The 572,581-nt window shown below is 44.2% G+C and overlaps 24 protein-coding genes across 48 annotated transcripts; 16 read left to right on the top strand and 8 right to left on the bottom strand.

Annotated features, from left to right (window-relative positions):
- The first annotated feature begins 5,860 nt into the window (after window positions 1–5,860).
- On the top strand, window positions 5,861–16,042 carry bace2 (beta-secretase 2). Its single transcript, XM_037473667.2, has 9 exons — window positions 5,861–6,653; window positions 9,834–9,922; window positions 10,240–10,456; window positions 12,127–12,258; window positions 12,788–12,922; window positions 13,120–13,221; window positions 13,563–13,712; window positions 13,797–13,965; window positions 14,623–16,042. The coding sequence occupies exons 1-9, from the start codon at window positions 6,369–6,371 to the stop codon at window positions 14,859–14,861; spliced, it is 1,518 nt and encodes a 505-aa protein (XP_037329564.2). The 5' UTR covers window positions 5,861–6,368; the 3' UTR covers window positions 14,862–16,042.
- Window positions 16,043–16,132: 90 nt separating this feature from the next.
- LOC119194453 (transmembrane protease serine 2-like) lies at window positions 16,133–21,282 on the bottom strand. Its single transcript, XM_037448597.2, has 13 exons — window positions 21,268–21,282; window positions 20,885–21,023; window positions 20,363–20,455; window positions 20,156–20,269; window positions 19,774–19,903; window positions 19,558–19,668; window positions 19,424–19,467; window positions 18,834–18,996; window positions 18,564–18,736; window positions 17,901–17,996; window positions 17,422–17,564; window positions 16,603–16,755; window positions 16,133–16,289 (listed from the first exon to the last, which is right to left on the bottom strand). The coding sequence occupies exons 1-13, from the start codon at window positions 21,280–21,282 to the stop codon at window positions 16,272–16,274; spliced, it is 1,392 nt and encodes a 463-aa protein (XP_037304494.2). The 3' UTR covers window positions 16,133–16,271.
- Window positions 21,283–21,692: 410 nt separating this feature from the next.
- atm (ATM serine/threonine kinase) lies at window positions 21,693–41,662 on the bottom strand. Its single transcript, XM_037468877.2, has 63 exons — window positions 41,412–41,662; window positions 41,200–41,314; window positions 40,928–41,046; window positions 40,529–40,674; window positions 40,251–40,415; window positions 39,985–40,150; window positions 39,611–39,849; window positions 39,335–39,504; window positions 39,019–39,197; window positions 38,565–38,936; window positions 38,252–38,455; window positions 37,852–37,953; window positions 37,511–37,745; window positions 37,297–37,428; window positions 37,049–37,174; window positions 36,869–36,958; window positions 36,598–36,778; window positions 36,238–36,431; window positions 36,085–36,164; window positions 35,823–35,978; window positions 35,314–35,389; window positions 35,076–35,218; window positions 34,867–34,984; window positions 34,593–34,763; window positions 34,328–34,503; window positions 33,956–34,199; window positions 33,560–33,675; window positions 33,313–33,439; window positions 33,023–33,222; window positions 32,756–32,930; window positions 32,398–32,556; window positions 32,103–32,235; window positions 31,907–32,002; window positions 31,643–31,814; window positions 31,407–31,548; window positions 31,137–31,313; window positions 30,806–30,983; window positions 30,599–30,704; window positions 30,357–30,515; window positions 30,049–30,157; window positions 29,692–29,780; window positions 29,474–29,576; window positions 29,249–29,397; window positions 28,958–29,062; window positions 28,754–28,873; window positions 28,365–28,599; window positions 28,114–28,284; window positions 27,772–27,891; window positions 27,381–27,598; window positions 26,654–26,858; window positions 26,442–26,567; window positions 26,142–26,282; window positions 25,887–26,025; window positions 25,616–25,698; window positions 25,071–25,211; window positions 24,357–24,473; window positions 24,071–24,220; window positions 23,815–23,974; window positions 23,490–23,576; window positions 23,181–23,295; window positions 22,862–22,925; window positions 22,625–22,767; window positions 21,693–22,525 (listed from the first exon to the last, which is right to left on the bottom strand). Exons 2-63 carry the CDS (start codon window positions 41,269–41,271, stop codon window positions 22,345–22,347), a joined length of 9,267 nt encoding a protein of 3,088 aa, XP_037324774.2. The 5' UTR covers window positions 41,272–41,314; window positions 41,412–41,662; the 3' UTR covers window positions 21,693–22,344.
- A 155-nt stretch (window positions 41,663–41,817) lies between these two features.
- Window positions 41,818–50,577, top strand: npat (nuclear protein, ataxia-telangiectasia locus). Of its 4 annotated transcripts, none has more exons than XM_037471783.2 (18): window positions 41,819–42,151; window positions 42,404–42,522; window positions 42,624–42,684; window positions 42,779–42,851; window positions 42,978–43,018; window positions 43,359–43,604; window positions 43,825–43,900; window positions 44,070–44,193; window positions 44,516–44,607; window positions 44,756–44,837; window positions 44,967–45,063; window positions 45,180–45,290; window positions 45,643–46,911; window positions 47,147–47,247; window positions 47,638–47,731; window positions 47,815–47,835; window positions 47,932–49,199; window positions 49,943–50,577. In XM_037471783.2, the coding sequence occupies exons 1-18, from the start codon at window positions 42,115–42,117 to the stop codon at window positions 50,021–50,023; spliced, it is 3,993 nt and encodes a 1,330-aa protein (XP_037327680.2). In that variant the 5' UTR covers window positions 41,819–42,114; the 3' UTR covers window positions 50,024–50,577. The 4 variants fall into 4 exon arrangements, with proteins under 4 accessions (XP_037326843.2, XP_037327680.2, XP_037328499.2 ...); XM_037472602.2 differs by having other exon boundaries at window positions 47,935–49,199; XM_037470946.2 differs by having other exon boundaries at window positions 41,818–42,151; window positions 44,519–44,607; window positions 47,815–49,199.
- Window positions 50,578–51,127: 550 nt separating this feature from the next.
- Window positions 51,128–61,317, top strand: vmp1 (vacuole membrane protein 1). Its single transcript, XM_037475863.2, has 12 exons — window positions 51,128–51,284; window positions 51,714–51,816; window positions 52,108–52,240; window positions 52,362–52,452; window positions 52,889–52,999; window positions 55,519–55,686; window positions 55,910–56,041; window positions 57,114–57,194; window positions 57,333–57,449; window positions 58,369–58,430; window positions 59,677–59,776; window positions 60,280–61,317. Exons 2-12 carry the CDS (start codon window positions 51,744–51,746, stop codon window positions 60,421–60,423), a joined length of 1,212 nt encoding a protein of 403 aa, XP_037331760.2. The 5' UTR covers window positions 51,128–51,284; window positions 51,714–51,743; the 3' UTR covers window positions 60,424–61,317.
- On the bottom strand, window positions 61,226–64,860 carry tubd1 (tubulin, delta 1). 2 transcript variants are annotated; one of them, XM_037474660.2, is made up of 8 exons: window positions 64,534–64,860; window positions 64,258–64,405; window positions 63,389–63,605; window positions 63,053–63,284; window positions 62,803–62,967; window positions 62,593–62,721; window positions 62,282–62,465; window positions 61,226–62,192 (listed from the first exon to the last, which is right to left on the bottom strand). In XM_037474660.2, the coding sequence occupies exons 1-8, from the start codon at window positions 64,682–64,684 to the stop codon at window positions 62,087–62,089; spliced, it is 1,332 nt and encodes a 443-aa protein (XP_037330557.2). In that variant the 5' UTR covers window positions 64,685–64,860; the 3' UTR covers window positions 61,226–62,086. The 2 variants fall into 2 exon arrangements, with proteins under 2 accessions (XP_037330557.2, XP_037329716.2); XM_037473819.2 differs by having other exon boundaries at window positions 62,593–62,967.
- A 397-nt stretch (window positions 64,861–65,257) lies between these two features.
- On the top strand, window positions 65,258–71,375 carry rps6kb1b (ribosomal protein S6 kinase b, polypeptide 1b). The gene is made up of 15 exons (XM_037447757.2): window positions 65,258–65,443; window positions 66,753–66,796; window positions 66,900–67,020; window positions 67,174–67,242; window positions 68,535–68,682; window positions 68,752–68,809; window positions 68,902–69,002; window positions 69,155–69,245; window positions 69,334–69,424; window positions 69,533–69,640; window positions 69,748–69,810; window positions 69,914–69,991; window positions 70,163–70,270; window positions 70,440–70,552; window positions 70,736–71,375. Exons 1-15 carry the CDS (start codon window positions 65,375–65,377, stop codon window positions 70,971–70,973), a joined length of 1,500 nt encoding a protein of 499 aa, XP_037303654.2. The 5' UTR covers window positions 65,258–65,374; the 3' UTR covers window positions 70,974–71,375.
- Window positions 71,376–73,174: 1,799 nt separating this feature from the next.
- On the bottom strand, window positions 73,175–81,310 carry slc33a1 (solute carrier family 33 member 1). Of its 5 annotated transcripts, none has more exons than XM_062561100.1 (10): window positions 77,184–77,320; window positions 76,912–77,071; window positions 75,953–76,404; window positions 75,704–75,857; window positions 75,409–75,604; window positions 75,118–75,317; window positions 74,800–74,984; window positions 74,594–74,711; window positions 73,793–74,008; window positions 73,175–73,696 (listed from the first exon to the last, which is right to left on the bottom strand). In XM_062561100.1, the coding sequence occupies exons 3-10, from the start codon at window positions 76,360–76,362 to the stop codon at window positions 73,529–73,531; spliced, it is 1,647 nt and encodes a 548-aa protein (XP_062417084.1). In that variant the 5' UTR covers window positions 76,363–76,404; window positions 76,912–77,071; window positions 77,184–77,320; the 3' UTR covers window positions 73,175–73,528. The 5 variants fall into 5 exon arrangements, with proteins under 5 accessions (XP_062417084.1, XP_062417083.1, XP_037347090.2 ...); XM_062561099.1 differs by having other exon boundaries at window positions 77,153–77,294; XM_037491193.2 differs by lacking the exons at window positions 76,912–77,071; window positions 77,184–77,320 and adding an exon at window positions 81,179–81,310.
- On the top strand, window positions 79,727–89,377 carry gmps (guanine monophosphate synthase). 3 transcript variants are annotated; one of them, XM_037490481.2, is made up of 16 exons: window positions 79,727–79,993; window positions 81,219–81,388; window positions 81,510–81,624; window positions 81,913–82,010; window positions 82,310–82,413; window positions 82,691–82,884; window positions 83,638–83,803; window positions 84,002–84,153; window positions 84,294–84,467; window positions 84,717–84,822; window positions 84,956–85,071; window positions 85,759–85,884; window positions 86,665–86,780; window positions 86,858–86,988; window positions 87,413–87,585; window positions 87,721–89,377. In XM_037490481.2, the coding sequence occupies exons 1-16, from the start codon at window positions 79,967–79,969 to the stop codon at window positions 87,820–87,822; spliced, it is 2,070 nt and encodes a 689-aa protein (XP_037346378.2). In that variant the 5' UTR covers window positions 79,727–79,966; the 3' UTR covers window positions 87,823–89,377. The 3 variants fall into 3 exon arrangements, with proteins under 3 accessions (XP_037346378.2, XP_037346467.2, XP_037346301.2); XM_037490570.2 differs by lacking the exon at window positions 79,727–79,993 and adding an exon at window positions 80,150–80,428; XM_037490404.2 differs by lacking the exon at window positions 79,727–79,993 and adding an exon at window positions 80,452–80,800.
- Window positions 89,378–90,565: 1,188 nt separating this feature from the next.
- Window positions 90,566–95,776, top strand: LOC119194316 (vomeronasal type-2 receptor 1). The gene is made up of 14 exons (XM_037448584.2): window positions 90,566–90,657; window positions 91,028–91,319; window positions 91,405–91,647; window positions 91,762–91,953; window positions 92,068–92,193; window positions 92,335–92,519; window positions 92,612–92,732; window positions 92,823–93,050; window positions 93,169–93,292; window positions 93,534–93,694; window positions 93,817–94,012; window positions 94,090–94,340; window positions 94,430–94,629; window positions 94,713–95,776. Exons 1-14 carry the CDS (start codon window positions 90,581–90,583, stop codon window positions 95,032–95,034), a joined length of 2,718 nt encoding a protein of 905 aa, XP_037304481.2. The 5' UTR covers window positions 90,566–90,580; the 3' UTR covers window positions 95,035–95,776.
- A 9,162-nt stretch (window positions 95,777–104,938) lies between these two features.
- On the top strand, window positions 104,939–155,008 carry kcnab1a (potassium voltage-gated channel subfamily A regulatory beta subunit 1a). 3 transcript variants are annotated; one of them, XM_037463866.2, is made up of 14 exons: window positions 104,939–105,555; window positions 138,390–138,433; window positions 142,803–142,840; window positions 144,892–144,971; window positions 145,711–145,755; window positions 146,388–146,432; window positions 147,454–147,497; window positions 147,608–147,694; window positions 148,798–148,883; window positions 150,067–150,187; window positions 150,483–150,577; window positions 151,094–151,214; window positions 151,685–151,773; window positions 151,859–155,008. In XM_037463866.2, exons 1-14 carry the CDS (start codon window positions 105,281–105,283, stop codon window positions 151,946–151,948), a joined length of 1,260 nt encoding a protein of 419 aa, XP_037319763.2. In that variant the 5' UTR covers window positions 104,939–105,280; the 3' UTR covers window positions 151,949–155,008. The 3 variants fall into 3 exon arrangements, with proteins under 3 accessions (XP_037319763.2, XP_037319772.2, XP_037319791.2); XM_037463875.2 differs by lacking the exon at window positions 104,939–105,555 and adding an exon at window positions 117,219–117,924; XM_037463894.2 differs by lacking the exon at window positions 104,939–105,555 and adding an exon at window positions 135,042–135,241.
- A 127-nt stretch (window positions 155,009–155,135) lies between these two features.
- On the bottom strand, window positions 155,136–156,892 carry ssr3 (signal sequence receptor, gamma). Its single transcript, XM_037463907.2, has 5 exons — window positions 156,661–156,892; window positions 156,096–156,222; window positions 155,886–155,984; window positions 155,648–155,779; window positions 155,136–155,432 (listed from the first exon to the last, which is right to left on the bottom strand). Exons 1-5 carry the CDS (start codon window positions 156,791–156,793, stop codon window positions 155,366–155,368), a joined length of 558 nt encoding a protein of 185 aa, XP_037319804.1. The 5' UTR covers window positions 156,794–156,892; the 3' UTR covers window positions 155,136–155,365.
- Window positions 156,893–177,498: 20,606 nt separating this feature from the next.
- tiparp (TCDD-inducible poly(ADP-ribose) polymerase) lies at window positions 177,499–194,222 on the top strand. Its single transcript, XM_037467978.2, has 7 exons — window positions 177,499–177,831; window positions 178,888–179,938; window positions 187,347–187,554; window positions 187,925–188,112; window positions 190,723–191,022; window positions 192,093–192,350; window positions 193,189–194,222. Exons 2-7 carry the CDS (start codon window positions 178,914–178,916, stop codon window positions 193,376–193,378), a joined length of 2,169 nt encoding a protein of 722 aa, XP_037323875.2. The 5' UTR covers window positions 177,499–177,831; window positions 178,888–178,913; the 3' UTR covers window positions 193,379–194,222.
- A 19,927-nt stretch (window positions 194,223–214,149) lies between these two features.
- On the top strand, window positions 214,150–272,601 carry lekr1 (leucine, glutamate and lysine rich 1). Its single transcript, XM_062561101.1, has 9 exons — window positions 214,150–214,242; window positions 216,969–217,071; window positions 241,303–241,369; window positions 254,720–254,778; window positions 256,239–256,409; window positions 256,778–256,826; window positions 264,540–264,617; window positions 264,850–265,053; window positions 268,834–272,601. The coding sequence occupies exons 5-9, from the start codon at window positions 256,303–256,305 to the stop codon at window positions 269,164–269,166; spliced, it is 771 nt and encodes a 256-aa protein (XP_062417085.1). The 5' UTR covers window positions 214,150–214,242; window positions 216,969–217,071; window positions 241,303–241,369; window positions 254,720–254,778; window positions 256,239–256,302; the 3' UTR covers window positions 269,167–272,601.
- Window positions 272,602–274,025: 1,424 nt separating this feature from the next.
- On the top strand, window positions 274,026–283,489 carry ccnl1a (cyclin L1a). 4 transcript variants are annotated; one of them, XM_037465065.2, is made up of 10 exons: window positions 274,357–274,727; window positions 274,960–275,034; window positions 275,722–275,831; window positions 277,584–277,704; window positions 277,886–277,950; window positions 280,275–280,374; window positions 280,476–280,580; window positions 281,117–281,370; window positions 281,476–281,574; window positions 281,692–283,489. In XM_037465065.2, the coding sequence occupies exons 1-10, from the start codon at window positions 274,488–274,490 to the stop codon at window positions 282,155–282,157; spliced, it is 1,635 nt and encodes a 544-aa protein (XP_037320962.1). In that variant the 5' UTR covers window positions 274,357–274,487; the 3' UTR covers window positions 282,158–283,489. The 4 variants fall into 4 exon arrangements, 3 of the variants coding, with proteins under 3 accessions (XP_037320975.1, XP_062417087.1, XP_037320962.1); XM_062561103.1 differs by lacking the exons at window positions 280,476–280,580; window positions 281,117–281,370; window positions 281,476–281,574; window positions 281,692–283,489 and adding an exon at window positions 278,420–278,433 and having other exon boundaries at window positions 274,029–274,727; XR_005119913.2 differs by lacking the exons at window positions 281,117–281,370; window positions 281,476–281,574; window positions 281,692–283,489 and having other exon boundaries at window positions 274,038–274,727; window positions 278,420–280,374; window positions 280,476–280,525.
- Window positions 283,490–283,663: 174 nt separating this feature from the next.
- On the bottom strand, window positions 283,664–331,701 carry veph1 (ventricular zone expressed PH domain-containing 1). 2 transcript variants are annotated; one of them, XM_062561104.1, is made up of 16 exons: window positions 331,517–331,701; window positions 324,405–324,870; window positions 324,014–324,232; window positions 321,807–321,981; window positions 305,881–306,044; window positions 304,779–304,988; window positions 300,551–300,771; window positions 299,448–299,666; window positions 299,019–299,234; window positions 298,845–298,984; window positions 297,916–298,055; window positions 297,598–297,732; window positions 293,003–293,120; window positions 287,848–287,984; window positions 286,366–286,419; window positions 283,664–285,206 (listed from the first exon to the last, which is right to left on the bottom strand). In XM_062561104.1, the coding sequence occupies exons 2-16, from the start codon at window positions 324,540–324,542 to the stop codon at window positions 285,024–285,026; spliced, it is 2,469 nt and encodes an 822-aa protein (XP_062417088.1). In that variant the 5' UTR covers window positions 324,543–324,870; window positions 331,517–331,701; the 3' UTR covers window positions 283,664–285,023. The 2 variants fall into 2 exon arrangements, with proteins under 2 accessions (XP_062417088.1, XP_037320951.1); XM_037465054.2 differs by lacking the exons at window positions 283,664–285,206; window positions 286,366–286,419; window positions 287,848–287,984; ... (3 more) ...; window positions 298,845–298,984; window positions 299,019–299,234 and having other exon boundaries at window positions 299,528–299,666; window positions 304,823–304,988.
- Window positions 311,570–317,932, top strand: ptx3a (pentraxin 3, long a). 2 transcript variants are annotated; one of them, XM_037465094.2, is made up of 5 exons: window positions 311,570–311,681; window positions 311,765–311,913; window positions 313,974–314,133; window positions 314,310–314,740; window positions 316,421–317,932. In XM_037465094.2, exons 2-5 carry the CDS (start codon window positions 311,772–311,774, stop codon window positions 317,059–317,061), a joined length of 1,374 nt encoding a protein of 457 aa, XP_037320991.2. In that variant the 5' UTR covers window positions 311,570–311,681; window positions 311,765–311,771; the 3' UTR covers window positions 317,062–317,932. The 2 variants fall into 2 exon arrangements, with proteins under 2 accessions (XP_037320991.2, XP_062417086.1); XM_062561102.1 differs by having other exon boundaries at window positions 311,570–311,913; window positions 316,421–317,931.
- Window positions 331,702–332,954: 1,253 nt separating the features above from the next.
- On the top strand, window positions 332,955–338,235 carry LOC119218990 (lysosomal amino acid transporter 1 homolog). 2 transcript variants are annotated; one of them, XM_037473837.2, is made up of 8 exons: window positions 332,955–333,137; window positions 333,371–333,760; window positions 333,880–334,009; window positions 334,226–334,313; window positions 334,629–334,738; window positions 334,930–335,031; window positions 335,765–335,950; window positions 336,115–338,235. In XM_037473837.2, the coding sequence occupies exons 2-8, from the start codon at window positions 333,558–333,560 to the stop codon at window positions 336,229–336,231; spliced, it is 936 nt and encodes a 311-aa protein (XP_037329734.2). In that variant the 5' UTR covers window positions 332,955–333,137; window positions 333,371–333,557; the 3' UTR covers window positions 336,232–338,235. The 2 variants fall into 2 exon arrangements, with proteins under 2 accessions (XP_037329734.2, XP_062417089.1); XM_062561105.1 differs by having other exon boundaries at window positions 333,439–333,760.
- Window positions 338,236–338,959: 724 nt separating this feature from the next.
- golim4a (golgi integral membrane protein 4a) lies at window positions 338,960–351,432 on the top strand. The gene is made up of 16 exons (XM_037466662.2): window positions 338,960–339,388; window positions 343,770–343,844; window positions 344,206–344,255; window positions 344,411–344,464; window positions 344,559–344,709; window positions 345,312–345,394; window positions 345,535–345,618; window positions 346,676–346,879; window positions 346,971–347,249; window positions 347,676–347,941; window positions 348,246–348,322; window positions 348,434–348,495; window positions 348,916–349,140; window positions 349,261–349,329; window positions 349,417–349,515; window positions 350,228–351,432. The coding sequence occupies exons 1-16, from the start codon at window positions 339,202–339,204 to the stop codon at window positions 350,381–350,383; spliced, it is 2,121 nt and encodes a 706-aa protein (XP_037322559.2). The 5' UTR covers window positions 338,960–339,201; the 3' UTR covers window positions 350,384–351,432.
- A 2,646-nt stretch (window positions 351,433–354,078) lies between these two features.
- Window positions 354,079–355,937, bottom strand: LOC119216059 (uncharacterized). Its single transcript, XM_062561635.1, has 6 exons — window positions 355,926–355,937; window positions 355,746–355,839; window positions 355,365–355,498; window positions 354,847–354,989; window positions 354,442–354,639; window positions 354,079–354,334 (listed from the first exon to the last, which is right to left on the bottom strand). Exons 1-6 carry the CDS (start codon window positions 355,935–355,937, stop codon window positions 354,217–354,219), a joined length of 699 nt encoding a protein of 232 aa, XP_062417619.1. The 3' UTR covers window positions 354,079–354,216.
- Window positions 355,938–359,477: 3,540 nt separating this feature from the next.
- serpini1 (serpin peptidase inhibitor, clade I (neuroserpin), member 1) lies at window positions 359,478–372,911 on the bottom strand. Its single transcript, XM_037462607.2, has 9 exons — window positions 372,756–372,911; window positions 364,893–365,181; window positions 364,536–364,766; window positions 364,098–364,292; window positions 362,727–362,931; window positions 361,919–362,016; window positions 360,817–360,903; window positions 360,551–360,640; window positions 359,478–360,381 (listed from the first exon to the last, which is right to left on the bottom strand). Exons 2-9 carry the CDS (start codon window positions 365,158–365,160, stop codon window positions 360,305–360,307), a joined length of 1,251 nt encoding a protein of 416 aa, XP_037318504.1. The 5' UTR covers window positions 365,161–365,181; window positions 372,756–372,911; the 3' UTR covers window positions 359,478–360,304.
- A 501-nt stretch (window positions 372,912–373,412) lies between these two features.
- pdcd10a (programmed cell death 10a) lies at window positions 373,413–381,242 on the top strand. Of its 3 annotated transcripts, none has more exons than XM_037462639.2 (8): window positions 373,413–373,771; window positions 375,807–375,992; window positions 377,529–377,582; window positions 377,704–377,821; window positions 378,304–378,430; window positions 379,275–379,353; window positions 379,445–379,527; window positions 379,921–381,242. In XM_037462639.2, exons 2-8 carry the CDS (start codon window positions 375,903–375,905, stop codon window positions 380,000–380,002), a joined length of 633 nt encoding a protein of 210 aa, XP_037318536.2. In that variant the 5' UTR covers window positions 373,413–373,771; window positions 375,807–375,902; the 3' UTR covers window positions 380,003–381,242. The 3 variants fall into 3 exon arrangements, with proteins under 3 accessions (XP_037318536.2, XP_037318517.2, XP_037318527.2); XM_037462620.2 differs by lacking the exon at window positions 373,413–373,771 and adding an exon at window positions 373,913–373,932; XM_037462630.2 differs by lacking the exon at window positions 373,413–373,771 and adding an exon at window positions 375,601–375,619.
- Window positions 381,243–382,258: 1,016 nt separating this feature from the next.
- Window positions 382,259–391,004, top strand: LOC119222533 (uncharacterized). 4 transcript variants are annotated; one of them, XR_009955908.1, is made up of 5 exons: window positions 382,259–382,480; window positions 382,754–384,016; window positions 384,193–386,808; window positions 386,901–387,068; window positions 390,369–391,004. XR_009955908.1 is itself a non-coding variant. In XM_062561106.1 (3 exons), exons 1-3 carry the CDS (start codon window positions 383,936–383,938, stop codon window positions 390,579–390,581), a joined length of 918 nt encoding a protein of 305 aa, XP_062417090.1. In that variant the 3' UTR covers window positions 390,582–391,004. The 4 variants fall into 4 exon arrangements, 1 of the variants encoding a protein (XP_062417090.1); XR_005120798.2 differs by having other exon boundaries at window positions 382,754–382,829; window positions 383,921–384,016; window positions 384,193–387,068; XR_009955907.1 differs by having other exon boundaries at window positions 384,193–387,068.
- Window positions 391,005–418,122: 27,118 nt separating this feature from the next.
- Window positions 418,123–458,004, top strand: zbbx (zinc finger, B-box domain containing). 2 transcript variants are annotated; one of them, XM_037478194.2, is made up of 21 exons: window positions 418,123–418,327; window positions 419,377–419,510; window positions 420,011–420,124; window positions 427,605–427,689; window positions 428,102–428,153; window positions 428,430–428,527; window positions 431,191–431,286; window positions 435,626–435,763; window positions 437,453–437,654; window positions 439,104–439,263; window positions 441,758–441,858; window positions 445,062–445,183; window positions 445,379–445,428; window positions 445,575–445,765; window positions 446,089–446,895; window positions 447,773–447,978; window positions 450,118–450,286; window positions 452,802–452,972; window positions 454,722–454,862; window positions 454,983–455,061; window positions 457,573–458,004. In XM_037478194.2, exons 2-21 carry the CDS (start codon window positions 419,446–419,448, stop codon window positions 457,838–457,840), a joined length of 3,315 nt encoding a protein of 1,104 aa, XP_037334091.2. In that variant the 5' UTR covers window positions 418,123–418,327; window positions 419,377–419,445; the 3' UTR covers window positions 457,841–458,004. The 2 variants fall into 2 exon arrangements, with proteins under 2 accessions (XP_037334091.2, XP_037334101.2); XM_037478204.2 differs by having other exon boundaries at window positions 452,823–452,972.
- Window positions 458,005–572,581: the final 114,577 nt, after the last annotated feature.

Genomic DNA, 572,581 nt, shown 5'->3' on the forward strand with positions numbered 1-572,581 from the left:
AGTGGCAGAAATATGGAAGTGAGGATGGCGAGCTGAGCGAGTGATGGAGAAGAGGGGGATAGAGAAGGACGCGGCGGCGAGGGGAAGCAGTGAAGGTGGAAGCACAAGGAGGGAGAGAAAAGGGAGGGTCTTCGTGATTTGTACTCTGGCTGCATATGCGCCTGGTCTCCATCTCCTCCTTTCTCTGCTGAAAACTGGAAAAATCAATACACCCACAGTCTAGAGTATCCCCACATGAACTGGATCATTAAAAATATATAATCAAACCCCCCCCCCCCCTCCCCAGCGTCATTTTTCATCACTATTACCGTCGTCACGTTTCTGAACAGGTGAGGATATCGGTTTATTACAACACGGCTGTAACATTGTAATAACCCAATCGATGGCCTTCTAATTATTCCAGAGGCTCGGTTAATCAGCGGGGCTGAAGCGTTCCTTCAGCCTTGGCTCCCCGACCGGCACACAAGCCGCTTGTTATCAAACGCACACAACTCAAGTGAGGCTGTTGCAACAAGAATATCTGACTTCTCCGCTTCGCAACTCAATCCAACTCAGGGTCGCAGTGTTGCCTAGTAACGATGGCACACCACTGACCTTATCTGTGTGGTCATAAAAATGTATGAAGAAGCCCCCCTCCTCGCCACCCCCACCACCACCACCGCCCTCCGCCGCCGCCACCTCCCGCGCGCCTTCAAACACCTCCCTGTCTTCCTTCAGTCCTTTCCTTCAACCACCCTCCCAGCACTTATCCCCCCCCCCCCCCCTCCCCTCCTCTTTTTTGAGAAGCATCTATCCGAGAGGCAAGGGCCCCCTCCCACCCTCTGCCAGGGCAGCTCTGCACCGCCGCGCTGGCGCACACACCCTCCTCTCAGAGTACATGCACGAAGAACACAACAGATACATCACCAGTGGGTGGGTGGGCAGTGGGAGGCTGGGAGGATGCAAATTGCATGCTATGAAACAGACAGATAGCTGCAAGAACAGAGTTGACACAGTCAAGCGCAAAGGAGACTCGGCAAGGTGAGTCGGCGCACCGGCCCTTGGTGAGAAACTCACTCCAGAGTGGACGCCGTTAGGAGGAAAGGAAACATGGCGCGCGGCGTGAGGGGAAAAATTGCTCTTGTTCGCGTGAGCGAAAGCGACAGAAACACAGTGAGCCTACATCTGCAAACGAGCGTCACAAACGGGCTGCCTCTGTGAAAGCAATTTGCTTGTGAGAGATGGTATGTATCTGATCTCTATCCACTCGCTAGTCCTGAGGGCCACGTTCGGCTTTTGTAATTGGATATCACCTTGGAGATGCCCATCCTAATGAGGACACACACTCCAGGTGTTGCACCTGATCTAACCTCCGAGAGTCACGGTGGGAGTGTGACACGCACCGTGTACACACACACAAACACACATCTGCTCCATCCGGCTGGATTCCCACCGCAAAATGTGATTTATTCAACTCTGTTTGGTAAATGCGTAGCTAATACTTTTTGTTATTTCCAAAACGAAGAAACTCGAGGGAGGGATTGAAACTCACGACATTGGCTGCACAGAAACAACTGTTTGGGTGAATAATTATAGCAGCGGCTGCATTAAACCAATCCCAGCACATTGTGCTCTAACCATGTTGACAAATGGCAGCTTAACGCTGAGCCTGCCAAAGCACCGCCCTCACCGCCCACCACTGAAAAGCCACATCTGCTCCGTGGGCACCCCACGTTCATCAGGTGGTGGGGGGGGGGGGGGGGGGGGGGGGGGGGTGGGGTTCCGTGGCATTTGAGCAAAGGCAGATGCCACGCGTTCGTGTACGTAAGCGCATGGAGTAACTCGGGAGACCGGTCGGGGGGGAATGAGTAGCGAGCGCCTCGAGGCGAGGAGCAGAAGGGGGGGGGGGGGGGGTTGAAAGGGCCTCTGACTCCCGACTAGACACTAGCCTCCATGACTCATCTGCATGTCAGTGATGTTTTTTCCTATGAATGAACAAACCGATACAGATACACAGCGGAGAGGCATTTTGCTACCACCGCGGAGGGGGAGAGCGTGGTGTGAATAGCCCGCGAGACTTGCATGAGCCATCCGTAGTCACACTGCCGCCTGTCTAAGCAGTGAGACTTGCCATAGAGTTACTAGTAATTGATCTAAAAGAAGGAAAAAAAAAAAAAAAAAAAGGAAAATAAATCAAGTGCACCGGCCTTTTATATGGCTGGAAAACATGAAGTGTGGTAGCAGGGAGCGAGCAGTGATGTACTCACGCACCTGTTGTCTGGAACGTCCCTCTCATCTTATCGAGGCGCTCCTCATTTGAGGCTGCTCTCCTGCAGCAGCAGCTGGGAGTTTGCACTCCTTGTTAAGGAGGCTGACAGTTGTGGCAGAGCGGGAGACAGGGAAGGAGCTTGTTAGGAAGAACGGGTTCACTTTATGTCAATCCCTGCGATGCGGGGAAATGAGAGACAAAAACGGACAAATAATGAACAGGAGATATTCTTTCAAACGAGAGTAAACTGAAAATCATCATTCGCTTTAGTCAGAATACATTTCTACAGCACGGGACATAATATCAAGTTGAATATTTGAATGGAGTGAGCTAAAAGCTAATTGACTCCAGCCACTGTGCTAATAAAACCACATGGGAGAATGGATATTAGAGATTTGCCTCAGAAACATGTGGCCGGCCTGCTCACAGTGACGTGCCCCTCCGTAATCCCGATCTGCCTCTGTAATTACTCTGCGTCCTATATCACAGGGACATGCAAACAGATTCAACAAATCTCTGCTCAGCAATGCAGACTTACAGTTATTAGGGCTGTTGGTGGGGCTGCTTATCACAAATCTGTGTGACGCCATAGAACACCGAGAGCTGGCAATACGGCCAATTCAAGACTTCATAAGGCATCTATGGTAATCATAGCTCTGGTGTAATATACATTCTAATGTGTTCTAATGTAAATTGTAGAGTTAATAAGAAGAATAAATGTGCAGTAAATAAAAGGCTTTGCTTAGCAAAAGTAACGGCCAACATGGCCTGGTCGAGACGTGACAAACTTGTAATGTCTGCAGTTCATTTTTTTGTAGAAATCAAATGAATAATATAAAGTAAATATAAGGCTAGAGGGTTTTCTTAGCTTTGCATGAGGGGGTAGTTGGTTAGTTTAGCTAGCGCAAAGAACGTAAAATGGCTAACTGGTGACCTGGATTTGTCAAATTAAAAGTAAAACCACAACCTGTCTTTTTGTTTTAGTACAAATCAAATAAATGAGAGATTGCGTGTTAATTATTGAGCTTTCTGGGGTACATTTTGTTACTTACATGACTAATTGTTTGGACTTTAGCCTTTGAGTTAGAGTTTGGTGCTCTAGCAGATAATTTATTAATTTATGTGGCTTCCACATATAAATAAGCATTACTTATTTAAAAGAAATTTAAATTGGTTTCTTTTAGGCAGTTGTTGCCTTATTTGGTTTTTAGCATCTTTGGTCATTTTTCCTGTTATCTATTTGTTTTCCTTCTGATTGCTGATTGCATAATGTTCCCTTTCAAACACAATTTGCAGATTCACTCACCTTATGCATTTAAAGTAATTCTGAGATAACTAGTTGATTGACAGAAAAAGTATTGCAGATCATTTAAATAATCTATTATTCATAAGTAATTTATCAGAAGAAAATGAAACGCAGTTTTCTGGAAACGCTGTTTTCTGTCATTCTGTTTTATATAATTGCATATTGAATATATTTGATGGTAGGACTGTTAGTTACACAATACAAGACATTTTAACATGCTAAAAGTTAAGTGTAACAAAATATATGACTTGTGTTAAACCAGTGAAATAATTTAGGGTGGGATATTGTGTCAATGATTGTCAATTCTTATTTAAACTGATTTAAAACAGAAATTGCATTTGTAAAAGTGCAATTAGCAGCTTCAACACAAACTGCTGGTGATACACAAACCAGTTCTAATCAGTATTTGTAACAATACGTGACGACAAAAACAACAGTCGGATCCATCTGGCGTTGCATCTGTGATTACAGGTGGAGCTGCCGGTGCACACGAGATCCTTCCCGAGTGCTCTCGTTCTCTCCCTCATCAGCTGTAATGATCTGAGCTGTGAGGATTAAGTACCGATGTCCCAGTAAAGGCGCTTTGCACTTCCAAATGAAGGAACACTGGCTCTCCTAAGCTGCCTAATTTGCTCACAAGCAGAAGATGCTACAACACCCTCAGATTGGATTAAAAGCCCAGGGATGGTGTGGGGTGCCTTGTTGTGGCCAGCAGAGGAACTGCAGGACCTGCATGGACACGTGACAAAGACTACTCATAATAATAATAAAAACATGCTAGCCCAAGGACGTATAACGCACATGATCTGCCACCGGATTCACTGTGTTTCATGTATAGTAACGACAAGTAAGCAACGCATTCCTGCTTCTCACTGTTTCTATGCTCTCAGGCTTAGGAAATATCACAGGGAGGAAGAAACGATCCTTAAATGGGTTGAGGGTATTTTGTCACATTCTTTCCCCATATTATTGAGGTTATTGTAACTACGGCGATTAACTTCCATGAAGGAGTGAAACAGAGCTCCGGGATGAGGGGAACATGTGACACCGTAGCTGTGGACTCAGGAGGAATTCTGAGTGAGACAGTGGTTGTCTGTGTGTGAAACAGGCAGCGTGGAGAAGGCCCGTGACATTGATCTTGCCTTCCCACTGGGATCGTTTCCCCTTTCTCTGCATTGTTGATGCAGCAAATGAGATTAAAAAAAGATAACAGAAAAATGAGTTATTCATTTAGAAAATCAAATGCAGGAAATACCACAAAATGAAGAAGAATAGCCAGTATTATTCCTCTTAGTGTAGTGGAACACGGAGCAGCGGTTTGGGTACGGAGTGAACTAGAAGCACTGGGGAAAAGTCATGTGACTTCCGTTGGCATTATTTGTGGCTACTTAATCGTATGTGAACTAAGTGATGTAACAATTTTATTGGTCAGGTCACTATATTGGAGTAAATTGTGGGCTTTTAAACCCTGCTGCATCGTTTTTTTTGTTAATAATATAAGTGTGCATGTCATCTCAATTAGCTCTCGTGTGAGTGTGTGAAGTTAACTGAGCATTTTGAGACTTTAAAGGAACCGTATACAGCAAGGGTTTTATAACTGAATGGGCTTCAACAAACCGTAACTGTAAATATCATCATGATGGGTTTATGTGAATCAGGGTTGGGAAATCTTATTTGACTTTAATTTGCATGTCTAGGGATTGTCTGTAAAGTTCCAAAACTCAAAAAAGCACAACAGTTATATAAATGGGAAGAAAAATAGCAATATGCACAAAGTGATATATGAATTGAACTGTTGCATTAACACCTGTATTGTACACAGTTAGAGATGAAATACTGGGCAGTTTTTAAATAGTCACAGCATTTCAAATTAATTTGAAAGATGTATTAAAGGTTCACTGTTACATAAATCCTGTGGCGTAAAATAAGCATGAAGGAGTTTCCTTTCCTGTGACTGAACACATTTAAAATAGCCTTACCATAACAAGACAATCAAGGGCTGTGTGCGAAGGATGGACAATCAGATTAGCGCTGTAAATGAAGACACATTAAGCGAAGCAAAAACTGTGGAAACAATAGGTCTAATTCTGGTGACACTGTTATAAGCGGAGACACGCTGCTCAAGTGTTAAAAACAATCGGCTCGGTGACTTCACGTCAATTCAAGGTGTAGAGGGAGGTAGTTCCGACCCGCTGGGGGGGATAAAATCTCTCACCTCGCACCCAGGAAGTGTTGAAAACAGCAGCATCAAGACGGTGGAATGAAGAAGGAAAGTTTAAATTAGTTTGAATTCAAAATAAGAGCACAAAACAGATAGCTGGAGCAATGACACAATACAAACATGAAGCATCTTAGATTAAATGCAAAATGTTGACGTAACATACAAGGGGCGCATTTATTGGCTCATCATCTCTCCTGATACGGTCAGGTAAAAACCGACCGGGGTGCTTTAGTTTGAAATGTTTTCAAAACCGGAAACCACCTGTTCTGCTGCTGCTAGCTTGATGTAGTTCTCAAACTTTCGCCGATATGGTAGCGAAACGTCTCAAAGTCGGGGCTCGACCGCAGCGTAAAAGTTGATTATATCGCCCGTCGTGCCGCGCGAGCATGTGCGCGCGTCTGACTCCTTCCTGACAGGCGGCGAGGAGCGTGTCCGGGACGCCCGTTGCCGCCGCGGAGGCGTTTCCATGGTGGCCGAACTGAAAACTCACGGAGCGGAACTTTTGAGCCAGTGACGCCTCGCGTCTTTCCGCCACAGCGCCGCTTGAGTTGACCGAGGGGTTAGAGGCGGTTAGAGACAAAAGTGCCACCGCCATGGCCCGCGCCGCCGCTTCCGTGTGTGCTCTGGTTTTCAGCGTGTGCCTCGGCGTGTCACGGTGTTACTTCGCCGTGCCGCTGAAGATCTCCACCGGGAGCTACAACGTCTCCTCGGACGCCGCTGTGACCCGGCGGGTGGTGCTAACGGCTGATGGAGACGGCCTCTCCTTGGCCTCGGATCCCAGCGGCGCCGTCAACTTTCTGGACATGGTGAATAACTTGCAAGGGGACCATGGAAGAGGCTACTACATAGAAATGTCCATCGGTACACCTGGTCAGAAGGTAACGTTCTCACGAACACCCTTATTGGTTTGATGTTTTTTCCTTTTTTTTTGATTGACACCTGCTTTTCCTTTTTTTTGCCAGGCGGTTTCAGATTTTATCAGACTACGACTTACGTTTTTAAAACTGAATTCACCGCTTTTTGTTTGATACACCTTCCTTCTTTTATTAACTTTCATTCTGATTACTCATGGTCATGTGTTCTACTAAGACACGTACGTGTGTGTGTGTGTGTGTGTGTGCGCTTGTGTTTGCACAATGTGATCCATCCAAGCGGGCTAAGGCTAACTACTGATGCGATATTTGATATTTCCATAGCCACAATGACAGTTTTATAGAATTTCTTTTTTAAATTTTATTTAACAAATGACTTCTTCGTAGATGAGGGCATATTTGTGCTATCACGTGAGCCCGGGCCTGGGAACATGCTGGTCGGGCTGTGGGGGGCTTAAGCTTCCTTTTGGGTCTGAAGGTGAACTAAATCCCCTCTCACATGCACTCACATGATGCTGCCTGTGAGGACCACTCTCTCCCTCACCGAGCAGCTGATGGGGATTATGAGGCTCCCCAGGAGCAGGGAGCAGCTCCACAGTTGTACACAACAGCAAGAGCCCCCCAGGTGCATTTGCTGCTTAGTGTCTTTTGGTTGCAATGAAGTAGGCCTGTGTAATGTGTCGTTTTCATACTGCTTGTTATGCAAAGTGCCTAACGAGATCATCTTAATGATTAAGTGGAACTAAATTGCCCCCGAAAGAGTCGGCGGGCGGGGAATTCTCCAGTCACTATTAAAAATACATGAGCTATCAGGGTGTTGTAGGTTTAAGGCCGGGCTCTGCCATTGCGTTGTAAGACGATGGGTTTGAAATGGAGCTTAATCCAAAGGTGAGTTATCTCATTAAGGGACTTGACCTGTTGTTCCCGGGCATATCAAGTTAAACAGATCAGAGATCTTGACACTCGTGGGTGTGCACGGCTCAGATCCCTCCGGCTCACAGAGGCTTATCGCGGCTACCTGCCATGTCGCTGCCCCGTGTCCACCTCTGAGGACAGTACGGTCACTTTTGTTTAAAGCAACGCTGTTATTCCTGTGCAACATCCTCGACCTGCACAGAGAGCAACTGGTAAGCTACGCGTTCACGCTTGGTGTTTTATTCATGTAAAACCCATCATATCAATTTGTCGAGCCCGGGGAGCTCAATCCCCGTTGGTCGAGGTTGGTGACGCGGTGCGGCGAAACGTCCTGTAGCCCAACACTACCGAGTCAGAGCACCGACAGGAGTCCGACTCAATAACGATGTGATTACGGGGCCGCGGCGGTTAACGGGGCTGTATTCAAATGAGCCAGTGGCGTGGCACATCTGTCAGCGTGCGGCACAGCCAGGCGGCGGTGTCTGATGCTGAGCCTCACATCTGCTAATTGGTACAAACAGGTAGCAGATGCACATCACCGCCGCCGAGTCACTGCCAATTAGACAGCGAGCGCTCAACTGCAGCCCCGCCGCCGCGGCAGGGGTGGAGTTTTTTTTTTTTTTTCTTCCCCGGGGCTGAGCAGCTGAGCTGGGGGAGGACAGTGTGAGCAGGAAGGATACTCGCCGTGGGAACAAGGAAATACCCTCCCTCACCCCACAAAGGTTTCCGTATTCTCCAATCTGGCCCGTTTGGCAGGTTGCGGCCTTGTGCCCCCGGGCTGATGCCGTCTGCACGCGGGCAGTGGGTGTTTTGGATGGCACAGCCACACTGATGGGGGCCTTCTCCAACGAGGGGGAACTGATAAGCCTGACTCCCACCAGACGGGCCAGCCAGGGCTTCCTGTGGCCCGACTGAACCGGCCCGTAGCGCATTGTTTGATAATGACTTCATGCACAACTGAGGAGGATTGTGGGATGTTAAAATATGTGAACTTTAATACTTTTAGCGTCCGAGGAAACATGATGCGTGATAATGATGAACATGCTCCAGTTAGACATGGTTTAGGTGCGATTAGGCTTGAGGAACTAAGCTTGAGGAAGTGGATTTCTTCACGCAATTGTTTTGAAATCCTTGTTCCTTGCCTGTCAATCATTTACATATAAAACAACAAACCTTTTCTTCTGGTCTTTCTAGAACAAAGGCAGGCAAACTGAGGCCCTGTGCCAACTCATCCGCCTGCTAACTCTTTCCCAGCGGGCTGAATTCTTGTGTAATCCATATTTTTCATTGACTGTGTCTTGTGACATCACTGAGAAGCTACTGTATAGACCTGTCTGTTGTTGGGCATCGGCCTCATGACCCCGTCATGGTGAGTGCTCGCTGGTGAGTGTTGCCGTGGCCACCACGCCGTACTGGAGGTGACAGAAGTCTGCAAGCTAATTAGCTCCTGCTCGTTGACTTGATGCCTGGAAGACGAGATTATGTCAGCCGCTGCTAGCTGGACTCCGCTGTGGGCCACTAAAACACCCCCCCCCCCCCCCCCCGGATAGGTAGTAGGTATCAGTAGGGCTGCACGGTGTACCGGTACAACATCTCCTTACGGTATGGATTTCTCACATTCATGCCGCTGTTACGCCATAACGAGTGACGTTGCTCTTATGCAGGCGGCAGATTGTACTTTCACACGTCATCGTTGAGCGCCATACTGTGCAGCCCTAATGCCCAGTACCATAGTGATGTGTATTTACTATACATACAATCAAATACAGCTGTGAACGGCACTCTTTGTGACAGTCAAAACTAATCAGCCGCCACAAAACACTGACTGAAACGTTCACTGCTCAACAGCATTGGGGAAAAAACACATTTGGGTTGCTTTCATTTTCCATGATCCATTCAGACTCATAAATGACAACGAGCACTGAAGTACCTCCTTTTTGAACTCATCCTACCTAACAGAATTATTTTAATTTTTTGGGGCCATTTGTGTCATTTCTTCCTTTCTTCCTTTTATTCTCTCCTCACTATTTCCAAATACATTTTCTTATAATGTTTGGTTTTTATTTACTATATTTAGCTTTTCTTGCTGTTCTCCCTCCATGTCCTCTGTTCATTGTCTGCTTTTTCCTCCTCTAATTACGCCTATTACCAACTCTTTAATGCCTTAGCGGCATTGTAAAAGTCTTCTCATCGGTGTGTCCTTAGAGCTTACTCTGTGGGTGGGGTTGGCCTGAAACAATGTTTAAAGAAACTGTCCCTTGTGTATTTCAGGTGAACATCCTGGTGGATACAGGAAGTAGTAACTTCGCCGTGGCTGCAGCTCCACACCCGTTTATTACTCACTACTTCGACGCTGCGCTGTGAGTGCCTGCAAAATGTTGTCAATATTCATGGTGGAAATAATAGAAGCAGAAAAAATAGGGATTATTTGCTCGGCTGTATTCAAATTTGAGCCAACAATTTGGTCCAAACGTTTATTTATGAGATGTTGGTCAATTATTTGTACATGCAATGGAAGAGTGTGCTGAAAATAAAATTAATCAACGACATGATCTCTGTAACCTCTCTCTGACTGGCATCTTTTTATTACTGCCGTAGATGTAAATTAGCTTTTGAGCTACCTGCCGCAGGCCTTTCTAACTGTTCACACTTCCTCTCCTTCTCCCCCTGTGTTTAGCTCCGGTACATACCAGCCTTCTGGCCGGACTGTGGCTGTCAGGTACACTCAGGGCAACTGGGAAGGGGAACTGGGCACTGACCGGGTCTCCATTCCCAATGGCCCAAATGGGACCTTCACCATCAACATCGCTGCCATCTTGTCCTCTGAGGGCTTCTTCCTTCCAGGGGTCAACTGGCAAGGCATCCTGGGACTGGCCTATCCCATGCTGGCAAGGGTGAGGGAGAGAGAAACTCTTAAGTTTTAAACGTTATACTTGTTGGGATGATAGTTTAAGTCGGCCATGTTTAAAAAATGTTGTTGACAGGGGCCATAATTCTTAATAATATCTGCAGTCCCAAAAGAATACAGTTAACATAAAACGGCTAAAATAGGCGTTTGCTCTCTCTGTGGAATGATGTTTGAGTCCAAACTGCATTGAGTGCAGAAGAGAAACGGTGCTTGTATGGGTCCACCCTCTAGACTTCCTCCCAGGACAGGGGCTTTCCTGTTCCTCTTCCATCACAAGCTCCTTGGTTTTGCTGGTGTTGAGCTTTGGGTGGTTGCCGTTGCACCATGTGATGATGCTCTCTATTGGTCCTCTGTACTCCTCCATAACAATACTCTCTAAGTGAAGATGGCACGCTTCTCACAGTATTGTGAATACCTCCATTTTGCCCCAAAATACCCTTGCATTAGTTTATTGGCATGGACTTGCATCCATATGACTGCAGCCTGACCGGTTGGTGGAGGCAGACAACTGTGGGGTAGTATTTCTTTTATGTTATGTGTTTTCTGTTATAACAGAAAATATATGGTATTGCTTTTATATAAACTTCATAGAATGATGGCAAAAAATAAATCTGTTTTTGTTAAGTTAATCAAGCCGTACTAGGTGACTTCCTGCTGTTGTGCGTGTCTTTCACAGCATTGAATTACTTTGAGATCTCATCTGGGTGTAGTCATGGACATTTCACGTGACAGCAGAAACATTTCCTGCTTGTGATTTTTTTCCGCAGCCGGAGGGGGGGGGGGGGGGGGGGCTTTTGCTTGATTAAAACAACAAAAAAAAACTCAAGCATTACCCTGTGGTAGCAGATCAGTGATTTAACTGTCATTAACGGACTTGCAACATTCATTTCTTTGGATAAAAACTACATGTGATAATCACATCCTCAGATTGCTTGGCTTTTTTTCACTGTATATACCTGAGGTTTAGAGACTCGGTCTCCCCTCAAACAAAGTGGTAAAACAGTAAGTACCCGGATCTAGGATGTGTGTAATCCTTGTTTCATAACTAGCATAATATATTTTTTTACTTTCATCCTCTGAAACCGTTTCTTTGATGCGTTGATGCGACAAAGAGGACACCAATGACGCTCGTTCATTCCGTGCCGACTGCAGCAACTTTTGGGATGAAAGTGATTGAGGGACCGATACGCGAACACTGACCACTTTGTGCGGCTGAGTCGACTTGCCGGAAGGCGGTTTGGTCATGCGTGACATGGAAGCGCAGCACCGCGATGAAAACCTTTCTGACAGGAGAGAAACACCCTTTAGTCAGGGGGCACAACTCCTCGACTAAAGTTCTGTAAAGCTACCTAATGAGGGCGAGAAAGTCGTCTCCGATCTCACCGGGTTGTGTTCCTGTCTTTTTATGATGGCAACTTTTTGATTCCTGTAAATTAGTCTTAAACTGCCTCAGTGTTATTGTTTCCTAAATACTTCGTTTCCCCACTTAATCATGTCTGGATTTCTAGATAATTGTTTTAAGCTCAGCTGCATATCTCTTTAATTCACACACATTAAACACACACTAAATTAGACGGGGTGTCTGTGTTCAACATATTCTCAGTCAGCCTGGAGGATCGTACTCTAACGATTACTCATCTCCTGTCTCTCCATCAGCCCGACTCGTCCGTGGTGCCCTTCTTCAACTCTTTAGTGCAACAGCTGGGAATTCCCGACATCTTCTCCCTCCAGATGTGCGGTGCTGGAATTTCCGCCAGCAGCGCGGCGGACCCCCCTGGAGGCAGCCTCGTGAGTAGTCAGGAGGGGCCCAGTGTGATCCAAAGCACTTACTCAAAAAGGTTTTGCTTGGAAGAGACCTTTGACCTAAAGCGGTCTTCTGACCCGTTTTTTGACTTGGCAACACGCCTCTAAATGTGCGTATTTTCAATGCAGTTGGTGTCTGTGTCCATTATGTGCTTCACTCACAGAGGACCAGGATGTAGCATATGGGCACTCAGGCACACACACACACACACACATCTTTCACTACTGGATCAGACATGGCAGCCAAGTGCAGTCTGGAAACCTAATAGCTGGTATCCTCCTCGTCAATGTGGGTTCTCCACTGGAGGCCCGGGCTGGTTAGAGTGGAGCCAATTAAGCTAAAATAGCATCCTGCTGAGAGCTGGTCTGTCACTGGTATACAAACGCCCTCGGGCCTCTCTCGCTGCATCACGTGACCCCCCGACACATACAGGGAGATGAGATGGTTGTGTGTGTGTTTCTTTATGTATTCTCGCCATTTGGAGGGTTCATACAAACTTTTTTTCTTCCTTAGATCATGGGGGGGGCCGAACCAACTCTGTATCGGGGATCCGTGTGGTACACCCCCATAGTAGAGGAGTGGTACTTCCAGGTGGAGGTTTTGAAGCTGGAGGTTGGGGAGCAGAATTTGAACCTGGACTGCAGAGAGGTAGGCGTCATGCTAAGCTACATCACACGTCTGAAGCAGAAAGGCAATTTGATGACACGCTCGCTTTTTGAAATGAACTATTCTGAGTTGATTGTATCACGGTTACAACAAGGAAGTGAAGTGTTTTCCATTCTTTAGTTTGCCTGTTGAATTTAGAATGACCCCACTGCACTTCACTCTTTCTCATTGTCCTTCAGTACAACATGGACAAAGCGATCGTTGACAGCGGGACGACGCTGCTGCGTCTTCCCGTCAACGTCTTCAACGCGGTGGTGGAAGCCATCACACGCAGCTCTCTGGTAAGCTCCCCCCCCCCCTCCCCCCTCCCCCTTCCAGACGGTGATGAAACAAGTTGTCAGAGCAAAGTGATGCAGGGGAGGATAGCGCACACTTGCTGCTAGAGAGTGGGGTGGCTGTGAGATGGATCTATATATATTTATGTATATATATGCATGAATTTTTGGTTTTTCTTTACAAATTCTAAACTGTATACAGTACTCTGTTTAAATGCATGTAGCCACATCATGGCAGATTAAGCCCAAGTGGGGAAAAAGAAAACCTCTTTTGATGCTGCACTTGTGATTCCGTGTGTTTTTTCCCTTTCCGCCGGCCTTTGTCTATTTCTCTTTGTTCTACTCAGATCCAAGACTTCTCTTCGGGGTTCTGGGATGGCAGCAAGCTCGCGTGTTGGATGAAGGGAGAAACCCCCTGGAGGTTTTTCCCCAAGCTGTCCATCTACCTCAGGGCCACCAACACCAGCCAGTCCTTCCGCATCACCATCCTGCCGAAGGTACCCGATAAACATAACGCCTCTGCTGCATCGACACTGATCACCGGTCCTCTTCGGCCTCTTAATCTGTCTGCCGTGTCACAGCTGTACATTCAGCCAATCACGGACGTGGACGGCACGCTGGACTGCTTCCGCTTTGGGCTGTCTTCGTCAGCGAACGGCCTGGTCATCGGCGCCACTGTTATGGAAGGCTTCTACGTGGTGTTCGACCGCGCCCAGCGGAGACTCGGCTTCGCCCTCAGCAGCTGTGCAGGTGAGTCACCCAAGGGGGCAAAAAGGGTGTGAAACGTATCCCATTATCAGAACATTCAAGGTTCCAATAATTCATGTCATTACGTGACGTGGTACAAAGTACATATCTACGTGCTATTTACTTTTACCAAAGACAAAGAATCATAGTCCAGAAGTCTGTAATGTGCCTCTATTGACTTGAGAACTGACGGAAGGGCAGACAATAAAGTACAAAATAATATTAGCAAATATTATAAGATATAATATTAAACATCATTTGTAGGGTTCACTGACCAAAACCCAGAGGACTTTGTGGTCGTCAGAAGCTGATCCCTTAATAGTAGTACTTTCCTGTCGTACCACAAATATTGGGCAGGGCCTCCAACTTGCATCTTAAAACGGAACGTAGGTGATTTTTCTAGTACAAAGGTCACCTTTTGTTCAGCAGGGTTGCCAACTCTAATCTCCAAGAACCTAAACAGAACTTTTCTTATCGTCGTCCATTAATGACTTGGCCATGTACAAAAGTATAAAAGAATTAACCTCAAAATGCTTCAATGGTGCTGTTTTAAGAGACTGGTCTCTACGCTCTTGGTAAAAGGCTCAAGATGTCATTCTTTGGGCTGGTTAATAGTTATTAATAGGTTTTGTGTCTGAGGCGTGTGCTGTATCTGTGCAGTGAGCGGTGGGGAGGCCCTTTCAGAGATCGCGGGGCCCTTCTCGGCAGCAGACGTGGCGGCCAACTGCTCTTGGGGCCCGCCGAAGGAGCCCTTCATGTGGATGGTCTCCTACGCCCTGATGGCGGTCTGCGCCATGGTCCTCATCATGCTGCTGCTCCTGCTGGTCCTGCCCTGCCGCAGAAACCGCTCCGGGGAGATCACCGACGAGTCCTCCCTGGTCCGCCACCGCATCAAGTGACTGAGGGGAAGAGGAGGGGCGGCGGCGGCTGCGGCGCGCGGCGGGCGGAGCCCATCCGCGGCGGCGCAGAAAGGGGTGGGGCTCGGCCTGCACCAAACGACGGCGGCGGCGGCGGCGGCGGCGGCGCGCGCCTCCGGGTGTCTGACGGACTCCAGTGGGAACTCGAAGGCTTGGTCCACGGACATCGACACAGACCGATCCAACACCTCGTGACAGGAACACAGCCGGCGGCTCTTTGCGCTCTGTATGCTGTGTGCTGATGTATCACAAGAGCTGAGGCTGGACTTCCTTCCACACCCTCACACGGCAGCAGGTGGGGAGGACATGAACCTCAACAACATCAGGACAAACGTGCTCAAGGACCGGTGGTGCTTTCTTGAACAATTTAAAAGTTACAGAATTTCATTTCTGAAGAAATACGACCTCTTAAGATACGTCTTCACCGTCTGGTTTTATATTTTACAAACTAATCAGCAAGTGAATGTTTCTGCCTTCTTTATATTTTCATCACCAGATCTCGATGGAGGGAAACTGATGCCTGCGTAATGTCGAAGTCAATGGGAGAAGCTGCTTTAACAATCACTGGAGGTTCAACGCGTTTACGGAGCCTGCAGTGCCAGCTCACTGCTAACACTAAATAATCCACAGTATCAGCACTTTGAGGCTCACTGCTGAATTGCACTTTGTTTCTTAAGTCAATCAAAAGTGTATCATAAATCTCAAGATCAATATTTCTCAATCTTTTATGCAATCTGTCGTATTAATCTAATCTTACTAATTGTATATGTCTAAGTTTGAATTTAATTATCTTTGATGGGATTGTGTTATTCCAAATGTTTGCTTTTTAGACACTAGATTTTCAAGGGGTACCAATTTATACTTCACACGTGACCCGTTGGAAGCTCATTCTGTGCACTACTGTTGGTTTTCTTGTGGGCCACTTAAAGTTGTCAAGCATTGTGTTACAGTCTCATCGTACAGAGCATCGCTGTTTCAAGCCGCACAAATGTGTCACTTTGCCAAAAGTTAAAAAAAATTAAAGATACACTTGAAACTTTGTCGCTTATTTAAAAGTGCATTTCCTTTTGTGCCAAAACCGTACTGATGTTGTAAATAAAATAACTTGGTACCAAATCAAAGATGTTAATCATTTGAAATGAATAAAGGTGTTTTGGTGAAAGGTCTCAAACAAGCTGCATGGCACTGACTGGTTTATAGTTGACATAGCTTAAATGTCACTAACTAAATTAAACTCTTCCGCCATATTTAATATAAGACTTTAATGCATGAAATAACACAAATCGTGATAATTAGAACAGATTATTGATTTGAGCTTCTTATGTGAACCTGAGCATCAACAGTCCATTTAAAAGATTGTAAACAGCATCTCGGGCTGTTGGTCTTCGGTCCTCAGTCATCTTGATGCTTCTGTAAAGACAAAACAGGTTTTGTTGTTTCATGACCGTGGGCCTTAATTGAGATTAATTGCTCGGTCCGCTACAAAAATCTCAGCTTATGTTAAAGCTCCGCTGTGTAAGTTTTATCACTTCACTCCCAGCAGGAGTCAGCTGGTATTACTTGCAGCACCAGACAGATAAACCGTCTTACTGCATCTGGTCTTCCAAGCAGATTACACCGAATGCTCCGAAATGATCCACACGGCACATGGAAATCCACTCTGCATTGATTACAATCTGATTCCGTCTTAACTGCCTCTACGAGCCCGGTCTTTGGTTCTTACCCTCATCTGATGGTAGATCCAGTCCAGAAAATAGGTGACGTTGCCGTAGACTTCGGGTTTGTTCTGCTCGGTGCAGCGTCCCCCCCAGATACTGTCCCCTACGAGCCACCATACTCCGTCCTTCAGGGACACCAGGGGGCCGCCGCTGTCAGTCTGAGGACGAGCTCGGCACAATTTGGATGAATTCACACACACGTAACACTTATCAAGACTCCCTGATTGAAGATTTTTAAAAGCGTTACAACGGCCTCCACGAAATTCAAACCACTTTTCTTGCAATATGAGACAAATTTAAGGTCTTTCAAGGACGTGTGAGGGCCACACATAAAACATGGTGTCATGGTCAGCTGCCACCTCAAGGATCTAACTTTAAATTCATTGTTGACTGGACTGTATGAGTGTTTTGTTGTGAGTCCCAAAGTGGAACTGTTTATCTAAAGCTTTCATCGTATACAGCACATAATGCGGGCCTTGTTGGACGAGGCCTCGGAGCAAGTTGCATAAGGGCATGAAAGGGCTTTTTAAAGTGCAGGAACTGCTCAATTTGCACCAGAAAATATCTCATAAAGGGTGTCGTTTGTTGCTGCCTGTGTGAACTCATGGCTTTGAGCGCATTGTTCAATAGCATCACTTCTGTATTCAAACATCGGTTTTGCAGATAGTATCTAGACATGCAGTCACACTGCAGCCGTCTGATACTCCCTACAAAACAAAACTAATCTTGACATGTTTTAATACGTGTATCATTGTGTCTTTGTTTGTTAAAAAAAAAAAAAAACGTAAACATTAATGTCGGTTTCAAGCAGCGGCTTGTCTTACGTGGAACGTGCTGGCTCCCGCCTGCGTCTCTGCGGCACACAGCATGTCCCGCGATATCCGGCCCTCGTGAGCCAGGGAGTCGTTGCAGTCCGCCGAGCTGATGAGATAGACCCGGGCCTCCGTCAGGTGGAGGGAGCCAGAGTCTGAGCCAAATAACAGGACAGCTAAAAGAATGCAGTTCGTGTATAGTTTTACTGAAGTGCCGCACTTGATTTAATTTGCACTAAAATGATGCTGATCGCAACAAGCTGTGACATTAAAGACTAAATGTAACAATATGTTCCATTGGGCACAATGAGCTTGTTAACTTTTGGTCCATAAATACGAACGCGGTACTTCTATCTCTACACATTACAGTGACTTTTTACACCAGAGTAGTTCTTCCATCACGTCTATAATGAGTCGGTGTGACAGCGCTCCGGACTCTGCTGCCACCCGGTGGCCGACAACGTAACAGACCAAGTCGCGACGTGTCTCACCTCCATCCGGCGTGGGGTCGAATAGCGTGACCCAGCCTCTCTGAGGAGCACTGACGCCGACATTTGGGAGGCACACGGGTCTGATTTTACTGGAGGCTGCCAAACGAGAGGACATCCCATGACACAACAAACCCGCGACAGTATGAGCGCATCCTCACAAGTGATCGCACGGTCGAATAAAACGCGGTTCTAAAACTATGGAAGGAAATCTGTGTCATCGGGTATTGAAAGAAAAAGGTGATTGAATTTCTAGCACTGAATATTTATGCATTGAAATTATGTATCTGAATGTTTTTCAACGTTAAAATACTGCAAAAAAATTAACCGCAAAAAAATCAAGGTTAAAATATTCAGCCCAAAAAATTAAGCCGCAAAAACACCAACATCCGGGACACTAAGGAAGAGCAATCGATTCTAGATCAGGAGCGTGCGTCAAGCAAAAGGTGCGAGCACCCCGATACAACTTGGGCTTGTCGGCAGCATGGTGACCGGAATGTACAATAATTCAGATACATAATTTCAATGCATAAATATTCAGTGCTAGAAATTCAATCACCTTTTTCTTTCAATACCCGATGACACAGATTTACTTCCATATAAAACAGCTCAAACTTAAAAACCGAGCACAGTAACAGCTCTGCATCGTTGTGCGCGTTTATACACCTGCGAGGTCCAAATGTTCCGAGAGCTTCATCAGAGCGACGTCATTCCTGCGAGTGAGCCAGTCAAAGCCTTCGTGGGCTATGACGCGGCTCACGCGGTACGCGGGGTTGAACAGCGGGCCCAGTGGGTCCACGACCCCCGCGTACACCACCCAGTCGTCGGGGTTCGGGTCCCTGCAGGGGGGGGGGGGAGAGACACAGCAGGAGGGGGGTCGAGGGGGGTGAACGGGTCACACGTGCGCATTCAAGAAGCGCGATGAAAAGGCCTCACCTGGCCACACAGTGTGCCGCAGTGACTATCCAGTAGGGGGCGATGGCGGCTCCTCCGCAGCGGTGGGAGCCAGAAACCTGCAGGCTGACCTGCCAGGGCCAGGCCCCCGGGGGGGCCGCCTGGCCCCCGGAGGCCCTGCTGGAGTTCACCCTGCGCCCACAATCTAAAGGCCACAAAGGTGTGTTACAGAGGGAGGCTCAATTGTTGTAGATAAAAGCAGCGTAGAGAAAAACTGTGAAGGAGAGCAAACAGCGTATGAATCACTTCATTATAGTCTCTCCATTTGAACTCCTTTGAACTCATTGGACAACAAACTTTTATTGGTAATTGAAAGAAATAACAGTATCTTGAATGAAAGTCATGATTTTAACGCTACAGCTGAAGAGCCCAACAAATCATAAAGCTTTGCAAAAGTGCATTTAATTTGATTTATGGACACATGATGGAGGATAGAAGTGCAGAGAACACTTAATCAGGCAAATCATTTCTCCAAAAACGTGCATGTCTTAGCAAATCTGCCGCAGATAATTAACACAAAGGCAGAACCAATACTCCCCCAGCCTTCCTTACGCCTCATACTAACCACGTACCGGTACAACGCAATGTCACCGCACTGTTGTTGGGACACGTATTGCTGCAGAAGGCAAAAAAAAACAAAAAAAAACTTTTTAGGTGTGTTTAGGTGCACATTTACACGCACATTCACCTCCACCAGTTCACCGACCTGAGCACCAGCTGCTGCAGGATGGAGGCCTCGGGGTCAAAGCCCGACTTGGCCATCAAGTAGCCGTCGTCCAAAGCGCTCGTCTGTTGGCCCGATTTAAAATACGTGCCCCTGTGTAAAACGCACGCAAAGGGGGGGGGGGAAAGAACGCGTCATCAGTTACACGCAAACCACACACCCTTCACGCGTCGGGGCGCAGAGAGGAAGCACCTTTACCGGCTGTAGCCCACGAGCAGGCAGCTCGCCCTCCCCTGCCGCTCGGTCCAGCCGTGTGAACAAACCGGCCTCCAGGCTCCGCTCTGGGTGGAGTAGATCTGGAGCAGGAAGCCGGAGCCGTGCAGCCTCACTGGGCACAGTGAGCGGGAAGCAGGTGAGCGCACTCAGGTGACGTAGCAGACCACAGAGCGTCAACGTACTTATTCATCTTTCTCCTAAAGTTACCGTCAACACTATTGAGACCAACAATGGCCAATGTATAGATCTTAATCTTAAACTGCAGATGTAAAAACAACATTAAGGTGTTCCTGGTGAATGTGAGGCTTCGTGAATATGAAGGCGCTGAACAGATGCTTGGCCCCTGGAGGTTCTCTCTCTTTACCGCAGTGGGCTTCATCCCGGCCTGCGGGACAGTCCGTCACCCCGTCACACCACTGGGACCTCCACACACAGCTCCCGTCCGCGCACCGCATCCCGTGCACGCAGGACGAGGACACTGAGGGGGGGGGCGGAAAAAACGGACGAGAGTCAGGCTGCCGGTCGGCGCGAGAGAACCAACGTCAGCGGGCACCGAACCCCGGTTACTCACGGTAATAAGCGAGCAGGACCCCGGCCACCAGCAGGAGGAGCAGCAGGTAGATCACAGCCGTCAGGGTGGTCCTCACACACCTCTGTTTCACACCTGACAGGACGACAAACACACACACACACACACTGTGAGCCCTCTTACACACAGCTTCACCCACTCGCTAAATGGGTTTAATAAGGAATTTTTTAGCCCGATTTAATCTTAATGTTCCTCCGCTGTACAAAGAAATCTGTAAACAAAGTATTCTATTAAACTGAGAGTCACAGTTGAACAAGTACAATAAGTATCTATTTAGTACACAATAGAACAATGGCGGCCCTAATATAGAGGTAATGAGCCATGACCCCATTTATTCTATACCTCGACACGCCCAATACGATTTCTTTAGATATAGTTTTTTGTATTTGGTAGTAACATTAAACATCCAAATAAAAATGCATATAATACACCGTTCTTATTCCTTGGCACAAATGTGCCACCTTTATAATCTCGCTCACAGTATTGGACCAGAGACCTGCTTACTTCTGCATTTGGGGCGGATTTCGGGTGGAGGTTTCAAGGCCACGCGATGAACAAACTGAGGCTTCACATCGGAGCGGCTGAGCGGAGGAGGTTTCATCCTCTGACCTTCTCGGATGAAACCAGGACCCGAGTCCGGGAACTGTCAGTAGACCAGACGAGGGGGTAGGTGAAAAACTCAAGGCTGCGTGCACTGATAGTGAATTATGAATTCAAGAACAAAAAAAAGTCTAAAATGCATTATGTGCGCATGTGATTTTTAGAGCTTATTAAGTACAAAATCATATTCATTCACAATTTTAAACTCTATATTTTCATTACAGGCGTTTAGTATAAAATGTACTAAATATATACTTCAAACTGGTACAAATCAAATGAAAACTTACCAGATTATGGATCATTCTGTTTAACTAAAAAATGTTTTGCAATTATTTGTGAAAAATGTCCAACTGCAATATTCCAATCATCAAACCTTCAGGAAAATAATCTGCTGAAGTGTCCGCTCCCAAAGTTATTAAGGTGCAAGATAAGCTCCACTCTGGAGTTCTCACACCGCAGTGACACTTTGTTTTCACTGGTTCCACTTTAATACTCGCAGACACAATGAGGGCTGCTGCCACGTAGGTACGAACTTCACTACACCATTGTACCACATTAAGCCTCAGTATGGGAGTCAATGATTGATAATGTGTGTGTATATATATATATATATCAATAAATACACATTTGTTATCAGTTAAATAGAATTAACACAGACCATTTTTATTTGTTTTTTATTCATTTTATTATTTAGTGATACAGATGGTGACATCAGAAAATGTTCATAATAAAAAGTATACTGCAAAGATATCATACATTTCTGAATGCATTCAATTTAGCCCTTAAGCTTTACAGCACGTATTCATATATTCAGTAATCTAATAGTAAAAGAACTGAATTGGCAAACGAGACAACCGAAACCAACCCCTCCTGGACGAGCCTCATCATACGTTCACACGGTATGTGCAACGGCTAGTCTAGTCAAAAATATGACAACATTCACATTGCGCGGGTTAAAAAAAACAACAACAAAGAAATCCCTTTTAAATATTCATGTCAGACTGATCCCTTCCCTCGGTACAGCGATACAATTCATTGGTCTCTTTTAATTACCGTCACGATCTGCAGTAAAAAAGGTGATGATATGGTTTGTTTAGCAAGAATCAGTGCATGAAATCTGCCAAATTCAATTCCTGTTGTACAGTCAGCAAAACTTTAACAAAAGTAAATAAGAGTCATTTTTATATCCTCAAGCTCATTTGCATAGTGGCCTTTTTTATCCTTTAACAATAAACACAGAATTACCTTCCGCAGAGTTTTGCAAATCCAGATCACTTTCAGATAGTTTCATTTCCTGTCCCCCCCCCCCCCCGGCACAAGCAAGGACCATAGAAGAAGAAGAAAACGTCCAGCTGCTCTGGAGTCTACACCCAGGCCTGCCAGCCCGGGAAGAGTCTGCTGAGGTTTTTGGGGTCCATGGCTTGTTGGATGAGCAGGTTGACCTGCCCCCCCACGGTGAGCACCGTTCCCTCCTCCACCCCCTTCAGCTTCTCCTGCAGCCTCAGCAGCACCCGTTCCGCCACTTTGTTGAAGCTTTGACTGTCGCTGGAGGGGGGGGAGGAAGAGCACAAGGTCAAGGACGAATCGAGACTTGTACGTCAACGAGGGGGGGGGGGGGGACAGCTTCGGAACGCGGCGCCGCACCTGGGTTTGCGCTGGTTGTCCATGTCAACGCCCCCCATGGTGGAGCTGAGCGTGGCGTTGAGCTCCTGCTGCTCGTCGAGCTGCAGGTAGAAGGCCTTCAGCGGGTTCATGGTCCAGTCGAACAACGGGTCGTACAGCAGCACCTGTGTGCGGCACATGAACACACAAACACACAAACACCATGCTTGACACAAGTTCCTGGTGGTCTGAGAGTTTGTGCGTGTGCAGTGATCGCACCTCCACAATAGTCAGCAGAGCTTCTTGAGAGCTCCTCATCACCTCCATGGTCTTCTCACAACATCTGACCCGAAAAAAAAAGAAAAAAAAAGGTGAACGTGATTTGATTTTAGTGTTTATCAGGCTGTTGAAGGCGCCACTGATCACACCATTTTTAAAATGGAGCTGCAAGTATGTTTTTTAGACACGAGAAAAGAGAGAGTTGTGTTGTGGAAAATAGTTGAGTCTCAGCATTAAAGTTCAACTAAAACCTCACTAAAATGAATGTTTGATGATATCAGAAACAGCAGAATCTTCTCTCTCTCTCACTCCTCCTCACCTTCTGAAAACCCCCTCCACTCCAGTGATGCCCATACCGTCCACAATGTCTCTGGACAGTCTGAAGGGGACAGTCTCGGGGGTGGGGAGGATCTTGCCCTGCTCAAAGGCCACACCTGAACACACACACACACACACACACACACACACACACACACACACACACACACACACATTTATTCCCAATGTCGAGATGACTATGAATGTCTTCCGAGAGTAAAGGCGTGTGCATCTTATGGCATCGCTCCACGTCTGACACACAAGGCGGCTTCTCTCTGCATGAATTACAGCAGCCGGCAGTGATTTTTACCTAAATCGATGTGCACCAGCTCAGCAGTCTGCTCATCAACCAGGATGTTATGGATGTGTCTGTCCCCCAGGCCCACGATGTAGCCAACTGTGGGTACAAATCAGAAGAGTCGGCCATTCGGCGGTTGAATTCAAAGGGCTCTGCATGCAGTCCGTGAGTGACTCTCTACACACCATTGTTAGCCATAATCAAACCAGTCACTAACAGTATTGTTATGCCTGCGTCATAAGCTGTAACTTCTATTTATAGCACGGCCCCTTTTAAGAGGACCCGAGGCGTAACCTGCTATGGAGCTGAACACAAAGCCCCCGGGGACGGTCTGTACCTATAGAGGAGGTGGCCACACTGCGAGTGTAGGCCAGGCGCTTCTCCATCCACACCGCGGGGTCCAGGAAGCGCTCCATGCAGAAATACCTGAAGACCGGCCGGAAGTTCTTGCAGACCTCGGCGAAGCCCTGGAGCTTCTCATCAAACGACTGGCACTGCTGCAGACGCACGTTCAAACACAAAGTCACATCAGCCACCTGGGACAGCTGTGGTCCATCTGAAGCAAAATGGTGCAGAATGTCTCTGAGCAGTACCAGCATCCGTTTGCGGCAGGCTAAGCTGGTCAGGTCCTGAGGTCTGAAGCGTTTGTGGGCTCCTTTATTGGGATCCACTAGAAACTCGCCAATCGGCACCGTGCCCGAACACCACTCCAACACGCCGCTACGCTGCGAGAACGTCACCACCTGGTGGGGGGTGGGGGGGAGAAGAAAGGAGGTGGGTCACAAGGCGACGACGCAGAGATCCGACCTGCAACCCAAACCACTTCTCCTGATTTTTGCCCTCGGACACACCGGACCAAGCGGTAAAGAGAGGCCTCACCTTGTAGCGCCGGATGTTGAGTTTCCTCTTGCGGGTGTCGGCGTTGCGCTGCAGCAGCATGGAGCACATGCTGAAGACCTGCTGCATCACAGCGTCCTGCCGCAGGTCGTCCTGACCCTGTTCACAAGGAGAGGGCAAAGGTCACCGGAGGACGCGCCGTGGCCCTGAGAGCCTCTGCATAGCGACGGTAACTAAGGAATCCTTCTGTCAACACTAAGAAAGACTCGAGAGAGACGTTGAATAATTACACATGTGACAGGAACAATGAGCAAAGTCGCTTTGATGGAAAAGTACAATTTACTGAGGTTGACATTGGACAAAGGCTGCTCCGGCCACCATGACTCTCCAAGGCGTCTAAGTGGTGAATTATTGGCCTTTAAGTGGCTGACAAGTGTAACCACAAACACACACACACACACACACACAATGTCCTCATTACAAAAGCTGTCAGAGTAATACAACAAACGTCGTATTTGTCTTGGTACAAAACCAAATGAATCATTACACATGGAAACATAAATAATGTCATGGAAAATAACTGGAGTTAAAAGGGTGATCAGGTCCCCTGTGAAGGCCGCTCAGACTTCAATCACACATGGCAGCCGCTCCACCTTCAAAGGGAAGGGATTTGTGTAGTGAAGAACACACACACACACACACAGCCGACTCATGGCAGGGTGAGCTCCTCTCACAGGGAATCAAAGGCACACCTACTTTGACCAGCTGTCTCCTGCTCTTGCCGTCGGAGCCGACACAGTCGATGATTTTGGGCAGATTGACTCCTCCAACGAGGCGGTACTGTGGCTCGAAGGACCTGATGGTCACCAGGTCGTCATAGCGACAAGACGGATCCACCTATTTCAAAATGAAACACTTATATACCTTTAAATATACTTTCTTAAAAGCTGAATACTTAAATGTCTCCTTTATTAAATGTGGCGTGATACGTTCTGTGCTGTTGTCTAACATGTAGGACGGGTACAAAGTGATCAAATATTATCTATACCTATATATCTCTACCTGATGTGACAGCTCCGACACAACTTTCTAATTCTTTGTTTCAGATGAACATAAAATTCATTGTTTTTAGAGAAAGATATTTTTTTTATTTTAAAAAGTGACTGTCAATCAGGAAATCCATCCGGTTACTTATGTAATCAAATAAATACCATCATGCCTTTTAACTCCCTAAAATTTGACCGTCTTCTGAAATTTCATCTCACAAAAAATTAAATACAGATTGGTTGGTGATGTTTGACCTTGATCTCCATTGTGGGGATGGCGACCTCATGCAGGTTTTTGATGTGGGTGATGGGCTGATCAGCAGGGATGGGAATAGCCTCTGTAATGAAAAGATCAGTAAACAAACCTGTGAATATGTAATGCACACAGTTAGAGGTGAGGAAAACAAAAAGCGTAATTTCCCCAATTCCAAAAAAAACAAAAACAAACTAAAAGGCCATTTCCCCAGCATGTAGAAACGGGATGAATGTTGGAGGACAGCGTTAAACCCCTGTTGGTGTGACTCACTCTTCTCCGCCTTGTGCTTGCTGGCGTCCATATAAGCCAGAGTGATGTAGGCGTCGCACAGCTTCTCGACCCCTCGGATCATCTCGCCTCTCTCTCTCCGGAGCTCGCCGATGATCCGGCGGGCCACGTTGGAGCGCTCCTGCACCAGAAAACACTTCACTTGAGCGAGCACGATGAGTGGTCTTTATGTTTGGTCTTTGATACAACTCATGTCGGGTATTTTTCACGGGAGGAGAATCTACTGAAAAGTCTCACGAGGTCAAACGGCGAACGCTGCCGCGGAGCGCTCTTAGACAGTCGGCTCTTGCCGAAGTTCTCGTCCTTGTTGGCGTTCACCAGGGCGAGGATGATGAAGAGCGTGTGATGAGGGTGCTCCCGAGACGCTCGGCAGATCAGCTGCGAGGAGAGAGAAGTACCGACTCAGCAGCTATATATCATCCGTTACCTGCATTAGGTGTTTTACTTTAAGGAGAGTTGACTTTTTCCAATATCCGACTGTTTTGCACTTGGATAAAGTCATCGTTGATATGTATCTATCAGAAAAAGTTGCGTTACGCTGCTGAGGACGTCGTGGAAGCCGGTATCCTCGGTAACGCCAGTTGCCATCTTGGTTCCCATGCGAGCGGCCAGCTGGTACATGAGAGGCAGGAACTTGTAGGACGGGATCCGCTCCACGCCGGTCTGCATCACAAAAAAAACACGAGCGAAGCGTAAAGCACCGAGCGTCCGCCCCCCACAAATCCCGACGCGAGGGCGGCTTGGCGGACCTTCATCATGTCGTTGACGTCCTTGACGTCGGCGTTCTCCAGCCACAGCGACGCCAGGCGAAACACCCACGTGTCGTGCTCCCCTCCCTCCAGACACCGGATGTAATTCTCCACAGCTTTGCACAGGAAACGCTTCCTGTCGGTCTGCATGAGGGACAGGGACTGCTGGTCCAGCGCCAGCTCTTTGGTCACCTTCATGGTGTACCTGTGAAGGTCAGAGGCAGAGCCCGCCTACTCATTGATCCGCCTTAGTCTCACAATTCTCTCTTTCCTCGCCGACGCGTAACAAAAAAAACCCCTGAAGATTTAACCCTTGTGTGGTGTTTTCATTTTTGTTACTCAGCAGGTGTTGTGGGTCTGTTGGACCTGCTGCATTTTGGGGTTTTTAATTCAACACAATCAAACAATTTGTTTTATTCATCCCAATTAGAAGCAATAAAAACAGCAAATATGGTTAATATTTGCCCTTTAACTTTGTTATAACACATTTACAAATTAAAGTGCTACTCGTTTTTTTGTTGTTGATGTAATATAAATAGGGGGGGCTTGCGGTGTGCGGTAGATGAAAATTTTGTCTGATATGTGTTCTTTGCAGAAAATGAGCCAAGACCAATAAGTCTGAGTTTGAAAAAATAATTCTTTATATTATTTTTGTTGTGTTGACAAATGAAAGTTTAAAAAAAAAAAGTAAGGTAGAGAGCACACTGACACACACACACACACACACCTGTTGGAAGTCACTCCACGCTCCCTAATCAGGTCCACTTCTTCTTTGGTCTTCTCCTGCAGCGCCTGCTTGTTGTCAAACTCGGAGGAGTTCATGTATTTGTCGATGGACTGGCACTGAGCGTCAGAGAAGCGCGCCAGAGACAAGAAGGCCTCCGTCCGCTGACTCTGCAGCCTGGCGTCCTGATCCTCGGAAGCCTGCTCGATCGCCTGCACCGCCTGACGCAACAGGAGACACTTTTACAGCTTTTACAAAAAGACTTCAAAAAGGAGCATCACTACAAAGTGATCATTGTACACATACAAGATATTTTGGGACGTTTAGAAGTATTATTCTTTCATTGAAATACTGTCATACCACGAGGCAGTTTTTGTTTTTCGCTTCCTCTTACCCTCTCCAGGTAGTTCTTCAGGATTACTCCGGGACTTTCCAGGCAAGTCTCATCCAGCCAGCTGCCACACAGCCGGAGGCTCTCGGTGTAGAGCGGGACCAGGGCGGGATTCATGTCCACCTGCACAACGCAGAACAGTTCAATGGCTCTACGGACTTATTTAAGATGCGTGATGATGATGATGATGATGATGATGATAATCACACAGACCGCAATCATACTGTGTTGCAATTGTTGAGAAAAAGAATCTCATTGGACAGCGTAGTGACATTTAAGGATGTTCCACATTTATGTCTTAAGGTCTAAATATCAATATTCTTTTTGGGGGCGTGTAGGTCTGACCTTCTCCTCGAGGCCGTGTATCATCTTTCTCAGCAGTCCCAGGGCCAGTCCCTGCTCCCCTTTTGCCCAGAACACCTGGGCCTCTTCCAGTTGCCATGACAACACAGGGGATGACGCCCAGGACCCTCCGCCACCATTCTGCTTCATCTGGTACACTGCCTGCTCTGCGAGCTGGACAGGAATCGCAATCGGGTTTAAATTTAGTTAAAATGAAAGACACACACTCACACACACACACACACACACAATACCTGTGTATTCCCAGCGTTTCGAGCCAGCCGGCACAGCTCCATGAGGTGGTCAGTGAGCACAGAGCTGACGCACTGGGTGGTGTCGGGGTCACCCTCCCTGGCCATCAGGGCGTGGTGGGCCACGGTGCGGAGGGCCAGGATGGGCTCCACCAGAGCGAAGTCGCTGTCTGCGAGCAGCTCCGAGTGCTGCCGCCACTGTCTGCAGACCTCCCTCAGAGTCACGTCCGAGAAGGGCCTGGTGTTGAAAGTATAGTATGCGGTGTAAGGACAAATGGACATTTACATCTTCCCAGCCCAAGATGGCAGGTGAACAAGACCTCCACACGTAAAGCCTCAAGGCTCCTTGCTGCGTTAATGATCACGTGGTTACTAAAGTCTGCTCGTGGCACCTAGAAAAGAGCAGCTTGGCACTCTCCAGCTCCTTGATGCTCTGCAGGTTCCTGAGAGATGGGTACAGAGAGGACACGGCCTCCAGGCTTCCTCTGCACAGCTCCGCCACATCTGCACACCTGTGGAAACGCACGAGCACGCGGATAAGTGGACTGTTCACAACTAAATTGAGAGGCCGAACCTGAGATCTTATTAAATCATACCTGGCCTGTTTCAGAGTTTCGTCGAATAGGGAGAACTCTTTGTCCCTCAGCGCATGCAGGGAACAAAACACTGACTCGTGGAAGCCGGGCTTGGATTTCTCCCCCCTGGTACAGCAAATTAGAAAAAAGCTATTAAGGGAGAGATTGCCTCTGCTTCTCTGATGGGGGAGAGTTGTGTTTGGTGTAGCGGGCCCTATGCTACTAGCTGTGTGTGTGTGTGTGTGTGTGTGTGTGTGTGTGTGTGTGTGTGTGTGTGTGTGTGTGTGTGCCCACCCCCCTCCCTCGCCTCACCTGTCTGACAGCTCACAGTCCCACTGAGTGTTCCTCCATGCGGCCTGAAAGCGGAGCTCTCTCAGCTCGGACCCCCACTCCACCCCTTCGCTCTCCAGACCCCTCAGGTAGGTGGTGAGGATGTTGCTCAGGCCAAAGTTCTGCAGGCCCTGTTGGTACAAACATTGCAACTGAAGAGACGGCCCGACAGGCATCAAACACAGAGGATTTCCTTTGTTATTTCACCTGCACAATTCCCACTTGACGAGTGACCTCGGGCAGAGTAGTGTGGAGGTTGTAGGAGGTCAGGGCCTTCCCCCACATGGCCTCGTGCTCGTAGGTTCGAATCCTGAAAAAAGGTGTGTGACATGAGACCTTTGTAGTTCTGATGAGGCTTGAACACTGCAGGGAAAAGGGGATCATCTGGAAGGGATGCAGGTCTCATTGATCTGTTTACTGATTACCTTGTCAGTGGACTCGTAGTGGTCTCCCCGCCGCAGCCATACAGACTGTCAGGCTCTCCGATGCTGCGATACACCTCAATCAGCAGCTCCTGCAGAAGAGAGAGGGGGAAAAAATCCAGAATGACTTTATGGATCGCATACTATTTGACATCCACACTTACAATATAAGTTCGGTGCATTTGTCACCAGTTTGGGAGTTTTTGGTCATTAAACTGGACTCCCGTTAAGAAATAACCATTATAACTTCAACTGAATAAAGGGGTAATTTTGTCGAAACACAGCTGGAATAAATATGAATGAGCAATTGTTTTGCATTGTTGATCTAGAAAACACAAACGTGTTGATTGACAAACTGACCTGCAGACTGATATTGGTGTCTTCCATGCTCTTCTCAGTGAGGCTGGAGATGGAGAAGTTCTGGCTGTTCTCTTCAAAATTGATCTTACGTGTTGCTCTGGACTTGGTTCTGCACATTGGGTAGATGCATGGATCAAATTAAGGGATAATTTGATAAAACTGTCCAAACGCAAATTGAACTTTGTGTTATGTGCATTTAGTTCTTCAATGCTTCAAATTCAAATTGTTTAGAAATGTTGTTTAATTTAGAAAACGATTATATTATTCAATGTGTAAATCTCATCAACACGTGTTTAAAAGCTGCATACCGCCGACTCTCCTCCATGTCAACTTTGATCTTATCCACGTAGATCTCCGTGTACAGCAGAGCGGTGAAATGTGCCGAGCAGGACTGAGCCGCTTTGGCCACCTCCAGGTAGTTCAGCTCCAGCCAGAAGTTTGAGTCACTCACCGTGCCAAACGAGGTGCTGGAAGGAGAATTTCAGTCAATATGAGCCGGTCCAAGTCCCAGAACATCCAACACATGTTGTATTAGAATAACAGTGCAGACCTTCCGGCTTCCAGGGGTCTCTGTTGGTGCCTCAGATAGTCGATGGCGGCGAGCATCGTACGCAGAGAGTTCTTGTCGTACAGGCCATGACTGGCAGCGTCTGATTCTGGAAAAGAACAAAACATCAGGGATCAAAGCGCATCCAACAACGCACAAACTCCTGAATGTGAGCGCTGCAAAGAGACAGAGATCCTCTTGGTGACTCACCGGAGTCGGAGTTGAGAGGCGTGGCCGAGCGGCTGGCGGCCTGAGCGCTCCTGCAACAAAAGCTGAAGAAGTCCCGGATGCGGGAGGAGAGCAACTCCCTCCACAAGCCGCCACGGTCTTCCAGGAGGATGGAGTGGATGATGAGCGGCAGCAGCCGCTGGCAGCAGTCCACCCTCACCTGGAGGCGCATCGAGGAAATAAGGCTCTAAACTAGAACCGGCTGATGATGCCTCGAAAAGGCTCGGAACCACAAAAAAATATATACTTTAAGCGCATGGAACCACGTTCTAACTGCGTAGGTGGGTGGAGAAGAGTTCTGCTGTGTGCTCACCAGACACAGCGGCCGGGACAGCAGCAGCGCTTCACTGCGGACCCCTTCGGCGTCGAGCAGGGCGGTGCACAGGGCCTTCAGCCAGGCCTTGTGGCCGCCTGCCTGGGGAATCCAAAACTGCTGACTCACCAGCTTCTCCCTGGCCTGCACACTCGCCTCAGCGGTCAGAGCTGCCACCTGATTGAGGAAAGTCAGCAGATGGTAAAAGTGAACGAGATAATCGAGTTCAACTGTGAAATGGGGTTGATTCATATGTTAAACCCAACCCACCTTCTCCTTGGCCTTTCTAAAGGGGTTAAGGTAGGCCAGCAGGGGGTCTCTGTTGTCTTTGTGTTGCTCCCAGAAAGCGACTCCAGACCGAGTGGCGAGGATGCCCTTCACGCACCGAGCGGCCGCCTGCCTCACCTCAATGCTGGTGTAACAACCGCAGCACAAAACAAAGTAAAAAAACAAAACAACAGTCTCGTACAACAAGGTTTCACTACGGAGATCAAGGCTCCACGTACCGCTGTTGGGTGAGTGCGTCGTTCATGCAGTTCAGGACCACGTAGAGGCACTGCGACTCGGTGGAGTCGAAGAGGGACACGGCCTTTTCATACAGGGGGTCTCGGCCGTGAAGGAGGGCGATGGTGGAGAAATCCACGGGACCCAGTTCCCCCAGACAGCTGCCCGCCGCCTCTGCGGGAAGCGATTTGCGTTTTGACGCTCGTGTCATGTGTCCCGAACGAGGCGGAGACCACGGCACGGGGAGTTATTTAAAAACGTCATACCAAGAATGTCGGCTCCTTCCGGGTGGTTGGCTGCCAGCTTGCAGAGCTGCAGCAGGCCGAGGACCAGCCTCACCAGCACGCTGTCGGTGGGTTCCGCTACAGGAGGGACGGGGACGAGTGGGAGAAGAGGCGCACGAGACGTTTAGCGTTTATGGGCAGACCAGGTTTCCTCGGCTAACCGGCTTCAGCCTCGTACCGTGGCACTCTTTGAGCAGCTCTCTGATCTGGTGCTTGTTGTCATGCAGCTGCCTGGTCAGCTCCTTCAGCCCCTCCAGTCTGGTCAGAGGCAAGGAGTCGCAGGACGTCACGGACAGGAAGTGGGCAATCTCCTGTGAAAGAGAAACACGGATGAAGGATGAAGGTCAGCTGTGGGATTTACAATGATCTATTTTGTCATTTTCATTGGTAGCCATGAAATTTCCACCGTGTGAGTCACTGAGCAATCAGAGCTGCATCGTGCATCCACAATGACTGGTGTACATGATACATACCTCTCTCAGTTTGAAGCTCTCAGTGTTATATTTCAGCCTGTGCTGTACAGAGCGCAGCTCTCTGAATTCAGGGAGGTCAGGAAAAGGCTCCAAGCGGCTGATGGCTCCTTTTAACTTGTGTTGATTTTCTATCACTAGAAACCCTAACAGGCCGTTCACCTGGAGGAGCCAGAGAGGAGAGACAACGCCAGTTAGAATGTGACCAGTGAAAAATGTTTGTTTCTATATGTTTCTATAAATCCAGGAAACATTTATCAAGTATAAATGCATTTGTCTGGATGCCAAACAACAACCCAAATGTTCACATGTATCATCAAAACAGAAAACTCGTCTTGTGCATTGACACCCGGCCGCTTACCTGCCCCGAGACGGCCGACGGGCTCCTGGCCCGAGCGGTCAGAGTCGCGACGATGACCTGCAGGTGGCCGTCCAGAGCGTCGTCACAGAACTCCAAAGCTGCCCGGCACACGGAGGTCAACAGGTCGCAGCACAGCGAGAGGCTCCGGGTAGAAACCTCATCGCATTGAGCTGGTCTGAGGAAGAGGAAGAAAACCGGTGGGACTTTGTCCCGGGAAGACGGTGTAAATCCGTGTGATGCTGCGGGTGCTTTGTGTGCCGCCCAGACCTGCTGTTCAGATGGTGAATGAGCGTGTAGATGATGTCCCTGAGGACGAAGGCCCAGGCTCCCCCGAGGCCGTCCTTCACCTCGACGAGCAGCATGTTGACGAACAGGTGGTACATGAGCAGGATGCGATGGCGCTCGTAGCTGTTGGTCGTCTCGGCTGCTCTTTCACACACCGCCAGCAGAATCCTCTGGATGGAAATCTGCAGCACAAAGAGCAGGTGACTACCTCCTAACAATCACCCTTGGGTCAAATAATTTTGGTTGGCGAAACCATTGCTTGCACGGCTTACTGGAGTTTTTGACAGAATGGCTACCAAAGTCTTGTGGCTTGCACTGTTGCACTTGCTGAGGTATTCCAGTGTGGCTTTAATGACATTGGAGCTGAAGTATGGCGGGTTCGGTATGGGGTCCAGTTCCCTGAGCACAGGTAAAACACATACGTTGTCAAATGTACTTTGATTTAAAGAGAGACAAACAACTTTTACTAACATCCAGGGTGAATAAATAGAAAACCAGATGAATTTGAATAACTATTACCCTGTAAAGCGTGTCAGGTCTCCGGTGTTCCCTTCGGCTCCACTTCCTTCGTACAGAGTCATCAGCAGTTCAACCACTATGTCCGCCAGGTTACTGAGGATCAGCGTGTCAATTTGCTGCGGGCACATGCACAAACAATTTGCAATTTGATTAGGGGGGGGGGGGGGATCGAGCACACCCAGGGTAGGCTTCAATGTGAGCGACTTATTCAGACTGGAGTCAACTCCGAAAGAGTAACACACACGAGGCCCAATGGAAATACTTTGACGCATTACGGACACTCTGCGACCTGTTCTTCTGCACCGCAAATGTAACTCGCACTGACAACTGTGTATTCTAAAAGTGAAATCACTGTCCCGATGTGATCAAATTACAGAAGCGGGCGCATGCGTTTACCGGTTTGCCCAGACAGTGGTCGTCTTTCAGCAGGTCGTACACTTTGTGGGCCTTGTCTCTCCGCTCTGCGACCTGCGAATCCTGGCCCGACGAGGCAAAGTACGGCAGGATGTTGACCATGATCTTGGGGAAACAGTCGGCCAGCAACACCTTCCAGTCCTTGGCAAGATACCTGCCGATGGCCTTCACCTGCTCGAAGTCATCCAGGAAGACCAGGTGGGGGATTAACACCTGGTAGGAAGAGCTTCAAGGGGACAACAAGACAACAGGTGCGTTGGATTTTATCACTGTTTATTGTAAGATCATTGCACACGGGAGGGAAAACCACATGAAATGGAGTAGAAATAGAAATTCCTAAGAGAAGTTCCTCACTGATAGAAGTCTTTGACTGTGTTGTGGTCTAAGAGGGTGTAGGGGAAGGACCCGAGGGTGTAGCGGTCGTCGGACTGTCTCTGCGCCAGCCACTCGGCTACCAGGTAGTACAGGTGGGAGCTGACAAATGTCTTCACACTCCTGTAGCCCAGCGCTCTGGATACACTGCCCAGCATCTGGGACAAAAAGGACACAAGCGCTTCCTCTGAACTCGGCTCTTTCTGCGTCGTTGTTTAGGTTCCACTGTGCTGCAAAAAAAAGTTACCTTTTTGATGAGATGCTCCTCTATGTTGTTCTCTTTGTAGGACTGGAAGAGGGCAAACAGAGCCTGTTTTTCACAGACCGGGCTACAGCGCAGCACAACAGACAAGGTCTTCAACAGCGTGGCCTTGCGGTTGAAGGACTCGTCCTTCTGGTCTTCGGCTGAGCTGCTTCTCTGTGTGCGATCGCACGGACACAAGAGGCATGAATAGAAAGTCAGAAGGAGGGGGGGTGGGCGGGGGGGGGACCCTTAATGAACTATACCCCAGTGGTCTTACGGGGAGCTTCATTCCTTCCTGAGCCTTCAGGTAAATGCTCTCGAAGGCCGCCTGCTGCTGTTTGAGCGGCAGCATGTTCCTCTTGCCCGGAAGCTCCGCTCTCGTCTCCAGAAACAACCTACGGACGCATCGAGAGAGCGACGCTTTTCGGGAAGTGCGCTGTACGTCTTTCGCTGAAATGTATGCTGAAGACGTTGGCTGAAGCGTACCTCTCCACTGACATGGCTACCAGCGTGCGGACTTGGTGGTGGGCGTCTGCGAGGTGAGACGGGAGGATGACAGACACGGGCCGATGCTCCTCACCCTCAGGGCCTCTGATGCTTAAGACTGCCCAGTTACAACAAGGGTCAGCCTGCCACGGGGGGGGGGGGGGACAAAAAGGAGGATTCTTTGGCACATAGAATTTGACAAATGGGCTTTTGAACAAAAAAAACAAAAACAACTCACCTCCAGCAAAGCCACCAGACATCGGACTAAGGCGGCTCGCACAGCCGTCATGCCTTTCCCCGTTTGACCCAGGAAACTGAAACACATTTCGGCGATAGAGTCAGGGGTGCGTTCCAATACCTGTGCTGCCATACGATTTATTAAGCTACAAAAAAAAAGAGTTTGCGTTTCCCAATACAAAGCAAATCAAAGGACGTCCACATTTTTATTAACACCCTCAAACTTCTCGCTGTGGATTGTGACGGATATATGGGCTGGAGGGTCAAAGTTAACGCTGTGTGTCCCCTATGAATGCAAACTGCACGCAACACACAGTGCACACATTGTGAGGGCAGCTGCAGCAAGTAATGAAAGTAAAAAGAAGTAAAGTCATACAAAAATACACATTTCAGAAGAGACTTTGTTTTCCAAAAGCAGATTTTACACATGATCCTCCTTCTCCTTGCCACAGACAGGGGATTCCCTTTAAGACACGACCTCTGTTCAGCCTGTAAAAACATGCCGCTAACCAGAATCCAGACACCACTTGCAGCAGAGATCCCTGGACATGTTTCATCTCCTCCGACGTGTGGTGGGTGTTCCTCAGGCTCGCGATGGAGGGCAACAAACCGAGCAGCACAGCCGCACAGATCTCTTGGTCCTGACGGTGCAAAGAACACAGGTCCCTGTGGACACAGCAGCAGCATGTGAGAATAAAAAACTAAACTTTGCTGAATGGACGCATTCTAAAAAAGAAGACATTCATTCTGTGTGGCGGAAACATGGTCTTACGCCAGAGGGCGGAGCAGGGAATCGAACTCCTCCGGCGAGAGCGAGTCCTCGGCGGGAAGCTTCTTCAACAGGACGAGATACTGGAGGAGAAGCAGATATCAATGTTCAAAAACGCCACCTGCGCTGGTGGCCTCCGCAGCGACTGCCACCCACCATGTTCAGGTGCAGGGCTTTGCTGAAGTCCATCTGCTCCAGCAGCAGCAGCAGCCTGCGCCGCACCTCCTGTGGTTTGAAGAGCAGGCCGGGGACGCGCCGCACGGAGCCGCACTCGCACAGGAGCTCCAGGACCGCCAGGAGAGCCACGTCCTGCTGGGCCAGATGTTCGTCTGCAAGCAGACTTTTTGCACCTGGCGGAGATCAGGACCATGATTTGTTAACCACCTAGTTGGGTTTTGCTTTTTTTTAAATATAAATTTAGGCATTTTTGATCTTCGAGAGCCTCAATAGAAACTCCTTCTAATCCCACACGGACGTATAAACGAAGGCGCCCCCCCTCCCCCCCCGCCCTCTCACCTGGCCCACAGGAAGCCTCGCTGTTGTCTCCCTTTGCTCTGTGACTCCCATCGGCGCCGCTGATCTCGCCCTCGTCGAACAGGTCAATGTCGTCTCCTTGTTGAGTTCTGGTCACGTCCAAGTCATCGTCCACGTGGTCGTCTTCGTCCACAAAGCTGACCCTCCGGGAAACGTCGCTTAACTGAGGGGACGAGAGGCGGAGATGATTTCAGCGAGTCGATGCTTCACAAATCTTCTTGAAGGTGCTACGTGCTAAATATTTGCAACTGACCAACAGTTTGCAGATGTCAGCCAGTTCACTGAGGAGACTGGCCGGCAGAATCATCATGAACAGACGGGAGGAGACGGGACCAACGTTATCCTGCAGGAGAAAGGACAAAGACTTATCTGAATTATCTGCACAACGTTGTTCATGATTGAGGGGTATCGCAGGGCAGCAGACTTTTGTCACCTTGTTTTTCCTGCTGGCCGACTGCGTGCAGAGCTTCATGACAGATCTCAATGTGCCCATGGCTCCTTCCTCGGTCATCTTCACTCGCACGCTAGACACAAAGCCGGCGAAGTCTTGCGCCAGGGCCTGGGAACCGAAACACACACACACACCGACGACCTGTAATTCTTCTACGTTTCGACGTGGCGGTCTTGATTTTCCAATGGGCCGGGGATCATTAATGCGCTCGCAATGCATGCGATCGATACCCTGGCTTTAGTGTAGAGCGGCGAGCGGCAGGCCTCCTCCTCCGTCAGAAACCCAGCGGACACGTGGCCGGCCAACGCCCCGGTTAGCAGACTGAAACAGCGCACCAGGCACTCTGGGGGCGTGGAGTGAGACTGTGGAGGGGAGTGAAGAATTAATACCCGTCGTCACTGACCACACCGACACGTAAACACACCGGCGTTAAGTTCCACTCGCATCGGGAGAGTAGCAGTTGAGTAGGTTGTCGGCCACACAAAGCAGGGACTGCTCCAACCGCTCCCTGAGGCCAAAGACGGCAGCGAGTTGGCCGTCGGTCCGAGCCGCTGCCGCTGACTCGCCGCCGGCTGCCGCGGGAGGAGCCGGCGCGTTGAAGCTGAACTGCAAGTAGAGCCTCTCGATCTCCTCCAGGTTGTCTTTTGCTTTGGGCGTCGTTTTTTCTTGAGAGAAGGCACTTAAAAAAATATATAATAATAATAATAATGAAGGCTGAATTTCTTTCTACTGAATTGTGAGACTTTGTTCCACTCAGTGTGTCCAACCGGCATCCTTCTCCTCACCTCTCTACTCCTTCACTACCCAACAGACGCTTCAGGCCCGTTCTTGTGTCTTTCAAGGTCAGGGACACCAAGAGGGTCGCTATTAGGTTGCAAGGAAAGTCTCTGCAGACAAGATGAAAAGGAAGCAAACATTTACACACCATTATTTTAAAATGGGATGGATCCTCCTCAAAAAGTACAAACAAATGCAATAAAAAACAGGAAAGCCTAATCTGTGTTTGGAGCTCATATTTTCATATTCTGTAAATGCAGCACAAAGCGTTTTCCCCAGCGAACACAGATGTGTAACTTCAGCTTCCCACCATTAGTACATTAAAGCAACATAATCGCGTCCTTAAATAAGCGAGGATGAATGTACCTACAGTGAGTGCCACAAACCAACAGCCAGCACAGAACCGACCTGCAGATGATGGGGTGAGGTCTGGAGCGATCCTCCATCTCTTCGCTCTGATCGCTCATCAGCAGCCAGCCTATTAGGGTCTCCTTCAGGTCCGGTGCTGCAGAACCCTCCGCGAGCCCCCCGTAGTCCCTCTCTGAGCGCGAGATGATACTTTTAGGGGGAGGACAGTTCAGCAGGGCCTCGGCCAGACAGAGAGCAGCGGCCCTGTGGATAGAGAGAAACAAAGGGCTACTAAAAGCAACACACATTTTCAATATTAACAAAAATATTGCATATATATATATATACTATATATGGAATGGCGAAGACTCACTGGGACGGTTTACATGCTGATCCACAGAAGAGCTTCCAGAACTCTCTGTCCATATTGATGAGCCCCCCGTGGACAACAGACCTCAGCAGGTCCAGGCTGAGGGTCTCCGTCTGAGGTGAGCTGACCCCTCGCAGCGCCAGCGCCCACACGCGACCCCACAGCCGGGCCAGCTCGGCCCCGTGGACCCGGTCGCTTTCCGGGTGGCGGGCCTGGCAGCGGGCCAGCTCGCTCAGACTCCGCAGCACGTACGGCCCCCTCTCTCCCCGCCGCTGCTCTGCCAGCAGCTGGCACAGCGCCGACAGCAGCGGCACCAGCTCCTGGCCGGGTACCATGGACGGGTACTTGGAGGCGAGCACCGCGGTGATCTGTAGCCTGGGAGGAGAGAAGAAGTTTTAGAGAGTCATGTTATAAATAAAAACTCACCTGTGTTCATGGTGATATGATTCTTTCATACCACGGTATGACGTCAAAGTCATTCAGGTGAGGCTGCAGGTGGTCGCGCAAGACCTCCCAGCCCAGTTCAATGCGCCGTCGCTTGCTGGCTGAGCCGTGGGTGGGACTTCCCATCGGAGTGGCTCCGAGGGAGGCCTGGGTCACCTCCACGATGTGGGTGTCATTGTCATTACTGAACAGCTTCATGCAGGAAACACAAGATGAAGGAAATACAGTAAATAAAACAAAATGATATATATATATATATATATATATATATATGCTCGTTTCGCAATTTCAAGTCGCACGAACGGCTGCGTTGTGATAGTCTGTGTTACCTGGTGACAGATGTCAGCTGTGAGCTCAGTGAGATTGTCTTTGACGGCGATGTGCCGTGTTCCAGTGACGTACTTCCCCCTGCTGCCTATATGGCTGATTTCCCTGATTAAGGCTTGATACAGGTTGCACAGCAGACTCCGCCACCTCTTCCAGTCCTCGGCGTAAGCACCTGAAATATGAGAGAGCGGGCACCTAGTCAATGCTCGTTTGTTCAAAGCCATACTTGGCTTAGCAAGAAGCTAACATTTTTTAAGGACAAGGAACATTTGCTCTACCCGTGTCTTGTGTCTTGGCTCCTTTGGGGTGGTGGACACAAATCTGCAGGTTAAAGAAGTCCACAATCTCCTCTTTGAGAGCAGCACTGGGCCTCATATCCGCCCAGACATACAGTAGGGAAGGCAGAAGCTCCTCCCCCAGGCGACACACCCTCATGCGACAGTTCATGGCCACGGATCTCAAGAAGACGTTGAGCCCCGAGACAAGGTGCTCCAACACGGTCAGGTGCTTCTCCTGCCTGACGGAGGGTCACAGGACAACAAGGGCATCGACTCGTCTAGTCGCTTTACATTATGTTCGAAATGTGAATTTTCAAGACGTGGACAAAAGGGTCAATTTGAAACATGGATTCAATAAAATTAAAAAAACTCACCTGGCGTTTAGCAGGGCTTCAGAGAAGAAGGTGAACAGAGCGTCGTTGAATCCGTCCGTCTGCATGCAGCAGCCCTGCACCAGCGTGCGGATCACCCGGCTCACCAGCACGCGGTTGATGGACTTGGACGAAGCATTAAAAAATTCGCAGTACAAGTTCAAAAGATCTAAGGGTCACAAATTCAAACAAAAGGGATTCAGTACACTGACCCTAAACAAAGTTTGTATTACAATATCAGACACCGGTAGAAGGGATTTCCCACTGACCGTGCCACTGCTGCGGGGTGATGTCACACCAGTACTTGCGGACGGAGAGGATGTCCTTCACCAAGAGGCTGCTATAATCTTCTCCATGGGCGGAACAGCTGTACGAATTCTGCAGGACCTCCATCACGTGTTTCAGCATCTCGCTGCACTTGAGACGGGGTCCGCCTGCACGGAGCGACACGCTTCAACTGCAGCCCCAACAATAGGTTCAAGTGCTCACAATTTGGGCTGTTTTAGCTGGCAAAGTATTTAGGACCCGAAAAAGTCAGCGTTCTTACGTTTGTTTGCGTATCGAATGAAGTATTTCATCAAGCTGCACATTTCAGCCATTTTCTTCTTCCGTGTGGCGAGCGTGGTCGCCGTGACGTTGGATTTGCTCGATTGCATGCTTTCCGTCTCCTTCTGGAGGTAACGCTGCAAAAATCTGACATGGGCAAAAAACAAAACAAAAAAAACTCAATAGGGAGTGCTTATTGAACCTAATAAAAAAAAAACGTGAACAGTCTACATGTAGCATATTCAAATGATCCAGAGCAATTGTGCAAACACCTTATTTATTATGTTGCTCACTTTAATTTAGGCTCTCAGAAATCAGATGGTATTGATTTCAGAGTGATGCAAAGAAAAAAAAGAAAAAACTAAAATGAACAAATGTACAACAACCAATTCCGGATTACCTGAAAACGGTATCCCATGTGAGGGTTTTGGAGCCTTTCGCTTTAGGTCCGGAGGTACGATCCAACTCCTGTACCACTTCTGGACTTCGAAGGAGTCTCCTGAAGCGTTCAGCTTCTTTCTGGAAGCAGGAAGGGAGGATACAACCAACTAAAGTCTGGGATTTATACCACACTCACTGGTTTGACTTGGTTACAGAGAGGCTGACCAAAAAGCTCAGAACAACAAATCTCCTCTCAATGTTTAAATGTGGTTCATATGCAGGCGTCATTACCTTTCTCTCTGTGGCCTTGTCATTCTCCAGCCCCCTGCAGCAGACCAGCAGATCACTGAGAGCCAGACTCATTGTGCTTCACAGAGGACGAGGGCACAGCTTTCCTGCAGTTTACCTGCAGGGGCAGGATGTCGGTCAACATTGACAAACTACTAGCAGGAAGTATAACCACCTAACACTGGATCAAAATACAATAAATCAGCATAGATTACCTTAACTAGAGTAGCATCAGCTTCTTCAACAACACAACATTGCCAGAGCAGCTCGTTGTTGTTTTTGAGTCACAAACGTCCATTCAAACCTTCCCACTCTGTCCACTGACTTTTGGTGACTGCACGGTTTCCTCCTTCCTGAAACGGAGCCGTCACACATTTAGTGCATTTATTCACGTTGCTGCCTGAGCTCCTGATAACTTTCACTTTGCCATCCTGACGCACGTCGACGGACACACGCACGCACGCAAACAACGTAGAGGGAGGACTTCCCGCCCCAGCATCAGCAGCGAAGAGGGCGCGTCACTTCCTGGTCACGAGACCAAGTTCGTCCGGTGAGTTTGGAGGCAACGTTCATACAAACGTTCTATTTAACCGGGTGCAAATAAAAGGCTTTGAAAGTCATGACCGGCATTGCACGTATACATTTATACATAGCAGGGCGTGCTGACGTTTGACATTTTGGATTTTAACTACAACTCACAGCACTCCCATCGGGACATTAGGTCAGACACTTCCGGGTCACGTGGCTGAGTTCCCCGCCTTTTGAGAAAGCGACAGCATCCCCGGACGTCGCCTTCACAATAATACCGCTCACGGTTTTCGTTTCTTTTTTTAATGTTTTGAGTTTTGAGATTTTCCTGAACATGTAAGTTAGTTACCTAATTTACCCTTCACTCTTCACATCAACCGAGTGGCAGCCATGTTGCTCCCGTCCGATGTCGCCCGGCTGGTTTTGGGTAAGTAAGGTTAACCAGGTCTCCATTTGTCGTTGGGAGCAAAGCCGTAGCTGCACGTTAGCGTTAGCCAACAGTTATAAGGCTACCTAGTTAACGTCAACTGTAACGTTACACCAGTGGCTCAATGTGAAAGAGCGGTTTACCGCTAGCTAGCCGACAGCCACCAACCAACCAACGTGCAGTGCATTTGGGCTGATTTTAACTGTCATTAAACACACTCTCACTGCTTTGTTGGACGATGCCCTTCAACAGGGTATCTCCAAGAAGAGCGACTGTGCGCGACAACACAAGCCTTCATCCACGAGTGCCCGAACCTCAGAGAGTATGCAGAGCACTCCACGGAGGACGGCACTATTCCTGCTTGTGTTTTCGTAAGTGCGCCATTTGTCCCCGAGCAGACCTCTCCAGAGTAACGCAGTGATTGTAAAGGTTCATCTGTGGTGTCTTTTGTTTGTTTCCTTCCACCTCACAGTCCGTCTTTGGGAAAGGCCTGACAACCATTTTAAATGAGTATATAGCTGCCAAAACAAAAGGTGAGCGAGCGTATCTGTCGTTGTTACGCTTACGAAGAATGTGACGTTTTGTTTTGGGTCTTCTTTAACGTGTCGTGCTTATTTTTTTCAACAGAGTCTTGTCGTGAGGTTCCAGCTGTGATGACCTCGTTGTGGAAAAAGCTGGACTTTACACTCAACCAGATCAAGTAAGGTTTGACGTTTACATCATCCAGTTTTAAGTCTCCCCCTTAGTGATTTCTATTTTAAGATGACATTGAGTTGGATCTCCACTCCCAATGTTGTTCCATTATTCTTCTGTATGTTTTTAATAGGTCATTGCAGAACTCCCCAGCTATATCAGCAAATCAAAGAAGTAAGTGTGTTATTGTTTTTTCCATTAAAAAAAATGCTGTCTTTGCAGGCATAAAGTAAATTTTTATAATATTGTACACTGCAATGTTGCTCAAATATATTTGACTGTCATTAAGAGTTTTGTATTATGATTTCCACCTTTACAATATATATATTTGCAAAACGTTAAACACAAGCTATTTTAGTTTTAACCAGAATTGTGGTTCTATAATAAACGGGGGCATCTTTGTAGTGGTTGTTGTGGTCCGTGTTTCTTTATCTTCTATTTGCAGTCAGAAGGGTTTCGCCCAGGGTTTGTTTTTTTGGACCTTTTTTTGTTTACCGGTCTCTGTTCATTGCAGTACGTTCACGCCACGGAGCGGCAAACACGGCGAGACAGCGGGCCTTAGCTGGGGCTTCGGCTGGTGGAGAGGTCTGCTCCTCCGTTTCTGAGGCGAGCTCCGTCATCAACCCTGCAAACATCTCCCACAGCATGCTCGGCCACTCCACGCCCGTGAGCTACACCTCTGTGCACAGCCGGCCAGCTGCTCCCGGCAGTGGCACACACCAGCAGATCCTTGATGGCAGCCGATTACTCAATACGCCAAGTCAGTGTCAAGAAATAGGCAGTAATTTCTGTATTTTTGTTTTTTATTTACAATGCAGTTAAGGTGACTGTTTCAGTATTGTAGAGATCTAGAAACAAACATACATTTTAGTTTTCTTATCTAGTTTATGTCTTTTTGCATTTTGTCATGCTTTCAAGCTATCATTTAATCACAATTTTGTATTTCTTTGGTTTAATGTGACATTCTTTGTTCACCACAGGAGATTCACCAATACACATAATTGTTTCAGAACATCGGCTAAATCCAGGTCCAATGTCTCCTGGACGGCGGAAATGGTAATGGGATGATTATTGAAGTTATTGTTAACCCATCAATGACTTTGTTGAACCCACATTGGATGGATAATGGTGCTTTCTCAATTTAACTAACTAAAATGCAGATGTTGATTTTTTTTTTTTTTTTTTTTTTTATGGATTTTTATTTTCTTTTCTCTGCTGCCTTCAGGGACACCCCGAGGAAGAGAGGTGGGGCCCAGAGCGAGTCCACTACCACTAGCAGATGTGCCCCAGCTGTCAGTACTCCAAATGCAGAACCTCAACCTGAAGAGGCCGTCGATGGGAACTTTCCTGTAAGTAGATCTAACTGTTAGCTGTGTTGACTAAACAATGATCCTGATTCCGCTTCTGCAGCAAAATATGGCTAAATGGCCTTTTTGAGATTGATATCAGAAGTAAATGCCAGGATGCCTTAGACGGAGAGCAATAAAGCGCAATAAGGCTTTAAAACTGATATGTATATAGTAAAAAGCCGAAAGGAACAACAGTTTCTCAGATCAACAGTTTGAGGGCTCAGTATTCCCTCTGTCTTTTATAAAATCAATTTAAGTGATGATGTCATGGAATCAGTATTTTCTTGATTTTTAACTTCACAAAACATGGTACTTTCCACAGCAGCTCGTAATACAAAATGCACGGGACAAAATATTGGGAGACAGATCGTTACAAGAAAAGCTGGCTGAAAACATCAACAAAATCCTCGCCAAGTAAGTTTTCAGTTGGCATTTAATCACAGCGTTGGAATTGAGTTGTTGGGATGAATGGTTTAAGACTTTGTCCGTTGTGAAGTTGTGACACATCTGCAAGCATGAAACCACATTACCAACTTCCCTTCTTTTTCATTTGTACTATCAGTGAGCCAGTGCCCCAGACCACCAAGGCCCCTTCAAGCACAGTGGAGGCAGACCAGTCCATAGATGAAATCCTGGGTTTACAGGTCCCGAAAACTTATGTCTAATATAATATCATAACAGTAGGACTTCTTTGTGTTCACAAGCGTAGTGATCCCTTCATCACGTTGTGCTTATGTTACTGTGTGTCCTTACGTTATTTTCTTCCGATGCAGGGGGAAATCCACATGAGTAACGATGCCATCCATGACATTTTGGAGCAGACCGAGTCGGACCCAGCTTTTCACGCCCTCTTTGAGCTCTTTGATTACAGTAACCTGCTTTGATTTATTTTTGTTAACTTGGATAGACAGAACTTCTGAATCGCATCTTTTAGATTGTGTTATAAAGCCCAATGGAAAACACATTTTTACAATATGTATTTACAGATAAGACACGTTTTCCCGAAGCGGAGGTTGGAGACATCAGCTGTAGTCCAGAAGACGACGATCCTGCTGGACCTTTATCTACAGTCGCAGCCCTTCCGAGTGATGATCCAGGTATTCTTGCTATGTAACACAGTAATAAGCTCTCAGAAAGAAGGCACCAGATGTAACCTGTGATTATCGCCTGCATCTGGAATTTCTTTGAATAAAGTTTCAGAAGGAGAACAAAATGTTATGTTTGTAGAAAACAATGCAGATTTGTGAAAATTTGCCTGGAGAATGTTTGGGGTGAGAGAACTTTCACGACTTTAACGTAAAAGAGTTTTGAAGACCCAGCAAGTTTGACTGTCCCAGCTGGAACTTTGGATTTTTGTCAAAGGCTAAGGAGCATATGGATTTCTATTAAAAAAAAACACACACACACTCATGGGAACAAAGTAATCCTCACATATTTGTTATTTTTCAGCCCCTGCACTGCGAGAGGCTAAAGCTTCGGAAGCAACGCCAATGGCCGTTAAGACGAAAGCTGGACAAGAGCCTAGAACCAGAAAGGCCGCTGCCCCCACCTTGTTGAAGAAAGTGGTTCTGGGCCCCAGCAGCCGGGCATCTAGAATTGAAAACAGTTCCGCCAAGCTGTTGGTGAGCTGTGGGGAGCCTCGAGGCGTCTCGCCTGCTGCCGTGGACTCAAGCGGAAAAGAGAAAGCTTCGCTGTTCGATAACAGTGTTTTTGTAACGCCAATGGACATCGACGAACCGCTGAACACGCCCCCCCCTCCCGCGGACAGTGCGCCCATCGAGGAGGCCGCCACCAAGTCAGTCGCCCCTTTCCCCGGAGAATCGGCTGTTCTTCCCTCCGCCGCGTTCAACGGGCCGGAGGCGGCATCCAACCCCTCTGCTTTTCTGTTTCCTCTGCACGTCGAGCTGAACAACGCCCCGGCGCTGACCGCCGACCTGCCTCGCACGCCGCTTCCGAGCAGCGGAGGAGACGCTCAACCGGGGGCTTGTCTCTCCGCCGCGCCGGGATTGGCCTCTCGTACTTCTCCTCGTAGCAGTGGCACAGCCGTGCTGGCCTCGCCCTCGTCGGCGTCCACATCGGCCTCTACCTCCGCGACGCTAACGGCTACACCGGCCTCCTCCCTGCCCGTCTCGCCCTCGTCCTCTTTTGCCCCGGTCGGTGCGGCGGCTGATCCGCCACCCGCCAAACACCACGCCACTCCAAGCAAGGCCGCAGCATCCGGGGATATAGTTTCTCTTGAGATCATCATCAGCGACAACCAGGAGGAGGATTTGTCCACCACCGCGGCTTTGAATCGGGCGATTTCTAGCATTTCCGGAGACAAGATCCCCACCATCTATCTTTCCTCTCCTGCCAAGTCCTCCGGAGCTCCCGGCACGCCAAGGGCCAGCTCGGATGAGGCGGCACTGGCAGTGAGTGGCTTACAAAGCTCTGAGGTGTATGCCAGTCCTCTCGGCTCTAAGGCCGGAGCTCTGGTGGCGTCTCCGTTACCGGGGACCTCACAGGCCCAGCAGAACTTCCTAATTCAGCTCCCCCTGAGCGCTGCTAACGCTGCACTCCAAGCAGCCACTGCCAGCTATTTCCTGGTGACTGAACCCCCGACGACAGATGCTCAAAGCAGGCAGGTGTTGCTGTCGACAGGAGTCCCATTGGCACAGCCTGTGCCCGCCAACCAGTTTGGGGTGACCACACCACCTCGCTCTCGAGGCCCCTCCGCTGGTAAGAGACAACAGGCTCAGTTAATCTCTAGTAAGCTTTGGTTTGTCTTTTTTGTAAAATTATTTCTTTAAAACTTACTTTGAAGGGGAAACTTTTGCCCTTTTTAGGTATATTTGCACATGGGTTTCAGTTCAGAACAACTGATTACCTCTTGACAGAAAATTCCATGAACCCTAGTTGCAAGGTTAATTTTGATTCATGTTTTTGTTATTTGGTGTAATATTATTTTTTGCAGGACCAACTCTTATCTTACCATCGCCTGCGAAGCCCATGCTACTTCCTGTTTCTGTTATCGGGCCAAACACTCTGGGAAAGGTTCATGTGGTGTCAAATCAGGTAATATGACTATCTGCAGTTATCAAGTTGGTAGTCAAAAGGTGTTTCCATAACGATTTTACTGCAATAAGATGATTCCTAATCATTGTGAGGATAATTTACCTTTTGGTACCTTGGAGGAAATCCCTCTTTGACCAAAACTTTGATCTTAAGATCTATCACATTTCCATGATATTTACTTGGCAGATACAAGATTTATCCTTCCAAAATAAGAAACACTTAAATTGTTGAAGAGCGTTTGGCCTTTTTTCTCATGGCCACCATTGCACTTTAGTCCCACTACTGGGCAAACTTGCAAAAAACGTTGGTTCTTCAAATTGACTTAGACTTCTAATTTTGAACATTGCTTTTTTAGCAATGTCCACAATAATACAATTTCTCATTTTGCAGCTTGTTGCCATACCCAACCTAGTACCGTTACAGCAGTCCGGTCCTGGCAAACCAAAGTCTCCCACGATGGCAATCAAACGGTCTACATCTACCGGTGAGTCGCGAGTCAAATTAAAAGTAACCTAATCTCCTTTAACTGCTTAATGTGCCTTAATGCCTTATTTCTCTTAATTCCAGGTGCTGAACAACACCCGGTTGGTAAGTTGGTTACGGCTGTGCTGGCTGAAAACACAGGCCAGCAGGATACAGCAACAGGTCCAAGTCATAGGAGAATTCTATGTTTTGACTCTTCAGCAGAAGTTCAACCACAAACTCCTAAAACCACCAAACCTGCAGCTTCAAATGCATCTCTGCCACGCCGTGTCCAGCGAACTGAGAAAGATGGTAAAAAGATGGTGACTCGGAGTAAACCTGCTATCTTGGGTGGCAACAAGCCCAGGAGGAGAATAGAGCCGGTCAGATGCTCAACAGATACTCAGACTGGAGAAGGCTTCACAAAGGAGGGGGAGAAGTCCATTCCTCCTCCACAACAGCACCAGAAAGTTCCTCTTAAAAAGAGCCCTCGCAAACAAGATCATAGCGCCCAAAACGAAGATGCTCAAAGTGCAAGCGCCAGCAGGGATGATGCCGCGCAGCCCGAGACTTTGAAAAAGTCTAAATCTGGAAGGCGATCAAAATCTATAGACGGGATACACACCCATGATAAGGGGGGCGATGCAGCGAAAGCTAAGGAATCTGATACTTCGAAGTCGTTGTCCGCTGATTCTGCTCTGAAATCAGGAACTAGAAAGGAGAAAGAGGAGAGCAGCAGGAAAGAACCTGCAGAAAAGGCTGCTGGCAAATCCCGTGAGGGGCGTCCAGAAAAGAGGACGCCTCCTCAGGAGGCGCCCAATGTGATGGCTAACAAGGAAAACGAAATCAAAGGCAGCGTGCAAGAGCAGCAGCAGCAGCAGCAGCCGTCGGCACCTTCACCCGTGGTGTCAAGAGACTTCAGCCCTCCGGCTGTCACCCAGCCTGCGTCTAGCCCTCAGTCCAAGGCTACTAAAGCGCCCTCAAAGACCAGCTCGCTGGTCAAGCAGGCGGCGGAGATGCTGCACGACATCAACGGGCTCAACTCTCCGTCCTCCCCGGTCAAGAGGCCCGCGGCGGTCGGTCCGGACCACGGCGGGCTCCCCCGCACCCCGGGGCCCGGCCGCGGCCTAGAGGAGTCCGTGGACCGCGCCAGGACGCCTTCCCGGCAGAGGAGGGGCCGAGACGGGGAGGGGACCCCCAAGCACCTGATCCCTCCCAACACGCCGGACGTCCCCGGCTGCAGCCCGGCCAGCGAGGCCGGCAGCGAGAACAGCATTAACATGGCCGCCCACACGCTCATGATCCTGTCGCGTGCCGCCATCGCCAGGACGGGCACGCCGCTGAAGGACAGCCTGCGTCAGGAGGAGGCGGGGGAGAAATCGGCCACGAGCTCAAAGAGCTCTAAGAAGCGCAAACCGGCGTCTCCCACAGGCAGCCCGCCGCGTGCCAAGAAGGAGTCCAAACAATCTCCCAGCCAGAAGAGCGACCGGGTGAGTACAGCTCAAGGGTTTCTCTCGTGTTTTTGGGTTAATATCTGGAGCTACGTTCTGCTTCAACTGTATTCTGGTTTAGCTGTCGGGCTGCAAAGATCTCATTGTGTTTTTTTTCCTTTTACTTGTGATTTGATCGATAAATAAACTGTTAAGAGGTTGTTTTTTTTAAACTCTTCAAATTGCACATTGCACTTAAATTCAATTCTTATCAAATATGCTGCAAAAAATTCTCAATACAATCGCTTAAGCAATGATAATGAAGATCTGCTAAAACGACACAGTGATGGAAGTTGAGTGTAGGATTTCAACTGATCTAGTCCTAAAATGACCGTATGAGGGGGAGAACTCCTTTTTGAAGACACCGTTTTGGTGGATTGGAATCTCTTGAGCCTGTAGGTGTCACTGAGTCCTGTCATGTTTTGGCCCTCTGGAGTGGAATCATGGATGGATGGATTTCAGTAATCATTTCCTCTGGTGCCACCATCAAGCCAATTTCTACCATTAATTGTTCACCCCATTCATAAAAATAGTACCCGAGTTGTCTGTTTTTATCCATGCCTCCACGCATTTTGTGTGATGAGCAGCACTTCCACAGGGAGCCACTAGATGTTTTCTTGTTGATGGGATTTCCCCAGAAGAACTGCCTCTTGGTGTCCGTACCTTTCTATTAGATGGGGGATGTTGTTTTCCATCATTCTCGTGTAATTCTGTTCTTTTTGTGTTTTGTTTTCAATCTGCAGGAAAGGAAGAAACTTGTAGATTTCTTTCCTCATGACTTGGATGTGGATAAGTTCCTGTCTTCTCTCCACTATGATGAGTGAAACGGGACACAGGATCACTGCTGCCTCCTTCAGTTACTACCCAGGAATAGAACAAGCCATCTGCTCAATCGGTTCTTATTAGTAACCTTTGCCTGTGACCTTATAAGCCGCAGGTCTGTCTCCCTTCAGCCAACGAGGGACTTTGATTTGATTTGCTTCTATTGTGTATGATCAGCATACAATGTTGTTCCATGTAGCAGTAGGGTAACCATGGCTCTTTTTTCCTAATGCTTAACTCAAGTTTAAATTATTGTCTTGTATAAACAAACTGACTTGTTTTGGGGACTTTGGGCATGTTGAAATGGTGACTCAAAGCATTTTCTTGGTCAATATTTGACTCCGTTTTGATTTAATCCTCCTGGCTGGAAGGGATCTATGTAAAGATTGTGTTTTGTTTTTCATGTCCAGAGAAGTCTAGTTAGTTGAAGATTGAAAAGTAGTGTAAAATGATATCCACATGCAAAGACGGTAGAATGAGTTTTACAAAATGACTGTTCAAATTCCCATACTCGGGACTTTAATGTTTTAATAAAAAACAATATTTGTGTATCTTTTCCCAGTGTACACAGCATTCTTTGACGAGGACCAAATGTCATGAAGCTCAATAAATATACTATTAATGGAATAAAGATTATTAGCTGCATCGTTACAACCTTTGTGTGAGGACAAATGCCATTTACCCAAATTTACAGTTGGTCCTGACTTCTGATGGACAGGTGGACACTGAGGCTGATTAATATTACTAGGAACTGACTGAGGAGCAGTGCCAGATTTATCTGGTTTTAGACTATTCCTGCTGATGGCTCAAGGTTAAAATTAAGCCATTGCGAGTGTTGCAATAGTCTCACTTTGTTTGCAAATTTGTCATCCTCCGATTGGACCAACAAACACTGCGGAAATACGTTTTATGTAGAATTCCACAATAAAAGCACCCCCTTCATGAGGCATATCTTATCACTAAATGTAAAGGTAATGCACTGCTGTATTAGGCCACAACTTGTTTCCACCTTCATAAAACCGGTTATTACCCACATACCATGACAATATACTTGTTTGACAACTAATGTTTCACGCCTGAACATTACCACCGTTTTTACTTTAAAACGTCCAGCTTTTGTTTCCGGGTCCAGAGGAGAGGAAAGAGGTACGGCTGTCATATGACTTTAACAAAAATCGCTCTAGAGTCTCTCCATTTGGAGTAAATGTTGTCATCACTGTAGCAGCAGAACGACAAGAAACGCCTTTACAAATCTCAACACAAGTAAGGCGGCGACATATTGATTTTAAAACATTTTCTTTGATGTAGAAACTGCCTACGTCCCTAGCTTAGCCCTTAGCATGTTGGCTAACCGGTTAGCATGTGGCTGATTGTAATGTGCACGCATTTGGCATCACTTATTGTTACATAGTGACCCATTGAGTGACTACCATTGATCAAACCACACACGATATTGCGGTTAGGCAGTGTGTACCATTTTTTTCTCTTTTAGCTTGAAGGGTATTTTGTCTTTGTAATCCCATTTGCACCCCTGGAGTCGTGTTGACGCGATATTTGCATTGACAGTCTCTCTTTTTGAATCCGATAAGGATTCTGTGGAAGTTGTATTCCCTGTAAAGAGAAACGAAAGAACAGCGGGGAGGGGCGGCGGTTAAACGACAGACTCCAACTTCTTTCCCTCTTTCCTCCTAGACTTCCTGACCGGCTCATACCTCGACAGACATGGCAGCCAATGGGGCCAAATGTGAACAGAAACGTGCGGGAGCCAAAGACAAACAGAATGGCAAGGCCACAGGTTGGTGAACTTCCACGTTTAACTTTTTCACTGTGGAGAAGTTGGAGCTCATCTCTGGGGTGTCACTGACATGTCAAGCTTGTGTTATAATCTGTGATGACACATCACCACAATAAAAGTTCTATTGACAAAGGTCATTTCATAACTTCATAGCTTTTTTTTTTTTTTCAATGGCACGCGCGCGCGTGCGTGTCATGCATTTAGCAGAGACCGTTCCGCAGACCACAACAGTAGAAATGGAAGCAAGCCGTGCGGTATTTGAGGCTGATTGCAGTTGTGTTTTCTCCCCAGACTCTTCGGTTAGAGAGCGGCGGCAGAGAGATAAGGAGGACCGCCTGTCTCTGGTGGTCTGGAGGAGGCCCATCACCACGCTTCACTACTTCCTCCTGGAGACTCTTATCAAGCTAAAGGAGTGGACCGTTAAGTAAGAAGCACAACGGGTTTTTCCAGGATGTTCCTGTTTGTTTGTTTGTTTGTGAACCCCCTATTTTCTCTTCTTTGGATCTTGTTTTCTTAACATCTCGTTTCCTTTCCTTCCGGTTCAGGCTTTGGCAACGACGAGGCGCCGTGTTCTTAGTTCTGTTGTTATGTTCTCTGTTCTCCATCGCCTACTCTACCGAGGGAACGCACCAACAAGTGAGTGACGTCAATGTTAATGATCCATCGCCGTGTCACCGGCCTGTTTAAAGGTCAATAATAAGTGCCTCGCTGTCCACCTGAAAACGTTCTCGTAAAGAAGCTGTTGGGAAATAATGAGGTCTGAGCGGCTGTCGAGTGACCCTTGATCACACAGGCTGTTGGCTGGAAGTTCTGTTTACGAATTCCTCTGTGCCGTGGTCCGTTACCGTTCGGTTAAAAGCATCGTCACGCTTCAGCGTCAAATTCATCCTCTTAGATTTCTCACATTTATAATGATGAACTAATGTGTAGCTCAGAACCGCTCTTAAGTAAATCTTTGGGGATGTGGTAAAATCTAAGTGAACCTGTTTTAGAATTCTTAATGCCTGTAAATACGAGACATTTCCTGTTTTTCCTGCCTTCTGATCTGTTTTATTTACTGTCCACACTCAAGTATGTTCAGCACCTGGAGAAGAGGTTCCTATGGTGCGCCTACTGGGTAGGCCTTGGGATCCTGTCCTCAGTCGGCCTTGGAACTGGCCTGCACACCTTCCTCCTCTATCTGGTAAGATAACACTCTATGCCAGTTCAAGTGTGGGCAGCAGTTTTTCAAATGTACAAAACAGAGAGACGCATACAAAAAAATCCTATGAAATCAGAGATCAGGCTGCACTGAATCAAGAAAGTTCTGCTATCCCAGCAGCCGCCTCGCCGCTAGGGAAGCTGTGAAGGAATCTTCCAGTTTAAGACAAGCAGCATGGCAAAAGGCTAACAATCGCATCTCTAATCTAAATAAATAAATATGCCAACTGGAGCAAATGTTGAGGTAACGTCATTTGAACAAGGAGCATTAAATTGTAATGAATTTTAAAAGGGCCATTAGTGATACAATAATTTCCCCACATGTTGAGTACCAGTCAAAAAGTTTCTCCAAATTCTCAAATAAAATGTAACAAATATAAACATGGTGGCCAACATGTGTCCCATAAGGCTGTGAAATGATAATGTCTCTAAGGAGAAGCTGGTTACCATCATCATCTAATCCACTGTATTCAGGGTGTCCTGTGTACATTTACAGTAGCCAGATGCACATTGGATCTAATCCTCCTGGGTTCACCTGCTGGCTGGGCAGGTGTGTGCGTGCGTGTCCATTCCTGTAGTTGCCAGAGGATGGCGTCGCGCTCCACTTTCACTCCTTCAAACTAATTCCATTTTGTCACACTTCAACCTGGACTTCTACCAAAAGCCTTTTGTCTTTTCTTCTTTTTTATTTAGTTGCCTGACGTGCGGTCGCAGGATGACTTTATGACTGAGTCAGCACAAAGTGTGTCACTGGGTTGTGGTGAAGAAATGAGAACGTAGCGACGTAAAAACCAAAGTGCGTCGCAGTCTTCTTTAGGCCGACGGTGTGGGCCTGCTGAGTCAGATGTTTCCATGGTGATTAAATCATTGGAAAAGATATTTCTGTGACCTCCCCGTGTCAGAGACGCTGTGCACTCCTTCATTAATGCGTTCCATTGGACCATGTGTCTGTGCGATTGGGCTGGCTGTCCTTTGTTGTCTACAGTCTTAAGATACTTTAACAACGTAATGGCGGCTAAAGGTATGACCTCATCCTCTCTCCCTCCTCAGTGGGAGGAAGGTTTAGGGAGGTTTCTCTCTGAGGGTAAGCACCAGCTCCCCCCCCCCGTACAGAACAACCTAGCATCTGTTTAACCGCTTTCTTTTAAATGACCTTTTACTTTGGAATGGATGCTATCTTGAAAGCCATTTCTTGACATCAACTTTCCTTCGCCTCCCTCTTTAACGGCCTACTAGAGGCTTGTCTGATCTTGTGTTTTACTTAAGATGATATTCCACACACAAGGTTAAACAAAAATTCCCATTGGAGACATTGTGTCCAGGTGCTGGCACGTTACAGGAGAAAAGTATTTTGCTGGGTAATCCCATTCTTTTGAAATGAATGAGAATCTGAAGTGGGAGGGCTCCTTTTGGCCCGAGTCAGGACAGAAGAATGTGCTTGTTTTGAATAAAGATTTAAGTTGAAGTGAACTGATCAAAGATACGCCGGGCTTCCACGGCGTGTTCACGCGCCTGCAGCTTTAGAGAAGTGGTTCTGAGGAAGTTCAGGTCTCCGGGTCGAACCTGTTGGAGACGGGAGTATCGCATCCTTCATTGTGAAGCATTTTCTTTAGCCGTCACACACGTTAACCACACGATGTAAACCTCTGCTCATAAGAAGGCGGTTTCCTGTGTCACTGTTTACTAAAGCGTACCGCGTGCTAACGGCTCCTATCACTGCTGCCTAATCGCTGTTGATGTCAGGCATGGACGGGAAACCCCCAGAAAAAAACTCCCACCTGCACAGTTCCACTGAATTGACCTCGACCCTGAAGCATTAATACATAGCCGCATAGCGAGGATTAAGTCATCATGCTCATGGGAATGAAGATTCAATCACCGATATGATCTTATGATTCATAATTCTGTTTTTGGAGGTCATTGTTTCGTGTAAACCAAAGAATCCTCTTGTGCGCTTGACTCACCGGGGAGGAGGAGGAGGGAGAGGGGGGATTTCCAGTCAACGCAGATTAATTGTGAGCTGTCCATCTACTGACAGCGGGGCATAATGCAGGAGCTGTGAGGCGGTTGCAGGTGGGCCAGGTGGCTGAGCCTAAGCGCACGTCTTCACCATTCTAAAGCTGTCACTGAGACCCGGTCCGCTGCCGTCTTTGTCTGCGGCTCAGACGAGTCGGTTTAATCACACCACAGCACATCCACGTCTTCTCCAGGACTTGTGTTGGGCTGTGCAATATGGACTTATATCCGTGTTCAAGGGTCACCAGTTACTAAATACATTCACTCGGCGTTCAGTACACAGCTAAAACTGTTTAAGGAAATGATGTTGTGGTATTTCACCTTTCTCTATTGAGAGTATTCAACAATATGTTAATAATCATCATTTTAATACATATGAAAGTCTTAAAGTATGTTTACCTGAGTTGTGCAGATTGAGTGTGCCACATTTATGAAGAGGGTCCACGATTCATAACCCCCCCCCCCCCTCCTTCTGTCCCCTCTCAGGGTCCTCACATAGCATCGGTCACTCTGGCGGCATACGAGTGCAGCTCCACGGACTTCCCAGAGCCTCCGTACCCAGACCAGATAGTCTGTCCCCAAGGCGGAGGGGTGGAGGGAAGCATCTCCCTCTTCTCCATCATGTCCAAGGTCCGCCTGGAGGCCTGCATGTGGGTGAGTCGCAGACTGAGTAAATAAAGGAGACGCACGCTGAAATACAGCAAGAATGTTATCCGGTGGGGGGGGAGGAAGGGGCTGGCACTGTGACGGCCGGAAACAACACTCACCCTCATTGCAACATTCTGGTGGAAGGACTTGACGTGAATATGTGTCACTTCCACAAAACAAGCGTACGTTTTATGCTGACTTGGAGCATTTTGAATTGTGGCGGTTTTAGGGGGCGGGGACCGCCATCGGAGAGCTGCCTCCATACTTCATGGCCCGAGCGGCTCGTCAGTCGGGAGCGGATCCAGAGGATGAAGACTACGAGGAGTTTGAGGAGATGCTGGAGCAGGCGGAGGGCGCTCAGGTCCGTGTTACACACACACACACACACACGTCAATACGTTGACGATTTAACAAGCATCACCCACCTCCAGGTATGGATTTGAAGTTGCTAACGGTTACACCTTAACAGCAAATACCTCTGAATTAATCTGGTTTCGGTTGTCTTTGAATAGCTTACGTTTCCTCTACACACCCAATACAATGAGATCAAACCTGAGCTGATCATTTATAAGTGACCATGGAGTCACTGTCCAGTGATTGGTCTTACAGTGCCACGTGAAGCCCCCCCCCCCCCCCCCCTTGCGCTTCCCGTAAATCAGTGTGCTTGGTGGGTGAGTCAGCCTGAGCACCGCTCCCCCTTTAATTATCCCTCGGGTTTCTCCCCCCTCCCACAACCCCCTTCTCTTTTCACCGACCTCTAATTTGAATGACAGACAGTTGTCAGGAACCGAGCTCACATGACTGGGGACGGCTGAGATTAGATGCTGAGTCGGCAGCAGAAAAACAAGAGAAATGGCGCACGTCGCCTCATGAGCTTTTCTCTCGTTGCCGGCCCTCAGCTGAATGAACTAAAGAGCCCAACCTCGCGTCCCGTGGGCCCCCCCAGCGGGGACGCTTTCACCATGTCTCGGCATCCCACAGACAAATAGCTTATCTGTATTGTAAGTGCGGAGACCGAGATGCAAAATCAACATTGATGAGATGCTTTAGATGCTGATCTTGACAATGTGATCGTGCGCGATGGTGTAACTGCAGCGGATGAGGGTTGGAACGCACACACACAGGGCTGAAGAGCTGAAGCCACCAATCAACACGCTAAAACAAAATGTATATTTTATTTGGTACAGTGCTCAGAAATAGCTGGTGTTTGACCACAGTTCACTTAACAAGGCTCTCGGTTCTTGTCATCCGAACGCACACCAAGAAATGCAGCTTGCGTTTTCTTATCGCGCGAGTCAAAAGGCGACGCTTTTAGACAGCGTGTATTTAAAAATTGTGCTTTGTTTATGGTAGTCAAACCTATGAGACTTCCTCCCACTCCTATCGGACGCCTGTAACAAGCTTTAAATTGTCTTGTGTTCATTTATTTGCAGGATTTTGTCACAAGAGCCAAACTGGGAGTCCAGCATATGGTGCAGAAAGTTGGATTCTTTGGGATCTTGGCCTGCGCTTCGGTACGAATTTTTGTAATTTGCCTGCAGGCTTTATGCATGAATAATCTGTGTTTCCTCATTTCAGCATAAGGGAATTAACGTGTGACACGGGTAACTTCTCAGACTGTGGATCAGTATAATGTGTTGCATGTGTTTCAGATCCCCAACCCCCTCTTTGACCTGGCTGGAATAACCTGCGGCCATTTCATGGTTCCTTTCTGGACCTTCTTTGGAGCAACCCTTATTGGGAAAGCCATCGTCAAGATGCATATACAGGTCAGTTGGCCCAACCAAACGTTTTATACTTCAAGGTATCTCAGTTTTTTTTTTTTCCATTTTAACATAAAAACCGCACGGGCACACATGGCTTCAAATATGACTCATCCTTTGTTTCAGCTCATTGCGATTGTCCGTCCACATAATGTAATAATGCACGTCAAAGAATCCACTCATTAGAAAAATAGAAAGGGATATGCACTGCTGAGCGACTCACAATCCCCACAACCTCACAACGTGTGGGAGAAGCGGATGAAACGTGGAGCTGAGATCATCGGCCGCTGGCTGTGAGAAACCGGTTTACTCTTTCCCGCTCCGCTCCGCTCTGTTGGGGGATTCCTCGTTCTAGAAGAAATCCACGGGATCAAAAGCCCTGGGTTAATTATGGGTCCATTTGTTGAGTCTGCACGGGCGGTGACTAACGGGAGGCCCGTGTGAGCGGCACTAACCCGACCCGTCGCATGATGGCACCGGTCGGTGAGCCTTCAGACAAAGGCTGAGTGGACATGAGAGAAGTATATTAAACAGATGGTGACACGCTGTAGTGTAGTGTAGGGGGGGGGGGTGCTTTTTTAACCTTGAAGCTCTCGGGCATCACGTGTCATATCCTGTCTGATTGCGTCCAGGGGGGCATGTGTCACGCTGTCTAAAGCTCCCCCTCAACACCACACCACACAAACCCCCCTGCCAGGTTTGGCTTTTGTAATTAGTGTGTCTGTGGACAGTTGCAGATGTGGCCACAATTTCCCACAGCTGTGCCACTAAAATAAAAAGACTTGAAATATGTTTAATCTGTCGATAGATCAACGTTTTACATAAACATGATTTTATTTCAAGGAAACTCAAACACCTCCTATATTTTACAAGCATGTAATGCTTTTTTTTTTTTTACTAAACTCAACTTTTTGTTTTCTTACAGAAACTATTTGTCATCATCACCTTCAGCAAACACATAGTAGAGCAGATGGTGTCACTCATTGGGTAAGTGCGTGTGAGAAGGACCGTCGGGTCGTCTTTTGGTTGATTGGCGGCAACTCATTTGTAAACATTTTCAGATGCATTTTAACCGCTGATTGGAGTTCCTGTGCGAAATGCTTTTACTGCGGGGGTGTACACACACACACACACACACACACACACACACACGTAACCCTTAGCGGCATTGGTGCTCAGGCATGTGAGGTCCCATCTGAACATGTTGATCTGACTCACGCCGTTAAGCTTCGACTGAGACGTTGGCCCCGGTGAGTCTGGCATCGCAATCAGCGCCCAGAGAGAAAAATCCTTCTGATCGTTGAGCCGATTTCTGGGTTCAGATGCTAAAAATGACCATCAATGTAAGGGGGAAAAAAATGAATGGAGGACTTAATGATCTAATCTAAATGATTAGTAATATTAAAGATGATCTCTTTTGTTTACCATCGTAGTGGAAATTGCGATGGCCCCCGGTGACTCGCTATGAGTGCTCCAGCTTCCGTGCCGTACAGGACGTTTTGTTTTTGTGCTACCATGTGATTTGAAAGAGACGGCAGGACAGACGAATGAGTCAAACCAAAGATAGTTGGTTATTTTAAATGAGCAATTCCTGACTTTGACCCTTTGCCATTAGTTGTTGAGTCAATTGTTTGTCTTACATGAACAGCATCGAATCCATTTAATGGGAAGTCTGTATATGTGTATGTTTTATTTTCTTAGTAATCCCTCGAAAAGAGAAACCTCTTCAACTGCGCCGCCGCAGACCAAAATGTCAAACAATAGCTCATTTGCTTCTATATGACATGAAGTTGGTATCCATTATGGTCGGCCCCCTGGTGAGACAATCCACATTACCAAATAAGGACATGAGCACGCCCCGATTAGATATCTTTCCATGAGACGGCAGCAATGGTGGTAAAGGTGATGACATCATGTCGAGTCACTTCCTGATTTGTGGGGCTGACACGGGCTCCTATAGAGAGCTGAGGAGTATAAAAGGAGGGCTTAAGGGTTGCTGCTTCATTCCTCTCTGCTCCTACTCACAGTGGGAGGCAGAGGTGGTGGAAGCTCCAGGATGGGCCCCACAGGTGGTGCTCAGGGGAAAAGAGAAGACTTTATGAAGTGCTCTTAGAGGGAGCAAGTGTGTCTTAAGCTTCAACTTAAAGGAAGGGCCGTCTAAAGGGTAAGTTAACTGATGTTCTCCCCCCTGGTCTCTTGTCTCTCTTTTCTGTGTGGATGTATGCGCTGGCAGGTCTGTGCCCAGAGTGGGACCATCACTCCAGAAGCCCTTCAGCCAGTACCTGGAAGCACAGAGGAACAAGCTGCACCATGCTGGAGGAAGTGCACCAGCGGTAAGGGCAACAATTTTAAATGGGGACTTTACTAAATTTATACAAGACTAAAGATTTTGTTGTATTTATTTGCTGGATAAAAAAAAATCTTTGAGCCTTTTGTTGTGCTCTAAACTGAAAATCAGAGTTGGGCGCTTGTTTGAATAAAGCCCAACAGATTTTTTAAGGCCTTATTTCCCTTAATTGTACAACATATTTTTTTGTAAGGCTCCTTGAATGTTTTCTTTACAAGAAGTGACTAATTATCAGTGCTCTCTGGTGGACTAAGAAGTTTTTACTTTTACCTGCATTTCTGTCCTCGTATCTCCAACGTATGCTTTATTTGCCAGCTCTAGTTTGTGGTTTGACGGCTGGAGGACACACTCCAGCAGTCAAATACTGAAAATGAGTGAAATACAATTTTTCATCATGGATGTGAACAGTAGTCACAATACTTGTTTTCCCCATGAGCTGCTTTTAACAAAACAAAACGCAGTACCTGATCCCGACTTTTGGGTTTCCAGGATGAGAACTGGCTGTCGTGGGTGTTTGAGAAGGTGGTGCTGGTCATGGTCTGCTACTTCGTCACTTCCATCGTCAACTCCATGGCCCAGAGCTACGCCAAGCGCCTGCAGCAGCAGAGGCACTCGGAGGAGAAGACCAAGTGATGACGGGATGAGGCGAGGCAAACATCCAAGTGACTGTGTGTGTCTCAGCCACTTACTACTTAACACCGGACTCCCGCCTCCGGCCCCCCTCCCCCATCCATTCTCAAGAGGCCGACCACTCAAGAACCAGGCCCTATTTGTCGGTGTGTGTGTGCGCGCTTGCTCATGAAGGATAAATGTGCGGTTTAAAGTTTGTCCCTCTTCAGGTTTTGTAGTTCTTCCTCTCATCTCACGGTCTGATTGTGTGTGTATGTTGTGCGATTGGTTTTATTGCTTTTCTTAAAGTGTTTGTTTAAATTAACCCATTTATTGACCTCAGATGTAAAGCAGCAGTCAGGTTGCTGTGTAGGTGCAGTGCCCATCAGATGCTATGCCTTATGCAAGACGGGGAGGTCTCACTTCCCTTCGATATAGTTATCGACTTATTAACTTAATTTTTATTTAATTTTGTGACGTTTCCATATGGACAGATCATGACTCGTTTGTACAGTGTGCTGCCAACTGAACTGCTGTGGATGGTGTTTCTTTTCAGGGTTTCATTGTCATGTTTATGTCCTGTTTAACATCGAGACCAGATCAGTCTTTTTTTTTTTTTTTTTTTGGTCTCTGGAATCGTTCTTTTTGAAATGGTGGGGGGGAAAAAAAGAAGCAATATCAACTTAAAACAGTGTGGTATTGATGGTTAGCACATTGTGTAAATACCTTGATCTCTTTGACAGTATGCACAGATGTATTTCTATTCTAATGGTCTGTGTGGACATGCGTTAACTTGAACCAAAAGAAAAAGGTTATCATTTGTAAAGTGACATTTTACTCGGCTAACTAGATCCATTTCTATTCTGTACATTTAGGTTAAACCTTGGATCAGATCATATATAAAACATGTAAATCATTGCACTGGTTTTCCAAGTCTGAATCTTTTAGCTTTTAGTTGAAAGATTAATTTGTTTTAAAGTGTTGCTCCTCGTGACGTTTAAAAGCTTTCTTCCAGCCCTTGTGACAGAGCCACTGCCTAAATGTCTGAACTGGTCGTCTTTAAGGTAAGTGAACGGTTCAGCAGCTAATGGTTCTTGTTGGACTCCCGTTGGAAACCTACTGGGCGGATTCTGCTCCACTCCCTCCCATATTCTCACCAGCTCTCCCGTCCCGTCAGCTAGCTTATCAGACTGGTGTTGGCTGTTAAATCGCCATGGCAACAGCACTCTGTAAGCTGGCTGAAGTTATGGACCTTCTGCGTTGGGTTTGTTTCATCCCACGTCTGGAAATATTGTGATGAAAAAAAATATGAACAATAAAGTGAAAAGTAGCTCAAAGCTTTTCTTTGTTCCCATTAATTGTTCAATCACGACACTCGTATCTCCCCCAGCAGGTGGAAACGCTCAGTTGTGTCATTGTAGAGGTTAAGATTCTTCTGAACGCTTTTAAAAGCTCATCGTCCTTAGCATTAAAAGTCGAGTCCATCTCATGCATTATTTGACAGTGCAAAATTAATTAAAAGGTAATAAATTAGTTCCTACAAGAACGGCATTTGATACTTTGAAGCCAAGGAATGCATTTCAGTAAACCAACTAAAATTATTTTTACACGTACATATAAAAAGCAGCAACGTGCCACACAGTGGTTTTCCCTTTAGTCCAGCTGGTGCTGGTTAGTTTTCTCCCTTCTAGTGCAGTTGACTGTAGCTGGAGATGACTTGCTCCATAGACGTGAAGCTGTCTAGAAAGTCCTCCTCTGAGATCCCAAACTTCATGTATTGGTGGAGGTAGGCCCTTTAACAGAGGAAAGGGAAAAGGTGATTCAAGAGACCTTTTAATGCAAAAATGAAAATCAAATGTTCTGTCTATCTGGGTTGACTCACCTGGATGCAAACATGTTCCAGGCTTTCCCCACCATGTCATCCAGAGGTCGGAGCAGAGCCTGGCTGTTGCTGACCAGCGTTGCACATTTCTCATACTTATTAAAAGGCACAGGTGATTTCCACGAGCTGAAAGCATCTTCTGAGGAGAGCCAGGAGGTGTACAGGGCCGGGTCCTCAAAGCCCCCTGCGGAGGGTGCATAGGTTACGTCTCTGGTGTCGTGCAGAGCGCCAGGTCCCTCCAAAAATATCACCCTTTATTTGCCATTTTCGATTCATGCAGTAAAATAAAAATAAATGCATCTCAACCAGACCTGTCTCCGCGCTGTACACGTCTTTCCCTCTCAGTACGAGCAGGTTGGCCAGGGACCGGTTGAAGCCGGATCCCGGGAGACTCCCGGCCCACTCAGAACAAGCAGGTGGACGCACCTGCCAGTCGATACCTGAGACGGTGACAAAGGACAAACCCTCAGAAGTGTTGAATTTGAGAGTGAATTTAGGAGGTCCGAGAGGACGGAACTTGCCCTCCTCCATCTTGGCGTTGGAGATGAGCATCTGCCGCAGGTGTTTAAGCAGGCTCGGCCAGGTGAACGTGCTGTAGGCCATGGAGGAACTGGGCACCTGAGGGACGGTGCACACGCTGAGCAGCTTGTACTCCGGGTGGCACGAGAGGGCGCTCGCCAGCTCCCCTGAAGGGGACAACAAAAGGAGCGGACCGGTTGTTAAGGATGACCCAGAGGCGGGGGGGGGGAGGGGAGACAGACATATTCTCACCCAGTGGGTTTCTGCCGTAGACTCCCCGGGAGTCGGCGGTGAGCGCGGGCTGCAGGACGCTGGCCAGCTGGTGAGCGATCACGCGGTTGACGTCGCCGAAGGAGATGTGTTTGATGTTGAGCAGCCGGCCGCAGATCCTGTGCACCGTGTCGTTCTCGTGCACCAGGATGGCGTCCGACAGCTGGTAGAGGTGCGCCAGCGTCAGCACGGAGTTGTAGTTCTGGACAATCACCTGACGGGAGGGGTGAAAGTTTTTTTTAAATCACATTTGACTAGCATGTTGTTGTTGTTGTTGTTATCGTCATTAAAAATAAAAAAAAATAAAAAAAAAGGTACCTCGCCGGTCCCGTAGGGCCACGTGAGGTGGTTGAGGATGAAGGACTTGGGGTAGGTGTCTCGGAGACACTGGGTAACGTAAGTGCCGACGCCGGACCCCGTCCCCCCCGCCACACTCATCATGGCCATGAGGCCGGCCAACCGGTCGCAGCGCTCCACCTCTCGCCTCACCAGCTCCTCCACCGCGTCGCTGTGACGCGGCCCGTGGACGCAGAACCTGGTTGGACACATTTTTTACCCCCGACCCACAAAATATTTCAATATATTTGTGGCTGCAGGAAAAATGTTAACACTTGGTTACATTTTGTTTGTTTTTGAGCATGAGACAGTCCCAACTAAAACTTTTTTTTTTTTTTTTTTTTTTAAAGGTCCAAAATGAACATTGATGCTTCATTCTCACAAGTGAAACAATGAACCGATGAACAAGGGGGTGGACAGAAAATGAACCAGCAAATGTTTGGATAGTTAATCAATTCCTTCAGTCATTCTTTTAAGCAAAAGCGCCTTAATTGTGATTGTAGGAGCCCCGTATTGTTCCATATTAGTACACAGTTTATTATGATGGATGGAATGAGTTATTTTCATAGTGATGGTTTAATGCTTTTCTTTATATTAAATACTAAATGGACATAACTGTGACTGAACATTATGTGCATTTTTTATCATTTTTCTAACAGCTACAAGACAAAACAGAAAATGATTTGCAAATGAACCCATAATGGATCATATTTAGAATGACATTTAAAACCACTGAAAGTCGTCAGAGCCATTAAGGACGGGCATACTACTTGTAAACAGCCTTTGAGTTGGGTTTGCTTTGATGATGCGGTGAAGCAGAGCATTAGTTTCGACATGTTTTCAAACCATACCCGTTAGCCCAGTTGTTTCCAGAGCCCTGCTTCTGGCTGAAGTGTGACGCCTCTCCGTAGCGCCACACGCCGGACTTCGCAGCCCTGCTCACACTGTGGTTGATCACTTTGGGCTCCATGTCTACCAGGACCGCCCTGGCCACCAGCTCTGTTACTCAGACAGAGACACACACACACACACACACACACACACACACACACACGCCGGCGCGCGCTTGTTATTTATTCAGACGCTCGTGCCACCCGGAAGAGGAAAGGCCGCGGATCAGCTGTTACCTCCGCGGGTTGTTTGGTGGAAGAACCGCTCGCGGACCGCAGCGCTGAACGCTCTCTTCTGCCCCTCCTGGGCGTCGCTGCTGATGACGTCGAACAGCTCGGGACCCACCTGGTTACCGCACTGACCGAGCTGAACCGTTACGATGGACATCGTTACACCCGGGGGGGGGGGGGGGGCTTTCCGGGAGGATCGGGGTATCAGAACATAGAGTCAGTGAATGAACGGTTCCATGACGGAGTGCCCGGAGCTGACTGCATCTTTCCTGTTTAAGAAAGGCGCGCTCGTTCTGTCGTCGGCCACCACGAGAAGTTCTAAGAGGATTTCCGGCCGAAGCTATCAAAACTTTCAAAATAAAACTCCTGATCATGTGTAAAGTTGTTACAACTTGTTTGAACACCAACAAATATAGTAAATGTCTAATTAAAATATTTTGACGGCATCATAGACCCAAATAGTACATTCATGATTTTTTTATTGGCTTTATATTTATTGCCTGATTTGATTGGATTTCAGTTCATTCCATAGGTTCCTCTCAAATCTGAATTAATTAGATTAATGGGGTATCTTAACGTTTGTGTAAGTTGTGCTGTGAATGGCAATACAAATATCTAATGAGGTTATTTTATCCTTCATTTTAATGTGAAGAAAAAATTACTGATGTCGGTTTATGACCAAAAATAAAAGCGAGTCGCTAAGGGCACCGCCCCTTTCGTTGAGTGTTGCAGTGCGCATGCTCAGTGTAGTAGCCGGTTATGGCGGCGGTGTGTGTTTGTCCATGAGGTGGGGGGACGCCTGCTATTCTTGCGGTCTGTGACGGAGCCATCCGAGCGAAGCGCTGCCATGGCTGGTGTGTTTGACATTGATTTGGACCAGCCGGAGGAAAATGTCTCCGACGATGAGAACGAGGAGGTACTTTAACGGAAGATGTTGAACGCGTCTTGCGAGAGCTGTCACGGCACAAACTCTCCACGCAAAGTAGCTAGAGCAGCTAGCATGCTAGCCTGCTAGCCGCCACAGGCTCCCGCTGCCGGAGCTCTCAGGCCTTTTTTCCCCCGACAGGGAGAGCGGAGGCTAATGCTAGCTAGCTAGCCGCCGTTAGCCTGACCGCGAATCGTCACAGAGCTGTCACTTGTTCTGTTTTTATTCGATGGCAGCGATAGCTAAGCGGGGAGCTGCGTGTGGTGTCGACCCCGTCTCGTTTCAATAAAGCCCTTTGCTGTCATGTCAAGACTTGTGCGAGCAGAGCCTCACTTGGCCGAAGGTGCTGCAGTGATAAATGTGGCTCTCCGTGCAACAGTTTATTTTGGCAGGAGTGTTACAGAGTGGGACTGTATGGACATAAAACTGGTGCTTGTGTGTGTGTGTGTTTCCCTTCTCACCGAGACCAAAGTGCAGCAGCACAACACCAAAACTGAGTGAACACACAACTTAATACAACAATTGCATAAAGATGTTTATTACGAATAATCATTACATATTGTGTAAATAATGCTTGGTGCCATTGCCCATCTAGTATATTATTACAGCAACAACTTCATTGCATGCTATTAAAGTGTTATAACAGTCACTGAAGTGTTCGTGTAACTGAGTGTTAGCAACTATCTGCACACACATCAGGTCTGAAATATTCATTAAGATCAATAGATCTGCATTATGTTCATGTGCATTCTATTTATTTATTTATTTATGTATGTAATGTATATCACATTGTCACATCACAGCTCCTTTTAATGACACCTTTATAAACTTGTAGATATATTTAGCTAGTTGTCTATTATAAAAATCTAATGTAAGTTTATGACTCAATGACCTTTAAGCTATAAAATTACCAGAAATATGTCTTGCTGTTTACAGTCAACAGGATCCTATGTGATGTCATCAAATTCCTCTTTTTTCTTTAACCAAAACAAAGAATTAGTTCTCTGTTTGCCATCAGATTAAAATGACATGAAAACAGGTCAAAGCAGAAAAGAAGCTGGAACGAGACAATTAACATTTGTGTTGTATCATAGTATTAAAACAGACATTAAGCATTATATCGCACGGGGGAAAACTGAAACTCCCTTAAGACTGTAAATGCTCCTAAACAGTGAATGAATCAAAATGAAAAACTGAAGCAAGAAAATGTAGGTTTGGTCCATCCAATTTCTCATAAGAATCGAAAGCTTGATTCATTTGATTTCATGTTGTGTTTTTTTTTTTTACTTTTTTCCTACAGGTTCAAATCACTGATATCATGGACCAGTGCAGTGGATTTGAGTTGTAAGTTTTCACTCTTTCCCCCCCTCAGTCTTTGTGTTCTGTTCTTTTGCAATCGAATCGGTGAAAACATCTGAACAAAATGCACTGAATTGTGTCACTGCAGCAACATGGACGACTGTGAGAAGATTGAGATATCGGAGGACAACGTCAATCAGGGGACGGAGAACATCCGACCCGAGTGCTTTGAGCTGCTGCGGGTCCTGGGGAAAGGTGGCTATGGAAAGGTACTTGTTGTACCCCAGAGGCATCAAGCCTTGAGAAAGTACACACAACGCACACTTTGGACTGTTTGCCCTCTTGGAATGCCGGGTTTTGGATAACTCCACATTCCTTCAAGCATTTCCCTGAACATGCCGATCCTCTCCCCTTTTGTGCAGGTGTTTCAAGTACGAAAAGTTGTCGGAGCTGCGTCAGGCAAAATATTTGCCATGAAAGTTTTAAAAAAGGTACATTTTTCTGCTTAATTCAATACTACATAACTACAATTTGAGCACTGTGTCGCTGCTCTCAGTTTGTATCCTGGATTGCATGCTTTTTTTTTTTTTTTTTTTTACAAATAAACACTATTGCTTCTGTCTGCAAATAATGGCTGTCCTTGAAGCTGGTGGTGGGGTAAGATTTCACTGCTATCTGGTAGAAGGCCTGCTGCTGGTGCTGCTGCTGCTGCAGCCGTGCCACCTAAAAACACTCTGCCTCAGCCCATTAGATTCCGCTTGATGTTCACACAGCTTCCGCTTAGTTTGCTAAAATGACCCCCGGTGACACATGGGCTCATCAGCTTCAATGTGACAGGCTTTCCTGAGGGCTTGTAGATTTGGGGTAGAGACCAGCCCAGATGTGAAGTGTCTCAGAGAAAGACTTGGAATCCTGACTTGCACATCTCAGTTTTGCATTTTGGCATTCATCAGGTTTAAAGAGAGCTGCAGAACTGAACTATAGTTCTCAGCAAGTCGATCAAAACGTGACAAATGGCAACGTACAAATATATTTGTAGTATTTTTGTGAAGAAAAGAAGTTTGTAATCAAAGTGCCATGATGCTTTGATCAATGTAGATTTGTAGATGTAGATGTGTTTGTTGCGGGAAAAAACAAATGGAAGACAGTGCTTATTGAGGAATGATCTATTAATAACTGTCTTGATACCAATTATGTAATTTCTCCTTAAATGAGAACTTTGATTCCTTGCTGTTTGTGTGTTCACGGATAACTTAAGTCCTACTTTGAGGTTGAACTCTGATTCTTAGACGCTTGTTAACCGTTTATAGGACGTGTAATAGCTCATAGCACAGTAAAGTTACTTTCGGCTCTTTTTGATAGCCCTTTGAGGTGAGCAAAGGCCCAGTTTGGGAGAAGGAACGGACTTCAAACTCAGCGAGCATTGCATAATCCCTAATCGGTCTCATTCTAAGCTTTATCAGTCAGAAAGCTCGTCCTGCGACGTTTACAGGGGCCCGGCCCGGTCTCTGTTCAGCTTCTGTTGTGGTAGTTTTGACACCGGAAGCTGAGACAACATTGCTGCTGACAGGCGGCTCTTAGCAAACATAAACAGGAGCAGTGTGGAGAGCTGGAGGAATGAGTGGCCTCGTTATTCTCCAAAGGTTTTTAAATCACGGTTTTTATTGTGGAGCTTTAGTGTAGAGTCAAACGCGCACGCGGCTCCTTAGAAGATGAAAACATGGTTTCACCATTCTATAGAGGTGACTGATGTTTATGTATTCCCTCGGGGCGGGGGGCACAGGCCATGATTGTACGCAACGCCAAGGACACGGCCCATACGAAGGCAGAGAGGAACATCCTGGAGGAGGTGAAGCATCCCTTCATAGTCGACCTCATCTACGCCTTCCAGACAGGAGGGAAGCTGTATCTCATCCTGGAGTACCTGAGCGGTCAGTACGAGAAATACACACAATCTGCAGGATGACCCATGGGGCTTAAACATGTGTTGACCTGCGCAGGGGGAGAGCTCTTCATGCAGCTAGAGCGGGAGGGCATCTTCATGGAGGACACGGCCTGGTGAGTCCGGTTTGACCTCGTCTCACTTGCTGGGAAATCAGCAAATTATTGGCTCGAAGTTAGTTGTACTTATTTCATTCCTTTCTCGGTAGTTTCTACCTGGCAGAGATCTCCATGGCTCTGGGCCACCTGCACCAGAAGGGCATCATCTACAGAGACCTGAAGCCTGAGAACATCATGCTCAACAACCATGGTGTGTGTGTGTGTGTGTGTGTGTGTATTACATGAGACAATATTAACTCAAACCATTTCCTTCAATCAATATGCAAAAATCTAACGTAAAAGTAAAGAAACACCCGGTTGCGATCTAACAACCCTTAACGAGTGCCGTCCCCCCCCCCCCAGGGCACGTCAAGCTGACAGACTTCGGCCTGTGTAAAGAGTCGATTCACGACGGCACTGTCACCCACACCTTCTGCGGGACCATCGAGTACATGTAAGCGAAGCGCTCCTTCACTCGTAACCCCCCCCCCCCCCCCCCCTCCATGCGCTACTAAGACGAACGTGCCCCCGTGCCGTTGCAGGGCGCCTGAGATCCTGATGAGAAGCGGACACAACCGAGCGGTGGACTGGTGGAGTCTGGGCGCTCTGATGTACGACATGCTCACAGGGGCGGTCAGTAACACTTTCACAGCACTCAATACTATTGCACTTGTACTCTTTGGGACTGTTAGTGGTAACACCTTCCTTTCTCTCCCCCTTCCCCCCTCCCCCCCACCATAGCCACCGTTCACCGGTGAAAACCGCAAAAAGACCATTGATAAGATCCTGAAGTGTAAGCTCAGCCTCCCACCCTACCTCACACAAGAAGCAAGAGATCTCCTGAAACGGGTATCTCCTGTCTGCTTAACGCTCACACCACACGTGTTTATCCCAAAATAAGTGTCCACTTGCCGTACCCGTGTTGTTTTTTGACTCTCGACTGCCGGCTTGTACAGTTGTTGAAGAGAAACGCCTCCTCGCGGCTGGGAGCGGCGGCGGGAGACGCCGCGGAGGTGCAGGTGAGGAGGAGGATACACTGGGTGCTCACACACGCGGCCTGACGTCCCCCCCCGACCCAAGTTTCATGGTCCCTTGTTTGGGGTTTTTTCAAATGTCCCGCAGGCGCATCCCTTCTTTAAGCAGATCAACTGGGAGGATCTACTGGCTCGGAAAGTGGAGCCCCCCTTCAAACCTTCCCTGGTGAGTGCCTCTGGGGCGAGGGGCGCCCTCTGGAGCCCGTGTGGAAGTCACATGCTGTTCCAGTCCTTGGTGTCGTTACTCAACAGACACGCGCCCGTGTTACTGCGCCTCGTCACCTTTGTTTTCTCCTCCCCCTCTCTCCCTCCCTCCCTCCCTCCCTCCTCTGGGCAGCAATCAGCTGAAGACGTGAGTCAGTTTGACTCCAAGTTCACCAGTCAGACGCCGGTGGACAGCCCGGACGACTCGACGCTCAGTGAAAGTGCCAATCAGGCCTTCCTGGTAACTTTAGCTTTGACTCCTCTGTCCTGATTTACAATGACAAAGATCAGGGTCACTGTAAACTCCGATCAACATCAATAAAAATGAGAGAATTTCACTCAGACAGACAATAAACGTGTCACACCTGGCTCCGATGTGACTCCCTCCGTGTCTGTCTGTGTCTCTGCAGGGTTTCACATACGTCGCTCCGTCAGTCCTGGAAAACATCAAAGAAAGGTTTGCATTTGAGCCAAAGATCCGCTCACCTCGGCGCATCGCGGGTAGCCCTAGAACACCTCTCAGGTACGTCGGAAGGAAAACATCTAAATCAACCCCCCCGACACTCTGCTGCCCTATTTAGCAGCTTATTTTACACATAGGTCTTTGGCTTTTTGAGTCGTGCGTTAAGAAAACAGCGGACTTTGCTCCAGAAGCCCGTCTGGTCACATCTGTCCGCTTCCTCCGGGCTCCTCTTTGTCCTTTCAGCCCGGTCAAGTTCTCCAGCGGGGACTGCTGGGCCCGGAGCCCCCATGTCCCCGGCGCGGGACCCAGCGTCCTCCAGTCACCTCAGGACCAGGCCATGGAGCTGTCCAACCCGGAGCAGATGGACGTCACCACGAGCTCCGAGGCCTCGGCCCCCCTCCCCATCCGTCAGCCTCAGATGAAGCCGCAGGCCTACCCCAGCCTGGCCAAGCGGCCCGAGCACCTACGTATGAACCTATGACCCCGCCGCGCCTCTTTAGGGAACTCTACTCCTTGACTCTTTTTTTATTTTTTTGTTTTATTTTATTTTTTTAAGAAACAAAGCAAAAAGATACGGATGCCAGAGACGATTCAAATCCAAAACTCGCACACCGTCACGACCCGGGAGTTTGTGCGTGTGCCTGCGAGCCCGTTCTGCCCCTGACACCCCGTGACGGTCTCGTGAGCGTTTCCTTCCTCGTTGAACCGGACTCGTAGGACTGGGAGCCGAACGCAGCGTATGACACAGTATGCAAGCTACTCACTCCCAACATGCCGTCAGTCTGCTGTACGAGATGGCGTCCAAAGTGCTTTGTGCTATTTGAATGAAAGCCAGTGAGGCTAACTGCTTCTTCTCAGACAAAAAAAAAAAAAAAAAAAGAAAGCTTCCTGACTGTGAATGAAATGATAGATTAGGTTAATTATTGAAAACGAGCATTGTGAGCAGCGGACAAGCAGAGGTTCTGGTGTTAATGAACAGAGCTTCATGTTGTACGCAGTGGATGCATTAACTGTGCGACACATCAATGACGAATCAAAGAGCCAAAGTCAAAGATGACGACGATGTGAGCCGCACTTTGGTTATCTGCTCTGAAGGAGGGCTTCACACAGGAGGAGGAATCACTGGATCGGCTCCATCGCCACGGTGCTGCTTTGTGTGACGCCAGGAGACGCGATGGGAGTGATGTCATACTGGAGACCACGCCACCAGTTGATCTGGATCTGCAGTTGTGGGCTTTAAGGCTCAGACAACTTTGGGCAACATTTATAGCCTCTTACATCAGAGCACTTGTTTAAGAGGGACATTTTAGAAATCCCCAAAAGCAAGGAAAATTCAAATAAAATAAAATAAACAATTCAGATTGCATTGTGTCTTTTGTATGAAAGAAAAACCTCTGGAGACCTCAGAAGTGAAGAATGTAGTTTTTATTCATGTAGGATTTGTTTCAGATATCAACATTGCATTTTATGAATGTCAAATATCACACACGCTCAAATTCAACAGCAGAACGTTCTAGAGCATTGCTTCTAGCATATTTAAATGTCTTACTTTACCACCACCCTGTGCTATCCCGTCAACTTTCTGAAAAAAAAAACCCATCAGTGATCCTAAAAAAGTTCAGTTCAGGATCATGGGAGATGAATTAACAATTTTTTCAGCTAAAAAAAAGCACCTAAAAGCCAGTTTAGCTGATGAAATACATAAACAAATACAAATGTTGCTTAAATCAGTCAAACATGTTTTAAAATAAATAGAACCCTGATAATGGGAAAAGTGTTGTAATAACAGTGATATGCGGCTACAAACACATCAGGAAGGCCCAATGAACAAAGGCATGTAAGTTTTAACTGATGTCAGCGTAAGGGACTTCAGAAGCATCACTGGCCAAAGGACAACTGCTACCATAGTAACCTCAAGCGGTTTGACCTTTTCATGCAGCTCAAAGTCCAGCATCAAATTCTGCCAGATGAGTTAAAAATGAAGCTCCAAAAGGACAACGCTTCCATTTCTCTTGGAGGTGTTTCAATGCTGCCTTCGAAGAAAATACTATAACAATCAGTTCTAAGTAAATTATGAAAAAGAACCAGGTTTCTCTTCAATGCTGCTTGTTTCAAATGGTTTTGGGAGCGAGACGTTCACTGTATGAACATACTTCTCAGTCCCACTTGACTTGGCTTCATGTCATGTGACCTTACAAAAGAATGTGTGCGGATAATATTGCATCTATAAAAAAAGGCTGAAAAAAATATATATTTTTGGAATATACACTGATCAGATCTAGAGAAAGTTTGGAAAACAAAAAATGAATTGCTCCAGGAGAAAATGTTTTAATATTTCAGACATATTTTAGTCATTGATGACATCTGAGTTAATAATGTTTTTCATCAGGAATGTGTGCTCAGCATCATGGAGTATGTGTAAATAAAAAATCTGCCGTCTTTATATCTGTCATCTTTGAGTGTAATTTACCAAACAAAAGAAACACAAAACGAAGGCACAAATCACTTATAAGAAAAGATTTTCTTATATTTAAACAAGGATTTAAATAATCATTGGTTCAGATCGCAGTCTGAGATCGTCTTCACACTGGGTTTAACCAGCATCAGGACACTTCTTCATTTCTGGGTGTTTTCAGTCTTTTTCCTTGTTAACAAAGATTCAATGGTGAATGGCCCGGGACATTTTACTTCAAGAAATGATTTCCTGCTCATATTTGGGTCAATTGAACTTTTACTCCCCAAACAGGTGAAAACAAACATATTCTTTGAGCCAGCTCTTGTTTGGTTCAGCTGTTCCAAGCAGCAGAATATGGTTTCATGGGATAAAAATAAAAAAATAAAAGCTTCTCTAGTTCAGCTATTCTGACAGATTTCCTCCAGTCCCCAGGGGATCGTTACAGGTAACACGTGTAACAATGACATGGGTTTTTTTACCTCTACAGAGGCATGTGTGTGTGCGTGTTATCTTGACGCCGTAACTAGCGTAGGACGACACAGGAATAACAAAATGTCTGTCACTGATGGAGGCGCGCGTCATCACCGGCTCGCTCTGCACCTCCACGCAGCGGGCGTCTGATCCTGCAGGCGCCTCATCTTCTTCCCGAACCACACCCACCAGGCCAAACCGATCACGACGCACAGCACAGACTCCACGTAGTAGCCGTCGAGCGTGGTCACACAGACGCCGCCCTCCTTGGCGCACAGCTGGAGACGGGAGCGGGTGACAAAAAGGAGTCAAATGTATCAAGTCTCGGGTTAATGCCCCCCCCAGGTGCAGATTTGCCCTCGCTGCTTACTCACCCCCGCCTCCTCTGGAGAGCCACAGCTCTGCCCGGCGGCCCCCTGACACTCCTTCCAGGTCAGAGGGTCCACCATCCACAGCGCCAACGTGGAGGGCCAGTTGCCGCCCAGGTTGGTGACGGTGTTCAGCAGGGTCATGTAGGTGCCACCGATGAGGGGGTCGCTCACCTTGGCGTGGAAGGCCATGCAAGCCACGTACATACTGTACAACGCCACCTGGCGAGGAGACACAGCGAATATTTATACACAACAATTGACAAACTTAGGGGGATTTTTGATTCCTATCACGTGTGCTGTATTTTTTCTAATTGCTGTTTTAATCCTTTTCACCTTAAAGGTAAAAATCTACAACAAAGATGCAAGGATAATCTCTCTTACATCAATATATTCCTGTCCGTGATACTTTAAATGGTGTTGTTTTGCACAGTGACCTCTGCGGGCAGAGAGAGGAAATGAAAAAAGAACGCAACAATAGCCTGCCTTAATACATCATCATCATCATCATCATACGGGTCTACACATGTTTTGACAAACCTGTTAATAGATTTACAATTATACAATTTGTTTTTAATTGCCACAGTAATAAAGCTATTCTATCGGCACTATGTACACTGCCTGCCATTCTCACCACAGTTTAGCATGTCAGCGTGCTCAACAATAAACACAAAGTACAGATAGGGCTGATGGGAATGCCATTAGTTTAGCCGGTTATTGATTTTAAAATAAAGTATTCCAGCAAATTCCAATTCAAGAATTGTCCAAATAATTTTTGGCTCAGTGCAGCCAGTTTCCATCACAAACCTGATGTAGCGCGTAGCTGAGCAGCACTATGGCATAGTAGTAAAGCGGGAACCCTCCTTCATGTTTAACACTGGGCGTCCACCACACCAGCAGAGCGTAACCCAGTCCGATGAGCAACCTGCAGCCACAAACACCAACACTCAGTCAGCTTTTAGTTGGAGGAATGTGTTGCGTGCAACGGTTTGTGAGCTTGTGTGTGTTACGACCTAAAAGGGAAGGCCTTGTAGAAGACATCCAGAGGTCTGGGCCCTGCGGTGTATTTGCTGATGATCACGGGCAGCAGGATCTGCAGAGGCACCATGGGCACTGCCAGCAGCGCCAGCTGCTCCTTGGGAACCCCGGCCTCCACCAGCTTCAGGCCCGTCACTGCGTCTGCTGCTGAGAAGCCAATCTGAACCACAAAAGAGAAGACACAATAAACGCTTTTTTTTCCCCCACGTTGGATATTCATGTTCAGCAGCAAAACTTCCTTTTTGTCATGTTTCAAATGTAAACCAAAAATGTTCAATGCAACGCTGAAGTACTTTAGCAGTGAGAAGCAGGGAACAAAAGGTGAAGACTGTGGGCATCTTGATGATGGAGAACAGCAGCTTGTAGGTTTCCATGACACCCTGTGTTTCCTCAGGGGCTCTCTGCTTTCCTCTGCACTGCTCATTTTCTCTTTTCATAATGGCTACCAAAGTCGTGGAAACCAGGAACACGATTCCCCAAAAGAACAGGAACTCTGCAGCCGAAGAACAGAGGGCATTAGGAATCAAACTTAATTAGACTTGAAAACAACTGCTCTGCTCTAAAGTATTTCAAGAAAACGATACCCGACAAGGTGACGATGCCCGTGTCCTTGGGCTCTGCTCTGAGGTATTTGTTGCAGAAGTCTGCAGACTCCAGAGCCAGAAACAGCACATTCCCCAGGAAGTATCCAGCTGTCTGGCCCACAGAGTTGCACGTGGAAGCATATCCCACATTCGCTCTGGACAACATAGTCAGGGCCCAGCCATCCACAGCTATGTCCTTGGAAGCAAAGAAGATACAGGAATTGGAAACTAAAATCGAATTGAATGCATACATCCTCCCTGAATGTGTTTGTTTCTGAGTGTAAGAGCCGCCTACCTGTGTGGCTGCAAGGAAGGAAAGCATAAAGAAAACTGCAGTGAGGGTTACCACCTTCGGTCCTCCCTCACTTTGCATCAGGGAATTGACCGTCCCAGAAAGGTAGAGCATGAAGAGGCCCAGCAGGTACTGTGTGGGCACCATCCATGACTTTCTGAATAATCAGGTTTAAAAAAAAAAAAGTAAATCAGGAAGAATGAAAACATGACAAAAACACCAATATAGAAAGTGCGCATGTGTCCTTCTCACCTTCTGCCGAACCTGCTGTAGTAGAGCGCGTCCACCAGTGGCGCCCAGAGCAGTTTGAGGCTAAACGGCCAGAAGACAAAGCTGAAGAAGGCTTGGTCTTTGTAGCTGACGCTCTTGCTTTGTAAGATCAGAGGGATGCTACCAGCCAGTCCCAGAGGAATCCCTTGCAGCACGTATAAGAACAGAAGGAGCAAAACATTCCCCAATTCGCTACGGATCCCGGGTGGGACTGTGTGCGTCGTGTCCTCGCAGTAAAACACTTTGACGAGACCCTCGGCTTCCTCTTCTACCTCTGGGTCAGAGGAGCTCGTCCCTTCCCCGTCCATGACCCGGATGTTTCCGGGTAAGGTGGTGCGCGCCACTTTCCTCTGCCGCCCGTTCTTGTGCGTCGTTAACTCTGGGTGCTCCATGTTGGAGCTGTGGGTATCAAACCCGCTGCGCCCTCAGCCAATCTGCAGGGAAAAAGGACAAAAAGGGGGACTGTTTAAGCAGCAACACGTGCTGCATGTCTGCCATGAATATGTTCAATCATTCGAATCCACATTAAGATCGTGGTTGTTGTTGAACTGTATACTCCGCGATCTACAAGCAGGCACGTTTTGATTATGCGTGATCGAAGGCCATCAGAGGAACGGTTTTTACAGGGTTAACAGTGCGTGTACAGCTCTAATGACAGGATAAAAGAACGTGTACAGGAAGAAACCTGTGCAAGAGAAGAAGGGAAAAAAAGTGTCACGTCATTATTGCGGTGAAAAGAGAATGCTTACAAATAGATCCAGCATCATGCTGGTTAGAAATAAGACGTCACGCAGGTTATAGTATAGTACATAGTACATAGTACACAGTACACAGTACATAGTACACAGTACATAGTACAGCATAGAGTGGTGTCTGACACCATCAGTCTCAGACAGAAAGATATAAAAGCAATAAGGAGAAGATTCATTTACCAAACTTACGTTAACGTCGGCCCTGGAAAAACAGTCAAAGCAACAGTTTCTAGGACATATGAAGAAGAATAGAAAGTAAAGTGAAATCACCAAAGCAGTAACGTTGCATGAATTAATGTGTACCTGATGATGACAGCATGCCAAGCGTATAAAGCCAGATCCCGAATAACTGAACACAAACGGCGGAATAAATCAATGAGAATCTGATTTTAGTCTGTATTCATTCATTGGCCGACCTGCGGCGTCTTACCAGGAGGAAATAAACACAAGGAAATCACTACCGTTTCACTGCAAACAGGTTTTTTTTGCGTTGAAAGAAACCGAAGAACGCTCCTACGAGAAGATCCAGGAAGTGCGCCGTGTGCGCCGTCTAAATGTGTCCGGCGCCTACAGCTGACGTGTCATAGAGCACCTCCGAAAGGTTCCGCTGCATTGTCCATGTCAGTGTGTGTCATTTTAAAAACTCTCCCGTTTAATTCAGAACCATGATGCTCGAGCCTGAAATGCCTTTAGAAATATTCTCACAACTGAGTTGTCGCACCGGGACGCGTACGCAAACACATACACGCACACACACACATACACACACAAACACATACACGCACACACACATACACACACAAACACACACATACACGCGCACACATACACTTCATTGACTGGTAATTATCCTTTGGGGCATGATTAGCAAAGGCTGTATCAACACAGGTTTGGAAATATCACACCAATAATAACATTAGTTCCACAAAACGCCCAATTAAGAAACGTAATGTAAGTTAACAAAGTTGTGAAACTTTCAGGTAACTACATTGCCATGTTTTGTTGGATTCACATACAATTAAAACAAGGACATGTGATTTAATATAACACCAAGCAAACCAGTGAGCAAGAATCCTTCCAAGTTTTAGTATTGTCATCATCAACTATAAGAGCAGGAAAAATAATACTTTGATTAGTCTTTAATTGTGTTGCATAATGATTTGACAAGTACTACTCCCAGTATCACTTTAAAATAGACAACATGAATTAAAAGTGTTTATGTTAAATATTATTACTATTATGAGTAGTTACGCACAATTTTGTTTTGTTTTATTTTCTCAAAGAAGACACATTTCCTTAGAAAGATGTCTGAAAACCGATCCCAGAATCAGAAAAAAATAAAATCCCAGTCAAAGAGAAAAAAATTCACCTCTGACAAAAGATCTTTTGGGAAGGGTCATTATGGGTCCAGCCCACTTAAATTAGAGGAAATGGATAACGGCACGCTCTGCCTTGTGGGAATGGCATGTGACAACACAAATGCATGTGACAACAGTACTGAGAAGCTACCATTTTAAACCATGTGAGAAGATGTTAATTTACTACAATGGGCCCTGATATAAAACAGCAATGCACTCAGAACAGAGTATTTTATTGTTCGTACTTACGGAAAAAGAGAGTCTTGTAGAGCCTTGCCAAAACCTACATAGGTTTACTAAAGAGGAAGTACTGCTTTAATGGTTAGTGTTCTTTGTGCACTGGAGGGAAGATTATAGTTTGACTAGATTGATACCTACGAACCAAACAGAAAGGACTGTTATTCATGGCCATGGTAACAGTTGTAAAGTGTTAGTCAATATGTTTTCCACAGGATGGCGCTGACATCATCGCTTCTGGGTGTCAGCCCCCAGTGTGTCTCAATCCCTGATAATGTGTCTTTAAATATCCCATCACAGGCATCATTGTTTTTACCCCCAAACCTGGGATTCGAACAACAATGCACTTAATTCACAGCAACCATTTGGACTTGTCGTGGCAGGAAATGCACAAATGGAACAAATGCTCTGTTCCAGCAATCATTTGCCAAAACTAATAGTGTCAGAAGAAAGGGACTTTGGAAAGTGGCTTGTTTTACACTTGAACTTGTTTTTGCTTGCAACATTCCTGTTTTGCTTTTTCTGAAATAATCTTTATGTGGCAAAATTATGCACACGGCAACTACATTATTATTATCTAAATAAAGAAATAAATGTATATGACAAACACAAACGCCTTGTATGAACAATGAGCCTGAAGGTAACTTATCTTGTTTTTTAAAAAAAAGAGATTGTTAGAGGAAAGGCTGTGAAAGATACAGTAGAGTAGATGTGTTAAAGTACACAGGGTTCCTCTCACATACTTGTGGCCTCTGCCTGACAAGAATCTGAGTTATGAGGCTCTGGAGACTCGTTGTGCTTCTGGACTGTTTATGAACAATTTCTTCATCAGTGGACATGTTAAGTGATTGTACTCCAAAATATAAAAACATTTGTCCAATGTAAGATAGTGCCCCTTAATACTACCCATTTGTTTTTGGATATTGCTGGAAATGTTACAAATTTAGCATGACTGTTTTAAGATAATTTAAATTTGTAGGATTAACTACAGCTTAAATACTTATTTTTCCACATTTGTAATTCACTGGAATGGCCAAAAATAGATATTAGCATCTGTTCGTTTGTTTTTAAGTCTACAGATATTTTCCAGAAAATGTGCATGTCATGAATAATGTAGATTTTTATGAATAAAAAAAGTAATTATAGTGTGAGAGACACCTCACTGTTGCCTAGTCCTAAACCACAGTTCTGTCTTTTGTCCTTATTGTTCAAAAATATTTATTTTAATATCCTGGGGGAAGCCTTGCTATTAAACTGCCTCTCATTATTAAATACAAACGTTAAAAAAAGAGTTACCCAATTGCTAGTACTATTTTTAACATGTTCAGAGTGAAATCCTACAATTATGTCAGAGCCCTGCCCTCCTGGGGCCACTGTTCTTTAGCCTCATTTTTTTGGGCGGGTGGGTGAACTTCCCTCACGCTCCACACGCTGTGGAAGTTACTCCGAGCCGCAGAAGGAAGAGTACATGACAGCCTCAGCTCCAGCGAACCAGACCTGCTTTTGGAACAGTGGTCGGCGCGTGTAGTCAGGAGCTAACCAGTAGCTCTCTCTCTCTCTCTCTATCTCCCTCTCTTTCAGTCTCTCTCTCTAAGACCTGGGACACCGAGGCGAAGAGGACAGCTCATTCCACCACATGTCAGTCCCCCATGGCTCTGTGCAACGGAGACAGCAAGGTGAGTGGAGCGGGGGCGACCCGCGGCTTCGTTACTGTGTTGCCCGGTGTTGGGACCCTGATTGCCGGTGTAGTACCCCCCCCCTCCCTCTCCGCTTAATTACGGCCCGTGCGTACCTCCCGGGAGGGTAAAGGGAAAGTTAGAGAGCCTGCACCGATATCACCGGTCCCGGTGTGTGAGTTCGCTGGTGCCTGTTGCAGCGGGTAACATTTGACATGCTGCTCATGGCTGCTAGCCGCACATGGTTCTACCCCCACGGACGACGCTCAGACGTCTTTCAAATATTTAAGTTGTAGACGAGGCTTCCCGCTTCCCACGCTGGATCCCTCACGAGACGCGTCGCCTCCAAGCACCGCGTGTTTTTTTTAATTTTTTTTAGCATAGCTCTGCTAACTTAGCCAGTTGCTCGCAGGACGTGCTGCTAACAGGCTAATGGTGATTAACGTAACTACTGTTTATGCTACCCCGGGACCTAGCATGCTACACAGGCGTTTTTGTCTTTTTGGCTAGCTTTTCGACGGACACTCGGAATTAGTGGGAACAAATGTAACTACTAACAGAAAGCCACGCATTGTGACCGTTCTGGTTTTCATTTTGGGAAGTGACATTCAGCGTGTGACACTCTCTGACTGTTTCCCTCGGCGGCTGTCACGCACGCTTTATGCTAACGTTAGCTTCCCGGGTGCGCGTTGTTTTGAGAAACATTGACTGCGGAAGTGTTTCAACAAACACACGTGGGATAATGTTTCTCTTCTTGCACTTGTCGTTTTTCTGATGGAGATACATTTGTGGTCTGACATCTCTCTAGTTATTGTCAGTTTGTTCCCCAGACCTCCGATCTGCGCGTATTGACCATTCCGTGTAAAGTCGTGTCAAAGCGGAACGCTGTGCCGTTCATCCAGATTAGCCTTTTCGCTAACTTGTGGTTTTCATGTGATTCCTCTGATGGGCTGACTGGTAACACCACGTTTCGCCAGCGTGACTTGTCTGTGTTGAAAGCTCACATGTCCATAATTATGTTAGGCTTTATCGAGTCACATTTTCCACGAGGACGTCTGAAGTGAAGCACAATTAAGTCAAAGGAGGACCGGGGTCGCCTTAAAACCGACAAACCGTTGACGTTGAGGAAAGCATTAGGAAAAACCGTGTCTGTGTGCTTGACAAAACCGTGAATAAAATACTCACTCTTTTTTTTCTCCCCTTCTGATTTTGTGTGTCTCCACAGCTGGAGATCAACGCAGAGCAGAATGGGTCATGCGAGGGAGCGGTGGTGATCCTGGATGCTGGAGCCCAGTATGGCAAGGTGATCGACAGGCGGGTGCGAGAGATGTGCGTACGCTCTGAGATCCTCCCTTTAGATACCCCGGCCTTCGTCATCAAAGAACAGGGCTACAGGTGAGCACAAGAAGCATTTCAACCTGAATATGCTTCTTTTTAAAACATAGTTTTATTATAACATTATTCTGTCATTATGGAAGTATCTTATTATACATTTCGTCTCTGTTCCCCATCTTAGGGCGATCATCATTTCAGGAGGTCCTGCTTCTGTGTATGCCGAAGATGCCCCCCGGTTTGACCCGGCCATATTCACAATGGGAAAGCCTGTCCTTGGGATTTGCTATGGGATGCAGGTAACTTTGCACATGCATTCATACACAGTTCTCTGGTGGGAAGATTTCAGAGTGGTTATGCATTTGTTCCAGGAAGAATTTGCGTTACACACGTAAAGGCATAAAGATCTCGTTGCCCCGGGCTGCTGTTTAGCTTTTACGGCAACTGGTACTTTACCACCTTTGCTAAGGACACTTTAACACTGAGGGAGATGAGCGTGTTCAATTTTATTACCTTGCGTAGAAACTAAAATCAGTTGCTTTGCTTATGTGTGCAATTATTAACGTTGCTCTGTGTGTGTTTTACAGCTGATGAATAAAGTTTTTCTCGGCACAGTACACAAAAAGAGTGTACGGGAAGATGGAGTGTTCACTATTGGACTTGACAACACTTGTTCTCTCTTCAGGTACTATGTTTGATTTTGTCTTTTTAAAATGTCTTTATTTTAAAAAACATTACTATAACTTAAACACCTTTAACCTATCGAAGATGGTCTTTGTAATCATCCTGTCACTGAATAATAAAAATAAGGATTCACAAATTCCCATCTGGATCAGTCGGTAAACTTTAAATTGCCATCTTTTCTATTAAATAACAAAAGGTTGTGAGCTGCTATTTACTCCACTCAGATACATATTTCCCCCTGGTTCGTAACACCAATACACTGAAATAACAATGTGAGGGGACACGCTCTTTTGTTATCAGGGGTCTTCAGAAGGAGGAACTGGTCCTGCTGACCCACGGTGACAGTGTGGATAAAGTGGCCGATGGCTTTAAAGTGGTGGCCCAATCGGGGAGCATCATCGCCGGTGAGAAGCATGCAAAAAAAATGAGCTGCGACTCGTAATAAACATAATCTATAATTAGATTGTGATCAAAAACTCTCATGCATGTCCCAAATACACAAGCCTCAGGCAGTATACATGTATACACATCTCACACAGCCTCTGTGAAGAATGCTAAATCTTTTTCTGTCTTCTAACTTCTAAATCCTTCTTTTGTTTGAATTTATTTTTTAAAAGTGTAATTCAAAGATGATTAATAACAATGTTAATGTGCCTTTTTCACGTCTGATGTCTCCACCAGCGATTGCTAACGAACAGAAGAAGCTCTACGGGACACAGTTTCACCCCGAGGTCGACCTGACGGAGAGAGGCACAGAGATGCTGCGTAACTTCTTGTTTGAGATTGCAGCATGCACCAGTAATTTCACCGTACAGAACCGCCAACAGGACTGCATCAACGAAATCCAAAAAAAAGTAGACAAGTCTAAAGTGCTTGTGAGTAAAACTGCTCTTTCAGTTTCATGACTGTGTTCTTATCTGAAAAATGTCTAGGGCAGAGGGATGACTTTTAAAAATAAAGTAGGAACAGAAGAAATTGTATTTCCCAGCACATTTGAACTAATAATTTGACTGCAGTCAAACGCTGAGTTGCAGAGTGTGATATTTAATAGCAGCACAGGAAGTGGTGATGGCAGACGCAGCAGCAGCAGCAGCAGTGGTGGGAAGTAAAGTAGGACCAATTAAACTCTCAAATGAAACCCTATTTTATCTGAAAAGAGGTAGTCTACTTCCCGAGCGCCATAAAACTGGGCTTCATCTCAGGGGATTGTGAAGGCAATAAATTAGCGGTAGAAAATGCCTCAAGGTGCATAATTTATATTTAATAAGAAATACACGCTCCCTCTGTTTCTCGTTCTCAATCTAGTCTTTGAGGTACACGTTTCTACTTGGTACATAACTCTGTAGTAGTGGTTGTTGCAGTTAGTACTTAGCAAGACTCTCAATTTGGGTGTGCGTCATCAAGAGCTAGCAGTCGGCTCATCTAAATAAAGAAGTGTCAAAGCTGAAGTCATCTTTCTTTGATCCATTTGGTCTTGCGGCACAGCCTGCCGTAAGACCAAAGACGACCAATGCATTGAGATGGACCGAGTAGGAGGTCCTTCCTCCGCGGTCCAGCAGAGGTTGAAATGTGCCTGTTCAACTATGTGGCTGCAAAGCTGGTGACTGTTTTTTCAATGATTTATTCAGGTGTTGCTGAGTGGCGGCGTAGACTCAACAGTTTGCACTGCTCTCCTCAACAAAGCGCTTGACCGGGACCAGGTGATAGCAGTTCACATCGACAATGGCTTCATGAGGAAGAGAGAGAGTCAGAGTGTGGAGGAGGCCCTCACCAAGCTCGGCATCAAGCTCAAAGGTAGGGACAAGAGTCCCGGTGGTCTAAAGGAAGTCGGGCTGCGACGATGACTCTTTACACGTCAGCCGAGCGCATCCTTTAAACTCGTTCTTAGTTTATTTTGCCGTGCGATGGTATTTTACAGGCCACCTGATTTATTGGTTTAAAAAAAGTAATCGTCTCCTAATTAAAAAAAAAATATATATATATATTTTTTAGTGGTGAACGCAGCTCACACCTTCTACAACGGAACGACAACACTCCCCATCTCCGACGAGGACAGGACGCCACGGAAACGCATCAGCAAGACTCTGAATACGACCACCAACCCAGAAGAGAAAAGGAAAATCATCGGAGATACATTTGTCAATGTGAGTGTTGATAGATTGTTTCGTGAAAAGTGCCATTTGTTTTATGTATCACATTCGTATTTCAGCCTGCACTACATCCTGTACATCACATTTACTACTTCACTGGTGTAGCTGACATTTTGAATCCCGTTGCTTCACAGGTGGCAAACAAAGTAATCGGGGAGATGAATCTGAAGCCCGAAGAGGTTTTCCTGGCCCAGGGAACCTTGCGGCCTGATCTCATTGAGAGTGCCTCTCATCTGGCCAGCGGCAAGGCGGCTGTCATCAAAACGCATCACAACGACACCGAGCTCATCCGCAAACTCAGGGATGAGGTACTACACACATGCTCATTTTACTTTTTATTGCAACATGTATTTCTAAATCATCCATCATCCCATAAGCTTTCTTTCTTCAGTAGTTGTTCAGTAACTAGAAGAAGCACTGATTCGTCCTTATTAGCTGTTGACTTGTTTTTTTTGTTGTTGTTTTTTTACATTAACCCGTATCCATGCGACCACAAAGCATATACTTCACTCCCGTTCTGTTGTAATGCGGAGTCCACTTCTTTTCCATCCTCCCAGGGAAAAGTAATCGAGCCCCTGAAAGATTTCCATAAAGATGAGGTCAGAGCACTGGGGAGAGAGCTGGGCCTTCCCGAGGAGATCGTCTGCAGACATCCTTTCCCTGGCAAGTACATCAACGCATGGCAATGTTCACTCACTCATGTACTCGTCTATCTTAAATGAATGAAAGACTGAAAACCCTCTTCACTGCGCTTTATATTTTCTAAAAAGTGCCCCTCCCTGTTTTCTCTTTTTAGGTCCCGGTTTGTCTATCAGAGTTATTTGTGCAGAGGAGCCATACATCTGTAAGGACTTTGCAGAAACAAACAACATTCTCAAAATCATCACAGACTTCTCTGCAAGTGTCAAAAAGGTCAGAACAACACACATGAAATGTTTGTAATAACTAGTCATGTGACAAACATTAGAGGCAGTACACGGATCAAAGAACATCAAAGGTGGCTGGAAGATTGTCACTTCCAGTACATCCAGCGAGCCACCAAGTATAGCGGGGTATATTTGGTCATTAGAATGCTGTGGGGAAATAAACGGTGTGTTGACCCCTCAGCATGTCCCCTGCCGTTCTTGCCAACAATGTTAATTTGTCACGAGTACGACGAGCGAGCATTACAGAGGAAGCCCCTGGCCACAAACAACACATTTGCGGCCATTTATTCTGAGTTAATAATGTGCAGCCTCTGCTTGTTGGTTTGGCAAATTGCAACAGAGCAAAATATATATATATATTTTTTGATGCCATGCATTTCACTTAACGTTGCACTTCATAGTGGCTGTTAGCTGCTTTTCGTCGGCCACGTAAAACAGCTGTTCATTTGATAAATGGTTGAGGTTCAGTTGATCTACTTTAACCGTATCAATCAGCGTTTATGTGGCTCTATCGTTAAGATGATGGACAGCTTGCAATGCTGGAATTTAAAAAGTGTTCAACATGAGTCAAAAGCAGCAGCAGCAGCATAGATGGAACTTTCTTCGAGGTCTTCCAGTTTTATGTTCTGCTTTAAAATCTCCTGCTCTTCCCCCCCCCCCCTCCCCCTTCCAGCCCCACGCCTTGCTGCAGAGAGTCAAGTCGTGCATGTCGGACGAGGAGGAAGACAAACTCATGCAGATCACCAGCCTTCATTCACTCAATGCCTTCTTGCTGCCCATCAAAACTGTCGGCGTCCAGGTAAACTAGGCGGTCAATCACTTTGAGTCTGTGTGTTGTCTGTTCCTTGTCCCGCAAAATCTCGCATGGTGGCTTTACAAAGTACACACAGTCTACACAACGTGAATAATGTTTCCAGTGATGTGCAGCTCCATGGCTTCAACCTGCAGTCATGTTACAGTGGCTTCTCCAAAGGCCCTCTGCTCGTTTTAGGTTATGCAAACAGAGCTCATCTTATTTACATTCATGGGGAGGGATCACATGTCTGTGGAACTGCGGGGGAATGTTTCCGTCTGTGTCGCTGTGTTTTAACGACAGTTTAGTGGTTAACCAGCATCACTCCCACCCACACAACGCCTCTGTTGCTTTCTTCATTTCTTTTGCCAAGGCACCGTTCTGTAAATATTATGACATGTATTTATTTCTAAACTTCTGTCATGACACACAAAAAGCCAGTAATTCATACGGAAATATGGTCATGACCCCCCCCCCCCAAACATCCCAACCTTTCAGTCGCCCATGGGTGTTTGTGTGGGTGTGGCCTAGTACTACCTACAAATTTTAAACTCCCCTCTAACCTCAAAATGGGCCGCAGACGGGAGACAAACATGGGTGGGTTTTTTTGGAAGTGAAAACACTTTATTTATGAAAACGTCCCTGTTTTTTTTTAAAAGGGAAGTTTGAAAAGTGACGCACATGAAACATTCATTGCAGATTTGTCTTTTGTTTCTCTGACTTTCTAATAAGGCCTAGTTTTATGAATAACTTAATTATACACCCAGAATTCCTCTCCTGTCTCAGGGGGATTGCCGGTCCTACAGTTACGTGTGCGGTGTCACTAGTAAAGAGTCCCCACACTGGGAGTCTCTCATGTTCCTGGCTCGGCTCATCCCTCGCATGTGCCACACTGTCAACAGGTAACGCACGCCGCTGCGCTACGTGCTCGGAATATTCTATTGACACTCATCCAGTCGCTCACGTCTCCTTTTTCCAGAGTTGTGTACGTGTTCGGGTCTCACGTGAAGGAGCCGCCAACAGACATCACCCCGACCTTCCTGACCACAGGCGTTCTGGGGACACTCAGACAGGCGGACTTTGTAGCTCATGCTATCCTCAGAGAGTCTGGTGAGTGTGTACACACTGTCATGTTATTTCAGACATTTACATTTAGCAATATCTATTGAAGCACTACGGATTATATAGGGGGCGGTATATTGTTTGAGAAGCTTAAAGTAATTAAATGAATTTTTTTAGAAGCATTCAATCACAGGAGCATCTTAAGCATGTTGTGTCCTTGGAGCCATTCTCATACTAATATCTGTACTTTTTAAGAGTACTCTTCTGCATTCTTGCATTCACATGGGGAATTTACCGTTCCCCCAGAGCAAAATGCTGGTTCTTGTGATGTATCTGACATTTCATTTTGCATTCCGGATCTGGGATGGACAGGGATACTTCTAAAAAAAACAAACCAAAATGTATGTTTTTCAAATCAGTCTCTCAGAAAAAAAGTTTTATTGCAGCAATGAGAACATTTTCTCTCTTGCAGGCTACTCCGGTAAGATCAGCCAGATGCCGATCATCTTGACCCCGCTGCACTTTGACCGCGACCCTCTGCAGAAACAGCCATCGTGCCGGCGCTCCGTGGTGGTCCGCACCTTCATCACCAGCGATTTCATGACCGGCATCCCCGCCCAGCCCGGCAACCACATCCCGGAGGAGGTATACCGCCGCTTGAGCTCTCCACCTGGTCACCGCGTCGAGTTCAGCGTCCTGTTCAGGCATGGAATCGTCATTTTCCATTTTAGTTTCTTCTTTTGAGTGTCATTTCTTTCTTGTTGTTGTCCGTTTTCGCAGGTGGTGCTGAAGATGGTGACTGAGATCAAGAAGATCCCCGGCATCTCCAGAGTCATGTATGATCTGACCTCCAAACCACCTGGCACCACAGAGTGGGAATAAAACTCAACATGACGTCATGCCGATAGGACACACACACACACACACACACTCAACAGATATCAGAGATTGCTGGTGAATTCCTCCTTTTCTGTCCACCTCTCCCTCCTTCTGTCTCTTCAACATTCCCACGGAAGGCAGACCGTACTGTGACAGGCGCACATGCAAAGGCGCTGCTACTCTGCTCCTCCCTGGTCTTATTACTTTTTACAAATGGGATTGAATATCGTTGGGTATTAATAATATATTGTTGCTTTTGATCCACGTACATCAATGTCTTTCCTCTTTATGATGAAAAGGTCAATCCCTGCTTCAGATTTTTTTTTTTTTTAAAGATCACCCATTAAAGGCAAGTGGTGAAAAGCTGTGAAAAGTTTAATAAGTGGACATGTGTGTTGTGCCTCAGGTTGCATGATGGGAGGAAGGAAACATAAAAACAAAAAACGTGTCACCAACATCTGTTTTCTGCCTTTTTTGTCAAAAGGTTATCGTTTCACAGTTGTGGGTTGAAATATTCTTTATTTGTCCATTATAAGTTTCTGCCTTTTTTTTTTTTTCTTCTGCGCTGCCTGCTTTTAATATAAAAACCAAACGGGCAACTCATGTGACCAATCAATAACTTTTAAGCTTTTTGTTTTGCCAAAAGTAGAATGTGACGATGCATTGCAACATTTGTGGGGCTCCTCTCCTGACCGTCTCCTCTCTGGGCTTCGTTCTGAGCTGCCGGCTTGTTGCTGTGCCTGACGGCGGGTGGGGGGGGCGGCAGGAAACGCAGGAGAAGCTTCAGTGTGCTGATTGGTGGCAGGAGGCCAATACAACTTTGTACGTGCCCGCTCTGTTGTTGTTGTTGTTTTTTTTTGTTTAGCTCTCGATGTGACCCAACTTGGACTTCAATGTTTCCGGAAAAGAGGATGCAATACAGTTTCTCTTTATGCGGTGATATGTATGCTTTTAATGAACAATAAACAAGACGAGAGGATTAAATAATGACAAAATTATAAGTACCGTAGAGTTTATTGCCACATTGTGTAAAATGCAAATGTCTTCATATCCTTATTCGGCTGCTCTTTAGTTGTGCAGGGGCACATCTTTGCCCACTCTGTCACCCATAAAGACAGCCTTGGTGCAGAACTATGCGTCCAGTGGGAACTTCAGCATATTTAAGTTGTTCACTGTGTGGGGTCAAAGGTCAGGTAGACTCCTGCCATCTCTTAACAAGTGCACCGTGTCACAAAAAAGGCATTATCTGCTTGATTCATTGCCGTTGTCAAAACATGAAGCACCTCATCTGTAGTCCTGTCACTTCTTAGTGGTTACGGTGCTCAGGTTTAACTGAGATTTTAAAAGTGTATTGTAGCAGAGTCATTTCACTCAGACGCGGTGGTTGTCACGGTGCCAGAGTTTGTCCTTGTGCCTCTCGGTCTGTTTTCGTCCTACCTTGTAGAGGCATAAACTGCTAATACAAAATGAAAAGTTTTCTATTCTGGTCTTAACTGCTATTAGTGTCCCCCTGTTTGGTCTTTATTGGTGTGTATTTCTGTTGCGTATGTCCACATAGCTTGACGCACATGTTGGACGCACAATTTCACATTTGGATTTACTTGCAATATTGATACGGTTAAGTTATGCAATTTAATGTCTGTTTTTTGGGGGAGGGGGGGGGGTGTCTGAATATTTGTATTCAACAGTTCATTCTCCTTAGTAACGTGCCTCAAACCAAGCCACTGCATGCAGTTTCAACTCTGATGACATTTGTACGATGGGAAACTGAGCTTTAATAAAGATCTCCATGTTGAAATGTCTCACTTCTATATTGTGCAACTTAACTCTTGGCCTTTAGCTTTGTTTCTAATGATTTTGAGCAGTTACTCCACCTTACACATTATGTGTGCGTGATTTTTTACTAACTGTGAATCAACAACAGTTTTATTTGAGGTCCTTTTTCCCGGGCCTTTAAAAAAAGTCACCCTGCCTACGACATTCCCACCCGCCCTCCCGGTCATATTGTTGAGAGAAGTTGAGACTGGAGCTTATTTGTGTGCCGTCGGCCCTCGTTACCCGGCAGAGGGCCCCCGTGTGTGCCGGTGGTTCAGGTGTGCGTTTCTCCCCACTGACTGAAGGACAAGCGCAGGCAAGTCCAACCGCCCGTCAACACACACGCAGACCCACACACTCGGGACCGAGCCGCGATCCTGCAACAGCGGCCGCGCTTGTCAAGTTGTGCACAAGTAACAACACGCGGGCCGCCAATTAAACGAGTGGCCCGCGGCCGTTCAATCGGTTTCTCAGCAGCGAGACGTGTGTGTTTGTGCACGCGGTGCAGGGTCCAGTCCAAAAAAAACTCCCCCTAAGAAGCACTTTTTGATCCTAACATCCTTATTGACATCATAATGCTTTGGTAATAACTAAAATGATGATTTGTCCTTCTTGTCTATGTTTCAAATAAGGTTCACACCTCCTGATCCAGTGTCTTCCCCCCCCACCCCCCCTCCGGGAGTGAAGAGCATCTCCCTGGAGGCCAGACACCTGTCACACTTGGCCCTCCCCTCCCTCCCCCCCCCCCCCCCCCCCTGTCTGCCACAGCGTCGGCTCCCCCCCGGCTGCTTTCTGCGTTCCGCGTAGCATGGAAGTCGCTCTCTGCTTGCTTGGACTGTGTGCCCTTTTCTGCCCCCTCTCAGCCGAGCCCACGTGCAAGCTGAAGGCCAAGTTCAACCTGAGCGGCTACAAGGATGTAGTGAAGAAGAAGGTGGTGGTCGGGGGCATGTTTCCCGTTCACAGGCGCTTGGCCTCCGTCGATGGCAACACGTCAAGGGTGCCGGTGTCCTCGGGGTGTGAGGGGTGAGTGGAGCTGCTCGTTTTGTCTTTGGCTTTAATTGATGCTTGAAGAAATGACAGTCATTTTAGATAATGTCAAAGGCCTAATTAGGTGACAAGTGAGAAATAAATGGACTTGAGTATGTTTCAACCTTGTAGAGTGCGTATTTGAAAAGTCTTAACCTGAGGATTCTACAGTAGAAATCAAGAAAGAGCTTGGCGTGAGCACCTCTGGGGCCAATTAGCTTTAGTCACCCATCTTACCATGACAACTCAAGTAACAATAATGAGCAAGACTGTCCCTTTGTGGCTTATTTATTCATATTTACCAGTTTTTCTCAGATTTTGCACATGTGTGGTTCCGTTATCCAATCCCCATCCCATCATCCTCCAGCTTTAACTTCCGTACCTTCCGCTGGACCCAGACCATGCTGTTCGCCATCGACGAAATCAACCGGGCGCCGGACCTGCTGCCCAACACCGACCTGGGCTACGTCATCTACGACTCCTGCTTCACCATCTCCAAGGCGGTGGAGGGCACCCTCACCTACCTGACGGGCCAAGACGAGGCCGTGCCCAACTACCGCTGCGGGACGGGGGCGCCTCTGGCTGCTCTGGTGGGCGCCGGGGGCTCCGACCTGTCCATCGCCACGGCGAGGATACTTGGACTTTATCACTTCCCGCAGGTAGGCCCGGCTGTGTCGGAACGAGGAGGACGGGGGGACACGGAGAGGACAAGCCGTAACGTGTGTGTGTGTGTGTCCTCTTTAGGTCAGCTATTCGTCCACCTGCTCCGCCCTGGAAAGCAAGTTCCAGTTCCCCACCTTCCTGCGGACCATTCCCAACGACGTCCACCAGGCCGCGGCCATGGCCCAGCTGGTGCTGCACTTCGGCTGGACTTGGGTGGGCACCATAGCTGCCGATGACGACTACGGCAAGTACGGCATCAAAGCCTTCAAGGAGCAGGTGGAGGAAGCTGGTGTCTGCATCTCCTTCTCTGAGACCTTGCCCAAGGTAACGTGTCCTCAGTCAATGCCTCAGCCGCTCCGACGTCACGTCAATGTATGACACTTTATTTGTGTTGGAAAAATGAATATATTTATATACAGTTTTTTTTTTAAACTTCAGGTGAGTTCACCTGAGGACATGCAGCGTATTGCTAAAACTGTAGCGCAGGCCACGGCCAAGATCATTGTGGTCTTCTCGTCGGACGTGGACCTCAGTCCTCTCGTCCTAGAGCTGCTCCGGCACAACGTGACCGACCGCACCTGGATCGCCAGCGAGGCCTGGGTCACCTCCGCTCTCATCAACCAGGCCGGGGTGAGTGCGCTCGGGAGGGAGCTCGTTGGTTGGTTGGTTGGTTTTGGCCCGAACGGACGTGGAGCAGATGCTGCACAGCCTCTGAAGCTGACAGCGCGCGTGTCTTCTACCCAGGTGAACTCGGTGCTCGGCGGTACCCTGGGGTTTGGGGTCAAAAGGGCGGACATTCCGGGTCTTCAGCGCCACCTGCTGGACGTGGACCCCTACGCTAACGGGCTCACGGAGGAATTCTGGGAGACGGTGTGTGTGTGTGTATTAAGCTGTCAAATTGGCCCCCAGAGTCGCCGCACCAGACAAATTGAGGATAAACGTGCTGTGGAAGCTGTACAAGTCACACGCAGGTCTACAGAAGGTTTGTGACCCCGTGTCTTTTTCTTGTAGTTGTTTAACTGCACATTGGACTCCAGCAAAGCGGCGGTGCTGACCAAGCAGAGGGCCGTGGGGGCCAACGACACGCTGCCCAGGTCGGTGCGGGCGGCTCCCGACGGGCTGTGCACGGGCAGCGAGTCTGTGGGGCAGCTCGGTAACACCTACTCTGATGTTTCCCAGCTACGAATCACTTACAGGTGAGTTCTCACGGACAATTCCCACGATTACAAAAAGTGGCCCCAGGGTGATGATGATGATGCTGATGCTGCTGCTGCTGTCTCCCCCGCAGTGTGTACAAAGCTGTGTACGCTGTGGCCCACGCTTTGCACAACCTGGAGCACTGTGTGGACGGACAGGGGCCATTCGTGGGGAAGAGCTGCGCTGACATCACCCAGTTTGAGCCATGGCAGGTGAGCCTGCGAGAGAGAGAGAGAGGGAGAGAGCACCATTGTTTTCACGTGCGTGTGATGGAGACGCGGCTCCATCCTTCTCTCCCTTAGCTGATGTACTACGTGAAGAACGTGCGCTTCAAAGTGCCGCACACGGGCGAAGAGATCTACTTCACGGAAGGAGATGTGGAGGGTTTCTATGACATCATCAACTGGCAGGTCAAAAGCAACGGGGAGATGTCCTACGTCACCGTGGGAAGCTACAATGGCTCAGCAGCTCCAGAGGACAGGATGAAGATCACCAATGACTCCATCGTGTGGAACAATCAAGAGCTCGCGGTCAGCAGCATCGCTTTAATCCTCTCTCTTCTAGGTTAGGATAACGGTCACATGCGTGTGTGTGTGTCTCTATAAATCTGTGTGTGTGTGTGTGTGTGTGTGTGTGTGTGTGTTGCAGACTCCTCGGTCAGTGTGCAGTGAGAACTGCCAGCCGGGCACCAGGAAGGGAATCCGACAGGGAGAGCCAGTCTGCTGCTTCGACTGCATCCCGTGTGCTGATGGAGAGATCAGCAACTCGACCAGTCAGTATCCAGGGAGCCTTGTTGACATGACGGTGTCTCCCTGTCTGAACTTACACTGAAATATAGACCTTAGTGTATGAAGTCATTTCTAATTTAATCAAACAAACGTTGTCAAAGATATTCTAGACTAATGATAAAATACAAAGGTGTGCTGTGGCCACTGGTATCGACTGGGCCTCTTTTGGTTTTGAACTTCCGGGATCGATCCAGACTAAGCCGGCGGTTCCTCCCTCTCTGACAGATGCTCGTGCATGTATCGTGTGCAGCTATGAAGAGTGGTCCAACGAAGCTCACGATACCTGCGTCTCAAAAATCATCGAGTTCCTCGCCTTCGGCGAGCCGCTGGGCATCACTCTCATCGCCATCTCTGCCTTCGGAGCTCTGGCCACCATCGGTGTCGGGGTGAGTCTCACTCGAGGGAAGGAAAAAATGCCAAAAAGGAAAACCCTCCCAGTGAAGCCAACAGCTCCCACCCAGCCGGACCCTCAAACGTTGTGACCCCCCCCCCGTTGCTTCCTCTCCAGGTGGTGTTTGTTGCACACATCGGCACCCCTCTGGTGAAGGCCAATGATGCTCTGTTGAGTTTCTCCCTGCTCTTCTCGCTGGTGGTGACCTTCCTCTGCTCCATCGTCTTCCTCGGAAAACCCCAGCACTGGAGCTGCATGACCAGTCAGGTGGCCCTGGCTCTGGGCTTTGCCCTCTGCCTCTCCTCCATCATGGGTGAGTTTGTCGCTGCGTGTGTGGAGAAATGCAGACGAACACAGTCTGTCTATCCACTAGCTGCGTCTGTGATTCAGGCAAGACAGCGGTGCTGATGCTGAGGGCCCGGGCCCTGAAAGCGGAACGGACCAGAGCCAGAGCGGCGGCCAAAGCCGCCAAGTCGGCCGCTGCCGAAGCCGCGCAAGCAGCGGCCGACGGCGGCAGCCCCGACGTCATCGCCGCCAACGCCGCTCACCGCGCCGAGGCCAAAGACGGCGCTCTCTCTGAAGTTGACAGTCTCACCTGCGGCCACCAGAGGGCGATAGCTGCCGTGGCAACTTTGATACAGGTAGAGAGAACAAATTGAGCGCGTAAGCCTGCCAGGGCGTCGTTGCTTCTCACCTGATCCTGGGTGGTATCTGACGTTCTTGTACCCAGGCTGTGGCTTGCACGGTGTGGCTCGTCATCGTCCCGCCGCACCCCGTCGAAAACACCTCCACCCAGAACATAAAGATCATCCTGGAGTGCGACGAGGGCTCCGTGGTATTCATCTGTTGCATCTTCGCTTATGACATCCTGCTGGCTCTGCTGGCCTTCGTCTTCGCTTTCATAGCACGCAAGCTGGAGGACCACTTCGGGTAGGAAGCACGCGAGGGGAAAAGGGACCTCACGGCCGCCATTTAGCTGGAATTAAATCATATTTTCTTACTCTTTCTTCCAGCGAGGCCAAGTGCGTGACCTTCGGCATGCTCGTCTTCTTCATCGTGTGGATCTCCTTCGTGCCGGCGTACCTCAGCACGCGTGGCAAGTTCATGGTGGCCGTCCAGATCTTCGCCATCCTGGCCTCCAGCTTCGGCCTGCTGACCTGCATTTTCTTGCCCAAGTGTTACATTCTTTTGGTCAAACCCGAGCGCAACAGAGAGGAGATGATGAGGCCCCGCAGCAAAGCACGCGACGGCACCTCCACCGGCACCTCGGCCTCGCTCGCTACCAACGCCACTGAGGTCCACGCTACCACTGCATCCACCAATATTGATGATTAGTGGCATTAAGCATCAAAACAGAGCCACAGTACCTAAAACAATTCCCTGGTTCATTGGGCAAGTGGTCCAGCTGATGTTCCCTGGTCCTGTTAGTCACATATATTTAACTCCATCATGAACAGAATACAATTTATTTTATAAGTATAAACTTTACACAGTTGTGCAAAGCAAAGCATTAGGATGTAGTAGATCTGATTTCAAGAAGCAAAAACGATGAAGGAAAAATGCTCCCTCAGCGATTACTTGGTGTCTAAAGGAAAATGATTTAACAATACTGAGGTTTCCGGCTAATGTCAAACGCAGCATATTTTTTAACACATAATATAGACCTTACTTTCTTTTCCATGGTGTCTTTGAGTTATGCTAGAATCGATTCTTACTATGAAAATGTTGTTTCGGATATGTAGCAAGTTTATAATACAGTCAATATTTTATCTTAGATATTGTAGTGCTGCACTAATGCATTTGAAACAAGTTTCACAACTTCAAATAACACAAGATTCAGTTGATCTTCTCATTCAAATATTTGAATAACTCCCAGTTAGAATAATAACATGTGTTACGAACTGGTGTAACTTTCTTGGAATAATAAATGTCTTAAAATCTTAGACATTATTTTAGTTCCCTATATGTGTTTTTCTTGTTGAAGCAATAAGTAGATTTTATGCTCATTTTTTGGCACTACTGTTACTGACGGTGAAATATTTGTAATAATTCGGTCAATAAATTACTGTGAACTGAAGTGTAGTTATTCTCACGGTTAGGTAGCACTGCAGAGAAAACGTTTTGTTCTTTGATGGATGACACTGACTTTGGAGGAATCATTTATTACATTAACCGAATGTATTCTCATGGCTTTGTTATTTTGATTAGCAGTTTTCATGCAGGGGGGAGACATGATATTAAGACTTTTTCTGCTGTTTCCCACGGAGCTCAGAGGAGGACGAGAATATGAGAGGAAATACTAGCTCCAAGAAACTTAACTTTATAAATACTATTTAGTTGGAAATAAATGAATCCTGGAACGAGGGAGAAAAGCACACTCAACTTGAACTGAAATACATACGACCAACATGTGTTGACTGTCTCATACATTATGGTGAACTTGCACATCACAAAAAGCCAATGAAAAAAATGTAAAAAAATTCCACAACACATCATTTTGTTTTTTTGGTAAAATGAAAGTGCTGAACCCACGTCATGTGTGTTTGTGGTCTGGGATGCGGTTTTGTGTCAGTACAGGTCAATGTGCAAGCAAATCTCTTGCGTTTAAATGATCACACGCTAATGAGCACCAGCTGGGGGTTTCCTTCACCACCATCTGAGGAACGCTGGGCTCATAAATCAGCCTGCGTTGACTCCAGACCACCTCAGTGATGCGTAGTTCTCATCCACTTCACACGCCTGAAGGACTACGAGTCCCCCCCATCCCCCTCGGCCCCCGTGTGGTTGAAAGAGAACAAAGTGAGCGTGACACAAAGCTGATGCCTTTTTATTTCTGTTCCAAGTAAACCGCTTCACAGGCGCCGCGTGTGGAGCGAGTCTGCAGCATCCACAGATCTCCATCCAGCAGAGGGGGAGGCTGACGGATGCTGTGTGGAGAGGGCTTCTCACTCCGGTATGTCACACACAAGTTCAGCTGGGTTGAGATCTGTTGGACGTGAAGGGGGGGGGGGGGGGAGCCTACTTAGAGACTCCTAAGTAGGCTAATGGGCAGCAGGTGCTGAGACCTCAGGCCGACCTCACGCTCGGACACGCGCATGTGGATCAGGCTGTTGCTCTGTACATGTGGCTCTTTAATGAAGATGAACCTGTGCTTTATTAAGCATCAGTGTTTCATCATTTTTTTGTGTTTTTGTGTTTTGGGTAGTGGAGGGGCGCGGGCACTCTGATGGGTTGAGTGTACTGTATAACGTATATTTTATGTCTGTAAATCTGTATAATTGAAGTAAGATGGGTAAAAACTGCTTGGTTCCAAACGCTGTCACAGCTGGTTTGCTGTTAGTGGTAATTCATCATTTTTGAACCCAGTCCCGGTGGATGTTAAAATGATGATATCTTAGAACCCTGGTGCTTGTAGCCCATGATGAATCACTCCGTGTGTGGGTGCAGTCCTTGCAGATTTCCTCTGTTCCGTAGTGATAAATTTATTATAGTATACAAAATCCTCCATGAAATAAAATGGGTTTTTTTAGACTACTTTTAAATAAACCTCCTTGTTCTTGTCAGTACGAAAATATTTTAAATATAGGGACATGCTATATTTAATGCCAACTAAGAACCTGTTGAAGAAAGTTATCTTACATTTTGAGATAAAGGTATTACATTTTAAATCTGATTCCGGTATAATAAACCGGGAAAGGGCAGATAAAAGAAATGCACGTGTTAGATGTGTCAGATGCTGTGTGCGCACATTTAAAAGCTCACTAAGTCCTCACTTGGTAAATAAAGAGCAGTGTTCTCATTTTTAAAGCTGATCTCAGAAGGCAGAAACAATGCACAATGCACAGTGCAATCTAATACTACAGGGGAACAACTGCCCTGCCAGTGGTAATTAGACTCATCACACCGCATCTAGCATATTCACTCAAAGCGTTTTCCACGCGCGTGTGTATGTGTGTGTGTGTGTGTGTGCGCGCCTGTATCAGTTTGCGCTCAGGATAAACTACTTGAATGACGGATTTTATCCACGCTAGGATTTCTCTCCTGGTGACGAAGACATTGCAGAGGAGTCAGATTGGGTTCACTTTGTGTGACGAATGTCCTTGACGGGGCGACAGGTCGTCCGCACAACGAGCCTCGCAGAGGCCTCACGTGGTTTCATGCGCTGCGTATAACCCAGCCGAAAATCAACCCCAGACACAAACACTGGAAAGGGTTTAAACAGATGCTACTACTCGCAATGAACTGATCTCCAACACTGCAATGGAAGCAAAATCTCTGTCAGTGGACATATTTATAATTCAACGTATTTATTGTATCAACAAAGTGGCGGCTTCCAGTGACACGGTCATGAAGGACACTTTGTGACCCTGCTGTGTCCAGTGAGCTGCCGCGGTCTCATTACCTGCCTGAATAATAAACACGGACACTCCATCACTGATCTGCTCACTTAACCTCTGACGACACCGACCTCTGGGCCTCTGCTTGGATGTCCGGAGGATTCTCAGACCCCACAGCTGGACCAGACGTTCAGTGGACCAGGGCAAACGCGTTGGCTAAAACTGATTACATACGTTGGGGGGGGGGGGCGCAAGGTAGCTATTAACTCTTGATTTGCAGATGGATCAACCCTTTTGTTTGCACATTGGGACGCTAGCTGGGCTATAGGCTAGCAGCTCCTGTTTTGGGGATTTGGGTAAGTTTACACTGCAGAAACCCCAGCCTGGTTGGAAGGTAGAGTTACGTTAACTTAACATGCAGCTTTAGCCTCAGCCTTTGAGGCATTGTTCCATGTATGTAGCCAACAAGACCAAGGTTAAGCACCAGAGTTTAGGACTTAGGGGGATCTATAAGAAAGACCGGGAAATACTGGTAGCATATGTATATTTTTGTAAGGGTATAAAGGGTAATAATAAAAGGAGGCGTGAGTGGAGGGTAATTTGGTCGATTGCATATCTCAAACTCACTCCTCAATGTCATTGAATTCCAAAAAATGCTCCTTTTAGAGACCTTTTCACTTGAAGCCAGTCAGCGTTTTCTATGTTAGCCGATAATTATATCTCATTCAAATAATTCATTGTGTGAGTGAATCCATCTTTATTCTGTTAGTATCCTGCTCCCTTTGTGTGGAGTCAGGTGGTAACGGGTCACATCCTGCCCCACCTGACGTGAGCTCGCTATCCCCCTGCACCACACAAACAGAGATTGCATAGATGCATCACCTGGGTCCTTCCACCTAACTTCGGTTACTCCCCCCCCCTCTTTATGCAGCCTTGCAGTTTTGAGTCCCCCTCTCCCTGGTGCATTCATGCAAAAATAAAACCTGTTTGTGTATGCTGTACACATCTTTGACCACATAACGTTAAGAACCAAGAGTCTGCTGTGGTCCAGGGAGGAATCAAGAAAGACTTTAAACTTCCAACAGAGTGAAACCCCAAACCAAGCCCCTGTATGTTGAGTTCATTATATGTTAATGCTCGTCTGCAGTGCTGTTCCTTTCATACTCTCCTCCTAGATTAAACATGTATTTTGAGAAATACACTGTGTTGTTTTGGCAAAGTCGGAAATGGATACTAATGCCTAGATAGACAGACAGATGCTTATCTATCTTGCAGCCGCATATCTATTTCCACATCGTTGTTCCTGGAAAAGATTTCAATTTGTGTTTCTCCGTCTGGTGTCTTATGACACATCGGATGGTGTTAAGACTCTGAAATGGCCCAGCAGGAGTTTAAATATAGAGTTGTGACTAGTACCAGCCCTGCAGATAAAAAAAACGATGGCACTCTGATAAAACTAGTAATTTAGTTAATTATTTTGTTCGGACCTACCTAGACCTCATAAATATTATTCGCTCTTCTCAAATTATTTTTCAAATCGAGACTAGAAAACAGACCCTCTTGTTTTTGAAGTCCACCAAATTGTTTGTCTAACACAAAAATCTTTAGGGGGAGAATTTCCTAAAGCTCTGGGCCTTAGAAAGAGTTCAGGGGTTGTTTCTGTGCTAATAAGAAAGAATTGGCCACATGCCTCGAATGTATTATCATGTGGGATTCATCACTCAGCTCATCTGGGTAACAGAGACTTTTTCTACATGTATTGTATTTCTGTTTCTACGCTGTCCAGGGTTTGTGCGTCCCTGCGTGATGGTGTGTGTGCATTGTCGACACCCTGTTGGCATGTTTGGCTGCCTTCTTTTAGGCCAGGGCCGGCGGTGACGAGACAAGGAAGCCGGGATCCTGTTTCAGGCCGGATGAGGCTATAAGAGAGTAGAGAACACGCCGCACGGACCGAGAGGCCGAGAGAGACAGACCGAAACTCAGGACAAACAGAGAGGAAGGAGACTGGAGGGCGAATGTGCAGAGAAGCCTGGTGACAGTCGAACGAACCTGCAGCGACCCCCCCAAGAAAGAAGGACTTGGTAACCTCCACCTCCACCTCAACTCTGCCCTCGAGGGTAGGAGGGTAGGAGGGGGGGGGGCGGCACCCTTCGGGGCCATGCTAGCCGCGCGGAGCAGCGGAGGGGGCGTCGGCGGCGGGCACCCGCCGCACCACCCCCACCGCAAGCACTCGGTGGCCTCGCTCGGCGGGACGAAGGCCCAACGCAGCCAGGAGGCCAAGCGCGGCTCGGCGTCCGGGAGGCCGGGGGGGGCCCCGCACTGGCACAAGGCGGCGCTGATCAGAGAGATCGAGACCAGCTGGTACCTGAAAATGTTCGGGATGGGCCAAGAGGACACGGTGGCGCACAAGACCGGCATGCCCTACAGGTCAGATAAGTGTGTGTCTGTGTGTGTGTGTGTGTGTATGAGCATTGTGAGTCACAAAGACCTCCGGGGGCCCTCGGTCTCGCCACCTGATCTGGCCGCAATGCTGATTTGCTGGGAGCATCTGTCCCGCCGCATTGGGCCGTGTTGACGTCCTGTAACACCATGGTGACCAAACACACGCCTCTTGCCTGTGTGACTGACGCACAGGAGGCACCCATGGCCGCTGATCCCGTGTTCCCGTCTCCTTTTTTTCTCACGCATTGATATACACTTTCCAATTTTCCAGTATTCGGTACCCCGCCCTCCCCTCGCCACATCTTCCCCCTCATCGCTGGACTTTCCTTTTCTTGCTGCTGAAGGTCTAATCCCTCCGTGGCCCACTCCAATCATTGAAGCCTAAAGCCCTGCCTTCGCCTTTCCTCTTATCTCCCCTTCCCCACTTTTCTCTTTCGTCGATACTCCCCGCGGGTTTGGACTTTGGCTTCAATTTAGGAAAAACAAAGCAGAGATTATAGATTATTAAGAGCCAAGAGCGCTCCCAAATCCTTATGGATGCATTTATTTTGTTGAGCGACCCAGCAGAAGATTGTTCCAATTCTACTTGATTTTCTACAATCCAAACGTGTTTCGTTACGTTATTCCATTGGCCGACAGCTGGGAACACGCAACTATTTTTGTTGAGAAATCGAATCGCTCTGAACTTTAGTTCATGTCAGACTTCTGCCAGCTTCCATGTGTGATGCCTCTATCTAAAGCTTTTTTTGTATCTGACAATGCGTTTCTCATTGGACGATAAGGGTTGTCTTAAAAGTGATTGACTTCATGGAACAAAATGTCCGCTCTCTTAGTAACTCATCAGGTTATTTAAGGAACGGGTGTTACATAAGCCAGAGGAGCTTAGCTCCAAATGATATGTCATTTGTGTAAACACCATCACCACCTTTCACAAGTTCTTTTGGTTTTCGTAGCTCAACGTACTTGACCGTACATACATGGGTTTGTATGAACAGCAAACTGGTTCCATAGCGCACTAGCCAGCTAATGTGCTGGTTCAATTTAAAGTAAATCCCTACGCAGCAGCTAACCCAGTGTTATTTACAGTGTTTTTCACAAGCTCGTGCTTGTAGGTAAATCATCGTGACCAAGTGGGGAAAAGGCCCCAACTCTGTGAATAAGATCCAGCTGGATGAACACCAGGGGATCCAGCAATCAGTGCATGGAACCGTAGTGTTGACAGCTGGATATTTTAAAGTCAGTGTTGTTTCAATTGATTCCTGCTACTTCCCACCTCTCAAGCCCTTTCAAGCTGTCAGTGCTCCTTTTAGCCCGGTGTGTTGCTTCTAATGTCTTTTTTAAGAGTTGGCTTGGCAACTTGTTAGCAGTTGGAGCACATTTCCACGGTCCCTTATTTACAGGCCCGTAAAGACCCGATGACAGCCCCTCCTGGCTGAACGGACAGATTGACAGGTGCACGCGGAGTGTTGGGGTGTCAGTGTGTTTAATAGATATGTTTCCCAGGTGATGAGCTCAGTGGTAGATCAAATAAAAAGGACATCGCTGTGTAAGTGACAATAAGATTAGCACAACCGTCACACACTCTCACACACTCTCTCACACACACACACACACACACACACACACACACGGACAAAAACACATTATAAAATTCATCCCGTCTGGAGAATTGATCTGATCGGTTGGACGTCATGAGGACAACGGGGAGTCGGCCTTCTGCTTAAGAGACCGATGGTCTGTGAGCTGGAAAAGACGTGAGAATCAGATGAAACCCTCCAAACGTCCCCTTCTGGCAATGCGCCAACTCCTGGCTTTCTCACACACGCACACACACACACACACACACACACGCCAGCCAGCTCTCCACTTGGAACCCTGACGTGGATGCCAAACAGCACGCGATGGATGGATACACTCCCTCTCGTTTGAAACAGAACCTTTGCTACGAGTCTTAGCTCTCCAGTGATTCTGCATAAAAACTGGGCCAGTATGAAGAACACAATTCCTTTTATAAGACCTTTTCAAATATGCATTTTGCTTCCTCAATAGGGATAGCAATAGATAAAACATAAAAAATTATCAATGTTTGTAACAATGGGATTTAAGAATATAGGCCAACACACTGGTGTTAAACAGGAGCAGCATGATCCCTGAGGCGTGGAGACTCTTCACTGATATCATTATTGCTGCTATAGAGTCAAACGGCAAGAACTGCCTCATTCCAGCAAACCGCGCAGATATATTTTTGTCCACTGCAGATGGCTTGCGAGAAGTTACTAGTGACCACAAACTTTATGTATTTTTAACTCCTCCACACGGTGCACGATGCTGTTGTGTTTCCATCATGCTGGGCACCAGTAGATGATTATCAGACATTAGCGATTTCTGTGAAGGGATTCAGTCACTGGAAGGAGTGCATGTGGGGGTGGTGAGAGAAATATAAACGAGAGAGATGGCTAATTAGTCTCAGGGAGCATGTGGCTTATGTAAAAAGGTGCAACAGGTAAACAGATAAGGGAAGAGGACGTGAGAAAAAGGCACACGGGAGGGTAGTTTGTTACCCATAATGCAGGATTCCCATACTCACTGCCATGAAACCTCCCAAACGGACCTCTCTCTGCTCCCTCCCTCCCTCCCTTCATACTTTTTCTGGTATTCTTGTCAGTGACTCACCTGCACTTATGCTCAGCGGCTCACAGGAGATTGGGACTGTTCTCAGCACCTGAGGCCAAAATGAAAGAGGACAGAAAATGTCTTTTTGTGGTGGAGATAATATAATTCACCGTATATATGCATTCAATATGTGTGTGTGTGTGTGTGTGTGTGTGTGCATAACAGACTCCATGTGTATGTACGTGCATGCTTCTGGCAACTATAAATACGCAGTAAACACACACACACACACACACACACACAAGCTCAGCTGACATTTCTGCTGCCAGGCAGGATCAGTTTTTCCACCCATCCTGCAGGACAATGGACACAGCTGCCCCTCCGCCTCGCCTTCCCTGCCTCATTGTGCGCGTTGGGGTGTGTGTGCGCGTGCGCCCCGTGTTCACCATGAGAGTCTGGTGACGGTCAGTCCCTCCGTTCTACAAGCAATGATTGCATGCAGGATGTGGACAATAACAATGAGACTAATGAGTCCATGCAGGGACACTGAGCAGACTGCAGTACGCAGCTTGGAGTTTTAAGAGAGGTTTAAGAGACAAAGGACATTGATTTGTTTCGGTTCTGTTTGTGTCTGAATTGGCAACATTCAAACTACTCCATTTCAATGGAACATTTAGGCAACACAGCGACCCTTTATACGGTTACACCTGTATACTAGTCCCCGACTAGTGGTCTTTGTTCATATTTAATACCACCTCAGTCTCTCTGACTATTGCATGGTCAAATGGAAACAAGTTTAAAAGTATACAAATTACTTTTCATTGGCATTATATTTGTGCCGAGCAACACTAAAAGTAGAAAGAAAATGTGTCCATGGACACGCATATAGATTTCAATTGAGTGACTGTTCCTCAAATTGCCTTGAGGCTCGGCTGGCATGTGTATGTTGGACCGATCAATGTTGGGCTAGTTATTGAACACCTACAATGATTGTGTGTGTGTGTGTGTGTGTGTGTGTGTGTGTTTGTAGAACGAGTCACAGTGTGTGTCTAAACTCAAATTCCTGATGTGAAAGAATTGCATTCCTTATGATTCCCACCATCCACTGAAGGACTAGACATGATGTCATTGAGCACTCCCTTGAGGATGCCAGGGGTCAGAGATTGTGCGTGTGTGTATGTGGGAGAGAGAGAGAGAGAGAGAGAGAGCAGAAAAGAGAGGCGTCCTACACAGACTGTCTAAAGAGTGTGTTTATTTTAGGTGTTTGTTATGGGCCAAACTTCCGAGTGCACTTTGTTTGGAGAGAGGCAGGGGAGAAAGTACACGCAGGGTAATGAAAAGACAAAGGAAAACAGCTAGGACAAGGATGAAGTGTGAAAAACATAAACATGTGTGTATTTGTGCCGGTTAACAATGGGAGAAAAAAAGACAAAAGGAAATCAGGAGTAAGTGAAGGGCTTGTGACGGGGGGGAAGACTCAGAGACAAAGGAGGGATGATGTGGAAAATGAAAGAGGATAAATGGGAGTTGGAGAGAAAAATGGTAAAAGAAGGGAGGGAGAGAAACAGAGAGTGAGAGGGAGGGAGTGAGGGGGGGGGAGAGAGAGAGAGAGAGGGGGCGGGCGGGAAAAAATGTCCCAGATTCCCATGTCATTTAAGAGGGAGCAAACCAAACTGAGCTTATAATGTGACTGGCTGAGCAGGGGGCAAAGTGACAGCATGTGTGTGTGTTGTGTGACCGAGTGAGCAGAGGAGAGAGAGCAAAATATCTGTGACTCCATATCTGCATGTGTGTGTGTGTGTGTGTGTGTGTGTGTGTGAGTATAGACAACATATGTGGCACCGCAAAGAAGTGGGCACATGTAAAGAAAAAGGCTTTTTTCCCTTTGTGGACGTTCAGTCTGCAGAAAGACTCTTAAATACACTTTTTCTCTTTTCCAATGACGTTATTCCAAGTTGGATTTTCCTACTCTTCTTCTTCTTCTTTGCCTTCTCACCTTGGAGCTCCACCCGGAGAACAACCCTTGCTTTCCTCTGAGCTTTAATCCCACCCTCACATGAGTCCTCCGCTCCGTGTAGCGCTGCGTGGGCCAGGCGGCCCGCCCGCATTACTCTGAGCGTACATGTTTGTGGGACAGAATCACGGAAGAGCGAAGAGACTGAAGGAGAGGATCAAGTGAAGACGGGAACATGTACCTGTACAAGGCCACGTGCCCGGACATCCCCAACCCCAAGCAGAAGGGCTCCAGAGGTCACGGCGGGGTCCAGGCCCAAGGCCTCGGTCAGGGGACCCCCGGCAGGCCGACGTCCACGGGGGCGGGGACGCGACCCTGCGCTCCGCTGATGTTGTGGACGCCGAACAAATCCAAAAGTGCGGCGCATCTCAAACGGCTGGAGGAGTTCCTCAACTTTCACGCGCTGTCGCTGCAGGACGCCGTCAAGAGCCAGAGGGGCATGATCTACAGGTGAGCTCACGTGTGTGTGTGTGTGTGTGTGTGTGTGTGTGTGTGTGTGTGAGACTCTTTGAGGGACCGCCCGGGAGACCTTTGCGGCGGGACCCCCTTAGGGCTCGGAGGCCCACGGAGTTGGTTGCCCTAACGACCCCAACAGCATTTAGAGCTCAGAGGGATGGATGCTGTCCCTGTCCGCAGCTGTTACTTTATGTTCCTATTTTATTTATTTATTATTATTTCATCATCTTTTGTTCAAGAATGAACTTTCTCCATGTGACGAAGGAGGGATTTGTTGCACTGGAGAGTCGGAAGCCGGTCGGTTGTGTAGTTGTTGGATAGAAAAGGCTTATTGAGGGATACGTGTAAACCAGGAGCTTTAACAACGACTAACAATCACCTGACGCGTGGAAAGAAATGTTCACCCACCAACCGCTTCTTTGTTTCCACCAGTTAAAAGGTCATCATGTTGACTATTGGTCCTCGAACAGTCGCTCCCTGAGGGGAACACATTCACGCCAGTGTGTTGTTGCATGAGTTAGCGAGATGATACTTTCGCTGTGTTGTCTTTGACAAACTCACTCTTAAAATGAACAGAGAGTAAAAATGAGATTCGCTAACAAGTGTCTGCACTCATTTTGTAATGTGTCACTTGTCCCAGCACTTTGCACTGTGCACTCACTAATTCTTATTGTATTACTAATTGTTATTCGCTCTTTAGCTTCACGGTCCTTCTAAAACTCCCCCGAATGCTTTTAAACTTGGACCCGCGATTCAAAACAGGCAAATGTTTCTTTCGTGAAAGTCACGCATAGTTTCGAACACTGAATAGAACCAAAAATGATTTAATCAGCCTCCATATGACTCATGTTCAATGATGACTGAAGCCAATCCACTTGGTGTGTCGTGTGTGACGAAGCGCTCTGAGTGAGTGTGATTGAAACCAGAAAGCAGTCTAGCTCTCTGATGGGTCAGTGGCAGCTCACATGGCGACGTGCTGTTAAGAGTTTTCACCTCGGGACGTTGGCCCTGTTTGTGCGCGTTGGAATGTTTGTCCGTTGCCATGGTAACCTGATGAAACAGCCGGCCGGGGACCTCCGTTTCCAGGTCAGCGTGTGCATTGGTGGTCCAAGACCTGCGCCGGGCACTCCTTCCACACAGACGCACCCCGGCTCCAACAGGAGAGGAAATCTATTTCTGTTTGAGCGTGTGCCAACGGGGGCAAGAGGCTGAAAGACGTGTAGCGTGTCTGGGGACATCATCAAGGCTGTGGGAGCCTTTTCTAAACAAACCTTTTTTTTGGATTGTGATCCCTAACGACGCTCTATCCGAGGCTGTTCAGTCCAACAAAAAAACCTTAAAATTTGTCAAGTCAATTTTTTTGGGAGAAAACATCTTGTAACAACTTCAGTATATTTATTTGTGCCAGAAATAAACAATGCAGAGTTTGCAGGAGATGATCTTGTTTTAATTGCTCTTATGATATTTGTACCATTATGATGCAGCAACACTTGCTGGTTTAACGTTTCTGTACTTTTTGTGTTTTAATAATGCCATGTTTTCATTTCGGCAGTTAATATAAAGCTGAAAAATAAGAATGGTTTTCAACCAACCTTTACTGTAAACAAACCAAAAGCACAGTAAATCCCCTTTTAACCTAAATGGGAAATGCACTGTGCTGATTTTTTTTAATAACCGAATTAAAGCAGTAATCAATTTAATCAACCTAGTGACTAACATTGGATTGGATACAGAGCAAGGAGAAGCGACAGTGTGTGGCGGGGCATTTGGTGCACCAGAGGGGGGGGGGGCAGAAAGTACCACGCGATCAAATAATACTGTGCATTTGTAATCACTGAAGGAAGTGTGTTGTGTTCAAGTACAGGAACAGCGGGACTAGTTTGTCTCACTTTATATTCTCGGTGTAATTTGTGTCTGTCTGGGTCTAAGCGAGCTTTAACCAACGGAAACAGGAGAAGCACTGAGTAAAACTGTGCATTCAACCAGTGATTAACAGACCAGACACACACATAATCAGGCATAAAAAGACGTATGCAGATAAATGTGTCAATTGCTCATCCTTTATTCATCTTGGAAAACAAGTGAATATTTAACATGGGACATGGAATCCTCTCTGAATACTTAATTGGTCGGATGGCCACAGAAGTGTGTGTGTGTGTGTGTGAGTGTGTGTGTGCGCGCGTGCGTGTGGAGGCATGCATCCAATTTGATCTCCAGCACTTTAAACGCTCATGATGTCACTTTGATTGGTAGGAAATTCGTTACCCTGCTTTGGCTGTTTCAAATGGCAAAGCGCTATGGTTTGTCGCAGTGGATGATTCCCATTAGACTCAAAACGAAATGTGACCCTCTTTTTGGCTAATTACCTGCGGTGATTGGTTTTAGAGCCTTTTGTTATATTATAAAGGCTTTAAAACGAATGTGCCGGATTGGAATGGGCTTCACATTCTAGGATCATTAGACAACATTGATTTAGTACCAGTTACGTCATAATCAAGTACTTTAGAAATGGCTAAAGTAATCACATCACTTTGTTTTAAAAATATCCCCAAATTCCTCTGAGCAGGGATTTATTTAAATATACACTTGAGATTTTAAGGATTATTTTCCCTTTAAAATTATTTTAATTGATTTAAAAAGATTTACCTATTTGTTATAATAATAATATCACCTTCACAGTTTCCATCAAGTTTCTTTAAAGGGGAGAAAACAGCGCCCCGTCGAGTCCGTGTGGTGAAGGGTGGTATTGCATCCGTGCATATTTGGGATTAAAATGGTTAGTTGAGAATAGGACTTTAAATTAGAGAAAGGCTTTAAATTAGGTGCTCTTTAATCAATGTTGTTAGTCGATCATTTTGTGCCTGCTCTCTCTGCCGTTTATGCATTTCTTTAAATGTCACGACTCTTTGACCAGTTCAGTCCCTTGAGGACTATACTGTATATGTCGAACCCATATTTGGGACAGCAGTTTTGGTCCCCGTTACTCCTAACTGTTTCCGTGCTGTTCTTAACAATCCTGAAGCTGCTTGCTAAATGTGACAGAGGGCACCTCATCAGCACCCGCCAAAACACACGTCGCCACCTCATTAGTCGAGTAATCTGTGACACTATTAATCTACGCTCCACCTCGGAAAATGAACAGGACCTTTGCACGTATACCTGTAACACTCGGCCTGTCTCTGCACACTCTACATGCTCTATGCTCTACACGTGGTCAGATCTTTAGGGAAAAATAATAACAACATCCCCCCCCCCCCTGTTGTTGCAGAGAAATACATACAATGCTGCAGGCTGTGAAAGTAAAGGTTGACGACCCACCTCTCTCTGCCCTCGTTTGGCCTTCGTCTCTCTCCGCTCTGCTCTTTAAGTATCGCTGACTCCCTCATCCCCTTCTCCTGGTATGTGTCCATTATTGATGAGAGCTGATTAGCGGTTATTTAAGAGGCACGGCTGTCCTTGGGTCTCGCTGAGGTTGCCTGAGGACACTTGTCTCCAACACCGCTTCATGTAAATGGGAAAAGGATCCGCACACCCTCTACTTTAAATGTATTAGCTGATGTGCAAGTTGACCCCCCCCCCCCCCCCCGTACCCTCGGGGCTCCAAATACCACCGCTCATGATGCTAGACGGTGTGCGCGGTTCGTGCACGCGCGTTTGGCGAGAGGACGTGGACGGCTTTCGGCTCACCCACAGTACACCTTTCAAGATAAGAGCGGCACTTAGGAAACCTCATCAGCAGTGACGATGCACATGAGGCGTGATAGCGCGGGGGCGTGAAGGACCCCGAGAGAGGGAAGCAGAGACCCTTTTCCAACATGTCTATGCTGCATGTGGGTGGCTGAGTGAGTTGGTGTGCGTTATTCTCAGTGAGGAGACGCAGAATAAAAGCCTTTAGTGATGCAAAAAAAAAAGATCCAAAGAGAAAAGCCTGACAGATGCCCTGCCATGGGTTTGTCGGTGCTGGTTGGTGGCTTCGCCACTAGGGGGAGCCGTGGACCTGCTGTGGCAGTGCCCATGGACGTGAAGGTGCTGGGATACTGGTTTGTCTCTTTTTGTGTGTGAGTGTGCGCGAGAGAGAAATGACACTTGTCAACACCAGATTGAACCGCAGTGAGTGTCATCAGAAAATTCCACACAAATAGAAAACTGTAGCAATGATGTTTTATTGTTTCATATTTTTTTCCGGCTCAAGTTCATCACAAAGTAAAAGTCTGCTTGAGGGCAGTGAATCCGAGCGGCTTTAATCAATCGAGATCCTGTGTGCTCGCCAAGAGAAATGTCTGACCAAAGGCATACTGAAGTGCTTTAGGGGCTGCTGCAGTGCTCGAGTGGAATCAGTAATGTCGCCCACTGTGGATCGTAGACAGGTTGCAGAGAGACCATTTATAAACATTTACCTCTCTTTCTCTAAAATCTATTTCCTCCAGGCTTCTTTTCTTCCTGCTCTTTCGTCTGTGTCGTTTCATCTTTCATCACATTTAATTTCTCACTATATCGTTCAATCTTCCTCCCCTTGGTCCTGTCATTAGTGGCATCCCTCCATCTAGGCTTGTGCACAGTCATGCTCAGAATGGACACTCGCTTTGAGTGTGACCGTATATCTCTGCTTTACAGCACTGGGCTGATACACTGACGCAGGCAAAGTTTATGCTTCCTCCGGATCAGCACTTTCTGTGCGTGTGTGTGTGTGTGTCGGTGTAGGTGTCTTCACAGATATAGGTATAGAAAAGAGTGGAGCGTGAATGTTCGCCAGTTTGTGAGTGTGTGTGTGTGTGTGAACAAAAGAGAGCCTGTAGATGTGTGTCCTTGGGGTGCTGTGGTATCTTTTTGCAAGGAAAAGGTAACGTGCTGTGGTCTCCTCCAAGGCCAATTAGGGGAGAAGAGGTGAGGGGACGGGGGACGCAGAGCGGCGTATGAGAGGGTTCCATCAAAATGACAATTAAAGGGTATAGTGCAGATCCACCATAGACACACACACACACACACACACACGGTACTGCAGCATTTGTCACTGTTTAAACACTGCCAGGAAACGCCTCACCAACACATGCACAATACTCCGAGCATCGTGTGCAAATAGTGGCCGAGCGGCTTCATGAATCCAAATCCATCGCTGAGCGGTTCGGGGCTTTAGAGGCTTCAGTGCAGCAATGCAACGAAGATGCAGCGACCTGTGACCAAGGGACCGCATTCTTCTGTTTGTATGTATCATTTCATGACTATTTACACAACAATGTCAAAAGACGTATTGCACAAATTAGTTCTGGTTAAAACCAGACCAGACCTTTGTAGCTTTTAGATAGATTCCTAAAATGCTGTTTAATCACCATTTTGAGTTACTTTCATGCTGCTTTTTTATACTACTACTCCACTATACTAACTACAATCTACTCCAATCTACTCTCTTGCTTGTCTCTTGAGTAATTGAGTTCTTTGTCTCGCTTCCTCACAATATATAATATGATATATTACTTTTTATAGATTCAGAATAACACCACACAGTAAGCGATATTCCTGATGTAAATTGGATTTTGCTCAGTTTTGCTTCCTTTAGGGAATCCACTCGGGTGGAACGGGTAAATCTCCATACTAATGCATGTACTTTAGCTTTAGATTTTAAACTAAACGTTTTACTTACAAGATCTGAAACCGTTACCCCCCCCCCCCCCCCCCCCCCGAGGGAAGATTTCATTTCATGTGTGTGGACTAACAGACGAAAGCACCCCACACATCTACGGCACTCTCACCTCGGCCTCAAGCATCAACGCGTCGAAACCCTCTGTTTTCATTTTGCCTTTCAGTGACGAGCTTCAGTAAACCCAATGTGACCTCACGTGTCCATGGCAACGCAGCCATATTTAATTGTATGGCGCGTTACATCCAGTCGTTGTCTTTCTTTCTCTTAGCTTCGCGCATTGTAGAACATCAACAAAAGAATCAATCAGGACGCGAGAGGGAGGTCAAACTGTTTCTGGACGCAGTGAAAAGGAAGTTTGTGAAAGGTTAACAAATGTGGAATTGATCAAATCGAGCAGCCAGCCCTCAATTAGCAGAGATTTTGCAAATGCAACATGACATAAAAGAGAAAGAGTTGCTCCGTTTGTTGGTGTGATTCATTGATCTGAGCCTGTGTGAAATCACTCTTTTCTGCAGTATATATAGGTTTTGGGTACTTTTGTGGACACTTATTTTTTCTTTGGCTCTCTTCTTTGCTCTTTTTGTGCAAAATTCAATTGCAGACATTCCCTGTCAGCTCCGAGCAGTGATGGGAAATCCCTTGTGTGTAGATCATTGCACGCTAGCGCTCACAGACGCACACACATAAATCAGAGCACACCATCTTCCAATTTCTTCCTTGATCAACACTTCAGCAAAATGGAATAATAGGATTGATGTCCAAACCCGGAGAAGATTGTCCTCATTCGTGGTCAAACATTAAAAAACATTGGTCTTCCTTTTTAAGAGTTGGGATTTGAATCCTCAATCGTTGTTTCAGTCCTATAACACCGTCTCACTTTGGTGATTACGACACTCACTCAGGAGAGCCAAGTGGTTTGGCAGGATGGAAGAGCACTCCCTCATGTGACCACTTCACCTCCCCATTATCTCCAAGTGGTTTCATTTCTACACTTTTATGCTTTAAGTCACTTTGCCAATGAACATCCTCCACAAAGTGGGACAAGAGAGTCATTTTGCTAAGAGGGTTATCATTTAAATAAAGTTCTACTTGCAGAAGATTACTTTACAGAGTGTAATTGGCTTTGTAAGACAGAGGGCACGCTTCCTGACCATATATTATGCATGAAAGTCATGTTCATTTATGTAAATATAGGTTACTAGCTACTAATATGTGTAATTTGTGCCTAACAGCTGTAAGACAATTAGTGTTATTCATAATAACAAACCTGCATGGAGGGCTACTGAAGAGGTGTAAATAATTAGCATGTGCTCTCTTTACATAAATTGTTGACATTCCAAGATGAAATGAATGAATCAATAAAAGGACAAAAGTTAACTACCTATATCTGATTTCTTAGTAAATAAAGTAAAATGTTCAAGAAAGTGATGTAAATACAAAATAAAGCCAGTAATCAGATCATGAAACTAAAGCAGAGGGGGATGCGCATTAAACCAGACAGGAGTTTGATATTTAATCCCATTAACAAAATGAGATGAAGCAATCTACTCTCTTGCTTGTCTCTGGAGTTCTTTGTCTCGTTCCCTCACGCAGGTTTTAAATTGCTGATTCACGTCATTTGGGAGCATCGTTATTATGGCCAATGCTTGAAAAGTTAGCTTTCATTTGGCTGAGAATGAAGGTCAGGAAGCTACTGAACAGAATCACTGCTCTGACCTTTGCTTTGTATGCAGGTCTACTACGTTTGTGCAGGACGGAGACTCCCGTAGCCCCATTTAAATGGTTTCACAAACAGCGGATGACTTGTGTTAATTAGGTGTTTTTGCCTCTCATTGCATCGATTTCTGCAAAATAACTCAAGTCTCTGGAAAATGTCTATGCAGAAACACGCAGGCACCTCAAGGACATTCAGTAGAAGCACACTCACTGTATTTGGTACACAGCGTTAAGGGGCTTAATAGGTGGACTAACATATACAACCATCTGGCATGTTTTGTCTGACCCGGTGTTACTTTATTGCTGCTTCCCCACATGTAACGCCTCCACACGGTTACTATAGCAATGCCGTCCCGTAGACGCCGGTTTTCTCTCTCGTTCGTACCGCTCTTCACCATCAAGTGTCCATATCTGGAGACTCTCCAGCTGGCAGCCAGGCCGCTCTCTGCAACAAATAACTAATTGTGGTGCAGGTGGTGTAGGAGTATGTGCTTATTACGCGGTGGAATTCTGAGAGAAACCGTATTGTGTCATTCATTCAGGCAGAACACACGGATCCCTTGCAACACGTAATTACATCAGAGAGCCTGAATGGACACAGCGGCACCCGAGCCGCAGTGGGAGGAAGTTTTCTGACAATAATAAAGTCTCCTGACTATTGTTTGTATTAGTTATTCATTTTGTCATGTTAATCAAAAATCCTCAAGTCCTTGATGTATTTCCACAGCCGCCTTGCGGTGGACCGTCAAAGGAAATAGATGGTAATGACTAAAGGTTTATTAACAAAGGAGAATGAAGCCAGATAAAACTCCATTTGAAGGCTCAGAAGTCATTAAAATCACATCACGATTGATCTGCTTCCCCAGAAAAGCTCCCGGCTGAGCCGCAGTGGGGAGGCGGAGGAGGGGCTTGTCATTCGGCCCTTGATTGACACGAGGATGACCTCGGGGTAAAGAGTCCTCGCTGTAAAACGCTTATGGTTGTGCTGCTACTACACAGGAGGCCCTGCTAATGTCATCCGGCTGCATTCCCAGTCCAACACAAGCGCTTTCCCTCAGATGATTTCACACCTCAGTAACTGTCATTTGGCCACATGCTGATGTTTGTAGTGTAAATTTGCTACAATCCAATTTGAACCAATATTCTGCGCAACGATATTTTCAATGAATTCTGCAGGATCATTTGGGTGTAATTATAATAATTGCACAAGATATGAGGAGGCAGCAAGGTGTCTGCTTAAATATGTAGTAGAATAATATAACTGATGTATTTTACTGTATATAATATCACACAACCTCTAACATGCAAGCTGACTGTACCTGAAGCCTGAAGCTTTGCTGCTTCATGATGTCACCGTTTGTGCCGAGAACCACTGACTGCAGTGACAGGGCGCAATCCAAATGCTGCTTTTCTTGGTATTAATGTAAAATAGACTAATGAAGCTCTTTGACCCGCGGCTGCTTGGACTGGGAAACATTTCTTGATTATGTGACTGTGTGCGCGCTGGATGTCCCTGCAATGTCACTTTGAAATGACCGCGTTGTTCTTTATCCCCGAGCCTTTCCATGTTAGTATGTTTCCCCATCAAAAGGCCACATGAAACACACACTTAGAGCATATTTTGTGTGAGTGTGTTCTAGTTTATGAGGTTTCTGTGAGATATATATATATATATATATTCTCCCACTTTCCCCCTGAGTTGAGCACCTAATCTACTTTGTTATGCTTACTGTACAGATGTGTTAGTAATATGAGGACACAAACAAGCCCCCCCTCCGACACACACACACACACACACACACAGCTGCCACAAATGGTTAAGTCCACGACTCCATGAGTTTACAGTCACCCGGATGCTGATGCTGCCCTGTCAGCGTCACGGCCCTTGGGACAGAGCCTCGGACCAGGGCAGCACAATGAAGAATGAAGGAATTCAAACGACTAGTTTGACACAGCAGCCGCTCCGGTTTTCTTTTGTTGGCTTCAAATCCCAAACGTTGCCATATTTGTGCAATTTTAAGTATTTCTGAATACCTCTGCCAGGACATGACAACGTGATTAACACAATGTCGATCACTGTGACGGCGTTAAAGGTTGCCGATGCGGCCACATTTTAAAAAATTTGCCAGAATATGTCACAATGTCAGATGGCGTTACAGCTGGTTTGCATGAAATAAAACTGGTTTAAGCTCGTACTCCAGATCAGAACCACACAAATCCCACCGTGCTCTGTATCCTGTATACCCGTGGACGTTATTTGTGTCATAGAAATGATGTTCCCATCAGTGTCAGGTCGGGTCGGGCTGACCGGAGGTCAATCACCGCACACACATACATGGACACACACGCACAGATAGCTTTGGGCATCTCAGGGGGATTGATGTAGTGTGATGACTTTTGCTGACAAAACTCATTAGCCAGAATGAAAAAGAACAAACGCACACATGAAGACACACACACACACAGGTGCAAAAGTAGGACACAGTTGCTGCCCTACACTTAGTTGTGAGGATGTCATCACTTCTTGTGAGGCAGCTGGGAAAACAAAAACAAAAAAAAGATTAGGGTCTAAACATGAATTATTCTATTGATTTCTGCTGGAATGCTTTGATAAAACTTGCTTCAGTTTATAGTTTAGAAATACAATTCGTATAAGTCATCTTGACATCAAAAACACATTTGATGACCTTGATTTCAGGATAAAATATCCCTCATACAGACGCGTTGTAAGAGATGTTCTTTAAAAAGTGTTTACAGGAACATTCTGGCATTTCATCCAGTAACTCCAGTGCTTTGATGCTGATGGATGGAGACAGATGTGTTGCAAACACTCCGGGACAGAAGCACACTCTGTAACCACAGTCCTTTTTCACTCAGCTCTTCCGTGCTCCTCATTAGTGGAAAGAGGCTCTAAACCAGATCCAATTCCATATGGTTGGGAGTCTGCCGTTCCCCCCCCGAGGAGGGGGATGCCATCGATCTGGACTGAGCCCGCTGAACAGCGGCTTTGCTATTGTTCCAAATTGATCCGAGGCGGCTTACGTCTGTCAATGAGGTGGGAAAGGTCGGACAGGGAGGTCACAGGGGGGTGATATGAACAGCTCAGTCATTGGGGGCGTATCTAAAACAAACATGGTGTCTTACCATCTCGTGCACAACACTGTGTACACTGCATCCAGTCACATTCCTGCTCCTCGGAGGAAAGTTTTGTTTCATTGGTCGGAAAGTGTTCGGTTACGAAGGTGATCGCACTTTGTGCTGTTGAAAACTAATCAATGAGCAGTTTGAAACAATGAATATAATGAATCACCTCGACGGGCCCTCTTTAATTCACTTTACTCCAAATGACTTTCATTGAGCGATTGCTGTTTTAGACGAGGTCAGGAGCTCCAGTAATGGGTTCGGTGGCACGGATGGATTCATCATGTTTAGAGATGGCATGTGGCGGTTTCTTTTACCTGCGACACCTTCTTTCCTTTGTATTGATGACTGCAGCTGCGGCTAAATGGATGAATCTAAAGCACTTTGCATGCTTCCAATGCGTTTTCAGACCCTAGAGCTGAGTTGGAAAGTTTGATAACAATAGAACTGACCAAACCAATCAATGGCATTGTGCTCAAATGGTCCAAAAGTATTGAATGCCCTTTCAGAGTGTTATGTTCTGCCTCACATCGTGGACTGTGGTTGGGCTCACATTTTCTGTATTAGTGCTGGAGAGATATCAGATTTATTTAAGTTTCTTAATGTGGCAATATGCGCTACAGCTAATTCCTTGTTTTTGGCCTTTGTTTCTCCCACCTCAGTCCTGTTTTTTGAGAGAAGAACTTGATTTTTGCTATGTATGTTAACATGTATGTATGTTAACATTGGACATTCATCAGTTGTTAAATATGTAAAATATATCATGGCAATGTAGAGAACCACACACACACACAGAGACCCTGCAGCAACATGCTCTATTTACCTCCGTTTGACACCGCATGTAGAATTACTAGAAAGCACAAACACACACACACACACACACACACACACACACACACACACACACACACACACACACACACACACACACACACACACACACACAGTCGCCCATAGACACGTGGATGGGCAGTAATTGAACACCTAGACTCTCAATGCTCGATGGCAGAGGGATGGACTCCGCCAGGACCTGAGAGTGACTCCCCTCCTTGTTTCCTCCTTCCTCTCCGTCCTGTCTCCTTCTCTCCCCCCCCCCCCCCTCTCTCTCCCTCTCTCCCTCTCTCTCCCTCTCTCTCCATCTCTCTCCCTCTCTGGCGGACCAGGGAGCGCACAGCGCCCCGGCTGCGTCTCTTTCTCTCGCCCTGCACACTCTCCCCAGGTGCTCGGATTATAGTCAGAACCCCCCCCCCCCGCCCCCCTCCGAGCTCAGGAGCAGGGAAAGACCGCCGGTGGAAGAAATTAGGGATCGCTCAAGAATTTAGGAGTCTTTTGTTCCTCCCAAAGCTTTTGATGTGGTTGATCCGTTCCGCCGCCCCTCATCTTCAAGGAAAGACTTGGAATGAAATGACTTGATGTGAGAGAAGAAGGAGGGAAAAAAGGGGAAAAGAGGAAAAGCTTTTGCAGAACAAACGTGGTGCAAATGGGGACACGTCGTTTGGAATTGAGCAACTGAGGACTTCCCCGAGAAAAGAGGCGCGTAAGGAGCAGGAGGGGACTTCGCGGTCCCGCAGGACGAGACGCCGAATCCAGACATCTACAACCCTCCAGGCCTCCGTGTCCACTCTGTCCTCTCTGTCCCGTCCGCACTGAAGCTCAGCCATGCAGGTGTCCATCGCTTGCACGGACCACAACCTGAAGAGGGGCAATGGGGACCACAGCAAGCAGAGCGCCAGCAGCCCCAACGTTGTGAACCAAGCGCGCGCCAAGTTCCGCACCGTGGCCATCATCGCGCGCAGCTTCGGCTCCTTCGCTCCACGGCACATCTCCCTGAAGGAGTCCACGGGGAAGCACACGGGCATGAAGTACAGGTGTGTGTGTGTGTGTGTGTCAGAGAGTGTAGTTTGTTTGTTTGTGTAGCTACTTTATTTTTCTCCCCCCACATGTTCGTGCGTGCTGTCACGCGGCTCATATTTCTTTTGCCGTCCACTTCATCTGAGCTGCTATACATGGCCATTACGCTTTAATAATGCCGCTTAATATTTAATAGGAACACGCTTATCATTTTGAATGCGGCGTAGTTCTTTCTATGCCTTTCACAGTTGGAAAAAAAGTTTAAAAGATGGTTTAAAATCTAGGCACACTAGAAAGGCCCCTTTATTGACCTGTCAATAATGGATTATTGTAATAAACTTTTAGTGGAGTTGTAATCATAATAATAATGTAACATTGAAATGAGAAGGACATTTATTGGTATCTGACACTACTTACTTACTTACGTTGACCCCAGATAAACTTCATCAAAGAATATTTTAATATATGAACAGCGTTCAAATCTTTTTAATAATAACTCCCCGCAAGACTGAAAGCCACAAAAATCCCATTTTCTAACATGAAATCAGCCCTTGAGTGGCTCTCCTTGCTCTTGAGTCGCTCCTGCCAGCACCATCTGAGGCGCCCCCTGCCAGGCCTGGTGTGCTCACTTGACATGTCACCAACGACCCGCCGGGCACAAGCTCTGCTCTGTCGGCCATCACGTCTCCCTTCCTCCTCCCTCCTCACACTTATCTACGCTTTCTCCCGTATGCAAATACTTTCCTTTGAACAGAGCTGTTCTGCTTCGCTCCCACGCGCCTTGGTCGTCCGTGGTTTGGTGAGACAGGTCTGCAGCGTGGGCAGCGGGTCTGAGTCGGATTTGACCTCAGCGGTGCTTTTGCTCGGCTGATTTCTGCGTTTGACCCCCTCGCGGCTTCAGGCTGCCAGTCTTTCAGGACAGAATTCGGTGGCATTACTTTCTCTCCGAGCTCTGTTGGTCGCTGTGAGATCAAATTAGGCTGCGTGTTGTGTGCAGAAAAGAGACATTTTAGGGTGGTTTTAGGACTAATATTTGTAGCTGATGCTCTGATTAAAAGAGAATGCTTTTCATGCCCCTCATAGAGTTGAAATATAGAGAGAGCAGGGAACACAGTGAAAGGAACTGAATGTCACAAGAATGAAGACTGCAATACGTCTCCTGAAGTGAGTCAGTGGTAAAAGTCGAAATATTCTTTATGTTGCTCAGGCCACGCAGGAAGCTGGAAGTCCTGAACTCACTTTTAATACGGGGATCGCGTTACATATGCTGTAGTAGTCTAGACAATATGTAATGTAAGTGGGCCGAGATGCAGCTTGACCAGTAATGAGAGCTTGGCGACGGGTCAGCAGCGTGCGGGCCGTGGCTCTGTGCCACGTTGCACTGCGTTGGAAACAACAGCCAAAAAGGAGGGAGGGGAGAGGGGGGGGTGGGGGGGGGGCAGATGTTCCTTCTAACAAACAAAGGACTAGAAGAATCCCCAAAGATAGTTTTTAAGCGGTTCTCATGACGTAAAGACATGCTTGAAAGGTTTAAATGACACTCGATAGGGTTTATTGAGCGGTCCCAACACTGCCACAACACTACAGCGACTTCAGACACAGCTCTCAGGTGGTACTCAAGGCAAAAAAAACCCACATGAACTCAGGACATAGAGTTTTTTTATCTGTACTTTTCATAATAAAAGCATGGACATATTATTTTGCATTAATGTAATTTATTGGTCACACCCACAATGTGTTAAGGCCTTTTACTGTAAATGCACCCAAGTATCAGGCAGTATTAGCAGACTTAGAGGACAGCATATTTCATGTTAAATAGTAGATGCACACTCTACTTTGTATGATTTATGTCATCTTTGGGAAGTGGTTATTGGTAGTGTTTATTTAATATAATGTAGTGTTGACAATATTTTTTTCTTTTTCTATCCATATTCTCATTTTCTGAACCCAGAGTTGAACCCAACATTGACCGGTTGATTTAAATCCCCTTTTTGGAAAATGAATTAAAGTGTGTGAGCGTGGTTATAGCACTACTACCAAATGATACCGCACACGCACACACACACGCACTCCTCTACTCCCAGCTCCCTCTAAGGGATGTCGTGTCATCGGGGGCTATCTGTCGGTTTGTCATTAAAAGTTCAGCAGGCAGAGGAACGCGGGTGAAAATTGCCTCTGACAATAAATGAGGCCGGGCCAGTTTCTGCTTCAGCTCCAGGAATAATGAGAGGTAAGATGTAGGGAGAAGACAGGTGTGGATAGAAAGAGATGGAGAAAGATGGCAAGAGACAATACCTTTGTGTGCGTGTGTGTGTGTGTGTGTGTGTGTGTGTCTGCGGCGCTAATCACTCGGTGCTGCATTGTCTCCTTCTTTCTTTTGGACAGACATTACGGGATGAGACAGACCGTCTCGGCCCCCTCCTCCGTCACTCACCCTGTCGGTGTCTTTTTGTTTCAGGACGTGAACTCGCCATCTGCTCCGGCAGCGCGTTGTCAGTGAAAGCCTGATGAGCAAAGACAGCTCTCCTCGTGCGTGTGTGCGTGTGTGTGTGTGTACCGGTTTGTGTGCGCTTCTTCCAACCACGCGACGTCACATGAGGCCTCGTCTGTTTAACTCTTGAAACGTACCTTGTGTTTGTGAGGATAAATAGTTAAAGACAAGACGTGTCAAACTGCCGTCCAATGATTACAGAGGATTCTTAGACTTTAGAGTTTTAAAATGTTGTAACTTTTGTATCAGAGCGTCGGAGGTGACGCTCTCCTCTTCAACTTCGATGTTCAGTTTATATGCGTGTGCACAGTTTCTAAACTGCGTCAGTACTCACTTATTGACTGATGTGGAAAACTGTTTACTGGTGCCTTATGCCAGTTTGACTGAGCAGGAATCATTTAAATTTTAATGAGTTCTGACCACAGCAGAGCAGCAGAGTGCTTTGTGCATGGGGGGGAGGCGGTGAATGCATCGCTGTACATATGAATACGGTGACAACGTACTGGATTACGGCGGATTTATGTGCCCGCTCTCTGCTCATCCAGCAGTACAGCTCAAACAAAAGGCTGCTGGAATATCAAGTCTCCTGCCGTCAGTCAGAAAGAGCGCGGAGAGCTGCTTTCCATCGAGAACGATCTCCTACACTTGCAGACATGTGCATCAGTCAGTCCGACAGGTGAAGGGAGATGTATACACGGGACAGAGGGAGCGGATTTACAAGGCTCCTCGTGAAAGAAGTTCGACCCCCGCTGGTGCCACTCTTGTACAGACGGAGCCCCCTCAGGGTGCCCTTCACGGCTGCAAAAACGACCTGTGAATCGATCCCAGTTCCTAATTGCTTTTTTTTCAAATGAGGGAGAGGGGCGCCCAGGTTCCTCATAGGGCGGCTGCACCATTCACTAAGGATGAGTTTCCTCTTCATGAAGCGTTGGGAAGCATCAGATGCCCCGAGATATTAACTCTACAGTCACGATAAATATACACATATATATTTCTAACCTGTTTCAACGACCAATCACACAGTTTGTCAACATCTATTTTATCCACTGAGGTAAAGTTTTTACTCATTTCATTTGTTTTTATTGCAGCCAAAGACTGACCAACACTCGGTGTTGGTTTTGGCCAATTTACTGCCAGAAAAGAAACGTCTATCTGACTGAATTGTTTTTACCTGAAGGTTTAATTTTCATATGCATCAACAATAGTTTATATGATAAATTTTTCCACACAGTTTACGGTCCTCTGAACAAAAGTCAGTTTCGCTCCCTTTGTTCTTTCTGTTTAGTATTTATAAATTCCAGCACAGGTTTTTGAAGATGTAAAGTTAATTCTGGGCGATTCAGTGCTGTCTAAACACCTTTTCTGCCCTCTATCTTGTATTTAGAAAAAAATCGCATTGATTAAAGCCTCTCGGTACGTTGCTCTTCGATACCAAATCATGTGGGATGAGCAGTTTACTAATTCATCTCAGGCTGAACCCATGTTTACAGAACACGGCTGATCTGCACTATAGTGAAACAACACAGTACCTGAAAATGCGCACACACACACACATTTCTCAGAGTGTGAATGTTTGGGTTAAAATCTCACACACAATATTTTAACGGCTTACAGCAGTCAAGGCCAGAGACAAGTGACTGAAACGCACAAACACCAAGAGCCAAATATGAAAAAAAGCCAGTCGACAGAGACTCACAAGCCACCGTATGGTGTGAGGAAAAAAAAAAAAAATCTGTCAAAAGAAAGAGGAAATTGCTGATGACATTTCAACATGTGCTGAATTTAAAACAAGTGGAAGGCTTTGTGGATCCTTTTCCACGACTCACAAACACACAGTGACTTGGCAGAAGGAGGCGCTCAGCACAGTGGTGTTAAAGGACAGATTAGAGACTGCTGTTAAAGTGTCTGTGTGATGTGCCATCCAATGTGGGAGGTGTGAAGGTGCGTAGTGCATGTGACAGACCCACATGTTTTGTGTTTTAAGTGTTAGCATTGTGTGGAAAGCCGCTTTGTGCGCTTGTGCCAGAACAATTACAGCTTGTAATTATTTTCAAAAACAACAACAAATTCTTTGTATATTTATATCCTAGAACATTTGAGATGATGATATTTAGAATTTTTTGTGCCTGCTGGTCTTCCTCAAATCCACCACACAACAAATACCTCGAGCTGCCCTTATACCAACTCATTATATTTGCTTGTTGCCATGGTAATCATGTCCTTGGCTCTGTCATGCCACCGTTCAATATAGAAACACATTCAAGGAAGACTTAAAAGGCTATTTGCATTAACAGAACATATATTTATTTGCCTTTAGTATTGATTTAGCGCGCAGAGCAGGTGGTTATACTTTTCATTGTCAAGATTTATCTTAAGAAAGCAAACATTCACATTTCTGCTACCTACCCTTTTTAATCCTGTAGATTACAAACATCGGTGCTGTCAGCAACTTTGAGAGATAAGAGTAAAAGGAGCAGGAGGAAGGGAGCGTGTCCAATCCATGAGCGATAACACTTTAATTCCCTACAGAGGCCTGTCATACACTTACTAACGTGCGTACTATGTGTACCTGGGGACAGAAGAACCAGCAGTGCCTCTGTGTCTGTGGCTGTCAGCTGGTCTGGGAACAGTTGCTCTGCCCTTGGACGCCCGCAAAGACGTTGGTGGTAATATTCATTATAGCGACGGGTCTGCGGCCGGAACGAGTCTGTACCTTTTATCTTGCGAGCAATGGATAACAATGACTAACACCTCCCTGTGCGACGCGGAGTGAAATATTTCAACCTGTCGTTGAAGGAACATAATGACGCTGTCTGTCATTTTGCTCTGATTGGATCCCAGTAGCTCTGTACAGCTTTCTCTGGCTGAGGATAACGAGATGGTCCTCATTCGAATGCCTTCAGTGCTTTCTTCACTCACTTCAGCGGATTTATTTAGGAGTGTTTTCAGCCTCTCCGGCAGCATAGAGGAAAGAAAGAAAAATAGAAATTCAGCTCATTATTGATTTAACTCTTTACTGGTGTTTTTCTTTCTTCATCTTGATGAATGCGCAGTTTTCTAATCAAAAATAATTGTCCCTTCCTAAAGTCTCCCACCATCTTCTCCATCACAGAAACTCTTCAAACACACAGACTTCTCCAGCATTTATTCACTGGCTTTTAACACGTGTCATGGTTGCTTAGCTCTTCAATTAATTTGATCCACGGCTCGCCCATAAATCCCCCCCCCCCCAAAAAAAACCCATCATGAACAAAAGGCCTTTTGTCAGTGGATTAGCGCGTGAGGATGATCCGTTTGGTCGATCCGCCCCGCTCCTGACGTGAGGCCAGTTAAAGATTTACGGGCCCGCAGTGCACGGCGGGGGCCAAAGAGGCGGATAGTTTCACGACTCCCCGAGCAGGAGGGCCGCTGTCTGTCAATTCTCTGGGCACCAATCACGAGGCGTGCAGCGTCATCCGCGTGGTTTCCATCTGAACACCCCCCCCACGTCCCAGCTTGAGACTGCACGGCCCATCAGACAGACGTCTGTCTCCGCACCACCGGACGTCCTCCTTCACGCTCGATGTCCTGACAAAAGTGTGAACCGCAGTGCAACTGGTGCATCGTAGCTATCGCTGCAGCTGCTGCTCATAAATAACCTTCAGCAAGGAACACGCTCCTGTTATAATATTTTGTACGTGAGAAAGCATCTACGTCCTTGTTGCTTTTTTTTCAACCAGGAGGCGGTTATTTGAAGGCACCTCTGTGTGCGGCTGACTCTTCCCTCCTCGCTCCCTCCTCTCGTTCCGTCTCTCTTGTAAATTCAGGAATCCCGGGAAGAGTCGGGAGTCGTTTTCTTTCTGATCTCCCTGCTGAAACATGTTCTCGGTGTGTGTGGACTGGGAGGAATCCTTCATCACCAGGGCTCCCCCGAGGACTTCGGCGCGTTGTAATTTAACACAACTGCGCTTTGATCTCTGGCGTACCGCAACCGAAATATTAACATCCAGTTTGATGCAGATCTTACTGCCAGCTAATAATCTACATCCTCCACATCGCCGTTCGACAGGGCAGACGTTTCTGCTGACGACGTGAGGCGTTGCATGGAATCACTTTCAGGAGGATGTATAGAAATGTTTCAGATGGATGAAAAGAGGATAGAGAGATGAGAGAAGATGTGAGAAGTATAATTAATTGTGTTGTTTTTTTTTTATAGCAAATCCTCAGTTTCAGCAATCCGCTAACTATTTGTGCGCTTGAGTGTGTTTTTTTAATGCTCGCCTATGAGGGAATATGTGAGTGCTCAGCGTCTGTGTGAAGTAGGACGCACACTTCCCCCCCCCCTTGATGCCCCTCTTTCAATCCGCTGGGTTCTTCCGTCCTCCCACTCTTTCAGTCTCTGTTCTTCAGTTTCCTTTTTTTCATATTCATCTCCCTCCTTCTCCGAGGAGAGCAGAGGTGTGAAGCTCACAACCTTACACACACCTGTACGCACATACACACAACATGCACAACACAACAACACACGGAGCGCCATGGAAGGCCTCACTGTGAAGCGGCGCGGATCGATCTGTCATTTAAAGGAATAATCAAGCTACATTTATCATGTTAATTGAGTAATAGTTTGGCATATTATTTCTTTCTTTCTATATCTTTGGAGCTTGTACTTTTGCGTTTTGTATCTGACGTTGTCGTTTTAATTAGGGGCCGAAATCCATCCAGTGTGTGCACGCTGCAGTGAACATGTTGCATCTGCATAGTGTGGGTTCAGAGTGCGGTGTTTGTGTGTTTCCATATGAAGCCATATAATTGACTTTCGTCACCATGGAGATGTGAATCGGGGCAAAAGCTGCAGTTGTGTGGGTTTGTCTAATGTGTTTGTGCGATAGGACTTGGTGGAGGTTTTGTGGCTTCATTTCATGTTATTTCTCTTTGTGAAGACAATATGGTATATTAAAAAAACACATGCTTGTTTACTTTTAATTGTTTTTCTTTTTTTTCTATACATTCAGTTACTCCTCATTCTGGTGCTGCTAAAAGTCCGTATGTGTTGTGAGATCTCCTTAAAGCAGAGCTCTCAATTTGTGTACTTCTGTTTTCTCTCGCTCACTCACACACACACACAGACACTCGTGCATAATTGCTCCCTAACATACACAAAAAAATCATACCCTGTAAACACGCCCTGTAAACAAACACTTTAATGATATCCAGATCGATGGAAGGGTAAGAGTAAGCAAAGACGAATTAAAGGGAGATTGTGTGTGTGTGTGTGTGCGTGTGTGTGAGAACAAAGGCAGGACTTGATAGCGAGTGAGAAGTGACAAGATGAAGAGAGTGAAGATTGGATGGAGGTAAAAGAATAGATGGTGAGAGAATCCCTCTAATTCCTCAATCGTACTAAGATGAATTCATTCTCCCTCTCCCCCTTTTCACGTGTGTTTTTCATTTTGTTTTAACATCCAAGCTGAAACGGTAGAACCTTGAGGAGCCTCTAATGTTCACGGTACTAATCCTCATGTTATGCTCAGCACGAAGAGCATCATTATAAAGTACCTCTCGCCTCCAGGTCGAGTCCATTGCAGCTACTAATCGAAAAGGGAAACAGGGATATTCATGCAGTTAAGATTCATGCTGTTTGGGAGGAGAGCTTTACTGTGTTGATGTGCAATTCACGCAATGGTGGAAGCGGTGAAAAGGCAGACTCATAAGAACACCTGCAAGAGTGTGAAAACTCCTTAAAGTCATTACTGCAATTGAATAAAGGTTATATTTCTCGTCTCTTGGCTTACATCTGGTTTATTAGCTATCGCTTACTCGAGGCCCTTCCTCCCGTATACATCATGACCACTCATTTGTAAAAGTAAATACATTTTGAAAAGAAATGTAATCATTCAGTTTGGTTTATGAAATTTAAAAAAAGGAACAAACCTGTTATAGGAGTTACCTGTAAGACATTAGGTGAACTTAACTGGTTGTTAATGAATGTGTGTCTTTTTTCTGGGGTAGATGATAGAGAGAGAGAGAGAGAGAGAGAGAGGAACTTACGAAGTAATGAGGTCAAAAGAGACCCAATAGATACCTTAATGACTGCTTCGCCAGTCAGCAAATCAGTGAAGCAGCTGACGTTACTTAGAAAGCACTTCCTCGACTGAGCCCAATTACCACAATCACTCCTTTAGAATCCAATAAACAGCTGGCCAACACGAACCTACCGAGGGATTCATTAGCACATTACTGCAAATATTTCTGACCATGAAAGATATTCACCGACTGCCTGTTGTTAACCCTTAAAAACTCCCAGCCTGTGGAAAGCAGGTTAAATAATGAGCTTCAGCCATGAGATCCGCTGTGTAACGTCTCAGTAAAGACGAAGCCGTTCACCTGCTCAAATGTGAAACCTTAAAAAATGTAATACAAGAGAATTATGTGCAACAAAGATTCAGGACATTACTCCGTTTAGAAGACATGGTGAAGTTATATTGACGACAGTGGTCTAGTTGTAGAGAATTCCCCCGTTGGATCGTTCAAGACGTCATATTAACAACTGTCCCCTCTCTAAATGAAATATATAAATAACAATGTAAAGTGCGCTTTTAAATAAAAATCAAAGCAATTATGCTGAAACCAGTTGAATAAGCTGATGGACTAGCTTTTTTTTGCATATTTTCCACCAACACAAAACAGCAAAAACTGGACCTAAACAAGGTGAAGTAGAGCTTTAATAACCATAAATCACCATTGACAGAAGATATGATAAGATTAAATGTAACTTCGTTTATCCTGAGGGAATAAAGGAGTAAGGCTATAAAGGGTTTAAGGAGTGTCCCCATAGAAAAGCAACATCGTCCATGGTGTGAAGTCCAGACAAAGGTTACACTACACAGAATGTGTTGAAGGCAGAAATTCATCAGTGCATTCGCTCTGAGGAGATAATAGATATGACCTCAAGTGGCCACATCTAGGGAGGAGAGTGCTGAAATCATTTCCCCCCCATCCTCATTTCTGAGGTGCAGAAATCAAAGCACCAACCAATTCACCCCAATTCCCAGCAACCACAACCCCTTCACAGGGGATCATGACCTGCTGCGATGATGCAACCCGAAGGAGCTTCTGTGCTGATAATGGAGCGGATACGTGCAGGCACACGGGGTGAGACACCGTCTCGTCTTCCTTTTAACACGCGTCTTCTCGCCACCTCCCTTCTCACACGTGTGGAGCTAAAGAAAGGGTGCAAAATTGAAATGGAGCAATCTGGGACGGGTTCCAACAACGAGAGAGAGAGAGAGAGAGAGAGAGAGAGAGAGAGAGAGAGAGAGAGAGAGAGATGGAGATCTTGGTGACGAGCAGCAGGGAGCCATCGAGTGTGCTTATTTCACACTGGATGGACTAATTCAGAGCTCAGCTGGTGGACTGTTGAGAAGATACATGTGTCTTTTTGTTCGACTCTGCAGGAGAGTCACTCGTTCCAGACCTCCACAGTCCCACTGCTACCCCAATTTATTCATGGCTCGCTTCAGTATGAGCGCTTTTACACGCTGGTGCAGCATGTAGATGGTGTACCTGTCAGTAGTTGAACATTCGGGGGGATCCACACATCGCAAAGAGTCTATTGTCTGGATTTGTAAACCTAATTCTAGTTCAGCAAAAGGTCACCTGGTTACAGTTCACTCCAAGATTTTGTTTTATTGGCCTTTGTATCTCAAAGAGCTGGAGACATTTATGGATCCCTCGAGGGATTTACCCAGCAGGGGGATAGGAGGGGGCGAGGCACGGGCTGGATTTAGCTGCTGGGATGGCCGATGCTGCCTAAATGCAACAGGCAGGACTCTCAAATAGATCACACTAATATACATATTACAAATCTTGTCCCAGAGCTCCTCTTCAGACAAACAAACTAAATAAACAAAGAATACTTGATGCGGTGGCTTATATGTTCAAAGTGATGTGACGGTATTGGAAGAAAAAACTCAAAATAGAAAAAGCACTTTCCTTCCATGTGAACTCTGCCCCCTCCTCCTCTCTCCATCTCTACAGTCGGTTCTGATTCACAGAACCTTGATCCTAACAGGACATTTATTAAAATCCCTAAAGGGAAAAGCACTTATCTTGTTCAGTTTCATTTATTATAAGACAATACCGTGATAACAATTCTAACACACTTAACGCGAGTTAAGTTACCAAAGTAGTAACTTTATGCTGGTGATTCGGCCTTGTCTATTCCCTGGAGGAGCATTTTTATGGTCATCAGCAGTTTTATGGCCTTTATTAAACTGTTTCAATGTGTGCACTTGCATGGTGTGTGTGTGTGTGTGTGTGCGTGAGTGTGTTATTTGGAGCTCAGGCATGCACATGTGTGTGTGTGTGTATCAGTCTCTCTACCAATGTGAATGTGTGTGCGCACGCACGCGCGGCGCTCATCTGAGTCTACAAAGCAGTAATTTAGTGGAACCCGTTGGAGCGTTTCTGCTGTGCTGCTCCGTAGGATTTATTGATTGCGTCCCAAACAGCCCGGCTCCCCAACGTGCACTCTGATGGCCGGGATCCTGCTGGCTCTGACTTTTTGCTGCATCCCATGAGTACATTTAATCAAATCTCTGCACATGGCTGAATGTGTGCAGATCTCCTGCAGGTTGGAAGCAGGTATGATTGCTTGTAAAAAGGAAGCATTTGTCTCGCTGCTAATGCGTCTGTGTTCATTTTGTGTTCGTATATAAGTGTTGGTGCTGGGTTTGTGTGTGTGTGCGTTTATACGAATAGCAGTATCCCTCAGTGTGTTCTTTTGGATGTGTTGCCGTGTAGTCACATCTTTCCTGATGATGAAAAGCTCCTAAACGATATCACAGCCCATCAGATCTGATTCTACTTTAGCCAGGATGAACCTTCACAGTAAGCTGATTCCTTTGTGCAAACTGCTAAAGCGACAGCGTCAGTGTGTCTTTAAAACATGCTTCTCTAACGGCTGACACCCAGCAGACGAGGGAAGAGCTCAATAATTCCTTAGAAGCGTGGTCTCGTGGTCAGAAAGTCATTGCATTGTTTCGCTTTGATAGGCTGCATGAATTAGACCACTTGAATAGGGAGTCACACCAGGTGGTCCGATTGCGTCCCTCGGTAACAGTCTAAGATTCACTGACTATGAAGCAAAACCAAATGAAGTGGCATTATAACAATTTGGCTCGTGCACTAAAGAATTCCTGATCGACTTGAAACGTTACGAGTGTTTTGGGAACATTAAAATGTCACCACGGCTCTCATTCACTCATTTGTTGATGTATTCAGGCCATTTCCATTAAGGCTCCCATGCCAGGAACAAACACCAAGGTACTTTGTGTAATTATGTCACCCAAGGAACACTGTTTCTATGAATCTGTTTCTGAAAAGCGAGCGTGATGTGTTCACATGTGATCAAATATATATATAAATATAAAGTGCTTTTGCAGTTTACATTACACTACATTACATGTCATTTAGCTGAGGCTTTTATCCAAAGCGACTTACGTTGCATTTTTAACCCACGGTTTTTCAATTATTCGTTGAAAGATGCAAAAGCTCTCCGCTGAATTTATGTTTATGACCTAGTTCATGACATCAACTCAATATGATTTCTTGAGACCATGACAGGTGACGATAAAATGAATGCCTCTCTGTGTGTGTTAACGAGCCACATGTGTGACGTGTGTGTGTGTGTCCACACATCGATGTCCTTCATTGATTGAACTGAAGTTTTCATTAGAGTATTTGATGACCATCTAGGATTAGTTGACCACGTTGCAGCTTTTTGTGTTGCCCATTGATCTGTGAAGGCAACATTTTTAAAATTGAGTCATTGCAAAAAAGAAGAATTTGTGTGTTGCACCCCACGAGATATTGGGATTTAAACCTGAAATCTTTTAGTGTCAAGGCCGTTTAGAAACTGTCCTTCCTCGTCTGTCCTCCTTTTTTGGGAATTTTAATATAAAGAAGTCATCACTGTATATGGCCCAGCCTTCCTTCTGTATTAATGTCTTTGCCACATGCATCCTCTGGTAACTGTTAGTGGGCTGGACACATATTTATGTAGAACATGACCTTTTTCACACTTAATTAAAGCATTTCTCATTTGGTCGTGGGGAACTGAAAATAAATTGTATTAGAATCTAGTAATAGTGGATGTTGCATTGTTAACTTTAGTCCAATATCCAAATGATTCGTCTGTAATTATTAAGAAACCTTTCAAGTACAAAATCCAGAGCAAGCTTAACTTCAGCTAAAAAATAACTGTAAAACTAAGACTAAAGTAATACTAAATAGTTTTTTTTTGTTTTGCAGTTTGTCTTAAATTACATTACAGGTCCTCCCTTGGTAAATATGCAGGCCGCAGAGTGCTATTAATCCTTACTGAAGTTCTATGTGCAAGGTTGTGAAGTCGATGAAACGCTAATATATTACGCGTGAACACATCCATTTGTACTAAATTTTAAATGCACATCGCTCTATTACACACACATAGAGAAAAACACACTCCCAGTGGGTGATGTCAAATGGGAAGAATACATACAGGCTTATGGTTACACCTGTAAGAGGTGCAAGCAGTGAGTCTGCCCAGTCTATGAATCTCATTTAGTGCGTTTGTTGTGTTTTGCCTCGGGGCTTTCAGTCATGTAGGTTCACATCGGAGATTTCAGGGAATTGAAGCAGTGCTCTTCTTACACACTATAAAGGATGCATTGATGGTTTACCCTCTTCTACCCACAAAAATGTGTTTTTTTGTGCATTCTTTAATATTCTCATATTTAACTTCAACTGAATTCTTAACAACAGCTGTTGTCATAAACGAAAGCAGTCTGTGCAGGAACAAAAATAAGTGCCAGTTCTTGAGGAAAAAAAAGTTTCTTTCCTGGTCAGCATTTCCTCCACAATCTGTCCTTAGTTTGCACTTTAAGTTGCTGCAGCTCTCTGCTGTATTCTGCTCCTCAGGTATACAGTGTTTGGCAATTGTTTGAAATGCCTCAAATTCCAATCGGCATGCAGGAAATGGAAAGAAAATTGATTTGTGTGAGAGGCAAGTGGGGTGTTGTTTTCAAATTATGGATATGGTCTTGGCTGTGAAGCCACGATAACTAGTAAAAGGAAAAAATATCCTCGGACAAAAGATGGCACGATTGGCCTCCGGTTGGGAGAAAAGGATTCTGTCGTGTTGGAAACCATTTAGTCGCTAAACAGCGAGGCCACTTGACAACAAATAGATCAGAGACTTTGGCAGAGTGATTCAAACCTGAAATGTGAGGATCTCGTGCCCACGCAGCCGCTCCGAGCCACTGCAGGCACATACTGAATGGGTCTGTGCTGCTCGGCTCCGTCCTTCTGAACGTCCCACTCAACACAGCACATAATGACTGGGGAGGACACGTGCATGCATGGTTGCTTCTATGTGTCTTAAGAACGTGTTAAAACATCCACTCAGCCTCTCTGCACACATGTAGACATGTAGAAAGACGTCTCTACCTTGTCTCTGTGAGGATGAAGCTGGTTGTGGATAATTTGCATTTACTTTACTAAATTTCAAATTTGCCTCAGGGGAATAATCAAGAGGTGTGTGTGTGTGTGTGTGTGTGTGTGTGTGTGTGCGTGTGTGTGTAAAAATCCTGTTCTAATAAACCTGAAAGGAAGAAAGTAGCTGCCATGCAGAATAGTCTCCTTTGGCTGCCGTTGGAGTGGACAGTCTCTGTTGAATACGCCTGGAGTTGTGTCATTAATCTCTTTAAAAAGCTGAGTCACGACATTGGGGTTCAATTAAGCGATGCGCAGAGAAGCTCCTGCGAGCTTCAACCACGTGGACGCCATCAACCCCTCATCTGTAGTTCAGAAAACACCCTCCAGTGGAAGACTGAGAATACCAAACGGAAAACCAGTAAAACAAAAAGCTCTTGGTGACAAACTGTCTGCACTCTGAAACCCAAAGCGATTCTAACACATTTACATAGAACATCGATAGTGTGGAGGGTTTATTATCGATGAAAGAACTGTGTGTTGTGTTTGTGGGTCGTTTGGAAGGTAGAGGAAAGCCAAGCGTTTAAAGAAGGAGGTTGAATAAGCGCGTCATTCTGTGTACCTTTCTATTTCTGTCAAGAGGTTTGTTGATGATAGAAGGAGCTCTTGCTCTCTCACTCAAATGTATTAAAAGAGAGAGAAATTACACTTGAGTGAAACGACTGCTTGCTACGTGACGTAGTGGAAAAACGAGAGTCCACAGAGTCCACGCCTTCGCCTCCTGTGTGTTTGGCCGCTTGTGCTGTCGGTGCTGTTAGCATCGTTAGCTGCCAGCATCCACCGCGGGCGCGGCCATGTTGAGAGCCGTAGGGAGGCAATAGAAGTGCTTTCCAGTTTGGTTTGCAGCAGCATTTGTGCTTTTTAACTATCATGCAACAAAGCCAAGACTATCTTACAAAAATCATTGATTCCTTTTATCCGTATTTCTCTTCGTTTGTTCTATTTGCCACTGAAGGCAACTTCATCACTCATTTTTCAGCCCTAATTAAGTAATTGAGCCTTAATTGGTACATCATTAATCACTATAAACAGAAGAGTATTCGGATCACCACCTCGGTTGTTTTCCCGGGTTCCTTTTCTTCTCGTCTGTTCTTACAATTTTTCCATCAGACAGAAACAATTACATCAAAGCTTACACATCTTGCATGATTTTAAAGTTGGGAAATGTTATCGGATGTTACAGAATGTCCTAGTTTTTCATCTGAGTTGCATTGATGTGAGCAGTGTGATATAGTTGATATCTCAGCAGATTTGTGTGGGATTTTTTTTTTTTAATCAATCTTCGGCACTGTCTCCCTCTCTTAAGTAGTAATTTAATGGGATATGGAGAAATAATTAGTCTGCACATTATGATGTTTATCTGCAGATGGCTCCCTTTTTTCTCTAAAGTGAAGCCATGATCACGAAGACAAGATTTTATGCAAAAACAATATATTACTAGAACTTCCCGTGAAAGATTATGAATGTGTATATAACATTCTCTCCTAAGAATATAATAACCTTTCAAGTGTTGCATTGTCTCTTCTTCTGTACATCTCTACCACAAGCGCATACTTGGCCCATTTATTTCCTCTGGTAATGTAAACTCAGCAAAGATGTCAAGGAGTTGGATGATGATCTCAGGTCGAAAAGGAGAAACACAAGAAAACACAAGTCAGCAGCAGCTAGGAAACAAAAAGTAAAGGGGCCTTTTGACAAGTTGCCAAGTGAACTAACGCTCAGTTCAGGCCGCTTGCAATAGATTGTGATGAATGTAGGCCTACACAGTGGGCTGGTTGCACAGTGTTCATGTTTAATAGATGATTGCATGCAAGCGGGTTGGTCCGTGAGAGGAAGAGAGCGATGCAATGTTAATACATGCTATTTATTGATTTACGAGAGCGTTATCAGCTCTTTCTGTGCCTTTTTTACTGAGGTAATACTGGATTTGCCTCATGAGAGAAACACAGCCGGGAAACTATTGTTGTCTCCGTGAAGTGTGAAGTGCCAAATAGACTAGGTGTGTTTTTAGAAGCTGAGTGATTACTGTAACATTGTGGCCTACTTTGTCTGGAGCTCAGGTGGCCTTCCTGCTTGACACCCCCCCCACCCCCCCCCCCCCTCACCCCTCACCCCTCACCCTCTCTCATTGATACAAACACACACACACACACACACACACACACACACACACACACACACACACACACACACACACACACACACACACACACACTGCCTTATGTGGCTCATAACCCTTCTTTTGTATTGTAAACAGCAATTCCGATTTCAATTTCAAATTGTTCACAAAATTAAAAACAAATCCATAAAATCAATGAAGGAAAAGTACACATATAAAACGTGACAAATATTGACTGTATACTACGTGTATAGGGTGCCCAAGCAGGAAGTTACTTCTGTGTTGCGTTTATTACTTAATAGTAAAGGAAATAGAATCAATAAAATGTCCTTATAATACAATTGGAACCCAACCTTTAACTGTGTTAAATAAATAAGAAATATTGAAAGTTATTTGTTTAGTTGAAGAAATAAATTCCCTAATCACAGTTTTGTAAAGTGCCTTAATGAACAATATTAAATCTTCTTTTTTGTCACCTCAACTTTGAATTTGACTTCATCTTCTTCTTCTTCTTCTTCTTCCGATTATGCCCGACTCTCAAACTTCTTGTTCCACTCTTTTATATTCAGTAGTTTAAAATGCAAACTTGCAGAACAATTGTGTTTATCTTCCCCGAATACTGAGTAGCTTCCTGAGCCTGTGCAGGGGAGGAGGTGATGGGTACGTCAGTGAGATCTGTGGGGATGAATGTCGACATGCAGGAAGGAGAGAGAGGATAATATCTCCATGGTGTCTGGTAGTAGCAGCAGGGGGGTATTAGAGAAAGTCATTAGTGTCCATCATCAGGCTAATGAAGACATGTTTAAGTGGAGACCAATGGACTCATTGATGGAGAAGGCTTGTTGTGGGTTATCTGTGGGGGGGGGTTGTATTTCAATGAATATTTGATGGGTGAGGACGGCCTTGTTAGTGTGTGTGTGTGTGTGTGTGTGTTTAGTGGTGGGGCTTTTGGTTATTTATGTGTGCGGCTGTAAGTGTCTGCATATCTACGAAGAGTCATTTGAAAGGGGTTTCATATGAGGAGCACGATCAATTTCTCACTTCGTCTTCCATGCGGCGGGAAATCTCCTTTCCTTCTTTTCTGTGTCATGCCGGCTGTCTCACTACTTGTCCTTTTCACGGGCCATACTTTCATCTCTAAATCTGCGGCTGTGAAAGACGAATAAGGGGTGCGTGTTGAGGTTCAGCAATATCCGGGCCAACCATCAGTCAGGTACAGTTGTGGTTTTCGATATGAGTTGAAATTTACAGGCTCGTCCTCATTTCACCTGTTACACTGTGTTGTGGCATGCCCATGCTGAAAATATACACTCACCGGCCACTTTATTAGGTACCCCATGCTAGTAACGGGTTGGACCCCCTTTTGCCTTCAGAACTGCCTCAATTCTTCGTGGCATAGATTCAACAAGGTGCTGGAAGCATTCCTCAGGGAGTTTGGTCCATATTGACATGATGGCATCACACAGTTGCCGCAGATTTGTCGGCTGCACATCCATGATGCGAATCTCCCGTTCCACCACATCCCAAAGATGCTCTATTGGATTGAGATCTGGTGATTGTGGAGGCCATTTGAGTACAGCCAACTCATTGTCATGTTCAAGAAACCAGTCTGAGATGATTCCAGCTTTATGACATGGCGCATTATCCTGCTGAAAGTAGCCATCAGAAGTTGGGTACATTGTGGTCATAAAGGGATGGACATGGTCAGCAACAATACTCAGGTAGGCTGTGGCGTTGCAACGATGCTCAATTGGTACCAAGGGGCCCAAAGAGTGCCAAGAAAATATTCCCCACACCATGACACCACCACCACCAGCCTGAACCGTTGATACAAGGCAGGATGGATCCATGCTTTCATGTTGTAGACGCCAAATTCTGACCCTACCATCCGAATGTCGCAGCAGAAATCGAGACTCATCAGACCAGGCAACGTTTTTCCAATCTTCTATTGTCCAATTTCGATGAGCTTGTGCAAATTGTAGCCTCAGTTTCCTGTTCTTAGCTGAAAGGAGTGGCACCCGGTGTGGTCTTCTGCTGCTGTAGCCCATCTGCCTCAAAGTTGGACGTACTGTGCGTTCAGAGATGCTCTTATGCCCACCTTGGTTGTAACGGGTGGTTATTTGAGTCACTGTTGCCCTTCTATCAGCTCGAACCAGTCTGGCCATTCTCCTCTGACCTCTGGCATCAACAAGGCATTTCCGCCCACAGAACTGCCGCTCACTGGATGTTTTTTCTTTTTCGGACCATTCTCTGTAAACCCTAGAGATGGTTGTGCGTGAAAATCCCAGTAGATTAGCAGTTTCTGAAATACTCAGACCAGCCCTTCTGGCACCAACAATCATGCCACGTTCAAAGTCACTCAAATCACCTTTCTTCCCCATACTGATGCTCGGTTTGAACTGCAGGAGATTGTCTTGACAATGTCTACATGCCTAAATGCACTGAGTTGCCGCCATGTGATTGGCTGCTTAGAAATTAAGTGTTAACGAGCAGTTGGACAGGTGTACCTAATAAAGTGGCCGGTGAGTGTATTAACTCTATAACTACTATGTCTGATAGGACAATCTGTTATCTGTCAGGATTAAGATGGACCCCTGTGAGTGTTCTGGTGTGTAGAAATCAGTTTATAGGTCACTGGTGAGAAATAAATCGACATGACACACAAAAAAAACCTTTTGAATTTTGAGATTTCCCTTTACATGGCTTCTTCTTCCAGTGAGCAGAAGATGTTATAAATGCCCAGTAGCTACATGAAGTACAATTACTCCATTTGCAAATCGAAGTGCAAGGATTGAGGTTGTCGTATCACTCATCTCAATGTGCCGTTTTGCTTTGACGGGTCATTTGTCTTTGCTCCGCTCTGGCTCCTACCAAGTTTTTCTCTTCAGGCCTGAAATAGAGTTCCCCCGCATCGTGATCATTCATGGTTGCGGCCGGGGGCAGCGACATCATCATTAATCGCCTGCAGGGCATCCAATGACTGACTCAGCGCATCTAGTCCCCCCCTGATCTAAAGGCAGAAGATGGCCTATTGGCAGGCCAAAAAATCATCGGCATTTTATGTGCAACAAAAGCAACTTTAATGCAACCTTTCAAATTCATCTTTACACTTTCAGTCATGCAAAAAGTTTCAACGTGAATTTGACGCTGGGCTCTTGATGCTGTGAATGCAGAGCAAAATAAAGTCCTGTGACTTGTTGTTCAAGAGCACCTTGTATAAAGTGTTCAGTGTCCTTGGTGCAGACTTTGTAGGTCAAAGAAGGATCTAAGTATCTAAGAATCAATCTACTAAGGCTGTCTCCACTTTTATGCCCAATTAACTATTCTGATATTGTAGGATGTAGAGGTGTCAGTCCATGCCGAACTGAAGCGGTTTTGAAAGATGAGCAAAGATGACAGATTGCTGACAGCTGTGAATAACGTACTCATCAATCAGTGCACAGAACTGAGGCTGTGCATCAAATGCATGTTTTTAATTCAGCCATCGACAGACTTGAGATATGAGAATTTAAATAACTTAAATAACTCCTCTCTAAATATGATTCATTATCAACATATATATTCTGACCTGTGCCACCTGTTCTGTCAACAAGTGGATTAATGAGAGCAGTGGTTTACCTTTGCACCTGCTCAGAAGTGTGTGTCCGTGTGTGTGTCTCTGTGTGTCCTGTAGTATTAGTTTAGTCATTAGTCCACGGACGCTCCCACAGGAAATTGACATGACAGGACAATAACTCGTCCTCATGCTTGACTTGACAGTGGAACAGGACATTCTCTGCTGTAATACAGGAGTTAGTCAGGCATTTTCAAATGTGTTTATATGTTTTTGGAAAACTCTTTTTTTTACAAACCACAACTAAGACAAGGCGCTCAACCCCAAATTGCTACTGTGTATGAATAGGTATGAATGTTTTGCACTTTAAATGGGGCATCCATTTATTATGAATGCAGGTGAATGGCTGAATTACATGTAGTTTGTAGTGAAGCGCTTTGAGTGGTCGGAAGACTGGAAACGCAATAAGTGTCATTTTTACCATGAACAGGATAAAGTGCAAATACAGCTAATAAGATGCATCATTCTGTTATTGAATGTTTGTTCTCACGGCTGACTGGAGAGTGACATTAAAGGACACACACACACACACACACACTCACCTGTTTAAACGCATTGGGACGTTCACCCCAAGGTCTGTAAAAGTGAAGTTCAATTTCCTGTTGTGGAGGAATCCAAAGAGCTGTCAAGTGATTATTTGAAGAAAAGCATCATCCATCCTCTTGTTTTACAAGACTTCTCTTTACTAATCTTCTGTTCGGTTGAACTTATTATGTTTAATACAGTACATGTGCTTTTTCTGTTACAGGAACCTTGGGAAGTCAGGACTCAGAGTGTCTTGCTTAGGGCTCGGTGAGTAGACTTTTGGCCTCATTACCCACAATGCATTTCTCCCTCACTGACTACACCAACGACGACGACTAAACACACGACACGAAAATAAAAAAGACCCAATGGTCGAGTTTTGCTTTTAAATTTACACACTTTATGAAGCCACCTGGCGAAACTTGAATTATGACTGGTGACTGTGAACTGAACACATGTCAGCTCTCTGGTTGCAGTTTAATTAGGTGGTGTTACTTCTTTGTGGGTGTGTGTGTGTGTGTGTGTGTGTGTGCGTTGCCATGTCAATGCGGGTTGCAGCGTTAAAATGTGTTCACAGAATAGTTCACTTCTCGTATAAGTCAAACCCGCTGCGCTTCAGCTTCAATATATAGCATGAGAGTGGGTAGGAGACAACACACACACACACACACACAGACACACACAGCATACCTACTGTATATCTGTCACCATGGAGAGCTCTCAAATAACCCCTGAGCACTGTGTGTCTGTCTGTGTGTGTGTGTGTGTGTGTGTGTTTACTTGAAACAGGAAATGTATGTGATAGAATCCGGGATGATAAACGCTGATAAAAACATGGATACAGGGCCTGAAACTGTTTTTTTTGTTTTTGTTTGTTTGTTTCTTTAAAAAGAATCTGGTGAAATAAATGTAACTTGTTGAACACTGATGCTTTATATGATCATTTAGTATTGTAGTAATGTAGAAGTATAGCTAATGAGATTTCACGTTTCATTGATTGATCAGTTTTTTTTTTTTGAATCTTCAAAGATTCAGGTTGTGTCTTTGATTTTTGCTTTTTGTAGTGACGATGAGATCAAGTTTGTTAAGTTCAAGAAAAACGTCACAATAGAATCCCTGGCAGGGGAAGCTTTCTGGTGTCTCTCGCTCTCAGGGCCGGATCCGAGCCCCAGCTGGTCCCCGGTAGACTGAGGGGTCTGACTCAATATGGCGGAGCGTTCACGGTGCAGAGAAGGTCAGCATAATGCCAGGCGCCCGCCACACGCTGCGCCCAGGGCGCACGTAGCGCTGGCAGGGGAGAGCAGGAGGAGAGAGGAGGAGGAGGAGGAGGAGGAGAGAGGAGGATAGAGGAGGAGGAGGAGGAGGAGGAGGAGGAGGAAGAGGAGAGAGGGCAAAGAGCAGGATGCTAAACGGTGTTTCAATCAAGGAGCAGTGCCGAGATCAATAATGATGATGTGTGTGTGTGTGTGTGTGTGTGTGGCTTATGTGCTGATATTCTCACAATGGTATCGTCATTTTGCATAAAAACATCAGTGCAGGACCTATGCACCACGATGCCCCGGGGGTAAGACCGTCTCACTATGTTCACTTCACTTGATTGCATAATATTAAAAAGACACCTTTTTTAACAACATGCTGTTGTGTCAGATTCTATTCCCTTATTTTTCACTTCATACGAGGGACGATGCTGTTCCAGAACATTCGATGGAAACAGACCTTCGGCCAACTTGGAGCACTTTGGTTGCTGAATTCCAGCCGTAATGGGACTTAAGACCCAGGGCTGCTTTTAAAGCTTTGAATCTAAGCTTGAATCCAGAATGCGTTTTAGACAGAACACCCAAACGTTACGCAACAACACGGGAGCAGTGACCTCGATATGAGTGACCGGCTCACATCTGCTTCACTTTGTTGCTCAGACGAAAGTGATTTATTGCCACAGTATTTAACATGCAGACCTTATGTGCGCTCTTAAGCAAGGCAGTGATTAAATTAAAGCTATGTATGTAAGTGTGTCTACAAAGTATTAGTATTCTACACTCACTCATTCATTAGGGGGAGAGTGCAGGAGGGAGGGAGGGAGGCAGGAAGGGAGGGAGGAGGGTGAGATGTCAACACAAAAACATATTTTGAATAGAAAGAAATATGCGACTCATGCTCCGGGAGTTTTGCATCCGTCCTGAAAGCCTCCACCTCTTCAGCTCCGTCTGAACTCTCTCTCTCTCTCTCTCTCTCGGCCTCTCTGATCCTCTCTCAGTAAATATCTAAACTCTTCTTTGACTCCTTCCTTTAATGTTGGGACATTTTGCATTTGATGATATTTTATTATCAAGTCTTAGAAAGTAAAATAACAGTTGTTATGCAGTAACCTTAAATAATGCAATATAGTACTGTAGAGATATGTGCTGCTCCATCTTTTTCCTGTCAGCAGTTTTGAGAAAACAATACACACTGAACATCCATGTAGGTCAATTCATTATCAATTATTTGCACTCCACTAGCAATAAATAAAGAGAATTCAGAGTTCAATTTATTAACCTTCCACAGTTTCAATACCTGTCACTGGTTTATTGTAGCTTGATTTATTCATTTAGGATCAATTATAATGCCAGCGTAGCGGCTCGGTTAATTGATAATTGAAGGGAAAAGGAAATCATCGGGACCTCTCAGCAGAGCAAATCTGCTTCTGCAGATTTCCCTGTTTCTACGTTCCCTGATAAACGTCTGACCTCTTTGAGGTATGCATGGATACACAGACGCACTCACACACACACACACACACACACAAACACAGGTCCCAACGAGGCTTATTGGTTTGCAACATTTGAGCTCTGTTGGTTGAAATCACAAAGAGCATCGTACCTGATCAGTCCGGCTGTGACGATGGTGGTTGATCAGTGTAGTTCTGTAGATATATGACGAAAACATGACGCAACTAAATGCAAAAGCCTCGCTACAAATACTGAAGGCTTTTATCTCCGCTGACACTTCTCTCAGAAGTTGTTTTTGTGAGGCTGAACTTTGCGATGCTGTTTTTCAAAAGCCTTTCTTCTACTACCGTGTTCAACTGGGTGGAGGAAAAAACACAGAAACATTAGATTTTTGTGCTCCGTTACATAACAACGGGTTTTTGTTGTTTTGTGAACCCCGGGAAGGCCGCCGCTGCGCAGACAAGAGAGGAACAGATGTAGATACAACAGGACGGACGAAGGAATATAAGATGCAAGTCAAATAGAATAATCAAATAGAAACACAACTGAAAATAGTTGCAGAGGTGTGTGTGTGTGTGTGTGTCTCTCTATTCTCTACAAATATATACAGGGTCTGTTGAAAAAACATAAAGGGACGTGTCCTCTACTAGATGAGGTTTAGATGCGTTTCTGCACGACAAAACATATTGCAGATACTTTAATGTAAGTATGACGAGGCGTTCGGGCGCGTCAATGTTTTAGAACAAATAACACAGAAAATGATTTTAACAAAATGTGATTCAGGCTTTCTATCTGTACGATGATTAGCGGAAAAGTGCTGAAAAAGCGAGTTAAGGGGTCAGTTAAGTAGAAAAACCTGTCAGAGGAAGAAAATTGGGGCCAGTAAAGTGATTTGAAATGGAAAAAAAGTCAAACAACCTCCTGATTGTACCATTTATGTGGATGTTACGACCTCATCAGTTCCTTTGTCAGTAGCTTGAGTTTGAATATTAACTTGAACACCCTTCAGCTTTAGGACGAAGCCCTGCAAGGTTGTTTTCTATTGTCGCTTAGCAACAGCAAGTACCGCTTCAGACGCTTTCCATTAGCAGCTCCTTGAAAGGGAGAAAGAGGACTGTTTGTTGCAGGGTCTTAACTGCTGGGCTGTGACTTCAGACTCTCTGCACTGGAGATACATTCATGTCCCCAAACATGCAAACGCACACAGGCAAACGCATATTTGAGGTGCAATGGATGCTGAATGAGATTACCATGGTTACTGCTGTTAACAATGTTCAAAAAGAACTTGTCTCAACGAAGATCCCCATTGTTTCAGCCGCCTTAATCATTTCAAAACCACGCTGGAGCTGCGTGTTGAGAACAGCAGCTTCCTGCCTCCTGCTGAGTTGAGATGATATCAGCGTGCACCAATAGGTCCAATCTATCCGTAGAGTGCCTTCTGGGAGTTAAACCTCAGTGTATGGTTCAATGAGCTCCGTCATGCCAGGACATCCAAGTCTGAAGAAAGGAGGAGATGGTTGAATGAGGCGTCATTGTCGCCGGTCTCTGAGGTACGGCGATCGTTTTCTGACATTGGAGCCGAGGAGATCAACAGTGTCAGAGGGTGAACTGTCTGTTCATTTAGGGGGAAATTGTTGCTGAGTGAGAAGGATTAAATGGGGAGTTAAAACAGTAGGGAATCAACAAATAAATCGATATCTCATGAAAAAAAGACAACTCTTAATTAGCTATATATATATATATAAAATTATGGAGGTTTGCAGAGGACATGTTTTGACATGTTTTGACATACAGTACCAGTCAAAGGTTTGGATGCACTTTCTCATTCTTTGACAGGATGTCAAACTCACACACACACACACACACACACACACACACGCAAACACACAAATGTTTTCTAATGTTTAAATATCTTCTCTTCCATTCAGGTACATGGGTGACGTTTGGGGGACAGATAACAGATGAGGTACGATTGCTTTCCTTCATTTAGCTTATTTATTTACTCTTATTGGACTCCAGGTTAAGTGATTGATGGATTTGTTTTACTCTACCAGCAGTAATGCAATAAATAGGGTTGGTTGTATTATGTATATAAAGTGTGTCACTTCGCCATTATGGCGAGCCAGCATGCACAATACCAGGAAGCGTTAGAAGTTTCCTCCCGCCTCCCCCTGCGTTGATGCTACGCTAAGCTGATGACCCGCAGGCTGTGACTCAATGCGTGTCACGCAGACCCTTAAAAATAAACTCATGGAGAGGTGTATATTTGCAAGTGTGGCTCATCAAAGTGCCGCTGAGTTCGTCTGCCTTGTCTGGGCAGCAACACGTTCCCAGACAGAGCGCCCACAGGAGCGATGGTGGGCATTCCAAAAGGCCAAGAGTAGGATCCATACGTCATGAAGTGAATTGAAGAAAGTGTGTCTTGTGGATTTTGACTTTGATGCCGGGTGTGGGGGGGGGGGGAGGCGCCGCAGCAACACAATCATCCTCAGGCTGTGTGGGCAGTGCGGGGGAGGCTGCCGCGACCTGGATTTTAGGGTTGAGAGAGATGAAAAGATGTATTTTTTTCTCACTTCTATGTATGGAAATCAAACCTTTTGTGCCCCAGAATAAAACAAACAGCACCCGGAAGCCTGGCCATGTATTTCTGAAACTCATCTTGACTCAGTGTTTTTCTGAGGATGTGGGGGCAGAAGTTTGAGACGCGCTGTCTTCCTTTTTTACAACAAATTGAAGGCCATCACGGATTCAGCCAGAAGTGAGAAATCTGTGCAAGCGGCAGTGCTCCGCGATGGACACCATCATCCTGACCTTGTGAAGGTCACTTCAGGCGCTGCGTGCCAGTGGTCGACCTTCACACTAACCGGGCTCGTTGTGAACGAGCATTAAGCAGAGACCAATCTGTGCAGTAAACGGGACTCTCTGTGTGACTTGGAGCTCGTCTCTGTCTTGTTGTCTGTCTTCATGAAGCTGCCCCTCAGCATGTGCCCCCCCCTTGTCTAACCTCACCGGCGAAGCATTTATTACCCACCTTATTTTCTTCTTTCTTGCAGCACTTGATCTCTTTTTCTATTATCTCCCAACTTTTTCTTTTCCATCTTTTTTTTTCTTACCTCCGACCAACCTTCGCATTTATTAAAAAATCCTCCTCCAATTGCCACCTTGTGAAGGTGAGAGTTTCCTGTGTGTGTGTGTGCACTCCGCAGAGGGAACGTGCTGCTCATCTTCTGTTCGGGTCTTTATGTCCTTAACGGACCTCGGCCCTCTTGAAGCGGTGCATTAACGAGCTCTGGCTCTTCACTCTGTCTGTGCTGTCGAGGTATTCCTTTACCTTTCTGACCCGCTGCCTGTTCCACTGTCTCTGGAAGCTGTGGGTTAACGTCTGATAATGATGAGAATATTCTAGAGATCGAACAGGTTCTACTGAGACTATTATCAATTTACTTTCACTGACCCCACATGTTTTTTTGTTGTTAATTGGATCAAACCCTTTCCTCTACTATTGTTTAATTGCAACTAAATTCTGCACAGTTTTGATTGATTACAGTAGTTAGAGATAGTTAGAGATATTCTAATCAAACCAATTGCTGTCCTGTCCGAGACAGATTCTCAGTAAAGACGCGATCTAGCTCTTCTAGAAACAACACCTGCCGAAGCAGCAACACCCACACGTACTTAATGCAGACTCATAGGCAACAGCAGATAGACAGATTTCATGTAAACACACAAGCTTCTGTCAGCACAGCTTTAGGAACTCAACTCACGCACACCTCCACAGGGGGATGATGGCAGAATCACTTCAAGTCATCATGTCATTCAAAACGCACAACAGGGAAATGGGATAATGGGTGTAAGCGGCCTTTCTGCACATCGGCACTCACAGAGAGGAGGGAGGCGTGAAATGATTTTGAAAACATGACTTCATGTTTACATTCAAGAGGCTGATAATGGACTCTTCTCCTATTGGCCGATGTCTCAAAGCATTTCTGCTGGGGTGTGTTTCCGACCTCTTGCCAGGTTGCAGAGCAGCTGATGACCATTGCCTACGAGAATGGAGTCAACCTGTTTGACACAGCTGAGGTCTACGCAGGCGGCAGGTAAGTGTCCAACCAAACACACCCAGTCAGGATCGGTGTTTCAGACCCAATGGTTACCTCACTTGGACCGACTGCTGTTGTTGTGAGGTTAAATTCATATTATTTTATTGATCATAATGTTCTTTTGGCTCTTTGAAAGTTACTTTAGTCTGTGTAAAATATTATTATTATTCATGCAGGGTCTCAGGTTCTACTTTAGGATTAAATTAATGTTTTGGGATTATTTGCGTTAGAACAAAGCTCAGAAGTTTTTAAACTGGGAGCTTATTACTCTATATCTATTATTTATTTTAACGTCCCAACAAACACCTTTCCAAACTATCCTACTTTTAACAGGTTTTCATAATTGTTGCAGCATTCAACTAATTTAAATTACGCTAAATCCCCCTCACAATAAATGTGAGAATTGCCGAAATTAAATTCCAGTCAGTGGGATTAGAATTTTTCTATTACAGCTAAAACATCCACAAATAATGTGTGACACACTAGAACACATAACTAAAGAATAAAACTAATTCTGTCAAACATGGCGTTTGACATGATTTTTATTGCTGTTGTATAATAATTTACAATTATGTATTTTTTGTGTTTTTTCAACACACACGGGTTTGCCAACTTTTCAATGCACGGGAGAGATTAGTTTGATGACAGTAAATGGCAGGCTTTCAATTATGGAGCAAATGTTTAGGAATTTTAAACTGCTATCTAATAACACCGCCTTATAAATATTTCCTTGCAGAGCCGAAGTCATTCTAGGAAACATTATCAAGAAGAAATGCTGGAGGTAATGGCGACATACGTGTGTGCGATGGAGCTTCGTCCCTTTTGTTGTGAGAAATGATGATGTGCGTTCAGGTTGCAACAGGCAGCAAGAGAAATGTGTGGAATATTTTTTATTTTTCCGTTTGTATTTCTGCGCGCACACACAGAGACACACAAACATGCACACGTCCCATCGCTTTACAGCAGCACGACACGTACAAAGGCCTCAAGGCATTTTCAGTTTCCTCAAATCTCAAATATTCCCTCTTCTCAGTCTTCCGCTTATTCTATTATTGATCAGCTGCATAGGGAACAGAAAAAACAGACTTACAGAGTGCCAGATCTTTATGTCAATCATCGTTGTGCAGCTTACGCTGGGAGCAAACCAGCTGAAATCTATGAAGACTGGATAAAGCATGCATTGATATTTTAGTCTTTGACAAGCGGGAACAGACCGTACGACAGTGTCTTGTAGCACCAACGGGGTTTAAGATGCAGTGCAATTTGCACACAAAAGTGTTGTCATGAGTGACGTCTTATAAGTGAAGGAAAGAACACGGATAAAAGATAGTTTACTTTCTATTAATGTAATAGTCTACTCATTCTGTTGCATCTTTCTTCTGATTTTGACTATTTTTCTCCTCTTTTTCTCAGGCGGTCCAGTATTGTCATTACAACTAAACTCTACTGGGGAGGAAAGTAAGTAAGAAACTCTGATTTTCATGCAATGAAGGCAGATTGCGAGCTGTTGGTTGAGTTTTATTTCTTTAGAAAGTCTTGTTGCGATCAAAGTCTGACCAGAGAGAATTCCCCACTATGAAGCAGTGATCACACACATACAGAGTAATTTATGAATATAAAGAACATCAGCCAGTAAAACCAGAAGTCCATCAGAGGAATTGAATTTCATTGGCTGTCAAATCCATCGATAATCATTCACGTATGTTCCGATATATGACGTTAATAGTGTATGTCTATTTAATACTTGGCTTTGTTGAATACACTCATTGGTCATATAGGGTGCTCCACGGTCGCACTTTGTTGCTATGGAAAGCAGCATGTTGCTATGGAGACAGTCTCCGTATACAATGAAAGGAGTAATTTTTAAAAAAATCACAAACATTTTTTTAAATCAACATTATTTTGCAAAGGTACCTTTTTTGTTACATATGTCTTATCATATTCCCTGTGCCAACTCAAGAATAGTTCATGTTTTTCTCTGTAACAACACGAGCGTCTTCCCACCACAAGAACAATGCAAAAACAGTGCTTTGCTGAGTCAGCAGAAAGATGAGCCTCCCTTCATCTCTGGGAGGAAGGTTCCGTCCTTCACCTCCCAGGGAATGGTTGCATAACGCTGGCGAACAGTTGAATCCGCATTGACCCGTTTACATAAAACATCCCGATGCAAACTTTCTCGTGTCATGGCCCCTTGGCCGAGGGTCACACGGAGATTTAAAATGAGTTTCACTCAGCTTTGAAAGCGTGACGACTGATATTTAACAGTGGATTAAACACCACAGAGTTGGAATAGGATTTGACTCATGTGATGCCCCAGAAACGGCATTAAAAGCCGAGAACCAGGTGGTTCAGACGACCACTCATGCTGTCCAGTCTTCACATTGGTTGTTATGAAAGGCAACAATGGCCCAACGGGAATTAATGACTGAACGTTGAGTCACAGTTCAGCTTATTGACTGGTGTGTGTTTGTCCCATCAGAGCAGAGACAGAAAGAGGACTCTCCAGGAAACACATTATTGAAGGTAGACACACACACACACACACACACACACACACACACCTTAAAGACATGTTCTTCTCCACATGCTTCCTCACCCTCTGCTCCCCTGCGTTGCTTCTCTCTGTGTCTCAGGTCTAAAAGGCTCTCTACAAAGGATGCAGTTGGAGTACGTGGATGTAGTTTTCGCCAACCGCCCTGACAGCAACACTCCCATGGAGGGTGAGAGTTCTGTGTAGTTAATTATCAATTGGCATGCGTATTAGTAGAGAACGGGCTCCTCATTAGTCATTAGGTAATGAATTGCATTTTTGTATTCTACATGTAAAGCCCATTAACTGGTGGGTTTCCCTCAGCACTTATTAATTAGTGCTCACAACTAATCAATAAGGAATTTCCATATCAATTAGTTTTTTTACTTTTGCTTTTTTTCTTAGAATTGCAAGTGTTTGTATTTAAGCTGTTAATTTGGCACAGATATCTGGACTGTTAAAAAATTGGATAATTTTTGGGTCTCACGTTTGTGTATAAAGAAACGTCTCTATAGCGCCCTCTAGAAAAAAAGACCACACTAGGCCAGTTTCCACCCCCAATGTTCGATCAACTTGAAAGTTGGCACACAGGTCCTCCTCGACATGCTCTACATAAAAGTCAATCATGGTGTGCAAATGCACTTAATAAGATTTTCCACCTTTTTGAATTTTGTGAAAAACACATTTTTGGCAATTTCTCCTAAACGCTGAGTTTGATTGTCACGAAACCTTCGGTGGATCATTATTGGTTCCATGTGCCCTTGATATATCAGAATGGTGCTGATAACCCATTGTTTTGATGAGATATGGGCTAATTAACTTCACAAGGGGTGTTGCTCAATCTGGCAGATTTTTAACTTCCAAATGACTTGGCCTGCCCTCACCAAAATGATAGCATGTGTAAACACTGAAGCCCAAAACACACCCTAATTTCTTCACAATTTTTGAAGAATAGGGGGCGCTGTAATTAATGGTTGAAAAATGATGTGTAAACATTCCACACTGGTGCTGTTTTGCCAGGAGCCAGTTGGGCAGAGTGAGACACCAGAGTCGTTCCACAGTGGGATAACTGCAGTGAGCGCAGAGCGATGATGAATAACCTTAATGACGGATCCTAAATTTGAGTTGTTGTTGGCCCCGACTGCTGTTACATCATTAAAAAAAAGCGTCAGATGGTGCGTGATGTGAGAGGCTTGTGAGTCTTTTTAGTTGCGGTGTGTCATGAGCACTGTTATACAGGGAGCCGTTCACCCAACTGACCGCCGCTGTGTGGCCGTGTGTCCGTCTCTGCAGAGATCGTTCGGGCCATGACGTACGTGATCAACCAAGGAATGGCGATGTACTGGGGGACGTCTCGATGGACCGCCATGGAGATCATGGTAAGGCAATGGTCGTCATGACGACTGTCAGCAGTAAGCGGGGGTTCTAAACATATGAAGTGCATAATAACCTACTTCATTTTTGGGTTGCTGCGCTGCATTTTTAAAACTCCTCTCAGCTATTCAGAATAAATTAAGGAATGAAATGATTCCGATTCATGTTGCTTGGGGAGATTAGTTCTCATATTGATTGATTAGAATAACAGAAGATTTACCCTTTTTATGTTGATTCAGTGATTCTTAGGATGAAGTCCTAACACTGGTTATCATCATAAACCCTTCATAGCGGCTCATTATCTTGTACCACTCTGGACACGTTGCTTTTGCATCTTTGGTCGCTCTTCCTGTCAGAAGCAGTAATTCACAAAGCACCGGGTGAGCCTTAAGCCCAAAACAAAGATTTATGAAATAAGCACGTCTAAAAGGAGCCGACACCGGTTGTCTCCTCTCCTGTGTGTCTCTCTGCTTCCCCTCAGTGTGTCGACACTCCGTCTCTCTGTGATCACGGGGGGGGGGAAGAGCAGACAGCTTTGTAGAACACAAGCCCACAGGAAAGCTGTGTCGTTTATAGCATCGATAATCAAGGGCTGGGGGTGAACACATCTCCTCCCGTGCGTGCCGTGGCGGGTTTAAACTCCAGGGGAAGGTCCTGGGGTCGCTGCACCGACGGGCAACGTGTCATTTGTAGGTTGAGTGATGGCACCGCCGCTAAATAGCTTCCTCCCTCTTTTACTGCCCCCTCGTCGTGACATGCAGGATACCAAGAGAGGGGACAAGAGTGGGGAGTGTTTAAAGAAGCAGCAGCAGGCCTTACGTGTGTGTGTGTGTGTGTGTCTGTGGCAAGTGTTCTTCAAGGACACATGTAAATTGAGATAAGAAGGTATGGAGGGAACTTTGAATGCCTCGGAGGGTCGTGTTATGGAATATTGATTGGGTGACCTAATGCGAGCCCTTCATTTGAATTTGTACCACGCTCCCACAATCTGATGAACAGCCTCCCATCGCTGTCTGTGGCTACCAAACCTTTGATGTCTTCTACAATTATCTCTTTTATTCCCTCCCCCTCCCAAAAAACAATTGTTTTCTTGCAGATTACATTAGAGGAGCCTGCTGCAGTGAGTCATGATAACCATTCATTAATTCTCGCCTCTTTTTCTCTTTGCTCTCCTTATTTTATCTCTAGGAGGCCTATTCAGTTGCCAGACAGTTTAATCTGATCCCCCCTGTGTGCGAGCAGGCAGAGTATCATCTCTTCCAGAGGGAGAAAGTAGAAGTGCAATTACCTGAACTTTACCACAAGATAGGCAAGTATTATTTTGGTTGTGTACTATTGTGATCTCAAGTGAGCTCAAAGCTCCTGTCGGCCGCAACCTTCTTCTACTTTTGTTTCATAGATGAGTTGAATTAATGAAGTAATTCCACTGATGGATATTATTCTCTATACGTATCCGCTGCTCGTTCCTCCCTGAGTTTTAATTATTTCTTATCTTCTCATTCCTTTTCACATGTTCTCACGTTTTGTTTCACACACGTCTTCCCTTTCAACACACCCAACTAAAACTCCACCTGTTTCACTCCTTATGGTCTCCATGGTGACAGGAGTTGGAGCGATGACGTGGTCACCGTTGGCATGCGGTATCATCTCAGGAAAATATGAAAATGGCATTCCTGAATCTTCTAGGGCTTCCATGAAGGTACGCAAACTTAACTTGGTCAATATACAGTATATGCAGTAAGTCGTGTGCTGCCAGCAGTGTGTTAGCTTAGCTTAGCATAAAGACTAACAGTCTTCCCAAAGGTAAAACAGAAATACACCAACAAGCACCACGTAGACTCACTAATTAACATGCTACATCTCTTTTGTTTAATTAATACCGTTAACAAAGTTAAAAGCAATCAGACCCAACTTTCACGTATCCGCCCGAAACTGTGTCCCTGTGGCCCTGGTTTCAGATGAATATATGGTGTCATTTATGGAAACACATGAATGAACACGCTCATGTTTGTGGCACTGTTTGTGCAGTCGACCCTTTGATACCGAGTTCTCCGAGTTACTGACTGCTCAAAGCCTCAACCTTCTCTTTCATCCGCTACTTTACTTCTTCCTTTTTTACTCGCCCTATTTGATCTGCCTCCGTTTCATGTGTCTATCTCTCACATAACTTACCCTTCCCTTCCTCACTCTGTCACTCATCCCCCCCCCCCGCCAGTCATATCAATGGCTGAAGGAGAAAATAGTGAGCGAGGATGGAAGGAAGCAACAAGCCAAGCTGAAAGAGCTCAACCACATCGCAGAGAAGCTGGGCTGCACGCTGCCTCAGCTGGCCGTGGGTAAGACGTCCTGTTTGAACAGCAAGCAGTGTGGAAGCAGCCGGGAGCAGGGCTTTCAGAAAGGAACCTTTTTTAGCGTGAGACCAGACTCAACCCTTTTTTAATGGAAGCGTGTGTTTGGTTACTTGTTTGTGCCTCGGGGGGCTTCCTAACTCAAACAAACTGCAATGTCGATTGTGTTTTCAGCTGCATTGATGTGCACCCCGTAAAAATGTTGCATCTGCCTGGAAGGTAGAAGTAAATGTAATCAAACGTTTTAAACTCTGTGATGCACTTTAGAAAAAAGGCTGGCGGACATTTAAGGTTTGCAATTGGTAATAAATGGGATCCGACAAAGAGATACATTGCTGCCAATAAATGGCAAGACTAAAAGCTCAGTTTTATTTCTGTTCTTTTGAAAGACATTAATAATCAGCAGGGCGCCCCCAAGTGGGCTCTGTGGGAACATCAACCTCTGTTTTTTTCTCCAGCGTGGTGTCTTAGGAATGAAGGAGTGAGCTCAGTTCTTCTGGGAACATCCAACCCTGAGCAGCTCACTGAGAACCTCGGGGCCATACAGGTGGGAGCATGCACAAGCACACTGTGGTTTGGGTCTACTGCCCACTTCCCATCAGTTCAATTGATCCTCCTCCCTTTTTGCCCAGGTCCTTCCTAAGATGACGTCACAGGTGGTGTCTGAAGTCGACCACATCTTGGGCAACAGACCGTACAGTAAGAAGGACTACCGCTCTTAAGGCCGTTGGCCTTCCTGCTCGGCGACCTACTGAAGCATAGCGTTTCCTCGGACCTACCCTTCGATGTTTTAAGTCCGCGGTTCTCTCCTTGGGCCCCACTCGGCTACGCAACCCCCCCCCCCTCCCCCCTTCAGCCTGGAACAGACAGTCTCGCTGAGTCCGGCGTTGTCCTGCTCAGATCGGGTTCATCTCAGGTCCAGCCGAGAGACGCTTAACAAACTCAGCTTTTTGCAGCCTCAAAACGCTTTGAAAAAAAGTTCATCAAAGTGAGAGAGAAACCCCCCCCCCCCCCGCAACTAAGGCGTTATCTTTCAAGGCCGTTGCATTTAAATATATCTATGCAGAGCTTAATCTTACCCAAACCCATCTAGAGCACCACATTTCAGTTCAACCCCCTCCACAGGTCTCATTAAGACATTTACCAATGAGGAGGCAAAGGCATACAACAACAGCTTCTAAACACACACACACACACATTTTACACATTCACGTTTTGGGGTTTGAGAAGGACAGTATCATGAGGATGTACTATTTCAAGTGAGTGTCTTGCTCAAGGGCACCTTCATGGTAGTTGTTGAGTCAAAGCTTTTATTCACGAGAAATACTTTACCAACAAAACAGAAGGCGTTAACACACATTAGAGGTGGCTTGGGAGATGAAGATGCTTTTGTTGCAACACCAGCCAAATCAGCCAGTGTTTTCCTTCAATGGACCAGTAGTCCAGCGTCAGAATCAACATCAACATTTCATGAAATGTGAGGAGAACGATGACAGTCATCGTACCTCTTTAAAAGATCTTTGTGAATGAGGGCCTCAGCAAACCAGTCCCCTGTTAGCTTGAATTACCTTCAAACTACTTATCAAATGTACTAATATTTAGCATAGCACAGCAATAGTAAACAGTAGAAATGCTGCAAATCCTGAGTATGTTGTCCAACTGATGCATGTTCCTCCTGCTGATGTGTGGCCCTCGTTACTTTTCTACAAAGCACATGATGAGATAGAAAGGAGCTTTGCGCCGGTGAAGGATCATGGAGCATCAGTGGGCCCCTGTTAGTGGAGAGAGGGAAGCATGTTGCCCCCCTGTGGTGTCCTTTGGGAACTGCGGCTCAGCTCCAGTAGTTCGTAGAGAAGAAGATATGAAGTGGACATGGTTCCTCTCCGTTTGCATTCACGATGGAGACATTTGACTCCCTTTGTTGCCTGTGAACTGATCCCAAAATGCCTCAGAAACGTAGCAGAGAAGGAGTTCTAGCAAACCCATCTTATGAAAGAATGACCGACCTTCTGGCTGGTCATGATCATAATAACTTCTAGAATTGCTTGATAACGGCATAAAGAGACGTTTTTTGAATGTGGCAAAGATAAAAGTATTTATTCTAGAGTAGTTAACATATAGAAATTTATTTTGACATTTTTAGATATTTTTTGGAGATCTGTGGGGATGTTTCATGTACATAAAATCCAATGGAATACTTTGTAACATAAGCAAAACCAGGAAGAATCCTCTCATGCATATGAGGACTTTACAGTACTGTATGGCTACATAACGACATAGATATGATGTAAATAGTTACATTGCTGCTCCTCAGTGCACAGGATGCATTGTTTAAGTCACATCGTCACAGAACATATTTCTGGGTCCCGAAAGATATTTCAGAGGTTTTTAGGACTAACTTCTTTGTTTTTGCATCACAAAGTTAGATTTGGAAAATTCTGTATTAATTACATTATTTTAAGAAGAAAGTAAAATTCTGTTGAATGCTGTCTGACTCGGTGGCTCAGCTCTCACAGCTCATGTCGCCTTCATGGCGTTGTAGCAGTGAGCAGGTGTTTGGCCCGTTGGTATACTGTAAGAAGCGTGGCCCTGGTTAATGAACACACTTTCTTTTGAATATTTGCATTGTATTGTTTGCATTGGTACACAAAAAGAAGGATGAGCCGACCTCATCGTCGTAAACCCAACGACCAGCAATTTAAAAACAGCAAAAATCCAGAAAAGCATTTTTAATGGACCTGACTCTCTGGTTGATAATGTAAAATAGTAATTAGTAAACGTATTGTGTGCACTCGTGTGTCTGTTTAGTTTGGTTACAAGTCAACAAGCTGCCTTGAATGCGTTTGAATCAGTGACCATGTTGGACCTCGCGGCCTGCCGGTGTGTGTGTGTGGAGTCCCAGCAAGACAAAATCAGGGATGTCTTCCATTACAAGTTGTTAAAACGCCTTCCGGCTGCCCAAACAAAGTGAGAATAGAGCATAGACTCCTGTATTATCAGATTGCCTAATCTACACTCAGGTGGTAGGAGGTTTCTGTGTGTTTGCAGCCAGCTCGTAAGCAGGTGCAGCTCTTTCTAGTTCACAGGTCTTTGAATGCGGCGGCTTTGTCCTGCTGAGGCTCCATGAAACAAAGCGGCAGCAGATGGCGACCAACTGGCCTCTTACATCGACGTGTATTCAGACACAACCGCAAAAACGACAAAGAGCGCCCCCCGAGGCGGCAGCTGTGTGTAGAACGCAGCCGCTTTGAAACAACTGGAAAGTTTTAACCACTTAGTTCCCTCTCTTCATTCTCTGTTGCTGCTGCTTAGTGTACCTTTAAAATAAACCTTAAAGGCTTCTAGAAGAGTCAATCCTTGTCCGGTCTTTACTGGCTCAGAGGGAAACAAGCAATTCAACAGTCATTTGGGGGTTAATGAAATGTAATATAAATTGATGTAGGGAAACTGACTTTTTTCAGACGTGCTTGCGCAGGTCTCGTGGTCAAAATGGCACAAAGCAAAAAACATTCAAGCTGTGGCTGAACTCTGAGCTGCGACTCACATGACAAGTCCTGCAATGTGGCACAATCTTTCACCAAAGATTTACTTCTCTGGTTTGGAGACAACCAATTCCCCAATAAAATGGAAAAGAATCTGTTCTGCATATCACATTTTTCAACAGCATATTACCTTTTGTGGATAAAACTTGACATTGAGTTTGGGTGTTAATTCATGTGTATCATTTTCTTTTTTTTCTGTATATAGTCTATAATAAAAGTGATTATAAATTAAATGCATTACCAACGGAAACATCTGTGGCTCACTTTTGTTTAACAATACTTTTTAAGCAGGTTATGAAACATTGAATGTCCAAATCGTCTTCCTCAAGGGCTTTCAAGATTATTGCATAGCACACAAACACTGAGGGAAAGTACACCTGGTTGCTTTATTTGTTACAAAAAACAGAAGACTGACGTGGAGAAACAGCCCCCCTCCCCCCGAAAACATTTGATCATGAATTTCATGAAATTGAAATGTGATATTTCAGTTCTTTAAACCCCATTCTTAACTCAAGTGAAAAACAATAGTGTATACCCATCTTAAACCCACTTCCTCTCCTCTTCGCCAATCCCACCCCTCCAGCTTTTCTTCCGCTTTTACTTGGAGCCTGTGGACAGCAGAGCGATCAGTCCTGAGGAGGCGCTGATGGACAGAATGTAGTTGCTGGGGGAAAAATGGTTAAGGCAAAAACCTCAGAGCGCTAAATGACAACTCATTACAATCAGACGTGAAAGGAATTAGTTGGGAAATGTGCAACCACTGCGTGAAGTGAATGACAACAGAAAGCTTTACTGTCCTCATAACCAGCTCAAGAAAGATGTTTATAGCTCCCTATCGCCAATAAGCTGATGGCTCTGCATTGACATTGAAAAGGATACACAGACGGGTTGAAGTTTCTGAGCAAGAAGAAGGAGGCAACGATGACGAGCACCAGGAAGAGAGTGTTGTTGTAGAAGATGGAGAAGGTGGTGGCCTCGTAGTCGGCGACCTCATTCTTCTTCCACAGGATCCTAGACGGACAGAGAAGTTACTTTCGCGATCTTGTAAAAACACAGAACAGAAACCGTGTGTGTGCGAGATGCGCCGCAGATTCGCACTGAATCAACGGCTTCTCACCTCTCGTCTTTCTCCTTGCGGGACATCTTGCGGTTGTCCGCCTCGGACAACTTCCTCGTCACCTCCTTGGAAACGGCGTCCTCGCGTTTTTGGGCCACTCTGGGAGGCCGAGGGGAGAAGACAATGTGACCGAAGCACAAGTGAATCCCGGATGAAAGCAATCACCACTTGCAGGAAAGAGAAACAGACGTGTGGCTTCATGTTTCTTACTTGTGTTTGAGAACAAACTTGACGTTCTTGTAGGCGAAGGCCACCAGGTAGGTGCTGACCAGAGTCATCACAGCGTACAAGACCGCGGACTGCACAAGGTCCATGTGCCAAATCCTCCAAAACAGCCCTAGAAAAAATGGAGTCAATCAACATTTGAAATATGCAGTAGGCTGATAGAACACGTTATATTATAGCAGTTCTCTAATACATTGGAGATAGCGATCTCCTAGATGTTTTTTATCGCCGTTTTTTAAACAAATCATAATTACAAAGACTTAAGTTAGTAGTCTTTGTAATTATAATGTTATGCTAGATGTCATCTGATCATAATTCTAACCACACTGACACGGTTAGCCCTCACAGTAAGCTAACGTTACCTTTTACCAGTCGTTCTTATTGGTTTTCTCGTATTATTATGCTTTCCTGCCTTGAACGCGTTTGACTAAAATAGTTAATTCAAAGAGCGCTTGACGAGCATTAAATCATTTTTTTCCACTAAATAAATCCTGCGGTGGGGGAGTGTTAGCTATGCTAGTTAGCATCGGCTAGCCCCTCCAGTACTCACAGATGGGGATGGCAGAGACGATGAGTGCATTCCCGTAAAAGAGAGCGGTGGACTTCGCTGAAAGGTTTCTGCTGAAGTCCTGGAGGAGAAGATCTTCCTCTGACTGCTGCTTGTTGCTGCCTTTGGGAGCCATGTGTGCGTATTGACCGGTCTCAGGGTGCTCAGCTCGGGACACAAGAAGACTGACACGTCGGAGTATGAGAAGAAGAGGGACGCGTCAGCACAAACCCGGAAATACGCGGCCTTCCTTCGTCTTCTTCGTCTTCTTCTTCGTTACGGTCATCCGTTATGGCGCCCTCCACAGGAAGGCAAGGACACGGCACCTGTGACGCTCCATCGCTGAACAGTCAGTCCACTAAAATAAAACAGCGAATTTCCTTTTTTTGTTTTGTTCGGCTTTGTGGTCCTTGTTCTGCAGATTCATCTTTGTATGAGCGACGGGAAAGTCTAAATACAACTCCCTTGAATGCTTAGGCCCTAATTGCAATATATCTGCAATATATCTGTTTTTCATATGGCTGTACAGCCATATGAAAAATCCTATTTTGTGTTGGTTTGACGAGTAGACGTTTGACACAAACTACTGCAGCAGAGGTTCATGTGCTTGCAGGATTCACATTTCACCCACTAGAGGTCAACATCTACACGTGTACCTGTAGGTCCGCTCCCTTCAGCAGCGAGTGCACAATGAAATCAGCAGGTTGTACATCAAAAAAATTATAAACAATTATGAAGAAAATGGCCATGGCCCCATTGGATTTATAGTGCCGAAGGTTTTTTTTAGCATTTTGTGAAAAGCGTCGTCACAGTGTAGAAAGGTGGATGTCATTCAGGAGGAAGACATTTGAGTTACGGAAAATAAGCCAAAAGTTTAGGATGATTGGAGAGAATTGTTGTCGCCTAAAGGGACAAGTGACTATCTCTAAAAATAAAACAATAAAATGAAATCTCCATAAACAGTAATGAGACTTGTCTCCACCCAACAGGCCCACATGCCTGCTGTGAAACGTCTGCTTTTAAGTGCACACAGATATCCAAGCTGCTATTTAAAGCTCCTCCTCCACACATCCTCAGACAAACATGCCACACTCTGCACTCTGACCATGCAGATCCTCCATGACCCATTAGGGGAGCCTGGGCCCCCTCTCTTCCTTATCTCGTCCTCAAAGCCTATCACGTGCCCGCCGCCGGAGACATTTCAGGACCACGGAAAAAAAGCAGACGCATATTTTTGCCCTCTGCTGCCGCTGCAGTGCTTGACCGCCTGCTGTGCTGCTCTCTTTCTCTTTCTCTCTGTGCGTGACACTGAGTGCATGGGTTTATATGTGCGTGTGTGTGTTTCAACCCTCCCATTTCTTGTTGGCTGTTGATGGTCAGTATGTCTGTTTACCCCTGTGGTTATGTCTCTGGTACCACAAAAGACAAAGTAAGCTGGCACCAGAGAGAGAGAGAGAGAGAGAGAGATCATCAGCCTTTCCTGGCATCGTGTTGGCAGGCCTTTCGGCATCACCTCCTCCCCCCTCTCTCCTCCTTGTCTCCTTCCCGCACCCCTGAAGTGCACGTTTAATCCCAAAGCTCTATCCCCATTTAAAGACATGGACATCACGCAAACCAGCCTGTCTGCATTGCATTCCAACACACAAACACACACGCTGGCACATAGTGGAGGGCTGCAGGACGTTGTCCCTGGTGCTGCTATGTTTAATCTCACACGATTGTACCCTTAGGTACAGATCACTTATCATAGTGACAAATTATTTGTGAGTTATCTTATCTCACAAAGCTCAAAGCTAATCTATTGTAGGTCTACATCTCTAACGTCTCCATGAACACAACATTGTGTGCGTATGTGTGTGTGTGTGTGGTGTCTAGAGATAGCACTATTGAGCCATCGGCTTTCTTAGCACGTATCATTCATCAGAATGTTTCTGAGCTAAAGTTTCACAAACTCTCAGGCAAGAATCTGATGAAGTGAGCATGACAACGTTCGAAAAGTTGACTTAGGCAAAAGTGGTTACTGAATTAAGTCATTTTCCACAGTGTTGGATGTTATGAAAGTCCCCCGTCATTGCAAAAACAAAAAGTATGACTGAGCAGTCCTGTGGTCTCACAACATCCTGGCCTCTGATGGTCCAAAGAGGAACACCATTTATTCATCTTTTATCACTGACATGTGGTATGAGTCCTGAGTTGGAAGGCTCAGAGAGACATTTTATTATATTTTCTCCTTTTCCTAAAAAAACGTTGGTTTTCTTTCTTTTATATGAGGCAATCCACAACATAAAGCTCTATTATGTATACATAGTTACTTCTGCAGTGTATTTTTAAAATGTAAAATATGCACATTTTTAAAATTGTGTTTGTAGTGTATTGTCTTGTGTAAGTGTTAACAATAAACAGAAAACAAAATACATGAAGCTGAAACATAAAGTCATGCACAAACCAAGCTTACAATAGATTAATATAATGCTTTACTTTAAACAATAAGTCTACAGTTAGCGTTAAATTGCAAATTCAACGGCTTAAAACCAACAAATCTCAGAGTTAATTTAAACGGTGAGAAAAATGATTTTTTTGGTATTGCACAGGTTTTAAGCAGTATTTCCAAAACTGAAGATCTATCTCATGCTTTTCCCCTTTCCTTGGAGGATAATAATGGAAAATTATGTTCTGGATCTACTCATGGTTGTGTACCAATCTGGATATAATTTCATTTATACAACCTAATCACAACTTTAACACTTTAACTGTGAACCTGCAGTTCATAAAAAGTGTATTGTAACTTTTTGGTTCCCTAATTCCTAATTCCGTGATTAGGTGCAGTTCTGGTTACAAAAATCCAAGATGGCGACGACAAAAAACATGCTGCCTTGAAAGCTTGCAACTTCAGACTTCCAAACCGCTGTCTACAAACTAATGGATAAGATCATGGTGAATACATCCAAATCTTATACAAATGGGAAAGATGGAGGAAATGTGCAAGGGGACAGAGCCGTGAAATATATCCCTGAGTCATGGTGACAGGTGAATGGAGAGGCAGTAAAATGAACGGATTAGAGGAGAGGAGGCCAGACAGGCAGAAGCACCTACGTGACGGCGCCGGAGGCGCCGCGCAACAGTTTCAGGGTCTGGTGACATCTCTTGTGTCGTATCTTGAATTCGTCAAGGGAGGGATTGTGTTCCTCCAACGCTAATATGAACCCAGCACCTCCACCCCCGCCCTTTCCACATACATTTGCATCAAACGGTTGCGTGTGCTTCTCCAGCCCTGCCGTCTTCGTGTCCCGTGATTTATGATCCCCCTTCGGCTAACAGGCGCGGAGCAGAACGTGATGTGGTGGAGCTGGGGGGATGGAAGGATAAAGGTGATGGGTGGCGATCCCTCAGAGAGTTGAAGGGAAGAAAAGGAGTGAAATATTTGGTCTTTTCAAAGGATGCCAGACATGTGTTTACACTTTCTGCCCACTTTCACCATCAATAGTTTCCTCACCCTCGGGGGGGTTGTGCGCTTGCATGCTAGCCTGTGTGCGACCATGCGACGGTGTGTACGCGCGAGAGACAGTCGGCAAATTTAAACCTTTGATCTATTTCCACCTTCTTATTTCATCAATAGCGTTGAAACATGTGGAAACGATATATTGCGAGGTTGATATAATAGACAAATGATACACCTCTTTTTTTATTTGCTTGATTTTCTCTTTTGAATGTGACGTTTTAAAATATACTTCTTATCTGCATTACTTTTTCTTTTGTGACCAGACTTTTGAAGACCCTCGAAGCTCATTTCTGGAAAATTCTTATCGATAAAACAACAAGAACTTCAATCTGTTTCCCGAATGATGATGACTACGGCAGTGTTTGAGTTACGCTGGAGGTGTGGCGGTGTAGATAAACAACACTTATCAGGTCAGCTGGACCCGGGCGTTCAGATTCTTAACTATCTACGATGACACAGGCTCGGCTTCCCCCGGGCAGAGTTATGGTGACCCTCTGGGCAGAGCTCGGTCCCAAAACAAATGCTGCCGGGGCTCATTCCTTCACAGCATCAAACCCCACACTTCCTCCGTGTGTTCAAAGGAAAACAAATAGATAAGATTCTACAGCTCTGTGTACATGTGTGGATGCACGCAGAGTTCACTGGAGGGCTGTCGGATGTCAAAGCTGTTGAATGAATTAGGTTGGATCCAATGATGAGAACGCGGTGCACAGGTCATTGTGCGTGAGTGTGTGTGTGTGTGTGTGTGTTTAGTCAATATGCAGGCACTGGAAGGCTGGAAGATGTTGATATTTTGACAGGGTAGCGAAGCTGCTGTTGCATCTGCATGTGAAAGGTCACCACGGTGGGCTTTGGAGCACAGTGTGTGTGCCATCATGGAAATGTGTGTGTGTGTGTGTCTGTGCCTGCCAAAAGCAATGTGTTTAATGTAATCATCCGTTCTGTGTGAAAAGAGCAGAGCTGTAAACAAAGATGCTGGAAGTGTTGGGCATTGCACAAACAGAGTAGCAGGAGTCCGCCCCCCCCCCCCTCTCTGTCGCAAAAATACACCCGCACACATTCATTCACACACATTCATTCACACACATACATTCACACACATTCTTGCTTTGAAGAGGTTTATAGGAGTTATAGGATCAAACATTTGAACTAAGGAAGGATGACACTCTGCTAATTCTGTCTTCATTCGGACTTAAAGTTGTCATCAGTTGGATCGTTGTAGTCAATACAAAGATGTCTGACTTGGCCGTAAACACAGAAAAGTGCAAACCCATCAAAACTGAGAGCTGTCTTATTTTCGCTGTGTAATTGCTTATTTGGTCACAAGCTACAAAACAAAAAGTGTGGTCGCAAAAGAGGTATTTACACATCCAGAAGACACTAGAGTCCTGTCTGAGGTAAACAAACACATGTAAGATCCAAAAGACGTTAACTTTGAAATAATGTTCTCGGGGCGTGCTTGAGGACGTTGGTGAGAACGTTTGGCATTTGATCCGCCGTCGTGGAAGCAGCTCCGAAGGAGCCATGGCCAGAAATGTGTTGAGCGTCTGCCTGACGCAGCTGCGACCCGAGTCTGCTCTGTGTTCTGGTAAACCCGAGTACTTAAAGTAAGCCCGGTGGCTACGCGTCGCTCGTGACCCTCAATGCAGAACAATGCAGATTCCAGCCCGGCCATGTAAGCAATGACCAGCTGCTCACAGGTGATACACAGATAACGAGAGCTTAGCTAATTGTGTCCGCGGGTTTTGTTGATTTGTAAAAAAAGACAAAGAGTTCCCGAGGAAAGTATGTGCGGCGTGAGCCGAGCCAGGAGTTCAGCCTCTGTGCACCTCGTGTGAGAGCTTCATTCATGGCAGCAAGTCAAGCTTTTGTTGAGCTGGGAGTCAGATGTGCTCTTTTTGTGATGTCCGTGGATGACATATCAAGATGCCAGAGAGTCCTGGAAGGTGTCCAGTTTAATAACAACACAGTGGCATCCCTGGTGTTTGCGGATTACATCGTCCATTTTGCAATCTTTGAATGCCGCAGTATAACTATTTTTGATTAAATTGTGACAGAAAGGTCCCAGTCCGACGCTGCTCCGCCAACAACCGGGAGCAGGCGTTGAATGGGCCCCGTTACACCTCCAAAGATTAAGCATCCCGGAGAATTAAATGTTTACTAAGTGGCTGCGGCACAGCTGTGCGACTTCATACATCCCGCACATGTGTATACACTAACACATGCCTCTGTGAACATCCCCGGTGTGTTTGTTTGCGTCTTTGGATGTGAGCAACTCCCCATATGGGGAGCATGAGGGATCAGACGCTGTGGGTGGAGGACATGTGTGAGATAACAGAAGGAATTCTTCTTGGATATACTGCATGTCTGACCTACTCCACATTAAACCCCCGGGATCAAAGCTGAAGGGAGACTGTCTGGCTAAACTAAAGATAGCAGCGGTTTTTTTTTAAATAGCTGATAGATTTTTCCAAATTTGTTCATTGTTTGTTAACCCCCCCCCCCCCCCCCCCCCCTCCGTTTTATGTATCCTTTCTACCTCAGGCCTCATTTTTTATTAGGACAATTCATCAACTGTCACCCTCAGTGTTTGGCGGTGAGACCTACACACTGCAGGAAACGAGGAGTGACGTGTGTCATGAGAGGCCTTGGCTGTCAATGGTTGGTTTTCTGAACCTCAATGACAATATTTGTTTCACCTAATAAAACTTCAACCATAATGTGTGGTAAAAAATAGTAAAACAAAATGTATCACACCTGCCAGCTGCATGAGACTAGAAAACACATGCAGTGTGATGTGAGTAATCACTGTGTATCACTGAGAAAACATGGGTCCTTTATTATTTTACCCATGTATGTTTATTTTCTGCTATTAATTGCTGGACCACAGCGGGTTCACTCTTTATGCCCTAACTTTAGCTTAAACATTATAGGATTCAGAGAACAATGGTTTGACCTAGTTCCTGTTTTAAAATCCAATATTTCAAAGCCTAAAAACTTCAAAGGTATTATGAACAGGAGAAGGACATTTTAGATTATTTTACAGTTGAAGCATTTAATTGAAGAATCATATCTTGTGGACTTTTATGACAAAATCAATCTGAAGAAAAAACATCAGTAAATTACATCATTTTAAAGTGCTATGAGTCACATAGACTTAACAGATTATGTTGCTGAATTTAATCTATTTCACGTGGCCTATTCTTTTGTTCCAAAAAGATCATTAACCCCATTTCAAGTGTACTCTTTTTTAAGGAAGAAGGAAGTGTGATTCACATAATATTATTTGCTCTGCAGTAGCCTTTAACACGTTCCTGGATCTGTCTGTCCAATCAGTCAGGTCGAAGACATTCCCTCCAAATGACATCCAAAAAGTAACGAGTGAGGAGGCCACTGATCTGCATGATGCCCTGCGTGTGTGCATGTATGGAACATGCAAGTACTTTGTTTCCTGGTGTCACTTTGATCATACGTTCAAGGTGCGTGTGTGAGATAATGTCATATTCCCTGTGAGGGGTTGGCATGCTCGCATGAGAGAGTGTAAATGTGTGTGTGTGTGTGTGTGTGTGCCAGTGGCTGAGGTACGGGCCAAGGTCTTATGAGGAGATTGCCCTGCGTGCTCACATGTAGGGGGGAGAGAGGAATGAACGTGATAGTGAACGTGACGTTAAATAAGGAGTGGACGAGGTGAGCAGGACATGTGTGAGTGCCAGTGTGTGTGTGTGTGTGTGTGTGCGTGTGTGTGTGTGTTTACATGCGTGAACTGCTGTCCTAATGAAATGTGAAAGCCCTCCGAGTCACCTCTGCCCTCCCCCCCTGCTGTACTGAATCCCGTCGGGCCCTCTCTCTCCCCCGCAGTCTCTCACACACACATTCACTCTCTTATTCTCTCTTCCACACATAAAGAGACATGCGTGCACAGCTCGTGTTAACATAGAAGCGTTAGCGTGGGAGGAGGTCTTCTCTCTGCCGTCTCTTTCCTGTGAGGCGGGGCTCTCCCTCGGCATGCGAGTGCAGCTGGCAGTTCGGGAGCCTCCAGACACACACACACACACACATGCATGCATGCATGCAAGCAGACAGAGGCACGCTATACAGTAGGTCATGAAGCCGCTGGCGTGAAGGATAGACGGGTCTGACACCAGAATAGCAGTCTGCCTGACATGCCCTGGGAAGCATTATTAGGAAAACAATGGCGTGCTACAGTCTGTCTCTGAGTGTGTGTGTGTGTGTGTGGATAGGTGTGGTGAGCAATAATGCACGACATGCTACAGAATGTGTGTGACTGAAAGCGTGAACACCAAAAGACCTCCTTGCTGGTGTTTATGTATTAACTTTTTCCTTCTTACCCGCCAAAACCAAAAGAGAAGAGCAAGAAAGTGAGGAAGAGATTATTTGGTATATTCGTCTAGTAGTGAAATGTAATTTAGTGAGCATTTTATAATATATTATTTTGCAGGGTCACGGGTTATACTAACATTCATCCAACACTAAAGTGAAGTTGAGCATTTGACTTGAACTATTGCATTAATGGAGGTCTACATTCCACATTCTAACAGCCAAATTCATCATGTAGCCATGAGTTTGGCGAGGTCGCTTTCCTTGAAATGAAGTGAAACTGTTAAAGACAAATAAGGCCAACATTTTTGAATGAAAAATAGAGGAATGTTTGCCTATTTATGAATCTAGAACACTGCAAAGAAGAGCAAAGCTGCAAACCGTCTTCATGAGACATACAGTCTTTTCACACAATGTAATAGATTTTGCCGTAAAGATTAGAAATTGCCTTCAATGGATTTGTGTTAAACAGAGTCCTATGGACATATGAAAAATTCCACCAAGTTAAGAAACAAATGTTAATTTAAGAAGCAAAGACAGCAAGAGATGAGATCCTCCTTTTATTTTTAAAAGGTATACTCAAAATAAGTGTCATCAACCCAAAAACCCAATATGTTTATTTTGAGTTGAGACTTTGCTGTCTGGGCCAGTGAATTAATGAGAAAAATAAGTGGTGTGCCATGAATAGCAATGACTTTTTTATTTTAACAGCAAAGTGAGCGAGTGTGTGAAAAAAACAATGCAATAAAGAGAGCAAGAGTGAGTAATCAGTTTTTTACTATTTCTTGTTAAGTTCAAATGAACATCAGAGGGATTCCTGGCATGCCCCTGAAGTTCTGCGACATTGCCCTAAATTTAGCGAGTGACTAGCTGCGCTGGGCGGTGAGAGGATGCTGGTTCTTGATGATGTGATGTCGTGCAAAAGCGTGTATTTTTTACTGCAGTCGACTTATTCAGGTGCGACGACTCATTTTGTTCTCAAGAACACAGGTTCTGGCACTTGCTGGCTTGGTATGCCACACGTAGGCAGCACAGACACGTGGACACGCACACACACACACACACACACGCTGCATGCACCACCAGCTGTGATCCAGATGTGTCCGTGGTCCTCCAGTGAATCATACGACAAGACTTATCCGCTGCAGAAAGCCGGTAGCAAGCAGCACATTTTCCATATTACCACCTCCTCCCTCCCTCAGCGTTAACCCCCCCCCCGTCCTCCCCCGTCCTCCTGTCCGTAACTTCAGTTTCCCTCTCTCACATTTACTCCATTTTATCTGTCTGACTGTTTCACTGACTTTATCTATCCGCCGCTCTCTCGATTTCTCTGCTTTCAATCATGGTTATTAGATGGAAATTAGACCTGTCCGTCAAAGCTGAATCTGAAGCCGGCGTGCAGTAAGCTTAGCTTTGTGAATGGAAAAAGGAATTGACAGCTAACGTGTGTGTTATGGTGTTTATTCAAATCAGGAAAACAACAAGCTATGTGCAGTAAGTGCTGTTTGTTAGCCAGGTGCAGTGAACTTGTGGTGTCTTTTACCGGAAGCCGGCCGCCTCGTGATGACAAGAAGACTACAGGAAATCACAAGCATGAGGTATGAAAGGCCTGCACTTAACCCCCATTAGCATGACACATGCTCTTTTTTTCAGCTCAAATATCATATGTGGACAAAAATGAGAGGACTGAGGCTCTTCCTATCTAACTTTCAGCCACGCTAAGTGTGTTCCCGTTCCTTTATTTTGTGTGTCTGTGTTTAAGAGGGAGAGGCAGACATGTGGTATTTCCATGTGTAAGATACCGTCCAACTGGTCCACATTAGTACTGTGTATATTTTCTGGGAAGGCTGAATAGGCTCATACCCATGTTTTCACTACGGACTCCATAGTGCACGTAGTGTGTGTCTGTGTGTACGTTCATCCTTTACAGGAACCGAGTCACTCAGAAATGTATTCTCTCGACCACAATCTTTTCCTTCTGTCTCTCCCCCACAGAGTAGGTTTGTGAAAGCACAAGGCCAGGAGGTGGAGCTAAAGCCTTGATATTTCTCAATCAGGAACACAAATTAGTGTAGTGATATTAATAATTAAATGATAGCTGGCTTCCTGGACAGAAATTGTATCTTGTTTTGCTTCCTTTCAAGAGGAGGTTAGAGATCAGGGTTAGATAGCGAGCTGGTACGGGTTTTGAGTCTTGCTCAAGGCTACTTTAGCGGGGAGTGTGTTTATCCACAGAAGGTCATGAACTGTGGGTGCAGGACGAGTTGTTGTCCATTATACCCCCCCCACCCCCCCTGGGGGCCTGCACTTCCTGGACTTTGAGTCATAAAAGTAGATTCATCCTTAGCTTTTTTCTTCCTGCTATTCTACTCCCCTTCGATTCGATTCCGATCCCTCCTCTCCTCTCGTGCCACTCTGCCCTCTTGCCAGGAAATGAGGTGATTGACTCCATTTCAAACCATGCAGCGACACAAAGGCAACTGCCGTGCACCTGCTTCCTCTGCAGAACGTTTGAGGGATAAAGTTCGCCTTCAGTGTGAGTCAGTTGTCTTACAGCTCAGACACAAACAAGCCGCTGGGTTCGTGCATTAAAACAGCCACGTACACATAACCATTAGCTCACGTAAACCTCCTTTGCCCGTAGTTCATTTTGCTGACTTATTGCGCGAAGCCGTGGTTGCCATACAAGCAGGAACACATACGGAGGAGGTACAGAACAGTCCTTGTGTGCGTGTGCTTGGAGTACCGCGAAGACGGAGGGGAAGTAATAAATGAAAACTCCGTCCTGGCAACAAGCTGTTTTCCTGTCAACATTGCCGTTTCTCTGCATGAGGGTGTATGTGGGACCATTCTGCCTAAAGGGTTTTTTTCCAGTCAGGAAATGGTGGATTCTTCCTATCATCCTCCACCACTCCTTCGGTCAACATACTTGGAATCTTGACACCAGCCAACAGCCCTCCAGCTTGCTTTTACATAGTTATTTTTCTTTTTCTCTCTCAATTCGTCTGAGGCCTTTGAAAACGTGTCATTTGATGTGATGGATGGTCAGCGTGGGAGTAGCACAAGGAAACATAATATGACAGGATAAGTAGAATAAAGAGGTATCAAAGATCAGTGGGAGTGGGAGAGACAGACGAGACGGACAGAAGAGGAGATGATAACACAGTTTTGGAAGTAAACGAAGCTCAAAGCTGCACCAGCGAGTAATACCCACCAGATAATATCAGGCTTCTTTATAAGGGGATGAGAGCAGACCATTCTTTAAATTGAAAGAGTCAATTTTACTATTATATATCTCGTGTAAAGCGTTGACCTCGTGGCCTGGCACAGAAATGATTCCTTCTTTGAGTACACTAAATGTGACCCGGTAGGTGCGCTACCTGAGAGGCCAGTAAAACATCAAACTATTAGTTCCTACTCCAGAGATCATAACAGTACATTTGGTGATTATCAGGCCAGTAGTATTTGAGATAATTTACAGCAGATCAGAGGTCAATGAGTCAGAAAAAGGCCTTTGGGGACCAAAGATGCTTCATGTGATTCATTGCAATCTCGCTCCGAAACAGAGTTTTTGGCCGATGCAGGGATGGACAGGTCGAACAGACGATTGACACAGAAACCTCTTGACCCACTGATAGCACAGTCATGCTGATCAATATTAAGATCATCTAGAGAAACAAGGTGTCTGGGGGAGATAAAATGGCTCATGAGGTTAAAGTGGCATTCAACGTCCTCCCTCTAAACAGGATTAGACACGTTTCAAGCTAACATGTATCTGTAGGGTTAGTTGCAGTCACATGGTGAGCAGCATGGGGCTGATTTCACAGTTTAACGGATGCAACGACTCGAACATATAGAGTTGCCAGCGCAGCAGCCTTGACCACTTCCTTAAAAAAAAGGCATCTTTTATGTCCTCTTTTCTCTCCGTTTCCTGGGACCTCAAATATCTGTGGTTAAAACCTGCACGCCAGGGGCGGTACTGGTCGCCATGGCAATGATGGCACCACTCGGTCGAGTTCATTCCCAGGTCAATGGGCTTTACAGTGTCTTACACATGCGCAGTGATTGCTGACTTCAGGCCAGGAAGAGACTACTGACTCAAAAACTGGCTTTAGTTTTATGTCCTCATATTATATTTCTAATAAAGATATTACAACTGTATTTTGCCCCTTGGGCTGAAGGACAACATCAGAGTTAGTTTCAAATTCAAAAGCAATTAATAATAACAACAGGGTATCATCTCACGCTGACTGTAAGAAAGCCACACAACTCTCAGCCATATTAGACATTAAAGTACATCATTCAAATATTTGATTTAAAAACAAACTAGCTCCATCTGCATTTAAATGGGTCTTTTAATAAATCCTTGCACAACAAGCTTGTATAACATGTGTTGCAACCGACCAGAACAGGAGACGGAGGATGAAAACCAAAACCCCCCCTCAGCCACAACCCAAGCCCCCACCTTACAACCAACACTGACACACTCACACACATATCAAATGCACACGGGAGTGTCACTGCAAAAGATTAGTAACGTCCTCTTCTCCAGAAACTATCCGACTATCAGAAGTTTAGAGAGAGAGAGAGAGATGGTTCCCGAGGCTTGACCGGGTGAAACAGCTTGGGGTGGAGAAAGGAAAATAGCTGATCACACCGCTCCGACGGAATGTGACAGCCGCGTCATGCTCGGGTTAAGCTTGGGACGTCAGCTGATGAGGGAAAGGGAAAGGCAACACGCTGTCATGTGAACAGAAACTCAAAGAAATCATTAACTAGCCGTTGGACATGACTGGAAACACAGATTCCACTTCAAAACACACAGAAACCGGACAAACACAAGCACGGGGCCTTGATGGCGTGACTGAGTGAAGCTATAAAGGTGAGGTCGATAATGCCGCTGTGGCCACTGATAGTGCCCCGCAAATAATAACACTTATATTGAGCTTAACAAGGGGTAAAGTAGAAGATTTGGAGGAGGAGGATATGGAAGGTATCTGAGGCATTCTCCACTCCAAACCTGCTGGGCTGGTTTCTGGGTCATTAAAATTCCTCCTCTGCTTCTACTCTCTGAAGCCACGGTTTCTGCCCCAAGCGACATGCTGGCTCATGTCTACCTGCTCGGCCTCACCTTCTCTGCTGCAGCTTCAGTCTCTCTCTCTCTCTCTCTCTCTCTTATCGCCCCCATGCAGAGGCAGAGCACGCTGCCTTCCCCGTGAGTCAGGAAGACACATCTGTCCAGATGTTCCCCCGGCTGCCTTTTGTTTCCCTCTTCGTCACCCTCTCTTTATGGTCCACATCCACATGTGATTGCAATAATGTCTCCTTGACGGCACAGACATTAGTCGCCCCTCGTAGTTTGTTATTCTCCAGCTCGCCATCCTCTCCCCGGTGTGCGCTCGCTCTCTGCCCACCCGAGCGCGCGAGGCGGTATTCTCTGGGGTGTCACTTGGGCTCAGATCTGAGATGATGAAGCAAACAAAGTAAACGTCAAACCTGCCCAGACTCCTTACCGCTTGTTTAGGTATCCAGTGCCAACAACAAAACAGCCATGACCTGAAGGAAATATGTTCAGGCAACTGGAGTACCTAAGCACTTTTAAATGTCACCTACTCAACAGAAAGAACAACAAGTATTACAAAATCTGACATGAGATGCATGTTGACTTGGCAAATAGCTTCAGTACTTGATGCTAATTGTACATGATGATTGCAGCAATCTGTTTATGTAACGCAACGGAGGCTGCCATGATTACTTTGGCCAAAAGAGTTGATGATAATGATATTGTGCCGATATCTATAGAGCTGGTGCTGGATTATTTACACATCATCATCATGTGGCTATTTTAACTTGATATTAATATTTAATAGAATAGAATAGAATTGTATTAATATCAACACAGTAGTTCCATATGAGGCCTAAGTAAACTGCAAACATAAATGCGTCACCATGTGCATGTATACTAAGCGCTAGCTAACCTGACTGGACATAATGTATTGGAGTCACAGAAATAATTACGATGCCAATCCATTGATAAGAAATATTAGTAAGGTGACCGATGAGCCAAAGAGCAAAGAGTCTATCCTTCCATTAAACGACTACTGTGGGATTCAGTTCAACCCGTCAATTCAAAGAGCCTGTACCTTCCAGAATGTGAAATGAATATGTCTCATCAATTAAAATTAGGATTTGCTGGCCAACAAATGACCCACTTAACAGAGCGTCTAACAACAGCGTCTATCACACATGCCGCCTGTGTCTGCTAAAGACACAATACCTTCCCTTTGTATTTCGGCCTGTGTAATCCCGAAAAACTGCCCACTGCTCTTTGACGAATGGCAGGCACACAGGACCTGCTGACCCACAGCACACATGAACAACCGCACACAAGCTCACACTCCCTCCTGGGCTAATCTCCTACACTGCCCCCCCTCTAAGAGCCAGAGCATGCCTTTGATCAGCATACATTGTCAAGGCACACTGGGTGACCTGTGTGTGTGTGTGTGTGTGTGTGTGTGTGTGGGTGTGCGTGAGTGGGTGTGAGGCAGAGTGGCAGGAGTTTGGAGGGGGTGGGAGGTCCTAACCTGAAGTGCTGGATATTGTTGCGCTACTTCCTGCCCTCAAAGCCCTGACCCGGGGAAGCACGGCCAAAGAGCCTTTTGTTTAGCTGACCCTCAACCTCTCCTCTGCCCCTCCGCGTCTCCCTTTCCCCCATCTGTCTTTCTTCTTGACCTCTTTTCCCTCTCTCCTTGAACCTCATACACTAATGCCAAACTCTTGGAATAGATCATCAAAGAGACCACCTAACCACACGCTCAGACCACTACACTCACTCTCCCTTGCTCTATCTTACACACACACACACACACACAGTCACATGCATTCCTGTTATGTTGCCATAGCAGCAGAGATTTTTGATACCAAGCTTTGAACCTGTATGTTAGTAGGTCATTCTCACCTTTAGGGGTCTACTCAGACGGATGTGATCTGACACTGAGAGGGTTTCCTTCTAAAGGTTAATGTATGATTAGAAGCTTGGAAAGTCTTACGGAGAGGTACGATGCACTACTGAGACATTAATCTACAGAAATGGGAATGAACCAGTAAATGATCAGCAGTGTGGCGTCTGGGATGGTAACTGCAGTCATCTGTCTATCTGTTAATTAGTCCCCCAGTTTGCTGCAGGAGGAAATATCTTTGCAACTATTAGACGGATTTAGATTACAAACCAGCATGGTGGTCAAAGGATGAATCCTAAGGCCATGTTTATGCTCTAGCTTTTAAAGTAGCATCATCATCGGCTGAAAACCTTTGTTTATTTACTGCAAAAACAATGACATCAGCACCAGCTGTACTTCTTTTGTGCTCATGAAGAACTGTATGTATGCTAAACTAGGACGGTGGACAAATATACCTGCTAAACATCAGCCTTCGTCATGTTTTTGTTACCATGCTATTGTTAGCATTTAGCTCAAGGCACAACTATGCTTAAGTCTTGCTTAACCTGATGTAGTTATGAATGCTGCAGTGAAGACCAACTGCCATGTTTGCATCGTACTTCTTCCCTCCACAAAATGCTGGATTTGGTTAATTGCAGAAAAATGAACCCCATGCTCAACAAACTACTATACTTAATACTACAACAAACTTAATACTTTCATGTTTTGTTCAGCAAGATCATATTCACAAATTAACTATTTTTAATATTTTTGAAGCAAAGAAATTTAACCGAAAACCCCCAAAATCACATGGTGGACTGCATTTGCTAACCCTCATGCGCAAACATACATACGCTACATCTAGATGTGTTTTAGGATTCCTCTCATTTTACCAGCAGGCTTGCCAAAGGTCTATTTATTTCAGGTCATATAGTGTTGCCAGAGACAAAGGTATCTGGTTAGATCACAAGGAGAAGGAAGTCTGCGAGGGTTGTAACTCGGAACGAGACGATAATGAGGCCACGTGTTTGTGTCGGAAAACCTAAAACAATGGTCTGCAGACTACTACTAATGAGGGAAGGTTCAATAGACTTTGTACTGCCACTTTATACTGATGAGATCCTCATAACATGTTAGTACCACCAGCACCACAGAGCGTTCCCTACAACAGACCACTAGCATCCCATTCATTGCCTTTATTTAAGAATTCACCCTCTGTTCCTTTTGACAAATAATATGGAAGATTTTGCTTCTCGTGTACATATTTCTAACAGACTGTTTTCAGTTTGCTTTCTGGTGTTTTCGGTTTTGTTTGCATGTGCGCAGGTGTTACACAACGTACACAGCCGTTTCAACTATTTTAGTCACATGAAATAGTGATCACAATAAATACGTCTGGGTGTGTTCATGTATCAAAGCCGCACTGCAAAAACAAGTTATTCCTTCATAATTTGAGGAAAATTATGCAGAAAAGCGTATACAGGAGTTGGAATGGATTATGTACATTAGGTTTATCTACAGGTGCATGCCGGCTACAGGTGGCTCATCAGTGATGCTACCCATCTCTGTTTGCTTTTGAAGATTTTTTGGCAGTTTGTTGGCTGTCTGGATGGAACGCGGTTGGATTACAGTGAATCAATGATTAAAGGATTTTGATTGGATGCAACCGTGTTTTATTGTGTTGTCTACTTCTTTTGTTACAATGCCACCAGCCCGTGCGCATATCTCTTTCAATTTCCCATGTGGTGTATTCTCTCTTATAATATATAATATAATTACCTCTAATATATCATTATTCAATGGGTTTTCCCCAGTAACCATGTGGTTAGTTCATAATCTATTTTAATGGTGTTTCATCTGCAGCACAAAAGAATCACTTGTAAAGAAACGGCCTTGGCACAGCTCTAAGGTGGTATAAGATGTACACAGAACCAGTTTCAATCTGAAAGAATGGAACATGCTGTGTCACTGAGTCACAAAATAAAGCACCTGCTGTGGGCGTTGGAAGTTACACATATCTGGAACTTTAGTCATAAAAAGTCAATAGTCTCAGTAGTTAACTCACACTGCAATCTGTTTTATCACTGAAACCTGCCAGTGTTTAGATTGTGCTCCCAATAAATAAAATCTTTACATACGGCATCAAAATTCTCAATGGTTCTCGAATGCAGCTAAGAACAATAAGCAACCACATTTAGTTAAAGTACTGACATTGCCAAGTGAAATACTGAAAATGTGTTACATTCCTCTTGTGAATCCTACACAACACCAAAGGCGAATAAAATTCACGTGGAAGAGATGACTGGCCATAATGACAATAATTATACAACAAGACTTTCATCGTTGTTTATGGCACCCACGGGTTCCACAGCCCGTCCGACACCAATTACGTCAATAAAATGTTTTTTTTTGTCTGCGCGCTGTGAACCCATTTTCTGTGTAAAACAGGCGTGTCGAGGCTGAAGGCCCGTCACCAGTGTTAACTGATCTGCCTCCAGTATTTGTGTCATGTGAACAGATAACATTCAGCGGGTGGGGCTTGAAACGCGGCCCCTTAATCTGCCAATTAAAAAAAAAAAACCCACCCCGGATGACCTTTCATGTGCTTTTGTTTTGTCGAATACGTTTGCTGTTACTAATGTGAAGTTCCTGCTCCTGCGGCACCTTCCCGGCTGTTTTGACCTTTGACCCCCTTTTTAGGGAGCGAACCGAAACTCCCCCACTTGGATTGAAGCATCAGTACTACAGCGCTACATTGACAGTTTCTCCATTATTTTGTTCACCGACGGCCCTTCCCAGATGTACGGAAGGCCCGTCACGCTACTTGTTGTTTCATGCGTCGAGATCAGCCAGTGACTTTTGCGCCGCGCTAAAGTTGGCAGGCAAGTGTCTCTTTTATAGGGCGTCCTCTGAGACGAGTCAAAACTTGAACAATAGGACGTCGTTATGCATGTCAGCCAGGGAGGAATGCTGGAGATCCGCCGGTATGCAACCAGGCAATTACTCTCATGTACGTCAGCTCTCCCCCTGTCTTCAGCCGCAAGCCTGCAATTTCCCAATTACTAACCCTGGTTGGAGCTGCTTTGACAGCACTGCGTTACCCTGGTAGATGGTTGCAGACTTTTCTGTTCATCTCTGACCTCTTGAACCGCAGCCTGTGGCCTCTTCTATGGATAAATAAATACATCAAAAACAGAGATCTGCTTGGTGGCTTGTGGGTGGTTGAATGGTTTGCAGCTGTGGCACACCGAGTTTTCCCTTTTTCAGGTTTGTCGTTAAAGTTTAGGGGGTTAATGGGCAGAGGTGTTAAAGAGGGGTGGGTGCACGAATAGAGGGGAGATTAATAGGTAGATCCTTTCATCAATAAGATATTAGATGTGGTGTTTCCTCCATAGCGGCTCCCACAGGGATCCTTAGCGGGAAATGCGGGGGACTTCAATTTCCTGTTATTTCACTTTCTAGAACAATAGGAATAAATAAAAGACTGAGTGTCTCATCCGACTGTTGTTTCTCATCATGACAGAGACACACACCGTACACTAATGGGTTGAACATTTGATTGAGCTTTTGGATGTAGGCGTTCTTTCGAGAAACAATTCTACATATCTGTCGCTAAATCCTGTTGGAAGGGAATAATAGAGCACAGCTTGTGACCGTCACAGCAGGCTTACCTTTAAATCCCCTCCTCTGATGTCACAACACATGAACTCATAACACTATCCACAAAGAGCATGTAACATAATGTACCAGAATCCCTGATTTGTTTTAAATCTGACGTATCATGTCCACGGGTCGATTTGCATTTTGTGCTTTGAGACCAGCCCTTTCGAGAAAGCCTCTCTTTAGAAACTGTTGAGCAGGCTTGTCTGCACACAACGAAACTTGAGCCGGAAGGCAGCACAGCAGGTTCCTAAAACTACTTCTGGTAAAACAGGGAGGAGAGAGGAGCTGACTCAATGCGCTGACATTAAAAAGTTCACCTCCACATGGAAATGTGACCGATTAAGCGTCCACAACAGTCAGTTGGCCAGTAAAGAGCCAGCGGAGACACCAATAAATGAGAATATGACTCATTCTCTTTCTGATTTTGGTGTAATTACAATAACGTCTCAACAAGTCTCACGTGAAATGATCTGGTCCAAAATGTTTCCAATGTAGTTTCACCTCTTTACAAGACCTGTCATAAAAGGAGTAATAATCATCATAATCAGTATGTGAGGTAGCACGTAATGCACAAATGGACTCATATTTAAGGCGGATTATTACACGGCATTTCTAGGAATATAACCACTGAAACTCAAACATTTACAGTACATTTTAAGATATTTTTAACTTCACAAGCCTTTTCTACTTTTTACTACATGACATGTAGTTCATTTGTAGAGTAAGATTTTACTAACAGGAGATTTTCTTTTTACAAAATACAATATTTGATTTTTGGGGAGGAGCGCTTTGTGAAGTCAAATAGACTTGGTTGAGATGGTCTTAGGAAAAAGATACACGGAAACACAAAAGTCACAAGAAAAGCCCCAGGCGCTCACTCTTTGTGAAGAATTAAACGGCCTTTATTGAAATTTAATGCTAGACCTAAGAGCAAACTCTGACACGCTTTGGCATCAAACCTTCATCAGGGAGCCAGAGTTTGCGTCTGAGTTTTCTCGAAGGTCTAACATGTCATTACAATAAAAGCATTTCAAGACTTTAAAAACAGATGGACTTTGTTTTAAGTTAAACCACCAAGAGCACCAATTTACAAAAAACATTTTTAAATGATTAAAATAATCTTTCTTAAATGGCATCCTTTATAAGCAGTATCAAATTGTTTTATTAATGTCTAAGAAATCATTTATTTATGAATTTATCATAGCCCCAAATAGACGATTTGGGTTTTTCAGTTCACAAAACAATCCATTTGGTGGATGAGTAGTGCTTCTTAAGGATCCTCACAGAACTAATTTAAGTAGGTCCAAATTAGCAACCAGAAATAGAAGCTTGTCAAAACCAGACAGTGGGCCTCCAAACGGTGTTGCATTATTAATCTATCCAATCACTTCTACACGGCCATCATGGCGTCCATCCTCTGCTCCTCCATCACCGTGTGGTACGCTGCAGCCACAGCCAAGGACAAGGGAAGGCTGCAGCGTGTCATCCGCTCTGCAGAGAGGGTGATTGGCTGCAATCTGACGTCTCTTCAGGATTTGATCGCTTCCAGGACTCTGAAGCGAGCTAGAAAGATTGTTGCTGACCCCTCTCACCCTGGACATAAACAGGTTGTGTCCCTTCCGTCCTGGAACAGGCTGAGGTCCATCAGGACTAAGACCCCACCGCCACACTAACAGTTTCTCCCCGTCGGCAGTCGGGCTCATCAACAGAACCCGGGTCCCCCCCTGACTGACTCTCACTCGCTACATGCACACACACTTTGTCACTTTCACTTGTCATTTTCTGTTAGCTGGTGCACTTTATCTTTATTTTTATTTTTAATTATCTTTATTTCTTAACTTAACTAACCCCATAGCTTTAGCATACTAACCCATAGCATATATTTATTATATTTTTTTAATATCTAATTCTTGTACTACGTTGTTGTTATTGTCGTACTGTCTGCCGTCATGCACCAACCGCCCAGTCAAATTCCATGTATGTCTGACATATTATGGCAATAAACGATTCCTGATTCCTGATAAGATCCCATTTAATTGAGCTCAAAGTGAGAACCGGTTTGCGTTTTTTTTTACAGTGTATAACCACACACTAACAAAAGTTGTGAAAATAACCCCCGCAATATTATACAAAACAATTTGCTACCCAAAAAGTAAATGCATGGGTTTTACTTCTTGCTCGTTTGACTTTAAAGTTGTATAAAAAAATGACATTTCTTGTCTTTAATCCCTACTTCCGGGGCCCGGCGAAGACCCCAGAGCGAGGGGCGTGGGGGTTCACCGCAACCCCCATGCAGCGTCCCTCCGATTACCACCAGACACCCCCCCCCCTCCCCCTCCTCCTCTCCCGTCCCCTCTCTGAAGCGAAGCCCCGCCTGTGACCAGGTTACGGGGCGGGGCTTCGGCGCGCGGAGCCGGGAGGCAGGCAGAGCTCGCCACAGCTGTGCTTCGCCCTTTGTCGGTCTCTGCTCCTCGCCTGCGCCTTTCTTCTCTATCCGGTAAGCAGGATACAAAGAGAGGAGGGACGGACGGCATGAACTAGAGACACAGCACGAGAGCGACGGGGCTCAGCAGAGGGAAACACGAGGAAACCTAACCGGACTACAGTCCAGTCCACGCACGGATACTAAAAAAAAATAAAAATAATAATCCCCGGACCGGGTACGGAGCTCCGCCGATGTACGCACTGGATTTTACCCACCAAAGAGTGTCGAGACCAGGGGGAGAGATCGCGCAGGTACTGGTTTTTGTCTTCTCATTGTGCCGAGAGAAATATAGTTGGGGTTTCACTGTTACGACCTCCACCACCGTTTTTTTTTTACTGTTACGACCCCGGGCCCCGGCCCCCCCTCTGCAGTCCCGACTCCGGTCGTTTTTGTCTTTAAAAAAAAAAAAAAACGCGTTTAAGCTCCGCAGCCGGAGTCCGTCGAAGGAAGCGTCTGTTTGACGAGCTTTTGTTGAGACGAAGCTCCGGGCGGCTCGCCGTGTTTCTTTTGTCGGCGCTCCGCCGCAGTGCCTTGTGTGTGTGTGTGTGTGTCCGTGTCCGTGTGTGTGTGTGTCGACAGTAGCCTACGTGCAAAGTTGCTCACGCAGCGATGTGAAAGCGGCACGTAGACGGCAGCGGCCCCGTATCGGACTCCCGTGATCAAAATACTGCGTCCCGGGAGGCGCAGAGGCGGTTTGTCCCCCGCGGCGATCGTATCGCTGCGGCTCGGGGACGCAGCTGTAATTGCACGTATGACGTTAGTGAGAGCACGAAGTAAAAAATAAAATAAAAAAGCGAAATGTACACCCGGTCCGATTATATATTCTCATTTTTATTTTATTTTTAAATCGGTGACTCATTTTCTAAAATGATCCACCACTATTATGCAGTATATATAAATATAAATTGTTCCGTATCGTTTCCAAAACGAGATTCATTAGAGGCTGTAACAGTCAGTCATGGGTTTATAATGGTCTGTTTGAGCTGATCGTTGTTGGGACTCTCGCTGTGTTGTTCCTGTCGAGGAGTGTTTTAATTATTCCTGCGGGGTCATTATGAGATCAGGCCCGTCTGTAGTTGTGTGTCAGGGATGTTTAACAGGTTTCGTTTCAGCAAGATGAGATGAAACGAGGGTTTCCTTTCCCAGGAAGGAAAAGGTGACCCTACAGTCCTTCTTTTCCTTAACTGCCTATTAGCACTATTGATCACACTCCTTTCTGGATGACCTCAGTTTGGAAACTAAGATTACAGGATTATTGCTGTTATCTTCGATGACCACATCTTTCTCTTTCTTTTTTTTTCTCCCAGGACTGTCAGGGCTTTAGGAGGGCATCATGGATAAAACTTTGCACATTCTCCAGAAACCCACAGAGGTTGTAACGACTGGGATCTCCCTGGATATGAGTTTAAACATGGATGAAGGGGAAAATTTCCCAGAACAGCGGATAGTGAGTCTTCCGGACAAAATACCTTTGGTGAAACCTTATTTCAAAAAGAAGCAGAGGAAATTGGACACCAAATGCCTCCACCGGGCCCTGGAGGACCCCATACTGACCACCCTGCTGAGCACGGACGCGCTGGTGTCCGGCGACGGGGTCTTTGTTCCCCGGAACCCGCCGGGCAGGACTCCGGGCAACCTGTGCGCCGCCGCGGTGGTGGTGAAACAGAACCGCATCGGCCAAGTGTGTCTCAAACCCCCGGGCGCCGCCGGCAACGCCGTGGCCGTGGTGCCGGGGCTGATGGCCCGAGACGGGGACGTGGACATAGCCGATGCTGCCGCCGAGCTGGAGGAGACGGAGCGACGAGGGGAGCGGCCCAAAACCGCCGACCCCACCCCCGACGCCCGCTGCTTTCAGCCGAAAGCCGGCCTCAGGGCGGCCGGCAGCGCGGTGACAATGCCGGCCCCCGGCAGAGATGTACCTCCCACGGTCGCACCCCAGGCTCTTCACCAGGAGAGGGCCATCAAAAGCGACGACCTCCCGACCTCTGGGTCTAAAAACCCTCCAGTCAAAGACTGCGCCAGGGTCCCGGACCCCCTTCCCCTCCTCCTGCTGCCCGACAAAAGAGTGCTATTCCAGGACAAAAGTGAAGAGGCCTCCCTGGACCTGGTTTTTGAGCTGCTCACACAGCTCCAGTATCACACACACCAGTCGGACTCTGTGGACATTTGTGTGGATTTCCTCCAAGGACAGTGTGTGTACGGCAACGACTGCGCCCACCACCACACCGTGCTGCCCTACCACTGGCAGATCCGCCGGAGCGGCAACCAGACGTGGCAGAGCATAGCAGACGACTCCCAGGAACAGCTGGAGAGACTTTACTGCAACCCGGACAACGAGCAAGTCCGCCTCAAGTTTCAGTAAGTCGGCTGCATTTATTGGTTTTGTTGTGTGCACTGCGGGGCCCTCCGGTCACTGCGCAGGGGAGCAGCGACGCAGCGTTTCTGCTTTTGATCCGTGCATGTGGGCGACGTGGCGGTTTGGGCAGGAGGGGGGGGGGGGGGGGGTTAATTCACTTTCAATTCAATCAGCTCAAAAGAGGAACTGTGAACATAAGTCCATGCACTCATGGAAGCGCATCTGCTCCCGGCGCTTCTTGAGGAGAAGATTGAAATGCAGCGTATTGTCGCGTCGTAAGTACTGCTGATAAAGGGGGCCACATTGATTAGTTACATCGTCGTGCGTATGAATTAACAAACACTTGACTCTTGTGACATGGCAACAGCGGCGCAGTAAGCCGATAGGCTGCTTGTGAATGATAAGCACCTCTAGTCTGCCGCGGTGGAAACCGTAGAACTCGGCCCCCGAAGCTTCCTCTTTGGTTTCACCACCGGTGACAAACTGAAAGCTTCGACTTCACAGCTGTTCTGAAGATGTGTCTGTGGCGCACGGACTGCAGCCGAGTCAACGCGCCTGTTATTTTCGCTGTTCTCAGAGCGTGTTTGAAAGTGTGCATCGGTCCTTTTTTTATCCCCTGCGTGCGTGTGTTTTGGCCTTCACGTGTACCTGACATGCATCTTTTATTTGAACTGTCACATCGGCTTTTGGGCCCTCGTGTCGTCACCGCCCGCCGTATCCCAGCCCCCGATGTTGGTCATCCATTTTCTGGATTTTTAAAAAAAATTTGTTTTCCCCTGCTCCCAAACTGGCCCTGTGATTGGCCGGAGCTCCGTCCAAACTATGGCAGAAAGCTGTGAACTTCCCTGACCCCCGGTTGCCTTGTGCGGTCACTGACACAGACGCACTTGGCAGCTTCTCATCATCCCTCGGTCATAGACATGCACTCCGCTGCACACACACACACACGCACACTCTGCTTGGCACGCAGACGCTCACACGAATAGGCTGCATAGAGGAGCTCAGCGGCTTGCAGTGCTCACACGCACGCCTTTTAGCAGACACAGATAAACCCTTTTTTTTTTTTCTCACACACCCACATAGGCACACACACACACACACGCACACACAAATGCAAGAACTTGGCAAGCCCCAGTAGGGTGACATAAAGGAGCAGGCACCGCTTCCTGTATGCAGGCACATTCACACGGACACTCACGCACAAAGAGACTGTGCGCGTGGCCTCGGCTCACCTTGTTGCCTTATTGATGTTTGTATTCCAGTTTACTAAATCTACCCCCCCCCCCCCACCATTTTATAATTGATCAAAGTTGATGAACATCCAGCTAGATGATGATAGCAAACTGGTGTGTTTTTCCTATTTATTTATTTTTAGCACCTGACTGATTTTTTGCCCTCTGCAGTTTTGACTAAAGATTTAATGATTATTCCTCCAAATAACTTTTGATTGATTGTTCCGGCTACAGCGTTTTCTCAATAACCACTCGTTGAACTTGTGTTTGTTGGAAAATCACTATTCAGATCACTTTTGCATCAATTATAAAACAAATCCTCAACAGTTGAGAAGCTGTTAGCAAATAATGGCGTCCTTTTGGATTAATAAATCACCAAATTGAGCCGACTCGCTATTAGTAACGTCAGCAAACTAGTAGGTGGTCATTGTTTAAATAAATCACTCAATCAAACAACCACATACAAACTGGTTCACTAAATGTTCACTTTAAGTATGAACTAATGTGATCAGGAATTTGAACAGTCCTTCTTACATTATTATCTGAACCGGTTTAAAAGTGCGGTCCATGTAAAATACTCCATTACTCAGCATTATGCCACTATGCCCTCAACCCGGTCCACATCATCAGGTCTTTCTTGATTAACGGAGCCCTTTGAGCAGCCATGTGTGTTTATCTTTGTTTATGTCTGTGTTGATACTAGACACACACACACACACACACACACACCGGTTTGTATACAAAGATGTGTACGTGTCTGTGTGTTTGACTTGTTGACTTATGTTTTCAACTGAAACTCAATGCAAAATGCGTATTGCTCCACAAACGGGACACGCACCTGGTGGTGTCAAACCCGATTGTTCAGAGACCCGCTCAGTGTGTCCCTCCCTCAGAGTCAGACCACCTGGCTCAGACGACTAAAACTCTGAAACTAGATTTGACAGAATCATTTGAACGTGTTTTTTGTCTTTAACGTTACATGTAGAATTTATTTTAGGTTCTCGTGTGCAACATGTTGTTTGCTACTGGTTGGAATAGCACCCCGCCTGTTGGAGTTGTTTCTTTAGATTTTATATGATGCATTTTAAAAGTAAACCCGACTTCAGTGAATTCTGAGTTTACACTTTATTTCTCAATTCCAGACATGTGTCCAATTTTCCCCAGTAAGGGGAGTCGCTGTCGTTCACACGATGACTCTTCTTCATCATAACCCTGGTTGTTGCTGCTACTTGAGTTGCATTTCAACATATTTTTGTTTTAACCACCTACTGCGTACACCTCAAGAATGTGTTTCTGAAGTATTCCCAGCGCTGAGCCCAAAAACAGGTTTGACTGTGAGGCTGCTGGAGTGGAAACATGAGGCACAGAGGTCTGTTCACAACACAACAACACAACACCAGTTGATTCCTGGTTTAAAAAAAAGTGCTGTATTGTCCTAATCCAATGTTTATATACACCCCAGGCGAGGACTTAAAACAGGTTGCGGGGTGCCGGCCTCGGGTGCACGTGAACCCTCATGCGCCGGGGCCCATAAGATCAGATCGTGTGACGAGGGACAAACCGGAACGCCTGTGAACTGCTCCCATCGTTGTGATTGCTCACAATCAGTTTAGTCATTTACTTGTGTGTGTGTGTGGGCGTGGGCGTGTGTGTGTGCGCGAGTGCTCTTTTGATACTGTTCTTTAGAGACGCAGTCCAGCCTGTCTTTTCATGCACGCAATTACACACACACACACTCACACCGGGCGAAGGCATCACCGTGGTAACCACAGGCAAATGATAACATTTGTTAGCGATCTAAAGAGCAGCAGATGACTTAACAAGCTCCACTGTCGGTATGGCAACGCAGGCAAAGCAATTCTGCGTGTCTGCGTGTGATTATGTGCTGTGTGGCCGGTTGTGTGTGTGTGTGTGTGTGTGTGTGTGTGATCCATAGCACAGGTTAATCCCATCCATATGATAAGCAGGAATTGAGCTGCTAATCCGCCTTGTTGGTGAACTCAGCAGTAAGGAGGAACGTCGCAGTCATCGCTTCTAAAAGTTATCCCGTGATAATCTTCGGCCGTACACTTGCTCCTCAGCGGCTTTATGCTCCACCATGTGTGTGCGCAACGTACAGGGAAACCTGTAGTAGCACAAATCTCTAGACTTTTTCTTTTGAACATCACAAAGCACATCAATCTCAAATATGTGTGAATGATTGAGAGACTCTTGTAAGCCCCGTCATTGACTGCCATAAGGAGTTAAGGAGCGCTGAGGGCAGAGCGACCTGACCCGGTGGCGTGTGTGTGTGTGTGTGTGTGTGTCACGAATCAAAGAAAATCAAGAATGGTTGCGTCTGTGGGAGCTTGTTTGCGTGTGTGAAAAGAGGCGGCGTCAAGGTAATCAGACTGTGTGTGTGTGTGTGTGTGTGTGGGGCTATCACGTGTCAGACAGTTCATGCCATGAATCAGCCGGGCGAGGTCTGGGCCGCTCTGCCTCTCATTACGCAGAGTCTGCCTTCATACCTCCCATGTTTTTTTTGTTTTTTTTTTTATTTCCTCCCAGCCTCTTCCTCCTTTTTTCCTTACTGAATCTTTCATCCTGTACATGTCTTTGTCTCACACTTCTCTTACTCTCTCTTTGTTCCCCCTTTTCATTCCCCCACTGGTCCCAAGGCGTCCCTAAAGAGGTGTAAGAGATATGGAAATGTGCGCTTTGCCCGCTGCACAAGTGTGCCAGCGTGTCGCTTTTAATGTCGAACTCGTTTATTCACACATCGCTTCGCTGGCGCCTTTTTTTCTTCTTCTTCTTCTTCTTCTTTTTTTAAAGAGTCTTAAAAGGGGGCTTAAAGGACAGAGAGAGGACAACCTGAACTGTGGGCTTAATGATGCGCTCCAGGGGAGGACAGGTACACGCACTAAACAGGAACAATCCAGGACGTGCACGCCGGCGTACCTTTGTTCCTGTCGTCTTTGGGTTGTTGTTGAAGAGCCAAAAAGACGTGAAATGGAATGAAGCACATTTTTGAAGAGATAACTGGGAAGTGAAAAGCTTCGACATGAGGAAATAACACTCGTCCACGACGTCAGGGTTGTGTGAAGCGCCTTCGTCAGCGGTTTGGGTTGACTGACTGACTTATTATGGCGTGACTGGGGGTGTGTGTGTGTGTGTGTGCGTGTGTGTGTGTGTGTGCGTGTGTGTGTATACGCAAATGAGTGAGCTCGTGTGTTTGTTTTTTTTCTTGCCCGTTACGTTTACAAAGGCATGACTGCTGGTATGCGGGTCCCTGTGTGTGCAGCCGTGAGAACATTTGACGCGTGTGTGTGTGTGTAGGTGTAGGGAATTAACAGCCATTTTAACACTACCGTGAGTTTCCTTAAGCCTTATTCATCCATGGAAAGGTCCCGGTGAAAAACGTGTTCTGTTTTCTCCAGCAACACCCTGCTGCCACATCCAGCCCTGAGCCACTCGGCTGGGAACCGCCCGCACAGGAACACAGGCCGTTTGGTGCCTTTCCACCGCACGTCCTTGCTCAAGGGCCTTCTTCTGTCGCCTTTGGCACACAAGCACCCCTCCCTAGTCAGCAGTTGGTGTTTTCAGTTTGAAGGTCCAAGTGTTTTTCCTGTAAAACTAAAAACACGCTTTGCTTTCAATTTGCATTTTCTGTTGACTTTTGCGTGTGTGTGTGTGTCTGTGTGTGTGTGTGCTCTTCTTTTGCACGAGCTTGCAAACCGCCCGACATTCGGCCTCAAAGTGTTTGACCTTGCCACAGTGGGCGGGCCATGCGTCTCTTTCCAAACCTTTGATTGGCCTCCGCGTTGAGAGGCCCCCGAATCTCTGTGCACTTAATTTAACTGGTGGAATTTTATTTTTAGAACGGCACAAACCAGTCTGGGCGCGAGGGAGGGGAAAAGACGAGTGAACGGCTTTGACAAATCACTGACTGACCTTTCAGGAGAGCCGTCTTCTTTACCTCGAGATGCACAAAGAGACAGAGAGAGAGAGAGAGTCAGTGGGGTTGTAAATGCAACATTTAAGTTCACATAAACAAACCTGAAAGTGTGTCTGTGCAAAGTTCATCAGAAGTCCGTTTGAAGTTCACACACTCGCACGCACACACACACACACGCAGAGGCTTTTGTCGTCACAACATACTGCTGCGGGCAGAAACTGTTCTGTACCCGAGACGCAGAGACGGCGTGTGAGAGAGAAAAGGCCGCGTAGGTGCGCCTTTTCCTTTCCAGACATGAAATACAGCGAAACGGAAAGAAGGAGTGAAACAGGGAACCGAGCCGAGAGAGTTTGAGAAAAGAATTGAAGAGAACAGAGGGAAGGGTGTGCTGTTTTCACAGTTAATTTGTTCCTGTTACGTTTGTAGTGGATTGCCTTGCCTGCCCCATCACTGCCTCGTCGTGCAGCGCCAGCTTCCAGCACCCTTTCTCTTCTGCTTCTCTGTTCTTGCTCTTTCTTTTGATATTCAAATTTAATTCCTGCTTGAATTGAAACCGAAACTATTCTTTTTTTTTTTTTTTTCCTGGGGTTTCTAGGCTGCTTCAAACGCACTTCAGAGAGAAATAACTGGTAGACATCTGATTTGTCTTTCTGGTAAACCTGTGAGCTGACAGCGACTCGCTGCTCGGTTGCTGCTTTGTTTTAGGGACTGAATTCCTATTTCACTTCCTCTTGTGGGGATGCAGTCACAGCGTGACTAAGCAGAAACACACTGTAAATATTGTGTGTGTGTGTGATTAGTATTTTGGTTAGTGTATGGTCTTTTTTTTTAAATTGACTCAGCAGCTCTCAATATCTCCTTCCTGACCGAAAGTGTGTGTGTCTGTTTGTGTGCCTTCCTGTGCTCATGTGTGTGTGTGTGTGTGTGTGTGTGTGTGTGTGTGTGTGTGTGTAACTGCAGTGACCAGTAGATTTAATCATATACTTACTGTTATAATAAAATGTGGTTTCACTTCTGCGGGCTGTCGAACAATAACTCGGCAGGTCCACACATCCAGATTCTCTGTGTGGTTATCTATAATGTAATATGCGCTTTATTTAGAACAAACCCCAGGCGCACACAACCCCTGCTTTACACACACAAACATATTACACACGCACCTCCAGACAGACGCGCTGCACTCGCCGATGTCTAACCTTTGTCATGTCATCCGATTCGTTTCCCGGCATAAATCAATGAGGCCATTAGCATTGCCGCGCTACGTGCATCCTTTGTGTGTTGCAAAGCTTGCACGGTTGTGCGTGGTGGATGTGCGTCTGTGTGCGAGTGTGTGGATCTGCATCTCTGTCGAGCTTTCTTCCCAGGCGTAGCGTGCCAGTCTGTGATGCCCACATTTATGCAAGTGGTATGTCTGACCTAGAAAGGATTCGCCAGAGGCCTTACGGAGGACTAATGCAGCGAGACACACACACACACACACACACACACACACGCACAAAGGGGTTTGTGCCACGCTTGTCGAGACAGAGAGGGGTTAAGTGAGGTTTCGTTTCCATGATACGATCAGGCGATGTGTTTCGCATTACAAAATCATTGTCAAAGCTTTGTAGGAGAGCTCGACCTCCTGTCGAATAAGCTCACTCACTTCCTTGCCGAGAGTGAGACGAAAAAGACCGACGCGACTCTGCGTCCATATGAAGCCATAGCTTAGCATAAAGGCCGGAAACCGCTCCCCCTTTTTAGAGGCCCAAAGGCTCACATATGTAAACGTTATTGACAAAGCTAGACAAAGTCAGCCAAGCTTAATATATTCTACATAGACCTAAGGGAAGCGTCTTCTACAGACAGAGAACTAAGTCAATTCCCCCCATTTTTCCTTTTAACCACCACGCCACAAAGCCAAACTGCGGAAATGGCGCATTCCTTTGCAGTATCGCTTGAAATTAGAAAATGAACCATGTATGCGTGAATCATTACATAAGTGGGGTGTGTGTTTTCCGCTTGTGTCGTTGGTGTTTGTCTCCCTGCCGGCTAACGTGTGACATTCAAGTCGCGGAGCTCGCGCTGCGTGACTCACGCCGAGGGAGCGAGTTGAGGTCTGGTCGTCTTGCTCCGAGACGCTTTGGTTAAACCAAGGTTCCATGGAATTACTGTTCAGGTCACCGTGCCACAGCCACATGTTTCCTCCCCGCTCAAGTTTTCCCTCACTCACTGCGGTTTTTTTCCCACTTTTTGGCTTTCCAGGGGTCGCGTGTTCTCCCTCGACTTCGGGGCGATGCGAGTGTGTGACCTGGAATTTGACCGTGTCCGGCGACTGACCACTCCCGCCAGCCCTCTGCCGGCGCCCGCAACCACCCCCGCCCCCACCCCCAGCCCCAACCCCACCCCCAGCTGTCACACAGTGTGGAAGTACTACTGCAGAGACAACTTTGGCTGGAGGGAGTACTCCGAGGTAAGCCACTCAGTGTGATTTTGTGTGTGTGTGTGTGTGTGGGCTCCATTAGCATCCCCCCCCACCAATCGATCGACTAGCCTCAGTGATGGGATCAATCCAGGCGCATGCATGCATGCAGGCCCGAACCCCTCTTGTTATTTCAACACATCAGTAAAGAGTGACTGTATTTTTTTGTTTGTTATCAGTTTCATGATTATGTCGTTATTACCTCAGATTTCTGTTATCTGAACGCTGTCGCACACTTCACTGACATTTCCCTTCCTCGTTCCACTGGGGAATAGAAATGCAGAACAGCCAACTGTCTAAAATGATAAACATCATTGTAATCTCCACTTCGCCCTTCCTCTTCCTTCTCCGACCTACACAGCCGGTGGTGAAGCTCATCGAGGAGGCGAGCTCGAGGGGTCTCAAGGAGGTGCGCTTCATCACGCTCCAGAACCAGTACATCCTCAACATCAGGGAGGGCTTCCAGCAGAACGCCGTCTTCGGGTTCCGGCGTCAGATCAAGAAGCGGCCCACGTTCATGTCCTCCGTGATGCTCACACCCCACCTACAGTGAGTAAAAGACATTTAATATCTGCCAGACTAATTACATTCCCATGAGCCTCAGCTCTAATCCACTGTACAGCTGTGTGTTGGGATAATTAGCACAGCTCTAAACGTTATACCTGCTGAACAGCTGCCTTTTAGGCTGTAGAATCGTAGCCTTTGTTCCCGCCGATGAAGGACTAGCTCACCAACAAGGTAATGTGTTAATGTGGAAAGAGTATTGTTTCTGAAAAGGTCCATTAACCTCCTTGAAGGATAAAAATAATCCTCTGAAAAAAACATCCGGGTTTAACAGCTGGTTAAAAGCAAATGTCAGGACAGCCAGTCCTCAGTTGATCATTAAGTTCTCTCATCTCAACCTTGTTGGGGAACAGTTCGTATTTTGGAATATGAAGCAATTTAGTATGGGAACAAAGTCCCAATTTTTTTTCTTTTTTTACATTCACACGCACAAAGTTGCCTCGTAGGTATGTGATACTCTGTCTTCCTGTGGATCTATGTGTTCCGTAAGTGTCCCTGTTTGGAGACATACGGGCACACAGAGGTCAGTACACAATGCTAATGTCACACTCAGGGCTAAATACTCAAAATCCCCTGAACAACGCATTCACCTTTTAATCCTTTTCCAATAGCGCTGCACATTGCTCGCACTTAAAACCCATATTAGCGCTTGAGTTTTGGCAAATCAAGCACCGAGCACTGGACGGGACCAAAGCAGTATGAGGCAAAATAAATAATGAGGCAAATTAGAGACATCTGAGACGGAGGGTGGGGAGTGGCCAGAGAAAGAAAGAAATGAAAATGTAAATGCGTCTGATAACTAGTGAGAAAAAGGAGACGAATGAGATTCTAGAAATCTTCCACCGCTCAGCTCCCATTTTGTCTTTTTGGCAGTGAAGTGATGCGGCTGGCTTCACTCGCCTCCGTGATATTGCCGACACGAGTGAGACCAGATTGGAAACAAGTGGAGTCATCTCACCCCACTTGCAGAACGTTTTCACTTCCGCCGGCGGCGTCCCGGACGGGGCGGACCCGAGCACGGGCTGTTCCCGAGGGGCCCTCGAGATGGGGAGCGGGCGGAAGGGGGTAGGACGGAGGGATAGAGGGGGGGGGGGGGGGAGCGAGAGCGGTCCAAATGGTTTCCAGACCGGCCCGCGGAGTCGCTGAAAAGGAGTGTGAAATGTGACTGTGGGAAGCTTTTGGGAATGTTTGGACGGAAGGATTTGTTCTGGGGACGTTTTCGTCCGGTTGCTGTGCGTGGTGCGATGAATCACTCAAAGATGGGACCACGCGGGCACATCATGGGGAGTAAACGACATCGGCACCTGTTCTTTTTGGGGGGGGGGGGGGGGGGGGGGTTGTGTGTCAGGAACAATCTGTGCCTGGCTTAGAGGTTTTGGGTTTGCACTCTCCCTGGCTCCTTCCCTCGCGTCCTTTCCCTCCCTCCTCCTGTCCCTCTCCTCTCCTCTCCTCAGCTATCTGTCCCCAATCGTCCTCCTTCTCTAAACTCGACTCCCTGGCTCTCTTGTGATGCGCACCCTTTTTCATTTCCCGCTTGTTTGCGGCAGCAGCCTGTGCTGTGATCTCTTCAAAGCTCACAGGGCGAATAGAGAGACATTGATTGCGGGGGGGGGGGGGGGGGGGAGAAAGAGATCGAGGCCGGACAGACACGATAAGAGCGAAAGAGAGGAGAAAAAAAAGAAATGAGAAAATGTGTCGCCCTGCCTCGGAGAGTCTCGCTGATCAGTCTCTCGGCGACACGTGCACACTCTCTCAGGGCTGATAGGGCTAACAGCATTTACACTTGCAATGACTTGACAGCCAAACCACTGTTATTGACTGAAATGCCAGACACAATGGCTTTTTTTTTTTTTTTTTTTGTCGCCTTCATGACAGCTCGGCAATTGGCTTTTTTTTTTTCTTTTTTCCCCCTTCTTTTTCTTCTTGGTCCCTCTCCCATCGGCCTCGTTCCTGTCAGTCCCTCACCAGTCTGCCTCCCCGTTGTCTTGTTTGGTGTCTGCTGGGTTTCATTTTCACGCTGCCCTGCTGTTTTGTTTGGGCGGTGGGGGCTGACGGCTGCTGTGGAGCCGCTCCGCTCGGCATCACACAACGGTGTCATTGTTGACAGTTGGTGGAAAATGATTTTGGGAGCAAAGACGGTTCGGTTTCATCGCAGCAGCAGCAGCAGTTTTTTTTTTTTTTTTTTTAACGTTAGGGTGCAGCATCAGTGTGAAACAAGGGGGAAGGAAGCTGTAGGAAAGGAAATAGATGCAAGCTGACACACCACTCATAGTAGGAGGCAGCTAACATTTCAGCTGTTACCATCCTCAATTTATGAAATGTTAGTTGTGCTACCAGTGTGCTTACATATGCTTATATGTATATATATATTAGGTTTATTTATTTAGCTCGTTGCCACTATTGCGATCCCTCTTTCTGAAACCATTCATGCTATAATGGTATATAAGTGTTCATCATTTATCAGTTAGAGGTTGACCTTTGACTCCAGATCGCGATGCTCGCAAAAGTAATTAGACTCTAACAAGTAACAAGTACTCTAATACAGTAAATTCACCGTATTTACTCCTAACACCTTTCCTATCTCTTTCGCTGTAGGACTTTGGGCGCCCTCTCTTCATCGCCTCTCCCGTGTTCCTCTTCCTCGTCCCCCTTGTCCATGGACATCAGCGTGTCGCATCCCCTCTCGCCGACCACCACCAACCCACCCAGCCTTTTCCCGGAGACCTGGTTGCCCATGACGATGAGCCAGGACTTCCTGCAGGTGCCGGTGTCGCGTGAAGACCGCAGCTACCGGACAGTGTACAGCCTTTTCCACAAGACGGTGTCAGAGACCAAGTTCAGGATCCTCAAGATCCAGCGTGTGCAGAACCCCTTCCTCTGGGAGAAGTACAAGAGGTGAGCCACGTCTCATCGCTTCTGCTAATGTAACCTTGAAATGAAAAAAAAAGGAGGGGAGAGATAGTTTCATTCTGCATTTTTCCCTTTTTTAAACGCAGTGTGGTGCGAGTGACCCACATGCTTGTGATTGTGAAGATCGTATAACAACAAATGCGTATTTTCTGTTACATGCAGATTAGCTCTGTTGAACTCAAATCATATCTGATACAGATAGAGGAATGAGAACTGCAACCACAGCGTGGACAAAAACAATCGGAGTAGGGCGGGGGGGGGGGCGAGAAAACAAGTGGGGCAACTGGGACCAGCTGTGTGTGACCGGGGTGAGGTGATGTGTGTGTGAACACGGCGGACATGGAGATGATTGGTGATGATGGTGTCATGTCGCAGGCACAGTGGGCTAACCACTGCGGTTTAGAGTAGGACCGGCTCTATCAGCTGTGACAGTTATAACTCTCCCACACTGACTGTTACCACACGGTTTCACAATGACTGACTGTGTGTGTGCGCGTGTGTGTGTTTGTGCCCGTGTGTGTCAAAGTGATACCCCCCCCTCCCCACACACACACACACCTCTTTCCTCCTCCCACACTTGACAGGGAAGCAATTACTGCTTGTTTTGCATCTGTGTGTGTGTGTGTGGAGGGGGGGGGGGGGTAGTTGTCATTGTAAAATTGCATGGTGGGAAATTAAAGTATGTGCGTGCACGCCTGGATTCATCAAAGTGGGTCTGTGTCGAGCTAACGGCATCGGGGTCGCGGGAGGTCACGCCCGGGTCACAGCTTTTGTGGCTGGAGGCGCTTTCACCTCCGCATGCCTGATTGATCCGCTCGCAGCCAACGGTTTGTGTACGTGTGTGTGTGCGTGTGCGTGCGTGTGTGCAGCTCATGAAACAGATTAGGCGAATTTTCCTCCCCGGTTTAGAGAAAACAAAGCTGCGACCACAACTTTTTCGACTCGCCTTCTCTCACGGTGCATCCGCCTGGTCGAACAAAGAAGGAAGCATTTGGGGTATTTTCCAGTTGGGATCAACACATCTAACCCTGTCCGTCCCCTTTCCGCTCCAACAGGAAGAAGGAGTACATGTCGCGGCGCATGTCCGAGATGGACCGGCTGCTGAGCGAGCGCCACCTCTTCCACGGCACCTCGGCCGACGTGGTGGAGGGCATCTGCAAGCACAACTTCGACCCCCGGGTCTGCGGCAAGCACGCCACCATGTTCGGCCAGGGCTCCTACTTCGCCCGCAAGGCCGTCTACTCCCACAACTTCTCCAAGCGCTCGCCCAAAGGAGTCCACTGCATGTTCCTGGCCAAAGTCCTCACCGGCAGGTGTGTGTGTGTGTGTGTGTGTGTGTGTCTGGGGGCGCGGTTAACAAGTTGATACTGGGGAAACATTTTTTGTGTGTTTTGATTATGGGTGGGTCGTGTCTCATGTTGCAACTTCTTCACTGCAACACAATTACAGTGCTTTTCCAGGTTTTTTTTTTGTTTTAAATCATCGCACTTTATCGGAAAGATACAAAATCCTCTTACTTTTTATGTTGGTTGCGTACTTGAATGTCCCCATATGAGCTGTTTGAGGAGTATGTTCCCTGCAGCACATACCTCTGTAATAACAACAGCACTTTCTGAGGCTGTCACTGTCTGCGTTCACAATGAAAATTTACAAAACATATCAGCATTAATTTGGGTGATGGAAATCCAGAGGTTCTTTTCCATAAGCCAACATTAAGTCATGCAATGCGTCATGTGACTCCCATTCCTTTAAAATGCAAGTCAAATCCAGAGCCACACATGTAAAATAGCCAATTTGGCTGAAGCCATCGTACATCTCCAGTTTTGGTGAGCGAGGACGGTGAGCAAACGTACCCCCCCCCCCCCCGGATGTAGAGTAATATAGAAACTGGGTGAAGCTGCGTGGTTAACTCTTCTGTCTGAACCCGTCTCTATGCATCCACTTTGACATATTTTATTTTGAGAGAAACAATGATGGATTACTGGTCTTTAGAGTTTGACATTAGTATTGAAGAGGCAAAACATGCTTACAATGCACTGGTTCATTTCACATACTTTAAAAGGCATAAAGTCCATGCATGTGTGTGTGTATGTGTGTGTGGTCCAGACCACATTACCACCCATATTTATATTTTATTTGTTATATCTACAGGTTCACTGTAGGAAATCCCTCCATGAGGCGACCTCCACCCATCAACCTACGTGACCCCTCCAGTGACCTTTATGACTCCTGTGTTGACAACTGGGTGGACCCCCAGATCTATGTCATCTTCAACGATGACCAGAGCTACCCCTACTTTATCATTCACTACGAGGAGGTACCCAGCACTGTCGCCGTCTAAGCCCTGGATCAGACCTGGCTCCGCCTGTATTTGCAAACACTTACTCATAGTTTGTTAAAGTCTGTTAAGTTGCCACACGATGCGGCAAGTGAGAAAGTACGGTTCAGGCCAATGAAGGCCAATCTGCTGCTCTGAACCGGGTGAAACAGTCTTAGGAAACAATTTGCAAATACTGAGTGATTTAAATCTGCAGTCAGCTGGATCCAAACCAGACTGGACCGCAGAGGAGACAGTCTCGTCTAGACCGGATTAAACTGGACATGACTGGACTGGCGCAGGGCGACACCTGTTTCATCCGTTGTTCAAGAGGTGGATGACGACCGACATCGACAGCTGCGACCGCCACTGACGTGACCGGGCCCACAGCCCCCCCCCCCCCCCCTACCCCCCCCCGCTTTGTTATCCAGTAGGACCGGGAGCCGAGCGACGGCCACAGCACCATGTGGATCCACCGTGTTGATGCGGATGCAGGAGAAACCGAAGAACCCGACTCTCTCTCGATGGTTTTGACTTTGCTGGCGTGGCTGTACGTGAACTCGTTGCACGAGGGGGACGAGCGCCGTTAGCGTCCCGCCGCCTGCTTCGGATGACGCTGGCGGTATCGTTGTGAGGGGGCGGAGAGCGAACCGATTCGGACCGCCGCGAGTGTCGGACACGTTCTTTTTCTCTTTCAAGTTTTTTTATTTTATTTTGTGCTGCGTGTTTGAATCTTTTCATTTGAGTGCAGATGAATCTTGTGGCCTCTTCGAACAGACGAATAGACGCGAGTTTCGGTCGGCGCTTCTTGCCTTGGCGCCCACCACCAGTTACTTGCGGGGGGGGGGGGGGGGGGGATTGAAGAGTGTACAGTTTCACGCTGTAGCCCCTCCCCTTTCCCTCCATCCCCCCCCCCCCCCACCCCGTGAAACTCATCTCTCTCGGACCGCTCTCTCTCGCTCAGAGACAGTAGACATGTTTTAATGAGACAAAATGTACAGACGTTCTCTTTGTTTATATTTGAACTGTGTGCCTTTTGTTCATAAACAAATTTATTTATGTTAGTTTAATGTAACATTGATTAAATAAAGAATCTAAAAGAAAAAAAAGACCAATCTGTGTACTTGTGCTTTATTCAAATCATGTTGAGTGAGATTTATCTGTAATGAAAGTTCACATTCCTGTTGACGTTGGGACCGATCGGTATCATCTCAAGATGTGTGTGGAGCAGCACCAGACTTCCTTTCATTGGAAACTCATTTTAAGAATCCGTAAAAATATCTATTGCAGTTCTAGTTTCCTGCGCTAAGAGTGAGATGAGAAGCGTTAAACCAAACCTACACGATATTAAGACCGTCTGATTATTTGTTCTGGGTCCGGTGGCGTTAAAGTCAGAGAGGACTTTGCCTGTGCTCCGTCTGCCTCCCCCCCCCCCCCCCCCCCCCCTCACACACACACATCCCCGGCCCATGTGTACTATTTGAGCGCCATGTCTAATGCGGTCCAGAGGGGGGCTGGCGGAGGTAGCTGTCTATTTCCGCCCAGGGACGGCACACATGGTGCTCAGCAGAAGAACTCAACCCCCCACACACCCACCCCTCCTCCTCCTGCTCCTCCTGCTCCTCCTCCTCTGCAGCTCAATCTTTCACCTCATCTCTTTTCTTTCTGTCCCTAATCCTGTTGTCTCACCTTCCTCTCTCCCAATCAGGTGAATAGTTGGCAGGACGATTGGAGTCTCGGATAGTTCTCATAACCAGTGTGTGCAGTAAAATGTTCCTTTTGTATGTTCATTTTAAACTCAACTCAGCATCACATTGATTGACAGCCTATACACAAGTTTCTCTGTAATCCTCATCTGGGACTCCTAATCCGTCAGAACATCTTTTTGTGCAACCCTTTACTCCCATTTCCTCCCCTGAGCTGCTAGTGTCTCCCATTGGTGGCCCCTCCCCCCCCCCCCCCCCCCCCCCCCCCCCCCCACCGCCTCGGGTCACTGTGTCGTGTAAGACTGGCGTGCTGAGCTTTGCTTTCTGGCAGAGAGGGGGAGGAGGAGGGGGAGGAGGGAGGAGTTATTTTGCTCTCTTCGTGCCTCGGCGCTGAGCTGCGTGCCTGCCTGCTCTTCTCGTGTGCATGCTAGATCGCGCAGGTTGCCCTCTGTTTGCCCCCATCTCCCCCGTCTCCCCCCCCCTCCCCCTCCCCCTTCGCCTAGCTTCTCCCTCCTAATCTCTTTTACAGCCTTCCGTTCTCGTTCCACTTTTTTCAATCTCTTTTCCCAACCTGTCCAAACCAAACTCATCAGCTCTCAGCAGTTTAAAATCCTTTTGCCCTCAATGATTACCCCCCCCCCCCCTCCCCCCTCTGTCTCTGTCTCTGTGAGTCATGCAGCGGGCATTGGGTAGGTTTGTTTGCCTGACTGCCCTCCAGGAATTGCTGCTGGCACTCCGAGAGCACTACTTTGTAGACCTGCTGGCGGAGGTTGGAGGAGGAGGAGATGGTGAAGGAGGATGAGAGACGAGTGAAACCACGTCGAGGACCAGGCTGAGATCAAATTTAAAGTAATCAGAGTAGTCAGAGCGAAGATGAGATGGAAGAGAGAAGACTGTGTGTGTGTGTGTGTGTGTGTGTGTGTGTGTGTGTGTGTGTGTGTGTGTGTGTGTGTGTGTGTGTGTGTGTGTGTGTGTGTGTGTGTGTGTGTGTGTGTGTGTGTGTGTGCGCGCGTTAGAGAGAGAGAGAAAGATAAAGACATGCAGAGAGGGATGTATCGCCTTAATAAAAGCAACGACAGAACTTTGAATTATTCAAAGCAGATTATTCAAAGATTATTGTGTGTGTGTGTTTACTGCAGATGTCGCACCATCTAAAGTAAGACTGAAAGGAGACCAGACTTCTAAATCAGATTCAAAATCATTTTGGATGCATTTATAATTCATTTGGGTCTCATTGTGCATTAGGTTCAAAAGTGCAGCTAACGCACACACACATCAGTTCAAATCAAGCTTATTAAACTTTCCGACCTAAATTATTCAGCGTGTACAAAGGGGATTTCCTTTGTACAGAAATTAGACGGTTAAATACCAGCAGACTCATTGGTAACATGCAGTTTTGCAACGATTGAGCGTGTGAAGAAATGCCCTTGCTGATGTTTTTTTACTTAAGGGTTGTACTCGTCTTGTTGAGTTATTTTCACATCTAATACGAGAAGGTGTTACCAAGAAATACAGCAGAATATCACCTTTGGTAATCCGCTGCATCCTGAGGAACATGTTACTTCTCACAACTACCTGGCAAATGTGTTTTTCTGCAAAGAAAGGAACATTTTTGAGAACTTGTAAACTACTCTTTGAATGTGAAGCAATATTTAAACAAAAAACACACACAGGTTTTGAACTGCAGCCCCTAACCTTCTGACATAAGCCTTTTCATATTGCTCTAATATTTCCCTTACTCACACACACATGGCGGCGTGCAATGCAGACACGCATGCAGAAGCTTGCATATATGTCTTTGTTTTACAGACTCACACTTGCACATGTATCTGGAAATGTCTAAAGCTTTGGACTGTATTAACCCGATATCTTGTTCTTAGTCCCTCTCACGCATGCACAGATAAACCCACCGACATACAGTACATGCACATATGTATGCACAAAGATACACAGACACACACACTTCCTGCATTTAAGCCCCGGTCCATATTGCTCCAACGATGCCCAGCTGCAACCAATGAACATTCCAGTTACTGTTTTTTTCCCCCCTCCTTCCCTCTCTATCATTTCAAATTTAAGCTCTAAGCCTTTAAGAGAGCCAGCAGCCAAATATGGTCAGACTTGTGTCATGAACTTTGCGCGACCTGCTAAAGCGCCATAGAGATCGTGACCTTTAAGACCCCGCCTGAAGCTTGGCTTAGGCACCGTCCTGCACGCTCACGGAAAGAAGTCCGATGTGCGTGTGTGCACGCCGTTGTGAGTAGGTCCAAGGGAGAGTTCATGACCTGTGACTACCAAATATTTACATACATTTATATAAATATGAACAGCTGGTCCACTAGTGTGGTCAGAACAACTTGTCTCCTGTGGAGACCTTTCAATTTTCTGGGATCCATAATCTCCTGGGACCTGAAGTAGGCCTCCAATATGGACACCATCAGGAGGACGGCCCAGTTCAGGAAGCTCAACCTGCCTCAGGAGCTGCTGTTCCTGTTCCACTCCGCCATCATCCAGACCAAACAGGACTAGTCTACAGACTACAGCGGGTCCTCAGGTCTGCAGAGAGAATCGTTGGCTCCAGCCTGCCCTCCATCCTGGACCTGTGCACCTCCAGAGTCCCGGATAAAGGGGAAGGAAAGAGCCTTCACACCACCCACACACCCTTTGTACAACCTTTTCCAACTGCTCTGCTCTGGTAGGCGCTACAGAGAACACAACGCTGAGACCATCGCACACAGGAACAGCTTTTTTCCTTGAGCGGTCTCCCTTATGATGAGTATGTATGCGAAAGCTGACTCTTATATTTCTGACCTTTCAGGTTGTTTTATTGCTTTTGTCTTTTTTCCGTCATTTTATCGCTTCCCATTAATGCTGGAAGTTTTAGAAAACAGGACTGAAAAGTATATTAAATTATATTTGTTCTTTATTTTCTCATGATGCCTGGTAGGAAGGGTTTCCTTCATGTAGCTTATTGTTGTTGTGAATAGAGGATGGAAAGTTTCCAAAGGCCACATCTGTTTTTGTCACCTGTAACCAATAGAGGAACAGGTAATGCATGCTTATGCCAAGTATGTGTGGCTACCAATATGATACCAAAGATCCTCTGAGCTATGTCATAGTGACGCATCGAAGTACCAAACATGAGCAGCTCCAAAAAAGTCCACCTGCGTCCAAAAAAAAGTACTCATCCGTTTATTTGCCTGATCTGAGAAAAAAAGTACTCATCCGTTTATTTGCCTGATCTGAGTAGGTAAAAAATGAATCCATCTGTATCCATCTCTCTCTTTCCCTCTCTCTGGCTGAGCTCCACCAGTGCTGCTGTCATCTCCTGTTTATCTAATTGGGGTTCAGAGGACTTGAGTGCAGCAGGGAGGAGGTGAGGAGGAGGAGGAGGCAGAGGGACAAAGAGACTTCGGCAACAGGCCCATCAGGAGCCTTAACAGGCGGGAAGATTCCAAACAAAAGATCTAATTTGTTTGGTGTGCTGATCTGCACCGTCAGGGAGGGCGGAGGGCGTGTTAGACCTACCGACGGGTTGTTGTTGCCCAGGTTTACAGCCCTGGTAAGTCCACCAATAACATAGAGGCATGGCTCTGCAGCCTTCCCTGCAATACAATGTACACAAGGATTGAATAGAAAATGAAAAAAACATCACCTGGAGAATGTTATCGCTAATCTCTGGCTCCAAAGTTAATTCCGAATTTCCTGATCCTATGTGTAATGTGAGCATTGATAGTTTAAGTATATATCTGATACATTTGTTAGTTCTAATCCTTTCTATCTCTGCTGAGACCAGTGTGTACATGTCCCTGCAAGCGTTTCCTTCGTTAAGCAGAAGCATCGAGACTCTAAAGAACTCGCTACTTAGAAAGTAACCGGCTTGTTTTGCAACATGTCGTTGTCTCTCTGTGTGTGTGTGTGTGTGTGTGTGTTTCTGTCAAGGGAGACCACTTATCTGTTAAGCAGTATGCCGGATTCACTAAATATGCATTTGCTTAGTAGTAATTCATAACCGATGCTGGTGGGGTTCTGGGATGGCCCGTCAGAAAAAACACCATTTTGGAGTCATTTTGGAGCAACAACACATGAGCATACCAAAATCTTTGCGGCTTTATTCCGCTTCAGTCTGTCATGACCTGCCCCAACCAGCCGCTAATTGTTACCATGGCTAAAGAGCCCCATTTTTTAGTAACGTGTCTGTTGGGATCAGCTCCAGCCCTCCAAACACTAAGCAGGTACAGCTGATGGATCCATAGCAGTTTCATTTAGATGTAAAAATATCTCCTTGATACACATTCATATCATTGTGTCCCTGAATCAATGCAAGGCCGTGCAAGGGATCGGATGTACTGTACCGTACTGTGGATGAATACACTTTTCAGTTCAGCAGGAAAACGGGTTGAATTATTTAGGACTTTGATACATTTTTAACACATTTTGGAATATTAACCTGATCATTCCTAATCTGCATTAACTACTCTTTCTGATGTGATAGTTTGAGTGGGTCTCTGCCCTCAGGATGTGTCCCCGAGCGCTCCTCGAATGCCAAAGGTACTCGAAGCTGTGCAAAATCATACAGCACTGTCAAATTTGTGGCACAAATTAGTTTTGAATTGCATGTGTATTTCGCCGTATGCACTTGGCATGTGATTAAAGCGTAGAAGATAAAAATAACAGCAGCCCTTTCTCCACTGGAAGTAACTGCGTGAGAATCAGGTAGCAGGCAAAGCGTGTGTAATGTGTCCTTTCAAAGAAGAAAGCCAGCATAGATGGCTCCTAATCAAAGACTTATTCAGGAGCCGTCAGCGTACTCCCACAGGGCTGCGTGTGGCGGTGTGCACATTCATGTTCGCATCTCCGTGCATGTTCATGTTTCCACTACGCCTCTGCTTGGAGTTCAAAAGGTTAATTGTGCCATATGGAGCGTGCGTGCGTGCGTGCGTGCAGGCTCATGTATGCCAGTATGCACGCAAGCCAAGCTCGTCTGGGCCGAGTTCAAAAGGTCAGCCGTGCCACGGGGCTGTGGATCCCGCGTTAATAATTGAGGCTTAACAAGCACAGGTTAAAACATCATTATCCCCTATCTCAGTTAGTCAATGCTGAGACACGTGAGAAGAGTGCTTGTTTGTCCTAAATCAATTATTCACCAGTTCATGCACCCAATGGGAAGCCCATCTCCTTTCTCATTCCCCCGAAGGCTTCCGCTTTAGTCGTTGTTACAGGGAGCTTTTGTTCATTTTCTATAATCAGTTTTTCTTTGGGGGAGGGATAAACACACCTGCCCACTCAGCCATTAGTCACCAGCAGAAAAAAAGAACCCACCATCAATCTCCCCACATGTCTCTCTCAAAGAAGGTGTGATATTTCTCTTTGAATCACCAGGATGCAGATATACTCACCACTTAACACTTAACACTTATCTCCTGTGTTGCTGCTTTAACGCTGGGACATTTAACAGCAGGACAAGTCTGAGGGATTAACAACAGCAGTAAAGTGGGTCACAACATTTCATACTCCATCTAGTTTTCCTTTCAGGGGCATGAGTGTGGCTTTACATGTTTCACAATACAATGCGTGGATATCGTGTGTTTTGTGATGGCTGGATTATATCTAATAAATCACTTAGAACCATCTCATCTGACTGAAAGGCCTTTTGTCCCAAGCCCTGTTTTAAAGTCTCTTCCCACAAGAAGGACATTTTTGAATAGATTTTAAAATATCATCTCTCTCTCTCTCTCTCTCTCTCCCTCCGAGCCAGTTTCTAGACTACATTTCTATTTCTATTTATTTAAGTGGATATGATGTAAATTCTAGAATGTTTGCTTTGTTATATTTGATGTACAACTGGTATGACATTTATCATATCTCTAAAACTAACTTATTGGATTGGCTAAAAGCCCATTCCAGCTAAGATTTCTGATTACTTAGTTTAAAGTAGGCATTTATCAGTAAATATTGTCAATGTATTTATTCATTTATTTTCTGTGTGTTTGTCATTCATTTACTGACAGTATCCGGCTTGGATTACTAATTCTACAAATTAGTATGTAACTGAGATGCTCCTACTCAACCCATGAATGTGTCATTGTTATTATTATTATTATTATTATTATTATTATTATTATAGATCAGGACCCAACCCTGATTGTCATTTAAATGAACATTATGTTGCTGCTTCCAGTGTTGTAGTTTGTGTGTGTGTGTGTGTGGGGGGGGGGGGGGGGGGGGGGCAGTGCAAACAGCCTCACACAATCCAAATGTTCAGCACAGCTGGCAACACCTCAGCGCTGTGGCCCGCGCACCGTGCTAGCGCTCATTCCCATGGCAACATTATCAAAAGTTCAACAGCCATGAGGCAGCTGTCCTACGAGTGCCAGCGAAATGGCCATTCAAATGTGGATTTGAATAAATATGCTCATCCTATCCATTCAAATTGAAATGTGTGGATGCGTGTCGGGGAACACAGTGTGCAGGGAGGAACAGCATGCGACAGAACAGAGAAGTCTGGCCTCTCTGGGTGTTCAGTAAGCCTACATCTGGGGATTTAGAGTCAGGGAGGAGTGGAAGGAGGGAGGAGGCAGGAAGGGTGAGGGCCAGCAGGGGCTCATTTCCAGTGTATACAGGTGGAATTAATGGGAAGCAACAGGAAAAGGCTGAATGTGTGCACACCTCCCTGAGGCCTTGAGGATTATGGCTCGAGCACACACACACTCACACACACTCACACACACAGACTCACACAGAGGCTTTGCTCGCAGTACTCGCTCAGTCTTGCAAATCTCAACGTTACTCAGTCCCTCGGATGCTCATGCATGGGCAAACTGGTTTGTTCAGACACTTTTTATTGCTCCTCTCACACCCAGAACATTTTGATTCCCCTCCACTCCTTGTTTACTCAGGCGTATGTACACCTTTAAGAATTAGACCACTGGGTGACTCAATTCTAGCTGCTGCCAGGTAACAACTCACCCGTCCTTTTTTTACACTCTCCGTACTGCAGTGCTTCTAGTGGGCTGCGACTCCAAATATTTCTGGTCGCTCCCAACATGATAAATGAACTGGTGTGTCTTTTTCATCCATCCCAGTCAGCGATTGAGGCTAAATGTGCCTATTCTTGTACTCAAATGGAACAGAGGCTCCTCTGCTCCATGCAGGGACCACCGTGTCGACTCTGGCAGTTTTTATTTGAGCAGCATATTTTATTGCTAATAAAGTCTGTGTGGTTCAAGTTTCCTCAATCATTGGTTTAAAACAGCCTAGGATAGCTAGCCAAGGAATGTTACATGTGGAAGTACTGATTATTATTATTATTATTATTACTGTAAGATCGAGATAAGAGTCTGATTAAAGCATTTACATTGTTCACAATGAGCTAGTCAAAGCTAGGCACTTTATAAATAAATAGAATTGCATTGTTTTTTTGCATTGTTGTTAAATATAATTTGTAATCAATGGGATTGTACAATTATAAGGCTGGAGGCTGTTTTAGAATGTATTATTAAGTAATGCCAATAATCTGAATTAATCATTGTGAACATGCTGTAGCACGGAAGAATGTGATTTTGTTAATTTATTTCGAAGTAAACAGTATGTCACTTTGGTTTTGTCTATTTACAATAATTTCACACAAGATTATTGCATGTATTCCAAAGAGACCAAACATAATATTGTACACTTTTTTTTTGTTTCAAACCAATGTTTTCCAGGCTGCTTTCTCTCACTTTTACTTTTCAACCCCCCCATTTCTCCCCCTAATAAGTCGGGGGGGGGGGATGCAAGATGTTGACAAGCAGGAGGGAAACCCATCTTATCAAAAAACATTTCGTTCCCCATCATCCAGTGTGTAGGTGAAAAAGACAGCTCTTTGTGTCAGAAAGAAAATGTACTGGTGGTGCAGGGAGCAGTGTGCTGAGGGAAATGATAATGAGCAAATGGAAGAAAAAAGGAATAGCGTGGAATAAAGAGAGAGAGAAAAAAAAGTCACTGTTTCCTGTCCTGTAGGGAGTATGCTGGAGGAAGAGCGGGCGCCATTGTAGCAGTGGTGGCGGGCATGGTGTTTGAGATTCTGTGTGGCATGCGTACGTGCAGCGTGGTGTGTGAGGTGGGGACCAAAGAACAGGATGCACAGCCCTTGAGGAATGTGTACAGCCTGGTGGCACGTCTGTGAAAACCCATCCCCCCTCCCCCCCCACCCCCTTTGGTGCACCGCTCCGCTTTCCTTTCCTCGGCCTCCCCTCGGCTTGTTCTCCTGTCCCCTTCCCCTCCTCGTACGGGATAGCGGTCGCCGGCGAGATCTGTGCGCTGAGATAGTGAGGGAAATTAAAGGAGAGCGGGCGAGTATGAAAGAGGCTGGCGACGGGCAGAGGGGAGAGAAAGGGCCTTTGGGACGTTAAAAAAAAAGGTCAGAGAGATTGCCTTTGAAGGGAGAGTGATAGAAAGAGAGATGAGAGAGCCGCAGTGAGCGAGACTCGATCCCATTATCCCTTTTGAGTTCACGGAATTCTCCCGGTGCACCGGCGAAGGTTTCCTGCAGCGCGTCACATCTCGCTGCCCGCAGGGTGAGACGCGTCAGCCTGCGCGTCACGACTTCAAGGGTCGACCTGCTGACCTCTGTGTCACATGCCGCCGCCGCCTCTTCTCCGCCTGCGCACGGTGCAGAGTCCCTTGAAAGTGGAAAAGTCATTCAGAAGAGTCTTTCTGCTCGACTTCTAGTCGTAGCGTTTGCCTTACACCTGCACTTTCATCTCGTAACTCACTCTTGAGCCGGATCTTATATTTTTTTTTGACAAGCAGCCTTGGGCATGTTTCCTTCCCATTCACTGCCTCCCCCAATTTGCTCTCGCACCCGTTCCCACACAGCCCCCCCCCCCCCCCCCCCCCCACCCCCCGAAACAGCTGCTCTCCATTCGTCCTGATTATGCCGGGGAGCAGAGGACAACAGGCCATGTTACAGAAAAGCCCACGCTGCACTTTACCGCGCTGCATGCTGCTTAGCTCTGGCTGGCTAACTAGCCACAGCAGGCCTGCATTCCAGCCTTCTGCAGTCAGCGTGTGAACTGTGTACCATACTTTGGAATCGGGGGCCAGCGTGACTCACTTTTCGTGTTTCCATCAAACATGTATTCCTAGCTGAAGAACCGAGTTCCATCCACTGGCTGATGTAACTTGCGGCGGACTCAAGGTGAGACAGCACTAGATCTCACTGACGGGGGGACCTTAGTTCACAGAAAACAAGGGACCAGGTTTCCAATTCACATTTGGATTTATTTGAGCCACACTGGGTATAAACAAAGTGAGCTGTTCCCGGATCCATCTGCACTCTCCACATTGGGCTCTAGGTTTTGACGCGTCACTTTGGAGTACCACTCTTCCCATTTGGTGTGCTTCATGTACAAAAAATAAGTGTCTTGATGTTCGGACTCATTTCCTTCACTCCCTCGTCGAGAGGCCTCAATCAAATCCCCCCCGTCAGGTCATAACGACCTGTGGATGAATATATTTCTGAGTATTGATAATTTTAATATATAACTGATTGCATTATAAACGACATTAGAATCATTGAGAAAATAAAGTGTGACGATAGACTGCTGTCTAGGAAAGAAGGCCGGCTATAATCTGACAGCCTGGATCCCTCACTTGTCAGCGGTGCAGTTTAATAAATCTTTGTTGTTGTTGTTTTTTTTCTCCCGTAGCCTTGACAACAAGCCATGGGGCCGTCATGGTCCCCAATCATCTGATATTGTTTTAGCAGTCAAGATGTCCTGTCTGATTGAAGTGCGCGCGCGCATACACACACACACACACACACAGTTTCACATTGTGCTAAGGGGGGTTTATGGGATATTGGTGGGTCAGTGCGACAGCGTCTGGTTCTCTGAACCAGGGGGATGGAGAGAGAGAGAGAGAGAAATACCAGACCTCGAGGAACAGATCCGTGTATTCACTGGGGACACGTTACCAGTTCTGCTGTTGTTATTCCAAACGTCTTCAGTGGAGGTCGTGGGTGTTTCAGGTCGTTTTCACTGACTCAGTCATAAGCTGTTTGCACTTACTAACCAAGAGATGTTTACTGTCAAACACAGCTGCTCGATAAAGTAAAGATTGTGGGGTGTAATGGAAAGCAGCATGAAGGGCAGGGTGTGCATTTTTGTTACTGCATAGTATGTATTTTACATTATATTGTGGATAAGTAGTCAAATATGTTCATCAGTTCAGTCTCTGTAGAAATAATAACGGTATAGCCTCAGGTTTTACAGATAAAAGATACTGTCCATGTCCATGTGAGGCCTTTGTTTCCTTTTTTAGATTCAGTTTTTGCACACGACAGATAACACACCCTGGTTTCGCTCTATTGTCCTTTATTTTCTTTGACAAAGGAAGTTGCCCTTCAACCAGATGTACTCAATCAAACCCTGAAGACCACAAGGGGCATTAAAGCCCTGCGGTTACAATTCTGTGGCTGACCCTGACATGCGACTTCTTGAGGCTGTGGATCTTAAAGCAAGGCTGGAGATTGATGTTCTGTTGGTTTGTCCACAGACAAAAGAAAGATATAGAAACAACAAGTTCCATGGTGTTGCAGGAAACCAGGCTAGTTCTACCCTATTTACCGGACATATTGAAATCGTCCCAGATTGGTGTCACCGATGAGCGTAATTGCCGCAAATGTGATGTAGTCCTTTAAAATGATCCCATTAGTACTTTTATCCTAACCAAGAAATAAAATCTGGCCCCAAACCTGGACAACAGTGAGCCTGCAGTTCAACCACTCTCACAGATGAGACATATCGGCACGATCACATTTGCCGCTTGGCAGGTGAAGGCAGGTGGGAGAGCCGTGGGTGGCGTTCACTCGAGAGGTGAGATGAAAAAGCCCGGGACGAAGCCATTCTGCAACCTCCCTCTGTTCCGATTCCTGCTCCTGCGTTGGTGTGACTCCGCTCTCATCTCCGAGGGCAATCAAAAAGGGAAACGGCAGCCGGTTGTCAGGGCAACGCAGGAGCCCCCTCACACACACACACACACACAAACACATGATGCAGGTGATGTATTCTGCTGATAAGTGTGCCGCGAATACGTCACTGTGGTCTGTTTGTGGCGCTGGTGAGAGCTGGTAGGTTGGAGCGGAGGAGCCGCTCACGACTTCAGCTGATTAGTGGGGAACCTGAAGTTTACACAATGCTGCATTTTCCTTACGTTGCCCCCTCCTCTAAACCATGTCTTTGACAAACTGTTCTCTCTCTCTTTCCCTTTATCTCGTTCCCATGCGTCATTCACGTGTCATTCTCGCCCCGAGGGCCCTGAGATGTGATGGCTAGGGTGTACCCACGCTCACGTGCAAATGTGCGAAAAATAACGACCATGCAAAAAAAAGAATAAAGATTCAAAACAAATGCCTAATTAGTAGCTTGGGATTGAAATGGAGCCAAAACAACCACGGCCAATATGAAAAACATTTTTCAAGAGATACAGGGTGATACATTGTCTGGTTTGGAGGATGCGTTAATGTTCACTTTATGGGAGGAAGCACACATTACAGATTAAATGATCAAAGGATTGGACCACAGCCTAAAATAAATTAAGGATTCATTTACTAGATGTTCTACAAAGATTGAATGAAACAGGTACAGGCAGGAAAACACGGAGAAACAAAAGGCTGGACCTATTTGACTCCACCTATTTGCTTATAAGGAAAGCAATTTGTTCTTTCTCACACCTTGAAAGCTTTTTTTCTGACATATATTAAGAGTGGCATATGCCACCAAGGTAAAAAATAGACTAAACAATTTAACAACCAAACCCAAAATGGATAACGTTGTATTAGCGTGCGGCTATATCCCTGAACGCCCTCCAAGATCCTAATGAACTCTCCCGTGGTCTCTGCCATGTCAGATTTGGTCACTCTGCTTCTGTTTCTGCACAGAACAATCTTGATTAAGATACACACCCCTTCAACGGGCCGACCAACTCCTTATCTCACAGAGAGGAAGTCATCAATGCGGACACAAAGGGTGGGCCACTTGTCATGTTTGGGTTTTTGCAGTTTCCCACTATGGAAACTAGAATTTGACTTATTCTAATGGGAAGGAGGGGAGGGGGGGTGGTGACAATACTTGTGTTTCTTCGAGCATTACAACGTTGCAATGTAGAGGACCTTTTATCAGGCTTTACAATTTTTTGCTCAAATTATTGTTTGCAATGTGCACAACGTTTTACGTAACATTCAAGCAGGCCTGCCAGGAGACAGCTTAGGGAAAGTGCCATGGTAACCGCCAACCAGAACTTCTAAAGATCTCTCAATAGTCCTGCACATAACAGTCCATCTCAGTAACGGCAAGAAGGTAAACTTCTGTGGGTCCCAAGATGTGTGAAACTGAATGTTTCAGGTTATCACTTACAGTTCCTTTGGTGCTATTTATAAGTAGATGCAGTGAATGATAAACGATAAGTAGCACTCCAGGTTTTCCATCCAGTTTAACACATTTAGTTCTGTTAGAAGTGCTCCTGTTGTTTGCGCTGTTGGTGCGAGTCACTGGCTCTGCAGTCTCCATGTTCAGGGCTCTGTGGAGGAAATGGGTATTTTCTCCGAATTCCGTACTGAGCATATAAAACCTGGGTGGGTAGTTAAGTGGTTGTGGTGGCGGGCGTGGTTTCAGCTCGGCTGCAGGTGGGAGAGAGGGGGAGTGGCTCGGGGAACAGTGCCAGGTGAGAACGATTGATTTGATTGTGATTAATGATTGACATGTGTGTGTGTGCGTCTCCTCCCGACTTAAGAAGGCAGTAAGGCGAGCGAGCGGGGAGGGAGACCGACCGAGCGAGCGGCGTGTTCCAGTGGGCAGGAGCAAAACAATAAAAATAATAAAATATTGTAACCCACCACCCTGGTGTCGAGCGCCTGTGTCCGGAGCCATACCGACCCACACCCTACAGTGGTGCTCCTGGGTTGCACTCCTCGGGCCCTTCAGTAGGGGTGGTCCTCTGGATAGATAAACCTGGGAGGACAGCCCTGGATGATAGAGATCAGATTGAGATGACAAAATGGAGAGCAGCCAGAAACACGCACACACACATGCACACACACACACACACACACATATACAAAGTAATGAGCAGGAAATTAAAAAGGCATTCTGTAAAAAGAAAAAAAAAATTCTTCTTGTTTGTCTAGTGAGTGAAAACAGAAGTTCTTTGTTCCGTCAAACAAACACGTCAACTTCCCAGAACTTTCTGGTGAACCTGCAACAAATGTCGTTTTGATTATCTTTGGTGCATCTTTTACAGATGGAAATATTTTGTTAAAGCGGCTATGGCTCAGAAGTAGAGCGGGTCCTTCTCTAATCGGGAAGATTGGCGTCTAATCCCCGACCATTCCACTCCGCATGTTGGTCTCCTTTGGCAAGAAGCTGAACCCAGAAGTGCTCCCCAAGGCTTTGCCACATGTGTGTGTACGTGCCTTGATTTAGACCAAGCATGTCTCTGCATTCAGCGTATGATTACGTGCGTGAATAAGTGAATGTTGTCATTTAATGTATTGATTGATCGGACGACTAGATGATGGCAGTATTAACATAAATGCAAGTCCATTTACCATATATCTTGGGGTAGTTCTGTTTAGTAAAAGTAAACAAGGTACGACCATAATCCCGTAGCCCGCTAGATAAATCATGCAAGAGTAAAGAAACCTTGAGGACGGATTAATGTGAGGCCCAAATAAAAATTCACAGAAAGTGCACTTATTGAAAGTCGCTTTGGATAAAGGCATCAGCTAAATGACACGAAATGTAACAAAAAAAATATGTGCAGAAAATATGTCATTTCTATTATTTTTTTGTCCTGCACTTTTGAGAGCAATGGGCTTAGGACACCTTTCCAAATGTTTATGTGTTATTGCCAGTTAATAATGATTCAAGGACTACAACACAGAGAAACAATTCTGCTCTTTCCCGCAGGTCATCGAACATGAACGTGTTAGGGGTCTTGGTTTCGTGCACCAGTTTGCTTATTAAATCCAAGAAAGTGAAGTCGGGAACTTGTTTCTAGTCAGCAGGGTGGGAGGTTTTCCTGACTAGAAACATGGGGCAGGGGATAAGCATACTGTGTATTCTCCGTACTTAACTCCGCCCATCTTTCCATGTTTGTGTGGTGTGTGTTTGTGTGTGTGTGAGACCTGTGAGGGCCTTTATCCACGAGGTCATTGTCTCTGGGTCCAGACGGCTGCGACTCAGGTTCTCCGTGTGGCCTCACTAATCTCCCATAATTATGTCTCCCAGCCACCCCACTCCCAGTCACACACGTTTTCCCTTTCTTTCTCTCTTTTCCTCAGGAAACCAGAGTCTTGGCCACCTCAGGGTGGCTAGCAGTGCATGTGTGTGCGTGTGTGTGCTTGACACAGGGTTAGCCACTGCCTACACACAGCTCAAAGGACTTCCTTCACAAGTTCAGGGAGAAAAAAACCCGCCTCGCATACCTTAGTGTTATTTAGCATAAAGGGTTTCCACTGCGAGAGTCATCCGCTGCACGCATCACACTCATCACACTCATCACCCCGTCCTGCCACTGTGACGCATATCTTCCGTGTGCTTAATCAGCCGTCACGCCTCGGGCTGTGTGATGATGCAGAAAATGTGTGGGGATCCTAAATCCAGACTACTCGATAGGTTCATGGGGGTTCAATTAAGTGGGAAGTCCTCGTTATGAAACACTTTTTTTCGAGACTTGTTAAGATATGGACATTGTCTAATGGAAATGCAACAACATCAATAAATCAAAATAAAATAAGGCTAGAAAAAGTAGCACTTAGACAATCATACAGGTGGAAAACAAAGGCCCAGAAGTGATTTTGGAAAAGAAAACAGAAATGTATTCCCTAATCCTTACACATCCATCATGTTTTACCTCTAATAAAATTGCTTTGGATAATCTGACTAGATGTTTGGCTTGACTGATCATCTAGCTGCTCCGGTTTCTTGCCTTGGAAGACTATTTCTCAACAAATACTTTATAACAAAGTTATCATTCCCAATAAGAAAAATGTCCAGTCTTGAATGAATACGTTTTTTTTTTCCTGTGTTCCTCTTCTTCCCTTTTCTCCAATGTGTAGCCCTTTTTATATTATTGCACATTATCCTACCGCTTCTGCATAATAGTAAGAAATGATCATCATAATAAAAAATAATGACCATGGGTTCATTTGATGCTCAACAGCTGAGGCCGCAATTTCCATTCTTATTGTTTTCACAAAACACTCTTAAACCACTCCCTCCCTCTGCCCAGCAGGCGTGACTTGTTGTTGTTGTTGTGTTGTTATGTAAACACATAAAATGTTTAGCTCACAGATTCATTGTACAAAAAATAGTTACCCCCCCAAAGGGACCAAAACTAGGTATGCTCACATTTGTGTGTCACCTTTCCCTCAGTTGCAAGGCACAGAAAACAAAAGCTACAAACACACTGATGGCACCATAAAAGAAGAAGAACTGTTTCAATTCTCAGGCATAATGAAGAGCTTATTTTGGTTGGCACTCGTTTAAATTGTAGTGATATGTGCTTAAGGGAACTCTATCCAACCCGTATTAATTTATTCAGAGGGCAGGTTGGCCTAACAGGAAAAACCTGTTCCTTTCTAAAAGAATATTTGTGGGGCATTCAACCTGTGTGTCAGTGTGAGCGTGAACCCCGCTGAGCTCATTAAACTGTTAATATCGCTGTCTCCCTCGTCACAAAACCTCAAATCTCATGTGGTGTTCCATGCTCAATGGCTGCAATACACAGCCCGGCACACACACTTCACACACACAAAGCCTCACAAAGCTTCCCCGACTAAGTACGTGCCTGACTGCTTGCACACACACACACACACACACACACACAGACGTACACACACACGGCTGCAGCACAGCGCTCTTATTTAAACTGATGTGAGTGCTGTCACGACATCCGACTAGTCCTATTTGTTCCACAGAAGCCTTGGCGTGAGAGAGCAGGGTCACCCCACTGGCTCTCATGCAAATCCATTCAGCACGCACATGTGCACAAGCACACTCACAGACACACACACACACACACACGCACAAACGTAATGGTCCCGCAGATAAGCAAAAAGACAGAGAGACGGACAGGCAGGCAAGCAGGAAGAGGAGGAGAATGCCACGTGAAATAAGTGGGAAATGGCAGAATAATACCCATAGTCTAATTCTGGTTTGTTGGACTATTAGTGGCCCCGAATGGCAGCAAGAGATAACTGTAAAATAAAATAAAACCTTGGTGAAGGTGGAAGAGAGGTTAAGCCACTGATGGTGCGTTAAAAGGTCCAGTTCAAATGGGGAGATTAGTGGAAAAGATTTATTCCATTTAGTAATACAGAAGGATCAATTTCCCTTGTTTTTTGGCTCAGGAGATAAGACTTTGTTGGCCCTTGTTATATATAAAAAAATAAATAAAATGAAACCTGTGATTTCAATCTGAGGTAACTAGGGATCGAGGCTACAAGACATGGACGTGAAAATACAGATCTTAAGGCAACTTGTTTTGAGTGGTTTCATGTTATGTGGCCCTTATGTTATCTTATGCAATAACGTTGTTACATAAGAATCATTTTTTTTAAATGTATTAGGCATTCACAGACGCTGGTGACAAACAGGGCTGTTAGCATGGCATCCACAACGGGATCATTTTGTGGCACCAAGAAAAATACAGAAGAAAGCAGCTCACACCCAGCGAGTGCACTGAAAGCAATGGCTGGGTACGACTGTTTGGGGTAACTGGATGGGCCAGTGTAATAGTGCTTATGTCACAGTTATATCATGATGCAGAAAAATGTAAGCCCTTTTAACTCCACAGTGCGTGTGCCTGCTTTCTCCGTTTTGCCTGTCAGTCACAGTTGTGTGTGTGGGGTGCTGGTTACGGCATCTTGTGGGGATTTTAGTGGAGTTAAACCCGCATGGTTAGCCATCGGAAAGGCTTGCATAGCCTAGCCCAAATATGTCAAGCGTGACAAAATTAGTCATTTCATGGCCAAAAAAAAAAAGAATAGTGGGTCATATTCACCCCTCCTCTCCCTCTTAAATCTATGTGTGCACGCACAGACACACACACACACACGTTCGCCTTTCGCTCCTCCCCCCCCCCCCCTCTCTCTCTCTCTCTCTCCTACACACACACGCACGCGAGCACACACTCATGCTTCATTATGCACTTGCCCACACAGCATAGCGTGCCGGAAACAGACTCCATAGATGCCAAGTTCCTCGTCCCCACAGGCTCAGTGCCCCTAAAACACTGGATGCCCCTTCCAGAATTAGGTTAATTCGCTTTTGCCACAGAGAATGCCCAAAATACAGTCTAGTGGTCCCACAAACAATTATGACAGAGATTTAATTAGATAATTACGGGTGGGAGTTGGATTTCATCTCTCATCAATTATTAACCTGGCAGATTAATAAACAGACCTACTAAAGTGAATTAGAAAAATCATAAATACCAAGAAGGATAAAACCCAAAGCAACATAATGAGAATGCAATCAGATTATTCTTAAAGTAGGTTAGACGTTTCAAAAAGCAATTAATTTATGTCACAATGAGAGCTCTGATAAACTTATGTACAATACATCACAAAATGATTCTATTGTCCATTGTGGTCGGGCTCAGTACTGCTTTGTATATGAAGTGGCATTACAGTAAATGCCTGCCTACTGCCCTTTTTCCTCTGCCCTTATCGCAGGGGTATTTGAGGATATGACCTGTTTCAGAGAGGGGAGTGAGACAGAAAGAGGAGGGGGAGGGGCGGGGGGGCTTGTCTTCCCACTACCCTCTTTGGCACAGCAGAGTGCAAGCCTTGATTGTCTCTGCCTGAATTTATTTGTTCCCCTTTTGTCACGTTCCAATTTCTTTCTGCTGTGGAGGCAGATAAACAAGCACGGAAGGTAGGCTAGACTTGAGTGGGCGAGTCCAATTTGCATCAGAGCAACTGAGTCTGCACGACTCAATGACGGCTCCACAAATAGCACTTCACATGCATCACAAATTTAATCATAGCAAAGAGTTCTCTCTCCCTGTATGTGATGTTGGGTGAGTGATTAACCCAGATTAAGACGCAGGTTTGCTTTGGTCAGCCACAGAGAAATAAGGACAATTATGTCATAGAAAATGGCAAAAAATCACCATCTGAAGACATTTTCAAACCCTGCTGGCCCCGCGGGAATGTCTGGCCGTTATTTCAAATTACTTCTGAAGGCAATGGATTAATTGCACACAACCCAAACAGAGCATGGAGTGTGACCTATGCACGCAGGGAGAGCTCAGCTCATGTGACTTCAAGTCGCTGTCGGCCTGCAATTCCGACACATTGCTTACTCATTCTCTATTATTACAAACAAAATAATGATTTGTACTTTAAAGGCAAACTTTTTTATCACAAATTGTATTTGAGCCAGGTTTTATGCTTGCAGTCATGGGAAGGCCTTGACATTTTAGAAACTTTACTTGTAAAACCTACATGGAGTTACATCATAAATGGAGATGGTAAATATCAGTGTTTTCTTCTTGTCTCTCACTGAAATGACTACCCACATCTTATATGTCAACTATGTTGCCACTTGCCTGTTTATGTCAGTCTGGGCCCTTCTTGCATTGCTCTGTTGCCAGCGCATAAAAAGTGCTGAGCATTACCAACTGAGGCCGTTGTGGCGAGATGTAAATATAAGATGCTTCCTCACCAATAAAAATAGTTCAGTTCAGTTCAATTTTATTTATATAGCACGTTTAAAAACAACCTCGGTTGACCAAAGTGCTTAACAAGCTCCAAAAATAGGTATTCGGATGATTAAAATGGCTTTGTTGGGAGCCATACTGTCCTCTGATGAAAATATTTCAATATATATATATATATATATATATATATATATATATATATATATATATATATATATATATATTGTTAAATTACTCATATTAGATGTGATTGTTTGCCTATGCTCATATTAAATTCAATCGAATGCTTTTATTTTGTAAGGAAAATAGACTTCCTGTGCTTCATCCCGCTAACTTGATAGTTAACTAAACGTTCCGCCGTGCCACTACGTCGTATCCATAGCAACACCCAGTTACATTTCCCCTCAACAATGAACAAGTCAGCCAAACATTTTTAGTGTCGTTTTTTAAACTTCCCTGCGTGAGAGTCTATGGGTAGGTAAAGGTTTGTTCTGCTCACAAATCCACTCAAGTCTAATGAAAAAGCTTCGTTCGTGTGACTGCTGTGGTAAACGTTAGGTTACGTCAAGAGAGAGAGAGTCCGCACTGCTTTGTTTGACGTTACGTGTTAGCTACATTAACGCCAGCTAGCTATGCCAGTTTTGGGGGATTAGCATGATTTATATCAAGTGGTGTACGACCAACTTTATCTAATTTATCTATGAGGTCCTCTTTTATCAAACAAATACCCATTTCAATGCAGAGTTTATGATACAAAATGTTGACTGCGTCTAAACAAAACAGCATTTATGACACAATGCAAATGAAAAGGAACTTCCTTACGATGTGAAGCATGAGTATAACGTTACGTAACGTTACTTATTCAAATTCCTTGTAATAGCAATAGTCAAAAATGTACACACATTTTCTCCTTCAATTCAATGAGATTCAATGAGTCTGTCCAAACTTTCGACTGGTACTCTATATGTGATGTGTATGTATTGGAAATGTTGAAAAGGTTTTATTCTCTTTCTCCAGGGTTCAACAAAGTAGTTGTTCTTTATCTTCTTGTAGTTGTTAGATAACAAATTACTCAATGAGCTTGATAAAATCGAAATATTTCAACCCCATCTGCTTCCTATAGGATGGGGCGAGTTGGAGACATTCCTTCATCTTGTTTCTTCCCTTCCAGAGCTTTACTTTTTTTTTTTGTGCAACTGATCTATGCGCCCTTGTGAGTCTGTATGTCCATGCGTTTTTCCTCTCACGACTCAGCATGCGCCCATGCAGAACAGATGAGTTTACCAACAGCTTGCCTCTATCACATTAGACTGATTAATAGTTCAATCAGGGCTAAAATGGACAAAACATCACGTGGGAACAGTTGTCGTGCAAAACCACCTCTTTATATCAGCGTCTATCTAAACGGATAGGCCTGCTTAATGCTGTCACAGGGCGTTAGTAATTTATCCGTGTTGTGCGAGCCAGCGATTGAGGATCCCTGCCGTGTTTTAAATGCAGAGCCTGGAGATAGTAGGGGGGCATCAGGCGATGAGCATGCGTGAGCATGAAGCTCTTTGACAAGGCAGGGATTGTCTGCACTGGTGTGTGAGTGTGGAAGAGGCCGAGGGAGAACACGTGCTTGTTTACATGCTAGTTCTTGAATTATTGGATGGTGTGTGAAGTTAAACCTCCTTTGCATGCGTTCTTAGCTTGCCTGTGCATCTGTCTCTTCATTGTGCATGTGACCAAACCCTTGTGTGTTTGTCCTGCACATTGTCCTGCATGTTCTCTCACTCTATTTCCCCCGGATGGCCTGTGAGGGCATTTAAAGTCTGGCATGCAGACGTGCACAGGGAACCATCTATTAGAGAGACCTCTGGCCCCAAGTCTGCCAGAGGTATTTAATCTGAAGGCAAGTGTTGAGTTGGCGTGATGCTTGTCCCCTCACTAATGGTGATAGATAAAAGCCGGGGAGAGCGTGCGCTCACAGATAGACAGGCAGAAGACGGGTTAAGGCTTGCACTGTTCTCCTCCCGCGACCTCACTGGCCCCTATTGCGCAACATGGGAAGGCTGGACTTCCCTAAGATGCTGGGCAGAGCGCAGATTACACAAATATATGTTTTCTTGCCCAGTTTGACTGATTTTGTGGATAATTACCGCCCGTGAAGGTTGAACCAGTCCAGGCCACCTTCTGTGGTCCTGCAGTGGAAGACAGGCTAATAAATGGTGTGAAGTCAAAATACCCTCAGCTATAAAATGCCATGATCTACAGTCCATAAGCTTAACGCCATAAGCTTCACTGATTAATCTATTGTAAAGATTGTACGGTGAATGGGTTTACCGTGGTGGACATCACGCAAAGGGATTTGCCCTTTGCCCTAACCTCAGGGGCTAAGAGCTATTCATCAGTTTAAAGTTACCTCACACTTTTATCCTGTAATATTGGGAAGAACCAATTGTCTTCGGGTGGTTTTATTGAAGCGATTCTTGAGGTTGCTAGTGTTGGTCAATGTGTTGTGACTTGAAAAGCGGTAGATTTCATACAACAATCTGGTTAGTTAATTAGAGAAAAAATAGGTAATAATCTCACCAGAGGTTCAAGAACACAAAAAGAACATAGCTGTTCTTACCTATGAAACAAGATTGGGTTCCCCCTATAAAAGCTTATGAAATAAAAATAAAACGATTTTCTTTCTTAACTAACTTCAACAATCTATATGAAAAATATATTTTTCAAAACTTCTGTATCAAATACAACCTTCCGTAATTCAGAATTTGATGTGTGTTTCCTTAAAATAACACTTTCAAGAATTTCTATGATTTCAATTAAATCCTTGTAACTGACCACCTTTCAAATATCCAATTTCACATGGAAATGGGTCACAGTACAGAAGCTAAAGCTAAACCTAAATTCACCAATAGCAAGTTTGGTGAGAGATAAATGATCAATTAAACATTTTTAAACCAACCTATGCCAAACAGCTGATAGCTGTAGATCTTCATTGTGAATTGATATTTTTGTGCTGTTCGTCAAATCAAGGGATTTAATAATGTCTCAATGGATTGGATTTCATGATGTTTTGTTAGTATTTCTGACTAGTACGCCATGTATTGATAAAGTTAACAGCTGAATCAATTTTTGGTGCAGCACCATTGCCATTACACACAATACAATATTTCCAGTCTAGCTAATTCTGCTGTGATGCTTGTGTCCAGGAGACACGGAAAGGTCTATGTGGCGGAGAAAGAAGGAGAGAAGGAAATGAAAATGGTTCTCCAGTTTCCTCCAATCTACCCACTGCCTGAAGAGGTAAAGAAGGTAGGCAGTTCAAAAATGTTGCTTTTGAAAACATCTTGAAGGTACTTGCATATGTTTTATTTTAAGTTATATATGATCGCCAAGACTTTCTTCCCAGGGGAACATACATATAAAAAATCGCATTCAGCGTGCTGTTACCTTTCATGGCAGCATGTTAATGAAAGAATGATAAAAGACCATATTGACAAAACATATGTTGTTTAAAAAAAATAAAAAACAGGAACACAAATGTAATTGATCCGTCCTGATAATCAACACTGCTCTCTCTCTCTCTCTCTCTCTCTCTCTCTCTCTCTCTCTCTCTTAATATGCTGCAGTAATCCATATGATCTGATCAAGAAATGGGATGTCTCCTCATTTAATCTTCCATCTGCTTTAAGATATAGCACTTAAAAATTAACATGCCAATGATGGCGTGTTGTTTTTTATCTGTGTCACTGTCAGGTGGCAGTTACATATTCCCATATGATACACCATATGGTATCAATATAAATTAGTAGGGAATATTGCTGAAAAGTGAAGCATACATGGTCCACGTAACCACTTAAAGGAGCTTGATAAAAGAAACTATATCTCCTGATGACCATGTTTTCCAGATATTCTTCACTCATTTTTCACATGAAACTATTTTAAAAGGGTATTTTTATGTGCTTATACTAAAAAAACACGCACTAAGCAAAGTAATTGGACTAAGAAAATGTTTTGGTCAATCTTTGCAACAAGTTGTATGCCTTCCTGTTCTGAAGTTGAGAACATTTTCTTCCTTCACCCTGAACAAAGTTGTTTAATTTCTCATGCCTTGGGAAAACAAGCCAACATGGGATCATTTCCACTTACAACAGTACTTTTGTATACATCGTCTCCTCCACATTAGAGCTGCAGAATAAACAAACCGAGCAGCTGGCTGCTAGTGAGAGGGGTCTCTGTGATTGCTTTACGTGTAGCTCTGCAGAAGGCGGGGCAAACTGGACAATACTGTTCTGTCTTTCACAATATGTCCACTCTGTGTTTCTTGTGCTGTCAGACTGTGCTGTAGCAATGTCTGTTCCCAGCTCTCACTATTTATAGGGTACAATCAGTGATGCCAGGTTACTTAGTAACGTGTTACTCTAATGTGACCACCTTTTTTAGTAACGTGTTAGTATGTTCAAACCAGTAATCAGATTAAAGTTACTTGTCCAAGTCACTGTGCGTTCCTATTTTTGTCATTAATAGTAAAATATATATTTGATTTCTTGTGTCTCTGGGAGTGAAGCCACGGTCGTTGACGGCGCGTCTGTCTCCCGGCGGGCCGCACGCACTCCGGCGGCGGGCCGGATGTCTGTCCGCTGGTACGCGTGTGCGCATATACGGACGCATGTGCACACGCGCCCCGCTGTTATAATGGCAGGGGAAACACTGGCTTCATAGCACTTTGTTGCCACCAGCACAGAGTGCACCACGAACCTTGATATTTCCATCTTTAGCTGACAAATACCAAATACAATTTGGTCCTTTGTGACCAAGACAACACAGAGCAGCCTGCTCATAGAGGTAAGATCACTCAACGGATCAATGAGGCAGCTCTCTGGGCTCTGCACTCTCTTCATGTCTCTCTCAGTTCCCGTGTCTGTCGCTCTCGAGTAATTTCTAGAATCTCTCACTGAGGCCAGTAGATGGCTGTGAACAATACACCCCCTGGTATTTTTCCTTTTACATGTCCCTGTACTGTACAGACCAAATCCCCCCGGCCATCCCTGAACGTCTCCTACAAACACACACACACACACACACACACACACACACACACACAGTCCATTACCCCTTTTATCACGTTGGTCCATCTATCTCTCTGTCTCAAATGGGAATCCATTTTATTCATTGTTTTCTGCGGTGGCCATCCATCTCTCCCCCCAGTCTGTGTATGTGTGTGTGCCTCCGTTCCAGTGCTTCTATTTATGATTTGTCACAAGGGGCATGTGACAAGCAGGCATAGAGCAGAGGAAGAGAGAGATGGAATAACAAAGAGCGGGAGAGGGAGGGAGAGACTGACATTTTGATCATTACCCATCTGGTTCAGTCTCAGGATCTACTACACCCCCCCCGCCCCCCCTCTCCCGCCCCCTTTGTTTCCGCCCCCTGTCATCCACTCAGATTCCAATAGGTCCATAAAATAGAGGATGTTCTGGGCTTAGCCCCCCGCTGAGGACACTTCAGCACCATTTATTGGAGGAGGCTTAGGTGGCTGGTCCGAGTGGAGACCAAAAAAAACAACAGAGGCTGTGTGCGTTGCGAACCAAAGCCGTGGGCAGCACCGCGTGCACTAGTGGGAGGCAAAGAGGAGGCGGTGTACTAACAGACCCATTTAAGTGCTGTTAATCCTGGTGTGCTGGGAGAGGGCTGGCACCACGGTTTAATGGTGGGCTGCTGAGAAGGAGAGCGCTGCGGTTACACACAAACACCATGCCTCCCACCCACACACTCGGGCAGAGAAACACACATAGCCGCACTGAACTTTCTTGTTTGTTGTGTACACACACTCAGGGATGCTGCTCAGATACAGGTGCATGAATACACCTGCTCTGACATTACAGGACAGTGAAGTGATCGATGTTGAACAGGAAGAGAGAAAAACTCCTAATGTTGTGTTGGGTATGAATCCGTGATGCATATGCAGCATCTGGTGTGGCAGTCTGTCCATGACATCTCTCTTTGGTCCACTGCATCCTAGGGCAGGGCAGAAATAATCCTATTTATGCTGCCTTCTATCTGAACTGGAAAGTCACAATTACCAAGTCTGAAATATCAACTCGAATGAACCGTATTTCTGAAAATCAAACCATTGTTCAGCATTTCACATTGTAGATGCAATGTTGTGTCTTAGTTTATCTGTTGTTGCAGTGCATGTGAATGACATCATCTAAAAGGAAGCAAACGTTTTTCCACTGTCTTCTAGCCACCCACTGGCTCTGCTATTTTAGAGAGGCTCGTGGAGGGCAGCAAATGGTTTTATTTCATATCCGGTCTCATATTTCCGTGCAGCTAAATAAACCACTCTCTGACACAATTTTTAAAGTTTTGAGAGGAAGCTGAAACTAATCTGTATTATATTTTATTGTCAATAGGCTTCATCCTGTGTCTTGTAAATTCAGTCAAGCTTCCCGTCAGTCCTTGTCTGCATCTTTCTCACGGGCACATAATCACTCGTATTCAGGGAGCAGAGAGCGTCGCTCCTTCCATTCCATTAATTGCTTCTGTATTGGAAATCAACTGTAATCTGCTTCTCCAAGCAGGTGGTTGGACTAAAATAGCACTGCATTAGAAAGAGAAATGAAAGAGCTGCGTTGGCGTGTTGCTACAGGTACCTGTGAGAAAATGGAATATGATCCAAGAAGTCCAGTTTGATTGAAATCATCCAGTCATTTGAAAGTTTATCAGATAACACCTCTCTGGTTTATAATAAAGTGAGACAAGAAACCTATGATGCCAGAAATCATTATGTTCCTGTTGGAAGGAGAGTAAAAAAAGAAGAAACATCCTACCAGGATTTTGTGCTTGTAATTATTTCATTTGCCAACAGTACCCTGCTGGATGCTGTTGTATTGCTAGAAAATCCTGCCGTGCTAATTCAAGGACATAGCGCCATTGCTGGTTTGTACGCAGGATACTCCTTTGTCTGCAGGAAACACCAAAACTCAAACAACACTGTTTATTCCTTCCTCAATTTGCAGGATTTTTTCTAAGTGACACTTTTGCTCGCAGTGTTCTAGTCCAAATGTGGATGAGTTGTTTTCAGGGCTGCACGAGTACACGGCAGTCTTTCTATGCAGCAGCTGAGCACTTCTTGTTCTCTACAAGGCACTGAAACTACCTATTCACTTCTCAAGTGTCACAGTCTGAGGAGCTCAAACACACAGTGGAACAGGACAAGACGTTCACCCCCCGGGGAGAGGGAAGCACAGGGAGAAGAAGCAAGAAAAGCAAGCAGAGAGAGGCTCAGACAAGAGGCACAATACTCCCTGTTAACTTCTCAAATGTTGTGGTCTGTGAAGAGCTCCGAAACACAATGTAACGGGACAAGACGTTCGCTTTCGAGATAATTAGAGAGCGAGTGCAGCGCGAGGGAGGGAGGCAGAGAGAGAACAGCGAGTGTCTCTGTGCGTGTGCAGGAGAGAGATGTGACTTTCCTGTTTCATTTCCATCTATGGGGGATAGAATCAAGGGAGAGAATAGGACGAGAGCCCAAATGAAGACACACACACACACACACACACACACATATTGCTAAAGATGCACGTGCACGCACACCAGCTCTCTTTATTCTATTGATCGTCTCTTCTTCTTCTTCTTCTTTCCTCTGATAACACCAGACATTTACTTTACCAACACAACAGTAGATTTTAGACAAAACATTGATAGCTAAAAGGGGCCTTGTTTAGCTACCCCTCTCTACACCCGCTGCACGTCACGGCATGCATTCACTACCTGTCTGACTCTACTTTTCATTCATAATTGAGGTGCAGAGTTTTGTTAGCCGGTGTATTCACATTTCAGCCCGAGGTTGCCATCCATGCTGCAGTGTCTCAGCAACTTAGAGCTTCTCCTTGCGCCTCACTCCCTCTCCCTCCATGTGCAATTCTGCAGTGCACAGCTCTACGGAGCGACTGATGAAGGAGCACAGAGAGCACTGGATGTGTTAGGACCTGCAGTGCTGACAGGTTTTGCTGCCCGGCGGACTGCCGTCTATAGTGTGAACTACAGTTATAGCTATAGTGTAAACCTACAGTTGGAATCTGAGCTTCAGACTTTGTAGAGTGAGAACATTATTGTAACGTAATGGGAGAAAATGTGAGCCTCGAGGAGTTGATTTAATATCCACACAGTCTGCATTGAAAGCAGCACGGCAGCAGCAGCTTGAGACTTTTTGCATACCGCACATGTTTAGACACTGATTGCAGGTAACATGCGCGAGTTGGGTCTCAATGCAGGTAGAACTTTTCGGTTGCTGATTCTAATGTGGCCTTTAGACAACTGTGTAGGCGCATGAGGTGCATGGCTGGAACACCACGTGTGTAAAGAGGCTTTTGAAGGCTTTATTTGACTCGAGCTTCAGGGGGATGTTGGTGCATTGTGCAACAGGATATGAAGTAATGAACAAAAATGTGTAATTGAAACGAGGAATTTCCCTTCATCACAGTCAAACAATGAATGTGCCATTTCCTTTTGTTTTACAGTTAAAGTTTAACCGCCCCTTGACCCCTTAACACCAGTTATGTCGGATAAGGGACCTGTTGATGTGAGCAGCTGTGATCAGAACGCTCTGACCCACATTTCCCTCTGTGTGTTGATAGCACAGGTACAAATATATTTATTTTGTTTAGTTTTGTTTCCTAAAACTCTAAACTGTGTTTGACAATATGTTTCATCCGCCAGACTCCCTCCATCATTCCCTCTAAGAAGGAGGTAGTAAAAAGTAGTTCAGAATGTTTGAAGCAAACTAATATGGTGTGTGTGGTCAAGCTCGGGTGTATGAGGGAACCCTCACCTCGTTGGTGTTTGTTGTTGAATCTGTCTTTCTTTCCACATCGTACACATCTTCCTCTCTGGTTTACGGCGTTATCGTCCTGTAAAAGGCTTTCTGTTGCATCTGTATGAAATAGTTTTTCTAAATACGCTTGAGCTTAAGTCATTCTCCACCCACTCCCCTGTTATATAAAAAATGTAATCCCTCTCTTAGTACATCCTGAAGTTCCTTCAGTAGATCTACAAAGGCTCATTTTATTTGAGAAGAGATTGGAACCTTTTAAAACATTAATGGTAAGAGCAGAACAATTCTGCAAAGACATCAGAGCAGCAGCAGATTGTATTTATTTCATCTGCTTTGTATGGCAGTACAGTGTGTTCTTTTGGGTCACCTCACGGGAGACTCCGTTGTCGAAGTTACAACACTGAAAAGTTCTGGTTCTTCGTTTTTCTAAAACACGACACTCACATGATGACGGCGACAGAGAAGTATTTTGCAACTTCTCTCGCTGTTTCTCAATGTAAATGTGTAAATCAAAGTCCTGACTCGCCTCTTTTTCTAGTCTCTCCCTGCCTCCGACTGTTTACTGTCTATCCTCTTGCTCTTCTTCTCCCATCCATTTTTAATGTGAGCATTGCAAGACTTGTGGGAGGAAGGCTGAGAGTAGAGATGAGCTTCTCTTCTCTCTCCTCCCCCGTCTGTCAGAAGGCCGATGCATATTGGTCACACACATTCGTATCTCAGACGTGTTCCCTTTCTCCTTGTCTCCCTTCATTGTCTTCCTCACATATCCAAATGCGTTATTTCATCACAATACGAATTCAAAGAAAAGCAATACATTGTCTTATGTAACCATTACTCATTCCTTCTTTTCAGTCTGTTGTCTTAAATCTTGATGAAGAGAGAGGGAGAGATTAAGAGGGGCAGCGAGGCCATCAGGTGATTGCTGATCTGCATTAATGACTGACCGACAGCAGGGGGATTATTGTGCAATATTGTCACGGGTGTTGTCTGCAGCCTGGAAACACAAAGTGACGATATTGCACGATAATCCAAAGGTCATTGGAAGGTCGCTGTTGATGTTATCAAGCAGTTGTCATGCCAGCCACTGTGGGAGGTGATACATATTAATCAAATGTACAGACGGTCAATCTTGTTTGTTGCATCCACATTGTGGGGAAACTGTCCTCATCCTGTTTATGATGGTCACACCACTTAAAGAATGATCAAATAAACATTTAAACCGCCTTGCCCCAAAAAGGTGGCCTTCTGTGTTGTAAGGCTTGAGATAATAGCAAAGTCAAACGGAATAACTCCTTCTTAAGGGCCTGAAGCTTCTTTGCCCGATGGACTTAAGCACAGAGTTAAACACGGCGGGCGACGGCACTTGATTTTCTCTTGCTTAAGGGTTATATGAGGTTGGGCTTTTGCTCTGACACGCTGACTGTCATCTATCCAGACAGGATGTCATTCCACCTGGTTTGAGTGGAAAATGAAGAACAGCAAAGCAGGATAAATATTAAGATATGCGTGCTCTGTCAAACTGGATGACGGCGAACCCAGCGAGGCAGACAGACACGCACGCACACACACACACACACACTCACACACAGGTTTCAGCCAGTGTTACCTCCACTGGCCTCTCCTGGCTTACTGTGCCGTGCCATGTCGTGCCGAGCCGTGTGTTGTGATGCGTGGTCGAGTGGGGCTAACGGAAGCACATGTGTTGTCTGCTAACTCTGATTAATGTAACAGGCTACACTCCCCCTTCTCTCTCTGGCTCGTTCTTTTCCACTGGCCGCCCCGCTGTCCTGGCTTCACCTCTCACATGTACGTCTGCACTTAGTCTGTGAGTCAACGCCGTGCCCTGAGAGGCGAGGGAGTCGTTCAATTATAATAAGGCTCCTCTCTCGTTTTGCTGGTATAGCATATAGCGCTTTGGAGGCTATGAAGTAAACAGTGTGTAGCCTGGAATTGATTCAAACTTCTTCAAGTCTTCTACATTATCATTCAGCTGCTCAGGAGCCTTGGTAGCAGTATACATGGAGGAAACGTATGTTTCAGAGTTTACATTTATCATTTAGTGAATCATTTAGTTTGTATTTCAATGTTGTGTCATTTTTGTGAAACTTAAAATCAATCAAGATATGTCAACCATATTCCATATGGCCCTTTTGTTATTGTCATATTAGCAAGCTGTCTGTTTGTCAGTTTGTTCAGTTAGCTATCCAGTAGCGATTTATGGCAAATAAGGGAAAATATTAAGTAACATATTACACTATTACATTTTTTTATATAAAGAATTGTCATCTCTATGTATCGCTGTAGGAGCTAACAGCAAGTATAACAATATTTGTATATTTTCAGTATTATGAATTTTGTGTATTTTCAGTATTGCTCTTGCTGGTTAAATAAGGCGTCCTTTTCCAGATGTGTCGCAACCTTTAAGAAAATACCCAAAGACAAACCCCTTCACATACACCCAACAGAACAGAAGTCCAGTCTTCTGCCTGCTTCTCCTCAGGGTAGTTGTTTGTTGTTGTTGTGCCGTGCCGTGCCGTGCCGTGCCTCGCCGTGTGTTTGAGTGTTATGTGATGCGTGGCCCAGTGCTGGTCCAGGCAGCCATAGGTGATTCTTTCCCTACCACTGCCCTTTCCTCGCTTCCACGCAAAGGAGCGAGCGTGGGAGGCGGCCGCGAAGGCAAGGAAGTAGAGGGTAATGTAACGGAAAGACAGCCAGCCAGCCGGCACACATGCTGCCCTGGATTATACGGGGGGGGGGTATAAACCCTCGCTTTATTATACTCCCAAATTCTCATTACTACGCCTCCACCTTCCTGTACTTTGTTTGCTCTGCAGACTTTGACCTGAGTTAAATGACAGCGGCAGATCATTTCTGCTCTCTGCATTCGCGCACATGTCGCGTGTGAGCGATTGACTGTGGATTCCTCGACGCTCTGCTCTTTCATTCAGACACACACGCACACACACACACGGCACACACCAACACACACTTTGATTCATCCACTCAGCAGTGAAGCATGAGCCTGATCTGTCTGACCCCTCCCTCCCGTCGCTGCTACTCGTACACCTCTTGCCCCCTTTACCCCTGCCCCCCTCTTGCACTTCCCTCTATCCCTTGTGACCGCTACTACCCCTCCCTAATTCCCCCTCCACACACACCCAGTGACACACACACACACAGATACACAGACATAGAAACGTGTTTCTTCTCAAAGACACGCACACCGCTCTGCGGTCAAGGAAGTATTACAAACACACAACATTCTCACACACAGGCGCGAATCTACACTGAAGCCCGAGCTCATAAACACACACTTGTCATGTGATGTGCGGTGTGCCTAGGGGTCCAGATGAGCGGAATCCCAGTGTTGGCTCTCGCTACACTGAGCACCACAGGGGGTCTTTATCTTTGCAAAAATCAACAAGCAGCAGTCACGAAGCGCTGTCTCGGTCACACGCACAAACACGCGAGAATATGCGCCCGGGCATACGCACACATCGGCAACACAAAAGTCAAATAAATAAATAAATAAGAAATCGCACGCAGTGACAAAAGTTCACAGAAACGTTCTCATTTGGACAAGCAAAGATGGGAGCACAGCTGGACAATGTTTTCAGTGAGATACACACACTTCACAAGCTCTCACGCACTGTCCCAGTCCAAAGAAGACGACCATTTAGGTAAATTAGGGTAAAAAACAAGGGCAAGACCAACAACTTAATCCCTTACTAAACGCTTGCGTGATCTGTGTCTGTGATTTCACAGACAGAGAGAGAAGCCGAGCAGATGGAAAGGAGAAAGCACTTTCTAGATTAAAAGTGGGAGGCAGAAAGAATTAGAAGGAGAACGAGTTTAGAAGGATCCAAGTACGATGCGAGCAGCACTCCTGCCTTTGTTTGTTGTTTGTTTTCCTCTCTGAATCTGCCTCCCATCATCATATCACTTGATTAGACCTAAGCCTAATGCCTCTAATCCTTTTACCCCACCGTAGCATCTCTGAGCAGATATTAGTGTGCACCGATATCACTATTTCTGTGATTGAGCGTGGGCTGTAGTCTTCCTGCCTGCTGTCCAAAAGGACTCGAGGGTTTTTTTGGATGAGAGAAAATAAATAGTTTTTGTCTGTTTGTGAAAATCAGTTGGGGCCTACTGTCTACAATCATCTGATTGAGCCTGATTTGTATAGCCTGCAACATGTCCCTCCTTGAATAATAGTCTGCCTATCTTTTTAATGCAATTAAGAGCCAAACATTGGCTAGGCTTAAATATTGACTGACCTTTTGACCTTTAATCACCAGAAACTTGCAGCTACAGAAACCACAGAAATGTGATTTGAGGTCATTTTGAAATCCACAGAACCACTGAAAATGTAGGCTTTGTAAACAGGGAAGGTTGTAACACAAAGGAAAACAGTTAAACATCTTAACTCTTGTTCCCTCAGTGCCTGGCTGCGTGTTCAAGAAAAAAACTAATCAGACATAATCAAGCTCTTCTGGCTTCTCTCCTAATGTCTGCAATTTGTAACCTGCTGACATGAACGTAGCAGAAGAGAAGTTGGGAAAGGTCTTTGGCAGCGTGATGCCTGCCTCGTCTCTAGCCCCAGCACACGAGACAATGAGCGCAGACATTTCCACACAGACACACACACACACAGTCACAGTCACAGAGTTAAAAAGGCATCACGTAAATTAATTATGTTTCTCGTCCTGGCGAGAGACCAGCCACCCGTAGAGTCCCCCCCACCCCGTCGCCCCCTGCACCACTCCACCTCTCCTAAATGTTTTACGTCAGGCGTAGGGATAATAGCTCTATGTTTAATTGATGGAGCATGAAGGCAATGTGGCGATAACATGGGCTGTTGATGGGGTTGCGAGTCACAAATCCCAAACTCACACACACCGCGGTGTCGTACCTGTCAGAGGGGGAGGAGTCAGTGGCGCTCTGTGGTTATTGACTGAACAGTGAGACTAGTGTGTCACCCTGAGGCATTATGCACCGCCTGCATGGTTACATGCAGCATGTCGACTTTATAATGAACTCCTTTGTAATATATATATAAATTTAGAAACTCTACATAGATGATTAATTATTATTGCCAGATGAATGTGGCCCGAGTGAAAGCCGTGTTTGTCTTAATATTTTAAACCGCTTATGGCAACAGGCGAGGGGGCCGATGGAGTCAATCAAGAGGCAGAATGGAAGGGAGATAAGAGGGACACAAGGGGAGCCATGGACGCGTGATGTGCACTGGAGGACAAAGATGTTTTGTGTGTAGGAGAGAAGGATCTATCAGCTGCCAGCATTAAATGTTTAAAGGACAACAAGACAACCCGCCCCTCCTTGTTTCATTCCAAGCATCCTTCTCTTTCTTCCCCTCTCAGGTATTTTTGCCAGCATGTGTATAGTAGTTGTGCGTGTGTGTGTGTGTGTGTGTGAGAGAGCAAGCAAGCGTGTGGAGGGGTTGGTTTTGTGGTTTGAGTGCTAAGTGAACGCGTCAGGGCTGAGGGCAAAGGGTCTCCCCGAGGGGCCAAACTCAGTCACGGGAGCACACATCCACTGGTGGCACAGACCATCTGCCCTCAGGGCGTGTGTGTGTGTGTGTGTGTCAGTGTGCTTTGAGAGTGAGTGATTGTGTGAGTCTCCTCTCTGTTCCAAGATGCCTATGTGAGTAAACTAGCCTTTGTATGTGTCTGTCTACCACTGTTTCTTTTGTTTGTACTCGCGTACGTTTGCACTCGGTTCTGTGTGGGTTTAATTGTGTCTATTGTTTGTTGGCATGTACGGCTGTGTGTTGGTCTGTGATGGGCCCCTGTGTGGTTTCTGTTTTTGCTGGATTGTACAAGTTTGAGGAAGCCTGCCTCTTTATGTTTGTTTGTCCGTGCATGTGATTGCGTGTGTGTTAAGCCACAGCTAAAATACCACCCAGCCCTCGGGTCACTCTTGGCAACATTGTCTCTTGACTCGTCGTTCTTCGTCTTCATGACCACTTCAACAACGTGCTCACCCAAATTTACATGCACAAGCCTTTGGGGATCAGATTCAACCCCCAGTGACAAGCAAACACACACTTGGTAGTTTTAGCTGTGCCTGCAGGAACCATGAAGACATCTGCACAGTCAACACTAAAACCCCCTCAGCCCCAGTCCAAAATATTGCTCAGACTTGCACGAACTCTGGCTCTCTCTCTCTCTCACTCACACACACACACACACACACTCACACATATAGAAACTCACACAGCAAACAGATAACAGCCCATATTCCCCAGAGTGCATTCTGTGGCAACGCAATGTTAAACTCTGTGGTGCTGTGGAGATTTTGCCCCTCCTACACTTGTACACCACCTCTGCGAGAGAGGTTTATATTTCCCACATCTACCTAAATGATCGATATGTCCTGGGCCTTTTGTAAGATGTTTTAGCAAACATCGGTCTTGCGGGCATCATGACTGACAGCTGTGATTGACAGCTGCACTGAGTGAAGCGCCATAAGCTCGGGAGTTGTACGAGCAGGAGATGTAATTAAATTGTTCCCAAGCCATCACCAGGCTGTGTAATAGAACATGTGTTAATTGGATCTTAAATGTAGTTATTGTGTCATTCTATTCAAACAGCTACCAGGTTGCTACGCCAACGAGCTGCGGCTCGTTGCGTGATTGGCATTTAAAGTGTTGTTGTGTATTTTATCCAATGTCTCATCTAGCAATGTCGTTCTTTTAAAATCTCTCTCTTTTACCATTTAAAAAAAGGACACAAGGGAGGGAGAAGGAGATGGATAGAGATAGCAATAATTCTTTAAATGATCATTTCAAGGATAAGCATGAGCAGCTCTGTCCTTTTTCTTTAGCCTCTCAGCAATTGTTGTTGTTTTGGTTTAAGACAAAGAAGCTTTCAAACACTGTTTGGAAGTCACCTACAGAATTCAGCCTGTAGCTACAGCTTTTCCTTTTTGAATTGAATTTGAATTTGAATTGAATTTGTTTATTTATTTGAGCAGTACACATGGTGCTCAAAAGGAGTGGACTGAAGCAAGAGCATTTAAGAGCCCACCCCCAAGTACTTTTTAACACATGTATTTTCTTCAGTATTTCACATTTGAGCAGAAAGCTGATTAAAATATACACTATTGTACACTATTTGAATTGTCCGGATAAAGTAAACACTACAGGTTTCAATCTGCTTTTGCTTTGACCCTATGAATATTTAAATGTGTCTTTCTGTCTTTCTTACCCTCCTTGAAGGATGAGCGAGTGTGCTACCTCACACCATGCGAAAGGGGAAATATTTTGGGGTCAAAAAGCATTAGGTTTCACTCTGGTCGTGGAGTTATTTAGATTTTTTTTCACTTTAACAATAAGTGGCAATCATGTGACCTATGTTCCTTAACAGCAATAATGACCGGTGCCGTTTCCTGTTGTCTTCCCATCGATGTCAGCTCTGTTTCTTTTTTCCCTTTCGCCTTGTTTACATCATGTAGCAATCTATTTGGAGCCTTCTGACAAGGGAACTGTCAGCGTGTCATCCAAATATCAGCTGCCTCTCTGCCACGTATCATCATGAAGATGAAAGCTCGTGGATGTGAGCTTATCCCTCATAAGCCTGAAAGAAGTGACAACAGCTTGGAGAGAACACACTGACACGCACAGAAAAAGAAAGATCATTTTGGGAGATGCTTTTCTATCAGACAGCAGTAAAAACAATATCTGAAGGAGGATTAGAGTAGCTGTGTTCCTCTGCTTTGAGCTGCCGATGGATGAAAAGATATTTTTGACACGAGTGGTTGCAACAGATTGGGATGGATAATGGGGCCTGTAGTTGTCAGTCTAAATGCTTTTATAGACAGCTTTGATACTACCGTCGTAAAGGCCCCATACAAGACGCCATACAAAAGTAAGTGCTATTTCTAGACTCCTCATTCCACAATAAGAATCAAGGTATGGATGTATGGTTATTTAATTTAATATTTAGCACATTTAAGAAGAGTTGATGATTGTGAAGGTAATACATTATTTTACGCTAATCATTATGTCTCATATTAGAATATGCAATCATTCTCGCCTGAGGTATTCTATTCCAATTAGACTTCACACAGGATTGACAGTACATATTTTATGAGGTGATTTTTATTAATTTGCATGTGTCTTTACCATTCATTGAATCTTTTTTACACTATTAGTGGTTTGCGTTGTATTTATACAAGTTCATTTGCTAATATTTGAAAACAACTGGTGAGCCATTTCCATGAGGTTCATAGTACCAACAGTTTGATCACTTGAATAGTACTTGTATACCGCATATCACTCAGCTTCAGATCAGTCTGTTGTGCAGCAGTTAAACTTATCTTGTTCTCGTTTCCTTTTTCATTAATCAGCCAGCTAATGGCTTCGACCTTTCCTAAACAAGGTTTTCAAGAAAGGTCGAAGCTATTAGCTATTAGCTTTATTTTAAATTTGATGAAACCAATCCTTTTCAATCATCTTTTAACTATTACACATGAAGAGGGGTTTGAAAGGGGGTTGGGATGGGTTGTAAAAAAGGGAATTTAAAATAGTTCAACACACCAATCCAAATTTTGCAACAATTGAGTCAGAATCTGATGACAGCTTCAACGTTGTGTTCTTATGCTTTGTCTCATTTTACCCGACCATCTTTTTCTGGCATTACATTTCAGAGGTTTTGTCGGTTAAACGTTGTCTGTAGTTACATTTAAATGTTATATTACTATAATTTCCATAGAATTGTGTGTCTTTTACTCTCAGATGGAGCGATGTTAGATGGTGTGTCAGTACTGTGGTGTGAGCTACCTCATTTTTCACGAGTTCCATCATCTTCACACCCAAGTGCCTCAGTTGGAGGAAGAGCTCCAGGGACTGAGAGAGACCACCCAGAGAGAGAAGGCCCAGCGAGAGGCACTGCAGCAGGGCCGGGTGGGGTTGGAGAAGGCATCACACCTGGAAAAAGAGATAAGCACAGGAGAAGCTCTAGAAGAGCAGCACAAAGACGCAGAAAGAGCTCCGTGAGAAGACTTTGAACAAAAGCACAAGACGGAGCGTGAAAAGATAAAAGACGAGTATCAGAAAATCAGCGAAATAAAAAGTGAGACAACTTTGACGAGAGCTGGCAGGGCTACAGGTGAGAAGCAGAAAGAAGGGCTGGAGAGGAGGACTGAGGGGAGAGAGAAAGTTCTGAGTCACGCACTTCAAAAGGCCAATCAAAATACAGACAAGTTGAGAAAATATCGCCAACAGCTGGAGGAGAGGTGAGGTTTTTTTGTGTGTTTGTCTGTACTTCCTGTCCCCGGTTGTGAAATGCTCTTTAATGCCAGGCTTCATGTAGGCAATTACCCTGGGAGTCACACAAAAACACTCCCTCAGTCAAATCAGAGATGTATCCCACTCTCTCACACAGACCTTGCTGTTTAACTATATACTCTGCTGTAATCTGCAATTCCTAGAAAAGGAGAAGTAGGTATGTTGGCTTGCTAAAATGTTAAGTGGATTATTTGAGGCAACTTGTGCGGATTATATTGGATTTCCATGAAACGCACCGTTTTACAAGATATCTTTTATACGTCAGTTTACTGGAATCGTTTTGCTCAAGAACAAAAATACTCGCAGTACAATACTGCACAGTTTGGTAAACAGGGACTGATTATGGGAGGAAATAGTGTACTAGTGAACACAATGTTTGACAAACATCCTCTTCATATTATGAGAGAATTGTAAAATGTCTTTGTCGCTTCTGTTTAGTACAACCGCAACAACACAGAAAACAATGTCCAGAAATGATACATGAGGGGGCAGAGGTGTTAGGCCAAAGATAACCTTCTCTGTGTCATAGTGAAGCAAGACGGTACATGTTGTAGGTGGATGCAAATGTATTTTAGCTCCATGATGAGTGATAATAATAATACATTTTATTTGTATACCACTTTTCATAGTTCTCAAAGAGACTACATTAAAAATAATAAAATACAAAAAAGAAAGCTATAAACTAAAGACATAAAACAGCAGTTGTGCAAAGGAGGGTTTTGATTTGTAATTTAAATACGGAAAGGTCAGTGAAGTCAGAGTATAAAAACGCTTTAGGACTGAACAAAAGCTTTTGATCAAATATTTGTTCGCTAAGCCGTTATGGCCAAGCAGCTTGCCTTTTACACTACATTTCATGTCATTTAGCTGACGCTTTTATCCAAAGCGACTTCCATTGCATTATAACCCATGCGTTACATATTGCCTAGGGAGCAATTAGGGATTAGGTGTCTTTCTCAGGGACACTTGGACCTGGCACATGAAGCAGCTGGGATTTCAACTACCAACCTTGCGGCTCCCACACTACTCCACGCACCATCATTGCCCCTTTTGTAAACAGACCTCTATTTGTGGCCTCTCAGAATAGGAGCAGCCTGAGAGTGGTGATGGATGGCATCATGTGCGATGCCTTCCTGGTTGTAGAAGGATTTTTACCAGAGGCCCAGTAGGCAATGGCAGCTGTCACTGGTGATGTGATCAAAAGACCAGCCTCAGGTCAGACGAGGTGTTCAGTCATGTACACCTGTGAACTAATATAAAGACGCAGGCCACGGCACCTGCAGCTGGATACCACTGATATCATTTGATTACACATAGACTCAACATATGTATGTTGTGAAACATCAGCAGTCATAGTATTAGTACATATTATATAATGTCAACTCAATGTCTTATTTTATAAGAAGAACACTTGACCAATACAAAATAATCCCATGACACGGTAATAGGATGTTATATTATTAGAATTCATACAGTGTACAGCGAGGAGTAAAAAGGTATGTGAAGGATATTTTTTTTATAGGTTTTAGTAACCCCAAACGTAGTGAAAAGTGGTAACAGTAAATTGAGAAAACAACCGGAAGCAGACTCTGTAACATTTGGCATTGTGAATCAATAAGGTATGAAATGCCAGTTTTCGGGTATTTTAATAGGTTTCATATGTCTCAATCCTACACCAAGTGCCTCCTCTCTGATGGGTAGGAGGCACCTTGTCTTTCGATCGCTGTGAATTTCTTTTAGATTCTGTGTTTAACGGAACATTTTATTGGCTTATTGGTCTGCTATTTATACACACACACACACACACACACTCACATAATCCCCAGAATACATTGTGTGCCGTGCAGCTCTTTCCTTCCCATCATTTGTTGCTATTTCTCTTCTCCTACACATATTCCGTCAGATGAATGCAAGAAGTTCCATCAGCCTCGCTGGGGGCTGTACGCAGCTATTCTAGGATATATCCTAGATATTGTTAGCTCTGCACATTTAGCGACATGTGGTGTACACAAACACAGGTGCATGGAGGTGGTAAAAATCATCGTGTGTCACATCAGATTTAACCTGTTGGTGAAAAGCAGGAGACAATCAAAGGCCCGATTAAATTTATGGGAAAAAATGTATCATAAGCTTGAATGCCATGACTCATGTCCAAACATGGACAGAATTTCCTGTAGTCATGCACAACAATGACACCAATCTAAAGCTCTGGTCATACTAAACTTTGGCGCCCTAGGCCCTGGCTAAAGGGTTACCATAGTAACTATTCATCATCGCTGGTATAATCTATAAATTACCTGAGGGGACGAGGGGTTGATATGAGCAGCTAAATCACTCTCCATTTATTTCCAATCTGTCTGAAATGGGTCTGAAATGTATGCTGTATGTAGTGCCCTTGAAAAAAGTAATGAATCCATCATTAACCACCTAATAGACAATAATAGTCAATTATAAACTTAATCGTCATCATTTATTATCAGCTTTAAATTAATGTAGTGTAAAATGAGTTCAATCTATGACTAATGTTCACTATCTATTAAATATGGTGCACTGCATTTTGAGATTTGTTAGGGGAAAATAGAATACATGAATAAACAACACTTATTTTCCCATTGTGTCATATTTATGGCACAGTCATGATTATGATACAGAATGATCTTATTGCAGCCGCTGATGCCCACTTAATTAACTCTCTGATGACATCACGACCACAAAGAGCCTTTACATCTTGGCGCCACAAACTAATGACACACCTCTTCAGACTATACTTCGACTAAAAACACTTGCAAATTGTAGCACTTAAATTGTACTTTTAATGGCTGTTATCTATAACAAGTTGTAAATCTGCTTGTTTTTTTGCACTTTCTTGTTTCTTGTTCTTGAGTTTTTATCCCTATGGGTGAGACCCTTTGGATAAAAGCGTCAGATAAATGACATGTAATGTAACTGCTATCTGTCTCAAGGTCGAATTTGTAAAAGACAATGCACTAATGATATTAGAGCACAGGTCTGGCCCTATGTTTTATCTTTTGAGGGTAGAAGGTACATACATTGGTTTGTGAATCTAGTGAGGATTTGTTCATAGTGGATACTTTGCTTTAATTTCTGCGGTGGTTGTGTTTGCGGGCTACAGCCGGTACACTCAGATGGCTAGCTGGGGGTTTCAGGTCATCCGTATGTTGGTTTGTGTATGGTCGTCTTGTGGGCCAATCAACTGTCTGCTCTAATGTAAGCTGATTATCTCTCACAGAGACCGCCTCTTTATTGAGCCAAAAACACACGCAAACACACACGCCACGACCCGTTATGCTTTGGAGCCTTGGGGCCAAGCGTGGGTCAGGAGGTCAAAGGTTCGTTCAGATAATGATGCACGCCACATGGATGTGTGGAGGCCAGCATTGACTCACAGCCGTGGACTCTCTGCTCTTTTGTTCTTTTCTGTTTATTTATGTCGTTTTTGATTTTGCGTTTCTTTTACTTGCATTTTTTAATTCTATTTTTGGGTTTCCATTTATCTGTCGGCCATGCTTTTTATCATTTGCCTTTATCTCTCTGCATAGATCTCAGTCCTCATTTGCTTTCAAATATACAGTTGTTCTTATTTGAATATATCCATGTTATTATGACGTCAAGAACTCTTTTCTCTCTCTCTCTCTCTCTCTCTCTCTCTCTCTTTCTTTCTTTCTTTCTTTCTTTCTTTCGCTCACACCAGCAATTTGCCACACCTTTGCTGACACCTTCACCCACATGTGATAATGCACGGACTGAAAGAGAGAGAAAAGAAGATGGCACGCAAGTGGGAGTTAATGAGAATGTTCTGAATGGCTGACTACACAGCATGAGTGTGGCTCTGTTGTTACGTGAGATGCCTTAATGATTGACAGTCCTCCCTTTCTGAGAGACTTATTAGCGCTTTGTTTGGGAGATTATGTCATTACCAGAAAAGAAAAGGACAAGTTTTTTTTCAATCAGCGACGTCAAGGTTTCCAGCCAGCAGGATAGTTTTTTTTCTAATTCTGTTTTTCTGTCCGAATTTGCTGTTTAAATCCTGTGTTTGACAGGACGAGAGGAGTGGTTGCTGTGTGTGTGTGTGTGTGGGTGTGTGTGGGTGTGTGTGTGCACTGTGGTAGCTCGATAACAACACACTCTCAATACAAACCAAACCAGATTCAAATGTCACGTGTCACACAGTGTGTGTTTGTGACATGAGCTTTTTGGAGAGTGTTTGTGTGTGGGTGACAGGTGTGTGACAGAAGAAAGCAAGGTGAGAAGGTTAGTAATGCGGAGGGTGCAATTAAACCTGATCTTAAAATGTCACCTGCTAGAAAGGTTCAAACACAGATGAGCAGGAGATATGTTGATCCGCTGAAGAGAGCGAACGCAAAGGGAGGGCCAGGAGAGAGGGATGAGTTAAAGAGACATATTCACGTTAAATAAGAGTTTGCTGCTTTTTGTAAATGCTGTTTACGCCCACGTCCCAGCAGGCATTCTGACGTTAACGTAGGCTTCAACATGATGTCAGTGTGTCAAAATAGACGAGGGAGTCAATGGTCATCAATCAAAATAAGAACACTAGAGCTTAGCTAAATAAACACTATGCCCTCACATGTCATAAATGAGCTCATCGACATCACTATGAAATTATGAAGATTCATAAATAGGAACAATGGCAATTGTCCAAATTTTGAGTAAATACATAAATAATAGATGGAATGTGAAGGGAATACAAGTAATAAACACAAGCAGCGGGTAATAATGGGTTTTAAGCCAACAAAAGTTTGGCAGAGAGTCTAGGAGCTGTTTCGTAGTGTACAAGTGGGTCAGTCACATTTCATGTGTTCTACCTGCTTTATCTTTATCAGGATCCTGGCAGCAGCTTCTCAACAATGGCAATATTTTTCTTTTTGGATTAAAATGGGTAATCTAACTGCCTGGTGATGAAGGCATGCATCAGTCTTTTTTTTTTCTAGGTCAGCTGTAGACACGAGGGCTCTTTAGGTCAGAGTGTGTGACCACTCCCAGATTCCTGTGCAAAACACACCCTGTCTACACAGAACACCACCTCCAGCCCGTTTCGTGAACAAAGACGAGCTTTTTGAATCGACATAGCACTGTAATGCTGTTCCACTGGTGATGTGCTGCTCTTGCCACCCAACGATGCACCTGTTATTTCAAAGTGTCCGTTGCATCTGATCACCATTTCGTATCATATGCGGTTCACCTCGTTTTCTAGTTGTTGCTTCAGGCTGTGAACATTAATTAGGCTGCCACTCCAAACCGTTTTTGCCCTCTTAGCCAATAAAACATGATTACAGAGTTTAGTTACTCGTAAAACTTTAAAAAGCTAAATTTAAATCTATTTCCTTCAGAATTGATGAGTGGATTCTTTACTGGATTTGGCATTCAAATGTCCAGGGGTTAAACCCTGCTTTTCAATCCAAACGGTTACTCTGGATGAGGGTCTGTTTTTGGTTATACATCACTATTTTTGCTCGTTGTGTAAGTGTTCATGCGTGTAACTTCAATGGATATATGGCCACTCCTGTACTTGGCAGTTACACTTCATAGGATTTATTCTTCTCACACGCACACGGGCACACACACATACACACACACACACACACACACCTGACCTGGGGCTAGATTGTAACAGTGATAAGAAGACTTGCAGGTGTGGGAGAGAAGTAGACACAAATAGATGACAAATACAAAAGGCATCCATTTCTAAGAAGGTAGGGCTTTATGGCAAATCTGATTTATACGGTTTGATTTACTGTGTGGTTTTATTTTAATTTCTGGTTTCCATGAGCGACCGCGGAAACAATCCACAAATCACCACAGTCTTTCGCCATGTGTGTGTGTGGGATTTAGGTAATATGTAAAGTCTACTAGAGTTAAACAGCCGTTAAAGGCAGCATGTGAGGTATTTGCAGACATCCAACTCCAAGTTGACGTTACCACATCAAACAGGCCCACATTTCAGATGCACCAGAGGGGAACGCTTCCAAGCAGAGGATCTAATGATGGCTCAATATGACTGTGAAGCTCATGACAACAAGATAAACAAAAAAAAACATTATTAATGAGTGTGTCTAAAGAACAGACACAGACAGCCACACACACACACAATGGGACAGTTTTTTTGGTAATCAAAGCAGTAGCATAACAACCCAGCGATACAAATGACACAAACAGACATGTTGCATTTCTGAATTTGAATTCCAATTGACAAGCTGGAGCACATTTGTGTTCTCATATCTTTTGAGTTGATGCAGTCAGCCATAATATGATATTATTGGTACTGCTTGTACTTTGTGCACGTCGGTGTGCTGGTTTGATGATCATTGTTATGGCATCCCCAACATAGTAACCAGATAACCTTAAAGCAAAATATACTCACACAGGTGTCCCACTACACACACACACACACACACACGCAGAACACTTCCTTTTTTATTAGGATTATGGGATGTCCATGAGGTTTTGAGCGTTTTCATTGAAGCATTTGACATTTTTAACTTAGTAATATGAAAAACATTTGGAAGATGAACATACACAGTGAACAAGTGTGTGTTAATGGGTGTGTTTGTGTCTTTGGGTGTCGGAGTGTCACGTCTTATTTGTGCTAATTTATGGTTGCAGGAAAATGGCTTTAAGCTTTGACGTGTCTGCCATTTTGTAGATCAAAACCATCTTTTATCTTGCACTCACAGTGGGTGAACAGATGACACGGGTAATTACGGGTAATCTTTTATTACACACATCTAATGATGAGAGGAAATGCCAGCACAAACACACACTCTTATGATTATGCAAGTAAATTTACTGACTCATACGTTATCATTTACATAATAGAATAGTGTTTAACCGAGCAAGCCTCACTGACCCCAATCCCACTCCCTCTCAAGTCCCCCTCTGTCTGATATTTTTCATTTTATTATTACTTACTAATTTATTTTCTTATACATGTACACTTCCAAATTGTACTTTGTTAACTTTGAAAAGGTGTAGATGCTATATATGTTGATGTGAATGTATACTTTGTAGTCTAAACTAAGACTAAAAAAACTTAAAGAAAAGTAATAGAATAGAATAGAACGGTGGCTGAACAAATCGCACCACATTTGTTTTGGCTGTCTGTTTTTCAAAGCACCACCGAAAGAAAAATTTTGTTGTACAAATTGATACTCTTAAAGTAATCTGGTGAAACAACACAAGCAAAAAAACTATTACATTAAATTATAATCAGCCGTGAGTTTTAACACAGTACAAAAACCAGGACAAACAAGAATAATGTCACAGAACATTTTGTCCACAGCCATGGGCTGAAAATAAGCCCACTGGCTTTGTAATGTCGACCTTCGGTCCAAATCTCTAAAAATACGAAGGAGCACAAAACTGGTAAACCCTCTGACACATACACACGCCAGAAGAAGAACACATTTGACTCTGTAGGTCACGATAACACTGTGGCTGGCAGATCAGCGTTGTTGTTGTGAGAGCATGACTTTGCTTGCGTGTGTGTGTGTGTGTGTGTGTGTGCGTGCGTGCGTATGAAGCGCCCTGATGAGGCAGTTGATTCGGGCTGCTGGTAGGGGGTACTCTAATCCGGCACGCACTCACTGGCACTACACTACCTAGTTATTCCACTGACAGCCACTGCCCCGGGAACAAGAGCTCAAGCGCACGCACACAAGACACACATAGATTCACATACAAAATACACAAGAAATGTACACACAAGGACACCCCTCTCGGGGCAATGTTCTTTCTGATCTCGCTGTGGGACCGGTGGGGACAGATGGATGAACAGTGGGAGTCTGGGCTGCCATGTCTCAAAAAGCAAAGGCATGGACGCACAATTACACATATTTTACACACAGACACACAGCATCGCCCCGACTTGGTCAGAAAGTGGCACACACATAAACAGGCGGAAGTTGTTCTGTTTCAATCACATGCACACACACACATACACACGAGACCCACAGCCCACTCTCATTGAGAAGCATAGAGAAGGAATAGGACAACGTATTGAAATAACTTTATTACAATTGTCACATGGATGCAGGTTGAGTTTGGCATTTAGACACAATGGGCTGATGTAATGTGCCCAGGGCGCAGATTACAATCCTGCACCTCTGTTATATTTCACAAATCAGTGCGCAACAAAGACAGCACGACGAAAGCCCGCTTGTCTGTGCGTTGATGAGCATTCTTAACACAATACACCCACTTGGCAGAAGCCACTCCCGACGCGATGGTAATGGGTAGGGGAAGCCGCATCAGTTATTGGCAGAGAGGAAGCGCGACAATATGCACTCGGAAAGTTTAACCTCGTAACAAAAGCCAAATTATGTTTATTATGTTTCAGGATAGCTTTGCCTCACATCTTTTGTAGTTTTTCCAATAAGATGACCCCCCCGCCCCCTCCCACACCCCACCTGGCAGGACCACAGCATCTTAATCCAATAATACACAACTTGATTAACCTTTGTCGGTCTGGTTTTAGTCTCTAATTGTCTAGTCTGCCTCCTGTAATAGTTATATCATGTTTATTCCTCTCTCTGTCTGGCTGTCAGTGCTTATTTGCGGTCTTTTAGGAAAGAACAGGATGTGTTGACTCTGTGTCCGGGTCACACAATCTCACTGTTTATGTCTCTGGTTTGATTTGCTGGAATTCGCCTGTCAGATTTAATGGCTCCTGCCTGGAATCCATCCGGCTGATTAGGCAATGCCGACAATATCCGTCATTACAATATTTGGGTGTGGTCAGAAGCACGATCTTTTTCCTGTCTGTAAAATTCTTTTTGTCAATAAAGCAATTTTATGGACACATTGCGCTGCACTACTGGCCTGAGGGGGTGAAGTAGGGCAATTTGAACGAGGGATATTAGCGTGAATTAAGCGTGCTCCGGTGCTTTTTAGGTGTTGACTACTTTTGCAACTCAGAATATGACTGAATTTTTAACTTCATTCAGATTCCACGTCTCTACCTTCAAACTACTCTCAGAGTATGTTGCACTTTGGGAGTAATTCCCTTTCTATTTCACACTTCAATCCTTTGCTTTGATGCCATTTCTTACACTAATCATTCAAATTCAAATGATTTTTATTTTATGTATTGAATTATCTGAAACTAAAAAACAGGAGCAGGGAAGGCCTCCCTCTTTATATGAATTACCACTAAAATTTAAAATGTTTTCATCTCATTCCATTTCATTGCAATTATTCTCTGCTTTCCATCATTAAAGTTGCATCATCTATAAGCTCATTTAACCCAATTGGAGTGCAGTTCCATTACATTAGGCTTAGGTTACCCAATGAGTGAATATTGCTCACGGCTCTTGGCTCCTCATCCTCATTCTTCCCCTGTCTTCTTCTTCATCGACAGGATGGCAAAAGCGGCTTACGCAGAGACAGTTACTCGAAAAAGAGACACGGCAAGGTGAAATTCTCAGGTAAGGAAAGAACCAGAGTAAGAAGAGACAAAAAAAGCATACAGTGACATGACAAAGTGGGGGGTGGATGATGTCATAATGTATAGCCAAAAGAGGGTGAAAATAAATCACAAAAACAAAAGATGGAACAAAATAAAATGCATTCCCCTGATTGGACGTCAGCTCCGTGACCAAAGGCATGGCAGAAAGGCAGCAGCAGATGGGAAACAACTGTGTGAGATGATAGAGGGGAAAACAATAAAAAAGGAACGAACGTAAATTCAGTTGACCCAGCGGTTATTTCCTGGAAATAAAGAGATATTGAAAAAAAAACTTGATATGAGTAGAGGTGGAGTGAGTGGGAGGTAAGGAGAAAATGAGACGTCAGGAAAAATAAAGTTTTCTATTAGGCTGACATTGAAAGCTTCTAAATGAGTAAACCATGGGGTGATGAAACGCATGCGATCACTCTCCTGTTTATCACCATCTTAGCCTCATCCTCCTCGACAGATCTGGCTCATATGTGTTCCTCCATTTGCTGCTGTCAACCTCATGATTTATGTCATCTGACATTATAAAACTGGCTCTTGTGACAACCAGTGCCAGTGCTCTCTTCTACGCTGCACGTACGGACGCTCACACACGCACGCACACACACACACACACACACACTCACAGAAACACTCTGGCACCAGGGAAAGAGCTGGAAGTCTTTCCCCTCATCCCGTCTGGTCTTATCCTGTGTTCATTTTTGATCACCTTCAGCCACAAACCCTGAACTGGAACAACAACAACCACTCAACCCCGCTCAGTCCTCAGAAAACGTCACGTCGCTTTGCACGCAAGGGCCAACTTCATGGCATTTTTCAAGGCTTGTGTGTATTTCTCGGGGTGGGCGTGTAAATGTGCCCCCTGTGCTTGCAACGTATCTATGAGCCTCACGTGTGTAGGTGCACACCCACCTCTGTGTGTAGGTGTGCGTGTGTGTCAGTAAGAAAATGGGAAACTGTTCAGTGTGCCCTCGCCCACATGTTCCTTTTAAAAGTGTTCTTGGAAAAACAGAATGTTCTATTCCAGCACTCTAGTTTTCCACATCCACGCTTTGCATGGGTTTGTGTGTATATTTGTACGTATGTATCTGTGTGTGTGTGTGTGTGTGTGTGCGTGAGAGAGAACAACATTGTGAGCTGAACTAGTGATCTTTCAAGTGCTTTTTTGAAAGGATATGGTAGTTGCATCAGTCTTCCGTTTCAGTCAACTAATATCCTTTATTTACTACATTTAAATAGTTATTGAATAATGTTCAATAAGCTGGTTGATCTCACTGCATCATTTTGTCTACCATGTGGCTGTGAGTTCTGACTTGACAATATTTACAACAACAGCTCGGCAAAGCTTTTTGCAAGGAAGAATTTAAAAAACTTACAATATATCAAGGGTGTGTTTTCACAGGACACAGTGTGCTCTTTCTCAGAAATGCTCTGCTTAAAACCCACAGTTACACATATTTGCAGCAGGGAGCAGCAACCACAGAGAGATTGGCTCAAAGAGTTGCAGTTTGGGATTCTAACTGCAGTCTTTCTTAGCCACACCTTTGACGGCTAAAGTTGTCTTATTCACACACTTCTCATTTTGACGCCACTTGTTAACAGCTATTAACTGTACTGTCTAAATATTTACGTGACAACTCCCATAAAATGTTCAGACATTTTTGGCATCTCTTACAGCAATAAAGAACCGTCCATTTGTCGAGACCAAATGATGACATGCTCTGTTTGTGTGTCAGAGGGGCGTGTGTGCGGCAGCAGGAGGCCCCTCGAGCGACTCCGGCAGGGAACTCGCCGGGGTACGGGGTTTCCTCAGCCAGCTGATCGGGGCCTGGCAGGCCTTCCGATCTCAGATACTGCAGCACAGCACACAGGGGTTCTCAGGTAACACGTATACACTTTGACTCACACAGACCAACTGAAGCTTCACCTCTGAAGGAAGTATAAACAGACAGACATTTAGATGTAGAGCAAGAAAGGTGAGTGTATGTTAATTCATAGTCAGAGTGGACCAGATGGAGATATATTTCAATAAAGAGGGTTGAGCAAACACCTCTCGGCAGGAGTTAATATTAGTTTAAATGTTGTATGGACACTTCTAGGGCTGAGGGCAGCACCCACAGCATAGGATTGTAGTGTGTGTTTATGGGTGTAGGCCTGTGTAAAACCTCTAAACTGATGAAAACTGACCGTACATTTGAAAGAAAAAAGCAAGAGGGGCTGGGTGTGTGTGTGTGTGTGTGTGTGTTTATCGTTGACTGTAAATACCAGAAGGAGAGCTAACCTCCAGGTGACCTCATTGGTTGGGTCTTTCTGCACGTCTCTCTTTTCTGCATGTTCCAAACGGCTGCCAAGGGTGTGTGTGTGTACGTGTGTTTGTGTGTGTGTGTGTGTGTGTACGTGTGTTTGTGTGTGTGTGCGTGTGTGGGGGGGGGAGACGGAGGGAGGAATCAAGGGAGAATTTGATAGAGGAAGGGGAAGATAAATAAAAGCAGTCTGCTGTTGGTATTGATGCCGTGTGAATATGTGTTTGTTCAGTGACGTGAGCATGAGAGGCAGCTGCTGCACGAACCAACACATGCAATAAACACACCCAGGAATGCGCACACACACACGCACATGCACGCATGTAAGCAATACATGTAAACTCGCAAACTCAGAAACTTGAATTAAGGGTTGTGTTAAACTTTGTCTTATTGCACGCTATGCTGTGTTCTACATTTAGTTGTCTTGTATAGTGTGTATTGTCTCCCAAAATAACAGGTTGTAGCAAACAAAGACAAACAAATTGTAGACTATGATGTGAATTAAATAACGCTTTAAAGTTGTTGGGGTTTTTTTTAAAATGCTTTTGTAAGAACTAGACTAGATACGCACCGTTTTGTGGAGAGCATATAGTCAAAATATTGTAGCAAATCTTAAATTTCAAAAAGATGTTTGTTGGTTTCTTTGCTGCACCGTTGCTACGCCCTCTGATGTCTTTAGACCAGGTAGCTTACTTTTAAACTACTGGAACGAGAAAGTAAGCTGTGTCGTGTTCCTCCCACGCCTGGATAGTTTGCAGTGTTGCTGAGATTCCTAGCTACGCCAACATTAGCATTCAGCAGACAAGCGCAATGACTGTAAGGGTAAAGCCGGTCAGAGAGAGTAGGACCGGGTATTCCAGCGGGACATACTGTCTGTTCTCCAAACAGAGCCTTTTACCGTGCCCCTGACTTTTCATGGATGAAGTTGACCAATTTCTTATTTTATGGATGAATTCGGCACTCAAAGTCAAATGGTCGCACAACAAAAAGAAAGAATTTAGGTATTTTTTGCTGTATCCAGACTGTAAGCATTGTTTAATACTTTTTAGGGGGTGTCTTTGGCATCACTAGGTTGGGTTTGTCAGTTGGGTGATTTGTAAATTGAAGCTCACTCTGCTAGATACTTAAGATTTTTACTTTAAAAGTTGCCTTTAACAGTTTTATTCAGAAGCCAACACTCTGTGGAAATGAGCCAAATCATGTGTGAGAACCTTTTAGCCTCTTTGGACTGATTTGCAGGTCTCTACAAAGCACACACACCTTAGCCAGTCACCTGAATATAAGACTCCAGGCGGATATGGGCGTTAGCCCACAGTTTAACCGTGCTACCTGTTTGCCAAACAAGGAAAAGGGGAATGATGCTGAGAAACATAAAGGGGTTGCCTAATGGCAACAGACAAATGTGGAGAAGAAGAGGGTGGAAACTAGAGAACCCTCAAGGGGTGTGGAATTTTACAGCGAGCAAGGGGAAAAAATCACAGAGTGCAGATGTAGATGACAACATAATTTATCTGTGATCGTTTTGTGCAGATGTCGGCAGCTGGCTTACTAGATTTTAGGATGGGAGTTTTCAACCAACACTTTGGAAAAAGAGGATCGAGGTTTGACTGGGATATCGAAGTTGAGAGACAAGAATAAGTGTGTATAATGTTGTATGATCTGTGTGTGTTTTTGTATTTTACCCAACGCTGAACCGCAGCCATCTGCCAATACCCCGGGCTATCCTTGGACTATATGGTTTCCATATCCCTGTGTGTGTGTGTGTGTGTGTGTGTGTGTGTGTGTGTGTGTGTGTGTGTGTGTGTGTGTGTGTGTGTGTGTGTGTGTGTGTGTGTGTGTGTGTGTGTGTGTGTGTGTTGATAGTGACAGCAGCAATATGATGACATCAATTATGTTCTTAGTAAAGAGTTTCCCTTTCTATCTCCTCCCTGTGCAGCACTGTCCCCACGTCTGTCTGTACAGTAGCATGACAGCACTATGTCATACTACATGGCTAACAGACAAACAGTAGCATGACAGCACTATGTCATACTACATGGCTAACAAACTGTAGCATGACAGCACTATGTCATACACCAAAAACTATCCAGAGAGCTTTTACGTAAATGTTAAACGGTTTCTGCAACATTCATAAATCATCAAAAATATGTATTCGCTGCATTAGAAATAGATGTATTGTCTGACATTGAAGCATCAACTTCTTCTTCTTCTTTCTTAAGAGGTTCAGTATCGCAAACATTTTTGTGAGTCTCTTTTGTGTAATAAAAAAAATAGCAGCTAAACCACACACTAAGTGTTTTAATAGGTAACTGTAAAGGTGGTTGTAATTAGCGTCACATGGTCCTTGATGTTACACTTTAATTAATACTTTACACCTTATAAATGGCCTCTTGCACTGTTAAATACCAGCGTATCTGAAGGCACTGGGTGTGTCTGTGCTTTTGTTGGTTGAGGCGAAAGTATGTAACCAATTGTGACTGTGAGTGTTATTAAAGGGCAATTCTTTATGTAGAATTAATGCAGGACACAACCGTGACAATATTTCTCAGTTGTGTGTTACTGTGTTTCTCCCTTACCTCAAATCTATTCACAGTAATTTATTTTTCCAATGAATAACTAGTCAGTAATATAAAATCTCTTTTTCTAATTTAACAAAACTGTTGTGATGACAAAAAATAAAGCGTGTTTTTTTCACAGAGATTTTCACTTTCAGTATTACCAAAATGCATTTTTCTTGTAGATTGCACACCTTTCCTCATATTGTGTTAAGGCCCGAATGCACTAAAGCAATAAATTACTCACTTCATTTGAGGCAGATTGATTCCAAACCACGCTGTAAGCATCAGATTTTAAATGCTAACCCCACAAAGCCAGACAAATAGGGGAAATTTACGTTTACAAAACCTAGCTCTGTAAAAAATATAATGTTAGCAAACAAAAAGTGGTGTTGTTCATTGTGTTGGTCATTTGTCATAAATATCCGTGTCCTCTCATAATTCCAAACCTTCCCTGTTCTTAAAAGTGTTTGAGTTCAAATGATTTTGCGAGGACTGGTCACTATGTCAAAGGGACACGTGCTAGTGTTTTTAAAATAGCAGTATAGGTACTCGGTTTTCTGCTGTCTACTGGGATTGACGTTACAGTAGATTAAGTTACACTTTAATTGCACTATTTCAACAACCTGCCCACAAACAATACTTGAATTAAGTACTATTTACGTCCACGTGTTTCACTGTGTGTTGTGTGCGTGTAAGCACAGTGACACTAATAGAAGCAATGTGGAGAAAGTCAGTCAGATTGGGGTTTGCTTTTTATGACAGTCTTTCTCCTCCATCAAGTATTACCACCATTTCTATCTGTGTCTTTCTGCATGTGTTATTGTGTTTTTCTTATTATTATTGTGAGTTTTTCGGTGCCTCTCTGTGTGAGTGTGCGTGTGTTGCCTTACCCTGGCCAACCTTGTCATGTCACAGTGACCACTAAGCAATTATCGCTGTATTGCCGCTTTGAGAAGGACCTCCTACACTTCCCTCTTCCTGCAGAGAGACGAGGAGAGAGCAAGAGGGAGCGAGGCCAAGAGAGAAGAGATAAAAACAAAGCCATAGAAAGAGAGGAAAAAATAGATGAAGACTGGGAGGAGAGAGGTACTGAAGAGATGGATGAAGGGGAGAAAACAATGAGAGAGAGAGAGAGACGGACAGAGAGAGAGAAAAACCCAAAGAAAACACTCTGAGGAGGGAAAGTGTCACGCTGACATTGCTGTGTTTGAAAGCTGTCCAGAGTCACAGCCACTGTGCCTCGCGTTACGCTCAAACGGGCTCTCTCAATATACAGAAACGCACACTCACAGATGCAAACACATCATGCTTCTTTGACACACTTCACTAGCCGTGTGCGTAGTGAAGTCGTCCCGTCAGACACCCCCAAAGCCTTTGTCTTTTGGCTGTTTTGGGGGGCCATTTTTATTTATTGAACAGCAAGGACTCATCGTGCAGCACCCGCAGGACCACTATGACCGTAGGAGTGCTTGTAATCCGCTTGGTTATAGGCAGCATTGATGTGGAACATTAAAGATCCAACTCCCACCCGCATGTTATTTCAAATTAAGTTGTGTCACGACGTTCAGACGTTCCACAAAGTCACAATTGCTGGAATGAAAAGTGCTTGTGTTTCCCAATACCATTATTGATTAATCCATTAAAGCACCTGTCTTATTATCATTAGCTATTAGACACTGAAGAAAAGCAAACCTTGTAATTGATAATGAGTATTCAGACCTCCAATTTAATAAATAGTCAGTTAGAAAAGTAAGGCGAACACATATAACGATTGATTGAAAATGGTGCCACCATCCTCTTGATTGACCTCACAATTTAAAACACACTATGATGTCAATTAGTGTAGCTTAGTAGACCGATCATGAATTATATTTTAGAAGAAGTAGATGTTTACCGGTTAGCTCTGTTCCATTAATAAATATTTCAATGTTTTTTGTCCGATAGTAGGAATCAGTTAAAGATTTTATTTTGCTTTTATTTTTTAAGTATTCAAATTGTCATGTTTTTATAAAGCGGAAGGTGGTTTGTTAAACAGTTTCACATTAGTTAATTTTACTTTATAGAAGACCCATATCTTGACTTACATATCCTATATATAAAGTTATATGAAAAAACAGAAAAATGAGTTCTTCCCCACTCTGGCTTGGAGCTTAAGTGCTTTTCTCTTGCGTGATATCCACTGCTGCCTTGAGCTGCTAGCAGAACAACTCGGCCTAAATATTGCAGTTAAGCATTTCTTCCAGGTCTATTTTATTAATAAATGCATCCACCAGCTTAGAAGTTGCTAGGCGTATTTGAATGTGCAGCGAAAAAGGACACTCCAGATTTTCAGATTCCCGCACGTAACATTTAGCCATATAAAGCACGACAACATGCGCACTCAATGTCTTCTTATTTCAAATGTTGCCAATAATCTGTGTTAGTACTACCATATTGATGAAACGTTTATTTCTTAGCATATTGTATCATAACTGTCCAGGTGAATATGGACAGACAGTGGAGGGAGGAAACAGTAGCGATACAGCAGCTACTTTGTGTCAGACACACAACAACAAAGACTACCAGACTGTGGTGTACAGTTTCATGGTTTCCCTTGAACACTGACTCCCTTTTACTCCCTACTTCTCAAACTGTCCCCTCCTTCAGCTCCCCCCATCTATCTCCTTTTCAAATGCTTTTTTATGTCTCAATTTCCCACCGTGGTTTTCTTTTCAATCCGACTTTGTTTCTCACTCTTCCTCCTTACCTTTTGTTGGAGGTACTCTCACGTTTCTGTCTGGAATGTCTGTCGTTTTTTTTTTTTTGTTCCTCCTTCTCCAGTTCTAGCTTGGTTTCTCCTTCCAGTTGTCGCTCTCATAGATAGATTGATCTGGTGGAACAATATAATAGAAAACTCTTCCTCCTGTATCTGTCTTTCTCAGTCTGTAAATCATCCAATGACGAGCTTTGAGACAGTGTTCTAGCTAGCTTTTTAATCTGTGTGCGTGCATGTGTGTGTGTTTCAACAGTGCTCGGAGACGAGCTGAAGCATTCCAGTGGGGGGGTTACAGAAAATGAGAGAAGAGAAAGACCGCCTAACTCAGCAGCAAAAGCATGCACATGCACAGATGGGGACGCAGGTGGATTTTGGTATGTGGAATGTGCCGAGTGAAGAGAAGGTCACCGCAGGGCTTGGCTCCGTATAATTTTCCTCTACCAATCAGAACTTTGTGAACAGCCGCACTTGCACCGCCCAAACCAGGAAATGCTCACGTTCCGCCTACGGTGCCTGCTAAGCTGCAACAACAGAGGATTCAACTTGTATACGCTCACACAAAGGTCTAGTCAGGGCTTCTGAGAGAAATATGCCCCTGTGGCTTGTGAACATATGCTGATGACAAAGCAGTTGAAGCATTTTGTTGCTCTTTTGACATTTTGCGTTTTCCCTTACGTGAGCACACACAAACACACACTTTTTGACTCACAAATGTGTTAAACACAAGTGCATCTAAAGTTTTAGTTATAAATAAGGAAGCAGCATTTGTAAAGTTGTCTTCTAAGGCAAACTAATGGCCTAAAGGATGCAGTCCGTTAAAGGCCTTTTTTTTCTTCCCTCCAAAATCTCCAAATAGATAATTTATTCCATATTTGGTAATCCCCTGACATGAAGAACGATGGAGACTTTTGTGTTTGCACACATCCCTCATTCTGAGTTCTAGTGTTGTTTTTCATGCGTTAGAGCATGCTTTTTTATCTTGTTTTAGTGACTTTCATGATATTTGACTAATGAACTACTTCAAAAGTGCACACATAGACACACACACACACTCATACTGGCAAACACCCAAAGAAACACCCGGAAAAGTAGACAAAAACATAAATATCCTCCTACACACACAGGGAGTAAATGTTAAACGTTGCTGCTATCTGAATATCAGCACATTAAAGGACTACTTGACCTGACAGACTGCAGATGAAGCACTCTTTGCTCTCTAATGTGTCCTCCTTCTAACCTCATCAGTGTCTCTCTATCTCTCTCAAAGGTTTTTGGTCAGTAATATTAGTTTTTTGTCTTTTGAAATATTGCATCTCAGTGCCAAGTTATAGGAAAGACAATCTCATTCTAGGTGTAGATGAATGTCTACACACATGATTGTGTGATAAGATAAAAAGTTTAAGTTAATGCACCATTGTTTGTTTTTAAATCAATAAGGATTATCAAGATATCAAGATAATGTTACATTCTCTTAAAATAATAGTGATAACCACCAAGCAAGTTGGTTTGCTCTCCAAATATCTCACCAAACTGGTTCAAGAATAAAATCCATTTATATTACTCTCAAGAAATCTATAGTGAGCCTCTGTCTTGCCACACAATTGTACAGTACGCGCATCAGGTCAGAGACAGAGGATGGAGGGGGTGTTTGCAGTTGCACGCGACCCAGACAGACATGGACATATGTTTTAGGGAGAATCATCCCTGAGGCCGTGTTGCATAAGGAGGTGTGTGTGGAAGAGGAGAAGGCATGTGTACGCAAGGTCTGTGTGTGTGTGTGTGTGTGTGTGTGTGTGTGTGTGTGTGTGTGTGTGTGTGTGTGTGTGTGTGTGTGTGTGTGTGTGTGTGTGTGTGTGTGTGTGTGCTGTAGCACTGCATGCAAAATTTTACCTAAACTGTAGACAAATGTTTTTTCCAAATTTATAGAGAATACTAACAATAGTTAGGTCTACCATGTATCTTTAACTGTCATATTTCTGACAACAATTTCTAAATGGATATTTGTCCATAACTTATTGTAAGAGTAATGAGTAAAAAATGTTTTTCTTTGTGTGTTGACAGACGATGAGTCATCTTCCATGTTTGCTATCTGTGCGTATGTGTACCCGGGCATCATATCAGTTTCAGTGCTTCGCAGACGTGTGATGCTCACAGGAAAGCCAGGAACAAAAAGTACCAATTTGTTTGTGTTGCCATGACAACCGCCCCAACCCTTGACCCCTACCTCCATCAGCGCTCCACACCTGTTAGGTTTCTGTGACGCCAGCTGCATTGCCTTGGAAACTCACCGTACACATTTATTTTAGGGGCGGTCTGAAGACAATCCTTCTGATCCTACCGGGCAATCTGATCGGCATGCCAGTGACACACTCAAGGGCAGATTGTTTGTTGTGACTATTTACACACTTACACTCTCGTCAGGATCCTTTATCTTTACGTGGTCTTTAGTGCTGTTTGTCATGGTGGTATGATGATATGATCAGCTCACACGTCCACAGTGATGTGTAGTTACAGTATGCAGTTTCCCCTTTGGGCACTTTGACAGCGTTTGTGAAATAGGATCACAGTGAGCGTCATAACCCCCTCCTTTAACGTCTGGATGACACGTAAAGTATATCAAAGGTGTTTGGGAAGCTTCCTGCTGCATCTTGATTGGCAGGAGACGTTGAGCTCAGCCTTTCATCAGGCGATGAACACATGGATCATCCAACACAGAAAGCAGGCCCGGTTGAAAGGAAGGATTAGAGGGAAGAGAGGGACAGATGAAAGACAGGATGGATGCGCTGAGCAAGGGAGGACAGATGAAAGGGTGGTTGATGGAATGAGTGAAGGTCAAGAGAGAAAGAGCAAAGGATTGGTGGGATTGATGTGATACAGCTTGTTTTCACAAGGAAGATGCACGCGTTGTGCAAATGCTCCTATAAAAGTGTGTGCGCCGTGTGTTTCTGAGCCTGTGAGACTGTTGGCGGGGAAATAACTATTGATCCCAGGGTGTGTCCAAGACCTCATTTCCTACAAAATGTTGCTCTGACATTTTCCTGACCGGCAATCACACACTCTGACACTTCTCTTCCCTTCCGTCACCTCAGCCCCTTGTTTATCACATATTTGATCAAATCAACCACAGCCCTTCTTTCTTTCTCAGATAAACAACTCATTCCTCGGATTTCTCTCTCTCTCTCTCTCTCTCTCTCTCTCTCTCTTTCCCTCTGGTCTCTGTTATCATGTAAGCACATGCCGCACAATCAATTGTATTTTCCTGAAATGCAAAGAGGCTTTTCTCTCTCATGTGGTTGTTTGGTATTTTGGCGACTTGCCTCTGACCACAGTGGGTGGAGATATTCTGCAGGCTGTCATAAGTACACAACAATTTCAGTATTAAGATTTGCTATGATTTTTCCTGTTTGCTCATACTAGATCATAGTAAACTATGCTCAGTTTTCTTCACTTTCATTTGTATATTCTTATTCGGATAATGACCAGGAGGGCAGAGTGAAGATAATAGTTCTTATCCGTATCTGTCATCTATAACACCTATTTAGCTCTGTAGATGGCACGTGTGATCCATCTGGAGTCTGTTATTAGAGAAAAGCATGATGTCCACTGTGGTTTCCTGGTCTTATGAAATCAGATAACTTTTTCCCTCCTTCATCAAATAACTGACTGGTTATGGTTCACAATTCAACATAGTTTCTTACATTATAATGTGCAAACTATTACAAGAGGAGATGGTGGAGTCCTCAGGTCACATTGAACCTGATCCGCTAGATGTTTTATTACACAAAACCATCTGAGAACGTCATTATAAAGAGTTTGGAAAAGGCGCTTTCAAACAGTATGTGGCAAGTCATTGGATGAACTATGTGACGCCTGACGAAAAAAATATATTTTCCCTAAGGAGAAGCCTTCAGTGCCGTTCTATGTCTTTAAATGATGAGACACCATCCACTTCTGATGTTACTTATGCTATTGCAGCATCTGAGCAAACCCCATTAAGAGCCGCCATTGTTGTTAAGAACAAACTGTCCATGTTGTCTCTTACACACTCAATTCTCACGTGACCCTTTGACAGAGAATTCCATGCACGGAAAGATTTGACTCACAGGTCCATGGAAATCTATGATAATAAGCTGCGCCCGACATGCCCACTGATAATGTAGGAGTTAATCTCACCTATTTTCCACTGTTTACACATCATGGGGATAGCTACTCCCCCAGTGCACCGTGCACTTGACTGCACTTTGAACCCTGCACCTCACAGTAATAAAGAAAAGAAAAACACTCATCCCATTCATCTGTACTCACTTCTCACCTCAGAAACAGAAGACCAGCAGATAACGAACATTGGAAACAGCAGCTGGAAGTGGTGTGTGAACATAAAGACAGAAAGAGGGCTGGGACAGAGAAAGACGAGGGTTACAAACAGTACGCAGTAGCTACACAGGCAGAATGTAGGAGCACTCTGGGGCCTGCTGTAATTCACCAGTAACTGTGACAGCACGAGAGGAACCCAGGGTGAGTGAGCGAGAGAGAGAGAGATGAAATGCACATGGAGATGTGTGATGAGAGGTACAAAGAGAGGCTGACGACTGGTGCCAGACAGCTGTGAGTGTGTTACCCTCATTGTGATTGTGTGTGCATTTGTCTGTTTTTCTGTCTGCATGTGACTCAAATTTTGTTGAAAATACTGCTGTTATTATTTGAAAAAGTCAAACCAAATATGCTCTTAAGCAGCTCTCAGCTGCACAGTGTCTAATTTATTAATTTTACAAAAAAAGCAACCACCCTATTGTTGTCTGGTGTGATGCAGCTATGATAAATTATTGATAGTGATGAGCTGAAGCGGCTGCTGCACTGAATCCAAAATGCACAAATAATTCCACACAGTTGCCATAAATGTCCACTGTAGATTGGCAGTGAAAACAGGCTGTCTGCCTGTGAGCTCAGACGTGCGAGCCCTCTCGCTTTGTATCCTCATTGCGTGTAACTGCAAGGTCACAGGGCTAGACAGCCACACACACACACACACACACACACACACATTAACTGATCATGCCGCCAGAGAGGGGATTAGCCTGGGAAGCCGACAGGGTCGGGGGGGTTAGGGTAGTGTGTGGGTGTGCGTGTGTGTGTGTGTGTGTGTGCACGGACGTGGGAGTACCACATACTGTCATGGCACGCAGAATTAGAATTAAAACTGATTTCCAATTTACTTTTTCAAGAGCGAGGCAGCAGCTGCATATGGAGGACGAGTTGATTTAAATAAAAAAGCTCAAGCTCTGAGCATGTGTGAGGCTATTTTACAATCATTTCTAAAAAAACTTGTGGAAAGCTGCTCACTTTTAAAATGACAACCAAACGAGTCGTCATATCCAGGAGGTTTTCTTGAACTCTTGATGATCCCAGGGGGCGAAGGCAAAGTTAAGCTTCTTCCGCACGGAGATTGAAGCGTAGGAGTAGACAGAATAGGAGTTGTATGGATTTATTATCTTGCTCAAGTACTTTTCAATGACACTTGAAATGTTGAATCATTTCCTGGTTGGATATATTATTTTTCCACCTACCTAAGAAATTTAGCTGCAATTAAAGAGAATGACAGTTAAAGAGGGGAGGGTTATTTTATTTCCAGCTATGTGGGTGTACCATGGCTAGAAACGTTCGGAATCCACAACTGAATGTCCATGCCTTGCACTTTGTGTCCCTAGAAAGCAGAGGAGACAGAATGAGGAGAAGCAGAAAGACTACACACAGAACAACTACTTAAGTATGCAGTGCCCTCTTCTTGCTTTTATTCTGCAATTTTGCTTTACCATGTGATAAATACGTCTCCAACTTTCTCACAATCCCTGTGCCTATCCGCCTCATTGTCCTCCAAATCATCCACTTCCTCTGCTTCATTTCTCTTCCTCCATCTCCGTCTTCCGAGAGAGAAGTGGGGATAATAGTGTCAGCTGAGATCTGCTCTTGGGTCAGTCGAGGAGATCATAGGCTCCCCAAAGTACCAGTGACAATGCTTCGTGTGAGGACCGTGAAACAGATGGAAGCACTCCTTAGTTGGCGTAGAGTCATGTTTCTCTCTCTCTCACACACACGCACACACGCACATGGAGACATGCACATATTATAGATATGCAAAGACACTTCTATGGGACTCCATCCCACTAATACGCAGGCAGACATGTGCACACACCCAACACACAAATGGTGTATACACACACACACATAAACACACGGAGCCTCTCAGCTCTCCGTGCAGGCGGTAGATGTATGTTGGGTGTGTATTTCTTCACATGGTATCTGATGGTATTCTTTTTCTAAGCCATCGGCAGCCTGGTGTGTTCAATTACACTGTCAATGTATTTCCCTTCCCACACAGCGGTCTCTGATCTCACCCTCTGGCTCCTATACAGCTCAACACATGATAGCCGTCCACTGGGGGGGTGTAGGCTATTTCCGTAGGGATGTGAGGTTTGGGGGAGGAAAGGCGCTCCCTCCATTGCTCAGAGGAAACCTAACAGGAGACAACAATTTGCTAAATTATCCAAGATCGGAGACCATTGCTGCTTAGTATTGATGTGTATGTTGTCAATTAGCTTTGCTTTCTGAAGAGAAATCTATACACTATACACTATCTAGTAGTTGCGTGTAGTGAATATCGCCAGTTTCAATTGAAATGAGTTACAAGGACTTTTCATTAACTGATTATCATTTGTATTGTCAAGCTTTCCTTGGACTACAGAGGAAAGATTAGCTAAGAAAGCATGTCTTTGGGTGTCCATTACTGTCTTCTTTCTCTTTCCATCGATGTACCATAGAATGTTAGTGCATAAAGTCTTATTCCCAATAGGCCTACTGCTTTACTTGCCAAGGTTTACTGTCAGAACAGTACAAAAACTGTAACAACCTTATTAAACTGTGTTTACATATAGTACAGAAAAACAGAAGAGCGTTTGAATTTGGGGTTTGACCCAGCTTTGGTGTGTTTATGTGTCAACTGCCATGCTAAAAGTAGCCTGTTAAGATTACAGATTATCAGACTTGCTCTGACGCCTAAACTCACCTTTTGACCAGTCAGTATGGACCTACTGTCTGCCTGCAAGTGTGTGTGTGTGTGTGTGTGTGTGTGTATTGTATGGTTATTTAATATGCACAGACATAATGTAGATGAACATGTTTCCTCAGTGCAATGTGGGTTGGTGCTCATCCTCTGCATCTCTTCAACAGGTTAAAAGTGGAGTTGTGGGAGAAACACGAGAGGCGGTTGTCATGCCAACGCGGGTGTGACATCATGCCGGAGCAGCTGGCGTCACTCTGCGCAGCTGAAGAGGAAGTGACACGACTGAGGGAAGTTCTGGAGAAGGTCCAGCTGGAAACGAGACAGCTGAGGAGAGAAAGGTTATCTGTCCTGTTCCGCTCTGTTCCCTCTGCTCTCTACTCAGAGACTACCGTTTCACAGAGCAGCCTGTTCACAACAGGGAACGTCCACGAACCCATTTTTGATCCTTAATTAAGTGTATGAAAAGTAAACTCTAGTCAGACGCTTTCCATGAATTTAAATTTTTCCAAACTTCAAAATATGTTTAATATCATCATTTCTAGATGAGTGTCTCCCAACCTTAAATACGTTTGGTATAGCAACCCTCAAAAAGGAAAACTGCGAGGCGTCATCTTTCATGTGTCCCTTCATTACACATACATGCTCACTAACTCACAACAACAAACCATCCCTCCTCACCTTCTCTGACAATCCTTCTCTGTGACAGGTTCAACAGCTTCCCACGCCACCAGACCGTCACTGACGCCGTGAACCCAGTAAGCCCAATGGCCATTTATCTTATCTTGCACAACTTCTTCCACTGAACACGATAACACTCATAACAAAACAGATCAACAGTACATCCTACTCAGTCCGTTTCAATCACATGTTTAGTTTTTTTTTTTAACTGCTCATTGTGCTTTTGCTGTGTCTAAGCTGACCCGACATCTTCCCTGTGAGACTTTGATTCTTTGCGTCACATTTTCAACCGCAGTTTAGAATGTGTTGGCCATATGCAGCTCACTGGAAGCCAGCTTCTGTGCGTGGCTTCGCTTTGCTTCTTTTAAAAGTGACATCACTAATATATATTGCTTTCTGGGAAATGAACTTTAGACGTTTCTGAGAGCCCGCGGGGTGAGTACAGTGTGGCGTGTTTGTCCAGTTTCTTTTGTAAGGTGTTACCTCTCCCATGTGTATTATGCCTCATTTACTCCTATCACACTTTAAGTTGAAATGTTAAATTACAAATTACATTTTTCAATAGTTAAAATTGAACGAGTTTTTGAACAGTTTTTAGCTTGTTGAAACTACAGGTTTCAGATTATCAAATCGATACACCACACGTGGGTCTGCTAGTGATTGGGTTAAATTGATCTCATTGCACACTGAGTTCTCTTGGGAACTCTGTGACCTCTTTTGAACTTTGTGACCTCTTTTTTTTACTCATAACTGAGGCGGCGGGGGCTTGAAGTGTGCATTCCTTCACACCTGTGTCCTGCTCTAGTTACTTTGTGCACGGAACCTCTGATGTGTACCAAAGCTTTTCTTCTCCAAAAAGCTGTGTCGACCTTCCTGCTCCTCTGAGGGAGAGAAAGACTCCTGTCTGGGTTCAATCATTTGTGTATGTGAATGTCCTATACGTTAGTCTGTAATAAATACAAACGAGCTTAGGATACTTTTAATTTCTTTTGAACAACTAATTTCCACTACAGTAGATGTGTCATGAAGATCAACATAAAAACATATATAAACCATTTACATGTATATGTGTGTGTGTGTGTGTGTGTGTGTGTGTGTGTGTGTGTGTGTGTGTGTGTGTGTGTGTGTGTGTGTGTGTGTGTGTGTGTGTAAATTTCCTGCGTTAAGGGGCTGATGAATGATTGATTGTACTCACTTGTGCAAGTATTTAAACATGTGCACACAAGCACGCACATTCCATTCCATTTTCATTTGCCTTTGTTATAAAGTCAGGATTTGACCACTTCCACTGACCTCCAGTGGCCCATAAAAAAAAGCCCACGCCGCTCCCTTGAAGTCTTCCTCACACACTCACGCACAGATTTATACGACATTTATAGACTTTGTGCTCCTGTGCTTCCTCTTACCAAGGCTCCAAAAACAATCTCATCCAATTCCATCTTTTTCCTCTTCCAACCCGTAATCATTCATATTCGTACAAACACACTCTGACTCCACCCTGTGTGCATCGTTAAACCCTCCCCACATGTTTACAAATGGGGTAGATTGTTCTGTAGATTTAAACGACAGATGTCGCTTGTGTAATAGCCTTTTTGCTGGTTAATATGGGTTTATAAGACCTTAATACGGGTTCATGGTGAAAATTATGCTTTATGTCCCCTTCAAACCCACCACAATGTCTAATTTTGCTGTGAAGTCCATATAGAATGCAATACTGGGATGATTTATTCCACACTATGAATGGCCAATTATGAGAAAAATCGGTCATTCATAACTAATGTTTTTTTAAATCAAATTAGAGGCATTTGTGTAACAATAAACTCAAAACAGACCTAAATTAAACCAAAATTACTGCTACTGAAGAAAGTCTGTCACGTTATATTTCCTCCCCATTGTCTCTGTATTGGCTGCAGTTTTAAATTGTCTATTGTGGACCAAAGCCATTGTTGATGAAAACCAGTTGTCAACTGGCAGTAAAAAGAAAAGTTACCAACAGACAATGTCCCCCCAGGAGAAGAGTGCTGGGACCGTGGGTTGGGAATCAAAGACATACGAGTGCAAAGGGGATGATGGAAGGAATAGTGGGAGGAAAAAAAGAAGGATGGGTGTGGAGGAGAATAGTGAGATGCAGTGAAGGAGGAAGGGAAGGAAGGGAGGAGGCTGAGAGGGTTTTAAGTATTGAGGAAGGAGGGGTGGAGACCATGACGTGGTTGCAGTCGTTACTTCACACACTGTCGCATGCACGCAGCCCGGGTCACAGGGGCCGCAAATAATCCACAAACACATTTGAGGGGGGTTGAATATGGGGGGGTGGCAAAAAGGTGGAGGATTTAAAAATCAAGAGACGTCAGGAGGATCCATCTGTTAGATGTGAGAGGACTGGTTTCAAGTGCTTTCAAGCAACGGCTGTTTTCGTGACAGAAATGACGATCCCTTCTGTCTTCTCCCATAAAGAGAAGTGGTTCGGCTTTACACAATTAGGCTAATAAAAGACTTGAAAAAACTAATCGCAATGGCATTCCTCTATGATACCTCCTTCTGCTTTGTTTACCACTGTCTAACAGCTCTTTGCTCTCTCTCCTGTTTTTGTATTTTTTCCTCCCCGACTGAAAAGTATTCTATAATCTTTGTCTGGGTTTGTACTTTAATTGTGGCACCATTTGCTGTGCATTCATACGTCAAATCTTTACAAGGCAAGGAAGATTCTTGGCTTCTTATTCATCTTCATCATCATTTCAGGTGGAGAGTTTTATGTCCTTGAAAAAGAGGCTGTTTTAACATGATGTCTGGGAAGAGTCCTGTTGACCCCCGTTGTTGATTCATAAACAATAAAAAATATTTAAAATTTGCCATCGAGCTTTCCTGTAAGAATCGGATGCCATTCGGAGTAGAGTCAGCTTTTTGTGTGCGTGTGCAGACGCAGATTGTATCGGCATTAAGTGGAAAAATGGAATGTGCCTTTTGATGAGGTAGCAGCCGCTCACGCCGCACACACACCCACGCACTGCTCACACACACACACTCGTCTGTCCTTAAAAGCAGCCTGGCGTGTGAGTGAATGAGCGAGTGCTCCCAGATTTTCCCATCATTCCTCCCTGTAATCCCCCCAGACCTCCTTCCGAGGGCTGGATTTGCACGCTGCCGCTCCCCGGGGGGTCTCACACACGCATAGGACACGCACAGATGTGCACATGCAGGCTTAAAGTTGATTTTAAAACTTCTACCTTTGCAGGGGTCTGCTTTTTTTAATAATCAGGGAAGCAGAATTATAGATTACAGCGGGATACAAACACGCAGGCAGCTATGCATCTGCAGTTTGTTGTACATTAGCGAGTCTTCAGCTTCCTAAAGCATCAAATCCTCACTTTCAAAGGTTTTTCACCAGCTAAGAGCAACTGCAAAAAGATTATGCGCTTTGGACAAAAAGATTTTACACAAATTGTTATGATGTCAGTCGTGTAAAGTAGAAATGTCCCCATCCGATCCTAAATATATCTCTGCTGACCCCAAAACACCGAGAGTGTAGAGGTATGCACGCCACGTAACAATCCCAAACCTATCCATCAGTAATGTTTTCCTACTGGTGGAGGGTTTCATGATGCCTGTGGAATAGAAACAAGCTCCCTCTCCTGTCTGAGTCCCATTTTTAACAGCGTAGACACATTTAAATGAGCTGCTGCAGTCAGATCTTGGCATCAAACTTACAACTCTTGGGGAGTATTTATGCATGGCTGTCTGTCTGGGTCTGCATCCGTGTGTGTGTGTGTGTGTGTGTGTGTGTGTAGGTGTGCTTGTGCGCTTGTGTGTGTGGTGAGTAGGCTGATGTGATTAGCCAGAGCCAGTGGAGTGAATAATATTGTGTCTGCCCCGAGTAGGAAGAGATGGAATGTAGCTGCTCTCCATCATACAGCAGATCATCCACTCCACTCTTAGATATACACACAGTCAACTGTGCATGTACACACACACACACACAGACGCACACACAGCTGACACTTTTATTTCACAGATGGGCCTTCTTACTCACAGAAAGCACTATAACACAGTGGCTTTGTCACATTGGGATTTGCACTTATATTGAACTGTTCTCATGTCATCAGCCTTTTGCAGCCAACTCTAACTGAACAAATATTGTTAGTAAACATGCTGACTTAACTTATCTGTGGCTGGATTCAAATGCGTGCCGCTACACATCTTATCAGCATGACCAGCTGCCCAATTGACACATTTTGTTTGGATTTGGATCGGCAAATCAATGAAATCCCCCTTGCTATGTCAACTCTGTCTGACTTTCTTTTGCAGATGTTTCTTTTCCTTTATCATCTCCCTGTCTCTTTTCCCCTAGAGACTGCTGGGAGTGTTCTTGTTAAATATTCCTCATGTAACCAGACATGCTGAGAGGATCATCAAAAAAGACGCATGTGCAAATATTACCAGAGCCTTTGGATTGTGAGGATATGGATGTGATGTTGGCTTACTCATCTATTCGACTGCCAAAAGTGCTGCACTGTAAAAATGGTTAATGTGTGCGGCTTGTGTATGAGGGAGAGCAATATCTGACTATCTAATAAAAGGGGTTTGATTTAGAAGTTGATTGCATTTGGTTGCATTTGTTGTGGTGTTTCTCTTAAACTTGGTCTATTTGAAAGGATCTTTGTAAAAGCAGTAGATAATGGTGCAAGTGATTAGGAAGAGAATGAGTTATTTTGGCAATTACCATGGGTTCAGATGTTGCTTTTGCCGGATGCTACATTATCTTTTTTATTTTTTATTAGTTTTAATTCCACATTTATTTTAGAGGAAATTTACAGTCTAGAGTGTCGGATTTCGGGGGATTTACTGGCAGAGAGGGAATCTAATGTTCACCTATTTGTTTCTGTATTTTAAATCACTTCATGGTGTTTTGTCCTCATTGGATGAGCATTTGTTATAATGACATGTCGTAGGTAGCGGGTCCTTTGCCTTGTTGCCATCACAATGTTTCTAGAAGCCTGGAATGAACCAACCGATCGATGGCTTTGGAGGCATTGTAGGTATTCCATGCTCTTGGAATGGGAGAGGTGAACCCAAAGGAATTCAATGGGTTGCAATTGGCAACGGTAACAAGCTAAAAACCAATAGATTCCTTTATCTTTAGTTATAGGTACAGGCCCAATTTGTATTGCAAATCGAGACATCTGAGGGACCAAATGCTTCAATGGTTGCATGTTCATCTGTTTTCCGTATGTGTGTGTGTGTGTACAGGGAGATTTTGATAGAGTCCCATGGCAGAGCCCTGACCAAGATGGAAGAAGACTGCAGACAGCAAATTCACTTAAAGGTAATGCTTGAGACAAGGTGTAGGCTTGGGGTCCCTGCTGATGTGGGTTTTTCATTTATTGACAGGATCAGCTCTATAAAACCTCATCTTTTCCCAAAATGTCCCATTTGGCTTGTTTTTTAGAAGGTAAACGCAGGACGGCACACTATATTTAAATTGTCGTCTTACGCTCAGTGACTTTGGGGGAATCGGTTCCTGGCGGGCAGACATGTAGTTCCACTCTAAACAGATCCAAGCCTTTGTCACAGTTCAGAGGACTTTAACAGGGAGGATCCCGACGCACACAATGTGAATGAGATTATGAGGCTCCAAGACCACCACGTCTGTTGTGACACCAGATAAAGTCAAAACATGCGCACACAAACAGAAACACACAATCAATCTGTCTTTTATTAGTCAAACAGTGTATTAGTGTCAAATGCGATGTCTTCCTGTCTGACTGAGGTTCAGTTAAATGTCTCAACAAAGGACATTTATTTTTACAAATTCTTTCTATTTGTACAACATTCACATTGAACGGCGCTGTGGCTTTTCTTCGGATCAGGATTGGATTACTGGTTTTAAAAATTGAAGACTGTGATATTGGAGGTTGAGGACAATTTCTCCAGTTGTCAGATTACCTGTACATTACATTACATGTCATTTAGCTGACGCTTTCATCCAAAGTGACTTACAAAAAGTGCATTTCAACCATAAGGATACAAACTCAGACAAACAAAGTGCCAAATTACAACTTGCTATGGATAAGAGCCATTATAAGTACAATTTAAGTGCTACACTTTGTTAGTGTTTTTAGTCAAGAGTTGTGTCTTTAGTTTGCGGTGGAAGATATCACATTTTCACACACCAATCTGTCTTTATTTCTTCTTTCTCTAAAACAATCAGATGGAACCGATTGAATGTAATATTTGTAAATAGATTTGTGAGTATAGTTTTGCCTTTTTGATGGTTAATGGTCTTGCTTTAACACTGCATGACACCATTCACACCCATTCATACACTAATGACAGGACCTACCATACACAGTGGCACCTGCCCATCAGTAACTAACATTCACACACTGTAGTCACAGCTACAGGAGCAATGCTGGGGTTAAGTGTCTTGCCCGAGGACACATGGCTTACTCGCTCCCCCCTCACCCACAGTCGCCCACATAACACTCTTTGTTTTAGAAATGGTAACATTTGTCTTATTCACTATGAAACAGCAACGACCGATGACGAAACACCAGCCGGTTGTTTAAGTGGAGCAGGCGGCTTACACGTCATCGCACAGATATACACGTGGTAAAGCTTAATTAAATGTAACCAGCCAGCCTTTTGTTATTATTATCCCAGAAGAATAATGAGTATGTGAGTGAGCATGCACCTCTGTGTCTGTATATTGTGGTTTTGATTTACAGTAACAGTCAAACATTTTGACAGTGGGTTAAATTGATTCAGAAAATTGGTCCAAAGTTTTGACTGGTACTGTAATATTTTGTCATTTTAAATGTATATACTGTCAATGATACTTCAGCAAACTCACTGATCATTTTCCATTAACAACTTGGAGTAAATTCTAACATAAGTCAGCCCTTCAGTCAGCTTGCACTCTATGGGTGTAATGTTACAGTTTACACACACATGTTCATGCATGTTATTGTTCATTATGGGCTTCCTACCGTGTTCCTGGCTTTAAAGGATGTGATCACATTTTCAATACAAATAGCAGCTGTGTACATGCGCAGATACACACAATTGCACACACAAAAGGATATACACCCACAAGCCATCCTCACACGCACATTCACCGAGCTAAGAGGAAGTGGTGTTCTCTCATTTGATCTAGTGCACGCAATCTTAGTCTCTCATAGTCTCTCAAACCACAAGCATAATACACACGCACACACCGGATCAAATATTCACATTTTCACACACACCAATCTGTCTTTGTTTTCTCTCTGACAGTTTTTCTTTGTTCACACTTGAAGGCATAAACGCACACCGAGATAAACACACATGACCATGACCCTGAGCCCGTGGCGCTGACTCTCAGTTTGTCTGATCTTCTACAAAACAAGGTAGCCTCGGCTAATCCCGACTAAAAATATGTCACATGCAACTTTAGCCCCACTCTCACAGCCAAATCTGTCCCTCGTTATTGTAAAAAGAGTAATAATACAACCAACGTCTCTTATCAGACACAGTTTCAGCATGTAAGAGTGTTCCAAGCTTGTTAATAAACAACATGGCAAAGCATTGTGTGACAGTCCTTCTTCCTGTTTATATCGTAAAGAAAGCAGCACTTCCTTGTCACGTTTAGCCTTTGAATCAAAAACAGGCCTCAGGATGTCGGCTGGCCTGAACATATACAGTACTTTGGGTTTATTAAGTATCTTAATGTTGTCATTAAATGTGTGAGAAGTAACACACACACACACTCTTTAACTTGTGTGTCAATGTATCCTTTGTCTTTCTCTTTTTTTTAGCTGGTTGCAGCCCTGAAAGAGCACAGAACCCAGAATGCATTGCACCTGATGGAGCAGATGGAGATCCTGCACAGGGAGGTTTGTGTTTGTCTGTTTATTTTTCATCTGCGTCATTAATACGAAACTTGATCATGCACACACACTACAGAATAGTGACGCACACACACACACACACACATACACGCATGCAGGCAGACTGTGAATGACCCTGCGGTTGTACTGATGAAATAAAGAAAAGACCGAGTGAGGCATCAAATCTATGTAATTGTACATATCCACCAATTGGAATCTACTGTTTGTTCTTCTCTAGCTGGAGGAGAGAGAGCAGGTGCTACAAGGACTGCAAGACATGCAGGTGGGAAGCAGGGTGGAGGAGAGGAGGAGGAGGAGTGAGGAGGAGGAGGTGATACGTCAGGAGCTGCAGTGCTCCCAACACCAGGAGGCGCTGCAGCTGAGCCGATCTGAGGCTGAACTGCAGCTGGCGAATGAGAGGAATGCTGAATTTCAAGAAGAGGTACGTGCGTACGTCACTGTCTGTGCACGTCCGTCACTGCAGTGTTTCTCCATTGTCCTCACAAGAATGAGAGATACAGATTATTACTGTACATGTGAAACAAAAATGATTTCCCTTTAGTTCACAACACTCTACGGTTTCTCTTTCTTTTAACCAGAGTTGGATTCAATTTTTTACGTGTGTGTTTTTTTGAGTGAGGTCACAGCAAAAGGAAGTGAGTGAGCATGCTTACAGTCACATACACACACAACCACAATGCCACACAAGCTGATACTTGCATTATCCTGTCAAATTGAAATGAGACATTTCTAAGAAGGTCTAAAGGCGCAGGTTCCGAGAACAGTGCAAACAGGGTCCTTTCTCACATTACACGTAGGACCTTAATCCCTTTCTAGTGCAGTTTATCATTGTAGTGTCCTAAATCCACATTAAAACTGTCTGCCCAACACTGCATACATTTCAGTTGGGTGAGAGCAAATATTATGTAGAAAACTTCAATCCCAGTTGAATTGTAAATGTCAGGGCAAAGATCCCACTGAATAATTTGTTTTGCCTTTCATCCTCAACACTTGCTCGTATCACTTCTTCATCACCTGCTTTCCTTCTCGTCCGTCTCCCTCTTTCATTCGGCTCAGCTTCGTCGTGCTGCAGTCCGACAGCCCTGCAACAGCCAGCCCGCTGTCTCTTTAACCGCCTGCCTCTCAGAGCGCCTGTCCAGATCGGTTCAGCCGGTTCAAGGTGCCCCGATGCCAATTTCACAGCTGACATGCTCTTTTATGTCATTCATAGACCTTCAGCCCAGCAGCTCCTTCCCCCAGCCATCTTTTCTTCCTGTTCTTTCTCATCTAACTTAAAGGGGGCATTTTCACTCTGCTGTGTTTGTGGTTTTAGAGCAGATCAATCAGTATAATCAGTATAATCCCTTTAGATGACCTTTGATTTGTGTCTCTTTTTTCCTTTCTTTCTTTCTTAATGTCTTTCTTTCTTTCTAGCCTTTGAAGACTGTCCTTCAGTTCTGTCTCTAATGATCCTTCTCGGTTCTTATCTAGTTTCTAACCCTAGCTTCTATCATTTCTTTAGAATAGTTTATTGATCTTTGGATGTTTGGATGTGTGTGTTGGTTAGAGATAATGAGGGTTTTGATCATGACCTTGTGATATCTCTCTGTTGCCGAGATACTGTTGCAATGTTGAGGCATTCTCATCATTATGTGTTAGAGCATGTGAGTGACCTTTTAACCAGTCAATTTGAAAGATACATCACTGAAAAAGTCATTTCAAGACCCAACAACAGAAATTAGACCTGAAAGTCTGAAACAATGAACAAAAAAAGGAGAGAAAATAAAGTCAAATGCTGAACCTGACCTGATGTGGTTTCTAGTTTTATCCAGTAGATCAGCACCCATCACCTCAAATGCGCAACTTTGCGCAACTTTTATTTTACACTGCAGATAATAAAAAAGAAGTTGATATAATGCTTAACTTTGCACATGTTTTTAGTTTGTTTGAACTTGCTGTTGATCCAAACTGTCTAGCGCAAAACTATCTCTCAAAAAGTTCACGTAAAGTCTCAAACATGCACATCATTCAATGGCTAACACAGGACGTAGATACTAAAGTTTCTTTGTGTAATTGTGCACATGGACACACACAAGAACACACACTTAAACACACTGTGGTGGTCCCTCCCCTCCTCCCTCTGCTTTGTATTTTCAGTCGGCTCCTTCCCAAACGCTTTCACTTTGTCTTTCTTTCTTTATTTGGTCCCTCTCTCTCTCTTTCTCCGTCTGCCCCGTCCTGTCTGGTCTCCCTCCTCCTCCCCTCGCTGAATGCGGCCTGAATGCAGTTGGACCAGGACAAGAGGAAAAGGTCACTCTGTCTGGGGGAAAAGACGTCTGACCTGTAACCTCTCAATAACGGCACTGAGGTCACACTGCACAGCAAACACACACACACACACACACACACAGGTCCAGACGTGGTGTGGTTGTGTGTGTTGCGACTGGAATGTGGTTTACAGTGTTAGATTAAAAGCAGGGGCCCTGTGGGCATGCGTGTGACTTCCACCTAACAGGCCTGTAACCCTGCTCTCACTGGGAGCCCCTAATGATGGCTGTCTCTCCCCACCGCTATAGACTGGCATGCAAGACATCACACGCGGGATGTAACACATGCCGGCACATAAACAGACGGAGACTTAACACTAGAGGTCTTGCATACTTTTTGGGGAAGTGGCAAAACACATATGGGCAAACTGCCACTCTCACTCTCGCAGTAATTGCAGACAATGGCATAGATGAGAGATGCATAAAGGCACATATTAACACATGCACATGAGTTCAAAGGTTAGGAACACATATAAGTGAAAATATGATGTTAACACACACATTTACCAAATCTCTCTCATATTTGGGGATTCCCTTTGTTGTAGAGCTCTATGTCATCGCTTAGAGGAAAGCATCAATCTGTAGCTGTTTTACTCACGACTGGATGAATATGACTTAGTATACACTGTACAGGTTGTAAATGGATGTTTTTTATAACTTATATCTTGCAATGCATGGCTGTATGAATCTTTTTTTTGTGATTAGTGTTGTCACTGTCAGCCCAAGGAGTCATTGGATTGGAAGCTTAACATATCTGACAAAATGACACCTTCTTCCTCTTACAAATGGGAAGTGAAATGATAAAACCAGCTGATCCCCTGACACCTTTTGATCAATTCAATATATATTTTTTTTATTTGCAGAAAAGTTTATTAATGTTATGAATACTTCAGGTACTGTACCTACGTAATGATCTTTTAGCATTTTCGTAATGATCACTCGCTAAATGGCAGCTAGAGTGTGGTTTTGTGGTTTGTTGTATTTGTGTTTGTTAGCCAACCTCTTTAGGGATGCACACAACACAAGTCTGTTGTCAATCAGCAGATGGTCGAAATGACGTAAACCATTCAAATGGCACGTGTTTGCAATTATATGAGCCAGTGAGCAGTGTTTATTAACGTGCGCCATGCTGGCATGAAATGCATGTTTAGTGATGACAAAGCTATGAAGGGCCTTGCGAAAGCAGCAGTTTGTTATTTTTTAAACTTTGGCACAGGATTGAGCAGCTTTCCCATTGTCTGGCTGTCATATAACAAGAGCTGTGGTTGGTTTGAATCAGACCCTGACAGAGGCTTTATTTCTCCCAAGACCGGATTTGGAAAAGAATGTCATGGTTCATATGATTACCTCCCAGCAACACATGTATCTGGACGTGTGATTTTGGAAAGAAATGCAAATAAATTGTATATGTGAATATATTAGAATATATGTGATCTGTGGCTTGCTATGTCAGTGTGCTATTTTACTGGGGTGGTTATTTTATCTATGTGTTTTTTGCTTGTGCGGTTCTTGTTGACCTAGTCCTTTTTGTTTATTTCAGTGACAAAGAGCTGCTCAGAATTACCACCTCTAAATACAGCATCCAAGTTGTGCGTCTCTCATTATAAAGAGTGAATGAATGAGTGACATCTATCTTAAGGTATTAGCACGTAGTATTTACATTTATGTTAACGAACCAGTTGAACTTCAAAACAACTTTTAAATAAGTCTGTTTTGTAACACGTCCAGACTCCTGCTCTGTTCTTACTCACATACGCGAGTCTATATTGATTTAATCTGCGCACCTTCAGAACGAACGTGACTATGCCTAATTCCCCACGCTCATTCATTCCTGGCTTGAGACTCTGATACTGCACGCTTAAATACTACTCCCTGTCTCTCTTCCCACCCTCCAGGTGTTGTTACTCCAGGAGACAGTAAGAAGGGAATGTGAGGAGAGGGAGGAGCTGACTGCTGCTCTGTCTCACGCACAAGCGGAGCTTCTTGGCCTGCGATCCCCAGCGTCTCATCAGGGCTCCTCCGTGTCTCCCCCGAACCCCTCCAGGGAAAAAGCATCTCCATCTCCAAAGTCAAACCCGAGTAGCTCTCTCTGGCTCTTTGAACTCGCCAAACACACTGCGGGCCCTCGGCTCCCTTCTCAGACAAAGACAGAGACCAGGGGCCAGGTGGAGGAGGAGCAGGGAGGAGTGTGGAGTCTCGGAATGGAGAGGAAAAAAGGCGCGAGGTGACACTGCCCCGAAGTGAGCGAGGTCAAATGTAAGAGCAGTTTAGCAGCGGAGAGGAAGGAGAGACTGTAATAATTAGAAGGAAGGAACGGGTAGTATAGCGGTTCAGATAAAGTGTTTTTATATTATTTTAATGTCAACCATATCATTATCACTTTGATAGTAATAATTTAAACAAATATACCTATAATTGTCTACACTAAAACTCACGCACACTTTATGAACAAGACAAAACTACTACGTCCAGCACCAAACAGCAGTGAACTCCATGGACACACACTCTCTGACAAACAATGCACTTGTTTTCTCACAACCCAACTCACGCAGAGGATAAACACACAAACAGGCACACACATACACAAACAACCTGTTACAAGGGCAGGGCTGAAGGAGCCCCACAGCGTGTCCTTTTGCCACCCGTGCACACAAAGAGAAGGCAAACACAAAGGAAACTGTTAAGGCCAGCACCCCCCGACACACACGCAACGATTACCCAGCCCTCACCGATCAGGCTTTGTGTGTTATTGACATGATTCACTCTGTGCAAGGTCTTTCCAGCCCCCACATCCCTTCTCTTTTCCTTTCCTCCTACATTTGGGATGAATTGGCATGATGGCAGAAATGTGTGATGAGTGTGTGGCATGGAACTCATTTCCCTGCTTACTGGCACACATGGAAAGCTTTTTGCTTGACTTCCCCGTGTCCCTCTCTTCCAGCCCATCTGTGAAACAATGCACGTGCAAGTCGTTCACGCACAAAGGTGGAAGATAATGATTTTATCCTGCCAACGTTTCCTCTGTTGGCCAAAACACACACATATGGTTAATCTGCTTACGGTCTGGGTTGGTGGGGGAGAGGACGTTCTGAAAAATAAAACAATGAACATTCTGTTTCATTAAAAGGTCATTTTACACCTCCCCTTTTTTTGTCATGGTAGTTACATTTGAAAAAATGCCGAATACACACGACAAAGTGGTTCATGTGCTTTCCTGAAACGGACTGTCTTGAGTTCTGTTTATAAAAGTACGTTTTTTATTGGTTTGCATTTGATTTTTAACGAGATTTCCGAAGAACTCTTCCTCCACAATTAACACTCCCTAGCTGCCCCCTTTTAATCACAAACAGCAATATAGACTCCCTTCATTTGGCAATGTCCTTTTCTTTTGAGCTCTGCCACTGACTCTTTGTTGCCTTCCTGTGGCCTTGTGTGTGTTTACTCGTTACATGAGATTTTGCCATGTGTGTGCGAGTCTCCAGTGAGCGATTGTTTCCGTCCCAGCACCACCAACGCTCAGTTTCTTCAATCAATTATCTCACTGAAGGACATTGATTGCATGGTAATCATCCCAATGTGGCCTATGCGTCTGTGTCCATTTGTTACAAGCTAGTGAGTGTACTGTGTGGTTCGTTTTTTCAAAATAAGTGCCAGTTTTTATTTCCAGACTGATGATTCTTTCATTCGGATTGAGGAAAGTGAGTAAACCCTGTATTCATTTAACACAGTCAGTCAGGGAGCTTGACTATTCAGTCACTAAAGAGTCTCAACTCAAGTTTCATTTTCTGGTTTATTCCAAAATTTCTGCCTTGAACAAATGATCTTCATCAGATTTGCTTAGTTGTTGTTGATCTGTAAGTGTTGAAACTCTCCATTGATCTGAGCACTTAAGCACTAAAGTTGAGCTTGGCGGTTCATTCTCTTTGTCAACTTTAGTTTTGATTGAAATGAGGAAATATCTATTCCACAAATAACTAAGAAGAACAAACATTTTTTCCCGATATTTAGCCCATGACAATTTTAGATGCTCGTTGCAAAAGAATTCCTTTCCTTTCAGTTTCAATTGAAAGAGGAATAGAGGTTGTGTACCAGGCCCTTCACACTGTTGTGTGGCAAACAGTTTGACTTTTTAAGGGAGGAAAAGATAAGGAGGAATTAGTAACATTGATGGTGGTTGGATTTAGTTCCAGAGCTCTACAGGGTTGTTCACTGTCACACTGACATGGCTCCCTGGGTCACTCCAACAGAACAGAGCCATCGTTGATGTTACTATTTCCAACATTTTGTCTTTCTCTTGCTTTGACAAAATGTCTGCCTTGAAAAGGTTCCAGATTTGATCAGTTAAGAACTGCTCACATCCTTCATGAACATTTCCTCACACCGTGACCCGCATGTCTACTGTGTACTTTAAGAGATGACCTCTCCTTATGGCCCTCAGTGGCATAAACACACCGTCACTGCTTCTGCTCTCGATTCCACGATACACAGTGTTCTGACAACACACACTTTCTGTTTCCTTCCTCCCTCAAAACACAGGCACCTCCTCACTCACTCACTCACTCACCCACTAATATGTCTATTTGTAAACATTATGTTTATCTCCTTCGCTTTCCTTAATTTAGCATTCAACCACACTGACCCTGTTTCTAAACAGATTTTTTTTTAAATATTTTATTTATTTCTGATCCAGTCAAATTCCTGGTTTGTGTGTGTGTGTGTGTGTGTGTGTGCGCTTGAATAGCTCCTTGAAACGCTTTCTCCATCTCAATATGAATGCAGCAGACCCACAACATAAAGCCCCATTACGTTGACATTGGCTATTAAACATTCAAACGTAACCAGCTTTAACAAATGGCCAAACACACACAAACATTCATATGTTAACACACCAGGCATGCATTGCGCACACATTCGGGGTGTGATCTCCTCGCAGTAGTTATCATAGCAAGGCACGCATGCACACGTGTCCCTGGGGGATGTCTGCATGTTGCTCGTAAACACGCACGCCTCGGAGTGGCCTATGCATGACTAAGCCCTTGTTTGTCACTGGGCGGCCCTGAATGCATCGCTCCTCTCCGTTTCGGTCGTTCCCGGAATTCTACTGTCCCGTGAGCCCTCCCACAGTAATTACTGTCACCCGGGCAACCGGAGACATAAAAATGCTCAGCATTCTTGTCGTCGTGGTGACTGCGTAAGTGCGGCCTGAGGGGCTGGTTGTAGGTGTTGGTGAAGGACAGGGACAATGAGACCTCAGTCTCAGGCCTCTGCCACCTCCTGCAGTGTGTTAGGAAAAGCCAGGTGTGTGTGTGTGTGTGTGTGTGTGCGTGTGCGTGGGTCCTTTGCATGCCACGTAGAGCTTCAAACAGCTTATTAAAGCAGAGCCTTGTCCTGTGTTTGCGTGATTATGCCATTGATTACAATAGTTTTAGACTCACACGCACACAAACACACACATACATGTGTGGTATGTGTTGGATTAAACTTTTCCTGGAGCCTCGGGCAATGTTTTTTTGCTTTTTTGAAATGTTGATTTCATGCCTGTGGGAGTTGTGTATGTATGGACCCGGTATTCGCCGCACACAGCCTAACTGTGAAAAATGTCACCAGCTCTGCCTGTTGACCCATTAAAAAACCCAGAGCTCATGTTGCTGGAAAAACAAACAATGCCACAGCGTTGGTTTGTGTCTGTTTGTTGTAACTTTACTTTTAAAAGCCTCTATTTACAACTAGAACATCATTATACAAACCAGTTCAATGATAAAATACAACTGAGGTATAAAAGTAATTGTTTTGTTAACACAATTTTTTCCACGTAATTCAAATTCCTCCTAATTTAACACAGAAATAGTTTTACTTAAAGATATTAGAGTTAAAATAGTTGTACCTCTAACGCAAATTCAAATGAAACCCTCTTAGAGGGGTAGTTTCATAGTAGGCACTTACTAACTAACAAGGGGTCTCCAACCAAAAGGTTGCAAACCACTAATGGAACCAAATTAGTGAAGGTCTTAAAACTAGAGTTAAGTATTGAGATAAGGTAATAAGTTGTGATTCATCATTGTCTCCATTGTTTACTTTAGTGTTGCAAGATCCCTTACAAATTTGTAGCCATGCAAATGACAAAATACCAAATGTTTTGCAGTAAAACTTGAGTTTTAGGCGACTCTGCAGGCTGATTGATCTCTTTGCCAAAAAGAATGCTTGGTTGTAGATAAAACACTCAGAGACGCACACAACAGATCCTCAGTCAGCAGCTCAGGCCCACTAGTCAGTTGTCGGTAAAACATTGCAAAGTATGTACTACACCATCCGCTTGTTGGTGGTGGTGTCTCTACAAGGTCAGTAGATGTTCCTCATAAGACACGTGTTAAAAAACAGGAACACCATTTCCATGATGAGGTGCCCTGATTTTCATAAGCCTCAAACGGTGGGTATCTAGTTCTCTCTGCTGTCTGTCTTTAGGTACTGCAAGGCTTCAGGCTACACGATCCTCGAGGCAGAGCAGTGAGTGAACACAATGTTCCCAGCACTAACCCGTCACATGAGGCTGCGCCTTCTTTGGCAGGACAATTGCCAGAGAATTCAAATCAAGTTCAGACATCTGTCTTACTTCCTTTTATCCTACTCCAACCTGGGTTGCTGCTTTAAACAGTTAAACAGAACATGATGGATGATATTAGTGACATCCTTTAAACAGCGTGTATATTACGCATAAAAACAATTCATGTAATAAAAAAAAACGTATTTCTGCCGTGACCCATGTTTCTATTTATTGGCGGATGGATATGTTCCAGAGGTGAGAAGTCCGGACTTTCCCGTAAAGGACGTCACAGACACCGTTGGTCGTGAGTCGCTTCCTTCCGTTGCCTGTTGTCGGAAAACGCTCTTGATAACAACATTATCTAATGAGACGCTTGTATTTTATTATATGAAGTTATATTTTAGGAGCTAAATATACGGCCGTATATGCTTTAACTATTTTTTTTCTAAATTGAGTATTTGTGTAATAACAACGTATACCTGGTCGAGTGAGACATATTCATTTTTAATGTCTATATCTATTTTTTATATTTATAGATACCAAATCAAAGGGTCTGCATTTTTTATCCAAATTGTCACCGTTTCGATCAACAGTTGTTTTGCAAAACAAATCATTTCTAATAATTTGGCATCTAAAATACTTTTTGATACATGGAGCTTGTAAAAGAGAACTTTTGTATCTCGTTGACAATTTATTGCGCGATTAACTTTGTTTGAACTGTAACAGTGAAGATAAATAATTAGTAAATGGGGGACTAATTAAATTACTGTGAGATGTGTAATGCATGTTACATTCAAGTGAAAGTGAAAATGTTGAACAAAGTCGTGTGGTTTGTGTTCAATGGTTTATTATTGAGGGACTACTTTATCGGCGTGGATGTGCACAAACGTTTGCGTCCTAACAAGGCGGTGACGTCACCGCTTTGTCAGTCTCCCTGCACCGCGGTCGTTCCGTCGAGGCTGTACGAGCTTTTCCCGATAACTGATAATCGCTATTTTTCGGGTGAAGATGGCCGCAGGTCCCCTCTCTGAGTCCTCCAATGCATCGACAAACAACGATGGCATTCTCATCGGTGACAAAGTTTACTCTGAAGTGTACCTTACTATCGACAACTCGCTCATACCGGAGGAGAGGCTCTCTCCGACGCCGTCGATGGTGGACGGCCTCGACTTGAACACAGAGACCGACCTTCGCATTCTCGGGTGTGAACTTATTCAGTCGGCGGGCATTCTTCTCCGGTTACCGCAGGTAAATTTCGAATATAATGACTGTTTTTGTAGCATATAACGTTACGTTTTCGATTCACAACGAGTAGAGCTTTCGTTTCTAGCACAGCTAGGCCCGGTGTTAGCTGTTTGCTAATGTTAGCATTTTAACGTTGGCGTGGTGTAGTTAAAATGGCGGCTCTCCATTGTGCAAGGTTAGGCCTGCTTATACAAGACTTTCGAATCTCAATGGTCGGTCTATTTTATCTCGACAGGTGGCTATGGCAACTGGGCAAGTGCTGTTTCATCGCTTTTTCTATTCAAAGTCCTTCGTCAAGCACAGTTTTGAGGTAAGTCATCTTGGACATATGGTCCTTTTGTCAGGGCGCTGGTTGTACTCGTTAGCTTGTGACGTTAGCATAGCTTGCCGTTGCGGTTACGTTCGTGGCAGCCATATTGTCGACGTTCTACCAGCGTTTTTTGAACTGCTTCAAAAGAGACGTTACTCAATATCCGCATGAAAACAAATTAACGAAGTATAAAGATGACACCGTATGAAAACATTATCTATTTTGGATGACGTTAAATGATTTGTAACTCCTGAAAAAATTGCACATGTAAACTTGACGTTACGTAACATTAATCTGAGAGTCAATCTTAAAAGCTTCAAGTGGTCGTTGGTTGACCGGTCAATGTTACATCCTGCGTCTTCTCATTCTATAAATAACTTAAACTAAATTCATTGAATAATACCATCATTATTTCCACAAATACAATTTATTGTCTCTGTGATGTAACGTTACATCATCATGAAGCCAAAACAATAGATACACTATTTAATAATTTCCTTAAAGCTGTTCTTCCGTGATTTAATTCTTCCAAAGATATTGTAATACACACCACAGCATGAACAGGAATGGTAGAATTTGATTAGGTTGTTGAGAGCCATATAATGTTCAGGGTCTTTTATTTCTGGATGCGTGCCATAGGTTATTGAACTCTCTCTTCCAATCGTTTGTCAACTATCTTCTTCCCAGATTGTTGCTATGGCTTGTATCAACTTGGCCTCCAAGATTGAGGAAGCACCTAGACGAATAAGAGATGTCATAAATGTTTTTCACCATCTGAGACAGATCAGAGGCAAAAAGTAAGTATCCATACTGAATCCAGTCTTCTATCTTGTCAAACAATACATGTTGTTATACATGGATCATGCTACACTTGGATGTATCCAATATAATGTATCACCTGTTTTGCTGTGAAATTGCCCTTCTGTATATCCTTGTACTCTAAACTATTTTAAAACTTTTCAGTTTCCGCTTCACTTGTAGTTTCAGAAGTGTAATTGTCAACAAATAACGTCTGAGTTTGACACTACACTGAAATTATTACCTTGACATGCGCCCTAAAAAATGTGCACGCATTGTAAGACGAGGCACAACAGCTTTATTTGCGTGTGCCTTTGTCTACATAGAAATCTGTTCATGTCAATACCCTAGGCCTTGGCATTAACTTGGCTTCTTTTTTCCCTTGCAACCAACTAACAGCGACCAGCTACATTTACCAAAGCCTGGGTGATGTGGAATGGTACGTAAGATGAAGCAGTCGGCATGACAACCAGATGCAAGGGGGTCTCTCCTCCCCCAGGGCCACCCTACCCCTTCCTGTGGGAGACGCCCGTGGTCTGAACCCCTGTGGGGCACTGGGATCAGAGAAGACAGTTGGCCGAAGGTCCTTGGCCCCCGGGGCGGCTTGAGGACTCCTGTGGTTCAATCTTAAGCTTTGGTTATCTGTCCGTCAATCTGCGGCCCGTTGGGTAACGTAGTCCTCTTCACTGATTGCTCTTCACTGTGCATCTTGTTTGTGCTTTAAGAGTAAAACCCCATTCACCAACTTTTCGCCAACCCATGGCTTTTATAGAAATATCACCTTGTTTGCAGAATAATTACAGGATACTTGTAGACCACGCAGGTTATGTTCTTGTTCAGGGTCGGTGCATGCACTGTATCTTTAAAAGGGGGAAAAAAAGAAAAGGTATTTTTCGTAGTGACTTTGATTCAGCTGTAAAGGTAACCATGATGCACTTGTGGCAAGTTTTGTTTTAGATGTGGACTGGGATAGTTGGTCATGTTAAATAATGGATGTCGCACAGATCATTTTACCGTGCATGACAGTATTCACAATTATCTGTTAATTGACATCAAAATACTACATTTTGATTTGAACTTTGATAGTTGGTAAAGATACTGAATTATTCTGAATAATAATGTGGTTTAAGTTCTCTCTGTTCTGACAAATTTATTTTCTATTATATTAAATTTGTGTCATAAATAGCACACAATTATAGATCACAGTTTTAGAAAAGTCAAGTTGTGTTAATGAATTCTGCTTTTGTAAAACTGTATGTCTGCGTTAGTAGTGTTTAAAATAATTTGGTTATCCAGCACATATGTTGTAGGTTGATTTAGTGTTCTGTTTGTTTTCTTCTTTTGGATATGTGGCTATAATATAAGTCACGTGGTTTTTGGTTAGATTTTTTACTTTAGTTTTACTTTAATGTACAGTGCACAAGATTAGATGAGAAAACATTTGTGACTGTTACCTTAGTTTTTGAGTCGGTGATACTGCAATTTGAAAGATCGGAGGTGATATTTCTGTAAAAGCTATAAAAAATGGTGAATGGGGTAGAGGGCCATCTCCAAAATCCCATATGCTTTCACTAGAACCACAGGAGTCCTCAATCCCCAGCAAACTGTCAGGCATGCAAACAGTTACACCTGTTGCTTTGAGTTGGTTGAAAGGGAAAAAAAACTAGTAGTGCAAGACATCAAAAGGGCATTTTCCTTATTTATTTCCAAGGGGGGAAACATTATTTTATTTTGATTCCTTTATGAACTAGGACTCCAAGTTCATTGATACTTGATCAGAACTACATAAATACAAAAAACCAAGTCATCAAAGGAGAACGGCGGATCCTGAAGGAGCTGGGCTTCTGTGTGCATGTCAAGCATCCTCACAAGGTGAGTTTAAGCCACACTCTAACTATTTAAGTTGTACTGCAGTGTAGTTTGTTCTACCATGCAGGCAACCAGACAGGAAGCAGCGTTTAGAAACTAGTCCCAGTTCTTTGTGCAACATGATCAATGAAGACCCCGGGGGTGTTTCTGTGTTTTTAAAAGTACCGTTCTTTTATGATTCCAGATTATCGTCATGTACCTTCAAGTCCTTGAGTGTGAGAAGAACCAGACACTTGTCCAGACGGCCTGGTAAGTTCCCTCCAAGTTCTCCACAGTCCATTCCCACAGCAGCAACCTGTGTCATGTCTGCAAGAAGTGCCACCAGACCTGGGCTAAATATACAGTTGAACGAGTTTCAAATGTTCGAATCGCTTGAAGCACACTTTATTTATCTGCTAGGATCTTGGAACAATCCCATATATGGAAACGGCACCTGTCGGATAAGTGATTTTCAAGTGCCCCATGTGTTCTTAAGCACAAATTTTGAAAATTATTCAACAACCATTTCGCCCAGGTTTGACTGCGACGTTCCCTCACTCCATTTTTAACCCTTCCACCTTTTTTTCTTTTTCTTCTGATGGAGCAATTTTTGTTATTGCAACCCTGTTGCGTATCTCACTCTCTGCCCTTACATGGCTTTGCTGTAAAGTCTGTTTGATTTGCGGTGCTCATGGAACTTGGTTTAACTTTGTCCTTTCTCTCTACTCTTTGATTAAAGGGTAGTCCATGCTGGTAAGTCACATAAAGAACCTCTGAACTCTGCCTCCTCCAACCACATGACCTAAGGAAGCTCCCCCCATTGCCTGGCTGCCCCTCTCCAGACAGCCAATCCCAATGCCAAGATTCACTGAAGGGGGCGGGCGGGCCTTTCCCAACAGCCAACATCATCTTGTTTTCTCTTGGGTGTCCAAAAGGATTTGTATTTTTTTTGGTCTTGCTACAAAGGTTTTAACTGTAATACCCAGTTTTGCTAAGTAGCTACGTATACATTTATATTCTGACTTTTTTTCTAGTTTACTTGCATCTAGAAATGAAGTAAACTCGGGCACAACAGAATATATAAATTTTTTTTACCCTTTAACATTTTTTTGATATTTACAGTATTATACTGTGTCCTGTCCCCAACTTACTTGGTGTTCAGACATGTGTCTGTTTTACAGGCTGATCCGGTTCTCAGGTTTTGCCTCCACGGACCTGTCTCGCCCACGCAGCAGTCAGAATCCAGCGGCTGTGTGTTAACTATAGTGGCGTTAGTGCATGTCGTTTGATGAAGGCAGGCGAGACTGGAAGTAATCCCGGTGTGGCAACGTTGTTCATAAGTACTTGTGGAATCCTTCCAGAAGAGCAGTTCATATTATTTCAAATGGTGTAACCCAACTCCTGGTATTTGGAGATGTTTCACTGCTTTGCGATTAGTAGTACTTTTTTTGCTGGCTGCAGTTCTTTTTGACAATATGAATGGGATCAGTGTCGTATTAGGCAATAGGAGTTTAATCATTTTTCTGTTAACACTCGTTTTTGTTTTTTTTGTCTTTCGGACTTCTATGTTTCCTAAGAACATAGATGCTCACACCACCCTGTACTTCCCTGATTCACATCCTGGCCATTTTGTCTTTATTTTTATTTCCTCCAACTCTTCATGGCTAATCTATTTTATCCATCATCCCTGTTTACATCAGAGGTTCCACTAAACTGAAGTAGTGAGGCAATCTGATTTTTTTTTTTTTTTTTAATGGGGTTGCAGAGAGGAAATCGGTTATCCTACTTTTGTTATTAATTGAAGCCAGAGCAATTTTACTTTTACTTTAAAATTGGCTGCTATTTTACAGTTGAGTCCTAAAGGCAATGTGTATCACAAACCGTCAGAATATTAGACCTGCATCATTTGATCACGTCAACATGCCTCTGACTCCCAAACGCTATTTGTCATGCATGCCACCATACATGCTGCGCCTCCCTCAGATATGATTGAAACTACAAGTGCATTCTCAATGAATATGTTGAATCCGTATGTCTGCATGCTCCCCACCTCACACACGGCATGTGTCCTTATTGCAATTATCATTAGCCTTGATCTAGCTACTCAAAGGTCAGTGTGGTGAAATGGTGTTGGCAGGTCTTCAGTAGATTTCTTTCCCCCCATTTGTGTCTTCATGCTTTACCTGTTGCATACGGTAATCCCATGGATGCCCCAGAGAGAAATGGACAAAGTTAAATTTTACAGATTCCAATGCATATCGCGTGTTGCTTCTGTGTATTTTAATATGTATAACCTTTAATGCTGTTGGTGCCTCTATCGGTTTAATCCTTAAACTGTCTGTTAGAAGTTTGTGGGGATGCTTATTTACCCACAGAAAATATCTGGTAAAAAGAGAGGTTATTAAAGAAAAAAACCGACAATAGACAATTCATAAAGCCCTAATAAAACCGCAGTGGAGTCAGATTGTTGACAGACAGCAACATGCTGCCAAAACTGACGCATTTTTACAATCTGTTGGTATGGGTGAGATGTGGCTTTGTGTAGAGAAGATGCTATGTTTTTGTTTCTATTTGTTGTTTTTTGTCTTTAATAGGAACTACATGAATGATACCCTGCGGACAAATGTGTTTGTGAGATTCCAAGCGGAGACCATAGCGTGTGCCTGCATATTCCTCGCTGCTCGAGCCCTGCAGGTACGAGCTGGTGGTTCTCTAAAGGACCGTTTCACACTGCTGTGTTGTCAAATCATGTTTTTGGCACTAAATCTGGTTTACTCCAATCCTATGTCTCACAGATACCTCTACCATCCAGGCCTAATTGGTACCTGCTGTTTGGAGCCAGTGAGGATGAAGTTAAAGAGGTCTGCATCACCACCCTCAAGCTCTACACCAGGAAGAAGGTACGCTTCTTTTTTTTGGGGGGGAGGGGAGAAGACCGTATTAGTTTGACCTTGGATTATCATGGTAATGACTAACAATCAAATTCAACATTTTACTAAGTTTTGGGGACAACTGTAATTGACTATTCATAATTGGTAGCAGACTAAATGGACATCGTTACTTAGGGATTTACTTGGTTGGTGCATTAAGTTCAGGGATGTTGGTCAATTCCACAAATGATGGTCTTTCCTGCTGTGGTGGAAGTCTGATCATCACAGAAGCCAACTTCACTGCAGGGGCACGGTTGTCTGGCCTTTGCCAGGTATTATAACTGCAGCTAAAGACTAAACTGGTGATTGAAATAAAATTCGGACTTGACGGCATCAGCTATATTTTTGACACCTCCCTCGTGCTTCATACTGTCTATTAAGCTGTAAGCATCGGCATAGATTCCTCATTTTGTGTGACATAAAAAAATAATGTCACACACAATGTGTGTTATGTCACAACAAACCATTTAGGGAAACGCCCGCTGACATCGTGTTTCCTTCCTCAGCCTAACTACGACCAGATGGAGAAGGAGGTGGATCGGAGGAAAATGTTCTTGGCGGAGGCCAAGCTGAAAGCGAAAGGCCTGAATCCCGATGGCACCCCTGCTTTGTCCACACTCGGTGGCTTCTCTCCGGCTTCCAAACCGTGCTCGCCAAGCGTGGCAAAGGCAGAGGAGAAGTCCCCGAACCCCCAGACCCTCAAACCAGTTAAGAAGGAGCTAGAGAGCCGGACTCAGGTCAACAAGAGTCCACACAATGGGTAGGAAACAAACCCACACAATATCTGTAGTTTTGGAGTACGAGCTTATCCAACAGGAATTGTTGTTTTATATGTTCCTAATATTTGTATTTTTTTTTTTTTCAGCTTAAGGAAGGACATGAAGATTGGGAAGAACAGTAGGAGCAGAAGTCGATCTCGGTCTAGAACACGGTCCCGGTCTAGATCCCGCTCGCCTCGCAGACAGTAAGTTTCCTGAGAATATGTCCAGATTTAATTTAATGTCTTGTTTGTCTCTTTACTCTTATTTATGTTTCACTAGTGGAACGTATTCCTCATTTTCTTTTTTTTCTGCTTCCACAGTTACAACAGCAGACGCAGTCTCTCAGGGACGTACAGCTCGCGCTCACGCTCTCGCTCTCACAGTCGTAGTCCGTCACCTCGGCGACATCCGCCCTCCCCCCTCCTCCCCCACCTCAAGTCCAAGTCCAGCCACCACAGCAATAGCGACTCCAAGCCCAGCAGTCGCCACAGCAACAGTGCTGGCGGAACGGCTCACAAGAGGAAGCGCTCGCGTTCTCGCACGCGGTCCCGCACTCCGGTCAAAGTGGACCGGGAACGGGACCGAGAGAGGGAACGGGAGAGAGACAGAGAGCGCAGCTCCTTTGAGCTCACCACGAAGAAACACAAGCACGAGCGAGGAGGCGGTCACCGTGGAGACCGGCGAGAGAGGGAGCGGTCCTACGACAGGGACAGGGAGCGAGAGCGTGGCCACAAGAGCAAACACCACAGCAGTAGTGGCCACTCAGGACACCGCCACCGCCGCTAAGGACCCGTCCCCTCTCTTCCAACCCCCCACTCCCGTCCCCTCTTCCAATCCCCCTCTTCCAATCCCCCTCTTCCTCCCTCAACAGGCTGTCTCGAGGACTGATGGTCACTGAAGTATTTTCAGTATACTCAATATCAGAATAATTTTGACGTGTTCTCTGAGCGCAGTGTGCTAAATCAGTGCAGCTCCGAGTGTTTGCATTCGATGACGTCACGTCTTGCGAGTTCTTCTGAAGGTTGACTGAATGGTTGCACTTAAACAAATATCTGCAGCCTGTCAGAAGACATCGCTGACGTGTCCTCTGCCCATGTGGTTGGGGGAACATGCAAAGTTTGGTTCCATTTTGGGTATACTGGGCCTAATACCAACATAGTTGGGTTACTGGGTTTCTCATATGCATTCTAAAAATGACCATTTAAACTATATGCTTTACAGGAATTTTGATCCTCTTTTTTGCTGGCCTCAAAACGGTAAAAACAAATTTACTTATTTTTATTGAATTTCTTTTTTGTCATCGCTGGTATTTATGGAAACGATGTTGACTAAATCCTGCACATACCTTCTGCATGTACAATGTCTTAGTTATAAAATACTCATTGATTTGACTCATCGACGCAACAGCACACTTGTAGCTGATATTTGGCGGAGGTGGTTGATGTTGTGTTTCCGTGGACTGGCTGTGTGTGTGTGTGTCTGTCTGTGTCTGAGGAACCCGGGCTGCAGCCGTATCCACCAGCAGTAAGTGGACTATTTGTACGTTTACTCACCTTTTTCCACTGGTTGATGGAAGACACCAATGCAGCGCGACATCAGGCCCAGACCGGTTGTCCCGCCCTCTCCTGCTACAAGTTGCTCTTCCTTTTCCCTTGATACCTCCACCCTGCACACACCACAACCATCTCTCTAGCCTACCCTTGCGTTCTTAGTTTTACATGTAAAGTTATGGACTTTGGGAAAAACAAAACTTATTTACAGTGTAAAGATGGCTCGATATCTGCTGACAAAATGTGAACGCTTTGATTTATAAAAGCAAACCGCTCAGTGGAACATTGAATGAACAAATGTCAAGCGATCATTCAGGAAGATCAGTATGTTTGCAAATTAAGGGACAGATGGGGGAGTGGTATATTTTATTTTCCATCATTTTTTTTGACAAATGTATGTTGCTAAAGCAGTTTTGTACAGTTTCAATTATAGATTTTTTTTTTTTTTTTTACAGCAGGAGTTGCAGATTTGATTTGAAGCAGTTTATGGTTGTCAATTTGTTACACTGGTTTTTAGTCTGCACGTGTTCATGTCCAATTTTTATTCAATAATAAATGAGCTATGCCACTGAACTGGTCTTATTGAATAGGATTGTTGTAACAAAGAAACAGCCTGACAGTCTTCGTTGTACAAGGAGGGAAAACATTGATTTCGACGCATTGGTCCTACGTCTCTAATGCCTGTGCTGTGCAGGAATTTAATAACTTCAATGAAAACTAGAATTAAAATGTGACAGTCAATCAAACCCAGGAACTATAAAAGATTTATTGGAAAAAAGAAGTCAGTGTCAGACATGCAAACGGTGCAACAAGCAAATATACAATACTTTATATCCGGTTACTGACTCAAATACAGCATTTATTTGCAGTATTAGATTATAGTAAAAAAAAAAGGAAGGAAGACTGAAAGCAACATTCACTGATAAAGTAGCATTTTTAGACATTGAGGTTTTCCAACAGCATGTGTAAAAAATAAATATTAAACTTATGAAAAATCAAATGTACAATTAAATGGAATTCAACAGTTTAAAGCCCACAAATCTTTACACAATGTTAAATGTTTCTATACATTCATCAAATGTAGCATCTTCACGTATAGTTTGTGACGGTTGGTATTGGAGTATTGTCTCCATCCTCCCAACTCTAAAGATTGATTAAAGTAGTGAAAATAACAGGAGGAAAACTGATGGGAAGATGATACAGTATCCAGTTTATTCACACAGCTGCCTCCCAAAGTATTTCATTCAAAGAAAGCTGAGATTGACCCTTCCCTGAGGGAGGCCTGCTGTGAGATAAAAGACCGGTTTACATGATCCATTGCAGTTGTGAAGAATATCTGCACGATAGAATCTGACAGCCAATTAATTGCTTTCCATGAGACCAATGATTTAGGATCAAGAGACCGGGACGTTCATCTTTAGGTGTGTGTGTGTGGGTGGCTGTACTTAAGCCCTGCAGTGCTTTTAAGGAAAAAGGAAAATATATTTTGTCAAAAAACGTAATGGAATAAAAAGTAAAAAATTAAATATGTCGAATGTTTTGGAAAATATTTTAGATCAAACAATGTCATAGGAAAAAAATATTTAGTTGGAAAATGTCATGCAGAAAAAGGTTTTATGATTAAAAGATAAAAATACAAGGTCAAAAATATAATGGGAAAGAACAGAACTGACTACACAGCTCCTCTTTCTCACAATTCCTGCTTTCAAGGAGACTGTTTAGTTTCATTATTGCTCACAGTCCTGATGAGGTCTGTGCTGGATGTCTTTATTGTTAAATACTATTCTGGCTACTAAATGCATCTCAATCCTTGTGCACCATTAAACTCACAAATCCCAAGTTTCCAGAGATGCTGAATGATTCAGTTTGGTTTTAATTGAATACTTTATTTCTCTAGCAGTGCATGAAAAAATGTTTTCATTATGTTTTGAATTTTGAGTACACCACCCATTACAAATAGAACGTTGTGGTACTGGCAGTGGACGTTTTTGTCTCCAGCAAAAACTAAATCTTACTCCGTGTTTGCATATCTGTAGGGGTATGAATTTGTATGCACGGCTTGTATTACCAACACGTGTGGTGCGTGTCCTCGTCAGCGTACTCTACAGGTAGGTGGTGGCCTCCCTGTTCTCCCTCTCTCTGGCCTGAGCCACGGCCACGTTGATGCACTGCAGCCACTCCTCGGCATGTTTCTCATCCTGGGCCTTCAGCACATACGTCTTACTGTCTGTGAAGATCTCAAAGGCCCGGGGCAGGCCCCGATCACGGCGCTTCTTGGCCACCACCTATGAGGACAAGAGAAGCAAATGAGAAACTTGCACTGAAACATTCGTCTTCTGGAAAGTTTGCTGCTGTCATTTGCCTTTACTTCTATCTTAATATATTAATACATTGCAAGGTGACCAAATTACACACACACACCTACACACTATCTTCCCTCCGTGGCTTAGAGGTAATGCAGAGGTCTGGTGAGGAATACTTCATCTATTGTCTCTCTGCTTCCCTCTAGTGGTGATAGTTGTTTCTACAGCGTGTCTCTCTGCCTCCCTCTGGTGGGGATAGTTGTTTCTACAGCGTGTCTCTCTGCCTCCCTCTGGTGGGGATAGTTGTTTCTACAGCGTGTCTCTCTGCCTCCCTCTGGTGGGGATAGTCGTTTCTACAGTTACTGTCTCTCTGCCTCCCTCTGGTGGGGATAGTTGTCACTACAGTTACTGGCTCTCTGCCTCCCTCTGGTGGGGATAGTTGTCACTACAGTTACTGGCTCTCTGCCTCCCTCTGGTGGGGATAGTTGTCACTACAGTTACTGGCTCTCTGCCTCCCTCTGGTGGGGATAGTCGATACTACAGTTACTGGCTCTCTGCCTCCCTCTGGTGGGGATAGTCGATACTACAGTTACTGGCTCTCTGCCTCCCTCTGGTGGGGATAGTCGATACTACAGTTACTGGCTCTTTGCCTCCCTCTGGTGGGGATAGTCGATACTACAGTTACTGGCTCTTTGCCTCCCTCTGGTGGGGATAGTCGATACTACAGTTACTGGCTCTTTGCCTCCCTCTGGTGGGGATAGTCGATAATACAGTCATCCCGTTTTTGTTGCCTTTCCTTAGTTTTTTGTCTTATGTCCTCGCATCCCCCTTTTCTTTTCAATTCAAACTCACAGTCCATAGATTTTATTGTTTTAAATGCTATGGTTATTATTGTGTCAGAGGGGTTGTTGGTTGTAGATATGATTGATCTTGATTGGTAGGGTCATTCGATACTTTAAAGAATGTTTTTTGTGTTTATCATGTCAATTTGGTATTGGTGGTGATAGTAGGTTTACATCTTTTGTTCAAACCTTCACCTTCAACTCTTAGGGCCCAAAAATAAAAACAAAAAAAAATATGATTGGAAGATTGTAAGGTTTTAGAAGCAGCTTTTTTAGGGGACGCCAGTATAACTCCTCACCTTGACACTCTGCACTTTGCTCAGCTCAATCGGGATGTCATCCAGCTCATCTTTCTGTGGGGTGGACAAAACAGGACGGTAGTTAAAAAAATTTCAAACAACGTTTGTACCAGGTTGTCTGTAAATGTTCTAAATCATCCTGTAAATACATGTTGACTTTAAAAGAGAGGTTTTTATTATAAAAACCTCTCTTTTAAAGTCAACATGCACAGTCAACTCCGCCAAAACCCTCAAAAGTGGCTGAGTATATTTTCTAGCCACATTCAGGAACCCATATTTGAGATTAACAAATGTAAACAAACTACGATGCAAGACCTCAATGAAGCAAGTGGTGGGTCTTTTTCTCTTTTCCCCTTTTTCCTTTTCTCTTTTTCGTTATCCACAAATCAAATCACCGTGTACATAAATAACATGCTGGCTTCAGAGTAGGTGGACACACACTAATCAGTTAGCATTTAATCAACCTGTTGTAATAGTGTGAGGTACAAAACAAAGTCTCGACCCTCACAGTGTCGCTAATTAATTGTAGAGGAAACAACCCATTTTCTTGTTCTCAATCTCATTCCCTTTTTGGGTAAAAGGTCTTTCACAACACAGTTCTGCTGAAATGCCTCCAGAACAAAGATGCACTGAGCTCCAAGAACAAAGACTCAAAACCACAAAGAGGAGGAGAAGTGCAAAACCATCTGGAAAGGAGCACAATGACTCTTGTTCGAGTCATTCAAGAGAATATCCAGAGAACATCTTTGGTGTCATGCTTGCCTCTACCTTTTGGGAGCTGATTGTATAAACGTGTTTAAGTTTAGACCTGGTGGGTATGATAATTATTTCAATTATAATGAATTGTTTCACTCCTGTAGATAACTGCCATGAACCTGGATGCAAGCACCAACACGCAAGTAAAATTCCAAATAAATCAGATTTTCTCACGACTTGAGCTGCGTGAAAATATTTTTCTTCTTGCAGCTGGATAAAATCAAGCTTGACCAAATCTTTTAACAAACTGACCTGAACACATTGCTGGCCGCCTTGCTTTCGCCTGATGTTTTGATTAAACAAACTTTACCTTCTCATAGAAACACTCCAATCAGTGACGTTAGCATTACTTTGACCTTACGGGAAGGGAAGATGCTGCTGTGCGCTCTTCATTCAGAGTGATCCGTTCTTTCCCTCCCACTCCCCGTTTCGTACCTCCTGCTCTTTGCTGGCTACTTGTGTGCAATGAAATAAGATGGTTTCTGCTTTGAGTTACAGAGGCCTGAGCGTGACTCAGGCTGGCGCAGCGTCGCGCTCAGGCCTGAAGACGAGGCGAGCAGTTATCACCGGGGCGATGGTTTGTTACCGTCGGATTCACCCGATGCTCCCGAGGGATAATGAGCTCATGGCGAGATGCGATTTCCACTGTCTCATAGATTTTCATCACGATTCAAATGACACGGAACAAGGACACATTAATGAAGATTTTCTGAACTGATTTCGTACTGATTTGCCTCTGCGGAAGAGGAGCTGGTTTCCTGCCAGCGTGAAGTAACGGGTTTTCCAGCGCTTGATGAACTTCCAGCGGACCTGCTTCTCCTTCAGCTTCCCCTCCATCAGAGGCTGCCCCTCCTGGTTCACCACTGTTCACAGGGGACAAGAAACAAAAGGAAGAAACAGAAATGAATGTTGTTTTTTTCTTCTTCTCCATTTTCTTGACATCATAACTGACCAACAATGGATTGATCTGGAAGGTAAGAAGAAATTAGGGTTTGACACCAGAGACTCAAATGTTGAATGTTTTGCAAACAAACAGTAACCAGCAAGTCTCTATTCCAAGTTATTTTTTGTGGCATTGGGCAGGCCTGGACAAAAGCAGCTCACGGCACTGTTTCATAACCCTGCTACATGAATAGGAATTATTATTATATCTGACTCACAAGGTTCTATTATTCCATTTTTACTTTTGGGACTTTTCCCACAGTCTTCAAGTCTACAGTAATCATTTGCTTTTTTAGCATAAGATCACAGCAAAAAAGGTCTTCTATTTAATACAAAGTGTCTGTTTTCGAGGTTGATCCGGAGGACAGAAGAGCCTCAGCGGATAAACGTGCTTAGAAGACATCAGAAATGAAATCCCCAATAAAAAGATAATGGTATCAAAACATGTAACTGGCTGCATATACGGAACGAATGTCATATTTAAACCAGAAAGACAAACTGCAGGTCAGATCAGCAGTTACTGTGTGTCTCAGAGACGGTGGAGCCCAGACCACAACGGACGATCCGGTTGGTTTAGGTTTGGTGCCAATCAAAGGACTTTGGGTGTCAACCACAAGAAACAGAGCCACCTGTTGTATCCATGACGACGAGGAGTAATAATTGGAATCTGTTCCGTGTGTGTGTGGGGGTGTGATCGCCCCCCTCGAGTACCCAGCAACGCACCCGCCAGGTGTGAAGTAGTTTGGACGGTTTGCAGGTAAAGAAAGATACACACACATGGAGTAGAGAGGGAGACTCCTGCCTTCATAGTTTCATAGTCATCGTAAAGACAACACATCACATTTTACTGTAATAACAGCAGTTAAATTAACGGTTGTGAAAATCCCTGGAAGAGGGGTACGCATTGTGTACTTTATTTTTATAACTGACTTGATTTAGTTGAATGCCAATCATCTGAGCAAAACATTTACATTCCTTCTGAATTCCGTCTGTGAGTCAGCCTGTGTGTATGTGTGTACTTCCTCTCCCCTCAGGCTGTTTAGACAGACTCACAGCTTGTGTACAGTTGCAGGCGTCATCATTATCATGTGCATCATCTTACAAATATTGTGCAGAAATAAACGTTGTGTGGGCGTTGGGCCTTTTGCCATCTCTTTGCCTTGATGCAGAAACCTGGATTGTGATCCCATGATGCTGTGGAATGTGATCCCATGATGCTGTGGAATGTGATCCCATGATGTTGTGGAATGTGATCCTATGATGCTGTGGAATGTGATCCCATGATGCTGTGGATTGTGATCCCTGGATGCTGTGGAATGTGATCCCAGGATGCTGTGGAATGTGATCCCATGATGCTGTGGATTGGGATCCCATGATGCTGTGGAATGTGATCCTATGATGCTGTGGAATGTGATCCCATGATGTTGTGGAATGTGATCCTATGATGCTGTGGAATGTGATCCCATGATGCTGTGGAATGTGATCCCAGGATGCTGTGGAATGTGATCCCATGATGCTGTGGAATGTGATCCCATGATGCTGTGGAATGTGATCCTGTGATGTTGTGGAACGTGATCCTATGATGTCCCAGGCAAGAACTGTAATCCACAACACCTCGTCTGAAACACGCACACACTATTCTTCTTCTGCTGCATTTGGGCTCCTTCTGTCCACAAGATGATGTGCAGCAACCTCTTTTTTTAAATTTTGAATAAGGCTTCTTCACCGTTGTTCCATTTAGAGCTTTGTGGGAGATGTGATTTCCAAACTGCAAAACAGAGTCAATCCAAATCATTAGCAGAAACAGCTGTGCCCCTGAACAAGCTTAACCAGGCCCTCATGGGCAAACCAATTTGTATGGCTTTTATAATGTATGAGTGCATTTGAGGGTAAATGCGTGTTGTTGTTTGTTGGTTTTTCTGCCTAAAGTACAACAGCAAAAGTACAAAAGTACTTGTTGTTCCAAACCTAGCTTTGCAAAAACATGTCTGATGATTCTATTTGTATTGTTTTAACTGTAAAGAGCACATGCTGTGTGTACAGTACAGCACACACGCTAGAGTATCAACTCACACCATACAGGACCAATTCCAAACATTCTAATCAGGCATTTGCATTCAGAATAAGAGGAACCATATTGAAAGAAAACGGGTGTCCCTGTTAGTGGAATGAGGGAAGAAGAGACAGTTCATTGGCCAATACCCACTTTTCTTTAACAACGAGGGGTTAGCTGACATGTTATCGTGGGGCCAAAGCCCCGCCAGAGGATATTAAAAGAATATCTAACAGCCCCCTTGAGAAATGTGAGCACTGCCCAACTCTCAGAACTCCGTCTCCAATGACTCTCACTCACACCCCGGCTCTGGCAGGCTGGGATCAACGGAATCTCCTGAATTTGCAACGCGGCTCCCGGAGGTGGGAATTTCTGTCCATGATGGTGAAATGATGGAAAGTATTCCTTGTGGTTTTCAATCTTGTTTTGCGCATGCAGGCGATCAATCTTCCAGACATGAAAGTGTGTTAGAAAATGTGCTAAAGGCAATTATTCTCTCTTGTTTCTACCAGTTATCTCTGTGGTAAGTTTTGGTGATAACACACACACACACACACACACACACACACACACACACACACACACACCTGCGCTCATTACCACTCACTTCAAAGCCATTCCCGTAGTTAACCTCTACACTTTATCTTAAAGCAGCAACAACTGGCCTTCACAAGGGAAAACTTCCTCCTCTACCAGTAAAAACCCGAGTGGTGCTCTCTGCTTGTGTGTGACCTCATCGTGATCACAGTGGGCCGCTCGGACAAAGGCAGCCAGCATGTTCAAAATAAACGTTTGCTGCTGGTAACAGCGTGCGTACGCGGTGAATATGTGTCAAGAGTTATGCGCTCTATTTATGATGAAACTGCAAAAATGGGCCACCTAAAAGTGGTAAAGATCCAATTCCAAATTCACGGGATCTGAAGTGACGTTGTCACGTTTGCTTCAGTGAGATGGTGTAGTGCTGGATGCAGCTGGACGGCTTTCAGTTGGACCAGTAGGTCTCAAGTGGAACTTTACGTTTTCTGGCTACGACTCGTCAATTTGTAATTTTAAATTGAGGTTCATGAGCATGAGCTATTTAAATGTGTGTTTTTGTCCAATATATGATTGAATGAAACAGACATTGTGGCATTATCGCTAATTAGCCATTATCCATTAGCATTAGCCATTTATTTTGTTTTAAAATAAAAAACATCTTTGTTTTGTAGCCGACTGTGGACAAGCGACTAATGACCAGCTGAAGATAATGTTTGTTCAGGCCATCGGTTCATGTGACTGACACACAAATCTGAGGCCTCAGGTGCTGCAGGTCCCACAGGAGTCACTTATTGAATGTGGAGGGCGAGATTCATGGCCTCCACTAGTACTGCACAAGTCAGGACTGCAATTCATCTCACTGACTGCCAAGTAGCATCCAGTGCTTCCAAGTCCTTATTTCTTTAACTCATATCACACGTACTCATGTGTGCATGCTATACGCTGGCTGCTTGTTGCACGGCTTTCTTGGAATGTGTTCATTTCCTGTTTAAACAGAATTATCATTGCTGAGGGGAACCGCTGGTGTGTTAACCAGAACCTCTGACGCTAATAAAATACGTGCTGTTTTTGAGTGATTGGATCTCTGCAGGGTTAGTCCGGAGCCGGATCTCATTACAGATACAACATAGACTCTGCTCCCTTTGGGCGATATTCACTAAATCACATCTTGTTTCTGAGCCCCAGTCCTGTGACGGGTTGATTGACAGCCGCTCGCGGGCCTCACACTGTGGCCTGCACGCAGCATCGGCCACAAATTGCACCCTATAAAACTAATAACTGCTTCTATGAAAGACTGAGAGAGATACAAGAGGAATATAAAGGCTGTTTACAAATCTGTCACATGTCCTTTGAAGGCCAATAAGTTACACATCAACACTTTCTTTGTGCTTTCTTTTAGAAATGCCTAAAAGTTTGAATAACATGATATTATCTCTTATTAGTCCTGCAGCGGAGTGTGCAGCAGTAGCAAAGTGAAAAGTGATATACACAATATAGCAGATAAGTAGATGGGCTGAATGGCTGAATTGACATAATTGCGAAAAGTACAAAATTGCACGTACCGAAAACCAACCAAAGGAAGGAAGTCTGAACAGTGAGGAGCCAGTATTTCGTGAGCCAGTTGTAGAAAAGAGTGGTTTTTGGTTTGTGCTCAATACTCAAGACAGAAAACACAAACACAGTCATCTAAAATGTGGTTTCAGGATTTGGTCGCTATTCCAAAATCTGACTTCATCAGGACAAAGTTCTCGCCGAAGGGGGTCGCTGCTCCAAAGTAAACTAATCAGCAGTAAATCAGGGTGACTGATTACTGTGCTTTTTCAAGTCAGATGGGCAGCTATTAAACAAGAGCTGCTCTTTGCTCCATTTCTCTCCGCTTTTCTGGGAAAAGGTTGATGCCCCTGATGGCGTTTTGGGTGGAAAACGTCCCATTGAGGTCAGCGCTGCGATGGATTCAGAATCAGCCCCCAACCATGTGTCCAGGAAAGCTTGTGCCATGATTTAAATGAACCAGCCGCTAAGGTGGTTTATTGCTGTGTTTAAAGAAGAAAACAAGGCTCAGGAGCCATTATGGGGAAACCAGAGGGGAATTTAAAATGAGTAATTCTATGGTAATATATGAGAGAATAACCATTTGGATTGGTTTTATTTGAGCTTATTTCATCCATCAGCGTTTTCACCATCATTCATTTACAACATATTGATTGGCCATTTAAATGAAATTTATACGCAATCAAAAAATAATCTTCAGTAAGAGTAATGGCTTGTATACGAGAACACAACCTTCATGTGTACTCTGATCATGTTATGACTTAGCCTGTGTGTGTGTGTGTGTGTGTGTGTGCATACCTGTGGCCTTCTCGGGATTGTTGCACATGAAGCAAAGCCAACCCTCCTCTTCCTCACTGTAGCCAAACAGGTCAAAAAAACGCACCTCCTTCAGCTGAATCTGGAGACTGTTTAGGTCCTGATGACAGATGGAAAGAAAACAGAATAAAGATTAAATATCCTGTAACTATAGTCTAATTACCTATTTGTGTTATCGTTATTAATATTAAAATAGACCTTTTTCAAAGAAGACAGTTTGACATTTAACGTTTGCTCATTGTGACAGCTTACTGAAACAAATACAGATAGTGCTGCGTCAGATTTATCCAATCATATACTATACATATTACTTGTGCACAGTGCCCATATAGCTTACAGTATGTAAGTGATTTATTAGGACCTCTGAAAAGCTCTGTTTCGTTAAATAAAAAAACACCAGCATCATTAATTTTGTTAGAGCGGCAAACCACCGGCACAATATACACAGATGGTAAGTGGTCCATAACTCTGAGAGGTACTTAAAACCGTGACATTCCAGTCATGGTCTGCGCAACTGGGCATCGCTGAACGCGTGTGTGTGTGTGTGTGTGTGTGTGTGTGTGTGTGTGTGTGTGTTTCAGAATAAAAAGTAATGGAAACCAATGAAACTCTCTGAAGACGCCCTGCACATGGTAAGAGTTAAACTTGACTCTGACTACACAGAAACACACTTCAGTGACAGTGGAGCCCACGAGATGATACGCATATATCTTAAAACAGGAAGGTCCAAGGAGAAGATGGATGACAGAGAATCCGTCATCGTCCTGTAGGTTCATGGTGTCCATTCAGCAAACTCTTTGTGTTGTGCGTGCTGTTTTTTTTACGCAAACACACACACGACATTTGGAGACGCGCCACGTGTTGGGGACTTGCGTTGTGTCGTAATTGAGGGGAAAAAGAGCTTCGCCTGCAGATACAAATAAAGCAGGACCATGTGGGGCTGAGAGGAAGATCGGTGGGTTTACGCGCACTTTGTTATTTTCAGGACCGGATGGTTGTAAATGTGAAGAATCCTCGTTACGATTACTGTAAACTCACAGAGTGCCAGGCTGGAAGGTGAAAGTAGAAGACTCGTTATGTAGTTGAGTACAGTGAACTGATTTTTAGGTACCTTAATGCCACAAGGTGCATTCATACCAATTCATACCAATGGTAGTGTAGTTTAAGGTCTACCACTGTCACACATTGAGATTAGTTTATTCAACAACATAGAAATAAACCGTATTATTCATTTGGAGTCTTGTTGTTGATGAATTGTAGTCCAACGTCAGCTCTTTAACTCGGGATACTTCCTCTAATCCACGAGGCTCATTCAAGGAAATAATGCCACACAGATGAGAGCACCGCCTGTGGCTGACAAACTACTGCACAGTAATCTTCGTTTCAACATCTTTTGTTTCCCAGAAGAGACAAAAAAAAAACAGAGCCTTTAAACGTGTCTTTAACATTGTCTGCTGATTACAAAGCAAAGACAATATGAGTCATTTCTTTTCTCTAAAAAAAACCACAAAGGAAAGACAGAAGGGAGAAAACTATGAGATAAACACAACGAGTCCGAAGTTGAGCAACAACGAGCGAGAAACAACCAATCAGGGAACACGTGGCCCGGATCTCCTGCGCGCCACCCGTCTCCCTTTTAACGTGATCACAACTCATTAGAACCACGGGTAGCGCTCGAGTACAGTGTCGGAGACGCGAGGAGAGGGGAAGGTTTTTGGCGGGTTTGTTGAACAAAGTGGCGTGAAGGACAGCCGGAGGTGGAGGCAGGGGGGAGTAGAAAAGGGGGAGTACGAGTGAGCAGAGATGCGAGTGGATGAAGACGTGGGAGTGTAGGAAAGGGGAGTGGATGAAGGTAACATGTAACATTGTCTCGGCTGGGAAAGAATGCACAATGTTCTGGTTTTTTTAGGCCGTTTAGACTGTTGACCACATGTAAACCACATCGTGTGGTTCTTATTGGGGCAACTCGTCTTGGTCTTTCCTTTCACCGAAAATCTTTATCTACTCTCAGTCTTTAGCTTTGCTGCCTCGGTCGGTATTCTCCTCCACACTCTTTATCTCCAACCCAAGTAGAATAAACAGCCGCAGTGAAGGTGTGGAGTATCTCCCTCTCTCAGGCTTCCACTTTGCTGACGTCGTGTCTCGTTCCAGGTCTTCTCTCTTTTTCCTCTTTTCTCTGGCCACATCCTCTGGACATTTTACCTCTTCACCATCTCTCCCTGTCTTTTTCAGTCTTTATGTTGACATTGTCCTCTTCAACAGTGATTAAACACTCCTCGCATCACATTTCTTTTCTTACTTTTTTAGAATCGCCCCGTAACTTTGTTTTTTTAAACAATCTTAGCTTCATGGTCCCTTATCTACAGTCGCCCTTTTATTCTTCTACCCTCTTTAAGAGACAACAGATGGTGGAGGAATGGATGTATTCTCCTTCAACCTTACCCATTACTTCCCATAATGTCCCATTATCTTTTCCTATAATCTTAACCTTGCTCTCTCGGATCTATGTCTCTTATGATTAACACAATGGTGCAGCGTTGTCATTTTGTGGGGTTCATTCAAGTTTAATCTTAGTTTAATCTTTATCTCTTGGCCCCCGAACCGGCTTCTCCCTTTTACTGTTCCCATTCTATAGGCCAATTACCCTTTTATTGTTAATGCTCTTTCTCAATCTTCTCCTCCTAAGTATCTCATTTCCATACTTTTCTGCTTAACCTTCAACTCTTTCCTCCCTCCATCCCTCTCATCTTTGCTCACACCAGCTTTTCATTATCTCTGGCATTAAAACTACCAACATAAGTTGCCACAGGTTGTACATAACTTCTCTGGCGCCTCATGAGGCCCTATAGTATCCTTTCAAATCTCTATGTCAGCACGCACACAATCATAACCTTTTCTTTCTGATATATGTCTTCCCTTCCTCTCAAATCTCTTCTCTCCTTGTCTTGCACTGCATGTGTTCCTTAACGGCTGACAGTGTGACAGCAGCGAAGCTGTACGACTAATAGAGTGGTAAAGATAACAAAGCAGGAAATGCAGAGCATATGGATGAAGGGAACCTATTCCTGCTTTGCTGTTAAATATTCTCTTTCTGCTGTGTTTTTATGGCACTGCCAATAGTGAAAACACACTTTAAAGCAAAAGAAAAGCTCAAGACAAAGTCAAGCTAGCAGTTTCCGCTATTTCCAGTGTTTTGATACTTTTCCATAGAGAAAGTGGTATTGATCTTCTCGTTTAACTCAAACGATAGAAAGTAGATCTTAAAGTGTCTGAATATTCCTTTAAGGTACGAGTGACCCAGTTGGGACCAGTCAAGAAACGTACAAAGCATATTTGACTGGTGGCTAAGCACGTAAATCAGAGGTTTTACTGGAGAGTGATGCAGTGAAAACCATAAAAAGCAGAACTTTACAACCACGTTTGAACCGCTGGCCGTCGCACAGCGTGAGTCGTCCTGCCCTGCAGTGAGGGAATGTACCTCAGTGCATTTGTTAAAGTACATTTGTGATACTTATATTGAACATGCGTCTTTTCTTTTTCATGGGATTCCTCACTTCGGTTCACAGTCCAGAGGGAAATATTGTTCTTTTTTGTTCTTGAGAACTGTTGGTACAACCGAAGATGTATTCAAAATAAATGTAATCATTGTTACAGTCATTTTTCATGTAAAAAACAAATTATTTTGACTGTTGGTTGAACAAAGCAAGCATGATGGTGTCGCTTTGGGATCTCCTTATTTGGGAGACATTATTTCTCAAAATGTAATGATTTTTTCAACTATTCGTTTGATCCATATATATCTGCAGTCCAATACAAACTAGCTAACCACCACAGTAACATCCTGCTTAGCCAGCTCTATATTAATGACAATCGCTCTACTCCTACATTTCCCTGATTGTACTTCACATTTGTGATACTCTTACATGTAACAGAGTATTACTAAAGTGTTGCATTTGCACTTTTACTTAAGTAACATATCCGAAAACTAACTCCACTGCTGTTGCCCTGTGTGTGCGTGAATAACATGAATACGTTCATGCTCCATGTGGTAACCAACGCTGGTCAACCTGACAGAAGCCACAATACAAAGTTTAGAGACAGACAAACCACATTTTCTTTGTGGGTCCAATTATTATTACAGCAACCATTTAGCTAGTGACATTACGAAAGAGCAGCACTTACACAAACACACACACACACACACACACACACACACACACACACATGCATGATGAAGGTGTCGGGGAGGAGTAGAGGTTTTGTATACAGAACTGTCCATTTAGGAGATTCAATGTTTAAAACAAGTGAGTGTTGGACACTTTCCTCATTTGGAGTTTAATGTTTTTGTTTCACTACCAATGACTTCATTCCCTCTGCTCAATGCAGATAGGGGGTAGCAACACACACACACACACACACACACACACACACACACACACACACACACACACACACACACACACACACACACACACACACACACACACACACACACACACACACACACACACACACACACACACACACACACACACACACACACACACCCCCACGCCCACACGCCCACACGCACACACCTTCCTGTGCGGGGTGGTGTTCTGTGTCATAGCCACTGGGAAGCTGTGAGCTCCTTTGAGCTGAGTCTTCTCCCAGAGCGTGGCCAGCCTCTGGACACACTCATCCTTTGAGCACAAAGCGACGCTGGATTTACTCTGGTCGAGAGGGGAAAGAAAACAGCAGGGAAAGAAAATAAAAAATATGAAACGGATACACAAAGTTACTCTTGTTGACCATTTTACATTTCAACAGATGCAACCAAAGCTTGCATTCCACGTCATAGTGTTTACGCTGCAATGCAAACCAGCTTCTGAACCAGGAGCCCGTTGTGTTTGTACCTGGAGATGCAGCAGCATGATGCGGATCCAGAGTTGAGGCTGCCGGCTGATCAGGTTGAAGCAGGACTTGGCGTACAGACAGTAGTGGCCCTTGAGGGGACAGGAGAACGACAGCTTGGCCACGCATCCTCGATTTGAATCTGACGCACAAACACGGACAGACAAACGCATACAAATAGCAACATTTATATTTGGCAGAGGCTGAAGAAATGTCATTTAGAGATCTTTCTTGGTGTGCTTCTCTCCGTCCTCTGAACATATGGGAGAAGGATGCATTTCATTTGAGGATTTTGTCTGTTTAGAGCAACAATCAAACGTTTTGTGAATACATTTATCCACATTCAGGTTATAAGAGCCATATATGGACGTTGGAATTGTGTTCCCCTTTTTGTACACTGTAGATGAGGTCAATGGCAAACAAAGGCCAGCAATCACACTTACACTTAAAAATAAAATAAAATATAAATAGTATAAAAGTAATTAAACTGCCACTGACAAATGGTGAATGTCCATTCTAGACATTATGCCACAGGACCCCCTTCACGCCGCACAAAAATAGATATACAATATAAGGGTTCTGTTCAGTCTGTTTACAATGCCGAAGTTAAGAAAAAAATATTCTGCCGTCTGGATGGGAGTAAAATCAGTGATGAGCAGATGCTAAATTACAACAATATTCCCACTACTGAAATAAATCACTGTCCGACTGTGGCTCAGTGTGTGGAAGATGAAGGATGATAGTGTGTGTGTTTGTGTGTGTGTGTGTGTGTGTGTGTGGGAGATTATTATTAACCATCCTTGTCTGAATGTAATCTCATTCAGGTTCAGCAGGCAACACAAACCCTCCTCCCCCTCTCACTTTACTGCACTTTTCATCCGCACCTACTGAATAAACCAGTAACGCTGTCATCTCAAAGAGTTCACGTTACCTTCTATTGCACACTGCTCTGGCACGGGGATCTGCTGCGCCGTGTCCCGACAGAACGCTCTGACCGTCTCTATATTGTCTCTTAAATGGATGAAGAGTCTGTCAGCGTCTTCGTGATCCTCCTCCTCCTCCTCCTCCTCCTCCTCCCCCCCCCTCCTCCTCCTCCTCCTCCTCTCTGCTTTGACCTTCCTCAGCCTCTGTGACCGCTGTGACGGGCATCGAGCCGTCGCCCTGCAGCCTCCTCTCTACAGGTGCTGCTCCCCGGTTCTGCGACTGGGCCGACGCGTTGGAGCAGTTGCTGTCGGGGCTCGGCTCCGAGGCGTCACCGTCGTCCCCCGCGTCCGAGTTGATGGAGCGCGAGCGCGCGGCGTGGAGGGCCAGGCTCTTTGACCTCCAGGAAATGAAGACAAAGTCAAAGTGGTGCCACATCTTTGAATCTGAATAAGGCGTTCTGCTTTTAGCAACAGGCACTTTGGATGCTCTTCACTTTCCCCAATAAACAAACTAGAGTAACATATATTTGATTTAAGGGATTTCTTCCTAAAATCCTAAAAATCCACCTGTGATGACTGTTCTATCCAAAAATCGGTACCCGCTGACCAACCTGTTGAATCTCATTTCTCGTCTCTCCTCCCTGACGGCTTGGCTCAGGCTGTGGCGCCGTTGGGGGGCGGGAAAGTCCTCCTCCAGCTCGTCCTCTTCTCTCCTCTCCTCGCCCATTTTCTCCTCAAAGGCCTGGATCTTCACCTGCAGCCGCTGCTCTGACCCCAACCCTCCCCCCGTAAGAGATGCACGAGGAGACGCCGGGCACGCCTCACTCCCCCTGCAAAGCACACACACACACACACACACACACACACACACACACACACACACACAAACAGGGCAAAAGGTTTGATTGCATGTGTGGGGCATGTGAGAGGAAGCTGGGCAGACACATTGGAATGGATTTTAATAGCCTCCCTCTCCCTCTTCCCTTACCTTCCTCGTCGCTTTTGATCTTTAACCAAACTAATTTTTACCTCTCTCCCTCTTCATAAAACAGTCGACTTGTTTGCTGAAAAAAGGGAAATCTAACTGCCTCATTGTCGCGTCCCCCCCCCCGGCGCGATCACTGATAAACCATCCTGCCCCTCTCAATCCCTCTGTCTGTCTTCCAGAAGACCCCAAACAAAGCCTTTGGAAGCTCCTAATCCCGCACATGATGTTCTTGTTACGGAGTAATGTGTGTCTCACATGATGTGCGTGCATACTGCGTTACGAAGCTGTTTTTATCTCTTATTGTGAATATACAAATTATATGAAAGATGGAGGAAAGACAAACATAATGAATCAAAAGTAATATTGTGGTATTACAAAACGTTATGATGTTCTACTTTAGCGATGCAAATGTATCGAATGTTTCGCCTAATGATTTGTAGTCTCCTGACTGTGCGTTTCTGATTTGTCTCTGTGAATGTCCCGTGCTTCAGATATCAAATATGTTCGGTGTAGTTGTTTATAACTGGTTATCCTCTGTCATTTATCAAAACCCTTCAAAGCCCCTGAAACATCAGTAAGACCATGAAGCCGACGTGGGGAACCGGTTCCTTTCCGTGATGGGTTCGCTTTCTTCCCATCAGCTGGATGAGAATATGAATACCTCTTATGCCTCCCGTGTACATACATGTGTCCACAGCCCACCAGCTCAACCGCCCGTCTCCTGACCTGCCGCGCGTGGCCGTGCTCTCCTCCAGCCGTTGCCCTAGCATTCGGGATATCGCGCTGAACGAGTTGCTCATGCGGTAGATGTCTTTGCCGCAGCCCCCCAGTAAAGACGGGTAGCGGTCGGTGAGAGCCCTGGTCTCCAGCAGCAGCGTGTGGTGAAAGCTGTGCTCCATGCTGCCCAGACAGGACACCAGGTAGACCATGGCGCCGAGAGCATGAGTCTGGAGGAAGAAAATGCGTTACAGCAATATGCCAATGCAAAGACATATAAAAAGAAAGAAAAAATAGTGTGCATAACAGGTTTTTTTCATAAAGTTGCGGTAATTTGGGAAACAGAAAAATGACGGGCAACAATGTTTCACCCGCTATTATGTATATTTGTTTTTTCAAAGGAAGGTTCTCACCTCTCTTTTACATGTACAAAGGTGTAAACTAGTCAACATGAATCATGGCGATAACAGATGACCACAGCGGACAGCGGTTTGGCAAAGGCACACAACCAAGGCCAACAAAACACCAGTAGGAAAAAAAAACTGGATTCTATTAAAAAACTCTACTCCCTAAGCTTGTAAAAAACGTACACAGCTTTACCCGAAAAAAAAAAAGAGACCCCTCTCTCCTCCTATAAGAGACTGATTGATTGATGGAGACAAAGGCAGACAGAGCCAACATGTGCTCACACAGCTAAAGAAAAGCTTGTGACAAAGAGAGAAGAATGAAGTTACAACACAGTTCGGGGCATGTTTCACAAGACTCTCTGTTGGCTGCTATAATTAAACGGGATGTCAAGACTACCATTAAGGAACTTGAGTTCATACTGTAACAACATACTCAAGTAGGTATCTAGGAGTTTGTGAGCCAACTGCAGATACAAGAACTTACTACTCGGTTGAGAGCTTCTTCTCCACAGAGTTTCAAACTTTTACTGTTGTTGAGATGTTTTACTTTTGTGAGGACTCACTAAAATACCTCTGAACATTAAAGCTTTCTTAGTTTCAAGATGTATACGCATAATGCTATTAAATGCTTACCGGGGTCAAATTAAGCTCTCCTTCATCATCAATGAGTACAAAATTAGGAAGTTCAAGAACAAAATCTCAGATATGTTACATTTAATCATAACTTTTAATCTACACCAGAAAATGGTCAAAGGGCGCATGTGAATTTGGAGAAATAAAAAAAAAGCCCTTTCTGTCTCATGTGTGTTCTACTACACAAACCAATACACACACACACACACACACACACACACACACACACACACACACATCCTGAGAAAAACAGAACTTGGCTCCAATCGGTTTCATCGGATCATTATCCAAATTCCTACAACTCAAGTAGCCCATCTCCTAATGCGGTAGAAGATGTGCTTGAGTCTAAATCTGTTTGAGAACTTAATATTAAACGATTCACAGTAGAAAAAACTGCATCTTTTCTAAATCTGTGCTATTGTTATGCCAACTTCCTTTGGAGCTGGCACACTAACGAGCCCCATGGAGATAGTCCTGTGTGCATGACTGTGTCCTTTGTTTCCCACAGCACATTAATCACTTGCCACAGCCACTGTGTATGTATCAGCGCAGGGAGAATTCATCCTTTGAAATCCAAACATTTCTATCTGAACAGAGTAGCTGTGGAAAATTAAGGTATATACTTCACTTTTGTTTGTGCACTAAAGGCTTTTCCAGGGGTTATTATTGAGCCAAACACTTTACTTGCGTTATGTTACCTCTCCGTAGTAGTTCCTCACCTCTTTGTCTTGTAACCCCTGGTGAGGTTTTATAGTATGTATGGGGGCTGTTGGTGAAGAGTTTCTCTTCACCTTCTCTAATGGTCATTTCAAAAAGGTCATAGCGGCGCCGTAGTGATTTAGACATATCTTTCGACGAGACTCATCGGAGGTGTACCAATGTACAAAATGTTTAAAACTTTTCAACAGGGCAGCCTTTTAATCTTAACTTTTTCATTTAATTGAATGATAAGGCGTGTCCAAACTTTTGACTGGTACAGTATATTTAAAAGTCTAGTAAAACAGCAACACCGCTTTGCTCTTTACAACTTTTTTCAAAGACAATACTATACATATTAAGGTGAATCATAATAAGAAAGGCCATACAATAAAAAGAAGCAGCAGGATGCAAAGAAAAATAAAAACGAAACAACCCTGAAACATAATTTAAATTTAACTCTCTTCAGAAGGTAATGGGAAGCCAGGGAGAGTGTTGGGCAATCATTATACAATCAAGTACAAATGCACCCCAGTGAGAATCTGCACAGGCTTTTCCCAGAAAAACAAGGGTTATTTTCCAAATGGTTCCAATGTGAAGAAATACAGGACACTGAGGTCTGACCAACTGTGTGTGTGTGTGTGTGTCTGGGTTGGCAGGTTTATTTGACAAGAATATTGAGGAGGAAAGAATGCCCTGAAAAAATAGAAAACTGTATTATGGTTTCTAGCTCCATAATGTGTGTGTGTGTGTGTGTTTGTCAGGATTGTGCCATATTCCTCCTTTCATTTATTTCCCCAAATGGTTGTTGAACTGCGTTAAATGGACCCAGAGGAAGAGGGAGGGGGGAAGGAGGGGGGGGGGGGTCTCAAGCTGTCCTGCTGTCACCTTCATGGCTCTGCACACACACATTATTGACTCCCTGTAATGTTGGCCTTCAGGCTACCGATCATTACACAGTGTTGCATGGACATGTACTACTTGGTACATCTGCAAGACGTTGATAACAACTCATCACTAATCACTGTATCACTCATATGTCAGACTTGCCCCATATGTAACAACAGCACTCCCTCATGACAACATATTATTATCATCATCCAGCTGAGGTTGGCATGGTCCGAAGTATTTTCACAATGGGTGTTTACTTTCTTCCCTGAAGGAGAAGATCTTTAACAAGAGTTTGAATTCAGTATTTTCACAAACTCCATAGAAAATCCATAGATATTTTCAACTCAAGTTGTCTCTAACTGTCAACATAACATATTAAAGCCTGACCAACCAAACCCTCTCTGCGACTCTGAACCACCTTCAGATAGGGAGAAGCACAGATTTACACCATCAGGTGGAGGGTCTACAGCCACGCAGGGTCACCATGGCAATCCATTAATTTACCTTCGAGCCACATGGGGGCAGCAGACGAAAAGTCAGAGGACACCCAAGGATTGTAGGATATATTGTCTGGGGACCATGAATGTCTGAGCCATCGGTCAGCCAAGATGCCACTTTGCAGTTGGTCCAAGTTGCCGGGCTAATTAACCTGTAATCAGCAGCTCAAGTGTTTCTGCAGGGTTTGCCAGAATGAGGCTCATGGGACACATTTAGTTGACTCCAAAGTCTTACTAAAAAATATATTATTAGCAGCCGTAGTAACACTTTCAATGGTAGAATTTTGATAAATGAATACCTGCTGCATAAAATTGGTTCTGCCACACGAGCACAGTTTAATTGAGGCTGTTTTTAAAGAACACATTTTATTGCGTTGTGCTTGTAGCGTTAGGCTGACAGGGCGGCTCTTTAACAGTTCCTTCACATTAGAGTTCATTTTTCTCCCTGTCTGGACAGCAGTTTGTTGTGTTTCTTCTATTCCTATCCAGCCGCGGAGACGCTCCTGAACCCTGACGTGTGTGGTGTCAGACTGCAGTTCAGGTCTCCGGATGCGCCCGCTGTGGGTCCGGCGGGCGAGCGTGTGCTTTACACTTGGCAGGGCAACAGAGTCATGTGAGAGTGCAGCCAGTTCCTCCCCACTCACTGCCTGTTTTGTGTGTGAACACCCACTTCGAGACAGAAGCGGGGTGTATTAATAGGATTATTCCCAAGCAATTCCAACACGGATTGACAGTATTTTTGCTTTGTTTACCGCAAACTGTCATTTCATCAATCATTTCAATCTCTCTTCATAAAAAACAGTTTTGGGAAATACGTTCATCCTCTTCCTTGCAAAGATTAGATGAGAAGATCAATACTGCTGCTGCAGTAAATATGTAGTCGAAGATTAAAAAAAAAGCCATGGTTAGGCTTAGCTTAGCAGGAAGACTGAAGGGAAGCAGCCTGGCTCTGTACCAAGGGAAGAAAATACTCACTGATTAACACATTATATCGTGGTTGTTTAATCTGTACTAAGAGACTCTCGCATGCATCTACTTTCTGCATCAACAGCAAATCACTGCTGCACATGAACATGAACTCGGGTAAATGTGTTTGGATCACAGTGTTTGTACCTCACTGATGATACCCACGGCACCATGGATTTTGGCCACTTTACCCAAGAGAGCGGGGCATTGTTGTCCCAGAATCCTCAGCGTTGGCAGAAAGCTGACCAGCGAAGAAGGGCTGGCCTGTGACACGTCCACCAGCGAGCCAAGTAGGGCCTCAGTTAGGGATTGGTCTCCTAGGTAACTGACTAGTGCGGGCACTTGGGGGCTCAACATCTGTTCGGGGGAGGAGACACAAAGTTAGAAGGGGAAATCTTTCTTATTGCTTTTTTGCTTGCGCCGTTGCCGTGATCCTGTCACTGTTTAGGTACCATCGCTCAATGACAAAAAACAACAACAACAACAACAGAAGTCCAGTGTTCCTCTGATGAAGGCTTGAGGTGAGAGCAGTGACCTTTGAGCGAGGTTAACAGACGGGCGATAAACAAAGCTTGACTGTCAGTACGAAGTCCAGTACCAGTTCCTACGAGTTTTCTGGTCGGACTGGACTGGATCAGACTAACAATGCTCCTCATTGCCCTCCTGCTACAGCTTCATCTGTCCCTGGTTGTGAATGTTTAGATTAATATCATGTGCAGGGAGAAGAAGATGGTCGACTCCATAAAGTTCCATATTGTGATCATAGATCATAGTTTCAATACAGAATCACTTCCAGTAACTGAATGTTAGGAAGCACGAGATGTGGTAACTTTTGTAATAAATGCAGCTACAGTCACAAACAAAATATTTTGTATTTCTGTGTGCTGGGAGGAGATTAGTTTCTTGAGGAGTGATATTCTCCATGTTTCACCACCATGTGTTTTTCCTGGCATGTGGTACTTTCCCCTCATGCAGACCCCCAGCAGCTCTGCTTCAAAAATATGCAGGATTATGGGGATTCAAATACAGATACTCTCTATATATAAACTCCACATGCAACGCTCTTTTTCAGCACTTCAATAAAAAAAAAAAAATCCAACAACTGGTAAAGTGACAATAACTGGGGGTCCCTTCGGCCCATGAGACAACAAAATAATTTTTTAATGTACAGTGGATAGGCTCATGATGATCTACCCAAAGTGCGTTGTGCTTCATTTCTAAATTAAATTACACCATAAACAGCACTCACCAGTGGATGTTGCTCGGCAACGATTTGAATAAGTCGGATTAGGTGTTGTTGCTCCGGGGACTCCAGCTGTGACATCATCGCAGTGAGGTTGCCTAGCTGACAGTGGATGGTGTCTGGTTGTCTGGGGTAGACCGAGGGCAACACTCTTAACAGCATGTGGTTACCTGCCAGAGAGAGAGAGAGAGAGAGAGAGAGAGAGAGAGAGAGAGAGAGAGAGAGAGAGAGAGAGAGAGAGAGTGTGTATTTCAGTAAAACTCGTTTTGTCCACCTGTGTTAACAGTGGAAGCAGAGGCACAGGTTCCCTCTAGTGTGTTTGTAGATTGCCCAAAAATACAAAACATGATCCCAAAATGAAACCCCCAAATCCCAGTCTTTTGGGTTACACTGATAGATGTTTTTACTTTGAAAAGGTAAACTACCATCTCTGTGTTTAGCAAATGACATATGATTTAGTGAAAGAGACACCCAATGCTTTAGTTTTAGCTGCATGTATTAAACCTAATAAATAAACCTACTTATCTCTAACTTTCGACATTGCCACATTCCCAGGTCTCAGCCCCTCACTTGGTGACTATAATAATTGTATATTACTACCAAGAAAACTGAACCCAAGTTGCATGAAACATGAATCTTCAATGAATTCTTCCAGCTGTTGGGGGAGAAGCTCACATAGCACACGATCCCCCATCATGACACAACCTCTGTTTTCAGTAAATAAGATGCTTTCCGTTTGTTGTCATTATTTCTTAAATGACGCAGAAAGAAAGTCAGTGGTGACGCACAATTGTAAATAAAGGCATTCTTAAATTAGGACGCAACCCAATAAAACCCAAGGCATCGAACAACAGCCTAATGTATGAAACATCTTTAAATGATTCACTGAACAAAGACTCAATGTTTTAAAATGGAAACAATGGCTTCTGTATCAGATGCCTGACAACAACACTTTTTGCTAACATTCACATTTTTTGAGCATGCTATCATTTTCTAAATTACTAATCAGCATGGCTGGTATTATGAACCACGTTGTTAACACCAGAGTTATTATTTTTGAATCTGAGGGGTTTATTAATGTCCAGCTAATACTTTCGGCAATATTTCAATTTGGACTGAAATGGGGAACCAATCCAGATCCCCATCCCAGAAGTCATGCCACTATACATTTGAATTCAACTAGTGATACTAAAATGGTCTTGACATCTTGAAGTGAAATTACAGTATTTATGACCATTAATCATACTTTTAGTCATGAACATCTGGTCCATAATATTTCAAATGGCTACGAGTTTAAGTTGAACCTTTGTCATATTTCGTAAAAGCTTAAAAATAGCAAAAATAAACCCCAGAAATTGTTTAAAACAGGTGATCCACAGCTACAAATCACTTTAAACACAGGTTTTGTCCTGTTAGAGATGACTGGTGCTGATCAAATGAAAGGACGATCTGTTCTGTACTGTTCTGTGCTGAGGCGGAGAAGAGAAGAAGACGGAACATAAATGTTTTGAAGATGGTCGCCGGCTCTTGTCATGTCCCTAACTCTGTAATCATAGATTGTAACTTGTAACTTAGACTGTATCTAGAAGATCTCACGTATACATTTCTACACTTGCGGCACAAATCACCATAAAAAGAGACAGGCGCAGCAAAAAAAAAAAAAACAGGGCTGGTAATAACATTTAACGGTCTGTTCAGAGGAATGTTAAAAGGCAGGAGGAGACGAGAGTCTGCACAGAAACACGCTCTGGAGGATTTATAGATCTTACCCTCACCCGAACACAGACAATAAATGTGACGTGACATGAAGGCATTTCTTTTACGTTATTGATTAAATATACATATTGTTAGAATGTCTGACCTTCAAACCTTCATTCCAGCATGCACCCAAGCCACCGCGATGACCTAAAACATCCTGTAATGAATGATAATTTGTGGTTTCTGAAGGGCCTTTAAACATTTTGAAGAGGAACAAGACTGGTCTGTTACACTGTTGTTAACTTCATATGCAGAGGCAGGGGAGCACACAATGCCTTTCTTTTGCTGTGCTGTTTTCCAAATGTCACATTAGCCTTCTCGAGGTCCCAAACACACAACAAACACACATGTACAAACTGGAGACACACTTAACTTTGAGTTAAAATCACTACTACCGTTTTAACGAAGAGGAAACTAAAAGAGTCTGGATGATTTACAGTGTCTTTGATGTGATTTGTATCTTCCTTTCTGTAAAAAGTCACTGTGTCCCACAGCAATAACACGACCATAAACCGAATGTATCACCAACAGAGCTGGAACTAGTGCATCCAAGTCAAATGACACTATGAGATCCAAATAAAGACAAGCATATTTCATTTCACTCATAATGTTATATCAAGCAAATACATTTTAACCCCATTTTCTTGAAAACTATTCAAACAATTATTATTAATTGCAGCGTAATCTTCAGCGATTGACCGTTCAGTAATTCGTTGCTTCTATTTATGACAAATACGGGAAAATTCCTTTAATATTCCACAATGCACAGAACTTGGCAAAATGCATGGGAGTACCAAAATGCCGTGATCAGCACAAATGAGATCCAGAAGGATGTATTTGGATGGCTTTACGGCGTACGCATGTTTCACAACACTCATTTTTGTGTACGTTTGTCCCTTAAGTCGTTATTCACACAGCTCAAATAACCTCTGGTGGGAGAGGGTCGGATGAACTGCCAAATTGAAAAAAAAGAGACAGATGTCAAACACTTACCAGAAAATATATATCAGGGTTATATGTGCATTTTTGCTTCATGAGTGACTCCAACCCAACAGCACAGCTGGAGGGGATTCAGAAAGAAAAAGACACATAGCGATTTCCCCCTTACGTGTACACGAAGGTCAAAATATTTCCTGAGTGACTAAGGTTTAAACTCAATGCCCATCCTCCCCCTTTCCCCTAGATAACTTCACCCGAACAGACTCTCACTGACCGTGTGTTAGACAAAATGTCCTGTGCCCACTGACTTTATGTTTCATGATGATAAAATACGCAGCAGAGTCTCACGAATCCTTGATAGAGATTTAAAATCCAACAAGAAAACTATGGACTTATCTTTTTGGCAGTAAATCATGTTGTATTCACATCTAACTTTCCCTGAAGCATTGCGGTGAATAAGCATAAACTCACAATGTAACGAATTGCTGTACATTTACGGTGGTTTTTAACCAGCAGGACTTTGGACCTCAAAGCTTCAGTGGAGATCAGCCAGGGAGCTGATAAGGTAAAGTTACTCTTATCACCAGAAAATCAAGGTCTCCAGTATTGTTGTGTGTTCATGCTTATTGAAGCGTTAACATCTCAGGTGATGTTTCATTTTTGAGGTCACGCTAACAGTGACGTTACGCGTGTGTTCTACACCAGGAGCAACATGAAAACGCATTTTACTGTGTAATAATGCCTGCCCCAGATGCTATCAGCTCATCACATCACAGGTCTGTTCATTTAAGCCGGTAGCTTAATATTGCTGTGCTTTTCTCAAACACATTGTCTTTGTCGTTCTGTCACAAGTTTGTCCTTTTATCTCAATAAAAAAAAAAAAAAAACAGCTGTAGCGTTTGTGCAAAGATTTGCCCTGACCTGTTATAACAAGTGAGGCACAAAGGAACCCTCAGTTACACACTAAATGCTCCTTGTAAATGTGTTTATCCTGGATGTCATAAAACCTTCCGGAAGGTCAGAACATTGTGTTTCTAAATGTTCTATTGTGTTTGTTTTACAGAGATTGAGGATTACGAGCCAGATGCTGCAGGGAGCTCCTCTCTCAAGGTGTTCTCGGGATTAACGGTTTTCATTCATGTCAGTCAGTATAATTTAAATGAGATACGTTCTTGAGTCCATGTTAAGTAAGTGGTTTAGTCATTCATTATTTTACGATTGTATTATTTCTTCATTCCAAACATGGGCTAAATTTTTGAGCGTTGTTAAGTAATACAAAATGTCCTACGTAATTTGTCTTGTGCAGCAAAATCTGCAGCGCTGTACACGGCTTAATAATCAAAAGGTTTATAATAGGCCGAAAATTATTATTAATATCAACAGAAATGAAACATTTTATGATGAAACATTTATTCTTTTACTCAGAATGACCAATTAGACAGACGCAGACTAGAAAATGAAGTTAATAAAAGAATCCCCAAGATTCTCAGAAAAAAAGCTTAATGAAACAGCTTAAACAAATATTGTTTTGTCTTAAAAATCTAAGCAAAGCGGTTTTTGCAACTCGACACAACTCCCTCTCTGTCTGTGAAGCTGTCTGAATGAGAAGGCTGTTTTGTGCAGATAACAAGGGAACGAGTGTGTGTTTCAGTCGGTATTTGGGAGAGAGAAAGCAGACACAATGAAAGAGAGACACAGGCTGACAGAAAGATGGAGGGAGGGGGAGCGAGATAAAATCTCATGAGGAAGTCATTATTTCCCTCCCCTCCGAAAACACACACATACGCGCAAGAATACATGCTGACAAACACTCACGGCACACAAATTCACATACAGTACACACACGCACACACCTGCGTGCAAACCCATATGGTGAGGCTGACAAATAAATAAATAAACAGCAAAGCAAGAGAACAACAAACCCATTTAGAAAGCCCTAATGTCTGGCTCCTACACACACACACACACACACACACACACACACAACTCTGCGTGAGGCAGAAATCAGGGAAAGTTGGTGTTCTCTGCCTCCTCCCCCTTCCATTGCTTCTTCCCGCTCCCTTTCCTCTGAGTGAGTGGAAGGGGCTGCAGTAATATCTGATTACAACACACAGGGCACCTCCAACGACGCATTACTCACCGCCTCGCTCGCAGCCTTCAGAGCTGCCTTCGCCTTCTACACTTACGACAGCCAAGAGTTCCCCACAGGATGGAACATTTAGCAAGTTTTTTTTTTTTTGCATATTTACTAACTTAGTCACAGGATACTCTTCATGCGTTTGCAGCATTTTGTGTAATAAAAGGGTTTAAGGGCTGAAAAGGATCAAAGACAGTTTTGAGACGGGGCCCATTTCAAGAAGCTGATTGTGGTGTAAATTTAAAACAGATCACTAGTCTTTCGGGCCTCTTACATCCTCACGCATGGCACATAGTGATTATTTTGATCAGTCAAACGAGTCCAAGTCAACACGATCTCATTTTGAACTAGCATTCTGTAGATTCTAACTACAAAACAATCCTTGGTAAACTGATTTGAAAGAGAAATAGAAGGAGTATAAGTCAATTGTTACGTTTATTAGTTTTGCTCCTGTAGAAAGTGTGGTTGCAGTCAGTGTTAAGGCCTGATTACTATTTGATCATCTGACCAATAGTGCTTCTTGCCCTGTGAGACTTTGCTGTAGCAAACAGTCTCACGCTGTCACCGTTTCCCAGTGTATATTGTCATGAGTTGATCCATGTTGCAATAAACAGCATTTAGATAAGTTTGTTTATAGGTAAATAGAGAAAATCAACGGACTAAAGAACTAGAGTATTATAAATGTGCGTGTGTAGCGAACGTAGCCCCTCTTTGGTAGAAAAACTTTACACTGCCAGGCTTCCTGCCAAAGGATTGCTCAGCATTTAGAGAGAGAGAGAGAGAGAGAGAGAGAGAAAGAGAGGGGGAGGTGGGGAGTCATTGGGGGGGAGGGACAAATATTGTATCAGAGAGTGAGGGGTTGAAAAAGACAGAGGTGGACCTGCAGCGCAGTAGAAAGAGAGACAGACGGGAGAGAAGCAGCAGAGATTAAAAACAGCCAGTCGCACTCATACAGACACACACAGACAGGCAGGTAGGGAGAGGACCTGAAACCTACCAGACACACACACACACACACTCTTTAAACTCTCTCTCTCTCACACACACACTCGGCAGCAGCAGCATGTTCCTCCGGAGGCTCCCCCAGGCCGCGTGCGTGCTGTCAGCGTGCGTGTGCCTGATCCTCGCCTATGAGGATGACGTGGAGGTCAACTACGCTGATAACTACAACTACAACGAAATCCCGGACGTGGAGAACCCAGAACGTAAGTGTTACAACTGTGGTGTGTATCAGACTGGGATCCCCAGGTGGACACGTTCCATTTAATTTAATTCCGGCAGCGTGTAATTGATTCCTTGCAGGAATCCTGCATGGGGTCGTGTGAAAGGTGAGCTCGGGACTTTATAATTCATCATCCCTTTATGCTCAGTATCATCACTGGACCCGAACTCAGCTACGAATATACGGTGCGAGACAAGACAAGAAAGTGCTGGACTTTGGATATCAGTATGATTTTAGTAATGATTTTAATGTAGCAATGGAGGGGAACACAAAGGAGTGAGAGTTGGGGTCCAGTGGCACAGAAGCCGCCTCACAGGTTGCAGAAAAAGACAGAGACATAGAGTCCAAGTGGTTAATTGTTTTGGATTGCTGGGTGCTCCACATTTGATAAGGGAGCTCAAAATAAGGTGATAAAGAAAAAGACAGAACGGATCACAGCACATAGAGTACAAAGACTCGACAGGCACGGACTGTATGAGCAGCATCAAAGAAAATGCTGAGCAAGAAAAATGGGCTTTTTCAGCCAACAAAATTACAGCATGAATGACTGGTCACCAACCGCGGAACCACAACAGTGTGCCGCATCGTCATAAGATGCAGTCGCCTCAAATGTTCTTGAGGCTCCCGATGAGAAAGTGTGAGTGCATGTGCACGTGTGCACGCAATTGATCCCTCAAAGCTTGTGTGGCATTGGCTTGTTGTTCTAAAAACTGGCAGGAAGTCTAATTGCATCGCCAACAGTTAATGGGAACTTTGCTCCGGGCATCGCCTGCGAGTTGGTTAAACCAGGAAAGAGGTGGGAGCAATGAGGTCGAAGGAACGCACATTTTTTCATAGTTGGCTTGCCGGAAAGAGTCAAATCACGCGGGTTACATGCAGTTGTGTATGCAGGTGTTAGGCAAGGGGGGAGGGGCGGAGAGAGAGAGAGAGAGAGGCCCGTAGGAAGACACAGATCAGTGCTTCTGACCTGCTTGTATCTGGTGGGAGTGGAATTTATATCAACAGGGGCAGAGAGGTCATGACACGGTTCATTTTTTTAAATGAATGACAGACAAAGACACGCAGTACTGCTTTTGTACAAGTATATGTGCACGTAAAGTACTGTTTGTAGATTCATTCCCCTAAAATCAGACAAATAAATGTTATTCATTAAGGAATAGATTTACAGGCAGTAATGGCTCACTAAAATAATAGAGGACTAATAGACACTACTGAGTCACAGACGCTAGTTTGGAGATTTATCTTCCTTAAGTCTTGACATGCACTTTTGGTTTGCCAAGTTAAAGACAGCAGAGTGTGTGAAGCTTCTGCCTAATCGCTTTGAACTTTGGGGAAAGGCAGACGAAACACATCCTGCCGCCCTGTGATGACACCACCTAAAAACACCTGGGTCTGCAGGTATGAACACCGAGTGTGAGAGGCTCATACGTTAGTGCGTCTGACGCCTTCTCACTCCCCAGGCTTTGCTTTATCTCTCTCCTTCTCTCAGCAGCTCCTTCCTCTTCATTGTAAACAAAACCTTCCTCTTCCTTCCCTCTGTGTCCTCATTCACGCAGGGAGACAGATGATGTTTCCGGAAAAGCAAAGTGGTTTATGAGTCAATTGTTTCTCTCTCAAGTTCTCTTAGCTCTCCTCTAACAACCTCATTTATTCTTTTACCTCCATTTTACGCATTATTTTACCAGTTATCTTTGTTTAAGTTGATGCACTCATAAGTGAGTGCAATCTGAACATATATATATAATAGAAGCGCATAACAACGTTTTGTAGTATGTCATTTTCTCCAAATACTACTACTATGGCAAATAAGCACCTCGCCTCATATGGTCCCACTTTAATGTTTTTGTCCTGGCCAAATGAATCCAATGATAGTTATCTGTGAATCCATGTGTACATTGCAAAAAGGATACTGGTTTTATCTCCTAAACCATTACGGAAACTGTAGTTCTGAAGATAAATCCGGGGTTGGGAAGGTGTAGTTGAGACAAAAGCAAATGCATCCCTACATGTTTCTTTCCATCTTTTTACAATTCCACCATGCAGCCACACCGAGTCAAGCCCCCTGCGTTTCTCGAGACCTGACCAGATGGGACAAACTCTTCTCTATGCTGGAAAACAGCCAGATGAGGGAGAACATGCTGCTTCAGTATGCAGATGACATCATCAAGGTGGAGATGGCTTCACTGCGTGCAGAAATTCTTAGGTTAGTTGAACAAAGACAAAGAAAGCAAGTAAATAATTGTTTCTGGATTAAATGAATGACAACAATGGATACTTAAGACCAGTGTCCTGAATTCAGCCTGTTCTTGAACAATGGTATGAATTGGGAACAAATAAATTCTGGTTCAAACATATTTAACTTTGGTCCTTTTTGGTCAGGTTCGTAGTCCAGTTCGGCGGCTCCTGTGGGGCCGCAATGGAGACAGCAGGGAGAAGGATGGCGTCGCTGTTAGAGGGCCGCCTCAAAGAAACCATGGAGCGCCTCAAACCCCGCGACTCGGCCTCAGCTGCCGCTGCTGCTGCTGCTGGGAATCCTGTCCGGGGTTTTAACCAGCTGGAGGCCAAGCTACAGCAGCTTCTCGCCGCAGCACAAGCGCAAACCTCCCGACTCACCAAGCTGGAGAACAGCTGCCTTAGCCGCACAGCGGCGGGGATGGGGTTGAATACAAAGCCGGGAGCCAAGCTCCCAGAGGAGCAAGAGGTCACACCACAAGAGGCGGCTTTAGACGGGGTGCTGGCTGCGATGCAAAAGACGAGGGTGGAACTGGAGGAGGTGCTGAGGTCATCGATGCAAAGATTACTACCCGCAGGTGAGATATCCATCTTCACACCAGCCATCTCTGCGTCTGTCATTGCCTGTTGCTTCAGTTGTATTTACCTTCACCTTTCTTAACAATGGCAACAACAACAAAAAAAACACAGCCATCCACCTTCAAATTTTCCATTTCTCCATCTTGACTCGTTGAGGTCAAACTTGAAGTAAAAGAACGAGAAGCTTGCTTGTCAATGCTCAACAACTAATCACGCAGCATGTGGTTGTCCCAAATACCTTTTACACTTCAGTCTGTATGTCTCCAGGCGCTTTGCTCCTCCTCAAGTAGCGACGTATCCTTTTGCCTTCACAATGACTCTGACCCAGCGCGGTCAGTTCAAACACTTAAGACATAACATTTATTCAAAAGACATTTAAGGCACAGTGCCACTTCATTCACCGAGCAAAACCTTTACCCGAACCTATTTTTGTTGATTCACATAATTATATAAAAGATAGTTTTGCATGTTTAAAGGTTATAATGTACGCCAATAAATGCAGGGAAGGATAACTTTAATTGGACTCCATGACCACAAACAAGATCTCAGAAGGGATGGCGTGCCATATGGTTTCCATTATCAGAGCTACTACTCTGGTTTACCCTGCTTGAAAAAACACTGACTAATACCAATCCAACTTCAGAGGTTAAGTGACTAAGTGTGAGTGGGGAGATTTGGACCAAGTGGAGTCCTACAAAAGCACCACTGAAGACAATTTAATTTCACAGAATGAATTCAAGACTGCAAAAAAAAAAGGATGTGTAGTATTATTTATGCACGTGCGCACACCTTAACAGTCCGGACATATAAATCTGGCCGACATAACGACCAGAGGGAGATGAAATCATTAGCCGGTCGCCACAAAAACCACACCAAAGCACCCTTGTAAACAGAACCAGATGGAAACCATCATGAGAACACTCATACACACACATACACACACAGACGCACACTCAGCATGTTCACCATTATTTTCTGAGTGAGAGAAACCTGAGACAAATTAAACAATTATTTGGCATCCAAGAGAGAGAAAGGGAGAAAAGGAGACTAATCAGGGTACCAAAAGAACCAAAAGAAAGAATAAGATGATGAAAATATGCACGATGGGACAGAAAGCAATAGCTTTTCATAAGGACACATTTCCTTTACCCTATTAGTCCCAGTTTTTTACACACCAAATAATATTCAAACAATAGAATTTCCAATGCAGAGTGACTTCAGAGAGGGGTAAAACAGTGAATGAGTATGTTTGAATGATTAAAAAGTGAGAGGAACAGCGGAAATGATAAATGAAGCAGAACGGACCAATGAACCGGATGATCCAGATGACCCAGAGGGGGAGAAGTGAGTGTGTGTGTGTGTGTTATTGTGTCTATGCATTATTAAGGAAGGACAAAAAACTCCCATGGTTCATGAACTCATCACCTGAACTTAAACTGAACTTTGATATATAATATAAAACCATGTAGTAATATAGCACAGGCTCTAGATAGCTTAGTTATGCCAATTTATCCGCTCCTGCCAGGAGTCAAGAGTCATAATCAAAGCTGCAGAAGCCGAGTTAGCATCAAAGTATTCCCCATCTGACCCAGATCCCTGAATATAAGTCCCACTTCTAAATTTGTGTGTGTTTTTTTTTGTTTCAAATATTCTTGATTTAATGCCGTCTTCATCTCCAGGTTGTGAGACGGCCCTCCTCTTTCCCATGCGCTCCCGTCGAATCTACGCCTCCGTCATACCCGACGCCCCTCTCTCCCTCTCCTCCTTCACCGTCTGCATGTGGGTAAAGCCGACCGCCGCGTCCAACAGAACCGTGCTGTTCTCCTACGGGAACCGCCGCAACCCCTTTGAAATCCAGCTGCTGCTGGGCCACACCTCCGCGCACTTCACCGTCGGAGGAGAGGCTCACCTGGTGGAGGCCCCCGGGGTGGTGGCGGCGAGTCCCGGAGGCGCACCCGAGTGGGTCCACCTGTGCGGGGCCTGGTCGTCCAGGCAGGGACTGGCGTCCGTGTGGGCAGCCGGCAAAAAGGTGGCCTCCTCCCCCGGGGTGGCGGAGGGACACGTCTTACCCGACGGAGGCTCCCTCCAGCTGGGACAGGAAAGAGGGGGCGGGGTCACGGGGCTCGAGGGAGGGTTCGACCCGAAGATGGCGTTTGCCGGGAAGATGACGGGGGTGAACATGTGGGACAGGGCGCTGTCCGAGGAAGAGATTTCCCAGCTGGCTTTGCGGGAGGGTCACGGCTCCAACCCAAGGGGGAACGTGGTGGCGTGGGGGGTGACGGAGATGGTGCCACACGGAGGCGCTCAGTTCATCAACTGACAGGTGGCGTAACTCTTCATCGTGATCTTCCTCATCATTGCGAACATCAGCAATCGTAATAAGCTTTCGTGATGAAACTGAAGAGAGCAACTTACAAAATGCCTTTACCATCTTGGTCCCTAAATTTAAAAGTTTGACTTATCATGTGATTTTTGTCATCATCATCTCCATCACTATTATTGCTGCAATGAATTTTACTGGAAATGTTCGAATGAGTGAAAGACAATGCTGCGAGAGACTGAAATGTATTTTTGAACCAAGGTCATAATACAACAATTATTGACTGATTGACTGTCATCCGTCCCAATTACAGTCGAAAGGAGAGGTTCACACAATTGTGTTAATGATATGTTGTCATGGGCAGTGCAGCATTTAATACAGGTCTATTTGCTGGACAACCAACAACTGCAGAAACAGCTTCAGACAACATCGTTTTAGAAACTTTACTTCAAAATGTTCTTGAATTTCTGAATGCTTTTAAATCATTTTCAAGATCTTACATTCCCAAACGTATACTCATCAAAGTGTTTACATTCATATGTTATTGTTAGTTTATTTTGTGAGTTAACTTTAGAGTTATATTTGTGTGTTTTTTTTAAACTAGATAATGTAATGAGTAAAACCATTAGATTTGTAACCTGATTGACATTTTTTTTTGTCATTGTTAAAAGAAAATGAGGGCAATGTTTACAGACTAATTGTTTTATGAAATAGCTTGTGTTATAATGTAAATTGCTTTTACAGTTCTTGTGAAAAGGTGAAAATGAATGTATTTTGCACATAAATATATTTTGTATAACATGACTGTGTGAATGGAGAGTGAGGTATGAATAAACATCTCATGTTATAATATATTCTCTTTCAGTGTCAGTGTTTTTCTGTCATTTCATAATCTTTTAAAGTCCGATCAAGGCTTATAGGTACAATCAATGAATACACATTTTGATCGGACTTTAATTGGTCACATAACATTTTCTGTTTACTCGAAGCTTATTATTATAAGTAAAATGTCTGGCTGTCCTGACATTCTTTTTTTTAACAACCGTTCCTCAAATCAACTTCCCACCTGGCCGATGAATTGCTGAGGATCCAAAGGAGTGCAATTTCAAACACGAGCTCCTCGCGTTCATGGGACAAACTCATTAGTAGTTCCATATGTTTTCCACTGTCCAGAATATTTGGCCCAAATCTGAGACTGTCTTCCTCCTCTCAGATCGTGCCACTCACTCCCAACCAGGACTCAAATCTCTTGCCTGGTCCATCTCAGCTGCACTATTCCCTCATTGCTCCCTCGCTATTTCGGTTTGGTCTCCAGCGTTACCCAGTTACTCCATCGTCTCGGATTTTTTACCTGCCGTGGTACGCGGGCCCTTGTAATTTGTTACAATGCTGAAACCCCTGATGCCTGACACACCGGCATTGTTACAAATGCATGCTGGATAAAGCCTGATCTGCGTTGACGTTTTTGCACCAAAATGACAGGTGCAATCTAGCATTGCTAGATGATCCACATTTGTCAGTTTCTAAACAATACACCTGCCCTGACTAAAAGGAACTAAATGCTATTCATCAACTAAAACGAAACGTTTTCATTTGTCACAGACTAAATTGATAAATAAATAATAATAATATGTAACTAAAACCAAGAAGTGTTATCAAGGCGTAGCACGTTTTTTACCGGTGGACTATACTAGTTGAGGTAAAACAAACTGCTTTACATAATGCAACAGAAACACCCAAAACACTGAGCATCCTTGCCATGTGACCATCTTGAATAAGGATGGAAAAGTTTGTAGAACACAAAGCAAAAAGCCTTGTGTAGTGAAATCACTACAGGACTACATTTGTCTCCATGACCAATGCAACGGGAAACATGCCAAAGACTAAAAAAAGAAGCTCTGAAAGTTTGAATCACACAGGAAATTGTATCCAGCATATCCAAAATAAATTAAAGACACAAATCCTTCCATATAATGCATATAATCTCCTGTCGATTAAATGCAATCAGACAATGACATGATGAAACACCAGCAAATAGAGACAAAGAGCACCAAGTTGTTGTGCAGGTCACACACGCTTATAGTCTACTGAGGCCCATCCTGCTGCTTGCACATTAATGACATGCAGCAGGTTTCTCCTGCAGCAGAACCTCTGGATAGTCTCCGACGGTTCCTGTCACTGTGACCCATCATGAGAAAGTCACCTTTCACACTGACTCCTAAACATCTCGCACTCTGTCTTCTATTTCCCTTACAAGACAGTAACTGGATGTGTTTGGCAACAGGGGAGCCCAAAAGGACCCGATACATTCCACACTTCAGTGTTACCTTAAGGAACTCTTTAGCGATGCCATATTTCTCCATGTGCAGATACCTTTACGCTATATCCTGCTTTTAACTTCCTGTAACCAGTGAACGTGCACGCACATCCTCGCTTTAAATGGAACAAAGGACAAAAACTGAACTGATGAAATTGGTGAAAGCCTGCATGCAACGACCTCAGAAACAAACGTAAGTGTAAACACACACACACAGTCCAGCATGTGTGATCACCCCGCCCCCCCCATCATCAACATCACCCGAAACCCATTACATCAGCTCACATCTTGAACAGAGGGGCTGCTGGGGAAAGGAGAGGTCATCTGTTTTTACTTCTACACGCTTTTGTATGTGTGAGTGTGTGTGCAAAAGGTTTGGCATGTGTTTTTAGTCTGGTGTTTATGTTGCGTCGTGTTTACGTTGCGGTTTGAGAGGAGAGAAGCAGAGTTTAGCTGGACTCATAGAGGCAACGCCACAAATGGACTGTTCAGAGCTCAGTAGAGGAGCCTCAGTGGGGGGACTAATATCAAACGGTCTCCGTTGCTATAAACTCTGACCGGGGAAACGTAAATCTCAACTTACTTTTATAAAGCCCTCAAGAAAGCCTTGTCTCAGTATGTATGTATGTGTGTGTGTGTGTGTGTGTGTGTGTGTGTGTGTGTGTGTGTGTGTGAACCCAAATCAGTTTTTAACCTCTGTCAAGTTTTTTACCATCTATTTGTATATAGATATAATATAATAATATACACTTCTAACCCCTTTAAGCTCTTAAAAAAGGCCAAACTTTGCGTTTCAGTGTCTTGAAATGTGATATTATGTGATGACTTTTGAGATGTCATAAACCTATTGGAAGGATATTTTCAGATCAAAGTTCTGTAACAGTTATTATGACTGGATCTCCCCAGAGCGGCCGACCAATTCGACATGTTCATGTGGAAAACAATCAAAACAAGGACCTACTCGTAGAAAAAAAAAAAATCCAAAATGAACCAGAGAAGAAATTGCATTAGCTGATTTGATTTGCTCTTTTGTAGAAAGCTGGGGTGTTTCTAACTTCAGAGTAAACATCTGCACCTTAAATGCTCTTCGGATTTCGACGTGTCGACAAGCATATGTTTTCAACACAGTACTTAAAGGAATAACTAATCTTATTAGTCTCACATAGCAGCTTTAACCAGAAAAACACCAGATTTCCATTTCCCCGTTGGCAGGGTATCTCTATTTTCAGGCAGTTTCATTACAAAAGTTGTAAAGTGTCTTTCAACTGTTTAACGCTCTGAGCCAAATCGCTGGCTAAACGTCCCATGCATAATAAACGGAGAGCGGAGAGCTAAGCTGTTTCATGTGCTGAGCTGCTGGCAGCTCGGTGGGAGCATCACTGGTGCTGCATGAGGGGATAAGCACCATGCGGTAGTGTGTGTGTGTGTGTGTGTGTGAGGTAATAGTTCAGCCTGTTGCCAAAAGCACAAAAAAAAACATTTCGCCATGTATGCAGAATCATGTTCACATAATGACAGCTGAACTATTTCAAGACAAGAAGAACTGTTCTACTAACTGAACCGCTGCATGGAGGCACCCTGTGCTCCTAATGGAGAATGGAGTGTGTGTGCCTGTTTGTGTGCGTGTACAAGCCTGAGGTGTCAACATAAAACTTGTTGTCTAGGTCGGCTCAGTTTCCCTCCCCGAGCTTAAAATAGTACAGATCACATCAATACCTGAGTCCAATTTGAGGAGTGCCTCAGCTAGATTTCTATTATTTGTTTGTTAATTAATTGTGGGCGAATCAATGAACATGTTCTTTGTGTTTTGAAGCAAAAAATAAGACACTGCACAACACAAAACATCAGTTCTTTTCTCCACACAAAGGGTCTTACGTAAGACTCTGTGTGTTGCGTCAAAGGGCCATCGAGGAAAAGATGCTTTGCAGCTGCTGTTATTTACCGTCATTATGATTATAAAAGCACTCAATACGGCTCATGCTAGGATAAGACATTGCTTTTGCTACTGCAACGACTGCAGATTACGACACTAATTCATTTTTCCACTCCAGTAAACCAGCTAATCCCAATGTTGCACCACTCACAGTGAGAGCATGTAAGTATTACTTACTACAAGTCCCACCCACAGCCGCGAAAAGAAATACAACAATCCTTTTGATGTTGTTTCTTAAACAGAGCTCTCCTGCAAAGCTCCTTCTGCGTCCCTCCTTCTCTTTATAGTCCCGGCCAAAGCCACACACCTATTCGCCCCCCCCCCAGCACACACATCTTCCTACACACAAATGTGCATCTGTAACTACCTGGAGCAGCCTAGAAATAAGCAAAGCAGAAGAACTGTAATGCATTGAATTTAAAATACGTTGTGTGCTTGTTAATGAATAAGAACGCATCCTATTTCTGCATATAAGCATGTGTGTGCGCGTCCTACCTCCGAGCACACTTAGCGTTATGGCCTTCGTGTGTTCAGCCAGCAGATCAGCCTTGGCGATAGCGGCCAGGGAGAGATAGCTGGACATGTTCCTGCTCAGCTCCCTGTTCCCGCTCTGCAGGAATCGAACCGCCACGGGGACGGCCAGCACCATGACCGAGGGACAACTGTAGTTCTGAGGGGACAAAGAGAGGAGAGCAATCATCATACATCCAACCGAAAGGAAGAGGGCAAGTGGACATACATTTAAGGGATGGACAAATCTTTTCAGACTGCCAGAAACTAATTCCTGGGTTTGTAATTCACAGCATGAAACAGTTTGACCTGAAGATATCCTGACCGCTGTGAACTACACATCAAATAGATGTTAAGTCATCTGACAAAAAGCAGCAAGATTAAAATTATAAGACACTTTCTCACTTTTACCATGTGAATTCAGTATGTTGCGTAAAGGAAAGAAAGTGTGTTGTGTTCGAGGACGCAGACACCTGGAAACGTTTTTTATTCTGTGAACCTTTGCAGGAGGAAGAATGAGTAAAGGGATTTGAAATGCACTAGCACCCTCAACAGGACAGACTGACACCAACTGTATGTTTTTGGGTGAGTGTGTGTATGTGTGCAGAACAATAGAGGTATAAAAAAACCCACATTTAGCTGCTGAGACAGGGTTTAGATTTTAAAGCAGTGGTTCAATGAATCATGTGGTGTTTTAGGATATGTTTCATGATGTATCATTTTCCTGCAATGTTAACTGCACTCCTTATAATTAATCTTGAATTGAATATTTCAAACTAACCCATCCTCATGTACTTCATGAATACCCAGAATGCCTTTCAACCAGATGTTCACAGTTGATTTTCGCAGTAGAATATTTTACATCTTTCTGTCTTTGTCTGTCATGTCTCTGCTCGGCCACTAGATGGCCCCGCAGAACGATATTCAAGATGCTCCATTAATTATTATCTGTCAATCTACATTACATTACATTGAATTCTCCGCCCCATCTCTCTCTTTAATCTAATCCGGGAGTCACTTAAATGCCCATATTAAAAATGATAAAACCATGTAGTCGCAATCATAAGCCTGAAATCTGCAGGCACATGCATTTGTGCGTGTGCGTGGTGCTCAAGCAGTGAACTGATGAAAATCTTCTTCCTGCAGTCTGGCTTTTGCTCTTCTCTGTGGGAGTCTGAGTGGAAGGGTAAGGAGTGTTTGTGCATACAAAACGCAAGGAAGACAAAAAGAGTGGAAGAGATCATAGAAGAGATGAAGATAGGAAAGTCAGAAAGAACGAGGGAGACTGTGAAAATAGGTAGAATGAAATCAAGAGGAAACAAGACAGAACAAAATAGAGTGAAGATGACTGTTCAGAATCAAGAGTTCAGAGCCTGGAGTTGCTGTCAGAGCTGTCAGAAGCTTTAGTCTCACCTTCACATGAATGTGTGCAGTTACTTTCCCTCAAGAATCTGTCTCATTAAGACAGAATTAAGCACATTCCCAAAGGAAATGAAAGGAGGGGTGTTGGGGGGGGTGGGGGGCTAGGGGTGGGAGTGAGTAATTGAGAGAGAGAGAGAAATAAGAGAGAGAGATTTGCTTTTAAGTCTTTCAGCTTCAAAGACCTGATGTGGGAAGTAGGCACGATATAGATTTAAAATGCTGAGGGTCATTTTAAATCTATATCGTGCCTACTTAGTACTTACCCCATCAGATCACATAATGATGATGATGATTACATTAAGAATATTTGCTCTTGAAGCAAAAAAAACCCACCTCTGAATATAATGCATAATGGATGAATAGTCTGATTCATACATTGATTAATACACCCAATCTTCTTAATCTATTTCTACTTCTAAATTCTCAAAAGTGCCTTGGTATGTGCTTTTCGTATTTGTAGTTGTGTGTTCCCCAGTTGCCGGCCAACTCCAAAACGCCAGCACCCCTGCTCCGCCAGATGTGAACTGATACATATCTGTGGTTATTTTTAGTTTGGTACGTGGTAAATTCTCCCATCCAGAGGTGGGTTTGAACCGTGAACCTTTGTCTATGTGCCAAAACATGTCCATGTTCTTCTTTAAGGTTGTGGTGAATTTGTGTGATTGTCAGTGCAGGTGTGTGTGTGTGTGTGTGTGTGTGTGTGTGTGTGTGTGTGTGTGTGTGTGTGTGTGTGTGTGTGTGTGTGTGTGTGTGTGTGTGTGTGTGTGTACCTGCAGGATACAGCTGGTGATGTCCGAGGCTATCTTGGTATGCGGCGTGTCCTCTGTGTTGTCACCTTGCGGCGTGAGGTTGTGCTCAAGACACGACTCCCACAGCCCCACCAGCGCCGTGCTGTGCCGCTCGATGGAGCCCGTCTCCCTAATGGCCGTGGTGATGCGCGTTATGCAAATCTCCACCACTGCCTGGTCATTGTCGTTGGTCAAATAGTCCTGTCAGCCGGCAGACGGTGGGAAGATACAACAACAACAACGATACGGTGATAAATGAAGGACAAAAAGATGAATTATGGATAAGGACATGAATAATTATTCAAATTGACATTTGGCCGTGTCCTTTTCTTTGCATAATGAACATCTATGTGTGGTGGTTCTGCATACTGACCTGTGAGCAGGAGATGGCCTTGATCTGGTCCAGGGCCTGAGACAGACAGGCTTCGATCTCTGTGTCCTCCAGAGAAAACAGGTCCCCTGCTCTGGACAGATCCCTCTGGCCAAGCACCTGGCCGAACAGCTGGTGCATTCTGGTGCTGGTTTGGGACCGCTTTCAGGCCAGCACGGGACTGGTGATGCCCAGTTTAAGAAGCTTGATTGGCCAATAAATCCCTGACATGATGATCAAGGAGAGCAAACTTTTGAATAAATAACCATTTAGAGAGAATAGAAAGTTTCTTTGTATGTCATCCCCAAAGAGTACAAACCATCCAAAAAGAGTTTTCCAGACATGTTAGTGTGTTCTTCAGTACAGTCCAGTGTCGGGTAAGTTGGACCCGATGTTTTCCTGTGTCTGCCCGAGGTCTGTTACCATGGAGACAAGGCGTTATCTGGAGTGCGCGTTCTACAGCAGAGCCCTGAGGAGAGAAGGGAAGGAAGAGGAAGGGATGAATAAATTAACTAAAGAGGACTAAATGCTGGCATAGTCATTTTGTATACAAATATGAATATTCTGGCAAGCAATAAATTGTGCAGCTGAGAATGACAAAAACAACTTTAACGAGAAAAGAGTGGATGCAAGTCAATGTCAAAGGAAAAGTAGTACTTAACAATAGGGTACCCGAAGTGTTAGATAACAAGATTGAAACACAAATATCTGTATGTAGCCACCAGCAGATGACACAAAGGGAAACAACTGGCCCGGCTCTGTCAGAAATCAATGTGTGAAGGATGTGAAATACATGACTGACGGTAATGTGTGACTATCAGCTACAAAATCATACATACCTAGAGAGGCTCACACACACATGCACTCTGGGAATGTGTGACTACAGTTTCCACTTCACAGAGCTGTTTGCTTAAACTATGCAGCCTCAGTGACATTTTGGGTGCTTGTGTGTGTTACATCCTTTAGTCCAGTGCACATTCCACACTGTGCTGGGTTCAAATTACAATTTAATCCTAAAAGGCTAAACCAGTTTTACATCAAGACTATTCAAAAAAGATTCAATGTTTTGAATGTATTCAAACATATCACTTGAATAGTTGTATTGCCATTCAGTATTAATTTCAGTACTGTATATTTTTTCATAATGCAAGAATGGTTCAATGAGAATAAACAGTCCTCGGCCTTGAGGTCTTATGAATGCAGGCAGAGTTTTTGTGTTAACCATTATCACTGTTCCTGTGAAATTCAATTAAACATTGAACTATAAGGGGCCTCGGCAGGGGGGAGGTAAGTTTTACAAACAAACACACACACACAAATGCAAACACATGCACGCACAATCAATAGTAGGAAACAGACACTTTCTTCAAAGCCGATCCCATGTTTGCCTGCAGCCTCCATTCAGAGGATGAGCAGCTATATATGTGCATCTGTCACATTGTCTTCTCGCTAAACCCGGGTTTTCACTACGATCGGACGTCATCGCAGCTCTGAAGAAGTCACATGGGAGCGAGCCCAAGCCAGAGCGAAGGGCGGCACAAAGCGGAGCACTTGGGAGGCCGTTGTCTCTCCTGCCAAGTCGGTGATGGCCAGAGAACACCCCCCCCCCCCCCCCCCCCCTCTCCTCCCCATTGACAGGATACAACATCAGGAGTTCTAATTGATCCGAGCAAAGCTCGCCGGGACTAAAACAACAAAAAGACCATAAACACAGAGCGAAGCACACACACACACACACACACACACACACACACCGATTATCCTTGTACAAGCCACAATGAGAGCTATTTCTGTGCATGGTTGGAGGTACACTACGTGTGTGTTGAAGAGGCAGACATCAATTACCTGAAGCATGTTTTGTATAAATGCTTTTCACATACATTCTTCAACGTTGACACAGTAAGATTGTGAGTTTGTTGGGTGCACACGAATCCACGGAGTTCATGATATTTTTAGAGATTTGTCACTTCAAAAGGAAATTCAGAAAGTAATTTAGAAAAAAAAGCAGACTGTGGAGATGGATCTGAGAGAGGAAAAAAACAAGAAAAGAGACACCGGGAGAAAAGGAGGGCTGAGAATCAGACACGATGAGTGAAAGAGAGCAGCAGAGCGACAGAAGACAGAAACGTTTCTGTGTCCTGGATTCCCGTCCTGTAACCTACAGACAACTCGCACACTGAGCGTCCTTTATTCTACCTGACTGCCTCACAACAATAGCTCTCATTCAAACCCACCCTCACACACACACACACACACGTACACTGTGCACATGCCACCTTTTCCCACCAGGCGAGGGAACTGTCGTGTTTATTTACTTATCCTTTCCTGCTCTCACAGCCAGTCTGAGTGACTGAGCCCTGGTGTGTGTGTGTGTGTGTGTGTGTAGGAATTTCAGTTCTTAAACAATCAGCTAGTTACTATTAATCACCCAGCTACGGCTCAGTAAGCTCAGGAATGTGGCCTTTAAACACACGTTCGCAGCAAAAAAAGGTTTGCAGTCGCTTGTTCCCACCTGTATTTGTTAACTTTAAATACCTCATAATTATGTGAACTGCTCGACTGAGTTGCGGTTTTACCTTTTTGTCCTGTTGGTGTGGAGTCATTCCAACAATCATCCCAATGAAGTCTGATTGAATGTAAAGCTGTGTATGGGCCATTGGGTGAGGGGTGCTGGGGGGTGTGGGGGGGGGGGGGGGGGGGGGGGCGTGCTGGAGCCTCAGGGGAGGGGGGGGGGACCAATGTGAGGACAATGTGACTGAAGGGCCTCTCTCTCTTCACTCCACCTCTGCCTCTACTTTCTTCACTCAGCGCTCTGAGAGAGGAAAACACTGGCTCTTTTGTATGACCTATAAGACAGATAAACCCCCCCCCCCTCTCTTCTCTCCCCCCGTCCCTCCCTCTGCTCAGTCGGCCCTATCTTTCTGGGTAATGTGCACCTGCTCGGTCTGCAAGACACCCCACACACACACACACACACACCTACACACACACACACACACACACACACTTTAGAAAGTAGCCGAGTGAAAGGGAGAGACTGAAGAAAAAAAAAAAGAGCCCTGCATTCCACTCTCTTCTCCACATTAGTGCTTCATATCCGAGTAACTTTCTTTCGCTCTTTATTTATGCACAGAGGTATTAAGAAGGGGGAAGAAGGGGTTTGGGATAGAGGCTGCCTGGACGTCACGGCGAGAAAAAAAGCTATTTGAAATTCCTCGCCTCACGCCATTGACGCAAAGACGGCCTTCACTTTACAGTCAGCAACCATTTGGAAAAACCTCCTCTGGACTTTTGCTTCTTATGTTTGCTCTTATTGGAGCTATATGGTTCAATTAAACAAGTACTCACTCTGAAAATTGCATGTTAACTTTGTCGTAAAGAAATAAATTCTGATATGCAAACAAGTAGTATGTGTTTCAAGAATTGCACTAAAATAACTGACTGTTCATGTGTCCAAATACCTATGGCACTTGTTGCTTGATGTTGGGGAAAGTTGGAGGGCGTCCCAAGAGATGCATTAGTGTCAATACGCGGGGTGCGAGGGCAAGGAGGGAGGACTCAGACGCGGAGTATTGGAAAAATAAAAGGATGTTAATAGTCAAAAAACTCTAAATCCAAATCACTCCAACCAAAAAAGACAGGAAGGAGGTGAAAACAAAACCAACAAACACAAACAAGGACCTGGACTTGAACTTGAACTTGAAACACCGACATACGTAACTTGACACACTGACATGTAATGACGCCACACAAGACAAGAGACTCACCGTGCTTAAATACACAAGGGAGGTGCAGCTGATTGAACACAGGTGGAAACGATCAGGCACGGCAGACAATCACAGGGGAAGACAGGACAAGGCAGGAAGTGAAGTTACCCAGGGACACAAGAGACATTGAACTACAAAATAAAACAAGACCCCAAACCGTGACAATTAGAACATTTCTACCAGCAGTAAAACTTATGACCTTAAGACTTTCTCCTCCATTAAATGCACAGAGAAAATAAAAGTGTTCATGAAATAGCCACAGTGAGACATAAATACGTTTGATCTGAGGATTATTTTCATTATTAATTACTCTGTCTATTATTTTCTCAATTGGTGGATTACTCGTTGCTGTTGAAGAATGTTAGAGAATGGTTCAAATGAAAACTAACAAATTCTTTACTTTTGTTCAACCAAAAGTCCAAACTCCAAAAAGGTATTCAGTGAAGTAAACACTGAGAAAACAAGCACGTCTTGAGCTTAAATTTGACAAGAAAAATCGGTAATCTGCTCTAAGGCGATCAACTTTCTGGTGATTTGAGTGCATCACAATCCTTCCAGGACTCCTTGAAAAACCTGTGAAGCAACCCAGTCAACTACAATGTCCCAAATGTTGTATCCGTGTGACAACAACTCAATATTTCTAAATGTTTACGCCAGAAGGCCTCCGAACATTAAACAGGCAAAACACTCTTGTCATGTCTTCCCGTCACATCCGGAGCAGGGATCCACTATCCATAGTAACTGTATTCTAAAGGCTGGTTTTGTTTCGGTTGTTCTCAATAACTGGGCCAATCCGTTATGCAACTGATGCCATGAAATGAATGAGTAAGTATGAGGACTAAGTCACTACGGAGAGATTCCTTCAGGACTTGTCTGGAAATAGGTCCAAACCGCCGCAAATAACTCTTCTTGAAACCTGGACACCTCAAAGTTTTTGCATAGGAAAATAATGTATGAGTGTACGGTATTATATGTGTGTGTGTGTGTGTGTGTGTGGGACAGCGGGAAGGTCCTCCATTATTGATGCCCTGCAGTTACGCTGCTGCAGAGTAACGTCTGGGAATTACACTATGACAGGAGCTGGAGAAAATAGCAAGTGTGAAAACACACTGAAGCCACTGGGAGACGAAGGGAGACAGAGGGGGAGACGAAGGGGGACAGAGCGAGGAAACAGTGAGCAAGAATGGGGTGGAACACAGGAGTGACCATCTGACTTCCTGTCTCTTGAGAGCAGTGGCGTGGACCCCGGAGAGAGAAAGCGGAGCACAGGAGCACTCAATGTGCCACTCGTGGATGTCACACTGCTTACTGCAGATGTGCTCTGAATGCCAAAGAGGAACGTTCAGGGTTCAATGTGACTTTGTGGCCTTTCATCCAGCTGATGGACTAATCAATGTATCGTTCCAGGTCAGTTACTAAGTAGTGCTATAAATAAAATATGACAGTATAGGAATCAGACGTGAACTATAGGAGGATTTACCAATAAACCCACAGATTTAACCCAGATTGGTGAAAGAAAAACATATTTTGGGACCCACCATGATGGATTCCAAGGTGAAATGTAGAAACATAACAGAAAGAACCAAAAAGAACATCCCCTTCTAACAGAATGTCGTTATAGACTGATATTTGTGTGTTTTCGGATTTGTTTGTGTGAGTCTCTGTAGGAATAACAGTGTGTCCTATGGCTTTGAATCCGACCAAAAGAGTGGAGAGAGGGGGATCATCTTTGCCCTCAAGTTTGGTTCTGCTGCGCTGGGAGACTCTCGACCCCTGAGAGGATTTCCATAGCAGAAAGAAGTGCATTACCGCCACACTCAGCCAACTACCATACACACACACACACACACACACATTTTTAAAGCATTCATTATTCACTGGGCCCCGCTGCCTTCTGCAGCCCAAACTCAGAGAGCTGAGCGGAAGCATGTTCTGCTTTCAGCATATAAGGGTCTGACGCAGGCTTCAACGAATGAATTCAGTGCATCAAATATTAGGCCCTCATTCGGAAAAGAAGTGAGCTGCATTTAAATATTCTAAATATGTTTTCTGAAAGTTAAGACATTTCTTTCACAATTCGCGTCCCCACATTATTTAGGCTTCCTGCCTCTGTGTGAGTAGGTGGATTGAACAGGTGGTCATATTGTGCATTTATGAGTGCTATCAGAACAAGGAAATGCTCAGATGTGGAAAGATGACGCCACATAAACCCAGTTAAGCCATCCAATAATTCCTCATTCCAAGACAGCGTGCGTACGTTTTGTGAAACCCAGTCAGATGATGAATCAAAGTATAGACTAGCAATCCCGTGTAAGGCTACACTAATGTATATGTTGTAAATGACCCAATAAAAGGCAATGCTATTTGATCTGGTCTTTACAGGTAAGAAGCAAGTGCACGAAAAATGTTGTATGTTGTATGATGCATTTTGGATGTATGCACCTGTCTTGTCCTGTGATTCACTGCCAGCCTCCACATAAAAGGAAAAGGAATGAAAACTTGACAAATGGATTGCGAGCTGCTATTTGGATGGTGTTTACAGCATTTTTTAAATCAAACTAAACTCCTTTCACGTTGCAGGTGAGGATTAAAATATCCGTTAGACATAACGCATGAAAATGATCTCCCCCCTCTTCCCCTTTCATATCTGTCTCAGAAGCCTGTGACCTTGAGGAGTACCTCCTCTCTCTGTTACCACACACACACACACACACACACACACACGCACGCACACACACACACACGCACGCACGCACACGCACACACAAGAGAAGAAATGCACGGGACAAATTTGAGTAATGCGACTGAACTGGCCTTTCAAGCTCCAACAACACATTGCTCGTTATTTGCACTGAAATACTGAGGGAGGTCAAGTTTAAATAAAACAGGTGTAAAAAAAAAAGATTTCCAAGATAACTCGATGTTCAAACTTTTCACCATAAGGTGCCATAATGTCCGCGTCTCCACTTTGCCGTGTGAGGGCAGCATGTGTGGTCAGCGTTTCTTTAACAAGTAACCCTACGTTGCATTCCATGCATTTGGTGACAACCCACGAAACCACGCGTCCTATCCACCTGCGTGCTGCCCTCATGTCCTCCCTTTTTAAATCACATTTAGATTTCACAAGTACACCGCATGTGTCGCGCACGCCGCGGGCGGTGGTGTGAACGAACGGCGTCCCCTCAGCCAGACAACTTTCCCCACATCACGGAACGCTGGTGCCATGCATTGCCTTTCACGCCAGTCTTTAGTGACAGAATGCCGTGCAAACGCCACCAAAAATACCACAAATAAATAACAACAGGAGCCAGACTCGTTTCCTCCCTCGCGCAGTGTGGGACAGCTTACCCGCCCCGCGCAGGACGATGGACGCGCCGATTGTTGTGGACGCAGAGCCGCGTTCAGTGAGTCCGAGCCTCGGTTCGAACGAAGCGGCACATAGCAGCACAAATTCCCCCTGCTGCGCGTCAAGTTCTCCCTCGGAGCAGACCTTTCATCCGTGCCAGTCGTCCACTTCTGGAGAAGCGCGCCATCGCGCGGTTGAGGAGGGCGCGGCGCTCAACAGGTAGATGGGAGTCGGGGGGGGGGGGTGCATGGTTAGGGCTGCTGCCTTCGAAGTAGATCATGGGTTTCCCTCAGCTGCTGATACACTGATGGGAATAACAATTCACAGGGATGTAAGTCACGGCTTTAGGTTTTATGCTTTTATTAAATAAATCTGTAATAAATGCAAAGTCAGTCCTGATAAACTTGATTCTGATGTTAGTTTATGGGGCTGTAATTCTGCTTGGGCTGAAATTAAAACGTATCGCTCAAAAGATTGTGCTCTTATTTCAATTTCGATATATGATGTCTCAGAGTTTACAAGGAGTCGTTTAATGCAGCCTGGTACCTCACTTGAGGGGGGCTAAATGAGGCCTAATGGCTTCATGGCTGTATTCCAGAACAAAGTTATCCCTAATCTGTTTTTTCCCGCTCAGCCATCCTTTTTAAGGTTTGCTTGAGTGCCATTTGACGACTGTTGGAGGCTAAATCAAATAAACATTATATTTGTCAGCTTACAAGCCCAACTAAAAATCTACTTCATGTCTGAAAGTAATGAAAACATTGTTATCATTTTATTATCATTATTGAGGATAGGGATAGCAGCAGAGGGCCATTTTTCAAATAAATAAAAGCCTAATGAAGCCGATTCTGATAATGAAGGAATGAACAACAAAGAAAAAACATTATTCAGTTGTTGTAGTTTGAGGTGCAGCCGAGTAAAAGTGTAAATCAATGCATATATTAAACTATTACATAATCTAAATATTTCACTCCCTTGCACACACTAGAAGGTGGTTGCAGTGCTGAATCATGTGGGAGGGGGAAAGGGGCGGGGGCTTATTTCCAAAAGGCATTGTCCACCGGAAGTGAATCCGGATTGAATGTTTACTGCGCGACAAAGTAATATGTCGCTTTCAAAATAAAAGCGATGGATTTGTCACTTGGCGTTTGGCTGGTAAACACATTATTTAAAGAAAAACATTTTTTTAATTTTCATGATCATCAGACCAGACAAAACTTCAGTTGTAAAGTAGTTGCCATACTTTACATCTCTGTTTAGAATTTGGCTAAGCTAAACTGTTCGTTGTTAGCAGAATTGAATGGAGTTGCATCGTATATCGTATATTATTTACAAACAAATCATGATCTATGCTCTACAGAATCATCTTACACAGCGGTATGTAAAAGCTACTATCTATGCGGACTTTATTGTGAAAGTTCTCACAGGATGTTGTAATGTCATCCAGGATATCTTGTCACTTAAATTCCACCGGCGATGGCTAATATTAAGCTAGGAGCTCATCTATAATGTTCTTCAAAGGCGAGACACGTCGTTTACGGAATTTGGCGAAGACGTGGGGAAAACCTACTTAGACCCATAAACACTCTGCAGTATAACGGAGTCCATTTCGTCATTTGAGCGGTAACCGGAAGCTTATTTGTATCCCATATTTATGCGTTTGCATCTCACACTCAAGTCTATGTAAATTAGCCGTAATGACAGCGTCTTAAGCTGAAACCTAAACAAGCAACCGTCACAAAACATTGAATGGAATGAAATGCAATTGAATTAAAAGTGTTGCGACAGTTGCCAGTCCAATGTTCAGTATTGTTACTTGATGCAGCTTTTTACTGTTTTTGATGTTTCTTTTACAGACAAGTCACATGACAAAACAAGTCCTCACTCATCGCGTTGGGCCTCTTTGCGTTGGGTTTGGCTTTAGTTGCTCACACTTTGGGAGCAGCAGGAGCAGCAGGAGGAGGAGGAGGAGGGGGAGGAGGAGCAGCTGGAGGAGGAGGAAGACAGACCCTGCAGCTGCGTTGCGGGTCCTCTCGTACCGCCATGGCCTCCGCTCGGTTCCCGGGGGGGAAGAGTGTGGACGTGGCCGCCAACTGGACGGCTCCAGCGCCGGGCCGGCCGGTGTGCGTCAACGGGACGCCGTGGATCCTCTACCTGTTGGAGGAGTGCGTGGACAACGTGTGGGAGTACTGCAGCGTGGTCATCGGTCTCGTATCCATGTTCTGCTTTCTGATGTCCACTCTGCCGTAAGTAGCCACGTAGTGTTGTTTTTTTCTGGCTGAAGTGCTAGTTTAATATTATCCACCCACCCATTCATTCATTCATTCATTCATTCATTCATTGTGATCTCTCAATCCCCCTGTAGGCAGGTCTATGAGGCCCATCGGAATGGTAAAGTGGAAGAGGCTATGTCTTTCGGCTTTCTTTTCTTCCTCTTTAGTGGAGATTTGACCAGCTTCGCGGGCTGTTACCTCACCAGCCAGCTCCCCATTCAGGTAAACACGAACATGCCCGCTCCTCCTCGGTGTGTTGGTGTCTGCACTGTGAACTCCATCCATCTCGGTGGGGTTAGTCTCTGGCAGTCCTCAGTTGTAGTCAAATCTAATACATCTCAGACTGTATACTCACCCACTCCTAAGCATATAATGATGCAAAATGTATTATTTTTGTTTTTCATTTTTTTTTCTTCCCTTCTCTCCATTTTCTCTTAGCTAGTCACAGTGGTGTTCTACATCTTCACTGACCTAATTCTCATCTCCCAGTTTCTCTACTATAAGATCAAGAACAGCTCCAGCAGAAGTAAGCTCCGACACGTGAAACTGCTGAAGTCTTTCCTGCTGTTGACTCAATACATTTTTTTATTTGCATTGAAAAGCAGCCAGACACCTGCTAACTTCAGTGGTGACAGATGCCGTTCCAAATGTTATTTACCTCTGATAAGTGGTAAACATGGAAGGATGTTTAATGCAGACTGTGCAGCTGTCTACTTGTAGTGAGGTGCCTTTTGCACTTGTAACACAATAGGTATAGACACTGTGGAAGTGTTACTTCATGTTTGGGTTTGTGTGTCTTCACTGTCAGTTATTTTGCTTTGTGTTTGTCTGAGTGCTCTAGAAAGCCCTGTGTTGAAGTGGCTGTGCTTCACGTGGTGTGGCGCTGCTACGTTAGTCCTGCTGGCTTTACCCAAACTCATCGTAAAAAATAATGCAACTTTAGACCCCAAGGTAGGTAGATTGTGTGCCATATACTGTATATATATATTTGCACCCATCTGTCTATGTGTGCAAGTGTTGGATTAAGATGCTTGTAATCATTTAGGCCATTTTTTTTTAAATAAATGTTGTCCTTTTGTTTCTTGTGTAGTTGCAACATTTTACCCCCTTCACCTCTCTCTCTGTGTCCTCTTCTTCACAAGAGTCCATCTACCTCGAACTCGGTGGAAGTCACTGGCTATATATGTGGGTACCTGGCATCTATATTCTACCTCAGCTCCCGTTTCCCCCAGCTGTATAAAAATGTAAGTGCCCTAGATTTCAGGGCAGATTTTTTGGTTTGCATGCGAGCAGTTCCCTCATGACGAGAGATCCTGAAAAGAAACTTTACTTGTAAATATCTGTTAGTTATTAACAAGGACCGTGAGTGTGTTTTGACAAGGCGGTTGGATTTGTATGTTTGCGCATCATAGAATGTGTGTCATGTTATGTCCCAGATGTCAATGGCAATGGTGCTGTTGTGTTCATCATGGTGTCTCTGCTGCAGATAATGATCACTGGAGGGGGTTTCTCTCAGGAGGCTGCCAGTGGGAGAGAAACCTCTGGGCACACGCACCCTGACTATTGTAAATCATTTAAGTCCGATTTGCCCTGCAGGAATTCCCTCATGTTGAATCATGCCTTTGCAGAAAGCCTCAAACTCTTTCTCAATATCACTCCTGGGGGCAAGTTGGTGTCATCCAGCATGGTGAAACCTAAAAGAATACATACACACACAGGGATTTGTCTGTATCTGTTTAGAACAAGTAGACAGAAAGCAAATCCCTTGTTGTGAGTGAAACCGAAACCTATCTTATAGTAAACCTACAGGCCCAGAACTTTTCCTTTTTCTCTGAAATGTGGGTTTTATTTTTTACACATTTGCGCCAGGAGATGATTCAACCCTAAAAGCACAGTACACACTTTAGGGAATGATAGTCGACAAAGTCGTGCTGTATTGGTCCATGAATAAAATACTGCAATCTCCATTCTTTGCAGTTCCAGCGTCAGTCTACGGAGGGCACCTCCTACCTGTTGTTCGCCCTGGCCATGATGGGCAATGGGACTTATGGGTTCAGCGTCATCGTGGTCCTGCCTGCACTGAAGGGCTCCAAACGGACCTTCATCATCAAACATCTGGCCTGGCTCATCGGCAGCCTGGGAGTCCTCATACTTGACTTCTTTGTATCCTTTGAATAACGCGATGTCGTATCTGTCATATCCTCTGATAATACCTGCATGGGGAAACGGTGACTCAGTTATTACACTTTTTTGCCTCTGTTTTGTTGTTTCGGGGAGGTAACATTGCTGAAATCCGTGTTTTTCCGTTTGAGCCTTAACCTAGTCAGGTGACCGCCCAGTTCATCATGTACAGGAAGAACTGCTCGGCTAAAAGCAGCACACTACTCCGTGTCCCAGAGGTGGAGCCTCTGCTGCGTGAGGAGGTGGAACTGTCGATGTTGTAGGACACTGAAGGGACACCAGCATTTTGTTTTTTATTCTTCTGGGATGATCGATTCACTTAGAACAACTTCGCCGGATGGTGGCATATGCATTGTTCCAGCCGCCATGTTGTGGTACCGGCAGGGAATTCCAAGGCGCCTTTAATTTATTTATTTTGCCGTGAAGATGATCGACTCTATGGTAAAAGGAGAGTCAGCGCTTTGTCTTTATTCCAGGGGGATTAAGTTAAGTCACATTAAAGTATCACTTTAGAGCCATCTTTGTTCTGGCAGTCGAGTTAGCTCCAAGGGAATATTGTCCTGTTTATGAAAACTGGTATTACTCGATTCTCTTTTGGATGGAATAATCTTTTGGGATCATTGCAAGCTTTATGGCAGAACGAAGTGCCTGTTGTACTCACACATTCTGACAAGGTAAATACAGCTGGACAGGGTGGCAACATTATGGTAAGTAAGGGTCTTACCTGATAAGGTAATGGAGAGCCATAAAGTACAGAGATTATGCGAGCACAGTGATAGACTGGTAGTTGTTGTGGATGGTTAACTGGCTAACAGGAATTAGTCATAAACTCAACGTAGGATTATTATGTTTTTTCGGACATTTCTTTTCAGCGGATATTTTCGTAGCAGCACGGGTTGTTCGCCCTGGCCATGATGGGCAATGGGACTTATGGGTTCCCTCCACATAGCAAAAGCCTGCCTCTATGGGTTTCTAATGACTTATTTTCTAATTCAAAGGGATTTGGGATTTCTTGATTCAATCTTTCTTTTTTTGTAGAGAAACAAGTTTGTCTTTTCTCCTTTTTTTCTTATATACAGTTTTAGAACAATGTGTCATTTAAGAATTTAAATAGAAAAATGTAACATAAGTTAATTTTGTTACTATGGCCTGTGGTTTATTTAATCAACATGCTGTTTTTCTATGTTCATTGAGTATGATCTGCCTCTGCTATTGCGATGATCAACTGCTACTGTTTTCCTGTAGTTGTGTTCTCTTTGCTTTTGGAACATTTTCCAAATATTGAAACCCATTCTTTGATCAAGAATATATTACTTCATGATGATGTTTTTTGTTAGATCTAAGAATAGCAACATTGTTAATGATTCAAATTAGTTTGCACATTTGTTGTACTCTGAAAGCAGAAAATATCAAATATTTATTTTTAAAATATCTCTTTTATTCTTATTAGCTTCATTGCAACTGTTCAAATAGTAACAGAAAACCAATTAATGACAACAAATCAGAGCAAAAATAAAACCGAACAAATATGCCTTTTGATGACCAGCACTTCATTGGACTTTCACTGAAATCATTAGGAAAACTTAACAGCTTGTTAATCTTGGACCAAATAATACACAACGTGTGTGTGGTGCTGCATAACTAAACGAGAGATCTGCACTTTTTGCTACCTCATTGTGGTGAGGAGACAATTTTCTTTCCCCAGCATACAGGAAGAGCTGACTCACATCTTGCATTTAAAATAAAGAGTAAAATATACAATTCCATTTGTAGCGTCCAAACTACAGTGTTTTCTTAGAGAATTACAGTAAAGTATAAGTTCCATCAAAGCGGACTGGCTTTCTATTAGCCAGCTGATGCAATCATCTGGATTTATGTAGATGTTGGGGGGGATTTCTTCTGACAATATGTTTATTGAAAAGGGAAATTTATTTGCAAATATATGCAATTAAGGTCACATCTTTATACAAAAACAAAATTTTTTGCAAATGAGTTTTGTATTGTACGATTCATACTTTGATCGCTTTCCCATTCCTTTTATACAAGTCTGATGTAGTTTTCAAGCATGGACAAAAAATGTATGTGAATATTTTTACTGTAGAAGATACTTATTGGTCACACTGTACTGCTCTTATGTATTTATTTTCTTAAAATTCTGAACTGTACATTGGTAATATTGCAAATGTGTGTTCTGATGTAAAACCACGCTATGTATGACAATAACTATCTATATTGTACAAAGCTTTAATAAACTACAATATACAGTATATCCTCACTCAACTTTTTTTTCTGTTTTTCTGATGAGAGGGAAATAGATGAGCAAAAATAAATGTCTATAAATTAGTATTAATCATCACAGCCAAGCCATTTCTAAAGTTTATTCATCTTTTGGAGGTGATGGTTGAAATTTTTAACTATTTAATAAAATAAGTGTTTTATTCCAACATAATTTCCACGGTTATAATTCTGTGTAAATGTAAAATCGTTTGCTACTTTTCATGTCTCTGCAGTTGTGTTAATCTGCAGCCATTATTACCGCGTTCTGCATGTTTACACTTCTGAACCCCGCACCCTGCTTTTTGATCGAGCTGTCCGGCGACCAATTGATCAAATCCTTTTTTCTGAGGGCGGGAATAGGGAAATGTATGATTTTTTTTTTTTTGGGGGTGGGGGGGAGGGACTTCCCTTCAGAGTTGTGCTCGGATGGCAGGCAGCTGCTCCGCTGACACGTAACTGAAGTTAAAAGGTGTCCTGGAGGCCTCGTTCCGGACTTTACTTGTTTTCCACTTTTCCCACGGGGTCTTCTGTTTTTTTTTTTTTAATCGCGTCGGAAAAGTTCACGTCTTTTAAGGAGTGCAGCGCGAGACCTTCCGCTTCGTTCTGCAGAGCAACGAGTTTGACGCGAAGAGAAGCGGAAATCTGAGCGGCTTCTTTGAAGTCGCAAGGCGGGCGGTGGGGGATAAAGGTGTGGGGGGGCGGGGGGGTCTCGAGTGGATGTAGCTGTGCTAAAACAATGTCTACGTCCGCCACAATCCGCATTCTAAATCGTTTTTGGTGTTTGGAAATGCTCGGCGAGTGAGAGGAGGAGGAGGAGGTGGGGTTCTTCGTGTCTGCACCCGGGAGGTAAAAAAGGCTGTTTCGGAAGTTTCCACCAGCAGACGTAGGAGTGCGTGCGTGCGTGCGTGCGTGCGCGCGCGTGTGTGTGTGTGAGGGTGGGGGGGCGCGGGTCCAACATGGGGAGCTCGGTGTGCTCCAGGAGGCAGCGCAGGATCTTCCAGTGTCTCCTGCTGCTCACCGTGGTCTGCGGGATGATCTACGGGGGGATGATCTCCTACGAGATGCACAAACAGCTCAAGAGGACCGAGGCGACGGCCCTGAAGTACCAGCAACACCAAGAGTCCCTCTCGGCTCAGCTGCAAGGTAAACAACCGACCCGACCTACCTGGCGTTGACCTATTTGACCTATGACCTCAGGTCAGCTGGTCCTGTGCAAGGTCCGAGCAGATTGGGCTTGAGAGTCAATTCGGCGGGACTGAAATTAGACCCCACGCTACTTACATGTGCGGTTCCCTGCTGCCCACAGGCCGGGCAACACATAAACACACACCTGGCTGCAGTGTCCCGGGGGGGCCACCGTAGGCAGATGAGTATCCCTCAAAGTCATGAGGTCATCCACAACGTCTGCTGCTGTCAGCTGGCGCCAGGGAACAGACTAGGACAAGAGGGCCTAGTCACCTTGGTCTCAAGCAAAGCGCTTGCAAAGTGGTACACAGCATTTATCCATTTATCCAGCCAGCCGAGTGCTGCCATTATGTTCTCAATTCTAAGCTCATTTACATTTCATTCATTTACACACAAATAAGTGGCAATGGTGAAACTGCTACTTTCCAATTAATCAAATTGGAACTCTAATGTCCAGTCCTTTTTGTTTTAAATTTGTTGGCGGGTCACCCGTTATTAAATCTACTCACGAAAAATTATCACATAAACCAACATTAAAAACTACAACGTTCACATTTTAAATAATAATGGACTCAACATGTTTGCTGTAGTTCCCTGTTGTGAGGACGTGAGGTTTTGTGTCATGCCATCGGGTTAATATTAACTGCTGTGTGGAGAGAGCTCGCCCCCACTCGGCTTCATTTATCCAGAACACCATCTGTGCCCACATCAGGGACTCAAATCATGTGTCAGGGGTTTAAGGCCGGACCCTGGACCTGTTCATTTCCAGCTTTGATCCACCTAACCAGTACTTGTGTAGCACCAACCTACCACTTTAGTCAATGATATGCATCAAGTAGCAGCGCCTTTTAGCCGCTTTTCAGGTCGGCGTAATACAAATGTCTGCGATTTCACGTTTAAACAAAGCCGGTGGATCCGTAGGCAAAGCGTGCGACGAGATAACGTGTCACTTTTGAATTGAAGTGGATTTCTTGCGTATCTCAACTTGTGCACCACACCCGTACTTTCATGCTGAAGCAATGGCTCATTGAGTGAACAACAAGGCCTGGGCCACTTGATATCCAAGGGCTGACTGTTTGCTGCTTTTTGTGCCCTATATTTAGAGGTGGGCCATAGCTTGAAGGGGGGGAGGGGGCCGAGGGGGGCCGGAGGGTCACCAGCTGTATTGATTCAGAGTAGTCCACAGTTGTCATTTAAAATGATTAACTGACACTTTGTGGTTTTTCATGCACCCTGACCAATGTGTCCCTGTGATTTAACTCCCATTCGTCCTTCCCCATGCACGCACGCACACACACACACACACACACGTAGTATTGTTTGTAATGTCATTTGCAAAACATTGATCAAATGGGATAATTGTGTCTCTGAATAAGTGTTAATGTGTGTTACATTTTGTACACCACCACCAACTGTTGCCGTTCATTACAGCGAGCGCTCTTATCTCACCAGTTCGAGTTGTTTGTATCCATGAGATAAAATGTTTTGCTGCCTACGCTCACAATCACTAACTCGAAATGAAACTTGAATGATTAAACCAAACCACTTCCTGCTTTCTATAATGTGTTAATGGGGTTTAAACATTCCAAATCTTTCACCTTTTTCACCCTTTGCCTGTAAGTCCATGATGTGGTTTTCCCAAATGCATGTCATCTATACAATACGTAATGTATATTGTAGTACATCTTTGAGCTTTGAACTGCGAGATAAACTGAGAAAAACACTTTAAAATAGTGTATTTGACTGTGACCTGATATCTGTTCCTGCATCAGCTCGCCTGTTGTGGCCCCAGCGCTGTGCTTGACCCAGTTGTAGAGCGGATTGCCGCGCGTGAGCCAGACCACCGGTCCTCAGTGCCGTGTTCTGGGGGGCTCTTTGATCAGCACATGTGGCGTATAGCAGGCCGGTGAAGTTCACCACCACACAGAGCGCCCCTTGTTCTCGCCGATGCTCCTTAAGAGACGCCTCGCCGGGCGTGTGGAGGCTGGAGGGAATAGTAGTCCGTACTGTAGTACAGATTTTACTGCACCAGCAGGAGATGATGTAGATGTGTACAGCTGAATATTTATGTGTGTGATGCTGAGTATCGAAGCGTTGGATTGAATACGGTCATTTTGAGGTCGTAGTTTGTGATCTTGTAATATACTATTGAGTATATTTATTTTAATCCTTTTGAATTTACCCTCCTTTCTCTGCAATATTGTTTATGAAGCAGTTGTTTGTGTGTTTTGGGCACAGTGAGTTCCTGCATTAACAGTGTAAATTATGACGTAGCCTTGTGGAACGATTAGTGGGTTTTAAATAATTCAAATGACCCTTTTTAGACTGTAGCCACTGCCCTGCTTGTCCCTGTCCTCCCTTGGAGAGTGTGTGTGTGTGTGTGTTAGTCAACCAGTGGCCTGAACTAAGAACAACATGGCCTCGTCTTTGGCACGTCTCATTGCGGTGAGGGTACAGAATAAAACCCCCCCTATTCTCATGCCTTCTGATTATGCCCCTCATCACAAAAATCAAGAGAGCAAATGTGATTTCTAGAGCGCTTTCCAAATCAATGTTGCAAAGTGCGTTAAACACGACACAGTAAGTAAACAGAATCACATATAATCAACAGGTCTTACCGAGCTTGCTGAAAAGGGAGTTCAGAAGAAATGTACATGTTTTTTACACGCTGGCTTGATGTCGGTTAGTAATGACACAAAGATATTTGATTTCTGTTTCAATGACAAGAATCCTTTTTCCCCCTGATTTATTAGAAGAAACTTTGCAGACGCGCGTCATTTGATATAGACTCATAACAGGAGAGCTTTGGGGTTTACATGAAGCACAATGAAATGTGACACCGTGTCTGCGTAGGATGTGGCTCAAAGGAAACGCGTACATGGAAAATAAGATTTGTCCTAAAATTGAACGCTTGGGTGTTTACAGGGTTGACGAGTTAGGTTCTGTCACCGTTTAAAAAGAAACTCCAACATGTAATAGTACAGATGTGCCAAAAGAAACACTGTGAGGCACTGAAGTCAAATGAGAATAGACACATCTGCATCCACTACCCATACAGATGTTTGGAAAGCAGTCCGTGGCGATCTTCTGTGGAGGGATCAAGGCCAGGTTTTTTTTCGCTGAGAAGAGGCTGGATGCGGCTTGTCTTGAAATGGTCACAGCCGGCAGAGAGGGAAGTATTCACCACACTGAGAAGACGAGGCCACCACATTCCCAGGCAGGAAACACCAGAGGAAATCTTTTTAACTCCGTCAGTAGACGCGTTGAGCTTTTGGGATTTTCCTCTTGAATTGAACGTTTGTCTTTGATTAGTTTTCTGTACCTTAAGATACCTTGTGTGTGTGTGTGTGTGTGTGTGTGTGTGTGTCTTTCCCTTGGACCTCTTCTGGTTTCTTTATATGTGTGTGTGTGTGTGTCATCTGTTTTTCCTCCCCCGATGTTTCTGTCTTTAATCTTCACTGTTCCCACTTTTTTTTCCCTCTTGTCCTCTTTTCACCTTCTCCTGTCTCATCCTGTCTCAGGGAATGACTACAATGCACAGATGTGTGTCGAACCGTTTATCCTGGAATCTGTTGAGTTGGCTCTCAGGAGAAGGAACAGCCACATCATCAGTTAGACCCCCCCCCCCCTCTCCCTCCCTTCTGCAAAAAGAACAGATTTCTCTGTACAATCCTTTTTATACTGTTTTATATATTATTATTTTTTAAATAAGATGCATTTGCAATTATTTACAACCAAAGCGTTAATGGGAGTCCCTATAATTGTCTCTTGGCACATATATTGTTACAGAATGCGACGCCCTAGGACAATTTCACACTGTGGGGACGCTGCCCACGATGACTAATTGTGACGAGGGAATTGCCTGTTTTTAATGCAACAGTTAAAGCGTTGCATTTCTTCGATGATTTGATATTCGGCTATCACCAGAAAACATCTCAGATAACAAGCGAATGCAAGAAGGTATTAGCCGAGGTACTACCATCAGTAAATACTTACTGTTACTGTTTACTGAGGGGACTTTTAGATCTATCAAACGGTTCAAAATGACTTACCAAAACTAAGCCACTGGCGCTGAACCAAACCAGTAGTATTTGTAAATACCTGTTGAGCAACAGCGTTGTGAGGAATACCACAGCCTTCTGTCCTGAGGTCGCGGCGTGGTTGAATAAATATCACACCTGGCTCCCACATCTAGAACAAACCGCTCGTCCCTCGAAGCAGAATGTTTCGGCCTTTTTGTGGGCACACTTATTGTGTTACAGACTGACTAAACACTGCACCTTTTGTGTCCCCCCCCCCCCCCCCTCTCTCCATCTGTTTATACATGTGTTTACATAAGTGGTGTACGAGCACCGCTCCAGGTTAGAGAAGTCTCTCCAGAAGGAGAGGTTGGAGCACAAAAAGGCCAAAGAAGGTGAGAAATATCATCTATTTACATCTGACCCTTGAGGAATATATCTCCTTTTTGAAAGAGGCTTTCTAATAATATTAGACTACAGTTTAGTAAACTATGGTGCATAGTGGTGAGGTTATTATTCAGTCATCTTTTGACATAATATGCAAAGTAATAGAAATAAGGGTAACTCTGACTTAATCACTTCCAGTAGTTGAGCTGTGTAAAAGAACAAGCGTTTTTTTAATCTACAAGGCATCAGAATGAAGCTCATGAATTGCCACCATTGTGTCATCATAACTTTTTTCCATCAAAAACGTTTATCAAGATAATTCAAGATAATTTTCCATCTGGTTGAAGGTCAAACTTTTCTGTTTTCTAGATTATCAGGTTTACAAACTTGATACACAACAGTCACTGAACAAGGAGAAGGTACGTTTCCACTCATCTATCACGTTTCTTGTGTAAACTTCTGATTTGGACTCAGTGCTTTGCTGGACCGCCTCTGCTATACTAGTTAAACCGTCCCCAACAACAGCAGGAGTAAGAAAGCTGTTCATATCTTTTTTCTCTGTACGCTCAAACAGCAAGACTCCAGCAACAGGTTCAGCTCCCTACAAGTGCAACATCAGGTGCTAAAGGTATGCGCACTATGTCCTCCCTCTCCTTGGGACTAAATCTACGTCTGCTTTATTGTATCATCGTGTGATGGCAGTTGTCTCCTTTCTCCCACAGAACCAGCACGAGGACCTGAAGAAGCAGTTTTATGATCTGCAGGAGCAGCACCAAGTCCAGAGCGAGGACCACAACCGGCTGCTCGACGAACACAAAGAGCACTACGAGAAAGTGCAGCAGGGCAAAGAGGCGGAAATCTCCCACCTCAAAGGTACCGGCGGCCGCACACTAATGCAATGTGTCCCTTTTGTAGTGGGGCCATTATTAGGGATTTCTTTTATAGGATACTGCCTGTTTGACGTAGTGTAAGTGCTCATTTTTAGACTCTATGAACTGTTTGGTAGTATAAAACCTTTCAGTGGGAATTAACGATTATTATTTTTTTATTTTGGGATGCGTCTATATTTTATTTTATGAGCTGTTAGCGTTTTATTGGGCTTTTTTCTAAACTGTTACTGGTTTACTGGATACAACTTTCTCTCTGGAAACCTCTAAACCTGTCACCTAAAAAAAGAAAAGAGATATATATATATTTCATCCGCTTCAAGCCTTAAACTTAGCTCAAGTTAAGCTCAATTTGCATAACGTAATTAGATATTTACTCTGTGGTCAGTGCTGTTAGAAGGAATATTAATTGATTAACTGACCAGAAGAAACAGGTTTTGATAACATAATCATGAGGGGGAAAAAAGAAACAAAAAACACATGGCTTACATTATTTTTGCAAATGTTTTGAAGTAAGAATTCTTCCTTCCTGTGCTTCCTGTTGAGTTGCATGCTTTCCATTCATGTGTTTTCTGTTTGTGATGGAAGATAATGTATACAACCTGAGAGAGGAAAATAAGCAGCTGAGGAAAGCCCACCATGACATTCACATACAGCTGCAGGACGAGCACGTGAGTAAACCTCTTCATACAGTGTGTGCTTTTTGCTCTGAAATAAATACGTGTCATATCTTACATTTTTTCTTTAAAATCAAATATTTTGGGCATGTAGAGGTTTGTCTGATCTTTTTTGGTTGCACTTGTTTGTCCAGGTTCAGCATCAGGACCTGAAGACGTCCCACAGCCAGCTCGCACTGACACTGGAAGACCACAAGAGTGCGCTGGCTGCAGCTCAGGTAGGACGGCTGAGCGGTTGTTAAGGAGCCTCCTTGTTGTTGTTTGTTCCAGTCGCTGAACACAGCAGCTGATTAATGCTGGATTGCTGCGTAATCGCAAGTCTGTTGTTCCGCGCATAGCTTTGGTCCCATCAAGTGTTGCGAATGTTATTGGCTGGCGAAAATCAAAGGCCCTAGGTGAGATATTGACATATAGAATGTTAGCGGTGAAGCTACAGAGACATGGGCGGGGCCAGTGGAGCGAAACGGACAGGTGAGGAGCACGGACGGTGCTTCTGCTGTACGGTTTGTCAATAATCCGAATGAGCTGATCAAAGCCTGCCTTCGACCTTTAGCTTTGACCTTCCTAATAAAAGATCTAATTGATCATTTTAGCTGACAGTCTAATCCCCAGTAGGGCAGAAAAAAATATTTTTTCGCTTGTTTTTTGGGGTAATTAGATACGATTTTTGCTGTTTCGCCCCAAGATCGACCTTTGAAATGCCTGAATGGTTTATTGAATATGCTCTGCTCATTTGTTTGCGATGCTTTCCTCCTCTCGCTCTGCACTGATGGATACTCACTCGCTGTCCTCTCTTTTCCTCTCTCTCTCTCTTTTTCTGTCTGTCTGCATTTTGCTAATTTATTTTAAAGCCTGTCCTGCTTTCCATCAGTGCGTCTGGTTGGACACACACACACACACACACACACACACTTAACTCTTTCTATCACTCCAGGGGTTTGTTTTATTTAGCGCTGTCAGGGCAGTACACGGAAAGCACGTTCAAGTCAATCAGCCAGAAAGACATCGTAGAGTGAGTGGAGCAGGAGAAAGAGAGAGGGGGGGTAGTGAGCAAGATTTATTCTAAATGTAACCCTCTGGTCTCTGTCTGAAGGATGGTGTCCTTTAATGGGAACTGGAAATCATGTCAAAATGTATACATTCTTTTTTCCCGATGCATAGGTGGCTAAATCATGTTATAGATCTTTCTGTATTTTATCACTTTTATTTTGCTAATTTGAGGTTGTTGCAAAACCTTAAAACGGGTTTGTGTTAAAATCATTTTCATCCCTTTAGGCGCAGTTGGAGGAATACAAGAAGATGAGGGAGTCCCTGAACAGGGCGCCAAATCTGAGACCGCCAGAACAAAACCCCGCCCCCCAGCGGCCACAAGCAGCCGCCACAGCACCAGAGTCCCATATTCACGAAGCCCAAAAGGCCACAAACCTGGAACATGCGCAAGAGAACGATCCTCGGCTCCACCATGACACGGAGTCCAGGGTAATGTGGGATCCATGTTATTATTTATTTACAGTGATCAACCCAAATGGCAAAACACGCCCATCTGATTACCATTTCTCTTGTTGCTCAGTTGGCCCATCAAGAGGAGGTGATGCCTGCCGAGGACGAGAGCAAGACCCACCCCACCGCATCCCAGCAGACTGTGTCCGACCGCGAGGAGGAGGGCGAGGCTGAGAGGAGGAGGGAGCTGGCAGAGGAGGAGATGGCTCAAGCAGGACAGCCTCAGAAGCTGGAGGAGGATCCGGACCAACCGCAGGACGAACGGCAGGAGGAGGAAGAGGAGGAGGAGGAAGAACCGGAACAGCCGGATGAGAACGCACTGGACCGACAGAGACGCCAGCCCCAACCGGTTAGAACTGGGGCAGACTACTAACTTAAATCCAAACAGGGTTAAAAAGAAAGGCCTTGAACTGCCTTTGATTTTCTATGTCTTTGTTACTAATGGAAAGTGACTGGAATACAGGCGTTGTGGTTTAAACTAAAAACACAAACGGTGTGTTCTTGTTATACCGGGTATGCATCTTCTGCTCAAATTGAAGTGTTCTCCTGAATCCCGGAGGAATTTAAACTAATTACAACATTTCCTCAGTTATTTACGTCTTGGTTAAATGGCATCTTGCTCGTTATGTGTTCATTGTTTTTACGCTATAATTTTCATCTATTAAAATTTCCCAAAGGATGAATTATACCTTGTCTTCGCATTCATTTCTCAAATTAGCTTCTTTATTCTTTCTCTACATGGCGGTATTTTGCATTTATTTGTTTTCTCAAAAAGGGCCCCCACCCGGGGGAGCAGGAGCCGGACGCCCAGGTGGAGCGGGTGAAGTCGGCCTACGAGCAGCAGCAGGAGCAGCAGCGGCTGGAGGCTCAGAGGTCCGAGGAGCGCAGGCAGATGCAGGTGCACCAGGAGGCCCTGAAGGTCCAGAGGGACAAGGTGGTGAAGGAGAGGGAGCAGAGGCTGAGGCAAGAAGAGGAGCGGGAGCAGCAGCAGCACCGCGAGGCCGACCGGCGGGAGCAGCTGCTGAGAGACGAGCACCAAAGGTCAGATATCAGATCGGATCAAATGGTGCAGAAGGAGATTGCTCCATTTACTATCTTAACGAGACTAGCCTTGCATGGATAGACCTCTTGCAGACTGAAAGTTACAATTCACTGTTTTGGGGGGCGGACAGACCCATTTTTCATGTGTATGTGCAGAAACGCAATACAGTTTCACCAAATGACATTCTGTGTCTTTCAATAACTCGAAAGAACGCCGCCCAAAAAGCAACGTTAATATCAATGTTCAGATGAAGCTGGTAGCGCGTTCGCTCTAATCGGCCCGTCCTGTGTTTGCTGTCATCAGGAAAAGGGCCGAGTATGAGAATATGGACAATGATATTGTTCAAGGAGAAGAGGACCGGCACGCTGGCGATGAAGAAGGTGAGATGAGAAGTACACCGGTAAAATAAAACCCAGTCTGATACTTTAGAATACTGTGCATCATTATGAAATGTGCTCACGGGGGGGGAATTATTTCTGTTCCGTTAACAGACGCTCACGTGATGGAGGAGGAGAATCAAGAGGAGGATCACAGAGTGCCGCCACACAAGCAGGTGACCGTGTGCCCGTCCGTCTGTTAGCTCACCAACTCGACGTCCTTTCACGCTCCACACCAGTGCATCATGTGACCCACACGCCCATTCGGCCATCCGTCCGTCCGTCAGCGAATCGGCGCTTTCGTCCCCCGGCGCTCTTCTCCCCACTATCCATCTTCCACTATCCATCTTCCACTTCCCCGACACTGCAGTGAGCTGTTAAAGCTTCTGAATACCAACCAGCATCATTAGAGTGCAGTAACTGCAAAGTCAGTTGGATCCGCCAACATTTTCAGTCATGAATCCTCCTCACTTCTGCCTCCTTGCATGCTTTTTGTCCTAACTTGCACCATATCTTGAGCTAATATTAACACACTATTACCAATACTATTGCACCTCTTGTTTACTTTGATTTCGGTGTCCTTTTACTTTCTGCAGGGGGCTGGAGAGCTGGACCCTGAGGACGACCCCAACAACCAGGGAGAGGACGAGTTTGAGGAGGCCGAGGACGATCGGCCGCAGCACAGGGTCGCACAGGTGGAGAAGGAGGAGGAGGAGGAGGAGGAGCCGGTGGAGGAGGAGGAAGAGGAGCCGGTGGCACCAGCCCAGCACAAAGACGCCCACTCAAGGCCCGAACGACCTGCCGTGGAGGAGGAACTAGTGGTGAGCGAGGTGGTCGGCGTGGAAACACGCATGATGAGAGAGACACGGGAGAAGAGATAAAAAAAAAGAGATGAAATAAATGATCTTCAGGCAGTCTTTAAACAACGTTTGTATGCTCAGATGGCCGGAAACCCCGATCAGCAAGAAGACACGCTGGATGACCAGTACCAGGAGGGAGGAGAGGACGACGTACGTGACACTGCGTACATGTGACGAGGCGTGACGAGGCTGTTTTTTTGTGTGTAATTCTCTCTTCTCATTCTTGGTGTCCTGAAGGTCCAGGAGGACATAGCCGCTGGACAAAGGAGAGAGAAGGAGGAGGAGGAGGTGGTGGAGGAAGGAGAGGATCCCTATAACGAGGAGATTATAGAACAGGTGGGTTATTCTTCTGGGAACCAAAGTCAGAGGATGTTTAGCTATCAGTGAGTTTTATTTCCTCATCCCAAACTGGATAAGCGTGTGTGTACGTGTGTGTGTGTGTGTGTGTGTTGTCTCTGTAAGTTGAACCTCTCCTTGCCTCCCACGTCCAGGTGGAATGAGGGAGATCAGATATCGAGACGAGCGTTTCGGGTCACCAGCCGGGCTTGGCTTATTTCATACAAATAGAAGAGAGGAATTCTTTTAAATTTAAAAGCCCAAAATTTTTTATGACTCAAGTATTTACTTGTCTGCATGATTTTTGACAACCGCTGGTTCGATCTTGATATTTATGATATATAGGAGTAATATACAAGATTAATGATGATCACCAGCCCAACTGATGTATCCCTAATCCCTGCTGAGTGAGTTTTATTTATATATATGTAATATTTTCAGCCAGGAACACTGCAAGGTCCTCAGCCCACTCGCTTCTTTTAACCTGCTGGGATGGAAACAATTACATTATGTTTCTCTGGAATTTGTTCCCATTCGCGCTTATTCCTCATTCAGCGTTATTCAACCACTGCAGCAAACTCGGTCTGTTTCTTGAACTCTGTGTTTATTTACAAAAGAATAAAAGCCTTTTATGAAAGGTATACTTTGCTCCTAACGTGATAAATGGGACATGATGAAAAGGTTCTTATTGTCTGCTTGTGACGTGCTCCAGGCCGACGTAAAAACGCAGGAGGGTCCGAGACAGGAGCCCCGTCACAACAACGAGGCAGAGAACAACCAGGAAGAGAACTACGAAGAGGAAGACGAGGAGATGGAGGCGGACGAGGCGGGTCGAGACAAGGGAACCAACCGGAGGGCGGAGATGTAGGACGGACGCGGACCGCGACCATTCGCGGTGCGTTTGGTCGCGTCTTTCTTTCCCTGGTTTCCCCTGAAGGAATAAAACCAGCCATCCTTTCAGAATTCCAGTCAGGAAAATTGGGATTTTATTTCCAGAAGATAGGATGCCTTTGCGAACCCTGTGGGGAGGGAACAGAGTCTCTTTCGCTGCGGAAACGGACAGAATTTGTCGGGCGGATGTGTACTGTATTTTTTTTTTCTCCGTTTGTTCACATGCATTTCTGTCTACCTGATTGCCTGGTTCAGTTTTTTATTTTTATTTTTTAAGAGCAGTAAGACAGAGAATGTTTTTCTACCATTTCAGTGTGTGTGTGTGTGTGTGTGTGTGTGTAAGGAAAGCAAAGATAAGTTATGTTATTCTGATCTCCTCATGTTCAGGCCTTTTTATATGTATGCAATATATGTTGCATCTTTATGCAAACAGCTGTATACTTTATAGAGCTCAACTTTTAATCTTGCATTCCAATCGATCCAGTCGTTTCTGTTATTTATTTTGACAATCGTAAGGAAAAAAGAAACGCAGCTCATTTTTCTTTTTCCCCCGACTGAACTAGTTTGTGTCATCACGGCTTTTACCGGCTATCTGAAGCAATCATGGGAGTAATTTCACTGGATGTCGCCAGTCAAAGAGACGTTTCTGGTGAAGCCGTCGTGTGCTGAAAGTGTCACACTGACCCTTGCTTTTCTGTTCTTGGAAACACAATATAGCTCTTGGTCATTTTACATTGGGGGGAAAAAAACATTTTTAATAGGACAGGAGAGATGAGGGTGTGCAAGTTGCATCAGCGTAGCCTTAAATAGAGGTTTAATGTCGACTGCTGTTGTGAACACAACTCACAAATATAATGCGGTTTCCTGCCAAATCTTTTTTCTACTGTGCAATGTATAGCAAAGAAAATACTGACTAAGTTTTCAATTTTCCCACTAGTTATATTTGATACATAAAGTGGGATTTTGATTGCATTAAACCTCGAGTGCCAGCTAAATGGAGTCTGTGGAATAAAGATGTCAAAGGATTTGTTGTGATGTAATTTGAAGTTGCCAGTATTCGCTCTATATTGTGAAAGGGGGAATCTACCTGAACATGCACATGAGGTTAATACTATGACAGCAAGGTATTTGTTAGGTGTAACCACTAGTGTTTTTTTCTCCATCACCATCTTCCACTTTTAAAATGAAATTTAAGAAATAGTCCATTCAATTGATTTTCTATAACAGCAGAATAGCTTAGTTTGAATTAAGATTGATTCAATATTATCAGATACAACACAGTTAATGCTCTTTTATAAACATTATATAGATCTATGTATATTTACAAATATTTTACCCTGTTTGTCTTCAGACCCATGTTCAGTTCGCTATATTTGGGTCTGCAGTCGACGAGGCCTCTTATCGTATCAGAGTCAAGATTATCATACATTTGTATCAAGCACAATGGGGAATATTTATTTTATATATATATATATATATATACACATACAAAAATTCATTGTGTCCTGGCTGCTCTGTTGGTCACGTGTTCACTGCAGGCCGCCATCGTCCCAAGTCTGAATCCTCTCCCTTTCCGTTCTTTACCCTCCAGCGAGGTGAGACCATTGTCTGTAAACTCGCTCACGTGGGAAACGAACCGACAAATTGGGATGAAATGACAAATCCACCGAGAGGCGGGTTGAGTGAGTGAGCCGAGCAGCCTGTAATAAAAACCATACGTCCCTGGCACCCGGTCTCCATCAAATCGTCTTCTCCTCTCATCCTTCCTGCTTTCTCTCCGTCTCCTCCCTCGCTCTTTCCGCCCCCTCCATCGTGATCATCATCATCATCCCTCTGCTACAGTGCGTTTCCCGGGGGGGTCTGTGGCGTGCTGGAGGAGTGCGAGAGGAACAGGTGTCTCATTACTGTGCTAATAGCCGGCCACAGGGAGAGGCAGGCTATTTTGGACTTTTTCCCTTTACAGTGACTAGAGAAATAATTCCTCCACATTCCCCCCCCCCCCCCTCTCTCTCTCTCTCTCTCTCTCTCTCTCCCAGTCATCCCTTTGCGGGTGAATTACCCGGCATGACTCATTTGAACACGTCCGGGCCTCCAGCCCGAGTATCTTGAGGCCAATTCACACATCTTCCGTTTAACACCAGCGCAGCCTTTACTTGAAAGCTGAAGCTGTGGGCTGTTTGAGCCGCCCACTTTATGGGGAAAATTAACCCAAACTGCTCTGCGATTTTTTTTTTTTGTGCCATAGCAGGAGAGATCAGAGCCTCAAAATGTGCAGCAGAGATAAGCGATGACATCTCCAAAAAATAACAGTAGACGAGCAGCTTTTCTTTGTGCTGATCCAGAGAGCTCATTATACCGTCTCTGCAGCAGTAATGATCCCTCGCACATCAGCTGCACACTGAAGTTCCATCTCCAACACACACACACACAAATATAACACGCAATCTCACAAACAATCGGCCACACTGAAACGAATCCCAATGAGGCATCAAACTAGCAGTCTGTGCCTGGCTGTGTGCTTGTTAGAGAGAAATCTGCATACTGTGTGTGTGTGTGTGTGTGTGTCACCCGACGAAGCACAGTCACCCGAGCCGGACCAGGAGAGGAAGTGCACAGCGGGGTTTATACTATGCCCCCACGTTGTGGAAGGTGAAACAAAACTAAACGATCATTAAACGTCTCTTACAGTTTAATATCTGTATTTTCCAAGTGTTTAAAAAAAAATTGAGGTTCTTAAATCTTAAAAGGCTCTAGGTTCTACGAAGAACTGTCACCTTCTTAAGAACCATTTGATCAATTGGATGGTTCTACATGTTTTTTACATGGTTTATTGGGATATAAAATGGTTCTTTGAGATATTATTATATTCATTTTCACACTCCTGCGGTGGTCGCCCTGGGGGCCTATAGGAAGGGCCGGGCCCTGTTCTTGTGTCGGTGGAGAACAAAGTCGAAAATAGAGTCGAATCAGCTCATTTTTTATTTACTTGGCACGTTGTAGTGTCACACTGTCACCAGCAAGGGGCGTATTCTCGTTGTTGTTTTGTTATTTTTGTTCTCTCTCTCTCTCTCTCTCTCTCTCTGTCTGTGATGTGCATCAGAAGACGATGTCCGATAATCCAACCCGCCTGGTGTGTGCCGCAACACGAAATTTAACAGGGAGGTCAAGAGTGAGCATCTCTTTTGTGTGTGTGTGTGTGTGTGTGTGTCAGACATGCAGCTCATGGGTCATTGCAGTCAGTCAAAGGACACACAAGGCCATTATCCAAAGGGATTCTGGACCTCTGAATGTTTGATAAGCCTTGATAGCGGATGTCCTGTTAGTCCTCTTGTATTCATGAACGCTATAAAGGATAAAAGTGGTTAGAAACTATTGACTCTGTAAAATAATCTACATTATAGATCTGTGTGATGCGTCTCTGCTCTGCAGGACCATCGCATCAAAGCAGAAAACATCCCCTATGTACGTTGGGTCCGAAGCAGATGGAGGAGTGAGAGTGTGTTGACTCAGCAGAGTCCTGAGAGACTGCTGGAGATGAGTCATGAGCCAATCAGATTATTCCTCAATCAAAGAGCAAGTTTGGTCTCTGTGCTGCAGCCAGAATGGAGGAAAAACACCACTGAGAGGATTCATGGTATTTTCTATTTATTATCAAAACATGTAGATATGATGTGTAAAAAGATTACGATTACAAAGGTCTTAATAATGATAAAAAGACAGATGTGTATAAAACGTATTTTTGCATTGCTTTGGAGCATATCAACAGCTTGACCTCGCTTTGTTGACCAGCGCTTCAGCCGACTGAGAGGGTCATAAAATGTTGCACATCCTGGTGCTTTCTGGGAACTGTAGTCTGGTGGGTCGAGAGTCTTCTGGCAGTTTGGGGATTCCATCCAGGACCTCAAGCTTTGGCAAACAGAGGAAGACGCTGTACAACGACAGAAGCAGAAGGAGAGAACTTAAAAAAAAAAAAACATTTCTCGTCCCTCGCTGTGACGCCGCCCCGTCCTTCCTTCCCGCCCCCCCCCCCCTCACCGCGCACGGTAGTCCCGGGTGAAGGTCACCGGGTTGCGGGTCAGGTTCAGGGAGCGGAGCGGGCCGTTCCTCAGGGCCGCCAGACCTCCCAGGGAGCCGACGGCGTTCTCGGACAGACACAGGTGCTCCACCGCCGGGAGCTTTGGCAGCTGACGCAGACACGCCAGGTGGTTGCGGTGCAGGTTGAGCATCCTGCACCTGGCCACAGGAAGCACGCAACATTCATTTAAATCAACGACGTTTTATTTCACCTAACATATCTAAACTTTTCTTTCCATGACGTTTTTAACCTAACGGGTTGATGCACACAGGGACATTTTAATTGGATGAAGGAGAAGCTTTCGACTGCAGCAGAGGAAGCCGGGGGGGGAGGCGCGGTGCATCTTGGGTAGCGTGGTTGCGTACCGTGGCAGCAGCACGGAACTCAGGTTGGCGAGGGAGTTGTCCACCAGTTGTAGTTTCTCCACCCGGATCAACCGACGGAGGATCCGCAGGAAATTCTCTTGCTGGAAGGGGTCCCCCAAGTCCTGGTAGGACAGATTTAACTCCTGAGAAGAGACGCGCCGGGAAATGAAACCGTGAGAGTTCTTGTCTCTCTGCCTCCGTCACAACGCCCGCCAACTCCCAGCATTCATTCTGTCGCCTGCTCGGTTGTTGTGCTGGGCCCCCTTGCTGACTCCCCCCCCCCCCCCCCCCTCGTCCTTTGGAAACCATTGTTTCCACCAATCGACCTCTACCTTCCACAAACTGCTTCCCATTTCCCTGCCAAATGGTGTCCTTTGCATTTGTGCTGGCTTTCCAGACACAGAGAGGATCCATGCCTGGTTTGTGAGGCAGTCCAGCTCTTCCTCTCACTCTTGTCTCTGTAGTTTCACCCGTTCAACTCGATTGTCGTTGTGGACAAACAATGACTGCGGACTTACCAGGCAGTTTTCCCAATTCTCTTGCAGTCTATCCTCCCATCTCTGTCCTTCCTCCTCTCTCCTCCTGCTTCGCCTCCCTCTCTCCAAACAGATGTAATCCCCCTCTCTTAGAAACAGCTCCTCTTCTGAAGGCCCTGTCATGATGACATTGGCAAAAAAATAAAAGCGTCATTACAATGGCTGTGTTATTATCTTCTGTGTTATTATCTAATGAGTATTGCAGTTTCAACAGTTATCAGTGGAGATTCAGTGATGCCACTCGCTGCAGCATCAAGTCCAACTATCAAATGAATGCTTGTTTTACTCCACAACCCTCAAAAAACACTACACTTTGTGAACCAAAATTCAGTGATAGCAAAAGTGATTTACTCTGATTCAGACCTTCTCGGACCCTGGGGCAGGTCAGCTGGTCACCCGTGACATCACACTGCTCCAGGCCATTCCACGACACGAACCTGAACCGCCTCGATGGGAGCTGCCAGAAAAAGAAGCAGAGAGCAGGATGAACGACGGAAAAACCTCTATTGATCTGTGAGGTGTGACGGGGGGGGGGGGATGCACACACAGGGACATTTGGACCTTCTCGTATGAAGCTGATTGGGAGAGCAGGAGCCGCACTGAAGCTTTATCTGCCACAGATTCCCATTAGTGCAATATAAGCTGGATTCCCTCTGCAAGCAGTTACTAAATGGTTAAAAAAAAATAATCAATGGGTCATTTCTTAGACCATTAACCAGGTGAAAGCGTGCAACGCCCGTATTTCTGCTGTTACAGATCTTCTACATTCAGAAAGCGGATCGACCCGCCACTTTCACACAACTCAATGAGAAAGTGTTTGTGTTTGTCGCAGTAAACAGCAATTCTAACCTCGTAATTAAACACAATGGAGCAGGTTTGTTGTCTGTTGTTCCTCCACTGTGCTTCCGTCGTGACCTTTTAAACCCGTCTACAATAATCTCGTTCTTTTCCCCGGTAACTTTACACCTTCCCCTGTTACAGGTAATGACCCCGCTCCCCCTCACCGCCTCTCTTCAACAAAAGAAATGCTGCCAGGTAGTTAAACCAGCTCTCGCTATTCAACACCTGATGACAGCATGCTGAGGTAAATATCTATTTTCAACTGTAGATGCCCCTTTGCAGAATTTCTAAGAAATACACCTTTAAAGTACATTTAGCCACAAAAAAAAGATCTCTGCTGGGATCATAGGGTGGATTTGGTTGAGAAGTCATTTTTTGATCTCTCTTTGTTCAAATAGTCATTCAGCGTAACAATCCAGGCGAGAGGCCTCGGGGTAAAACAGAAAGAGCAAAGAGAGCGGGAATATTAGGTTCAGCTCAGGGACGACCAATTGGATAAGGGATGACGGCTGAAATGGAAGGACTGGAAGATGAAGAGAAGGGGGAGGACACGGGAGAGGTGCAAGAAGATGAAAGAGTCAGACCTACAGCTGCGAAGGGAGGATAAGGAGCACAAATGACTTGAGGACAGCAGCAATGAAGGCTTACCGGGTTATAGTGTGTGTGTGTGTGTGTGTGTCAAACAGAGAGTGTGTGATCCACTCACAGGTGTGGATACGAGTCCAGAATCAGGACTCTGGTCCACAGAGAGAGGTGTGTGTGTAGCCCCAAATTCAGAGTACTGGGATGAATGGGATTTGGGGAAACTGCCGCTGAGAGTGTTCACACCTGAGGAGCTGAGAGAGAGAGAGAGAGAGAGAGAGAGAGAGAGGCTGATGCAGGACATTATCACATCTTCGGCCAGCTGTCTTTTCGTAATGTAAGCCCTGGTGTGTCCTGAAACCCTGACCACCGGCCGAGTGGTTAGAGTTACCGTTGAACTGGGCCTGACAATGCAGATTAGGACCCGTTGCCATGACAGCAGCGGACACCTGAGCAGGTGCTATTATTTTATAATAGTCGCGGTGTGGGGGACTGCTGGACACACACACACACGCCTCTATCGTTGATGCTGCATTTAATGATGAGCTATATCCTTTACTACAGTATAAAAGTTGAAAATGTAATTTTAAATAACATTGAAAAGATGAGAGGTTTTAGCTTAACATTAGCTAGCCTCCAGGTAGAGGTTGTATATTAGCTGACATGATGGGCGGGGGGCATTGAAGTGCAACCGGCCCCTGTCGTCTCTTCAGCCTGACAACGTAACGCCAAACAACACACTGCGGCTGAACACGATATCGCCGTTGGCTTACCTTTCTGACATGTCCCAATCGTCTTCGGATAATTCCTCTTCAACACATGGTGAACGGCTGGGTTCAGACTGCAGCTCTTACCCATGGAGCCCTCTGGTGTCCCCTTTGTTCTTCTAGTATTCACAGGGAGAAAGTTTTGCGTTCCTGTGTGCTCCGGCTCGGGGAGACTGGCCGGTGTGGGGCCCTGACCGGTCGCTGGTTGCCTGGCAACAGTGTTCAGGCGTATGATACAGGAGAGGTGAAACTGACGCCGGCCGCTTTTGAACGAGTAAACTGCCACAGCTCAGTTATTTTAAATAAAAGTGACCACAGGGGGAGGGGGAGGGGGGGACTAAGATCTGGTTTTGTGTCATCTCTCAGATTAAGTGGCATTTAAGATTTTTACAATATGCTGTTATTTTCATCAATTTCATCTTACAGTCTCCTTCGACGTCCTCTCCTGTCTCTAGTTTTGTCCCTTCTCAACTCAATTGTTCCGCCTTTCTTCATTTTGTCGGAATTTGATTTAATCCAATATTATATTATATATATTATATATTTCAGAACACTAACTTGGTTCTGAAAAAGGTTGTATGGGCCAGACTCACTTTAAAAGAATACATTGTTGAATACATACATTTGTTGATTCCGATATTGAGTAGCACGAAGAAATAAGGCACAGCTTTACCTGCAGTTCAAAGTCATTTGGATCATAACGTCCTGTCGTCACCTCAACAATGCAGCTGGGTGTGTTTACGATATTGCGACACTGAACACACACACTGTGCGCACTGAGCAGATGAAAAAGCTGTTAGATATTTCATGAAGGTAAATTAAATCTCCCGGTACTACAGGGACGGTGGAAATGATTCACATCCTACAAACTTGTGTTGAGCAGAGCTATTGCCTTTGCTGGATATTTGACAAGTGAGTTGTCATTTGAATTACGTGTCGTTTCCCTTGTTCTGTGTCTTCACGATCTGTTTCATCTTGTGTGACAAACATGTCATCCATAATTACTGTTCTTTAAACAGCGACTGAAGATAAGGACGGTGGCTTGCTCACAGCATCAAACCTAATTCATCAAAGCATCTTTTTGTGGAATTTGTATTTATCACAGAGCACTAACGCTCACTAATAGCAGGCAGGGAACATCTGTTACAGATGTAAGTATTAAAGCTTATTTGCGGATACACATCAAGTTTTTTTTTGTGTGTGTAGTATTCTATATTACTTTAGTTTGTTGCTCACTATTGGGAATATTACGCTCACAAGATATGAGCTACATCAGATGTTCTTCATGATGCTTTTATTTACCTAAGATGCATCAAGACAAAATACTACTTTAACAAACATTAAAAAACTCAAGTAAATCTCCTTATCACAATCAACATACATCTCATTCGTCTTTGGTCACAGAATATCCTTTCATAGCCCAGTGATATAATCGGTTGTCGTGTGTGTGTGTGTGTGTGTGTGTGTGTGTGTGTGTGTGTGTGTGTGTGTGTGTGTGTGTGTGTGTGTGTGTGTGTGTGTGTGTGTGTGTGTGTGTGTGTGTGGTAGCTAGGTGATGCCACAGGCCTGAAACCACTACAATGTTCCTTGGCAGGATATAGTCTGCCCTTGGAAGCGGAGGTTACGGTTGAATAGCTAACTTCTGCCCTGAGGTTGGATTTTCAACTAAATTAGCCAGCCTTACATAAAGTCTATTATATATTCCAGCACAGAAAATGTAAGGGACTTTTTATTAAAATGGTTTCATAAACTCCTCAAGTATGGCATGTGTTTCAAATCGCAGTAAATCTGCAATTTAAAATATTTCAGATTAAAGGCATCCCAAACTGTACTGCCCTTAAATATACTATATATAGCATATATGTCTTTAGCCACCTAAACACAACCTACACACATAGAGAAAGAGTCTTTTTTAATGGGAACACATCCATGTTTTTATTGAGTAGAAGACTGAATACAGCTGGTGTTTCTCCCTGGATGTACATCCAATACAGTGCAGCAGATCTTTTTCAGTGTGCCTGCATGCTTCAGTCCGTCTCCATAGCAACCCGCCTTAGTTACGCAGTCACCTCTGTTCACCTCTGTGATGCACATCTGGGCCTTATTCAACCACTGAGATATGATAAGGCATATTAGTACAGCAGCAGTTTAGCCATGTGCCCGTGTAAAACTTAGAATTTTGTCTGGAACAGATATAGTACCAAGATTCATTATGTTGAGACGAAATGTTTGCACATATTCTGCAATAAATACGGAGTATATATATTATGGATATTCATATAACACAATGTCAAACGTATTGGTATATCATTAGTGTGAAACCTACAGTGTGCACATACTGCATCTGGAGTAAGAAAGAGTAAATATTTTAGAAGTAGAGAGAATATTGTTTTTGTGCATCATGTGTCGGCTTAAGTGAGCGCAAAGCTGCTGAACTTAAAGGGGTTGTGCGCGGATTACATATCGTGTGTCCTTCCTCTCTTCTTCTCATAAACAAACCACACCGGAGAATATGTACAGCGCCCTTGTCCTGCATGTCTGAATCCAGGAGTTTAAAGCTTCCAGTATCAAAACACAAATGCCGTATGTCATATTTCAATATATAATGTATTGTATACTATTCAGTTTGTATATATATATATATATTTGAAAGAGTATAAAACACAGCTGAAGATGGCGATAGAGGATAGGTAGCGTTTATGACGTCAGGATCTCGAGTGAGCTCCACAGCGGTTACATGGAGTCAAAGTCGTGGTCGTTGGGCTCGATGACTTCAGGGGTCATGACCCTGCCCATGAAGAGGATGGACCCTAAGGGAAAGGACGGGAAGGATAGAATGTCAGGCCACAACACACATACGGCTCATCTGAGGCACATTGATATGCACAGACACACACACACACACACACACACACACACACACACACACACACACACACACACACACACACACACACACACACACACACACACACACACCTGTCTTCCGGTTTCTGATGACAAAGAAGAACGGATGATCAGCCATGACCTGCGGATACAGCACCAGGGTCCTGGTCAGAGCGATCATACCTGAAAGAGAGCGAGGGAACCAGGGAAACAGACACCACAGTTATTCTCTGACAGATGGGGGCAGATTTTAGTGATTGTGATGTTGCCGTAGAGACCCATTTACACTAAGAAGTTGTAGTCTGTGGTAATGTTACCGTAAAGGGGGACTATGACGAAGAAGAAATGTGGAAATTTACCTGATCCAACAGCTCCTTCCGCCCCCTCCTCAGTTACATCCAGGTAAGCCTTCTGCACAGCCTTCCCAATGTACAGGTCCTTTCCATCTACACACACACACACACGAGACAAGGGAATTGCATCGTTCAGTCACGTTTATTGAGAACTTTTCAAAATAGCCTTCTTCTTATCTACCTCCGTTCCAAATACAGACCATTTCCTCCAAGTACATGTTGATCTAGTACAAGATGTTCTGAAGTCCAGTACAGCCTGCAGAGTGTGTTTCATAATATAATACTAGCTCCACTTGACCAGTAGGAACAAGCTGTTCACTGTGACGCAAGGTGTTTCTTTAATCCTGTCTTTGTAAAGCCGCGAGATCTCCACTCCTCCACCTCTGCAGCATGTATATGTCTCTCTCTTGATCTATTTTTAACAGATGATGTGACAGCTCTGACCTGCCCACTCCGTGCCAGTTACCTTGGTTACCTGAGAAAAGTACCTGAGGCAACTTCGCTGCAGCCAAGAAGCAAAAAATTGAATCAACTTCTCATGCTGAATCCTTCTAGAAGTGTATTTATCCTTCCATTTGTTTCTGTGTGTTTAATATAATAGTCAAAGGGTATGTGTCACATATTTCATCGTTAGCACTCTGCATTCAGGCGGTACTGATTCAAGCTGATTGGGGAAAAAAAGATTGAGGAACCAGTTTCCAACCACATAATAAAATATTTACTAGTTAGTTCTCAGGAAGCTAAAAATCATCAAGGACGGGTCAGAAGGCTTCAAGAGTTCTTCGACTTTTAGATTTTATGGCAGATGGCATCCAACAAAAGGTACATTAACACCACAGAATGCATTGGAGTGTGGAAAATAATTACGTATCTATTTACATTTAAAAAAAAGCTGCCTCAAGGGTTATTAAGCCCGAAGAGAGAGCTTTGTCGTATCGTGACTGGCCAAGAGAGGAAATGAACCAAGCTCATCTCAATTCCTAACAGGTGATCCCAATAACCCTTCAATTAACTTATTTCTTAACTCATTAAATCATTTTTTCAGCCTCAATGGGGAAATAACAGAAAGTACCAATGAATGAAGGTTTTTAATGCAGCGGTGTGTTACCTGTCATCGCTGAGAGATCAGCATCGTTGGTGAAGATGTTCTTTATTCCGAGCTCCTGCAGGATGCTCCTCAGGTCGATCTTCTGCTCCACTTTGAATCTGAACAGAGGTTCAAAGAATCAGAATCACATGTGAATTCAAGAAAGCCAGATTCAGATTAGGTGGGGGGGGCACAAAGCCATAATGTGTATATATATATTATATATATATATATATATATATAGCCACAGTGGCCTTAGTTAAAAGTTGTCATCCCATTGTTTGTAGGCCTCGAGTGCTTGTCTATCCATCACTGTGTTTCAATGAAAAACCCAACAGTGTAAGATTTCAGTCCATCACTGTGTGGAGGTAATTAAATAACATTTCAACCTACATATTGAAACTAGCCGAATATAAAAAAACATCTTCCTCCCATAATTTCAGTGAGTCTGCATGTGAGTTGAATAGCGAATAACAGTTGCTCCGTCCTAAATGTTTGCTGAGTACCACTGCATGAGAAACACATTTTATATCAACCTTAATAAAGCAGTTCCAATGATGCAGGATGCAAATGAATAGGAAAAGTTGTGTTTTGCTGTCGTTATTATAGCTGCTTCCTACAACTAAGTTGAAAAAGCAATTACTGCAGAGACATTCAATGTGAGCTTTGTATTCTGGTAAATAAAGTACGAACCAGCACAAGAACATGTTATTGATTTGTAGGTGATCGATGCAGTAACCACGGCATATTGAGGTAAATTGGGCACAACAAAAAGACGCGTGACGCTCAGTGATGTCACAAACTGGAGCAGTGTTGTGTCATGTCACACCTGGGGAGGTAGACTTCCACCTTCTGCCGCTTGACATTGTTGGCCCACTCCTCCAGCAGGGGCGCTTTGATGATGGGCTCCAGGGAAGCCAGTGGCACCTCCTGGCGAGGCAGAACGATCATCATGGACATGTCGTCCCCCTCGTAGGGCATCTCCAGCACCTGGTACACGCCGCCGGCCTCCTGCGAGCCGTCGCTGAACTCACCTGGTGGGGCGGAAACACGCGGAAACGCCAGCGATGAGAGACGACGCCTGTGTCGGTGCCACACGCCACGGGTCTCACGTTGTATTTAAAAAAACGAGATGAGCCAGCAAACGTTTACTTGAATCAAGCGGGGTTTTTTTTGGTGTAGAGGAGAAAATCCTTTTACACTCAGTCCAACTAGGTCTTAACTCTTAACATGAGCTTATCTCCCTTACTTAGGTATCCGCAGTGCGGGACGGAGATTATAGAGCAATTAACAGTGCCAGACTTTATATCAATTTTGGCACAAATGCTCCCTCTGAAGCTGCTTTAAAGGGAAACGGCATTCTGTTTACCCGCTGCTGGGGTGTGGGCCGACTACGATTATGCTTCAAAATAAGAAAGAAAAATTTAAATTCTCCCCCCCCGAGGACCTGTCCCGGTTCTGCAGCACGCACACACAAACGCACACTCACACCTCGTGGGTGTGTGAGAGCGCCTGTGTGTGCACCCTGTGAACATAGATGTGTGCAAAGTGCAATCTCACTGCACACAAACCAACTGCACCAAAATCAAAAAGTCAAAAGCGCCAACTTCAGTAGCAGTGCGGTGAGGAGCCGATGTGACCGTCTTTGGCACGACGTTAAACAGAAAAACTGACTAGATGCAGAAAACTGACCCTCCGGGATCAGTCTGATGCAACAGTTTTATGGCCAACCTGCAGGACTCCAGTACAAACAGTCGTGTGCCAAGTATAAACTCAAAGCAGCCAGATTATGACTCTGATAACATGTCCATGACATATAACACTTTTCAGGATTGTGAAGACGGCAATTACTCACAGGCAGTGATTCACACATGTATTAGCTGTATAATAATAACCCCAGTTTATTCTACCGAGTGTCAGAGTGGATTCAGCTAAACTGAATGTATTACTGTCACAGTACCAATAATATTGTATGACATAACAAAATGCACTACTGAATCAAACAGATGTACCAGGGGGAGTTTGTGCCAGGGAAGATTTTAGCAGAAAGAGGAATACTTTTAGCTCTAAGATTAACATTTTAAATAACCCCAGGAAATACGGAATTTAAGGGCTTCAGAAAATGACGAACAAACACACACGCGCGCACACACGCACACACGCACGCACACACACACACACACACACAGCTCATCCATACCATAGTAGAAGTCTCCTTGTTGGTACATCATGAGCGTCTGGACTTCAGAGCCGTCGTCTCTGCTGAAGGAGAAGGTTCTGGTGTTCTCTGGCCGGAACTGGTTTTTCCAGGAGCCCCTGAAGTAGACGGCGTTCACCAGGGTCAGGCGGGTCACGCTGCTGAAGTCCTCGGCTGACATCAGCTCACGGATCTTGCCTGGGAGGAGGAGGAGGGTAAACATTTGTGCAACTGAGTCTTGGAGATGTACTCAGTGAATTTAGATCTCGCATTTAACCATGTGATCAAACAACGATGTAACTCCATGCCCCGTGTAAAGTAACGCTGGGATTGTGTATTCATATCGCCCTCCTTTCTTTACGGCCCCTTCGTCTGCATCCCTCCCTCCCTCCCTCCCTCCCTTCCTCCCTTCCTCCCTTCCTCCGGCCAACTGCGACTCACTCTCAGTGTGATTGTCCACCCAGTTGTTGATCTGCTCGGCCACGGCTGCTGATTCGCCGAAGTCCACCGTTTCCACATCAGCCCGGAAGTACTTCCGCATTTGGTGCAGGAACTCCGGGTTAAAGGCGACGCCTTCCTGCAGGAAAAGGCTGTTGGCGAATCTGATGACATAGTGGGAGTCATTGCCTGACAGCGCCGCCGTCAGGTTTTGCAGCAAAGAGAACTCAGCGCCTGGGAAAAATACAATATGGAAACATCAAATATGATTTATTAAAAGCAGAATTGAGACATAACGAGCCTCGCCCTGCCACGATGATGATAGTTGCGGTGAACCGGTCCAGTGGAAGTGCCTCTCACCTGGCTGCAGGTGGCTGAATCCTAAAGCCTGTCGGATCTCCTCCAGTGAAGCCCCGCCGGCCCCCAGCTCCACCATCCCCAGGGCCACAGCCACGCTCAGCGGGGAGAAGATGATGTTCTCCTGGTCCCCCGCCGCCTGCAGCCGGTGGTACAGTCGGACCGAGAACTCCGACGTAGTGTCCTCCGGTATGTCCGCCGCCCGGCAACCGTAGCCCGGCAACAGGATGGCGAGGAGGAGGAGCGGGGAGACAACTTCCAGTACCAACATCGCGGCACAGACCTCAGACAGCTGAGTCGAGAGGGATGTACGGAGTGGAAGGGCGAGAAATGTTACGAGAGGAGGGAGAGAGGAAGAAATGAACACAAAATGAAAGGTTGGGGAGTCGAAAGTGGAGAAAGGAGGATTGCAGAGAGCATAGCGAGGTGAAGGAGAGAAGAAGATGTTGAATCGCATAAAGGAGGAAGGGGAGATACAGGTAGAGAAGTTTATTGTGTGAGGGAGAAAAGGAGATGAAGGACGAGAGAATGTTGGAAGGGAGGGAGACCGAGATGAAAGTAGAGAAAGCGGGGATGTGGGTAGACAAAAATAGAGAGAGAGAGAGAGAGAGAGAGAGAGAGGAAACATCTGTCAGTCAAACAATCTGCCAATTTCAATAATGAGCTCAAAGGGGGATTGCAAAAAAAGAAATGCCTCCAAAAACATTCTACATGTTCACTCAGCTGTGCTTGAAACAGCATGGAGGTCTCTATTTGTCATAAAGACAGTGTTAACTACTGGAAAAACTGCCATGATGGTGCTGCAAAAATGAAAGACGGGGCTGAAAGGAGAGAGATTTAAAAGAAAAAGAAAACCCTCCCTAATTAAAATGGATTCAGATGAAAGGGCAGTGGGTCAGGAAAAAGAGAGAACGGAGGACTCGGGACAACACAGTTGTGCACAGGACCAAAAGACAGAAGGCAACACAGAGAGAGAGAGAGAAGCAGAGGCTTTGAGATAGTTTATAAACACCAGAAATGTGCGGTAACTAGGGGCGCACTGCTCACTGCGCGTCGGGCCACGTCATACACATATCAGACGGCCATTCTAGTCGTCCTGAGTTTACCCCCCAGGATCTGCCTTCGTTGTGCGTGTCTGAGCCTTTGAATGTGAAATAGACGAGTCTCTGCCCGCTTCGTCTCCCTCTCATCCACGTGTTCGTAACCAACTTCCTCCAACGTGTCGTTGCTCTACTTTTCAGTATCTTTGACCCTCCTCTTGCTTTTATACACGTAAAATGACACAGAATGCACACATACTGCACCGCCTCTCTGGTGCTGCTGTTGCCAAGCAACATTGTTTGCTGCTGACCAGAAATAAATAAATATGTAAATAAAAGAGTCAGTGAATTTCACGCATGGTCCCGCAGAGAGAGGGACAGAGAGAGGGACAGAGAGAGACACAGACACCAACGCAGGGACATTTCCAGGGTTGTTTGTCTCTCTGCTGTCCTGCTGTCAGTGTACAGTTTGTATAAAGGATTCAACCGGGCCGGAATCTGCTGGGTGCAGCTGTATGTGTGTGTGTGTGTGTGTGTGTGGGGGGGGGGGGTTGGAAAAGGGGGAGGGGCGGGTGGGGCCGGTAGGTGCATTGTGACCGCGGGCACCTGCCCCCGAGTGTCAACAACAAACAACAATGGGCCGCAGCCCAGCTTTGTGTACGGTGCCACGCCATGTGACACGCCATGTGACACACAGCCGGCCCAATCAGCACGCGGCCATGTCACAGCCATTAGAATGATTGGCCCGGTGGTATTCTGCGTGTTTCCTCATTGTCTGCTGGTGTTCTGCGTCTGTGGAGCCAAAAGCGTGTTCCTCGGTGCCATAGAACCCATTGTTGTCCAAAACCATTAAAATACACCCACTACGTTACAGTGGGTGGCACGAGGTTGTTTTGATTCACTCAGCACATGAACCACCTTGCTGCTGTAAATGCTCACTGCTAATACACAGCTATTACTTTGAAAATGAAAGTAAGTTCAGGAGTCCTCTTTAAACATTTACATATTCAAAGCAACCAGAGGGGTTCGGGTTCTCTCCATCTATCAGTATTGTGACAAACTGCTTTTGACAGGATCGGAAACGACCAAACCGCCAGAAGGATTTGCATCCTTTTGACTCCATTTGAGCAAATGGAAATCTATTTCAGTTTACAGAGCGTCGTCCCGTGGAATGAAGTCACATGACACAGTATGTAAAAAAAAAAAAAGTGATTATTGTAAAAACACTAATTGAACATTCAGTTCCAAACTATTAAATTAATTAAGCTTGTTTAACGCTTGTTTAACGCTGTTACATTTTAAAAAGCAGCTGCAATATATATGTGAGTTTTTAAACCTGCACAGGTTCAGTTGGCTGAGAGCTAGAGTAAAAAAATACCACGAGAAGAACTGATTTTTTTTAGATGGGATTTGGTAACAAAAACATAACACTAACGTAGTTAGTTAATTGTTAATTGTGTCCATTCACATAGTATTCTAAATTGGTCCTTAGTTAGAAACACTTGATATTTCATTTGACCTGACATTAAGTTAGATACGAGTCATTCCACAGCGGGACGGTCCATCAACTGGAAGTCTAAAGTCTTGATGCCCTAATGACGCAAAACTCTCAACAGCTTTTAGCACCAAAACAAAAAAATGAAAAGGGCACCGGGAGGCACAGAGCTGGCGCTCGCCGAGCCGTTGATAAACCGCGAGCCACTCGTGCTTTCGCCTGCTCCCACATGTGCGTCACTGAAGATCGAGGCCAGGGTGTGGGGGGGGGGGGGGGGGAGGCCGGCTCAGATGTAAATGGAGCTAATGTTCCTGACCTTCCGCGCTGTGGCAGTTGAACTTCTCCGGGACGGACGGCCCTGCTTTCTGTGAGGAAAGACCCAGCCATGCACTTAAGGTGATGGGGGGGGGGGGGGGGGGTGCTGTGGACCATCGTCTGTGTGAGTGGATAATAACACCATGGGTGGCTGGCTGTTACACCGTGCTGACCTTTTGAGTTGTTTGCAAGAGGATCCCACACTTTGTCAGTTTGTCCATTGGTGACCATGAGCACTGAACTTGTCTGACCGGTACGTTCAGGTGGGGTTCCCAGGAGGCCTCTCAGGTAAGAAGAGAAACCCAACACCCGGCTTTAAAACGTTCACTCGGGACTAAAATAACAAAAAATCTCTTTAAAAAATCTCCCGTGGTTTAGTTTGCAAAGAGTTTAATCCTGACAACTTGATTAATTCTGTGCAATTAAACTCAGTGGCCTTTAAAATCTAATCTCTCAGTGTAATCCTAATTCTCAGACAGAATAGATGGGCGGTTGACATTTACACAATTAAAATGTGACCTCACCCAAACCCACGGCACGTACGTTAATCCTTACTGCCATTTAAACCCAACACCTTGAGACGGCATGCTTCGGTGGCCAGGGGACTTTAATAAACACGGTCATCCTTATTCACGGTGCAAATCCACACACACACACACACACGCACACTGCCGAGCCCAGGTTACCAAAGCAACTGCAAGTGATGGACACTTTTCGTTTTGCCAAGCTGACAGAGAGAATTTCTACACTTGAAAGATATATTCCTCCTCCCTCGGCAGATAAACTATCTTTCCTATTTTCAGACACTTCTCAGCATTTCGTGTCTAACCCCTCTCTTTGCGAGAAGCCTTCCCACCAGCTCCAGTTCTGTCACTCAGTTAGACTCTCTGACATCGTCTGGTAAACACACACACACACACACACACACACACACACACACACACACACACACACACCCTCCCCAGATACATGCAGTACACAGACTGCACTCACTTGTTTTGCCAAAACAAGGCAAGCTCCTGCTCTTCTTCACAATGGAGCTGCAAGAAGTCCGCCCCCCCCGTCCCCCCCCCGTCCCCCCCTTATCCCACTTCTCTGCTCCGGCCCAACTCTCTGCACACTGGTTCATCTATGGGAAGTTTTTCCGCAGCGGCCGTGTTCTACATATTGTTCTGGTTTTTGTTCAAACGCATGAGGTCTCATGCAGACCGACGCTACAAATGAATAAACCCACATCTTTAATCTCAAACCACACATGTCTCCGAATGTCTCACCAGTTAAGACACCAGTCTCTCGCCTATTTGCTCAGCGGCTGGTGTGAAGCCTCCTTCGAAGCAGGGCAGAAGATTTACACAGCGAAAGCTGAAAAAAAAAAAAAGCCCACCCCTGGATAGAGTCTTTAACTCCATCTCAGGAAGGAAAGAAGCAGTAAACCCCTGCGGCCCGGCCGGGGACTTCCATTAATAAAGTGAATGCAATTCATCAATCAAGATGTCCGCTGTGCTCTCGTCCCTTATTTACACATAGTATGGCGTCTCATCTGGAGAAAATGAAAAAAGAGTTCTATGTGTGGGAATGGATGAGACGATCACAGAAGACTCTCTTAATCCTAAAGAATGATCAGAACTTTAGTCCATTCTTTCATCTATTCTTAAGCAAACAGGAATTAATAATGCCGTCGACAAAAAAAAAAAAATCCATCACTGTGCAATTTTAAACGCAAGTCATCATTTCGAGCAATCATTCTGAACAAATACCCTTTCAGGTTCGACATCGTCAAAAGCAGTTTGCAACCACTACCTCAGGCAAAGGCTGCAAAAATGTATGTTTAAAATAAAAAATGCTTTGCGTCTGGGTGCACTTTTTAGAATTACATTTTAATTGAACCATAAATCTTAGAATAAATGGTTGCAGCAGTTTCACGACCAAATAATACTGGAGATAACGTTTAACCAGGCCACGTGTGCGCAGACCCAAGGTGTCATTCTTTTTGTGTAATCATGAAAGAATGTTTTTGCCGTATTGCATTTGCAAGGCTCTAATCCAACCAATGATTTGTCATTTACACTCTCTTTCCTAGTGCGACACTCACGTGATCCTCTGTGAAAAGGACGACCGGGACCAGTAGTCAACCGTGACAATGCTGAAGGTGGCACTTCAGGAATGAAAAGTTTAAATAAGATGAGTTATCCCTCTACCAGATACTGTAAATAATGGAAATTAGTTCACAGCAGTTTAACTTAGAAAATTAATTACTGTACTTCCAACAGGTTTGCCTTTGCATCATCTTATAAACCAGAAATATTATCTACAAAAACAAAACTCATTTGTTTCCAATTCAAGGAATTCAATTTACTGGGAAATCTACAGTACTTTTATAACATCCAACATTCACAGAAACAATCCATTAAACAAATAAACTCTAAAACCATCCCAGGCGCAGACTAAATGACCCACAGCCCATCCTCAGCTGATTTAGCCCCTTGTTAGAAAAGGACATCAGGTGCTATGGAAGCAGCCGGAAGTCCCTCGATGCTCACTGTACAGTCCACAGAGGGCACACAGAGGTAACAGCCCTTTATCAATCCCCTCTAACAAAGACACCCAGAGGCAGGAGGACAGTTTGACAGACTCAGAAGAAAAAAAAAGAGAGGACAAGCAGAAACCAACAAAAACAAGGAAGACGTGTGTAGGACATTTAGGAGAAAGAGGTGAAAACGCATACAAGGGACATCCAGACAGAGACAGGAAGTGCACCGAACAGCTGACTAGAGGCAGCTCACACGCAGATACCAGCCTCGGTTCAGAGCCAACGATATCCAACGCCCCCCTGCATGGCACGGCAAGATGGTTGCCTGGCTCTGCCAAGACGCACTCAACAGTGTCCCTTTTATTTTCCTATATCAGACCAGACCAGCACACACACACACACACACGGCGCTGTGGGAGTGCCGTCAGGAGGTTTGAGCTGTAATTGGATCGGCTTCTATTTGGGGTCAATGGCAAAAGTGAAAAGACTGCAGGCTTTTTTTCGACCGGACTAAAGACCGGGGGGAACGCGGCAGCACAGGAAAGGTCACAAGCAACTAGTCCTGTGGGGGCAGGGGTGTGTGCGGGGAGGGGGGGGGGTGCTGAGACGAAGAAGGGAAAGCAAAGTGTGATTATTTGGGTCTCATCAGTGGGCAGGCGAACGGGTGGGGAAATGAAGAAGAGAACGAGAGACAATTAGGAGGATATTTCAGATTGATTTGGTATTTGAGGCGTAGAGTTTAAACATGGCATTACTGCAACAGTTTTACTGCGGTCCTCAGAGACGTCTGTCTCTGTCTGTCGTCCCTCGTCTTCACTCGGCCAACTCCTCAGTGCCACCGATCAAACGGCCTATCGATCAAGTGTGTGCATCGGTGCACGTGAGTGTGAGTGTGAGTGTGAGTGTGAGTGTGAGTGTGTGTGTGTGTGAGTGTGTCTGTGTGCGCGTGAACCACAAGTTTATGTGAGCTAAAACAAGGATGAAAAGCCTGCCGTCATGTAGGAGTACATTTTCCTTGAATTGGTCAAATATTGTAGAGATTTTTTTAGAAAAATTTAGTTTCAAAAGTATTTATTTTGAGCTGTTGAAGGTAGTTCTGTGTATTTGCTGGACGTCTTTTACATATTGTCTTCAAAATATTAGTATTATACCCATTATATCCTAATCCCTTGTGTCTCTGTACGGGGGCCAAACCCACTGCTTGGGTGGGGTTGCAGGTGGAGCGACCATGTGTGTTTTTTTAGAAAGTACAGGAAAGAAGCAGAACAAACGGCAATGAAAAAAATGCTCAAATACAGTTTACCCGCCTTTCTCATGTTTCTGTTGATATCCGGCAAATTGTGTATACAAGTAAAACTGTCTGCCATTTCTCACGCTTCATATGAATTGGATTTCTGGGTAGGAAATAGGTCATTTTTCATAACAGCCTTTAGCTTTCCCCCATTTCAGTACATTTTAATTTAGTGTGAGCTTACATGTATTTCAGAAAAAATAAACGTTTATATTAGACTTCTTTTTCTCACTTCATACTGCAGCAAATAACAGGTTTCATTTTAGTCTGAGATGATGTGTTTAGTTAAACGCAGTATTTATTGCACAGCAGAATTGTGTAACATTACCGAAAAACATCAAACCTCCTGCATACTTTGAGATTATTAGGGATGCTGCTTTTTCTGAATATGTAGATGCTAGAACTCAGGGCTTAAATCAGGATGGAGGAAGTCATTATTTAAGTTGCAGAGATAAAGAGATCACAGGTGGATTGAGAGAATGAGACATGTGAGAAAACCCTGAATGGTTTACGCCATTGATGCCACTATTTTAACTGTGAAATGAACAATGTCGTATGTAAATAAAGAAAGGCTCACACTATTATTGCTCTGAATTATAAAAGATGATTACTGAGCCCGCTGAGTCTGCCAGTTCTGTTAGTATTCTTACCAAAACTACTATGAACACATACACAGACCTGGATGAAACAAGTGGTGTGTGTGTGTGTGTGTGTGTGTGTGTGGTGGGTGTGGATAGGGTAGAACCAGGCTACTTCCATCTACCTCGTTAATTCACACACATTCACTCACTGCGCCTTTGCCTCTATTTCAAGGACAATAAAACACTGCAATGACGGAGCTGGTTTCCAGTGATAATACAACAACAAAAATATAATTGTAGATTATCGATAAAAATGAAATAGCTTTGGCTAAAGAACACACGGGTAGCGGTTTTTATCAATAAGCTTAAAGAAACACGTTTAAATTCAGTATGCGTTTAAACCCGCCCCTTTTTTAAATGCCTACACATGTTGATGACAGCATCATAATCCCCTTTATATCCCCTTTATAAGAAAACACAATTCAATGGACACACTTCTTTGGCATATAAAAATAAATTGAGCAGTCAAGGTTTGTTGTCGTAAACTGGCAGACGAAACATTGCAGCTTTTGAGACTGAACCTGTCGTAGGTTATTGCATAAAACAGCTCTTACCGATACACGGTGATAGGTAGGACGGAAGGATGGATGTGTGCGTCCTCTCTCTGCTGCTCTCCTCTCGCGCCGCAGCTCGCTGCTTGTTCATTTGCCGCAGACTCCGCCCCCCCTCCACGCCAATTGGTCCAATGGAATCGAACAAAGAGTGTTGACCTGAAGCGAAACAGTTATTTTCTCAGTTTCCGTTTTTGCTTAGACGAACAGTAGCCAAAATGTGTTTTAGCGTTACTGTGAATTTAAAATGGTTTTCAAACGAGTCAAGGTGAATTTGTGTGTAGTGTCTGACATAGTTTTTATTTAAATGTATTTATGTTTGATTTCACCTGGATACTGCTGTTTAGACGTAATAGACAACCGTTTAAGTCGACAGGGAACCATCTTGTCCTCCTGGGTAAAAATTAATACCGTGCTGCGTAACATAAATTATTTCGGTCTAAATCAACTTTAAATGTATCTTCTACATTTGCCCCCCACTAGTTTATTATGCTTTCTATACACACATAAGCGGTAAAATACTGGTGCGTATGTCTGCCCACGAAAGCGTCACAAAATGCACCAACTGTCCCGATCCTTTTTGGGATTTGAAGTCTGTTTCGGTGGCCATTGCAATGACGAAGTATGACGTAGTTTTAACGAAAGAACTACAAACAGCCTCTGCGGCGATACCGACGAGCAGCACGCGACACCGCCCACCCCGGGACTCTGGTCTTCAGCTTTGTCGGCCAGGAAACTTCCTGAATAAGACAACAACCACAACAAGAGGAGTCCTGATAGCAAACAATCGTAGCACCTCTTTTTATATGACTGATGTTTTTTGTTGTTGTTGCCATTAGACACTTAGCCAGCTAGCGACCGAGAGCTAACAGTTAGTTAGCTTAGGGCGGAGTTGATCACCTGCTGTAAACTGCTAATCTTATGTTAGCCCCGACACTACCTGATATTCTTCATCATATCATCCACCTCCTGGCTTGTCTCCACGCGGGAAAAGCCTCCCTTCCTCCCCCCCCCCCCCGGTAAGTGTCTCTGACCGCAAGCCCTCTCCAGCACCATTGGTGGTAACATGTTTACTTCTTTCAAATTGTGACCCACTTGTTGGGGGGGTAATGTTACAGCTGCTTAAGGCGCCACAGCATCGCCTCGCATCGCGGTCACTTTACCTCCGGCCAACACAAAGGTTGGTGTAAATAATGAAGATGGAAGATGTCGGTTGCAAGTCAAACAGTCTCCTAACTTCCGTGATCTTACTCGCACCAGAATTGCCGAAACATTTCAGGAAGAAGCCTGCGAAAGTTTGGTTGACACCACCACTGCCAGACGTTAGACCAGATTAGCTTAAAGCAAAGGTGTAATTAATACATTTATTCATTTAAATCTGTTCCATTTCGGTGAGCCAAAATGCACAATAACCGAAACTTGTTGTAGGCACAAATCCATACAACGCAGTGTACTCCTCACGATTATCTATCACACCCTGTGGTTGATGACTTTAACTGTCTAATGGGGTGAAGTTGTATCAAAGGTTACTTGTAGTAAAACCGATTTGAACTTGATTATGTTTTGACACAACCGCAATTGTGTCTTAGGATTGCACTAATTGTCTAATTGACACACTTCTCGCCCTTATTTAGAATTTGTCCAAAATGGCTCATCTAGTTTTAGTCTGCACAGGAAATACCCAAAAAGGTTTATCCTCAATTTACCAATTTTATTTTCCCCAAAATACCAAGCACATGTGTTTATTTGGTTCATATCAAAGTTACAAGTGTATTTATATGGAACCGTAGGGCCAAGGAAAAACCAGGTCTAAATATAATTACAAATTTGTAGGGACTTTGCTATGAAACTCCATATTTATTTTGTATCATCTTGGAAGCAAGAGTTATGAAGCATTTGAAACCAAGTCGAAGTGATTAAACATTTAATCTCTGACTTGTCATTAACAGTGTGCTAAACACGGCCCTTTTATTGTTTTAATGCCTAACTTAAAGACTAACTCGGCTCCTCGCCTCGCTGCAGGGATTTACAGCAGTACTCAGGACCCTGTGACATCACGGTTGGGTGTGGTGAATGAACCTTTGACCACACCCATCACTGATTCTATTTTTAAGCCTACGATGTCACTTTCCGTTTCTTCCCGTTTCCAACCAAGCTGCTGTTTTTAGAATAGTCGATCCACCGTCAATAGCAACAGCAGTTTTTAATGAAGTAAATAAATTAACCGCGATAAAAAAATAAATGGTACAATTGCCGAGGGTGTAGAAGTGGGTATTGCCAGGGGGAATAATAAAGCCAGTAGTAAAGTGAAGTGCCCTCTCGGTTGCGGTTGGAGAGGACTATAAATCCACCGCCAGGTTCTCGCGTAGCGACTCACTGGAGGCAGAGCGAGGAGGTGCGCGCATCAAGGCCTGACCTGGTATTAAAAGTGAGTGTACCATCCCTGCTTTCAATTGTGTTCTATGATGAGCAGAACGGCGTCATATTAGATCATCTAAACGTGTCGTACACCAAACAATGGCAGAGAAAGAACTGGTCCTGGAGGTGAGAGAGAGAGAGAGAGAGAGAGCCAGAACACACAAGAACAGAAGATATGTCCCTCTTATTTTCACCCCCGGGATTCGCTGCTTCCTTACGACAAGCGTCTAAAAACTCCTGAATCTATATTTATAGCTGTGATATTTTTATTACAGCAATAATGCTGAAGAGGGTGTTCCCTATTGAGGTATGACTCATGCCAGTTCTGTCACCATTGAACCCATTGGAGCAGCAAGGTGCACACATAACGCGGCGATCCTGTCTGCGAGAGAAAGGCTTTCTGGGAACAATAAAGCTGCTGAATAGTTGGACTCATTAGAATGTATTTCGTGAGTTTATTCCATCTTTGACTCACCGCATCTCCTGCCCACTCTTTTCAATGCAGGAACATTCGAACCGATTAAACTAGATTTCTGACCATGATTCGATGTGTAGCTTTCGTTTAATCCCTATACTCTTGTCACTTCCATCAATCTCTTCCCCCTTCTTCACCTTTCCCTGCTGCTTCTTCTTCAGGTCTTCGCCTGCTCTCATTCTGCCAGCGTGATTGAATGAGGTGAAACTGGCATCGGTGGACAAGCACGCAAACAAAGAGCCATTGATTGGTCCAGGATGACCATGGACAACATGAAGAATGAAGCCGACGCTGCCTCAATAGTCTCTATGGCTCTCTACACTGTGATGTATCCCGTCTTTAACCAGGTGAGGAATGCACAGTTTCAGTTTAAGTAACAAAAAAAAGAAATGTGGATACATGTTAAATATTCAGGTCTCAAAGTGTGTTTGATGAAAAAGCTGGTGCAGCTTTACTGGTAATTTGATTCTGCGCGAGGTTCAACAGTTCATGGGATGGACTTTTTTCAGTTTTTATTAAAACATCTCATATATTATATATTGGATGGTTTGCTGTGAACTTACTTTTGATGTCAATATTCCTGTTTGCCAAAAGAAGGAAATGTGAAAACGTTGCTCACTTGACCTTTTCTTCTAGCGTCATAATTAAAACCAAATGTAGTTTTATCCAGTAGTTTGATTTATGTCAAAATAGCTGCCAGACTGACATTCCTCTGCTCCAAGGTTACTCCGTGATTAGTGCTAGGTCAACAAATGTTGGCATGCACCTTCTAAACTTCAGCATCCCAGCATTTCCATTGTGCGCATGTTAGCATGTTGATTAGCATTTAGTGCAGCCTCACAGCGCATTCTGAAACATGGACAAATATCACAGATACAAATGGAGGAAGGAAATTCTTAAAAATGCACTGATGTTTAATTAACACACATGTGTAACTAAACACCAAACAAAAACCACTGCCAACTTTGGCCTTGAGAAGTTGTTTCGCTGAGCCCCCGTTGGCCCGTGACTTTGTGATGCTGACCACGCACTCCCCTTTCTTCTCTACCCTAATTTCCTCTGTGGCCGTGCTCCAATAAAACATTAAATGCCAAAAGTAAGTTTAAGCTGCTCAAAACTAAAGCCTCATCTCACGCATGATCTTTTCACTTTTAGTTAGTCTCCATTTCAAGGCAATGTCTCTGACTTTGACTAAGTGAGGATTCCTGGGATATCGTAATAACATCAGCCAGAGAAACGGCGCACGCTATATTTCTAAGTCCTTATGGTTTGACAACACCAACCAGCTCTCACACAGACCAACACCATACTGTGGGTTTTCAAGTCTGTGGTGTAGCAGCCAGAGAAGACACATACACACACACACTCACACGCACAAATATATTTCCATTGGAGAATAGGTGATGTGAGGCTTTGTAATTTGAAAAGGCATTTCATTATTAATAATTCTGTGTCTTTGAGGGGAGATCAGGTAGTTTGAGGTTCAAAGCAGATTAGTTTGACAGTAATTGCCAGGGATCTTTTATACTCTTTTATGTTGTTCTTTTATCATATTCTCAGTATAGTCGATATTTCTTCATTCATATAATTCCCCCCTCGGGTCAGTGATGGGTTGTTCTTACTGATAGTGTAATTATTTCCCATGTCCATAAAAGTTTCAAAAGTCTAAAGAAGTAATAGACTTCAATGTGTGGACGGAGACACAGCGCTTCACAACACAATAGCATAGTGTCCTCCTTGCATGTTGCACCATTCCGGGCTCGTATGTACTATCTGCAGAATTACATTTCAGGACATGGAGGCCATGACAAGAAGGAAGCTGTGTGTGTGTGTGTGTGTGTTTTATTGCTGATGTTTGTGTGTCTGTGCTTTACAACCTGCAGTTGGAGAAAGTAAACTTATCAGCGGCACAGACCTTGAGAGCAGCCATTATAAAGGTAAAAAAATAACTAAGCTCCTAATTATCATAAGTCATAAATCCTCTCTCTCTGATTTATGGAGTTGATAGATTCAATGCCACAGAGGACGAGTGCGGACTTTTGTCTTTCTGTTTTCAAGGCAGAGAAGGAGAACCCCGGTCTGACCCAGGACATCGTTATGAAAATACTGGAGAAGAAGAACGTAAAAATTGACTACAACGAGTCTCTGCTTCGCATGGCTGCAGACGACGTGGAAGGTAAGAGGCCCGGTGAACATGCAGAGAGAGGCGGGGAGGTACAAGAGGACCGGCATGACTTCCACAGTCCCTCAATGACCAGGAGGCCACATTAATTGCATCCGACCGATCCTCCACTGGGGGGAGCTGTTTCTCCACAAATAACCCGCTCTCGCCGGTCTCAAGTGTTCCCTCCTTTCCGTCTTTAATTGAAATCCTTGTGCGGTGTACAGTGATTGATGGTGTTAATGAATTCACACCCTTGAGATGGATTTTAAATGCACCACCTGCATGCTGCGGCCCAAGTTTGGCCTCAATCCCCTCTCCAGTCGAGGAACTTCAACACCCTTTACTTGTGTTCTCGCATTTACGCATTAGCCCGTATTGACCTTATACATCCTCACTGTGGACCACCATTATTAATTGCTTAATTTCAGTGTCACCTGAAGTCTATTTGCACGCGCGTGAGCTGTACTTACCTCTTCCTCCGTTGTGCCTTTCAGAGTTCACGATTGACAGGCGAGAGCCAGAGTTCCAGGAGCTGAACGAGAGAGCCCGAGCTCTGAAACACATCCTGAGCACCATACCAGAGGAGATCAATGACCGAGTAGGCTTCCTGCAGAGTATCAAGTAAGACAGCGCGTCGTGAGTGCATCGTACACCAGGTTTAATTCCATATGAGATACAGGCCTAACCTCCTGTGCTAATTGTAAACATTGCCAGGAATTGTCTATAGATGACTTCTGCCAACCTTTCCAGTGTGATTTGAAATCTTTTTTTGTGCATTAATTGTCTGGGACCCAAGGCGGGAGATTAAATATAGTGTGCATCTTTGTAATGAACAGCCTCATTGCGTGAAAACCAAAGGATTTTCTGTGGGACAGTTGATTACAAAGTCAAAGAGAAGACACCAGTAGGTAAATTCACTGTGTGCAGCACAATGGGACAAACACAAGTTTAAATATTTCAATAGTTCTTTTGGGCATTTTGCAACCTTGGGATCAGCCGCGTTTCAAAATAATGTCTCAAAAAAACTCAAAGAGGTTGTGACCCAAATTAAGAAGATGATCTTTTTGTTGTGGATCATTAGTGAAAAACCATTTTACCTTTTTCTTCATCGCACTCAATAAACACACATGCACGCACACACACACACACACACACACACACACAAACATGTTAAAGTTTCATTTTCCTGGCCCACTTTGCCATTATTTTTGTTAGAATTCAATACTCTTAGCGAGTCACTGCTTAAGAACTTACCCAGCGGAGGGCTTAGAAAATAAAGTCAATTCCAAAGGAACGCTGAAAAATGGAAAGTTATGAAACAGCAGATTTTGAGTGCACACCAGGAGAAAAAGTTGAAGGTGAAAGCTTGCTTGTGAGACAAGTGGAAGAAAGGGAACCCACAGATTCAGACATAACGTTTACCGTGCCCCTTATTTGTGTGTGTGTGTGTGTGTGTCCTCCTCAGAGACATCGCCAGTGCCATCAAGGAGCTGCTAGACACGGTTAACACGGTCTTCAGGAAGTACCAGTATCAGAACAGACGGGTCAGTAGACACACAAAGACGACAACCAATGTGTTGGCACTAACGTGGTGTCTACGTGGGGCTTAAAGGCTGCCTGTATTTTGTTGGTCAGGCGCTGGAACAGCAGAAGAAAGAGTTTGTGAAATACTCCAAGAGCTTCAGCGTCACTCTCAAAACCTACTTCAGAGACGGAAAGTATGACACTGTTTCCAGTTCATTCTCTTCTTTCTCCCTCGTCGTCCTTTTCGCTTGCACAGACACCGCTTCAGACACATTTAAAGGCTGCAACGGCACATACCAGCCCCACTCAACACACACATACACACACACACACACACACAGACACTCTGTCACTGCCGTATAAATGGTTGTCGTTTGATCACAGGCCCGCTTCCTCCAAATCCTCCATCGCTGCATAATTCCCTTGACCCATTTCCTGTGGATTCACGCTGGTTTGCATCTCTGACATTCTCTCCACTGCAGCCAGATCAAAGTGTTTTCTCGGATCAATCCCAATATTGTTGCCACGGTTCCTTTGCTGTATGCTTGACTCGTGTGTCCTTGTGTCTCTGTCACGGTTGTTTCCAGCGTGATAAACGTCTTTGTCAGCGCCAACCGGCTCACCCACCAAACCAACATGATTCTGCAGGCCTTCAAGACCCTGGTGTAGCCCCCCCCGAGAGGACACACACGCACACACACACAGGCGTATTTTATTAGAGAATAGGTGATATGAGGCTTTGTAATTTGCAAAGACATTTTCTTATTTTGGGCTGTATAATTTATAATTCTGTGGCTTTGAGGGGAGATCAGGTAGTTTGAGGTTCAAAGCAGATCAGTTTGACGGTAATTGCCAGGGATTTTTTTAATTCTCTTTTATGTTGTTCTCTTATCAGATTCTCAAGTAGATATTTCTTGGTTCCGTTATACATTCCCCCCTCACTTCAGTGCTGGGTAGTTCTGGAAAAAGTTTTGAAAAATGAGATTATCTGCCATGTCCTTTTTAAAAGCAATTGATAAAGTTTTAAAAAGAAAAATAAGTGGTATTCCATCTTCTAACATTTTTGCAATTTTTTGCACCGGTTTTATTATAATTGTTCTTGTTCAAACATAATCTTGATCCATGCGGTGGTATTATATACTTGGCAAACTATGTCCTGCCTCTATCAGCTGAATTCAAATTTGAGTTAAATCTCTCAGGAAAAAGATCTGCAGTAACTGTGTTCAATATTTGCCTTCTTCTTCCTGCACTGTTTGATCACGCACTGCACCTCCTTTTCACTTTAGTTTCAGAAATGTCTCTCAAGTCGTCACATTTACTGTCCACTAACAATCTGTGGTCTCCCACGCATAGATGCGATGACCTTGGGTGACGTTTTGCACGTTGTCTTTTCTTTAAACGATCTTGTGGGACGAGGCGTGAGCCGTTCAATCCTTCTCTGAATGTTTAACTTAAAGGATTCTAACCGAACCGAAGTGCTTGGAGGTATTTTCACCAGGAAAACGTTAAATAAATTCATGTTTTTGTGCATTGTTGCTGGCTAAATAGTTTTTTTTCTTCCCCTTTTGTAAATGGGGCTCAGGTCCATGTTCAGAAGTAGTTTAAAGTCATTTCTCACTGGGTTTGGAAAAGGAAGCATCAACAGAAGAAGTGACTGAACTTGAATAATAATTTGCGAGGTAACACTTGAACTGGAAATTTGTTGCAACTCAAAGAAACTACACAATCCTAAATTGATGGTTAATGATGTATTTATTTATCCTGGATTTTTCAGCAGCAAATCATGAATAATTGATTCTTCACTTTGTTTAAACAAATGTATCTGGACAATGAATGTATCGTTTCTCTCTCTTTCTGTCTTTTTCTGCAATGGCCACAAATAAACTACTTGAACCAAATGGAAATAAAACCTCTCAAGAAACTCTTTAAAATAAGTCTGTTGAAAAAGCTTTTTTGTTTGTTTTGTCTTTGTTGTTCAGTCAGTGGTAGAAGATTTCGAAGGTTGAGATTCGCGTTGTCGTACGAGAGTCCTTCATTTCCGCTCAGTTGGCCTCGTGTTCTCTTTCAGCGCGTGCACCTCTTTCTCCTCAGTGCTGAGATCCCCCCCCCACCCCTCCTCCCCCTCCCCTCCCTTCCCTTACGTTCCAGCAACTTCATTCTTCTCCCTGTATAATAGTAGATTTTGCACGGTGGATTTGCGCAGGGCTATTTTGGGCTCTGTGCTGTCTCTTACATGCACCACTGTAATCCAATTGTGATGGCGTTAATTTTTAAAGCTTTATTATTGAAATCGCCGAGGCCAAATTTTCTCATCCTGTCAATGGTGACGACCGCTGTAATCTGCTAATTCAAGTTATTCCAGGCCATTAAGTCAGTGGCGGGGCTCGGCCGTGGTCACCGAAGCAGCAGGCAGCGAGCGGGATGATAACATCGGCCTGACGTACAGCTTTGATCCGCTCTCGTGCTCGCAGTCGCACTGGCAATCCATTTGTCCACGGGAGGCTTCTTCCCCTCTATTGTTGTGTGTGTTGCTACGAGTGACCCACGGGAAGTCCTCTCAAAGGCATTTCAATGGCCTCATAAAGCTTTGGCTGGTGCGTAGTTTATTTTCCAGGTTCACATCAATACTTTTCTACTTCTATGAGTGGCTGTAGAATACTAATGTTGTTGTGATTGATGTTGCTGGAGCAATAGTGTGTGTCTGTGTGTGTGTGTGTGTGTGTGTGTGTGGGTTGGTGCTGTACTTCACACAGATTATTTTCTCTCCGGTGTCTAATCTGTGAATAGAGGCCACACGCACATGAACAACACGTTGTGTTACATGCAGGCGGTGGGGCCCGGACTCACAAACAACTCTTTTTGACTACTTGGTTGCCAGGAAACGTTGAGACTGAGGGATAATAAAAGAAATGAATCGACTGTGTGTGTGTGTGTGTGCGTTGCTGAAGCAGTTCTATCGCTGGCTGAGACAAACCTTTTGGACTAAGAGAAGCTCCCACGGATCAGACCAAGGCCCAGATGAGGCGACTGCAGACGGGGGATTTCTGGGAAATGTCATCCATTTAATAAATGCGTTTCAGCACCTCTGAGCACGGGGGACTCTGTGGATCTCCAGTGTGTACCGAGAGGAGGAAATTAGTCGTCTTGGTAAGTTTTGAATTGGTTATTAACCGGGAAACTGTGTGTTCAGCTCTATTGCGTGGACTTGACTAATCCAAAAAAAAAACCTGCTTGACTAAAGCCTGTGTGTGTGTGTGTGTGTGTGCACACTGGAAAGGCAACAGCTGACTTGACAGTGATGCTGGCAGGCCGGGCGCCTGTCATTCTGCCGTTACAGCCTCGTGTTGAGAAAGCTTTTATTTTTGTGGACAGTTTGACTGCTGTGTGTGTGATATTCTGTGCAACTTTAATAAACCCCAGATAGAGATCCTGCAGTGACGGACAGCTCTGAGAGTCGGCTGGACCTGAAGGGGCCGTTTAGGAAGAAGAGAGTCTGGTGAGTGGCTTTGTTTGCCGACAGACACCGACGCCACAATATCATATTATTCCATTTTAAAGACTTGTGTTATTACATTACATGCCACTTAGCTGACGCTTTAATCCAAAGCCACTTACAATAAGTGAATTTACAATAACTGAATTTCAACCGTAAGGATACAAAGTGCAATTTCATCAAGTTTACAACTTGCTATAGACGAGAGCAATTTCGGTGCTACAATGTGTTAGTGTTTTTAGTCTGAAGAGGTGTGTCTTTAGTTTGAAGATGTAAAAAGCTCTCTGCGGTCCTGATGTCATCAGAGAGCTCGTTCCACCATTTAGGAGCCGGGACAGCAAAGAGTCGAGTGTTTAGCTCTCAGTGAGGGAGGAACAAGCAGCTTGTAGCATCATCATCATCATCATTCCAGGATCCTGTAGATATCAGCGCTGTTGAAGAAGATATTGCTGCAGCAAAGCGTTGGTTTTTGCTTTCGTTACACCACCTGTCATCTGACTCACTTTGATGCCACTTCCAATGAATTTGTCTCCCGAACGTTTGTGTCGCGCTGAGAATGAAACGGAGAGTGTTTGCTGTCATATTCCCTCTGTTGTGTCTCATGAAGCTTTCGCACATTTCTCTCTTGGACATCCAACAAGCTTTTGTTCTGTTTTTTTTTAAAATTTTTATTATTTGACAAATTCTAGCTTTTTATTTAGGCTGGTCACAACTGCGGTATGTTATTACCTGACATATCAATGCCCTCTCCAAGACACCACATGGGGACCTATTCACCCACCTTTGAAAGCCTTTAAGCGAGGTGGGAGAGGTGGAAGACCTCTGAACACCATCCAACACGGACATGTGGATGGAGCCAACAAAAGAAATGTGCTGCTGTGACTGCCGTGTGATTACGGGGACATGACAACCTGCTGTGAACAGATATGCAGTAGATGGTTTCTGATGGATTATTCGGGCGGGGAACATCTTGTTTTGCCCTGTAGCACTTGGAAATGAGAGACCGAATCACACGCGTAGCGTGCGTTACCTTCCTGACCTTGTCTCGTATGTTTTGTGTGTGTGTGCGTGTGCGTGCGCTGAGTGATTGACAGGTCTAAGCTGTAACCATGGGAACAAAGATGGAGGTGGCTCAACTGGAGAGCAGGATGAACATTGAGGACTACAGAAAGCTGCGGGGCCTCTTCCTCGTGAGCGTTTTCTTTTTTTTGGTTCAGTTTATCCATCCTTTTCACAACACAGTTCATTTACACTGGAAGTGTTTGAGTTTGTTCTGCATGTGTGTAAACCAGCAGCATCCCCATAGTACCAGACCGTCCGGTCCCATAAGAACTACCTCAAAGATCAGAGACTCTGTTTCCCGTAGGACCCGTCCGGTGCGCCCCGCTCCTTGTCCAGGACGGACTTCATCAACCTCTCCTGGTCATCGGTGGGCCGAGGATCCAAGGAGGAGTGCGGCCTCCTATTTGACAGCGTGGTTGTCGAGCGGGACATCCACGGCGTGGAGGGAGGGGGACGCGTCGCCTGGGGGGGGCCTGTGTTCTTTTCTGCTGCTGCACCTTTCTGATAAAGTAAAGAAGAGCAGGCCTCCTCCCTGGAAGCCACCACGCACGTTGACCTGTCCACACAGACACCCGGTTCAGAAGGTAAAAGGTCTGCGACCTCGCAGGGGGCTTCGTAGAGGAAGAGTTTGCTGTGATGGATGGAACCTGTTGCCTTTTTTTTTAAATCTACTGCATCACGTTATCGGAAAAACATTTTGACATTGACTGACGAGGATGAATCCATGACTCTGCTGACTAGGTGGAATTCCACATTATTAAACATTGTGCGAGGAAGGTTCGAAGGTATTACGGCCCTCTCATCAAAATGGTCCAGATAAATGGCTTTGGACCTTTTTTGAGTTTAACATCTATCAATTAATATGTAAATTAAGCGGCCGGCATGAAGTGCCTACTGCTGTCGAGAAAGTGATGGCTCACCACTTTAATCGTTCAATCCTGAGAATGTCAAAATGTCAGGATGTTGTTTTCAGAATGGCTTGAAGGTTTGGAACCCTTTAGCTGTGGCAGCCTTAAACAGGAACAGAGACTAATGGGGCTTAGAAGAATAATTGCAGTGGGAAACCATGTCAGTAAAGAGTGGCACAACTCAGGCAGGGTTTATGCAAAATATGCAAACGGCCCAATAAACCTCGCACTTCCTTCCCATCACCAAACGGCAGGTAGATATTGACTTGCTGGTTAGCGAAGCCGCTATAGAGCCAGCTAATCCAATCAGGGGTGGGAGACCAAAATAGAACTAGGAGAAAGCAAAGGTCGTACCGGCACAAAAGCAGTATGTGTTAGCGTTTAATAATTAACGCTTCCGTGACTTAAAAAAAAAAAAAACGTCAGCAGGTGTTCAAGTCTCACGAAAACAATCCTGCTAATGGCTTATCACAAAGACACGTCCAACCGAATGTTCATTTGCACTAAATGTCAGTTTGAATAAAAATAACAATTCAAGCAATTTACAGCAGGTGAAAGGCGATGAGAGCAAAAGTCGCCACGGAACGATTCTCATCGTCGCAGCGACTCACCAGTAGTTGATTGATAGATAATCAGAATAATTAGAGATGAATACGAGTTTGCAGATGGCTGTGAGAGTGAAACAGTGTGCAGTAATTACATTGATAGTAAATCTAAGCCCTGACCTCTCTTCTAGAAGTGTTAATAAACCCTATTCTTTCATTAACGATATTCGATGTCTCTTCATACACAGTCAGCTCAAGCCTTTCTTCTTCTTCTCCTCGCCCCGCCAATAAAACGCCATCATTCATTAATCCTTCTTGTTTTATTAGTTTCTGCACCGGGGAACGTGCACCAATAACAGGGAAGTTATTCTAGACATCGATTCTGGTATTTCAAATGCGGTTTTATTACCAAAGATCCCCATCAAAGACACAGTTGTTTTATTCTTGAAGGCTCCAGCCTCTCTTTGACTAATTAATGTCACACTAGAATGTCACAAGCCGCATCACAAAGAGCATCGACGCTCCTCTGAGAAGGTCAATTTTACAAAAATGTTGCACAAGCAGAAACTCTATCTTTTTTTTTGCTGCTCGGCCAAATCCGATTTGTCCGGGTCAAATGTTGTTTTGTTGTGTCCCCTGGTGTCCCCAGGTGTTGTACCTGCAGAGTTCAGGTCAGTATCTGTCTGTCAGCAAAGGGGGAACTGTGCTGGTGTGGTGTGGGACACAGAAGACATGTCCCTGCTGCACACACATCGACTGTGACCCAAAGACCTCTGGGTCACAGACGCGGTGCTGCTGCTGCCCAACGTGCAAGTCACAAGGTGACTTTCATTTCGGGAAAAGAAGAGACAGCAAAGCCACGTCAGTCCGCAAAATGATTGATCGGTGTCCTGGTTGTAATTTTGGGCCTGAATGGTTTGCACAAAATGTTATTGTGCCAGATATTGGGGAAGATATTGTACTGCACAGAGGTAAACAAAAAGAAACATCAATTATTGATCTGCACACTTTTCCTTGATTTTTTTCTCCTTTCTAATTCTTTAATCAACAGGTTTGCGATGACAAAGAATTGGGGGCATCAATTATCCGTCAGCAGAAATGTTATTATGATCTCATAATAGTTAATTAAAATTTCTACCTGTGTGGCTCTCTGATTTTTAATGAGATGATCTAATCCCCCCCCCCCCTTTCCTTTTACCCAGATAGCTGTTTCTTTCACAAGTAAGGAGGTGTGTTTCTATGACATTCTGTTTAAACAAGACTTTGAGTGCAAGCATAAAGTACAGGTAACATATCTTTTATATTCACATGTATAGTTATCGTATATCTATAAAGATATAATCAATCCTTTGAAATGCATCACTTCTTTTTGGGGTTTGAAGTTTACTCCCTGGTGTCTAGACTATTGGGTGGATCCCTCTGATCCGGACCACTCTGTCCTCAGCATAGGTGGACATCGGTGGACGGGTGGGTTTTACACTGAACAGGAGTCTTCGTTTTCTGCATCATCGGTCACCAGTCGATCCTTCCATGGCTCTGTGTGTTTGTACGTTCCCCAGGTCGCCGCCTTACATTTGACCTCCGCTCAGATCTCCCTGTTCGAGAGTCTGAGGGCGGACTCGGATTCGGCGGACATCGTCCGATGGGAGGAGCTGGTCCGAGGAAAGCACGGCTCCTGTCACACTGTGACACACCGAGGAGGCACGCGCCCTCCTGGGTTAGAAAAGGTGGGAAAAGTACAAGCGCACCAACTCAAGCCAAAACTTTCTCTTTATTTCTCAACACATCTCACATGAAAAGCCCAATCAACATGCAATTGTTTCCCTGCCTCTCCGTTGTCCTGTCTTCACCCCAATTCCTGTGTTCGCACGTCTACGCCCATGAAGGCGCCCGAGAGAAATAGCCGACGATGTTAATAAAACACGGTAAAGCTGGCGTTTTTTGTAATGACTTTCGTGTTGGCTAATGAGACCCCGACTGCTGCCGTTTTTCCTTCCTGGTTCTCTGCACTCAGGGCCGTCGGGTCAAAAAGAGAGTTATTAGTCGGACGCAATGAAAGCGAGGATACAAAACCCGTGGCTCAGATAACAAGAGAGAACAAAAACAAAGAACACAATCTGGGTGTCAAGGATACCTGATGCCGACAAACGCACACTTTCACCTTCACACCTGGGATGAGAACCGCTGGCTGCTCACTTTTTCAATGACACTACGACAACGGCTCAGGTGACTCCTGATTCATCCATTCCACAGTCCTGCATAGCTAGGCGTTGAACTATGGCGTCGAGGCTCGAGGTCTGACCCCTTGTGAGACTCCCTTCTTAAGCTCAGCCCGGGTTACAAAGAGGCCACTTAGTTGTTTCTCAATTGCATCATTGGCATAAACTCCCTCTGAAGAGTCCCTGCTCGGCTGATAAGGGAGATCCTGATAAAAGAGGAAAGCAAGAATAAAGCCCATTTTAAATAAGCACGACAAATGGGAAAACGGGGGGGGGGGGGAGAAAAGAAAAGGGAAACAGAAGAGTAAGTGCCAAAACATTAAAAAGAACATCAATTGGAAATTTTGCAGGCTGTGCGTGTGCATGCATGGGAATCAACATGAGATGGCGACGCTGCGTGTCTTGTTTGGAGAAAGGACCTCTGGGGGGGCGGGGGGGGCTGGTGCCTTTTCTTTTGAAGTTGCCCACCCTGCAGTGTGAGTGGGCTGTATACCATTAGACACGGCTGGTTATCCAGACCTCCAAACCTTCAGGCTCACGGGCCACCGGAGAGCAGGGAGGAGTTGGGGGAGGGGGGGGGGAGAGGGGAGGGGGATGGTGGAAGAGGCCTTTGGAAGAGAGAGGGGAAAAGTGAGAGAAAATTGGGATGGAAACAGATCAGTAACGACAAGTAAAGGAGGGCTGTAGGAAGTGTGTGTCCTCGAAGGAGAAAAGCATTAACATTTCCACACGATGTTGTGATCAAAGAAAGGAAAAAGGACAGTCAGGATGAATCTCAGTGTCTCGCTAAAATCTGCCAAAATGTGGAGCAATTTGTTGCAGAACGAAAGGGGTTTGCTTTGATTTAGATACAGAGTGACTCCCGCTGTTGCTCTTTCATTTCTAACCTCACAGCAATGAAAGGGGGGCATTACCGCACTGGCTAAAGCAGATGTTGTGTTTGTGTGTCTGTATCACAGATAGTGTGATTTATTATCCGTCTGTGTCACTCAGAGAGACGGCCTCATTAATCAATGACGAGTCATTGCGACGCTGTCTGAAAATCCACTGATCTTTTAATGGAGAAAAGACGCGGCGTATGAAATGCAATCAGGCGTAATTATTTGCCCTTGCAATGTGGCTGACCTTTGACCTGCGACTGTCACGTGCCACCTCTCCAGCCGCACTTATTTGTGCAGTATTTGAAAGCAAAGAGGCCTCTAATGGAGACACGCTGCATACAATTTAAATGTTCTCAATAAAAGTGTTAATTGAGACAAATGGTGATGCAAGATCAGCGAGTGAGTGAAATCCAAGCGGCCTAATTCTCTGCTCTGTGGATTGGTTGCTTTACTATACAGCGGTCATTGCACATTTATCAGCCAATTGAGAGAGTGGATGTCCTTTTAGATTTCTGGTCGTTTTTTGACATCAGCATGATGAAGGAGCAGATCACCAAAATGTGTTGCTCCACACAGAGGGGCTGTTATTTATTCCCTCAGAATAAGATTGTACAGAAAGTTAAAATCAAATGCAGACATTTTAGAAATTTGCATCACCAACGCAGGTTAATAAGGTTAATCATGTGATCCGTCCTTTCAGATGATTCCATTGAACATCATGCAGACGCTAGATAGATTTCCAATTATGCTGACAGCCACCGCAGAAAAACAAAAGAAAAAAGACTCACTAATTCATTCACTAATTCAACTGTCTTTGTCCATCATCATTCCGTCTCCTGCAGCGCGTTACCTGGACTCGCTGGACGCCGTTGTGTCCTGCAGCACCGGAGCGGCGTGCTGATTGGATGGAAGGGAAAAGGGAAGCAGGAGTCTACGGGCCGCTTCTTTCATCACACAGAGCAGCGTGTGGGACATGGACCACCACCGGGGACTCAATCTGATAGGTGGATTAAATTATAATAATATACCGTCAGGGTATTACTGAGAGCGCTCATCCTCGCTGTGGTTTCTATTCAGCCTGAAATGAAAGCAAGTGCAACAAACACCTTCACCATCTAAGGCACGGATCTAATCTCATACGGAACACTGAATGGCCTCTGGGCGACTAATTGCTGGTTTAGCGTAACGCACTTAGCCCCTCTGCTAACGGGAGACGTTGTGATTGGTTGCAGCCACAGCCGGTGCGGATCACCAGGTCTTGCTGTGGAACCCGCATGTGACGTCGAAGCCGGTCTGTAGGCTCGTGGGGCACGCGGGCCCCCGTCACCGCAGTTCAGCTACTCCAGAGATAAGGTAAGAAGGTGTATGTCTGCACTAAAACGTGATGTAATAATGAAGAGCCCCATCGTTGTTTTATTGGTCCGGTGATACCTCGCCGTAATCACTGCGGAGGAAGGAGGCTGCGCTGCCAATCATCGGAGGCCTTTCAGCTCTTCTTCAGCCTGACGCAAGGATGCGAGGACGTTGGTGCTTGTGCAGCATCTCCTCTCACCCTCGTTGCTCTGCGCATGTTCGCCTACTCTTTGGCTTTTCTGTAGATAACGAATATTTTAAAAGTGATTTATGTTCCATCTGCCTTTCTGCTCAAACACCATCTGCCATCGCAGGACGCTTTATCTCGTTATCCTCTTGAAGAACTCCTGGAACAGAAACATTCCCCTTGTTTTGTGCTGTAACAGCAATATGGCAGAGTGCTTGTGTATTCTGACTAAGTGGCACATTATGAAGAGGCTGATGGAGTACTCACATTTCCTTGCAAGTTTGCTCTGTAATAACTGTTATCTATTGTTGCAGTTCTGAAGTAGCATTTTCTCTTTGCACTTGGCTTCCGGGGGGCGTACCGCTCATCTACTCGTACCCCTTCCAGGTCCCGTGCCTGTGGGATGTATCCCGTCAGCTGTGTGTTCACCGCCTGGCCGGCGTCTTCCCGGAGACGCGGGGGGGGGGGGGGGGGGACACGCAGACGCTCCTGTTGGTCCACGAGGAGCGTGGGTTCCTCCTGCTGTCCTTCAACAGCCGGCTTCTCCTGTTGGAGGAACAAAGGAAGAGAAGAGGACCAGCAGCCACCAGCACCCTGTGACCTGTGTGCTCTATTATTTATATATATATATATATATATATATATATATATATATATATAAGGTCTGTTCAGACATGTATGCAGTTGAAATGGACCCCTGAGTCTTTATTTCATTGATTGTGACTGGTGATCTTCATGGATGTTCTGAACTGGATGTTTGAAAGTACATTCTTGATCTTGGAAAAAGAAGAGTTTTACAATCTCGCTTCAAAGTCAGTTTAGTGAATGTTGTGGAGCTTTCAATCATATCAAATGCTTCTTATTTATGTTTTGATAACATCTTCTTTTCAGTGGTGTGAAACTATTGTGATTGATTGTATGTGTTTCCTTTCACTCATTCCTCTAACTGACGCTAGTGTCCCAACACAGGATATAAATACCACGCACACGGAAAAAATGTATACAATAAAAATGTCTCTCATTTTACAACGTGCAGTCACTCTTGCTTTTATTCCCACTTGACAGCAGCATTAGTCACATGTTTACCTCAGTGTCAGCTTAGCACTAAAATAAAGTGTAACGAAGCATGGAAAATTGTTTGGTTTTGCGAGAGGCATCAAAGAATACATCAGCAGAACTGGCCTCTTTTACAGCATAAAAAGGATCCAACTACTTTTGATGATTGATTGTCTCCCTCTCTGCAGGTAGTCAGCAGTGGCTCTGACTCCTCTGTGACCTGCTGGCTCACCTTGGTCCTGGTCACCTGGTCCTGGTTCCCTGCAGGCCTCGACGGAGAGGTCGAAGCCGGTCGACACGCACGCACGCACGCACGCACTGTTATTGCTGGAAGTCATCCTTCATCATAAAGAATGGAAACTCTGAAAGGCAAAAGTGGCAGGGAACCGATTTTAAGGTAATGAAGAGGAAGGGGAAGTATCTCACTGTTCAATGTCAGTTTTAACCTCTCCCAAAAGTAAAAAACAACAACTTTGACATGATATATTTGTGTCTGCGCGTGGGTGTCCACCCGTGTAGATGTTTAGTGTATTGAGCACCCTGTGGCATCTCATATTGTGTTACATGTTATATTGCAGTTTAACTGCACAAAATCTCCCTGAGTAAATATGTTGGGGTAGTCTTAATATTTGTCTTTTCTTAGCCTGGTTGTGAAATATACCCTTGTTGATATAGTCCAAGTTTATGCTAATGCTAGCCTTAGCTAAAATGGTTTTAGTCTTCCCCTGCTCCTCATTTAAAAGAATGCGAGGTAAATGCACTTCCTAAAGCTTCTCTGTTCAGAGACGGAGGTTACCGGCAGATTCTGACATGCCTTCAGTGATTGCCATGTAAATGCCCTTTTTCCAGCGGCCCGGCACTACTGTCACGGCTGTAATATTGGCACGCGGCAGCGATGAATTTCTTCGCCTTTTGGCAATCTTCACATCGTCCGTTATGACAATGTTTGCATCGATCACACCAGATGTATTTTTACAATAAGTTCCAACGTTGGCGTGGCTCTGCAGTAAGGGCGAGGCTCCAACATCTTCCAGGAGGGGGCACTGTAGACCTTTGCAAACTTATTTACATTTACAACATTTAACACTTACCGGACAATAATCTTTTAATCCTTTTTTTAAATCGATAAGCCCCAAAATTTAGTAGTGTGTAGTGCGTATTGTAAATTGGGATTATTTGCATCACATTTAACAATTGTATCGTAGGGCTTTACTGGTTCGCTACCTATAAATCCACAAGAGGGGGGGTACACCACCCTCCCCCTCTCCCACCCCTCCCCATCAGCAAGTGGTATGAGTCGGGGGGAGAATGAGTGACGTACTGTTTGTGAGGACACACAAATAATGTATTGCCATTTGCCTCACAAACATAAGTGAGGTAGTATGTCTGGTTCTGCATGAAGGGGATTTAAAAAAAATCTTTTTCAATCGAGATCAATTGTATGGCGCTCCGTGTCTGTACCCGCTCTAATTACACGTGTGCACAAGCAAGCATGTGTGTCTATTAGTCTGTATTTCAAACAAGTGGTGCTCTGGTGGCTGCAGTTCCACTCCACATTCAAGCAGCACATAATAACTCCGAGGCCCAGTGCAGTTGTTCTCGACAGATTAGCAAAATAATTATGCGCATTATAATCAATACAATCAACCACATCAGCTCTCTGTCCCCATGAGCCCTTGTGAGGACGCAGCTATGTGCATCCTGTGCACGTGCGAGCGGTGTCAGGTATCCACTCACACTGCCATGTGAAACAACGACACAAGTCATCCTTAGCACAAGAGGCAGGCACCCCCTTGGGCCAATTAGCAACAAGATGCATTATCTCTCCAATTTTCATCAACACTAAAACCCGCGGCGTAGCAGTTAGGGCCATTCCGAATTTTAAATTTTGACCTTTTAATTACAGCTTTCCCATTGGGCCAATCAGTGTCTCATTGTCAAATGCCACAACACAGATGCAAACTGCGTCACCATGCAAAATTGGACAAACAGTGTGAAATGGTACCTGAGCTGTCATGTTTGATGGCAGTACGAGCAATAGGCTGGCGCCTTGATCCTTTTCATCCCTGCGTGGTGAAGCCAAATGACATTCTTATTTAGGAACATCTGAGAAAAAAAACCTCATTGCAAATGTCAGGGACTAAAAAAAGGTGTAATATGCACAGTTTAGTGTGAAAGCGTTCAGTTAAATGAAAGCGACATGTTGACAGTTTGCATTTAGGTGTGCCCTGACATGAACCACGTTTACTGTTGTAATCAGGCATTGAGTGAGTGAGTGTTTCTCTCCTCTCCTGCATCTTCTGTTTGCCAACAACTGAGAGCCAACCAGACATCTGGACTCTAACGAGTAGAGTATGGCTGGCCCACCTCTCGTGTGTGTGTGTGTGTGTGTGTGTGTGTGTGGATGTGTGTCTCTTTTCATACTCCCCCCTCACATCTGCTCTTCATCTTCATCATCATTTCACACCCAGTGAGCTGAACTCGTCGGTGAGCCGTCATCCAGTTACACGACAACCTCTTTGTCTTTGTCTTTCTTTTCCACGCACACGCACACACACACACACACACACACGCACACGCACACACGCACACGTTGTGCTCTCTGGGGGTTCACAGTGGGAAAGAGAACACAGACGATAGATCAGTAGCAGTAAAAGAAAATACTGCCGTTAGCTTCCTGTTTCTTCACAGTTTAATCCACACAGCGCTTTGTTGCAGAATTCAATGTCCGCTGGGCGTCTGCTGCTCATATGATCTCGTCTGTTCCTGCCTCCTGCCATGGCCCTGCTGACAACTGCTGCTATCATCATCATCATTATTATTTTAAATATCAATCCCATTTACTATTACTGTCACCATAAACCCTTTGCCAAAGTCACTGTGCTTCTGTGGATGGTGGTTCTATCTGATGGTGGTTGTTTCTGCAGCAGTCCTGGCTTACTACTCCCAATATTTGAATCATTTCTGTTAGAGGAATTGAATGTATTGTGCATCTTTCACATTGTTCCTTCGGTACACATGACATCCATTGCAGTCTGTCCATCCCGGCAGAGGGATCCCTCCTCTGACCTTCTCCTTAAGGTGCCTTCCCTTTTTTCCCCCATGGAAGGGTATTCACACTTTCCTGTGCCGATGTGAGGTTTTGGGACAGAGGATGTCGCATGTGTACAGACTGTAAAGCCCTCTGAGGCAAATCTGTAGTTTGGGCTATACAAAATCAAACGTATTGAAGTGAAACAACTTTCAATCATTTTCTTTCTTGTCAGGTACACGTCTTACAATAGAAATCAATAAATGAGCTGTCAAGACATATAACAGAATAATAAAGAAGCAGAAGCCATTGCAGGTGTTCTAATGCTTTGAGTGTGCTGTAGAAATGTGTATAAAGCAACAGCTTCCATTTGAATAACAAACGCTGCCCTGATGCATAGCATGTGTGAAGCAAAGTGTCACGGTTTGGGTCTGCTTGTCTTATTTTCTAGCTTTCTTGTGTCTCGTGTCTCTGAGTAACTTCACTTCCTGTCCTGTGATTGCCTGATTGCTTCCACCTGTGTCCAATCACCTGCACCTCCCTTGTGTATTTAAGCCCTGTGTGCCAGTTGTCCCTTTGTCGCGTCATTGTCCATGTCAGTCCTCGTTGGTGCACGTTCTGTTAGATTTGTTGGTGAATAAAGAGCACCTTCTGGAAATCCTGCTTTTGAGTCCTGCCTTCCGCCTGCACCAGCTTCCCCATCTGACAGAATGACGCGACCACGTAAGCCCGTCAGCGCCCGTTCCTGCGCCGAGACGCCCGTCAGCGCCCGTTCCTGCGCCCAGACGCCCGTCAGCGCCCGTTCCTGCGCCCAGACGCCCGTCAGCGCCCGTCCCGGCCCCGAGAACCACGCCCCCGGTCCCGGCCCCGCAGCGCCTAACCATGACCCCTCCCTCCCACCCTCTTGGGACCGCCTGGAAGTCGGTCCTTGAAGGGGGGGTGGGGTCAGGGGTTGGCCCGGAGCCCCACGCCATGCAGCCGGAGCCGCACAGCTCAGCGCCCGCCGCAACGACGACGCCGGAGCCGCACAGCTCGGCGCCGCACAGCTCGGCGCCCCCCGCCACGACGACGCCGCAGCCGCACAGCTCGGCGCCCCCCGCCACAACGCCGCAGCCGCACAGCTCGGCGCCCCCCGCCACGACGCCGCAGCCGCACAGCTCGGCGCCCCCCGCCACGACGCCGGAGCCGCATAGCTCGGCGCCCCCCGCCACGGAACCGCACCGCGGGGCACCCCCCCAGACCCTGACGCCCGGTCGCCGACCCGGCACGCCCCCCCAGACCCTGACGCCCGGTCGCCGACCCGGCAGGCCCCCCGAGACCCTGAGGCCCGGTCGCCGACCCGGCAGGCCCCCCGAGACCCTGAGGTCCGGCGGTCATCCCGGCCGGAGGGACCCGACCCCGTGCCGCCGACCCTTGGAGTCCCCTGGGCGGCCGGGGGTTGTCGGGTTCCCCGCCCGCCCTCCCTCCCTCCCTTGTCTGTTTTTCTGGGTTCCACCCTCCTTTAGGACCGTCTGGAATTTGGTCCTTGAGGGGGGGGTTCTGTCACGGTTTGGGTCTGCTTGTCTTATTTTCTAGCTTTCTTGTGTCTCGTGTCTCTGGGTAACTTCACTTCCTGTCCTGTGATTGCCTGATTGCTTCCACCTGTGTCCAATCACCTGCGCCTCCCTTGTGTATTTAAGCCCTGTGTGCCAGTTGTCCTTTGTCGCGTCATTGTCCATGTCAGTCCTCGTTGGTGCACGTTCCGATTTGTGTTGAATAAAGAGCACATTTGTAAACTTGTATCCTGCATTTGAGTCCTGCTTCCGCCTGCACCTCCACGCCTTCGTGACACAAAGTTTCTATAGAATTTATATGGATTATCATTAAAAATGGTCCCACTGAAGGTAACTTCAGCAATTACCCTACAGTGAAAGTGTTCTCTGTATCTTTTTCTTGATCCCATCAGTTTGTTTTTATGTCCAAAGAACATATTTAAAGTACCCTTGTGCTTGTACCTCTACACTGCAAATTCAAATGGAACACTCAAAAAAATAATCAAAATATCGATGGTCAAATTAGATGATTAAAGTAGGGATGGGTATGAGTGAATTAAAAAAGTGTTGTGGAGACATCACGTCCGCTTACAGATCCACCTGGAGTTTTTAAGTCGGCGTCCTTTCCTGTGGTCCTTTGTCAGCAACACTGTTGAAAGATACAGTATTTCATTTAATCGATCAATATTTCATTCCTAAGGGAAGCAACGGCCTCCATTTCTTCATTTTGAGCTGACATTTTCTCCTCACCACAGGCCAAAACATGTCAGAGCCCTCTAATTGGCAAATCCCGTCCTAATAATATTTTTAATTAGAGCTCCATTAAGAGCAGTTGAACAGAGGTCAAAAGTATTCACATTCATTACTCAACTAGAAGTATAGATACTAGGTTTGGAAAATACTTTTGTAGAAGTGGGAGTATCAACTCAAGCTTTTTACTTAAGTAAAATATAAAAGTACTAGTTTTAAAACTAAAAGTAAAAAAGTAAAAGTATTGAAAGGGAAAAAAAATGTCCATTAAGAACAAACAGTCCGTCAGTCCGTTACAACACGATGGGAAGGTGCCTTCCTTCAGGTCACGTGACCTGCCGGACGATGGAAACATGGCGACATTCAGAGAGGCGACGCAACAACAACAGAGGGACACACGTATCGACCCGCATGCTGTATGACTTAAACAAAACAAAGAATACGACATGTTCCAGTGACGGCTAAATGACACGAGGACACACACGTTGTTCCCATTGATCAGACTACAGTGTCTCCCCATGGTTTACTTCTTCATGGGGGGGGGCGCATCGCTTTTATAATGATTGGGGGCGGTCGGTTATAAAAATATTGAACAAATACAGAATCCCTTAGTGTTCATTTCTAAAGCCTCGCATTAAGACATACGTCACTTTATTGAAGACGCTGCGCTACTTGCAGGTCGCTGTGTTGTCCCAGATCATCAATAAAGTTATAAAAAACATGTACGGAAGTAGAAAGTACAGATATTCGCGCGAAAATGTAAGGAGTAGAAGTAAAAAGTCTTAAATACTATATTTTATTAAAAATAAATACTCGAGTAAAGTATAGATACCCAAAATGTCTTCTTAAGTACAGTAACGAAGTATTTGTACTTCGTTACCTGACACTTCTGCAGTTGAAATAATTAATAATTTAAAAGAGCATACTCACTCATCGCTAACACACTTCTATTAAGAGCGAGATCAAACTATATTTCTCACACCAAGTGATGCAGACATCTGATTTCGTTTGTTGATTCATTTCTAATCTCTCTCTCTCTCTCTCTCTGTGTGGGAGAGACGTCTTGTCATTGTTTCTTTGTTTGATCAGCAGGTGGGTGTTTTTGAGTCTATATTTAACACCTCACTAGAGGTATTCCTTCTAAGGAAAAAAAAAAAAAAAGATAAGGAGAAAATTTTCCAGAATTACCATCAAACTGATTAGGCAACTGATCAGTTTAGGAGTTCAGTGTCAAATCAGTGTTAGTCCTAAAATCCCACCAGCGCTTATTGAAATGCAGAAGCACTCGGCCCCTCCGGCTGATCTGCTTTTCTAATCATAATATATTACGCCGCCTCTGTGAGCTCCCTCAAGTTCTCCAGAAGTTTGTGCACTTGAGTTTTCTTTTCATACGTTTTTTTTTTGTTGTGAATGGTGGATTTCACCCCTCTGGCAGTTCACCCCTTTTGCTGAGCTGTCACTGCGTTGACCTGATGAAGACACCCCCCCCCCCAAAAAGAAAAAGACTGACCCGCTCGCAAAGGGAGGAAACATTTAAAAAACCAGCAAAGCGCTTCAGAACTCAACACCGTCTGAGATGTTTCCCTCTGAAGGATTGAACTGGCAAAGCTCCATTCACTGGTCCATGGTTATAAGCGTCTAACACTCTGCCCCCAATTTACCCCCCCGGACCGCTCCTCAGTTTGTTGAATCTCTTTGGCTCACGCGCCGACATTTCAGGAGAGTGATGGAGTGAAGGATGGAGGAAAGGGAAGGTTCCTCTGGCCTGCTTCTTCTCTTCATCTCTGACTGACAGAGACACACACACACACACACACACACACACGCCCAATCACTGAACCCCCTCAATATTATTCCTTGTATATTTGAACATCTATCTGTAATTTATTTGTGTGACTCTAATTAATATCGATGATCCACGTCCGGAATACAAGTTTTTGTTTTTGTTTCAAGCACTCACTTTTGACTGAAGATTAAACCGCTATGTTTATGTCAACCATTTATGAATTACAAAAAAAGAAAAGAAATTCACAATCCCTTTTGGTGAAGCGAAAGGCAGATTTGAACTACATCACTTTGTCATTTTATGCGGTAATACGTCTTCACCCGAACCCGTCGAGCACAAAGACGACGTCTAAAGGCAACGACGAATCCCTCTCACCTGCCTGCACGTTCCTTCAAGGGGACTCATGCGGTTTCACATCAAAGCCTGCGTGCTGCCAGGTTATATGTTAGTTATGTGCCAAGTGAAAGCAATGGTGGCATCCAGGTGACCAAAGTCAATTTAAAGTTAATGCTTAGGGTGTGTGTGTGTGTGCGTGTGTGTGTGTGTGTGTGTGTACAGGCATCTGTTGGTGTCGTGAATCAAGTTTCAGGAGGCGCATTTGGCTGATGTGGGACCGAAGCCTCCTCATCTATATTCAGAGTCTTTGCTGGGTTCCACTTGGCTTCTCCCACACACACACACACCTACACACACACACACACTGCAGGGTACATGTACACATGGGGTCCTGTGTACATCCCTCAGTCACAACCCGCCCCACTTTTCCTCCTTCCCTCGGATCCCTTAATCCTTCTTGGCTGAACACCTTCCCAGCGACGGAGGACCAATTCGTCTGAACTTTGATGGATCGCTCAAAATGTTTTACAAGTGGAAATGTGGGTTTGGGAAGCAAAACACTGAATGATGGCAACAAAATCGTTTTCAAACAGAGGATCCTCTGATTATATGTGTTGTGTTTTTTAAATGTCTTTCTTGACAGGTTGACATGACTTTGTTCTGCATCATTTTGATGCTTTAATTCACAAAGAAGATTTTAATGGATGTTTGTTTTGATATATATTATATATTTATGTAAAAATGAACACGTATCTCTGGGCTTATGGGACAATCTGCTGTGTGTGTGTGTGTGTGTGTGTGTGTGTTGTCAGAAATAGCCTTAGACCACTTTCAAAGTTAATAACGGTAATGCTAATCGAGCTCCATGTCAAAGCTTAATATAGTGTAAGATGCTGATATCTATACCCCCTTAATATCACTCTCACTCACACACACACACACACACACACAGATACCTAGGCTGATAAAAGTCCCTTGGAATAGAGATGCTGTCCCTGGGCTGCGTGAATAATGCCGGCGACCCACGCGCTCATAAACTTTATTCGTCTTATTGCTCACGTATATCCGCACCTCCCGTATCCAGCAGACTCCTCACATATCTCATTACCTCCCGCTGTTCACCTGTCGAACCACCTGATGAGATTCCTGCCTCATATAACAAACCCACGCACCCTTTCTAATACATGTATAATGTAGATTATTGGAAAAGCCCTTTCTCTTGAACAGGGGGAACAGATGGCAGCCGGGGAGGGATGTCGAGCTGCATCAGTGGTTTCAAGGTAAAAGACACACAAAGATTGTGTTAATTGTTCATATTGTTTTGAAAATGCGCAAATCTTCTTTGTGTTTCAATTTAGTTTTTGCAGCGTTTTTTTTGTCTGTGCAGGAAGCTATGATGAGAGATAATAGTTTTGAACTGCAGCACAGAAAAAGCTTTGAGGAAACCAGAAGGCAAGAAGTCTCTCTTTCACACACAGATGTAATTCAACAAACACCTTGTTTTGCAATTGTAAATTCAATATTTCTTGCTATTCTGCCTGCGTTCCGTCTCCCTATCCTTATTTCTTCTTCATTTTTCAACACTTCAATACTCAACTCTGATATCCTTGGTTATGTCCCTGATTCTCATCTTGGTTTGAATGTCAAAGACGCCGCAATCACTGTATTGTTATTCATTCCAGAACTTGTAGCTACAGGTGAGGCAGTGAGAACAAACTGGAAACTGTTTGATCTTTATCCTCCTCCTTCTGTCCCTATTCGTTGAAAAAGGCTCTGTAAGAAGTCGGACATGGCAAAACGCTTGAATAACAATGTTAGGAAAATGCTTCAGGTGCTCCCATTATAAAAGCGGTGAACTGGTCTTTACTCCATGCGGCTCAGGCTGAATTTGCCGAAGGTGGTTCTGAGTGTGTGTGTGCTTGTTGTTGAGACCTCGCTTGCCAACAGCACATCTATGAGCTTCTATCGTCCTGGATTTGTCTAAAATGATCATCTCCATTAGGTGGTGCAGACCTGGTGTGCTGTGGAGGGTCGGGCGTGGTCCAGTTCACACAGCAGGGGACGTGCGTGGGGTCCATTGATTTCACAGTCAGCCCCTGGGGCAGATATTTAGTCACAGACTTGGGACATACAAGAAAGTATTTGTTGCGCACGTATGTATAATATTGCACATCCTACCATGAGGTTTTTGTCTCTACTTAAAAAACAAAGAGCGAGAAAGATGGCGGCTGGTGGAGACGGAGCCAGAGTGAGGGTCAGAGGTCAAGAGACAGACCGTCGGAGACACTAAAGAAGGCTTGAACCTCCAGATCTCTGTCGGATGCGGCATGTTGTTCACTCTTCAAAAGGACAGACTGTGCTGTCATTTTGAAGCCTAATAGCTCGCTGGAGTGCAGACCAGTCAATCATTGGGAAAATCTCCAGTGATACAGCAGAAGGAGGTAATGTCCCCGTCCTCTCTGGTGTTTCATTTTAAACCTGATAGAATGGGGGGATACTTGTTTGTAATCTGTATGCTGCCTTTTAATAAACTCGAAATGAGTGTTGAAAGGCAGATTTATCCATGACACCTTTTGGCAAATCCCCCGCACTCAAAAACTTCTGTAATTCCAGCCGAGCCAGTTGATTAGAATTTCACTTGGGTACGTGCTTAACATACGCAACGCATCTTTGGAAGCTGAAGAGTTTCTGATACCTCTGAGAGGCCTTTTGACTTTTTGACTCTTGATTATTAAGACCTGGGTGGCGTCAATGGTATAAAGCGCAGCTGCATCACTGTCATGCTCATAATCGCAGTAAAAGAACACCCTCTCGGGTATTATTGCCACAATATTCAGAGCTCAAATCTCTGTCACAGTTTTTAAGAGGGGATGAATTCAGATGGCTGCGTCTCATTCGGCTTGGAGTTTAATTTATGGAGATGTATGTATATATGTAACCGAGTTGGAGAAGTTGGACGAGCGCAGTGCTCCAGTAGAAATCCTGTCCCTCGGCAAATCGGGGCATGCGGTGGAATCAGCCGGGTGACTAATAGACGCAGGACTTCACAGTCCAGGTCTCTTCCTGACATGGCTGCACACTGTTGTCGTTCACGTACACGCGACATGCAGAGTAAAATGAGCGAGATGCGTTCCCCATGGCGACGGACTCCTCGTCCTCACGGGCTGGCTCTGATGAGGACTTGACCCCCCCACCCTGCAGCCTGCTGGTGGGTGGCAGCATACAGTTGACGAAATGGATGTGAAACCCAACATCAAGCAACAGTTTGTGTGTGTGTGTGTGTGTGTTAAAGGAGACCCATATTAAGTTAGCCTGGGGCGGCGTCTGCTCGCTGTTGCTTCATTTCAAGTTGCCTCAGGCTCACACACACACACACACACACACACACACACCTGCACTGACAATCGCACAAATTCACCACAACCTTAAAGAAGAACATGCATGCATACATCTGCTTATGTAAACTTTTTGCAACACAAAGGAACAAGCATGTTATCATACTCGTGTAGCAACAACAGCTGGGGGACAAAGAAAAGTTGCTTACCACATGTTTTTTTCATCGGATTATGCTGTTAGATCATCACTATGTCTCTGTAACTGTGATAAAGACTACATCCATATTCAGCTTTTTTGGGTTAACAAAGGAAACACTGTTAATTACGAAAATGTTATGAAGCAAAGAGAACATGCAGAGATAGTGACTCACGTTTAAAGGCTTCCCACACAGTTTGATAAGACTACCTGCAAGATTAAGTCCTCAAATCCACATGACCCCGGCTAATCTGCCGCTTCAAAGCGCCCCCCCCTCGTGGTCACAAGGTCGTCCTGCCCTGAAACCAAATGTTCTGGCTGTTTTGCCGTCTTCACTGCTGGCCGTCATCCGCGAGAAGGAGCAGTGGTGCTCGGAGAGACCCGGGACATCTGCACCCACCGCAGGAGGCCGAGCAGACCTCTGCTCACCTCCAACTCCCAGCGAGACACTCCTTGACCCTGGACCACGACACCTCTGCAGAGGAGAAAGACGGGTGCAGGAGTAGACAGGAGACAACGTTTATCTAGGTCAAGGGTCGAACCAGTCGTCGGGTCTGTGTTGCACCACTTGACTTCACTTTGGTGAAGATGGACAGTGCTTTTTGATTCATCCTGGAGGTCTACGCACGATTTTTTTAAGTAGGGTTCCGCAAGAACAACTGAAACAAATGTATCTTTTAAGTTTTGTCATTGTCATGTCATTTACTGAAATCCCATGAAGAAAGGGTGTCATAAAAGTTCTGCTAAAAATAACTAAGCCATTGTCTACCATGTAATCAAAAGAACTTGAGTCAGAAAAACACAGTTAAATTGCAGCTTTTTCCCCACTTTATTCCGACGCCTCAGGACAGCGTGGTGCGTGAAGCGGTGAACGGTTACGGCTGCCTTTCACAACCACAAAGAATAAAAAAAAAAAAGCATTTGTGATGCTCCCAATTCCATGTTTTGTACTCTGATGCTTGGAGAACAGACGGAGATCACTTTCAACATGTTCTTCGGGGGAGGTAGAGCAGGATGTGCCTCGTGCTTTCAAAGTGGTTTCGCTGTAATGTAAAAGTTGGTAGAGTCGTCGCTGGAGTTCTCAAAGTCACTCCCCCCATTCATTTGCAATGGAGGCCATTAGATGTTTTTATTTTCCGCCTTTCTGTATTTCTCAGATGTGTTTTCATGCCCCAAATACTGATGAGGCTGTTCTGGCCTTGATGTGAAATTAGAAGGATTATAATCTTTAAACTACACACACACACACACACACACTCACACTTGATACATTTACTGTCAAGATGTGATGTGAAGGGATCGTTGTCTGTTTAGTGTCTTTGTACTTTGCATTTCTCAAGAAGAATAAAAGAAGTCAGGTTTATCTGATGATAAGAGTTCTTCGCAGTGTGCAAGAACTAAAGTAAAGAAATGTGTGCATCCAACACATCGGCAACACCTTTTCACACTGCAGCGGGTTTGCTCGAATGACTTCCTTTATAAAGACTTGGGTAAATAGTCTTTCTATGAGCAATTGATCTTGTAGTTTGGGAAAATGTCTGTAGAGATCACCTGAGCTTTGAACTTGATTAAATTTGCCATGTATTGAGAAACTGCAGCAGGAATACGTATCTAAACGTGTTGTGTGTTAGGCGCTGTGAAAGGGTGTGTTCAATCGGAAGATTTTCAACCTTCCACTTGCATAGAGGTGAGTAGTATGTCCGTAAGTATTTCTGCCATCCATTGAGGAATTACATGTTGGGTCTGTGGCATTCTTTGCTTCTGGCTTCTTCACGGGACATCGTGTTTTTGCCCCCCCCGTGGAGTCCCAGGGACAGCAGGGGACAACGTGTTGAGCATACGCATGTTCATACTGCTTCATTAGCACAAAGTACATCTGTGGCTAATGGGGATGTCATTGGCTCTGCAGGTCCTAAAGCAAAGTATTTGACAAATTTAAATTTTGACCTGATGATGGCACTAGAAAAAAGCACCAAAGTTATTACAGTTATTCCTGAGGGGAACATGAGTGTCTGTATACAATTCCATTCTAATTTGTCCGATAGACATTTCACTTAACATCACAAATGTCGCTGGAAGAAATCATTAAGTTATTAGGACAAATCGGTGGAAGGCCACGGGTATCTGCTCCAAAGTCTGTGCCGATCCATTGGGGTAGATGCTGTTTCATTGAGTAGGTGAAGGGGATCGCTGAAGATCATTGTATTTGTAGAGATACTTCCGTCTGGACCAAAGGGGTGGACGGACCTACAGATCAACATTGGCATATAGAGTTCATAACAAAATGAAATATAGGTGTAATATGTAATGATGTATGAAATCAGCGTTCTATACGGAGAGGGAGCAGCGCTTATGATTGTGACCTGAGCCGCAGATATTCATTACAAGGACCATCAAAACGTAAGCAATCAAAGGAGCAATGGGATTTTAATCTACAGCGTAATAGTTTTCTTCGGGATAATAAAAGTGTTAGATGTGGAGAAGAGAGTGTATTTAAGTGTCTGTGAGCCCGAGGGCGGGTCAAATGACAATGGACTCCACTTTTTAAAAAGAATTGCTAACTTTTGAAATGCCTGAAAAGTGTAAACTGGAGCAAAGGTGCACAGCAGGAGTGTACAGGGGGAATCAATACTGTCATGCGGATCTATGTGTGTGTGTGTGTGTGTGTGTGTGAGACGCACAGTGTACTGTACTGAGCTCATCAGAAAAGTTTGTGTGGTTGATTTGGTGGAAGGGCCAATTGGCAAGTCCGCACTGGGCTGGCAGCCAGCTCGGGCACGAGGTGAGGAGAGCGGACGGCCTCACTCCATCACCGGCCCAGTGTGTGTGTTTGTGTGTGTGTCTGAACAGCCTCAGTCCATCAGTGCAGCCATTTACCGGTGAGTGAGAGCGTCAGGTCCGTTCCGCTCACTCCATCACTGAGTGTGACGCGTGTATTGTGAGCAATACAGGAGTCATTGATACTGATGGGCCGGGTGCTCAGGCTAATCTCTGCGGCAACACAAAGTGCTCTGGTGTCCACAGGAGACACGCACGCACGCACGCACACACACACACACACACGCACACACGCGCGACAAGGTGCAGGGTTTAATCTTTGTGATTTAAGCCATAGAGATCAATTGAGAATATAACAAACCAGGTTACATGAGAGAAAATATTGGTAACAAGTCTTATAACCAAACATGATTGTGGGATGTCTTTAAATTAGGTAGCAACTTCACACACACACACACACACACACACTCAACGTGGAGGCGGAAAAGCAATTACAAGCAGGCAGGTTGATTTTGATTTTAATTGGAGCTCTTGCTGTGAGCTCCACCTGTTATCGTCTCCAGCCAACAAACATAAATGTGGAGTCGTCAGCACTGAAAAACTCTTTCGCTCCGTTTTATAGAAATTTCAGCGGTCCAAACACCAATTCCTCCTCCAAGTCATGTAATGAATTGGTTGAACAGTTTAAGTGCAGAGAGCTGATTGGCAGTTAGTGAAATGTGGTTTATTATGATTTCTGCAGAAGTTCTTACCACCGCTTTGAAGAAACTTAACATGGAATCAGAGGCCGGGTTCTCGTTTTGATTTCACTGCACTTCGTATTCACTTTTCATAGTGCCGATTCCAGCCTCGGGCCTTACCCGGATTTTCATTGAAATAGTCTAATACACTTGAGCTTCATATGCACTTACAAATTAAAGCTTTTGTCAGCATAGTTCCATTTTGCTAAAGGATTTAGATTCACACTTTTTTTGCTCAGTGGAGGTTTGAGATTTGAGGTGTTTCCATTCTTCTCATCTAAAATTCCTGTAATATGGTCTTTGAGATGTGTTGACAGTTTGCGGCTCTCAGTGTGAACACGGAGCAGTAATGTAAAGACTTATGTATTTGGCATGCTAACATTGATGGCTGTGCTAGTCAACGGGATCATCACTTTGATCCTGAATAAAACTCTACAACTTTTGGATGGATTGCAATTACATGGATTTGGTTCAGACATTCATGTTTCCTCCAGAATAAATTGTAATAACTTTTCATCTGAAGCAATTTAAAAAACGCCTAATTGTCCAAAACTTTGTATTGTTAACTAATTCCTTTCAAATTGTACTTTGGGTTTAGAGCTAGTTTTAGAAAGACAACAAGCTAAGCTAAGAGAACAAACATATACAGTACATCATCTGACATTAGCATTTAGCGCACAGAAATACGTAAAAGGATCACAACCTATGCTGTTGTGGCACATAGCGTTTAAAATGCATGACGTTACCATGGCAACAAGTTGACATTAAGTTAAGCCATACAAAATCATTGTATTCGTGACAATATGCATCTCGAACGTTGTCACTAATTGATGCGATTGTCTTTTTAACTTTACTGCACAATATATGTCCCATCACATCCACGTCTGATATATCACTGCATGTAATTGTGTTGAATGCTGGCCTGTTTGATTTTTTGTGCAAATTTCCATTCATGATCAATTTTGGTCATTTGTTTTTTCTCCATCATGTTTGTCATTACTCTTCCTCCCTGGAAACCCAACACATCTCTGACTGATGATGGATTCTAATGACTGAGCTTACGGTCATTATCAATAATGTATGGCTCTACAGCAAACACACACAGACACACACACACACACTTCAGGAATGGAAAACAACCCAGACACAAGCATGGTCAGGCACATAAATATGATTTGGTACATTAGAGCCACATTCATTTGCAGTTCAAAGTATAGGTCCAGTATGCGATGTCTGCCCCAAAAATGCCCAATTGATCTAATTCACTCTCCCATAAAATATGGGACCTGAGCTCAACTGAAACAGTGGTGTTAAATTGCTAGGAAGGGAGCTGATGGTGCTAGCCCGTGGCTGCATTCCCCATAGTCCATATGGCAGTGTTAGCATTTCAAATTGAGTTACACGCTAAACAAGCAGAGCCAGTGCGAACCAGTCTGATTGTAGCAGGGTTTCTTCTCTATTAGCGTGTTTGGGTATTGATTTTTTGTGTGCGTGTTTATCTTCCTCTCTGCTTTGTTTTAGTAATATAAAAAAAATCTGAATTTGTGTACCTGTGTGTATTAGAGAGAGGGTGAGGAGGTCTGTGTGTGTAGGTATTTTATCCCGTCCCCTTTCCCAGGATACACTCATAATGTAAATCAGTAAGCTATTAGGAGCTAGCTCCTGTTCCTCTGCTTTCTTATGAAGATGAATATGAACCAAGCCAGTGATGAAAGGGAGAGGCAAAGAAATCAGATGAACCTTGATTAAAGTGCACTGCTGTGCGATGTCTCTTGGTGCAGTTATCTGTGTGTTTGTATGTGTGCTGTGTGTGTGTGTGTGTGTGCATTCACTCGATTTGCATGCTCAACTCAGTAGTCAGTCACTCAGTGAGTCTTTAAGGTGACATGATTTAAGTTCAGGGAATCACATTACACATTGCTGTACCGTGTGCATGAATCTTTATGATCATTTGTGGCTGTATATCAAAAATACATCCATATAATTTATGAAACCCTCAAGTTGCGGATCTACAGCCTACGAACAAATTAGGTTAATGTTTTGGCGATTTTATTGCATCTTATAACTGAGGTCCTTGTTATTGCAAATATACCTCATTTTGTGTGTGGGTTCAGTATGTTTATGTTCATGCATGTTTCACACATTAATTGGCCTTAAGCCCTTACGTTTGTAATATTGTGTTATCGATTTAGATGCTGCATAAATATCTCATATGCATATACTTTCAGGATAGCTTCATTTGTATGTATGAGTTTGGTGGCAGGTGAATTAGTCCAAGTCTACATGCACATTGCGGCTTAGGATGCCTTCCTGCAGCATAATTACCATAAATCAAATTTACATTTGTCATGCAATTTAGTACTCATCTCGGTATTGCCTGGTTAATTTCAGCATCCAGTGCAAATACGATTTATTGTCATACAGATTAATAACTGGAGCACACACACACACACACTCACTCGTTCTTCCCACGCATGTCTCAAGGGAGCTATCATAGTAACTCAGACACTGTGTGAACATTTGACACTTTAGATTTATTTTTCCAGCCCAATGGCGTTCACCCTCGCAAACCCGCACTCTCTAACAGGTTGTGCCTTCTTGTGCGCACCAGCCAACATGCTGAGAGGGAGTGTCATGACGACTCAGATAAGTAGAACGTCGGGATGCCACCACAACAGCTCCACACCAACATTGTTGCCATTTTTATGTTTGGTTGTGAAAAGGTTTCTGGCATGTGTCCCGGATTAAACAAGACTCTGATTTCCCCTGCATCGTAGACATCTTAGTCTCTAAATATTCCGGGGCTCTCAGTGAATATTTGAGTTTCACCTACACCTCGAGGCAGGGAAAGGATGCTCCTGTCACAGTAAAACATCGTCCAAAAGCTCCTCTTTGCAGCCAAACTATAAAACTAAAATGAGCCAACACATTGGAGGAGGACTTCGCGCACTTTCCCGGCCATTGTTTGCACAGAAGGTTTTACCCACCGCAGAGCGTGTCAGAAAACAAACAGTCATTGTTTGTTTTTGTAGCGCAAAGAGAGAGAGAAGTGTCAAGAGAGAGAAGTGTCAAGCGATCAAACGGTATCTGTCCAAGCAAGACTTTCCTTCATAAGTAATTACATTCTTTCATGTTTCGCATCTCTTTTGTTTTTTACTCTCTAATTCCGTCCATGATCATAAGAGCATTCCATGTTGGGATGAGAGAAAGCAACATACGGTTATGCTTACAATGTGTATCTGCTCTTGTTCCTTATCAGATGGGACTTTTTGTAGAACAAATGAGTTTACAAATATAAATTATTAACACCAATAATGTAAAGTGCTTTTTATTTATTGTTTTTCTCTCACAAAAATCCAGATCCGAAGAGCGAAACTTGACAGATGAAAAGCCTCCACTCCTCTTTTATTGCGTGGTGATCCTTCATCATCTTTCTATTGGTTGAACTAAAAATTACAACAACGCATCCTTCTAATGACAGCAGTTTAGTAGAGTAGTGTTGTTTTTCACTGACTTTAATTGGCTCCGGAACTTGAGGAAACAGTAATATTAATTCCATAAATAAAGTATAGCAATGAGTCTTGATGGGATAAAATAAAATGCTTGTTGGGGAGAGACGAATAACACAAATAACACAAGGGAGCTGAATCGAAATGCTCAAAATGAAAGACTATAGCGCAGAAGTGGTGGCTTTCTGCACCCATTTTTATAACCCATAACATCAAATATGATGTCATGTGTAGGATCAGCTGTCATTAGAGCCTTTTATTGCATCTTAATTTAACATGTGTTTTTTCACTTTATTGTATTTTTTACCTTCCCACAGTGGCTGATAATGCAGACATTGCTCGCCCTGAGGTGAAAAACAGAACAACATTGAACAAAGCACATCTGATACACAAAAGGACTCAAAAGGATTGTGGGATATTTAATTGATTAAAAATAACTGTGTTGGTAATTATAATTAAGTGTATTTAATTTGTGGATTTGTAACTTTTTAGTTGCTTGAATCCATAAGTGAACCTGTGTTTCTGTCTGCTTCTGTATATTCTGTTCTTGTGTATCTCAAAACAGGGGATTGAACACTTAAACTGCCTGAATGAGTTTGTAATTTTGACTACAGCCGCACTTGTAAAGGCGTAAATGACCGGATATTATATTTTTTATGGCCGGAGGGGGGAATATTACTCCTCACAAGGCTATTCAACCCATTGTAGCATTTTATATACAGAAGCTTGTGAATGGGGAGCACTCAAATCAGGCCTGCATAGTGTCACACCGCGGTGAAATTGTCTGTTGTTTTACTCTGTGGGGCATTTTGTCTTGTCATTTACGGTTTTATTTTGAAATAATAACTCCTCTCGTTTCAGGTCACTTACCCTTCCTCATGTGTCACCAGTCTGATTGTCTTCCCTGATTCCTGATTGTGTCCACCTGTTCCCCATTCCCCTCCATGTGTATTAATAGTCTGCGTCTCCCTTTGTCCTGTGCCAGTGTGTTCGTCATTACCCATGTGTTCTACCTCGTTCTGCCACGTCACAGGTTCCTTTTTGTTGTTATTCAGGATCTTCGATCGGCCCAGTGCCTTCACCTCCACGCAGGTTGTTTTTGGTTTTGCTTAAGTTTTGTATTCCTAGGTTAGATGCAACATTAATCTTTCATAGTTCTTTGTTTTTCCTCCGGAAGGAGTGATTTTGTTTTTGGGACGTTGCCTCCGTCTAAAAGAGTGCGTTTGTTATTTTGATAAGATTAAAAGTTTTTTGTTTTCCTCTATAAGGAGTGATTTTGTTTTTGAGACGTTGCCTCCGTCAATAGAGTGCGTTGGTTATTTTGATAAATTTAAAAGCCTTTTTGTTTTCCTCCTAGAGCGGAGTGATTTTGTTTTTTGATAGTTTTATAGCCACACTTCTTCCTGGTTTATTTTATCGGAAGAAGTGTGACCTAGGATAATTTCATAGCCCGCTTTAGACTCTGTCTGGAGGACCTTCGCTGCATAAATAAAGATCTCCTTTCCTACCTGAGAACCCTGCGCCTGCTTCCTATCTTCCTCCCGGGCGTGACACATAGTGTGTTGTTGTCCCATTCAGTGGAAGGAGTGTGTGGTTGAGTGTCTACATTCCATCACCTGGTCAATTAAAGCGTGGCACCGCCTTAAAGACAGGAGCCTAAAACAAAAGATTTTGATCCAAAGAAACCATCATTGTGCTAAATGAAACTGTATATCCTATGCAGTGTGTGTGTGTGTGTGTGTGTGTGTGTGTGTTTATCTGGATTGAATCAGCGCAGAACGGTGGTTTGATTTACAGCAGGAAGTCGCAGTCTATCAGAACGCTGATCAGCAGTTTGCTTCTTAACATCGAGGAGGGCTTATTCACTTTGACACTGTGTGCAACGATGCTGCTGATCAGCAGGTGCACACACACACACACACACACACACACACACACACACTTCGGTTGTAAACACTGATGCCCGCACGAGTCAAAACGGGTTTCTTTCACACTTTATCTACCGTAGTCTGCCAAAACGTAAGGGCGAGGAAGAGGATGTGCGTAAGATGCAGACAGGCGTGGTGAGGATTGAGAAAAAGGACTGGTGGTCGTGGAAAAAGAGAGTCAGGTATAAAAGGAAAATCGGATGAGAGTGGAACCAACAGGGCAAAGGTGAGAGGGGTAGAGAGAAGATAAGAGGAAGAGAGGACAGAATCAGAAGATGGAGAAAGGAGGGGGAGGAGGCATGGCTGGAAACGGAGAGGCGGAGGAGATGTGAGAGTGTAGAGGTCAATAAGAAGGGGCAAGAGAGAAATCCTAGTTAAACAGTGAAAGAGACAAAAGAAGTGAGGTGAGTGGAGGATGGCAGGCAGTCCGATGGGTAAAGATGAGGAAAGGTGTTCATTATCAAGCAGCCTGACACTGTATGTGTTGTACTTGCTAATAACCACCCCAACTAATCAGAGTTTTGATGCTCTGGTCACGGGGAATTTCTATTTCCAGATTTTCATCCCTATTTCGGTTTCCGCTCTACAGGAGACAGTGTTGAGCTTCTTGACTTTTTTTTTTTTTTTCTCCAAACATCATTTCAGTTACAAAAACTCAACGGTTAGAAAGCCTGCAAGCGAGGGTTTGATGTTGATGTCTATCCTCGGGAAAGTGAAGTATCCAGTGTAAAGGTAAGGTGCAGCAAGCACGTAGAGAAGCTCCATTATTGTGGGCACGGTCCCACTCCAGGCACAGATAGTCGGCACTTAACCATCCAGCGGTAAAGATCCCGTGCCAACTATAGACAGTTTAAAATAGAGAATGTGCCATAAATATTCATATATTATTACTATTCTGGTATCATGCTGCTCAGTTCTCCTTTAGGCCACATTGAAATGGATTCCTGAGTACTTGAACATATATTATAAAGCCCTGCATTTTTAAAAGCCTGTTATGCACGTGTGTGTGTGTGTGTGTGTGTGTGTGTGTGTGTGTGTGCACGTTGTCTCTCTGGATGCTAAACTCCCTTTGACTGAACAACTTCAGTGTGTAAATCTATGGAGTAGCACACCTGAAAACGAGGAAATTCTCCACATATACCGTTCAAATTGCTCCGGGCTGGTCGGCTTAAGGCCTTTCATCTGCCATTGGCTCTCCCGGCGCAGCGGCTCAGAATGTGGCGTGCCCGTTTGGCCCCGCGGTCACACCCCCACAGCTGATATCCCCCTAATAATCTCCTTCTCCTCTTCCCATTCAGCCGCTAACTGGAACCATGCGTGTGTCACGGAAGTGTTACAGGGAGGGTTTGTGTCGAGGTAGCGATAACGCAGGTAGCGGGGAACGCGTGTTGTGTGACGGGACACCAGGCAGATCGCAAACACGCAATATTCACACACTTTAGATGGGGATTCACACAGTTTTTAGGGGACTGAAATATTGAAGCCGTTGACTCGCCTGCAGCATATATTTTCCTCCTCGCCCCCTCCACCCCGTTCAAGGTCTTTTAAAATTCTGGACAAGCTCTGAGATCTCTCCCTTCATATCTCTCTCACTTTCTTTCTCTCTTATCTCCTTCCTCCTGTGCCCTTACACCCCTCCACGTCCTCTTTCTCTCCCCCACATCCTGTCCATCATTCGGCCTGAGTAATCTCCGTCTGTGCTGCGTCTCACTCGTTCTCTCTCGTCTTCCTCTCTCGTCCTTTCGATCTACTCTCCAGCTGCAGCTTGTTTTATTCTCTCTATTCCTAACAGTCCCCTCTCCCTTCTCCCCCTCCCTCGCTCTGTGTCTATGTGTCTCTCCAATGGTCCTTCTCTCGCTGTCTGTTCTTCCATGAAATTAAAGCGCTCTAAGCTGCTGTTTAATCAGAGCCTGTTTGGGGAAAGTGCTGCGATGACAGAAACTGTCCATCCCAAGTGCTGTGTCTATGTATGCAGGCATGTCATGCCATGTGTGTGTGTGTGTGTGTGTTCATGACTTTAATTAGGTGTGATGAAGGGAAAAGGCAAATAGCTTCATGTTGCTCGATTTCTCCATGTGTGTTTGTACATGTCTGCGCAGGGTGAAAGATGAGATTGGATGGTCATTAATCCATAGATAATCAGTGTTAGCAGGTGGTGGAGCCTGATACAGTGATGATTAACTAGAAATCTGGATTGTTTACTGGTGGGGGCTGGACAACTGAACACTGATCAACAGAGCTAATTAAATACCATGTGCCACCACTAAACAGTAGTTACTGCCTCAGTGTTTGATGTGGGGGGGCCAGGGAGAGGGAAAAGGCCTGACTGCAGCCGGTGAGATGGGGAAAGAGATTAGCTAACTGACTGTATTACTGTTCCAGGTCTTTCACTAAAGAACTTTAGGTGAACTTTTATTTGGATTTTTGGACTGAGCCAGGCTAATTCCCCATGCTAAGCTAAGCTAAGCTAGGCACTATGACAGCCAATCTACTCCTCTAACCCTTGGTTGATAAATACATACGTTTCTCTAAGAAAATTCAGATGAATATTGACGCTAAACTAGGTTTCTCTTAAATGGGTGTTGATGCTGCTGTTGGGTTGAGTTATGAGCTGTGTGCTTGGTACAGGTGAGGGTTATTTATTTGATAGGGTTTTCTGTCTACATTTACAAAGTGTAGTTTAGTTACAATACTGTATGTTCTATTTGCAAAACCTTCACACATGGCCGCAAAAATCAGAGGAGTGAACAGTGCAGACCGCTTCTTCCATGCAACATATCATATGCGATGTAATGAAACGAACGGGCGTCAATCAGAAGCTGGCGCTGTGTACATACCGTAGAGCTCCCGTGTAAGTTGCACCCCAGCGAACACGCAGACACTTCCATTAAGGCCTGGACACCAAATGCCAAACAGACATGAGTGATCCGAACGGATTGCGTGTGTAAACATGCTATGGTCTCCTACGACGACCAACATGCTCGCCACACTGCTGCTGTTTTCTAGGTAATAAATGTGCTTGTGACAAACAAGCGGGAAAAAAAACGGTCGATATATGATCACATCCCTCGAAGTATCCCAGGTCTCCTTGAGCACAGCGAACCGCTCCCTCATCAAGCAGTGGGCATTCTTCAGGCCATAGCTGTCATCCCATCAAGCCATGACATGTACCGCACGGGGGCTCTAGATGGCAGTAGAGGTGCAGCCCACTCACGGACCCCTGCGCGAGCGTGCACTCGTGTGCGAGTGTGTGCACGAACCTGCGAAGATCTGTTTGTGTGAGCGGGAAAGGCAACGAAAAGAGTGATCAAGCATTCAAAAAGAATACCAGCGGCGAAAGGTATCCGAGTTGTATTTCACCGTGCGGTGTTTTACAGACATTGGAGGGAAAATTGTCAATTCTAAATCTTGTTCGTGCCACCGCTTGCCTCTGTAATCCATGGCACAACAATAGGCTGATGTGATCAAACAGTATCAGCTTGTTCCCTGGTTATTAAATGTCATGTCTGACCCAGATTCCTTTGCAGCAGCTATTGTCACATCCGCCACCTTTCCTGGAGTGGGGTATAGAGAAGAATGAGGTAAAATAAATATGAAAGGAAGGAAACAATTTCCTTTTGACGCAGCTTTGACAAGACGAGTCAGTCCCGCTGTCAAGCCTTCCACCCGAGCCAAAATTAGCAATTAATCACCGTCCCATGGAGGATTGTGTTTGTCCTCCTTCGTTTCGCAGTCTTTTCCACACCTTCTCTTCTGTTAGCACTCAGATGCTTTTTAATGCTCTGGCCGACGTTATCACCTCTCCCCTGATTTTTTTTTTCATTTTATTTTTGGCCTTTCATCAACCTGCTCACCGTCAACAACACCCAGGTCCCGATTGATCTGCGTGGTCTGCGTCTGGGGTGAGCCACGGAGAGCCACCAGCACAATCTGCTGCGATGAGGAGCCGCTTGCGTCCCTTACCCCCCCCCCCCCCCCCTCGTTTCTCCTCCTAATCCCTCCATCTCTCCCTCCCATAGTCATCCTCTCGATTTCTCACTTGGCCTTTGTGTGCAGCCCTCTGGCCTCGCTCTCCCTCCCCCCGGAGCTCCCATTACCTCTCTTTCTCAGTGACATCCAACGTCTGGCCGGTCATCGGTTCCCGACAGCACCGTGTTCTCATCCCTCCTTTATTTTTTCTTCTTCTTTTCCTCACACAGCGTCTGTCTTTTTTTTTTGCATACCCCCCTCTGGCTCCACCTCTGTGTTGCCGATCGTTCTTTCCATACTGTCACCTCCTCACTGTCTGTTGGTCAAGCTCTGTGTTTCAAACACTCATTTTTCCCACCATGTCTGCTGTCAACATTGAGTCCGTCTGGATGGTGTTTTATTCCTATCTCTGGCTTTCATACAGTGTCGATGGCAATCAAATTAAGATTTGTAGAGGTCTACATTTGTCTTCGACAGATGTCATATATGACAGTCAATAACTTCCACATGGATACACACGTACAGTATATAAGCCTTGAGTTTACACACCAGATAATCATCCGGTGGGACCTTAAGCTGGAAGGCAGGGGAGAATGAAGACATCATTTGGAAAGACATGATACTGGACTCTTTTCATGATGTCAAGGACATGGACAAGTATTCCTGTCCATGCCCTTTTCCACTGTGGCCCAAAAGTAATGACACTGAACTTCATTCTCTGCTCTGGTCTCTGTACCCCCTCATCATATCGCTCAGATCTATCCACTGAGTACCTCTTCTCCCAGCTGTGGCCTGATATATATATATATATATATATATATATATATATATATATATATATATATATATATATCAGTGATGAGAACCTCAGCGAGAGGGAATGTCATTATTTTCGGTGGATCTGCTGTTGGAGTTTCCACACGACAGTGAGAGTAAGTTATGTTTGTGGTCTCTGAAATAACTATTGCCAGGAGTTAACAATTATTTTTGTGGTTTTACTCTTTCACTGTGGTAGGAACTCTGAGATGGATGTGGGTTCAGCAACAAAAGCAGCCATTAGAAAAACCAGGGTACGATATCAAAATGACGCAAACTTCCATTTGACTAATTGACATTGTTGCAATTTAAGCCCACACCTTATTTACTAAATAAAATACCCTTGAGGCTGTTGTGTTTTCTGTTAATGTTTCTTACTGCTCGCGGTTCATGTTGGAAAACAACTGGAACATTTTTGTTTAAATCTGTACAATATTTGATTTAAAAAAAAACTCCATTACAACTCGTCTCTCTCTCTCTCTCAGATACTATAGATACATGATAGGTGATTATTGCAATGTGCGAGCTGTGTGAGCTGTGAATATTCAGAGATTTCTCAGTAATTGACCATTTAGGTGTCTTAAAGCATGAAAGATTACTTCTATGTTTTCTATATTCATGCATCCCATTTTGCATCTCCCATTTGTTTTCTTCATTTGGTTTTGGATGCCGTTATGACTTCACTTGTCACCATCATCACGCAGCCTCACTTCCCTGTAGGTGAGTTGAGTTGACTTCAATTACTACATCACCCATTCCTTTGGATTTGGGGCACTTTAGTTTGATTTGGTGTGATAATTTCAGGTCAGGATTGAAATAGTAAAAAGCTAAACGAATTCCCAACCTTTCATTTTCAGTGAGGGGCAGCTAATGGGCTCAGTGATTAAAGCTGTTACCTGAGAGTCAAAGCGAGAAGATCCTCGATCAATGGCCAGCTGTTTATGCATCAAAGCCCCCCCCCCCCCCGAACCCCCCTCTTTTTGCAGCTTGCCCTGGTTTCCCCCCAAAGACATGCAGATTGAGTGAAGTAGACCATTAGAATTGCCTGTATAGATTCATTTACCCAGTGTAAATTCTCCTATGGACAGCTGGTCTGCTTCCCCATTTGTACATGCAGGGACAGTCGTCACTGCCTGGAAAGGAAAGGTAGGAATAAGCAAATTAATGTGTAAAAGCACCAACTTAACTTGTTTCAAGGTTATTTAATTTCTCCACCATTTGCTCTAACAGGAGTCACAGAAATAATGTTGATTCTGGCTGCCTCTGCTTCCTTTCCTTTCTGTCCCCATTGCTACCGATCTCACTGCTAAACGCTTTTCCAACCATTGCCAGTCAATATATTTACAGCATTAAGCCACGGAAGAGGGTTTAACCCAGCTGATGACATTCCGTACAGCGCCATCATCACTGCCTCCTAATGAATGAAACAGCGCTGACATTTTGCAGCAGAACGCTTGTCGTTATACCCGCGACTGCTCTGCTGTTGTACCTCTCCTTTCATGCATTCTGACGCGTTCTTATTCTGGCCTCATGCTATGCCATGCCCCCCCCCCCCCCCATGCTTTCTGTATCTCTCGCTCCCACTCTTATTCATTCCCTGTCTTCATCGGTATGCTACAGCATGCCCAGCTGTCTATGCGAGCAGAAGAGGGGGCGTAGGGGGGTTACTGTTTAGCAGCAGAGACAGAATCCAGCTGGACCCTAAATGACCATCCACGCTCACACACACATACACACACACACACACACACACAGGCACGCTAAATAAGTCATTGACTCACACTTCCCTGATGGCAGGAGCAATAGGTCATATGTCATTTGGCAACAATGTCAAGAGAGAGAGGGAGACTGAGAGAGGAAGAGAGAGAGAGAGAGAGGCCCTTAATTGTCCTGTGGTAGGAAGACAAAGGAGAATAGGTACATAGAAGGAATAAAAGTATCGATAGAAGGGGGTTTCAGAGTTTAAAAGATGCATGTATTAATGTGTTTGAGTTCCCTCTGTTAGGGACAAACGGGTGTATGCAAGGCCATCACTAATACATTTGATTGTAAATGATGGAATAACTATTCACTAACTATATGATACTCTACTATCTCCGGGAAGCGTACTCTGTAATAATTATGAATTATACAATATCCACTGCAGGTGTGGACAGGTTTGGGAAGTATATTTGACACTGACATTTTATAATATTCTGAGACAGTTGGTACTGCTGAGGAAGACCTTATGATTTGTTTTATGTATATGTCCCATGGAGTGTGTATAGTTGCGTTGAATCAACCTCAACTGTTGACACATCACCAGCAGTAATATAAACCATAGGGAGGGTGAACCAAACCAGCCCCGGAACTATCGCGAGACCAATCGGTTGCCCCGGTTACGACAGCCCAACAAACGCCCCCCTCGCTGGAGTGGAGACCAGAACATTCCGCCGGCGAAAACTTGAAATATCGAAATAGTAAACGTCGATTATTATAATACACGTTTTCCTATTTGATTTTAACAAAGCATGCTGGAGTAAAACGTAAAAGTCGAATTGTGATATACCAAGCGGGTAAGCCAAAGAGAGCACGTGAGGGTGAGGTAAGTAAGGCAATTAGTTGAAGCTAACGTACGCGAAACGTCATGTTTAACCTTAGTTTAGCTAACGTTAAGTCGTGTCAACGTTACAGAGAGCACTTGCTAGCTTCTCATTCAGCTAACGTTACGTGCATTCAATTCCATTATTGTGGTTGTTTGTTCGGTAATTACACGAGTCCCGAACTACTAAAAATGTTAAACTCTTTTTCTGCACTTTAACGAAGCTGTGTTTCGTCTCACAACACAACTGTGCCTCGGATAAAAAGACGTATTTTCATGCATTTTTTGCCACTGGTCCCTCACGCGATGTCGCGTGTTGAGGCCTTCTTTCGTGAAAGCCGCTGTCAGGAAGAGCGCGTGTTCCCGTTGAGACCCGTTTAATGTCAGGGCAGGTGGGATTAAAATACCAATCAATGATATATCCTTTTATTATGCCCTGATATTTCTTATTCCCGATACAGCTTCAATAGGCTCTTAAATGGGACTGAGCCATCGTTGTAGCACCTGTGCTTTCCCAGCTTTGACAAGTAAAAATCCCCTTTCTGGAAAAAGTGTGTAGTTTTTAACCACGGTTCAGATTTTCGGCTTTAGGCGTCTGCGCCGCTTTACAGTCTAGTGGGCAGAGGTTTCATTTTGGGTACTGGCAGGTGAAATGTCAGGGCCCTTTTTTACGAATTTACCCACTTTAAGCGGAACTTGCAGTATCTTATTGCCTCCACTTACTGTCACTTTGCCTTCTGCTCAGTCACTTGCAGTTGTGTCTGCCGTGCCGTTACTGTATGACAATATATTATGCCCGCCTTACTGGATAATTTATTTAATTGGCTTTTACTGCCTAACAGGGTTACCAGCTATTCCTCAAGCATACACTACGTCTGCCAGATACAGTTTGGATGCACACAATTGCTCGATTTAACTGCCTCTTGTAAATTTGAGCAAATCTGTCCTTGCTATTCATTTCATTGCAGCAATATTCATTTATGGTAGTGTGTGATTTAGCCCAGGCCCAGTCTGATAGCTGGTTTTGCCATTGCGTTTGTTTTTTATTGCAGAGGAGACTCTTTGTAACAAGGACAGCGCAAGACGCAGGAGGAATACCTGAGCCCCCAAACGGCAGAGACATGAATTTAAATGACTTTGTGGTGCTTCCTAACAACAAGGCCAAATCTGTCAAGCTCAATGCACGGTAAGACGAGATTAGATCAATGATGTGATTTAAAGCATTTGGTCAAAGCCCATTAGGGTTGCATTGCTGCCATACTGTTTCCATCTGTTCGAACCATCGTTTAAATTCTGCCGACAGAATGAGTATTTCACAAAATGCAGTTTCAGGCAAGATAAACCATGTGACCTTCATTCCGATCCGATTCTTTTTCAGTGCAGTGTACGTTTTTTTCTTGATAATGCCCTACATGCAAAATGAAGTTTAAGTTTAAATTCCCTACAGTTTCTCATTTACCAACAGTTAATTGACTGAATTGATGTCTGGATTTTCTGGTACCCTAATCCAGTCTCTAATTGATTAAACCATTGATCAGTCATGGCAACAGAGATCTACCAGTGCAGTGGATGAATTGAACATATTGATGAAAACCAGGCTGTCCAGTCTGACGGAGGTCATTTAGATGATTGATTGTTGTTGATTGACTGCACATTATGTGAGTGTACGTGTGTATGTTGCCATAGGAACCTGCAAGAACTGCAGATGGAGACGGTGACTCTGGCCCAGGAGAGCAAAGAGATTGAGGAGCAACTGCAGCAGCTGAAAGAGAGCATGAGTAAAGAGAAGGAGGAGAGAGGGTGAGTGTCAGTGTGACGGTTTGTGTATTAGGAAAGGAGGAGAAAGGGGAGGGAGAGGTGACGAGGAGGAGCAGACTGAAGTGGGAAGGTGAGAATGGAAGTAAGACACTAGATCGCAGCAGGCAGGTGAGGGAAGAAAGTGAGTAAGTGAGTAAGAGAGGAAGAGAGGATAGCAAGTGAGTATTTACAAGAAGAGCTGCAACAAAAAAAGAGAGTGGAGAGATTTCTAATTCCATACTGCACATATTACTGTGCTCCTGTGTCGTTGCGCTTCAGCTTCAGGTGGGGATGTCTATATTTCTATATGTTACACACTAGAGCAAGTTCTCTCAAGAACTACCTGATTTGCATTCAATTGAGTACTGGGGTATATACAGTATTTGATATTTGCATGCATCAGAATTAACATCCTCTTGGTACCAGGGTGATCTAACTCCTTTCTTACACAGCTTACATTTGACATAAATTCTATGTAAAAATCTTTGTTTAATAAAGATGATGGTTCATATTGGTCACTCATGAACTATATTTCCAATGTTTTCCTGTTAGAAGAAATGTAAAAAAATAAAAACGTATTTTATAGTTCTGTCTTTGCCAGTAAACCAAAGATTTCTCTGTTGTAAGCCGTACATAAATTCGATATGGCAGGTCCAGCCACATCATCAACATCACACAAAAGCCAAATGATAGCACATGCTATTGAGAGGATATCTAATTCTTCCTCGTATGACAGTCTATAAAGCAGGGGGAACTAAGGAATGAATTGGAAGATTTGGGAGTTAAGAGACCTGACACATGGTGTATATGTGCAAAAAACACCAAAGCTATGCACGGAAGATGTCTTAGCCGGCTTATTGTTCCATTCAGTTCAAGCAATGACGACATGCACTAATACCTCAACCACGTAGCTTCTGCAAACGCATTTGGGTGCATAGGAATTTCGGTTTAAGACAAAGATAGCCAAGTAACTTATGCCTTTTACAAGGGAATATGCAAATAACAAATGTACTTAGTTACTTAAGGATATCAGCGGTATCATTTTATATCTCTGGCATCGTTATCTCGTCAGCGGGTAATTACACAATAAACCTCACCTCTAGTCATCACTTCTCGCTGGATTGTGTCCCGACTGTAGGAAAAGGAGCGCAGCTGCTGAGTAATAGAGCTAGATGAAGGAGGGGAGTAAATGAGAAAGAGGGGGAGGTCGATGCCTTCTCTACCTATAAAGGTCAAGAACAGGTTGTCAAAGAAGTAAAGGGGGAGCAGTCAGAGAGTTGATAAAGAGAGTCATAGATGAAGTAGGCCGCTGCCCGTATTGTGGACCTTTCCAAAGGTCAGTGGAACCGTACAGAAATTGGTCCTAATATCTTGTTTGCCAAAAAAAACAAAACATGATTGATGTAAAGATACAAAGGAGATGCATTTGATGTTAAACTAACCTTTCAAATAAAGGTAATAAAATGTCTCGCACATGGCAAGTATTGACTCAAATATGTATATTTTTTTCATAGTCAATTACATCATCAAATCATAAATCAAAATGCTAGGGAGACATCAGAGCCAGTGGTAAATTACTAAAGGACAGAGACAGACATTGTCCGGCCACTCATCTGGGGAGTTGAGCTGCCGGATTCCAAGACTAGTGGCCGGTCTCATGGCCTTGTAGGTCCTAACATCTGAAAAACACCCCAGCAAAGGCCTCTTTCATCTGCTGTGCAAACTGATCAAAAGTGTTTTCTAGTTTGCTAGTCTGACATTTCATTCTCAAGTCTTGATATGTCCAATGACAAATGATAGATCGTCCTATTAAGTTTTTTTTTTCTGTCTATGTGTTTCTATATTGCTTCCTGTCTTGGCCAGGTCTCCTTTAGAAAAAATATATATTTTTCATCTAAGTGGAACTTTCCGGGTTAAATAAAAGTTTAAGTAAAAAAAAAAAAAAGAGGAAATCTACAATAGTGAGGATGATAGTATCAGTTGCCACTTCATCACAATCCGCCACACACACACACACACACACACACACACACACACACTCGCTCATCTATTGGGATTTTGTTTACTGGATTTGCAATAAAAGAAAACAAATTGTATTTTAATTGGGCTTTATGGCATTCTTAAAGGAGACAGCGCACACACAGTGAGAAGAAGGCACAAGCACAAAGAGACAAACAACACAGCCTACCAAGAAGTTACACTGGTGTGTGTGTGTGTGTGTTTATAAGACTATCAAATATTAATGTGCATTTTCAAATTAATATCAAATGTACTGGGTAGCTCTCTCTCTCCCCCTCTCCCCCCCCACACACACGCGCACACACACACACATGTACTTAGCCCATTACTTTGACTATTATCCAACAAACTAAGATTGAGGGGGCGTCCCAGCCACCAGTGTGCAGGGAATCAATTTCAAACACTGGTTGTTATTGTGATTGTTTTTTTTTCCATTCCACTTCCAAACTCATTTCATCTTACTTTATTAATAACTCTGATGCGTTATAACAGAGATGTATATCACAATATATGAGTACGTATATTACGCATAGACCACTTCAAATAGTAACAAGTTATACGCACTCACACAATAAAAAGCTTTAGTGATTTAGAGCTGAGGTATGAAGACACTCACTCTTTCCACATCATTTTGTTATTTTAGTTTATATATGAATATATAGTACCAGTCAAAAGTTTCAAAACACTTTCTCAATTGAATGAGAAATGTCCAAACTTTTGACTGGTACTATACATACATCTATGTATATGTGTTTCTAAGTGACGCCTATAGCTCTAATTAAGAGGCCACACATCAGTATGGGGAGGGGGGGGGGGGGGGCGTCTAGCGTGCGCTGCACAAACGATAAGCGCATAAACGCAGTGTTTCCTGTCACACTGAAGTACTGCAACATTTACCGCTCCGCCAGCCCCAAGATACGACAAGGTGTGAGCGTGGCTGCCTGTGTGTATTTTTGATAGCAGTCCTCCATAAATAATGGCAATTGTATTCCTGTGTGTGTGTGTGTTTGAACACTTTGCCGGTTACAAAGTGCTACACTTTGCTGTGTCGGTTCGTCTTGTGTTCCTTAATCAGTAAAGACGCAGCCAACTGCGCAGGTCGACAGAAATTATGCTTAAACCCCGTCTTTGAAATATTACCACCTTGAAAAATATATGTTTTGTGTGAGCCAGCTTGATGTGGAACGATACGGCAAAAGTATGTGTGTGTGTGTGTGTGTGTGTGTGTGTGTGTGTGTGTAGGGGAAAGACTCAGCTGGCTTAACTACAAAGAGTAGATAGATCAAAGAATATACTCTGGGTATGATGTGGCAGAGAGGTCAGGGAAAAACCATGACAAATGATCACAATTTCTGTTATTTTCTTTCCTTTTTGAAAGTAGACAATGCAGAAAAGAAATGTTCTACACCAGGGCCGCTATTGATTACTAACGTCATGCTTATTTGTTTCTCTTCTTCACTTGAAATGGTGTCACTAATAAGCGCAGTCGAACATCGGATCCCCTTTCTCATTTTTCAGCCTTGCTGCTGGAGGTTGATGAAAAGAGGAAGCAGAGCAACTTCCTTGGGCGGGAAGATACATTTATTTACCCTTTACATGTAACTACTGCCAACATTCTGCCACTCCTTTGATAGTCTCTCCAACCCACTTAGTTTCTGTATTCGATGTTTGTTGGTTGACATGACAATATGGTAGAGACAAGGAGCAGGGGATGATTTGAGGAAATGTTGTTGGAGGAAACACATGAGACTGGCATCGACGAGAGAAGCAGTCATGGAGTAAACAACATAGCAAGGAACTGAAATGAAACAGGTACACATCAAACTGCACATTAATGGATCTGCTGTTCCTTCCTACCTTTCATCTGACGGCTGTGCAGCCATGCAGCCGGCTCTTCGATGGGAATCCCAGAAACCGTTAATTGGAACAACTCTAATGAAAAAGTTGAAACCGTTTCGGTCCCTCTCTGATTGACATGGGAGAGAGCAGGCAAGAGTGCTGGCTTTGGCGGGTAATCAGGTGTTCGGATGTATGATGTGAAGGTTACCTGGATTTTCTTTAAGCTTCCTCCCTGACCCGCTTTTCCTCTCAGAACATGCCGGTGCCTTTGACAAGACTTTACGTCAGATCTTCCAGCTGTGATTTCTGCTCGGGCTGTGCAAAATGTGTGTCTCTGTTATGCACCGCTCTGTTTTCTCCTCTCTGCTTGCCTCTTAAATCGCAGAGCTCCCAGACTAGATAAATTGTTCGTCTCCGTCTTAGAGTCGGGCTACACGCGCACGCACACACACACACACACACACTGTTATCTACGCACCCAACGAATAGGCGAAACAATTTGGTTTGCTTTGAGGGGATGTGCGGTATGATCGCTTTTGTAAAAGTACACAGGCGGTGATAATAAAGCCGGAGCGGCGAGTTGGGATGACCGCAGTACATCATTCTTTGTCTTGATGCCCTCGATCGCAGTTGTAATGTAGTTTTGTCGTACGGCTTTCATATCTCAGAGACACGAGCTCTCGCCTTATCTAAAAGTACAGTTGAGGTTCCCTTTCTTCCTCCTCGTCTCTCTGCTGTGTTTTCATTCCGAGGCTGGCTCATTTGCTTCCTCTTTTACTCTTTTGCCAGTCTTAGTTTGTTCCTAATCTGTGTTTTTTTTATTTTTATCTCTGCTGTATGTGTTTTTTTTTTTTTTGGTAGTAGACCTTGGAGTGTGTGCACATTTGCATTTGTGTGTGTGTGTGTGTGCAGGAGGCAGATGTTGACAGTTCTCCCTTTGGGTGAGATGGGTCAGTGAAGGTGATAGCCGTGTGTTAGACACGAGTGTTTCAAGGTAGGACAGGGGGTGTTTGCCTTGGTCTCCTCCTGTCATCGCAGCGTATCTGTTTATCATTTAGAGCTCATCCAAGCCGACGTGAAGCTGTGCTCCTCACTGGGGTTCTTCCTCTTTGACTTTGATGAAGAAATGTTCTTTGACGAGGTGGCATTTGGTGTCGCGTTTGATGTTTGTTTTCAATATGCAGGTTGTGACTTACAGGTTGTCATCTGCGATCCAACACAGCGCAGCAATGTGTGATAGGGGTGTGTGCATGTGCGTATTCATGTGACTTTGCCCGTGTAACAGGTGTTGTCAGGTCCTCTCCCGCTCACCCCGCTGTGTGCATGTATTAGACAGAGAAACATTAACGTGTCGCTATCTCTATGTTTCTAAGAACAACTTTTTGCCAATGTTATTTCAAAGTGGGAGTTTCCTTGCACACACTTGCGTGGGTGCGACATTGTACGCTTGTGTGGATTAGATGATGAGACATCTATGCTAGATACACACACACACACACACACACACACTTTATCTCTCCGGGTTGCCTGTCCCGAGGGGACACCCTGTCATCCTGCACCGACAGGGGTGTGCCTCAACTGTCTCCCCTAGCGACAGTCCAGTTGCCAAGGTAATGTCGTCAGCGTGATTACCTGACGCTGTCGATGTGCCGGGCTGACACTGATGGTCGGCGTCAGGTAATCACCCCGGCGACGTTACCCAGGCGTGTTGGCAAGTCTTGCCATCACCTACACACACAACACACCGATGCAGGGAGACACACACTCACACACACAAATAGAATCCGACTTCCTGTGCCCTGACGGGCTGCCAGCTCAATCCAAAATAAACTTCTCTCAACGACAGACATCACAATGGCATAAATAGCATAAATAATTCAACAACTTGAGCATGAATAACTCTTCTAAATGAGGATCGCTCTCCATTTCTTCACTCCCTGAAACTGCCTGTGTGAGTCCTGCATGAGTGTGTTCATGTATGCATGTGTGTGTGTATGTTTGCGTTTGTTTCTGTATTTTTATCTGCACTTATGCGGTGTGTGTGTGTATGAGTACATCATTCCCGTAACCTTTCATGTTCTTTTTTTGTGGTTGAGGTTGTTGATACTTGCAGATAATTGTCAGCAACATGAAAGAAAAAATCCTTTTGGTCTGAGAGCGATGTGAAAGCTTGGACCTGAATAAATTTGCACATGAGCATTATTTGTGTTGTTATAACACAATTCTTGTTGTTTTGTAAAGTTTTGCGACTTTATGCATGCATACATGCTCTTACTTGCTTTGTTTTTAAGACAATGTTATATACATAGATTTATAAATGAAAAAGGCTAGATGTCGGCGGAGTATAGAACGTCTGCACATGGCGGCCATCTTGGTATGGTCAGCTCGCTCCCCCATAACATTGTGTTGTTAGTGGTACATGTACTTTAAACAATAAAACTTGCTCAATTTTAAACTTTTATTAAAAATTTATATATATATATATATGGTTATATATACATAAAACACTCAACATTTAATGGAATTCAATTTTCATGGATTTAGGGATTTAGTTATATGGTGATGTTTCACCTTTTTCATGGATATGTAATTTTTTTAGTTGTCTATCACTGTATTCTCCTCTACTTAAAGCCTGTTGTAATTTTTTAACCGTTTTTTTACAGTTCATTTAATAGAAAATTGATCTCCATTCACTATGCTTCTGTCGCATAAGCAGTCTGCTTTGTTCACAGTTAAACCAAAGCCCTCAACAGATTATGAGAATTCATTCCGAGAACATTCCTTTTTTTCGCTCTGCTCCCTGTGTGATGGGATGTGGGTTTCTCTGCCTGTTAATCAAGAATTCCAGTGATTATGCTTTCATACTCAGATCTTCTAATGTAGAGTGAATATCAAAGGGACTGTGTAATGTCCGTCTTCGACAAAAACAAAACGAGGCGTAAACAAATCAAATCAAGGACATAAACAGATGTAATCACTGTTTCTGAATTATTATAAGTGGATCACATCACTCCAGTTCTGGGGTCTTTACGCTGACTTCCTGTTCAACAAAGAAAGGCCTTTAAAATCCCGCTGAAGGGTTTAGGGCCAAAGTACATTTCAGATCTGCTGCTTCCTTATGAACCCTCCAGACCCCTCAGGTCGTCTGGGAACGGGTCTCCTTTCTGTTCCCAGAGTCAGGACCAAACAAGGAGAACAGCGTTCAGGGTTTCTGCTGCACGTGTCTGGAAAAACTCTCAGAAAGCTGCAGGTCTGCTGAGACTCTCAGTGGCTTCAAATTAAGACTGAAGACGTTTCTGGTCGCTGCTGCTTTTGATTAAACCAGATTAAAAGATGAAGTAGATGCTTTTTACTGTTTCTTTTCATAAACTGCACCGCATCCTTTTATTTTAAGCTTGTTTAACATCTGTTTCTATTTACCTTTATTTTGCCTGTTTAAATGATTTCATGTGAAGCACTTTGAACTTTGCCTTGCCTACACTGGTAGCAATTGGCGGTTATGAAACTATTGTATCAAGTTTTGCGCTTCGAATTCAAAGGGAGATTATTCCAATATACAATAAATGTATATATTTACAAATTCCAAAGTCAAAGTGTCCCTCCCTTTGTCTTTCTGCCCGTTTAGGCTTCCAGGAGGGTTTAAATGGAAGTCTGGGCAATGTGGTTCTTTAAGTGGAGTCAAGAAGAACAAGGAGAACAGATTCCAGAAGGTAGATGCAAATAAACCATACTTGGATGTGTGTATGGTGTCCATTCATGTCAGATTCTGATGATACTTAATTTTGTAATGAGTCCAATGCCTCCTAAAATGCACTGTGCATAGCCAATTTGAGATTGCCTTCATTTGTTTTCTAATTCATCTCGTGCCTTATATCTCAGGGGAGAACCAGAAAACCACTTCTCTAAAGTTTACACGTCTGGGAGTAAAAGAATGAAGAAGAAATACTAGTTGTATTGAAGAATGAATCAACACATCAAATGTTATATTACTGAAAACCCTCATGGGTCGCACGTTCTGAACATACAAAACACAGTGATGTGGTAACAGAGTCGTTCACATACATGGATAGAACTTTCACATCAACAGGGAGGTTTTGACACAGATGTGTTACTGCTCAACAGCTGTCATCAGGCAAGCTGAAGATCCGAGTGCTGAAAGATGGACTCGTGACAGGTGAGTAGTTTACGGGCCACAACATTGGCCTCCCACTGTTTCCTACCTGCCCCAGGTAGACTCGACACAGGTGTGTCCTCAAGGACTGTCGGTCCTTGATACACTGACCTGTGCTGGAACTCTTGTTCTGCTGTATCCTCTGTTCTGTCTCTTTGACGCTGTCTCTCCAATATTGTTAGACTACACAGGAAATCAGTCATATGTAAATATGCATCCAAAGATATGAAATGAGATCCCATTGACAATTGTTAACAACAGAATATTTGGTATTTTTAGCACCACCTCAGCCTCCTCCCCCAATCCTTAGAGACAGAAGAAAAAACCGTCTGAGGGGAACATACTGTGGACAATGTGAAATGAAGACCGCAGGACTGGTAAGCATAAACACTCTCAGAAGACACCATAGGGTGACGTCTTGACTTCCTCCATGGCAAGCTCAGATACCCTCTACAGACATTCACCTGGCAAGTTTAACACACAAATACAGTCCAACAACACTTTTCAGCTTTTTTTTTTTATTGTGGTTGCTAAGCTTGCTAGACTAAATGTTAACCAAAGGGGTTTAAGATACTTACCATCCTTGACCTGTTTAAAAATGATTGAGAAATTTAAAGATACATGTGATGAATTAGGAGATGGTATAGGAGGCATAGAATGCTCAATAGACATGCATAGTAACAGCTGTACAGGTGCTCAGAGCTGTAGAAATTCCACAATGATATTGTATTTATAAAACTGATTTGTTAAGCTATATAATTCTGTTAACTTTATATGAATGCATATATCTGCATTCATATGTACACAGATTGTTTACTTATGAATCTACAGAGATGTTTATATCTGGCCTTAAAGTAAGAGCTACTTAACTTGACTTACACTTACACTACAACTCATTCTTTCTCTCACTATCTCTCTCTCTTTGTTCCTTCCTGTCCATCACTCTCCTTCTTTTCTTTCCATCCATCTATTCTTCTATATTCTCCTCTTCCTCCTGCATCATGCCTTATCTTCTCTGCTATCCCATCCTGCATCTTTCTTCTCTCCATCACATGCCTCCTTTCTTACTTACTCACAGACACATTTTCCCTGCTCATCCTTCTACATTTGTATCCCCTCTATATCCCTGCCTACCCCCATCTGTTGGTCTATCTGTGTGTTTGTGTTTGCACTGATAACAGTTTAGCTTGATCCATTCATCGATACCCAAGTCCTCCGACGCCACCATTGTTTATTGTTTCTCACTCTTCATCACTGTTGCTCAGGAGGATATGTGAATATTTGGTCAAGAGGGAGGGAGAGAGACGGATAAATGAAAAGCCATATTCTGTGTTTATGCATGTCTGTTTGTAAGGGGAGTGGCGAACTGAACTGAGTGTTATTGAAGACTAGTCATCCCCACATCCCTCTATTCCAGATCCTCAACAACTCCCTCGAGTAATTCGGCTCTTATTTCCGCCTGGGAAGCCGAAAGTTTAATGTTGAATACCTGATGCATCTAAGAGGCAGTGAGAGAGAGAACGAGGGCGATGAGGGAGAGAGAGAGAGATAGGTTGAGAAAGTGGGAGGGGCTGAATTGATTGAACTGGCAGCCTACATTTCTTTACCGTTTTGTTGGTCAAATGTAAAATGCTCATATGGCTTGATAGTGCATTTGAGGATGCAGCTGCAGAATTGTTCGATGAAGGGCACAATTCCCCCAAATGCGATGGACTTAATGGCAATGCTCATACTAGTGTGTGTGCAAGCACACACACACAATCCACACACTCACAGATTTTGTATATAATGATCTCTATAATGAAAAGCTTTTTGACTTTATCATCCTGTCTAAAAATGCCTTGGCACACACATGCACACACAAATACACAATCAAAAGCACATCTGGGCTTATTTTGAACTATGACTCACACACTGGTACATACTTTACTAAAATCACACACAGCACTGCCTTTCCTTGCACTGTATTTCAGAGACATCCACATCATTTTGTTGTGCAGCACAGGAGGGCGCGGTGATATCCTGCTTGCTGCCTGATAGGGAGGCCGAGTCCCCGGGGAGGGGCTGTAATTTATCCTCAGGCCTGAGAGGGGAAATAAGGCCCTGCTTTATGGGACCGTTAAAGGGCAGTGTCACAGCTTTAGGCTTTCATGTGAATGCACCCACGGACACACACTGGGAGTAAAAGGGGCAGAAGATGCGATAAAAGAGCAAAAAGAAAGGAACAGTGTTGCTACTCTGTAAAAGATATCAAAGAGAAGTGGAAACAAGGTCTACATCAGGTGCTTGAGTAATCGAACAAAGATGTTAGGGTTTAGACATTTGAGCCCATACCTGTAGGACACACTGCTATAATTGTCCACTGCGTCTTAAATAATGGGAAACAAAATAATAATGTCCTTGCACATATCCTCACTTTTCATTCACTGCCTCCTTCTGGCCTTGCCGTTGTGCTCCTTCCAACCTGCTTTAGACCTTTTTCCCCCAAATGGCTGACGCAAGGTCTTTTCCCCGCTAATAAGACTAGAATCTCATAGAATGGAATAGTAATGACCTCCCTTAAGATGCGTTCACTCACTCACACAAAGGACAAAAGCATACATGGACACATGCTGACAGTCCCTACAATCCTCTCATTCTCTCTCTCTCTCTCTCTTGCACGCATGCACATAGATATGGAGAGTGAAGCATGTCACGCACGTCAGCAACTCAAACGCGTAGCTGCCTGCTGAACTCCACCTAACCTACGCAGTTAACCGAGTTAGGTGTAGGAGCAGGTGTTGTGTTGAGTGAACTTCTACAATCTGATGCGTCTGACACTACATCTAACGCAATATAGAGAAATGTCACACACACACACACACCTACACACAGAAACCAGTTTAGCGAGGTTGGCGTTGGAACAAAAGGGAGGATAATCCAACTTTAAATACAAGTTACAAATACTGGTCATCAATGCATATTATTCCTCACATGAACATACTGTCCACGGATCTTTATACACACACACACCAAGTCACTGTGTCTCTCTGTATTGTAGACGTGTGCTGAATGCGCAGAGGACTACTGCATCGGCTGCTTCACCAAATTCCACCAGAAGGGAGCACTGAAGCTCCACAGGATGATCCCCATTCAGGTGAGCGTGGTCCCACGGGCATTACGTCCATCTCCTCTCCTCCATGACGGGCTGCTTCTAGCCGTCCTTCTTCCTCTTGCACCGATACTTTCAATAATATCTCTCCCGATCCCGTTCTGCTCGTGCTTCTTTTGCATTTCTTGCATCCGTGACTACAGTACCTTCTCATCTCAACCTCCCCCTTTTTCTTTGCGTCTGCAGCTCATCTGACTTATGTGGACATTCCTCACACACACACACACACACACACACACACACACACATTCACCTGAACACCCACGCACATACAATGAACTTGAAGGCGGCGCTGTACACACAGTCTCTGGTTTGCAGTGTTGCAAGTTAGCTGTGTCGTACCTGATAACGAAATGGATGTCCCTCATTAGCAAATGCCTTGATCACAAAAGCTAATTCCGGTCACTTATATGCATACACACACAAACACACACTCTAACAATAACTTGTATTAATTAGGCAATATCCTATTTAACCAAATTTGTATTGAACGCATTTTTTAATAGTAGAAACTAATTCTCCCCCCCCAAAGATACCAAATACTCATAATAGGCACAGTGTGCTGATAAATCTAATTAATTATGTCTAATTTGAAATAGACAAAATTAAGTGTTAAGCAGACAACGCTCTTTTTTTCTTTGCGCAATTCATTGCCTGTCGCTTGAGATTTTGCGACCTAATTTGCACCATTTTAAAGCTTTTTCTTAAAACAATTACTCCTCAAATGGACTCATTCTTTAACTTTGTTCTTTAGGCCTGTCTCGCTTGTTGTCATGTAGTCACTGCTGCACATAACCTTCGTGATCCGATTGCCTTCATGGTCTCCGTCATTTACCAAGCGGACTCATTGGCTGTATTGGTACTGTTGGCGTGTGGACATCTTGTTTTCTGTTTGCCGCACTGCTTCTTCCCGAGGGTGCTTGTGAATTCGCTAGCTTCTTCTCATGTGATGGGTTTTCTTGGGTGCTCTTGATTTCATCTCGAGGTACTCAGAAGAGATTGACTATTGTCTGAGTGGTCTTTGTGATGTGATGTGCATGGATATGGCGTCACATCCTCTTTTATATTTTTGTACAATCCATACAGAGTAGCACACTATTAACCAGCCTTTATGCAGTGTGGCTCTGCTTGTGTACACAGGCCTCTGTTTGGTTCTTATTTTCATTTGCCAACTGACTGCTGCTCGGGTCAAAGTATGTTAAAGGAAGCCGTGGTGGAAAGAAGTGATAGGGAAAAAAAACACACGCATTGAAGTAACTGCAAAAACAACGCTCTCTCGACCTCTGGATAGTGTCTCTCCTAACTTCACAGACCCAGTGACGCTCGATGGACGCTCACTCCCAGTTTCAAACGCATACGCATGCATTCTCTCATTCAATCGCACATTAGACAGTGTGTAGAGATTACTTTACACACATGGAGCTGACGCAGGCTCGCTCGCTCTCTCCCTCTCTCTCCATCCATGTTAATCCTGTTTCGATTGCTCTGGAAGGAATGAGGGCGGGACAGAGGGAGGGACATCAAATGAGTCAGAAAGACAAAAAAAAGAGTATTAATTTCGTCAGTTTGCTGTGCTGGGCTTTTTGTCTGTGCCTCATCAGCTAATGTTTCCAGTTACACACACATACACACACAAACATGTTGGATTAATTAATGTTTGCAGAGCTTTCTTGGTATTTGATTTGGCCTAACTGGGTGTGGTATGCTGTGTCAAAACATTCCGACATCATACAGAAATAATTAAAAACTCATTAGCATATACAATGTATGTCATTTCAGTTTTTAATTAACGTCTTCATGTTTTATGGCACTCTCTCTCTCTCTCTCCCTCTCACCTGTGCACTCTTAGATGAACACATGATAAGCATAAAGCCTGCGATGTATTTCCCTTTAGGAAAACGTTTTTTTGCCATAAAAAGCCAAGATAACGGTGCTGCTTCCACTGCCTGGCAGCATTCTGGAGATGGTCTATGGCGGTAGATTCCCTGGCTGAAAGACAATCTCTCTTTGCACAACTTCCATTTGATATGAATGCAGGGAGTTGGGATTTCTCTGCTCATTAGTCTAATTATGATAGCCTTTGATGATTGTGTGCGAGTGTGTGTGGTGCTGAGTGTGTGTCCAGTCGGAGGTCTGTAATTGACTTGAAGGCTCAGATGGGTTTGTCCACAATATAGGACACAACAATGTGACACACTATATCTAGGAACTTTTGGCCGACCGAAAAATGCTCGTTACGGTTCAAGCGAACCCCAGGTGCTTCCACCTACTGCATGGGTCTGAGCTAATGGCCAAATGTGTGGGTCGTTGTCAGTGTAACAGCAACCCTTCACTTGTCTTCTGGCCAATTCCTCAGACGTGTAATATGTCCAATTTGGACAGTGTCTCCTGGTAGCAATCATTGTGTTGGAATTGGTTGTACACACACGCAAAAAAAAAGAGCGCTTGACAGAGAAGGTTGACGCCATATCTACTCTTTTATTGTGTACAAAGGTGTGGTTGGACTCCACTTATGCAACTGGAAAGGCTGTGTCCGGCGTTTTTTTTTTTTTTTAAAGATCAGAAAGATTCATTAGTGTGAGACACACTGAGGCCTTAGCTGACCATTGACGTGCAATTGTGTGCACAGTTTTCCGGTGACAAATATGACAGTAGAGAGGAACAGAGCAAAAAGCAACAGCTTCAGCAGTGGAGCCTCTTGCAATGCAAAGATTTTCCATCAGAAGTTGTTAAGATAAGTAAAAGTAATGTCCCCGGGCTTGAGGGGTTGTTTGCAGACAAAGATTTGATTCTTAAAGATTTCATGGCCATAGGCGAGTTCTCTCCCACGAGGCGCTGAATGAACTAATTCAACACACGGATAGAGTTGAATGAACTAAACCGAGCCTTCATCGCCAAAGAGACCAGAGATATTTCAAGCCAATAACAAGTCTCTGTTTCTGCCAGATTGGGCGTGCACGGATTCCTCTTTCCACAATGACATTAATACCGCATGGAAGTGTTGAAGGCCAGATGCTGACTATCTCACAGGCATAAACAAAGCTCCCCACCACAAGGCAATAAACATATCATTGTGCTTCTGTCCTGTGGGAGAAAGGTGTCTGGTGCAAAATGATCTTATGCAAGAAGAAGCCTCCTCCTACTGTGGCAGGCGTGCATATCCGACGGTTATCACGGCCACAAGCTAAAAGTTTCATGGCTGAAACTACCGAGGTCTCCACAAAGGTCCCTGGGCCAAAGGGGACTCATAAGACCAATCTTATTGTGTTTCTAGGGTTAGTGATCCTATAAAGTTTCTCTGTGCTCAATAGGCTGATGCAGAAACTGGATAGATCTCGGCTGGTAATGTGAATCTAATGTGATGGTGCTACATGGTCAGAAATAAAATCATAAAACGAGCAAAATTATACTTTATAGTTTCTTTTCCTCGTCTTTTCCAAGCTCTCTGGGTCTCAGTATCTGCACAATTCCCTTACACGTTTGTTGCTGCGTCCTTGTTGGACGCCTTCAAGGACAGGATAAAAGTCTGCAGACTGGTTAACCTCAGCAGCCCCGCTGGTCCCCAGTGATTAATGGAACAGAATAATGAATTCAGGCAGTGGAATGGAGAAAATCAATCAGCACTCATTCAGTGTGCTTCCCATTTTCTCTTGTCTCAAAGAATGGAGTATCTGATCGCATTCTGTAAATGTTTTTTTTTTTTCTTTTTTCGACGGGATGAAAAAAAAGTGTTTTGACCCATTTGTGACCTGTTACTGGACATAGTTTGACAAAAGATCCATATTGCTTCATGGTTAAAATGGGAAGTAAAGGCAATACCCATCAAGTGTGATGTAAAGTGGGTCTTTCTGCACAGGCTCTTTGAGGTTTCCTTTACATAAAATAAAGCTGCTTACATTAACTCTATAAAATTGAGTTCATCATTTTGACTTTCAAGGTTGTGCTAGTGATGTAGGTATGAGCACTTAAGGTAATTAGGTTGTACCCTCCAAATGGGGTTCATGGCAGCTGCCTTTAGTGTCAAATCATTGCCTTTATATCGTTAGAGTAAATGCAGTAATATACTTAAATGAAAATATATTAATTGATTGTCTACCCTCTCATTCTTATTGCTACCATATCTATAGGCAGCTTTAATAAAAAAACAGACTACTTTCTTATTTCATCTTGCTTTTATGCAATGAAAGCAAGTTATCATTGTTATCTAAATTTTTTCCACTTGCCTGTTATTTTTGAAATTTTTATATACTTTAATATCAAAAAGTTCCAGCCGCTGAGTTTTGTAAAGTAACAACGCTACTGATTTAATCTCATTGCTCTCCAGACAGACTTACAGACTCACGTGAGCACAAGAGATGTTGTCACCTGCTTCCAGAAACAGATTGACCCGACCTCCTGTCCCATGACCTGTGCCGGTCCTGTCGGGGCAAAACATATGCAACTGCACCCTGATCACAGCCAGGTAGGTGGTAGTCTTATTTGATAATACACACTTCAACTGGAACTGAAGCTGATCAAGTGCTGAGTTGTTGAGATGCATGGACTCAACTTATTTAGCAAATAGTGCAATCAATTTGATTGACTTTATGGGTAAAATGAAAGACAGCAAGCCTTACATTTGTCTTATTGATAATTTTAAATAATAACAAGATGAGTCATCACTGTTACTGGAAGATTCTTTGCAATGGACAGTGGGCTCGCAACCAGTGCTTTGTTGCATAGTTAGTTTATGACAACAGGAACATCAAGTCAAAGCATTTAATCTAAAGCATATCACAAATCATAGCATGCACTGTCAAATATTTGATAATTGCTTGCTGATTAAAATGAGAGAACAGTATGGAATAATAAATATATTAAATAGGCATATTTAGCAATAACAAATATGATTTATGTCAACACGGCTTCATTTTTAAACCCTTTTAAGACAATCCATAACAAAATCTCCTTTTACCAACATTTTTTTTTTTGAAAAAGGGAGTTTTGTGAGTGGTTATTGATCCATGGAGGAAATTTCTCTCCATTTAAAGTTCACTCGCTGTGACACCTCAGCAGAAACATGTCAAACAAGCCTTTGCACCATGTGAGTTTTACCTCTACACCCTGGGGGTCAATTGAAAAGCCTTCAAACCAACCCTAATTGATGCCATAGCCACAGGCTGTATCTATAGGCAGGCCTTTGAACTGTAAGCACCTCTGGACAAAAAAAAGCCCCCCTAGGGTAAAAGTCTGGAGGAAACAGTTAGATTGACGTGTCAGACTCTTTACATTACAGAGCTCAGTTGCTTTTACTCTTACAGCAGAGACCAGAAGATATCGAGAAGATCGGTGTATTGTGTTCAGAGTGGATCTCACTGAGGGACCAAAACACCACCAAACTGAGAAACAAATTCAACAGCTGTCTGAGGGAAGTTAATATGTTTGGCTTCTGAAAATAAGCGTAAAATGGCTGCATTGTGCAAAAGTATATAATCAGTACATATGTACAGAACCACTCAAAGGTTTAGAGACACCTGTTCAATTAAATTGAATGGGGAAGCGTGTCCAAACCTTTGACTGGTACTGTATATTCCGCATATACATACTGTATATATTTTATACATGCAGAACCACCATTTGTTGAGTTTAGATGTGCCACCAGACATGTATGAGATTAGGGACTGCATTCAGAACATTAATAAAAATAAATATGTTCATTCCAACTAAGCTATGCTTTAGAGGTCAAAGATGAAGATGGATTTTCTCTTTAGAAAATGTACTCATTCACTTTTTAATAGTGTCTTAACAATGGTTTAGCCAAGGTCACAGCCGAGCTTGCATGGTGTAAACTTTAAAGAGCTGCTTTTCCTTGCCCTTGCCAGCAGAATCATCAGGCAATACAGCTCCTGCAGCATTCAAAATCTCATTAAATGTCCCCCTCGTTATTTCAACATATGAAATGTTAGTCATTCTAAAAGGTACGGTAAACAGGCATTCAAATTCGTTTTTTTGGTTTTATAGTGTAAGGCAGATTTGGCTGACCGGTGTTTGATTTATTGCAGCAATTAACTTGACAGATTATATGCTTATGCAGGAGAGAAGCTTCTTAGCCAAATCATATTTTGGCCACCCAGGACTAACTTAAGTCCTGGGATCTTCTGTTTTTTTACAGGTGTTGATAGAGGATCATCATGAGGAGAAAAAGGTGGAAGTGATTGAAGAAGGGCGGAAAATGTCTTTTCTTGAAGGAGAGTACAATGAGGTGGAGTCTGCAAGCTCTTTCCAGGAAGCACTCCGGCAATGGAGAGGAGAGAAGACTGATGGATCAGCAGAATCCATGAGCAAGGATGCAATGTGGACACCCATCGGACCAGGTGAACTGCATATACATGGTTGGATTTACTATAGAAATAAAATTAGTACGCCTGTTGCAACCGTGGCAACGGCACACATGAAAATGGCCGTTTTGTCCATCCTGCTCTGTTGATTTGAATGGCAATCTCCGTTCTACTCTCGTTCTATTTCTATGCTTCCCCCAAATAACTTTCCCTTTTTCTCCATGATGTTGACTTGAGCTGAGACAACAGCAGAGTATCTAATCACCCCTTTTGTCAAATGCATCACCAGAGAGTTGGACATAGCTGAGCATAAAATATTGATTAGACCTTTCAGTGAAAGCAGTGAACCCTACTTAGTTTAAAGTCAGAGCTCTGCATTAAAACACGCTTTATTTAAGTAACTTCAGTGTATAAATTATACCGTGGTGTGTCCCTGGCAAAAGACAAAATCTGTGTAAATTACCAGACCTAAAAATTGAATGTATATTTGCAGAAGTACTTTGTACCACCTATGCCTGTACGTCCGTCTCTTCTTGACCCCCCCACTCACTCTGCTCCCCTCCATCTCTTCCCGGGCTTCCCTTCTCCTCCTCTCCTCGTGTCGGCTGTGATCTGTTAGGGCCCCGTAGAAAGTGCTTACCGCTGCAGTAGGAGGCTAATCCATGGCTGTTGCATATTGAGATAATGAGAGTGTTAGGGGTGGCCTACTCCCCACCACAGCACTAACCGCATGCTGTGTGTGCATGTGTGTGTGCATGTGTGTACAAGGTCCACTGGGTCAGGCAATTTTCATGGCTTTTCCAAACATACTGTGTTTCTACGTGTGTGTGTGTGTGTGTGCATGTGCCACGTTGTCAGCTTGTCCAGGTGTGTGTGTGTGTGTGTGTGTGTGTGTGTGTGTGTGTGTGTGTGTGTGTGTGTGTGTGTATTATTAGTGCTATTATTCAAGGCTCTGTGTGTATGTGTGTAGGTGTTTGTGCTTTTCATTAGGCCTCCTATTTTCTCTGCTTTACTGCTTGGACAGACTCTGCTCCTCTCTGCCTTCACTCTGCGCTGCAAATTACTGCTCGCCCCTCCAGCCCTAATTATTTCTGTCAGGCCAATGGCACCTAGGCCCAATTTAAAGGCGCCACTGTGGACTGCCAGAGTGTCTGGAGCACAATCATACATTTCTCTTTCTTACCTCTATCTTTCCTTTTCTGTCATGTACGTACGCTGTGCTTTTGTATCTTGTACTTCTTTTTCCTATTCCCTGGGGGCTCTGTCTTGTCTGTTTGTGTTTCGGCACTCTTGGCGTGGTGACAAGGTGTTTTCTCACTTCATGAGGGGAGGTGTTTTGAGAAAGGTGTTGAGATGCTGGAAAAGGATGTTTTCCCGTTCCTATTTCTACCTCTGTCTGGCTTCTTCTTTCTGTTAAGCTGTATTTTCCTCCTCCCTCTATTAACTCCATTTCTGTGCTATCTCCCCTTCCCCATATTTCTCCAGTATCCGTGGCAGTTGTGGCGACCCAGGCTGACTTCTCTCCAGACAAAGGAGCTGTAGGACGAGGAGGAGGAGGGGGAGAAGAGAAGGTTCCTGTCAGGGTGGAGTTCAGAGAGAACAGCCTTACCTACATGGACAGGTTGCTTCTCAAGAAGCACCGCAGGTACACAGACGGAGGGAAGAATGTGCACCCACCACACATACATATTCTATAGCAGGCAACGGCTTCTCTCACAGGGTTCAGGCAGCCTGCCCCGTGAGAGGCTGTGCTACTCCATTAGTCATTATACCTGACAACATCACTTTAGTGCACAGAATAATGATTTGCTTCATAAAAAGGAGGTTGTGTAATGACATTGATTGAGTGCCTTTTAAAGACATGTGGTGGCTAAGTAACGTCCAACACGATGTCTGGACGTATGTGTTCATGCATTATTTTGGGACACAACTAATCAAAACTAAGAACCTTGACTATTCCTTTAATGAAGACTTAGATATCTCACTTAGTTGGTGTAGGTTTGACATTTGCTAATGCTGCAGTAGAATTATCATATCATATGTGAATCATTTTACAAACCCTAGGTAGTAACCCCCACCTACTGTTCATACTGAGTATGCAGTAAACTCAGTTGGCAATATGCAGTGACACCTTCACTTAAAGTGACACTGTATCTATTCTGACAGTATGTCCCAATAAATAAATACTGCAGATATTTTTTGGGGACTCGTCCCCTTTCTATTAACTGTGAATAAAGAAATATCACTAACAACTCTTCAGTTCTTCCCCGCTGTCCTGTTCTCCTTATTATTTATTAGAGGTTTAAAGAGTAATAAACACAACGTTATCATTATTAATGATGTCGAGTTTAGACTCTGATGTCCTTTGGTAAATGACGTAATTTAGTACCAAAAGCGGTTTCATTGTTGACGTGTTGTTGAACTTCATTCAGTGTGAACAATACCTGTTACTGTACACATTCAGTATGTTTCCAAGAAGCTTCGCTGGACTTTTTTTTTCACAAGCTCTCCTTCTCACTTCACACAAATCTACTCTTTGTTTCCACCTCCTTTACGTGGGACATGGATAGATTCACATGTGCACACGCAGTTTCAAATGACACACACACACACACACACACCATCTCCTGCCACCACACATCTCGTCTCCTGATGCTCTGTAGTCAGCCTACAGAAGCCACTAGTGTACAAAGCAGTTTCTCAGCACTTATTGTGCCGTAGACCGCCCGAGGGCCCAGCTTCAGCAGGTCCCATTATTAAAGCCCTTTATTTAAGCGGCTCCTTTTGGGCTGAGTTGCCCACTGGAGAGCGGGCCAGAGGAAGGGGAGAGCCGAGTGCAGTTTTTGGCCCTTGACTGCCTGAGCTGGAATACTCAAAGTCCCCTGCTGTAGCAGCCTTTAACTGTGAAATAGACTAGAGAGCCAATCTAGAGTGCAATAAGCCTGCAGCGGTGATGGTGGCAGAGCTTAATGGAGAGACAGAGAGACTGGCTGTCTGGCAGAGAGAAGTGGGAGGCTGAATTTTAACAAGCCTCAATAAAAATGGGGGGGAAAAGAGAAAGCGAGGGAAGAAGAGGGTATGGAGGAGGAAGGATTTTTTCCCCAACCACTTGAAGAATTTGCTCAAAGTGCTCAGGGAGTCTTATCACCTGGTTGGCTTTTTGCGTGGCCTCAATGTTCCAATGACCAGGGGGGCATCGGTCTGATTTCCTCAGCAGTCACTGTGTGTTTGTCCCTCCGTCAACTGCCAGAGACAAAGTATCTGCGATCAAGGAACTGAACCCTGAAATAAAAGTTCATCTACAAAGCATACATTTTTAACTTTTGCCTCATAAATAGTCTTTTTCAATGTAAAAAAATGTAATCATAGAGCCACTCTATTAGGCGGTGAACTATATACCTGCACGGAACACAACTTACAACAGCCATAGAGCTATTATTGGTTTATCATACTCCAATTATGTCGGGATGTTTTTCCATGTCTCTGTAGTAAGCACTGTAGTAGTTTATTAGTTTAAAAACAGATTACATCCTTGTTATGCTTGTCTCTCAGATTGCCTCAAAACAACTCATCAATGCAAGAGACTGCGGGACCTCATACTTTATTTCTTTGCTTCATTACAGAGGACATCAAACAATGGTATTTACATTAGTCTAAGGGATTCATATAATGCTTAAACCAAAATGAAGTGAGCGACAGTGGTGAAATATAACCCGTAATGAATTAAAAAGACATAAAATCGCCAAGTTTTGAGATACGGACTAAGTCATAGGAAAAGATATAAACTAAAAGTCTCACCTTATACAGAGCCAAGTCTCTTCCACTGGCATTGAACTTTAATAGACTAGGAAGATGGAGATAGAAGTAACGGGGGAGAGAGACTATGTGAAGGCCTTTTTATGAGGAGATACAGCAGAATGATGAAGAGAACGTTCATGTCCATCCATCCATTTAACATTCAGGTTTCAGGATAAAGAAGTTGAAAAGAAACTGCATAAGAATGAAAAGAGCAAAAAAGTCAATTTGTTCAGCCAATTACTTTTTGCCTGGGGTCTGTCCCACAGCGTATGGGGTTCTTGTTTTATTTTTCTTCATCTACTATTTATTCATTCATTCGTATGTGATTTTTTTGTTTCTAGAACACCGGTTGAAAGTGATCGTCCATTGTTGGCCTTTGGTGCTGACTTAAAATTACTGCCTGAAGCAAACACCGGTGAGGAGACTGCAAGCGGCCTAACAGGTGATACAAGAGGACACACACACACACACACACACATGCACACACCAACTTTCTGATATACATACCCAAACAGGCTGTTAGACCAAACAGTCAGCTACGGACGGAGTAGTTTGACAGTTGACCTGCACACTCACGCACACTCACACACACTCACACACAATAATACAAACGCACAACAGAAAAAAAGTTTAAAAAAACCTCTCCCTCTCAGTGGGTCAGACGTATCGGTGCCTGCCCATCCATCCGTGGCGGTGTGATGGGTAATCACTGGCTGTGATTGTGTGGGCAGAGGACTGTTAGAGGCTGCTCATGCCTGACAGGTTGCACTCTGCCTGGGAAAGGGATGGGGCAGAGGGGGCGGGTTGTCCGTAGTCCGGAGCTCGGGGGCCTGGAGCTCATCAGTCAGGGGATGGTGCCTCCTCTCTGGCCCCCAGCCGAGGCTGTCAGGAGACGGGTGGACCGCGGTTATCTCTCCCCTTCAAAACCCTGGAGCAGTCCACTGCCTCTCGTCACATCACTCAAGATTCACTTCAATGCCAAACTTGTTAGGATCTGCAGGTCCTGGCGTGCCCCCTTTCCACATAGCTGTCCATGTCAAATAGTTATGTGTTTAAGTGTAATTTTTTTTCCAAAATGTTGGCGGTTAAAATGGTTTCCTTTGCTCCTCACAGACGAGGCAACCACCCACATTTGACAGAGTAAAGCTTAGTGCAGAAAAGTAATGCAGTGTTGAGATAGAGAAGGTGAAATCAGTGGGACATATTCTAGTGTGTGTGATGTGTAGTATTTTGAGAGGAGACCCCTACCAGCCGTTGCACTGCAGGACGGCATGCTGGGTACAGCTGGGGCTCTGTTGATCGTTACAGTATAACTGGTCCACCTCCAAACGGCACTCTGGGCAGAGCTTGCTCTCCGTTGCTTGTTGCATTATTAACAGTTACACCGTTGAAAAGCTTGCTGGCGCCAGCTGTCAGGCCGCCAACTTTGGTTTGAGCCCCCCCCCCCAAAGGACACGTATGCAGCATCATGGGGGGATGCTTCCGTGTCATGTCACGTTGTTTGGATGAGCGATTCTCGAGAAAGCTGCAAGCAGCAAAACAGGAGGCCAAACAGTCAACTGGTTCCCAACAGGCACCTTTTGAACGGCCACTGCTCTCTCTGCTGTTGTGAATTAACATCTCTCTTGCAGCTCTTTACTGCGCCAAATCTAATGAATCAAAGATGCAGTTTTAAAAGTAACACTACACAGCGTGAAAACAGCTCCTGTCTCCTAAGTATTACAACTTTCATAGTTAGGCTGCTTTGTACTTTCCATGCTTCTTGTACTTGCTTCTTCACATCTTTGAGGAAGCCGTTCAACCTTAGCTTGCCCTTTCGTGAATCCCATTCTAGATATGAAATTCATTTACTCTTGGATTAGTTTTTTTTTTTTTTCAGGGTAAGGGTTAAAAAAAATGAATATTTTGTCCATGTAAATGTAGTCGGAACTTCAGAGAAATAACAAGAATAAGATAATTCATACTTCTTAAAACCAGTACTTAGGGAACCAGTATGTTTCTTTCAAATTTCAATCTTGAGTCGGAAGGCTGAAGTTAAGTCTTTGTTAAGTAGTTTCATGGTTATTTTTTAAAGGAAATGCTTCTTAAATGAGGGTTTCAACCTTCATCACTTACCCAGTTTTCTTAGTTGCAAAATTCTTATTAACCCCAAATTAACCCTGAAAGTTGCCAATTTGTTGTGTACACTTTAGTCACGCATTTTAAAAGGCCACGAGGGGTTGTATCAAAAGCTACATATCAAACACATATAAGTCTTTCAAATCTTCCTGCAGCCAAAGTTGAGCTATTTTTCTTACAGCAAACAAACTTTCTCACCCAAAAACATGCAGGGCATTGTTTTAAGTCGTGCCCCTTTCTTGGATACTCGGGATGCTAAGGGCATCATGAGTATCATGCGTGTGTCCCACTGGCGAATCACATCACTCATACAGCGATTACGGCTGTGACGCCACCCCCCGACCCACAGTGGACTGTGTTGTAGTTATGCATTTTGTGTCTCTTCCGCGGTTTAATAATTCATTTCGCATCGTTTCAGCAATATGCAGATGTGAGGAAGACATCAGGGCTGATAAACCATTCCTTCCACCTGCTTCAAACTTTTACCAACGCATGCCGATTATAATCCCTTGCAGACTTTCTCCTCCATTCTCTCTTTAAAAATCAAAGAGCGGGTGATGTGTTTGTTGAGGAATTATTCAAAGCGTTTTTTTTCCGGAATCATGTGAGACCTCTCCCTTGTTTTAGAAATATCCTTAAAGTACATTAAGTAATACTTTGAATATTCAATGTCTTCTTTTCCTTTTCAACGCTACGATGCAAATAAGCAATATACCACTGTTTTTATTTTGTTTGTGGTGCTTTTCCAGTGTTAGAAACTGAATACCGCTGTGCATCCTTGTGTTGCCTAATGACAATAAATGATCCTTGAAGTTGCTCCATACACACTGCTGATTAAACAACCCTATGAGCTGAAATCATCTGTAGATATTTGTTCTACGTGCACACAGAGTGTCACGGTTGTGTAACTAGAAGGGAAACCGCTGTTCATTCCCTGCTGTGTCAGCAACGTCTTCCAACTGAAACAAATGATGAATGAATAGAGACCAAAGTGTGCAGCTGCGACCCCGACCTCTGATTCCTGGAGGAGGAAGATGTAGGGAAAGAATTTGTCAATATTGGTATCAAGGGTCTAACCCTTCTTCACAGGTAGAAGAGAGATGAGCGGTAGGAAACACCCGAGTGAAAGGTCTAACGTCTTTCTATATATATATATATATATATATATATAGTCGAACTATAACACACATATATATATATATATATGTGTGTTATAGTTCGACTTGGTTTAACTCATGTAAACAATCACATTTAAAAGCTGTTAAATACATTTTAATCCAAATTCACAGTGGAGTTTCCTTATGGAGGTTGAGGTGATTTTAACCTTCAGTGCAGCTGAAGCATAATAAATCTCCCTACATCGGATGGACAGCGAAATCTGACGGTCGACCAAAAGGTCAAACAGAATGCTAAGGGGTTAGATTTGGCTTTTGATTGATGTATCTCTGGATTTGTAACTTTGAAGCACATTTGAACTCTCTTCCCCTAATGTTCTGCCTTGACTTTTTTCTTTTTGTACATTTATAGCTCAGGAGGAGGATTTTCGCCACTACTGTGCATCATTGTTTGAAGTCCCCGTCAACAGGGGCACGACTGAGCCTGAGAGTACCACACCTGAATCATGCCTCGTCATAGAAGTCATGGATGAGGTGAGAATGACTGAAGCATTTTATTTAACAAACACTCAATTAATCTAGACAGGGCAAATAGGGAAGTAGACACACACCTGCACACAGTGATTAACCGACTCAAGTATGTCATTTCGTTTCATATCTTTTCTCTTTTCCCCTTGACTCCTTTGTGTGTGACAACGTGACGACACTGTTTTCTTATGTTTTCTACAGCGAGACGGAGACATGAAGGGAGTTTTAGTTGCCACAGACAACAACAGAAGGTGAGCCAAGTTTTTAATAAGGAATTTGTCCAATTGATCTCAAACCTGTTTAATCTTTCAAGATAAATTATTATAACAATATCCCATGAAGTTGTTTGAGGCCATGTACTCTCTTACAAAGCCCTTTTCCCTTCTTTTCCACACAGCGTTCCCTCGGTTCAGTCGGTCTTCATTAAGGAAGCACCGGTGCCCCAAACAGCTTTAACCACTGGGTCCTCAAGAGTCCGCTGCTCCTCTCCCAGTCCAGCACAGTGCAAAGCAACGGCCCGGCCCAATGCAGCCCTCAAGCCCCATTCATCTAAGCTTCAGACTTTACATGCACAACACTCTATGAAAGGTGAGCTTTGTGGCTTAGAGGTATTTAGAACATCGTCTTTAAGACATGCAGGAATGTTCCAAAAGAGGATTTGATCATATGTATTGAATATTGTAAACTTTAGAAAATAAGAAGAAAACATTTGGGTTGTTTAGTGGTAAAACAGTATTGTGCATTTAAGGCTTGTTTAGTATTAGTCAAGGACAAATTTAATAATCCATTTTCCCGTAAAAAGCCTGTGTTTGTGTTTGTGTGTTTTTTGTTATTGCAAAAAAAGAATGTGACCACATGCCTCCAAATCAACTAATATTTGTACTATTGTTGGTCTTTCCTGTTTTTCACAGCATTGTCCTCTAAAAGTAAGCTGTCAGCACGCCCCACTCCTGAGACTCCAAGGACTTCAAAGACATCAATCACGACGCCAAACTCAATGTCACAAAAGCAAAATTGCCCACCAGATGTCCATAAATCAAGCACAGAACATGGATCAACACAACATTTGTCCTCTACCTTATTAGTTCATTTGCAGGGTGAGATTCCTAAATTTCCCCTCTGCCCTGACTCATTTCCACCTGATGTGTCTCCTTTGGCTAGTACCAGACCTAGAATCCCAGAAGACCATCTTTCTCCTTCTCCATCCATATCCCTTAGGTCCACATTCACAGTCTCACCATCAAGCTCTACTAACTTAGGCTCATTGCCCCAAGTGTACCAATCAACCCCATTACAAAGGACCTCAGACCCATCGCTTTTACAACAACCCCAATCTCCCCAGTTATCACCAGAACCAATCTCATGGAGGCTCCCTCAATTGCCCCCAAACAATCTGGAGTCCCCAAGGCAATCCCGACACCGGCTGCCTCTGTCACCAGTGTCCTCCAGTCCAGACACACTATCAAAATCAATGGAACCAAGTCCACCAGTAAAAAACAAATCCAGTTCATCTCGATTGAAGGCAGTTTCTAGTCATGGGTCAACTCCAACAAGTCAGGATCCTTTCGTCTGTATGACCTCTGCCCCCATCGATGGGGGTGAGCATGAATTCACCCTGGAAACGCAGAGTATCCCATCACTGCCATCGCAGTTGTTGGATGTCATCAAGAGTTTGCCTTCTCGTGTGAAAATGGAGGCGGAGATGGAGCTATCCGTAGGTAAGTGAATCGTAATAAGGACTCTCTTTGTATATTTCTCCAAGCACTGTGCACCATTTGTTTTTTTTTCTAACTGGCTGCCAATGGGTCTTAAGATGACATTTTAAGCATTTCTATTTTTTACGTCTATCAAAAAGGGCAGGGACCGATATATTACCACTTTTTATGGATACATAGCCAGGCCTGTAAAGAAGTGGGCAGGTCAATAGGCTCTGACCTTCCATTGCTTGGTTAACCGCAAGTCTTATTTCAGCCTGATGTCAGACACACACAGGCACACAATGTAGTCACACTAAAGACACAGATATTTGGGGGCAATTAATTTGATGTATCTTTTGCTAAATAGCTGAAGTGCGCAGTATGCATGTCAATTTGAGCATACATCTGAGGGTTTCACTGTGTACGGTGTATTAAAATGTATTTTGATTTATTCTTCTTTGTTCCACTTTCAGAATAATGTATTCTGGTAAAATATGGGCTTGGGGACTGTAAAATGTCCCCATTCCTGCCCTAATTTACCTCCTTACGTCGCTGAGTCGCCACCCACACCCTCTCTATCTCTATTCATCATTCTTCTGTGGTTTCCTTCGTCTTTTGAATCCCTCTCACCCTTCACTGCTTTTTTGTTCTTTGACCAGTCGACCAAAGGGCTGCTCTGTTAGATCATTACAGCTTGATGCATGGGCCATTTCAGGGACATGTATATCACCTTTCCATTGTTCATTGAATGTTAGAGATTAAATGTTTCTTGACTGATTCAAAATGCGATACGTTAATAATGTGGTCATTGAACTAGCTAAATGGATATTTATATTTTAGGTATTATACATATAGATTTCATTTAAATCTGAAAAACCTGTCTGTATCTTTTATTTAGACAGTGGAGAGGAAATTTCCACTGATAGCCTGGGTGGGGCTTCACACGAGGAAGACTCCTCAGACGAAGAAGCACAAATGCATGGATGCTTAGCAAGCCGGAGATCCAGAGACGAGCATTCAGAAGATCCCTCTGCTCCTGCAGATGCACAAAGGGAGAAAGATTTGCCGACCCATGAGAAAGAGCAACTGTCAACACCATCCATGGTAACATGTTTCCAGATTCCCACATGCTTTTTCCTCTTCATGGAAGAAGAACCCTGTGCAAGATTGCTGTAATCCAACTATTTCCTTTGGAGCACAAGGAATTATTTAATTTACGGTGCTCAATTGTAAGTTAATTTGCCAAAAATGACAAATGAAGCATTGGTACAAAAGAGATTTCAATTGAAAGCAGTCTTACTGATATAAGCTTGTAATCCATTGCTTAGTCGGTTAAAGCCAAGAGTTAGCACTTTTATAAGAAAAATGTTTAGTAACACAGTGACAAAAATGTAATCATACTTAATTGTGTGGCAACGGCGTGCTTCTTACGTTCATATTATGATTTAAAAAACAGTGGAGGACTACTGAAGCTGACGGTGTTCCTGGTTACTAGCAGAAATCCTAACATAAACCGCCTTAATTAGTGCCAAGACGTGTCATTGAACATTAGGAATCCACCTTTGCTAGATTCCCGTTTTCTCTGTTTTCCTCCAACAATATTTGCACACATGACACATTAAGTTGTGAACCAGATCCTCTTACTCTCACTGGTCTCACAGAAAACTCTACTGACTGACACTTTGCAGCTTGTAAAGTTGTCGAACTTCTTTCTTCTCTCACAAAAACACAACCACACACTTGACTAATACAACAGATGTATTGGCAAACATATTTTTATAATTAATACAGATGAAATGCAGATTAAATATTAATTACTTTAGGCTCTGGTAAACCACTCGACAGTGAAGAAAATATTTGATTGACAACAAATAAATTGAGAAGAATTGCAGTGTAGGCTGATGTAGTTGTATGTTAAATGATAAAACGTATGAATAGGCTTTAAGAGGCCATTACACTGGACATTATCAATACCGAATTAGAAGACTTTTATGTAGAGTGTATTATTGTAGCTGACCTGGTCCATCAGATAACATTCATATCCCACTAATGAATTTACATTATTCATGTACAGCTCAGAACACCTTAGGCAGTGGTGTTAAAGGTGCACCGCATTGTAGGAAGAAAGAAGAAACCAGGTGGATAAAAAAGACACTGCTCGAATGCTCCCAAACGACCTATCAGCCATTTAATGGTATGAATCTTTTATACTGTGACAAGGGAATGAAAAGAATACGGGGGCCTGGTGCTTTATTAAGAAGATGGAGCAAAATTAGGTTCATGATTGTAAAAATGGTGGTTATCTGTGGCCTCTGGACATGAATCAAACTGCTCCTAGAATCATTTGATAGTATTTCTTTAGCAGCTCTCTCTCTTTCTCTCTCGACTTGATCTCTTTTCCTCTCTTATCATTCATGTGTTTTCATAAACTTTATCTTTCCATAGTCCATTTGTTTTGTTTGTATCTATACTTTGTTCTTCTGCCATCGCCCCATTTTGGTTTTACCTTCATGCTATTGTTCATGCAGCGAGTTTGTTATGAGGAGTCATTGCTCTGCACAAGCACAACTCCATTGTTTTCTTTCCCATTGTGTTTGGTCTCTTGCCATTTCATTGTCGTGCCTTTCTATTTTCTCAGCAAAACTATTCCCACATGCATTACTTTCTATTTTCCCACAGCCAACCATGGCTAGCATGCTAATGCATCAGATCTAATCTTAACCAAACAGAGCTTCCTTGTTTTAACCCTGGCTCGCAGGAGGACAGTTGCGCGGGAGGAACAGCTAACCCAACACCCCGTTATGAGATGCTCTGAGCAGCTCCAGTGGTTAATTAAAAATCAATCCATCAAGAAGAAGAAGAGCACGCAAGAAGAGAGGGGAATAATCTCCAGTGAACCACACTGTTTCATTAATATGCATTCACACAGTCGAAAAAGGAAAAGGAGAAATTCTAACACACTTACCTGTCATAATAAACGTTAAATAGAAATGGAATTTCAGTTTGTGCTTTTGAGCTGATTGGTTTAGGATAGAAATGAAACTTTGTCCTCAAAACACTTGAATCTAGTCCCTCCAGTCCCCTCCTCTTTCATAATCACGTTCTCTGTGCGTCATCTCTCCACTGCATCCTCACACGAGCAGTCTTTTTTTTGCCTCACTCCTTACATTTATTCCCTTTTACACCACTTACCCCTCCACTTCCCTCCACCTTTGTCCTTCATCTTTTTTCACACATCCTTAGGTGGTGCACGACCAAAATGCGGGGCCTGGATTGGAGCAGCTCTGTGATCCGGATGGGTCTCCTCCTCCGGGTTTGGACATGAATTCTGGTCATTCCGACGGAGCAGAGAACACACGCCGCGATCCACTGCTCACAGGCCACAACTCACCACAAGATCCAGTCCCAACGGGTGGGTTAAAGAAGAAGAAGAAGAAGGAGGGATGTGTACATTCTCCTTTTTTTCCCCCCTTTAAACCGCCTCGTGTTTTCCTATAAACCTCATGAGAAAATGCTCTCGCTGTTGTTGTGTTCAATAGATTAGATTGTGAAGATTACCTCTGTGTCCAACTTTTGCCTGGAGATACTTTCCAATTTGCGAGCGTTATTCATATCACAAAGGCCTCATAATAGGATTTAGAACAAATATGTAAAAACGAAGAGCTTACAAGAGAGATGAAAATGAGTTTTAAACCCAGAGGAGCACTGGCTGCTTGGTGGAAAACAAGCGATGGGGGACAACATCGATAATTTACTATTGGTAGGACCAAGGGAAGAGGCCTGTTTTGTTGTGTGTGTGAATGTGTCTATGGCTTTGACTGCCCGTGCCTTTGCTTCTTTTTTAAATGTAGTGCCTTCATTTTATTCAACTGTATGCAAACACTTTACCTCACGTTAACTCTTAACTTCTCAAAGATCCCGGTGCTGGTTTCATGGGATCAAACGCAGGACTTTCTGCTGCTTTTTGTGTCCAGTGCTTAATTACATTAGTTTTTCTACGTAATGTAAATAAACTCAGCTTGCGCCGTTGGTCTCTAATTAGATTTTATTCATTCTAACAAGAACACTTATTTCAACTCAAACCACGGTAGTTTGGTGTTCAAATCGACCTATGAAGTTCATTTTGAAAGGAGACGGACGTGTCGTTTCACCTTGAACAGAACTTAATTTGTCTGTAAAAGTTTAGTAAAACTTCTGACATTAACTGAGCCCGGTAAACCATTCTGTTGCCATTGAAATAAGTCTTATCCCATATTTCCTAACAATGTAATGGTTTTCAAAAATCATTTTTTAAGTGTAACGATTTGTAAAATGGCCACGTCTATAAGGTGCTCAGGCTGTCCGACAGGGCTGATGGAAGTCCAGCCTTCACCTCCAAATTGCATCGACATTAAAATAATAATACTTGGATTGAATCAGGAGCAATAATTTATCTTGTTTTCATTACACCTTCAGCTCTTGTCCCAGCTGTTGAATACATGCATTTCAAACAGGGTCCGCTGATTCATACTTTAACCGCTTTGAAGAGGCACAAAAATGATTCCATCAACCTTTTTCTGCTCGTCAAGTCCTAAAGTCCATCTTTTCACTGAAATGAATGAGGTTGACAGTCAGAGGCTCCCACAAGGCGCCCCCCCCCACCCCCCCGCTCCTCGGGCCACGCAGCCAGCCGCTCGTCAAACCCAGCACTGCCTCTGCCACCATCGTTAAAACTCCAAAGTTAATGAGAGAGAAAGGTTAGAGAGGAGGAATATCACCTTGACAACGCTGCACACTCATTTATGTCCCTCCATCCCTCCATCTGTCTCCTCTATTTTTCCTGGCAGGGCTCAGATCCAACAGGTTTTATACGTCTCCTGCTCTACTCTTCCACCTCTCTCTCCTTTTTTGCTCCCCGCTCAGTCAGAAAATTAGGTTGTTAGAGTGCAGTTTCTGTCCTGTGTGCATCCAAAGAGAGGTAGACGGACAGAGTGAAAGAACGAGCGAAATGGGGATTTTAACCCGTAAGAAGAGATTGATGGAAGTAGAGTGACGAGCAACAAGAAAAACTAGCAAAGAAATGAATGAAGAAACACGCACATAGTCTCACTCTTCTTCTCCTTTCCTTTTTTTATTTGTAGCTGATTGAGAGCAGTTAGTAGATTCTCCTAACCGGTCAATAGTATTAATTGATTGGCCAACCACTGGAGGGAAAGGAGAGAACAGCAGTAATTGCATTGCGGCCGTCAGGATTGGCTGAACAGGCTTGTTAGGCAGCATTACTTTGGTACATATGCTGATGCTGCTGAACGGACAAATGGATTATTGTATCACATGTCATTTAGTAAATTTGCATGAATTCAATTAGTATTAATGGGCTCATAAATTCCTCCAACCATGGTGACTTCCGTATATTTAGAATGGATGAGTTGGGATTTTCTGACTTTCGTGTGAATGACTTGAAAAAGAGGGACTGACTGCGATGCATGCTGTTGAAATGATTACGACCATCAGTTACCATGACATCGTTTTACTTGGCAAATTGAAAACATCCACGCAAATGAATATCTACATCCTATAATTCACAGAGCAACTTTATATTTGGTGTGTTATTCCATGCATTGGATCGACACAAAAAGAACATACACTGTTGGAGTTAGCTAACAATTTTTTTTCCATTTGCTCATCATACACACAACCAATAGCAGTTTGACATTGCAGGATCAATAGCAACATGATCCTCTGATATTATTTCTCTTCAATCCAGATATGGCACTTTTTTCAGAGCATCTAAAGGGAAACGTAAGTGAGCGTGAAAGGGAATTAAGAGATTGGGTTGCTTTTAAAAAAGCAATTTGGTGAAATAAAACTACTAGATACTAATTAAATATGGAAATTCTTTTGTATATATTATTTCTTTACAGATCTGAATGTGCTCCCTGTGTCAGTTTTTCCTCTCCGTCTTTTAGAGTCAGAGGGTCATGGGCCAAGCAGCGGCCTCAGTGCCTTCAGCGAGGAACGCGTGGTGGATAGAACGAGGAGAAATAACCGCATGCAGCCGACTACAATCCAAATTCACTCAACCAGACCCACCAGTAGAGGAGAAATGTCAACATCCGGTAAGTGTATTTGTGTGCGATTCTACTGCATCACGCTCAAACACATATACGCACATCATACACGCACCTACTGCACGCACAATCTGTTTGTACTGATGCGCACACACAATCACACACACACACACCTGACAGAAGACTCTCTGTTTTATGCAGTGATATATTTAATATCCTCCACACTTCACTAATTCACAGTGTTCCCTTCCTCTTCCCTCCACTCACTCTACTGTTAATGGCAGTTTATACTGTGTATCTGGGCCTGCTGTCTTTAGTCTGTCTTCATAAATCCAGCAAAGGTTCTTCTTGCCTCACCCTTCAACTTTAACAAATGTATTAAATGCTGTATTATTATTATTATCTCTACTCTTTCTTGTTTTCTATTTTTCACGACGTTTGCCCCGGGTAGCACAACTCTGGCTGCTAGCAGCCCGGTCAGCTGACGCAATGTCGGGAGCAGCATGGAGTAAATATCTCAATCACAAATATATGTAATACTTCCAAAAGAGGTCCACACCTCACAAAGCTCTCAAGACCTCTTTCAACATATTCCAAAACAGCTTCAAAAGGACTCTTTGTTGCTCAAAATGTTTTCAATATTTTTTATACCACAGGGGAACCTTAGCACAGATGTTTCGGCAAGTTGCCTCACTCGGTGTGCCTCATGCTGTCTTGTAAGTGTAGCGCTCCACTGTGCTGTCTGACAGCATGCTGAAGAGGGCTTCTCCCCCCGAAACATCTGTGCTTTGGCTTCAATGTGCCATTAATTATTGTCTTGAAAGAACTTTTGTTCCGCTGCAACTTTGTAAGTCGTGACCTCCTTTTCCTGTTAATTTCCTGTTCACTTTTTACTTTTCAAGATACTGAGCTACATATTTGTTGCATAGAACCCAGTTCATGACATTGAGTAAAGAGACAAATCTTGATATGACTTAAATCTAATATACTATACATAGAAGATTGAAATCTGACCTTCCTAAAGAACTTCCGAAGGAGGTCGCCTAGAGAGATCATGATGCTCAGTTTAAATGAGGCCCAGAGTTTTTTCATGTAACCACTATCGAGATTTCTGCCCGTCTGCGTTGAAATGGAAGTAAATGGCTGTTTGTACGTAGGTGTGTGATTGCATGTGCGTTTGCTGCCCCGTACTGCAGGCATAATCCCTGCCATGTCGCTTAGTTTGACAGTGCAGGTGCTTACGAGGCACTAAGTGGAGGTTCTGTGCCAATTTGAAAGACAGAGACAGGCGCTGAGAGACGAAGGGGGGGGGGGGGGGAGGGGGGAGGGGCAATGGAAGATTGAAAGAATGAAAGACTTAACACTGGAGCTGAGACTGGTTAGACAGCACGCTGCACGCGGAGGAATCAGTGTGCCACACACACACACACACACGCACACCCACACCATCATTGCTTCTCAGTGGGGGCCTCCACGTAATTTACAGTGAGCAGGTGGGGATGGATGTTCAATCTGATTCAATTTGATGTGGCTCGCAGTGGAGTGGTATAAGACACCACTCGTTCCTCTGTCCCCCCCCTCCCCCCCCTCCCTCTCCACCGCGCGCTCCTTCCTTTTATTTTCTCCTGTTTTCCTCTACATCACCTCTTATCTCTTTCTCGCACCCACCCGTACATTCGCTTCTCATCGTGGAGTCGGCGTCCAGCACTGTCTGGCAAGTCTACGCCGCTACCCCCGTTATCCGTTATCGCGGTCCAGAGACAAGCCTCTCACCGGCCTCCCTGTCTGTCTGTCCAGGGTCCCGTCCGTCGCCCCGGGCAGCCCAGGAGGTCATGGAGGTCTGCGGTGTGGACCCCTCGGGCTGCGAGGACCCTGACCTGGAGTCTGACACCACTGCACACGCACTCCGCGTTCTGGAGCAGGAACTCCGACTCATGGGTACAGACACACACTGATCATAATAACAAAATATGCCTCCATCGATGTGAACAATGGTGTGTTTTAAGACGGGTGGGGGTGGTTTTAGGTGGAGTTACCCTTCCTCTTTATTTATTTCAGACACATGGAAGCAGGCTTCACTATTTGCTACGGGAGACCGTGCAGGTCGAGATCCACATGGGAGTGATCACTTCACACGGTGGGTAACATCCACACGCAAACGAAACCCACTCCCGCCCACACAATTCATCATGAAGGGCGAACTCATGTCCATGAGCTCCGTTTTTAAGTTGGTGAAGGACGTGGAATGTTTCTGGCGTTGTAGTTTCCCAAATTGTGTTGTGAGGTTCTCAGACACAAGTGTGAATAACTACGGTCATGTTTATAACAACTCTTTTTATTCACAGGTCGATGATAATTCTTTTTTTAATTTAAAACAAACAGACAAATTTTATTTAGCGGTTGTCTGCAGAGTTCCCCAAAATAGAGCCCCCCCCCCCCCCCCCCCCCCCCCCCATAAGGTATTTTTTGTTCTGTTACTGAACCAGAGAAAGTTAATATATTGTTTCTCCCTCTCGGAGCTGCAGCGTAGGTAGCTGTTAAAATGTTCATTCTATTTTGATATCCTAAAAGGAGAATGTGTTTTTTCGCTCTGTGAGAATCAGAGTGTGTCCTCATGACTTCCTGTTTTCGCGCGTCTCTTTTCACCGTGATCGCCATGTAATCCATTGCTCTCGCTCCCCCTACACTTCCTGACACTTCTCCGCTATGCCAACGGTCGCGATGGGGGGTAATCCTTCTCTTTCTGGGCTTCGTCGATCCCTCTTTCTGTCGGATATGTGGAGTGTGTAATGGATCGTTAGCCAGCAGAACGACTTTAGCTTTGACAGCATGTTGGCCATTGGGCCTTAATGTTCTGCTTAATGTGTGTGTGTGTGTGTGAGACAGAGAGGGCGACAGCGCATTAATGCATTTTTCTCCTATTCCTAAAACCTTGTGTGTGGGTGTCTGCATGTTGTTGATTTTTTTGTTGTGCGTGTGTATGTGTGAGTAGTGGGCATAATCCACGCTAGAGGCCTTGTGCTGAGCAGAGCACTGTGAATATCACATTGAGACGTGTAATAACCGGATTAACAAATACTACACAGAGGGCTCCCAAAACAGCTCCTGACATCCTTGGAAACATACTCACACACACACACACACATACTCACACACATACTCACACACACACACTCACACACACACTGGGCGATTGGCAAACCATGACGTTCAAATTTGGGATTACATGATCTGTTTTAAATGTTACATTATTTCAGTTATAGAACAAAATCAAAAGTTGTATATTTCAATCTTTCATTTCAGTTTGTACAGTACGATGCCAAACTGTTTAACTCAAAAACGACCTCTTGCACATGGATTAACTCAAGCATCTCCGCAAGAGCCATGGTTGAATGATAGGTACTCACCGGGGCATTATTACTCTACAGGATGGCTATCCTTTTAGATTACATTGAACGCGTAGTGCATTTGCATTGCAGAGTAGCGGCATGATGATGAAGCATGATAGCGGGATGCTACTGTAGCGTGTGTAGCGTGTGCTTTTATCTGGAAAGCATGATGGTTAATGATTTATTCTTTTTACAAAACCTATAAAATAGACATTTCTTTTTTGTGACATTTCCAGTAATGGGACTCTCTAATGTACACCGACTCATCACACAAGGGAATTGTGGTAGACAGTATATTGTGTGCAGTGTGCGTGCATGCAGTGATGTGTGAGTGTGCGCTGTGACCGGCTGTATGTTCACCTCACATCCAGACAGCACTTCATCATCTGTCTCCGACTCAACTGCCTGCAGCTGTCTGGCTCCAGCGTTGCTTCACTCTGTCGCCTCGCTCTATTGGCTAACCTTTGATCACTAAGTACTTGAACAGCAGAATCACATTCACATTTGGAAAATGGATGTTTTCTGAATTTTCTGATGTAGAGATTTTATTACTATATCATAGCAGGTACTATATTTGCAAGCACGTGAGTACTTACAATCACTCAAAGCGATCATACAGACGATCAGTTATGGTCTTCTTTCGAGATCCAGCTGTCAATCAGCCTATTAAAGCAAAGCAAAGGAAACCTTTCTGATGCTTCACAAGGGAGACTGAATAATGTAAACAAACAAACAAGCAGGCAACAAATCTTCCTTTGTGTTTTTCTTTGAACAATTGTTATGTAGAGTACTATGATTTGAACGGATGAGTCATGGAAAATGGACCAAATATCGGATGTCATAATCAACACAGGCCACCAGTTCTCACCAGTGTCAGATCATGTGGGCACTGTGGATGTTATGGATATGCTGTTTTAATGAAATCAATCATTTAATGTGGCCTCGTCATAGTCTAATGTAAACTGGAGGAAGCATCTTCTAAATGTCTCAATAAAAAAGTGCACATGCTTTCATTGGTGTGGCTAATTGTACCTCATTTGAGGGTTTTAAAATGGTCAGTGTATATTTTAGTTCACTTTCCGCTTATTATTTGTTAGTAGCATAGACATTTTGCAAAAAAATACTATTTTGGTCTATTAGATACAGGATTCTGTATTCTGTCAAAACCCGTGATGATCACTGCGAATGACACACAAACGCTATAACTGAACTTTATGTACACGATGTTCCTCTTTTCATTCGTTAATTTGGAGTTGCAGGGGCAGAGCCGGCAACAAACAAAACGACGATGAGGAGGAAGAGGAGGACGGCGACAATGAGGAAGAGGAGGAGGAGGACGGCGACGATGAGGACGAGGAGGAGGAGGAGGAGGACGGCGACGATGAGGACGAGGAGGAGGAGGAGGAGGACGGCGACGATGAGGACGAGGAGGAGGAGGAGGAGGACGGCGACGATGAGGAAGAGGACGAGGAGGACGAGGAGGCTGCTGCGCAGAGAGATCGGCAGAGTGTTCTCTTCCTACCCTGAGATATTCACTCGCATGCACATGAACATGCACACTTGCTTATTAAGGAAACCTACATGCAAAAAGATTTAAGAGACAAAAGTGAGCAAAAAAAAAAACAGTGTGATTTGAACTGTTGGTGGACTCTTGCGTAAAAATGTAACGTGATTAAACACTTTTGATTTGAGTTCTTCTCTCTTTTTGTCCATGTTTTCAGTTTATATTTTACAGCATGTAAGCCATGAACACAAGCTGTGAGGAACATGCTCGCGCGGATCCATAGGATGAAGATATAAATCAAGCAATGCGACTGGCTAAGGACGTAGACGTTTGTCACTGTGTGTGTGTGTGTGTGTGTGTTTGTGCGTGTTATTGGTGACACGTTGAGGGACAGTGCTGCAGTGACCGTTTTTCCCACTGGGGTTCAACACATGACTTTTCTATCCGTTGCCATCTATTTGTTTCTTAAGAAGGGTTAGGGGGCCACTGGATCGGGTCATACTGTCACACACACACACACACACACACACACACACTCTCTGGAGGCGAAGATAAACACCGGGCCCTGGAACCGCTTCTGGTCTCTGTGGTGTGTACATGTTGGTGTTTGATTATTATTATTTTTATTTTATTTTCGCGTTACTCCCCAAAGCCAACCCTAATCCATCATGGCTGCCACCGTCCACTGCTTTATGTGCGCTGTGCACGTGAGGATCAAAGCAAGGAAACACCGCTAGATCAACGCGTTATTACACCCAAACCATGTGTGACACGTAGAAACCCAGGCAGGATGGATGTGACGGTGCAGGTGCCAGCTTCGTCTGTGAATACGAGAAGGAGTGCATTTGTCCGCAATCTACCTCAGCCACTGTGGAGGGATATTCGGGGTATTTCATTTGTCCCGGCGTTAATCGCTAGAAGCGGACAGGGGAAAGCCCCCGTAATCCAGCAGCAATCACCACGATGCTGATTGATAGCCCAGCGACAGAGAGAGAAAGGCCGAGAGACCAGAACACAGACCGGGGGAGAGAGAGAGAGAGAGAGGTTAAAAGGTAGATCTTTGTTATTGTGTCCTTCACGGAGTTTATCACACACTGTTTAGGGGAGGAAAAATAACGGAGACATAAATCTGATGGGTATCGAACGGCTAGGCTCGGGTTTAAACTACTCTGAGATCTTAACTCTCCCCGCTGTCCCTCATCCTTTCTCCCTCCCTCCCCACGTTCAGCCGCACATGCGCGCCGGCGGAATGCGCCTGACCTTTGTGAGATGTGGAGTCGTGTGCGATGCTGTTGGTGCTGTCTGAAAAACGGTGAAGCTGGAGGAGATGACATTTAGCGGCGCTATATTAACTGACCCTTCTCTGGAACTGCAGTTCAGACACCGGGTGGGAAAAAAAACAGAAGTAATTCTGCATTTCAAAACTTTTTCTTCATGTTTTAACACTTAACACAGTGGTGTTGAATCGGACATCAAAATGCAGTTTTCTTTCCCCCTGTATGTGTCTCCAAAACTCGCTGTGATTCTTTACCATGTCATTTATTTAGGTTTCCGTGCCTTTCAGGATTTTCTCAGAAAGTTTCGCTGTTGAAAATGTTTGGTTTTGCCTTCGGCTACATCCGTTTAAGTCTCCTCGCCTACAACGCCCTGGAAGAGAGTCTCACAAGTCACCTACAGGACACTGCAGGAGACAGCAGCTGCGTCCATGTGTGACAACTTGAAAGGGGTTGTTTTCACTACATGTTGTTCACCTGTTGGCCTTAAGGAATATTTCATCATGCTACGGATCATCTCAGGCATCAAAGCCAATAGACTACCACTGGAGCCCGCATGGTGCAGCATGTTACAGGGGACTGAAAGGTGAGAAGCTTGGTATGACCCCTGACCCCTGTGAAGCGCTTCTTTTGATTGATTTATGTCTGTTCTGTTGCAGCACTTGACAACACTTGAATCCAGTTGGCTAGGAGATTAATATTGGGGTCTGAATGTATTCTAGATTATCACGATAATGGAAACGGGAGGGAAATATTCTATTCCCAAGTTGTGTGCGCGCTCGTCCTTACTGCTCAACAACGAGAAGATTACTCTTGACCCTGACAAAACACCAACGGCATACACCATCGGCCTTTTTATATTTTAACCTGCACGCCGCCCCCACACCCACGCATGAACAACGGCCTTCCTTCACCCCCCCCCCCCCCGTGGCTGTCAGGTCGGAGGCACATCTGCCGTGAACGGGCCTTCTAATCACGTCCCATGTTGTCCACGGCGAGCCCCGCTGCCTCATTACAGGAGAAGGAGAATACGTGGTGTGTGTGTGTGTGTGTGTGTGTGTGTGTGTGTGTGTGTGTGTGTGTGTAACATAAAAAAAGCCTCCCAGCTGCTTAGTTTGAGGCGTCTACCCGGCGTGTAAATTGTCTTTTGGTACAAAGCGGACGGCGGTAACGGTGCATGTTGTTTGTGCGTGGGGGAGAACCGCGAGCCACTACGTGCTCGTAGGCGTGCACTCCGGGCACAAGTTCACTAAATGGATGGACAGATAAAAACGTCCGCAGCCGGCTATCTCGAGGTTTTATCACACGGATTCCTCGTTTCGCTTCCTTTAAATCAACACGAGTCCCAGTTTGGTGGACGTGGCGAATTATCATGTCTCCGCTCGTGTCTCGGTGGCGTCCTCCCGCCCCCCCCCCCCCCCTTCCCCCGTGCTGCACAGCCGTAACTCGGTTGAGCCCCAGAAATGACTTTCAAGGTTACAAATGACTCCCGCACACTGGCGATGGAAGAACAGTACGCCCTGGACGGAGGGTTCAGGGTTAGAGTTATCATGGGGGGGGGGGGGGGGGCAATACAAAGAACAGGAAGGTTGGTGGAGGATTGAAAATAAGGAAAAGGGGGAAGGGTGGACATGAAAGAATTGGGGCGGCACTTTCCAGTTTGATAAGGCCCTTTTCCTTTAACAAGTCTACCCCCCCCCCACCCCGGGGCTCTTATTCCCACCCTTTTCTTCTTGCACTTACTCTGCCATCACTCCTTCACCACTTCAGCCCCCCCCCCCCCCAGCTTTCTCCCTCACACCCTCCTCCGCCTTCCTTTCCTTTCCGATGTGCCCTTCCCAATTTCCTCTCTCCTTTCCTCGTGTCCTCCTCCCTCTCTCTACTCTCATCCTCTCTCATCTCTCTATTCCTGCCTCTCTTTTTTTAATCCCTCCATTTGTCCCCAGTCCCTCCCTGTTCGGCGGGCAGGTCCCGGCGCCCTGACTGAGCCACCGGGACCCGCTGACAAATCGATACATCACTGTAATTGATTCTGTCGGGGCTCAAAGTGTTTAATGAGAGCGCCCCCCCCCCCTCCTGCGTTTTTTGCACGTGGGCTTCTGCACAGTCCGGCTGAACGGTTAATGGAGCGGAGGCATGCAGAGGGCAGGTGAGGGGGTTCGGGGGAGGGAAGGCGAGTCGGTGGGCTGAGGGGTTAATCGGAGCGGTTCCCAAGGCAGGGGCCCCCGGGGGGGGGGGGGGGGGGGGGCTGGGTGATTAGGACACGTGAAGGCTCGATGTCGAAAATCCGTCCAAACGGGAAGAAGGAACCATCTGGCAGGTGGGGAAACGTGAGGCTAATCTGGAACAGAACAAAAGGCCAAAGCGTCCTAGATGTTCTTTTTTTCAGGGAGAGAAGAGATGGAGGGTGATATGTGGAGTGTTTTCATGTGTGTGTTCTGCAGGGTGGCAACTCTTATGCACGGTGAATCATTGATATCAGCAGCCTGCAAGACACTAATGAATAACACAGGAATATATCCGCTCCTATTTCCCTCTCTCTCCAGATTCTTCCCGCTTTAATGAGAAACACCTGTTGGAGTTCCTCGTTAGGCGTCCCTTTGTTTGGTCCCTTTGGACGTCTTGTCCCTCTTGTCTGTGTGTGTGTGTGTGTGTGTGTGTGTGTCTGTGTGCCTCCTCTTTGGTTCAATTATAAAAAATGTGCACCTTTTTTGAGGACACCATCTTGCAATCTTCAGGATACAGAAGGTGATTTTTTTGGCTTGTCGTCGGATTGTTAGTTAGAAATTTGGATATATTGGAATAGAGAAAGAAAAAAACTGGTGTTCTCAGTAGAAAAGCACAATTATACTGTATTAGAATCGTGTTGCATTACATTATAATAGCAAACTAAGTGCATCAATTCTGACACACACACACACACACACACACACACACACAGGGCTGCTATAGTTTGCCTCTTAAAATATGTGCATGTGGGCCAGCCGATGAGGTGATTAATGGTTTGTTTGTTTGACTGTGTGACTAAACCCATGGCCCACAACCTAATTAAAGATATTTCTGCTGATTTGGCAGAGTCCCACCTGTGTAGTGTAGTGCTGTTTATACACCTGATTCTGGCTTAGGGACGTGAAACCGATGCTGTGCAGTGGTTTGATGAATCTCCCTAAACTTGCTTTTTGATGGGGACGGGATGATTATTTTTGAAGTGTCGACATGGCGAGAGAATTAAGGGAGAATGTGCCAGTGTGTGAAAAAATGCAAGCGTTTATAAATTCAGTCCTAATTATCTTTTCAGAGAATGGCTTACAGATTTATTTATTTATTCAGTTCTGGATAGTTGCACAATCATTTTCTCTTCTTTTTTTTACCGAGCCTGGGGAGCTTTCCGGAAAAATGATTAACTCATTCATATGTGTACACGGCGAGATCCCAGATATCCAAGGATATGATGGAAATATATTTGTTTGTTGCAGTATATTTGCCTCAATCCCAAGGCTTTTTAGAAACACTGTTTGTGGTGCAGCGTTGTACAAAGCGCTGAGAGCTTCTCTCTTCATATCAAATCCACAGCGAGCTGACTGAAATGATTTTTTTTTGTTGTTGTCCCCCCCTTAAGCTTTTTAAACCACTGGGGTTTGGGCCTCTCCGAGTGTGTGTGTGTGTGTGTGTGTGTGTGTGTGTGTGCCGGCTGAGAGGTGGGCGCACACTCGAGAGAACGCAATTTCCAAGAGTCCTGCACGCCATTCGTGTTGGGATTAACAAATTGTTGTGGCTAGGGCCTTTTTTATAGAACTTACCGTAACCGCAAAAATCATGTAAGACAGGCAATTTGTTACTCTATGATTTATAATTGGATTCATACCATATATACCATTTATTTATATATTCATATATATATATATATATATCGTTTTTGTAAAAAAAAAAGCCTTTATTTATATATGCTCCCATTTACTATGGAAATTATTTTTTTTCCACTGTTTATTCATGTTTTGTTTGCCTTCTGACAGCGCAAACACACAAACACACCAACACACAAAGGCTTCACATCTCCGGGTGTATTTTCTAATTTACTCTACCTCCAGTTATTTAAGTATTTTGCCTGTTCAACTATCAAAGTGCATGCTGGAGGAGCCAACCGGTCTGCTGGTAGGTAACAGACTGAACTTTAAACACAAAGAGACACTTTGTGTTGGACTCTTTGGGAGAAAAGCGTGTACACAAGCCGCCTCGTGCCTCTGTGGGACCACCATGTGGAATACAGTGTGTGTGTGTGTGTGTGTGGTGCAGCGCTGAGGCTAAACACACTTAAGGCTAAGTAATCAGCGGGTAAAGTTTCCTCGCCGCTGTCGTTAAAGCTCCACATAAAAGCTTAAGCTGCTTTTATCCTTCCAAGGAAGAAAGAGAGAGCACATAATTAAATTAGATGAAAGGAGGGGAATTAGAGGCTTCCCCCTCTTTAAACACAAATGACTTAATCAGAACCTTCGGCTAAACGAGAGACAGACTGCTACATGATCACGGGGAGGATAAACATCCCCCTTCTTGCTTCCATTCTTTTCGCTTGGTGTCTTTATTATCTCCCTAAACTGCTCTGGACTGTGTCTCGTACCGTCTGTCCGTCCGGGCCTCTCTGGATTTTGCTTTCTGTTATGCGCCGCATATGTTTTTACACTCCGTGATCATCGTTTCTTGTTCACTTAAAATGACATTTGTTTCTCATTATCTCTTATTTCTATAACCAGCCAATTACAATTCACCTCTCAATTGCATCACTTGTCACCTCCAAGGAGGGGTATCGTTACGACTTAATCAGTTCTACTTATTGGTTTTAAGTTTCCTTCCTAATTTCCTTATACCTTGTATTGTTTATTTTGACTATATTGTCATATTTGTGCAGCAAATTGAGCAGCAGAGGATGGACGAACTGAACATGGCTGCAGACACATGTCATATTTTGTGATGGGAGGTTTTCATTCTCCTCACTGCAGCCGATTCGTTAACCGCGGACGTTAACAAAACTCATGCTCCAAAGCTTGGCACCTATGCCGCATTTTAATCCCCCCCGCCCCCCCCCTGCAAAAAAAAAACCTGTAGCCACCCGAGTGTGGGAAGACGTTTGTGGGACGAGCGAATGCACCACTTGAGTAAATCGAGTCTAAGTGTCAGAAGCTGTTGTGTCTTGATTCATGAGCCCTTATTGGTTCACAACATGAATCCCGTCATACCTGAGACAATCATCTCTTTCATCACGAGCGCCCTCAGAGAACGGCGGTTTATTTTCAATATGATCTTCGTAAACACTGGTTTGAAGGGAGCCTTGATGCAAGCGAGCGCATCAAAGGGGGGGAAAGAAAACCGCTTTCTAAGATCTTGTTTGTTGGATTGAGCTCTGCCTTTAATGTCGGGTGAGGGTTCGTTCTGAAATGAGATCCAGCGCTGAATCAGACCGACACTAATAGATGGTAATGAGGCTTATTAGTGATCAGAAGAAGGTCAACCATAATTTACAATGCGACGGGTTGTAAATACCGAGCTTTTAATAGATTAGTAGACAGTAGAATGCAGTGTTTAATTAGTTCACATGTTTATTAAATTCACTTTGAAGAATTTCCTAGTTTGATGTTAGGGAAATAACCGCATATCCTTTCTTACTGAGCGTGGAAGGATGGCGTGAATACCTCTGCCAGCGTGTTGTCTTAGCTTAGCATACAGAAGACAGCTAGCCTGCAATCACTTCCTTCGATATCGACTGACTGAAAAGATGAAAGGAGGTAAAAAAAAAAAAACACTTGCCAAGGAATGATCTGACTCTGGTGGACTGACTCTTCCTTCCGTTTTCAGTCGGATTTCAAGCAGGAGGAGGTTGTCTAGGTGTCATATTTAATGAACTGTTCCTTTTCCTCCACATATTTGTTCCCTTGTTCCCAAGCATTCAAGCACTTGTGTGTGTGTGTGTGTGTGTGTGTTGATTATATCCCTTTAATTGCATATTGCTGCATGAGAGAAGCAAACTCAAGGTGTGCTTCTGTTACAAGAGAAGCAGGTGTGGAGGAGACTGATGGAAAGTCAACAGGGAGTTGAAGAGCGGAGGTGTGTTTGAGGGGAAAGACGTACAGCGAACCGGCTGCACCGCACAGCTAAGCAACAGGGTCGCGACGCTTTCATTGTTCCTTGACATTCAGTTGAAGACGTTTCGTGTTTACGTTGATCTCAGTTGTCCCGCTCCACCGCGCACACAGAACGTGCGAGTCTTTGTGATGGCATATTTGTGTGTGTGTGTTTTTGCCATGCAGGTCTTCTTCCGTGTGTGTATTTCGTGTACGAAAAGCTATTGTCCTAACCAACTTCACCACGGACCCCGAGGGAAGCCACGAGACTTCTAATTAGCGGCAAAGAGGGAAGCGGAGCGAGCAGCCAATCATGTCTGCTTTAGGAATCGGCTCCCCGTGAGACACCATGGAAACGGGGCACACGGTAACCAAGGCGATGGGATGTGATGTCATCAATTTAGTGGTACAACGTCGCTGTAATTTATATCTGGAATCAGATGAAAGAAACGGTCTCCTCTTCCTTTGACTGCTCTTGGCTGTTCTCGTCCCTGCAGTCGTCTCCATTGCTCACCAAGTTTTTTTTAAAAGGGGAAATGTTGAGGACGGGGATCTGAGAGAGACGGGGTTCATAAAGTGTGCATGTTGCTGATGAATTGTTTGTCTCCACGGACATCATTTCATTCACTAAACCAGGTGATGCGGTGTGCACACACACACACACACACACACACACACACACACACACACGTATACTTGTTCCCTACATTGCCTCCATGCTTTGTGGACTTTGTGGAAAACAGACCCTGTCAGGGAGAAAGTGTCAGAATTCCTGATATCAATTTGCAAGGAAATGAATTGCATTTCATATGTGGGTGATAACGGCCGTAAGAGACCGAGTCCTCCTGTGAGTTTGCAGTAATCCATGCAGTTTGTGCAATATTTTATGTTAATGTGAGAATACACAATAGTCGTAATGAAAGTAATAAATGAACATAAGATTGTTTGCCCGTCTATTTTCACCCAGCCATGCGGCACCCTTTTATTTCACAATTTATAACAATTACGAAACCCACAGTTATGGATGGCATTTTGTGAATGACCCCATATCTCATTCTGTAAAATTGAACATTTCACTGGTTTATTACACAATATAATTTGCGTGAAGATTTGTGGTTGCGTTGAGCACCGTGAGGGAGAGATGGCTCTCTGCTGTAGACAGACAAACCGGGGACTGCAATTACTCAAAGCAACGTTGGGCATGAATTATAAAAACATATATTTGAATCTATTTCTTTCTTCTTTTTGTCCTGACAGTCAGAACAAGTTAAAAAGCTGTCCATTGGTTCTTTAGTTTGTGAGCTGTAGAGGTGCTGTCGTAATGCTAAGCTAATCAGTTCACCGCTCTGGATCCAGAGGTAATGCACGGACATGAAAGTGATATTGATCTTCTCATCTAGCACTTAACGAGGGAGCAAATAAGTGTACGTCCATTCAGGTCCATGCAAATGTGTCCCAAATGCAATCTGTGAAAGACAAATTTGAAGGTAATTCTCCACAAATGACCAACATCATCGAACTCCTTGTGTGTCCCTGGGTTCTACGTTTGTTCTTTTGTCTGACCGGATGCTGTGTACGCGAGAAAAAAAATGAAGAAGAGCTATGATAGAATTTTAAAAGCCCATTTGCGAGGCCCATCCACCCACTCGGCCTTTTGGAGAAACGGCAAACTCCAATGCAAAAAAATGATGAGATGGACCACATGCGTGTCAGCATGTGATAAGAACATTGCATCTTTGAAAAAACCCCAGAATTAAACCAGAATTATTGGGGTTGGGAGTTTGTCAGTCATCCACTCTCAATTCTGTGAATGCTGGAGGGAGAAATTAACCGTCAAATGAAAGGAAAAGAAAACGGAGCAGTGGAGGAAGTCAATAACAATCAATCTGCTTAGGATATGAACACATATGAGAGAATTCTGCTTAATTTGAGCTGGTAAACATCAGAGAAATGTAGTGAAGAAAAAACAAGTTAAAGAGAATTGAGTAATCCGACTGATTCAATAAATGTTGGCGTTTTGATTCTTACAAATAGACACCGTGTTGAACAATTTGGCAATAATGCCCGGACTCAGCCAGTTGCCTTTACACGTTTTATTGAGCTGTAAATTGATAAGATGAAAGAGGATGCTAAAAAGGTCTGAGCAGAGTAAGTTAGGTGATATGTCTCCATCGTCATCATGCGAGTATACCTTTAACTTCTACAAAAAGTGAATGATTCAAGGTATGTTCACATGTCTTTATGTTAGGAGGCTGAAACAATGGGTAACGTGCTTTCTGAGCCTGACCCCGTACAGAGGCCAGTGATTGGCTGCAGGTTTAATGCTGGCTAAATGCCCCACAGGGGAGACTTCATCTGGATGTGCAGAATTGCCAGAAAGCTTTCGCTGTTACTGACTTGTGAAAAATCCATGTCTTTGTAGCCTTAAACCTCATTCATCCTGTCTCTTCTACTTTACCCACATCTCCCTTTCATTATCAGAGAGGTTTAAACTCAAAGCAAAAAGAGACCCGTCTGGATGTTCTCACTTGGTCAATCTTTCAAGGTTTGTAAAGTCTACATTTATTCCAAACTTGTGTGTTAATTAACTCACAACTACATTTTCAGCATGTTCAGGACAAGTAAGCGGACGACTTAGTTGCATCTTGTGTTGTTTTCTTTGATTGGGGAAATTTCTTTTAAACGTGACTGTAGTACTGCCTTGATCTGTGGATGTCACAAGGTCTGTAATTATTCTTTTCTGTTAGTTGCTTTAATAATTGCCATATAATTATGAAGTTCATCAACAAATTCCTTCTATTCTAACAGCAAAGCATTCTGGGAGAATGTTCTGTAAAGCATGCTTTCAATGACACAGCAGCACAGAGGTGGCTACGTGGGAGAACCTCTCATTTATGGCTGAGGAGTCACAAAGGAAAAGTACGTTGATGTGGAAGAACATCTTCACTCATCAGCTCAAGTGAAGCATAATGTGGGCAGGTGCCTGTAGGACAGCATCACTGTCACTGTATTCATCTGTCAAACCCAATGCAGTCCCATCATCATCATCATCATCATCCGCACCGATGGCAACCGTGGCCAATGAACGGCTCGACCCGCTTCTTGTGTCTGCCGCGATCCGGGGGGGTCTGAACACGTCACCCCGGCGCTTTGGACGCACGCTCCTCTTCACTAATCCGGAGCTTCGGCACCATCGTGCTGAGCTTGGTTTTTAACGAGGGCCCGCGATGGGAGACGTTGGCCTAACAATGGAGATTATAACGCTCACGCACTACTGGAGGTTCATGATGCTGATCTTTATCTCCCATTCATTCCTCCTGGTATCTCCCTCTTCACGCTGCTTACATAGCCAGATGTTCAATTTGGCTTCGGCTCTGGCCACGATTTGGGGATTTTTAAACAGAACGCAGAAAACATTTAACGGTCCACGCGTGGGACCCACGTGTAACCACGTAGGCTGTTGAATGTTTTCCATTCTGGGCGAACAGTAAATAGCAGACATGTAGCTTAACTGCAGCGATGACCCCCGGTCCTCAGTCTAAATGTGAGAGGGAATCACCCCCCACGCGTGAAGCTCACTTACCACCATGTTAAGTCCAAGACACCGAGCATGACTTCGGTCATCATTCCTCCTTCCCGTCCCGGGGAACTGATTTAATTTCCCGATTCCAGTTTGATCCTGACCGGAGCCGATGGTTCCTTCTGGGAAGCTCTTTAACGTTCCGCTCGCATTCATCTGAATCTGTTCCAATATGTTTTTATTTTCTGCATCCAACCACAGCAGAGAGCGACTGCTAACGAACACGCCTTCATGTTCTGCTGGAGACCGGTTGAATGGTTGGATGCATACGGTCTCGGACCGAAGCCCCTCTCATACAGGCACGCACAAAATCCAACACACACACACACACACACACACACACACACATGCACAGTTATCCTTTTAGGGAGGACATCCAAACTAATGAAAGCTCTATCTTTTAATGGTAAGTCAATGAGCCATTCAGGCCTAAGTCTGAGAGATTCATGAGTGTGGGATTGTGTGTGTGTGTGTGTGTGTGTGTGTGTTTCAGTGTGTGAGTGTGTTCGCTGTCAATTAAAGTTATGGTAACAGACAGTTGACCAGCACGGAGTGTTAGCGCTATGAATGGCACGTTTATGCTGATTAACAATCATTACAGTTGCATTAGGTCGCAGTCCATATATCCACCAACCAAGCATCAGCTGTTTGTATTCCACCCAATCACGGAGGGCCTGCCACACGCTCTACACGGCCGGGTGTTGGAAGTCTGTCTCCAAGAGAAGCCACATCTCATAAATGTTCCTTACAAACGTGCCGCCATTTAAAAGGGAAATAAACAGGCTTTTCAACGCTGGAAGATTTATTGCCACAAAACTTTGTTTCACGAAAGAAAGAAATAATTGATCAAACCAGATTTCCTTACTGTGTGTGATTAAATGATATGTAATTGGGTTGGGTGATTCTAGGATGTATAAATAACACCTCAATGCCAACCTTTAGGCAGCTGCAGGAAAAGGTTTCCCTCTTTCCCATCTTTCCGATGATGCCGTGTAAACGGACCGCTGCACAACACACTCCGTCTCCAAGCCGCCCGCCTTAATGTCGGCTATCACCCACTGCGCCGCGATCACGACCTCGTCGAGTACCGTGACACACGACTACGGGAAAAAGGGCTGAGCGAGCACTAATGATATCCCCGGACACACTAATTGACACTTTCAACTTTAACACAGAAATTAAAACCACTGAATTGGCAAACTGGAAGAAGAGACGCCGTAAGCCGCATCGATTCTTTTTTTTTTTTCCCCTCCCTCCTCCGAACCCTTTAGAGAGCTCAGCTCCACTCAAATAGACAAGAGCCACATCTCTATGTGCACCGAGGAGGCCGACGGGTCGCAGCCTCGGATAAAGAAGCTGGAAGGACTGAAGTTATTGGGACTCATTTCGAAATCCATCCATCGTGAAAAAGCCGGAAAGTTGGGCTGTAAAAGAAATGTTTTCTAGCACACAAAGAGAAATGATGCGTGATGAACTCTTGGCGGGCTCGTAGCTGAGCTACCTTTTTATATAAAGGCTTTGTACACTTGGGGTAACTTATTTAGAGGAGGAATAAATATGGCCTTTGATCCCTGGTCGCAGTGTTGATGCAGCCGATGCAGCTCTTTTAGAGGACACATCATCCCCTCTGGGCCAAACTCAACTTTTGAAGTTACATTGTTTGTTTAAACTCTACATCAACAACTTTTTGTATTACACTCAAAAAAATAACTCAGTTGGCTATAAAAAAATCATGGAGAGGACTTCTATGTAATTGGGTCGGAGTTAATATAGTCGAGATGAATCGAAATGAATGGTTTAATCAACTAGATTTAGTCAAGTCAGTTGAACTTAGAGACTTGTGCAGTTGTAACGGCCTATTTGGATGCTTTGTGGAAATGTGCGTGTGATGAATATTTGATGTGCGGAGTCTCGCTACATGCTCCTCTCTCAGATCGTGACACCGTGTTGAGACCACAGATGATATCTGCATAATAAATGAGGTCATTCACTCATCAAATCGCACTACCGTGGATTTAAATCCTTTTCATCCTTACTTTTTCCATCCGCCTCTAGCTTTCAGTCCCTCTTAATTTCCCAGTAATCTGAGTTTTTCACTGTGCCAGACTAGCGGGGCTTTGTATTGAAGTGGTTTAGAAGAGTTTAGGCAGTGAAGGGAAACACGTGGGCCCTTTCACTTTGTCATGCAGTTGTAACGCCTGTTGGAAGAAGGACGGGTAGTATTCATGCTTTTATTAGCATTCATAGGTTTGACAAAGGCGTCTGAGACGAGGAGAAAATGGACAAAAAAAAAGAGAAACAATTCCCACTGAAATGTGTGCGTGGAAGGAGAGACACCGTCTGTAGTCCCTCGCCGCGTCGTCGTGCTTGTAAGCCGGTTTGTGATTAGAGTGAAGCGGCACAGAATGGTCCACAACTGGAGCGCACATAAGGTCGCCGAAAATACGGGGCGGACCAGCTTGTCTCCTTTATGTGACATCGCGTGCTTTCTCAGATTCTTTTATTTTAATATTACTAGATTGCTGGTGAAAGGTTTTCTTTAAGTATTCTGCTATTTCCCGAGTGGTAATTCTTTGTCTTGCTTTTTTTAAAGTTTTGCATATTCTCTTTACTTTGTAAGGTGTAAAGTTTTGATCCACTACGAGTTATCTTTCATCTCTTTACGAGACCTCACGTGATAATTAGCTGGTGCAATACATCTACCGTGCATTGTCCTCGCTAAATACACAATACGCAATAAGTACAAAATAAGCATAAATGTTACCTCCACATGCTCGAATGCAGCTAATTAGGATGAGGCATGTGCCGCCACATCTATGAAAATGTGTTGATACGTAGCTTCCGCCATTTTCATTTATTTAGTAAATGCCATCCTTTTGTGTTTTCAAACAAGATTCATGACCCTGGGCTAGTGAAACTCTTTGAAAGTTGGCTGTATAATTTAAAAAGATTTATGAATGTCAATGAGAAACACACCTTTTCCCCCTTTAAAACCTCCGTTTTTGAAGATGAAAGAAGCCCTCTTGACATCCGTCATGTTGTGGGTTCATGTACAGTGCCACGTCGCTTATAGCCTCGATCTATTGTACCATTCTCAACTTTGAACTGCAAATAGCAGCACATTTCAGGGTCGAGCCGCGAACTCAAAATGCAAAATGGAAGGAGGGGAACCGTTTACTTTGTGTTTGGGTTAGTGTACGTGTGCGCGATAGCGACTGGCGGCATGGACCACCAAATGGCCGCCCTCCCTCCGTTCCCTCCACGTTTCACCCTCAACAAGGCGGCATCCAGCTGTGCAACAATGTGAGAGGGAGAGAAAAACAGACCATCAAACACTCTGTGATAACTGGTCCTAATTAAGGCCAGGGGGGAAAGGCGAGTTATTAGCTTCCATAAGCAAGTTTATCAGACCTACAGAGAGCAGTTGCAAATGTGTGTGTGTGTGTGTGTGTGTGTGTGTGTGTGTGCGCGCGCGTGTGTGCGCGTGTGAGACAGAGAGTGACTGTTTCTATGCATGTTTATGCGCAAGAGAGAAACACAGCAATAGAAAAGAAAGACTGTGAGAGGCAAAGAGAGACTGTGGTTAGCTTTGTGTGTGTGTGTGTGTGTGTGTGTTTGTGAGTTCATGCATGTAAGCATTGTCAAGCAGAAGTTTTCCCGCCAGACACCCCAACTGTTATTGATAAGTTTGCATGTGAGTGAGAAACCTTCTCATCTCCGAGCTTCTCAAAAACACACACAGAAATGCACTGTAATGAATTCCCATTCAGCCCTGTACTCCATGCACAACCTCACAGTCCTGCCATAAACACTAGAGACACACAGCCAAACACGTTCAGCACACACATAGCGTGCACACTGAACCAGCGAGTGTGACAAACACAAATTATGGTTATGTTGTTATTTGAATTCTGTAAATCTACTGATGATGGGTCTATGGTATTCTATCTGTTGTGTGGCCTGATCAGCTGTGCGGGGATCGATTGGTTTAGTCTTCACCGCATAATCTGGGATCAATTGGTTTAGTCTTCACCTCATAGTTGGGAATTCGCGGGGTTGTCCTCATTCTAGTAAACGTATTTACTTGAGGAAACACCACAAAATCACTCTCGTGATTATTTCTCCCCATTGCAGGTATGATGATGTAGTTCTACAGTTGTTAAATGATTGGAATGATATCCTGATGAGTCCAATGTGATAAGTAAATGTGTATGCCGTTTTTTGGGGGTTAACGTTAATACAGAGCAGGGTTTAGCCGCACGTGTGCCATTAGCTTGTTAGCTAGGTTTAAGCTTGAGTGACGCAGCCATTTTAGGAATTCACCTGTTAATAATGCATGTATGTAAAGATGCTGATTATTCTGCTAAGGTCAATGTTGTAAATGTATGTAACGTTAATGCATTCTAGTAAACGTATTTACTTGAGGAAACACCACAAAATCACTCTCGTGATTATTTCTCCCCATTGCAGGGGCGTAACATTTTGGAGGCACCGCTGAGATTGCTCCTTAGATGTTTGGTGTCTACAACAAGGCGACCGGACCCTGAGGCAGCTAAATCTCCCAATTAAACAACCCAGGCGCAGTGTGGAAAGTGTTGCTGTTCAAGGAGAGCTAGAAGCTGTGGAGTGAGTGCATGTCACCGAGGCCAGCCGAGATCATCGAGGACATCAACGAACATCCACTTGGTAGTCGACTCCTGCACAGGAAGCTTTCCTACTGACCTGTGAACATGACGGCGTTGGAAGAACTGCAGGACGAGGTAGCGATAAAGTTACAAACACTGACAAAAGACGATTTGCTGGCAATATGTGATTTTCTTCACATTTCGGGTGCACAGAGAGCAACGGTTGAAGGGAAATCACGCTTGTCTGTCTTGACGCACATAATGAAATACCTCGACAGAGAAGAAGTGTCAGAACTTGAAGATGACGGTATGTCTGAACTGTTATGTCTAAAAGATAAGATCCAAGATCTGACCACTGACACAAGTTCTGGAACAGCACAGGCTGAGGAAACTGTGTTAACAGCAGCAACAAAGAGGGACATAGACAAACATAGACCTGTAGAACGGTGTAACAATACACAAGTGGAGCAGCTCGATGCAAACTCTCCTGTCCCTGAGACTCCGTACAAGCCCCAATCAACCATCAGTCCACATGGCAGTGTTCAGCCGAGTCCATCTTGGCGCAAAGATTTCAAAATCTCAGGCCAAATTGGCGAACCAGGTCAGAAGGAGAAATTGACATTTTCCAGTCTTGCTCACCAGATTGAAAATGGACTTAACCGAAGTTATCCTGAAATGGAGATAGTAGATGCTGTGATTAGGGCTATTTCCCCCGGCTCACAGCTACGCAGCTATTTAGAAGGAAAACCCCACTTGACGCTCCCCACACTTAGGCGCATCCTACGTTCGCACTTTCAAGAAAAGAGTGCCACAGAACTGTACAAACAGTTGGCTGCTGAAGCACAAAACGGCAAAGAAAGCCCCCAGACTTTTCTCATGCGAGTTTTAGACCTGAAGCAGAAAGTACTGTTTGCTTCCCAAGAGTCAGAGTCCGGACTAAAGTATGACCCAACCTTAGTTCAGCGCATGTGTTTGCACACAGTACTTACTGGACTCCAGAATGACAGCATTAGGATAGACATGCAGCCCCTTCTACAAGATACCGAAACCGCAGATGAGCTTTTGCTAGAGAGGTTAAACATTGCTTGTGCTACTGAGACAGAAAGAAAAAAGAAAAAGAAGTTCAGCACCCCACAGTCAGCTACAAGTGCAAGTGTAGTGCAGGCAGACGACGTCCCAACTGCTAAATGCTCAGTGAAGGAAGCCACAACTAAGCTCTCTCCTGACCTGCTAACAGAAATACAGGCGCTTCGGACAGGTGTAGCTTCTTTGAAAGGCCTCAGTGCAGAAATAGCCCAGATTAAAGAGAGTCTACAGCAGCCTCGGTTTCAGCCACAGCCCGATGCTCGACCTCCAGCTAGTTCAGGAATAGCCCCCCAGTCATCTGCGTCCCCTCAGCGACTTTACAATAGTTACAGTCAGCCTCAGTATGGACCAAGTTATCCTACCAACCGCTTTTCCCGTCCTCCACGGAGATGTTTTGGCTGCCAGCAGACGGGAGTGGATGAACACTGTGTGCACTGCTACCGATGTGGGAGTGGAGAACATTTTCAAGCCGGGTGTAAAGCCAGGGGAGTCAGACAACCCGAGAAGGCTCCTTTAAACAGGGAATGGTGACCACTGAGGGACGAGTGCTTACCATAAGTATGGAGAAGTCCCAGGAATATGAAAATGGCTCTGCTGCCTCCCCTGACAGACTGACACAATGTCCATCATGTAAAGAGACTCTGTATTCCACCCACATGTCAAGCAATAGTGAAAAGCTATCCTTTAACGGGAGAAATGCACACGATCCACCTCAATCATCTGGAGTTGGCCCCTCCCACAAAGTCAGCTCACTAGTTGGTAGGCAGTGCCTTGTTGAATGTCACCTCAATAGCCACCAAGTTCAAGCTCTATGGGACACAGGTTCTCAGGTATCAATAATTGATGAAAGATGGAAGGAGGAATACTTACCGACAACAAGACTGAGAGATGTTTCAGAGATCCTGGACTCACCTAATGATCTCACATTGACTGCTGCAAATGGAACTGAAATGCCTTATTTGGGGTGGGTTGAAATGACATTTAGGCTTGCTTCTGAAACTGACCAATCTGGAGAAATGATCATTCCAGTGCTTGTAATGAAAGGTTGGCACCTGTCTCGCCCCATCATAGGCTTCAATGTTATTGAACACATCCTTGCAAAGACTGAAAAGACAAAAAAGTACCACACAGTGAGGAGAGCTTTCCCAAACCTCAAAAGAAACAAGGTAAATGCCTTCATACAAGCTGTTAGTGCAGAACAAGCAAGTGAGTATGCGGTAAAAACAAAGAGAAAAGGAGTTGTCATTTCAAAACGCAGTTGCATCCAAATTAACTGTTGTGTAGCTGCACAGCCTTTTAAAGAGGACATGACTATGCTGTTTCAGCCAGACCTGAACAACCAGTGGCCAGATGGTCTTGAGTTTCACGACACACTTGTCAAAGTCAGGAAAGATGTGCTTCCAGTTATTTCTGTTGATGTTTCTAACACGACCGACCATGACATCACCTTGGCAGGACGTACGTTCATCGGTATTATAGAGAACATTATGACAGTCCTGCCCACTCAGATTTTTGAGAAGACTGAAACACAAGCCACAGTGAATCACACAAGTACTAAGCCTACAAGTCATGAATGTGAGCTGTGGGATCCACCTGTAGATCTGCGCCACCTTACAGAAGATCAGAGAGCAACAGTGAAACAGATGCTTCGAGAAGAGTGCCTCTCTTTCTCAAGATCAGATGATGATATTGGCTGTATTGACAAGCTGCAGATGTCTATTTCTCTCAAGGACACTGAACCAGTCAAACGCACATATATATCTGTGCCTAGCCCACTTTACCAGGAAATGAAAGGTTACCTTCATGACTTAATTGCACATGGCTGGGTCAAGAAGTCAAATTCATCATACTCCTCACCTGTCGTGTGCGTCAGAAAAAAAGATGGCACCCTCCGGTTGTGTATAGATTACAGAGACTTGAACAGAAAGACCCATGCTGATCGTCAGCCTATCCCCAGGGTCCAAGATATCATGAACAGTCTAGGTGGAAAATCGTGGTTTTCCCTACTAGATCAAGGCAAAGCTTACCATCAGGGATTCATGTCAGAAGAGAGTCAAGCACTGACAGCTTTTGTAACTCCCTGGGGACTCTATGAGTGGGTTCGTATCCCCTTTGGCCTCATGAACGCTCCAGCAGCATTTCAGCGCTGTATGGAGGAATGCTTGGAAGGACTTCGTGATGACATCTGCGTTCCTTATCTGGATGACACGTTGGTTTTCAGTAAAACCTTCAATCACCATGTCAATGATGTGCAAAGAGTGCTGCGACGCCTTAAGGAATACGGCATTAAACTGAAGCCAAGTAAGTGTGACTTATTCAAGCCAGAGATCCGCTACTTGGGAAGAATCGTCTCTGAAGAGGGCAACAAAGTTGATCCTGCTGACCTGGAAGCAGTGAGAACACTGAAAGACATCAGACCACAGACAGTGGGCCAACTTAGAAAAATGCTTGGCCTACTCACCTACTACAGGCAGTATATCAAAGACTTCTCAAAACGAGCGAGCTGCTTGTATGACCTTCTAAAAGCAGACATTGATAAAACTCCTGGCAGTAACAAGAAGGGAAAACAGAGATTTAAGAAAGTGAGTCACGTGGTGCCGTCCGGCAAGCCGGTCGAATGGACAGATCAGCACCAACAGGTACTTGAACAATTGATTGAGTGTTTGCTCCATCCACCAGTGTTGGGTTTTCCTGATTTCACTCAGCCATTTGTTCTACACACTGATGCCTCGCACCAAGGTCTTGGAGCTGTTTTGTATCAAAGACAGGATGGCAGGCTCAGAGTTATTGCCTATGGCTCTCGCACACTAACGGCAGCTGAAAAGAACTATCACCTCCATGCAGGAAAACTAGAATTCTTGGCTTTAAAATGGGCAATCACTGATAAGTTCTGTGACTACCTGTACTATGCTCCAACCTTTACTGTGTATAGTGATAACAACCCACTCACCTATATCCTGTCGACTGCCAAACTGAACGCGACCACTTCCAGGTGGGTGGCAGAGTTGGCTGATTTCCACTTCACTATCAAGTATAGGCCAGGGAAGGAGAACGGTGATGCTGACGCTCTATCACGAATACCGCTGGATGCTGAGTCATTAATGAGAGAATGTTCTGAAGAACTGCCACCTCACATCATCACTGCTGCTACCCAAGCTGCGGCAGTACAGACCATGTCCCCTGCAACTTGGGCATTCACAGCTGCATCCATGTCAGTCTTGGCTGAAAATGAGCCAGCGCCCGCTTCAATCAGTCCCATACCAACTGAACAGTTATGCGAAGCGCAGAAATGTGACTTGATTATCGGTCCTGTGTTGAAGAGTAAACTATCAGGTTCAAAGCCACAGGCTAGGGAGCTGAGGACATTCAGCACAAAGACAAAATGTTTGATGAGGGAGTGGGACAAGCTGACAATTAACGGTGATGGCATCCTGTACAGAACTACAACTGCCCGCAAACAACTGGTTTTGCCAGAAAAATACAAGAGGAAAGTGTTGGAAGAGTTGCACAATAACATGGGACACCAAGGTGCTGATCGCACAGTATCTTTAGTACGCGATCGTTTCTTCTGGCCATACATGCAGTCAGAAATCGAGCACTATGTAACTAAAACCTGCATTTGCTTAAAACAAAAACGACCCTGCCATAACACAAGGGCTCCATTGACAAATATGGTAACAACACAGCCATTTGAGATGGTGTGCATTGATTTCCTCCATCTTGACCGATGCAAAGGCGGATACGAGTACATTCTTGTCATTGTTGATAACTTTACACGTTTTGCCCAGGCATATGCCACCACGTCAAAATCCGGAAAAACTGCTGCAAATCTGATCTTTAATGATTTTGCTCTGAAGTTTGGCTTCCCCTCTCGCATCCACCACGACCAAGGAGGAGAATTTGAGAATCAACTGTTTAGTCAGTTAAAGAAACTCAGTGGGGTGGCTGGGTCCCGAACGACACCCTATCATCCGATGGGAAACGGCCAAGTGGAACGGATGAACAGAACGCTCTTACAAATGCTCAAGACACTGACTGAAAAAGAAAAATCTAACTGGAAGGAGTCATTGAACAAACTAGTTTATGCCTATAACTGTACACGTTGCGAGACAACCGGCTATTCTCCGTTCTACCTCCTTTATGGGAGATCACCAAGACTTCCAGTTGATATGCTCTTTGGGCTGCACGCGACTTCAGGTTCCAGCGACCAGCGAGACTATGTGGAAAAATGGAAGCAAGGTATGGAAGAAGCATACGACATTGTGAACCAAAACGCTCAAAAGGCTGCTGAGAGAAGTAAAAAATACTATGACACAAAAGTAAGGAGCTCAGTACTGCAACCTGGTGAGCGGGTCTTGGTAAAAAACTTGACACCCAGAGGAGGGACGGGAAAACTCCGCAACTATTGGGAGGACACAGTTCACACAGTTGTGAGACAGATTGGTTCTGATTTGCCAATTTATGAAGTAAGACCAGAAAGAGGGAAGGGACGCTTCAGAGTTCTCCACAGGAATTTGCTAATGCCCTGTGATCACCTGCCATTTGAGACACAACCAGAGTTAGCCAAACCTAGAGGATCGAAAGAGGGACATAAGTCTGCACCTCAAACTCTGGAAACAGACGAAGGGAGTAGCGATGAGGACGAGCCAAGCTGGTCCATAGTGCCAGTGGAAAGGAAGGAAGCATTTGAGGAATCAGGAAATGGATTTGGACACAGGCCCCCAGCAGGAAACCAGCTGGAGGGGTTGAACACACCTGCTGAAAGCCTGTTTGATGAGGGAATAGACCTACCTGATAGAAACGTGCTGGATGGACCTTCAATTGAAACTTCTTCCTCATCAAGTGCTGCTGCTGCTGCTGGATCCGAGGACTTGCCCTACCAGCGACCACAGAGAGACAGGCACCCACCAAGGCGCATGACTTATGATCAGCTTGGTATCCCTTCCTGCTACAGTGTTCAACCAGTGCAGCAGATGTTGCCATACTATCATGCACCAGGACTGGTGCCATGGCTGCCATCTCTACAGCCATACTACTTCCAACCCTCCTTCATGGATGGGCTCCAGAAGGGGTGAGCCTATGGACTTGTCATATGGGATTAAGCCCGGGTGACATTGTATCTGCTGTCATGGACAAAACACAGGCTGTTTTTATAGATCTGGACAGCCACCAGACTTGGACTCTGGCCTCGTGTTTATGATCTGCGGACTGTTGACCATCTTCAAATTGTAACCTTTGAACTCAGGGAGAAAAAAAGGGAATGTTCATTTTTGTTAATGTCGAGACGACATATATTGTGCCGGGGAGAGTGTGACAAACACAAATTATGGTTATGTTGTTATTTGAATTCTGTAAATCTACTGATGATGGGTCTATGGTATTCTATCTGTTGTGTGGCCTGATCAGCTGTGCGGGGATCGATTGGTTTAGTCTTCACCGCATAATCTGGGATCAATTGGTTTAGTCTTCACCTCATAGTTGGGAATTCGCGGGGTTGTCCTCATTCTAGTAAACGTATTTACTTGAGGAAACACCACAAAATCACTCTCGTGATTATTTCTCCCCATTGCAGGTATGATGATGTAGTTCTACAGTTGTTAAATGATTGGAATGATATCCTGATGAGTCCAATGTGATAAGTAAATGTGTATGCCGTTTTTTGGGGGTTAACGTTAATACAGAGCAGGGTTTAGCCGCACGTGTGCCATTAGCTTGTTAGCTAGGTTTAAGCTTGAGTGACGCAGCCATTTTAGGAATTCACCTGTTAATAATGCATGTATGTAAAGATGCTGATTATTCTGCTAAGGTCAATGTTGTAAATGTATGTAACGTTAATGCATTCTAGTAAACGTATTTACTTGAGGAAACACCACAAAATCACTCTCGTGATTATTTCTCCCCATTGCAGGGGCGTAACACGAGCATGTTATTACTGTTTGTTCATTTCAGTGGAGGGAGGTTTTTTTGAGGGGTTTCTTTGGTGACTCATGGCTGCGTTGTGTATTTCCTGAAGGTTCGTCTTCTACTGGTGGGCCTTTTCACGCGTGTGATGCTACGGACGTATTGGCGCGTGTGCTAGTTGAGTTACTACAAGATCACAGGGTTATTTTACAGATATAGTAACAACTCAGATTTTAGGACTCAAGAAATGCAGCCGTTTAAGTCACATTCCTCTATTTCTTTCCTTTGTGCACTTTCCTGCTAAATACACCTAACGTGTTATTTATCCTCCTCTTCACATTGTCCCCCCCTCTACTTACTTCTTCTCGGTGTGTTTGCCATCTGTCTCTTCTCCTCTCTGGACCATGCATCACATTACAGCGCAGCCTCCATTGATTTGCTCTCTGGTTGAAGTGCTATTGATTACAAAACATGCTCCAGCGATGCTGAGCTCAGGCGTGGCCTACAAAAACAGGCACATGAGCGCACACCTCTTTCCCCTTTCTTTTTCCTCTGCTTTTTGTTTTTTTTTTCCACCCCCAACTTCATATCCACTTCAAAAATATGGAAGTGCAACCACAGCCCCTCTTTGTCTTCCTCGTCTCCTCGCAGCACGCCTTCACAGGAAACCCCTCCACTATGGTTTGAGAGCCGATTGTTGTGAGCTGGAACGAGTCGACACGGAGAGAAAACAGCAAGTCTTACTGAGTTTCCCCCTGGAAGGAAGTCCTCAGAATAAACACCCAAAGATGTGTTCGCTGTCTGTGATGCGAGTTTCCTTTTTGAAGAGAGGAAGCCTATCGCCAGGCAGGCAAGGAATTTATGTATTTATGCTAACATGCTGAGTGCAAATGCTTTTTAATGAGAGAGAGAGAGAGAGAGAGAGAGAGAGGAGAGGCCGGCCAGGAGGAGGAAGGAAATGTCCTGAAACTGATGTATTCACATGCCATGAAGCAGGAGAGGGAATCTGCTGATGTGGAAAGGCGCAGACAGGCTTGCTGCCACGTGGACGAATCCTTACATGTGTCCTCGTAAGAGCTTTTTAACTGCTTCTGTCCATCTTAGGACATCTCCTTTCCAGTTCTTCCTTTTTTTTTTTTAAATGTACTCCCTTAGAAATGGTTGTCAAAATGATAAACCCACATAAATGAAAGTAAAATATTTGTAAAACCATATACATTTTTTTGAAATAGTGTCGTCTTCTTCACAATATGTTCCAGTGGGACAAAGAGCTCATCCATCACCTACAAGCCACACGACCTAAACAGACGCTTGGACCAGGTCCATCGCTCTGACGATGGACCGCACGTCACATGACCAAGTGTAAGTTTTTACTGTGTTTTATGTCTCCTATTAAATGCATTGCCGTGACACTGACAATTCCACTTGGCTGTAAATGTCCAGCGCTCGGACAAGGGTGTCTCTAACTAACCTCGAAGGGTTTATGACAAAAACACAACAACAGCAAAATGTTCACAGCAGTTAGACAGTGGACTTTTCAATAAAGGAGTAGTGGGCAAACGGGAAGGAGAGAATTGCTGCTTTGAAGATGTGAGCCACGTGTGCAGATACGAAGAGCTGATGTGCAAGCTTCATATGAGCTTTTAGTGGGTTCTTAACCTTTCTGCTACGTGAGATGTTTAATGGACACGGGTTGGAGCAAAGGTAAGTGCATGAAGGCACATTTGTGTGACCTCAGAATGTTGCCGCCTTCAAGATCTTTACCAGAGAGTTGTCACTGCAGCTAGAGTGTAACAATTGAAATTATATTACATAAAAAAGACAAATTACTAACACAACTTTTATAGAAGTTCAGGAAAATATTTTAAAAATCAAGGTGACATCCGTAAACTCGATTGAATTAAATGACATGAATTAAAATCATGGGTTAAATGACACTAGCCATCTCTCTATCGAATTGCATTGTTTAAGCGCTTTCATTGACTTCTTTTTGTATTTTCCTTTGTTTCAGTTTAAGCAGAGAACAAAAAGCGCTAAAGTTAAATTATGGTGCCGCCCAAAGCCGCGCAACCCTTCGCTGCCTCCGGCCGCGTGCACATCCCATCACACACATATTTACACCAACACACACACACACACACACACAGCTAAAACTTGCAGGGCAATCAATAGCAGTTGTGATGGATGCCACATGCTGATGTTCCCGCTGCCCTCTGACCTGTAATTGAATGTGTACGGTTCAGACACTTCATCACGATTGGGCCATTCTCTCCACAGGTCTAAATGGTTGATAAGCCAGCGCACGACCGGCGCTCATATGTCTGCTGTCACAGCTCCGCTGACTGATGTCCCGCAGCGTGTGTGAGAAAGAAAGCCAGAGTTTGTGCAGGAGATTTCAGCAGCCTGCGTGGGAGTGGAGTGGAGCGTGTGGACGAGAAGGACGAGTGTGGATGGTCCTTAAATTGATCCCTAATGACTTTCTGCATCGGCCATTTCTCATTGGTAAAGACCCTATGGAAACAAACGGGTTGGAATATTGCATCATCGTCACTATTGGTGTTCTGCCCCGTCCATGAACCCTTTGATAAGACTTTATCCCCCCGTCTGTGTTTCCTCTTTCCTCCTCCGAGTTGCGTTTCTTTGTGTTTGTGTTTAGTCACAAAAACGGCCGCCCTGATTTCCACCAAACTTGGGCCAAAGAAGTGGTGTTTCTAGTTTGGAGTTGACATCTGCGCTCTCTCCCTTCCGGTTTAAAAATGCCGAATGCTATGAATGCACAGATGCTGCTATGACGTCCTCTGGAGACTTTACAGAAACGTACACAATATATTTATTCATTATGGGGTACAATTCCTAAAGCGTAATCTAAATCATTAAAGTCCAATTTCAGGTTAACAATTTTCTGCTTTGGTTGAAGAATACCATTCAGAAAATTCACAAAGCTGCAACAACTTTGGTAATTGGTCATTAGCCTCTGTATTAGAGACATTTCAAGGCAATCATTCCAAAACCACTCAACAGGAAGATCAGATAATCCAAACAGTAGGTGCAATGAAAATATGTAAATTGAAAATGAGATGAAAAACCGAGGGAACAAATTTATGTTCACAAACTACATTTTGCATCAGCAGTTGTTGTACTTGCCACTGTTAGAGTCAGCGTTTTCCCTCAGCTGTTCCTCATGAGGCGTCCCAGCTACCTGCCACACATTCAAAATAATGCAGCAAAATAGTGGAAGGCACACAGTCATTTTTTTTGTCTGTAAATTTTTGATAACTGATGTAAGTTAATAGAAATTCCTTTTCCATTTACTATTTTTAACGTATTGCTTAATAATATCAAACTATTTATTATATATTCTTTTGAATTTATAATCATGTCTGCGTTTTGCGGATATTCCAATTTGGTTGCATTGTGCCAGAAAATGTTAAAGTGTTGGCCTTTATATAATAGATGCGCTAGCTCATTTTCCAATCATGCAGTTTGCATAATGTAACGGGCACCGTGATTCTCAAGAGCTATCGCTAGATTTCTGCAACTCTGGACACATCCCCAAAAACCTTTAAGTGGGATTGGAACCGATGTCCTTGGCAGAATAACTACACTCAAAGGGGAGAATATCCTTGATGCATTATACTGGAATAACATGAAATATCAGTAAAGCCTGGGTTCCAATGAGGCTACGCGTCCTCGGCTTTATGGTTCGAAGGGAAACCGCCAATAGCACGGAGGATCATATTAATCATATAATAGCCTCCCTTTGGTGTGTGTTTGCTGGAGTTTGTGTGTGGGTTGGTCTACATGTTGTCGTGCCCCGGGTAGCAGCCTTCGCCACGCTGTGTTATTTCAGGATCCACTGTCTGCACACACACACACACAAACACACACACACACACTCTTAGGATTTAGCAGGACATTTGGAGGAGAGTAAACAGAGAATATTTCATCAGCTGTTTGGGGCCTGCGGTAACAGCGTTGCAGTCTATTTGTTTGAGGTGGTGAGTCTGTGTTTGCGTGCGCGTGCACTCGTCATCGCTGCTCAGGTTTGTGGTGGTTGGTGAAGCGAGCTCACCCGAGATAATGTTTTGGAATAATCAGCCTGCATGCAGCATCTGAGATGCTGGAAAATACACCCTGGGAGCGAGAGAGCTCGCCGTGGAGGAACGTCTGCACTCCATGAGGCAGCTGTAGTCGCTGTGGACCACGCGTTCTAAATCAAAAGAAAAGGTCGAGTCAATTTAAAACTACAAAAGAAGATACCACCATATTTATTTGTGTTTTCCAAAGCTGAGTTGAGGTTGCATGCGGATGCTTACATACTCACACGTATCCATGTATTTCAACAACTTTTCCAATAAGAAGCATTTCCCTTGTATTTCTGTCCCTTCCCCACCCTGATGTTACAACTGGTGCTCTGCCTCATTCCTGTTCATAATTAGGTCCCCTGACACTTTCCTCACTGTCCAGCTGTGCGGGTGTGTGTGTGTGTGTGTGTGCGTGTATTCATGTGCTGGCAACGTTGATGAGAACCACACACTCCATTGATCTGATCAGAGAGGTTTGTGTCTCTGCTGAATTGTGAGTTTAAGTGTTTTGTGTCTTCCTCTCTGTTAGATGGTGTGTGTGTTTTTGAACATGACCATGTGTGTTACGCAGCAGTCCTGCCAGTGCGCATGTGTGAGTGTGGGGGGGGGGGTGCGTTTGAGACACAGCAAGAGTTGAAGGACAGAACACGTTGTTGAAAAATAACCTCTGTGTGAAACTCAGAAGGTTCCAAATGAGCTCCCGTTGCTCCCGTCCGTCGTCCCCCGCCTGTGGGGGGCAGTGCGACCCCAACTATCCTCAAGACACCTGGTAGAAAAAATCCAAATGACAAAATATTTTGGCTATATCGGGTTGAATAAGAACCCTCCAACGGGATCTTATTCAAACTAAAGTACGTTGTTTTGAGTGGTTGCCATTTTCTGCAGTGACGTGTGCTTCAGGTTTTACAACGTCGTCCCGACAGGTCGAGCTTGAAATGGGAAACTTCCAGTGGTCTTTACAGCATGAGGATGGGATTTAAAGGGTATTTTCCGGTTGAATTATTTTTTTATTTATTTTTTTGAAAATAAAGGAAACATTCAATGACAAGTTGTTTCAGTAGTGCCACTCATGTCAGATGTTCTGTTTCATTAAATAACAAAGTGTGACTGGCCGTGTAGAATAATTCTACCTGAGTGGGATGGTCGTCTCGTGCGTTGGACAAAGCGCTTTTGCAGCCTGTATGTGGCGGGCTTTAGTAATTGGGTCGAAATAAAGCTCCTCCACAGTTTCTCTTGCAATGGGCACAGAAGGACCCCGTTAGGATCAAACTGTAGTTCGTGCTTTTCGTACTGCTTTGGACAAAACATTTGTTCGAATCCAGCAGAGGACACAAACAAGGAGGCTCCAGGTCCTCCGTGTGCTGCCTGAGGTCAGCCGTCTACCGACAGACTTCCCCGCAGCGGGTTGCGTTTTTGCTCTTAACCCGGGACATCGCTCCATGGCCCTTGGAGGGGCTTGGCCTGAGGATGCAAACCATCACATGGGCTCAGGTGATAGAGAGGGGGTCAGTGGGTGTCCCGCCCCGAGGCAACAGACCCACTTTCACTTACAAGGACGCTAGATTTGACTCGGCCTGACTGGATGCTTCATATCAGCTGTCAGGATCCCTCTGGACATTATGTCAACCCCGCTCTTTTGTAGCCTCACAATGTCAATCACCCCTTCCTTGCAAAACCCCTTTTTTTTTAAAGAATTCACTGCTGACATCAAAGTATCCCGTAAGACAAGGTATGTGCAGCAGGTCCAGTAGGAGAGCATTTCAGATCCTTGGAGCCTTCAAGAAGTTCTGCCTCAGCAACGAGGAGGACAGGGTGGAGAAAGCAGTGGTAAGTTCAATTCAAAAGCTCTTCTCGTCATCACGGGACGTAATAAGCGGAGGAACTCGGCTTCAAGAGAGTACGTGGAGTCTCGAGTCGACCTTTGCTGGTTGGATCAAGAATTGAAGTTTCTTAAGAGTTTATAAAATAATCTTTGCAACCTTTGGACTGTGCATTTGGGGATTTGGTTTTGGCGAAGCGGGACGTCCGCCCGATAAGCCTCGTTAAGCAGAACTAGTGGATTTAAAATCATTCATTACAAACCAGTTTGTCTCTTTTCCATGAATCCAACGGCCCTCATCTCACGACGCTACCTTATGGATGCAGTTGCATGGTTACTTTTACAACGATGTAACGTCACATTTGACTATTTCATTCCATCTGGGTTGCCAGATATTCAACTGCCAATGTCAAAGTGGAATTGATTAAAGATCAAAGTGGAAAAAAAGATTGTTTATTGATTCAACTCAATGCTATCATACTGTCACTTCAAGGACGCAAAGACTTTTAAAAAAGTGAGCCCTTTGTTTAAATAGAGGTCACATTGTTATTATAAATGCAGTTTTGGCTTTAGATGCATTACTATAAGCTTCAGGGTATAGTATAAACTTTTTTCTGCCCTGCCACCGCCCCCCTGGTGATGGGTTTGACTATCGGCGGTCCCGAGTGACCCGAATTCGACGGAGTCAAGATGGCGTGTAGGATTAGCCGAGCACATACAAGACACGTAACCAAAGAGATAAATGGGCTCGCCCTCATGATCTTGAGAATGTAAATCGCAGAGTTGATTGTTTGGAGGTTGAGTGCTGAAGACTTAACGGCTCCGATGCGAAAGAAAAGGGAAAAACAAATGGTCTCTTGGTGATACGGGGGTTTTATACCAAGAAAAAAAAAAAAAAAAAGCACAAAAACGAGTAAAACCATCTGGAGAAAGAAATCACCTTACAGTATATTGATATGTCCCCATATTATTCCTGGCAACCCGAGGGGCAGAGCCGCTGTGATTGCTCCATGGCGCTTTTTAAATCCCCTCGATTACTTTGTCTGCATTTCAAATGCCACTCTAAGTGCGCTACTTCTGCAAGCCCCAAAGCCCGAGGCCTGGAACTATTGCTCACTAACTGAGGATTATGGGCTTGTATTTGGCATTTTCTCCTTGTTATTGGTCTTCGGCGAATAGCTCCGTTTCCCATGTAAGAGAGCTCTCCCACTGTACTGGGGACAAGCAGGAACATCTCTCTGCATGGTGATGCATTGGGCAGCATGCTGAATTATTGATTGCTTCCCATGGACGGTGGTGATGATGATGATGATGATGATGAGGCTTTGTAGTATGCTGGCTTAGCTCTGGGCCAAGGCGCTTTGATTAAGACGAGTACCCGTATTCTCCGGCTGAGAGAGAGACAGAGCGATACACGGAGGAGAGGGAGAAATCGAAATACACCCGAAACATTCAGGCGGAGAGCGAGGGAGAGAATGGGCGAAGCACGAAGGGTACTGAGGGGAGATGAATGAAGGAGACTCTCCTCCTCATGGCCTGGCACGAATGTGCCCAGTTTAAGGCTTGCAGGGCAAAGCCAAGTCTTACTGTTGATCTATGATTTGCTATGTTGTTAACAAATGCTTTTTTGTGACTTTGGAGGCTAATGTCCAGATGTTCCATTCCGATTCTATTCAGTGGAAATGGGCAATAAGGAACGGTCCATCCTGACGTCATCATTGTGTGTTCAACTGTAGCCCTGCTCAATAAATAAAAGTCTTTTATGGGAAACTTGACGGCTGTTTGAAGAGGTTTTTTCTTTCAACAATAGTATTATGAACCTTTTTTTAAAACTAGCTTGCAGAATTTTATAATACACAATTGTTTTTATAAAAACACACTTGTTGTTCCTTATCATTTGAACAATCATCAGACAAAAGGAAGGATATGTTTTCAAACCTTTAACCTGATATATTAATAAAATAAATAATCTGGAGCCCTGAATAGCTCAAAAATAACAACAATAATGTATCGTTCTATCTCATTTGGACCTTTTTAATATTGTTTAACTTTTCTGTAAGTGCATTTCAGCAGCTGCATAACTTCAACCAGTTCGCTTTGAGAGATTTAGTTACAAATTCAATCTTCTACTAAGCAAAATGTAGGCATCAAAAGCGCCTTGCTTTTCTCTCTCTCTCTCCCGTCCTCATCCATCTCTTGGTGCCCTTTCTCTCCCTTTGTCTCTGCAGCTTTACGCTCTGCTTCTGTTTTCCTTCCTCGTTCTATCTGCTTCCCTCTCTCTCTCTCTCTCTCTTTTACCTCAAGTTGTTTAAAACACACTGGGGGTTTCTCTCTAAATAAGAGCCAGTCAATAGAGAGAGAGAGAGAGAGAGAGAGAGAGAGAGTGTGCCCTGAGGCCAGTGGAGCTGCTACTGCGCTAATACGTCTTAACACTGATTATAGAGAGCGAGTAAATATGTGTCTATGAGTGTGTGTGTCTGCCTTTGTGTCGCGCACAGGCGTGTAATGAAACTGGATGCGGGTGGTGTTGTGAGGTGCAGCCTCGGGGGGGTTTATGACCAACCACTTTTTGTGTGCTTGTGAAGGGCGAGGAGCTCAAGCTTCCACCCGGCACAGTGTTGCACAAACTGGGGGGAGGCCGACTGGTTGCACAGGGGTGTTAATGGGAATAAATCACAGCAAAAGCAGGCGGAGTCGGGGGGGGGTTTCAGAGAGTTTCTCTCCTCCCCTTTAGATACAGCGTGCTGTTTAATTGGCAATGCGTCCTGGGGGAGACAGCCCTTCTGCAGGAGGGAGAGAAATGATCACACTGCAAATATGGTTCCAATTAGAGAGGTTTTCGATGCCTTTTCTTTACCTCCAGATTCCAACACCTGATCCCGCATATCAGCACATTACACAGATCAATATCTTTTTAATATTTGCCTAATTTAATCCTGTTTTCTACTTATTGCAATGCGACATTGTAATGTCTGACTGAATAAACTCAAATCTAAACACCCATTCAAACCAAAGGTCTTGCACCCTGTGACTTGCTGGTGAGATTGTCTATTATGAATTATTGAATTAGTCATTTAGAAGTTGCAAACTAAGCAGTTTGACTGCCCAAGTAGTCACATGGCTTAATGATCATATTATTATATCCAACATGAACCCAACTAAAGGGTTTTAATTATATAAATTCGACAACGTTAAACAAATGGGTGTGACTGTGAGGGAAATCGGTTTCGTCAGCAGTGCAGAACTATTGGAGGGAAGCGTTGGACTGTTGCTAAACAAAAGAAAATGAAAGAGCAACAATGTTTGCGTTAATTAAATCTCAATTTCTCACCAACAACAGCAAGCACACTCGCCCACAGATATGCTGAGTCACCCTCAAGTGCTGCTTAACTGGACATAATATGACACAGAGCTGCTCTTTGCTGTCAGCGTATGTGTGTGTGTGTGTGTGGTGGCTTCCATGTGGCTTTCCTAGATAACATGCATCTTTACGTTAAAGAGCAAATTTACCCTCTGAAAAACATTACACATTTTCCTTTGGCTTTACTTCTGACTCTCACTCCATCAGTCCATCCCTGTCACTCATGTTTTTGATTAAAGGGCAACTGTTTTCCTTGTAACTCACCAAATTGTTGAAACAGATCAATTTTATACCAATAATAATTTGCCATTATTGTGATTATGGCTAACAATAACAACAAAATACATTTGCGTGCAGGTTTACAGATGGATGGCACAAATTTGTTTTAGGTAAAACCATTTTTGGAATCAAGAAAATACTTCAATCGCTAGATATTCCTAACTTATTATGTAAAAGTTTAAATTAGTTTTTGTCAGTATGGTCAAAAAAGATGGAAAGACAAAAAAAAACCATGGAAGAAAGAACATTAAAAAAAGTAACATTCAAAAACTTTCCAATCAGTCCATTGCATTCTTTACTTGAACCCTCCTTTCTCTTTCTTCTAGTAGCTGAGCGTCCTGCCTGCAGAGCAGTGACTGGACAGGATGGTGACTTATAGTTCACATCTGATTCACTATCATGTCCTACTTCACATCGGAAATGAATCACAACTGTGACTGATTTCTGCACAGATCTTTTCTCCTCAAGAAGTCATGTTTATATATATATATATATATATATATACATGTATATATAATGAAGTTTAAATGAATGGGCACAATTGACTTGTATAATCAGACGACCTGTGTGCAGTCACACATCTCCAATTAATTCTCTTCACCCCGACTTGAATGTAATCCTTAACATAAGTCCTAAGCCATCGCTATTTTCTTCCCCTCTCTGTGCTTGTGAACACATCTCGTTCTAATAACACACCCTTCAGCCGCCCCCATTGTCTCTCTCTTCATCGCTCCGTCTCCTCCCGCATTTTTCTCATCTCTCTCCACTTCTTTAAGATAATTCTGTCAAACTATTCCTCTGCCCATTGGTTTCCGTTCCGTCTTATTCCCTCACTTCTCTCTTATCAGGCTCTTTGCAGCTGTCTAAAGTGTCATTCACACTTTACTGAATGAGAATATGGCTTCAAGTATTTCTCCCTAATTGGGCTTCGGTGGCTAAAACATGGGGTGGATTCACATTGTTTGTTTCATTTTCCAGCTTGTTTTCATGATGTTTCATGACCTCTTTTAAATTGCTGTGATCGGGAACTTTACAATTTGGGGTGGAAAAAAAAAGTGCTGGGATTGCTTCTGCCTCGCTCGTCTATTTGACCAATCCTGCTCAAGAATGAGGTTCGCACTACCTGAGCTCATTTACATACGGACACAGAAATACAGGCATAAATAACTGAAGAAATACAGAAATGTAGAAATAAATACATGTAAAAATACAGAAATGTAGAAATAAATAAATGTAGGAATACAGAAATGTAGAAATCAATTTATTTTAATATGTTCTGTTTAGGTGTAAACTTATATTAATACATTAATGTATTTATTCTTTTATACAAGCATTAATTTATACGTTTATTTACGCATTTATTTATTTATACTTAAGTCATTTTTTTTTCCTCCATAGCTTACAAGTAAAACTTTGCATTTCTTCCCACAAGGTGCTGCTGAGGGGATAGAGCATGCTTTAAACGGCAGTTTTGTTACTGTAGTTTGATCTAAATGGCCTTGAAATGAGATGCTGGAACTCAAATTGCTTCCAATGAGCACAGAAGCTCCTCCGCCAATACTGCATATGTTCACCAGTTCGGTGTGGATTTCAAATTAAAACCTGCTGTTAATTGGCATCTTCATCAACATGGAAGTTGGAGCATCCAAAGGATTTTTTATTTCCCCACATCAGCGTTTACTCTTCATTCGTGAAAGCGGCCGTTTAGAAACCTTGCAGCCGCAGGTGTCGGGGTTGCGTTTCAGGACCTGCTTGCGGGGGTGGGGGGTTGGGGGGGGGGGGTGAGTAGTTCCGCTTTACTCTACCAACTTCCAAAAGCAGTTTACAGCCACGTTGTTTTTCTTCAACAGCCCGCTGACGTGTTCCCTACTGCTGTGAGCGTCAACCAGCTATCCTCATTCATTTTGGTGGCAAGCCGCTACTCGGCATCCCCAGAGACGTCGTGTACTCTCTACCTCCATGAAATGTCAAGAATGTGTAAAGGTATGAAAACAGACCGCCCCCCCCCCTGCCAAAGTCTAACAGGACTGCTTTGATTATTCACGTCCACACACATTCACACACACACACACACACACACTCGCACACAGACAAACTGCATGCATATGCAGAAACATGGACAGCACCTCCTGACCACAATCGCTCTCCAAATTGAATCGCGGTATTATAATTTGTGTCGGCCATTAAATTGCTTTATGCAAACCCCTATTCCCAATCAGAGGGCTCCTTCCAGTTCTTCTGGAATGTTAATGTGGAGTGTTGGTGCAGTGGAGAGCAAAGGTGAGAGAAGCATGTCTGCTCAGGTAATCCGTTAGGTGTCAAACAGGCTCAGCTTTTATTTTCCAAAGGCCAGAGGGGACAAGAGGAGGAGAGGGGGGGAGTGGGGGTGGGCAGACATACTCACTGGAAGCAAAGACGGATAGATGGGAAGATATTTCCATTGTAAGAGACGCATGCAGAATCATAGCCGGACAATGAGACAAACAATCAGACAAACGCACAGGCTGAACCAGAGAGTCGAAAAACAAAAGTGTGCAAAACAGAAAGGTGCAAAAACGCCGAGAAGCGGCGTGCGATGTTGTGTTTCTACTGAGTTGCTCGGCTCTGTTACATCTCATCCATGTTTCTTACATCAGCCATGTTAATTACAAGCAATCTCCGAGCCATTGTGCCCTTCCCCAGCGTCATTCAGCCTTCATTACAGCCACTTTGATTCTGAAATGAAACAGCTTTCAGCGGCGTTGTGGCCATTACACCACGGAGGCCTGCTGCCATTCAGCCAAAATGATATAGTTAAGTCGAATGTGTCTGTGTGTGTTGATGCATCTGTGCATTGGGGATGTGAACATCCAAGCTCGCCAAACTGAAGGGCTTGTCACTGAAATGAGAAGAGCTGCTCCACCTTAAAGGACCCTGAGCTGTTGTCGCCGCTACTTTTGGGGCCTAACTCCCTTCCACCACTTTATTTTTTTTTTTATAATGAAAACCCGGCACTAACAGCACAAAATGTCAAGAAAGAAAAGACTAGCTTAGTTACCTTGTTGACATATGATAAAACACATTTTATTTAAACCAGACAGACAAGAGACTCACCCACCTTTCCACCAATCACCACCACTCGCTCCCTCTCTGTAGAGCGGTTCTCGGTCTCAGGAGGCAGACCATTGAATCAGCTCAGTAAAGTCCCTCCGTTGAGTTGGTTTGCTGAGCGCTACCTGCAGACTGCACGCTGAACCAGGTGTTGATCACATGCCGCACCCACGGGCCGGAAGTGGCGAGGAGACGGCAGTCAACGACCGTTAAGCGGTTATTTTCGACCAATCGCATGTGTTTTCTCCAACAGTAGGAGATTTAGCCGTGGGCCCGAAGGAAGGAGATGTATTCGTTTACGCGCTCTTTCGTGCACTCACACAAGATAAAAAGACTCACTTTAAAAGCTCCACGGATATACTTTCACAGCAACCTGCTTTTTTTTTCGACAAAATTACAAAGGGATGAACAAGCACTAATGCACCTGTTTCTGAGGAAAACACACATTACCCTCTGCTTCAATAAGGTCAGTGTTCCAGTCAGTTAAAGGTGACAGTGATGCTTACAAGTAGAGCTAAATAAAGAAATCCTAATCTTAGCATGTCAACACTAATTAAGCTGGCTGGCAACCAACCTTTGGAGGTAAAATAGGTGTGTGCAGTTTATTCGAGGAACTCTGATCATAGAGTTGCGCTAAAATGTAAAAAGAAATGTGTATTAACGTGTGTATTAACCTGGACTCTTATGTAACGCTGGCTGTAAAAAGTCTGCTAAATGAATTCAAGTTCTCAGTCGTCAGAAAAGACCAGGGATCAGCAGCAATTTAGTCTGGGCTTTATTTTTATGGTTATTCACCATAATGGAAAAAAATAATGTGTGAAGAGCAGTGAGACTAATAGGAAGTTCTTTTGAATCGGAGTCGTAACAGTGCGACTTAGTGCTGCGTGTGAATTATTTATGGATGCTGGATTTTCTATTCATGTTAAAAAACGCTGCATATAAAACCCTTTTAGGTTTGACAAAGTGGCCGGTATTCGATTGTTGACACTTGTTGGCCCCTTAGACACTACTACTCCAATGAGTGACACCAATAATCCACTTTTCCTTTTCCCTCCTCTCGTGCACGCCATGTCCCATTAAAAAAAAAAGTATCTCTGCATGAACCTTACCGTGCTTAAAAGCTCGCATGAGAAAAAAAGAAAGAAAAGGTGTGTTTCCAGTACAGCTAGTCTTTTAAATGTTCACTTACTTTCCTATACTGCAATAGATACGCCATTTAATATCATATTTTTTGGCCTCACACTGATTTATAGTGAAACGTGGACGTGTGCCGCAGCTAAACCGCATTACTTGGCCACCTGACACACACACACACACACACACACACACACACACAAGGAGTATCACACAGTTGATCCCCTTCCAGCCTTTTCTTCTGTGATCATGTCGCACTACTCACTAACCAATATTCACACCCAGCTGAAAAGAGAGCCTCAGCTCAAATTTACAACTCCATGCATCTTAAGCCGGTGTGTTTATTGCCTGAAATGGCAGGATGAAATCAAATTCATTACAAGGCCCTACATCATTCCGAGGCGCCTGCCAAGGGCTTTATGTTCACGCTGCAGGCAGCGCAGCTTCCCATGGAAATCCCCAGCAGGGAGCAGCGCTGTGCGTGTGCGTGTGTTTGTTTAGTATGTTAATTTCTAGGCCTCCATGTACCACGCGCGTCAGGCGAGGGCTGTTGCTGGGGATTGGTGTGTGTATATATTCTCGGCCTGGGACTCGGAGAGATGTAGTCTCTCTCTCTGTGGTAACCGGCCTCATTAAAACATATTGCTTTTCTTGCCTTTTTCCCATTTTGGATCCAGACCTGCAGCAGCAGCCCGGCTCTGCTCTGCTCCAATACCGGCTGAATGTGTAGCGCATTATGAGTTATGAGATGCAGCACAGTTTGGGATTAAATCCGCTGCGTTATCTTTTTTTTTTTTTTTTACACGACGCAGGCCTGGTCTTGCCTGTGATGATGAGCTCTCGCTACAAGGCGTCCAGGGAGGGAAATCTGTGTGTATCGAGTTCTCTTTTTCTCTTTCCTCCAATCCCTCACCGCCTCAGCCCACATCACCCCTTCATTAACAGCACCCCCCCCCCTCCCCCCCTCTAACCTACACTTCTTCTCCCTCCCAGTCCCCTCCTCCGATGCGCCGTTCTTCTCTCTCTGCTCCAGCACTCGAGATTTTCGCACTTTGTAGAATGGATTTACAGCTCCAGACTTCCTTAACCCTCCATCTCCCTTATACCTTCCCATGTTTATCATGTTTACCATACAACTTGACTAGACTCTGTGCCTCAACTTTTAACCCCCCCCCCCCCCTCCCCCCCTCTACCTTCATCCTCCCTCCCTCCTGCAATGAGACTGACACGATGAGAGATTGTGTCCGAGCTCCAAGAGGGTGTCATGTTTAAGGAGGGGAGCACCTGACAATGCGCATCAAACCTTTCATAACATTTCAATGAAGTTTCCTATTACTCCCCACCACATCATGTCAGACATCCACCTATTATTGACAGATTGTGGATTAGAGGTGGATGAGGAACCCGGGGCTTTTCAGCAGGTTGCAGCTATCTGTGCACGGAGCGCCGAGGGACAAACGCTTGAGGAAGCAATGTGATTTCCTCTGCTTGGGTGACTGTGGGTAAGCGATGTCAGGTTGTTATAGGCACACGTAAGAGGTGGTGGTGGTGGTGGGGGGGAAACAATAAGGGGAGGAACGGTGCACAGGTAGAACTGAAGCAATGCCTAATGGAAAGAAGGAAGTGTAAATTAAAGATGGACAAAGGCAGAACAGGCAAAATATATTTTAAGTTAATTGATTGACAGACGAAACATCTGCTTTGAGGAGACAAACTCAACTCAACCACACAGACTGTGAAGGCGTCATAGGGAGGAACGAATAACAGTGACTCTGTACATGTGTCGTATTTTTCTTTAAACTCCATCCATCAACATGTATCCCCTCAATTCCTCTTTTTTTTTTTTCCTCTGTCCTTTGCCTGCTTCCGGATTTCGTATAACCTTCCTCTCTACCTTTTATTCCACTTCCCTCCACCCCTTCCTCTCGCATTTGGACCCCTCACAATACGCCCCTCGCTCCGTAACCCACTCACGCTGTTTACGGAGCGTCCGCTCTGTCGTCTGCACGGAGACGGATGCTGCAGCGGCGTCATCCCTCTCCACAGTGTCACCACTCTGCCTTCAAAATTCCATCATTTAGCCAAACGGCAGTCACGAAGCACGGCCCCCTCCCCTCTGTTCTGGTTCTGACTGAGACGGACCATCGGCACGGCCTGGGTATTAAACACTTTGGACACTCGAAGCGTTGCAACTCTGTTGTGTTTTATGGGTTTCGCTGGTCTCCACAGCCACGGCGGCAGAACCCTCCGTCACAGAACACCATCTCTGTTGAGTAATTGACAAAATGGTAGAATTGTTTTTCTATAAGCAAAGCAAGAATTGCGGGGAATTATCCATCCTGTTTCTAGTTGACAAAGACTCAGACCAGTACCATAATATTGATATATTTTAATAGTAACATATAAACCGATTACCCCCACAAACATAAAGTAGTTATTACACTTTTTTATCATGGGTGAGCCATTTTCTTAGCAGAGGGCAAAAGGGTTATTAAGGTAAAGACTCTAAAGTAAGACAATTCTAATATTGATTTGAATTTTCCCTTATGTATCTGTGGTGACGTTAATATTAACGTTCCGCTAATGGCGATCTGGAAGTTTCCATGTTTTCAGCCCACCTTACGTTTTAACCCTGCTCTCTCTCAGCACCGGGGTGCGCTTACATTTTCACATTTTGACTTTGTATGCAAAGACAAACGTCCGGGTCCCTGGACTCTGGGATTAGATACTGGCTCACAGTGAGATCAAGTGAGCCAGTCAGCACGTGGGGTGAGGTCTCCTGACCAGCGTCGGGATCGGATGTGTGTAAACGCGGAGGTCAATCCGGGCGCAGCGTGGACAATCCGCCTGTTTGGTAGATAAAGCCAAACCCCGCAGTTCAACCCCAAATCTCCTGCTTCAGCGGCTCCGCATGGACTCCTTTCATTGTGAGACATCTCTCTTTCGCTATCTTTAGCTGTCACTTTCTCATTCCAGACATCTCAGCTCTCCATCTTTGTCCTCTGCCCTTTACAACTGTCGCTGAAGCATTTTCTTTTCTGGCTGGTCGGTGAATCTCATCTGGTCTCTAAAGTTAGTCATCGTGTTATATATATATATATATAATTGTTGAGGGCAACATTTGGAGTACAATATTCATGGGATGCAAACAACATGGATGAAAGAAAGTGGTTTTGTTACTTTTGCTTCAAAGGAATCCCCAAAAAGCGAAGTTCGTTAAATATTTCATTGTTATTACAGAGTCATTAGGGATGATGATTTATGTTTGTGTTGTATTCTTGTAGCTGTTTTAATTATTGAGTTTATATTTTGGTGTCTGAGCCTGCTCGTGTGTATATCTGAATAGCATGTAACCTATATAATCTAAAAATGAATAACTAGAAAGCAGCATTGGCTTGGTTCTGAAAGTGTGGCAATTTGACACTTAAGACGGCAGTTTAAATTGTGTTTAAATCAACCTAAGAGGATCCTCTCACTTGTATCCTAATCCTAATCATCGTATTCGAACATATGGCAGAAAACTTCTTACAATCTCCTTTCGCCTTCTCTCCTCTTCTACTAACACCTTTTCTTGAATACATCAAGTTTATCCTCCAGTTTATCTGCACAGCCAGAAGCAGTGAAGGCAGAAACATGTTCTGCTTCTCACGTGGATGAACTATTTGAGATATTGTGATATTATTATATATTTTTTGTTTTGCTCTTGTCATTAAGGCAATGGTGCAGGTCATATCCCAAGGTACAGTATATTTCTAAGCGATCCACATGGAATGAGTCCTTAACATTGTAATGATTAGTAGTCGTTGACCCACATTGAATGTTAAGACTGACTAAGTCTTTGGGTGGAATTATATTTTTATCATCCTGATTACTCAGACCAGCTTTGTCCTTTTAAAAGTGAAAGCTTTCAGGTCGGTGATTCAAGAAATGGCTGCTGAGCATTCAGGAGGTGTCGCGGGTCTGATTCAACAAAACAAGTGCCAACCTGATAGCATCCCGGGTCAGGCGTCTGGTGAAGCGCTTTGTGCCTTTGTGGTGGTCCGCTGGATTTATTATTTCTTTTGTTTGATGTCCTCCAGTCACCCGTCCATACGTCATGCCTTTGGGCACCTGAAGTGGGATTCTGTATGCAAATGTCCTTGGATGATTGCACAAAGGATTACAACATTAAGTCCTTGGTATCTTGTTTTATTTTGGTTTTTCCCTTTTCTTTTACTAGGGGAAGGACATCGTGTTTATTCCTAGAGTATTTTCTCCACAGAATGTTCTGGGTGCAGCTGTAGTGTTTATGTACATAGTTTTTTGTTGAAACTGAAGTTTGATAAAGTTTCTTAAAAAGTTTGGATTGGCTACACGATTGTAAGCATCCAAGAGAAGTTGGACCGGACTTCACAAAGCTACAGGGGAATTTATGCAGGAGAGGATCTACAGTTTGTATTCAGCATGTGGGAGTATGAAGAAGGTGTGAGGGCAACAGTAGTTGAATAGCAGAAGGGTGGATGGGGGCGGCGGGCTATGGGTTTAAGAAAAGTATGCCAACGTCCACCAAAAGTATGCATGATGGAACTTTCTTTGCTGTCTCATTAAATCTACCTGATATGAGTAAAATACAAAGGTATAACCATGATTTCTTCATGCAAATTTCTTTTTGTAACTTTCTTCCAATCTCTAAAAACTATTAAAGCAGGAAATACTTTTAGAATCATGAAAAAAAACTGCCTTAAATCCCCCTCTTGTATTTCCTCCTAATTTTTTATTCCATGCACATTTCCTATTCCTGCAAAGGTTTTCCTTTCTTTCGATTTCTCCGTCCTCCAGGCCTTGTACCCCACTCTGAGGGGGTAATACGTGTCACTGAGGGAATGCCGATGAGCTCAGGAAGAATCCGAGGCAGATAAGAAGGAAAACTGTGGCATGAGCCAGGTGTCAAGAGTGAGCTGTGATTGCCAGGTTAAAAAACAGCCTGGAACCTCAATCCATGCTGTGTGTGCATGGCTTGATGGCCCACACACACACACACACACACACACACACAAACACACACATCGAATGGAAAGACAGTAATGTCTTTAAAGGAAAAAGGTTATAATATTGTAACCCAAGGTCAAAAAAGCATAGGTGAAGCCATCGAAAGAACTTCTTTGGTCACAAACACAAACAGACGTGTTCCATCTCCACAGCTTCATAGACGCGATCGGCCAATCAGGATGTAGCTAGCCCGAATAGCTGTGAGTCGTTGAGTGCTCGATTCCCTACAGCCTCTTCAGAGGTGGTGAAGGATGAGCTGGGGACTTATAGAGCCTGGGCTACAACGTAAGCTTGTTGCACTTCTCACACGCTGGTCTTTCTTTCACTGGCCTAAGTGTGCATTGACTCGTCGGCTTCAACGTGGCTCATGCTGAGATGTTAGATACCTATGGGTGAGTTGAAAGTTGCAGTGTTGAAGGTGACAGGTCAGGTTTTGCTAACTACGACACACGAGTCCACCCTTCTGGAGCGTGTGGGCTGCAGGATTAAAGACAACAACCATGAATTATGTTTTCTGAAATCTTTAGTAAGAGTATTTAGTGTGAGGCTCAGCATTAGTTTACATAAACATCAATCTTATCTCTGAAAGGACTTTACCAGCGTCACGGTTCATTTGCATCTGTGTTTGTGTGTGTGTGTGTGTGTGTTGGCAGCCAGAGAACGTTAGTCGGTAAACAAATCAAGGTGGACTCTAGTCTCTCCTTTGTCGTAAATCAGACTGAAAGTGCTTAGTCACTAACACACAAACACACGCGCACACGTGCACGTGCACAAGCACACACACTCACAGCTGGTTATTGTATCAGATGCTTTTTGTGGACCCAAATAATCAATGATTACTACGACGATTATGTATTAGTGCGAACAAACATTTATAAAATAACACAGATTCATTTAAAGATCATCTCATATAATTTGTGTTATCTTTTAACAGTCTGTTTGTTGTTGTCTCTACATGATGCATAGAGAAACATGGCCATTCATCTTTCACTTCTTATTATTTACATTTCTTCTCTGGCATGGAAAGACTTTTGAACTAAATGATCAGTTGGCTGTAGGAAACGAGGGCACTTTTTGTACAAATAAACTCACACAAAGTTAAGTTAGCACAAGCACAAAGGTATATAAGCTTTGCTTTGTACCTGATGAAAAACTTCAAGTCAATGATGAAACACAACGGTAAGATTGAACTGAAAGGGTGGAAGGTAAGACACGGAGGGTGGGGAGGTAACAAAAAGGCCAAGAAAAAAAGAGGAAGCGAGGAGCAGATGAGAAGGAACCTAGTGACAGCAGAAAATGTAGGAAAACTAAAGAAAATAAATGGCTTTATAGCACAGTGGTGTACTTGGTTCCGCATGATAAGATCTCCATTGTCCACTAGCCTCCACTGTTTTATTATATTGGGAGCAGTAATCAAACTGTGTACAATCCCACTGCCACGGAAGATCTTTAAACACAAATAACTCGGATGCACTATACTTTAATTGCAAGTGTGTAAGCTTTCAGAAACAAGTTTTAAGTGCTCAGGCAAAACAGGCACTTGTTGTCTGCTGATGTTGTGTCCTCCATTGTGCAGAACATTAGACCTCTCTGCACCCTCCAATGCAGGGAGCCATTAAAACGGTGCACAGTTACACATTAAAGTGTGAGATGTGCAGATGAGGAAAAAAATCCTCATAGAATATTCATGAAAATCCGGCAACACAGATCTATATCCACACTATCTTTAGGGTAGCCAAGGGAAACACAGTTGCAAAGTTCAACGAGTTTTAAACAGGTTTGACTTCTTGTTCCAAACAGACTCCTCTCTCAAAAAGAGCCAGGGGTTTCTGCAGGGAGTTCACAGAGGAGCGATGCCGTTAAAACCCCAAGTCTGCGATCGCGGCAGCTGCAATCTCACCTCTTTACTCGGAGCGACTGTGCCCTGATAGAGCTGTTGCAGGCGTTTTCGGCAGCGCTGCTTCCCAGAAAAACCCGTATTTATGTGTTTGTTTGAGTGAGGGACTTTCTATTAATGCGTGGATTTATATGTGTACACTCTCTCTCTCCTCTCTCGACTCTGCCGCTGTGAACAGAATATCCACTCTTCCCATTCAGCCATGCCCAGTTAAATTAAGGGGTAGGCAACCAGTCATCATCTGTTTGCCGGAGTGAATGTCACAAATGGTGCCTCTCGGCCCCCGAGTTCGCCACCGAGGCCTCGCCTCAGCCCGCTATTTGTGGCGATGAAGAACGGATGATACAAGGGAGTGTTCAAGGGGAGCAGCGCAGTCATGAACACAGCGTAGGAGGGAAAGCCAAGGGCGGGGGATGCTAAAAGAGGAGAGGACAGATATGTGTAGAGCCAGAGCATGAATGAGACTAAATGGGAGCATCTAGTCAGGTGATCAGAAGGTGGAGGGAAAAATAAGACCAGCAAGAGGTGCAATAGAATGAGGGAGCAAGTGGTTTAAGAAGGATGAAGAGATGCTTTGGGGTTTCATCCCTCGAAGCTATGTGTCAGTCAGAACCATGTGTCAGTGCCACATGAGCAGGTCGTCTGTATGTGGATCTCCTGCTGTGACTCATAGCAGGTTATTTTCAGACATTTGAGAGTTGACCTGGTTTTATGTGAGTTAAAGCAGAAACAACGAAATCTGTCCTACAGATTATTCAACTTTGTTGCTGTGATCCCCTTCCTGGGACTCGCAATACACACAATCTCAGATTTACTATTTCATGATGGGGGAGAAAGTTGTTAAGCACACACTGCCTCAATACTGGAAAATCTTCAAAGCGGATTCAGTGAGTGGTTGAAAATTTCTAAAAATGTGTGAAGGCAAGAAGGAACGGATTGTGTGATGTTCATAGGTGTGTGTCTGTGTGCTTGTGTATGCTCTTAATGCTCGAGTTTGTTTGCTTTGTAGGGCCAGATCTCAACATATGTTTGTGATAATCTAAGCTGTATAAAGAAGCTGTAAACAAACCGTGTGTGAATGGTTGTTGTGTGTGAGTGTGTGAGTACGGCCTGCATTGCTCCCTTACGCAAATTTTTATGCATTTTTTTCTCTTAGTCTTCGTTTTCTCAGATATTTTTTGGCTCTCTTAAATAAGTCTCTCGGATCTTTTACTTGACGTTACAAATACAAGAAGAAAAGAAAATCAATTTTTTGAATGCACAAGGAACTCATCATCGGCCAATTGCAATTAAACTGATACCATAATGGTATGGGCTGCATGTGCCTGAGTATAGGAATCCACGGTGTGTGTGTGTGTGTGTGTGTGTGCAAAGGTTTTACAGATTATTTAGGAAGCTACTTACCCGTATGAAGCTGTAATTTAAAAGTGGTATTTATGGACAAGACAAAGGCATATGTTTGTGTGCATGTGCGTGTTCGATAGTTCAACTGAATCAGTACGATTGGACCACAGCTTTTGCTAGCTGTGTATCCCCACTACTGCTGCCAAAAAGTCTACCAGATAAATTGAGCAAAATCTGGATACCATTAACAAATTACTTGCTCTATTTGAGGAAGGAAATCAAAATTAAGAAATTAGCTGAGATCCAGCACTGCACCAGAGGTAGTTATATCATTAGCCCTTTTATTTCATATTCTAAGGTGCTGTCGGAATGCTGATCTGTATAGATTACTTTTACCTTGCAAAAAGTAAGTATAATCTTGAGTTTTGATTAATTGGCAAATTGCATTTGTACCTGTGGAATCTTGCTAAATAAAAATTGTAAAGCCTATTATCCCTTTTTTGTTCTCTAGCTAATGCTTTCCATCTCAATTGTTAGAGAAGTCCTGTATCCCTAATGAGAGAGAGATGCAAGGTGGCTGAATTTGTTTGCCTCTGTAATAGTGGAGCGGTGAGCACCTGCTGTAATTTTTAAGAAGGTTTTCACAAAGCTTTTAGAGCTCATGATAATGAGTTTAGAGGGTAAAAATAGAAAATTCGTCTTAAAATCAAATCAAATACTATTCTCATTACAGTCTGATTAAACAGGTTTCCCATTTTTCTCACTAATAGGGCCACGGGAAAATGTGATCTGGATTCCAATACGCGGTTTGAATTAAGTGTGGTCAGCCTGCATTTGGACATTGTACAGGTCCTGCAGGTGAAAGGATTTTGGCTGCAGCGTTTGAGAGGTCCACACATTACTGCAGACCTTTGAGAGAACGTAGTGGGGAATAACGTGGGCGTAGAACACTGACTGCAGAAAGAAAACAAGCAGCAGGTGAGATGATGCAACAAATGAAACGGTTCGGTTAGAGTGCAAATAAAGTGAGATGCAGAGAGGAGCAAGGAGAGAGGAGGGGGTTTCCCGTATTTTCCTGGTCGTTCCTTTTCTTTTCCCTACTTACATTTAAACTACCATCTCTACCCATCTTTCTTCTTTCTGTCGCCCTCCCCGTTTCTCTTAATGCACTCTCACCTGAGCAAGATTAATGGTTCAAGTCAAATTACATTACCTCCCAGCCCAACTCCCAACTTTGCGCGCACACACCCAGGGAGATGGATAGAGCGAGAGAGAGAGAGAGAGAGAGAGAGAGAGGGGGGGGGGGCTGCGAGCCAGAGACACCGGGATATTGGGAGGATGGAGGGTCGGGGTGGTGGTGTGGGAATTCAATGCATGGATGGTCTGCTCATTAGACTCATCACATTGTTTTAGCCCAGTGCTTTATTACACTTTACTGGGACACTAGGCCCTCAGTCAACCACACACACACACACACACACACACACGTATTCATGAACACGCAGCTATCCCAAACTGCAGGTTTTTATGCATTATGTGCTTATGATGTAAAAGGCCTAATTTGAAGAAGAGGATGATTCATGGCCCCTTGGTAACAATGCTTCATCATCCTGCTGCACCTATGTCAGAAGGAGGGGGTGTGGGGCGGGGGAACTGTTGTTAATGGGATGCTAATCGTCTCATAACGTGGAAACGGTCTAACGGGCTCAACCCCTCATGAAAATGTGTTTGTGTGTTTACATTTATTTCCCTGTATTTCTCTCTGTGTGTGTGTGTGTGTGTGTGTACGTGCGTGATGGAGCAGAGTGTACATTTGCGAGTTAGCGAGTGTGTGTGTGTGTGTGTGTGTCTGTGAGAGGGTGAATATTGATCTATCCCCATGTGCTCCATCACCCTGCCAAGCATAATAAGAAAGAATGGAACACTAAGCAGGTGCTCTCCCTCTGCTGATTTATAAAACATATGCACTGGGGTAAACACCTCAATCACTGAAAGGGGAACGGCTTGGTGAATTTATCACATTTGCATCCTATATTATATCTTGAGATATTTTAAGTACCTTATTTTACATTATCTCTTGGGATAAAGGGAATTAATGTGTTAAGCTAAATTGACTTTGATATGAATGAGTCTGTCAGCACGTCGTGCATTTCGGTCTCAACGCTACAGGAAGGGCACCAATACACCAAAAAACACACCGTAACAACGTATGAAATGCTTCAAGGATGATGGTTCTGTGGAATCGTCCAACCCCAAAACATCGATTTTGGTGCAATTGACCCTTGACCAGGGACGCGCGCGCGGCTCTGCAGGCCTGCTCCAAGGAATCTCACTAAATCCAAATACTCTCCAGGTCTCGGGGTGTTTGAGAGGGTTTGTCCGTGCCTGTTGATTATTTAAGTTAGATCTGGACACTGAGGGTGACTCTGGAGCCATTAGTGCTGCCCCTTTTGTGGGATTGTGCTCTCCCTCTTTGTTATCTGAGGAAGAAAAAGACCCTCCTTTATTTCACTCCGTCTCCTGTCCTGAGTTTTTTTTATCTCTCGAACCCGTTTGGTCATTTCTTTTCGTCCTCCGTTATCTGTCAGCATTCATTTTTAATTCATTTTTTTTCCTTTTCTCAGCACTGTCATTGTTGGTGTTACTTATTTTGTGCCATCTTTTTTTCTCTCCTCTACTGGCTGCACAGAAAAACACCTTTCTTTCTAAACTCCCTCCGTCTTTTCCTTCCGTGTATTCCATGCTCAGACTCTCATAACCCTGTCAATCAATCAGAGGTAATATAGTTTTATAAGACATGTGTCCCTGTGTCATTGGCCACTGATAGACAGGGCTACACCCCCCCCGTGGGCACTTTGTAAAATGAACGGTTCCCTTTTTGGAGGGAAATGTCTGATTTCAAACCTACAGGTGACTTGTAGTGTCCAAGCCGTCGAAGGAAACGGCGCCCGGACAAGTGGCCTCTCTGCTCCCCTTGGAGGGCACTTCATTCGCAGCGCTTACTACTGTTAACATGGGATCACTCGATGGTGAGGATCAAAAACCACTCCACTGTGGCCTATCGCAACACGCGGGGGCCGAGCTCGGTCACGCGGTTCACTGTCTCACTCAGAAGCAGCTCTCAGGTCATGAAGTAGGCTGCGGTGATTGACCTTTAACCCCCTCAGGGTCAATGGAGTTTTTCCAGAGTTGTGTCACGGCCGTAAATGTAGTCATTAGGTCCAGAGAAAACATTTTAAATAACTTTATCTACTAGGTTCCAAATCATTCATTAATTACTTTACATTATCTGATCTCGCATTAGCGTTCACTTCCATGATTTTTCTGTTGTGTTTTGACAGTCAAAGCACTCGTATGAGGTCGGGGAAGGATTGTGCTTTTTGGTTAACTATTGATTAAATGATAAAAAGACATGCAACGTGTTTTCTGTTTCAACATTTAATTCAAACCACGTCCTTCGCTAACATTCACCAAAGTGCTTTTAGTTGCAGACTCACAATGTGACCTCCTGCCTTTGGTGTTCAAGTGCTGGGATTTGAAGGTCCGACGTCCACCACAACCACCTGAGAAACAAGTGCTGTCCCGGTTGCATTTACATTCCTGACTAACATCAATTTGGCAAAACAAATTAGCCACAACAAAAGGAGCTGAAACCGTTTGAATAATCCTTTATTTCTTCAAGAGAGGTGTGACTGTCATCTGTTGCAACGATAAGAGGAATATCCCAGCTCCTTAAATTAGTGCTTTTCTCTTGCTGTGTAATTCTGCTATTTGATTTTATTGGGTTTTTAAACTGTTATCCAACCAATAAAGTTATAAAACATCCTTTCGATGGATATCTTGAATGCATTTAATTTGATATGTACACTTAAAATATTTCCGCAGTTGATTTCATTTCAATTTTGTATTAATATTTCGAGTTAGAAGAGTTGTTTGAATTGAATTGCAAAATTTCTATTTAATTTCTATTTGCAGAAAAGTGTTGAGAATTGCACTAAATTTCCCAGAAGTAGTATTTAAATTTGCCTAGCATCACAGTTTTATTATCATAGCATGATGATTGCTTTCTGCACATACAACTGTAATTATAACTCATGTATGGCTGACTGGATGTAAACCAGCTCCTGAATTATTCATGTCAAAGATGCCTGTCAACGACTAATATTACCGTTCTGTGTTCTTTTTTTGTGCGTGTGCGTGACTGCATCTTTGTTTGTGTGATTTTGCGTGAGCTCGGTCAGTGTGTGCGTGCTTGTGTGTGTGTGTGTGTGTGTGCATGGCCAAGAGATGTACATGTGTCTGCAGTCAGATTATTGTCATCAGCTCGGGATAGTCATTTGGGTTTGACCTCACGTAATAGGGTTTGACAGCCAGTGGCTAAGACAATAATTACAATACAGACTCAGTCTGAATCAAAGCCAGCTGACTAGAATAAAAATCAGTTTGGAGCTGTTGTTACTAAAGAGAAGCAATTATCCGCACTGAATACTGGTCACAGAGAAGAAAAGAAACATCTAGAAAAACGGGGAAAAGCAGCGAAACTTGAACTGAAAAAGTGTCCTTTGTTTAAAAAATGAAAGTTAATTTGTGCTGATATTAAAAGGCCTGAACTGAATATGTAATAATACATTTTTCAAGGTTGAATTTGGTTCCTGCTTTCTCGCTCTTCCCTCCAATCCTTTATTGCATTTCAGATACTGCGGTGAGTCACCTTCTCCCCCTTTCCCCCCTTAATCCTCCTTCTCCCTCTCCTCTCCTCTCCTCTCCTCTCCTCTCCTCCCTCAGTAGATGTCACTGCAGTTCCACCACCAGCCATGCGAGTGTGCGGATTGCAATGCGTCGTGGGACACACACACACCCCGCAGGTGACGATCGCCGTGGCGACAGGGACTGTGAGGGAGGGGAGAGGTGCAGAAAATATATAACGGGGGGGGGGGGGTCTTTAACGGTAGCGGTGATGGCTCGCGTTAGGCTTTCACATGCATCACATGCACAATCCGGCACAAACGATGTGTACGTTATGACATGAACAGCACCACACAGGTGCATACCAACACCTTGAAGAACATTGACCCACACGCACACACACGCACGCACACACATATTCCAAAGATGCAATTAACTGTCATGCCCCCATGTACTATCAGTTAGTAATGAACAGATAAAGTGTTGTGGCATCGGGGGAAATGTGGGTGAAGATGGAGGTGTTGTTGACTTGTCTCCAACAAACAGATAGCAATCTTCCAGCTCTCCAGTGTTCAACCACTTCTCCTGATTGGAGCCCGATGTAATTACTTTATTCAGTTTGGGAAATGAAAAATATCACTGCTCATTTAGTGACATTGCAAATAGTGTTTTACATGGTCGAAAGTTCCACAGTATAAAACTTTGTCACATTTTAGATTCAAATGAACTTCCGAGTCATCAAAAATCCACATTCCTGTTAGTGGGTTTTAAAGTGGTTCGGGTCGCCTTTTAAATGTTGATGTGCCCATGTGACTGGACCCGGCTTACACGACAATGTGTCTTTTGCTACCACGAGTAATACTTCTAACGGTGATGATGATGATGCTGCTAAACCACTTCATCATTGGCTTTAGGATGATCAGCTGATCAAGTCTATTTAGAACTACTACACGGTTACATGAATGTGCAGGGTGTTTCCACACTGCAAACCTTTCACCCTGACAATCATAGTCCTGAAGGAAATATCACGCTTGTGTACAGATCTGTGCAGCAATCATGCGTAGTTTCTCCCTTGGGTAAACACAAAGTTGTCTGAGTGCTAAGTTGCACTCGCAGGATACTATTAAATCCTTTAAAGTATCGGTTTCTCCAGAGAAAGAGAGATGCAGGTGCACGTTTCAATGGCGGAGAAGCGGGATGGGCCCATGTTTGTGCCCTGAAAGGATTGTGTGTGAACATGGATTGCGTGGAAGTCTGAGTGTGTGTACTTGAGTGCACACAAAGTGTGTGCGCTGGTACGCGTGCTTGTGTGTCACAGTTCAGCAGCAGACAAGTGGAAAGGAGCATTAGACGCCCTCTTCCTCCGCTAATCAGGGATTAGACAGTGTTTAAGAGCATAAGAGAGAACCAGTAAACAAATGAGTGTGCAAAAGAGACAGTCGAAAACGCCTATGTGTAAATGAAATGAATGGCTGCTTGTGTTAGTCATGTCTCGATAGTGCCACGAATGTGTAGCAAGCCAGCTTCTGATTTCATGGAATTTCTTAGTCATTTAGTTTCCTTTGCTTCCTCGTTCCCTTCACGTTGACCTCGAATATACTTTCAAATTAAATTAGATGTTTTCCTCGATGGGGGCCATCGTCAGACCAACATCACTACTTCCTCGTGTATTTCAATTCTACAGTAGGAGCCCCACTTGGTATTACAAGATCACGTAATGGACACTGCAAAAAGAACACCTGCAAGGCAATGAATTGGTATTTGATTTACAATAATATGTGTACAGTGTGGAAAAGCCGTTTCAAGCTAGCAGAAAGTCAACCTTCTTGTTCGATACAGTCACTTGAATTATAGTGTCCTGCTATCTTGATATATCGCTAACATATAACATTAAAATCCTGATATCCTGTTGCAGCTATTGCATAACTGCAATATTCTACAAATCATAACTTGTTACAATTAAGAGAAAGGTTGGGATCAGGATCGGTCACACATAAATAGAGATATAATGAGAGGTGAGAAACAAGTTATGAGAATAAGATATGCATTGTGACAAGGAAGGGAGAGGGAGAGAGAAAAAATAAGAATGAGAAAGAGAGAGAGAGAGAGATAGGGAGGCAAGGAAGAGAGCCTTCCTGGGGACGCAAGAATGATTAATGTGAAACTGTCAGAAAGGTGGAGAGGTGAAACCACAGCAATGGGGGAAGAGTCATGGCCAGGTGCAGAGAAAAGAATATATGAGGGATAGAGGGGGGGAGAGAGAGAGAGAGAGAGGGAGGGAGAGAGAGATGGTTCCGGACAGACTGTGAGTGAGGGCAAATGTGTGGAGGGAGAGAGAGGTGAAAGCATGAAAGGGGGCTCTAGGAAGGACTGCTTAGAGGGAATGAGAGGAAGCACAAAGGGGGGGAGAGAGAGAGAGAGAGAGAGTGTGTGTGGTGGGGAGGCTGGAGGTGTGAAAGAGGATTCAGCAGAGACTGCTGAGAAATCGAAAGAGAGGCAAACGCAGCAGATGTAGAGATGCACAGGAACCCCAAGACAGAAGGGAAGAGGCATAGTGTTACCTGCTGAGGTGAGAGACCAGTGACAAAGTGCGTTTAGATTTCTGTGTAAGAGCCTGCTGGGCTTGTTTGTGTCTGAAAGAGAGATGACTTCTGTGAGCGTAGTTAACGCGCGGTCCCTGCCTCGCCGATGGCCTGATTGTTACACAGGGTTGTGTGTGTGTGTGTGTGTGTGTGTGTGGCACCTTGCCATAAATCCCACCTCCATGTGAACCAGCGCCACATCGGTCTGCAGCTGCAGCCTATTGTTCAACTTCCCCCTTCAACCTCACGCTGCTTTATCAGCACGCTCCATCAAATGGCTCTTTCTATTGTGCATACCTGTCGCCGTGTGTCTTTGTGTGCGAGTGCTTGCATTGTGACATCCTGTGAAATGTCAATTTGTGGACGGAGGGGGTATCAGGAAGGCAGTTTGTTTCCAAAGACTCCTCAGAACCAAGTAGCTCCATTTGTTTGAGTTCATCTCGTCAGTTGACGGACCGCTTTTCATTCTAATGAGTGTTCACACATGTACTGCACACACACACACACACACACACACACGCACACACATCATGCAGACATTTATCTGTACAGGAGATTTAACACAGAAATTAGCCCATCACCCTTTGGTCACTTTGCATATTCAAATCACATGACTTGATTATAATTCTCTTTTTAGAAACATTGAAAAGCTTCAATTGCCAAAGCACAAGCAAAGATAATTACTAAATTCTAGATTAATTGACTAATTATTTAAACACTAACTTGAAGATCAGAAATTGAATTGTTTTTGTAATGTATCTGTGACAATAAAGCACATAAAGCGCACACTGAGCTGCATTAATAAACCCTGTGAGCTGCAGTACAGCAGTGACCATCTACTTGATGGCTTAGAATTTTAATCAGCAAAAACGGTACTATAATTTTTATAACATTTGGGTTTTCTCAATTATTATGCAGCAGACAGAGACGATAAATATTGAAAATAAGAACAGGTTATTAAATCCAATGCAAGTTGTGAGCTTGATGTGAATCGTTCCGAGGTGGTGTGCAGCAGACTTTACCTCTTAAACACCATTCGAGGTTTTACCTTGAGTTTGACTGCTACGGAAAGAAATTCAAAAGACATCTTTATTATTGGTCTCAGTGCCACCTCACCTTTGGGATGAGAGCTACTTCAGAAGCATGAAAAGAAAAATACATGCCGTTGGGAAATGGACAGAAACACAGAGGTCATCCACACACTTACTGTGCAGGCGTCAACATTACAAAGTTATTGGTGCTTACAGGTTAACCGGGTGTCCAATGCTAAATCTGCCATTTCTATATTTATTTTCTCAGAGCCTTCGTCGCAGCCTGCCAAACGGAGAAGCAACTATGAAAGTCTCCAGCCCTCCGTATTCCTCCTCATTGCAACAAAATGGCCCAGACCTGAGGTCCGGGGTCAGGACGAGCACCAAGACCCCAGTAACAAATGTGGAAAACGCAAATGGGACACCGTACGTATGTCAGAGATATTCCACATTGCTGATTTCTCCTCTCACTTTGCCTGCCTGGAGGACTCAAGGCATTTAGAAGTTTAAATAGTTCTGTCCGTAGGTCCGTTCTGACAGTCCTGTAAATCAGAGCTCACTTTCTCTCCCGTTACCGCACTGCAGTGCGTAGGTGGTACAGAGTACATAAGGGTTGATTAAATAGTACAAGCAGCCCATACCAGGGGCTTAATTACTCATAAATGGCCAATTCACCAACAATTAAAACAGCCCTGGCTGACTTTAATGACTTCACAACGAAAGCCTGAGCTCCAACACTTTACGAGATAAAAAGGACCAAAGACCACGCAAGGAGGTATCTGACGTGAGATGGAGGGTACAGAAGGGAGAGAGCTGGGGCTCTGAGGTAGGATACTCGTTTGGTGGTGTGATGACCTCACACACATTCCATTTTCAGCAAAGGCATTTTCTAGTGAAGCCAAAAGTTCATTGCTCTGTTACTTTTCCTCATTGTTTCCCTAAGTCATCATGTCTGCTTCCGTCTCCTCGCGTACATCGGTTCACTCTTACAGTTGTGTGGTATGGTGTCGGATGTGAGAATTTTAGACAATCTCGTCATCCTGATTCGAAATGAAGGGCCCCGAGAACAAAGTCTTTCGATTAGACCCCATTATGTAGGAGAGGCAGTGACATTGATTGGACGAGGGAATGGGGATTGACATTGATTGGTCCCGGCTTGTTTGTGCAGGCAGGAAGTGATTTGCATAATGCAGACATTTTCAGTCTGCCGAGGCCCTGTACGTGGCGAACCAGGGCAGAATGTAAAAATGCGAACCTAGTAGTAGCAAAGGACAAAACTGAGGTGGAATGCATGCAGCGGCTTTCCCTCGCGTGCGTTGCAGCTCAGTCTGCGTTTTTTTATTGAGCTTGTGATTTTGGTCAGACTCAGAACTTAAGAGGATAGGATGGAGAAAACATTCAGTGGGCCCGGTGATTGCAAGTCGCCGATGAAAAAAAAAGAAAAGGATGAAGGGAGATGCACATCAAAGACGGCGGTGATCTAAGTTTGTCACGGGGCCAAGACGTTCAAACAGAAGCAACAGAGTGAGTAAGGAAATGGAAGAGACGGGTTGAAGGAGGAACAAAAAATAAAGGCCTGAGCTGGAAAGAAAGAGGGAGCGACAAAGAGGAAAGGAAAAAATGCCAGAGGGAGACAGGGGAGAAAAATCAAGACCAGACGAAATAAAACAAAAGTAAAAGGCGAGGGACGGCCCGGGGAGATGAGACGGGAGACAACGCGGAGCGCCGCGTCTCCTGGTTGTCTTTGTTTACCGTGACGGGGACAGGTGGGAGGCTGACAGCGGGACCTTTACACAGAGCCAGTTAAATAAAGAGAGGATGGAGGGATGTAAATGAGCAGAAATGAGATGAACAAAAGAAGCAAGGAGAGTCGGCGACTAAATGCCAGTCCCCGGATGGCTGCCAAGCCTTCTGTCTCCTCTCGCGCTCGTTGCCGTGGCACCGCGTGCTCCATCAGCAGGCCGCGCCGCTCGTTGTGTTCGGGCGGAGGCACTGCTCTTGGTGTCATTAGCAGAGAGAGTCAGCGGGGCGCTTTGAACTAGAGTTGACTTTCACACGTGGCCCTACGGCGCGCGTGTTTTGCAGAGGAGCGTTTAGCCCGAGCTGCGTTAATGGGAATGCCACTTGGTCGCTGATATTTATTAACGGCGCCGCGAGATGGATTGCGGTGACTTTCACCAATGGCCCAGGGAACAATCCGACTGACTTCATTGATTGCCTAACTTTTTCATTTAAGGTCGCAATGCTGATTCTAGTTGTTCATAAAACATGTTAAAAGTTTAGTACAGCTTTTTAAGCGACCATAGTGACTGAAACCTCTTGACTTTTGACACTTTTTAGCATCTAGTTTGATGAACACAGTCATTCAGAGGCATTAATCAGATAATGTGTTCTAATTTTGTGACTTTTCATATATTTGGTTATTGGTGAAATGTCTCAGTAACTAAGTTCAACATCAAAGTAAAAGAATACGACAAATAAAGTAAAATAACACAATATTTGAACGGAAAAAATAGGATTTCTTTATGATTTAAAATCATTCAGAATACCAGAGAATGTTTGGAAAAATATCAGTTCCAATATTAATATGTTATAAATATATATTTTTCTATCCTGAGTAAAATGCAATTGAAGGAGAAGGATGAACATCTTTCTCTCACACACACACACACACACACACACATGGACCATCCTCTGAACCTATAGGGTATTATGGGATTGGCTCAAAGTGATTACAGAGGATCAGGCACATGAAAAAACAACAACAACAACAACAACAACAAACAACAAAGACGCACACAGCTAACACACGCGTGGAAAAACTCCTTCACGCAACAGAAAGAGTCGCACTCGTCAAGCCGGGAAGTCCGGCCTCTCCGACAGGGATAATCCTGTGGCACCAAGAGAGGGTAAAGTTAGGAATCCCAAAACCCCGGGAAAAGCCGATTAGAGGCTGAGGGAACAAAAACCAGGCAGCGGGAGACGAAAGAGCAGAAACAAGTAGCTGAACGGGCGAAGCCAAGCCGAACCCCCGACACGAGACGCCGCTTGTGCCTTCTAAGAGATCAGGGAAGCAGAAGGGAAGAGGACAAGCACAGACGGAGTGGAGAGAGAAGGAGTGCTTCCAACGTGGGGGCAGGATTGGAGATGAAGGACAGAGGTGGGGAGAGAAGTTTAGGACAGGAGACCCACGTGAGATAAGAAGGCTGAAGAAGGGGAGCAAGAGTAAGGAACTCCGACTCATTGGCAGATATTGAATATTATCTTTGTTTAAATGAAAAAAAAGAGGGATGGAGGAAAAGAAAATCCCAAACCAGCTGGCTGTTCTCTCTGCTTCTTCTCTCTCACACAGCGACACACACACACACACACACACACACCATGCTCATTATGTCCACATCAATGCCCAATAATGTATAGGATACGTTGAACGCTGATAGCCAAAACATAATGACCACAAATAGGCAAAAAAATGGGAAGGATCCAGACTCAGAGTGAATATTATTAGTAGCAGCCTGCAGCAGTATATTGCTCTGCTCCAATGTCGCTACTCCTTATCATTGCTCCAAACTGTGGGCAAGCCTGTGTCTCTCTTTCTCCCTATACAATATATATATATATATATATTGTGTGTGTGTGTGTGTGTGTGTGTGTGTGTGTGTGATCTAATCCTGGGACTGAAGAGGTTGCAGAGTTGGTATTTCCAACCAATGATAAGGGCCTTTATAGAATGAGTCAGACGCTGCGGGGGTCATGATTTAATGGAAGCAATGAAACCCGACAAACACACAGACCGTTATTTAGGCACACTGACGCGTCTCGATCTCGACACAGTGAAATGGTGTTCGGACGCGGGACCAGCAGCGAAAGACCGCAGCCGCAGAGGCTGATAAGTCCAGATAAGTTGTGGAAACATGGACTCACAGAGAGCCTGGATTATGTGTTCCAGTAAGTTGTTCAAAATTCCCATCAGCATGGAATCAGCTGATCCACGTTCAAATTGGAGATTTCAATGGGATTTGTGTGATCTGATCAGGGAGAGTAGACAACATTATTTACTGCAAACGTGCGCTTTCGCTCTCTCTAAAAAAGGTTTTTGTGTCATATTTATTCAAATTTACAATAAACTCTTGTTTTTCTCCCTATCCCTCTCTCTGCTTATATAGATTTCGATTCAAGTTCATTGCTTCTGTGAGCGCGGGCTCTTTTGAAGGGGATTGAAGCCCCCCATAAGAGAGAGGACAGGATTATATTGTTGTGCATCTCGGCCGGTGTGATTGGATGATAAACACTGCATCAAACAACACTGACAGAGATAAGTGTCGTTGGCTATTGTCCCCCGAACGGCTTCTGGAAGAATGCATGCAAGTCTAAACCATCTGGTGGTGGGTGAGAAGCATAAATAATGGAGATTAAATAGAGTATCTTAATATAGCTTCTTATGAGTACTGTCAGTGCATGCATGCCTTTTTTGTGCTTTTTTTGGTTTGCAGTTTTTGTTTTGTTAAATTCTCACTTTTCGTCAAGTGCAATGCTGCACAACATTATGCTTTCATGTCAGATTTGCTAAAACTGTTCTATTAAAAGTATAATCTTTTTCTTCCAAGTGGATGCAAGGAATTAGACCTTGACAGAATCTCCTGTGGGCGTCTTCGCCTAAGAAATTTAGAAATTTGATGTGTGCTGCAATAAGCACACGGTACGAGGCACCAAGGTAGAAGGGAACGCTGCACTACTGGAGAGAAACCGTGTTCCAGTCCGATTCATGTGTTCCTCTTTGTGTTCTTTTTTCAAATATGTATATAGATTTTTTTTTTTTATAGTTGTAGCCATTATGACATCAGTAAGGGGTTTATTAATAGAGACGGGACGTGGCCACCAACAGTAGCAAATTGGCTGGAAAATACAAAGCCAGCTGGTCCAAATCAGGCTTATCCAATGGAAATGGCAGGCTGGATGGATGGGTTGTAAACAGCTGTTGGGTTGCACTCTTTCTCTATCGTTGTGATGCCACTCGAGCAGCCAGGCTGAATGAGATGTAGAGCCAAAAAATGGAAAATACAATAAATTCACCTTTTTTTTTTTTTTGTGTGTGTGTTTGGACGTCATACTGAGAGAAACAAAGGGAGTTTAAGTATCACAGATCAAATAAAGTTTGTGACAAAGGTTGAGTAAATATTCTTGCAGCTCCATACGAGGAAAAGCAATATCATCTCTCGCGGTTTAAGGCAATTTAAGCCGAGTGGGAGGAGAGGAAGCGAATGCGAGTAACATTAAGAAGAAATAGGCAAATGTGGGCAGAGCTATTCTGGAGAAATAAACTTCTGAGAACCCGAGTGGTGAAACTAAATCAAAAATGGTGAGGGGTATAACCAGGGAGGCAAGGGAGCTTAACAGAGCGAGGCTACCGATGCAGAGTAAAAAAAAAGAATAAGGGGGACGGACACAGACACGAGGAGCAGAACTATTGATATTTTCAGCATAAACACTCGTCCTAATGGAACCGGAGAGTCTGGGAGGGAGATCGATCACAAGACAGAAGTCTCGGGCAGATGTATGGAGGCAAAATATACCTGTCACCTGCGGCCGGGACAGCGAGCGGAGGGGTGGGGGAACGCCGGGAGGAGGTGAGGAGATGCCCAGACGCAGCAGGGATACAGAGAGAATGCAGACACTGAATCTTAAGTCGCCAAATGTATTTTTCATGAGAGTGGAATCAATAGTGATTACAGTTTTTTTTTTTCCTTTGCAGCTGGAATGAAGTTGAAGAACCAAGGCGCTCCGGAAAGTAGGCCACGGAGCAGAGTGGACGAACTGGACAGAAGCTTAAACTGAAAGCTCAGGTGTACACAAGCCAAATTGGAACACCTGAAACACTTGAACGTGGGCACTCATGAAGGGGAAGACTCTGTGTTTGTGTGTGCAGTGTTTATTAGAATCCGGTAGAGCAGGCAACAAGAAATTTGTGTCAACCTCTTTCTTCACGTTGCACAAGTGAATCGCTCCAAAAATAACCAGGTAGCTTCACACCTGCGTCGGTGTGTTTGAGCTTATTTTAATGTCTTCGCACCTCCAACTAATGCAGAGGAGTCATCTCTGTGCTGCCTTTCTCACTCTCCAACACGCACGCACGCACACACACACACACACACAAAACACTGCTGTTCCCACACAGCAACACACGCCCAATCACAGCAAATTAATTCACAACGTATGAAGCAAAAAAAAAAAAATACAAAAGTTCACGCTGCCGTGTTTACATACAGACAAGCTCAGATCAAACCCAGACAGTCTCTCATTTGTTTTACGGCGCCACCTGAACATGCCTTTCAGTATATATTTCACGCCAAATTACCCCCCCCCCATCGCAGCAAACGAGGACAAGAAAGGGAGGCGACTGGTTGGGGGGCTGAAAGATGAAGCGAGGCAGTAAAACGCAGACTCCCTTCTCTGCTGGCTGCACTTGTGCCTCTGCTGTCCTTTCTGGTCCCCTCTTATCTTTATCCCCCTGTTTCCTCCAGCTTAATATTTTTTAATGGTCGGGAAGCAGAATGGGTCACAGACGTGTTCCTGCTGGGTCCCCACATGACAAGAGTAGTGATATGCTTTAATGAGCCTGGGACCCGGAGCAAAGGATGGAATTTCTCATCTGGGTCTTACGGTGAAAAAAAGCCGACATTTACCATTAGGCCGTCTCGATCGCTCCACTTTCACACTTTTAAGTGTTTCCCTCCATTTCATCAACTCCATCTTGCTCTTTTTATCTGTCAGAAATTCACTAATGCCGACTGAGTGATTGTTTCCTGGCACTTTTGGTTGAACTAATTATTTACACAAATGTTCCAAATGGCAAAGTGTATTATATATGGAGGTGGACCTTTACATCTTTACATAGAGCTGGGGTTTAAACTTATCGAGATTCAGGTGTTTTTGTTTTCATATACATTTAACTCACCTTTTTGGGGATTCAGTGGACTGAAGCCATGCAGTGAGAATACTCCCCGTAGCATGACCCCAATAGACCTCTTTAGAAGCAGAAAAAAGGGCACTTGGGTCTGCAGACGTCCCTTGGTGTGCACCACAAGAGAGGGCAAAGTCCTCTGACCCAATGGCTTCATTTCACCGTTCAGTAAACCCCTCTGCCTGTGTCTTTTTACCCATTGAGTTGTTTTAAAGGTTTCAGGGGCGGTGGCGTGACCCTATATGCATCATGCATGCAAAATCACTGCCAGGACACTTGAGAATTAAGGTGCAATGCCCACACGGTGTTGTTGTTTTTTAATAGTTCAAAGTTCAAGACAGAGTTGGAAATAGAATACGGTTCAATTGCCTTTGTTTCCTTTAGTCCTCAAACGTGTAGTTTGTATAGCAGGGACTTAGTCTAATAAATATAAGTTGTAATAAATTACAAGATATTTTGCATGGTTTTGGACTGAAATGATTGTATTCAAGATATCTGATCTGATTGTTCTTCAAAAAATGGGCCGAGCAGAGGTCACTGTATAAAAATTAGGGTAGATACTGTCACGGCGGAAGCAGGACTCAATCACAGAAAACGACTTTACTGAAGTTTAAATAAAGATGCGACCACAACACATTCAACGTAACGACGTGACCAGAGACACACGAGGTGATTGGACACGGGAGGAAACAATTAGGGACACGGCAGACAATCACCCACAGGAGAAAACACCCGGACAGGAAGTAAAGTTAACCCAGACACGAGAGGCAGGGAACTACAAAATAAAACAGGAAACAAACCCACACTGTGACGGATACTGGTGACTTCTCGTATCTCATTATTTTTCAGGTGATACTATTTTGTCAATGCACAATAGCACTGAAAAGAAATGTATACAAATATTGTGAATTCATCTATATTATCTATTTCTATATATATTACTATTTTGGTTAAACAGATCGGCATGGTGCGTCTCGTTGAAAGGATTGGGGAAGGTGTTATGCATGACTGCTCAGCTTCTCCCATGAAACATTTAACGAGACTATACGCTGGAACCTCGGTGACCTTTACAGTGACCTCTCCCTGTCTGATGAGGCTCATGAAAGTTTTAAAAAGAGCACACATGTGAATTTTGACGCACCGCCACAGACACACACACATCCGCGCGTGTCATTAGGGACCATTTTATAGGAGAGCATTATTCATGAGGAGTTAACTGTTGTCGTGTGAACAAGGTCAAATGTACAATCAGCATTGATTAAAGCATATTGTTAGCATACTCTTTAGAGTTTAACCCCAGGGTCTCATTTCAATCAATGCAATGTGTTGGCAACACAATTTATTAATACAATAAAAGCAGTCAATAAGTGCTGTAATTCAATGCAGGTGACGCTGCGTCACCAGCCAGAATCCAAAGTAGGAAATTAGTAACTGAATATATCCGATGAAATAGTATTTCCACACTTTTGTATTGGTACTTTTACACACAGCAGCTTCGTGTCATTGTAGGTAAGCTCATTCTTACCTTGTCACAGACAGACAAAGCCTTATTTATGCTTTATGAGGCTGTTAAAAGTCTGTTTACATCAACAGAGATTGCACCGTGGATGAAGGATCCTAAATCGGTTGTTTACTTTGGTTTCTCGGGGAGGAGGCAATCTGATGCACTTAAGGTTCATAATGGACTTTTCACTACCTCATTGTGTACAATCAAACAGCTAATACACAAAATACTTTGGCATTTTAGTGGATCTATCTCAGACTATATTTCATTAAATATTCACTGTGATCCTGTCTTCATAAAAATCATTGTGAACATAATCAATAAATATGCATTTATACAAATATGTCTGTTAAATATGTTAAATTATATATTTGTTTTTTTTCTTTGCAGAAATAATAAAAATAATTTAGAGGTTCAAAAATAAAGTGTAAAAAAATAAATAAATAATGTATCCAATTTGACAACACATGTTAACATTTGACATTCTTGCAGTTCATTTATTTTATTCAGAGTCACACTCCCTTCTATTCCAGCTTAAATGAGAGCAGTTCAGAAGTTGATATCATATATTTAGCACATCAATAAGACGTCTCTTTAGCCTGTTTTAGCCTTCACAGGTATTGGTGTTGATGTAGGAGACTCCAATTCTGATGATTTCTGTCTTTTCAGATGAAATATTACAGCGTTATCTTTTTGCACAAGCTGTTTCATTTTGAGAACTTTTCAAACACGTTCAGTTAAATTCATTTTAATCGTCAAACTAAACTGAAGACTGCATGAAGGTAGTTTATTCATTGCACTGATCGCTCACGGTGGATGGGGAATTGTCCCGAGGCTGTTTGTGCACAATGACCTTTCATTGTCACAGGTCAGCCTAACGGGGGAAGAAGAGACGTGGCCTGAAAATACAGACAAATTTCCCCTGTGACCCTTTGACGGACACCTGTGAGCTGAAGCAGTCTTTCATCCGCGCAGGTTCCCAAGCATTTGTTCACCTTCTAAAGAAAGGATTGAGACAACAAAGTACGATTCACGTACTGTATTGTAACCTTTGGAAAACCAAAGGTTTGTTTTTCTTTCAGCTCCAAAACACATGAAACCGAAGAGATTTGTACATATAACTCATGTGTATTATTAAAGAAAATTAAGTAACCTTTTTGTCTGCAATGCACTTGATTCCATAAAGCCTGATTGGGTTTTACTTGTGGCTAATTAAGCACGGCATTATATAAATAAAGTGAAATAAATAAAAACACAGAAATAAGTCATGCTCATTAACTATGGATGTTGTTATAAATATAACAACTGCAACCACGTACCAGTAAAGTTGTGTCCCACTTTTTACATTTCACCTTGTAACAAGTCTTCAGGGAGGATACAAACATTTTAAAGGAATGAAGGGAACTTCAAAAACCAGAAACAATAAAGCTGACCCTGTTGCAACACCGATGCAATGGCCTTGATCTTCCTCTTAAGAAGGGAAGATTTAATAAAATGTACAAAACTCAGACACACAAAGGAAAAACAAGCATCAAAATACCTTTTGGTTTTCGTTCTCGTTCTCTCCGTGAAGAACTCACAGGGCCATGAAGGTTTTTTTCTTTTGTTGATCATCCTGTAATGTTTTGCATTGGATGTCATGTTTCAGGCTGCGCTCAAACACTACAGAAAATGTGCTGACCCCCATGCGCAGTGACGGTCTCATTGCCTTACATAGTAATCTGTGTATTCACGGGGTTGTGTGCTGGTGCACTGTGGGTACTCATCTGTGCGTGAGTCACCGAGCTCTCTGCAATAAGCAGACAGCTTGACCCGCATGGCCGGCGTTTCGTGTCAGCCGGGTCAGGAAGCTCTCGCACAACATCGCAGAAACGCAACCAAAAGGCACACAAATCCCAAATCTCTCCGTCCCTTTTCCCCTTTTTCGCCTCTTCTCCACCGAAACTGCTGTGTTCACCGTCCGCAACAATATGTGCGTAACGACTCGACTCCGTCTCCCGGTGTCTCATCCTGTCCCCACATTCCTCTCATGTCACTCGTTCTCGGGCTTTCGCCGTGACCCTGTTTCAATTTCTCCTCGCTATTTCTGGTTGTATTGCTCAATCTGTCCTTTCTAATCATCCCCATTCCTCACTCTCTGTCTCTTGCTCAAGTGTAGACTGAATCCCCCTTTCTCTCTCTTTTTTTTTTTTTTTTCCAGCAGCAAGTCATTAACTTCCATCCCGGGCTTCTGAAAGATTTTTGTGCAGTAATGGGCTTCTGTGTCCCTGAATCAGCTACAGAGATGTGTAAAGTAATTACTACTGAAATATCCATCCCAGTGTTGACTCCCTTGAGAGTACGTTTTAGTTCGCCCATTTGTCTCAGATACATTCTGGAAGCTGGCTTTTATTTCATACTCCTAATATTGTTAAAAAACTCCATGTTCTTCTTGTTATATACAACTTATTCTCTTACTTTCTCACTTATCTTTCCAAACAATACTAATAACGAATGTACATTAACAGTTTTGTGGATTTGTTTTTTGGTCTACAGTTGGTCTACACGGCATCCAGTAATACTATATCAGTTTTGGTTAATGCCCAAATAAGAAACATGTTCCCTGTAAGGAGTAGACCGGGCAGAAAATATAATTCACAAACAGATTCATCATCTCTGAGTGACCACTGTAAGACATTGTTTCTATTCATAAAGAGAGGACACGTGTGAAATGCAGATGATAGATGGGCCACAGAATCGCAATTAAAGAAAAATACAAGCAGCACAGTTGTGTTATGTTGCTTATGGACCATTTAAATAAGTAAAAACTAAAAAAACACAACATAAGACTCACATAACTCAGTATTAGGGATGATTTGGCAGTGTCCGAATTAACTTTTTTTTCTCAATCTGTTCTTGATGAAAACATTCGGTGGAGCAAATTGAGTTTGGGTTCTAGTGAAGAAATATTACAGCATAGAATCTTGTTCATAATTAAACACTTGCATTTAAAGCCTATGTCAAAGAAAGAAAACAGAAGATAAAGTTAGCCTATTTTCTAATGCTGTTGAATACTGTTCACATTTGTACTTTCTATACCTATATATATATATATATATATCTATATTTTCTTGAGACCACGAGGGATTTTAATTGGGTTCCTATGAAAGATATTCAATTATCTACTTAATTTTGAAGAAGCTATTTGTGTTAAACGCCGCGGGAAGTTCTTCTCTCCAAGTAGGGTATTAATTGCTGCCAAGTCAACATAACAGTCCCACTTAACCTTTTCAATTTGATGAAGTCTTAAAACTCCCTTCATGGCGTTTGGGCCTGTGGGCGGGCGGGAGGTGAATCTCTGCACGCCGTCCGGCTGATGGCCTTCAGCATGTTGTCAACCAGCTTTGGACTACAAGGCAATCACAATACATTCTCATGTAAATACCTTAAAGTGCAAGACGATTTTCTAAATTTTTTGTGATATTTAGAAGTTTAATCAACTGTTGTAATTTTTTTCTTGGACCATGTATTTGAGTCCATGTGTAAATGTGTGTCATTCCAGGAGATCTAGTTTGTGATCCTGTCACCTCGATTCGCTTCTTAAATTTGAACCCTCGTGAGCTTCTTTACTAGTGGTTTCACCCCCAAAAAGTAATGCATCTCTGCTTGCAACATTGTAGATGATATTTAATCTGTGGCGCAACCCAATTTGAATGTGAATTTAAAATATTCCAATCAATGGAGCACCGTCAGTTGAAACTACTGAATCCACCCTCTCTTTTCTTACTTTTCTACCATTTAGGATTTTCACGTGTCCTTTGGACGGGTTATCAATTGTGTCTCCTGTTCTAAACATCAGACCATTCTCCACAGGACCAGCGCTAAGAGGCACAGTCAGACACACAGAGGGCCGTTCGGCAAACTGAGGGCTCAGCCTTGCCGTCCGCCATATTTCCTCCTCGAGCTTTTCAACGAGAGCCAGAGAAGGCGGGCCGGCGCGTTCTAACTTTTTAATTTGTCTGTCCGTCTGTCCGTCCGTCCGTCCGTCGGCTCGTCCCTGCTTCTTCCCTCCTGCTCGTCTTCCTCTGTGACGCACGCGGCCGCACACTTTGGTTCTATTCAATTTCCATCCATTAAAATCTTTTCTCATCTTTGTTAATCCCTCTCGCACATGTCCAGTGTAGGCTGCGAGATGTAATAGAACAGATCTGTTCACCATCCCTCCTTTCTTCTCCTATGCCGTTGCTGGCATGCCCTTTGAAAGCACTGAATTAGCTCCCCCCCTGTAGCAGCAATGAGTCTCTGCTCTTGTTCCTTTCAGTCTCTCTTTCTACTGTCAAATAACCCACTTTGCTGCTCAGTACTGATATGATTACGTTTCTTTTCAGTTGGATTTAACACTGAAGTCAGGGTAAGTCTCCCTGTGGTTAGAATGTGAATGAGGCACACGGACGGTCACATTTCCTGTTTCCTGCTTAGACAATAAAAGCATTTGAAGAGACAAAAGCAAAATAGAAGTTATTTTTTAACCGTTAAAATGACTTTTTTTCAAATGTTTCGACATCTTTGTCAAACTGGGAAAAGATGTTGTACAGTGTACTGTATAAAAAAAACTTCCAAAAGGAATATCCGGTGATAAAACATTAGCATTTATTATATCAACGATAGTTAAAAATAAGTAGATAAGTAAATTGAAAATGTAATTGTTTAGTTCACTTTACACAACACAAACCAGTACACTTTAATTTGAGGAATATTCCTACCTTTTTTACAGGCTTAGTCTAGCTAGCATCTTTGTGTTTGGTGACCATAATGGGAGCACTTTGCATCCTGGGCACTGCTGAGATGCTCCTGAGCAGAAGGGAGATCATTTTCAAATTCATGTGGACAATATTAATCATAGACTATTATTTTTTACCAAAGAAACACCAAACTAAAACTACTAGGAGAAACCAAGGCAGAATGGAACGATCCTTGGTTTCACGTCCACCTTTCACGGGAGTGCTACTATTTGTCTGGAGATTGGCAGCAGAATGTGCTCATTAGCTCAAATAGTTGACTAATCAACCACCCTTTATGTTGGTGAACTTTGCCAGCTTTTAAAGGGCATATGCCATCTGTTTCCATTGCAAGATAAGAGCTTGTTCATGCACAAACACGTTACACGAGCCTCTCCTTTTCATGGGAACTTGCTTTCCAACAGACTGCAGTCTAGACTCTGGAGTGCAGGTGCACACTGTTCCGGCAGAAAGTGTATGTGTGTGTGTGTGTGTTAATGTGTAAGCTTCCACGCTGGCTTTCATGCCGCTGCAAGCTCCACCATCAAAGAGCTGCTGTGCTCGATGCCCATAATACACAGGTTGGAGTTTTGAACAGGCAGGTTTTCAGTCACCTCAAAGAAGAAAGACCCTGGTTGAGCTTACCGACAGAGCCTCTCATGTCCCATTTTGGGTCGGTGACATTAACACGACACACACACACACACACACACATCTGCAACTGTGTTTGTACTTCATTTGAAAAATCACGGCACATTTCCTACACTATAGGAAGTAGAAATGCACCGGAAGCTGGTGAAGCCAGCAGCCTTTCATCTTCCTCTTTTATTCTCCCTCTCTCTCTCTCTCTCTCTTTCTCTCTCATCTCATCTCTGTTCCAGACCATGCATCTACCTCCCTTCTCTTCATCGCCCCTCCCCCCCCCCTCTCCACCCCCCTCTTTCCTCTACTTTTCTACACAGCCTGGCAGAATCAGGTAAAAGAAGAAGTCATTATAGAGTCACACTTCAAACCACGACTGCTTTTGTTGCTCGGGAAGTCAGAGTTGAGTCGTGAAAGGGCTTTCAGACACTGTGGGCTGCCAAAAAAAAATCTGAAGCCCACTCTGTACCTTTGGAACTCCATATTCTCTCTGTGCATAGACTACAACACCCACATTGTAGGGCATTACGGGTCACTTTGTAGCGAGCATGCATATGGCGCTGTCATGGTAACTGTGTTACGGCGAACCACAGGGAGGCGGGAGCCTGTGATTGCTCTTTTGTTCTCACATGTAGGCTTTTTCTACAAATGTTGCCGTTCTTTTTCACATACTACACACACTTTCCCTATAGGTCTAATTCATGGCTCAGAATCTCCCCACTTCATCCAACTTTCATTGCCTTCATCCTCCCAATCCTGAGGATGCTCATAACAGCCATCCAAGTGGCGGTCATAAAAATTCACGACATGGAAATTCTAGCATGTTAATTAGAATATTTAATCATTTAACTATTAAAGTTAAGTTTAAATTACTTCATAATTTACACTCATTACATTACACATTTGGTGAGTGTGTATGAATAGTATTATGAACCTGCTATTTATCGGCAATTTCTTGTGAAATTTAAGTGTCTGAAATGTGCTTGTTTTTTAGACAAGCAATTTGATCTTTTAAAATGTTTTATTATCAAACAAAACTTTTTGAGATTGGAGAAGGGTTTAACAAATAATGACCATTTCCTAAGATCCTGCTGGGCACCTCGGCGTGACACTGGACAGCCAACCCTCCCCGACTCCAAACATCACAGCGACAACGCGATCCTGTAGGTACCGGCTCTACAGTACCGGCTCTACAGTACCGGCTCTACAGTACCGGCTCTACAACATCAGGAGAACACGAGCCCATCTCACTCAGACGGCGGCGTCCGGTCTGCATCCAGGACAGTGGAACGAGCTCTCTGACGACATCAGGACGGCAGAGAGCCTTTACATCTTCAAACTAAAGACACACCTCTTCATACCACACCACGACTAAAAACACTAACAAATTGTAGAAATTAAATGCTGCAGCTGAAAGACATGCGCGGTGGTCCAAAGACATGCCGTGTGGATTCGGTCAATCGGTTACTCTAATTGTCCCGTAGGTGTGTGAGTGGTTGTTTGTCTGTGTGTGTCGGCCATGCGCTTGACTGGCGCCCCGTCCAGGGTGTCGCCCGTCGCTCGCCCCATGTTGGCTGGGAGGGAATCCGCCCCCCCCCCCCCGCCCCCCGCCCGGGAGGACGAGCAGAGAAGAAGACGACTGACAAAATGTGAGGATAAAAGGCAACAGAAATCAAAAGTCAGTGCCTTTTCCTTTTCATAATAAACATTTCAATAATGAAATAAATTAAAAAATGATTTGTGATCCAACATTTGAGACAATTTGTACAATAAAGACCTGGACATTTAATATTCATCTTAACAAAAGTAATGTATCCACTCAAAAATGTGTATACAAGCGCATTGTGTGCACATACTGTACACAGAAGGAGATCACACACACACACACACACAGAACTCACGCAATGCACCATGTTGACTGCTTACCTAAGCGGTCCCAGTGTAGTGGCCCTCTGGTCTGACAGATGGTTGTTGTGAGCAGTATTCCTCCATCAATGAAAGCTAGATTGGGCTTCAAATTTCATAGATTTCATGATACATCGAGCTAGATATTGTAGTAAATGAATAGTATATTTGTGTTTACTAAGCCTTGAGTACATACCTTATGTTACGGTGAATTGGTTTAACTGTTATAATGGTTACCCAAATCTCCTTACATCTCAATACAATCCCAAACATCTGATGCTTTTGCATGATTTACCTTAGATAGAATCACATCTACTCGACATATGGCAATTCTTTAAAAAAAAAAGCAGATCTAAGATTGTTGGTTGTTTAGGTAAATCCCTAAATTGTCACCAATATCCAACCCAGATACTGGACTAATATCTGGGGTATTGCAACTCTACATTTTCCTTCTTGACCTATAATGAGGCAAATAGAGTTGGCAAAAGTGTGAAATGCGCCAAGACGCATCTGCCAACCGGAGGCAGCAGTCGGGACACAAAAGTGTCAGTAAGTAAAGACGAGGATGGAGAGAACGAGAGGGCAAGGCCTAAATTACAGCCCCCTGCCGATTTATTCTCTTCATTCCAACCTGCTCTGAGCACTTTTTTGTATTGCAGTGTATGCGAGTGTTGTGTGTGTGAGAGAAGAGAGAGAGAGAGAGAGAGAGAGAGAGAGGAACACCACGGTATGCTTACGTGTGACTGCAAAACTAATCTAGTACTCCATTAAAAGAAGAGACCCTACAGCTCAAGGTGAAACAAAAACAAATGACGTTAGATTATTAAGTATCTTAAGCCGAGATCATCAATAAAAGATATATATGTGGGTGCATTGGAAATGTAAATTTGATAAAACAATGCTTTTAAAACTTCTTAAAATGGACACACACAAACACACACACAAACACGGGCACTAATACTGCTCAGGGATGGTCACAGTGTAAGAGGTGACAAAGACATCAGCGGCAGGTGATGTATGGAAAAGCCCACTCTTTTTTTTTGGACTTCAACACACCAGCACCTACAAACACACACACACACACACACATTTCACTTTTCCCATACACTTTGCTATTCTGTCAACCAGATTTGATCCCGTTCACCCGTATCTCCGCTGAGATTTCCGCTTTCCCCTCGTCTGCCCCCGAAACGCTCCACTGCAGGCTGAACGTGTGAGTTTGAGAGAGGCTGTGATTTGTGTGCACGCTTAGAGTCCAACTACCAATGTTAAAATTGGAATCTTCATAAATTTCAACAATGCTTATGCTATTAAATGCTATTAAATTGAATTAAAAAACTGCTCAATTGCATTTAATTTACACGGGTTAAAAACTGTGATTGGTGTGGTTGTCTGTGCAGCACTGCTCTTACAAATCTTATTTTTTATTATAACAGTGAATGAAATCTTAGGTAAAGAACACAAGGTAAGCGTGAAGCTTTAATATACAGTTATCATGTGTTTATTTAATGTCTTTTATTTCACCACATGAGTAAAATATGAAATCAACTTCAAGTTCATGTTGCATTGTGAAACTCCACTCCATACAAAGCTGTTTTTTCTCACTCTCCTCTTCTGGCTCATTAGGTAAAAGAGCTCGTTTGCTGAGGAAATGCAGCATTCCCTCGGACCTCGGTGTCACTTTTGTGGCCTTTAGCTTTAAATACTTTTCCGTCAGCACCAATAACCTCTTTTCTAGGGGTCAACACAGAGATTCTGTTTCTTCACTAATTCACTTCTTTCTCCGTCCCCCTCCCTTCATCTACCATGACCTCGAATCCCAAATGACTTTTTCTTTTTTTTGTCTTTTTCTTCCTCTGTGACTGCCGGTCCTTTTCTTGTCCAGCCCCCCCCCCCCCCCCTTTTTCTTTTTACCGGGACCTCTGATCCCGTCTTTTCAAAAAGTAGTTTGAAGTTCCGACTCCCCACTTCTCCTGTCTTGTCGAAGAGAGGGACTCTGTGTAATTTTCTCCTAATCTCTTCATCCCCTTCCTCTGTGGAGGAGAGGGAGAGCGTGGACGGCAGAGGGAAGAAGGCGGGAAGAGGGACAGGAAGCTGGCCTGTGCCTGCCCCCAATCAGGCTTCCCTTCTCCCTCTGTCTTTATCTCCCTCTTTCCATCCCTTGTCCTTTTGCTCCATCGTGCTGTTTTTATCTTGTTCGCTCGACTCAGAAACTTTGTTTAATCTCTGATTTAAAGTGCTGAGAAAAGTCACCGGAGAAAGAATCGAGAAACAAAGATTAAAAGACATAAAAACAAGCCGTGGTGCGTTGGGAAAAAAAAAGAAAAAAAAAACACACACACCACAGACCATGAAAAGGTTTACCTCATTAAACACACACGTCAACTCATCTTATTTGTCTTCACGTCAGATTAGCGCCACCAGTGAGTCTAATGTGTGGGGAAAGAAGTGGTGAGGCAGAAGGAAGGAGAGAGAGAGAGAGAGAGAGAGAGAGAGTGGACGTGATGGACACACACTGACGAGTCTGGCCTTTTAGTAATTGTGCCTGCCGCGGTCAGAGGTAAATGCCACACCTGGATGTGTCCCGCTATAATGAGTGGAAGAAGGTACGACACGTTCATAAACACTCGCATCCTCGGACACGCGCGCGTCTCGCGGACGCACACCGCTCATGAGGGCATTGACGTGCAAATGTTGTCAGCTCCAAGCGCACAAACATGGTGGGCTTCCCGCGCAACGAGCTCCATCACAGGTGCTCGTTACCTTATGGTGGCGGTAATCGTTCGTTTCCTCTGACACTGGTAATATATTCGCATCTCTGTCCGGTTATTCTTGTATTTTTGAGGTGGAAGAGTGAAAAGCTAAGCTAATAAGTTTGGGGCAGTCGCCGTATGTCAGAGAGACACCGGACTATTGTTAGAAACACGGCTAAGGCAGATTTTATTGGCCACGTCGACACGTTGTGTTTGAATGAAAAACACATTTCATTTGACAAACAATTACAGAAATGCATTTTTGGACAATAAACCTTTTTCCAAACTCCTTTAAATGCTTTTCTAAACATTAAAAATATTAAAACAGCTGTTCATATCCGCATTCTTAAACCTTCTGAGCAGCAACGTAAACTTTCCATCTACGTGTTTATGTGGATGCTCACGACAGTCAGAAACTTTGACTTTGACAAAAATAGCGGAAACGAAAGTGCAGTTTTCCAGATGCCATTTCGTCTCATCCAGTTTGAACGTGTGCATATTTGTGTGTATCAGCAGTATCATTATTTTCACTGGAAAAAGCCACATTTAAGTGGCAGCTTGTATGTTGACCTGTACGCCTCACCTGTGAGTTTGTGTCCCTGCATGTATGCTCCTGACCCCTACTGTTTTAGCAGATGCCAGCTCAGCCCGATCCAATATATCTCTTCTCTCTCTCTCTCTCTCTCTCTCTCTCTCTCTCTAATCACGTGTGTGTCCTTGGTTAGATTTTTACATTTCCTGTTTGATTTGTTGAAGTTGGTTCTCCGTGTTGAAATGTACGAATCTATATTGTACCTTAAGTGGCTGAATGTGTGCGTGGAACCAGAGAAGTAAACCAAAAAATATTATAAACAATCTGCCCTGTGATTGTCTCCTAATTCCACCAAGTATCATAAAAACGAGGCCAATAGTTTATTCCGGAATAAATCCTAAACAGTTGCACAGACCAGGACAAAAGAAACCAAACTGAAACCTTTACATAATCCTCCCTGCCAGAGTTAAGGATTTTGCTGCGGGGGGGGGGGGGGGTTGCGGAGATAATTTCACGGTTTTCCTTCCCATTCAAACCAAAAATAGTGTATGACGGTTTTGCAGTTTGTAAATAGTTAAAACCTGATGTGTCCCATGTTTCCAGTCTGCCTCAAAGCTGTGTACCATCAATAAAAGCCACCGCCTAAGAAGAAGACGTCTACTGAATATCTACTGTCACTTTTACATTACATCACATGCACAACTTTTCCTATTTTACGTGTCCCAGGATATGGAGCTTTCAGGTTGGTGACAGCAAATGGGGGCAGCGCGCTTAATTATCGATGATTCTCTCCGACTGGACCTGGTTGAATATTAATTAAACAGCCCTGGTGAAGGGTTCCCTGTGTGAATTATAATTAGACATGCCCTGTGCAGAACACATGCAGTGATGTCACACACGGTAACATACAAGCCTGCACAGGCTCACACGGCAGGTGCAGTTAACAAACGGACACACACACACACACACACACACACACACACACCTGCACAGTCTTAATGCTGTATGCACACGTGGGGAATGACTTTGTTGGATCGAATTTGTTTGCCTTGTACGCTGCGCTTGGTTTATAGATTTCATTATGAATTGTGCAGAGGACTGCAGCTCATACATACTGTGTATGAAATGATCATACCTTCTATATGGAAATGGCAGAGGAAAGCGTAGTGACATTTCAACGAATGTGCGTTGCTATCTCTTATAAATTAGTATTCACGTGTGTTTGTCTTTTCACTGGCCCGTCTGTCTTCTTCTTCTGCGCCTGTCCCTGTTTGTCAGGTATAGTTTTCTCTGACGATCTGAGTGTCTTTTTATTTTTTTATTTCAGCCCGTCTGTCTTTCGGGAGGATCATATTTGAATAGTCGGCCCGGTGTGATAGAACAAGACCCTGGTCACAGAAGAATGGAGGCAAATGAGCGAGCCTCAGCTCATGAAGCACAGGCTCTTAAAGCCATCCACCACATTATGACACACTGTGGTTAGAACAGCAGTGACGGTCTCACTATAACATTTCGCGTAGCACCAACTGTTCTCTGACCCCGAGCAAATGAAACCCGTGTTTGCACCAGACACAAGACATAGCTGCTGCTAAATGGAGGTCAACTGACACCGGGGCGTGGAGTCCGACACGAAATGGCGGGCCGTTAGATCTCAGAGGGCGAGCGCGAGTACTTGGACGCGTCATTGCGCGCTGGTGGAGGACAGCTGCCCGATGCAGATGAGAGAAGTTCATCTGTCTGTCTGACCTGCCATGCTGGATTTAGGTCAGCGTTGTATGACTCAAACGTCTCGCTTTGAGGGACTAAGGGGAAAGTGCATGTCTTGGCTGTGCCTTGACGGAAGCTACTGAGACAATCAAAAAAGGATGATTTGTGAGAAATAAATGACTATGAAATCCACTTAAAGTTGAATGGAGTCCAGAACACTACTCAGTGAACTCCATGGCTTTGGTAAGTAGCATCTGTGGTATTAGTCAATCCTCTGTTGCATCATTCAAGATAAACAGTAGAAGTAGAGTTTATGAGTGTAAATGCACTTATTGGATAAAAGCGTCAGCTAAATGACATGTGATGTGATATAATATAATGGTCTGAATGCTTCCTGGGAGCACACGCTGTATGTAACCAGGTGCCTTTAGTACGGACAGCTGCATCGGGCTCTTCATTGTGTCCTCACCTCTCCCACATGAGCACATCCGAAAAATGGAGATGATTTTTTCGAATTCACAGATTTCTACAAAACAAAGAAAACTAAACATTTTATTACCTGGCTAAACCACTGAATGACAACCTCCAGCTCGAGGACTTGGCAGCGGCAAAATGAGTCTCTGGGTAAATGGATTCTGAATTTGTGAATTTGAAGTTTGGAAAGTCAAAAAGGCCCACACAAAGGTCTCACAAAGGCATACATCAAAATAGCTTAAAGCAAACGAGCTTTGTCGAGACTGGAACTGGGGAGGGTTGAAAGAAGTCCTTTCATGCATAACGCATCAAACCGGCTCTACTGTTCTCTTATCATTACCCAGCAGCCTAATGTTATGTGATGTCATTCATAATGCAAAAAGAGCAAAGAGAAGACAGTTGGCTTACATTTATTAATATTGATGCATTTCAGTACCTTGAAAGATGCCGAGATACTGCTGGCCAAAACTTTAATCAAAACATGAAATATGCATTCCAATATTTGTAAAGACGTCGCAATGTCTCATTTGCAGCTGAAATATTTGCGATAGAATAATATTATGTTTCTGTGCAAATGTGGTCATAAGTCGAGAAACGATGTGTAAATGTATGGGACGTCATTGACGCTGTATCATATAACAGGCACTAAACTGGGTGTGGGTTTGTAGCTGTTTGGGCATTTCTTTTCACTGCACATCATCTGCACGTGTGTGCAGCACATCCCTGCTGTTTTGTAATTAAAGCTGAAGTTGAGTCTAATTTCTCTTACATTGCAGTTCTTGGAGGTTAATTGTGAGAGCCGCGCAGCCGCCGGCAAGCTCGCTTCCATTTCAGTATTTTTTGCGTGCAAACTACAGAGAAGATTGTTCGAGGCAATTTAGAGGATGTCACGAGGCAATAATAAAACCACCATTACCCTCCCGGTACATGAAGAGAAGACCCCCCCCCCCCCCCCCGTGCAAATATTAGTGAGGGTAAACACATCCTAATGGGGAGAAAAGATGCTTAGGTGGAGAGATTTCTGTGCCTGTTTGCAGCTTTGTGCACAAAGTGGATCTCGCTTTGAGGTCATCGGGAAACAAAAAGCCAACGATTGTGCCCACGATGTGTTGGTACTTTGGGTGAAACTTGCTATGATGGTGTCAAGTACTTTTCCTTTGTCCGCTTGAACTGTTAAGAAATGCCTTTTCAACTTCACGAAAGATACAGGCAGCTTCCGAAATGCATCCGTTTCCATGTATAGTTTTCGCTGATTTTGCTAGGTTGGGGTTTGTGTGTGTGTTTTTTTTTTGCATGCGCACACATGCCCGATGCCCGTGTGTTGCTGGAGCTGTGGAACTGACAGCCACCTGCTAACCTTCTCGCCACGCGGCTCTGTGATTGACGTCTCCGTGGTGAGAAAGTGGGCAGCAGGAGCAGCCAGATATTACTGCCGAGGTCAGGGTCGAGCAGCGTGAGGAATCGCTTCGATCTGTGTGTGTTTGTGTGTGTGTGTATGTGTGTGTGTGTTTGTGTCAGTGGGCAGCTTTGTGTGCCCGTATCTACCTTCCCATTGCAATTTCCCCCTTGTGATGATATCAATTTAGTCAAGGGATACCACTTGCTATTTGGCTGTGGAATTATCATTTGATGCTTTTTAATCAACAATTTATATTTTCCGCCTATACAAAAAAACAAAAAACAGAATGAAGGATTGACAGAAGAGCAAGGTAGGAGGTAGGAGTTAGACAGCTAAAAGAAATCGGATTATAATTGAAGTTTGTAGGTACAAGACTTGAGGTCGATCCATGATGCATCGCCATCTAAAGCATTGCTTTTCTCGGCAGGGTTCCAGTTTTCAGTGATGCACCAATGACCCCACAGTGGTATTCCGGGATCCATTTTGTCATGTACAATTGTGCTTAGTGGAGTAAGCGTGCGCTTTTCTTGCACAATAAAAAAAAAAATATAAAACATGTATTCTATGCTTAATTAGTGAACACCTCACATCTCAACATTATTGTTTCGATTTGTTGGTAGCTGAAAATGAAAGATAATGGTGTGTTGATGGAGAAAGGGGAGCAGAAAAGGCCTCGATGGAAAACAAGCTGAACACTCAGCGTGGATGTAATTATCCTTTAATGCGTCTAACTGTCTCTTGTAATTGGTCTTTGATATGAGCCCACCTTGGTCTTTTCCCATGGACCCTGGTTAGGGCGAGTTAAACGTGGCGTCATTAAGTTGTGTGCGCGTTTGTGTGTGTGTGTGTGTGTGTGTGTGTGAGAAGGAGGTCAATTGAGACCTGGTGGTTTGAGCAAGGCTCCTTGCTGTCAGCTCATTTGTCTTTATAATACACCATCAGAACGGCGCCACAAGGAGAGAGCCATTCCCATCTATTTATTGTCAACAGCACTTTCACAATACAACACGTATACACACACACACACACACACACGAACGCACGCCTGCACACACACACAGACTTGTGAGCTGAGACCTTAAATTTGGCTTTAAGACAGAAGAAGTGACCGCACCACTCATAACAAAAGCTGTTCAAGCACACACTCTACAAACCGACAAATGCAGGCCAAGATACACGTGGTCACACCCTCGCCCTCTTAAACCACTCATTGTTTGCAGTCTTAATGTACCGCCAACCAATCTTAATTGACTTCCAGCAGGAGACTGACAGTCTGGTTAAGCTGATTCATAATTTATCAGGACTAATAGCCACCTGCCTCCAACACTAGCTGTTGTCTGCCACAAATAATAGGCTAAGAAAAGCCTGTATTTTGACGGATTGTTCGTGAGCAGTGACAGGCTCAAAAGGAATGAATTGAAAATGAGTCTTGGATTGTTTTTCACGACTGATGGTTGCATATACAGTATGCATTACATGTGGCTGTTACAGGGTGTGGGTCTTTGTGTGTGTGTGTGTGTGTGTGTCCCTCAGTAAGATCCATTTTCATCTCATGCATTTTAGCAGACGTCACAGTGTAAGAGATGCTCCTTTTTCTTTAGTGGTGCCTTTGGGTGATCAACCATAGCAATATCCGTTTAGTGATCTGCCTCAAGAGAAGCTCCCATTTCAACAAGATTTACATTTTTACTCTGTTCATTCTTTGCACTCTTTTTCCAATCTGTCCTTTTGTTGGAGTGCAAATGCATGTGATGGTCAGAGGAGGGTTAAATGATGTTTCCCACACACAGCCACACACACACACATAGTGACAGTGCTGATATCAGTGTTAACTGATTATATAACCCCCCCCCCCAACTTCTGAATTAGTTAATGTTCAATGAGTATATATCTCTGTGTTTGTCCCTTTTGCCTTTTCGTCCTCCTTATCCTGCACTTAGCCTGATGAAAGAGAATAAATTCAGCTAAAAGAAAGACAATCTCCAAACCAATATTTTAACCATTTCCAGCCAATGTGTCTGCACTCCCAGTCATTTTAAATGAATACGCTGGGGTATTGGAGCATTGGTAAGGAAATTACAAGTCATTTTTCATCACGGATCATATTAATACCATATCATCAACTTCAAGAGGGTATTAGTACCTTAAGGAATACTCCGTAGATTAAGCAATACACTCTTACTGCATTAACCACAATGTGCCTCATCAATTTTGGTAGAGTTTCAGTTGTGCTTTGCTAGCTTCGGGTAATGTAGCCTGGAGCCTCCGGCAGGGATGAGGAGCAGGCTTCTGACCCCCTGGTTATCTCAATTTTTCAGAAGTGCACCCCCCCCCCCCCCTCCATCCTCCCTGCATATGTATTTATATCTTCCAACCAACTTGTTGCCTTTCGTCTTGACAAATTCCGGCTCGAGTGACATTACTTGAAGCAAATATTCACACCCGGAGCAGTTACCTCTTGAGTCACAAAAAATGTCTTCATATATATATATATATATATATATATATATATAACTTGAAGTGTTCCCCTGTGGAGTTGCTGTAAATACACAAAATATGTACCGGTATATATAATTTTGCAATCATCTTATGTAAAACACATTTTCAGTAAAAGTGCGAGCTCCTACGTCTCTTTAATTGCACAAGGGTGGATTTAATTAAACGTTATCGGTGATGATGTGCCATGATAGATGATAGGAGCAGTTTTATATGATGCTTTAATGGTATGAGTCTGCATACTGTTCTGAAAACTTCACAAGACGATTGGAACGTTTTGATCTTTTTAATAACTACCATTCTGAGTTGCATTGAGACCGGGTTTGTTTTATCATTGCTTAAGCGCTTTACCTATTAAACCTCTGACCCTTTTTAACTGTGGTACTTCCGTCCTTTTAAAGACTCAAGTGTCTTAGTCTACCCCCTGGACTTATATGTATCTGGGAAATCCGGATTTGTGATATGGTCTGCATGCTCGGTGAAAGAATACGACGACCTGAACTCGCAAGCTTTTAATCAAAAGTTCACACTAAGTCTATTCCAACACACTTATATAATGCAGATAGTTTGACCAACTGTTATTGTTATGGCAAAGGATATTGTCTCCTGACAATCCTTTTCATGGTTTAAAGTGTCCCAACTTGCCTTGAATCGGGTTGCTCGCGTTGGCATTGAATGCACTCTCTATTAAATGTGCATTTCCACGACCGAACCTCGGTCATAAATGGCAAAGTCAAGTGGAAAATGTAATTTTATTTTGTTATGGGGTAGCAAGATTATTGAAAGGGAAAGTAATTGAATAGAGACCAGGGACAAACTTTGTCCAAAATCATTGCTGAGTCTGTTTCAATTTACTTTCACTGTCAATTTAGTTCACTATTTCACTTTGACCAGGGTAGCCTCTGTGTGCGTTTGTGTGTGTGTGTGTGTGGGTGTGGGTTTGTGTTTTAAAAACATGGCTACTTTCCAAAAAAATTCACCCCAATTTGTCCTCTTGCTAAATACTTCAAACAGCCCCTGTGTTCCCTGTCCTTGAAAAGCATGTGTGTGATCTGAGATCGGGGATGATATGAATAATTAAGGAGGTAATTACAAAATGTAATGTGGGCGACTCACAAACCTCCCTCTGTCTTGAGACTCTGGACTTCCCTGATTCATAATTTACAGCAAGACACCGAGTCCTTTTTTGTGCCAACAAATGTTATCTCTGCTGTGAGCTGGATGGACATGAAACATTAATGATGAGAGAGATGCAGACATAGCCAAAGATAACGACACCTGAAACCCTCTCTGGACTCTCATGAACACACTTCACGTGTGCACGTGCACACCGGCTGCACACAGAGCCAAGATCATGTGGAAGCTCTGCACAGGAAAACAACCAACAACAAAAAGGCCATTTCATGCCACACACAAACACACACACCCTGCTTTCTCTGTTATTCTCCTGGTTTCAATGCCAGGAAGAATTTGTCAAGTGTCAGTTTCTGGCTGGATTTTGGCCTTCTGCACCAGGGAACCCATCCAATGCATTATTGGTACATTGGCACCAGGACGTAGCTGATCAACAGAATTGAGGTGAAAGCAGCAAGGACGTGTGTAAGTGACTCGGTGTAATACATTTCTGTTAGCATGTGGTGCGAGTGGAGTGTTTTGGTGGAGTCCATCTTTTACTGTATGTGTGTGTGTTTGGGGCAGATTGTATCGTTTTGTGTTTGTCTGTGTCTATACCGCTGCGCCCGCTGGAATGACTTTTTGCATGGAGATGAAAATGTGAATGATGCATAATAATGCAATCAAAGGCTGTCAATCTCCCCCCGTCGCTGGGTGACTGCTCCGTCGCACTAGTTGTTAATCCAGACTCTGCGGCAGCCTTCATAGTCCATTCCCTTTTTGTTTTGTCTGCATACTAAGGAGGTTGAGGATAGGAACTGTAGGGTTGGATCACCCTTTGTCATTGTCAACAGAAATATGACAGCCCTGCACTTTCATGGACTTAAGAGGGGAATACGTGATCAAATAAAGTAACACAAAGACGCACAAACTTGTGCTGAGGACACGTGTTTGTTAGGAACGTGATTCCCTGCAACCTTTCCATGGTGTCACATCCGCATGCACGCTTTGTATCACAGGCGCTCAGTTGTATTTTTTGATGTGTGCGTTTGATGTGCGCCAGAGTGTGTAAGCAGTATCATCCATGTTTACTGTGTTCATTTGTCAAAAATTTGAAACATGGCGTGGGCTGAACAAAAATTACATCACATCACAGTCTAATCAATTGTCGAAATGCTTTTTGAAACATGAATTTTAATTAACTTTGCTGAATATAAAAACCATGTTTTGCATAATGTTTTTGGATATGCCTTTTTGACAAATTGGATGATCATTTGCAACCCAAGGTGAATTACAGAAACACACATACTGTGACCGCCGTTGTATTTTCCACACCAGTCGGAACTGTACGCCAATATTTCTGAAATGGAGATAGGAAATATCCATAAATGTGTCTCCAAAAATCAAGGAAACGGCCTTCAACTCATTTCTGCAGATATGTGCTTCATAAAATATGGTGTCCAGTAAGCAATATATCCGCTAAAGTCCAGGGTGCTGTAAAGGGAATACCCCCCCCCCCCCCCTTTTTAAAACAGAGATGTGCTACGTCACCAAATGTTGTGACATATGAGAAATAAAATGCAAAGAAGGAAATAGAAGTAGAAAATGGACAATATTAAAAAAGAGGCTTTTCTTCTTCAGAGACAGTCGGTTGTTAAAGAGTTTATTCATGAGAACTAACCCTGATCTTCTTTGCCTCATGAAATCCTCGTCTTCTCCGCCTCTTTACCAGCTTTAAGATACCTGTATTAAACCTAAAGACTAAAGAGGATTTTGTTCAGGGATATTAGCTTATGTTTAATTGAAGATTGTGCAATTAAAGCTTCCTTGGGAGGAAATGATCATGGATTCTGTGAATAGAGGAAATGAATGTGGCAATGTAAGAAAATGGAAAACTAAGAAAAAAGGAAATGAAGTAATCTATATCATCCAAATGTGTGTGCATGTGTGGCGTATTTGCTTTACCTTGAAGCAGCAGCAGGCCGAACAATCAGATATTTGATCTGGGCTTAGAAAGAAGATTTAATCCCCGGAACGGTGAAAAGGTTTTCTCCCAAGTTGCATTTATGCAATTTTGCCTTCTAGTGCAATTCTATAGAAATGTATCTCGGCAATTTCAACAACCGGGCCGAGATTAGTGTGTGCTGGTATCTATTTGTTAGCATTTGTGTGTTTGTGTGTATGTGTTAATGTGTGTGTGTGTGTGTGGGGCGGGTCTGGTCTAGTGCGGTTTATATGTGAAGAGGCAAATACCTCAAAGCAGCCGACACCTCAAAGTGTGGGAGGGGGCTTTAGAAAAGGATGGATACATGAAACATGTAGAATTCCTCAGGGCAAACTGGCAAAGAGGCTTTTTAATCTGTGAAGAAGTTGTTATATTCGTGTAATTTTAAGGTGAGAAAGGTATGATGAGAAATGACATGAAATATTTGGTATACAAATAGCAAGACTGAACAGACAAAACCACAAGATATTTGTGACAGCAAATATTTGCATCACTTTTTATCACTGCAGTGTGATAACACTGTTCTACACAATTCCCCCAATTGGCTGTAGTTGACACAGTGTAATAGTAACCAAGGAACTACATTCAAGTCAAATTTTGATTTTGACATTGTTTTACTGCAATTGCTTTTCTCGCTAGACACTAATAAAAATGTTATTATTTTTATGGACAAAAATTCAATCTGCCTACTTTGATACAATACACTTTAATGACTTGTTGTTTTTTTTGGGATTCCTTTAATTAGCTTGTTGGGCCCGTCCACTCCACTCCCCTCTTCTATTTGCGTGCCTTTCTCTTTGTCTTCCCTGTCCCTACCCGCCGCCTTCCATCCTTCCACGCCACGGGAAAACCGCCAGGACTTGGTGATTGGTTCAAATGACGGACATAGTTCATAGACCTTGGGGCCATCTGTTCCCCCTGATTAAAGGGGTGTGTAAATATTTTCCTGGCCAAAATGTTGATATCAATTCAACGAGAGGTGCCATCTTGTCCCCTATCTGAGCCAAAAGCTGGGCGTGTGTGTGTGTACTTTTCAATATCTGCGCGTGTCCTGCCATGAGACAGGCCCGTGGGGCAATGATGGTGCTGACTCATCTCATCTCAGCCACCTCTACTCTCACGCCTCTGCATTTTCATCATTCAAATCATGTGTGTGTGTGTGTGTGTGTGTGTGTGTGTGTGTGTGTGTGCGAAAGCTCTTCCCTTCCGCCTCCATGACTCTGTTTGTGTGTAAAACATGTTGATGTGTGTGATTTTGCACTTCCAAAGTGACTATATGGCCAGACTGCTATCAGATGTAGTCCCTGCCTGAGTTGGGCAAATGAGAAGCAATGGAGGAGCCAAGACGGAATCCTCTGGTGGTCTCACAGCTCTGGCCTCAGCTTAAGCATCTCGCCTCCCAACATATCTTCCGCATAATGAGTTTGAATCTCCCCGGAGTATTGGGATGAATCTAAACACTCAGCGTAACCTATTTGTATGTTTATATGTGTGCGTGTGTGTAATTGTGAATGACGTTCATCTCCCAGGAGCACTTCTCCATGCAGCTCATGGGCATAAGAGGATTTAACTTTTTCGTTGTCGCGGTAATGAGCTGTGATAAACGCCAGCAGATAAGTTTCATGTTAGACACACACACTGACACACAAATGATGGAAAAAACACAGGATTCACTTTGTCAGTGTTACCATGGATATTTCCCAGGAGCTTTGATGACTGTAGCATGAGCAGCGGAGCGCCGTGGCGCCGTCCCTCTGGGTGGCAGAGGAAACAAAGTTTAAAAAACCTAATAGCTCAAACCCCTGCCTGGGCTTAAAATGTGCTTCCTTTCAAGTAATTGTGTCAGGAAAGAATTTCCCGAGGTAAAGGCGTGGGGAGAGATGAGTAGAACTATCCTAATGTTTTCCCGGCAATAGACTTGAGGGTTTTGTTTATTCATTTTATTAAACCATCAAACAATTACAACACAGTTGAAGTGGCCTAAGTGCTACAGCAACGGTGGACTCTCTATCTGCTACCCTGCTGCTTTATTGAGTGCTCTCTGCTTACACCGTGGCCCGGGCTCAGCCACAGAAAGCCCGTAGATTATTATTATGTTCAATAAATACGACATTTATCTAAAGCAATGATATGCAAATGGTAAAAAATGTGTTTGTCACAAACCGATTTCCTGTTTGGTGTGAAAAACCTTTAGACGTTTACTTCTGCTCGCAAAATAGCGCCTAAAGTACTCTAAAATCAAATTAAAAGCATTAATGGTGAGCGTGTGAGGCCCCTGAGCCGTGACCAAGTTCTTTGTTGACATCATCAATCATTTCGGTATTTGTGAAAGTATAAACATTTATCAATGTGCACAAATGCATATGCATGAATTTCTTTTAGATTCTGAAAATGTGTGTGTGTGTGTGAGACCATACAGCCTTGTACCTCATAAGGTAGAATGTGTTTGCCCCGTAGCACCATAATGAATAATAATGAAGAAAAAACTGGATTTATTTGTGCACATAGTTCACACGTGTTTGTGAAGTAAATATCTTTTCGTGATTGATGTGCTCCTCTCTCTGCAGCCCGTTGGTCATGAGTCATTACATTATTTAACCCTGGTCACAGTGATTTGCAGATAGCTGCTGTCACTGCGATCTGCACACAATTGTGTGCTTTATGTGTAGGACATTCGCCAGACTGCATCTGAACAACTGTTATTAGATCTTAAAAATAAAAAACCCTCAGCACAAGCGTTTCCCGAAAATTAAACCCCTGCTGCTGGTGAGGTAAAGTTGAATTATGCATCTGGGACTTCAATAATCCCTCTCAATACCGTTAATCCGGAAGGGAATAAGAATAACTTCTAACACCATATTTTTTTTTAAATCCAAGTGCCACTCACTCTGTCAGTCAACTGCTGTATTTTAAGTGTGTCGTGCTAATCGGCAATTCCCATCAAGGCTTACCTCAACCATTTAGCATTCCTATGGATTTCCTGACAGCCTTTCCATCCTCTTTGTCAGTCTTCCTATGCTATTTGTTCCAGATGACTGGATTTGGCAGATCTGGGATTAAAATGCCGGATTTCTGTGGTAAAGGGGCAGAAATTACAGTTGAAGGACCTTCAACTTTCTTTTGCAGATGAGTTACACTGCAAGCTGATAACCTTAAGAATCCAATTTAGAAAGTATCTGACCTTCTTTTATATATATATATATACAGTATATACACCCTCACATCATTTTGTTATTGAATTCTTATACCTGACACATGTATGTTCCCCACCATGTCTGTCTGACGAGTGAGTGTGTGTGTGTGTGTGTGGGGGGGGGGGGGCAGCTAAAGGGCTCGAGGATGATCTAATATGTTTAGCTACCAAGGGAAATAAAGAGCTAATACTGGGGGGTGAGACTAATCGCTCGAAAACTGCCTCTTGCTTCTCACTCCATTTTATTCGGGATGAACGCAGAACGAAAACACTGAGGCTGTGTGTTCCTGAAGAACAGAGTAACATAAAGGTGTCGTGTCCCCATCGGTAGTGTCTTTGCCCCCCCCCCCCCCCCCCCCCGTGGCTTGTCATCAGCCTACATATTGACTAGTGAACGCACACAAAGCGCCTTCCTCCTGTCCCCGCGCAGGCTCAAAGTCAGCGAATCATCATTGAGCGCAGGGCTACCGAAGGCTAGCCCGGGGTTAGCGGCTAGCAGCTAGCTCAGCCATGAAGTCCTTGCAGCATTGTTTTCTTTGTTTTCGGTGGCTGTATTATGAATGAGTGTAGTGCCACGGCATTTTTCTTTTGACATTTAGACCAGCTGGCTAGAAACGCAACGCAGTGAAAACAAAAGCCTCCGGACAGAGCGAAACTAACTGATGGCCCCAGCGTCTGTGTGGATGGTATGTGAGGGTTGCCATTGCGTATTTTTTTTTGTACTCATGCACACACGCCATTAAATGGAATAACATGACATTTGGTGCAGACATTCGAGTTGCCTGCAGGATGCACCATAATGATTTAATGATGCCTTATAGCTCTTAATCCTGCAGAACCAGGTTCCCATTTGTGGGTTTAAGCATAGCGTCTTGACAAACTATTGGATGAATAGTTATGACATTTAGTAAACCCATTTGTGTTCCCCTCAGCATGAATTGTAATAGCTGATGATCTTCTTACTTTATGGAAACATTTTGCTTCGAGTGACTAATCTTAATTTGTCCAATAAAATAAATGATTTTCCTACGAGTCTAAAACTCTACTTTATTTTGCGAGATTTAAATGTCACCATCCTAACAAGCTAAACTAAGATGGTGACGTGATAATCAATATACCTGCTAAATATCTTCACAATTTAATTTTGACCATGAAGAAACCCTACGTTTGGTAGTGGACTCTTTGTGTTGCATGAGTTTACCTTCTTTGAGCTGTTTTTTTACGTGTAACATCTGTAAACATCTTGTGATCTCTACATCCGATGCTTACTTTTAGTCATTTTCTTTTTCAAGGACTTCCATAATCCATAATTGTATCCATAGTATTTGGTGTGGATATCATTGATGGTTAAGATTTCTCAAGCATTTAACAGATAAGGTTCCGCCTTGATTTCCTTCCCCCCGCAACCCCCCCCCCAGGGGGCGAGCTAGAGCCGGTGACTGGACGGATACTTTGGTGGTTGTTACTGACCATCGGCTTCTCCACCACAGCGAGGAGGCAGGAGGGAGGGGAGGGAACAAGGGTAAGAGGGTGAATGAAGGAAAAGAGACTATTGATCTAGAGGAATAATATGAGCTTGAAGGCAGGAGACAGCATGGTAAGGGGACACAGACCCTTTATTCATCAATTAAAAAATCAAATAAAAAAAGAAGAAGTGATCTCCTACGGTTTTCTGTGTGGTTTAAGGATTGAACCACATTACACACACACACACACACACACACAGACACAAATAGAGACCATGCACGTTTGAATCTGTCCCCTTGTCACTGCTTTATGTTGTCTGTCAACATGTTCATTGATTTCATCAAAGTGTACAGAGCGCTGGGAGGCAATAGTCTGTTTTTCTTTGGACTGTGTATTTGTTTGTGAACGTGTGTGTATGCATGCATGTGTGAAAGGATGCTTTTTGTGTTTGTTTGTTTGTGTGTGTCAGTGTTCCAGGATTCGATTGACAGCATGAATGAAAAAAAACAGGGGTTATAGACACTTTTCAATTCTCTGCTGATGTTAGTCTTTCTTACTGGATCTACAGCAACACACACGCACACACACACACACACAGCATGTTTGCAACTGGAATGGTTGGTTCGATATAAGTATTACTTTCTCTAATAACTTATAACAATAACTTTCTCTTGATTGTTTCTTGGACAAAGCTTATGTAAATTGCATTTGCTTAACTGCCCACTGTTATTCCAAGCCTTAAACAAGAATGTTATATGTGTCTTGATATTATTTACCAAATATACAAGCTACTTGTCAACAACATATTTAATTAAATCACCCAGCAGCTATCTACATTTTAGGATTAAAAAATGTTTAATTCCCATTACAAGCTGTTAAGCACCTTGATCTCTAAAATGTACCCTGCAAAACAACTTGTAATAAATTGGTTATCTTTTTTCATCCTTTGCAAAAATTCAATCTCAGTATCTGCTGAACATGAACTTCATACACAAGACATTCCTGTATGAAAATTGGTAATTGGAAATAAATCTTTGTGATGCAGAGACCAAGCGCTTTTATTCTCGTCCGTACATCATCCATTAAATGTTCAATCAAGTTCTACTTTTTCACTCTTCATTTCAGCAGAGGCATCGGTCCCATCGTCAGCATTGCGCATCAGTTACTGGGTGTAATGCTGCTCACCGCTGTCTCTGTTTGAAGTCAATAAACTATGAAGGATGACTCATTTGAAGCAAATGCTCTATTGAATATACCCCCTTTTGAATCTAATGTGTTTTAAAGCATGTGTCCTTTGAAGTCAATACTTGTTCCCCTCCTGGGCCACACTTCTCACAGACGGTCCCCTGTGAAGTCAACGTGTGGCCCATTTGGAACTAAACGCTTGTTAAAGGACGGGTAGTAAGGGAGCGCTGAGCGCGTGGATGGATGAGAGTCTATTGGTCGGTTTGCTTCCTGTTCTCTGGTTACCGAGGGTCCTTTCAGCACCGGTCAGATGCGTTTCTCACCTTCAATATGTATGAGCCTTAGTAGTACTACTTGCTATCCAGTGCCAGGTGAAGTAGAGTGAGTTTTTTGGTAAAATAATTTTATTGGCAAATAATTGTTAGAATTAGTACACTTCTTAACAAATGCAGTGATAGGGTAAACGACCTAATGAGCTCATCTAAAGTTGGTAAATGTATTATTATGTGCAAAATAAACTGGTGACAAAATACTTGTCAATACTATTTATTTTCTAACTGTGAGTGTAATTCTCTTTTTTCTGCAACTATATTAAAAGGTCTGTGATTTATTATTGAGAATTTATTTTGAGTTACTAAACAAGGAAAGGCTTGTTGAGGAGTGAACTCTCCCACTTTTTTTTCTTCCACTTGAATTGTCATTTAGTGATGATTTATAGACTTAAACGTTTTTTTCAACTCTTTTATTGAGATTGAACAAATCATTAACCTTTCATCTGAATGACATTTTGTTTCACACATTTCCACGTTGGTTTGCTTCATCGTCTTTATTTCTTTACACTCAGGATGGTTAAAGTGGTCATTACACGTTTACAGGTGTCAGCAGCGTTTTTTGAGGTATGAAACAGAAAAAATGTTCCAACAGTTTCCTTTGACTTGTGTAGTGTACATGTCAGCTAAATGACATGTAATGTAGTTGTGTCTGAGGGCAGAGCGGTGAGATCTTTGATGGGTCACTTTAGTGAGGATCTAATTTGCGTGAATGTGTGTTTAATTGCGAAATGTGAATCGAGCAGGAAGTAAAAAGTAAAGAGAGAGAGACGAGCCACCAAAAAATAGATGCAAGGAAGGGAAAATAAATAAATGAAAAAAACCTTGCCTGGGATACTAAATCCTGTGTCATTTTTGGATGTTTTTTTTTCCATCTCTCTCCTCACTCACACCTTTAGTCGCCCTCCGAAAGGAGACTTAAGCTCCTTTTGCCCTTTGATTACACACACCGGGACCTTTCTGTATCTGTTCTGACACGAGTGCCTCGTCGGGAGAAGGTGTTTAAAAGATAGCGGAGGGAAAAAGTGAGGGAAACAGAAACAGGCAGACGGACAAAGAGATGTGAACGGACGTACAGGAAGAGACGAATGGCATCGCAGAGAGGCATGCCGCATGTTTCCACGTCATCTCCGTAGCTTCTTCAGAAAAGAAAACCTCTTTCCCAATGGTTATTTTTCCCGGATGCTGCAGAGCAAATTAGATATATATATTTTAAGCAAGAACAAGCTAAATAAAGGGAAACAGAAAAGGAGCATGTATGCTGTAACATCTGTTTGGGTGTCCCGAAGCCGTTACCCTCCCTCGTGCACACTTTGACGGTGGCCAACATTTTGCTCTTATGTGCATCCCTGAGATGAGCTGGATTCCTCTTTTCTGTCCAGTCGCTTGTTTTCTCTCCCGCACCACCCTCCGTAAACAGTAACACAAATACAAAGCTTTTCATTTGACAAAAAAAGAAGTCCTGCTCATTGAATTCTCATTGAAGGCAGGAAGACTGCACCCAAAAATGTACTAAAAAATAACAAATTGGTCAGTAAAACAGATACAAAAAGCATGTTAATGCTCCAAAGCCAGACACAATCATACTTGGGTGTTTTAATTCAGGTGTTTTGGGTCTGCCTACCCTTCAGTCTACATGAAATAAAGATATCTTCTTAGTACAAGGTCCCCTCCTTTATTCCGTTACTTGACTTTTTCTTTCTCGCTTCTGTTTCTGCGAGTTAGACAAATCCCATTTGGAAATTCCTATATTGTCTGGCCAACAGCTGCCACCGAGCAGAGAAACCAGTAATTATGAGTAAGTGCTTGCTGCTTCTTATCAATAGCTACAATTATAGGGGAGAAATCTTTAGTCGCTGTGTGGGGAAATCTCTCTTCTGGACTGCAGTGCATCTCCGCCGCTTGTTACTAAGCCTCACACGTGACCGTGTGGCAACAATAACTGCCCCACGTTGATGCATCAGATCATAAGGGCTACAGTGACGGAGCAATTAGAAGCAACAGTTAAAGACTTTGGGCTGTTACGGGCTGTATGACTTTAACACCTGATTAGTTTCCTATGAAGTCGACATAATGGCATGCAAATTGTTACTAACCGTGATCATTAGTACGCTGTAATTAGAAACCACCCACCAAAGCGTCAATACCGGGCAATAATCTTGTCAGCCATTTTTCAGAACAATCATTAACATTACTGCAAATAGGAACAGTATATAATGAGTTAATGAACACGTCTCTCTTTAATTGCCGCGTGCTGTCGGCTCTGACCTTAACCCTGGAAGGATATAATCCAACTATCTGTTCAAGATATTGGATTCACTGAGAGGAGCGTTATCTATCCCTCAGTGTGTTTGGCCTTAGGGACGTTGGGGCAGAATCCATGAGCACAAACGCACAACAACACAACACGCGGCGATGGATTTCCCACATCTTCTAAAGTATCCAGTCAGATACAAAAACATGATTTTACCACCATTATTTACCAGTGATGATTTCATCTGTGATACTGTGCGATATCTTATTTGTGTTTTAGAAATCAATGCAGGGTCTAAAAGGGAAGTTGCTGCTGCAGAACAGTTTGTATTCCTTTCTGAACCCTGCCAGATGGAGATTGAGATAGGATGACAGTGATGAATAGTGTGACTAGTCTCACAAACTACCTGACAAATTTCAATTATTTGTGGGGATGCTTGGGAAACTTTCATTTACCGTTTCTCATTAGCACGCTAGAGTGGGAAACACTGTTGTCATAGCACATCCAGCCAGGCCAGCGCGCATTCACGAGAGTACATTCTGCCATAAGATGCATATCTTCTCCCTCTGCAGCTGGGTTAAGCATACAAGGTGGACCGGTTCACGCTCTCCGGAGCTACTGTTGTGTAACTCAACCATGTAGTTGGAAATGAAGGACTAATGAGCTAAAAAGCTTCAAATTCAGTTTTCTTTAATGCAGCGGTTTGTTGGTTCATGCACATTCGTTTCAGAAAAGTGACACATTTTAGTGAAAGTGAGCGTAGCTGGCGTTGTATAAATTGACTTAAAAATTGCATCTCGCTCTATCTTTTGATATCAATTGATGTTCAAGTGCTACTTCAGCTGAATGATCAACAGCTGGTATTGAAGATGAACTTCCAGCTGGCACTGTGTGCTCACTGTGTGTGTAAAATGTTCCCGTTGGCTTTTAAACCAAGAGCACACAGCTGTCTGAGGACATTCGGGCCACTCAAATGCACACGCATGTATTTGCATGTGTTTGGGTTTTCTAAGTGCAAAATCTAACCTTGCTTTTTCCAGAAAACTTCAGCATTTTGGCCTGAACGAGTCAATGTAAACACATCCAGATGCATGGACACTCAATTCTCAATGGCTTGTTATTACCTTAACAAAAAAACTCTCAAATGCAGTATAATATTTATTGTGGTGTAGTAAAAGGGTCCTAATTGCCCTGCTAATTGCTCATGTTTTCCCACCATCATCTTCACATCAGACGTTGTTGCAGCTCAGAGAAACATTCCATTATTCCCCAAGAAAGCTTCTTTTAAACTTTTGGGGGGAATTTATTTGTACACCTTGTGTCATCATTCAACTGATTTACGATGATATGAATGTACAATGAGCAATCTCTAAACGTACCGACACAAAATGAGTGAGACGTGCGGGATTCAAACGAGCCGAGAGATCGTCCAAATGCCACAGCTTTGCAGGACAAAGCGTGATCCACAAGAATCCTTAGTGATCGGGTGCAATATGCATGACACACCGTGGTGGCACATTACAAACATAATGTAAACCCCGTCAGGCTGTTTTATGCTACTCAAGGCTGCACTTTGTGAATCCTTGTCAGACAAGAACAAGATACACCAAGGTAAAGTTGGTCAAGTGAGGAACTTGCAACACGTTGTGTATCTTGAGTGTGTGTGTGTGTGTCCATGTGTGTTCTGGCTGGTAGACCATTCGACAGAGGTTGTGTGTAATCCCTATTGTTGCTGAAATGCCACCGCTGTTATTAGGGAAGATTTATGTGCTGTGCCCAGGGATGGAGTCAGAATGCCAGGTTTTGTTTGTGTGTGTGTTTGTGTGTGTGTGTGTGTGAGTGTGCGTTATTAATACGTTTCCACAGGGGAGAGAATCACAATGCCAGAATGCATCCATGTTCATGAGTCACTGTCTTATGTAGCAAACTTTTGTAAACAGGCAATAACCTGCAAACCTGCAATTAACTGTGGACTGACCAGCCTGCTATGAACATGCAGTTGGGGATGAATCAGGGTGTTTTTTGTTTTTCACGCACCATGCGTGAGATGGGACGCATGTTAAACTCAGAATTATGTTCCATTTATTTAGTTGGTCTCTTTGTGTGATGCTGTTACCGATGCTGTTACTAATTTTGTGTGAATAAAGTCCGAATTCTTTCTCGATCTCCCCGCGTCTTGTGTACCTTGGTCCTTCACACACTTATTCTATAACTTTAACAAATTTTTACCATGCTATTCTAACAAAAAGTTGCAATAGAAAACCACACCGCTTATCCATGACATTGGTGTTTTAGTGGGTTTGTCCACATCCATTCAGCTATAACTCTTCGCCCTTTGTCTGTTCGAAGTACTTGTGTCCTGCTTTTTTCTATTCTAATTTTAGTAGGCAACTTAAGGATGATTGCAGGTTGCACCATGTGCAGCCTGACACATTGACGTACTTTTAATTACCAGTCAGGTTGCAAAACAGAATATCAACGGTAGACTGAGGATTGATGACGGGAAGGATGTCCAAGGAAGGGTCACTCTGTCCTCCCTACAAGGTCTTTGGAGATTCAAGAAAGCTCCTCTTCTAGCCACTAGTGTCACATGCCATTCATCTTCTTTGTTCCTTCTGGCTCTGCTTGTGTGTGTGTGTGTGTGTGTGTGTCTCACTCTGTTTGTCCTTGTATGTTAATGTGCATCTGAATTGCATGTGCTCATGTGTGTGTGTGTGTGTGTGTGTGTTTGAGTGCTCAAGTAGTAGCTGTCAGGTCATATATGGAGTTAACTGAAGGAGGGCAGGGAATGAAAAAAGGGAACCAATGTCATCTTGAAACCTTCAGGAGGAGAGAAGTCGGAAGAGAGAACCCAGCGAGATGAGGAGAAATGAGCGGGAAGGAAAGGAGGGAGGCTGACAAGAGACGAGAGGAAGGGAGGGTGGCGAGAGCATTTGAAGGAGATGAAATGAGACCAACGCAGGCCGGAGGTAGGGATGATATCTACCAACTAGTGGCTGGAAGGGACTCTCACTTAGAAGTTTTTCCTGTTCCCTTTTTGCCTTTATGTTTAGAATTGTATTTTACCTTCTTTTGTCCATCCCCTTTCGCTGCCTCTCCTCCCCACCTGCATCCGTTACTCGGACCCTCCTTCACATTCGGCAGCCCTGTCACATTTATTATCCTTACAGTAAAAAAAAACCTCTCTCTCCTTGCGCTTCCTCTTCTCGTCCCTCCCCTCCTCGCCCGTCTTCTCTACACCGCCTCTGTGCTGTGATACAGAAACCTCGATGCAGTTTCAACTGGCTGAGCAGCTTGACCCCTGGCTTTCATCAGAGGTCTGTTTGTAACATCCACAGTGAACTGCCTCCTCGACTCTCCTGTGGTGGAGCATGCTGTTTTGGAATATATACTTAAATATTTGACATTAGCTCTTCTTCTATTTTTTATGTGAATATCAATATTTCACATGTATATGATTAGCTTTGGGCCTCTATGTGTTAGTAATAGACTGGTGACGTATGAAATGCTACTCAAGCCCCTCATGACGCTGCACACGCTAAGTAAGTAAGTAAGTAAACAACCAGCTGCAAATGACAATGTTTCTTTACTGTAAACACTGTCTGGGTGAGTGAAAATACAAGCTTGAGATGAGAAAAATCACTTTATTCTTCTTCTCTGATGTCCCATATTGTCCCCTTACTAGAACCTCCCCCTTATTTTTTCATTATGTTTCAGGGTAGATATTTGTGTAACAGTGTTTTTTTGTCTAGTATTGGCACTGAAAAGCAAGATTTGTCTGTTCAGTCACCAAAGAAGAGAAAAGTGCGAAAAATCTCAAAGTAGTTACTCTCTCAGTAAGCTGCTTAATCCTTTGTGTGTCCTCATCTGGAGTCAAAATTCCACGCCTTTTGCAAAGCAAAGGTCGCTGCGATGGTCCACACTCACACAAACATGCCACGCAGACTCATAACCAAACCATCGTACAGTACAAACAAATTCATACACTTGTGCGTTAGATCAGAGAGTCACGCCAACCGGTTTGCAGTTTCCCTCTGTAATCTTTGAAATCGGAGTCCACTTTCATGGCTGAGTGTCAGCTCTGTCACACTGACAAAAATGCAGCTTTGTTTTCTCTCTCAGGACAGACATCCATTAGATCTGTGGTTACTGTTTACAGCTTTCACTGCCGCCGAAGACAGCGGAAAGTGTAACTGCACGCCCGGGGAGATGAGCCGCTTTTTCGAAGGTTCCACGCCGCGGCACACCCCCCCCCCCCGTTTGTGAGAGTTCGATGTAAAAAGCCTGGAACCAAAGAATCGGAGCAGAACTGTGCGTCAAAGCATCGGCTCGTCGGCACGGGCGGATTTAAATACATCCCCGTTTCAACTACTGAATAGGACGAGCAGCAGATAGTAACCATGGATGGGACCGACTATCAAATGACTGAATATGAATGCAGACACATGGATGACATTGTTTATTTTTCCTTATAGCTTTGTCCAGCAGCGGTCTCATTACAGCAGCCACTGTGAGCGTAAACCTGTGAGGCCTGAAATGGAGCAGTATTTTTAAACGGGTTGGTGCATATCGGAGCCAAGACACTAATATTTTCAACGGCGTGAAGCATTCATATATTTGTTTGTGATGAGTACGTAATAATATTCCCGTGTAATGTTATTTTCAGAGTACACAGAGAAGGTATTGATTTTGAAAGTACATTTTCTTCTACAACAGGACTAAGTAGTTTTCCTGTTGGGGATAGTCTGACATTACTTTTCAATTCCACACTCCTCAGGATGTCAATAGATAACTTTTTATAGCACAGCAGTATGCTCATGCATCAGGCCAAATATCAAATTCACTTAAGTGTATTTATCAGCCGGGAAGTGTCTTGCTGAGACATTTCTTTTCAACCCATCGATTGTAGTTTCTTTCCCACCTTGCTCTATTCCTACCCTCCTTGTCTCCTTTCTCCTTTCGCAGTCACAGGCGTTTCTCCAAACGAAATATCCTATTGTTCCAGTAAATCATGTTTACTTACAAACTAAATATATACTGTATATATTTATATATGTGCGACGGGTTTCTTGCAGATGACAACATTGCCTGTCTAGGTTTCAATTGTATCATCCAAGGCCTGACATTTCCGCTCCTGTCCTCCTTCATCTTCCTGCTCTCCTCCCTCAGAGAACCTAAAGGTGGGTAATGCTTTCATCAATTATACAGAAGGGAATTGCCTCGTGTATTATGTAATTGTGAATGTGTACAATGACCTGTTCCATGTCTCACAAAATAAAAAAACAAATTAGTCACGTAAACCGTTGCTGGAAATGTCATCATTTCGCAGAGCGCAGTGGGAATGTGCTACAAGAGGGCATTTTAGATTATTTCTGAAAGATAAATACCTCTTTTATGTGATAAATTATACGTTTTTCATGTGTTGTTAATTTTAACATTTAGAATTTTTAACTAGGTCCCATTAAACTACAGCGGATCTACTATGAAAAAATGTGATCTGAAGTGAGGTCTTTTAGACGTGGCATTTTTTTTTTTTAATCTCTGACATTTGAAAGGACCAAACGAACGATGAAAAGGATTCTTAGTTTCAGCCCTACAATTAAAACTAATTGCTGCAGGTACGGAAAACCAAATGCCTGCCTCAGAGAGGAACTATTGTGACCTTGTGTGAAAGTAACTATTTTTCATTGTCTCTCATTACTCCAGAGAAATTTACAGTCCACCGCACTGTGCTCTGGTGTGCACACGGCCCCCCCACGGCCCCCCACGGTGTAAACAAAATATACTGTATATGACCGTAAAAGAATCACACACAAAGATATAATAGGACATTGATTAGTGAACGTGTTGGTATTAAAGTCTCAGGAGTGAAATCGTGCTTTATAGCAGCTTGACAACAGAACTTTATGGAGCATACTTTACTTGGAATAGTAAAAGTCGTGACTGCATTTTATTTTCTTCTGCTCTCTTCTCTTCGTGTTTTTACACATGGTCGGAAACTCAAGCAAAATCATCAAATGCATTTTTTACACCTTAGTGTATTCTACTGTATTGTAACTGTATATCCCTGTCTAAAAGAAGCATTACCATCAGAATGTCAGTCAGGGAAAACAAAGATTGCGCAAGAGACGGAATAATATGTAAATGTTTGTGTCTGGATAACCAACGAAACCCAGTTATAACATTGTTTCAATCCAAACAATATATATATATATATATATATATATATATATATATATATATATATACAGTATATGTACAGTATATCACTGTGTCTATATCTATATCACTGTAAGGAAAGGAGGATACAAAAAAGTATTCATGATGAATCAACAATATGAACACTGTGCTTCCATCATATATTTATGTATATTTTTTCTGATGGAGGCAGAATTACAAGTAATGACAGCTGACTCACCTGAACAGAGGCATCTTCAAAGAGATTCTCAGAAGCATGAAATAATGAGGGAATATGGAAAAATAAATGTAGTGTTAAATGACTTTGTGAAACTTGATAACATGAATAGATTGACTGACCGAATAGATATAATAGATGGATGAGTAAATATACGTAGATTCATCAATCATGTTTTCCCCCTTTCTCTAATAGAGATGCACACACGAACACACACACAAACAGATGTTATGTAATAATGCCTCATATGGCCTCGTTCAATCTACTGATGAGGCCAGGGAAATGCAATGGAACCTTTCCAGATTTCAGTCTTTGGCCGGGGGGGGGGGAATCATTTTAATGTGGAGTAGCTACTGAGTCTTTTAACTGATGGATGACTCCTAAAGTACGGGGTCACAGTCATAAGTACACACATGTTGGAGCATTTGTAGGCATACCCACCTACACAAGGATGGACACTTTCCACTGCTAAATACTAACCCTAACCCTTTAAATAAAACTTTAAGTGCTGTGAGGGGAAACGGCATTTTCAACAAACTACCTTTTTATTGACCCGTTTGAGAGATTCATTATTAAATCTAAAAGGTGAACCGACTGCCAGCCATACACTCTCATTCTCTTGGACGGACACACACGCCTTCACTCTGCAACTCACCTTCTTTCCCCCCCCATCCACATTTTACCCGTCTTTCATCAGGGGCACAGTGGGATGAGATTTAGAGTTATATTAGTTTACATGCATATTTTACTGGATCTTTTAATAGTCAAATAGTCAAAAAGCCAGTGGAAATATGAGGATAAAATGTGTCTGAGAACTTTAACGTCCGGAGGCTCAACAGGATGCTGATGGCTATCGATCTCTTCTTTTCTGGGGAGCTACAAACACGACCCAATTCTCCTCCGGCCACAACCTGCACGTAGAAGGAAGCTCAAATTTTAACAATCCTGACCACTTTGGCGTTACTTTAAATTAATCCTGAAAGTGTAAACCAGTTTCGAAGATATATATGTTCAATAAACCATAACTTTGTGCACCACACAAAAAAATGTATGGCGGAAAATTTAGCAATTAGAAGTTTTCAAGGAGGGACTCTAGTGTTATTTATGATTTGTTTACGAAGCAGTAACGTTTGCCTGATAGTTTACAATGGAAAGTTCAGATAAAGTTTAAACATTTTAGCGGGCTAATCAACATTAAACGAAATACATGTTTAAATCAAACGATCCAATTGGAGTTTTATTAGGAATTAAGTGACTAAAAAACGTTTACTTTAAGGCACTATGTGCTGAAGTAGAACAACAGAAGACAGATGTTCCCACAGTTTGAATCCACGTCTGGTTGGAACGATTTATCTGAAGTAGTTCTCAGGGAAATCCTCAAGTGATGAGCAGCATGTGCGCTGTGTATGATCTTGGACTCTTTTTCACGGGGATGATTGCTGGAACACTTGGCGCGTTGCATTAGAGCCGCGCGCTCTGCAGCGACTGATGTGCGCACCATTGTGAACCATCCGTCTGGTGATCACGCAGTCTGGAGAAGGATGCCCATGCCAGAAGGGAGGTCAAGGCACCGACTCGTACATCTTCCTAGACACTTCCATTCATCGGGCCTGGCTGCGTGCATCACACACCCTCAAGGTTTGGCTGTGTGCTTGTGTGTGTACATGTGTTGGCTGGAGAAAGGGCTAAAGACCCACAGATGTGACAAAAATGATGAAGTGTGTGAGATTGAAACGTATGCACTAAGATACCCTTTGCAGGGAGTCCTGGTGGAGGTTGAATTCCCTGACATTTATTTATATTATGGCAGCCCGGAGCATGTGTCTTTTTGGAATGGGCCGATTTCTTAGCCACATGTAATTAAAAAATAGGCCTGTGCTCTTTTTCCATCATATTGTTCCTACTTTTAAATCATCGCATCATACACCTACAACTTTTTTTTTACCACCCAGGAGGCATTATTTTGTCCCCTTGTTGTGGGTATGTTTGGTTTTAAAGCTGGGAGAGAAGGAAAGCATAACAATCCAACAAAAATGTAAATATGACATGCTTTGTAAATCTTTTATTTCATTTCACACTCATTGTCAGGACTGAAATAACCTTTATGTTGCTTGAGAGGATTGCTGCAAACAGGCCATCCATCCAAGTCTATTTGCCTCTTTCAATAATTCAAGGATACACAATAACAAATGACAATATTATTGGACTGTAAAAGCATATTTAAAAAATCTACACAGGCACTTTTTTTTTGAAATTACTAAGCCTTTTGTCTTGACAGCGTTTGGCTCATTATTCTAGCAAATGGGGCTGAAATATACACATACAGTACTTAAATTATATATTCCCCACTGCAGAACTTTTCACTGCTGAAGTGGAGGCAAATTAGCTTGAAGATCAGAGCGTCACAGTGTGAACAATTAAATTGTGACACATCTTCTGCATATTTAACTGTCATGGAGTTGGATGTAAAATTGCAACAGTTAACATAAATAGATACAGAGTTACACAGACACACACACACACACACAGATCAGTGGGTGTAACATATAAGCAATTAAATCCTTGACATGGAACATCTTGAGGTGTCTTTCACACATGCCTACATTCCAATAATTGAACTGGCTCTTTTAGGAGACATATCTGGTGGCAGATCAGATCTGTTACCATGCAGCACTTCTGTCTACTTGTGTGTGTTTTTTTTTCTTTGTGCGTCAGTTGTGTTCGCTGCATCCAGGCAGCCAGGCCTGAACCTGTGACAGCGGCACAGTTGGTTGAGCACCCAAAGCTGCCAAGCTGTCAATTTGACGTCTGAATTACAGTGAACACACATCTGTAAGAGTCAACCGGCAGTTAATCTCAACATCTGTACTCGTAGCTGTCCACAGTTGACTGCATAGGAACACACGGACAAGGATTGGGAAATTAACATGCTGCACTTGCACAATTCGATAATATACAACCAATGTCTCATTTTTTTATCCACTGTAGCTGCATTGACCAAAGGATGTCAATGTTGAAAGGAAGGTCTGGAGGGGCGGGGCGAGGCCACTGGTGATGTTGTTGTCATGGGGTATGAACAAGGGTGCGGAGCTGAGGATGACTGTGATGACCTGGCAGTGATGGTGGAGCCATTGATGTTGGGACATCAATATTCTAGTCCCCGCCGTTGGTCCAGATTTCTGAGGTATTGTAATTGGGTTTCAGAAATGCTCTTTCCATCCATGTCGCAGTGTCAATTAAGTGAGTGGTGAGGTTAGAATAAGGTCTTACCTGCAAAAATGAACTGATTTCACTGAATAGTTTAATAATAAAAAAATGACATTGTCAAAATGCTTTCCTAAATCGCAGCTAAGTTACATCTCCATGTGCTTTCAGATAGAATGAGAGCTCATCTGTATGAGAGACTTCTTTTTTTTAACTTTTCTGTCTGTGTGATAAAGGGTTTGACTCTAATAACTGTTTCAATTCAAAATGCTTAACTTGTAGTGCCAGTCACACATCAGCCATTGAGCCTGAAACGATGTGGATGGGGGAGGAGGCGGCACATCCAAAAGCCTCTTGTGATAATTGTACAGATGTAAAAATGCCAGTACATTAGCAAAAATAACCCTGAACAGGATAAGCTGGTGAGAAAATGGATGTGGTAGTAAAAGGGAAAATGGAAAAGGCTGTGTATGTTGCAGTCACATGTCCTCCCCCCCAACCCCCCCCCAACAATGACGTCCACAGCTTTAGCTTTCGATTAAGTCTCATTGTCTCCGACAGCTCAATCTACAACTCACAACTCACTCTTTTCATTCTATTATATTCTATATAGTATACTATACTATACTTTAAATATATAACAATTCACACTGCTATACAGATTTTCAAATGATATTCTTTTTCGATTTGAGTGGCTCTGTGAAGAGCTTCCCAGTGGCAGTTTAGGAAAGATAGTCAGGTGCATTAACATTTTGTTTTAAGAATGCAATCACACAACTATTACCTCAACGTTGGAGTGTAAATATGCTGCCTTTTACTCTGTGTTTGTGTGTTTTCTCGCGCCTGGTGGGAGACAATTTCCACCCAGCGTGTGTTAAGGAGAGAAAGATGAACATAATGATATTGTAATTCACGCACTCGGCATTACCAGGTTTTGCAGCAATGATAAAACCAAAAGGCACATAGTGTGCACGGGCAACCCAATTTACACGCAGTCCCACTGACTCGTGTGGGCTTGACACCTGCACTCCACACAATCCGATAACATTAACATGCTTTCAGCATTCAATCCCTTCCTTTATTGTTGTTTTTCTATTTTTTTTTTTTATTTTTTATCTGTCTCTTCGTTCTGAAGAAGGAAAAACATACCGAAGGCAGAATTACCATAGAGATGCACTCAGCCTTGTCAAAGGCCCAACAGAGGAATTAGCCTGATAGGATCTGTGGTACTTCATCACACGCCGACACACATATCGGCCCAGCATAAACAACCACAGTGAAGCACACACACACACACACACACACACAAATGCATGTTTGCACACATACAATGACTGATTGTTCTACCCTTATCTGATGTTTCAGCCAATGGTTTATTTCCACTTCCCGACCAGGGAGTTGTCTCCAGAATACTCGTTTCCCGATGATCTGGGTCAGATAGAAGGACTTCCGTCGGACGCTGAGAATTTCCGGCTCGGGGGAAACGAAAGGCAGAACTTTAGCGAGAGAGGGAACGTGAGACCGCCTTCGACAACGAGATGGGCCGCACCCGGGGAAAAGGAGGGAGTTGATATCCACCCCGTGGTCTGCGAGAGGCCGCGAGTGTCGCGTGTCATTCAAATGAATATTTACAATCCAAACTCTGTACATTCCAGCGTGTGAAGCTGTGCGGCTACACAAACCCATTTCTCCTTTGTCGTGCCGAGCTATAAATTGCTCCGTGCATCTCGTAAATCCATGGAACACCACTTGGAGGGAAATTGTTTCTGTTTTTCTCCGGCAGCGCTTTGGCTTTGGGGGAAATTGGTTTGCAAACAAAGACGTGCATCAAAAATACCTGGCTATTCGAGGTCTGAGGAACGGCTGTTTTTCTTTTCATCATACCCCTGGTGTATGTAAGTAAACTTTTCCAACTACAATACAAGGGAAAACAATTCAAAAGAAGGAACGAATAACTTATTGTTTGTAACCAGGCATACAATGATTCACAAATAAATCAGCAAATGAATATAGATTGGACCCAAAGTCAATTTGACATTTTTAGTCATTTCAAAGCAAAACGAACATCATTTTGACACATTGTGTATCGGGTGTATTCTTTAAGGAAAAAGGAAAAATTGTGCCCTGATGTTTGATTGAGCCATCTGCCAAACAGTTTACATCTCAAGAGTTTGTTATGCCACAAGAAGGAGGTGTGGGCCAATATTGACAGCATTTGGTCTTGGTTTTTCCTCCTTTCATGTTCAATCTATCTACAGATGAGATGCGACTCAAATCTTTGTCTCAGCAATAACTATCAGTTGTGCCACTGTGTTCATTGATGTCACGAGTGAATCTCAAAGAAATGTAAGTGAGACAACTCACAATAAGTTGTAGTTTTTCCCACCTCTGCTCCGTACAAAACATCAACAACGTTCATTTTATAGGTTTTCATGGCCTCCTTCCAAAATGATCCCACGCCATAGGACCAGTGCAGATGACACGGCGTATCATATCCGACGTGCGATATCATCAGGACAGCTCACACAAGCCTGCAAATCGATGGAGGCGATTGCATCTATGAAATCCTTACATTACCAGATAATCTGTGCTGACAATCACTTGCGACCGTCCCTCTGATCAACGCATCACCTCCAGCTGTCAGGATGAGCAAATCTTGTGTAAATTGGCCCCAGTGTGTCGTTGGATTTAATGATTATATCTTCGACGTCGTATCCACTTCAGAAATCGGAGATTGGTATTAGGAAGAAAAAGAAAAAAAATAGATTCCAGGTAGAGATTGTGCATAAAGATGAAGGAGGCGTTGTTCTGAATATTTTTCCCACTTCGTCACTAAAGCGCTGATGTGCAACAGTAACCAAAACATGATATGCCATCAAATTCTGCCCTCAGTAAACCTCATACACACATTACAGATTAACTAAGGTTGGGACCAGACCAATTATTTCAATCAATTAATCCGATAAGAGAGTCTAATCCTTTGATCCCTCCCACCTTGAAGCTTTTGTCCTCACTTATTCAGAGTCGCCCTTGCTCTTTCACGTCATCTTCTTTTCAACCTTTTACTTTTCTGCCTCCTCTGTACTCAGCCGATTGGTGCTGTTGATATAGTTACGTGAGTTTGTACCACCAATCGGAATTGTTCACAGTGTTAAACACACAAACCTCAAAAGCGTGGCAGAACACGAGTGTGATCCCCTTTAATTAATAGCTCTCTGTCTTTGAAGGTAAGCTCAATAAGATTGAAAAAAATATATAAATAAAACGGATACTGCTCTCTCCGTTGGACCCGTCTCTTTCAGTGAGGGAGTCTGGAATCCAGCCACTGGGCACCCGAGCAGAAAGAAGAGATGGAGGGATGCTGTAAGCGGGTACTATCAGTGCAGTGATGGAGTGTATTGGGGTATGTTTTTTCATGTTAATGTTTATATTTTTCCAGATTCTGCACAGAGGGAGATACAGACAGTTATTTATGTCTCCTTCATGGCTGCACCGAGGCTAAAGCGTTACAATTCCTCTAATACACTGTGGATTGAACTACCGTAGACCAACTGCTTTCCCTCGATTGTCTTGTTAAAGGGAATTCTTAACGCATGTGAAACGGCATTTACATTTTAACACTTACATCTTATTCAGTGCGCTGACATCCTGTTCTTTTTCCTCAACAAGCCATCAACCGTAGCGCCTGAACATAAATGTCTGAGAATAAATGCTCAGAAACTTAACCCTAAGGCCATTGTTGAGCCTCTGTTCTGAAAATTGCACAAAAAGTATTTGAAACATTAAAGCTTCATTTTTGGGTTATTTGCTCTCTGTCTAAACGTCCACGGCGATGAAGGCCCTTAGGCAGCTTGTTTTATAGAGGATACGGGGTCGAGAGGTGCCTTGACAAACTTTAAATAAAGTGCTTGTTGGTTGGTAAAACCTTTTAAAAAAAACACTGGTTCAGAGACGGTGGCAGGTGGAAAGGCTGCAGGCGGCCTCGACAGGAGACAGAGATAAATATCTCTGAGGGGTTCTGTCAGGAAATATCTGCATCAAAGTGATGTGCTTTATGATGCTAAGTGGAGTAGGGAGGCTGTCATCCCCGATTGAAATGACACGTGGGGTTTATTGTCTCCCTAGAGCATTGATTGTGGAACAGTTTTAAAATGTTTGCTGGGGTGAGTGTGAGGAGACACAGGTACATGTGCATGTCCCAAGATAAATAAATAAATGAATTCACTCAAAATATTGAATAAAATTATTGTCATGAAAGCTTAGCTCCACCATCAGGTCAAAAAAACTTTATTCATAACCAAAGTTCAGTCAGAGGACAAGACCACCGGAGGAAGGATCAATAAACTCACAGCATTGCTTTTTTTTTAAATTTCTCTCAACAGAACAGAAGTCAAAGAAATTTCTCGCTGTGAAAGCCTTCCACAGAGAAATGTTTGGCGTGATTAAAGACTGTCAATATGTGAGAGCTGAGGAAACGCTACATTGCTGCAGGTTTAATGAAACATTTTGAATTATTTGAAAAGCGTCCATGGATTATACCGCACAGTGCAATACAAAAGAAAAGTGGAACCATAGAAGTTTAAATAATATTTGATGATGTTTATTAAATTAATGGAAGCTGTAAAAAAATAATGTACATCATCCTGGTGTTTGTGTGTATGTGTGTGTGTGTTTGTGTGAGTTTGTGTCAGTGCTTGACTGCTTTTCAGTTATTCTAATTTTAATAGGAATGAGTCCTTAGTCAATCTGCCTTTTGTGTGCACACAATACAGGGAAAGAATTCATGGAGGAAAGCCAAACCATGCAGCTTTAATAAGGCTCAAATATTTCCCTGTGATGTGGATACTCGGATGTATAAATAACATGTGGAGAAAAACACTTTTCATTTAAGTTTCTTATGCACGGTGTCTTCCTATTTACCAGGTTCTGTTTGAGTGCATGCTCTTTTGAATGTGCTGTCCTGCATTTCTGTGTGTGTGTGTGTGTGTGTGCACTCTGGCAGTGTAGTACTGTTAGCACAGCTGTCCAATCCAAAGAGTCACAGGAGGCGGGACACAGGTGCCCGGAGCAAACCACATCAGTAATTAATGGACTATGTTTACCTCATTGCCAATGTGAGTCGCGTGTGTTGCATGTGTGTGTGTGTGCAACAACTTCTGTATATTAATAGAATCAGTGAACTGAGATCTACATATCTTATATCAGATTAAAAATTGTATGATACATGGAGGGGACCAGGGCAATGATAAGGTAATGATGGGACCAAAGAGAAGCAAATGCTGAACAAATACTTGGACACTAGAGGAGAAAAGTAACAGCAATATAATAATTAACTTTGAGTCAACATGAAACTACCCCTTTGAGGTCTGGAGGGTCCGTTCCAATGTCATGATTATTTCTCTTAGTGTCCCTTCACAGTCATAGGAACAAAAGCCGGGGACATTTATTACTGCTGCTCCGTAGTCTGACTTTACCCCCAGAGGATGAAAAGGAATTAAGGGTTGTCATCGGAGGACAGACCGCGTGGCAGATTGTGTTCCATCGTGTTATCATTATTATAGACTTTGTCCCAAAGGCCTTTGATGAGGTATCTGACGTAGGTCAACATATAAAGGTCATGATTCAGCAATCTCATGGAAATCTGCCGTTTCTGGATTTGGAATGAAAATATAATACTAAACTGAGCAGTTTTTGCTACTTAGTTATTATTTAAGGAAAATAAAAAATAAAATAACATATTTTTTGATGTAAATAAAGTTGTTGGACCATCACATGACAGCATGCATGTGCACGTGAGCATGCCCCCCGGATAGTTCATGGCTGCCACCCTGCACTGCTCTTATTTGGTCACAACATACAGTGTAGTATCTATACACTGTACTGTGTATAAGTGAATTGATGTATGAGTTGATATTTGGGCCAGAGGGAGCGAGTTTCTGGTTGAAAGTCAAGTGTTTGTTTGACCCATTCATGCCATCTCCATCCTTTGACTTTCTTAGAATGCTCTGTCATCTGACTGTGCACTTGCCTTTTTGATATTGGGAAATCATTTAATCCTATTGTGTGTGTGTTTTTTTTTTAATTTTACCCTTTTCATTCTGCACGAATTGAAAAGTAACCTTTAAAGATGGTGAATTACACTGAAGCACCTTTATATCAAACTCTCTTGATATTCAGAAGCACCGAGAGCTGTGTCTTACTGGTGTCTTACTGGTGCACTTGGTATGGGAAGGTGCAATATGCTTGTTTTAATGAGTGTAATTTGTTTTTTCCAAATTATTTTTTACAAATCCCAAATCTTATTTGCTTTACCTGGTATCCCACGGATCGAGACAATTGCCAATTTATTAGTACAACTAGCTGCAAACTAATTAAGTCTAATACAAAAGTCCTGCACTAAATGGATATTGTTATTTTGTAGGCTGCAGATTGTGTTTTTTTTTTTTTTTTCATAATTCAAAGGATTTCTATTCTGGTCCATTCGGTACGTACAAACAAAATGATATGTTATAATTTTTCATTCTGTCACAGAACAATCTTCCCATTTTTGAGCATTTTTATTCAGAGCACATTTGCCACTGTGAGCTACCAAAGAGTTACTTTAAATTCCGCTTTTACACGTCCGTTTAAACCTGGAGTGTCCTCTCCCAACCGGCACATCCAGTCTGGCAGATTTGCTTTGGCAGATATTCAGTGACCTCATCATGACCACAGACTTTTCTCCCTCCGCTCGCAATCAGTGGCCATCTCCTTTCTCTCCTCTCATTGCGAGATGTTCCACCGCTCAGCTCACCTCTCCTCACCAACAGGTGTCAGAGTGGAATGAACTGCAGGCGAATTGAGTCCAGAGATTGGATGGAAAGCGATGGAGGGACTGGGAGGCAAAGATAGTGTGCAATGTTCCCAGTTGGGGGGTTTGTGTGTGTGTGTGTGTGTGTGTGTCATGGGTAACTGTACGAGTGGGTTTGTGTGTCGATATGTGGAATGCTGGTATGTACCTGCATGTGGGTGCGCACTGACGGCCATGTTTTTCCGGTAATGACCATTTCCAAACCACCTTCCTTCCAAACCCTCCTTAGACAGTCGGAAATTTAAACCAACCAGTTCAGGCGAGCTGATTTTTTTTTTTTTGCTGCCCAGTCTCCTGTTCTCACTCGCTGTGGGTGTCCCTAACAAGGCAATTGACAGGGTGATACGGGCACCATTTCCATTCTGGCATTTCCTAATGTTAAACACCAGAGTAATCAACAAGCTGCCCGCCGTCCTGTCTCGTTCTCTGTCCCTCGCTCGCCCCCTCCCCTCCGCAGCGCCGCCAGCTCGCTCCGTCTCCACAAGCGTTCATTTAACACGTCCATATTGGATTTCCTAAAGTCCGTAGCCAACCAAGCGACGTGTGCCTCTGGACCGCTTTTGTTACAGACAAGCGCAATTTTGTGTTGGTGTGAGTCCGTGGCACCTGCCGCTGTTTGAAATGTAAATGCGGGTGTTTTTGTGTGTCGTCGCATTTGTATTACACGGCCGAGTTCAATTTCTGCCAGAAGGAATAAAATTGAAATCAGAGTGCACCACCTTCAGACACTGTGCATCAACTTGTGGGATTACTAGATGCATAGAGGGCGACGCCTATGAGATAGAAGATCAGGATCTTTGTGGGAAAATTGTGTCCTTCACAAGGGTGATCCTTGTTCATGTATTTTTATTAAGGTTCGTTGATCCCTACTATTAAGTGGGAATCAGGATTGGGGGTTGTTTTGTAATTCCAATATAATGTTTCCCCCCCCGCCCCCCCTCTTCCCGCCTGCCAAACCGTCGACCGTCTGATGTTTGACGTCTATGAAAATGAGGCGTCAACAATTCTCATGAATTAGCTAAAAGCCACTGAACTCCATGGAAAATGTCCTCCTATTTGATGGTTTGCAGATTAGGCCGAGAGTATGTTATTAATGAGCGTGATTACACCCAGCCGTCGCTAACCGGATTAGGGTTTAATACAGCTCAATTTGCCTGTGCTTTTTGTATTCCCTGTGTCTCTTCTTTTCCTGCCTCCCTCCTCTCATCTGTGGCTCCATTTGTTCACACTGACAGTGTCTTACAGTTATTTGGCTTCCGTTTTATTATTTTTGTTTCTATTTTTGAGTGTTTAGCCATGCTGATTTTCCACAGCCGACATGGGTCAGAGGAATATTCAAGCCCGAGGACACAACAGTTTCAGCCCACATAAACATGTATACACACTGAACAATGTGTCAACAGAGTTAATGATGGATAATAAAAAATATGTTAATGTCACAGCAGGAGGTAGAAAACGAGTGGTGCACCATCAGAAATAGAGAGACATTTAGAAAAACCCTATTTTGACAACTTAATTACTTCTAGCCGGGATATGACTTTGAGTTTTACTGATTAACCCCATTAAAAAAAAAGGCTGAAAACCAAAGACGGCACAAAGATGTAGAATGAAACAAGAGATCGTCTCGAGCAGCTTTTGTAGTTGGAAGACGGAGAGAGGAGCTGGTTTCCACCATTCTGCAGAAATGAAATGAAGAGAACAGACATGAAAGAGGGCTGAAACAAAGACAGAATGATAGCGAATGTGAAAAGAGTTTGAGACAAAAAGCTGACAGGCTGGGGAGAGGAGCAGTACTCATATCCGTATCTGTAGCACTCTGCTAGTTCACAAATTGGGGATGCCCTCATCCTCTCTCCTCTTTTCCTCTTGAAGAAATTCCCCCCCCCTCGTTTTTTCCAACTGTGACTACACTCCTACCGTTGCCACCCTTCTCTGATTCATCTCTTCTCCCCCTCTTTCCCTCTCTCTCTCTCTCTCGCTGTAGCACAGGGATTACAGCATTGACTTAGGGGAACAATAGGCCAAACACAGGGCTTAAGTGGCGAGAACCAAACCAAATCAAACATTGCGCTGACGGGCGTGCCACTGTAATTCTCCCATTTTATTCTTGCTTTTCTCACCAGCTCGCAAACCCCCATTCTCTCCCCCGCAGCCGCTCAGAGCCTCGTCTCTCATTCGCCTTTATCGGGGCTTTATTTTTAAAATTGGGTCCACCAGCAGCGATGGTCTAATGTTGAGAGTGTTTAATCGGCTTTAAAGATCCAGTAAGTTGTGTTTGGTTAATGATGAAGGAAGGTTAAATGTAAGCCAGGTGCTGTTTAAAGAAATGCACGAGGATAGAATCAGTCGCTTTGAAATAAAGAAGCATTCTTGTTCAACCGCATTTGTGCAGTTAACAAAAGGATTTGTTCCTCAGAATATGTGCTGCAGACAGATCAGGTCCATTCAACCTAAGAAAAGAGTGATTAAATTAGCGAAACAGATTAAAAGATACGTGTGGCAGCAGGAGTATCAGGTTCGGCATGAAATGACTCTGAATAAACAGTTAGAGCTTTCTAGAGAGTTACTTGTTTCATTCAGTTATCATCAAAGTGAAGACAGACTTCACCACACAGATTGGGAAGAGAAAGAGATCGTTTGGAATGAGACAGCTTAAAAAAGAAGTATCTGTTTGCAAACTCCAGCTCTCCATTCAAAGGAGAATCCTGCAGCTTTTGAGTGGATGTCCAATCAGTGCTGATGGTAGAATCTGTTCAATTCAAGAATTAGCCTCAGTGAGATTGTGCGGTATTGACCCAGACAGCCGAGCCTGCAGATGCAAATCCTGTTGACCCTCTCCGCGTGCAGCTCTCTCACTTGCCGTGAAAGCGACATACATGGATGACAGGACATGCGCTTTGTTCGGCTTGTATTGCTCCGGGTTGGCAGGCCTCCTGCTCTTTGCTGCCTTTTGCCTGTATTGCATACTTGGCATCGAAAAAGGATGTTGGCAGTGTGTGCTATAGTGAGAGAGGGGAGAGTGATGGTGAATGCAGCGTGAATGCGATGGAGGAGATCTTATATTTATGGGTGAAGATATCAATAGAAAATATTTTGCACTTTCTGCACAAATAAATGCTTCCACGGCAACTGTTGATCCTGGAATCTGCTTTGCCAACTGCTGCGAAGTTGGACAGAGTCCGGCGTTCATTGCCTCCTGGCACTGCTGGCACCGCGCTGTGAGCTGAAGAAATCATCTGTGTCCTAAATGCAGCATGCATGACAAATGTATTGCTTTAATTCACCGCATTTACCATCAACACTGATTGGACATCCACACAAATATTTCACTTTAAACTGTCAAGTTTTATCTTGTGTAGGTTTTCCTTGTGTTTGGGTGGTTTTGGAATGGGGAAATATTTAGATGAGGAATAAAAAAAGGATTAAATCTGTTCTTTTTTTTTAAAGCCCTGGCCATTATGTGATGGCTGAATGTGTACCTCGTTAAGGGAAGTTTGGAACTTCCTCTCTCTCAAGATGAACCCTTTTTCCCCTCTTTCTCCTCTAATCCCATCTCTGCAGCTCTGTTGTTCTGTCTCCTCCTGCGTAAGAGAATGTCATGCTGAGAGGAGGCAATAGCAGCTGCTCTGCATGTGCTACGATAACAAGGTGTCAGGATTCCCTTGAGGTAGATTTGCCCCGCGGGAGATCCGACTCCTCATCGGATAACATCATCAGATGGGAAAAATAAGGCAACGAAGCCGAGGGAGAGAAAGGGTGAGGGCCACGCACACACACTACACACACTGCACACACACTCAGGCAACAATACTAAATGGCACAGGGAGACATGCACAGGCGTGTGTTCAGATACTCAAACCTAGTGTAAACATGGCCTAACCACACAAAGGAAGGAAATAAGATTAAGAAACTTACGTTTAAGAGGGCACAAACATGCAGAGAAAGGAATGGTGGTGTTGAACCAGGCACGACTAGTTCAGCTTCATATTTAAAGGTTTCAGATCATTATTACAGTAACAACAAACTATTTTCCTTTTAAAGATGAAGTGGATTAATCTCCTCCCAAGGAGATATTCAAGCACAGCACCCACCCTTGAGTTTAAAATGTCAGCACCATTAACGAAATCAATTTTTTTCATTCCCCTCACACTAAAACCTTGTTTATGCTTGAGGCAGGGACAGTCGCACAGACATGAACATTTTTCTATTCCTTTTCATACTTTCTTCCCAGGGAGAAGAAACCATACCAAGAATCCTGCAAGCAAGGACGTTTTTTATAACCTCCGCTTCTGTTAAAACACAATGTGTTTATTTCAAGGCATGATCAATTCCAAAAGGAGGATTATGTGCAAGACTATGGGCTCCAAAGCTGACCGCTCTAATGTGCGGTTTGGTGACATCGTAATTATCACAGCAAAAGGACACCATTTATGTTGGGCTACATTAGAATGAGTTATGATATCATTTTGTAGGTGCTTGGCTGCTTCCTGGAGTGGCCAATGTATGTACAGCGTATTTTAAAAACTCCTTCACGAACGAGGTCTTCCCCAAATTATTATAAAACCTCAAGTCGTTTCAGACACAAATATTTTTTCGTATAGCAGACCCATGGAGAAGGAGGATTAAAACGTCCCACTGCTGATGGTAAATCACAAGTAAAAGTATCCGGTTGGATTTCTTTTCAGAGTTTTGCTGAACTGTGTCCTTTTATCGTGCCACCACATCGTTGGAGCAGAGAAGAGGTGATGATCATTTTGGATACATTCAGGTTGCCTTTCACTTCTTACCTTGTACTGTGAGCAGTTAGCTGAAATAACTGGAACCAGTGGCGCTGTGACTTCCATTAAATGCCCCGGCGTATCGTGAATTAAATCTGCCAACCGTGCAGGTTGAGGTTATTGGAGCTGAATGGCCACTGAAGGAATACAGATATTAAATACACATATATATATATATATATATACATATATATACATATATATATATATATATATATATATTATATCGATACTTGAGAGGCAGTACACTACAATGCACATTTTATGAAAGATGTAGATACAAATACAGTTTTCCACCTCACAGAAAAGAAATAGAGCAGATGTTGACAGTCACCGTTTCTGATGTTCATTTATTGTCATACCATCCTTTTTTAGTCCAATCTAAAATTATACAATGACTCCTTATGGCTTGATTGATGCAAATGTATATGTCTTAAAAATAGGAGTGCAGAGTAAAAGTTATGATATGGCATAGTCTGCCATAATGCACACATTGTGATGTGTGGTTTTGCAGAATCATCCAATGCAGATATGGGTTCAGCGATATGGTTGAGGAGCAATACAAAGAAATCAACATTTCCTGTTCATGTATAAAATGATGAGTTTCAATTTCACATTCAAGTCAACTGTGAAATTTGGGGATTTCAAAGTGCTAGTGGATACGATAACAACAATCAGTGTGTGTGCTGTTCCTTTCAGGCTGATCGTGATGGATGAGATCCCATTTTCTTTTGTTGTGTTCCATTTTAATACATATCTCCAGACGGCATGGGGGACACGGAGAGAGCTCACCTGGGAACGTCCTGCCAGGCATTAAGGCAGCTGCTTGTTTAGAAGATAGATTACAGCTTCATTTACAGGCTGTAATTAATACACACAACTTCCCATACGCAAGGAAAAGGAATAAAAACAATAGAAGACTCCACATTTTGGCAGCTGGGGGAAAATGTTAATTAATGAATGTGTGCATCATGAAAGTTCATTTTTACTTTGAAAATATCTCAAATTGGTTGAAAACATACATTGGATATAATTAAAGTATAAACACATTTCGCCTCAGACTCTAACTGACTCAATAGGAAATACAGTGAATAAGAAAGGGAGGCGCATTCATGAGTACAAAGGATGAGTGACTGAAAGTCTGGACAGAAGATGACAGAAAACTTTGAGAAAGATGTATTTCATGTATTTTGAGTAAACAAGTGATTAATGAAAAATAGAAGTTTAAGTCGCGTTTTGAAACCCCGTAAACAAGCAGGACTCTCGGGGGAGGCGATCGCTGTTGGTGTCCCGCGTGGAGGGGATCCATTCCTGTACCTGGTACACGTAGGACGGTCACCTGGGGGGGGGGGGGGGGGTGTTATTTATTCAGGCTGCTGTTGTTTACTGTTGCTCATTGTTAATTTACACAAAGCATGATCTTTTCGTATTTTTTCAGCACATTGGGGCGAGCGCTAGTGGAAAGGATAGATAGATAGATGGATGACACACTGGTCGGCGATGATGAAGGGCCTGCCTGGTTATTGTGGGCGGGCCAACCTCTTTTAAAACAGAATTATTGTTTTGGAAACGCCAACATTCAACAATTCTCCGCTCTGTGGAAACATATAATGCCAAACCCTTTTCTGGCAACTGGGTTCTGGATGCACTTTGGCCATTCTGGCTGTGAAACAGAGCATTTTTACACAATTTGACCTGAAAACACTAACACACCGGTGCAATTAACCAGTGGAATGCACGTCAGTGGGTCTAGGACATCAACAGTACACAATACATATTGGGGGGGGGGGGGGGGGGGGGGGAGGTCCCTTCTGCCACTCAAGCCTCAATCAACTAGCTGGCAATCATTTGGTATAACAGTCCCTTTCAATGGGGACGGGGGGGGTCGAGTAGCATGTGATTAAAGCATGAAATGGGGACGTAGAGAGAGAAAAGAAGAAAACAAAGACCTACTACTGCAAACCATGGGTATTTGCAGCGTGCGTATCAATCAGCCCCAGATAGTCACTCCTCCGGTCTTAACTTTGATGGATATTTCTCATTCAGAGTCAAGGCTGAGGAAAAGTATCCATCACCTCTAATACGGTGTTAGCTATCACTGACCTTACGGTTCATTCCCCAATGTTTCTTAGGCAAATGCAAGTGTCACTTCTATTGTGTTAAGTACTCTCACGCTTATGTTCACACAGGGGTTATTGAAAATCAATCAATAGGATTATGTATGGAGAAGTCAAGTGAATAACCTTGGAATTGCTTCCCATTTTGCATGATATACTTCACAATGTGTTTCTATGACGAGTCGCATTACTATGAACTCAGTGCTGGTACATTATTTACAGTTTTAAGAGTGAAGGATTTGAATTAGTCGATTTTAGTCGCTTTTTTCATACATCGCAATGGACAACGTCGACACCAAGCCTGCAGTCATGCGCAGATGTTATGTAAATATGGGAACATCTTCACCTTAGGTCAAAGCCAAAGTTTTACTGGGAGGAATAAACTGACTGTGAAATCATGAGTCTGTATTTCTACAAAAGAGAAAACTCAAGCAAAAAGGACTTGTTCCCACAGGACTAGGGTTAAGTTATGTCATATGTTTCACCTATTTCAAAACTTTAAAGGGCAAAGCCTTATGCAGGCCATTCAGAGAGCATCGTGACACAAGGTCATGACTTGGGAGAAGCAGACCATCGCTCTACGGCCCTCTCGAATGAGGTTGTGAATGCAAAGCCGCCTTTTTACCGAGCCCAGCAGCCCCGACGCACTCAATCATTCAGGCCAGCGAATCAAGCCCCCCCATCTGTGACAGTCTGTGGAAAGCAAGATAGGAGATGGTTATAAGTGCTAGTGCTATAAGTGCCTCCCCACACTGCGCCTCCCATCACAGAAAACACCCCCATCTGGAAACAACGGCCTGCAGACACCAATCAATCATACTAACTGGCAAGGAGGTGATTGATCGTAATGTTAGGGGCAATAGTTAAATTAAGACTTTTAAGAAGTTATCCGAGAGCCATGAAAGCATACATTAAGATATTCTTGAGTTTGAATTGATTTTTTAAATTAGATTTATTTTTCTTTTTAAACTTTACTGTAGCCTCATTTAGCCTGATACCCATTCCGGCTCATTTAGTCAAGATGAGATGAATAATAATTTCAGCAGAGAATATAACTCTTTATGAATAGATAACATTGAAACAGGTTGCATTAAATTAGGCAAAAGCAGTCAGGGGGCTTTATACCCACAACCGTAATGTAATCATTGTGAGAGTCAGGAGGGAAGATAAAGATTGAATCATAATTGTATTTCCGCAGGAATCCGGTATCGGAAGGTCAGATTGAGACCGGCACCAGTGTTCCGGTTGATCTTCCTTCGCTGCGATACGACTGTGTTCCGGGAATAAAAGGGAAAGAACATATCCAAATATCCCCGGTGCAACAGGGAGAGATAAAAGTGTGCGCGGGAGTTGTGATAACACACTCGGGAGGAAGGAGCACAGAGGCTTTTATAACGACGTCCTGTGACACACGGGAGTCTGGCTGGCCTCACACGTGTTGTTGTTGTTTTAAACATTTAAGTTCAAAAGCTCAACATAATGAACGAGTGCAGAGTTGCTTTTGCTTTCTGAGACGCCCGTTGGGATCACGAAGGATGTTCTAACATGGCCCGGTGTTTCCCCTTCTATCCTATCAGGAGGAGGGGAGGGGGGGGTTTTCAAATGACATACCTGCGTTTGGGTCATTTTCGCTCAGCCACCACTGCGTTACATAATTAACTGCATTAAGCCCTTGCATGTTTCGGGGTAATCAGTCCGACGTGTGGATGTGTAATTTATCTCACAGTTGCTTTACGAATTTTAAATTTGTGTACTGACCTGCAAAATAATGCAGAATAGCTGTTCAGCTCGCCCTCATAGTGATAGTTT

This window comes from Pungitius pungitius, chromosome 3 (genome assembly GCF_949316345.1).
Source record: "Pungitius pungitius chromosome 3, fPunPun2.1, whole genome shotgun sequence".
NCBI classification, from domain to species: domain Eukaryota; kingdom Metazoa; phylum Chordata; class Actinopteri; order Perciformes; family Gasterosteidae; genus Pungitius; species Pungitius pungitius.

Coding starts and splice junctions, on each gene's coding strand:
- golim4a (XM_037466662.2), top strand. CDS start 339,202: ATGGGGAGCTCGGTGTGCTCCAGGAGGCAGCGCAGGATCTTCCAGTGT. Junction 344,710..345,311: donor GGAAATCTCCCACCTCAAAG/GTACCGGCGGCC, acceptor TTGTGATGGAAG/ATAATGTATACAACCTGAGA. Junction 349,330..349,416: donor AGGAGGGAGGAGAGGACGAC/GTACGTGACACT, acceptor GGTGTCCTGAAG/GTCCAGGAGGACATAGCCGC.
- tiparp (XM_037467978.2), top strand. CDS start 178,914: ATGGATAAAACTTTGCACATTCTCCAGAAACCCACAGAGGTTGTAACG. Junction 187,555..187,924: donor GCTGGAGGGAGTACTCCGAG/GTAAGCCACTCA, acceptor CGACCTACACAG/CCGGTGGTGAAGCTCATCGA. Junction 188,113..190,722: donor ATGCTCACACCCCACCTACA/GTGAGTAAAAGA, acceptor CTTTCGCTGTAG/GACTTTGGGCGCCCTCTCTT.
- gmps (XM_037490404.2), top strand. CDS start 80,768: ATGGAGATACATTTGTGGTCTGACATCTCTCTA. Junction 81,389..81,509: donor ATCAAAGAACAGGGCTACAG/GTGAGCACAAGA, acceptor TCCCCATCTTAG/GGCGATCATCATTTCAGGAG. Junction 82,414..82,690: donor ATCGGGGAGCATCATCGCCG/GTGAGAAGCATG, acceptor TGTCTCCACCAG/CGATTGCTAACGAACAGAAG.
- kcnab1a (XM_037463866.2), top strand. CDS start 105,281: ATGTACCTGTACAAGGCCACGTGCCCGGACATCCCCAACCCCAAGCAG. Junction 138,434..142,802: donor AGTGTCTTGCTTAGGGCTCG/GTGAGTAGACTT, acceptor TCTTCCATTCAG/GTACATGGGTGACGTTTGGG. Junction 145,756..146,387: donor ATCAAGAAGAAATGCTGGAG/GTAATGGCGACA, acceptor TCTTTTTCTCAG/GCGGTCCAGTATTGTCATTA.
- ssr3 (XM_037463907.2), bottom strand. CDS start 156,793: ATGGCTCCCAAAGGCAGCAACAAGCAGCAGTCAGAGGAAGATCTTCTC. Junction 156,223..156,660: donor CGTCTCTGCCATCCCCATCT/GTGAGTACTGGA, acceptor CATTTTTTCTAG/GGCTGTTTTGGAGGATTTGG. Junction 155,985..156,095: donor AAGTTTGTTCTCAAACACAA/GTAAGAAACATG, acceptor TCGGCCTCCCAG/AGTGGCCCAAAAACGCGAGG.
- zbbx (XM_037478194.2), top strand. CDS start 419,446: ATGAATTTAAATGACTTTGTGGTGCTTCCTAACAACAAGGCCAAATCT. Junction 439,264..441,757: donor CTTCTCAAGAAGCACCGCAG/GTACACAGACGG, acceptor TTTTGTTTCTAG/AACACCGGTTGAAAGTGATC. Junction 447,979..450,117: donor AACTGTCAACACCATCCATG/GTAACATGTTTC, acceptor ACACATCCTTAG/GTGGTGCACGACCAAAATGC.
- slc33a1 (XM_037491193.2), bottom strand. CDS start 76,362: ATGGAGCACCCAGAGTTAACGACGCACAAGAACGGGCGGCAGAGGAAA. Junction 74,009..74,593: donor TCAGCTACGCGCTACATCAG/GTTTGTGATGGA, acceptor TCTCCTCGCCAG/GTGGCGTTGTACAGTATGTA. Junction 73,697..73,792: donor GCTCTCCAGAGGAGGCGGGG/GTGAGTAAGCAG, acceptor TCCCGTCTCCAG/CTGTGCGCCAAGGAGGGCGG.
- pdcd10a (XM_037462639.2), top strand. CDS start 375,903: ATGACCATGGACAACATGAAGAATGAAGCCGACGCTGCCTCAATAGTC. Junction 377,583..377,703: donor TGAGAGCAGCCATTATAAAG/GTAAAAAAATAA, acceptor TCTGTTTTCAAG/GCAGAGAAGGAGAACCCCGG. Junction 377,822..378,303: donor GGCTGCAGACGACGTGGAAG/GTAAGAGGCCCG, acceptor TGTGCCTTTCAG/AGTTCACGATTGACAGGCGA.
- LOC119218990 (XM_037473837.2), top strand. CDS start 333,558: ATGGCCTCCGCTCGGTTCCCGGGGGGGAAGAGTGTGGACGTGGCCGCC. Junction 333,761..333,879: donor TTTCTGATGTCCACTCTGCC/GTAAGTAGCCAC, acceptor ATCCCCCTGTAG/GCAGGTCTATGAGGCCCATC. Junction 334,739..334,929: donor ATGCAACTTTAGACCCCAAG/GTAGGTAGATTG, acceptor CTTCTTCACAAG/AGTCCATCTACCTCGAACTC.
- lekr1 (XM_062561101.1), top strand. CDS start 256,303: ATGCCGGAGCAGCTGGCGTCACTCTGCGCAGCTGAAGAGGAAGTGACA. Junction 256,827..264,539: donor TCACTGACGCCGTGAACCCA/GTAAGCCCAATG, acceptor TCTTTTTTTTAG/CTGGTTGCAGCCCTGAAAGA. Junction 264,618..264,849: donor TGGAGATCCTGCACAGGGAG/GTTTGTGTTTGT, acceptor GTTCTTCTCTAG/CTGGAGGAGAGAGAGCAGGT.
- ptx3a (XM_037465094.2), top strand. CDS start 311,772: ATGTTCCTCCGGAGGCTCCCCCAGGCCGCGTGCGTGCTGTCAGCGTGC. Junction 311,914..313,973: donor GGACGTGGAGAACCCAGAAC/GTAAGTGTTACA, acceptor TCCACCATGCAG/CCACACCGAGTCAAGCCCCC. Junction 314,134..314,309: donor CTGCGTGCAGAAATTCTTAG/GTTAGTTGAACA, acceptor CTTTTTGGTCAG/GTTCGTAGTCCAGTTCGGCG.
- LOC119216059 (XM_062561635.1), bottom strand. Junction 355,499..355,745: donor CTGCCCCAGGGTCCGAGAAG/GTCTGAATCAGA, acceptor TCATCATGACAG/GGCCTTCAGAAGAGGAGCTG. Junction 354,990..355,364: donor AGAATTGGGAAAACTGCCTG/GTAAGTCCGCAG, acceptor GTCTCTTCTCAG/GAGTTAAATCTGTCCTACCA.
- rps6kb1b (XM_037447757.2), top strand. CDS start 65,375: ATGGCTGGTGTGTTTGACATTGATTTGGACCAGCCGGAGGAAAATGTC. Junction 67,243..68,534: donor CCATGAAAGTTTTAAAAAAG/GTACATTTTTCT, acceptor CGGGGGGCACAG/GCCATGATTGTACGCAACGC. Junction 68,683..68,751: donor CATCCTGGAGTACCTGAGCG/GTCAGTACGAGA, acceptor TGACCTGCGCAG/GGGGAGAGCTCTTCATGCAG.
- bace2 (XM_037473667.2), top strand. CDS start 6,369: ATGGCCCGCGCCGCCGCTTCCGTGTGTGCTCTGGTTTTCAGCGTGTGC. Junction 13,222..13,562: donor CCATCACACGCAGCTCTCTG/GTAAGCTCCCCC, acceptor TGTTCTACTCAG/ATCCAAGACTTCTCTTCGGG. Junction 13,713..13,796: donor GCATCACCATCCTGCCGAAG/GTACCCGATAAA, acceptor GCCGTGTCACAG/CTGTACATTCAGCCAATCAC.
- LOC119194453 (XM_037448597.2), bottom strand. Junction 20,270..20,362: donor GGTCCTGCTCGCTTATTACC/GTGAGTAACCGG, acceptor CCCCCCCCTCAG/TGTCCTCGTCCTGCGTGCAC. Junction 19,904..20,155: donor CCGGGATGAAGCCCACTGCG/GTAAAGAGAGAG, acceptor CACTGTGCCCAG/TGAGGCTGCACGGCTCCGGC.
- veph1 (XM_062561104.1), bottom strand. CDS start 324,542: ATGCACCAGCTGTTCGGCCAGGTGCTTGGCCAGAGGGATCTGTCCAGA. Junction 304,989..305,880: donor TTGCCGAGCAACATCCACTG/GTGAGTGCTGTT, acceptor TCCCCCGAACAG/ATGTTGAGCCCCCAAGTGCC. Junction 297,733..297,915: donor TCATGCTGCTGCATCTCCAG/GTACAAACACAA, acceptor CCTCTCGACCAG/AGTAAATCCAGCGTCGCTTT.
- vmp1 (XM_037475863.2), top strand. CDS start 51,744: ATGGCAGCCAATGGGGCCAAATGTGAACAGAAACGTGCGGGAGCCAAA. Junction 55,687..55,909: donor GCCTGGAGGCCTGCATGTGG/GTGAGTCGCAGA, acceptor TGGCGGTTTTAG/GGGGCGGGGACCGCCATCGG. Junction 59,777..60,279: donor CTGGAGGAAGTGCACCAGCG/GTAAGGGCAACA, acceptor TTGGGTTTCCAG/GATGAGAACTGGCTGTCGTG.
- LOC119222533 (XM_062561106.1), top strand. CDS start 383,936: ATGGGAACAAAGATGGAGGTGGCTCAACTGGAGAGCAGGATGAACATT. Junction 384,473..386,900: donor ACAGACACCCGGTTCAGAAG/GTAAAAGGTCTG, acceptor TACGTTCCCCAG/GTCGCCGCCTTACATTTGAC. Junction 387,069..390,368: donor GCCCTCCTGGGTTAGAAAAG/GTGGGAAAAGTA, acceptor TACCCCTTCCAG/GTCCCGTGCCTGTGGGATGT.
- serpini1 (XM_037462607.2), bottom strand. CDS start 365,160: ATGTTGGTACTGGAAGTTGTCTCCCCGCTCCTCCTCCTCGCCATCCTG. Junction 364,767..364,892: donor ATTCAGCCACCTGCAGCCAG/GTGAGAGGCACT, acceptor TATTTTTCCCAG/GCGCTGAGTTCTCTTTGCTG. Junction 360,641..360,816: donor GGAAGGAGCTGTTGGATCAG/GTAAATTTCCAC, acceptor GCTCTCTTTCAG/GTATGATCGCTCTGACCAGG.
- npat (XM_037470139.2), top strand. CDS start 42,115: ATGTTGCTCCCGTCCGATGTCGCCCGGCTGGTTTTGG. Junction 42,523..42,623: donor CTATTCCTGCTTGTGTTTTC/GTAAGTGCGCCA, acceptor TCCACCTCACAG/TCCGTCTTTGGGAAAGGCCT. Junction 44,608..44,755: donor ATCAACAAAATCCTCGCCAA/GTAAGTTTTCAG, acceptor TTGTACTATCAG/TGAGCCAGTGCCCCAGACCA.
- ccnl1a (XM_037465065.2), top strand. CDS start 274,488: ATGGCCGCAGGTCCCCTCTCTGAGTCCTCCAATGCATCGACAAACAAC. Junction 280,581..281,116: donor AGCTCTACACCAGGAAGAAG/GTACGCTTCTTT, acceptor TTCCTTCCTCAG/CCTAACTACGACCAGATGGA. Junction 281,575..281,691: donor TCCCGCTCGCCTCGCAGACA/GTAAGTTTCCTG, acceptor CTGCTTCCACAG/TTACAACAGCAGACGCAGTC.
- LOC119194316 (XM_037448584.2), top strand. CDS start 90,581: ATGTTTCCCGTTCACAGGCGCTTGGCCTCCGTCGATGGCAACACGTCA. Junction 92,194..92,334: donor CGGAGGAATTCTGGGAGACG/GTGTGTGTGTGT, acceptor TTTTTCTTGTAG/TTGTTTAACTGCACATTGGA. Junction 92,733..92,822: donor CCCAGTTTGAGCCATGGCAG/GTGAGCCTGCGA, acceptor TCTCTCCCTTAG/CTGATGTACTACGTGAAGAA.
- atm (XM_037468877.2), bottom strand. CDS start 41,271: ATGAGTCTGGCTCTCAGTGATCTGCTGGTCTGCTGCAGGGGGCTGGAG. Junction 34,764..34,866: donor AGGAAGGAATGAAGCTCCCC/GTAAGACCACTG, acceptor GATCGCACACAG/AGAAGCAGCTCAGCCGAAGA. Junction 23,975..24,070: donor CCTGCCGCAAACGGATGCTG/GTACTGCTCAGA, acceptor GTGCGTCTGCAG/CAGTGCCAGTCGTTTGATGA.
- tubd1 (XM_037473819.2), bottom strand. CDS start 64,684: ATGTCCATCGTAACGGTTCAGCTCGGTCAGTGCGGTAACCAGGTGGGT. Junction 64,406..64,533: donor CCACCAAACAACCCGCGGAG/GTAACAGCTGAT, acceptor TCTGAGTAACAG/AGCTGGTGGCCAGGGCGGTC. Junction 62,466..62,592: donor CGTGTACAGCGCGGAGACAG/GTCTGGTTGAGA, acceptor CACCCTCCGCAG/GGGGCTTTGAGGACCCGGCC.